At 40.9% G+C, this 576716-nt stretch overlaps 4 protein-coding genes across 4 annotated transcripts; 1 reads left to right on the top strand and 3 right to left on the bottom strand.

Moving 5' to 3' along the window:
* Positions 1-80145: 80145 nt before the first annotated feature.
* On the bottom strand, positions 80146-96360 carry SNTN (sentan, cilia apical structure protein). Its single transcript, XM_036867669.1, has 4 exons — positions 96251-96360; positions 94194-94228; positions 85860-85998; positions 80146-80305 (listed from the first exon to the last, which is right to left on the bottom strand). Exons 1-4 carry the CDS (start codon positions 96358-96360, stop codon positions 80146-80148), a joined length of 444 nt encoding a protein of 147 aa, XP_036723564.1.
* A 16646-nt stretch (positions 96361-113006) lies between these two features.
* On the bottom strand, positions 113007-410202 carry SYNPR (synaptoporin). Its single transcript, XM_036870695.1, has 6 exons — positions 409986-410202; positions 409804-409869; positions 227155-227279; positions 155425-155623; positions 118679-118870; positions 113007-114683 (listed from the first exon to the last, which is right to left on the bottom strand). The coding sequence occupies exons 1-6, from the start codon at positions 410001-410003 to the stop codon at positions 114426-114428; spliced, it is 858 nt and encodes a 285-aa protein (XP_036726590.1). The 5' UTR covers positions 410004-410202; the 3' UTR covers positions 113007-114425.
* LOC118904494 (TM2 domain-containing protein 2-like) lies at positions 185435-186064 on the bottom strand. Its single transcript, XM_036870696.1, has one exon. It carries the CDS (start codon positions 186062-186064, stop codon positions 185435-185437), a length of 630 nt encoding a protein of 209 aa, XP_036726591.1.
* LOC118903470 (programmed cell death protein 5-like) lies at positions 233266-233946 on the top strand. The gene is made up of 2 exons (XM_036868594.1): positions 233266-233283; positions 233596-233946. Exons 1-2 carry the CDS (start codon positions 233266-233268, stop codon positions 233944-233946), a joined length of 369 nt encoding a protein of 122 aa, XP_036724489.1.
* Positions 410203-576716: the final 166514 nt, after the last annotated feature.

Raw genomic sequence — 576716 nt, 5'->3', positions numbered from 1 at the left:
GGAAAAATGTTCAGATAACATAGGCGATGTATTGTATTAGGAAAATCTACTTTTAATATTTAAGGGCAAATGATCTGGCTTGAAGTCAGTTGAATGGAGTACAATTTCATCATCATCATCGTCACTGGCAAACATTTAAGGAGGATCTTCTCACATGGGGTGGGGGGGAGGGAGGGGGGTGGCCCAGAGCACAAAGAGATTTCAGTCCTGGTTCTTGGAGGTGGGCGTAACCTAGCTATGTCAATGTCTCTGCAATATTTTCCTTTCTCTTTCCTGTCCAGTAAACAGTACTTCCTTTCCCCGGAGGGCTCTGGCTTCACAATCAACAGCACTGGAACAATTTCTACATCAGCAGTTTTTGATTTTGAGAGCGAAGCTAGAAGGTAAATACTGCTACTGGCTTTTCATTTACTCAAAATGCCTGCCCTTTGGTTCATATTTCCCTTTTCAAGAGTATTTCACCCCATCTGGCCTTAATGTGCTCCCAAATGAGCATGCTTTTGGCATTGCCTTAGATATGAAATCATCATCTAAACTGTAATTGCACAATTACTGGTTTAGGTATAGATGTGGCTATTTTGGCCTTTCTGAATCATCCACTTTCTTCAGATCTAAGCATCAAGGTGATTTCAGTGATGGCGTTTGTGACCTGCCATAGAAGGCGGTGGGGACTTCCCTCTAGATGGCTGGGACCCAGAATTCATTTACGATGTAATCCAGCAGCTTTGAAAAGTTAATGGACTGACAATTTCTCCTTATTTCCTCCATATCTGCCGAAGGAGATTGGTTCATAGTTATTATTTCTATTTTTATAATGTTTTTTATGACCACCCTTTTCAGTCTCATGTTCTGCATCAACGTGCTCTACAGGAAAACGAAATGGACCTTTAAACCATTCCAATCAGCTTGCTCCTGAATCTCTTAACGACATTCTTCCTGATTATGAAAGTTGAGGATGGGATATATCCTGTCTTAGCATCTTCAGTAAAACAGATTGAGGGTTCAAAAATGGGATGTGACTGAAGTCAGCAGGAGAAGAACACTCCTAAATTTGTATTATCATTATATATTTGGGAGGTAGAAATTGCCAAAATCTTTATCCATTTCCCCTTACGCTCAAAATCCTCTGCCCCCATGTTTATCTGATCACATAAATAGCTCTGGGAATAATGGATAACGTCTGTAACAGTTTCCTTTTTTTCTTTTGTTGGCCTGGCATAATCATGGAAAAATGATTATGTGTATTCAAGATATTTACAAATCTTAAATTTGTTAACAAATTGGAGTAAAACTTATTAATGAGAGTTTAAGAAATTAACTTTTTTTCTTGATAAGTGAAAACTAAAGCTTTCCTTTTTTTCAGCATCTTTGAAATCAGAGGAGCTGGCACTGAAAGACTGAAGCTCTGTTTGAAGAATTTGAATAAATAATTCTTTGGCTACAATTTTGCAGTGGATTTTCACTAAAACTTTACAGAGAGCACACTACGCCTTAATTTTCCTAACTCCAGAGTTTCCAGGGTCACTGAGCAGACCTATAAATGAGAGGAAAGGAAATTTTGGAGTGCCTCATTGGCAAGGGAATCTTATCAGTTCCCTCTCTTTAAAGGAGATATAGGGGCCGTGAAAGCACTTGTTCAAATCCATATGAAAGAGTTAGCAAGGCTCATTTCTTCCTTATCCCTTTGCAGTCTACTCTTCAGCATCCAGCTAGATGCTTCTCGTCTTGTGGTTAAGACTTCCCAGAATTATGAAAGAAACGTCTTTATTCTTAAAAGTGGATTGGCTTTATGATTTTTGTCAAGAGTTGTCTCCTAAATAATCATCTTTTTGTAAGAGAGGTTTTAAAATAAGAGGAAAATTTGAGAACTGATTTGATTTTTAGGATAAATAGAAGGAAAACATTCATTCTGGTCTCGATTGTCAGTATATTTCAAGTTAAAATAGATTTTTTTTTTTTTTCTGGGAAGGTGACCAACCGTCCTGGTTTGCCTGGGAAGTTTCTCTGATGTGTGTGGGACTTTCAGTGCTAGACTGGATAGTCCTGGGCAAATTGGGACCATTGGTGACTCTAGGACACAGTTTATTGGTATGAACATTCATCTTTCCATCAGGATATATTCCGTACTTTGATTTTTCAAACCCATAAATATCTCCATAGCTTTGTTTGCTCTACCACTCTAAGGAATTCCCTTCGATTTTGTATGATTGATGGGGATTAACAGACTTTTCTAAGTTTCTGCCTGTCTTTTCAATGGATTTGACTAATATGGTTCCTAACAAAGTGTTAGCCATTTCCAAGTGTTAAAACAACTTGTTTGACTGACATTTTAACTAAATGAATCAATTGTTTTCACTGGTCAGTTAAAGCCCAATAGATTCTATTTCTGTGAAAGTCTGTCAGTTACTATAAAATCTTAGTTGTCTTTCCTGTGGCTGCCCTTTCAGTTTCTCACTAGTTATTAAAGTGATTGATCCTGGAGGACTTTTACTGCTGGGAATCTAAAGATTTTCCTCATCAATGTCAACAATAAGGACCCCATTCTTACCTGCAGGTAAGGAAATAAAACGTATTCTTCTAATTTGGCCTTGAAAATTGAATATGAAGATGTAGTCTCTGAAATTCATTAGTGAAATTTCCATTAGAATGAAATGGTTTCTTTTTTTTTGCTGAGAAGGAAAATAAACAAGTCAGATGTAAACAATCTCTTAAGATTCCAAAGAAAAGGCTTTCTTAATAACTGAAAGCAAAGTAGTTTTTTAAAGTATAAAATATATTGAAATTGCAACAGAATTAGGTGTTATTAGTGCAATATGTTCTTAGTATCTGATGGGCTGGATTCTCTCTTACTGCCCTCAAGAAAAATTCTGGAGATAATTATCACCAGGGAGTCTATAAAACCATATTGAGGGGACAGCATTTTTAAGAAACTGGTTCTTACAATATAGGGCTAAGAGCACAATGGTTAAGCATACAGTCTCTAGAGCCAGATACGCTAGGAGTCAAATCCTCTCTTAGCCACCTTGGTATTTACTTCTTAGAGTTACTTAATTTCTTAAAATCTCTTTCCACATCTGTAAAATGGTACCGACTTCTTTGGGCTGCTGTGAGGAATAAATGAGAAAACGCATGAAAAGTGGTTAACGTTGTGTCTAGACTCTAGGCAAATGCTCAGTAAATGGGTTAATACCATGGTCCATAGTTTCCACTTTCATCATTACTACCTGTAGCCCCTACCCCTCCACCACCATAAGAGGTGGAGAGCAATACACACCAAACAAATGCTACTCTAATTGTCTTCTCTTTTAAAACAAGATTATTCAATATGGAAAATGCTATTTTGAGTGTTACCTCTGTAAACTCAAACTCTGCACAATAAAGTCGACATCACACTGGATGAGGAAATTCCAACCGGGGAAACGGTTGGAGTATGCCAGGCAACCGATGAAGATTACTTGGGAGACTTAACCTTTGAACTAGACCCATGGAATGCTTACTTTGCAGTTGACAAAGGTAGGTTGAGATTGTTCAAATTCTCTCTCTAATTTCCTACTCTTATCATCTATATTATGTCTCCTCTGCAAGACTGAGTTCCTTGAGGGTAGATACCAGATTGTCTTCATTTTCAGAACCCCTACAAGAAGCAAATGGTAGATGCTTAATATGCATCTGTTGCATAACTTTTGGCAAAACCTAGTTTTTTGTCCACTCATGAGCTAACCTGTGGCTCTTCATGGCTGCTACAGAATGAGGACCTTAGCTCTTCCACTCTACTGACCTTCTGGTTCATCTTTTCAGACCTAGATCATTCTTCTCTCTGCTCCACGTTCAAGTTTTTGTGAGAGAGAATCGGTTTGGACTTTCTAGAGTCAGTCATTCACTTCTTGTCCAATCAGCTGTGGCTGAGGCTGGGGTGGGGTGTGGATCAGATTATGTGAAATGTAAGGCTTCTTCCGGGGCTGAGCAGAGAAGAAAGGTGCTCATCTTTAGCACATCTGTAGGTTTAAGCCATTGTAGCAGGTGCTGTCTGTGTCTCTTCAGGTCTTAACATTTTGGTGGCCTGACTTCCAACTGCCAGTAAGTATCTGTGTTTCTTTGCTTGAGCGATGATTTGGGGTCTGACATCTGCCCTGCCCCTTCTCCACAAAGAGCAGGTTAGAAATGTTGGGAAAATACTACCCAGCCCCACAAGCTCTCAACCAATCACTGAAGAGAATTGGTGTATAAATACTCCAGCTCCTTGCCCTTGGAGGGACGATTCTGAGTGCGTGTTTTGCGCTGGCTTCCAGAATTCCCCAGGGGTATTAAGCTCTAGTTGCTCAGAGCAATAACTTGTCTGATAATGAATGCATTTTTTTTTATCAGCAGCCTTTGCTTTACTGTCTCACTTCTCACATGCCACAGTGCCCTGGCTCTCCTCCCACATGAACTACTTGCACTCAAATGCTCATCCCAGGTTCTGCTCCTGGGGGGGGGGGGCATCCCAGTGAAGGCAGCCATCATCCCCTCTAACCCGAATTACTGCATAGATCTCTTAACTGGGCTTCTGCCTTCCCACTTCCCCCCTCCAATACTCTGACCATAGCAGCTAGAATGAGTTTGTTTAAAAGCCAAATTGGATCTATGTAAAATTCTCCTGTAATTTTCTTTGCACTTGGAATGCAATCCAGACTTCTTACCTCATCCCCAAGACTGTGTTTCCTCTGGCCACTGCCTCTTCTCTCCAACCTCATCCTGTTCCTTGTCTCCCCTGGTCCATTACATTAGTCGGCAGCCAAATGACTAAGCCGACTGCCTTGGGACCTCTGTCCTTGCATTTTTCAGAACCTCACCCTTAGACATTATTTTTAATCACGTCACAGTTTTCATTTCCTTAATAATATGACGATTTGAATTTCCTTTCTTGTTTACACTTGTTTAGTGTTGGCCTCTCAGCACAGATTGTTAATTCCATAAAGGCAGGGATTTAATTGTGGTTCAACAGTGCTCAAGACAGTTTCTGACACATAGCTGGCACTCCACAAGTGCTTGTTGAAATTGAATGAATGGATGGATGGATTGGGTGGAAGGAAGTCTGATGAGTTATGACCTCATTACTGTGTTTTCATGTATGATGTTCTCTCTGCTGGGAATGATCTTTACTCGCCATTTCCTTATCCTACATATCCTTTAAGGCCTAAAATAAGGACCACCCCTTCTAGAAAGTCTTCCCTGTTCCGCTAGGCCAAAAACCTTTTTTTGTTTTGCTACTTGCTAATAGAATATGATTAATGAGGGTATTTTGTATCTACATTTTGAGTCAGATTCTAATTCTAATGAATAGGGCATAATTCACACTTTATTTTTTCCATCACTATATAATAAAGTAACTTTGAGAGTGACAGCCTGGGCCAGTTTGCAGCAAGATGTGCTGTTTTGTTACAGAGCGTGGGACCGTGGTTACTGCTTCTTGCCTTGATGTGGAGAGAGCTGGGTTTGCATGTGCTCAGTCCTTCCCCGTTAAGGCTTGTGACCATGACCAGCGGTGTGCGGCCATTCCAGTGACTGACTGTCTATATCCACGGCATTAATGACAATGCACCTTCCTGTGATCAATATCTGATTAGGTGAGCTGAGATGGGTGGTCAGGGTTAAAAATTTGAAGTGAGTGGAAAGCAGAGGCGTTGCTATGTTTATTGGCTCAACTGGATATGTGGTTGGCGATCACAATGACTCTTGTTTAATCTCATATTCTGGTCCTCAGAAATGACCTGTTGAAATCTGCGTTTCCTGGATCTGACAGTAAGTTGTTGATAGCTTAAGTTTTGGAGTCACAGACCTGGCTTGGCATCCTGGTTCTATCACACATGAGCTCTGTGATCTTGGGTAATTTACTGAAACCCTTTGATCTTCAGTTTCTTTCTTTATAAAATGGGATAACAGTAATACTTACTCTTTAGGGTGGTTGTGAAGAATAAATGGGATAATTTATAAAACCATTCTCAGCACAGTGCTGAGCATGTGGTGTGAATTTCATAAATGTTACTTATCACAGTTTCATAATCCCTGATTTGGAAACTTTGGCACTGGCTATGTTTCAAGATAAAGATTTTTTTGAATTTTAGAAAGGTAATGTGTGTCTATCATATATTTTGCAAGTACCCCCTATTCAAATCAATGAATAGCACTGCAGTGGTACATAGAAAGAGTCACACTAAGTGGGACAAAAAAAGATCTGGCAGGTCAGGTTAGGTCAGGCTTTGATGATCTCAATAAGTTATGAGAAAATCCTGAGTTCTGGGCTTTTGGATTTTGGAATTTGGATAAGGGATTATGGGGTAGTATTTCTGTCAGTATGGCTATTTTCATTATTTGAAGCTCAGTCTCCGAACCTACGTTTCTGTCACTTTTCTGTGTCTCCCCTCCCCCCGCCTCCAACCAATCTCTCAACTACACATAGGACGTCTGTCCCACCCCACCCCATGCCCTGTTTCCTAAGCTTTATTCCTGATTATCTAATGAGAACTAAAACCTAGCTTCTGCTAATTACAAGCCATGTGGTTTTGTTTGGGCCCCACTTACTCTGCCTTTGGAATCGAGATGATAACCGCATCTACCTCATAGCACTGGTTTAAGGATCAAATACAATGCTTGGAATCTGTTCTGTATAGCAGTTGGCAGACACTCAGTAAATGATACCTTCCTTTTCCTTTTCTTTCTCCTTCTTCTCCACCCCCCTTCCCCGGGATTAGAGTTAATTAACCAAACACCTGCTACATGCTGACCCCAGTACTATAGCCCCTGGAGGTGACAGGAGTATTTGCTGTGCTCCTTTGCTGTAAGGAGGTTGTATCTTGTCAGGATGATATGATGAATACATGTAAAAAGACAGTAAAAAATACAAATGATTTTACATTAAAAGAAGAACACGTGGGACTGGAGTATTCAGGGGAGCTTCCTCAAGGGGTGAGATCTATGTGAGTCTTTGAAGAATGACTAGAATTTAGAGGTTGGAGGCTTAAAGGTGAGCATTTGGGGCAGAGGGATCCCAGTGAAGAAATGGGTGACTATACAGAGATGGAAGTAAGTCCACTATGACCACTAGGTTAAGATTGTCCCTCTTGACCACACCATGCAGATGCTGTAGATTGGAACAATCTCTGAGAATTATCTGATTCCCACCTACGTCTGCTCTATTGAGGTGATGTCCTTGATAGACTTCCAAACAAGTACCCAGCGGGGTGCAGAAAGGAAATACTCCCAGAAAAGGAACAAAGTCAGACCAAATTCATAGCACCCTTTGGGAAATGGCTCCCAGACGAGGCTCCAGAGCTGAACTGTCTGTCCCAGGATAAGTAGGGCTGCCACACATGTGCATTACCCAAACTAGTGGATATTTATGTGGGAAAAGCATTACCTTTTAAGATTATCCACCTAAAGTGTTTTTTCTCCTTACAAAATAAAACAGGTACACAGGCAAAGAGATGATTGCAAAAGATACAGGAGTTGCAAAACTCTTGTGTCATGACCTGGATGAACCTCCTGATGTGATCCATTACGCTTCTAGCTTGGGGCCAATTGGTTCTGGCCAACTCTTTGAGCAAGTGCCAACTGCTGGAAATTTCATCCAGGTGAGCACCAGGTGGTGCATCTCCAGGGAGGTGTTTTCCCCAAGGAGATGGAGTCATTTCATAGCCACAGTGTAGTTAGTGTTGGTAGATTCTGCAAAAGGAGCTGGGACACAGCAGAGAGGAGTCTGGCCTTCTCTGCTGTCTTGCTGGAAGGCATTTGGGCAAGTCCTTCATTAGTTGTTGCCGGCCATCATTTTCTCCTTCTTGTCATGAGCACAATATAATTTACTTCCTATTTAGCTGGGGAAATGAATCAGAGGCTAAAAATCACGCTGATTTCCTTAAAGATAAGTCTGCCTACAAGTGTGACGATGGCTGATTCTCCTGGCACTGGGAGTGATAGATCAGCTCCTCCTTTCCCCACGCTCTTGAGATTGTAAACCTTCACCGTTAGCAGAGGATGGACACAGTAAGCTTTTTTTTTTTTTTTTTTTTTAAAAAGAATACTCTTTTTTTTTTTTTTTTTAATTTTATTTATTTATTTATTTTTGGCTGTGTTGGGTCTTCGTTTCTGTGCGAGGGTTTTCTCTAGTTGCGGAGAGCGGGGGCCACTCTTCATCGCGGTGCGTGGGCCTCTCACTATCGCGGCCTCTCTTGTTGCGGAGCACAGGCTCCAGACACGCAGGCTCAGTAATTGTGGCTCACGGGCCTAGTTGCTCCGCGGCATGTGGGATCTTCCCAGACCAGGGCTCAAACCCGTGTCCCCTGCATTGGCACGCAGATTCTCAACCACTGCGCCACCAGGGAAGCCCATTAAGCTTGCTTTTTTTTTCCCTTCACAAGATGGAATTCTACTTTGGAGAATCCTCCTTCTAATTTCCACAGGTCTTTTTTTCAAAGTACCCATCCTTGTTAGGTTGGCTTAATTGTTCCTTAACCAAAACATCACCAAATACTCCCCCTCAGCCAGAAGACATGGCTGAGAAAGCCACTGTTGATATCTCTCAGTTTTTGGTCCAAACCCTAAATTTTCTGGAAAACTTCACAAGTTACAAGCTGAGCATTTATATATGTTGTGAATTTGGAAGCTTAGGCACTGAGCCAAGAGGTTTCCTGGGTTGATGTTCCTTTTGAAATGCAATGGAAAACTGTCATTTTAAAAATGGAGTTTGATACTCTGGTTTCTCTTCAGATCAAATAAATCTTTTGCCTTTTACTAAAAAAAAAAAAAAATGCAGTTTGGATAAAGATGGCAGTTTTGTAAACATGATGCTAACTAAAATTTTGGCCTTTGCATATATTTGCTCTGCTTCTGAACAACTCCTAATGAAACTTAAGTTTCATTAGGTCCCATTTGTTTATTTTTGTTTTTATTTCCATTTCTCTAGGAGGTGGGTCAAAAAGGATCTTGCTGTGATTTATGTCATAGGGTGTTCTGCCTATGTTTTCCTCTAAGAGTTTTATAGTGTCTGGCCTTACATTTAGGTCTTTAATCCATTTTGAGTTTATTTTTGTGTATGGTGTTAGGAAGTGTTCTAATTTCATTCTTTTACATGTAGCTGTCCAGTTTTCCCAGCACCACTTATTGAAGAGGCTGTCTTTTCTCCATTATATATTCTTGCCTCCTTTGTCAAAGATAATTTGCCAGCATAAACCAAGGAACATTAGACTTGGAAGGGATGGCAGACGTAATTACTATTTTCTGTCATCCAAGAGAGGAACCCATCCCTTGCACAGCATCCCTGTACAGTGGGCCCTCCAGGCTTGGTTTGAATACTTCAAGGGAATTTTCAGGAATTCTATGACCTGATTATTAATAACTATCATTAAAAATAAAATTATATATACTTAGTTACATAAATTATATTAAAAACAAAATTAGTAAATACTCAAAACCCAGAACTTCTTAATTATGTTACTATTATGTTACTATTATCTATACCCTTGATGTTATTTACATCTGTTGGATGTGCATGGGGGAAATTCTGTATATATAATGGTGTGCTACTGCAACTCTCTTCCCAACTTAGTGTCATTATGTTGATAGCTTAAAGTTGACAGTGGTGGGAGTATTTACACCAGGGAAGTAGGCAAATACTACATATCAGGGCTTGATTCATTAATTTTTTGATTATCTAGACTTAAGAAAGTGATAGAGAAAATGTTATCAATGCAGATTAAACTTACATCTGGTGTATCTGCAGCTATTATTGTGAGTACCACAAAAACTGTGGAAATATTCTTCTAGAAATCAGTAACTATTATCCAGTTCAACAAAGAAGTCATGCCCTTCACTGATGAACTAGTGAAGCTCTAGACATTGTTAAAGAGTAAGATGGAAGTGAAACAAAGGAAAACATCAAGTAACATTCATGTTGGAACTACCTTCATTTGTCAATTGCAATGGCTATGGAAAGGAGAGCTTGCCAAAAATCAATTAAAGCATTCCATAAGAATCAATTGTAGGGCTTCCCTGGTGGCGCAGTGGTTAAGAATCCTCCTGCCAATGCAGGGGACACGGGTTCGAGCCCTGGTCCGGGAAGATCCCACATGCCGCAGAGCAACTAAGCCCGTGCGCCACAACTACTGAGCCTGCCCTCTAGAGCTCATGAGCCACAACTACTGAACCCGCGTGCCCCAACTACTGAAGCCCGCATGCCTAGAGCCCGTGCTCCACAACAAGAGAAGCCACCGCAATGAGAAGCCCGCGCACCGCAATGAAGAGTAACCCCCACTTGCCACAACTAGAGAAAAGCCTGCACGCAGCAACAGAGACCCAATGCAGCCAAAAAAAAAGAAAAAAAAATTAGGTTTATCATTTAAAAAAAAAAAGAATCAATTGTCTATATGGGAATTTACAATAAAGAGTATTGTATATTTTGTTATTATTTGTAAAATGTATTCTATACATCTTTCATATCAGTAAAATTTTTAATAAACTTATGTATTTATGTGGATATATATTCACATACACACTTACAAACACACACATTCACACACTCTTTTTTTTTCTCCCCCAGAGAGCTGGTTGTTAAACATTTGACAGCATATCACTGTGTGAAACCCACACTACTTCAAACCAGCTTATTTCCTTGGCAGACAAATACATTCTTTAGACAGTTGTTCTGAGGCAAGACTAGGAAATAAAAAACCCACGTATTTGGATTTCAGTTCTTTGTTTGCCTCACCATGCCATTTTGGACAAGTTCTTAACCTCTCTGTAAAATAAATAACTATATCCTAGTTCTAGAACATAACACAGTTGAATCTTACAGTATATGACCAGACTATTTCAGAAAAATTACATGTAAATCGAATTATTGTAAACAGGATCCTGGTTTCCCCCCATAGACTTTTGCTATTCTTTCAGAAGTACTCAGAATTGATTTCTGAGTAATGAGGGAGCCTCATTACTGTAATTTCTTTCCTCCCTTTGCATTCTCCCAGTTCTGTGGTGCTCTTCTAGCTCTAGGGGGTTCTAGAGTTAATGGACCGTTATCTCCTAGCTTATAAATTGTAAATCTGGACCAGAGGGTCTGAGCATTGGCTTTGAGGGAAACGACCCATAGCCTTCATGAGATTATCAAAGGGATTCCATGACCCTCCAAAGTTAATGACAGTCAATGTAGATTTTAAAATAGAGACTTGCATTAAAATAAATAGACTATATTTTAGTGCAGTTTAGGTTTACAGCAAAGTTGAGCAGAAGGGAAAGAGATTTCCCACACATGCAGAGCCTCCTCCACTCTCAGCACCCCCACCAGAGTGGAACATTTACTACAATTGAGGAACCTGCATTAACACATCCTTATGACCCAAAGTCCAGAGTTTACATTAGAGCTCACTCTTGGTGTTGTACATTCCATGGGTTTGACAAACGTATAATGACATGTATCCACCAGTGCGGTATCATACACAATTGTTTCTCTGGCCCAGTGGTCTTCCATGCTCTGCCTAGTCACTCTTCCCTTTCCCCTAACCTCTGGAAACCTCTGCTCTTTTTAACATCTCTATAGTTTTACCTTTTAAGACTGACGTTAAAAAAAATCAGTGTTTTATGGGAATCAACTGTTTTATGTCGGTTTCTTTTCCAACTATCCAAAGTTGTCCTGAAATGTAGTTTTATATTTTGAAGGCAAAACTTTCTAAATGTGTTTGAACACTTCTACGTTTTCTTAAGGAAAATGTAATGCCTTATTGATAGCTGAGGAGAAGGATTCAGAATTTTTAAATTACAGCATCACCAATTTGGGAGGGCTGGAAAGATTCAACCTGTTTATTTTACTATAAGAAAATTGGGGCTGGAGAGAGACTTGGGTCACACAGCTAGTGAGTGGCAGAGATGACAGCTAAATGCTATCATTTCTGGTCCAGTTCTCTGTTTAGTATTCCAGGCTGCTTTTTTGGGGATGGATTTGGATGACTGTCACCAGAAGTCTGAAAACAAGTGCTGAGAATTCATACAAAGAGATAAGTGAGTCATTCTAATGTGTACTGATCTCCAAATAGCTGGCTACTGACCCGCTGTAGCAGAGAGAAGACGTCTACGTCTTCATAAGAAAGCAACATGATGTAGCAGAAATACCGTGACGGTTGGGGTCAAACAGAACTGGAGTCAAAACGAACTGGATTCCAATTCTATCTCTGCCACTGTCAGTTAAATGACCTTAGGCTATTCCCACAACCTCTGTGTGCCTTCGAGTTCACATCTGTAGAATGGAGCTTGTAAGAATTATGTCATGGAGTTGCGATGAGGATTAACTGATCATTGTAGGTGCTGAAATTACATGATACATACTAACAGTAGCCATGACAGCATTGCCAATAATAATAATAGTAATAATAACAACAATAACACCAATAATTAAAATAACCACTAACATTCATTGAGTGAATGTTACACTCAACGTTCTACAACGTGCTAGAACCTTTTCCTTGCTTTTTAAAATCATTCCTTGATTTTCCCTACCATAGTAAATAAAATTAGGGAAAGGTTAGTGTTTTGAGGCGATGCCCATCAGAGAAGACAAAATCCTCACAACTTGGTGGCAATTTGCTTTAAAGGAGGAAATTGGCAAGTTAATACTACTCGGAAAACAAACTCCTCAGAATATCGAACATTTAGCCTATAGACCTTGAGGATATTAAAAATCTATTACCATGGAGGTCTTTTTTCCTGCTGTGTTGATTAGCACAGAGGATTTGAGTGTGCCTTGAGGACTACATGAGTTTTTTCATCTTAAAAAAATTATGGGTGTCTATCATCTTTAAAGTAAAAAAAAAAAATTTCTGATGGTATGTAGCGAATACCTGAATCTCTCATTGACAAAAGGCTTCTGGAGGGAGGGAGGCATAGGCAAAGAAATTCCTTTATCAGAAATGACTGCGGGGGAAACATATGAAAATTAAGTCACGCTGGGTTGCAAGTCACAAAGGAAAACATATTTCATTTCCAATGGTTTTTTTGATGAGGAATTTTGGCAGACTTACAGTTTCATAATTACTCTATTTTAAACTTAGCTAAAGATGTTCAAGATAGCTTTTAGTTTTATTGAAAGGTTAATTTTACACCTACAGAAAAATAAGCTTCCCATTTTACTTTGCCAGGTGTTAAATGTGAAAATGGCACCACCTTTGCTCAGGAATGTATGCTAGAGATGGCAATTTTACCCTTAATCTATTTTTACGTGGTCCTGTATCAGTTATGACACCTTTCTCTTACTAGTGATGCTTTCACACAACCAACAGGTTGGACTTTTTAGATTCTGGATTTGCCATAAAGAAACAGTAAGTCCTTTTTCACAAATGCGTTTTCTCTGTTCTTGGTATTCTGGGTTGTGTTCATTGCCTGCTTAATGATACATTTTCAGAGACTGATGAATCTTGGTAAAGGAAGAATGCAAACAGAGAAAGAACCCCCATAGGTTGAAAGGGGTGGGGACAGTACATGAAATGCTGTCTTCACCCTAATTTTCATTCTTGGTTATCAGTAACCCAGACGTCCTAGATCAGGGGTCCCTAACCCCCGGGCCGTGGCCTGTTAGGAACCGGGCCACACAGCAGGAGGTGAGGGGCCGGTGAGCGAGCGAGGCTTCATTTGCTGCTCCCCATCGCCCCCCATCGCTTGCATTACCACCTGAACCATCCTCCCCACCGCCCCCCCCCCCCGCCTCCCCACCCCATTCCGTGGAAAAATTGTCTTCCAACAAAACCGGTCCCTGGTGCCAAAAATGTTGGGGACCGCTGTCCTAGATAATACATGTTGGTGAGCATAGTCATTGCGTGGTGGAATTTCACTAAATGGAGAAGGTCAGGTATCTTCCCTGGAGTTTTTTATTATCCAGGCAGAAAATGATTGAGGGGTAACTCTGTTGTGTCAGTTATCTATAAGTATGCCATGTAACGAAACCCACAAACAATTAGAGTAACGCAACAGCAAACATTTATCTAGCCCATGAGTCTGAGAATTGGCTGGACTGTGCTTGCTCAGAATCGCGGGAATTTGCTGGCTTTTTGAGGATCTAGCCTGGCTTCAGTGGGAGCGGCTGAATGGTCTGGCTCCTCTCATCCTCCAACAGGCTAGTCTGAGCAGGTCTCAGGGCAGAGGAAGAGGTGCAGGAATGAGGCAAGCCTAGTCACGCAAGGGCTTTTCAGGCCTCTGCTGGCGGCAGGTTTGCTCATGTCCCATTGGCCAAAACAAGCCGCGTGGGAGGGCACTATAAGGTTACACAGAGAAGAGCACGGACATAAGACGGGTAAAGAATCTGAGCCTATTAATGCAACCCATCTACCACACCTGTGTTTCTTCTAGAAGATTATTTGGGAGAACTGCACACTGAACTTACAGCAAGTCATTTCTAAAATGTGGGCTGTAGATTCAGCAAGCACAGATTTGAATCCTGACTCTACCTTTAGTAGCTCTGTGACCTTGGGCAAGTTAGTACCACTGGGCTGTAGTTTCCTTATCTATAAAGTGGGGACAGTGATAGCACATACATCATAAGGCTGTTGAGAAGATTTAATGAGATAATGTGTATAGATAATAGCTAATTCTTACATAACACTTACTATATACCAGGCACTGTTCTATGTCTTATGTATTTTAACTCATTTAATCCTCACAGCAACTCTCTGTGGTAGATACTGTCATTATTCCTAGTTTGCAGATAAAGAATACGAGGCCCAGAGAGATTATAGAACTTTCTGATGAGTTACAGCTAATGAGTGGTAGAGCTGAGTTTTAGAACCTAGACACTCTGGTTTCAGAATCTGTGCGGTGAGCCATTATCTGATGCTAATCTTAGCATAATGCCTGGAAGAAAACAAACATGCACTACATGGAAGCTATTTATTATTTTTATAAAGTTAGTGTTAACTCATATCATTTGACCCATGCCATGTGGCTTAAAGTGGACCGTCTATAAATCCACCTTCCATCATATAGAGTTGTGCTTTTCAGACACACTGCATTGCCCAAAAGGATGCAGGTTGACCCTCTGAGAAACTATGATACTATTTGGAAGGCAAAGACATGTTAAGCTTTTTAAAATGGTGTATCTGCATGACAAGAATGAACCTTAATAAACATTATTGGCAGCTTTCTACAAAGTTGGAAGAGTGACAGGCATTGATGAAGACCACCCACCAAACTGTGTGACGTACAAGATAACCAATGGTGACATCCAGGTTATACAAAGATTCTGGATTCACCCTCTCTCTGGAATGATTGAGCCCATCACAGAGCCAGACCATGAGACTGTGAAGCAATATAACCTCACTGTGGAGGTGTCATCCTTGTACAGCGATGGCCCTGGTAAGTAGAAAGCCCCAGGTTTGTTTTGTTTTTTTACAATTAAAAAAAATTTTTTTTTTTTTGCCACACCATGCAGCATGTGGGATCTCAGTTCCCTGACCAGGGGTCGAACCTGTGCCTCCTGCAGTGGAAGCACGAAGTCTTAACCACTGGACCACCAGGGAAGTCCCTAGAAAGTGCCAGGTTTTGATGTGATAGAGACGATGTGTTAAGTTCTAATTTATTACAATTGAAATTGCCAAATCATTACTACAATAATCTCATGATTAAAGAATTATAATAATAGCAAATATGCATCTAGCACTTGTGCCAGTTCCTGTTCTAGGTACATTTTATACATTGATGCAGTTAATCTTTACCTTTAGTCTTCAAGGTAGACAACATTATCATCATTTCTACTCTACAGATGAGGAAACTCAGGCACAGAGTTTGGGAAACTTATGTGAAGTTACTCAGGGTTTGTAGAACTGGACTCATACCTAGGCTGCCTCTCATTAAGAGGTGATGTTTAGAATGAAGGTAGTTACCCAAGGTGTGTTCTTTTGACATCACAGTAGGAGAAAGTGTGAGGCTCTAAATTATTTTAGCAACAAAGGACTCTTGAAAAACCTCCAGAGTGAATACTGCTGTATTGATGATGTGGTACGTGTTTTTAACGACTCTAAGGTTTTGTCATCAGAGAAGAGACAGAGGTAGGTTTGAAGAATATTAAGGTCCTCATTTGGTCTGATGATTCAGTATACATTTCCTCTTCCTATAAGAGTCCCCAGGCTTGCTGCTTGTGTAGTGATTAGGCTTCCTGAGTGTGTCATTGTGAGGAAAACATCAGGTCCACTCACATCAACAGTCAGAATGACTTTCACAGGGACTGAACTCCAGTCATGTGGACAGGATTAAGTGTCTTGATTGTCTCAGGAAGGTACCTATGAGAGTGATCTTTACACCTAAGTACCTGTGGTAGTTTTTATGAACTCCTAAAATTGTATAGAATGCCACCACTTGCAATGATCATCCACTTATTACAAAAATGTAAGAGAGGAAAGCAGATAATTAAAAAACAACTTCAAGTGACTCTGTTCTTACAAAAAGGATTTTTTTCCATTTTTAAAATTGAAGTATAGTTGATTTACAATGTTGTGTTAATTTCTGCTGTACAGCAAAGTGACTCAGTTATACATATATATATACATTATTTTTTTAATATTCTTTTCCATTACGGTTTATCATAGGATATTGAATATAGTTTCCTGTGCTATACATCAGGACCTTCTTGTTTATCCATTCTCTATATAATAGCTTACATCTGCTAACCCCAGCCCCTTCCCCCTTGGCAACCACAAGTCTGTTCTCTATGTCTGTGAGTCTGTTTCTGTCTCATAGATAGGTTTATTTGTGCCATATTTTAGATTCCACATATAAGTGAATCATTTGATATTTGTCGTTCTCTATCTGACTTACTTCACTTAGTGTGATCATCGCTAGGTCCTTCCATGTTGCTGCAAATGGCAGTATTCCATTCTTTTTTATGGCTGAGTAATATTCCATTGTATGTATGTACCACATCTTCTTTATCCATTCATCTGTCGATGGACATTTAGGTTATTTCACATCTTGGCTATTTACGAAAAGGGTGTGTAATTTAACTAAAGATAAAGCAGGAAATTATTCATTCCCTCTTTCTTTTAACAAATATCTATTGAGTGTTTGTGCACATCATCCTGGATTACAAAGAAGTGTAAGGCACCATATATGCCTTCAGGTAGCTTAAATTTTTAACACATGCAAAGTTAAACAGTATATAGCAAGTAAATTGATGATGTAAATAAATGTGACTTTTGAGTTCAGAAGAGGAAAGTAGTTCTTTAGATGCCAAATTATAGGAACCCATAATCATCGTTGTGGTCACCATCATCATCATTATCACCCACCCTTTATTGAGAACCTAATAAAAGCCAAGACTACGATACCTCATTTTGTCTCAATTCCATCCCATGAGGTAGCTACTGATACTCCTTTTTATAGCTAGAAGAATTTCATTTCCAAGGTTTCGAAGTTAAGCAACTTATCCAAGTTTACTCAGCTAGAAAGAGGTAGAAAGATTAACTCTGGGCACTTAATCACTATCATGTACCCTAAATTATCTCTCTGATCCATCAGCAAATCCTGTTGTCTCTACTTTCAAAATGTTATCTTGAATGCATCCACTTCTCAGTGACCCACAGCTAACACTCTGGTTGTGCCACCATTGTCCCTAACCTGGTCTAGTGCAGCAGCCTCCTAACTGGAATCTTCACTTCCACTTGTACTCTTTATGATTATCTATGATAATCTACTGTTCACATAGTAGCCAGAGCGATCCTTTCAAAGGACAATTCACCCTCCTCCTCAAAGCTCTCCAATGGCTTCCCATCACACTTAGCAAAGTTCCAATGTCATTTCCAAGGTCTGCATTGCTCTGTGGGAACCGGACCCTGGATGTTTGTGTTCAGCTCCTAGCTCTCTCCCTCTTGCTTCAATCCAGCCACATGAATTTCTTGCAGTTTCTTCAACACATCAAAAATGTTTACACCTCAGGGACTGTCCAAGGCTGTCATGCTTGTCCTCCAGACAGCCACATGACTCACATTCTTACCTTAATCATATTTCTGCCCAAAGGAAACTTGCTCACAAAGATCTTTTCTGTTTCTGGAATTTTGAAGCAACCCATGTGTTAATCATTAACAGAATGAATAAGTAAAATATGGTAGATGCAAACGACGGGATACTAAGAATCAAGAAGAAATAGAAAGTTAGTTCTATAAACAGCAACATGGGAAAAGCAAGAAAAAATGGTGCTGGATGAGAAAAGTAGGAAACGGGAAAGATCTATAGCACAATATCATTTAAGCAAATCAAAATCATGCGACCAAACACTACATACTCTGCAAGGATACATACTTGCTTAAGGACATGTATCAAATACAGGGGAGAAGGAAGGAAACAGGAGAGAGTCAAGAAAGAAAGCCCTTCTTTAAACACTCTATTAAAACAGTTAACTCCGTCAACTATTCTCTATCTCCTTAACCTGCAGAGCGCCAATTTCCATATGACATTGCCTGCTATACTATTTTGTTGACTTGTTTATTGCTTTACCTCCTCCTTTAGAATATCAGTGGCCATGGGAGAGGGACTTAGATTTACCTTTGTATCTTCTGTGTCTAGACCAGTGCTTAGCATATAGTGTTCAATAAATGTTCATTGAATGGATGAACTGATCCTCCTGACAATCCTAGGAATGGAGGGATTGAGATCTCCCTTTTACAGATGAGCAAAGTGACATCAAGTCCCTTGTACCAAACAAAACATCTGACAAATGGAAGGCCCAAGGTTTTAATAAAGAGTTCTGATTCCAAGTCCTGTGCTGTTTCCATCATATCACAGCAATCTTCCTAAAATCATATTAAACAGAACACATAGCTATACTCAATCTGTAGAAGTAGCATTAAAAATGAATTGTTCCCCAGGAATTTAGCGGTGTTGTTAAAACATTACAGAAAACATTTTTAAAAGGTAGTACTTGAAAATATGAGCACACCAGAGATGCTTCTGTGATTCTTCTGTGAATGTTGCTGAGAAAGTTATTACTCATGTAAGAGGCGAGCAGATAACCTTTCTAGGCTAACTGGCATTTGATCACTGACATTTTAAAATCCTTGATATTTTGATCTTTTCCCATGTAAATCACAGTTTCCCGGTTTACGGCATTTTAATTAAGAAAAGGTTGATAACAGCCCCTAATGAAGGTCAGAGCATACTTTGAAGTAATCATATTGTTACTAAAAAATATACTGTGCTTGAGAGAATTGTTCAGAGGAGGCCCCTAAGTTGAGAAGGAGGCAGCAAACTTAGGCTATGTTTGCCGTTAAGCACAGAGATTTAAAAGATTCAAGGGATTGCAATTTTTAGAGACATTATTCTTCAGCTTTCCTTTTCTTACAATTTATGTAACTCGTGAGCTTTCCACAGGTCCTTCTAATAAGCCCAAAACTCTAATGGCCACACTGCATGTCACAGTTGACCCAGGAATAATAAGCCAACTGACTAGTTGATTGGCAGCCAGAACCCAAATCTGCAGGAACATTTCTTCCAACTCAAAATCCCAGACTTCTTATTTAATAATTCTAAATGATCTGTCTCTACCCAGCTGCTTCATTCCGAGTTTGTGTATAAATAGTCACATGACGTGAATGTGTTGTTTCTTCCTCCGTCACTGCTGACAGGTCACGGTTGACATCTTAGATGAGAATGATGAAGCACCTGTCTGCACGCCCTCTCTGTACAAAGCAGGCATTTGTGACAATGTTGTCGCTGGGACAAACGTCAATGGTTTCCAGCTACACTGCCACGACAGAGATTCACAAGATTTTGAAATGTGCTTTGAGATGGTTTCTGGTGGATACTTTTATTATTTCTTTTAATCATGAGCATGCATCAAATTGATATAACCTCTTTGACGTAAATAATATAATCTTAGAAATAACTATGTTTACAAAGATTAAACTATTTCATACCTATGGCATTAAGTTTCCTCAAGGAACCTTTTCACTTCTGTATGTCCTATCTAATTCCTCCTATGGTGGAACTATCCATGATTTCGATGATACTTGACAATGAAGAGAACTTGGACCTGCCAGATTAAGTCACAAGTAACAATGTCTGCTGTCGATGGTACTGGCTGAAAATAGCAGCTGTTTTTCTGTGTGATGCTAATACAGATCCACTAGGATAGATGTTTTCTACTGCATTAGTGTTGGATTTACACAGATCCATATCAACTTTAGGCATGATCTTGGGGCATATGGAAGAAACGTATCAGAAACCAAATATGTGCTAGAAGGAGGGTACACAGAAGTGTACAAGACAGAGATCTTGTATTCATGGAATTCATGGTTCATTAAACTAGTAGTAACATCAACGACTATAAAATTATAAAATATGACAAGTTTTATAAAGGAAAACTACTGGGTATCATGAGAGAATATAACAAGAAGTACTTAAGGTATGGAGGTCAGACCTGCTGTCATGTAGATGAAAGAAAGGGAGCATGGATGTGAGTTACTATGTTCCCAACTAATTGTAAAGGCTAGTTCAATGTCTCCTCCTCTTGCTAGATGATAAGCTTCATGAAGGTGGAGACTGTATGCATCTTATTTACAACAGTGTCTCCAGGATCACTGAGACTTGACTTGAAATTTAGTAGGAGCTCAATATATATTTGTGGTCTGACTGGCCCATTTGATATTGATCCAGACTAAGCTGAAAGTGAGAATAAAATTCTCTGAGTGGGAGATAAAGGAAGGGAAAGCATTTAGGCAGAATAACTTGATAATAGTGTGAAGCTTGCTGACCACATATGGGGATCAGTCTCATATGATCTTAACCTTTAATACAATTTTTTCCAGCCAACAATTTATTGCTTACTTGATTTCAATTTTATTTTCAGCCTTGTATAGGTATAGGATTCAGAGAATAATAAAAATTCTATTTATTTACACCTACTGTGTTTCGGAATCTGTGTAAAGTAGCTTGAGAAAACCTTTTAACATATATTAATATACTTATAATTTTTGATTTATCTCTTTTAAAGGAAACGTGAACCATCATTTTGGATTTGACTCAACTTGAGGTTCAAATACTCCAAAATTAATTGCGAAGAATCCTTTTAAATTTGAATCTGGAGCTGAACTGCAGCAGTAGTACCATCTTGTAGTGTGCATAATTGATGACAACCTGAAATATGGCAAAGCCACCAAGCCCAAGACAGGCACCACTATTATACATATTTATGTGACAAGGGCCAATACGCCACCTCCTCCAACCACCAGCTCTGAAGTAAGGAGTTATGGAATTTAATTTGGGTCTGTGTGTGGGAAATGTTCTACTGCAAATTCAAGTTTCATCTAAAAAGGCTAAAAGGCTACTCAGGGCACTACCTTCACCCAAAGGCCTTTCACCTGGACACCACCCCATCCAGCCACCAGGCCACATTTTAGAATGTACATCTGTGAGAATCCACTGGGCGGGTAAGAGAATTTGTGATCATTGAAGGCGGAGCATAGAGGACCCCTGAGCAACTGATTGTATGTAAATGATCTGAAAGTCCTGCCCACCAGGAAGTCACACTCATCAATGAATTCTGTCAATGAAACATCTCTATAATTGGGCACTTTTAAACATTATTGCCTAGTGGCAATGTTATTCATAGCAATGGACACCTACCCCGTGCCAGGCACTGTGCTCCAGGGCTTATATTCTTCATTTCATCTAATCTTTGATCTAATCCTATGAAGTTGAACAGACCCTTCAGCATTTTGTTATTTCAAAAAAAAGATGTGCAAAGCCTCTGCGGAACTCCAGAGTGGCTTCTGAGTCACCCAAGGATGATGTCTGTTCAGTAGGTTTTATGGTTAGTGTATTTTTTTTTTTTAATTTATCTATTTATTTATTTATTTTTGGCTGCGTTGGGTCTTCGTTTCTGTGCGAGGGCTTTCTCTAGTTGCGGCGAGCGGGGGTCACTCTTCATCGCGGTGCGCGGGCCTTTCACTATCGCGGCCTCTCTTGTTGCGGGGCACAGGCTCCAGACGCGCAGGCTCAGTAATTGTGGCTCACGGGCCTAGTTGCTCCGCGGCATGTGGGATCTTCCCAGACCAGGGCTGGAACCCGTGTCCCCTGCATTGGCAGGCAGATTCTCAACCACTGCGCCACCAGGGAAGCCCTATGGTTAGTGTATTTTACTGTCTTCTTTTTCAAAGGATGGATTATCCAAACATGGATGTAAATCTTTCCACCAGGATATTTGATTTTCAAGAACACACTATTCTCTCACACTGCACGAAAGGGTTTACCCTGCTCTGAGTAGATAATAGAGGCATACAAGCCTAAAAGAACGTCAGATGTCATCTAGTTCAACTCCTTGATTTTACAGATGAGAAAACTGAGGTCAAAGAGGAGAGATGGTTTTGTTCAAGTTCACAGAGCAGTCATTGTGTGCAATTCAAGTCTTCAGATCCTTAAATTGCTGCCTTCTCTAGGCATGTGTGTTCCTTAGTATCATCTGTGGTATTTAAAAATTCCACATGTCTGAGTCAATACCCCACTGTCTATAGGACCATAGCTCTGCACTGGTGCTATTACGCGTAAACAGATGCTCTCTGGAAACAGAGACTAATGCTGTTTGCTTTGAAAGAATATTTCTCAGCAAAGAAAAAGTCTGACCATTATGTACACAGCTAGCAACACATACAAATCCAGTGACTGGTTCATTCCTTTCATCTTCACTCTGATGATTATTTTCTTTTGCTGGGTTGGTTTCCTAGATATGTTTCCTGCTTTGGAGATATGGGAACACAATAGGATGCTGTCAGAAAATGGCCAAGGAAGTCTCCAAGACCAAACCCAAGTATGTGAGTTTTCTTTCTAAGCTTCTTTTATAAAGAGTTGAAGTCATTTGGGGTTTGGCGATCTTACTCTAAAAGCTTCTGCCTAATTTTGCCAATTTTGAGGGGCACAGAGCCAAGTACTTGGGATACCAAACTCGATGGTCCCTTTCACCATTGCTCCAAACCTACTGTCAGAAACAGTTGGGGAGATTTGTTTAAACATCAACAACATATTCTTGGGTTCTACCTTAGAACATCTGAAACAGATTTTCTGTAAGAATGTATTTTCAACAAACCAATTTGTGAGCAGACATACCCAGCAACTCCCTACATTATTTGGATGCATGGGCAGTGGTTGACAACCACTGGGAACTAGCCCGGAGGCAGGTGATAAGGCCAGGTACCCTCTCCATGTCTTTTTTGAATCTGTGTGAGGCTGGGCAGAGAGACCAAAGAAGTGGATAGAAAATGCAGCCGCTTTCATCACCATCTGAAAACAGTTCTTCAGGGCACAGAATGCCATGGCTTCAAAAATAGAGTTGGATATGAATTTTTATTAGCTAAGTAGAGACAATGTATGATTCAGTGTGGAGGGAAGTGATGGTTAATGAGACCCGTTTATTATTCCCCATACAGCATTTTTTAAAAAATGAGAGTGGGAGAAGACTGGGTAATAGTCATGTGCTGTAAAAAATTGAAATATGTTTTTTGCCATGTATTAGCATAATGAAGCTGATGTTTTGTCAAATTTTTCTTTTCCTACAGAGGAATAACGTATATGGCAGGTAAGATACAGCTTGCTAGTTGTCACACGATTATCTTGAATTGTGTGGTTTAAAAAAAAAAAGCCACCCACCCAATAACTGCCATTTATTTATTTATTTTTGCAACAGGAGATAGAAATCCAAAGGAAAAGTTTGTCACTGGAAACAGAAATAAAAAACTAGAAGTATTAACAGTAGGTACATTTTTGCAATCCCTCCCCAGTAGAAGAAAGAGGAGTCCATTTTCTCTGTAATTATGGCTCAATGGAAAATTCCTCCATATTAACATATGGCAAATCTAGTCAGGTATCATGGAAAAGAGATACAATCCTTTCAATTCATGTGCTTCTGCTGAATTTCTGTGTATTAAAATCTGGGATTTCAGATCCAGTCTTAGAGTTTGGCTTAGGTCAAAATTTGCCATAAATATTTTATGTGTATTCAGCACAAACAACTCTAGGAAAACGGAAATCCAGCTTTATCCACCATTTCTTAAAAATAAGATCTAGATTTGAAAATAGGTTATAGACGTCATAGAGCCGCATAAGTTCTTCAACCCTGGAGTTTCTTAATAGATGGTAAAATCTATTGCTAATCTCCTGTATTAGTTTGCTCGGGCTGCCATTGCAAAATACCACAGACTGTGTGGCTTCCACAACAGACATTTATTTTCTCTCAGTTCTGGAGGTTAGAAGTCCAGGATGAAGGTATTGGCAGGTTTTGTGTCTTCCGAAGGCTCTTTGCTTGGCTTGCAGATGGTGCTTCTTCTTATGTCCTCACCTTGTTCTTCCCCATCTGTGTTGTCTGTGTCCTAAGCTCTTGTTCTTTAACAGCACCAGTCATATTGGATTAAGGCCCACCTATATGACCTTATTTTACTTTAATCACCTCTTTAAGGTCCTATCTCCACATTCTGACGTACTGGGGGTCAGGGTTTGAACATATGAAATTTGGGAGAACCCAATTCAGCCCATAACACCTCCCATCCAAGTGAGAGACTTCACATCAATACGAAGATCTGAGTTCAGGGAGAGCGTGGTGGGCAGACTGAGTGGAGATTGGGGCTGAGAGGAGACAGGAATAGCAAGGAGTTTTTGGACCTTAGGCTGCTAGCCTTCTATACACTAGAAAGATGAGGTAATTTATAAGAAACGATCTGCTCAAAGTACTCAATATACGTCAAAACTAATTTTATCAAACTGACTTTATTGCTAACATTTTGTGCCTTTTAAAAGGAAACCACTGTGTATGAGACTGTGTTTCATGGAGAAGCCATTGATCCAGGTATGGTGCTTGAATATCTTTTGAGTTTAGCACATTTTGTCTATTTGGATGTGAAGCCGTGTGAACGAATTACTTACTCATTATGCTTTGCATAATGAGACTCTGTCCTAAAGCAAACCATTCAAGGGCCAGGCAGGTAAAATAAATGACTGAAAGGGCCCACGTAAGACATTAAGTTCAATTATCAATGGCAACCGATGCTTGGGGGACATGGCTATAACTCGACTCCATAAAAGTATTGTGTCCATTTTATACACATTGAAACAGAGGCTCAGAGAGGTTAGGGAATGTGTTTAGGGTCACACAGCTTTCTTTCCTTTCAAAGAAAGGAAAGAGAAAAGTTGGTGGAGCTTTTGGAACAGAGACTGAATCTTAATTGTGGTAGAACAGAGGCAGATGGATGGAGGTAGGTAGGCACTTGGCTACAAGAGCACGAGAAAACTGTCATGTGCTCGCAGTGGGTGGAGGGTCTTTTTTTTTTTTTTTTTTTTTGTTTGTTTTTTTTTTTTTTTTTTCATGTAATGTCTGAAACATTTATATTAACATATTTCCATACATATTTCCATACAAATACAAATATAAGATTTTTAGAAATTTCATGTAATGTCTGAAACATTTATATTAACATATTTCCATACAAATAACCCAATGAAAGTTTAGTATTAGTTGTTTTGTTTGTTTTTTTATACTGCAGGTTCTTATTAGGCATCAGTTTTATACACATCAGTGTATACATGTCAATCCCAATTGCCCAATTCAGCACACCACCATCCCCACCTCACCGCAGTTTTCCCCCCTTGGTGTCCATATGACCATTCTCTACATTTGTGTCTCAACTTCTGCCCTGCAAACTGGCTCATCTGTACCATTTTTCTAGGTTCCGCATACATGCATTAATATACGATATTTGTTTTTCTCTTTCTGACTTACTTCACTCTGTATGACAGTCTCTAGATCCATCCATGTCTCAACAAATGACTCAATTTCGTTCCTTTTTATGGCTGAGTAATATTCCATTGTATATATGTACCACAACTTCTTTATCCATTCGTCTGTTGATGGGCATTTAGGTTGCTTCCATGACCTGGCTATTATAAATAGTGCTGCAATGAACATTCGGGTGCATGTGTCTTTTTGAATTACGGTTTTCTCTGGGTATATGCCCAGTAGTGGGATTGCTGGGTCATATGGTAATTCTATTTTTAGTTTTTTAAGGAACCTCCATACTGTTCTCCATAGTGGCTGTATCAATTTACATTCCCACCAACAGTGCAAGAGGGTTCCCTTTTCTCCACACCCTCTCCAGCATTTGTTGTTTGTAGATTTTCTGATGATGCCCATTCTAACAGGAGTGAGGTGATACCTCATTGTAGTTTTGATTTGCATTTCTCTAATAATTAGTGATGTTGAGCATCTTTTCATGTGCTTCGTGGCCATCTGTATGTCTTCTTTGGAGAAATGTCTATTTAGGTCTTCTGCCCATTTTTGGATTGGGGTGTTTGTTTCTTTGATATTGAGCTGAATGAGCTGTTTATATATTTTGGAGATTAATCCTTTGTCCGTTGATTCATTTGCAAATATTTTCTCCCATTCTGAGGGTTGTCTTTTCGTCTTGTTTATGGTTTCCTTTGCTGTGCAAAAGCTTTGAAGTTTCATTAGGTCCCACTTGTTTATTTTGTTTTTATTTCCATTACTCTAGGAGGTGGATCAAAAAAGATCTTGCTGTGATTTATGTCAAAGAGTGTTCTTCCTATGTTTTCCTCTAAGAGTTTTATAGTGTCCAGTCTTATATTTAGGTCTCTAATCCATTTTGAGTTTATTTTTGTGTATGGTGTTAGGGAGTATTCTAATTTCATTCTTTTACATGTAGCTGTCCAGTTTTCCCAGCACCACTTATTGAAGAGACTGTCTTTTCTCCATTGTATATCTTTGCCTCCTTTGTCATAGATTAGTTGACCATAGGTGCGTGGGTTAATCTCTGGGCTTTCTATCTTGTTCCATTGATCTATGTTTCTGTTTTTGTGCCAGTACCATACTGTCTTGATTACTGTAGCTTTGTAGTATAGTCTGAAGTCAGGGAGTCTGATTCCTCCAGCTCCATTTTTTTCCCTCAAGACTGCTTTGGCTATTCGGGGTCTTTTGTGTCTCCATACAAATTTTAAGATGATTTGTTCTAGCTCCGTAAAAAATGCCATTGGTAATTTGATAGGGATTGCATTGAATCTGTAGATTGCTTTGGGTAGTATACTCATTTTCACAATGTTGATTCTTCCAATCCAAGAACATGGTATATCTCTCCATCTGTTGGTATCATCTTTAATTTCTTTCATCAGTGTCTTATAGTTTTCTGCATACAGGTCTTTCGTCTCCCTAGGTAGGTTTATTCCTAGGTATTTTATTCTTTTTGTTGCAATGCTAAATGGGAGTGTTTCCATAATTTCTCTTTCAGATTTTTCATCATTAGTGTATAGGAATGCAAGAGATTTCTGTGCATTAATTTTGTATCCTGTAACTTTACCATATTCATTAATCAGCTCTAGCAGTTTTCTGGTGGCAGTTTTAGGATTCTCTATGTATAGTATCATGTCATCCGCAAACAGTGACAGTTTTACTTCTTCTTTTCCAATTTGTATTCCTTTTATTTCTTTTTCTTCTCTGATTGCCGTGGCTAGGACTTCCAGAACTATGTTGAATAATAGTGGTGAGAGTGGACATCCTTGTCTCGTTCCTGATCTTAGAGGAAATGCTTTCAGTTTTTCACCATTGAGAATGATGTTTGCTGTGGGTTTGTCATATATGGCCTTTATTATGTTGAGGTAGGTTCCCTCTATGCCCACTTTCTGGAGAGTTTTTATCAGAAATGGGTGTTGAATTTTGTCAAAAGCTTTTTCTGCATCTATTGAGATGATCATATGGTTTTTATTCTTCAATTTGTTAATATGGTGTATCACATTGATTGATTTGCGTATATTGAAGAATCCTTGCATCCCTGGGATAAATCCCACTTGATCGTGGTGTATGATCCTTTTAATGTGTTGCTGGATTCTGTTTGCTAGTATTTTGTTGAGGACTTTTGCATCTATATTCATCAGTGATATTGGTCTGTAATTTTCTTTTTTTGTAGTGTCTTTGTCTGGTTTTGGTATCAGGGTGATGGTGGCCTCATAGAATGAGTTTGGGAGTGTTCCTTCCTCTGCAATTTTTTGGAAGAGTTTGAGAAGGATGGGTGTTAGCTCTTCTCTAAATGTTTGATAGAATTCACCTGTGAAGCCATCTGGTCCTGGACTTTTGTTTGTTGGAAGATTTTTAATCACAGTTTCAATTTCATTACTTGTGATTGGTCTGTTCATATTTTCTGTTTCTTCCTGATTCAGTCTCGGAAGGTTATACCTTTCTAAGAATTTGTCCATTTCTTCCAGGTTGTCCATTTTATTGGCATAAAGTTGCTTGTAGTAGTCTCTTAGGATGCTTTGTATTTCTGCGGTGTCTGTTGTAACTTCTCCTTTTTCATTTCTGATTTTATTGATTTGAGTCCTCTCCCTCTTTTTCTTGATGAGTCTGGCTAATGGCTTATCAATTTTGTTTATCTTCTCAAAGAACCAACTTTTAGTTTTATTGATCTTTGCTATTGTTTTCTTTGTTTCTATTTCATTTATTTCTGCTCTGATCTTTATGATTTCTTTCCTTCTGCTAACTTTGGGTTTTGTTTGTTCTTCTTTCTCTAGTTTCTTTAGGTGTAAGGTTAGATTGTTTACTTGAGATTTTTCTTGTTTCTTTAGGTAGGCTTGTATAGCTATAAACTTCCCTCTTAGAACTGCTTTTGCTGCATCCCATAGGTTTTGGGTCGTCGTGTTTTCATTGTCATTTGTCTCTAGGTATTTTTTGATTTCCTCTTTGATTTCTTCAGTGATCTCTTGGTTATTTAGTAACGTATTGTTTAGCCTCCATGTGTTTGTCTTTTTTACGTTTTTTTCCCTGTAATTGATTTCTAATCTCATAGCGTTGTGGTCAGAAAAGATGCTTGATATGATTTCAATTTTCTTAAATTTACTGAGGCTTGATTTGTGACCCAAGATGTGATCTATCCTGGAGAATGTTCCGTGCGCACTTGAGAAGAACGTGTAATCTGCTGTTTTTGGATGGAATGTCCTATATATATCAATTAAATCTATCTGGTCTATTGTGTCATTTAAAGCTTCTGTTTCCTTATTTATTTTCATTTTGGATGATCTGTCCATTGGTGTAAGTGAGGTGTTAAAGTCCCCCACTATTATTGTGTTACTGTCGATTTCCTCTTTTATAGCTGTTAGCAGTTGCCTTATGTATTGAGGTGCTCCTATGTTGGGTGCATATATATTTATAATTGTTATATCTTCTTCTTGGATTGATCCCTGGATCATTATGTAGTGTCCTTCCTTGTCTCTTGTAACATTCTTTATTTTAAAGTCTATTTTATCTGATATGAGTATAGCTACTCCAGCTTTCTTTTGATTTCCATTTGCATGGAATATCTTTTTCCATCCCCTCACTTTCAGTCTGTATGTGTCCCTAGGTCTAAAGTGGGTCTCTTGTAGACAGCATATATATGGGTCTTGTTTTTGTATCCATTCAGCCAGTCTATGTCTTTTGGTTGGGGCATTTAATCCATTCACGTTTAAGGTAATTATCGATATGTATGTTCCTATGACCATTTTCTTAATTGTTTTGGGTTTGTTTTTGTAGGTCCTTTTCTTCTCTTGTGTTTCCCACTTAGAGAAGTTCCTTTAGCATTTGTTGTAGAGCTGGTTTGGTGGTGCTGAATTCTCTTAGCTTTTGCTTGTCTGCAAAGCTTTTGATTTCTCCATCAAATCTAAATGAGATCCTTGCCGGGTAGAGTAATCTTGGTTGTAGGTTCTTCCCTTTCATCACTTTAAGTATATCATACCACTCCCTTCTGGCTTGCAGAGTTTCTGCTGAGAAATCAGCTGTTAACCTTATGGGAGTTCCCTTGTATGTTATTTGTCGTTTTTCCCTTGCTGCTTTCAATAATTTTTCTTTGTCTTTAATTTTTGCCACTTTGATTACTATGTGTCTCGGCGTGTTTCTCCTTGGGTTTATTCTGTATGGGACTCTCTGCGCTTCCTGGACTTGGGTGGCTATTTCCTTTCCCATGTTAGGGAAGTTTTCGACTATAATCTCTTCAAATATTTTCTCTGGTCCTTTCTCTCTCTCTTCTCCTTCTGGGACCCCTATAATGCGAATGTTGTTGCGTTTAATGTTGTCCCAGAGGTCTCTTAGGCTGTCTTCATTTCTTTTCATTCTTTTTTCTTTAGTCTGTTCCGCAGCAGTGAATTCCACCATTCTGTCTTCCAGGTCACTTATCCGTTCTTCTGCCTCAGTTATTCTGCTATTGATTCCTTCTAGTGTAGTTTTCATTTCAGTTATTGTATTGGTGATCTCTGTTTGTTTGTTCTTTAATTCTTCTAGGTCTTTGTTAATCATTTCTTGCATCTTCTCAATCTTTGCCTCCATTCTTATTCCGAGGTCCTGGATCATCTTCACTATCATTATTCTGAATTCTTTTTCTGGAAGGTTGCCTATCTCCACTTCATTTAGTTGTTTTTCTGGGGTTTTTTCTTGTTCCTTCATCTGGTACATAGCCCTCTGCCTTTTCATCTTCTCTATCTTTCTGTAACTGTGGTTTTTGGTCCACAGGCTGCAGGATTGTAGTTTTTCTTGCTTCTGTTGTCTGCCCTCTGGTGGTTGAGGCTATCTAAGAGGCTTGATGGGAGGCTCTGGTGGTGGGTAGAGCTGACTCGGGTGGAGGGTCTTGTACCAGACCTCTTGGTGGAGGAATGGCAGAGTGGCCTGCAACAGACCTCAGGGCTCTTCTCCTGGTTCTTCTTGTACTTAACTATTACTACTGAAAATAATAAAAATTACTACCTGCCATTTCTTGTTTCCATCTAAAAGTTTTTTAAATGAGTATTTAATAAACAGCTATTTAGCACTTTCAGTGTACCAGGGTTGTTCTAAGAACTTTATAATTATTAACGTATTTAATTTTTTTATTGTGTTAAATATATGTGACATAAAATTTACCATTTTAACTTTTTTTAAAGGTACATTTCTGTGGTATTAAGTACATTCACATTGCTGTGCAACCATCATCACCATTCACCTCCAGAACTTTTTCATCTTTCCCAACTGAATTCATTAAACACTAACTCTGCATTCCTTCCTCCCACCCAGGCCCTGACGACCACCATTCTCCTTTCTGTCTCTATGAATGACTATTCTAGCCACCTCCTATAAGTGGAATCATACAGTATTTGTCCTTTGTGATGGCTTTATTCACTAAGCATAACATCTTCAAGGTCCATCCATGCTGTAGCATGTTTGAGAATTTCCTTCCTTAAGGCTAAATAATATTCCATTGTATGTATAGATCTCATTTATCCATTCATCCAGCAATGGGCATATGGATTGCTTCTACCTTCTGGCTATTCATGTTGTTATATAAACTATTTAATTTTAATATTATTCCTTGCACACAAAGATTTTATATTGATGCATTTGTAGACTGATCACAAGATGTTTTTAGGGCATTTCTAATATCAAATCCTAGCAAACATTTGTTGAATTCTTAGTATGGTTAAAAATGCTTTTATATGAATTGTTCATTCTCACTGTTATTTAATGAGGTAGTGACTGCTATTATTACCCTCATTTTACAAATGAGAAACCGTGGCACAAAGACACAAGGTAACTTCCCCAGAATCATAACTTCCCCAGTGAGAGGAAAGAGTCAGGATTAAAAGTCTGACATGGGAACCCTCCCCTTACACAAGTCATGACCTTTCCTGCCAATGGCCTAGTAAAAACCAGTGCATTAACAAACACTGGGCCCTAGATTGCTCCCTTCTACAAAACAAAACCAAAAACAAGTGTACGTGGTGTAACAAAGACAACAAGCAACTGCAATCCCTTTTTGCCCTTTTAGCGTTTGACTGACCCTCATTGCCTCTGGTTTTCTCAATACTGAGGACAGTTACTTGTGTGTTTAGACCCATGCATTTGGCTTTATTTTGAACCTGGATGTTTGATGTGTGACTCAGCAATCAGTTTTCAAGTTCCAGTGTGCACTATTGAGTAACGGTGTAGATTTTTTTGGTGGATGGACAGGTCTGTGAGGGAAGTGCATTGTCCACCCTAGCCCAGGGGCCCTGGAAGAAGAATCACCTTTCAATTAAGGGATTTTTGAGAGGTGACTCAGCACATTGAAGTGTCACATGACACTTAGAGAAGAGAAACGTTTTAAAATAAAAATAAGGTTAGCTGTTTGCATTGGGACATTCCATCATTTATCAAATGTTCTGGGGAACCCAGAATATGATGCATAAGGCATTGCTTTATTCATGGAGTCTAATCAAAGTGAAAGAAAGCATGTCCCCCTACCCTAGGTGGTTAGTGGTTACAGCTCTGTAGCTGGACTCCCTGGGTTCAAATCTAGGTCTGCCACTTACACATGGCATGGGCTTAGCAAGTTACTTAACGTTTCTGTGCCCCAGTTTCCTCATCTCTAAAATGTGGCTCATAATATGTATATATCTCACAAGGATGTTGAATGGATTAAATGAATTAATATATAAAAACAGTCTAACATATAGTAAATAAGAAGTCAACTGCTATTATTGTTATTATTATTTTATTTATTAATTATACCCTAGTCACCTAAGAAACAACAATTGGTTGACTTCCTACTATATCAGGCCCTATTTACCCTGTTTATTTTCTCTTATATTATTCTTATTTCATTATTGTTTCTATGAAGGATTGACTGATTAAACTCAGACACCGTAAAAGGCACACCACTTTAGGGACAATTAAAAAAATAGCTTGGTGTATTCTTTAAAACTTTTGATTTTACAATAATTATAGGCTTACAAGAAATTGCAAAAAATGGTACAGAGAGGATTGTGTACTCATCACCTGGCTTCCCCCAAAGGCAACATCTTTCATAACCACAGTACCAAAACCTGGACACTGACATTTCTACAATACAATTAACTAGACTACAGCCTTTGCTCTGACTTGACCAGTTTTTACATGCACTTATTTTTTTATATGTCTCTGTGTTTAGTTCCATGACATTTAATCACCTATATAGATTTATATCACCACAACCACAGTCAAGAGAAAGAACTGTTCCTTCACCACAAAAGTGCTCTCTTGTGCTAAAGGGGCAATGTTTAATGCATGTGAAATCACATGCTGCTTCAAGTTTTGCTTCTAATTTTTCTTTTGGTAACAAAGCAAAACTTGAGAAGATGAGCAACTTGTCACTAGGCTGGCTATACAGCAAACGTTCAGTAGACTCTTTGTGGGACGAATAAATGCTTTGTAACTTCATTATAATTCACTTTCTCTGTGTTTTGGATCCTTCTCCCCCCCCCCCCCCCCCCCCCCCGTCTCTGGGAACGTGTATGAATATAATAGCAGAACAGATGCAAGAAAATGGAAGAAGCCCCCAGGCACCGGGAGGGGTCCTGGGCAAACATATACTTGATCCCAGAGGCCCATCCTTCTGAGCAGTCTACATCCTTAAAAATTCCTGTGCAAGGCTAGTGTCTTCCTGGGTCTCTGATTGCTTTTTTAGTGTCTGTCACTATCATCAGGCACTTTACCCTTGGCTATCTAAAATTAAATTGTAGATGTGAGGCCAGCTGCTTTGTTTGTGTTTATAGCCTTCTGTAATCTTCCAGTTCAGTGCTGACTGAGGGCAGCAGGTATGGTCAACCTTGAGTCTCTGAATATGCTTTGCTGCAAACTAGCGACTCAACTGATACACGTTCCTTGCCTGACTTTGCCCAGTGGAAGGCATGCTTGTTACGACTGGAGACTTTGTTTTCCTCACTGCTGTAGCCCCAGCATATGCTTGACACCTAGTGGGGACTCCATGAATATTTGGTGAATAAATATCTTTGAATATATGAATTCAGATCTCTTGCCTTTAATTCACATTACTTGTTACTCCTATGACCCATGGAGCAGAAATGGGAATTATCTTTAGAAAAGAACTTTTTTTGGTTTTTGGAAGTCATAAAAAAATGCAGGATTCTTCTCAGCATTTTTAAAAAGCACCATTGACCTTGCTTTTAATTTTCTTTTTATAGCGCTCTGGAGAATGACCACCTGAAAACTTTACTTATTAACGAATTGCCAAAGAAACATGGGCATCCAGTCTTTTGAGAGCTATGTACTTAGACAAGTAGTTCTTAAATACCTAGGAGCCCTCTGATGAGCATCCTTGGTTGTAGAAGACACAATAGCAGAGACCAGAAGGATTGTTGATGGTAGAGGGTAAATCCACACTTAACCCCAAATAGAGTTCAAGCTGGGATAATTTTTTTAAAACAAATTTAACCCCAAATAGAGTTCAAGTTGGGATAATTTTTTTAAAACAAATCTTATTCAAAGTAAAACTGACCATGAGCAAAGAACTAAAATATATTTGAGTCAGAGGATAATGGGGACTTGGATGGTCAGAAATATCAGCCTTGATATTTATGCCCCTTTGCACGTGTACACACAGATTTCTTTTCAGTCCAGGAACACCTCACTTCCCAACAAGAGAGCACCTGAAAATAAACAGGCTCCTATTTTATGTACGTAGCTCACATGGGTCGATCCTCAGGATGTGGTGGTGTGGAGGACATCGGTGGATTTGAAGTTTGGAGCTTGGACAAGTCATACCGCCTCTCAGAAATTCACTTTTCTTCTTCTGGAAAATGTACACTGTCATTCCTGCCCCATTTCTATCTCATAGTTCTGTTGTGAGAAACAGCATAAAACGGTTGGGATTCTACACTTGGCAGCACTTTTTGAACTGCAAGCACTACTTAAGAGTAAAATAGGATTAGTTTCATTAAGTCAAAATTGGCCGCTCAGAGAGCAGTGACTTGGAATACAGAGATGGTCACTGCATGTTTCTAAGCCAGTCTATGTTGGAATTGGTTGATAATTAGCTTCACAACTTCTGTGAAAGGAATATACTGCCTTGTTCCAGATGGCAGGATAATTCTTCACCAGGAGAGAGACCAAGGATTCTCTGGGAAAATGCTCTCCCCTCTCCAGCAAGGCTCTCACTGGATCAGTTATGCTAAGATGGATGTAGATATGTGAGTCTCCATCTGCCATCACCTGAGCTTTTGAGAAAAAAAAAAAGCAAGCTTTTATAAACTTCCTTTTCAAAGTCTGGATTGGATCAATTAGTACTTAATCTGCCTGTGCCAAATCAAGAAAAATTGGTGTTTACTTTCTTGAGTGTTGAGTGTTTACTTGAGTGTTTACTTTCTTCCATTGAGCTGTTTTGGGTCTCAGTTTCAGACATGGCCGAGGAAGAAAGTCTGAGCTGGTGACAGCAGTAAAGGAGTTGTTTGGGAGGCAGCTAAAGAGGGCTGCTTTCAGGGGCACGGCTCTGGAATCTGACCTATTAAGTCAGAATCCATTTGCCTCCAAACTCTAGATGTTCTTTTCTCCTCCAGTTTAATAAGGATTGTATTAGTTTGCTGAGGCTGCCATAACAAATCGCCAATAAACTGTGGCTTGAAACAAGAGAAATTTATTCTCTCACAGTTCTGGAAGCTAAAATTCTATACTTGATCTTAGCCAAAAGGCCGAGAGGCGATGGAAGCTAAAATTCTAAAATTGAAGGTTGGCAGGGCCACATTCCCTCTGGAGGCTCTCAAATCCATTCCTTGCCTCTTCCAGCTTCTGGGGCCTGCCGTGGCCTTCCTGGGTTTGTGGCTGCATCCCTCTCCTCTCTGACTCGGCGTTACTTTGTTTTCTCTTCTAGGTGTCTGTCAAATTTCCCTCTGCTTCACTCTTATAAAGGACATTGGTTATTGGATACAGGGCCCACCGGATAATCCAGGTGGATCTCCTCATCTCAAGATCCTCAACTTACTCACATCTGGAAAGGCTTTTTCAAATAAGGTCATCTTCAAAGGTTCTGAGGATTAGGACGCGGACAAATCTTTTTGGGGGTTATCATTCAACAAACTATAATAATTTTGAAAGTCTAGGATTTTCCTGGTGGCGCAGTGGTTAAGGATCCGCCTGCCAATGCAGGGGACACGGGTTCGAGCCCTGGTCTGGGAAGATTCCACATGCCGTGGAGCAGCTAAGCCCATGCGCCACAGTTACTGAGCCTGCGTCCTAGAGCCCGTGAGCCACAACTACTGAGCTTGCGTGCCACAACTATTGAAGCCGACGTGCCTAGAGCCCGTGCTCCACAACAAGAGAAGCCACCGCAATGAGAAGCCCGCGCACCGCAACGAAGAGTAGGCCCTGCTCATCAATGACTAGAGAAAGCCCACGTGCAGCAATGACCCAATGCAGCCAAAAGTAAATAAATAAATGAAATTAAAAGAAAATCTTTAATATGAGGTATATAAATCAATACACTCTTTCTGGTGGACAACATGACTATTTTACTTTATTTAAAAAATATTTGAGTACCCCCAGTGTGCCGAAATTGTTTTAAGGCCTTTGATCAATAAAAGTGCAGATGCCTCTGACCTGGTAGTTTTACTGATTGGAATTTCCCTGAAGATATGCTTACAAATGATCTACAAAAAGTTATTTCTTAGATGGTAGCTGATGGTAGCATTGTGTGTAAGAGAAAAACAACTGGAATAATATCAAAGTGTCCATTCATAAGGGATTAGTTGGAAAATCACAATGAGTTCATATTCTTATTATGGAATGTACAATGTGGCTATTAAAAATAATTAGGCATATATTGATATGGAAGATACATTAGGGGATAAAGTTTGGCAAACTACAAAATCCTTATTAATATACATAAATAAAAATCAGCATCTGTATAGATACATATGTTGGTATATGCATAAACTTTAGGGGGCAGTGAGAAATCACAGAGAACTCTAAATAGTGATTATCTTTTTAGAGAAATTCTGGGGGAGGGAAATGCAGAGGGTGAAGGAAGTATTTTACTTTTCATAGTTTTATGAACCACTGAATTTTCTAAACTTATACATGTGTTATTTTTATTTTTTAATAATGTAAGTAGAATTTATCTGGTGGTGAGAATTTAGGACATTCATTTCTTTTTTTAATACCTTATTGTGAAGTTTTATAAGAAGTCTGAGGCTTTTCTTTCACATCAACTTGAAATTAGGATCAGATCTTTCTACTGCTTCGTATATTTCCTTCCTTGATTTGTATAATTATTGTTGCTCTTCCATCTGCCTCTTTTTCTCCTTGTGAAACTGATTATTCTCCTGTTAGGTCTCCAGGATTTAGTAGCTAATCTCTTATCTTTTCCGCTCATGATTTCTAACACATTGAATTATTGCTCTGCTGTTTCAGAGATTTCTTTCACTTGATCTTCATGACTAATTTGGGTCTCATCAGTGACCACTCAGTTTCAGCTCATCTGATGACTTTTTAAATTTTAAAATCATGTTTTCAGTTCCAGGAAGGGGTGTGTGTGTGTGTGTGTGTGTGTGTGTGTGTGTGTGTGTGGTGTGTGTGTGTGTGTGTGTGTGTGTGTGTGTGTGTAGGGGAGGTGTGCACACGTGCACATTATTCATGGAATCTAAGTCACCTTATTATCTATTTTTGTTGAAGTTGTCCATTTTAGTAGAGGTCTGTTCTGAATATTTTATATTTTATTCCTCAAGGTTCCTGGTTCCCATAGGCTTTTGGACCCCTTGGGCTTCTTGTCATTTTTGTCTGTCTGCTTTGGGGCTGAGGTCGAGTTGCTATGGACTTTTCTGAGGCAGTGGTGGAGCCACTGCTGTCTGTCCTGGGTGAGCTGATGGTACAGCAGAAGCAGGCATTCAGACCTCTCGTGACAATGGGGCTTCCCTTGGCTTCTCAGTTGCAGGGACAGAGGACCTTCTCCCAGACTCTTTCAGTGCTTCTGCAGGTCTATGGGGGTCAGGGAGACATGGCATCTCTATATTGGTTAAAGTCTTGTTCTCTCTGGTGGGGTAGGGGGTGCCCAGTGAGCTTGAGCTCCAAAAGTGAGATCTTCCCTTTCAGGTCCATGCAATGAGGCTCTCCTGTGCTGGTCCTGTGGTTCTCTTCTGGTTTGAAGGGGAGAAAATCTTGGCAGACTTTCAATTACTTCCTCCATGCCTTATCTACACACCACCTGGAGCTGCCCCACCCAGTCGAGCCCAGCCTCAAGCAAGAACCCCAGCCAATCTACAGATGCATGAGTCCAGCTCAGGTGAGCAGAACTGCCCAGCTATGGCCAGCCTAGATAACCTAACCTTTAGCTGACCCTCAAGCGTGTGAACTACAACAATAAATGAGAGTTGTTCAAAGCCACTGGTTTGTTACATAGTAACAGCTAATTGCTATGTAACAGCAAGGAGGTGGGATGCTGTCTTTTATATTTCTATTTCAAAAAGAGTTAACAAGTAAGTGTTGTTAAAAAACAAAAACAAAAAAAAAACGGAGACCAAAGAAAATATTTAACAGGTGGAAAAAAGAGATCTGATATAACTTGCACTAAGAGAAGTTGTAGAACCTCAGAGTTAAAAATACTGGACTGTATTTTGCTTCAAGATACGGGGCTGTGTCCTACCCAAAGTTCCATTCCATAGCCCCTGGCCCAAGAGATGGGCCCAACATTTATTAATAAATAACTTCTGAATATTCCCAGTCAAATCCTTATCTGAGAGATTAAGTGAGAACAGTTTTCCCTGCAATATTTCCATTCTTGGTCCCGGGTCTGCTTAAGCATCTTCATGACGGGGTACTCACTACCTACCAGACAGCTATTTCCTTTGTGGGATAACAATAATTATTAGAAATATTTTGTTGAAGCAAAGAAGAAATCTAGTTGACAGCGTGATATCTAAACTCAACAATTCAAAAGCGTGAGTTCTTCCCTCGTTAAGACGCCCCCTTGGATGAAACGGGCATATTTTCACGGGCTGATAAACAAGCTGCTATGGATCAGAACATCTGCATAATAGTTTCCACTTATCATTGTTACCTTAAATTCTATCCAGCTCCAAAATTACACTCTTTCATCTGTAATAAATGATTTACCTTCAGCTGGAAAAAGCAAAACGATCCCTTTTGGATTAAAATTACCTAAGAATGTAATTAACAGCATGTTATTTCGTTAGCTCATCATCTTAACTCTCTCGAAGTCTTTAAATAGGAAAAATTGGCACTTTTATAGTGTTCTTGAGGTATTGCAAACATTGCTTACGAGTACACACGGTTACAGGGCCAGTCCAGACACTCCTTGGATCAAAAACAAATTTGTGTTTATTGTAACGAAAAATAACGTTAGATTTAAACAGTTCCTATTTAATGTTATGAGGTATCTTAACATTCACCAACCTGCCTGATTGTAGGTAAGGCTCAAGGACAAAGACTATTAGTTGAGTTCTCTCTCACTCATCCTTTTGGAATAAGTCAATATAAAAGTCTCTATTCAATTTATATTAAATGATCAATAAAATATCTAATGCACAGTGTTGGAGAAAAGTCCTCAATTGTATTTATTATAATAATAATTACTAGCCAATAGTGCTGTGATTGTTCTTAGCTTTGCGAGCTTTCTAGATCATCACACAATATACTGGATCCTCTGACCCTTCCCTACCAGCACATTCACTCTCTCCTTCCCAGACAAAACTGGGTTGTTTTCATCTAGTCCAAGAACTGACATAACTATGGCAATAAACCTTCTTCTTGGCTGCCTTCCGAGGTCAAAAGCTAGTGGAGGCTTGGCGGAGAGGGTCAGGTAGAATCCCAAAGGCTCTGTTATTATAGTTCTGGGCTCTCCTAGCTCAGGCTGTAGAGACTGAAGAAACCCATGGGCTGATGGCACAAACAATTAACTGGGTAAAAGCCAAATCCAGCAGGCAAGAAGTGCAAGCCTGATGACGTAGGGGTTAAAATCACCCATTACTTACGGCTTGCTCTCCACTGTTGTGTTCCAGCATCAAGCTCCATGCATGGCCCATAGTGGGTACTTAATAAGTGAATATGCAATAAACAAAGGAAGGTGAGATTGCTTATCAGAAACCAGAGGAGTGGTTCCATTTTCAATCTGGGCAACTTGATAGTTAACCACACGGCAGGCAGGTTGCATTCCCCTTTTGACTTGTATGCTTTTGGGTTCTCTTCCAGATCCAGTCTATTTTGGGCTATCACCATGATATTGCAATTACAGGCCCTACCCATTGCCCCTGTTACTAATGCAGGGTTGCCAAATATCTGGCACAGATGCTGCTGTTCTGCACATGGACCGTGACAGACATTGCTAATGGATTGCAGCACCGCCTTTTTGTTGAGTGTGTACACACCCTGCGGCAGACACGGAGTTGCGGCATCCAGATTCCCTTTCAAGGAAATATTTGCTGTCCAGCTGCAAGGAGTATGGTCAGCAGACACTCTAGCTGCTAGCATCTTTGAGGTCAGCTTCAGCTGCAGAGTGTCCCCTGCCTGGAAGGCTTCCCAGGGCAGCCTTCACCTAGTGACTGAGCCAGGTAGGTGGTTGAGGTGGGGGTGTGGGGTGTGGGGAACGGTGGTCATAACGGCCCAGCCATTCCAGGGCACTGTTGGACAACTCTGATGGAAAAAGCCAGCTCCAGAGCCCTGCTCATCTACATCCTGAAGTTGGCTGATGCTTTGTCAGCCTTGCTTTGTGCTTTGTTTTCTCCCTCTACCCAATACTGCTTCTTTCCCCTTCTCTTCCTAGGTGTTGATCCCTAATAAACACCTCAAACTCCAGACTCTCAAGGTTTCAGGGTCTGCTTCCGGAGAACCCAGCATGGCAGTCCCTGCCACTAGATTGGGGCTGGCGTGTGGAATTAAGTCCATTTTCCATGCCTGTCCTTCCTAAGGCCAGTGCTCACTGATAGTGATACAATCAAGATACTCAGAACATTCCAATAATTCCCCAAAATAGACAAGCCCAGATCCTTCTTTGGCCTGCAGGCCACAGAGGATACAGCCAGTTACTGCTGCTTTGACTACTCATTTCAGCAAAAACTCATGCCTTCCTTCAAACCATTCAAATAACGTCCTTCGTTGTCTAAGAGAGGGTTTCTCAATTGTGGCACCATTGACATTAGGGGCTGGATAATTCTTCATCGCTGGGGGCTGTCCTGTGCACTGTAGGATGTTTAGCAGCATCCCTGGCCTCACCCACTACATGTCAGCAATACCCACCTCCCACCAGTGGTGGTGACAACTCAGTGTCTTCAGACATTGTCAAATGGCTCCCAGGGGGCACAATCTACCTGCTCGAGAACCACTGGTCTCAGAGTTCTGTCTGGGGAGGTAGTCTCCAGGTAAGGGACATGAAACCCTGAGTATGTTTCAAAACACTCCTTCTCTGGGCTTCCCTGGTGGCACAGTGGTTAAGAGTCCGCCTGCCGATGCAGGGGACATGGAATATGGCAAAGGAAACTTGCAAGGCTGGACTTATTTGACTGTAGAACACTTTTACAAAATGGAACACTGTTCACAACTGGCGTTCCATGGAACACACTGTGAGAAGACCCTCTTCTCTTTTTAAATAAGAAAATGAAGTCATTTTTCAAGGTCCCCCAGGTGCTGAACTAAAAGATTAGTCTGAAGCAGAGGTGTGCCTCCTTTTAGGGTCATCATCTCTCTCCCTAGGCAATGTTTGAGAACTGTATTCACTCTTGATACCAAGGTGGAAATAATACAGAGAAAGGTCCATTTGGTTATTTCCTAAAGCACATGGGGGTCCTTCTCATTTGGTTATGTAAACCCCCGGTTGATTGCTCGGTTGTGTCTGTGGCCCTCGGTCCTCTCAAACTCACCCCGCCATCTGCGGCTGGATTCATTTCCAATTTCACTCTTCTCACTTGTATAATTGCTGCTTTAATAATTAACTTCAAAGCCCATCTGATCCTAAGCTCTTTGGGGCCGGAGCTCCCAATGCTAAAAAAGAAGCCAAAACGAGACGGGAAAAAGCTCCTACAATTTAAAGCCAGGTGTGTGTTGTTTAAAAGCAAACATGAACACTAGGATTTAGTGGGACAGTTTCGATTAGAATCAGAGAGCCCCTTGATATTTATAGGACATTCCACCCAAAAACAACAGAATACACATTTTTCTCAAGTGCTCATGGAACGTTCTCCAGGATAGATCATATCTTGGGTCACAAATCAAGCCTTGGTAAATTTAAGAAAATTGAAATCGTATCAAGTATCTTTTCCGACCACAACACTATGAGACTAGATATCAATTACAGGAAAAGATCTGTAAAAAATACAAACGCATGGAGGCTACACAATACACTACTTAATAACGAAGTGATCACTGAAGAAATCAAAGGGGAAATCAAAAAATACCTAGAAACAAATGACAATGGAGATACGACGACCCAAAACCTATGGGACGCAGCAAAAGCAGTGCTAAGAGGGAAGTTTATAGCAATACAAGCCTACCTCAAGAAACAGGAAACATCTCGAATAAACAACCTAACCTTGCACCTAAAGCAATTAGAGAAAGAAGAACAAAAAAACCCCACAGCCAGCAGAAGGAAAGAAATCATAAAGATTAGGTCAGAAATAAATGAAAAAGAAATGAAGGAAACAATAGCAAAAATCAATGAAACTAAAAGCTGGTTCTTTGAGAAGATAAATAAAATTGATAAACCATTAGCCAGACTCATCAAGAGAAAAAGGGAGAAGACTCAGATCAATAGAATTAGAAATGAAAAAGGAGAAGTAACCACTGACACTGCAGAAATACAAAAGATCATGAGAGATTACTACAAGCAACTCTATGCCAATAAAACGGACAACCTGGAAGAAATGGACAGATTCTTAGAAATGCACAAACTGCCGAGACTGAACCAGGAAGAAATAGAAAATATGAACAGACCAATCACAAGCACTGAAATTGAAACTGTGATTAAAAACCTTCCAACAAACAAAAGCCCAGGACCAGATGGCTTCACAGGTGAATTCTATCAAACATTTAGAGAAGAGCTAACACCTATCCTTCTCAAACTCTTCCAAAATATTGCAGAGGGAGGAACACTCCCAAACTCATTCTACGAGGCCACCATCACCCTGATACCAAAACCAGACAAAGATGTCACAAAGAAAGAAAACTACAGGCCAATATCACTGATGAACATAGATGCAAAAATCCTCAACAAAATACTAGCAAACAGAATCCAACAGCACATTAAAAGGATCATACACCATGATCAAGTGGGGTTTATCCCAGGAATGCAAGGATTCTTCAACATACGCAAATCAATCAATGTGATACACCATATTAACAAATTGAAGGAGAAAAACCATATGATCATCTCAATAGATGCAGAGAAAGCTTTCGACAATATTCAACACCCATTTATGATAAAAGCCCTGCAGAAAGTAGGCATAGAGGGAACTTTCCTCAACATAATAAAGGCCATATATGACAAACCCACAGCCAACATTGTCCTCAATGGTGAAAAACTGAAACCATTTCCACTAAGATCAGGAACAAGACAAGGTTGCCCACTCTCACCACTATTATTCAACATAGTTTTGGAAGTGTTAGCCACAGCAATCAGAGAAGACAAAGAAATAAAAGGAATCCAAATCGGAAAAGAAGAAGTAAAGCTGTCACTGTTTGCAGATGACATGATACTATACATAGAGAATCCTAAAGATGCTACCAGAAAACTCCTAGAGGTAATCAATGAATTTGGTAAAGTAGCAGGATACAAAATTAATGCACAGAAATCTCTTGCATTTCTATACACTAATGATGAAAAATCTGAAAGTGAAACTAAGAAAACACTCCCATTTACCATTGCAACAAAAAGAATAAAATATCTAGGAATAAACCTACCTAAGGAGACAAAAGACCTGTATGCAGAAAATTATAAGACACTGATGAAAGAAATTAAAGATGATACAAATAGATGGAGAGATATACCATGTTCCTGGATTGGAAGAATCAACATTGTGAAAATGACTCTACTACCCAAAGCAATCTACAGATTCAATGCAATCCCTATCAAACTACCACTGGCATTTTTCACAGAACTAGAACAAAAAATTGCACAATTTGTATGGAAACACAAAAGACCCCGAATAGCCAAAGCAATCTTGAGAACGAAAAATGGAGCTGGAGGAATCAGGCTCTGTGACTTCAGACTATATTACAAAGCTTCAGTAATCAAGACAGTTTGGTACTGGCACAAAAACAGAAATATAGATCAATGGAACAGGATAGAAAGCCCAGAGATAAACCCACACACATATGGTCACCTTATCTTTGATAAAGGAGGCAAGCATATACAGTGGAGAAAAGACAGCCTCTTCAATAAGTGGTGCTGGGACAATTGGACAGGTACATGTAAAAGTATGAAATTAGAACACTCCCTGACACCATGCACAAAAATAAACTCAAAATGGATTAAAGACCTAAGTGTAAGGCCAGACACTATCAAACTCTTAGAGGAAAACATAGGCAGAACACTCTATGACATACATCACAGCAAGATTCTTTTTGACCCAGCTCCCAGAGAAATGGAAATAAGAACACAAATAAACAAATGGGACCTAATGAAACTTCAAAGCTTTTGCACAGCAAAGGAAACCATAAACAAGACCAAAAGACAACCCTCAGAATGGGAGAAAATATTTGCAAATGAAGCAACTGACAAAGGATTAATCTCCAAGATTTACAAGCAGCTCATGCAGCTCAATAACAAAAAAACGAACCCAATCCAAAAATGGGCAGAAGACCTAAATAGACATTTCTCCAAAGAAGATATACAGATGGCCTACAGACACATGAAAGAATGCTCAACATCATTAATCATTAGAGAAATGCAAATCAAAACTACAATGAGATATCATCTCACACCGGTCAGAATGGCCATCATCAAAAAATCTAGAAACAATAAATGCTGGAGAGGGTGTGGAGGAAAGGGAACACTCTTGCACTGTTGGTGGGAATGTAAATTGATACAGCCACTATGGAGAACAGTATGGAGGTTCCTTAAAAAACTACAAATAGAACTACCATACGACCCAGCAATCCCACTACTGGGCATATACCCTGAGAAAACCATAGGTCAAAAAGAGTCATGTACCAAAATGTTCATTGCAGCTCTATTTACAATAGCCAGGACATGGAAGCAACCTAAATGTCCATCGACAGATGAATGGATAAAGAAGATGTGGCACATATATACAATGGAATATTACTCAGCCATAAAAAGAAATGAAATGGAGGTATTTGTAATGAGGTGGATGGAGTTAGAGTCTGTCATACAGAGTGAAGTAAGTCAGAAAGAGAAAAACAAATACAGTACGCTAACACATATATACGGAATCTAAGGAAAAAAAAAAAAAGGCCATGAAGAACCTAGTGGCAAGACAGGAATAAAGACACAGACCTACTAGAGAATGGACTTCAGGATATGGGGAGGGGGTGGGGTGAGATGTAATAGAGTGTCATGGACATATAAACACTACCAAATGTAAAATAGATAGCTAGTGGGAAGCAGCCGCATAGCACAGGGAGATCAGCTCGGTGCTTTGTGACCACCTAGAGGGGTGGGATGGGGAGGGTGGGAGGGAGGGAGATGCAAGAGGGAAGAGAAATGGGAACATATTGTATATGTATAACTGATTCACTTTGTTATAAAGCAGAAGCTAACACACCATTGTAAGGCAATTATACTTCAATAAAGATGTTTAAAAAAAAAAGTATAAATCATGCTTCAAAAATGTCTTTGTAAAAAAAAAAAAAAAAAAAAAAGAATCAGAGAGCCTTTTGAGAAACTCATATAATATGAATGACTCTTGAGGCCTCAGGAGCTAAAAGACTTAAGAGTGGAGTAATGTCTTATGTGGGAGTTAGGGTGTAAAGTCAGCACATAAGGCAAAAATTGTGTAGAGTCAAAATTACCCTTGAAAATCTTTTAAATCATCAATAAAGTGTCAAAAAAACCACGACTTTGTGTATACTCAGTACTCTCTCAGTTTAAAAAGCTACAAAGTCATTTTTCCCCCCCTCTCATGTTGAGCTCCAGATGAAGCAGTTGGCTTGCATTTAAGGGCCTTGCTGTACAGAAACGATCTCGTCCTCTTTGGTGGTTGAATTTCCCTGAGAGATATGCACCTCTGATGTGGCCTGTTTGCCTTGCTAAGTCTTTTCATAAATGACTTTAGATAAATCACCCTGGAAAAAGGTGATTTTTCATCTGTTCTCCTTGGAGGGTCCCAGATTTCTTTTGAGTTTAAGTTCATTTATCACCATCATAGTGTCCTTGGCATTGCTGTGATGCTGTGCTTTCACAGACCCTGGCTGGATGCTTTACTGACTACCGAGAGAAGATCCTGAAAAGGACGTGGGTAAAATATAAGGATGAGGAATATTGGTAAGGTCCATTTCAGCTGGAAGCGTAAAAAGAAGGAAATAAAGGTGAAATGAAGTGAAATAAATTTCTCATGGACCCTAGTCTCCACCCCTATCCCCACACATATACAGGGTAGAGGGAAGGAGAAAGATATTGTTCTTTTTTTTTTTTCCTTCTCTCACCAGGGTGATATTTATTTTTTTCCATCTTTATCGGATTATAATTGCTTTAAATGTTGTGTTAGTTTCTGCTGTACAATAAAGTGAATCAGCTATATGTATATATATATATCCCCATATCCCCTCCCTCTTGCGTCTCCCTCCCACCCTCCCTATCCCACCCCTCTAGGTGGTCACAGAGCACCGAGCTGATCTCCCTGTGCTATGCGGCTGCTTCCCACTAGCTATCTGTTTTACATTTGGTAGTGTATATATGTCCATGCCACTCTCTCACTCCGTCTCAGCTTTTTAATGAGTTGGTAAAGCAGATCACAGGCAGGAAAAGAGAGAGAGAGGGAGAGAAACCCAAAACCTTTCTTCTAACACAGCAACTTTAACTACAGCTGAGATATCTTGGAGTTGAAAGTATCACTGATAACTGGCTGCCTGGAAGTTATCCCCGCCCTTAATTCCTTATCCATCTTGTTCCAAGGCTTGTCTGTTCCATAAATAGTCTTGTTTTACCGGGATTTAGTCCCTGGCTGCAGAAGGGCAGAATAATGGTCTCCAAAGATACCCACATCCTAATCCTCAGAGCCTGGAATGTGTTACTTAATGGCAAAAGCGTCTTTGCAGCTGTGATTTAAGGATCTTGAGATGGGGAGATTTTCCTGGATTATTTGAGTGGGCCCAATGTAATCACAAAGGTCCTTATAAGTCAAAGAGGGAGGCAAGAAGGTCAGAGTCAAAGAACAAACTATGATGACCATAAAAAAAAAAGAGAGATTAGTCAGTCCACTGCTGGGAAGCAGCCATGAGCTAAGGGATCAGGCAGGTTCTAGAAGCCAGAAAAGGCAAGGGACAGACAGATTTCCCCCTAGAGCTTCTAGAAGTAATGTAGCTCTGCCCACACCCTGATTTTAACCCTGTCAGGCCCATTTCGGACTTCTGACCTCAAGAACTAATAGTTTTAAATTTATGTTGCTTTAAGCCACCATGATCGTGGTACTTTGCTACAGCAGCAAGAGAACTCATAAATTGGCCTCCGGCTCTTCCTTTCCAGAGCAGGCTTACCCACTTAAAGCCTCCTGACTTCAATTTCTACCTGTATACCAAGGACTCCTTAACCTTCACCTCTCTCTTATGGTTGAGGCATAGCTCCACCTGGGCTCTATGTACCTCCAACGCCACGGGCACTCTTCATTACATGACTGGTTGGCCAGATTATTGATTTGACGAAACCACATTTCTAGCAACGTGTGTCACATGAGATGATTTCAGTGGCTTTTGAGGATTTGGGCGGTTTCTTTTGGGGAAGGACAACTTATTTGCTTGTTTTTAAATTTCACGTGAATTGCAAGTTGTGAACGTCATGGAGCTTAATGAACACAGGTGTGTGCTTCTTGGCCAGTCTGTTTCCAGTGAACTGTTAGGCTTCTATATAGTAGGCTGCTTCCACTAGAAACCTGGGTATTTTTCCTCAGCTCCTTACTTTCAGCCACCCTCCATATTCACCAGAGTCCAAGAATATCAAGTTGTAACAATTTCACCTTGTGCATATCACTTGCATCTATCTTCTCTCTTCTCCATCACTTTACCCTCCCCAGGTGAGGCCCTCGTGACTACTCACCTGCATCACTGCAGGGTCTTCTATCTGACCTCCCAATCCGGCTCTCCAGCAGTCCATTTTCCCTTGCTCCCTGCGGGGAAGGCACACCTGATTTTGTAACTCTTTCCTACAACTCGACAGTCCGTCCCTTGCATCGTACCTGGCCAGGTTTCTAAATCCCCTAACACAGGGGTCCCCAAACCCTGGGCCTCGGAGCGGCTGCACAGCAGGAGGTGAGCAGCGGGCCAGTGAGCGAAGCTTCCTCTGCTGCCCCCCATCACTCGTATTACCTCCTGAACCATTCCACCCCCAACCCCGGTCTGTGGAAACATTGTCTCCCACGAAACCAGTCCCTGGTGCCAAGAAGGTTGGGGACCGCTGCCCTAACAGGTCCTTGATGATCTGACCCTGATCACTTTCCCCATCTAATGTACCATTTAGCTCGGGAACACATTTCCCACTCCACGCCCGCCCTTCCTTCCCGGTCAGGTACTGTATGAGGCTCCATTTCTTGTACTTGTAGCTTCTTCTGCCTCCTCGCCTGTGCTCCCACCGTTTCCTCTGACTCTCTTTGCCAAGCTACTCCTATTTATCCTTCCGGACAATGAGTCTGGCTCCTCCAAGAAGCAGATGCCAAGATAGAATTAAACACTAAAGAATTTTTTAAGGAGAAATACCTGAATGCAAAGAGTTTGGGAGGGAGCTGGAAAAGGCTAGGAAAGCCGCCTGACTGGAAAGCAAGGAGACAAGGAGAGAAGGCTGAGTAGAAGCATCTAGACTGCTACCCCACTACCCAATCTAAGAAAGGTTCAGCAATCATTGAGGAGTCCTTGAGCCAAAGTCAGCCCGTGGAGCGTGGCCTTGGTCTAAGTGCAGAGCAGCGGCGGCTGCAGCCCTCAGTCAGCTACCCTCCCTGGAGCGGAGGTCTGTCTGCAAGGGTCATTTGCATGGCCGCCACGAAGATAAAGCTTGTGTAACCTCCTTCAGACTTGCTCTTTCTCTCCCACCCCATTTCTTTCTGTTCTCTTAGCCTTAGGCGATTGCCTCTGCTAGAACACCATTTCCATTGTATTAAAATCCCTGGTTTACTTGTCTTCTGTTAGATAGTAAGAGCTTTGCAAATTAAGGCCTTATCTGCGTTATCTTTCAGTTCCTAGCTGTACCACAGGATATGTGGCACACGTAGAGGCTTATGAAAAAATGTTGCACTCAGAGAGAGGTCCTACTGAACTAGGTTCGTCTTACCTGACGCTCAGCAAGCCAAAATGCTGAAACGCAGAGGTTTGTAGCAAAGAGAGGTTTTTTTTTGCAAGGAGACCAACCGTGGGGAACACAAAACAAACCTCAAACCCACCCCCCCGGAAGACAAGGGGCTGGTGGGAGGGTTGTATTTATAGGACGAGGAAAAAAGCAGCAGGGCGGGCTGAGGCGTGGGGGACATGCGGGGCGTGGGGAAAGGTGATTGGAAAAAGGTGCAGGAATCCTCCTTCTGCGCAGGCGTAACGAGGCTACAGGCCTCTGCACGGGCAATGCCCGGGGCTTAGCACGATCTGAGGGTGGAGCTTTTAGCCCTCTGATGTCAAAAGGTCACGGAGTGGACACAGGCGCATGCCCAGTTGGAGGGTCAGTGCTCCTATTCAGTCTTAACCAGCTCAGCTACAACTAGACACAGCTGATTCCAAGTTTCTGGAAAACAACTCAGGCAAACATCTTATTGTTTAGGCTCCGTGCAGCTTGGAGGACATGCAAGCCTTAAAACGACCTTGATTAGTGAAGGCAGGTGAAATGGATCAGAGTAATCACTACCCACAGTTTCAGAGGCATAAGGTGTGCAGACATCATAACCATTTCACAGATAAGGAAAATGAGGCTTGGTGGGATGTGTGACTAGGCCAGGGTTAGTCTGGGGTGCACTGGGGATTTGAACACTGGTTGCCTGACTTTACCTCGAGCGAAGAACCTAAGGGTGAACTGGAGGCATCGCCAGCTTTTCTTCACCAGACCATTCTGCTCCGGGGTCTAGGAAAAGGCCTCCTGATTAAAAATATTCAGCAAGGAAATGTATTGGCTCAAAAACGAAATAGACTCGGGGTTTATCTAGATATTCTGAACTCCTAATGGAATAAAAGAAAAACCAAATTGCCAGTCTCTTTTCTTTGCTTCTTCCTGTGTATCAGAATCCTGTTCCTTTTTTATTGGAGTACAGTTGATTTACAATGTTGTGTTAGTTTCAGGTGTACAGCAAAGTGAATCAGTTCTGCATATACATGTATCCACTCATTTTTAGATCAGAACCCTGTTCTTCATCCAAAGTTGGAGTGGATGCTTTTGGTACCTGCCCCCCTCCGCACTCATCTCTATACACAGAAAGATCCTGACTAGGAGGGTCTGCAGTCTCTGCCTGACGGTTTTTTCCTGGCTGTAGGAGCACGCTTGGCCCTGAGCAAACCAACAGCACCGTCAAGCTAATGCTCTCAGGAGCGGTTCTCAATCAGTGCCAGACAGGGAGCCTGTGGGTGAACACTCCAGCTTCCTCACCGCGCAGCTGGGATGACCAAGGCACATGTGACAGTGTCCTATGGTTCCCCAGCAGCTCTGAGCTCCACTGTCCACAGTGAGATCTGCTTGATAACACCCCTCCCTGGCTGCCTCCCATTCCCTGTCTCACTTCCCCGACTCCCGCACCCACATTCGTGGGACTACTTCCCACCCCAACTACTTGCACTCAAATCTCTGTCGCAGGGTCTGCTTCTGGGGAACACAAATCAAGATGAAACTCTAGCTCAAGTCTCACCATGTTTCATCAACATTTTATCTAAATTCCCTTTTGAATCTGAAGGGGAGGTGTGTTGCCAGAGCTGCTCCAGGTCTTGGCTCAAAACCCACCAAACCCCACCTTTAGCAGGAGTTAACATAAATCTTTAAGTTAAAGGGTCCAGAGATAAGAAAGGAAGCTACAAACAAAAAACCCAGATGGAACCAGCTGGGACCAAGATGGCAACGACTCTCCAACAGAGTCTCATTATGCTGATTCTACTGTATTAGCATGTTAAATGACACACCTACCGGTGGCCCTGACCAGACATTAAGGACCAAAAGAGGATAAAAAGGGGGTGGCACCCCACTCCCTAGAAAAAAGCCCTGGCCCTTCTCCAGTAGACTAATGCACATGCCTCCCCGTCATTAGCCTCACTCCTCCTCCCTTTGTTTTTACTCTTTAAAATTAAATCCCTCTCCCCACGTGGTGAGAAGGTGATCTGTGAACTTAGTTCCCACTTCTCCATTCTTTGGCCACTGAATAAAGCTTGTGCTGTGTCGATCTCAGCTCCGGTTTCATTATCTCAGCTTCGGTTTCAAAACCGTCAGGCAGAGACTGCAGACCCTCCTAGTCAGGATCTTTCTGTGTATAGAGATGAGTGCGGAGGGGGGCAGGTACCAAAAGCATCCACTCCAACTTTGGATGAAGAACAGGGTTCTGATCTAAAAATGAGTGGATACATGTATATGCAGAACTGATTCACTTTGCTGTACGCCTGAAACTAACACAACATTGTAAATCAACTGTACTCCAATAAAAAAGGAACAGGATTCTGATACACAGGAAGAAGCAAAGAAAAGAGACTGGCACTTTGGTTTTTCTTTTATTCCATTAGGAGTTCAGAATATCTAGATAAACCCCGAGTCTATTTCGTTTTTGAGCCAATACATTTCCTTGCTGAATATTTTTAATCAGGAGGCCTTTTCCTAGACCCCGGAGCAGAATGGTCTGGTGAAGAAAAGCTGGTGATGCCTCCAGTTCACCCTTAGGTTCTTCGCTCGAGGTAAAGTCAGGCAACCAGTGTTCAAATCCCCAGTGCACCCCAGACTAACCCTGGCCTAGTCACACATCCCACCAAGCCTCATTTTCCGTATCTGTGAAATGGTAATGATGTCTGCACACCTTCTCCCTCTGAAACTGTGGGTAATGATTACTCTGATCCATTTCACCTGCCTCCACTAATCAAGGTCGTTTTAAGACTTGCATGTCCTCCAAACGGAACCCAAAGGGAAAAAAGAACCCTCCCCTGCGGAGGCAGAGAGCCTCGGCCAGGCTGGGCCCCAACGGGGTCCATTCTTATTTTCATTTACACATAAAGAAAATGAAGCGCTGACACATTAAGTAACTTGCCCGAGATTCCCCAGGCTACGAAAGGGTGGGGCTGGAATTCAATTCCGGGGCTGGCTGCAGACTCTGTGTTCTAAACCACTGAGATATCATCTGGCCTAAATCATGATGTGACTTTGGACATATTACCCTAAGTTTCCTGGCTTATGAAGTGGAGTTTATGCTATCAACTTCATAGGGTTTCTTTCAAGCCAATGTTTAGAAAATTTTTTAGCATCACACTTGATATGTAGTAGCAATGCAGTCAATAGACTGTATTTTTATTGTTGCAAAATAAATACAATAAATACAACTTCTCATGAATATTGTAAGTTCCATGGCACTCTGACCTTTTTGTTTATGTTGCCAGAACCTTGCAAGGTCATCCAAATATGTTATCTAGAGGTTGGATGATTGCACTTTATGGATGGACTGTCACTGATCACCCCACTTACAATGAAGGGACTCCTGCAGCTGTATTTAATTTTTGGAAAGAAAAGAAGCACCTAACTCACTTGGAAACTTGCTTATAGTCCGTCCTTTTTCTCACTTTTCCTGAGCCAGCACAGTGTGGCCAATTTAGAGGGTCTCCTGAATTGGGATTCATATATAAAAACATAGTTCTGAGAAACCTTGGTGATGTCTCTCAGTGTTCTCCATAAACATCCCTCTTTGCAGTAGACAGTTTCAATGTCCTGGACAATGGGAATTCTGTTATCTTTTGGAGGGGGTTGTCCCTAAATCTAGTTGCTGTATTTGTTGACGTAAAGTTGTTTATAATACTCCCTAATTCTGGGTTAGGCTGGGTGGGTCTAAGCTGCAAGTCTGCTGGTCAGTCAGGTAATTCTTCATTATGTGTCTGTCATCATATTAGGATCAGTGGGCCGGCTGGGGCACTTTCCTCACCTGGGTAATGCAGACACACAAGAAAGTAAGCAGAAGTCTGCTATGCCTCTTCGTGTCTGGGGTTGGAATTGGCACATTGCCTCTTCCACCTTCATGCCATTGGGCAAAGCAAGTCATATGGCCAAAGTCAAGGTGTAGGGAAATATACTCAGCTCACAGCGAGGCCACAGAAAACCTGTACATGCAGGGAATCTGGCATTCTTTTTGCTTCATTTATTATGAAGTTCTGGTGTTAATATATTTATGATTATTATGTCTTCCTGATGAATTGAATAAATCAAATTCCTTTGATCATTATGAAGCATACCTCTTTGTCTTTGGTAATATTCTTTATCTTTTTTTTTTTTTAATAATCTTTATCTTGAAGTCTTTTTCATCTTTTATTAATATGGCTACTCTAGCCTTTTTATGCTATTGTTAGCATTGAATATATTTTTCCATCTATGTTAACCTATTTGTGTCTTTATATTTAAAGTGCATCTCTTGTAGGCAGCATATAGTTGGATCTTAGGACCAGTCAGAGAAAGCCAAATATGCTCCCCTAACAAATCACACAGGACGCCCCGCTCCTAGACAGCTCTTCTCCAGCTTCCCCGTGCCAACAGCCTCCTATCTGGTCACGCCTGAAGCCTCTCTTTTTTTCTACTACAAAGCTTTTTCATTCCTCTGCCTGCCTTTCAGTCTCTGCCACATGCAAGTGATGGTGGCCAACTCCCTTGTGTAGCAAGCTCTGAATACATAGTCTTTGCCTGCTCTCAGTTGGGTGGTTTTTGGTGATTTCCACAATATTATTATCCATACTTTTTTCCTATGGATATTTGTTCATCATGTATATTTTATCATATGAACATGCTATATACTTTTGAGAATGTGTCAAGAAATATCTTCAAAAAGATGATTTTTAAATGGCTGCATAATAGTCCATCTTGTCGACCTATCCTCAGTTAAACATTGCTCTGCTGTTTGGCCTTTTAGCCTCTCTTTATTCATCTGTAAAATGGGAACACTAATAGCAATCCTAGATGATAGCTGTGAGAATGAAATAAAATCGAATCTGTGTAGCTTCTAGCAGAATTTCAGTCACATGATAGACACCGCATAAATGTGAATCTCCCTGTCAGTAAAACAGGAGGCTTCATGGGAAGGTTCCATCCCTCTCACTCTCCCACCCCTCCTTCCCATACTCTGGGTGCCTTTGCAGGACCCCAGTCTTCCCCACTGGGGTCAAAATAATTCCATTGCCTAGGAAAACAGTCTGTGAGTCAGAGATCAGCTTACTTAGCTTCTCCCATAGCTAGGAGCTACTTAGACAGAGAACTTGGTGATGAGTAAATAAAAACCCCAATAGGGTCTCTTCCTGTTGACATGGCAACCTGACTACCAGCTGTCAGGCAGTGTTGTCAGGCCATGCATATAGGGGACTTTACGACCCGTACTTGATTAACAATTCTCAGCTGGGGGAGGGGAGTGGCGGATGTATAAAAGCCCTTGTCCTAGGGCCTCCTTTCCCACCCCGCCCCCCGCCAAGCTAAAGAAGCCCCCCCTTTGAAGCTTAATTTAGGGTGCACTTCTTATTGTCCTCCCCCACCCCCAGCAGCTGCTTAACCCAAGACTGCAAATAATATCTGCTTGAAGACCTTTTGTCTTCAAGTTTCCACCTGGCTGGCTTTCAAAGCTTTCCCAGCCCATGCTTCAGCCCATCCTTTGCGGGCACGTTCTGCAAGTAGAACTACAGGGAGACACGATAGGCAAGAAACAGCCAGTTGTCAAAAACACAAGTGATTGGAAGACAGAAATCACTTCCTTAAGGAGCAAGTTACTGCTCTGGAGTCAGAGACAAGTAGTCTGGATCCCAGTTACCCTGAACGCGCTGCACAATGGGGCCGAAGATGTCTGATACAACTGATTCACCCTCTCTTTTATTCCTTCAACTTCGGACAAATGGTCTGATTTCTTTCCTGAAGGGTCAGACAGTTGTCTCAGGGTGGCTTTGTATGGTGGCACAGGTTGTACACTGCACAAAGCTGCCTGACAAAGGGGGCCCAATAGGGAGATCCAGTCTGTGCATCACTCACCACTCTGGCATGTGGTCCCAGAGTGGGAAACTTTCCTAATTAAGTAAAGGGCCTGAACAGCCTCACAGGGGCTCCGGTGAGGCTGTATTACTTTACCAAACCCTATCATGGAGGAAAATGGGTTTGGGGGTGTGGGTGAGGGAGAAGAGGAGAGCTTTTTTGCCTGGACCTCACATTTCCAAAGGGCCTCAAGTTTAGACTTTTCTCATGAAGTCAAATTGAGTGTCTAAATACAGCACAGGGTTGGACCAATAGGATTGAACAAGTAAGATAGCCCACAATTTTTATAATGTGGTTTTGGGATGTCTCCATTTTCTAGTACAAGAGGAATCTCTAGGTGTGAAAGAGGTTTGAGCCACTCTGGGAGGCCTTGCTCGGCTTCCTAGGCCTAGATGGCCCAGCCTGGGTTTCGTCCTGCAACATGGGTAAGGGTGTGGTTAGGTGCTGGTTCACTCACATTGCATTAGAGAGAACTTTCCCCTGTCTACTCTTTCCACTCTTTCTTTGAGCCTTGGAACCAACACTACTGTTAAAGACAAGAGGCCCAAAATGGAGTTACTTGTGCTGAGTCCCCACTCACCAAATCAAGACTTAATTCAGTTTCGGCTCTCTCAGAAATGGAATCTTAAACCAGCCAATCAGGAATTGCCCGATCAGCTTCAGTTAGGTCATGTGCCTGATAGACCCCCACCATCCCCTAAGGGAAAGTAACCTTGCCATAACCTGTCTACTTTCTGCCTAGTATAACTTCCCTGTTCCCGCTCCCTTCTGCCTGTAAAATCTCTTGCCTTTCTCTCTACTAGATTGGCTGCTGCTTGACTTATGAATCACTGAATAAAGTCAGTGAGATCCTGAAAATTTACTCAGTTGAATTTTGTTTTTTAACACTATCTACTTCGCTGTGTTTAGGAAAATCTGTTGAATGGATAATTTGGGCTTTTTCCCCAAGCATTATCCCTTGGTCTCCTTTCACAGGCCTTTTTGCATCGTCTGCCCTGGGGTGGGGGACAGTGTGGACACAAAGCCAAGAACAGGAGTTGTGGGCGGAGGCACCTGTCTTCCTGAAGAGCATTCCAGACTCATAAAGACAAAAGACTTGGTTTTCTGCACTCTGGAAACGTCATTGCCTGGCATTTAATAGGTTGGGTGATCAACTGTCCTAGTTGGCCCGGAATTTTCCAAGTTGTAGTTCTGAAAATGCCACATCCTGAGAACCTGCTCAATTCCAGGCAATCTGGGATGGTTGGTCACCCTACAAAGCTTTGCTAAACAAATGAATGAAGGAATAAATGGCTTTTGTTTTCCAAAAGTCCACACTCACTGAAGAGATTATGTTAAGTTTCTTTGAGGACAAGAGGCCGGAGCAGGGATTGGCCAGTTACTTGTGTGCCAAAGCTGGCCCGCTGTCTGTTTTTTTTCAGTGTCCTGAACACTAAGAATGGTTTCTCAAAATCCAGTTCTAAAAAAATCAGATGAAGAATAAAATTTTGTGACATATGAACATTTTGTGAAAATGAAATTTAAGAGTCCATAAGTAAAGGGTCATGGGGACGAAGGCCTCTTCATCCATTTATGCCTTGTCTAGGGCTGCTTTAGCGCTACAACAGAGCTGAGTGGTTGTGACCGAGATGGCATGGCCTGTGAAGCCTAAAGTATTTACTATCTGGCCCTTTGCAGAAAATGTTTGCAGAGCCCTGGGATAGAAGAAGATGTCTGGACTCAAGAAGAGACCAGAGTCGGAGAGTGAGAAATGTCAGGATGCTTACATTGCAGAGTGGCAGTACCTCCCAGGGCAGCCAGACGTCAATGGGGTGGCCGGACTGAAGAAACCCAGGCTCTCCGCTTTCATAGGAGTTGTGTTCCCACAGAAGCTGAGCGCTTCCGAGAGTGGGAGGGACCGCTGCCAGCATGGCCCATGAAGAGGCTGGTGAGGGCCATGGGGATGGGAAGTTTGGTGCCCTTTCTCTATCTCCTGGGTACCACGAAAATCTCCTGGATTCTAAGGTGACTCCCAGAGAGGTAAATGCTCAATGGTGATGGAGATGGAAGTTCTACCCAGCCTGGAGGGGGTCAGCCTTGGAAACTGATTTAAACTGAGTTTGATTAAAACAAAGAAATAGCAGTCTCTTACATCTGAGCATGGGGCTAAGACTGGCACGTTCTAGGGAGGATTCTGCTGTAGGAGTTGAAGTGTTGGAGTCTGTACTGCAGAATCTGTGTGCCTACGTTACCTAAGAAGTGCACCAAGCCAAGAAGGCAGCAAGGATGAGAAGCAGGAGTGAGCCAGGAGAGAGAGGAACACGTTCAATGTCCATAGCCTTTTCTGGCCTCCGTCTCCCAGGACCAGCGCAAACCCAGCAGGTAGTTGTTGCTAAAAAAATGCTTAATGAGTCATTATGTTTTCTGTCTCCCTTCTAGCCCTTCAGAATCTGCTAGACTCTGATATGGATCATTTCTACCTTAGTGTAAATTTAAGTAAATTGCTACCCCTCCTAGATATTTGTGGTTAAGCCTGACCTATGATAGTGGAATAAAAGCCAATTCTCCACCTAAAGGGATTCAAACATGAGCAAATTAGTTGGGGGAGCAGGTGACCTAGAGACCCTTCCAAGGCTCTTGAAATCAGAACCCCAGGCATTATACAGACAGCCACTGTGCACTCATTAGGTGTCAGATTCTAATATAAGCACTTTAAATGAGTTGTCTGGAGTCCTCACAGAATTACTGCAAGGTAAGTATTCTTCCTGGACAGATGAAAATGAAGTTCAGAGAGGTCAAGAAACAAGCTCAAAGTCACACAGCTACTGTTTAACATTCTCAGGCTTCTAAGGCCCTAGTGAGAGAAGGGATTTAACTACTTAGAAGGAAATGTTTGACCACCATTTCCCAGAAGAGTAACAGGTTGCCAGGACTAGTTGCCTAGCCTTTTCTTGTATACATTGAATTTCTGAACAGAAGGAGTTACAGAGCCGTGACAGACTCAGTGCTGGAGGAAACATATTAAGCTTTTCTCCCAGTTGTTTTCCCACTTACTTGCAGCTGATTTGTTCATCAATCATCTCGGAAGAAACACAGATAAACCTCTGCTTCATTAGCTTCATCTGAAGCCTGGGGAAGTTTAGCCAGAGAACTGCATTATATTGAATAATCAGCTTTCTACCTTAGCATTTCCCTATGTGTCAGAAAGTACTTGCATTAGATTCCTATGTCTGGCCCCCTTACACGAAAGTCTGTCTCACGTGGAGTCCAGCTCGGTGATAGTCCCAGCAACTCAATGAGGTGCAAATGGCGGATTAATTCCAACCCCTGTTACTAGACCTATTACAGAACAGATTTCTAGATCCAATGATAAATTATAATGCAATATAACATATTCCAGAATCTCACAACACCTTAAGGACTTGAAGAGATAATTTACCTGGGAGTTATTTACATTTATTGCTTCTTGTTTTCATAATGCCAAATACCTCCTATTTGTTATTTAAGGATTTTTTTTTTTTTAAACTGAATCCTTGAGCCCAATTTCCCTGTGTTATCAGCTTATGGAAATAAGGAACTTGTTTTCTGCTGGGGGGACAGAGGGTTCTCCCAATGAGGGTGCATCTCAAAAGGAAGTTTGTAAGGGGCATACTTTTTTGCTTTCAGAGTATTTCGGCATTCGTGGAATGCTGAAGACCCAGGCTTTTAAAAAAAATTATACGTTTTTTTCTGAGTATAACATGCAAAACAACCAAAAGAAGTCATTGTAGACAATTTGAAAAAAATTAAAATGCATACGATGACACCATTCAGTTATAACAACTATAAACATCAGATTTGGCATATTTATATGTGCAGTATTTTTTAGGTGCCCAGCACTATGCTAAGTGTTTGCATGGATCAACTTATTTAACCCTTTCAGTCACTTCAGGAGATAAGTAATATTACTACCCACATTTTATAGATGAGAGACGGGGCGCAGAGAGGTTAAGTAATATGCAGGAGGCCACCCAGAGGGAGTAAGAGGTAGATGTGTGATTTAGACCCACCCAGGCAGTCTGCAGCCAGACCTCAGACTCTTCAACAGCATCCAGGGTTATATCAATATTTCCATGCAACTGTTCAATAGACATTATATCAATGGTCATATATATATGTTAATGTAGTTACTTACACTGTATATATAGCTTAGTGTTCCTCCTTTTCTTCTACTTAACATTTGTCATAGCATTTCCTCTTGTCATTAAATTGTTAAACAAACCACCCCCCCTTTTTTTTTAAGTTGTGGCAGGGTCAATTGGTTACATTTGTAGAAAATGTATATTTGTACATTTGTAGAAAACAAAATACTGATGTCTCATTTCATGTCATGTTCCAAAATAAATTCCAGAGGGATTAAAGATGTTTCAAAACTCTAAAAAGAAAACTAAGAAAACATAAGTGAATCAGGCTCACCAGAGCTCAAATAGAAGTCCAGCCGGAAGCTCTGTGACCTGGGAAAGTGACTTAACATCTCTGAGCCTCTGCTTCTTAATCTGTACAAACGGAAATGATATCTAAATTAGAGGGATGTTTTTAACGGATTAAATAGAGAGCTTAGCACCATGCCTGGCATATAACATGCTTCCAGTAAATGCTAGATATTGTTGTGATATGTAGGGAAAGAAAAAAATTTGTCCAAAATTTCGGGGGATAAACAGCCCCTCCCCTGCCCCAAAGATTGACTCTTAATAACCCAGTCTATCTAAATAACCAGACCCCCCCACCCCGAACCTCCACTCTATCGTGATAAGAGAGGTTTGCGCTAATTGGCAGTTAAGGAGGAATTGCTCTTATTCTTTTCCGTGGCTCAGAGTGAGTTAAACCAGCTTCAGATTAAGTTCAGAAACGCGAATGTTGTCTTCCTTCCTCTCAGCTTCTTTTCTTTATCATAGAATCACAAATGAGAGGTTTGGAGTATGAGTCTGCATATTTAGAAGAGGCATAAATGCGATTTCCATAACCAGGCTCCAATCTCCAAGGAAAAAAAGCTGGCATAATTGCTAAGCAGAAACGGTGGGTGAATTCTATTTCAAAGCTTCAGGTTCCATTTAGCCCAACCCACTCACCCAAATGAAGCCAGAGTTGTTTGCAATTCAATATCAGGTCGTTGACACTTAAACATTTTTAATTTGTTTGACATCGTGGATGGTAAATCTGTCTGTAAACCCAGCTTTATGCTCTGCGTGTTTAGGTCTGGATGATAAAGTTAGACAGTGGCATTTCATCAGAAAGTGTGAAACAATATGTGGGCGATTAATGAAGCAGTTGGCACTTCCAAGAGATTCTAGAGCAACTATTTCAGCAACAGAAGCACTGTGTCCTAGGGTTAAAAATTACCTTTCAGAAATACACAGTTTGAACAACAGACTGGTCACCAATCTGTTGATAGCCTGACGGAGTACTTGAAGAAGTAGGAAAGTCATTGTTAAGAACACAGTAATGTGACAACAGTCTAAAATTTGTTGAATATTATTAGTGTGACAAGATATATAAGAAACAACCGCAAGCAAATTGGGATAGGTTTTGTTGAAAGCTGTTATTAGCGCAAACATTAATTTGGTTGAGAATACATATATATAGGAAGAGAAAATGCGGGGGAGTATAAATACACACACACACGTATACACACCACACACACGCATATACATATGCAATATATAAATATATAAATATGTAGAATGTATAAAAATATATCCCCCTACCCCCATGTTTTAGTTTTTAGTTTTAAATTGGCATCCTTGGTTAACTAACTCATTTGGGAAGTCGTGTGGGCCGTTTAGGAATTTTGTGGTCTTATTTTTCCCAGGCTCACATTTCTGTACGATCTTCACTCTTACTGAGGTTATTGGTTTCCTATTTGGGAACAATGCAAGTCCTCCCTGTCACCTTTCCCTAAAGAGGTGTATCCCTTAATTATTATGCACTTTGTAGAATTATAAAATGGCACTTGTTGCTTCAACAGTTACAGACACCAAGTGCAATGGAAGACTATTAGAAAAACAGTTGGGTGAATACAAAGACAAAAACACTACAAACATCCCCAGAGCAAATATCTAGTTTGTGCATCTGCGGCAGACTCTGTGAGCTGTCTTCCAGCATTCATTCATCCCTTGTACTTCAGTAATAGAACCCCCCTGATTTTTTTTCACTTCTTTTTAATTTCTATTTTTGCTCTTATGATTACAGGCAGACCTCATTTTATTTCTCTTTGCTTTATTGCACTTTGCATTTTTAAAAATTTAAGTAAAGTTGACTTACAATGTTGTGTTAGTTTCAGGTGTACAGCAATGTGATTCAGATATATATATATATATTTTTTTCAGATTCTTTTCCATTATAGGTTATTACAAGGTATTGAATATAGTTCCCTGTGCTATACAGTAGGACCTTGTTGTTTATCTATTTTATATATAGTAGTTTATATCTGCTAATCCCAAACTCCTAGTTTATCCCTCCCTGCCCCCTTTCCCCTTTGGTAACCATAAGTTTGTTTTCTATGTCTGTGAGTCTGTTTTGTAAATATGCTCATTTGTATCATTTTTTTTTTAGATTCCACATATAAGTGATATCATATGATACTTGTCTTTCTCTGACTTACTTCACTCAGTATGACAATCTCTAAGTCCATCCATTTCGCTGCAAATGGCATTATTTCATTGTTTTTTTATGGCTGAGTAATATTCCATTGTGTATACATACCACATCTTCTTTATCAATTCAGTGGTTGATGGACATTTAGGTTGCTTCCATGTCTTGGCTATCATAAATAGTGCTGCAATGAGCATTGGGGTGCGTGGATATTTTCGAATTAGAGTTTTCTACAGATATATATCCAGGAGTGGGATTGCTAGATCATATGGTAGCTCTGTTTTTAGTTTTTTAAGGAATCTCCATACTTTGTTCCTTAGTGGCGGCACCAATTTACATTCCTACCAACAGTGTAGGAGGAGAACCTCCTGATTTTTAGTTGGGCTCATGGCTTCCTGGAAGAAGGATTGCCTTTTTCCATCCTCCTTCTCAATTCAGTGTGGCCGTGTGATAAATCTGTCCAAATGGACAGTAGGTGTGGCTCCTGGGATGTGTTCTTCAAGGCTGGGCACGTCTTCCTCCTTCCTGCTGGCTGGAATTAGACATTTGAGCTTAAACCATCACATCCTAACTTGGACCATGAGAAGAAAACAGCTGGGGCAGATGGCAGATCAACTCCCCGATGACTGGGCGGTGTCATGCTAGCCCTGCACTTCTCAACAGTGTGCTTCTCTAGAAAAAAAGAGAAATAAATATCTATCTTGCTTAAGCCATCTTTATTTTGGGGTTTCTCTCTCTTGCAGTTGAACTTATTCCTAACTGATATACTCTTCTTCCTGCCCTTCTCCTTTCCCTCCTTTCCCTTTAATTGAACTGGTCCAAGATTTTGGACTAGTTTGGAATTTCTTAATTTCTGCACTATTGACATTTTGGGTTAGATGATTCTTTGTTGTGTGTCCCGTGCATTGTAGGATGTTTAGAAGCATCCCTGGACTCTACCACTAAATGCCAGTAGCTTCTGCTACCAAAAATGTCTCTGGACATTGCCGCATGTCCCCTGATGGGGATGGGGTGGAGAATCGCCCCCAACTGAGAACCATTGGATTAATTCAAGCAGAGAGTTCTTCTCCTTGAATTTAGGAAAGCTGGTAAAAGCTGAGAGTCTGGTTCCTTGACCTGTACCTCTGAGAAGTTTTGGGAACTCATAAAAGCATGCAGTGAGATGGCTAGAGATACATCGGGTACCCTAGAAAAGACAGTCTTGCTGTGAACATGTTAAGTCACTGGGCCTCCACTTCTTCCCTTATAATCTGACAGGATTGCTAAAATCTTCAAGTCTCTCAGTCAATGAATATGACATTTGTTTTTGACTGCAGCAAACTTCAAGACCATTGCTTTGGATAAGTAATGTACAGAAAATACAAGATTAGGCAAAAGGTGTTACTCTTCCCTGATCGAATCAATTTTTGGATAATTTTCCTTCCTTATCACGAAGTAAACTCCTTGAAGGCAGGATTATGCCTTATTCATGTCTGTAGCACTAGTGCAAGACACTAGGACGTATGTGGTGAATGTTTATGGAATGACTGAATGAATGAATAAAAGAGTGAGTCAGTGAGCTGTCTGTCATTCCTCCTACCACATTGTAGGCCTTTGGTATGTTTCTCAGACTCTTTTAAATGTTTTCAGCTTTTTATTTGGAAATGATTTTAATCTTATAGAAAAAGTTTCAGGAACAGCACAAAGAACTCTTATGCACCCTACACCCAGATTCACCAGCTCTTCACATTTCGTTGCAATTGCTTCATTATTTGCTCTATGATTTTATTCTGAACCATTTGAGAATAAGTTGTATATACCAAGCCCCCTTGTCCATAAATACTTCTGTGTATATTTCCTAAAAAGAATATTCTCTTCCAAAAACCCCAGTAAAGTTAAAGTGTTGAGGAATTTGACATTGACAAACTTTTCTTTAACCCATCATCTATTTTCCATTTTTGTCAGTTGCCTTATTAATGCCTTTTAAATTAGTTTTCCCTGGTACAGGATCCAGTTTAAGACCAGGTTTTAACATTTAGTTGTTCTGCAAAATGCCATAAAGATTTTAGGAAAAAAACAATAGCACTATCAACCAGGTCACTGCCTAGGTGAAGCTTCCAAATGGTACCCTCCTCCCTCTTCTGTTCTCCTTCCCTATTGACTGCACTTTTGAGGACAGGCAGAAATAGCCTTTTTGGCTCCCATCAGACCTTTAATCTTGGGGACCTCAGACAGGAGTTTTGCAGGGAGGTTGGGAGTTAACACACTGCAAACATGAAAACGTGAGGTCTAAAAGTTAAATGAAAGGGAGGTGTTATTCCCCCTCCTCAGCTGAAGTGGGGTGTGGAGCCTTCTTAGTACAGCTGTGCAGAGATGACCTTCCAGCAGGTGACAGCTTCTCAGCCACTATGAGCTTTGGGTCACTCCCCCTACTGGAATTCGTCAGAGCAGAGCACAAAACCTAATCATAGACCCTTATGGTTGAAGTGGTAGGACTTCCAGTACAAGGTTGAACAGAAGTGGTAGGAGTGGGCATCCTTGCCTTGTTCTTTTTTTTTTTTTGAATTTTTTTAAACGTCTTTATTGGAGTATAATTGCTTTACATTGCTGTGTTAGTTTCTGCTTTATAACAAAGTGAATCAGCTATACATATACATATATCCCCATATCCCCTCCCTCTTGAGCCTCCCTCCCACCCTCCCTATCCCACCCCTCCAGGTGGTCACAAAACACTGAGCTGATCTCCCTGTGCTATGCGACTGCTTCCCACTAGCTATCTACTTTACATTTGGTAGTGTATATATGTCCATGCCACTCTCTCACTTTGTCCCAGCTTACCCTTCCCCCTCCCCATGTCCTCAAGTCCATTCTCTAAGTCTGCATCTTTATTCCTGTCCTGCCCCTAGATTCATCAGGCACATTTTATTCTTCTTTAGATTTCATATATATGTGTTAGCATTATGGTATTTGTTTTTCTCTTTCTGACTTACTTCACTCTGTATGACAGACTCTAGGGCCATCCACCTCACTACAAATAACTCAATTTCGTTTCTTTTTATGGCTAATATTCCATTGTATATATGTGCCACATCTTCTTTAACCATTCATCTGTCATTGGACACTTAGGTTGCTTCCATGTCCTGGCTATTGTAAATAGTGCTGCAGTGAACATTGTGGTACATGACTCTTTTTGAATTATGGTTTTCTCAGGGTATATGCCCAGTAGTGGGATTGCTGGGTCGTATGGCAGTTCTATTTTCAGTTTTTTAAGGAACCTCCATACTGTTCTCCATAGTGGCTGTATCAATTTACATGCCCACCAACAGTGCAGGAGGGTTCCCTTTTCTCCAAACCCTCTCCAGCATTTACTGTTTGTAGATTTTTTGATGATGGCCATTCTGACCAGTGTGAGGTGATACCTCATTGTAGTTTTGATTTGCATTTCTCTAATGATTAGTGATGTTGAGCATCCTTTCATGTGTTTGTTGGCAATCTGTATATCTTCTTTGGAGAAATGTCTATTTAGGTCTTCTGCCCATTCTGGGATTGGGTTTTTTGTTTTTCTGATATTGGGCTGCATGAGCTGCTTGTATATTTTGGAGATTAATCCTTTGTCAGTTGCTTCCTCCTCTCTGGCTCACCTCACCGAGAGGTAAGGGGGGAGGCTGGCTTCATGGACTGCTGCCCTCCAGCCAGACTGGAGTCGGGGGCTCGCACAAAGTCGTCATGAATCCATCTCCACATCTCTGAGCTCTGGGTCCTTCCGTGGTGCTTTCATTCTCAGGCGGCTCTCTCCAGCTTACATTCCAATAGCTTAGAAACCCTGGCTGAAAGAGAAGTCCTTTTTTCCTTTAAAAAATTTGTTTTATTTTATTTTATTTTTATTTATTTATTTTTGGCTGCATTGGGTCTTCGTTGCTGCCCAAGACTTTCTCTAGTTGCGGCGAGCGGGGGCTACTCTTTGTTGCGGTGCGCAGGCTTCTCATTGTGGTGGCTTCTCTTGTTGCAGAGCAGGGGCTCTAGGTGCGCGGGCTTCAGTAGTTCCAGCATGTGGGCTCAGTAGTTGTGGTGCATGGGCTTAGCTACTCCGCGGCCTGTGGGATCTTCCCGGACCAGGGCTCGAACCCGTGTCCCCTGCATTGGCAGGTGGATTCTTAACCACTGTGCCACCAGGGAAGTCCAAGAGAAGTCCTTTCACTAATGAGTAACGACACTAACATTTTCAACACTAACTCTTTGAATTGGATGCATGCCCATCCCTGAACTGGTCCTTGTGACTGTGGGCCCACCTAAGGTTCAGGGAGGATGGTAAGCTCTATGGGTGCCTCTGATGGCCCACCCCATTCATTTTCCAAGAGGAAACTGAGGTACGGTCGTGAGAAGGGGGAATGGACACTAGGTAAGCAAAGACAGCAGATGTATGCTCCCAAATGGTGGAAAGGTGGCCAGTGAAAGCCTCTAGAATGAAGGGGCCCCTGTTTAAAACCACGGAGTGTGTTTTATTTGAAGAACAACAAAAAAAATCAAGGGGGCAGCACGGACTGGAGGTGGTAGAGGCAAGGAGATGGGAATGATGCAGTAATACATTCAGAGAGTTTCAGTTTTCCAAATGCTGTCCCCTATGTTTTCTTCTTTGAGCCTCCCTTGGACCACCTGGGTGGGAGACTCAACTCCAGTTTTCTCAACTGTAAATTGTAGATAGTATGTCTGCTCCAGAAGTGGTACCAGCAGATCCCACTGTCACTAGGTGCAGGGTGATACATCACCCCTTGTTGGTTTCTCTTACCCTGTCCACACTTCTGTAAATGGTTCCTTTGTTAATGTCTCCTCAACTAGCCTGCTTGCGTATGTTAGCTGTACCAGGCAGGGGCCTTGATTGGTACAACAGCGTGTCTGGTTGGGAGTACTGTGCAGTAGAGCTGGTCCCCCAAACCAGGTGTTTCTCTGGGCAAAGCCCTGTCTCATCTCCTCCCAACATATAGAAAGGGGTTGTCAAATAACAGTTACGTGAATCTTGCAGCATGTTGGCCAAAAGTCAGCAGGAGAAAGAAATGAATTGCAGGCTATTTGTCACTAACAGGCAAACCAATCAAGCCCCTTCATGATTTGTAATGCAAAGTAGGCTTCAACAGGAAACATTTATTTTAGCTTCATCACTCCTTCCTCCTAATGATGTTTACTCTGCAAAACGCTTCTCATAATTTCCTTTTTTTTTTTTCTTGGCAACTGCATCCTCTTGTCAGTATCCTCTTTTATGCCAAGAGCCTCAGAGGTTCCAACCTTTTCAGAAGACATATGACTCTATTAATTACTCTCTGAAATGAGACTTCTGAAACTCAGCTGTAGAATGAAAGAAGAACCTAAGAAATATCACAGGAGGATGAATGAATGATTCTATCCAAATAGATACTAGAAAGTCAAGGTCAAGACACTTTTCTAACAGCAACATTCAGAGGCCACTGATTCCATCCATCTTTCCTTCCTTTTGTCCATCCATCCATTATATATTTATCCATTGCTAGGGAATTAGACTGGGCTCTAAAGAAACAATAGTGAGCAAGACAGACATGGTCTCTGCCCTCCCGGATCTTATGGTGCAAAGGGGCACTTGGAAAATTAAATAGCCACAGTGTAGTATGATCTGTTTTAAATAGGTACAAGACATTCATTATATGAGCACATTAACAAGGGGACCTCAGGCAGTACAGAAGGGAGGGCCAGCACAAGCTTCCTGGGAGAAATAATGTTTAAGCTAAACCTGGAGATGAGAAGGAATTAGCCAGGCGAGAGAGGAAGCATGCACCAGGCAATAGGAACAGCATGAACAAAGGCTTCAAGGTGGGGGTCAGATACAGATGGCTTTCTACATCTCATTACATTTCCAATTGTACCTTGTCCAGCCGGTCTGCACTTGAATCTGGCTCTGACTACATCATCGCAGTAGGCTCCAAATCCTTCAGCTCTGTTCCAGTTTATCTTCAGTCCATATCCTTCTCACTTTTGTCAGAGCACCTCCCCCCAAGTACACCTGGTCAGACATACTGTGGCTCCAAGTCCCAACTCCTTAGGCTACCGCTCGAGGCTGTTCGCATTTTGTCTGTAACCAACCTTTGTAGTTGAAATCCTACTACGCTCTCAGCTCACTCCTCTCGTCCAGCTTTGAGCCTGGCTTCTGCGCCCTTGGTTGAGCTCTTCCTTTCACCTGCACTGTCCTCATCCTTTTCATAGCTGTGTGAGTCAGGCTTCCAGCACATTCCTGGTGGTACCCTCAAATGAGGCAGCTCAGAAGGATTAAAAAAGAGACTGTGTACTTACATAGATGTTGGCAGGGTTGAGGTGAACCAGCATGAGATGGGACGGTCCCCACAGCTACCCATGACCACCTCCAGACCAGAAGGGGCAAGAGATGGAGCAGCTACCGGAAACAGAAGGAGGGGCTCTATGGAGAAGTCTCACACTCCACCACCCTCCCATCATCTCGGAGGTCATTGGCCTAATCCAACAAGAAGCCAGAAGGCAAGGTTGCCTGTTAATGCCATCCACACAGGTCAGCTGTCCTGGACACAGAGCAGGGGAGAAACGAGTGCAGAGAAGACCCGGAGGGATAAACAGAGAATAAACATAAGACCACCCCCCTTCCCAACTGCTTTCACCATTCATCTCAACCTTTTAAAATAACATCCATTAATTGAGACCCAACATGGATGCCAATTCATCCACGATTCCTCCCACCTATGCCCTTCACAGCCCTCCAGCTGGATGTACTTTTCCTCACCTCTGAATGTGCCAAGTGCTTTCTCAGGATCTCTGTCATAGCACTTCTCATTCTGAACCTCACTTCCCCATAACTTATATGCATGGTTCTTAGGTTGGGTTCCCCCAAAGCAGACTCGGACATGAGATTTTTGTGTCAAGGTGATCCATTAGGAAGTGCTCCAGGAAGAACCGGTAGGGAGGTGGGAAGAAGGATGGGAAGGGAACCAAGGTAGGGTGTGACTCAATGCTGCAGGGGAGGTTGGTCTGGGGGTCAGTGCACAGCTGGCTTCAGAGTTGACCCCATCAGAGGCAAGGGGCCAATTAGATGGATTCCCACACAAGTCAGTCATTGGCGAAGGACCTCGAGTTCTCTGAGCTCTCAGGCAAAGTGGCTCCAGCAGCCTGTGGTCAGACATTAACAAAGGGATGGAGGGTCTGGCTGTTGAATATGGATGCTCACCGGGATCTGATGTGGACAAAAGCGGTAAAGAAATCGAAAATGATGGGGTGAAGCGCTGATAGGTCTTTTATTACACACATCTTCCCTCCCTCCTTGGATAGTAACTTCTCTAGGGCGAGCAATGGAGTCTTCTTTGTAACAGCACATGTATCTTTATAACATCAAGCACCAAGGCTGGCTTCATGGGTGTGACATATGTAATCACATAGTGCTTAGAAGGAGTCCATGCTTGGTTTAATGCTCTGCTGTCACCACTGAAATTCTTAATAATTATTGAGAATTCTTAATAATCAGTGCACAAATTAGGCACTTAAAATGTGTTTACTGAATGAAGGAATGAATGCCTGGCATCATTAGGTGGTCAATAAATGCAGGTTAAGTGGGAGTATCAGGAGGGACTATTGTCCTAAGTCTTCAACTTCAAAAATAAAGAAGAGGGAGCGGGGTCCTGCCACCTCACCCCCTCCCCTGCTTCCCCCAGTCTTCACACCTTTCTAGGCCCCTGCTGAAGTGTGGGTAGGACTTGTTTATTTCAAACTGCTATTTATTTTTTCTCTTCCCATGCCATGGAAAGTTCCTGGCATCAGGCAGCCTCAGGACAACACTATTTTTATTTCCCCAGCAAAGTAATTAAATTTAGGCTCAGTTACTTTTCCCTAGTAGAGAGGCTGTGGGCAAAATGGGATGAAGAGGCTGCTGCAGAGGGCTGGTTGGGATGGGTTCCAGAGAGACTAGGCACCATGATCTGAGACACATTTACCATGGAGCCACATGGGAAGGAGGTAGCGAAGGCTTTGTAAAATCACTCAATCAGACCTTTCTGCTGAGCAGGACGACCACAAACATGTTTTAGAATCTTAGAGCTGGATGAGCTGTAGGAATGATCTAGACCAGGGGTCAGCAAACTATAGGTCAAGGGCCAAATCTGGCCCCGCTGCCTGATTTTGTAAATAAAGTTTCACTGGACCGTAGCCATGGCCAGTCATTTGTGTGTCGTCTATGGCTGCTTTCATGATACAACAGAGGGAAGATGCTGTAACAGAGACCATATGGCCTGCAAACCCAAACATATTTATTGTCTGGCCCTTTATAGACAAAATGTGTTGACCACTGACCTAGACAAGGAATGCTCACAATGTGTTATGTGGAAACTACTAGTCTTTCAGGATGCTCTGTACAAAAGTATGATGTGGTCAAATATATTTGGAAAATGCACAAACCTTATCTCCCCTCTTGAAACTTCACAGACCCCATCGCCCTACTGCAGCAGCCCCAGTCCTTGCTGTGCCCACATGCACTGCACACCCTGCTTACTGTACGCACCTGCGGCTCTTGCCCTAGGTTCTTGTTCTGTTATTTGTTGTCTTTTCCTCCTGACCCAGGGCGCAGGGCAAGCTGGAAGCACTGGAGAGTCAATGACCTTGAAAGCAGACATCAATCAATGATAGACAGTATAAGGGAGAGAATTCCTCAGCTTCCTTGCGTGTTGGTTGGGAAAACTCTGAGGCATGATCTACACTGTCTCCTAGAGCTCACCTGAGGGACCAAGACCCCACTGTCCACAGGGATCAACCTGCTCGTTAATGCACCTTTACTGATTGTCCTCACTTCCCCTAGTGGAGTTCTTTGAAATCACCTCCCAAACAAACTAATTCTGTTCTGATTCTTAGTGTGCTTCTGGTGGAATGCAAACTAAGATACCTACCAATTAAAGGCTCTGAGAAGTCCTGTAGTAAACATATACATATCTTCTTAATTTGGCCCTCAAGGCTTTTTTTTTTTTTTTTAAATCTGGCTTCTATCCAACTTCCCAGCCTAATTTTCCTCAACTCTCCCCCACTCATCTCAAGCTTTTTTTTTTTCTATTTTTCTTCTTTTTATTTCATTTATTTATTGAGCCTATTCTGCTTAAATACATATATACTTTGACAGCAGGAATTTTGTTTATCTTCAATACCTATAATAATGCCTGGCACATAATAGATATTCAATAATATATTTTGAAAGAATAAGTAAATGAATGAATATTATAAAATATTCAGCTGAGTTGACATCTAGGTTCTGTGTATGACTATGTGTGGCCAATTTAAGGAAATATTTACTTATAAAAATAAAGTATAATTCCATTTTCATATTTATAATCTTCATAGACTTTTTTAATGTAATAAACATACAGTGTACATTAAAAAGAAGGTAGCTCACAATACTTTTTTTCCCGCTATGAATAGGAAAGTGTTCTTTCTTTTTTTAAAATTTATTTATTTTTTTATTAGTTTTCTATTTTGTGCATATTAGTGTATATATGTCACCCATCTCAAGCTTTTTTTCAATTTCTTGAACCCACCATATTCTTAATGATGTTATTCTCCTTCCTTGTTGCCTTGCCAACACCTACTCACCCTTAAGGCTTTAAATACAATGTCATGTCATCCTGGAAGTCATCCAAAAAAAAAAAAAGCAGGTGTTCCTGATGGATATTCCCGGGCTACCCGTATCATGGTGTTTACCGAACCATGCAATCCCCAGTTTGTGTCTACCTTCCCTCCAAACCATGTAGCTTCATAAGAATGAGGACCATGTCTGTCTTCCTCCCCCACTGTATCCTGGAACCCAGCAGAAGTGCTTCATAAGAACCTGTTGACAGTGTGGATGGACGGTTGAATGCTTCACGTACTCTTTGTGTTGGAGCAGAGGTAGCACACTGGTAGGGTTTGACCAGCTTCTTGGTCAAACTTTAACCTGGCGCCTTTGAGCCCAGCTCTTGAGCAGGCCTCTCCTGTGGCCGCCAAGCCCAGGATTAGCAAGTTTAGTGAGAATCCTCCCACTCTTGATATCTAATCAATTTCTTCTTACTAATTTTTCACCTACTCCCTCACTCTGACCATTGCCTCTAAACCCCCGTTTCTCCCTTTTATATTCAGAGTTGAGTTCAATTTCTCTCCCCTATTTGAATAGTTTTGATCAAAGTCTTCTTTGCCTGTTTAGGTTAGAGTTGAGCTCAATTCTATACGGAAATCTCCTTTACTGCGGTACCTGGAATAAAATGAGTCAATAAGAGAGAGAATTGATAGATACCTATTTCCTGTCTCCTTCCCCACCATTCATCTACCACCTACCCAAGTCCCAGGCACGCAGAACTATAACCTTTCCCTGCATTTACCACACATGGTCCTGCTTTCATATATATGCTGTCCCTCTTCTTCGAAGAAAGGGAGTATTTCATCTTTTCTGTCTCATGATCTCCAACTGTGAATCATCTCCCAAAGGATTCTAAGGAATAGCTGGAATTACCATTAGCAAGATTTCCCAAGACATCCACATGTACTTTTTGATTACTTATGATGTATGAAAAACTGTTGTCAATCTCCCAATTCATCCCACCACCCCCCTTTCTCCCTTGGTATCCATAAGTTTGTTCTCTACATCTGTGTCTCTGTTTCTGCTTTGTAAATAAGATTGTCTACACCAATTTTATCAGATTCCACATATATGCGTTAATATACGATATTTGTTTTTCTCTTTCTGACTTCACTCTGTATGACAGTCTCTAGGTCCATCCACGTCATATATACACTATTGATACTATGTATAAAATAGGTAACTAATGAGAACCTACTGTATAGCACGGGGAACTCTACTCAGTGCTCTGTGGTGGCCTAAATGGGAAGGAAATCCAAAAAAGGAGGGGATATATGTATATGTATAGCTGATTCACTTTGCTGTACAGCAGAAACTAACACAACATTGTAAAGCAACTATACTCCAATAAGAATTAAAAAAAGAAAAAGAAAAACTGTTCTCAGTATAGGGGTCAGGGGAGGGGTTCTCTCAGTTTGGATTCCACACTCACCCACCCCCTACAAAGCAGACTGTGAGACAGGAAATTAGGTGCAGGAAGTTTATAGGAAGGCGAGCCTAGGAAGCAAAAGTAAGGAAATTGGGAAAGTGAATTAAGGAAAGGAGGAAAAGTAATAAAAGTATATTAACGGGTAATTTACCACTGGAGGCAACTGGGTCTCAGTCTCCCTGGGGACCTTCTGAGAAGCTGTGAAGACTTGCCTCATAATCAAAGGGTGGGGAGGCTTTGAGGATTTAGTCATTGACTTTCCTCCTCATTGGCTGAGAGTTGCCTCTGGGGGTTTTAACTCTCCACATGCCCATATGTCCCCTGCCGGCTATAGAGCAAGCTCCCAGGGCTCCAGAGAAGAAAGACATGTGTACCTGAGGTAGGAAGTGGTCAGTGAACTGGAGATAGTCTCCTGAGGTGACAGGGGGATTCAGGTGTGCTGAGAAGATACGTGCTGGGCATCAGCATCATCTGCTACGTAGTGACATTCAAAATCTATGACTCGTATGACATCAGCCCAGAGCAAGGGGCATAGATGCTGATTGTGAATGTGTGCTGTGTACATGCCAACGAGTACAATCAACCCATCCTCGTAAGGATACAGACACGAGTAAGAGTCTTAGTTCTCAGGCTGAGATGCACAGGCATAACTGACATGATGTCTCAGGTCATCTTTCTCAGGAAGAGTGATGACCTCCTCTTCCTGAGGTTTTGCATCAGCCCCGAAGCAGCTCAGGACAGTTGAAATGAAGATCAGAACTGACATCATAAGCAAGCTGGCTTCGTGTGTGGCCTCAGGGTGCTGACAAAAGCCTCCCATTCCTCTGAGCCCCATCACCTGCCTCGAGCTTAATTTCAAAGGGGTTTCCTGGTCAAGAAACCGCAGTTCATTCCCACATCGTCCCCCAGAGATTAGAAGTAATTTCCATTCTTCACCTCTCCTACCTTTCTGATTTCAGGGAGCGGGTGGGTGGAGGGAATCCAGCGTGGACAGCTCATGAGTCATAAGCCCCGTTGCTCTGCCATTTAATGTCTTCACTATTCCACACATGCCTTGCAGGGGGAATCGAAGCTCTTTCCTTGAAGACCAAAGTGTCAGAGTAATCGAAGTTCTCCTTTTCCCACTTTTAATTTCGTTATTGATTTTCATTAAGTCCTTCAGAGGCTCCCAATACCTCCAGCTTTCTTTCCTTCAAAGAGAGAGATTTAGAGAAAGCAGCCAGTTCCCAGCTTCCACAGGCCACTAGAGATGTGGCTGCCTTGCGACCAGATCAACCCGGTCCTGCTCCTGAGGCCTCCATCTCTCTCCCTGGTGAAGGGTCCAAAGCTTTCCCAGGATTAACCTGTCCCGCTGTGGGCTGCAAATCTGCTTGAGGTCAAAGCATACTCTTAAGGTAAAAAAGGACAAGAAACTATAATGAGAAGCAGATGAGGCCAGTGAAATTTCTTGGAATATAAAGACAAATCATTGCATTTTGCAAAAGCTTCATCTTATAAATAAAAATGTGCCTTTGGACCTGGCTGAGGTCCCATAATACATAAGACACAGAAAGAGCTGGAAGTGTACTTGAGGCTCTGCCCCCAGATAATCACAGCTGGAGAGCGGTTCTGGGTTCTGAGCTCCACTGTCTTGATGGATTGTCCACTCTGCATGGGCTTTATTGGCCCCTAGACAATGGGGGTGTTTCACTCTCTGTCTTTGATCTTGACAATATACTTTGCATGGCTGATTTGCTGGTTCTGAGCTAAGCTAAAGCGAAAGCAATCTTAAACTGAGTATAAATCTTCATTCTTACCGATTTTTTTTTAAATTAATTAATTTATTTAATTTTATTTATTATTTTTGGCTGTGTTGGGTCTTCGTTTCTGTGTGAGGGCTTTCTCTAGTTGTGGCAAGTGGGAGCCACTCTTCATCGCGGTGCGCGGGCCTCTCACTATCGCGGCCTCTCTTGTTGCGGAGCACAGGCTCCAGGTGCGCAGGCTCAGTAATTGTGGCTCACGGGCTTAGTTGCTCCACAGCATGTGGGATCTTCCCAGACCAGGGCTCGAACCCGTGTCCCCTGCACTAGCAGGCAGACTCTCAACCACCGCACCACCAGGGAAGCCCCTTACTGATTTTTAAAGCTAGCACAGTCTTTGTCATCAGACCCAGTTTGCTCATGTACCATTAAAGCACACCATGTTTTCTTTTTTTTCAGCAAGACATTAAGCTGTGTCCAAGCAAATATCTTCATGTTCCCGTTTTCCACCTCTTCTGTCTGAGAAGGACTCATTCATTCATTAATTTTTTTTGTTTCATATTCATCAAGCACCCCCTACATTCTAGGTGCTGTTCTAGGTGTTGAGGATACTATACAAGACGGGCAGGGCACTTACTTTTAAAGATGTTACTTACAAGCCAGTAAATGGCCACATGAATTGTGTGACTTACGTGGCACTTTCAAAACTTATATAAAGCATAGCTACATGTTTTTAATCTACAAAGCATTGAGAAATCATCAGCTTTTTTTTTTTTTTAAATCTATCTCTTTTTTCTCTGGGACACCTCTTGCTTACGGATGTTTAGCCCTCTGTATATTGGGCTTATACCACAGACTGCCAAGGTCAAAGTTAGGAAAGAGGAGTAGAAGAGACAGCTTTTTAAGTGATTAAAATTTGTCCATATGGTCACTGGCACTTGCTATAATTTTCTTAAAAAAAAAAAGTCCTGGTTAATACAAAAGATTATTTCAGAATGGGAAGGGATTTGGGGAACATCTGGTCACAGGGCACCCTTTCACTAAGTAAGGAAGAATCTGAGACCTGGAAGCAGGGGGTCAGGAGGAGAGCTGGGAAGCAAAGTCCGGGTTCTGCCCTCCACATCAGCATCCACAACGCCCCACCTAGCAGGTGCATGTCGGGACCCCCTTCCTCTCCCAAGGGCCCTTCTGCCCTTCCTTCCCTTCTTCCATGGCCTCCCTCCTGCCACTTATACTTTCTTCAAGCAAAATCATGGGCTACAGACCACACAGATTTTAAAATTCCATGGCCTTTCCCCAAAGGAAGAATTGCCTTCCTAAATGACACAGAAAGGCAAGGAAAACCAAGTTATACTGTTACTGCTTTTTCCCTTAATGCTTCTTGATTCCCTTTGGGTTCTGGATGCGTGAGATGCTTCCGCTGTTGCTTGCTCTTCCTCTTTCTCTCTTCCTCCTCTTTGTTTTGGAGAACAGCTAATTATAATCAGGAATAAGCTGTAAATCATGGCGATGCTCTCCTTTGGGGAGTTTTATATCCACACTTGTCCTCACAGAGAGGAGCCAGTCTGTGGCATGAGATAGATGTGGATTGGAAGCCCGGGTTTTATCTTCCACTTATTGCTCTGTGACCGTGGTAAGTCACTCGACCTCTCTAAATTTCATTCTCTTTGGTGGAATAGAGATCATAATACCAATCTCTTAAGGTTGTTTAGGGAATTAAGCAAAGGACCATCTGGCAATACCTGAGTGTAGTAGATGCTCTATTAGGGGCAGCCATGAGCAAGAATAATGAAAATGACCATTTTTCCAGAATTAGACAAATCAGAATGGATATGAGACATGTACACAGGCCCACTTTGCATTCCTGAAGTATTTCTATGCTTCCTTAAGTCTCACAGTGACTTGGTTAAGAAAATAGGTCCCACTCTGATCCCACATTTATATTTGAAAAAATATGAGGCTCCCTCAGAAAAGGTGGAGGGCTTTTTCAGGGCCACAGGGCTGGTGGTGGCGGAGCTGGGACCAGAGTCCAGCCTTCTGGACTGGTCCGCTTCTCCAGGCCAGCAATTCCCCCAGAGGCATAGACCCCACAGCCATACCATCTGAACACTCGTGCAAAGTGGGAGAAATCAAGACCACCAAGAGCCTCTAGTTAGTTACGGTTTATGTTTTGTCACCAAATGAATACGAAAAACGTCAGCGTCCACTTTTCTTACATTCAGAATTGTGGACGAAGTATTGAACATGTGGGACAGGAATGTAATCCTCAAGTGCGCGGTAGAGGAGACCAGGCAGAGACCCCGCTTTACTCCAGAAGTTGGTCATTTCAAAACCGTACCCCACAGAAGATCAGAGAGAAATCTGAATCCATGTGTCCTAGATTGAAATTAGAGGAAAGAGACTGGCACAATAAGTCTTTCAAGGCCAATTTGCTGGGTTACTTTCGTCCCTTGTCCGTGGACTGTGTCAGCTTTCGCCAGATTCAGCGAACTGGCCTTCCTTCTCTTAGCTCAGAATTCCGCTGAGAACTCTCGTTAGCTTTACCAGTGCCGAAGGTCAGCTGATGTGCAGGACTCCTGTTGGTTTCCTTCCAGCACTTTCCCCCTTTCTCACAAAGGACTATTTAAAGCACAATTCCTGATCTCATACTTGGACCCATTTTTAGAGGCTAAAATAAAGAAAATTAGGAGTTCCAGGACTGGGTATGTTTCTGTCATGCTCACCAAATTGCAAGGGTGCTCACAGCTCTTGTACAGGAAGATCTTAACTATATTTAATCACAGGAAACCTTCCCAGGGAGGCTCAGGTTTGCTCCTTTTATACAGTGATGCAAGAAAGGTTTTACCTGGAGTAACAAAGGAGATTATTCTATCAATTCCTATGTTTGCTGAGCCCATGCCTGAGAAGCAAATAACACTGCCCTTCTTGTCCAAGTTATGGATTTTGTATTAGAGATTCTTATAATTTTCTGTCAGTCATTTCCTCCCTGGCTCCTCCATTCCTTCATTGAGAACCTGTCCATATACTTTGCAGAGTCAGTTCCCACAGGCCCTGCTGAGGGGGCACATGACTTGCATCCCTGAACACAGACAGCTAGATCTGGAGTGATCCCTACTTGAATCCAGCCAATCAGGTTCTCATGCTGGGGGATTGGAATTGGGCTTCTGAGATGCTAGTGAGTGTTGGTTGAGCATTTAAAGAGAGAAGTGAAGCCAGCAATGGGGACAATGTGTTTGGCTTTTGGGCCTAGAATCAGAAAAAAACAAAAACAACCAAAAAAACAACTAGTCAAGAGGTAGAGATAGAAATGAGGGAGAGACCACATGCAGACAGAAGCAGAGCCAAGAAACCAATTCATTTAAGAGACACTAAGAGCAAAATCTTGATTTTGCTTTCTATCGCTGTTTCCAATGTTTCGTGGACATTAGTTGCATTCTCTGCCCTTTCATTTTGTTATATGCTGCTGTACTTTGTTGATAAACACAACCTGTGTCTTTTTCCTTCGTGTGTCTGTGTATATGTGTATGTGTGTATGTGATTCCAGTGGGCTTTGTTCTTTGCAACCAAGGGATCCCAGGACAGATTTGCATCCATAATCACCTGTGATGACCAGTAATATTTTCAAGATGGAACCTTTGTTGGAAGGGTAGAGCTCACGGTCCTGGGACCAGAACCAAGAGGTGAGGCTCCTGTGATCTAGTGTCTTAGTGTAGGGCTCATCGATTTATCTGTCACTGATGCTCCAAGAGCTTTTTCTCTGTTTTCATTCTTTGCATTGGGCTAAAATAGATTCTATAGTTGATTTCCCCCTCAGAGGAGTGTGATTTCCCATCTGGGATGGAGATTCATAAATCCTTTGGGAGCCCCAAGGGTTGGAATGGCTCCAAGATTCCTCCTCACACCATTGGCCAGGGTCTCTTGTCTCTTTTTTCCTTCTCTGAAAGGTGTGAATTTGACCTTTCGATTGGTCACCAAGGTTGCCATATTCAGCTACTTGTGACTAAGATACAAAGGGCTTGGAGGGACCACAGCCCACAGATTCTATTTGAGGAATGCCAAATGGTTCTCCAGGACCCAGCTGGTACCACGCTCTCTCTCACACAGTGCCGGAAATGTGCACAGTTATTTTTGTTGAATTATATTATTGCTCATGAAGAAGTCTAATATTAAAACAAAATTAGCAATGCCCACAGAGAGGGCAGAGAACTCTCCAACCTGCCAGCTGTGTGACTTTGGGAAAATCAAAACCTCTGTGCTTTGGTTTCCTCATCTGTGAGATGATAATACTAATACCTACCTCAGAGGGTTATGATGGGAGTTAATATTTGTAAAGCTTCTAAAACAGTACCTGGCACGGGGGTTGAGTCTTGTTGAACACACATTCCTCCTATTAAGATGGTGACAGAGTAAAGTCTGGGGCTTTCCCTGACATGGTACATAAACTCTTGGACTTAGAATGCCTAAGGTTTGGAAAGTAGGGAGGGCTAAGGAGTCGTGTCTTGGTGGATTTGGAACACTGCAAGATGAGATAACGCTTCTCCAGACCAGGGTCAGAGGTCTCCCTTTAGAAAGGGTTCCTTAACGTTTTGGGTTGGGAAGAAAAGAGGAGATGAGGGAGGGAACTCAGGAAGCTACAATAATATTATAATGAGTAAAAGTCTTTGTGCAAGTCTATCTCAAAGATTCAGGCATTGATGGGTGTGTGTGTATAATTTAAACTCAGGAACACAGGTATAGCCATAGGGGATGTGTATCCTTAAGACATGCCCACCTTTAGATCACATTCTCAAGGAGTTGTTGGTTAAATCATGGCCAGAAATTACAAAAATATTGGGATTTGGGGGTTTTAAGTCATATTTATTTAGGTAGAATTCACATACAGTAAAATTCACCCTTTTTAGTGTGCAGTTCTAAGAGTTTGACAGATGTGTGCAGTCATGTAACCATCACCACAATCAAGCTATAGAACATTCCCAACCCCCCTAAAAGTTCCCTCGTGCCTATTTGTGGACAACTCCACTTCCCACCTGCAGCCGTGGCAAGCACCGCTCTTTTTTTTCCCCCCTATAGTTTTGCCTTTTGCAGAATGTCAGTAGAGCTTATCTGACTTTGATCCCAGGTCTGGTGATAACAGCTCTTTTAGCATCCTGTAGCCCTTATCACAATTATAATTATACTGTATATGCAATTGACTGATAAATTGTTCATAGCCTATCTCTACTGCTGGACTTCTGCAGGCATGTCTGAAGGCAGAGATTGGCTGGTTCATTACTGTATCCTCAGCAGTACCATCAAGTAGAGGTTCAACACACATTGTTTAATGAGTGAATGAATGAGGGACTCAATGATTATAAGGAAAGTGCTCTAAGACACTATTGATGCAGCAAAAGCAATGCAATATTCAGTGGTATCAAATCTATCATATTGTAAAGCACCACAGACTATATTATTTAAACAGTTTTGAAGAGTATGCATAGACTTTTTAGTTACACTGGGGTTGAATATTAGCAATCAGAACCATCCTAGGCAACCCCAGGTGCATGATCAGTACCTTCAATTAATTAAAAATAAAATGAAAAAAAAATTCAATAATTTAATACTGTCTTTTGCCCTTAATTTGTCTAACTATATATTTAAAGCTGTTTATTGCATAATTTTTACACTCCGTATATTTTGTAGCAAATCTGACATTACAGTGATGCTTAATAGTAAGATCATGAAATCCTCAAAATCCAGCTTATTTTCTGTATGTTCGTTGAGTTCAGAAAGGAGGTCTTTGTATCTTGGTTTGGTTTCTTGTCCCGGTAAGCATAAAGAAGAAAAAGCAAAAAAACCAAATTCATCATGCCACCTCAGTTTTACAGATAATACGCAATAGTAAACATGCTATTAACAACACGTCAAGTTGCTACCATTGCTACTAGTTGAGCGCTGTATTAAATCTTTTCATGGGTTATCTCACTGAGTGCTCACAGTGACCTTATTGAATATGAACTATTATTTTCCCACCCTACAGAGGCAATGCCAGAGACTCAGTGAGAATGAAGTGATTTGCCCCAAGCTAGGCAGCCATGAGTGTGGAACCAGGATTCAGCGCATTGGCTACCTGATTCTGGAGCCCACACTCAACTGCTACCTCACTTCTCTACAGATACAGATACTGTTATGGTTTCAGAGTACAATCCCTTTGTTATTGGAGGTATCCACTATGTGCTCCACTGAGCATAAGATTATCAAGAAATATGGAAAAAAATACGCTAAAAGAAAATATGTGCTGTGGAAAATTGTTCAGCCCTAAGTTTGATCATGAATCAAACCCAACTTCATAGTCCTCAGCAACAGAGTGAAGGAAAACATGTGAAAACACCTAAATGGAGGGGATTTTCAGTTCCAGCCATAGCTCGTGACGTATCTTCCCAAGTGCATCAAAAACGTTAAGGTCATTTGATTCACTGCATTTAGTTTAACCCCAAACACTCATCCACGTGCTGGCTGCAAAAAAAGCCATCACAGCAATGACTAAGGCACTTTAAGAGTGATGATACATTCCTCTTACAGGCTTAGACCTTTCATGTTTCTCTAGGCTGTTCCTCAAGAGGTCACACCTACCAGTGAGGGTGAAAAGACCTGTGTCTGTCTCGCTCCAGGAAGAGCTGGAGATAAGACAGAAAGAGAAGCCCTTTACTAGCGTAAAGCACTCTTTGCTCAAAGGTCAGAGATGGCTGGAGGTCTTCCTCCTCTTTTTGCTGCATATTTTAAGACCACGGAGCTGGCGGAGGTCCAGACTTCTTGGGGCCTGACCCACCATCTTGCTTTTTATCTTCTTAGCAGTGCTTTTAGGTGCTCAGTTTTACTGTCTCTGACTGGCTATAGAGGGCTAAGTCAGATCCCCCAAATTATGTTTAGGCTTATGAGAAAGGACGTATTCCTTTCAGACCCAGGCCTCAGCCAGAAGGTCTGGCTCAGTCTACCAGAGAACCCTGTGTGAGGATTTAGGAGAAGGCCCAGTTAGCGATGGAGACTCTTATACTGTACCTGCCTTAGAGACTCTCACGGGGCAGAGCTGGGTGGTTGGTCCAAGACAGCATTCTTTTTTATCTAATTAATTAATTAATTAAATTTATTTTTGCTGTGCCGGCTCTTAGCTGTGGCAGGCGGGCTTGTTAGTTGTGGCATGCGGACTTAGCTGCAGCACGCATGCGGGATCTAGTTCCCCGACCAGGGATGGAACCCGGGCCCCCTGCATTGGGACCGCGGAGTCTTACCCGCTGGACCGCCAGGGAAGTCCCCCAAGACAGCATTCTGACATGACGCTCCATGTCTGCTCAGTGGAGGGAAGTTATCACCACTGAGACTGAGGATGCCAGGGATGAGCAGTCCCCTCAAGTCCCCTGAAATCAGTCTCTGCTCTCATCTGGAGGAGAGGGCGGCATTGCACCCTGGTCTGGCTGAGTCCGCTGCTAGCGATCCCAGAACGGCTGCCTTTCCCGGGTTTAGCCTACACTGAGGGACACGAGGCTGAAGGTGTCTTTCCCGGTGACTTTGGTTTTAATTCTTTTCCTCTGATGTCCTCAGAGGGATGGTGCATCACACCAGGATGATCCGTCTACTAGGTCCTCATTTTCACACTTGTTAAAAGCTCGCTGAGGTTTTGCCAGGTACACGCACAATTCTTTTTCTCTCTAGGATCTGTCATTTCTTTCGGCCTCTGATGTAAGCTGGTGATATAGGATTTGTTCTCCCACCCTCTCTGTAAAGACTCCCCAGAACTTTGGATCTCTTGTCTAATTCTGCCTGATGTTTCTGGCTGAAAATATAGCTTTTCTTAAAAAAATTATTTCAAAAATGATATGTGTTTAATATTGGACATTTAGAAAAAATAGGAGCATGTAAAAATAACCCTTTACCCCATTACCCAAAGATAGCTTACTATTATTAACATTTCTTACCAGTCATTTTTCTGTGTCTCACACTGTAGTACTCTGTCTCTTTCTCTCTCTCTCTCTTTCACACTCACAGACACACACACACACACCTTTTTTTAAAAATTTATTTTAATTAATTAATTAATTATTTAACATCTTTATTGGAGTATAATTGCTTTACAATGGTGTGTTAGTTTCTGCTGTATAACGAGTGAATCAGCTATACATATACATATATCCCCATATCCCCTCCCTCTTGTGTCTCCCTCCACCCTCCCTATCCCACCCCTCTACGTGGTCACAAAGCACCGAGCTGATCTTCCTGTGCTATGCGACTGCTTCCCACTAGCTGTCTATTTTACATTTGGTAGTATATATAAGTCCATGCTATTCTCTCACTTCATCGCAGCTTACCCTTCCCCCTCCCCATGTCCTCAAGCCCGTTCTCTATGTCTGCGTCTTTATTCCTCTCCTGCCCCTAGGTTCTTCAGAACCCTTTTTTTTTTTTTTTTAGATTCCATATATATGTGTCAGCATACAGTATTTATTTTTCTCCTTCTGACTTACTTCACTCTGTATGACTGTCTCTAAGTCCATCCACCTCACTACAAATAACTCAATTTCATTTCTTTTTATGGCCGAGTAATATTCCATTGTATATATGTGCCACATCTTCTTTACCCATTCATCTGTCGATGGACACTTAGGTTGCTTCCATGTCCTGGCTATTGTAAACAGTGTTGCAATGAACATTGAGGTACATGACTCTTTTTGAGTTATGGTTTTCTCAGGGTATATGCCCAGTAGAGGGATTGCTGGGTCATATGGCAGTTCTATTTTTAGTTTTTAAAGGAACCTCCATACTGTTCTCCATAGTGGCTGTATCAATTTACATTCCCACCAACAGTGCAAGACAGTTCCCTTTTCTCCACATCCTCTCCAGCATTTATTGTTTGTAGATTTTTTGATGATGGCCATTCTGACTGGTGTGAGGTGATACCTCATTGTGGTTTTGATTTGCATTTCTCCAATGATTAGTGATGTTGAGCATCCTTTCATGTGTTTGTTGGCAATCTGTATATCTTCTTTGGAGGAATGTCTGTTTAGGTCTTCTGCCCATTTTTGGATTGGGTTGTTTGTTTTTTTGATATTGAGCTGCATGAGCTGCCTGTAAATTTTGGAGATTAATCCTTTGTCAGTTGCTTCATTTGCAAATATTTTCTCCCATTCTGAGGGTTGTCTTTTCGTCTTGTTTATGGTTTCCTTTGCTGTGCAAAAGCTTTGAAGTTTCATTAGGTCCCATTTGTTTATTTTTGCTTTTATTTCCGTTTCTCTAGGAGGTGGCTCAAAAAGGATCTTGCCGCACACACTCCTTTTTAACTTTATTATGGAATAATTGACAAATATAATTGTATATATTTAAAGTGTACAGTGTGATGGTTTAATACACATGCGCTGTGGAATGATTACCAAGATCAAGATAATTAACACATCCGTCACCTCACAGAGTTAACTTGTGTGTGTGTGTGCGTGTGTGTGGGGAGAATGCCCAAGATCTACCTCAGTGACCTTCAAGCATGCAGTACCGTATTACTAGCTATAGTCACCATGCTGTGCATTAGAGCCTCAGAACTTATTCTTCTTAAAATTGGAAATTTGCACCCTCTGACCTGTACCATGCCACTTTCCCCTCCCCCTAGCTCCTGGCAACCACCAATCTATTCACTGTTTCTATGAAACAGGCTTTAAAAAAAAATCACTTACTTGTGGAATTAAAAAAAAAAAGCCGATTTCACACACACTCTTTTGAAACAATCATAGATTCACGGGAAGTTGTACCCTTGACCCAGATTCCCCCAGTGGGTGGCACCTTATTTAACTGTGGTAGGCTAAAACCGTATATATTTATATCTTAAAGGAACTATAATACTTCTCTTTTAACCGGCTCAGAATACACATAGAACCTGAGAGACTGTTTACTTTTAAGTTTTTTCTTGCTCAATCTACCATTAAATGTTGGTGGTTTAGGTTCTGTGTGAGGCCCTCCTTTTTTCTTATGCATTTTCCCTAGGCTAGTATTTTCCAAAGTTTGAACATGTACTGCCGGTAGAATGTAACACAATTTTAGGTGATGCAAGAATAAATATTAAATAAGAATGAACAGTCATCTATATTTTTTTTACTACCTTTCACTTTTACCCACTGAATTTACATTTAAAATGGTGATCAAGGCTCCTTATAAAATAATTTAAGTAGAGTGTTCTCTTAACAAGTTCTAAGTAAATTATAATACAGGCTATAGGCAGATATGGGGAAAATATTGAAGATGGTATTCAGGTGGCTGAGGTTTGAGAAAGATGCCTCTAGACGGTTTAGGTCACTCCCTTCTGTTCAGTAACCATGTTCATATGGCTCACTCTCACTGTTACAGCTCTCTATTCTGACCTTCCTGCTCACGTATCCTGTTGCTGTCCGAGTTTCTCCACTTGACAGTTTCAAGGACATCTTAAACTTGACACGTGCTAACAGAACTCATCACCTGCCCCCACCTCCCACCCCACCTCAAATCTGCTTATTCTCCAGCCTTCCTCTTCTCTGGAAATGGGACCACCACCCACTTCTTCCCACAGTCAGAACCGAGGTATCATTATTTGTCCCCCCTTGTTCTTCAGCCTTCATGGTTATCAGATCCCGTTCATTCCACCTTCCAGATGCCTCCCATATTTGCCACCTTAGTCCAAACCAACACCTTTTGTTTGGATTCCTTCCCCACAGCTCCCCTTTTCTTCGTTTCACTCCCCATCCCAACCATAGTCTCATCTCCTACTGCAGCAGGTGTCATTTCTTCGACCTGGATTTAGAAACTTCCCTGGCTTCCTCCTGCCCTCACGCTATGCCTCTGTAAGAAGTGGCTTCTCTCCACCTCCCCGGCCTCCTCTTCCACTGCTTCCTACTTCCCTCTCTCTTCTCACCAATACTTACTGGCCCTTGTAGGTCTTTGACACGCTTTATGCCAAATCCTCTGCTGGGAGTGCCATCATTCTCATCCCGCACGCACCCCGCCCCCGGTCCCTGCTCACTCTTGATCTTGTTCTTCAGATCTTAGCTATACCTTAATTTCCCAGGAGCTCTTTTTTGACCACCAAGCCCAAGATGGTCCCTCTGTTTTATTCTCTCACTGCATGTTCTACTCTTTCACGGTTCTCTATTTCTAATTACTTTTTCAGCACATCTCTCTACTCTGCTGCATTGTTAGCTTGTTCACTGCATTAACCCCAGTGCTCAGGTCACTTCCTGGCATAGGGTAGGTGTCCAATAAACATTTGTGGAATGAAGCAACATAATGGTGCCTTTGAGCTGGAGTTGTTGACTCTTCAGGCCAGCCGTTATGGCGTGGGCCCCTGTTTCTTGGTACCTGTTAGTTCTCTTACCTCTGTGAAATTCCTAAATTGGGTTTGCAGTAGGTTTTTGGCAGTAGCTTTCCCAAGTTTACCATCAGGGTCAGAAAAGTTTCTGAAAATCATAGCGGCAGTGGCGATGGCTTTTTCCAGATCTGAACCCTTGCGTAGAGCTGTGAGAGAAGAAATGTACAACTGTGTAGCCTAGGTTAGAAATGACCCTTCCCCAGACATGAGGCTCTACCTTCCAGGGGAACTTAGGGAACAGGGCTGGAAGGTTTGTGTCAATGTGATCCTGGCCTTGGGCTCTTTGCCACCTATCTGGGAGTGGGACATGGGGGTTTCTGATCCTTGATCTTTAAACAATGGAGAACAAAAGTCCCTCAGTAGTAATTAGAATTAGTAGAATTAGGATGAGATTTATCACCCTCTTCCCCTGTGACCTTGGGAAAACACCTGACCTCTCTAAGCCTTGGTCTTCCGATGTGTAATTTCATTCAGTTATTCAACAAATATTTATAGAGTATCTACTGTGTGCTTGGCTCAGTCCCTGGCATTAAGGATACATCATTGAATAAGACAAAGTCCTGCTCTTGTGGAGTCTATATTCTGTGTCAGATAGAGCATCACCACATGCCAGTGTGATAAAGGAGAATGACATCCAGGACAAGTCCTTTGATACCATGGTAGACAAGGGATCTCTTTGAATCATGGCCTCAATCACAGTGATCTAGCTGGTTTCTCTGATTTAAATTCCTTGAAAGGCTGGTACTAGCTCAGTCCCTTCCAGTGGGTAGCACACAGTGAACTCTGAGAACTGCACAAAGGACAGTGAAGAAATTCTTATCCTCTCTGTTCTCTCAGTCCCCAATATATCCCCTATTATAGAACTTTTCCTGCTTTACAGTTATTGCATGTTTAATCATCTTTCTCTCTAACTAGAATACAAGCTCCATGAGGCCACAGATCATAGCTTTTTTTATCACTATATTCCCAGTGACCAGCACAAATGCCTGCTATGAAGTAGGTGCCAGTAAATGCTGTTGGATGAATGAATAGGAAGAAGAGAAAAGAAAAACAAAATCCAACAGCTTTCTGCCCAGGTAAAGTGCAACAATCATGGATTCAAAGAAAGATGATCAGTCAGATATTTGTGACTTTTGTATCGAGCACTTACTGTGTTTCTGGTACTTTCTGAGCTGTTCAGCACATGGAAGTGACACAACCAGATGTGGCCTCTGCCCTCATCTATATTACAATCTAGTGGGGTAATAAATAATAATCAAGAGGATATGTGTGTATACATATATTTGTTTTATACATATTTGATAATTATTTATTTCTCCATATACACATATATTATGCATATTTGCAACTTGTATGAGGCAAAGAAGGTATAGAAACAGAAGAAATAGAAAATTACAGAGTGGGTCTCAGAGGAAAAGTACTGAGATAGGTTGTCTTGGAGGCATCTATTATATAAGTAGATTAATTTTTAAGCTAAGACCAATACGGTGGGAAGGACCTGCCATCTAAAGGGTGGGGTGGGTCAGCCTGGGATTAGGGTTGTGTTGAGTGTTCCAGGCTCAGGGAACAGCATATGTGAAGGCTCAGATCAGGAGCCTGGCACATTGGAGGAGCTGAAAGGAGACAGTTGTGGCTGGATTCTAGAAGCTGAAAGGGTGTTTCATTAGAAAGGTTGGCAGGGGCTAGACAATGCAGGGCTCCTAGGTTGTGGAAAGGAATCAGGATTTTCCATCACATGTACAGAGAAGGCTTTAAAAGATTTTAAGCATTTAGTTGTTTTTTTTTTTTTAATTAAAGTTCAATACACAACATGGTTAATCAACTATACCCCAATATAAAATAAAAATTAAAAATAAAGTTAGATGGAATGACAAGAGTTAAGAGGAATGGATGAAGGGAAGAAAACTGTGGACCTTCTCAGTTTTTACTGTATCTCTGAACAGGACTCCGACTAAATGGTAAATTGTGTATATAAACATCTGCCAAAGCATTCTAATCAATGTGTTGGCCTCTCTCTCTCTTGCATGAGGAAATGTGCGTCCTCTCCATCCCCCTATGTCATTTCACCCACAATTAGGCCGAAGCTTGAGGCATTCGGACTTCCTGGTCCCACAAATGGATAACTCTTTTTTGCCCCTCACTCAAGAGTACCCACTTATTTGCTCCAAGCTAGAGCAAGTCAAGGACGTGTGTGTAAGCAGCAATCTGGTTGGGATAGAAAGTTGGAGCTGCCATTTATTGTGCATCTACTGTGTGCCAGATACTTTAATAAATTGTATATTTACTTCTCATAACCACCATAGGGATTATTATACCATTTAAATTTTTATTGTGTTTTTAAACTTTTAATTTTGATATGATTATAAATTTACAGGAAATTGCCAATAAATATGCAAAAACAATGTCCTGCACCGGTTCCCCCAAGAAACATCTTGCATAATTACAGTATAACATCCAAAGCAAGAAACTGACATTGATACGATCCACAGTTTGTTCAGATTTTACCAGTTACATATGCACTCATCCGGTGTGTGTGTGTGTGTGTGTGTGTGTGGTTCTAGGCAATGTTACCAAATGTGTACCTTTGTGTAACTATCACCACAATCAATATACAGAACTGTACCACCAACACAAGATTCTCTCATAGTAACCCTTTATAGTTACAGCCAATCTTTCTACCTGCCCCCTCCCCCACCCCTAACCCCTGGCAATCATTAATCTGTTCTCCATCTTCATATGTTATGAAACAACAAATGTTCTGTGAATGGAATCCTACAGAAGTTCTCTAAGAATGGCTTTTTAAACTCAGCATCATTCCCTTGAGTTTTTTTTTTTCTGTTTTTATTTTTTTATTGGGGTATAGTTGCTTTACAATGTTGTGGTTCCCTTGCGTTTTTTTAAAAAAATAAATTTATTTATTTATTTATTTGATTTTTGACTGTGTTGGGTCTCTGTTGCTGTGAGCATGTTTTCTCTAGTTGCAGCGAGCAGAGCTACTCTTCGTTGTGGTGGGCGGGCTTCTCATTGTCGTGGCTTCTCTTGTTGCGGACCATGGGCTCTACGTGTGGGGGCTTCAGTAGTTTGGGCACGCAGGCTCAGTAGTTGTGGCTCACGGGCTCTAGAGTGCAGGCTCAGTAGTTGTGGCACACAGGCTTAGTTGCTCTGCGGCATGTGGGATCTTCCTGGACCAGGGCTCGAACCCATGTCTCCTGCATTGGCAGGAGGATTCTTAACCATTTCGCCACCAGGGAAGCCCCTCCCTTGCGTTTTTTCCAAGTTGTTGCACGTATTGATGGTATTTTCCTTTTCATTGAGTAGTATTCCATGATATGAAAGTACCACATTCACCACGGAAGGATATTTGAGATGTTTACAGTTTTGACTATTTTAGTCCCCTTCCCACATAAAGTTTAGAATAAGTTTGTCTGTTTTTTTTAAAAAACAACTTGAATTTTGTGATATTTCATTAAACTTACAGAGCAACTTGGGGAGAACTGATATCTACTATGTTGACTCTTCCAACCCATGAACACAGTACGTCTCTCCATGATTATACCATCCCATAGATGAAGAAAGGATAGGATCTTGCTGAGGACACATTAATAAGTGGCAGAGCTTGAATTTGAATCCATGTTGAAAACATAAGCCTCATGAAGATAGGAATGTTTTGCCTGTCTTCTCTTCTGTGGAAACTTCAGCACTTAGAACAGTGCCTAGGATCTAGGAGGTGCTTCACAAATATCTGTCGAATCAATGTCTGCAGAATCTGCATCCTTAGCTTCTTACTCCTTGATTTCCTCTTCGGTCTCTGATCCTCAGTCATCCTGACCTGTGGCTTCCGTCTGCTAGTCCAGTGGCTGGTCCTCCATCTAGACTACTCTCCCAGACTCAGAAAGTTCCCTGCTTCTTTGCACTCAATTTTTAGCTCTTTTCCCTCCTATCCTTATCCACCTCTTCCCTTCATTTCTGCCACATCCTGAAACCCACATTTAAAATGGGGATTTTTTTGGCTTCCCTGGTGGTGCAGTGGTTGGAAGTCCACATGCCAATGCAGGGGACACGGGTTCAAGCCCTGGTCCGGGAAGATCCCACATGCTGCGAAGCAACTGCGCCCGTGTGCCACAACTACTGAGCCTGCGCTCTAGAGCCCGTGCTCTGCAACAGGAGAGGCCACCGCAATGAGAAGCCCACGCACCGCAACAAAGAGTGGCCCCTGCTCGCTGCAACTAGAGAAAGTCCGCATGCAGCAACAAAGACCCAACGCAGCCAGAAATAAATAAATAAAATAAATAAATTTAAAAAATAAAAATAAAAAGTAAAATTGGGATTTTTTTCCTCAATTACCCAAGATTTTCCTGCTCATCAAAAACAAGGAGATGGCTTATTTCTTTTAGCTCATGTCTCCCTTTCCTGGGAGGTGGGGTTGAGGTGGTGAGGAGCTGTATGGTGGTAACTTGGCATTGACGTGGCTAAAGAATAAACTCTGTTTATAAATAGTCTTGTTTTTAAGAAGCAAAGTGCTTAGAAGAAACACCTTAATTCCTTCGGAGGTAAATATCCCTTCTGTAACTTTTACCAGTTGATTTATTTATTCATAACCCAGAATAACTAGACAGGGCTTTAGTATGGGTTGTTCTACTGGGTCTGAGACTTCTCATGGGGGACAGTAATCTCTTCCTCTCCTGGCTGTGCCCTTCTGGAAAGGAACGGGTGAGCTTCCAGGCTGTGAGTGAGCTTGCAAGTAATGATAGACACCTTTCTTGTTTACTGTGTGCCAGATGCCTTTCAAACATAAGCTTATTTAATGCTTCATAAACCCAGAAAGGTAGGTACTATTTGTGTCTCTATTTTACATGTTGGAAACTGACACATGGAGAGATTAAGAATCTTAAGGTCACATTGCTGCCAGGTGGCAGGGGAAAGATTCGAAAGTCTGTCTGCCTTCAAAGGCCATAGAAAGATCTGCCACTTTGGAATAACTCCTTTTAAGAGCATCTCCATGGAGGCTGTGGAACCAGACATTTCCCAGTCCTCTGATGAAGTTCAGGTCTGACTGCTCTCTAAATGGGGACTCCATCTGGACTAGCCCACTTCTCTTCCCTCTCCTCCATTCATTTTAACACAGCATGCATTTTCCCTGACTATAAAATAACATATGCTCGTGGTAAAAACCGAACTAGAAAAAAATTTAAAATAAAAGATAAAAACGAGCTCCGGTTATCCTACCGATACTGATGAGACTTTGTGAGGCGTTTTTTGGTTTCCTCTTTTTATGGTTGGGTTCTTCCCTTAATAAACTCAGCGTGTTGCCTCCTAACTCCTGCCCTGTCTGCCTCACAGAGTTGTGAGCGAATATGTGAAAGCCTATTGTAAAGGGCGAAGTGCCATTAAAAATGCAAAGGATTGATGTTTCTTTTTGGGTGTCTTTTATGGCCTCTCTTGCCTTTGGAATGGGGGTGGGGGGAGTGTGTTAATCTAGGCACTTCATGTCCACATTTCCTCCTAGCTCCTACCTCACTTTTTATGCTTTAATAATACTAAACTGTCTGCAGCTCCTTACACACTCCGTCCTCCCAGCAAGTACTTATTGCCGGGCCTTGTCCTAGTTCTGGGGAGAGAGCAGTGAGCCACGTTAAGAGAACAACTCCTTGGTTCCTGGAGCTTTTGCATCGTGATGGACGATTATGGAGCCCACGCTCTGTATGCTGCCACTTCTTTACGGGAGGCATATGATTTGACTCATTTAATTCTTACATCAGTCCTCCGAGGTGGGTTCCAGTATCATCTCCACTTTATAGATGAGGAAACTGAAGCACAGAGAGGTTAAATAGCTTGCTCAAGGTCACACAGTCAGTCTGGTTCCTCACCGTGACACATGCTGCCTCTAGATCTTGCTTTTCAGGCAGTGTATCCTGCAGGATTCTTTCCCAAACCCTGGGATACGGCTACCTGCCCCTCCTTTGTGCTTCTCGACTTCCCTAAACATAAGCTTGTCATAACCTTCAGACTGTAACACTGTTTATCTGTCTCAATTACCTTCTAGATCAGTGCTGTCCAAAAGAAATGTAATACCAGCCCGAATTATAATGAAATTTTTTCTAAGTAGCCACATTAAAAAAGTAAAATGATGCAGATAAAATTATTTTAGAAATATATTATTTAACCCAATTTATCAAAATATCATTTCAGCATGTGATCAACATGAACAAATTATTCAGATATGTTACACTTTTTCTTACTAAGTCTCTTAAATCTGTCATATATTTTACACTTACAGCACAATTCGATTCAAACTAACCACACTTTAAGTGTTCCATATCCACAGGTGGCTAGTGGCTACCATATTGGACAGTGCAGCTCTAGGCTGTATGTTCCCTGAGGGCAGTCACTGCATCTTATTTATCATTGCATTCATTCCCAGGCCCTGGCACGTTGTAGGCCTTAGCATAGACGTGTGCTGAACTGAGCTGACTTGAACTTAGAACAATCCCTGCCTCTTTCTCCTCACCTGCCCTGGAAAGTGGAACCTAAAATGTGAAACATTTCATCTAGTGAGTTCCTAACACTTTAGTGTAGTAGAAACACAAACCTCAGTACAGCAAAGTGTCAGAATCACCTCATTTTAGAACTTCTCTTAATATTAGTTATTTTTTCAAAGGAAGAAGTGAAGACCTACAGGAGAAACGTGGTTTTTCCCAGTATGCATCAGTCGTACATGGCAGAACTCAAAATTAGATCTCTTCTGTTTTCTTGCTAGATTGATAGTTTCCCCAATATTCTAGCACTTTTCAAACTTTTCCACTATAAAACTACTTTGGATGCTACAGGCAAATATGTACTCAACACCCATTTCTATCCACCTCCCCCAAGAGATCAAGGGCATAAGCCCAAACAGCCAGAAGTGAAAACGTGGGTTGGTACTGACTTCTATTCCATGATCTAGCCCTGCTTGATTTCAGTGAATAACACTTAAAATTACCATTGAATAAAATACATTCTGGCAAGGTGAGCCATATTTATCCTGTGTTTTCTTAAGGCATGGGAATAAATGTGGCCCAATTGTCCACTGGAAGGAGTCTGGTGCCAGGAATGATGTGTGTGTGTGTGTGTGTGTATTGGTGGGCAGTGTGGATGATAGAGAGTTACACTCCCCCCTCAGCCTCCCAGAGGGGGCTGTTATATGAGAAATGTCATGGATATTTATCATGTCATGGACATGATATTTTGTCATTGACATTATCAAAAGTGCCTGAAATTGTGAAACAGAAATCATGGGTCTCTTGTGTTGTGATAGTGTAACAATAATATTCTCACCAAGTTGAAGATTTATTTAAATAGAAATATAAAGCATCTCCTCTGGAGACATAGACCAGCCATCTAGGAGGAAAAATAACTGCAATATAGTAGAATCCAGCTGTGCTTGTTACTCTATAAAGAAGCCACATGTTTTGGAATAAGATAATGATCCCAGTATATGAGTGTATTTTTTCTTATATTGTTATTTCCATGACAGTATTGTTGGCTCTAAAGATATTTTACCTATAAAATGGAGTGCTGAGGGCAAATGTTTACACCTTGGGAGTTTGCCACACTATGTTTTGCTCAATCAACAGAGGCAGTTGGGGACTGATTGCACCCTGAATACCACTGAAGGTTTATGAGTCCGATGCTGATGGTCTTGCTCTGGACACACTGAGGATACTGCCCATGGAGGGCCAACTGGCCATGGTGGGATGAACACTGAATTAGGAGTCAGGGATCCATGCTCCTATTATAGCTGGGCCTTTAAATTTGGGTGAGCTAATTCCTATCACTGGACCTCAATTCCCAAATGTTTAAAAAGAACATCAGGGACTTCCCTGATGGCGCAGTGGTTAAGAATCCGCCTACCAATGCAGGGGACACAGGTTCGAGCCCTGGTCTGGGAAGATCCCACATGCCGAGGAGCAACTAAGCCTGTGTGCCACAAGTAGTAAGCCTGCGCTCTACAGCTCGCAAGCCACAACAATTGGAGGCTGCATGCCTAGAGCCCATGCTCCACAACAAAGGGAAGCCACCGCAATGAGAAGCCTGCACACCGCAAGGAAGAGTAGCCCCCGCTCGCCGCAACTAGAGAGAGCCCGCACGCAGCAACAAAGACCCAACGCAGCCAAAAATAAATAAATAAATAAATTTATAAAAAAATAAAAATAAGAATAAAAAGAACATCATAAATGCTTGATGATTTATCTACAAGCTCTCTTACATCGTTGGCGTTCTTTGGTGTCCTATTATTTTTAACTCTTGGCATGCTCTCATGGTAGAGAAGAAACACAGACGTCTCTGTCACCCCAGGCCTTACCTTTTATTGAAGCCAGTTGTTTGGATATTGAAATGCTGCCAACAAAATGATAGAAACATAATGATTCTGGGAGTTTGGGTATTGATATCAGCATCTAAAGTAGAGCAATATAATGATTTAAAAATTAATTTATTTTCAGTAAATCTGCCCTGAGTGTTCTGGTGGAGCTGCCATCTGTCTTTCAAAATCCTTTCTCCCCTTGTCACATGGTAAAGAAGTACAGTACTTGGCAATGGCTGGCCCACATATCCTAGCCTTTTGTGTAGCCTTTTGTGACCATATGACCAAATGCCCTCCAATGGAAAAGGAGCAGAAGAGAAGTGGTCGCCTTCTACGCAGCCTCTTCCGTGCCCTTTCCTGTTTCCAGCCAGTTAACACAGAAATTATCAGGAGTACTCTGGAAGCCGCATCTTGAAGCCACAAGCCACATCAGCCTGTGTCCCTACATGGTGGCATGGAGTAAAACTGCCGCCAACCTGGAACCCTGACTCCGAACTGTCACATGAAAAAGAAAAAAATAACTTCTTGCTCTGTAAAAGACTAAGGATTTGAAGTGTATTTGTTCCAGCAGCTTAGCCTGCCTAAGAATCTACGTACTGTGCTAGGGGCTGGGGACGCATCAGTGAATGATTGAGATGTTCCCACACTCTTGGGGCTTAGAGTCTAGTGCAGAAGGCAGATGTTCAACCTGTGATTCAATACAGAGCAATGGCAGAGCGCATACAGAGGGCAGGGAAGGACTAACCCAGTCTGCAGGTCAGGGTAATGGTATTTTATCCGAACCAAATGAATCATTAGGTGACGAAGGAGGAAGAGTGTTCCAAGCAGAGGGAAGAGTGTGTGCTGAGCCCCGGAAGCGGGAGAAAGCATGGCAAGATTGAAGAACCAGAGGAAGAACAGTGTGGCTGGAACATGGAGAGGGAAGGAGATAGCGGTGGAAGAGGAGGCTGCAGTCAAGGGTCAGGACCAGAGCACTTGGAGTGAGCCTTAGGATGGACCCAGGTTGTTAACCTAAGGGTGGTGGGAAGGAAAGGGGCAGCATGATCAGATTTGCATTTGGGGAAGTTATTCCACCTGATATATGGGAAGGAGAGTGGAAAGGGACCAGATGGGAGGCAGGGAGATGGACCTTGCTGCTCCCTTATAAAAAGCAAACAACATCTGCTTGACACTTCAACCCCCAGTGGCTGGAGTGGTTTGGAGAAAGCCAGTAAGAACAGTAGAACTTGGTCATATCTTTGACAGCTCTTTAAAGGGAACTTTTGGGTTCGAGATCTGGTTTGGCACTAACTAGTCAAGAGATCGTGACCTTTGGGGGCCTCATTTTTCTTCCTTGTGAAGTTAGGAAGCTGGACTCTATGATACCTTGGACCTTTTACGGTCTTCTCCATGAGCTACTCCTAATTTTCTAAGAATGCACCCTTATTACCTTTCTGCACCCTTATTATCTCCTTCATAGGATAAAGGATGTGCACTTTATCCTACGTACACTTTACACGACGTACACTTGCAATATGGCTCGTGTTATTTTCTTTTGCCACGATCTCCTCCATCAGAGCGTGAGGCCCTTGACAGCAAGAGTTCTGCAGATTCTCCATATCTCCTACCCCTGGCCCCGCAGAATACCTGGCACCTGTCAAGTGTTCAAAAAGTTTTTTGAACTAAAGCAGGTCCCCTAAAGGGAATTACGTAAGGAAGAATATTTCTCATTTATTAGGCATAATTTCACACATTTGCATGATCCAAAACCATTTCCCTCTCTCATGGATAATTTGAAAGAATATGTCATACCGTTAAAAACATTACCAATTTTGATTTACAAATGTTTTTCAAGAGGCAGTCAAAGACATTTGTGTTAATTGTATCACTTTTTCAGTTTGCAATCAAAGCTGCAAATTTGTTCTCTTTAATTTTCCAACTCAATTGAAAGCAGGATTGAGGTGGGTAACAGGCACCAAACTGGCACCATTTGGGCTACCAAGTTGTAGCCATGAACTCTGGAAATAGACCTGCAAGCTTAAATGAAACTCGATAAAGGAGAGCCAAGCGCCACTGACCTTCTGGGCATTGTCCTAGGTGCTAAAGTAGATGTTGCAGCTGCAGAAGGATTGGGCTCCCCTTCCAAGTGGAGTGCTTGGTCCTGGGTACTGTGCATACAGCCACACATACTGTGGTCTCCTGTTGTGTGTCGGCCCTTCCTAAGTGACAGTTACTTGCCCACTGTTACTATTGTCATTCGTTCCATGGCAACTATACAGTGGCCCTTGTAGAAGAGCCTTTCCCTAGTGTTATTTGCAGGCAGACATTAAACCAGTTATGCAGTCAACAAATATTTGAGTGTCTGCTGTGGGCCAGACACCGTACAAGGTACTGGGGACACAACAGTGAGAAAACTCAGACATGGACTTTGATCCCAGGGAGCTTCGTGGTCAAGGCTGATATTAATCACATAATCACAAAAGAAGTCACCCCTGTGACAATACCGTGCAAGGGGGATGCTATGAGTTTGGTGTCAGTCAGGGAGGTGAGGGAGACATCCCTGGGGAGGTGATGTGTGATGCCGAGAAGGAAGGAATGAAGTAGGTGAAAGGGCAAGGGATCCACATGGTAGGCAGATGGAACAGCCTGTGGGAAACCCAGTGGCAGGAGGGAGTGTGGTGATCGGGAGGGACTGAGAGAAGGCCAGGGTAGCTGGACCAGAGAGGCTGAGGGGGAGGGAGGCTCCAGGTGAGGAGGAAGAGGAGGCACGGTGACTGGACGACGCAGGAACTGGGAGGCCACGGTAGGGAATTTTCACTTTATGTGGAGAGAATAGGAAACCATTTGTGAGTTTTAGGCAAGGAGGCTGATAAACTTAGATTTACAGTCTGGAGACATCACTCTGGCTTCAGTGTGAATAATGGTTTAGAGAAAGGAACAGAGTAAATTCAGGAAGACCAGTAGGAAGGCTATTTCACTTGTGTTTGCTTAGAGCTTGTTCTGTAAAAGCTGGGGGATGTCAGCTCAGTCAAAAGAGTCTGGGTCAGGGAAGACATGACCAGCGATTACCTAGATCACTGGTGAGTTGATGGGTGAGAGGAGATAGATCTCAAGAGAAGCCAGGAATAGCCATTGTTCCAGCTTCCGCTTGGCTCCAGGGACGCTGCTGTCGTTACTGCATCACTGGTCACTGCTCCACCATATGGCCCCTCCACTTGCTCATTGCCTGCTTCTCTTTATGGTTTTCTTTTCTGTCCTCCCTCTACCTCCTAATTTCCTTAGCATTTTTCATTTAAATATGGGAGGGAGAGAGAGTTTGATTGATCTCACTAATTACTGTTGCCCATACTGGTCAGAGTTTTAATGCCAGCCCGCCCCATCGGTTGTCAATTAACCTATGCAATTAGCTCCCTCGGAGCAGGTGAGGACCCTAAGCCAGCTTCACTGCCCACGTTAAAACCAACAGCTGGTTTCCTCAGCGGAGAGCTCTGAGTAGGTTTCTGAGAATCTGGATTTGTAAGAAACACGCCAGATGATTCTGACATGGACTGTATTGCAGAACTGTTGGCGGTGGTTAAACAGAGGCTCTGGAGTAGTTTGAATTCTGACTCTGTCATTTACTAGCTGTGTTACCTGGGATAAGATCTTTAAAATGGCTCAGTCTACTTTCTCATTTATAAAATAATACTTTCCTCATGGAAATACGTTTCTCGTGGAAAGCACAGTGTCTGATACACAGGGAGCAATCAATAATAGACACGGAGAAGATGACAGTAGAGATGACGTGTCATCAGGATCCTGGCAGAACACAGACTCTAACTCGGATGGCATCAGAGACACCCATGAAGGGATCACTCAGCGGTCACAGTTAGGAAAATAAACAAGGATGTTGAGGCACCCAGAGACTAGAAGCGATGGGAGACTTACCACTCTTGTCCTGAAGGAGCAAGGAGAGGAAATCGGATGACGGAGCCCAGAGAGAGCAGGATTCTTGGAGCAGGGGCCACTTGACGGAAGCTGTGGATGAAGGGAGACAGCCGCGGCTGCAAATCAGGCAAATCAGGGAGGGAGTGGGGAAAAGTTACCCCAGGCTCTGATCTCCAGCCTGTGCCTCCCATTAACCAAACCAATCAGGGAACCAGCAGGAAGGAGGCCTGGGAGGTGGAGTCTGAGGAATCAACCTCCTGGGGCAAAGACTGGAATAGGAGGGTGGGGTAAACAAATGGGAAGAAACATGATGATGATGGTGATGATGGTGATGATGGTGATGACGATGGTGCTGATGGAAGCAAAATACTGGGAATCAGGTTTATTGATAACCTTCTCCTCAAGAATGAATCAAACTTAGGATCAAAAAGGCATAGCAGGGCTTCCCTGGTGGCGCAGTGGTTAAGAATCCACCTGCCAAGGCAGGGGATACGGGTTCGAGCCCTGGTCCAGGAAGACCCCACATGCCGTGGAGCAACTAAGCCCGTGCACCACAACTACTGAGCCTGCAAGCCACAACTACTGAGCCCACGCTGTAGAGCCCGCGAGCCACAACTACTGAACCTGCGTGTCACAGCTACAGAGCATGTCACTACAGAGCGTGTCACAACTACAGAGCTGGGCTCCAGGCACTGGGATAACGGGTATTGATTTTTTTTTTTTCAAGGCCTAATCCAATTCTGTTATTCTATAGGCAGCTCTGTTCTTTTTCTGCAGTAAAAGGAGACGAGAAACTTACTTTCTTTCCTGCTGAGACAGTGTCTTATGTAGCCAGGCAATAGCAATCTAACTTTGAGATGGAAGCGTCCTTGCAGCTACTGGCACTGGCCCTTCCCTGACACTCCCCTTTTTCTTCGTTGATTTTGCCAAGCTGGTGCAAAAGGACTGTGAGGCCTACTTCTATAGCTAGATCCTCTTTCGTGAGACATAACTATAGGCAAGAAACACAAGGTGGTTCTGCTATAAATTTTATACTCCATCTCTGTACTCTATCATTTAATGAGTGTTTACTATGTTGTTGATATGGTGCAAGGTATGTTTTTAATGTATAAAATTATGGTAAAATAGATGTAACATAAAATTTACCATGTTAATCATTTAAAGTGTGCAGTTTAGTGGCATTAAGTGTGTTCACATTGTTGTGCAACCATCACTGCCATCCATCTCCAGAACTCTTTTCATCTTGCAACGTGAAACTTGGTACCCATTCAGCAATAATTGCCTACTTCCCCTTCTCCCCATTGTACGTACGTACCACCTTTTGTTTACCCATCCATCCATCAGTGGATACCTGGGGGGCTTCCACCTTTCGGCTGTTATGAATAATGGTGCTCTGACTGTGGTGTACAAATATATGTTTGAATCCTTGTTTTCAACTTTTTTGGGGTTTATAACCAGGAGTGAAATTGCTGGAGCATATGGTAATTCCATTTTTAATTTTTGGAGGAGCCACCATACTGTTTTCCATAGCAGCTACACCATTTTACATTCTTACCAGCAGTGCACGTGTTTTTGTTTCTCCACCTCCTTGCCAATACTTTATTTTTCTTCCCTCTCCTCGCTTTTTCTTTTGATAGTAGCCATTCTAATGAGGCGTTATCTTATTGTGGTTTTGGTTTGCAATTCCCTAAGGATTAGTGATGTTAAGCATCTTTTCGTGTATTTATTGGGCATTTGCCTATCTTCTTTGGAGAAATGTCTATTCCAGTTCTATTTAAAGTGTCTATTTAAAGTTCTCAACTTTAAATTGGGTTGTTCTCTCTCTCTCTCTCTTTTTTTTTTTTTTTAAAGATTTATTTATTGATTGATTGATTGCTATGTTGGGTCTTCGTTTCTGTGCTAGGGCTTTCTCTAGCTGCGGCAAGTGGGGGCCACTCTTCATCGCGGTGCGCAGGCCTCTCACTATCGCGGCCTCTCTTGTTGCGGAGCACAGGCTCCAGACGCGCAGGCTCAGCAGTTGTGGTTCACGGGCCCAGTTGCTCCACGGCATGTGGGATCTTCCCAGACCAGGGCTCGAACCCGTGTCCCCTGCATTGGCAGGCAGATTCTCAACCACTGCGCCACCAGGGAAGCCCCCTCTCTCTTTTTTTTGTATTGTAAGAGTTCTTTATATACCCTAGGAAAGTTTTGTTTTTGAATATTATCTCATATAATCTTCATAATAACATGGAATAGAAGTGTCATTAACTCAACTCTATAGCTGAGGACCTTGCAATACACATAGAGAAATGAATTTGCAATTCATTCCCCCCAAAATATTTATTGAGTCCTCACTATAAGTCTGACACTATTAAAAGTAATGAGGATACAACAGTGAAGAAATGAAACAAAGAACACTGCCCTCCTACAGCACACATTTGAGTAGGGAGATTAGATCTGCTGGCTACTAGAATTTGTTAATTCTCTTAGACGGCATGGGGAGGGTACCTCAGTACCACCAGGTGGGGTAGAAGTCCAGGGTTCCCACATGGTCTCAACTGACACCATGCCAGGTGGGAGGACTCATTAGCGCCTTTGGAGGATCAGTGTCCTAACTGCTTTCTCAGTCTTCTCTGATACCACCTGATGTGCTGGCTGAGACCCCTCGTTACAGCCTGGGGGGTGGAGTCTAGGTTCATCACTTCATCTTTGTTGGTTTGGTTGCAGGTAGGGCATAGTTGTAATGGTGACTGGCTGCAGTAGAATAGTTATTTCCTAAAAGTATTCTGTCCTGCTGGGCTGTTCTTTTCCTGCCCCTTTGGCTACAGAGAGCGCGAGCTTTTGTTGGGGCTTTTACTGTCTGTGCCCTTTGGTGTTTCAGGTGGGCGGCACCCAGCCTGGGATATATGTGGCAAAAAGAAACCCCAGGGAATCCAGTGCCTTGTGGTTCGGATCCTGGAGTCCCTTACAGTCTGTCTTCTCTCCTCCATCTTTTACACTTGTGTTTGTTTTACGTAAAATGTCCAGGGTTTTTAGTTGCACTTAGTAGGAGGATTAGGGAAAATATGTCTACTTCATCTTCCCAGAAATGGAAGTCCCTGTGTAACTTTAGAAACATTAGCTTATTTAAATACTTGCAGTGTAATTACGAACAAGCTCAGAGAGCTTAAGTAACTTGCCCAAGAGCCTGTTTTCGGACCTGATACCTACAGCTTATATACCCTCACTCACGATGCTTCTTTGCCACTAATGGTACCCGCCTTTATGGAACGCCATGCATCTCGGTCAGTGTCCCAGCTGCCTCCACATACTGTGTAGCTGGGTCCTTATTTATTTATTTAGCCTCTCTAATAACTTTGGTATCTACATTTTGTTAACCTATTTCTGTCTGTCTGTGCTGTTGTGATGCCCTAATGGTTGGCACTGGAATGATCCTGTCTTTGTAATGGGACCCTGCTATTAACCCCCTATGGTGACGGCCAGCACACTCCCACAGAAGGGTAGAGATTCAGGCTTTCTGAAAATACAGTTAGTACGTAGCAGAATTTGACCCTCACACGTTACATATTTTACGTGATACTTTTTTCGTCCGTCTGTTTTTAATCAAACAGTTATTTTGGATTTGTTATCCACGAGCCAGCAGGCACTGGGACCCCAAGCTCGTCAACAATGCAAGGGGCTCCCTTGTCAGACTCTTCTCCTCTCTTTGGTTGGTCACTGTTGGCAAAACCACCTGAAAAAAACAAAACAAAAACAAAAACGTGGCTTTGCTATGGGCCGGGCTGGTGAAGTTGCCAGCAGATGGCTTAAAGCATTTAACTACCTGTCCTGATGTAGTGAAAATTGGATTTCTGAATAAGAATGCTCGATGTTTTATTGGTCTGGGCTTTAATTATCTTACAATGTAATGGGAGAAAAAGCGAGAGCCTTTCATTTTCCACTGGTGACTGTCATTTTTCAGACCTTTCTGACGCTTGCTTGAGAGGGAGAAACTGCTTCTGCTGGTCACTGGAGCAGCCTGCGGCCCCTGTGTGAATAAAACATGCCAGGTAATTTCTGTGATGCGGCCAACACACATGTATGTAGAATCGATGCTTATTATCCCGTCAATTAACAGAGATAATTAAAAAGATTTTAAGCTTTGTGATTGTCGGGAATCCCCCACTCACGAAGAGGGTCTCTAATTTCTTTGGTTAATCCTTGGGTTCTTAATTTAGGATTTTAATGCCCATGGGGCGAAGAAATCAGAGGAAAATGCTCAGCTCCAGAAAATATGCTTAAAGAGGTTTGATGTTTGAAAGACTGAAGGAATTGTTCATCCTGACGATGACATGCTTGCTTGTATTTTCCTGAGATGGTAGCTTAGGTGGGGAAAAGGCTTGCTTTCAAAGTCATCTCAGAGTGTTTAATGATATACATTCAAACTTTTGATTTATTTTTTGAATAAACATCACATTTTCAGGCTTTAAACCAAACATATAAAAGGCATAGAGTAAAAATTTCCTTGCTATTCCTGTGCCTCATTTCCCCAGTTTTTTTCTTTCCCCTTATAACCACCTTCATCTGAATTAGTTAGAAAGTCTGAATTTTTTTTTTTTCTCAAAAAATCCCATGCATGGTTCTCATACAGAATCGCGATTGTCTTACGTCCTTTAGGAGACCAGGCACAGAATAAATGAGGACATAAATCCCAAACTATAAAACCAAGGATCCAGGGGAGACATGATAGAGTGATGTTTTCCCCTCTCTCTCCCTTGTGGACTTTTCAGAGGCTGTGTACCTGCTGCCTGATTTCTAGTAAGCCACTTTCTGTGTTTCCAAGAGTGGGAGAAGTCATAGCACTGTTCAGCTCAATAATTTGGAGTGTTTTGAGCCTTTGCTATTGTCCTGGTGGGGATCTTTGCCGTCCCCTCCCCTGTTTCCTTTACTCTTTTTTTTATATTGAAGTATGGTTGATTTACATTGTTGTGTTAATTTCTGCTGTACAGCAAAGCGATTGTTACACAAATATATACATTCCTTTTTTTCATATTCTTTTCCATTCTGGTTTATCATGGGATACTGAATATAGTTACCTGTGTTATACAGTAGGACCTTGTTGCTTATCCATTCTATATATAATAGCTTACTTATCTACTCCTGACCTGCCCCAGGGAATTGCAGGGCTCAGCCTTCATTCAGGCCTTTCTTTTTCTCAGTTTATGTCTCCAGCACATGAATTTTCAAACCCAATAGAAGCTTTTTTCTAGGCTGGTGTTAGAGTTTGAGACTAATCTGCACTGAAGAAGTAAAATACAGTATGATATAAATCTCCACTGGTGCTTCTGTGCTGAAGGGAATGTGATTTAACCTGGAGAGACTTGCATTCCCAGAATACTCGCAAGATCTGTTTTCCTTTAGCACTTTTGTTTTACTCTACTTTGGACCACATTCTCACCATAGTGTGCATATGCAGTTTAAATAGATGGTATTGATCAAACTGTCCTTTTAAAACTTGAAACAGCTGGCAATATGTCTTCCTAGTGGTATGTTTGAAATTGGACGGATACAAATAAAGATAAGCAAGTTGTAAACAGAAATAGCCAATGTTGAGCCCAGCAGAGATATTAATACACTGAAGAATCTATTTGGAGGGTTCTAATCTCCCTAACACAGTATATTTCCTCCTGATCTCTGACTCTGGGAAGTGGGGCATCAGCAAGTTGCCTTGAACCCCTTAGCGCCTGTCATGATGATAAATTGTTACACAGCATGTCTGCTTGAGCAAATCCCAGTAGCAATTTTAAGTTGCTGAGCCCTTTGTAGGATTCACAGAGCACAGAGTATACCTAAAAATAACACCTAAATAAAAATGAGCTGATACCTCAGTTACCTCCGCCTGACTGTCACCGACACCGCTGATCAGCAAGAATTCCCATCTATTCGTACACTCTGAGATCACCTTTTTTCAAATATCTAATTTAGAACAAGTGTTACTTTTGGAAGGAACACACTTTGGAATCATTTCTTTATAGTTGCATGAGTGAGAAGAGATTCTTGCTTTATATATATATGTCCATCCATCCATCGATCCATCCATTTACAGAGTCATTCATCATTTGACGTTCACTAACCAACACAGGTTGGGTGCCAATTGTGTACCAGGCACTGTGTCAAGGGCTTAGGGCTATCTAAATGCAATCAAGTTAATTGAAAGTAAAAATTCAGTTCCTTCGTCACATTTTAAGTGATTAATAGCCACATGTGGCTGGAGGTTACCATATTGGACAGTACAGAAGTTGAATGTCTTTATCATTGTAGAAATTGCTATTGGACAGCACTGCACTAGATTTTAAATTCTGTTGATGGAGAATGTGTCAACTTTGTTTACTGTTGTATTTTGGGTATTAAGCACATAGTACTTAGCATACGGGTACTCAATAAACACGAATCGATTGATTGTTTAATTGGTTGAGAGGCTGTTTTGTGAGGAGAGTCAGCTCCACTCAAAAAATGAACTGAGGCTGCATAGTTATGTGTAGATAACAAACATTCAAAACATCTCTCTTATATGTGTCTTTCTAAAAGCTAATTCTGTACTGTCTGTGCTATTTCAGATGGGAACGATCTGAAACACCTGAAGGATTTAATAGCTTTCATGTTTCCTTGGCAGTCCTTTCCCTGAATGGTTTCATGTTCCAGAATTTCCAAACAGTTGTGACTAAGCAAGTCGAGACATGCTCGGGTTTGTATGTTCACAGCAATGCATGGAGTTGGTGCTTTTCCTAAAAGCCTCTAAGCAGGAGGAAAGGCCTAGCTATAAATTCAGTGAATATAAAATGTTTAGTAATCATACACTGTCACTAAAAGAAATAGCTTAAGTGTTTAAGAGCTTCTATTCCAGATCACAGAAATCTGGATTTGAATCGTGGCTTCACCACTTAAAACCAATAGCATAAAAGCCCTAGTTTATTTCCTGACATCACACTATAAGGTGAATACTATTGTTACTCTCATTAAAGAAGAAAAAGGAAACCAAAGCAGAGAGGGGTTAAATTATTTGCCCAAGGTCACACAGCTAATAGTTGTGGTGGAGATGTGGATGAAACCCAGGTAGTCTGATTCCAAGGTCAGTTTTTTTAACTACAGTACTCCCATGGGTCTGATCTCAACTTCTTTGTGCCTCAGTTTCCTCATCTGTAAAATAGGAATAATGCTACCTAGCTCACATGAATTGTTACAAAGATAAGACTCTTGGACACAGTATCTGCCAGCTACTGTTGGAGTTGTTTTCTCTTAAAGGAAGGTATTCATTACGAAAAACACTCTATCTCATCACAAAATAAATATATAAACAACAAGGTTATAACAGTTTTCTTTTACCTATGAGACTGGCAAAAACTGAAAATGAGATAACATCCTCATCTGGCTAGGGAGAGGTAAAAAGGTATGCCTGTACACTGCTGGTGGGAGTATAAATGATGTAACCTCTAGGGAGGTTGCATCAATTATAGGGAAGGAATTGGAAATATCTATGAAGATTAAGAATGGTGGGAAGCAGCCGCATAGCACAGGGAGATCAGCTCAGTGCTTTGTGACCGCCTGGGGGGGGGGGGGGGGGGGGGGGGGGGGGGGGGGGGAGATGCAGGAGGGAGGAGATATGGGAACGTGTGTATATGTGTAGCTGATTCACTTTGTTATAAAGCAGAAACTAACACACCATTGTGAAGCAATTATACTTCAATAAAGATGTTAAAAAAAAAAAAAGAATATACATATCTTTTGGCCCAAGAAACCCACTCCCATGAATTTATCTTTTAGATATTCTTGCAAATGTGCTCAAAGATATATGTCCTAGAATATCAGTTGCTGTGAAACTTGATGATCTAACAGTACAGAATTGATTTGGTAGAGAATAAACCAGGGCTTGGCACACGTTTTCTGCAAAGGGCCAGACAGTAAATGTTTTAGGCTTTGTGGGTCACAAGGTCTCTGTCATAGTGTGAAAGCAGCCACAGACAATGTACAAACGAATGGCCATGGCTGTGTTCCAATAAAACGTGACTTACCAAAACAGGGGGTTGACTGCATTTGGCTGTGGGCTATCATTTGCTCACTCCTGGCCTGGATAAATTATGGTATGTCCATACAAGGGAATATTAGCCCTGCCTTCATCTCTCCTGGACCCCAGAAATCTCCTCATGACAACAAAGCAACGTCCCCACTTATTCTTTGTTTCCCAACAAATGAAGCCTCTGCTGGATCCAATAGTATATTTGGGGGAAGAAAAGCAGCCGTGGCAAAGAGAACTGGTTAGTACCAGGATAAACATCTTCTTCTAGGTTCTAAGCTTTGCTCTTTTGCACTAAACCACACCTCTGATCTGGTCAAAACTGTGTGTGTCATGGAGACTCAGGGCCCCTAATGACCTGGCTGAACCATTAGGGACCCTTTAGTGCACACGAATCAAGTGAGTGAAGAACAGCTTTAAAAAACAAATGAAGTACCATGGAGTGGGACAGCATTGAATTTAGTGGAAAACAGAGTGTCTCGTGTGGTTAAGGTAAGATCTGTTTTGTGTAACTTTGAGTTTAGGGCTCTATGTACTGGAACACATTCAAAATGTATTTAATTGTTAAGAGTGCCTGTACCATGGAGAGATGACCCTTGTGCTTTGATGGTCCTTTTGTGATTGCCTGTAGCTTCCATATAAACATCTCACCCCTCCAGGAATCCTTTATTCCATCCCTCTTTTTCGTCTCCTCCATGGCTTATCAATATCTGCAATTTGCTTACTTGCAGCTTATTGGGGGGTGAGTGGTGCAGAGGGACAGGAATGATACCATGGGTAGTCCTTAACCTATGGGCTTCAGGTCATTCCTGGCTTGCGATCTGGGGGTGGTGCAGTTTGCAAACAGGGGAACGTGAGTCGGTGAGTCACGAGGGCCAGGAGTTGCGTGCCCCGCTGTGAGCTATCTGTAAACATGCTGGAAACTTTTCAAAGGAGCGTTAAGATTCTTCTTCCTCTCTGGCGAGTCGATCTGTTATATCACCTCTAAGTTTGCGTATTCAAATGTATCACATTATAGTTGTTCAACAAATATTTACTGAGTACCTAGTATAGTCTAGGCACTGTTCCAGGTGTTGAGGACACAGGTGTGTACAATCTAGTAAATAAAGTCCCAGCCCTTAGTGGAGTTTATATGGGAGCGGGAGAGATCTAAGATACAAGTAAACAAATGAATACATAATGTAATTTCAGGTCTGTAGGTAATCTCTCCCACTGGGCTGTAAGTACATTGAGGCAAGCATTGTATTTACCCAGCTGTTTCTCCAGTCGTGAGCTGGGCTGAAGGAATATTTGGCACCTCAAGGATTCCATCTGTAAACAATGCCTGTTAATCTACTCCAGCACCTTAGCAGGGAATGCGATAAACATTGGTTACCTGATGGGAACTCTGTCAAAGTTGGTCTCTCGGTACCCGAGCACTGAAAAGCCCTCAGTTGCCCCACATTAATGCTACAGGCCGGGTCATTTTTTCCCAGAAAAGGTAATGCTACTGATTGGAACAATTATCAGTTTTAATCATCGTTATCAGCTACTGAGCACTCTGACGAGTGAATCTGCTATGAAATTTGCTTATGTTATATCATTGTACCCTTTACTGGTGGGATAGTGTGTTAGGTAGAATAATGCTCCCCTTCCCGCCCCCAGGATGCCCACATTCTAATCCCTGGAGTCTATGGATATGTTAGGTTCTGTGGCAAAGGGAACTAAGGTTGCTGATGGAATCAAGTTTGCTAGTCAGTGGACCTTAAAATCAGGAGATTATCCTGGATTATCCAGGTTGGTCCAATGTAATCACAAACTTCCTTAAAAGTGGAAGAGAGGCCAAGAGGAGGTCAGAGTGATGCAACACGCAAAGAACTTGACCTGCTGCTGCTGGCTCTGAAAATGGAGAAAGAGGGCCATCAGCAACGGCTTCTAAAAGATGGAAGAGACAAGGAAATGCGTTGTCTCCTAGAGCCTCCAGAAGGGAACAGAGTGTAGCCCACCCCTGGATTTTACCCAATGAGACTTCTGCTGGGTTTCTCCTACAGAATAGTATGATAATACATTCGTGTTGTTTAAGCTACTAAGTTTGTGGTCATTTGTTTCAGCAGTCAGAGAAAACAAACAGGTTGATATCTTTATCTCCCATTGTATGGATGAGAGGCGAGGCTCAGAGACTTTGGGGCACTTTCCCAGGATCACACAGCCTGGTTTCAATGATGGAACCAAGATAGGAATCTAGGTCTATCTGACTACAAGCTGATGCTTACCCACTGCTGGTAGGAATTTACACGATCAGTTAAGGCTGATAAAGCTAATGACAACATCTACCAATGCCTAAAGATGTGACCCAGCTCTAAGCTCCTAGAACACAGATCTGGACCTCAGGTCTTATCTGAGGAAACTGTGATTAAAAACATGTTCCTCCTGAGTGTGTGTGGCGCCGTGTTGCAAAGTTCTGTGGAAACGTATGTCATTACTCACTGTGAAATTTTCACAGAAGGTCTAGGAGCTTTCAGAGAGCGAGATTAACAATGGACTTGTAGAAAAGGGCAGCAACGCTTAGGGCAACGTGTAAGCTATGAAATGTATCACATTCTAGAAGGAACATGATAGTGGAGATCAATCAGAAGAAACCTGAAGGTCTGAAGAGACTAGGGGAGATAATATCAGGAGAAATGTCAATTCACAGGCAAGAAGGGAAAATACTTGAAGTAAGGAAAACTACTGAGTTTGTATTTTGCTTTTCTCTCACTCACCAAAGTGGCATGAAAGCAAGTAACGTCACATGAGATTGTTTCTAGTAAGTAGGGAGATGACTTGAAGTTCGTATGAGCCAGTGAGTCTAAGTTCACAGCACAAGCCAGTTAGATTCTCTTAAGCTCCAAGAGGTCAGGTAATGAAAATATAAATAAAATAGCAGAGGCTCAAAGGCAAATCCTTTTTCAGCCACCAGGAAACCTATTAGACTTATTACAACCTCCTTCAAGTGTTTCGTTTGATAAACCAGGGGGCCTGCCCATTTAAGGAAAATATTCAACTGGACTTAAAATATTTCCCACAGAAACACAGGACTTCCAGGAAGCCTTCTTCTGTTCTCATCTTGGCCTTTTAATGTCCAATGTCCATTATTCATGGAGGTCCAGAGAGGACTGGAGAAGCCAGGGCCATTCTTGGAAGCACTTGCTGCCAACAGGCTCTGAAGAGCATTTAGCTGAGCCCGAAAACCCAGCAAAGCCTCAGACTCCAAGTCAAGCAGGTTAAGAAATAATTCTTCATTCAGCTGGACCTTTCACACTCTTAATGACTTAATGAACTTATTCAGTGAACTGAGTTTGATTTTATTCACGTTGGCAAATGATTCTGACAAAAGCTATCCTTATATCTATGAGGGACTCAGCATCCCTATGGAAGGTCAAATGAAGCACTTGATGGTCTGGGTTATTGTTGAATGTACCCCAGTTGGACAGACAAAGCACATCTGGCTTAAAATGTAGGAGAACAGTGGGGGGTAGCACTGTCGTGGTTTAACAAGGTTTAGAGCAAGTTGTTTTGGATGCGGAGACCTGGATTTGAATTTGGCGTCTTCCCACTTCCACTCAGTCACCTTGAGCTAAGAGGTTCCTTGATCTTTATGCATCTCAGTTTTCTCATCTGCTCAACTGGTATAAAAATAGTACTTGAGGGGCTTCCCTGGTGGCGCAGTGGTTGGGAGTCTGCCTGCCAATGCAGGGGACACGGGTTCGAGCCCTGGTTTGGGAAGATCCCACATGCCGCGGAGCAACTAGGCCCGTGAGCCACAACTACTGAGCCTGCGCGTCTGGAGCCTGTGCTCCGCAACAAGAGAGGCTGCGATAGTGAGAGGCCCGCGCACTGCGATGAAGAGTGGCGCCTGCTTGCCGCAACTAGAGAAAGCCCTCGCACAGAAACGAAGACCCAACGCAGCCAAAAATAAATAAAAAATTAAAAATGCTTTAAAAAAAAATAGTACTTGATCTCGCATTAAATAGGAAAGTGGAGATAAAGCGTGTGGCATTGTTCTCTGTGTAGACTAGATGCTCAGTAGATAGTAGCAATTAAGAATGATTTTTATTACTGAAGGTACTCACAAGGATTTTGTTGTTATCTCACTTCCCTGACCTTTGGTTTTCTAACCTGATACATGGGAGTACTGCTAGCATCTATCTCATAGTGCTGTTATGGTTAAGTGCAAAATGCTTATTAGCTCAGGGGCTGGCACACTGTACGTGCTCAATAAATGTTAGTTGTTACTTGATAGTTGTTATTAAAAATTCTTATCTTTGGACAGCCAGATAAAAATCACATGGCATATTGAAATTAAAGTCTTATTTATATGCTGCATAGATGGGAGTTAATGGGAAAAAAAATCTCTTAGGAAAGGGAAAAGTTCTAGTATTTTTCCTGGCATTACTTGTCCATTATTTGAGCCTTTCAATCTTGAGCTCCAAGACGCCAGGAGCTGTATTTTGCTCACCTCACTATGATTACAAGTCTTTGACTTATAAGATCTCAGGCATTTATAAGTGTGAAGTAGACATTCAATAGACAACTAATATTTGTAGAGTGCTGTACAGTTCATCAACCTTTCCCGCACACCACCAGGTCGGTTCTTGTCATTACCCTATGAAGCAGGATTATCTGCATTCCCATCTTACATTCTAAGCAATAATAGTAACGTTCATCGATCACTGATCACCGTAGTAGGTGATTTTGATGCTCTGTGCTGTTTTCTCTTGGCCAGTCTCTAACTTCAGCCGCAGTTGTGAGCGGTAGTTCCTGCTCACGTTGACAGTGACCTGCACCTTCTGTGGCTCCCCCCTTATCCTTCCTCAAGGCCACTGTCCCCAGGAATGGGGGAAATGGGGAAGGGGAGGGCGGTGATAGCACTCATGTCAGTTCCCCTCCTCCCACTGCCAGCACGCTGCCTAATAGCTGCTAGGACTCAAGGTCACAAGAGCCTGCTCAGTCTACAGGCAAGTGCAACCTGGAAACGTGGGAAAGTTATCAACCCTTTCGGCAACTCTCAACCAGTTGGGGGGACAGAGGTTGGTAGATAAATATTCCCACTCTTGTCCCTTGCTTGAAAATTGCCGGAGCCATTCTGAACACTAGTCAGAGATCCTGATGGAACTGAGCTCCTATTGTTCTTACCAGCAACAACTAATGCGCTCTTTTATTGGATGGATTTTCCTCCTTTCCTGTCTCACTCTCCCCCCTTGTCAGTCCTGCATCCTAGAATCACCTAGAACCCAGACTGAGAATGTGCCTGCTGTATGCCAGAGGCTGCTACGATGTCTTTACACGGCTTACCTTTTTCATCCTGATACCAACCCTATGAGGCAGAGCTTATCTTCACTGTAGAGACAGGGGAACTGAATGAATGAGTTTAGCATCTTGCAAAGGTATTTACTGACCTGCCCACAATCCCCAATGATCGAAGGTGGTCCCTAGGGTGTAAACTCCCCTGCGTTCCAGGGTGCACCTGCCTTCAGGTTGTGGCTCCAGAGGAGCCCCTGGGCTTTGGAGAAGGCGCGGAGGAAGACAAAGGACAGGCAAGTAGATGGCAGCACAGGATTCTATCCCAGGCGGTGGGATCTCAGAGCCCACTCTTTTTATTTGGATGCTTTACCTCCTCCGAGGAAACGAAGGCTCAGGAGGTGAAGTCACATCCTGAAATACAGCTACTGAGCAGAGAGGCTTCGAGGCCAAATGAGGTCTACTGGAAACATAGACCCGAGGTCTCCTACCACACTGATTACTCTCCTTTTCAAAAGGCCAGATCTACTGTTCTTTTTCTTGAAACCAGAAGGAATAAAACCAGCTTAACGAAATCCCCGTTGGACTACAGCAGCATTTTACTGCAAATCTGCAGTGGACTCTGGAAGCATGCCTCTATCTGGACCAGGGCAGATAGTGCTTCCCATGACAGAGCCCCGATGTATTTTGGGACTGTTAAGGTTGGTAAAAAGAACTGCTGATTCTGAGGATTTCTCCACTTTGGAGAATTCATGACAGCGTAAGAATCAGAGGCCACTCTGTGCCCCTGGACAGTGCTGAAGAAAGCAGTCCAATCCAGCCGCTATCCCAGGAAATCAGAGGTGGATGTGGGGAGAACTCATGCCTGTTCTCCTTCTCCCACTCCCAGCCCACTGCCTAATGGGTGTTAGGTCAAGGCTATTTCCTATCCCCAGGATGTCCTCCACTCTATCCCGCACCCACCGAGATCTTGTCAAAATGCTGATCTCATCACGTCCCTCCTCTGCTTAAATCCTTCAGTGCTTTCCCTTAGCTTCTTTAGGATAAAGACAGAATTCCCGATCGTGGTGCCCAAGCGGGACTCCCCCCACCCCCATCAGCAGTGACACCTCTCTCAAAGCCCCCCTCACACATTACGCGCTACATATCCATCCTGTCTCCTGCCATCTGACAGCTTTGCAAGCCTACTCTCTGCCTGGGATACTCTCCCTTCCACCTTGTCCTTGTGAAATTCTGTGCTGTCTTGAGGCAGATTCAAGCTCCTTGACTTTCCCCTAAGCAGCTCGAGTCCCTCTGATAAACATTCTCATGGAATCCCGTGTCTTTGTTGCACACAGTGTAACTGGGGTATGATTATTTTACTGTCTGTCTCCTTAATAGAATGTAAGCTTCCTGAGGTGGGGCATGTTTCTGCTTTCGATATCGTATCCCCAGTGCCTGGCAGAGCAGTGGGTATACCGGAGGTCCTGGAGTGACGGAATCAACGAATGAACAGCCCTGGGCTCATAAAGCAAGGTCAGGGTGAGAGACTGGAAAGACTGTGCGCTTGTCCTTCGTTCTCTCATTGTTCAAGCTCACCAGGTTCTATTGCTGTAATTCTCCATTATCCAGCCAGCACAGTATGCAATAACTTTATTAAGGTCAAAGAGATATCACAATACAGATTTATCCAACAGGATCCAGAAATGGCTTATACACATCATCTAAGACACACAGCTGTTTTGGGCTGAAATGTTTCCAACATCACAGATCACACAATGAGTTTATACATCGATAACGACTTTTATCTGGAAATACAGATGCTCAGCTTGCTCTCACTGTTGGGCCCTGGCATTTCAATTGAGTTAAAACAAAGAGGCGAAGATTAACATTTTCTTGATAATGAATACATTCTGGGGAATATTTAATGAGAGGATAGAGAGGAAGTCATTTTTAATTTATGGGTAACATTCAAATAAGACTTTGTAAGTTGAGCCGAGACTGGAGAATTTTTAATAATTGGACCTAGGACATATTAACTTTACAAATAAACAGGATTTAAAAGTTTAGCTGGTAGTGTAGGTTCCACAGACTATCCTTCATAAATCAACATGTTAGCACTATATCTTGACTATGGTGTCTGATACCTACATCTCCATTATTCTAAGGAAACAAAACTCCATCCACACTCATAGTTATTGGGCCCATTGTTCATGGTCCATAGAATAAAAGCCACAAAACACCACAGAAAGTTACAAGAATGTAAATATTTAGCTAACTAAATAAATATTGGGCAATTTCCATCTACAACACTGAATATCTACTAATCAGGGAAAAACAAAAACCCCAAACCTTAGTTACAATGCATTCAGAATTGGATAAAGCCAGAGAGACAAATCTGCAAGTATACAAAGTAGTGAATATATTTCTTTAAACGTCCATTTAACAAATTCGTGGTACAAACTGGAAAATTTTCATAAATACAGTTCAAATGTTCATTTTGTGAGAAAATGCTTATTCATGCACTAAATCATATGAGCACTGATTCATCAAATAAAAAAAAATACAGAGTAATTGTCTGAAACCAATACTTAGAGACTCACAATTCTACAGGGTCTACAACTAAAAAATAATAATACATGCACGTTGTGATGCACCAAACAGTATTAGAGAAATCATTAAAATGTCTTTCACGTCAAAAACTGTAAGAAAAGTCAATGCTGTTTAATTTACTTTATGCACATTACATACCAGAGACTTTAAGCTACAAAATACTTCTACTATCTCAACACGCATACAAAACGACCATAAAAGTATCTGTGTATATAACAAGGTGCTCTCCAATTAGCCATCTTAATGAATCATGTATCTCCTCATGTCATCTCATCTCTAAGTACCATTCATCACGACCCAGGCCTTTCTGCTTTAATGAGGACTACAGATCTCTTATTTACATTCAACACTCCCTGAATTAATAACTGATTGAAACTCTTAAATTCTCCTGCCACTGACATGGAAGGTGGTGAGGCTGTCTTTGGAAGAATGCCAACACTACCCTGTTAAATCTGATTGGTAAAAGAAGCAGGGCCACCGGGCTGTTGGCCAAACTCATCCGAGGATGGCCCCAAACTCGCCTGCTGGTTGTACCCACTGCTTGAGCCATAGCTGTCTTGGTTGTATCCGCCTTGGTTATAGCTACTGGAGTGTCTCTCCACTGGGTCTGAAAGATATCTCTGGCTCGAGGAATGCCAGCCGGTCTCCTTGAAAACAAACCAGATGTTTCCAGCCCAGAGGATAAAGTTCAAGAATCCAAAGACCTGAAGGAGGATCAAAGCAAGTGAGTTGATAGACTGGACAGAAACCCCAGAAAAATCTCAGTTTCAGAAAAATCCTTCACAACACAAAACGTCACTTTTCACTTCAATGTGGGGGCCTCTTCCAGTTTCACATTTGGAGTCACTGTTTCATTTAGAATATCTGACTTTTCATGAAGGCTTGCTACAATACATGTTAGGCACTGCATAAAAGGCTTTATGTATATCCATTCATTTAGGCAAAGAAGGTGCTATTATTACACCCATATTAAAGATGTGAAAACTGAGGTTCAGCAAAGATAAGGACCTTATTCAAGGTCACATGGCGTGGTTAGTAGTAGACCTGGGACAAGCCCTGTTCCATCTAACTCCATAGACAGAGCGCCTACCTAATCCATCACTACCTCCCCAGATGAGGTAATCCTCATGGTGTGTAAGATATCTTCAGGGGACACAGGGTTGAGTATTTTCACTTTAATGATGGTGCATTAATTTATAAGGTTACCTTCACTTTAATGCTAGAGTTACTACTTTTCCATTTATTGAAATGATATAAATAAAATGAGTCAGCCTAAAAAGTATGGAGTAAGCAATGGTACAGGTGGAATGCAGACAAGCACACGCATGGTAGTGTACACAGAGGTTGTGCTTCTTTGAATAATTGTACTTTCTGTGCCTCTCACAGTCAGAAGTGAACGTCCAAACCACACTCTGAATGAAGTTCAGGTTGCAGAGAGGTATGAAATGTTTTCTCAAGAACTGAATGTGAGACTCCTATGGAAACTCCTCTCACTCTCCAGAAGGGTGTCCTCGGTGAGCCAGAGAACTGGGTGTCACTTCCCTGGGGCCTGAGTGTTTGACGGAAGCAGAACTGTTTGCTTCTGTAAGAGGCCCAAACAGAACAGTTGTTCTGCAGCCTCTTCCAAGGCGGACTGATTGACTGGGAATTAAGCAAGGCAGTCAGTTTTAACAGCCCCCTTTTGGAGACAGACAGACGATAGTGTGGCACAAAGCTGTGACGACATTAAAGTATATTTAATAGCCACTCCAGCACGATGCTGACCAAACAAAATGGACTTGGGCAGAGGCCATAGCTCTGGAGTAGGCTTCTAGAAGTCCCCTGCAGTGTCAAAATAATTTATCCCTTATTTGTTGGATGGTGGGATGCTTCAGAGTGCCCTGGGGGTGGGAGTAGCAGGCTAGGTAGTCAAGATGAGGGACTTCGGGGGCTTGGAACACGGGCTCCAAGCTTCAGAATTTTAGCAGCAAGTGGATCAGGGCACACTACCTGAATCTCAGCCTTGGAGCCATCCCCTCTGGCTTTGGAATTCGAGCGGCCTGGGCTCTGCAAATTTTTGCTTTATGATTCTGGACACGGCAGTTAGCCTCTAAACATCAGCATTTTAAAAATTCTATGAAATGAAGACAGTTATTCCTTCCTTGGGGGATAGTTGTGAGGATTAAAGCGGATGTGTGTGAAGCAGCTAGACAGTGCTGGACACGTTAGTAAATGCTTACTGATTGCTAAGCTGTGTTGTGAATCACTTTCTAAAATATTTCCATGAATTGTATTCAGTTGACTCTTTTGCTGAGGCATAAACTGAAGCAGGGCTTTGAGGCCATATTCTTGAGGTGTCAAGAGCCAAAACTGAGCATCTAGGCTCCTAACCAATCTCACTGAAGACTGCTTTATCCAGACCTCCCTCCCTCCCTTCCTTCTTCTCTTTCCCCATCCCATCCTTTTTTCTTCCTGTAAGCTTAACTGAGATTTATTTAACATAATTTTGTGCCATGCTCTAGGCTCCTTGCTGAGGGAGATACAAAACACAAATAAGGTACTTATAGTATAATAGTTGCATGATCAAAATGAATTAGGTAATCACTGATACAACTCTAATTTACATATAGGACCTTTTAACCATGTGTACAATAGCTAGGGTATTTTCCATCAAAGGGGAGAGCTTGATTAAATTACACCTCTGTAAGTATAGGTTGATATATGAGCAGAAAAAATGATCTTGGAATCTTTTCAGATATGAAGGGATGGCTCTGCCCAGGACTATAATTTTACCTGTTTTCTATTCCTTGGTCCCTCCCTTTCCCCTGACGCTACTTCGTTTCTAAAAAAGGGATGTTCGAGAAGAGCCTAGAAATTAGGGAAATGCAACTTAAAAGTAAGTACATAAACAAGGCATTGCCGTGGGCCTATTTAAGGAGCGGTGATGTCTTTATCGTCATCACAGAGGTATCACAGATCTCTTGCCTGGCACATTTTAGGGGCACATGAGCCCTCGAATTTGTTCTTGCCATTTTGTCGCAGCTGAAGTCAGAGTAGGGATTTTGAGTCTAGCCTAGATGTGGGACAACAGAAAGAGAGACTGAAAAACACAGTACATAACATGAGAAAGAATGGAGAGAAGACATCTAGATTATCTGAGGACATGTACCAGCATTGCGTCCGTGAAGCTGGAGGAACAGAAGTAGAAATTATGGATGGTTCATCCGTTCCTGTTACTTGTGACCCAACCATTTTACCCCATATAGACATTGGTACCAGCAGTGGGATACAAAGAATGGATTTTAGGGATACGAAGACTGTTTTGCTTTAGCCAGTTTAAATGGAGTTTTCTGCCACTAGGAACTGGAGCACACAAACATAGATCCAGAACGATAACAGCACCAGACCTGCCCTGCCACACACGACGTGATTTGCTTTCCATCCATTCTTCTTTTGATTTTTAAGACATACGTCACATTGTTTCTCATTCAAAATTTGCATCTCCTAGTCTAAACTTATTAGAGACATCAGAAGCAGAATTAAATGGACTGTGCAGGATGTCATAATTTACTAGAAGAACTAACAAACACACTGAATGATTTTATCTTTGTTCTCTTAGAGCCTGAGATCAGGGTTATAATAACTTTTATTAAGCACTGCCTGTAAACAAACTACAGAAGTAGTAAGAATGTATTTTAATGTACACCTCAAAGTATTCATCCATAGCTGTGGCCAGAAGTAAATAAAAATTACTGTGAGACCCTAATATATAGTTTATTTCAATGTTTACTATCTTATTACTAAGGCAAGATTCACAGTCAAATCACCAGCAGCTGATTAGCCACACTTTTTCCCTTCTTAAATGCCTTCTCAGATTAAATTCCAGAAAGCTGTAGAAACATAAGTTAACCTTGAAGCAAAGATAATTAATTTTTAAGGTTGGCTAAAGATTGTCGATCCTTTATCAAACACGGAGCCCTCTATTATTCGGTAACTACTGCTTTTTGCTGCTACTATAGCTTCTGTTTCTCAGATACAGTTTCTTTCTTTGGAATAACACAAGTTCTTACACTCATAAAATAAGAATCCAATTCAGTGGCCCTGTTATCTGTCAGCTGTTCTGTCTCCCTGTAAGAGCCATACACTTGAGGATAATATTTGACTGTTCAACTAATACAGTTCGGCTTTTCCAAAGTTATCAAGCAACTAAACCAGAAGCATGGAGAAGATTAAAAAAATTACCATAACTATTACAGGTATTTCTTATACTTTGCATTTCTACCTGTACCCTACTGGGTCTGCGTATTTTTCTCTAGACAATCAACTGGGTGTATTCTAACTATGTGTGGCTTGAACAGTGTTTTCTTCCCAGGAAACCTCTATGCCATCAAATATTCCTTTTAACTTCCGGCAGACTTCAGACTTAGAGTTCAGATTTTATATCTGCTTCTGGCTTAGAATTCTGACTTGACTGTCATCCAAGCAACAGCTGCCAGTACCTGCTGGGCTCTTATTAAGAACTCTCTAATTGGCAGCATTAAAGTCTATGGGTAGAAAACTGGAAGGCCAAAGGATCACCTTGCCTGTGGAGTGAACTATCACCTTTTAGACTGGACTCATTTCAGAGGCAAAAATTCCCCAGAAGACTCCTGAGATGTTTTTCTGATTCCTGTGACTGGCAAACAAAGATCTGGGAGGTAAAGCATAGAGGGAAACATACCACAGAAGTGTTTAGGCTGGACATCACAGGGCTGTGGACAGCCATGCATTTGTTGGACGGCTGTTTGCAAGCTGACATCAGTAACAATACTTCTTTGGGATCCGTAGCAACCTTGACATCAGACAGCCCTTTTGCCCAAGCTGATGAACCCACCAACCACAAGAAAGAAAAAACTACAGTGACGATGAAGTCCTACAGAGACAAACAGAAAGATAAAACAGGAAAAGAAAAGTGAGTTCTAGAAACAAACTGATTCATTTATACAACTCTTTGGTTTGCCTTTTGAAAAATTCCAAGACCCCATAGCATTGGAACCATGTTGAGAAATGAATAAAAGAAAGTTTTGTGATACTGTATTTATATTTCTAGAAAATAGACTTATTAAAATAACAATAGTAATAATACCTTTTACTGAGCACTTATTATGTGAAGTATTATTCCAAGTCTACAGGTATTAATTCATTTAATCCTAACAACAGCACTATGAAATAGATGTGAACCCTGTCCCCATTTTACAGTTGAGGAAACTGAGGCACGAAGAGGTTAAAAGATTCTCAGAGTCATGAGTTAGTAAGTGGAGGTGGGGGCAGGATTCTAAGCCTGGCCGTCTGCTTCCAGGACCAGTGAGCTTGACTATTCTATACTGCTTTTCATGTCTGCTTTAAGGAACATTCATGTTTTTATTTAAAACAAGTACATTAAGAAAGTTAAAAAGATTGAGGTCCTGCTTAAGTTAAATATGACACAATAGAAATGAATCACTTTCCATAAACAAACTTTATGGCTGAAGTCAGGATCCATGTCCTTGGAGTAAATATGTTATTTTGGGGAGCTAATGCAACCCTTTTCCCCCCTAGTACCATTTTATACAGAGGGATGGTATACTGTACTAAGGTATCTCATATGAGTTAAAAGCTCAGTCTGTCATCTATAGGCCTGGGGTTGAACCCTGACTTCTCTGCTTACTAGCTCTGTGTCCTTAGGCACTTTGCTAAACTATTAATACTTGAAGCCTCAATTTAACCCTCTATCAATTGGGATAATAACAGTATCTGTCTCATTGGATGGTGGTGAGGAGTGAAAATGTGTATGTTTGCCTCTTTTCCCCAGTAAGATGTCAGCTCCATGAGGGCAGGGTCTTTGTCTCTTTTGCTTATTGTTGGGTATTGGCAGAAGAGGTGCCAGCAACATTTGTTGAGAGCATAAATGAAAGAATAAATGAGTATATAAAATGATCCCAATTGGGTTCTATAAATTTCTGTATAGGAGTTTACTAGGTGGTAATGGTAGGATTAAAGATGACTTTTGTTTTACATAAACTTGTATATTTTAAAACATATTTTATAATTAGACCAAATAAAAACAGCATGGCAATGTGATCAAGGCACTGATTGATTATATCAATGGCTCGCCCAGATAGAACTTCAGGTGGCCCTATTTGTCCTTACAGCAGCACCAGGACTTATAATTAGACCAAATAATAAATGTCATTAGAATTGAGAGTTTTAGCATCAAAGGTTTCAGAAAGCAGCCTCAAGCCAAGCTTTCTATACCTGAGTAAAGTGTGACAATTTGGCAACTATGTCAAAATTCTAGCTAGAGTATAAATTAGCCTCAACTTTTTTTGGGTCTTTTGCTAAGCCTAAGTTTGAAGCTACATTCAGGGAGAGATGTGGGAGCAAAGCCCTGACCCCACTTTCCTCCCATTCTTTAATCTACTAAACCAGGTTCATTTTGCCCAATGCTCAGCAAGCCAAAACCCCGACAGGCCTAGGACTGCAGCAAAGATTTTTTTCCCGCAATAGAGGCAAGAGCAGGGATGGGAGAACAAATCGCACACGCACCGCCGCACCCCCCCACCCCCAGAAGGTGAGGGGCTGGTGGGTGGTGGCGTATTTATGGGATGAGGAACAACGCAGCAGGGCGGGCAGAGGCGTGCGGGGCGTGGGGAAAGGTGATTGGAAAAAGGTGCAGGAATCCTCATTCTGCGCAGGCGTAACGAGGCTACAGGCCTCTGCGCGTGGCGTTTTCGACCCTCTGACGTCAAAAGGTCACCTAGAGGACACTGGCGCATGCCCAGTTGAAGGGTTGTTGGTCCCATCCTCTCTTGACCAGCTCATCTGGAACTAGACACAGCTGACTCGAAGTTACTTCTGCCTGGAGGACAGGCAAGTCTTAAAACAACCTTGATTAAGGAAGGCAGGTGAAATGGATTTAACCCACGGTTTCCCTGCAACTGGCCAAACCCAATTGGAACCCCATGTGATCCACGTAAGTCACCTCTTGGACACAGAACAGGGTGGACAGGGCAGAGCGTCCATCAAAAGCTGTCCCAAACTAGTGGCTGTCTTAGGAAACAGCTGCTGTCACATTAAATGTGCTGTCACATTTAGAGTGCCTCCTATATGCCAGGCACTCTGCTAACCACTTACAGACATCATTCGCCTCACAGCGAGGTACTGAGGTTAGCCCTGCTTTTCTTAGGAGGAAACTGAAACACAGACAGGTCAAATACTTTCCTTATAACTAGTGCCTGGCTTGACAACTGTGCCGTATCATGAGCTCACCCTCACCCTCAGTGTAGCTGGATTCACTTTGCTAAGTCAGCTTTCAGGTATACCAGAATAAAGCTGTGAATCAGGAAACACAGAAATCAAACAGCAAGATAGAAGCTCAGCTCACAGAAGAGCTTTGGACTTTTTGAAGAGAGTATCGCTAAGCAGTGGCTGGATGGGATAACTTTCTGGGTCCACTCACAGATTGATTTCATTATTTCATTTGGAACACTAATAAAAGTGACATATGACTTCTAGAGAATGTCTAGTTTTTAACACACCATGGCAGAAGATCATTTGATCTTCACAATAACTGCATGAAGGCGAAGACAATTATACCCATTTTACAGATTCAGGGAAGTTAAATATGTGTCCGAGTTGTCATAAGTAACAGAGATTTGAATTCAGGACATTGGGCTCCGTGTTTAATGAGTGGTTTTCCATTACGCCCAGGTGTTCTGAAATTTGGGCTACCTAATTGTGGAGACACAGACATAGCAATACATAACACTGAGCTACACAGGAAGAAATGCTTTCTCCTTCACAATTCTCTTGTAATCTGAGTAGTAAAGGAGGAAGTCTCAGCTGTATGTTAATATGTCTCTAACACCTATTTAACAAATATTGAATACCTACCTATCAAAGAAAATTGGCCCCAGGCTCAGAGCCTTCAGGCAAACAATGGTACCTGGCTGGAATACAGTACTCTTTATTTTCCAATGATTCATTTCTATGTTTATCTTCTAATTATGTCAAATAATACTGGATTTCTGTATCCAGGAGTGGTACAGGAGTTTCTTAAAAAATAAATTTTATTGAAGTTACCAAATAATTTAATTTAAAGAATAACAGTAAATAATTTCTGGCCTACATGACAGAAGCAGGGCAGAGAATGTCTGAGGTTTGGAAAGATCTGCATGGCCACATCCTGGGCTGGGAACACTGAGACCCTAACCCAGTACTATCTCATAGGCACAGAATGGGAGCCAGAGATGCGAGTCACATATGTAACTTTCAGTTTTATAGTAAACACATTAAAAAAAGAGCAAAGAGAGATTGGTGCAATTAATCATATTAATACATTATATGTATTTATATAATACAGCTCAATATATAAAAATATTATCATTTCATAGATTATAAAATTATAAATAAGACATTTTACTTTTTTTGGTATTAAGTCTTTAAAACCTGGTGTAATTTATACCTACAGCACATCTTAATTTGGTATTAGCTCCATTTCAAGTGTTCAGCAGTCACATGTGCTATGGGACAGCATAACTCCAATCCACAATTAACAAGTGGAAGCACTTGTTGAGGGTCCACTGAAAGTGATGCCCTTTGTCTTGTTTTGGGTCACTGATGTCACAATTTTTCTTGGTACTTGAGTCTGAGATGGCCCTGGTAGCCGTCTTTCAGCTTAGCTTTTACAAGGCCAGCACGCCTCTTGCATCTGTCCTGGCCTATAGGATTTCTTACGTAGGTTGATAGGATGGCACAATCCATTGCCCCAGTGGTCTGGTGGAGGACTGAAGGCAGATCAATGACCAAAGGGAGGCGTGGGTTTTTGGTACTGGCAGCCAAGGGAAGAGATGGGCCCACAGAAACAGCTCCACTAAGTGGGAGCTACATTTCAGCCTAGATGTAGGGGGAAAGTCTGACTTGACCCCTCTATTCTCAACACATGTGCCAGGATGGTGACTGGTGAAATGGGATGAAATATGGAGTCCCATTTTACAGATGGGATAAATTGCTTAAACCCAGCTTGAAAGATGCAGAGCCAGGATTCGGACCCAGGGAGTTCGGCTCCAGAATCTGTGTTTTTTTTCTAAAATATTTATTGGAGGACAGTTGATTTACAATGCTGTGTTAGTTTCAGGTGTACAGCAAAGTGAATCAGTTACACATGTACATATATCAGAATCTGTGTTCTTAATCTATTATAAAAGCACTCTGTTGCTTTTAGAGGCCCATGATTTTATTGACTCATAATAAAAATTAAGTTGCAATATTCATAGTTACGGCTATCATTTACAGAGCAGTTACTACGTACCAGACACTGTGTATTTCATGTATCACTCATTTAAGTCTCATAATAACACTTTGAAGTGGCTATTATTGCCCCCACTTTACAGATGAGAAAATCAATGTTCAGAAAGATCAAGTGAGTTGCTGGAGGTCTGAGAGTCACTAAGTTGCTGAGCTTTGTTTGCGACCAAGGTTTGCAGGGCTTCGAAGTCTGTGTCTCTCATCGGAAGGTGAACCTCATTATATTCCAAACCAGCTTTGACGGGGGGCGCACCGTGTGTCAGGCCTGAGGTTGACGTGCTTTACACGTTTAGCCTCAGTTCAGCCTAACCACAGCCCTATGGATTAGTGTTAGTTTTTCTATTTTACAGATGAAGGAGGAGGGCTTAGAGAAGGTAAGTGATTAGAGGAATTGGGTACCAAACTCAGATTTGACTCCAGATCCCACTGATTCGTTCCTTTGTCCATCATTTTACTTGTCCCTTTTCCCAATCGTATGTTCAGTATTGATTATTTTCCCACTCTGGGCTGGGTACTGTTCTAAAAATGGAGGAGGGGCTGGCAAACACTGGCCAAAGAACTGTTCTCGGCCCTCAGGTGGTTTACATCTCTGCCCTTTCTGCACTGTCTGGGTTGTTTTATGTTATTACTGCGAGATACACTATCAGCTAATCAGGATCTTGCAGAAAGAAAGCTGCAGTGGATGGGGTTGTTCTGTTACAGGGGCTGAGTAATAATCAGTCATCTGGTTCCACATGTGAAGAATCTGGCTGACAATGGAGAATCAATGTAGGATTTCATTTCTTTTTCTCTTAAGTTAAATTTGATTATGATCGACACACTGCACTTTTTCAGTCTGTTCCCAGAGAACTTTATCAATTGATTTGTGGTTGTTCAGCTGTGGAACTGAGGCCTCCTGTTTCTTCTTGTTTTAAACTTTTCTTATGAAAAGAAAAAATTTTTTTATGCATCTCTCCCTGTAGCTCAGTGAGAGACAACTGATTTCATAATCTGGGTGCAAGAAGGAGGTGTTCTTGGCTGTTTGGCGATCTTGGAGTAGATGCAAGCTCTTCAGTAGCTTGCTGCAATGCTGTTGTAAATCACAGGTTAAAAACATTCCTTACAACCTGCTCTGAATTCCAATCGATCCAGCCTAGACCTTTCATTACAAATAGCACAAACATTTCCAAACAAGTCCATAATAATATAAGAAAATTAATAACTGCTCAAAATAAATTAATAGTAATAATATTACTAGTAGTAGCTGCTATTGATTCAGTGTTTACTATAAGCCAGGCACTGTGCTAAGAACTTTACATACATTATTCTACTTTCTTCACCAAGAATTTGTGAGGTAGGTCTTATATATAGGTTTTTAGGAAAGAATCACCTAGTAGTTCACTCTACAGTCTTTGGAATCTGGTAGCCCTGGGTTCAAATCTCAACTCTTTCTAAGTAGCTCTGGGACCCTTTAAGCCTCAGTTTTCCCATCTGTAAAAAGGGGCAATAATAACATATATTTTCATAGGGTTTTTGCTAAGGATAAATGAGTTAATTCAATAAAATGCTTTGCTCAGTGCCTGACACATAGTAAGCCCTCAATGAATTTACACACACAAACACATATATAGGCAAATTCTATACATAATAATTAAATATATAACAGTATAGAAAAGTGTATTAGTATTATTCAGTGGGTTTTGATGGTCAAATTAGGTGGTTCATTCATTTATTCAACAAATCTCTAGTAAGAACCGATTAGATGCCAGGTCTTAGGAATACAGTAGTTCATAAAAACAGACATGGCCCCAGTATTCATCCTGTTGGAGGAGAGAAACCTGACTCGCATAACCACAGAAGAATGTGTAATTGCAAATGGTGATAATGGCTTTGCAGGAAAGGGACTTCGTGTTTTCAAAACAAACAAAAAATGCGTGTGGGTCACTGGCCAGTCTAGAGGGATGGGGAAAGCTGCACAGATCTGGTTGTATCCAGAATTCTTTTAGGTTTGTTCCTTGGGTGGCTCTCAAAGCAGACTCATGTTGAATAATAAACACACTGCAAAATGACTTATCTGGAAGGCCTATGAATTGGCGTGTGGAGGGAGCTTTGGGCTTCTCTTTACTACCTGCTTAATCCATGCCCAAGAAGGATGCATGTTGACATTGGTCAGGACCAAGAGGGAAGTTTGAGTGGGAGGCGGGGAAGCTTGTTTATTGGGAATTTTGGTGGCCCACATGTCTGCTGAGGCTATCAGCTTTCTGCACTTGCTTACCTGTAATTCTCTCCCTCTAAGAAAGCCAAGCAATAAACAGAGTGAGACCCAGGGGTAAAAAGATCTAGGATGGATCTGCTTATATATCTAAATGTTGGCAGAAGAGTATTCCTGCCTTTCCGGACCCTTGTACTCTACAAGTTTGTAAGCCTAGGGAAACAACCAGGGATTATTCCTGCCTTTCCGGACCCTTGTACTCTACAAGTCTGTAAGCCTAGGGAAACAACCAGGGATGCTACTGTTTCCAGGTGAGTCGCTAGCTTATGTAGAAAATGACACTCTTTCCAAGTAGTTGCATACTGGTTTTGACACATCTACCAGTAAGTACAGAAACAAGTAAGATGCCCAAGTCTTAGACCAGAGGTGAGGCAACTGCTGAAACCAGTTTAGATGTCTTAAAAATAATTGGCAAGGAGGGAGGAGCAAGATGGCGGAAGAGTAAGACGCGGAGATCACCTTCCTTCCCACAGATACAGTAGAAACACATCTACACGTGGAACTGCTCCTACAGAACACCTACTGAACACTGGCAGAAGACGTCAGACCTCCCAAAAGAAACTAACACACCATTGTAAAGCAATTATACTTCAATAAAGATGTTAAAAAAAAAAAGAGAGAAAAACAAAAACAAAACAAAACAAAACAAAACAAAACAAAATAATTGGCAAAAATCATATTTGTAGAGTTAGTCAAGGATAAGTCTGGAAATTTAGAGATGCTTATTGAGCATCTTATCAACCTTTTTTATTTTTATGTATTATTTAGCATTTCTAAAATATTTTTGGGCCTGCCATCGAAGCAACTAGATGAAAATACTAAGGTTTAAACAATTAACCAGCTTTGTCTACTTAACATGAAACATCTGGGCATAGTAAACATATCTGGAAAACACCAGATGTCAGGCAGCATATAGATGAAACATCTGGAGGAAATGCAGTATATAGGAGACACGGTGGGAGGCTTGAAGTCAAAAGCAGCCCGATTTGAACTTCATCACTCACATGTACCTTGGACTACAATGTTCCTTCAATGTGTGAACAGATAGATAGATAGGTAGACAGATAGATATGACTTGGGAGTCATATATATGTGATAGCACATGCACACTTTTAAAAAAACAGATGACACACAACTACTTTTTTTCCTCCATACAATGGCAAACAGCAGAGACATGGATAGTTAAAATATGAGGCAATCCAAAGTAATTTCTTAAACTGTCTAAAAATTTAAGTTGCCCCACCACCAACCTATATTTAAGAATGGATACGTTTTATAGGAAATCATTTCAAGTAAGCTACACTGAGAAACTGTGACTCAGAAAATGCTAGCAGACCTTTAAGGGGCCACCTTCCGAAACAAGTCAGCTCCTTTTTGAACCCTGCTCTGTGCTCTCTTGCTATCGCCTTCCCTGAAACTGGAAAAAAAAATGCTTCTCTGGAATTACATAATATTAGAGTGGGAAGGAACTGCTGAGGAGATAAATCCAGGCTGTCAAATACTCCTTTGAAAACATAATCCTATTATTAACTTACTATTCTACACTACTGATATCTCCAGATAGGACATGGAAGAATTGATATGCATGGCTGGAAATAATACACAGACTTAGAAATTCTCTGGGCTTCAGTGTTGACATCTGTAACATGGAATAGGAGCGCCTACCTTACAGGATTGGTGTGAGGATTAAAATTAAATACAAATGTTAATCATGGAGACTGGAGTATTTTCATTGTTGCATTTATGAAGGTGGTAAAGATGATGTAAGCTTCAAGAGACATGGCCTGATTATGTCATGGTCAGTGATATTTGACAATGAATTCAGCTGTAATGACTTGCTTTTCCCCCCTTCCCCACTCTGTATTCTGACGTTCTTTCAAAAATAGATTCACTCTGCTGAGGTTAAATTCATATGGCCAAAACTTTGTATTTTCTTAATACAGTCTAAAGTTCGAGTCAGTGGTTCTCTGCGGATAGAGCTTCAAACCTATTTGGCAACGACCAGGAGTGTGCCTGTGCGTGTGCGTGTGCGTGTGTGAATATATCATCTGGTTACAATACATGATAGAAAAGAACTGGGATAATTGTGTTAAGACATGAAAGGCCATTTGAAGAAGTTCTGCCTGGGATACACTGGTCACTACTACATTCTCAGAAGGCACACAGTATGTGCTATTTAAATTCTGTTCATATGTTGACCTCATTCACTGGAATGTGAGTTCCTTGGGGATGGAACAGTCTTAGCCACCTGTGTCCCTGTGCCTAGCCAAACGTCTGGCGTGACTTCTCATCTATACCCACTGAACGCAAGAAGAAAGGGAAGAGACTTCACATTTGGCAGTCACCCAGAGTGGAAATCATTTGGATTTCAAAAATCTCACGTTTTGTAAATTATTTCAAAGATATAAGAAACTCTTAACACTGGCTGCCTATAAAAAATTACATGACTGGAAGAAAGGGATGGAAGAAGGGTTTGGGGGGGGTTGTTTTTATTATTTTTCTTTATATCTATCCCCCCGTACACCCTTTCAAATAACTGGATTTGAAAACTTTAGTATAATTTTAGAATAGGCATATTTTACTGGATTTGACCTTCGGCAATTGTGAGAAACTTTCTGTTTAGGGGAATGATTATGATTATATTTCACACTTCCCTCCCACCGACTTTTTTTTTTTTTTTTTTTTTTGCAAGTGAGCAAGCGGTGTTAGCACAGTTAGGTTCATGAAAAGAGCTGCTATTTTTCAAGCATTCCTTCTGCCTTCCTAGAATTGAAGACCCATTATTCTGTCATATATCAACCCATCTGTCAGCCTGCAACAGATGGTTAAAACGGAGAACTTCCAAAATACCAACGAGGAAATTATCCTGCACTTCACCATCCACAGCTTAAATTCAGCCTGACTCAAGAAAATTCCTTCGCCACTTCCCCGCTCATCATACAAAGTGAAAACGAGGGAAAATACTACATTTGAATTACAAATTAGAAGCCATTTCCCGAGAGGATGGTTATTGGATTCATCGATGTTGGCTTCACTCTGCCAGTTGGGGAGAAGACAGACCTGGGTTCAAGTCTCAGTTATGCTGGTTCTCAGCTGCGTAGCCTTTGGCAGTTTATTTGACCTTGTGGGTCCTTATTTCCTTAACTGAAATAGTAGACAGTTAATGGCCTGTCTTAGAGAGTTACTGCGGGAATGAAAAAAGAATGGCTAATCTGTGGGACAATATCTTGCACAACTAAGTACCCAATAAATGATAGGTATTATTATTTTCATCATCAGTTCTTCCTTCTGTTCTTAGCCTATTTCTCATAAGTCTATTCCAGATGGAAGATTCTGTGTCTCTGGCAGGCAAGATTTGAGCAGGTGCCTAAGGACAGAAGGAAGGCAAACATGAAAAAGTGGCAAGGTGTGGATGAATCTCAGTGTGTGTCTGTGTGTCTGTCTGCGATGTGTGCTGCGTGCATCGTGTAACTCATGGAAACACGGTGTTGTTGTTTGGTGTGTGTTTGAGGAGAATGAACAGGGAGATGCGTGGAATTGAAATGTCATTGCCTTCTGCAGGAATCCGTATTTTGTAAGCCTGAAGGGACCAGGGACTTCTGCCCAAACACTCCCCCAAAGAGTCATCATATGTTTTCTTGGTTTTCGTTTTCAGTCTGGATGAAATAAATATTTGTGATTTATACCCTGTCGAGGCATAAATATTAATGGAATCATAACTTATGTTTCTTGCTTTATTTAGCTGATTCCACTTATTTTTGTCAGTTCTATCATATTCCCAACATATAACTGTTAGAATGTAACACTCACAGTTTTTTTGCAGTGGGAGTTTTGGGGAGGATAGCTTCCTTTTCCCCAGTGCTATTCTTTTCTAAGTGCCAATGTGCGTGATAAGAGAGAATGGCAGGCCTGAAAGCTCTGAGAAGCAAGGTGTGTCCAAGAGCAGAGCTTCTCCACTTTAGGTGCCACGGATCACCTGGGTATCTGGTTGAGATGTGGATTCTGATTCTGGTTCAGCAGGTCTGGCGTAGGTCTGAGAGTTTGTACTTCTAACAAGCTTCCAAGTGATGCCAGGGCTGCTGTCCAGGGACAGACTTTGAGAAGCAGGGTCCTAGTCTGTGTGGAAACTTCCTCCCTAAAAGCGGCCCAGCCCACACCAGAAGCCACTGCTCTCCACTTCTGCTCTCAAGGGCTTTCCCGCTATTTTGTACACATTGCCACCCTGCCTCACTTTCATATAGGTAGGTCTCATTTTCCCACTTCAATTTTAAGATAACTTTCTTCTTATTTTCTCTCTTCCAGCATTTATTGAGTAATTGCTATCCACCAGGCACTGTGCTGAGTGTTAACCTCATTTAATTCTCAGTGATAAGGTAGGTACTATTATTACCATCAATTAACAACTGAGAATATAGAGGCACAGTGAGTTGAAAGAAATTGCCCAGGGTCACCCAGCAAGCAAGTGGTAGGCCCAGGACATATACACGGCTTGACTCCAGAGCCTGGGCCCTCAACCATTATGGCTTTGCTAAGATTATGTCTTATTGAAACTGTGTCAAATATATTTTTATACCTACTGCCACACCTAGTCCAGTATTATTTTTAATAGATATAAGCAGAGAGAGGAAAAATCTATTATACAAACAAAGAAGAGACACGTATGCTCTTTTTCCCTTTTTTTTCCTTTTTGCTTCCCAAACTGATGGCTTAATGAAACCTGTGGAGCTGAGTATCAGGGGATTAGGACTAACATTATCATATGAAAGTCCAATAATAGGCACTTAGCTAAAACTGCATATTATTAGAATCTGGTCTCGAGAAGTTATGCTATGTGGACACAACTTGACCTATGGTATATTAAAATCTGCTATAATGAGATCTCATTATATACCATATTGTATCCTGTTGGTGAGAGGAAGAAATGAGCTGTTAAAAAAGTGAAGGTTCTACATAAGATATTCTTAGTCACAAAGAGGCCCATGATTCCACACAAATTTGCAGAAATTAGTTGAAGATGTAATAATCTCGCACCAGTTTGCAGAGCTGCCCCTGCTAAGTGCCACTCATAATATTCTTTTTTTAAAAAGAAAAAATCTTTTCCACTATTACAAAAATGAAGCCAAATAGAAAGTGGGTTTTTATTTTGGAGCACAAAGAAAGCTGCACCCTGTTCTGGAAGTACGTATATAACACCCTGGTTCCAGATTTCAGGAACCACCCTCATTCCATTTATGCACCGTGGCAAACAGTATTGAAACTAGCGGAAAACACCTGGGAAATAAACATTTTGCAAGTACCTTGTTTTGATGATTTGGAGAGAATCTGAAAGCTAAATTACGGTACCTGTTAAAGTAATTGTGTGTAGCTTAAGGTAAAAAGAAATCCACACTTGCAATAATAATAACCTTTTAAAATGTGTTAGAAATACGAGTTGAATCATGCACAATTAGAGATGGGGTCTAAGATTTTTTTGTAATGAGAAAAATCACCTAGAGTGGAAATAATCTTTGATAAACCTTTCAAGTCTCCCACACTGAGGGCCGTCCTAGCTGTTGTGTATGCATAAGGTTGTGGGCTTGTGTTTGGAGGCCATGTATGAAACATACGGAGCTCTGAGCCCTGGAATTTCTTCAGTTCAGGGAGATGTTCCCACTGAGATGGACCATATTGCTGTGTTGATGCTTTTTGGTTGGATGGAAGACCAAGTGCCCACAGGTTGGAAATGTTTTATGTTTCTATTTATCTTTCTTATATGTGGGCACACATTTTTTTGTTTTTGAATTGATCATTGAATGATCATATGTCAGATGCACATACAGTGCACTCGGCTATGTTGTGGGCTTGGAATGGCCATCAGGTCTGTTTGTTTGTTTGGTTTGGTTTTAGTGACAACTCCCTGCCCCTACCTTACCCAAAGGTTTCAAAACAATGGTTCCCAACCTAGGGCTCCCTTGAACCACTTTGTGAAGTGTCAATTTGGAACTGAGACTGGATAAGTCTTGTTTCTGGTTTAGTATGTAGCTTTTCTGACAATATTCAGGACAGTGGTAGAAACACACCCCTTGGAGGTCACTTCTTTACCATTTTCCCATCTCCTTAGTTTTCATTCTTTAGAGGGTCAGGAGGGCACAGGGGTTAATTGCTATAGTTTTGAAGTCAGTGCTGGATTCTTCATGGCTGATTCACTGTGTGACTTTAGCCAAGATCCCTGAACCCTCTCAACCTCTGTTTCCCCATCTGTAAAATGGTGGGACAATACCTACCTCCAAAAACTTTTGTGAGGATTAACTGAGATGTCACACACGAAACACTCATTACAGGATGCCTGACTCTCATTAATATTGACTGTTAGCATTATTCCTTCCTAGTTCTTCGGGTGAACTAGACACAGGGCAGAATTGTTTAACGAGGAGACATACTTGTCAAGAACGAGTTCCCAGAGCAGATCATTGGTGGCAGAGGTGCAGCCTTTCTGGAAGTGAGACTGTGGATGCTGGATGCCAACCCACTTGACTAGAATGAGAGCCACCCATTGGCTTTCAGGGCCACAGACTGGCTGAGTGGTAACTAAATCTAACTAGTTTTGACATCACTTTAATGAAAAGACTGACATTGGCTTCGGCTTCTTGGATGCTCAGCAGCAGTTGCCCAGCTGAATTCCTCCCACTGAGGCACCTGTACTGCACTGTGTGCCTGGCTCTTGTGGGTATTTCTTTCTGCTTATTCTGAGAGCGACACTGCCTTTTAACTCTCCACAGGCCATGCCTGACTTAGGATTTGTATTGCTATGAGCAAAGAATAGTTATTAAAGTATTTTTCCGAGTCACAGTTTCAGTTGCCCCAAGGCACTTAATTCCATGAATTTGGGAAAAAAAAATGCAATCTTTCCCACAGATACTGTTGTGTTTGCTAAGCCACCTGCGTTTTATCAGTACACGTATTTTCCACAAGCAAGGCAAACTTTCTCACAACGGTGAGTCTGTCCTAAAGAGGTTTTGATTAACTTTGCTCATAAAAAAAGTAGTGAAATAGAGAGCTTTCTTTTTCTAGCATTCACCAACTTCTTCGTTTCTAAATACAAAATGGATGCAGAGGCTAATTTCACCTCAGTTATTTGACAGCACCTACCTCCATTGGGTCATATAATAGCTATTTATGAATTTAATGAATGGGAAGACCTTGCAAATGAAAATTCTTAATTCATTTTTCATAATTTTAAATGGAACAGTCCTCTAATCCACCCCACCCCTGCCATGCTTGGCATTCAAAACTAAAGAGAAATACCAGAGTGTTCTTCCTTAAAATGATAGACATCAAGTATTCTGTTTGTTTGTTTTTGTAGCTTAATACGAGGAACCAACCTCAAAAAGAATTTGAAATTACTTACTCACTTCAAGTGAGAACTAGAAAAATTAGCTAGATAATCCAGGACAATAAAAAAACACCAAAAGAAACAAAAAAAATCAGTAAACATCATTGATCATTCATTTACTTTCCACCATGTATCAAGTGGGCTCCTAGACCCTAGAAATATAGGAGTGGACAAAAGCAGACAAAAATCCCTGCCTTGTAGAGTGTACTTTCTTGTGGAGGAGACAACGAACAAGGTAAATAAGTGAAGTATGTAGTGGTTTGAATAGTGGTGAGTGTTATGGAGAAAAAATAATGCAGGGAAGAAGGAAAGGAAGGGCTGTGATGGGGACGTGGATGCTGAAATTCTAGCTGGGGTGGCCAGGGAAACCTTATTAAGAAGGGAGGTTTTGAGTAAAGACCTGTAGAAAATAAGGGAACCAGCCATGTGGACATCTGGGTAGAACTTTTCAGGCAGAGAGAAGAGCAGGCACAAGGGCTCCGAGATGGGAGAGAGCCTGGTGGGCTTATCAATCCAGAAAAATGAAAGCTTGGAGTAATTCACTTTAAATGAACAGTGGTTCTTTACCTTTTTAGGGTCAGAGACCCTTTATAAGGATGTGATAACAAATGTACATGTATTGCTCCAGGGAAATTGGATCTGGTGAAGGATGAGGAGGGGAAGTAGGAGATTGTGGTCACATTGTCAAAAAGAAGTGACAATAGTCTGAATTAGGGAAGTGTCGGTTGGATTCAAGCAAAAGATAATCAGACGGATTTAATGGAGTTTAGTGAGGGATTTGATTTAGAGGTGGAGAGAAGGTGTCATAGTAAGTATCCAGGTTTCTGGCCAGGAAGATGGGAAGTCCATTTACTGGGTACCCAACTCTGAGAATCTATGATTCCAGGATATTTCACAATAACAAATTCTACCACCTCAGTATGTTGGCTTGGTAGACCTGCCCTGCTGAACTCAGTAAGTTTTGGGGTACGGGCGGGTCAGGCTCTTGGATGGTCATTTAATCAAGATACAGGTTTGGGATCTCTTTACCCCATTAAAATTACATGAAAAAAAGTACTACCATATTTCTAAATGTTCTCTTTGAATAGGGATGATTCAGGAAAACCTCTCATTTATTCATTTTAAAATCTTTTAGATGGGAGGCCTTCTGATGGTCAGTTCTATTACCTTAAGTTCGTAAGACTTCTCTTTGAGGGCCCTTTTCTTGTTTATCCCTAAAATATGGGAGTTTGTAAGGTCGTAACTTCTCTTTTCACTCCCCTCTCTCCACACTCTCATCCACTGTCATGACCTCCTCTGAATTTCAGATCCGCATCCCCTTTCTTTGCTACTAGCCGCGTATGGATGTCCTACACTCCTTCAATTTAATTTGTTGGAAAAAGAAGTCCGTCTCTTTCCTAAACCTACTTCTCCATCTGCAGGTACCAGCTTGGCTGAAGGCAAAATCTCATGTTACACGGGGAAGCCTTCTTAAGCTCCTCCTCCCTATCCCTGCCCTCCTGTGGGATAGTGTCGGGTGGTGACTGCCAGCCCAGGCCCTGCATCAGGCAGATCTGGTTTCACTCCTGGCTCAGCCATTCACCAGCCATGTTACTGACCTTGGACCTCTCTCGAAATGGGAATAAAAACATTTAGCTCATAGGGTTTCTGTGAGCTTTAAATGAGTCATGCATGCGAAGCCCTTGGTTCCCTGCCTGGTGCTCAAGAAAAGTTGCTCAAGAAAGAGATGATGTTATGTTTAGGCTCTTATTGCTTCCTCTTTAGACTATTGCAATTGTCTGCTCTTCAGCCCCCCATCTCTAGTACCAGCATGTTATTTAATTGTTAATATAAACTTTTAAAAAACACAGGTTTGCTAATACCCTTCTCTAGCTGAAAACTTCCAACTGTATAGATAAGTGTATTAGAATTCATCGTGCCTTGGGAGTATTTCTGGGGGGGCAGGGGAGGAGGAAGGGACAGAGATCTTTTATAGAATGTAAATCTATGCTCCACAATTCGGCTCATCCCACCTCTAATAACCTCAGGTCGTACTAATCCCCCACTTTTAAATACACTCACCCTCACTCACACGTACCTACACTCACACATACACGCTCCTTTCTGCTCTCTTCTGTCTGGCCCCTCACTCCACGTCTCTCCTCATAGAGGAAGCTTCCCACCATATTTACCCATAGAAGCCAACCTATGTTCCCCTCTTTGACCTGCTCCTCAAAAAAAACTTCCCAAGTTTTTCCAGTTGAAATCAATCCCTTGTTCGTTCTTTCTTCCTCATTGCTTTTCCCTCATTTGCTTTCCCCTTATTATAGCCCTTGGCAGAGTGAATCAAAGAACTCTAAAGCTAGGACTCTATATTTCAGCTTTCTCAGAACCTAGCACAATGTTTTGCACATAACAATTTCCCAATAACTGTTTGTTGAATTCAGTTAGGATGATTTCAGTTTCTGAGAGCTAAATGTAAACATCCAGACAGCATTTAAGCATTGCGTTTACCCAGCCACCTGCTGCTGCCTGGTTCACAGTTTACCTTACAACTGAGTGTGAGAATCCTATTTGCATAGCCATCTGTCTTACACATTGCCAACAGGCCCGGATTTACCCCGTCTTTGCATCACTACACCTTATGTTTAGTTCTCCCCACCAGTGAGCCTTTTGGGTGAGATTTGCCACCTGACAGTTTAGACCAGAGATTAAACACCAGTTCATCCAGTTTGACTCTCTAAAAAACGGTATCGGTTAGGGGCAGAGTGAATGTGCAAACGGGTCACGGGTTTCTGAGGCGCACCTCTGTCGTGGTCAATATGTTTACCGATGATTGGGAAGAAGACTTAGCTAACATGTTTTCTATGCATGGGATACTGTGGTCTGGCCTGACATACTGTTAATCAGAATGATAGCACAGTTTTAAGAAAATCAGACAGGTGCTTTTCGAAACCTGGAAAGTCATTCCAACTGAGAATTCCCTTCCTAACTCTGGGTGAGAGAAATGGCCAAGAACTTTCCAAACTTAGCACCGATTCCCTTATCTTTATACAAATTACCATCTGGTGTTTGTTTCACGTACTCACAGAAAGCCAACTGGAACAGAGTATATCAACTACCAGTAACATTTTATTCTGAAAGGTCCACCTGATATCAAACTTATGTACAAAGTTGTGAAATCTCTAAATCTATACAAGGGTGATGACCTCTGTTGATTTTGTGTCAAGGAGAATCTTTTTAATCTAGTGTAGGAAGAGGCAGTGCATTACAGGCTCAGTTGGGGATTTCTCTACTGCAGTAGTGTGTCAGATGGACTACAGAATAAAGGAAGCTATTTTACCTAAAGTTAAAGATAGTAACTTTATTGTCCCTAATATTTGCTCAGATATTATGACACTCTGGATCATAATAAAGTAGGTGTTTATTTTCACAATCACTGTCCTAAAAATTATAAACAATTGGTTCTTATTGAAAAAGAGTTTAGTATAAAAGCAAAATAAAAAGTTAACTTGAAGCCTCAATGTCTTTCTTTCAAAGCCTAGGCTTTGAGAAATCACAAACCAAACTCGTCATTTACCTTACTCTTTAGCAAGTTTCTACATAAGATCTTCCTGATCCCCCAACAAAGAATGCCTGTGGCTGAAGATAACTTTACCTACCCAGAAAGCAGGAGGCCCAGACCTTCTGTCAGGTTTCCATGGGCTTGATGGTTCAATTTCGTTTGAGTAAACTGACCGCAGAGCCTGTTTGAACATTGTCTCTTCTCTAAAGCTTCTCCTTGCAATCCTAGCCAAGGTTAACCTTGCCCTCTGTCTGTAGCCACAGTACGGCAGAAACCCCAACTGTAGCTTGGAGCCGTGAAAACCACATCTGGGAAAGGTTACTTCTTTTAAAAAAAATTTTATTTTATATTGGAGTACAGCTGATTTACAATGTTGTGTTAGTTTCAGGTGTACAGCAAAGTGATTCAGTTATACATATACATACATCTTGTTCAGGTTCTTTTCCCATATAGGTTATTATAAAATATTGAGTAGAGTTCCCTGTGCTATACAGTAGGTCCTTGTTGATTATCTATTTTATATATAGTAGTGTGTATCTGCTAATCCCAACCTCCTAAATTATCCCTACTCCACACTGGGAAAGGTTACTTTTATTTACAATCTCTAACTGGTTCCCATGCAGGGAGGACCCCTTGGTGACTGCGCAAGGCTAATGGGTTTGGGGATGCAAGCTGAGAGAGAGCTGCATGTTTGTGATAAAAAAGGGGAGCAGGGGGACCATGAAAGAAGCACCCTCTGGAAGGCTGGAGAGGCTGGTGGGGGGAAGTTCACGAAGCGGAAGAGACAGGTGCTGGCCTCAGAGCATCTGCCAGAGGGTGGGCATGAAATGGGGGCCTGGGATGAAGACCCAGCCTCTGACAAAGTTTTACTTATTTATTGACATTAACTTTTTGTTGTGTGACATGCAGTGTAAACTTCTCCAGCAACTCATGCCGTCTTCCATAGTCGAATCCCTCACGAATCCCTCACGTGTGTGGTGGTGGATTCTGTGAAGTATCAGCGCCTGCCTCCTGGTGGGTTCGCAGTAACGTGGGGGCTGTAGAAGGGTTTCACCTGTCGCCCTGCCTCGGATATTTGGAAGTGCTCACTTCCGTTCTCAAAAGTGTTATCTGTTTGGAGGATAACTTACAAAGTCACACAAAATAGCTCTCTTATCTGACCATACTCTGAAGACCAGACACATTTTATCCCTGAATTGCCTGTTTACTGATCTCCATTTCTGAGATCATGGGCTCTCTCAGGGATAGGATGCTGTCTTCATTAATTCATTCAACACTATGTATGGAGTTCTGGATTACATGTGTCAGGTACTGGGACACAATGAAAGGTAAGTGGTTTCTGCACTCAAAAATCTTACAGTATGATGAGGGAGACTGATATATCTGACATATAACCAAACAATTACAAACCAGAGAGAGCTCACCACAGGGCTCCTCTACCTCGGCACCACTGACATTTTGGACCAGATAATTCTTTACTGTGTTAGGGTGTCCTGTGCACCCTTGGATGTTTACAGCATCCTGGGCCTCTACCACTAGATGCCAGTAGCACGCCCTCCAGTAGTGACAACCAAAAATGTCTCCAAACATTACTGGATTTCATACTCCCTTTAGTCCCCCCACTCCCAGGTCCCGCCATTGAGAACCACTCGTCCCATTAAGGTTAGTCCCGAGGCATCCTGGGAGGAGCACCTAACTCAGACTTGAGCACAGTCTTGTTAATTCTTCATGCTCAACACCTAGTCAATCCTCAGTAAGTACTTGATAAGTGAATGGAATGCATAATAGCATGCTACCCTTCAGGAGTCTTAGAATGAAGTCTAGTAAGTTAGGGGGATGTTTAAGTATGAGGCCTTAGGCAGAATTTGGCCAATGAATTTCACTCTGAATCATCGGCACCAACATTGTTCCCAGACACACCCTACGTTGCCCCCAGAGGGACTGGCTGCCTAAATGTCACAGTGCAGATTTTCTAGCAGTTATTTTCCTGTTAATAAATACTGATGGTCAAGCACTTGGGCAAATATCAGGTGCTAAATATTAAATGCTAACTAGTCATTATAAAGCCACATAAATATTTTAGATTTCATCAGCCACAGCAGGGAAAGAAAAGAATCCAGATTCTAAGAGGGGGAAAAAAAAAGCCCTGACATTCAACTAATGGCTTTACCTACTGATGCAACCCACCTGGTAGCTTGAGACCTAGTGCATCTTGGAAGTAAATGTTCTTTGCAAAATACAGTTAAATCTGTTCCAACTTTGGCTGAGGCATTCGTCCCCGAGTCAGATATTGTTTCGATGTAAATGAGGACAAAAAAAATTCACAGTACAACCCACATATTCCTTTCACACAGCCTCTGCCCTGAACCAGACTGACATGAGGAATGGGACAGCAGGGCTGATTGGCAAGACAAGCTTGATCCACATGTTGGCCTGTCTTCATGGACTTGGATGTGCTGAACAATAATGGAGCTTTCCAGAACAAGCTATGTGACTCTGGGCAAGTGACAACTTCTCTGGGTAAGACAGAGGGTGTAGAAAGCAGTGATTTCAAAGCTGCTCACAGCACTCAAGATTATATTTATAGTTTTACATCCTTAAAGATTAATGGAATTGAGGGGTTCACAGCATTAATTTTGATTTTGGGGGTGGGGAAGAAATGTCAAACAAAAGCCAGCCTGTCAATAGTCCTGACATACCTCCTTAATAATGTCAAAACTACAATAAGGTATCACCTCACACTGGTCAGAATGGCCATCACCAAAAAGTCTACAAATAATAAATGTGGAAGAGGGCATGGAGAAAAGGGAACCCTTCTACACTGTTGGTGGGAATGTAAATTGGTACAACCACTATGGAGAACAGTATGGATGTTCCTTAAAAAACTAAACATAGAAGTACCATATGATCCAGCAATCCCACTCCTGGGCATATATCCAGAGAAAACCATACTTTGAAAAATACATGCACCTCAATGTTCACTGCAGCACTATTTACAATAGCCAAGACATGGAAGCAACCTAAATGTCCGTCGACAGACGCATGGATAAAGAAGATGTGGTACATATTGGCCAACCCTATATATATATATGTGTGTGTTTGTGTGTGTGTGTGTGTGTATATACACACACACACATATATACATATATACATACATACACACAATGGAATATTACTCACTAAAAAAGAATGAAATAATGCCATTTGCACTAACGTGGATGGACTTAGAGATTATCATATTAAGTGAGGTAAGTCAGACAGAGAAAGACAAATTATATCACATATGTGGATTCTAAAAAAATGATACAAATTAACTTATTTACAAAATAAAAATAGACTCACAGATAGAAAACAAACTTATGGTTATCAAAGGGGAAAGTGGGGGAGGGATAAATTAGTAGTTTGGGATTAACAGATACACACTATTATATATAAAAATAGATAAACAGCAAGGGCCTACTATACAGCACAGGGAACTCTACTCAGTATTGTGTAATAACCTATATGGGAAAAGAATCTGGGAACGAATGGATATATGTATATGTGTAACTAAATCACTTTGCTGTACATCTGAAACTAACACAATATTGTAAACCAACTCTACTCCAATATAAAATAAAAATTAGGGGGCTTTCCTGGTGGCGCAGTGGTTGAGAATCCGCCTGCCAATGCAGGGCACACGGGTTTGAGCCCTGGTCTGGGAAGATCCCACATGCCGCGGAGCAGCTGGGCCCGTGAGCCACAATTACTGAGCCTGCGTGTCTGGTGCCTGTGCTCCGCAACAAGAGAGGCCACGACAGTGAGAGGCCCGCGCACCGCGATGAAGAGTGGCCTCCACTTGCCGCAGCTAGAGAAAGCCCTAGCACAGAAACGAAGACCCAACATAGCAATCAATCAATCAATCAATAAATAAATCTTTAAAAAAAAAATTAAATTAAAAAAAACAGTGTGATGTGACATCTGATGAAACCTCACAGAACAGAGTTCTGAGGTCGGCAGCCACAGAGAATGAATGGGCGTGATGACTTGCTTAGTCTGAGCTAGCTCCCAGTGTCCTCTAGCTGGTATGGAGTTGACCATTATGGCACCCATGGACCGGAACATGATCCAGCTGGTAGCCCTGGGCTTTAGGTTAACAAATCTCTGGGAATTCTCTGAAACCTCTTCTTTCTCCCAAGGTAAATATTCCCAGCGACTGCACGGAGACCCACTGATGTTATTTAGAAGTTGCAATTAATAATATTTCCCTGCTGGAGGAATTAGTTGTCCCCCTAATCGCCAAATCATCATTTCTTTGCTGACTCCCCAGAGGTTCATTTTATTTGTAGCACTGTCAAAGCACACACAAAACTGAGCAGAAGAGCTGCTTCTTTGTTTTAATGTTGCTGCTAAGCTTAAAAAAAAAAAAATCTTCTCCCTCCTTTAATTCCTTCAGGAAGCATCTCATTCTCAGCATTTATTAAAAATGGGGAAGCAGTCCTAGGAGGCTTTTGGAGGTCTAAGTTCATAAGGTGAATATGCATAAAGGCAGCAGAATATCAAATTTTTATAATTATACCTTTTCATGCATACAGTTCCTGGAGTGAAATTGGCTTTGATTTAGGCTGATTTAATATAGCCTTTCTAATTTAAATCTATCCCTTCACTTCTACTTAGCTGTTTTAGACGGGAAAAATGGGTTCCTATTTCTCACTTTAACAAACCAATAAGAATTCTGTATGTCTAAACAAGAGTGATGGGATAGCATTTAATATCTGACCTCTTCCCCTAATTCAAGAGCTTTGGGGAAGGAAAGTATTTCTGTTTTGCAGAGATAAACTATTAAATGAGAGGGCAAACGAGAATGCAGAGACACAGGCTTAGGTGATGGTGCCTTGCATAATGCTTTACTCAGAGTCAGCAGGCACTAATCTTTGTTGCAAGAACAATGCCTAAGACAGGAGCAAAGGCTGAATAATCTCAGAGCAATGAGGCAGTTAAGAGCACATACAAAGAATGCACAGTTAGAAATGGAATTTTGATGGAAATGAAGGCCTGTTAGAGTAATTTGGTTCAGTAGGTAGAAAAAAACCAACTGGAAAGACTTTTGAGTTGAATTACAACGGAAAGAGCCATCTGTTCTGCTAACGCAGCACCTATGGTATAGCATGGAGAACTCTCACGTAGATGTAGGATTGCCTTAAACAGACAGACAAGTGGATGTAGGGGTCGGAATTCTAGTTAAAGGACCACGTACACACACATTGGAGCCTGGAGTTCATTCCATTAATAAGCACTTGGTGAATTCCGGCTCTGACCCAGTTAGTGCTGGTTCTTCAGAGATAACAAACTCAGTCCTACCTTCAAGAAGCTCTTTTTCCAGCACAGGAAACTGGCACACAAGCAGACAACTGAAAATGTGGCACTGTCCTGGGATCAGAGATGTGGAAAGAGAGGGTCACCCTGTCCTGCCAGGCAAATTTTTTCTTCCAGGGAATTTCACTTGTTTCAAAGAAATAAGTTGACTTAATTTCCACTCACCCCAGCAATCCATTCATATATATTCTGTCATCAAATTACTTTATATCAGCAAGAGTATAAAGTCTTGGTGAATGAGCTTTATTTTATTAGGCATGATAGAAAAGTTGTTTCTTTTATTTTACAAGCACTTGGAAAAGAGCTGAATTTTGAAGATAGAATATTACCAGATCTCGACTTCTTTGTGGAGAAAATTCATATCTGAGGTCTTTAAGAGAATCGCTCTTATTCAAGAGTAATTCTTTAGTTTTCTGATTATACATTTCCCAAATAATCTCCCACAAGCACAAAGCAGATAGGCGTCAGTAACCAGTGGCTGAAAGGATGCTTCAGAAGTTTATAAATTTGAATTTGCCTCGATGAAGCACAATTATAAATACCTCTTTTAAATGAACAGTATGAATTAAGGCCAAGTTTCACATTTCAGAGAGGAACAAAGATGACAGGGAAGCTAGTGTACTATATTTTGATTCCATTTCCCCCTTACAAAATGCCTAATCAGAACAAAGTACATGACAGAGATACCTTAAGCTACTTTGGTTGGGCAGACTCCTTGTACGTTGTTGTATGCTTGCTGCAGGCGGAATTTCAGAAGAGCTAGGGCCCAACATTTTGAAACAGCAAGCTCAGTTTCTTCTGAGCTGAGGGATTGTCTTCATAACAATGATGCTTATTTCGATTTCTGGGATTCTGTTGCTTGAAGTGTAGCAGTGCCGATGGATACCTCCAATATCTAGAGACCCAGATCTTGACAAGACAGTGCATATTCTATATTTCTGGCGGTTCTTCCTGTGTCTCTCTTGGAATACACATTTGCTGTGTGCAGCCGGTGCTAACCACAGTTCCTGGCATACAACAGGAACTCTCAACAAATACGTGTTGAAGGAATGCACACAACAGACCCTATCCTTGATGACCAGCTTGGAAGGACATTCGTTTCACTTTCATACTGACTTTAGGGAACTGTTATAGCTGTGTTAGAAATAGCCCTTGCCCTTCAGATATTTGAGGTTTAGTCATGGAATCCGACAAAACAACATCTAACTCAAGTACAAAGCAGTACTTGAACAAAGAAAGATTTCCACACGGAGGTATGGAAGTTTGAGGAGGGAGAACTCAGATATCTTCTGGAGGAAGGATGTGGACGATGAGGAAATATTGCAGGGAGCAGACAGCGTTTGAGCTGGGTCTTTGAGGATGAGTCAGATTTTGATGGGTTGAGATAGGGGAGGAGAGGAGAACCTTCCAGGTGGCAAGTGCTCAGTAATTATGCAGAAGTAGGCCTGTAAACAGCATGTTTAGGGAATGGTGAGTCGTCCAGTTTGGTGAAAACTTGGGATATAGGGAATGGTAGGACATGGCTTTGAAGAGTAGGTGAAGGGTCATGGCTTAGGAGGGCCTTGAAGGCTGGAGTGAGGAGAGGTGAGCCAGAGATGGACCATGGCATAAATGCAGCTGTGTTTGGAGTGATGGCTGGAAGAATGCAAGACAGGAGGTGGGGGACCACTTCATTGAGAGTCTCCACAAATATGACCTAATACGAATCAATTCTCTCCTTTCCAGAGCCCCTCCCCCTGCCCATTCCCTATAAACTTTGCCAATCCTCCAGGCCTGAGGGTTTCATAAAGCTCAGAATGGGGTTTTCAGCAGCCAGATCTTCTAATCAGGGACACGAATCCCATATAGTTTGGTCTTGGTTTTTTTCAATCCTGAATCAACAATTTATAGAACAAGTGAAAAAAAAAAGGGGAAGGAAGGCTGTGGGATATAGGTTAATTGGGGGTTTGAAAGAAGCCACCAGATTTACGCAGAAGCTCATGGGAGGCCGAGGGCAGCCGGGCAGGGCTGGGCACAGATGCCTGCTGAGCCTGTTGCTGCCCGGCTATCTGCTGGCGTGCCACACACGGAACTGCAGGCACGAGAGACACCCCGGGATGAAACTTATAAAGCGCTTCCTTATTTTAGAAAATCATCACATGCAACTTCTGTATGTTTGTTTTCTTCTTCTGTGTGTGGCCAGAGGAGGAGTTAATGATCTTGAATTTCACTTACTGAGCCTCAGTGAGAAAGGAGATTGCCAAAGCTAAAGGTCTGCAGAGCCCAGCTCTGGGGCCAGGTGTACGCTGCCATGCAGGTTAATGCCTGTCATGGGGATTCTCCCTAGTAATTAAAGCCTGAGCTTCTGCATCCTTAAACATGGCTTGAATTGAATTTTTGATGTCCCCTTAGTATCCCAAGTTTCAAAGCAAATGTTTCAGTGGCAGCCTCCTTAAAGCAAGTGGTTTTATTTTTTCCCCCTCAGAAGAAAATATTCTCTTTGCAGATCGTTTCTGGGAGCTCTTCTCCAACAGCGTAAGATTGAAGGGTCTATGGTAGAATCAAAATCTGGAATCCAAATTTTTCATTCAGATCAGAGGTAATTTGTTAGGGATATATTTTATATGGACTTAAAATAGAAACTTCTATAAAAATCAAGAGAACAATCAATTTCTGAGTTTTTATCCTAAAGAAATGATTTAAAATACATGTCAAGATTGAAGCACAAGGCTGATCATCACAGCATTGCTGAAGAGAGAGAAAAATTCAAAACCACACAAAATTCAAAATCCAACAATGAGAGGTTGGTTAAATAGTTCGTATTATCTTGTGATAATGGAATATTATGCAGCCATTACAAATGGAAAGAACTAGAGTTAAATAATAATGAATATTGAAGTACTGCCAGAGTTATTCTATCGTATTCTTTCTTGGTCCTATGAATAAATAAACTGTTTTTAAGCATCTACTATGTGCTTAGCACCTAACCATCATATTAGACATTTGTTATTTAATCTTAGCAAATATCTTTTGACATATGGGTTCTTATACCTTTTTTATAGAGGAGGCAGAAATTATGTATAGGTCAAGATTATTTCATTCGGCAAGTATGAGAAACCCCAAACTAGTAAGCATAAAGGGAAATTCAGTAACTTACAAAAATGGATAGTCTAGAATGTGTCTGGCTTCAGGTATGGCTAAATCCAGGTGCTCATTTTTGGTTTTGGTCAAGTCACTCTGTCTCTCTTTACCTTTCTTCCTCTCCATATCTAGGATCTGCTTATCTCTGCTCAGCTTTATTCTTTTCACAGATTCCTTCCACATTGTGGGCAGTGTGACCACTATCAACTAAACTCACATCTTCCTAGCCTCACAATTCCAGAGGAAGAACTTCACTCCATAGATAAATCCCAGAGGAGACTCTGACTGCCTGGCTTGAGTCACCTGACCATTTTATGTTATTGGGTGAGGCACCATGACTGATAGTTCAGCAGGACGATATGAGTCTACGAAGGAAGGTGGCAGGCTAACAAAAATGTCTACTATTATATTATTTCCCCCTACATTCTTGCTCAAGCCATTCCCCTAGTCAAAAAGCCCTCCCCTCCATCCAGCTGGTCTCTACTCTTTGTCAAGTCTCACAGACTCCATAAACCTTCTCTGACCACTCAAGCCAATAAATGGCACTTGCTGTTTCCCATTGATTCCTACATGATGTCTCTATCACCAGCACTAGTAAAACACACTTCTCTTGTGCTTTTATCATGATGTGTCTTTGTCCTGTCTTATTGACTTGACTGTCAGTTGCAGCACAGTGAGGGTTTGTATATTTCATGCCACTGCAGGCCCCATAAGTCTTGCACATAGGGGATGCTGAATAGGCTGATAGACATTCTTGGATTTCATTTTCATACTTCCAGGTAAAAGTGGGGTGGCAGCAGAGTACCATGATGAAGAGTGTGTCTCTGAAGTCTCACTCTCTGTGCATCACAGTACAAGTTGCTTAACCTCTGTAAATCTGATCCAGTATCTGTAAAATGGGCACAATAATACCCGCCTTAAAGATGTTTGGAGAATTAAATGAGTTAACTACTGTCTAATTTAATTTCTGGCCTGTGGAAAGTGCTCAAGAGTAAATGGCAGCTCAAAGAGTGGCATTTTAGCCTTCTTTTCCTTAGCCTCAACTGCAATTTTTCTAAGTTCTTTTTCCATTGTAATAATTTCCTTTTTTTTTTGGTCTTGTAATTTCTAGGTTATCAATATCTACATACTTTTCTGCCTACAGGGGTGGCTAGTCAATTGGGTAGTGGACCCACAAAGCTATAAATAAAAGTCACTGCAATTCAGGCTTAGGTGTTCTTGAGGCAGTATATGAATCAATTAGATCTTTCTTAGACATTTCAGAATAACTTAGAGACAGATTCCAAGTTGCAGGTCTCAGATAAGTGGGTGTTTGAGTGAAGGGGAGATCACAGCTTGCCCAAGCTCTCAGGTATTTTCAATTAACCATGTCCCTCATAAGGGATCCAAGCCAGTTTTACCTTGAGTCACATTCTCTTCTGTTCCCTGGGCAAGGTTTGAAGCTCTCCCTTGCATGGCTCTGTGGCTTTGATTAGAGTCCTGCTAATAAGCAATGGAAATGAAGATGTCCAGCTGGGAGAAAGAGCTAAGAGGGCTGCAAAAAACCCAAGCTCTGGACTTTGTGCCAATTATTTGAAAGTTTAATGAACCGTGGGTATTAGCGCAAGACATTATTGAACTGCTGAAAGCCCCAGTGAATCCAAGCTGCATGTGTGAGTGTCTGCTTGTTCTGGAATCAAAGAAATAAACTCAGCAAAGAGTAAGGATATTTTTGCCATCATGGGGGCGGGGTGAGGTGGGCGATATTTCACCACTTTCAAAAAATGATAGGAGGAGGGTATAAGCCTGAATCTAGTTTCTCAGTTGGATGCCCCCAAACAATCAAATTTTCCAAGTTTCTACCTGTTACACCACTTTGCTCTTCACACTCTGCTATTTTCAGACTTGCCAACTGACAAGGGATTCAAGCTCCTGTTCTCTGGAGCCTGGCTTATTTAATGGAACTGTGTTCTTTCCCCTCTTTCCCTAAAATATGAGATCTGAGTGCCAGGATGGGGGTGGGAGAGCTGAAGGGAGGGGACCTGAGTGATGGGGACAGAGTGACCCCATCTTAGGGCTGACTGCATCTGTCTCAAATGACAGCAGCTTATACTGAATTTGGAAGCTCTAAAAAACAACAAAAACAATATATAAGAGTGTTTGATGTCAACAGTGCAACAAGAAGCCTTCCAAAGCATTTCTCAAGATGAGAGTCAGTGGAGTTCATATTTATCCACTTTGTTTTTTAGCCGATCAGTCCACTGAAATGTAATAAACTCTAGCTGCATGGACAGCACAGTATGGACACCGGGCTACGTGATGGAAGATAATGGCGTGCATTCATGAGCACTTGCTCCTGTTCTAATTGCTTTCTGTGCAATAACTCATTTAATCTGATCGACGACTTTACAGGCTGGGAACCATTGTTATCTCTATCTCACAGGTGAAGAAACACAAGTACAGAGAGGTTCTATAACCCGTCCAAAGTCACACAGGTGACAGACAGTGGTGCTGAGATTTGGACACAAGCAGTATGGGTACAGAGCCTGAATTCTTAACCACTGGTACCCTACTATCTTCCCATGACAGATTTGGCCTTCAAGGGTAATAGGAATAAAGCAGGGAACTTGAGGCCAGCAGCTAGGTCTTACTCTGCGGTGTGTCCTTGGTGCCTAGCACAGGGCCCGGGACCCAACAGGACTTAGACAGCCTTGATCATTACTCTTGAATCCAAGGAAGAGCTTTGTCTTGTAATCAAAAAGGAAACACATTTGGGGCTTTGCCAAATTTCCACTAGGTTCTGGTTTGTCTAACTGAATGATGAGTTCCCTGGAATGAGAGGATATCTAACAAAAATGGATGGAGTTTGGACACACACTCTCTGCTAGTCCTCTGAAGGCACCGGCTCCAACGCAGGACAGGAAGAGCTCTGGGCCCCTGAAGAATCACACTAATTCCGTAAGCAGTTCACTGCTTTGATTAAGGCTATCGGACTACAGCTCGTCTCTTTATTTAACTAGTTAATTGGAGAAATGTGGTACCAAATACGGTGGGAATTAACCCTGATCTAAACTTTAATTAAGAATCTGCTAATCATAAGAAAGCTGGAAAAGAGCTGAGGATGTAAAATCTGATCAAACGTGTAGACGTTGTGCTGGGAACATTTAAAGTGGATTAATTTATTTGCCTTCATCTGTGGTGCCGATTCTGGAACGATGTATTTGTTGATGCAAAATATATAGTAGTTTAGATTAACAGTTTGCGTAAGGTTAGGTCCATGCCCTTTTTTTTTTTTTAACATCTTCATTGGAGTATAACTGCTTTACAATGGTGTGTTAGTTTCTGCTTTATAACAAAGTGAATCAGTTATACATACACATATATCCCCATATATCTTCCCTCTTGCATCTCCCTCCCTCCCACGCTCCCTATCCCACACCTCTAGGTGGTCACAAAGCACCGAGCTGATCTCCCTGTGCTATGCGGCTGCTTCCCACTAGCTATCTGTTTTACATTTGGTAGTGTATATATGTCCATGCCACTCTCTCACTTCCTCCCAGCTTACCCTTCCCCCTCCCCGTGTCCTCGAATCCATTCTCTACGTCTGCCTCTTTATTCCTGTCCTGACCCTAGGTTCTTCAGAACCATTATTATTATTTTTTTAGATTCCATATATATATGTTAGCATACGGTATTTGTTTTTCTCTTTCTGACTTACTTCACTCTGTATGACAGACTCTAGGTCCATCCACCTCACTACAAAAAACTCAATTTCGGGGCTTCCCTGGTGGCGCAGTGGTCGAGAATCTGCCTGCTAATGCAGGGGACACGGGTTCGAGCCCTGGCCTGGGAAGATCCCACATGCCGCGGGGCAACTGGGCCCGTGAGCCACAACTACTGAGCCTGTGCGTCTGGAGCTTGTGCTCTGCAACAAGAGAGGCCACGATAGTGAGAGGCCCGCGCACCGCGATGAAGAGTGGCCCCCGCTTGCCACAACTAGAGAAAGCCCTCGCACAGAAACAAAGACCCAACACAGCCAAAAATAAATAAATAAATAAATAAAAATTTAAAAACCAACCAACCAAACAAACAAACAAAAAAAAACAAACTCAATTTCGTTTCTTTTTAGGTCCATGCCCTTTTGTACTGCCAACACTTCTTGGTTTAAAGAGTGAGGAAGTGGAAACTACACACACACACACACACACACACACACACACACACACACACACACACACCCCACACAAGCCAGAATGTCAGATTCTGACAGGTATGCCTACCCCTAAGAAGATACACATTTGGGAGGCTTCAAATGATGTTATTCTTTTTTTGCACCAAATACATTATACTTGAGGCAGAATTTCAAAATAATCTCCTCCGTTTATCCTCTCATCCTCCACCACATGCTGTGAAGTTGTCTTTACTATTAGCCCAGCCCACCTGGGGAGGGAGTGCCTTGGCTTCCGGGTGGAGGTTCACTTCCTCCTCCTGGTAGGTCACCAAAGCCCAACTACATAACCTCTAGCAGGTCATTTGTAGGAGAGTCATAATTATTAAATAATTTTCCTCATCAAGCTGGATGCTTTTAGTTCACCCATATACACACATTGCTTGGCCTGTTGAAGATACAATTTAAGTGAAATACACTTAGACACGAAGTATAACTAACACGATGAGAGAAGAGAGAAGAGAGAGGGAAGAAAGAGAAGAAAAGAGGGAAAAAGGGTGAGGAAGGGGAGGAGAGAGAAGAGGAGAGGCGAGAGAGGGGCTTCTCAGCAATTGCTGAATAGCTCAGAGACTGCAATTCTGATTTCCATCTCTAATGACAGCCAAGAAAGATGCAGTTGAGAGTAGGAACACGCGTTGGATTCTCTGAGCAACCAGCTCTGTGCCTGCCTCCTATTCTCCTCTCAGTGATGGCCTCAGCCCCTACTTGACAATGGGGAGCCCTATTTTGTTAGCGGGTTAAAAATCCACCTTCCAATCATCTCATAGAGCAGGCTTCCAGAAACAGAAAGGTTAACTGAAAGGCTCAACCTAGCAATTGTGATCTTAGAAGTAGTCCTGAGTCAAGCTTGATCGTGTGGGACTTGGCAGTGGGTCGGGGGCGAGGGAAGAAAGTGCCTAGGGTAAGGGGACTGGAGGAGAGTAGGATTGTGAGGGCTTCAGGCAATTAAAGGAAGGCGCCTGTAATTCCTCTTTAGGGGGCTAAGGTACTACCTAGTAATGGGCAGGAGAAAAATTAACATGAAGGGTAACAACAGGGCTACAATTAGATACCATTAATCCATCACTTGCTGGTGTGCCTCTCCCTGTGCAAAGCGCTCTGTAGGCATTAACTCTTCCTTTTCTTACAGCAGCCTTGTGACATGTGTATTATTATTAGCTTCATTCTACAGATAAAGTTGTAGGCTTCCAACTGTTAAATAACAGGTCATACAGGGGGATTAAAATCCAGGACCCCATAGTTTAGCCACTACCCTCAAGATCACTGGCCTAAGAGTCTGAGTCCTTGTTCTGCCGTTAACTTCTTTGACCACAGACAAGGTCCCTAATCTCCCAGGGATTCATTTTCCCATGCCTGGTGCTTGATAAAGAGGAGTCACAGTGAATCTGTAGAATGAGGCTGATTGTAATCGCTCCACGTCTCTCTCAGGATTGTTTTGAGGCTGGATGGGAAATATGAAAATATTAGGAATGCATCAGGCATAAAACAAACGTGAGCCATGGTACCACCGTGTGACCGCAATGGGTAAACACTTCTAGCCCCATAAACTGCCTCTGGTCAACCTGGTCTCCTTTATGGGAAAAGGAGAGCTTCAACAACGCAGCCACTTCCTTTCCCACAAAATCTTGAAGTGAATATTGATTCTACTTGACATTTAGAGTAGTTACTTTAAGCCAAATCTCTCGTGAGAAGGATTCACCAAAATGTGGGATGGTGTTGATTAGTTTTTTAAACTACTTTACATTAATATTTAAAAAAAAAACCCTAAAGCCTCACATCGTCACCATTTGACATGAGATCTGAAAATGGTTCAGAACATCCTGTCTCAGAAATCTAGGCAGGAGATTTGGCTTTAAAACTGTACTCTAAGGAACATGACAGAATGATATAACCAGAGGTGACATTTCAATTCCACAATCATGCACCATTCAGGTGGCCACTTCTGCTTTCTGAGAAAGATATTTATTCATCTGTACAAGAAGGCACTCACTGCAGTGACGTACAGTAGCTGGCTGATTCTTTTGGCCTGATTTTCTCACTATTGTGTCATTCAGCATCATTAACAATTACGTTACTTCTAAAGACATGCAGATTCTCATTTTCACTTAAAGGTGGGCAATCTTGTCAAGCATATTCAGTAGAGAAAGATACCTTAAAAAATAGCCATTGATAATAGCCATTGGCTCCAGTCTGCCTGAAATTGCTCACGACGGCTTACAGATATATAGTAATCAGTCCTGGTAATCTCTGATTTATAATAGCCATTGATCTTGGGCATGTTTTAAAGCCTGTGTTCTATCACTGACATCCTTCATGTGCAACAGAGATAAACAGCAGAACCCTCAAGTTATCCTAGCATCATAGATTCACGGCAGCCATTCTATAACGCCAAATGGATTCTGAAGGCAAATTTAAAAAAAACCCTCTATGACAGTCAAATAAGCAGAAAAGTCTAGGGGTTCTAGGGTTTGGTTTCTCTATATCCTGAGCAAGAAAATAACAGGAGCTGTCCAGGTGTATAAACCAATTTGTCCTACCCACCTATGCCCCTCCAAATTTGTAGCACGTTGCCTATCAGGATTTTGGACCCTCTTGCATGGTAGTTATGAATTTGGGCCCTGGATTTGGAGAGACCTGGGTTCAAACTCTACCCTCTGACTATTAGTGATGTGACCTGGGAGAGTTAATTGGGTAACTTCGAGCCTCCCTTTCCTCATCTATAAAAGTGTATAACAATACAAGCTACGGTTGTTGTGCGTAATAAATCAACTCCACACAGAGTAAGAAACTCTATCAATACCAGCCGGTATTACTGTTGTTACTATTATCAACACCATTGCCATCCTCATCACTTTCCTCCACATTGATCTGATCTGTGCATGATGTATCCTGTCATGTCCTAGAGGATTATAGAGAATCCTGAACTACAGAATAAAGGGAAAAATGTGGGTTTTGTAAAAAACAAAGCAACAATAACAAAAGAATAGTTAGTGACAGGAACAGAGAGAACAAGTAATGATCAGTAGCCATCTTTCTGAATAAATAGGCTTGGCTTTAAAAAAGTACAATTAGGGGCTTCCCTGGTGGCGCAGTGGTTGAGAGTCTGCCTGCCGGTGCAGGGGACGCGGGTTCGAGCCCTGGTCTGGGAAGATCCCACATGCCGCAGAGCAGCTGGGCCCGTGAACCACAGCTACTGAGCCTGCGTGTCTGGAGCCCGTGCTCCGCAACAAGAGAGGCCGCAACAGTGAGAAGCCCGCACGCCGTGATGAAGAGTGGCCCCCGCTCGCCGCAACTAGAGAAAGCCCTCGCACAGAAACGAAGACCCAACACAGCCAAAAATAAATAAATAAATAAATAAATATATTAAAAAAAAAAAAAAGTACAATTACTGTTAGTTTAGTATTTGAAGGTTTTCTTAGGTATGAACCACCTTCTTGAGATCTTGCTCACACTGTGGATTGGCCTTAACCTACTAACTCACAGTTAAGGGTGGGTACCATAGCCCACCCCTCCTTCCCCAGTCACGGCCCCATTGTGGTGGGATTAGAACTGGAAAGGCTTGTCATTTGCAGCTGCAATGGCATCATACTGATCCTCTACATTCCTTCTGTCTCTGTGACTCTTAGGATTCGGGCTCGCTTTTAAATTAACTTTTATCTGCTAAGTAATGAGCACATCAGTTTTTTAATATCACTGAAGTCTCACCTAGGAGCCTTTCCCTTTTTATTACTAGAATTAACTCCCCGCTCCTCCCCTTCTTCCACGATGTAATAAAACAAAACCTACCCAATGTAGTACACAATTCAGGATTTCATTATATCCTGCTTGATGGGAAAGACTATTTACACAGAGATGAAATAGCATGGCCTTACCAGATTACTTCTTATGAGGAGAATGTAGTTCTATATAACAAAATAGAGCTTTTCCCACTTTATGGGCAAACTAACTGAGTCAGTTTCTTCTCTCTGGAAGTCAGAGTATTTCCTCAGACTTTAGAATTCTATGAGAGTGTCTACATGTATCCAGGAAGGATGTACACATGTCAGTTTTATAGTATACACACACACACACACACACACACACGTATGTCAACCTCTCTGATGTATCTATCTGCACATCATGCGAGGGTTAACCCCAAGGTAGGTGACACTGTTAAAGATATTTTAAAACCATTAAGACCAGTAGCTCCAATTTGGGAGGGAAAATTTAAAAAAAGACATCTGTCCAAAGGTTCAAGTTCTGCTGATTGACTTTTCTTTTTCCACAATAACATACTGAAGTGCTATAAAACAGATCTTTCCCCAGTCCCTTCAAACTTAATCATGACGTTTTACAAATAGGGGTTTCTCCCAGTTACCCTTCAAAACATGTTGATTTTAAGTTTCTAGTCTCTATAATATATAGATTAGACTAGAGATCTGTAAAATTTATTTCACTCACATACTCCCTAAAAGAATTTGTAAAAACTGTGTGCCTATTCGTATAAAGTTGACATATAATTTTGTTTTTATTAAAAGTCTAAACAGTTGCAAGAGTGTAATGTTGGGCATAAGTATTGATATTTAAAAATATATCCCATTGTATCAATTTTTAGATGAATTCAATGGAATTGTTATTTGATACTCTCTATTACCCATTTAAAAATTATTAAACAAATTCCTCATTAACAGTCAGAAACTTTACATGTTCTTTTTGTTCTCCTTGAACTTGTATTTCCATTATACTTCCCCCACCGAATCATAGCCTCATATAACATTTTTTTATACTGGAAAGCATTTTATCGATCACCCTGTTACATTTCTTTGCAACAAAAATATGTATATAAATTAAAATTACTCTCTGATTACCCATGACCCTAATGCTTTAAGTATCAAAAATTTTTCTTTTGAGTTGGGTAATCATTAAAAATGTTATTAATGCACAATTGTCCAAAACAACATAAATATATTATACATGTTAATAACTATTAAATTTTAAAAGTAAAATTTTTATTAGAAATGTATGGGACTGTTTTTTCTTCAATTAGCTGATGTACTTTCGAGGGACAAATATTACTTACTTCTAACATGGGACTTGATTCAGCATAAATACTATTTCCATTTCTCGTTGTACAGATGTGTTGAGAAGGTTTGCTCACAGAAATGAGTAGATGAGAATGGATGGGGTTTTGTTATAGTGATGCCATTAATTTCTCTGAATTCCTTCTGAGTAATATGTCCCAGACCACAGAGTGATCTGTCATCAAAAATTACTTTTTAATGATCTATCAGCTGACGTAGATTAGGAATTTCTGTTTTATTGAAAGGAAAAAATTGGAAACCTCCTTAGATGCAAAAGGATACACTACCCAGCCATTTGAATACCTCACTTTTGTCAGTAGCAACACCGATATTTCAAATGGTCCTTTTTTTTAATGACTCCAAGGCTTCGCAACCTAGCAGTATCCCGTGTATGGGGATGGAAGAGAAGGATGCTTTTATTTTATAAAAGGGGAATAGGTGATTAAGAAAGAAGCAGTAACACATTTTCAGAAGCAGGGCATTCTCAGTAAGATAAGTTTTAGGCAAATGTACATGAGAAAGCTGAAAAATTTTAAATGTATTTCCTTAAAGTTATCCACGCTTATGTATCCCTCTGAGAGTTGTTGTGTCCGCCTAGGTGTCTGTGTGTCCCTATTTGGACATGCTGAGCTAGACTGGTTTCACCCAGGTGAGTCCTTGAACCATTGTATAAGGAAAAAGAAAGTGGGGGAGGGTTGGTGGTGGAAAGAGATAAGATCGAGGGGGAGAGAGAGAGAGAGAGAGAGAGAGAGAGAGAGAAAGAGAGATTCAGAGACAGAGAACTCCATCTTCAAACTAAACCATTCTATGACCAGTCTATCATATACCAAAGGAATAACACATTTCAATAAGTACAAGTCACACTGTCTAAACAACCAGTGAGAAACAATGGTCGACTAACTCCATAATACTGGAATTATAAATAAATCTGCAGCAAGCCTCACTACTCTTTCCTTGATCTCATGAGATTTCCAAGCATTTATTGCAGAGGAGTTTCTAGCAACTCTTACAATACTTCTCCAGCACAGGGGCACAAAAGAATGACAGGCATGGGCACAAAAGAATGACAGGCATCATGTTTTCGTTTTAGATCTAAGAGATTTGGATGAAAAAGAACGTGATTGCCTTTCAAACACCTGCCCTGAGGGCTCAGGTAACTCCAAAGCCTTTAAGCACTGGAAAAAAGAAATTAGAAGGGACAGAAAAAGTTATTTCATAAAGCAAACCACTTACGATGAGTGGACCCCGGTTGTTTTCTCGATACTTGTTCTGGAAGAAAATGTAAACGACAGTGGCGGCCAAGGAGTAGAGGAAGGCAAAGACAGCCACGGTGACAAAGAACTCTGCCGAAGATGAGGAGTCGCCGATCAGGGCCACCTTCTGCCGCTCCTTCCCCTCACAGGTGGGCACCTCAAACGTCACCTGGTGTAACCTAAAGTACCAGAGACACCAGAGAGGAGAATCGTTAAAATGCTATGGAGAGAAAACTCGATGCCATAAGTGAGATGTGATTTGGGACGTTCATGGCATGCCTCTGTGACAAGTTCATTAGAGAAATTACAGAGATTGTAGCTGGACTCGTGGAAGCAGATACTGCAGTTAAACATCATTCCATTAGGTTTCACAGTAGCTAGTCGCTTTACAGACAGGGGAGGAGGGAAGGGGAAAGTGATCCTGAAATGACGATGGGTTAGACTATGACATCCTTCCCCTAAAATTCTCCAGTGGTTTCTCATTATACTTGGACTCACACCCTAACTCCTAAATGTGACCCACCAGGTCCTGGCTTAGGGTCTTTTCACTGACTGTTCCCTTCTCCTCAATCACTCTGTCTCCTGGCATTGCCCATGGCTGGTTCCTTCGTGGCATTCAGGTGACAGCTCAAAATGTCATCTCCTGGGAAAGCCTTTTCCTGATTATTAATCTAAAATAGTTCTTTTCCCTTAGACATTTCTACCACATCTCCCTGTCATTCATAGCGTCCATCACCAACCACACTTCCTCGGTAATGTATTTAATTACTTAGTTTTTTTTTTTTTCTGTCTCCACTTGATTTGGGATCTTGACTTTCTTCTTCTCTGTAAATCCTGAATGCCTGACACTTGTTAGACACTCAGTAAACAGGACTTGGATAAGTGAACAAACATTCTTGATTCTGTAAGATGACTGATACACCCTAGTTTGATTGAACTTTGAGAACTTCTACCTTAGAGAATAAGTTCTATCAGGACAGCATCCAGGCCCAATATATTACTTAATAGAGAAAAATAAGATTTTGGAGGGCAGTACATTCTGCTCAGTAAATGACACCTAAGGAAGATGTGTTACATCTAGTACATAGCTCATGTTGTGAACTGGGTGGTGATCTGTAATTCAATATAGGAGCCAAAATTCTGCCTCTTCAGAAATGACTAAATTATTCCTTGAGGTTTAGGGAGGCACTTGGAAACAGACATGAATGACACTTAGTGATATCAGTAAAGGAACACCTGGAAAATTACCTACAAAACTAACAATGATGATAAAACCATTGACGAACACGATAAATTCCCAACTTCTGCTTAAGAAGTATTTCTCTTACTTAGCAAAACTTGATTCCTTTAAAATATATTTTTTGTGTACATTCTCTTACAATTCGGATAATGACAAAATGATAAAATAGTAATACTAATAGCAACTAACATACTGGAGCATTTATGTGCTAGATATTGTGCTTTATATGTATTGTTTCATTTAATGCTCACAGCAGCCCTAGGATGTAGGCATTTTATTGCCCCTTCCCCCTTTACACATGAAGAAACAGGCTTAGAAAAGATTAAGTAACTTGTGCTAAACCACAAAGCTAGTAAATAGGGCCAGGAACTTTTTAACTTCTACGTTAATCTGTTTCTATTAAATAATGAGAATATTAAAACTAGGATGAGTTTTTTAAAAAGTGGAGCCCATGGACAATTAGCATCATAACTATGGGTCTTGTTAAAAATGTACATTCCAGGGGCTTCCCTGGTGGCGCAGTGGCTGAGAGTCTGCCTGCTAATTCAGGGGACACGGGTTCGAGCCCTGGTCTGGGAGGATCCCACGTGCCGCGGAGCAACTAGGCCCGTGAGCCACAATTACTGAGCCTGCGCGTCTGGAGCCTGTGCTCCACAACAAGAGAGGCCGCGATAGTGAGAGGCCCGCGCACCGCGATGAAGAGTGGCCCCCGCTTGCCACAGCTAGAGAAAGCCCTCGCACAGAAACGAAGACCCAACACAGCCATAAATTAAAAAAAAAAAAAAAAAAAAAAAAAAAAGACAGCCCTCTCCACATGGCTTTCTAAAAAAAAAAAAAAAATGTATATTCCAGGGTCTGTCCCAGACCTACTGAACTGAAATCTCTAGGGGTGTAGCCTAGCTGACAACCAAAGCAGAAAACTCCAGTCCCCCTAAGTTCCTTATTTCTCAGAAACCTATTCTTTTTCATTTATTGCTTGACTTGAGAAAACTGTTTACATAGTCAGCTTGATTTTGCTTATTTATACTGAAGATCCTCTTGTTTCTTGTCAACCAGAAAAGTGTACAGCTTCAGTAAAATTCGGGAAAATAGAAGCATTCATCATGGTTATGCTGTAGAGACCCTTTCCTTCCCTTGCCAGAGATACTAAGATATTTCTCAATAGCTGAGTCTGTGGGAATGCTGAAAAATGAAATAGACTGAAAAGGTAATCATGCCAATTATTCTGATAGAGGTGATTTTCAAAAAATGAACCCTTTTTTTCTCACTATCTTGTATACGTCACCCACTCAACATATATTTTTTTAACATCTTTATTGGAGTATAATTGCTTTACAGTGTTGTGTTAGTTTCTGCTGTATAACAAAGTGAATCAGCTACATGCATACGTATATCCCCATATCCCCTCCCTCTTGCATCTCCCTCCCACCCTCCCTATCCCACTCCTCTAGGTGGTCGCAAAGCACCGCGCTGATCTCCCTGTGCTATGCGGCTGTTTCCCACTAGCCATCTGTTTTACATTTGGTAGTGTATATATGTCAGTGTTATTCTCTCACTTCGTCCCAGCTTACCCTTCCCCCTCCTTGTGTCCTCAAGTCCATTCTCTACATCTGTGTTTTTATTCCTGTCCTGCCCCTAGGTTCATCAGAACCATTTTTTTTTTTTTTAGATTCCATATATATGTGTTAGCATACAGAGAAAGTTTTTCTCTTTCTGACTTACTTCACTCTGTATGACAGAGGGAACCCTCTTGCACTGTTGGTGGGAATGTAAATTGATACAGCCACTATGGAGAACGGTATGGAGGTTCCTTGAAAAACTAAAAATAGAACTACCATACGACCCAGCAATCCCACTACTGGGCATATACCCTGAGAAATCCATAATTCAAAAAGAGTCATGTACCACAATGTTCACTGCAGCACTATTTACAATAGCCAGGACATGGACGCAACCTAAATGTCCATCGACAGATGAATGGATAAAGAAGATGTGGCACATTTATACAATGGAATATTACTCAGCCAGAAAAAGAAACACTCAACCTATATTTTTAACAAGAAGCTCTGTAGTTCACGCAATGTCTAGATTCTGGGGATAACGTAGGGAACAAAGATAGATGGGCTGGTCCCTGCTCATGTTGAACTTCAAGTTTAGAGGGAAAAGATAGCTTTTCTGAGAGGAGCCCCAGGCTAGTCTGGGGGTGGGGTGGTCAGGGTAAGAGTCCCTGTGGAAGTGATTTTTAAGCTGCAGCTTGAAAAGTGAGTAGAAATTGTCTAGAACAAAAGCTGAGAAAAAAGCACAATGAAATACGACTTCACACCTGCTAGGATGGCTACAATCAAAATGATTATAAAATTGGAATAAGAAGAGTTAGTGAGATTAGATTGGAATAACAAGATAGGATTGGAATAATAAGTTCCAATTAGAAAGCTGGGAACTTTCATACATTGTTGGTGGAAATGTGAATGGTACAGCCACTTTGGAAAAACAGTCTGGCAGTTCTACAAGGGGTTAAACATAAGAGTTATCACATGGTCTGACAATTCCACTCCTAGATACATATCCAAGAGAAATGATAACATTTGTCTGCACTAAACTTGTACTAGAATGTTCATATCAGCATTATTCATAACAGCCAAAAAGTGGAAACAACCCAAACATCTGTCAGCTGATGAATGGATAAATGAAATGTGGTATAGCCACATTTAGGGTGGAATATTATTTGTCAATATGAAGGAATGAAGTACTGATCCAAGTTACAGCATAGATGATCCTTGAAAACATTATGCTAAGTGAAAGAAGCCCATCACAAAGGACCACACATTGTATGATTCCATGTATAGGAAATGTTCAGAATAGACAAATTTATGGAGACAAAAAGTAGGTTAGTGTTTGCCTAGGGCTGATGGGGGAGGATTGGGGATGATGGCTTAGTGGTACAGGATTTCTTCTTGGGGTAACGAAAATACTTTAGAATTGATGGTGGTGATGGACGCACACTCTGTGAATATATTAAAATCCATCCAATAGTACATTTTAAATGAATGAATTGTATGGTATGTGAATTATATTTCAATAAAGCTGTTAAAAAATAGAGATGAAAGAGCATGTATCAAGATCCTGCAAAGGCAAGGAGCACAGCACATGGGAACAGATGAAATATGACTAGGGATCTGGCATATGGCAGGAAAGGGGATGAGTGATGGAGGATGAGATGGAAAAGTAGCCAGAGACTCTCACTGCAGGGTCTTGTGGGTCAGGATATAGACTTGGGTCTTTATAACTTTTTAAATTTTTCCTAGTGATGACAACTTTTAGGATTTATTCTCTTAACTTTCATATATAACATATAGTATGTTATATTTATCATGTTGTACATTACATTCCCTAGTACTTATTTATCTTATAACTGGAAATTTGTACCTTTTGAATGTCTTCATCCAATTCCCCCTCCCCCCAACCTCCACCCCCCAGTACCCACAAAGCTGATCTTTTTTTCTATGAGTTTGTTTGTTTCTGAAGTATAATTGACCTACAACACTACGTTAGTTCCCATTGCACAACACGGTGATTTGATATCTCTATACACTTCAAAATGATCACCGTGATAAGTCTAGTTATGATACTACAACACAAAGATATTACATAGTTATTGACTGTATTCCCCACACTGTACATTTCATACCTGTCACTCACTTATTTTGCAACTGGAAGTTTGTACCTCTTAATCTCCCTCAACTATTTCTCTCCTCCCTCCAGTCTCCTCCCTCTGGCAATCACCTGTTTGTTCTCTGTATCTATAACTCTGTTTCTGTTTTGTTATGTTTGATCATTTGTTTTGTTTTTTAGGTTCCACATGTAAGTGAAATCACACAGTATTTGTCTTTCTCTGTCTGACTTATTCCACTAAGCATAATACCCTTTAGGTTCATCCATGTTGTCGAAAATGGCAAGGTTTCATTCTTCTTTATGGCTAATATTCCACTGCATATATATCTTTATCCTTTCATCTATTAATGGGCACTTAGGCTGCTTCCATATCTTGGCTATTGTAAATAATGATGCAGTGAATACAGGGGTGCATATACCTTTTCTCCTTAGTGTTTTTGTTTTCTTTGGATAAATACCTAGGAGTGGATCTTTATCTGAAGACCAAGATTGGAAAGTTTTTTTATAATAAACAACATGTAAAACAAAAATAGCAGGCAGGACCACGTCACGTGTGGCAACTATTTAGAAGCATGCACACTTGCTTTCCAGGTGTTAGGATCAGCAATGCTTCCAAACGCCAGTTCCCTCAGCTCACACGTACAGACTGGGTCTGCAATTTTTGTGTACTCTGAGAGCAGCAGGAAGGGGGAGAATAAAATAATTTTTTTCTACGCAGTCAGCTGAATATCAACATTTTCCTCGTTGCTAACTTATTGCATTCATTTTCAGTAAATGTTAATGGTGCTTATTGGCACAAGGCAAAAAAAATAATCACTAACAAATTTGCCGTGCTTATTAATACCAGTGATCTATAGCTTGGTATTTAGCTCTCAAGCCACATGGGGTAAAATCAGGAGCAAGAGGGAAAACAGAAGTGAAGCTCTACGCTGGTGTCTATTCCGTGGAAGGGAATAGGGATCGTTTATAAAGGAAGAGCACATCAGCTCAAAATGGTCTGAGCATTATAATTCATATCACTGAACATTTTGAATGCTATGGGATGGCATCTATTACTAAATATATTTTACCAGAAAGGTTCTTTTAGGTAACAGTTACATACATATGCATAAATATATATGCTTTATTTCAGAGGGAGAGATTTTAGAGTCAGCATGTGTTTAGCAGCTATAATAACTTTGGAAGCAAATATCATTCATTTAGAACCTAAACAAGGGGAAAACTGTTCTGTACAGACAGAGCGCATCAGCTGATGGAATCTGGAAACTGAGGGGGCCACCTCTGATCTTCTGAAGGACTAGTCAGGCAGCAATTGCTGAGCCTGCAAAAGGATCAAATCCAATTTGTTGATTTCAAATGTATAATTCCCTCCTCAGCTGGCCTGACTCAATCAAGGGGTAATTGCTTTTGTTGGGTTTTACTGCATTGTGTCAATCCACAAAAAAACCCTCCATGTGAGAGTAGGTTCTTCTTTTTTCTTTAAAAAATTTTACCAACACTTAAACACAGCCTTTAAAGCATTTCACTCCTGCTTCAATTAAACTAAAGGAACTGCTGGGCACCCATAGTTTTTAGTTCTGTTTGTATGGCTTGAAAAAATATTAAGCAAGTTGGTGTTGCTTCATTAATAAAAATATTTATAACACCACCACCATTTTTCAACCTCCAGGCATTGTGTTAGCTTCTTTACTGGCTCATATCTCACTTAATGCTCATAACAACTTTCTTAAGTAGGTACTATCTGTCACCATTATACAGATGAGGAAACTGAGGCTTGAGGTGGGTAGTGAGCTTGCTGGAGGTCACGTGGTAGTGGAGGGCAGAGGTGAGTCTGAATGCAAGCAGATTAGGAGGACCTATACTAGTAACTACGGCACATCCCTGCCTCTCTGCTTCTGTACACTACCAAACGTAAAATAGATAGCTAGTGGGAAGCAGCCGCATAGCACAGGGAGATCAGCTCGGTGCTTTGTGACCACTTAGAGGGGTGGGACAGGGAGGGTGGGAGGGAGGGAGACGCAAGAGGGAAGAGATATGGGGACATATGTATATGTATAACTGATTCACTTTGTTATAAAGCAGAAACTAACACACCATTGTAATTATACTCCAATAAAGATGTTAGAAAAAAAAAAAATGTTACAGCATCCTTAGATTTCCAGACAAATGCTTGTATAAAAACGACTAAGCCAGCTTTCCCATGCCATCTAATCTAATGGTAGACGGATAGTTTACACTGAATAAGATTCTAAACCAACATGCGTTCTGCTTCCACCTCGAAGCACGTGAATTAGGCATCGTACAAGGTACCTAGCAATGATGGAGTTGAATCCCTTTAGGCTGACCAACAGGAAGTCATTAAAAGCTTCCTAGTTTCCAAATTTTGTCCTGGGTTATTCTAACATTTCCTTTAGAAGCAAGTAGAGGGCAAACGAACCTGACTGCTTCACGTACTGAAATTGTGATCATCATAGTGTCCATGGTTCTTTATAGAAGGGGGGTAAAGGCAGCACAAATTCATCTTCAGATAGCACTGTACCATTAAGGGCATCTGGCAGTAAGACTTTTGAAGTTGTTGACAATATCTTTCACCGGGTGTGGAAGGAAATGGGACTAAAGCTCCTAATAGCACACCTGGGGGTGGTTCAGTGCAAGACAGTAATGACACGTCCCAAGGGTGGTGATCCCACCCAGGAGTTAATGTGGGAAGCATTAGGGTGTTGGGGAGCAAGCTGCTGCCACTGAATTTCTGACGGCCAGGATTAAAGTGGCCAAGGCGGGGACCAGAGGGCAACTGGCCAGTTGTGGTGCTGAGCACGTTTCTCTTCCCCAGATAATTTTCTACAGCCCCTGTTTCAATCCTTTTCGATCCCAGTTGATAAAGACTCTAACCCTCTTGCTCCAGTTCTTTCTCTCTTTCCAGTAGGAACTACTGGCATTTGTCTGGTTTTAGATTGACTTTTCCTTTGCTAGTCGTGTGTGTGTGTGTGTGTGTGTATAATAAGTGCATTTGCATGTGCATTTACACACTCAGACACCCCTACTCGCTCAGCCTGTATGATTCACAACGTAAATCACTACAAGATCCTGGGAGTTTACACACACTTTCACACACTACATCTCATTTTTTTTCCCCCAGCAACCTTCTCCATTTGACAGACGAGGAAGCTGGAGCTCAGACATCTGAAAAGAATCATCAAAGATCACCCAGTCGGCACAGAGAAGGCAAACTCCACTATGCTCAGGTCCTTCATTCATTCAGGAAGGATTTATTGAGCCCTGCGTGCCAGGCATCAGAGAAGCCAAGATGGGAAGGCAATGAGTTGTGAATGATGCGAGCAGAGATTATGTATAGGAGGTTGAAAAGGACAAGTCCCCCTCTGACTGTCATTTCCCCTGGTTTTCCTACTGAACCTGAAACATGGCATCTGGCGACACTACTTAGGATAGTGATAACGAGTCCACTTCTACTACCACTGGGTGCTAATCACCAACTGACAACACTATTGAGCACATACTAGGCCAGGCACCATGCCAAAGATATTCACGTATTATCTCACTTAAACCTTCAAGCTTGATAAAGTGGGTACTATTTCCCTTCCTTTAGCAGTGAGGAAAGTGAGGAACAGAGTGGTAATACAACTTTTTGAAGCAAGGGCCTTGAAAAGAGTCTATCCAACCCCAAAGTTTTTACTCTTGGCCTCCCACATGAAAAAAATATAATGCTATTCATTGTTTTTTTTTTATAACCAAAGATTTTCATTATTATTATTATTTTTTAATTTATTTATTTATTTATGGCTGTGTTGGGTCCTCGTTTCTGTGTGAGGGCCTTCTCTAGTTGCGGCGAGCGGGGGCCACTCTTCATCGCGGTGCGCAGGCCTCTCACTATCGCGGCCTCTCTTGTTGCGGAGCATAGGCTCCAGACGCGCAGGCTCAGTAGTTGTGGCTCACGGGCCCAGCTGCTCCGCGGCATGTGGGATCTTCCCAGACCAGGGCTCGAACCCGTGTCCCCTGCATTGGCAGGCAGACTCTCAACCACTGCGCCACCAGGGAAGCCCTATTCATTGTTTTTATCACTCACATATTTACTGACTTCCCACACCATGGCTGCCTTTTCTGAGAGACTTCTTATAGTCGGCTCTCTCTCTTAATCTCTCCACTTCCGGTTGTTTCTCAACAGGAGAGTGGTCACGGGCTGAATGTCTGAATGTATGGATGGGGTCCACGCTCCCCAGGCTCATGGGCGATTTCAAACTGTTTCTGAAGACTCACACGTTGATTAGAGCAAGGTTTTCCTTTATGCCACCAGCACCTCATAAGGCGTATTTATATGCTGTGGTCAAAATCCGGGGAGTGTCTCACTTCACAGAGCCTCAGGTATAGGATCTACTTGGAGTGGACAAGGCAGAAGATGGGGACAAGGTCAGGACTGAGAAGAGTCTTGGGAAATATGCTGGTTGCAGTGAGAGCTGAGAGAAGGCTCCAGCATCTGCCCTCAGGTTGCTAAAGTTGGACACAAGTTTGAAGTCCTCATCTTGCAAAGAAGACTGGAGAGACTCTGTCTGAGATACAGGACTCACTGACCATAAGTTGATAAGGATCCGTTTACCTGGAATGCCTCTGTTGACAAAAGGGGTCATTACTAGGCTCTAGCCAACGTCAAAGAAACAGCAGAAATAGAAAACAATACAGTTCACAAATATCCTTCTAGGAGCACCTCAGGGATTTTAATGATGCTGTTTGTTCCCAGGAAGGTCAGTGGACCTGGAGGTGGTACCTACACTCCTGTCTGCTAGACCTGAGAGCTGACTTCCAGCTCCCTTATTTGCAGGTAAATGGCATTGTCTAGGCAGCCAGAATCATTTTTCCGGATATTTCTGCCCTAACCTTGGTTGAGTCAAAACCAGCTTCATCTCCAAGACTTGCAACAAAAGCACATCAGGTGTTCACTAAAAATATTTTCCTAGAAGAAGAAAATCAAAACTAAGGGAAAGACAAAATGCTGTATGCATTCCTGCTCTTAAACACAAGGGCATTTCTCCCTGGTGTGATTATATATTAAATGTACTAAAGCTTACTGTTTCCGTGGGAGGAACTTTCCATTACTTTTTGTGCTCTCCACTTCGCCATCAGGGAAGATAGTTGTTTTCTTAGGGAGAGTAATAATAAATATCAGGCAGAGGGAACTGAGCTAGACACTGGAAAGTGCAATCAGGGTTACTGCAAACACTACTCTTTTCTACACAATTCACTGTGCTTGTTCATATGAGGACAAGGCTGGAAAGTGACCGGCTCTCCCCTCAGTGTGTGCGTGTCATCTCCATGGGCCACAAAGATATTTATCCAATTTACTGAAAGTGCGTTATGCTAGAAGGATCTTTTCAAATTTCATCCCTCCCCCCGCAAGTCTGCATTTATATAGATAAACATTTCAAAGTACAGAGGAAGACTCCAAGGTGATAAAAAAGGAATGGATCAGTGGAAGCCAGGGCATGGCCTGGAGTAGGACTGAAAGAAGAAAAACTCTATGAAACCCATATAATGACTTGCAAAGGGGCACTGCCATTCTCAGTAAGCTATGATTTATTAATTTTAGTTTCTTCAAATAGAATTTGAGTCATAGGGAACTCAGACTGTTCCTACATTGTCAAATTAAAATAGATAATGTGGTCATTATCTTGTATTTCAGGGAAAATCTTTTTTTTCCCCTCTTGTTTGCCTTCCCTGAACTGTGGTGCTGTGCTCAAGTGAATTATGAAACAAACAAGTCCCAGAGTTTGTTTTTATGCTTGAATGTCCAGACAACTGCCTATCTCTGCCCATTTTATTTCGTTAGTATAGAAATGCTTCACGAATAAACAATTTAAAGGGTGTGACTAAAAGATATTTATGACATTCAGAACACACACAGGTCGCATGGGAGAGGGCCACAGAAATCTATCTGAGCTGACCTTTTGTTTAGAATTTAGGTCAAATTGATTTGATTCATTAACAGTCAAAATAGGCTATGTATAAAAATTCAGTCAATACAGAAATGATTAAAGGAGGAAAATGTAAGGTTCCTCATAATTTCATTCAGTATTAACAACTTAAAAAATGGAAATCAAACAGGTTCTTTAATCTGCTGTTTATTACCTAATAATATGACCAGTAAATACCTTATTTTTTAGGAAGATTTAGCTTATTCTTAACAGTCATATAATATACCTACAGGATATATAAATTATATTGTGTAGAATGTTCTGTATTAGCACACGTTGCACAACGGTTTTCTTAATGATCCCCCAGCGGTGGAAATTTTGATTGTTTCTCATCTGTAACCATTAAAACAATGCCGTGAACGTGTATTTTTGGATATCTGTATGATTGCTTTCTTTGGATAAATTTGTAGAAGCAGAGCTGCTGGGGAAAGGAGTAAATTAGTCCGGGTTCTCCAGGGACTAATAGGATAGATATTTTAAGGGATTTAAGGAATTACTCACGTGACTATGGGGGCTGGCAAGTCTGAAATGCACAGGGCAAGCCAGCAGGCTGGCGATCAGGTAAGAGTAGATGCTACCAACGAGAGTCCAAAAGCCTGGACAACTAGAATTTCTGCGTTGCAGTCCGAAGGCAGAATTCCTCTTTTCACAAGAAACCTCAGGTTTTGCTCATCAGACCTTCAACTGATTGGATGGGGCCCACTCACATTATGAGATAATATAATACATTGCATTTATTGTAGTGCTTGCATGCAATGGGCAATTACAGCTACTACTACTAGGTGAACTGCAAACAGTTTCCAATGCTCAAAATTCAAGGTGTTAAGTCTAATTACTAAAGTTGATTTTAAAAATGCAAATGCTTTCAAAAAGCAGAATTCCGAGACCTAGAAATATGACGTGTTCTATTACTATATTGCTCTGTCAAAAAGTCACCCTATCAAGCAGTTATTTGGTCATTTTCTGCTGCTGCCTGCTGTCATTTCATTCTTCACATAATAATGACCTCGCTGAATGTTCAGGATAGGGAAACTAACAGAACTCTTGCTGGGTAGGAAATTCAATATATCTGCCAGATTATAATAAAATAAGCAGAAATCGTTTATACACACAGAACAAAATGCAATCTCCTTTAAACCACTGAAAAGCGATTGCCCTGTCAAGCGGCTATGGAATTGTAAATTTCCAATTCTTCGGTGGTTAATATTGAGTATTACCACAAACACACAAATGCTTTTTGGGAAAAAAAAAAGCCTGAGGCACAAGGACACACTGTTCATCTTAGTTAACTAAACACCGTTTGTTCAATATATTTATTAGCTCAGCATGGAAAAAGTGCTCTTCGTTGTCAGCAGATATAATGTCACCCATGTTTCTGATGCTTTGCCAGTGTCAGGGGATCAATCATACTTGTTTCAAGTTGCATCTGGAACATGACAGGTAAGAATTCATTTTGCACAGCAACCAGAAATCTCTTAGAAACATAAATAGGAACGTGTCACTCCCCTGCATAAAGCTCTCCTTCAAGGCTTCCCCTCCCGCTCAGGGCCATATCCAAAGCCCTCATCGTGGCCTACGAGGACCGACATCATCTGGGTCTTGCCCACTTCTTTGCTGTCTTCGGGCCCACTTGCCACTTTCTCTTCCTGAACACAACTACCCTCACCCCCTGGGGCCTCTGAACTGGCCTCCATGTTGTCCACAGTCAGCTTCGTCTCTTCATTCGGGTTGCAGTGCAAATGTCACCACCTCTGAGAGGCCTCCCGTGACCATCCAAAGTGCATGTCCCACCCCTAGTCATTATCTTCCACAGTATCCCATTTCACTGCTTAATTTATCTTGTTGTTTGCTCTACTGTCTGTGTGAAATTTCCCTTCTTATTTGTGAACCTGTGTTTTGCCTGTCTCTCCCCCTAGGCGTTCTAAGTAGCATGAAAGCAGGGATCCTGTTTATTTTCGCTGCCTCTCTGTGACTGAGCACCAGGGCAAATCTGGTTCCCAGTAAAGACCCCATACGTATTTGTTAAATGAAGAAGAAAGGAGGGATGGAGGGAAGGGATGCAGGGAAGAAGAAAGAGTAGAAAGAGAAGGGATAGATCTCATTAAATTCCTAAGAAGAGGTATTTGTCTGGAAGCTGACCCTGCTCTTACCCTTGCAGAAGAGTAGAAAGAGATGCCTCACCTGTTGTGTCAGAGGAAACCAAGACTCAGAGAGGTGCAGGCACTGGACCAAAGTCACATACAGCAAGAATCACGATGCAAGCTCTCTGCTCCTAGATCGGGGGACCTTCCACTACGGTGAAATTCCTATGAGGAAGAAACTCTCTGGTGGCCCAGAGAGGCCATACCTGGAGGCTGGAAGAGCCAGAGGACTAGAAGCCCAAAATGGAAGGCAACCTCGGGGGCCTGGGGGCCTGCTGGAGAAGCCCAACAAAGAGCCCGACCCTCCAGGCCTTCTCAGGCATTCCCCATCGACCCTGCGTGTCTGAGCCACACCTGTGCAGCTGGGTGCTGCCTTTGCCCCAGCCTGTCAGGACCAGGCTGCAGGATCACACTTCCAGCCTATCCCCCACTCATTCATTTATTCATCCAGCCAAATCCTACACGGAAACACTCTGCCAGAGATTACGGATATCAGAGTAAACAATATGGAGATGGTCTCTGCTCTCAGTCTTTGTTCTAAGAAGAGGTAGACAACTGAACAATCCGTTTCAATAAATGGCGATGAGGGGTTTAAGTCCAGGGGTTTATAGGGGCCCTAAGCTAATCTAGGCAACCAGAGAAGGCTTCCTGGGGGAGGTGATGTTTAAGTGAAGCCTGGAGGGTGAAGAGGGTATAGTGGCTAGAGAGCTGGGGAAGGGAGGGCTCCACGCCTAGAGGTGAGAAAGTGTGTACTTTGAGGCACTGCTTTCTTTCAGAAAATGGAAACAGGATTGCCATAGTCACTTCTATCATTAATGGTGATAATAGTAACAATAACAGCTAGCAGGTATAGATCCCTGCCTTCGTGCCAGCCACTGCACTCTGTGCTTTACGTACCGTATTTCCTTTACCCTTTACCAGGGACCTGAGAGGTATAATCATTATTATCCCTATTCTACAGATGAGGAGACTGAGGCCGAGCATAGTCCTAAAAGGAATGAGCTGGCTTCCATCCCTACCCGTTCTAGCCTAATACAACTGGTCTGTCCAGAGAGACTCTTCTTGCACAATGGAGCGTTCTTCACCTTGCCTCTCCCAGGCATATGTTATGCTTTCCAGCAGACAGGATGTCTCCTCAGCTATTCCCAGGGGTTCATCTGAGCCAGTTCCCTATTCACCTGTACTGGGGAGGAGCTGGGTAAAATTTTCAGAATGGTTGATGCACGAGAAACTAGCTTGTTAAAAATTAATTGGCTGTGGTGGTGGTGGTGTGATGAATTGGGTGATTGGGATTGACATGTATACACTGATGTGTATAAAATTGATGACTAATAAGAACCTGCTGTATAAAAAAATAAATAAAATAAAATTTAAAAAAAAATTAATTGGCTGAAAAACCAATTTGCCGAAGAATCAATTAACCTGAAACTGTCAAGGAGACTTTTACCGCAGCCGTTTTGCCGCCATGTTTGAGGTTAAAGATGCTCCTCAACTGGAAGCCTGGTAAAGATGTAGGGGTGTGTGTGTGTGTGTGTGTGTGTGTGTGTGTGTGTGTGTGTGTGTGTGTGTGTGTGTGTGTGTGTGTGTGTGTGTATTTGGGGAATTGGCTCAAGGGAAATGGCTTTCTTGCATATTTGGTTCTGGTGGGAATGAACAGAGATCCTCAGGGCCACCCCACACCATCCCTGGAAAAGAACTCTTAGGGACTGACTTGGTGCCTTTAAAGCTAACATCAAGAATGAGACTTTGTCCTTCACACTGCCCAGGGGAAGGCATGAGGTAGCTTCCTCCCATCGCCCATCCTAGTCTACATACATGTTTGTGGTCCCAGGCAGTCCTTTTCTATGTCCTGCTTTATCGCACCCTGCTTATCCAAGCCAGCCTCCTGAACTTCTGTCTCCAAATAACTCACCCCAATTTGGAGCAATCTTCCATGAAAGACCGTTGTATACAATGTCTAGCAAGGATTCTACCAGAAAGACTTTGAATTTTTCAATGAGGCCAGTGATACCAAGCTATTCATTGAAGGGTCCAAAAAGTCTTCAAAAGGAAAACAGTATTTAGTCATTGGAAAGATTTCAAACAAAACAAAACCAAAAATGCTTCTCCTGTGTTTTTTTCTTCTTGAGTCATAGAATGCTTAAATGGAAGAGAGCAGAAGCTAAATCCACCTTCTTCCCCTGATAGTTAGAAATCAAGGTCTAAACCATGTGAATATATGCTGCAAATAAGTCTTGCAATTAATTTCATATTCAATATTTTTATTTAGCTCCCCGGAAATACTTAACGTTTCTGAAAATTCTAGATCAGAACTCTTCAAACTGTGGTTCAAAGACCCCTGAGGATATCTGAAACCCTTCCAGTGGGGTCATGAAATCAAAACTATTTTCACAATAATACTATTGTGAAATAGTATTATTATATTATAATAATATATAATAATATATTATAAGATAGATAATATATTATAATAGTATTATTATAGTAGTATAATAGTATAATAATATAATAATATATTATAATAGTATTATTATTAAATAATAATACAAAGATACTATTTGTCATTTTCAATCTCATTCTCTTGCAGGTATATGGTGGAGTTTTCCAGAAGGAAAACTGTTGTGGGATGTAGCCATTGTTCTGATGGCTAATAAAACGTGTATTTGCATATTTTTATATTTTATACATTTCTTAGCTTTGATTTCTAATATGGTAATCTTCTAAATATTCATAGACATATTCCACACAAGTGAAAAGTTCTTTGTGGTCTTCAATCATTTTTAAGAATGTAGAAGGGTCTTGGGACTTAATGTTTGAGAATGGCTGCTCTAAATGATGATTTTTTACTTTCCCCAAATTTTTCATTTTTCTTATGCCTGTTTTTGATATTCAAGTTATATGGGCACGCATGGCCTGATACTGAGGACCTATCATGTGCACGTCATCACACTAAGCAATCGTTTTTATTGTCATCAGCCAACGAGTGTGTAGAGTATGTATTAGCTCCCTGTCCTTGGCAAATACTGAATAAAGGGCTCTTGTATCGGAACTGTAGATGACACTACCGAGACATCCTCTATCCAGCTGACTGTGCATGCCTCACCTAGAGGGCATACACCTTTATCTCAGATTATGAGATGAAGATTCAGATGATAATAAACATAGAATTACATGCAATATTATATGTGCCTTACTCCATAACAAGGACCAGCTCTGTGTACTCTCCAATGAGGATATTTTGCTGAATTCATGCTCCTTATGTTACAGCTCCCTTCCGTCTTCCTCTTCCCCAGTCCTTACCATGCACAGGCTCGTTTCTTCTTCTGCACTTTCCCACTTAAAGTACTACTCAAGTACATTTCCACAAAGAAGCCTTTTCTGAGGATTACATGCCTCACTACTTTCCCCATCTTTGAGTTACACGTGCTTCTGTTTTCTGCACTTAGCCCTTCATGAGTAAAGTGTTGTTTAGACCCCTAGAGTCTGACTACCCACGTTCAAACCTCCACCATTTACTTGCTTTGTCACCTTAGCAAATTTCTCAATTTCTTTGTCTGCAGAGGATGCTAATCCCAGTATCTACTTCTTAGGGTTGCTGCAAGGATTAAATGATATGATATACATAAAAAGCTTATTAGCACTGTGCCTGGTACAGAGTAAGTGCTCACTAAATACTATCATTATATCTGATGGAATGAAGAGCTGTGTGCCATGTCGCAGACACAGGTGATGCCCTGTACCGTATTTCCTTGGCCTACCTGAGTTCAGGCAGCTGCTGGAGATGTTGATAAACCTCCCATCTTACGCTCTCTTCTCTGTCTGAGGGCCTCCCTTGGCCCGAGGAAGCCTGTTCTGCTGCAGGGAAGGGCAGTTGGAAGTGTGTGCGGGGTTAACTCTCTTGAATGCAGCCTGTAAACACTTGGGGATAAAAGTCCCAGCCTCCCTGGCCCCTGGTCTTAGGAGTCTTGGGTGTGTTCCACACAGTTTCTCGGAGGAGGCCAGCAGGATTGGGTCCCAGTTGCCCATGGTGGTAACCTGCTCACTAATGCAAATTCTTTTGGCTTTTCTCCCTTCTCTGTCTCACTTTCTTCACTTTTTTGCTTGTGCCTCTTGGGATCACCTCACACAGGAGCTCCCTGTTCCCAAGTCTTTGTCACAAGGTCTGCCTTGTGGGGAACCCGAATTAAGACAGCTCCCAGCAGTTTCAACTGTTAGAGTCATTTCTCAGGGTACATTTACATAAGGCAGGGATCTCACCCTTTTTCTTTTAATTGAGGTATAATTGACATATAACCTTGTATTATTTTTAGGTATACAACATAATGATTTGATTTATGTATATATTGTGAAATTATTACCATAATAAGTTTAGTTAATATCCATGACCACAGATAGTCACAATTTTTTTTCTTGTGATGAAAGCTTTTATGATCTTAGCAACTTTCAAATACAGAATACAGTATTGTTAACTACAGTCACCATGCTGTACATTATATCCCCAGGACTTATTCATCTTATAGTTGGAAGTTTGCACCTTTCGACTGCCTTCACCCGTTTTGCCCATCCCGAACCCCTTGCCTCTATATGGCTTGACATGTCTTGTGGACCTACACCCAAGAACTCCTTGCTGAGTGACTGATATATTTTGAGAAAATTTTTAATATTTAGATTGAAGACAAGGAAGTCCTATGATAGTTCTCATCACAGCTGATGGGCTTAATTTTCTCTTTGTATTCCTGTTAGGTGCAAGTTTGGAATACAAAGTTATGAAAGCTTGACCCCTTTTTGGAAAATTTCACCTAGGAACTGTAAATTGTGAAAATGAGCCATAAACAGCATATATTTAGAAAAATAACTTCACACTTCGTTTGGTGGATTATACTTTGTTGAGGAATCACCCGTCTATTGAGTGACTAGTACTAACACACAAAGATGCCAAAATATATACGACAAGCTACAGAGTTGTATATTTTTTTAAGTAATGGAAAACCTTCAAACTATGGAACTGAAGAACAAGATGTCCTGGTGTAGAGGTGGAAACAGAAATGGGGAAAAGAGAAAAGGCCTTTGTTTCCTTCTACTAAACAATGGCTAGAATAAATTAGGAGTCTGGTCAGGTGAGGTTTATTCTTTCCAGTAAAATAGTTAGGCTCATGTTTGTTTTATTTATGGCTTACAAATGACCTGCCATTTTCAGAAATGTTTTGGGAACTGTAGATTATACAAACAATAAATAATGTTTAAAAAAGTAAAAAATAGAAAGAAAGGTATACTAATAGTGTGTAAGATTAGTATTGAAGACTGTATGGGTAAACTATTGCCATGATAAGTTTGCATAATAAATCATGCCCTAACTCAGAGGCTTATAACAACCTCCTGCCCCTGTGTGCCTAGGTTGGCTGGAGCAGCTCTGCTTGGTGTATTCATGTTATTTCTGGTGCTCAGGATGAAGGGGGGGCACGTCCACCTGGAGGCCTTTTCTTGCTGATGGCAGAGGCACAGGAAGGTAAGCAGCAACACGCCATGCCTGTTAAGGTCTCATCTGGAAAATGACATACCATTCTGTCCACCTTCCATTGGCCAAAGCAAGTCACCTGCCAAACTCAACATCAATGGGTAGGGAAATATAATCTGTCTCTATGTGACCATGGTGACAAAAGGGGGCGTTGCAAAAACTGGTTTGGGGAAGTTGATAAAGAATTGTGACCAATAAGTCTGTCTGCCACAGGGAATAATATTAATGATCACACTGCTTTCCAATGTTCATTATGTCCCAGTCACCCTGTTCTCCTTCAGTTTACCAAACATCTTATCACCTTTACCTTAATTATTCTCTCTGCTTGAAATTATCTCCCCTTACATTTCTTCCACTTCTATAATGTAAACTCCATGAAGGCAATTTCTTGAGGGTTTATTTTGTTCATGGATGGTGACTTCTCATCTCTCAGATGCCACCAGCTGCTTATATATTGGGATTTGAGTCCAAAAGTCTTATTGATCAAAATTCATTGTATATTCTTAATCCATTTGTCTATGTGATAACTTTGTTCAGATGTTTCAACCCACAATATGCTTAAGTAGCAGAGCATCGAGATATTGTTTTGGAAGGACAGTAATCTGGATAAAATTTATTCACCAGAGGCTCTATTTCCCACCACAAGAGACTCAAGATTCAAAGCTTAAATTATCTTGGGCTTATTGACAACCAAGGCTAAATTCTCCAATGAAATGTTTTAGGATCCTGCAACATAGCTGGTTAATTGTACAAGAGTATTCCATGTAGTAGAAAAAATTACTTGTTCATCCTAGGGAGCTCAGCTTATCCTGGGACATGTGAGAACTGAGTTAGCTTCTCACATTTAGAAGGCAAATATTTATTTATTGTAGCATTGATTTCCACAGGTAATCTGAATTCATCACACAAAAGTATTTAAAGTTTAAGTCCAAGACACTTTCTGAGATCAGACAATATCCTGATATCATAGAATCCTTCAATGCGGAAACATTAAATTTTCTATCTTTAAGCATTCATTCATTGATTCATTCAGTAAACATTTCTAAGTACCCATTACGTGCCAGACATCGTACCATACCTCAAAACACAAAGACAATGCCTCAAGGAGCTTATACACTAGTGGGGACACAGACACATAAACAGATAATTACCATGGAATATGATCTTTGCTGGAAAGAAGACGTGTATAACGTTCACTGGAACCTTCAGATAAATGCAGCTCAAGGTTGAACTAGGGATTCAGGGAGATTTCCTAGTAGAGAGGACATCTAAGCCAACTCATGAAAGAGAAATAGAAAATTTACATGGCAGGAAAGGGGTTAGAGCGGGGACAGGGAAGTGAGAAGAAGTTTGCAGACGAATGGTAAGGTGAGTGGACAGGTATAGAAATGTATGAAAATAGCAAGTCTGGGGAACTACAAGTCACTCCACAAACTTACCATCACAGAGAGATAATGACTGACCATGGTTTTTAGGGTTAAGCAACAGCTTTATTGAAATATAATTAACCATAATATAATACCACAAAATTCATCCTTTTAAAGTGTGCAATTCAGTGTTTTTTTGTATATTTATAGAGTTTAGTACAGTCACAGAGCAACCTACACCACTGTCTGATTTCGGAACATTTTCATCACCCCCAAAGAAGTCTCCTATCCATTAGTAGTCATTCTCCATTCTCCCATTCCTTATCCCCTGGAAACTACTAATATACTTTGTTTCCATAAATTTGCACATTCTAGATATTTCATATAAATAGCATCAAACAATATGTAGCATTTTGTGACTGGGTTTTTTACTTAGCATAATTTTTTTTTTTTTGGCCGTGCCACACAGCATGCAGGATCTTAGTTTCCCGACCAGGGATCGAACCTGTGCCCCCTGCAGTGGAAGCACGGAGTCTTGATCACTGGACCTCCAGGGAAGTCCCACTTAGCATAATGTTTTCAAGGTTCCATGTTGTTGAACATTCCTTTTATATTGCTGAGTAATATTCCGTTGTATGGATATACCACATCTTGCTTATCCATTCGTTAGCTGATGGACATTTGGGTTGTTTCCACTTTTGGACTGTTAAAAATAATGCTGCTAGGAACATTCTTGTACAGATTTTTGTTTGGATGTATGTTTTCACTTCTCTTAGGTATACACCGAGGAGTGGAATTGTTGGATCACATGATTTTACATAAACATACTCATATGTTTAACATGTGAATAAGTTAAACACATGAGTATGTTTATGTAAAATCATATGATTTAACAACCTTGGGCAAGTTACATAATTTCTCTGACTCATATTTTCCTAATACTGAGACACTGTCAAACCATTTTCCAAGGTGGCTGTACCATTTACAATCCCGCTAGCAATGTAGGAACATCCTATTTTTCCTCATCGTCGTCAATACTTGTTATTATCTGTCTTTTTGATTTTAGACATTGTAGTGGGGTTTGATTTGCATTTCCCTAATGACTAGTGATGTTGAGCATACTTTCATGTGCTTATTGGATATCTGTATGTCTTCTTTGGATAAATGTTTATTCAAATCCTTGCCCATTTAAAAACTGAATTGCCTTTTTATTGCCAAATTGTTAGAGTTCTCTATTATGGATTCAAGTTCCTTTTTCAGTTTATGATCTGCAAGATTTCTCTCCCATTCTGTGGGTTGTCTTTTCACTTTCTTGATAGTGTCTTTTGAAGCACAAAGTTGGTTGTTTTTTTTTTTAATTTGATGTAATCCAATTTATCTGTTATTTCTTTTGTTGCTTATGCTTTAGGTGCCGTACCTAAAAAATCACTGCGTAACTCGAGATCATATAGATTTACTCCTATGTTTTCTTCTAAGAGTTTTATAGATTTTTAAGCTTTTATATCATCTATGATCCATTTTGAGTTAAATTTTGGGATATGGTGTGACGTAGGGGGTCCAACTTCATTGTCTTCGATGTCGGTATTCAGTCGTCCCTATACCATTTGTTGAAAAGACTATTCTTTTTCCATTAACAAGCCTGGAACCCTCGTTGAAAAATCAATTGACTGTAAAAGTAAAGGTTTATTTCTGGACTCAATTCTATGCCATTTGTCTGTATGTCTATTCTTATGCCAATACCACATTTTCTTGATTACCCTGATTAAAAAAAAAAATGTCAGAGAACTACATTACACCTCTACCTTTAATAAACTATTCAAGAGGCAAACAGACCCAAGGGTGGAAAAATTAATCAATTAGTTTTTTTAATCTCAATTTAGTCATAATATAACAACTGAAAACCATTTTCAGAGTAAGTAGAAAGAATTACAGGTCATCATGTTCTCTATGAAAAGCTCTTTTATGCTGATGGATCTTTTTCCCTACCCACAAACATTTCCTGGAAGTCACATTTTTGAATCACATTATAAATTCCTGCCTTTAATATGCATTTATTGAGAACCCGCTCTTTGCAAGTATATTTCATCTAAATGCTTCAGAAAATAATTTCTAAAGTTAATAACCATGTTTGTAATGGTATGTATTAATATATGTGTAGTGTATTCATTTTCCACATCAGTATTTTCTGTATTTTACTTTATTATTTTACTTTCTGCCACTTAGCTGTGCAACCTTGGGCAAGTTACATAATTTCTCTGACTCCTATTTTCCTAATACTGAGTACCTCTTCTCATTGAGTTCTTATAAATATTAAATGAGAAATGCATATAAAGATCTTAGCAGAGTGTCTGATACACAGAAGCACTTAAAAGGCTTAGACTATTAGCTTTTACTATTAGAGTATTAGTAGGAGGTGCACAATGAGTATCTGTTGAAAAAATGTAATTTTCATGTGTTAATTAAAGAACTGGAAATGGACAATAATGCAATTCCTAGAGTTCTGTTTCACTAAATAAGCTCAGTTTGTTTATCTTTCCGCCTAGCTGTAACTTGGTCCCATACCCACATGAGAAAGTAGAAAAGTGTTGACAGACATTTAGTTACCTTAATGTTTCCACCAACTCTTATCTCTGATTTAGTCTTTATTTGATGACTTCTTCCAAGATTGGTCCTTTTATCTTTCTATAAAAAAGATGGTTTTCTAAGCAATTTAACAGGTAAAAAACTCCTGAAATATGTGGGCAACACGAATGATGAATAAACTATTTGAAAGCACTTGTCCAAATGTACCGTACTTGAATTTCAAGTCTAATCTACTTAATAAATAAAAGTTTCCTAGTGTCTCATCTTTCCCATTAGCTATAAGGGAGTTTCATTCCTTTAAATAGTTTTCTGACTTGTATATTTTCCAAGGTAAACGGTAGTGGACATTAGCTGTGCTTTGGTTACCAAGCACTCATTCTCCTTTCTCTTATTAATAGCACCTTGATTTCTTCTGGAGAATCACATCTCTTGGGGGATGGCATCTGTTCTACAAAAGGAACATTCCTGAGCCAAGAGGGGTGGGTGTGTGGCCCAGCTTAGACAACTAGATTATGTTTTTGGATTTTGGACCTTGAGTGGTATTGTGTAAGAATGGGATGAGGGGCTGAGTTGAATCATTCCTATAGCAATGCACAGATTTGACTACGAAGTGAAGCCATTCCTTAGCCATATATGGTTTCAACCATATATATGTCTTGAGCTGCTTTGTTTCCTGTATTTTTTGCAGCCCAGTTCCTCAGCATTCCCTTTCATTATGTGAACATCCCTAAATCCTTCCAAGAAATTACTTCACTTTTACTCAAAGGCAATTTCTGTTACGTGCAACCTCCCAAACTCTGAGGGATACAAAGTCTGCCTCCATCCCTGCCCATTCCCAGACCATCCAAAAGAAGTAGGGCTACTTTTAGCAAGTTTTCGGTATGCATTCGTTTGTTAACTCATTTAATCTCCCAAAAAACCCATCTGTAAACTCCCTTGAAAGTCTCCTTTTCCTTCTAAGTTTCAGAATCTCTTAAGAGTTCCAGAACTCTCCTCCAAAGTATTTGATTGAAACCATGTGTGATAGAGAAAGTGATATTTGATAATGATGGAGAAAACCACAAAATCCTTCTTTCCCCTCCATCCTTCAGTTTTTCAATAAATATCTAATGAGGGCATACTTGCCCTGTCCTAGATGCTAGAAATACAAAAATGACTAGGACTGAGTCTTGTCCCTTAGAGAGCCTAGAGTCTAGTAGGGGAGATAAGACACACAGAAATAGTGGTAATGCCAACAGAGACTGTGATAAGAGCTACAACTGAGGTACAGATCAAGTGCTAAAAGAGCACAAAGGAGGGAAGATTAATTCAGGCTGGAAGGACTGGGGAAGATTTCAGGGGAGGAGGTGAAACTTACAGCCGACTAATCCTCCTGTAAGTGTCCAGTGGCCAATCATCTCCAGGAAATGGAGTTTGCAAAATTAAGCCTGGCCTGCAGAAGATCGTTTATTTTCTCTTAGCATGCCATATTACAGTTTCCAAGGTTTATGCCTTCTTGGCCAATGTACTAAATTGCTTAGGACAGGACTGAGAACATAAGGATGTCAAACCTTGCTGGTCTGTGCCTAGTATGTCTGGGGCCTGGTGTTTGCATCATTCTAGTCAGTGGGACCAAGAGACAACTGACCGTGGTCTGAATTGGGGCCAATGTGTTTCTCAGCAGTCTTTAAATATGGTTTAAAATTAACTACCACCTCCAAGTAGCCACGTGGGCTTATTTTCTTCAAATGGGGACAGCGGCTACACCAAGCCTGCAACTCGTTCTCAGCTGCCTTGAAAACAGATATTCCTTTCACACCCTTTTATTTCCACATCTTCCTTTCTTCTGCCCACATAATATGGCCAACGTTCTTCTTCATTTTAACAGAGAAAGGATGCTCTGAATAAATCTGGGATGGACAATTGGTCTGACAGAACGGGCCTGAAAAACTTATTACTGTTCACGGTCATACTGGCAGGGGTTTTGCGTGAAATGCTCCTTTCATGCTGCTAACCTTGAAGACATTAGGAGGCAGTGTTATTTGGAACACAAAATGTTGTGTACCTAGGTGACAACGAATTCATCTATCTAGCCAGAGAGTATATAATTGAAAGAGAGAAAGCCACTTCTTTTTTTAAAAAGTTCCCGTTTTTCCAAGAGGACAATTAAATTTGATAAAATAAGTAGCCCAGTGCCCCCTTTCATCTACCTACAAAATTCACATTGTGGACAGTGTTTACATTAGTCTTCTATCGGACAAGAGCAAAGGGAAAAAATGGAAGCCCATTGTTTCTTACAGAGTTCAGGAAGAAAGACTTTGTACGTCATTATTTTATTGAACTCTGCTGTGTGAACACGTTAGGGATGGTGCTTCTGGGGCTCACATTCCCAGAAGCTCCTTGGGAACAACATAACATTCCTATAGAAGTCGGCAGAAAAGAGGAAAGAAGGCTTCAGTGGGAATTCTAATGCTACCCTGATTTCCCCAGCCTCAGTGTCCTGAATTTCCAGCTCAGTTCAGTGACCACTGGCATGTCCTAACGATCTTTCATACTTGGGAAGGGGTGTAGATACAGAAGGCAGAGGTCTTCAGCGCTATGGTCCTTCATTTTTTCCCAGTGGGAAAAAGTCACTTCTGAAGTTTATCCTGTAGGGCAGAGGAGATTTCTGGGGCCCAATGGGTGCATACATATTTGCTGTTATGCGTTGAATTGAGTCCTCCATAAAAGATATGCTGAATTCTTAATTCCCAGTACCTCAGACTGTGACCTTATTTGGAAATAGGGTCACTGCAGATGTAATTAATTAAAATGATGCCGTGCTGGAGTAGGATGGGCCCCTGATCCAATATGATTCGTACCCTCACAAGAAGATGGCCACGTGAAGGCAGAGACACAGGGAGAACGCCATGTGACGACTAAGCCAGGGAATGCCAAGGATTGCCAGCAAACCTCCAGGAGCCAGGAAGAGGCCAGGAATGGTTCCCCTGCAGGTTTCAGAGGGAGCCTGGCCCTGTTGACACTTTGGTCTCAGACTTCTAGACTTCAGAACTATGAGATAATAAATTTCTGTTGTTTTAAGCCATGCAGTTTGTGGTACTTTGTTACGGCAGCCCTGGGAAACTCATACATTTGCTTAAAACTCTCCTAGATTGTATTTTATTGATACCTGAGACTCAGACATCCAGGTCAGTGGTCCACTTTATACCTACCTCCTCCTCCAAACCATGTCTTTTGCTCTACGCTCCCTGAGCATCTCCTAAGTTTCCCATATGCTTTCCCACTTCTGGGAGTGTGCTGCTTTCCTGGCACAGCCAGAACCCGGGACGCCGGGTCTGCGCAAAGTCTACTCATCATTCAAAGTCAGCTCAAAGGGAAAACTCCCCCATCAATCCTGAGTGAGCAAGAGTAACACTGCCCCCCAAAGCGGACTGTTTGTACCAGCACTCTGCTTGCCATTTAGCCAGCTGACTGCATGTCTAGGTTCTCTCCATATATTATAACTCTTTAAAAGTTGAGACTGTTCACTTCCTTTTGTATCTCTGAGATGCTTGCTTCTCAAAGTACAGTCCTCAAACTAGGAGAATAAGTTCAGAGAAACTCAGTCCCCATCCCAGACCCAAATCAGGATCTGCATTGTAACAGGCTCCTGTGAGATTGCACAGATAGTAAAATTTGAGAAGCAGCCCCTAGAGGACCTTGACATACCAGCGACTATTTATTGAATGTATCCTTTGCGTCTGCTACTTAGCTGAGTGTTTTTACTGACATTATTCCAAATTAGACATCTCAACAAGACTATTGGCAATTCTTCAAGGTACGTATTTATTACCCCATTACACAGATGAGAAGATTGGAGGGAAGCTAGATTGGAAACTGCAGGGAATATTCCCACCTCTCTTCCCAGTTCAACACAACTCCCATGACTTGGCCTACCTAGTGGTTTTTCAGGCAACACTCGTAGCTGTGCAGGGGGTTGGAAGTTCAGGGGGAAATCTGAGCATCTGTTGCTGACATAGGCCTCTTTTTGCTAGCTTAACACTTAGCTGATGAACCCGTGTCTCTCCAGATACTCCATCAAAAAAGGGTTCCATGGAAACACTCATTTTGGGAAATGCTGCAAATTACACAGCCTTCTTGAATATTAATAGTGTAGAGCCACCTATTAAAGGCTTCATTCTATGACCTCGGTAAATATACCTACTTAGCTTGGTTTAACTCAGTTTTCCGTAAAGTTTATTCGACTCCAAATTAAGGTTGTGTAACAGCCATTCACATTCTGTGAAGGGCACTTTGGTTTAAAATGAGATGTTAATGACAAAGGGAGATTAAGAGAGAGGTTCAATTCATGGGTTGCTTTTTAATTGAGAGAGAAACAGACACACACACACAGAGAGAGAGAGACAGAGACAGAGAGAGAAAGAGAGATTTCTCTCCTGTAGTATTCTTCGAAGTGGAAGTTTTCTCAAAATGAGGTATTAGCATGTGGGAAGAGCTAGAACCAGCATGAGCTCCTGAACCACTAGGAAGAACGGTTCATTTCTCTACGCATTATTTCATATAACGTCCTCCCTAGAATCTTCTGTTCCATGCTGTAACTCAAGACAAAGACCTTTGATAAAATTAAGTAGGATGCTAATTCTGAAGCACAATGGGAAGATAAAGTGCCACATTAAATCATACTAACTTTTAAAAATGATCACCAAGGTCATAGGCTTGACACATGGGGGGCGTGGTATTGCAAAGTAGCAGGATAAAGCCATGCAAAAGACATTAATTACCCATCAGGGTGTTGCTGGGGAGAGGGAGCAGGAAGGCTTATGCATTTGGCTACCAGAGGAAATCTCTTTTCAAGGATTCTTTTCCTCTTGAGATGAAGGACTTCGTTAAGAGCCTTTTTGCTTGGGGTGGACTCCGGATAGTTCCAAGGGTAGATTTATCTGGATTCCTGGCACTGATGAAGAGCAGCTCCTGGTCCACAGAGCTTCTCAGGGTTCTGGCAAGTAATGCCCCCATTCTCTGGAGTTTTTATCAAGGACAGGCATCCCTTTAATGCAAGTCTAGGGCAGTGGTTGATCACTGCCTGTGCAATTACAACGGAAATGACAGGATGGGGTTTCCCAGGTATTTTCTTTTCAGAAATAAAGAGTGGATTTGAGGTTGGTTATTTGGAAGTAGAGATGTCTTCCTGAAGCTCCTCTCTGTGAGGACATGGACACAATCACCTGAAATGCCTTTTGGATGATGCACCTGCCATCTGTTATACAAAGAGACACGAAAGCAGGCAGATTGCAAGTGCTACATGGGTTTTCCACTGAAGTCCATAGATATTTTTTTTCACGTTTAAAAAAATATTCCTTTATTCAAATAGTTTTTCAGGTTGTATCACATTTGGCCAGGGTTTGTGAATACAGAGGATGGGCATCACCTAGAAGCTGCACTGGAATTGACAAATGCGGATCATCACAGAGGAATGTAAAGATTCTCAGGCTGTCACCTAGCAGTGGAAACAACTTTGATCCCCATCACCTCTTCTGTGAGAAGGGCTTCTTCCATAAAAGAGAAACTTTAATAACTTACAGACGTTTACCTCTTTACCCAAGCTCTTCCTCCTGGAAACATTAACAATTAATGATTTTGAGTCTGAAAGCTGCCACAGTTTATTTTTTATTTTTAAAAGAAAATAGCTTTTGATGGGGTTTATGAATATCCTTAAGGAGATTTTTTTTTTTTAACTTGTGAGATGAAGCAGGATTTGTGGTTTTAAAGTAGTATCTTATTTGGGGTAAGATTTCAATTTTAGTTTGTTTTCCAGATTTTTCTTAGAAGTAAGTTTTTTTTCTTTTTCTTTTTAAAAACGGGCATCCTTGAACCCTCTTAAGTTCTATGCAAAATTTTATGTTTCTATGCATTTTTCTGGGGAGAAGGTCCAGTTTCTTCATGACCCACAACAATTTAAAATATACTGCCTTAGAGTGTAGAGATTATAAGTAAGAATCTATCAATTATTACTGTTATAAAGAAGGTTAAGGTCAATGTGGTACAGAACTTTCAGGACAAAATAGAATAATCTGTTTTAACTTTTACATAATTGCCACCATTTAATACCATAAGAACAGTGGTCATATTAATCAGGGATAATGAAGCTGAAACTCTTAGGAAAACTGCTTCATAATGACAGAGCATATTCAGAGTTATTTTAACTGGGATTCTTGGTCTTTTTGTCAATTATTATGAGACTAAACTTTGAGCAGTTCTACCTTAATTGTTTCTAGAATTTATAAGTTGCCCAAATAGCAGGCTCTTAGTTTGATTTACCTTCCAAACCCCATTTTTACCTTATATTTAACAGTTCTTTTCAACTCAGATTGCAAGGGATAGGAACTAAGTTTTAAAAACCACTTATAATTCAGAACATTTTCTTTTATTCCCAGTGATTTGGGAACTCAAAACCTTGGCTGTCTCTTTCCCTATGACTGACTGCTGTAGCCCACGCTGAGAGATTCTGGTACCATGCTTATTTTGACAGAATGTGTTCAGTTTCTCTTTGCCCCCCGAATCACATCCTAACTCTACCCAGCACTAAGTAGTAATATCCTTTAAGGAAGAGTCTGCTTTTCTTTCCAAGGGCACGAGGTCCCTCATATTTTCTTACCTAATCATGAAGAACAGATTTATAGTTACTTGTATGAAATCTTTTTTTTTTTTTTTTTTTTTTTACCAGTCTACAGCATGGGCTCTCTAAACTGGTAAATACTACTTTTTTGATAGGACAAGTCTGCCAAGAGGATAGCTGAACTCAGACATGTTTACCTATCCAAAACATAATTGGAAAGAGGAAATTAGTGTACTGGATATATTCCCTCTCAGGCATAATAATGATGAAACAATAGGGTTTATTAACAGGCTCAGTTCAAATGCTTAGCTTTAAGCACAACAAATATAAATTTGAGTTTCACTCTACCTACTGAAAACACCCAAATGAGCATTCCAGGTTGGCAACATTTATTCTGCAATTTAAATTCAGAAAGTCAGAATTTCAGTGTGTATTAAAATCCATCGCCGTTTCTACTTCTGCTGAAGATTTTCATTGGTTCAGTTTCCCATCTCCACTGCATGAGGACTCAGGGTCACAAAAGACACAAGGCTAAAAATATTCACTTTACTTATCCTGTTGGGTCCACTTGCTCCAAAGGATTGATTATACAGCAGCGCACAGAAATAAAGAGTATGGAAACCCTTCTGCAGCTTATAAGTTAATCACTATCCTTTATATTTTTTGTACATGAGGAAAGGTACAAACTTGATACCCACAATACTGTTTGCTTGTCATTTCTAGTCTGCAAGGTAAAGTTTGGGTTGAAAATCCACAGTCCAAAGAAACCTCCCTCGCCAAAGCCATTCCCTCCAAAGAGGAAGGCAATGGTCAGGACTGATAACAAGGAAGAGTTCTGAGCCTGTAGAGATGAATTCAGGAGACTTGCCTCTCTGGGTCACGGCAGCAGCTTTTTAGTAAACAGTGCACTGATTGCTGCCGTCACTTGGCGTCAGCCCTCCAGGAATAAGCAAAATAACGTCAACAAACCACCAAATCCCAAGTCCTCCAAGTGTCAAGAGCTTCCCTACTGCTGTGCCAGCGTGTCTCAGACAGAAACGACCTACTCCAGAACATCCCAGGAAGAAGGAGTCGAGCAAAGTGCTTATGAAGTACTGTCCAGTACACTTTATACAAGGTTTATTCTCTCGTAGGAAGGTCCTAGGACTGGCACATTCAATTCCGTCCAGGGCGCGGCATTGGACGGAGGTGTGTTCCACATCACTGTAGGCCTGACCACCGAACTTGAGACAGCCATAACCAAGTTCCTGGGATGCCGCTGCATTTCCAACAGGGTCCACTGGGTCTTCACACTCTATAAATTCATCGGGTCGGTAAGAGCAAAGGATGACTGGAGAGTGGGGTCGCCCTAGTCCCAGCTCGCAGAGCCGGTGGGTGGCGCCAGTGGAGGTGGGCTCGGGCTCGGCGGTAGTGTTGTGCCAGTGGCTCCAAGAGACACAATGCAGCAGAAGGAGATTCCCCATCAGCAAAGCCGCCTGGTCGCAGAGAAGTAAGTAACTCACCGGGCAACCACCTGGCACCATCTTCCCGGGTCCACGGGCGGAGACCCGGCCTCAACAGCAAACCCCGGCCAGCACCGCTGACCCCAGCCCCGCCTGGTCAGGCCTCTCCAAGCAGCCCCCCATAGATATTTTTTTCACTGTGCCCTGTGAGCTCATTTCCCTATGTTATTTGCTGCTATTCTGCCTGGTGTTCCCTCTGTCCAGAATGCCTTGGCCCCCATTTCTGCCTATTGAGATCTTACCCATTCTTCAAGGCCCCATGCAAATTTCTCCTCTTCAGAGAAGGGTTTCCTGATTACCTCCAGAGAAACAAATGCTACCCTTCTGTGGTCTCTTTGGCCCTTTCATATAGCATTGATCACATTTTGATTTCTACTGTCATAGTGCCCACGGTTATCTCCGAGGTTCACCTTTGAAAATGGGATTGGATTCTATATCTCACTTACCCCCCCGTCACACTGAGCTCATAGCTGATGTTCAGTAAATGCCAGATGAATTGTACCTCAACACTGCAAGAGACTGCAGTTGCAGGTAGGCCAAGTTTATCATTCAGCATCCTGATTTCGATGACTAGATGATATTCCCCTTACTTCTCGGCTTGTGCTTCTTTCTTTGTTTCCCGATCTGCTTCTAGACCAGTGTTTCCCAAACGCCAGTCATTCTCATCACTCTCATGAGTCATATCACATCTGTGGATCTCTTATGCTTCCACTCACTTAATATCTTTCTTTAAATTGATTCCTCTTCTCCTGACACTAACTCATTTAAAAAGTAGACCATTTACCTCGAATTAAAAGTCTAGTATCACTTGCCTTTAATAGAAGATAAATATACATATGAATACAATGAGAATAAAACCTTATTGAATTCACTCATTTGACAAATATTTATTGAGCATTCACTCTGTACTGGGCACTGTGCTAGGAACTGGGATACGGCAATGAACAAGTCCCAGCTCTTTGGGTTTACACTCTATCAGGGAAAATGGAAGATGAACCGCCAAACAGTAAATACACCACAATAAAAGCTATAAAGCAAATGAAGCAGGGCAAAGAGATGGAGAGGAAGTAGGGTACTATTTAGATAAAGAGGTCAGGAAGGGCCTCTCTGAGGAGGTGATATTTGAGCAGAGACCGGGAAGAGCAAATCAGGCAACTATAAGGAAGCAGAGGCTTAAAGAGTGCAGGTAAGAGCAGACATCATGGTCCAGAGAAGGGAATTGCTCTTGATGGTATCTCAAGGCCTCTATGGAGGTGGATTTTATCTCAAGTTCTGGAGGAGGGGAGTGTGGCTGGAGTGTACTGAGGGAGGGGAGGAGCACCAGGAAATGAGGTCAGAGACAGAAGCAAGAACAACAGCATGTCAAGCCTCATGGACTAAGGCAATGACTGATTCATAAAGGGATGGAGATTCTAGAACATGCTACTGCGCTCTGGGAAATAACGCCTTTCGTTCAGTGAAGATCTGAGGGAAATCTCCTTCGGCCTCCTAATTGGAACATCGTTCTTGGTTCATGACCAAACCCTGCAGTCAGCAGTCTTGTCTCCAAGAGATGGGGGCATTTCAGGGGACCCAAAGGGTTCATTGCCTTCTCTCTGGTTCCCTACACTCTTCATCCCTTTTGGACAGTGCCTGGCACACAGCAGACACACCTTCATCCTTTGTGGAATGAAGGAAACGTGTATTGCTTCTGCCTTCCGGATTGCGTCTCTTTGCTTTGGATACTGCTACTCACCCCACCCTGCCAGAGTGAGCAGGGAAGAGAAATATCATCAGCAAAGGCCACTGCCCTTGACTTCTCCTTCTAAAGCAGAGGTTCTCAGTGAGGGCTGTCCACCAAAACCATGTGGAGAGTTTTGTCAAGATACTGATAATGCCTGGGTCTCAGCTGCAGAGGTTCGGGCTTAACTGGTCTGGTGTAAGACCTGGGCATCTGTGGTTTCAAAAGGTCCACGGGTGATTCTTATGTGCTTCAGGCTGAGAACCACTGCTTAAAGGGAAGTAAGCATTTTCACCTCCATTTTCACAGAAGGAGAAATCAAGAATTTCAATTTCCTAGGCTTGCATAAAAACTAGTATTTTGAAGTGATATAGATACATGGGTGGGCAGGGAATAGGAACACACTAGATGTGAGATTCCCTGTGCCAGGCATAGAATATTAAACAAGACAGTATGTAAAGTGCTTTGAAACAAACATGGATTTTGTCATAGTCAGTGACCGCAAAGATCTGTGAAAAGTGTTCAGATCAGAGGGAACGGCAAGTGCAAAGGCCCTGAGGCAGTATTGTATTGGAGGAATTGCAGACAGGGGGAGAATGGTAAGAAATGAAGTCAGAGATGTCAATTTGATTCATTCCCTCTTTATTACCTCAGCAAATGAGGTTTTTTTTCTTTATAAAAATTAACCTCCTGCATAAAGTCTCTTTATCATATGCTACTCTCCAGATACATTCTGCATAGCTGGAATGTCCTTCACCCTTTCTGGTTTACCATATCCTAGTCCAGATTCTCTATGTCCTTCAAAGTTCTATTCAGTTGCCACCACCTTCAGGAAGCCTTCCGTGATCATTCCAGATGGACGCAATCTCTCTCCTCTGTAAACCACCACAGCCTATTCCTTTACCCTTCTAATGGACAGTAGCTCTCTTTGTCTTATTTATCTCTCCAGCCTGTTATGTACCCCCTACCCCCTGCCCCACTCGAAAGACTAGGTCCAGGTCTGAGGTCTCTGGAAGTCCCTTTCTCTTTGCTTAGTGCTAGACCTGCATTATACACAAAACTAGGGCTCAAAAACGTTTATTGAAGAGTTAGCTATGTGCCTCCAATTCTCTTCAACAAGAACAGCAATCCAAACAACCTAAGCACATCTACACAGTAATTAAAGCAACAAACAAAACTGTATTGGCTCTCGGACTCTGAGTGCATTCTCGACTTTCCGACAATGGTTTCTGATCATTCACCTTTGAAAGAACATATTGCAGTTGAAACGAAACATATCAAGTCAGACAGTTTCAGAAAAGCCAAGTCATTTGTTCACTAAGAAGGATCACGGGAGCCAGGAATGAAGACCACAAGGAAATGAAATGCTATCAGTTTCATCTATTTGAACAGTCACTTGGGAGCAGTGCAGAAGAAAACAGAAGGTGGCGAGATGAAAAAAAGAGAACAGATAAAAAGCATTGTTGATATAGACAGTGGGTTGGCTTGCTGTGGTCAGCGGTGTGTGACTTTCTGTGGCCAACCTGATTTCTCCCATGCCTATGGATTCTCCCAGAAGGATTCCCTTTATGGTCAGGGACCCTAGTATTCAATGATTGACAAAAACAGTCTTGTTTAACCCAACCACTACTCTGAAGAATGGTCAGCATCGTCCCTTTATCACAAATGCTGAAATTGACCTGTGGCCCTTGGAGGCACCATGGCCTTGGGAGTGAGGGTTCCAGCCTTGGGGCTGAATAGCTTGGGCTCCATTTCCAGCTCTGCCCACTTGCTGTGTGATCCTGAGCAATATTCAATGGTAATAATAATAATTCCTTCTTCATAGAGTTGTTTTGAGGGTGGGCCGAGTCCACATATGTAAAACACTTAGGACAGGACCACAGATACAGGTGGCATTCAGTACATGTTAACTCAGTATTCAGAGAGGTTAGGTCGCTTGTCTGAGGCTGGCAGGTGGTAGGGCTATGATTTGAATTTAGGTGTGTCTAAAGGAAAATACTTAGTAGTGATGGGCTAATGCAAATGGAGTTAGCAATGCACTTGAAAGTAGAGAACTGCTCTAATTTTGCTCCCATGCTCACTTGAGCATCACTGAATGGCCAGGGCATTTCCTTAGTACCTTCCTTTTCTTGTTTGTCCATGTTAGAGCCCTTTGCTGAGCAAGCAGGCCTCCAGGCCTGGGACGGACACAGCTAGAGGCCTCCATAAACAAGGCTGTGTGTGCCAGGTGAAGCGGTGTGTCTGTTCCCTCCTCCAGATATTTCGAATCAAGAATTCAGGAATTTCAAGGTGTGGGTATTCCAGACATTATAGAATAATATAGGTGAGGTAAAACTTATCAAGCAAAGATGAAGATATGTCTCCTGATAAGTTTCCATTCATCCATATCCCCTGTTCCATCTCTCTCATATAGAGAAGGAGGATGGACTTAGTGGGAGAGGACATGGGTGATTCTTTGAGTTACCTGTGATCTGGGACTTTGATTTTGATGAAATATATATGCCACATGCTTCACAGAATCTCCGAAGATTCTGAAAGACCCTGGGACCACTGCTGCACTTGTGAAATCATATTGTTTGCAGCCCTCCCTCCTCAATCTGCATCATGAAGTCATTCCTTTCAGTATATGTGCATATTGTCACTCTTGCCACATTGCACCGTGCTCATTCATTTCCCTATTTGTCTTCTTTTCTACATTATGAGTGCTCAAGGGCACAGAATGTATCCAGCATACAGCAATGATTAGAATCTCTGGCTTTGGCGTTGGGTATTCCCAGCTACAGCCCTCTCCCTTCTGACCCTGTTCAGATAAATGAAAATGTCTACAACCTCTATGTTTGGGGGCAATTTTAACCTGGAATAGATTGGTGCCCCCGAAGTTGCAGCATATGATGTGAATGTGCACGTTTCTATGGAGAATTCAAAGCTTCATCAGATTCTCAAATTGGGTGAGGGGAGGAGGGAACAAGGTTCCAAAAGAAGTTAAGAATTTCTCCTGTAATTAAATAAATTAAGTTTATGAAGTAACTCTGGGCTCTTCACAGTACTTTTTTTCTATAATAAAGAAAAAGGGATGCTATATCCTTGATGTCTACATTAGGAGAGGCAGTTTTTACATCCCTTTAATGCTTTTCCAGTACAGATTCACTTAGTGTATGATTTTTTTCTGTTTCTTAAAATATCTTTTCCTCCATGATCATCCACTGAGATCAAACTCAGGTTTGATCTCACCCTACTAAGCACTTGAAAGCACATGAACTCATTTAACCATTAGGATGATTCTCCAAGTAAACCTTACTATCCCCATTATACGGAAAAGGAAAATGAGATTTAGAGGTAAGATCAGTTCCAAAGCGGTCAATCTGTGCTGATAACCCCTATGCTATATTGTTCTCATCTTTGCTAGAGTCTTCAGTTTATGGATACAAGCTTGTCTAGTTCACTGTTTGGTTCCTAAACCATCTGCGGCTAGAGATGTCAGAATTCTCCTTAAGCACTCAGTCAATACATATGTAGAAAGATTACTCTAAAGCCCACAGTTTATTTTTCCTTTGACTCAGGACGTTAACATCCTCCAACAAGTAGTTCTTGCTTTGATAAACAGACTTTGCAAGGCAGGTTAAATGACATCCCATATATAACACTATTCAAAGCCTTCATGAATTTATATTACATTTTTAGGCAAAGAGAAAAAAGAATAATACATCAAGGATTCTAGTGAAAACATTTCCTACAAGTAAAACAAGAGAAATGTTGCTTTCTAACACTTGGAAAGCCAAATGTGTACCAAATTGATATTTAAAGAGAAAGAAAAAATTGACAGAACATAAATAGAGCTAAGTGAGAGGCAGACTCTTCATGGCTTTTGGAACTCTGCTCTGAGTAGTTAAACTACAAAACTGAGTTATAGAGGGGAGTAAAGACCATGGTCTTTGGCATCAGGTAGAGATGGATTTGAATCTAGTTCAACTACAAAATGAAGGTGAAACTTCACTATCTTATAAGATTGTCAAGAGAAAACAATGTCAGCACTGTATAGGTGGTCACTAAGCATTAATATTCCTTCTTCCTTCTTTACAATTTCTCTTCTGATTTGGCCTAAAACCAGTGTAACTGCTTCCAGTGGGCGGTTCTTTAAACATGAATTTGCCTCTGATACAACTGATGTCCTAGGGATACAGGACCTTGCTGATGAGTCATGAGGAGCCCTGGACCATTCTTTAGAACCATTCTAAGAATCCAAGTGATATTTCCAAAGCATGTTCATCCAGAAAGAAGACCAATCCAGTGTTAGATGTCTAAGCTAAGGAAAGACCAGGAAAGAGACACTCTGACATGGGGTGTCCTTTTCTAACCCATCCAAGATGGGCAGCTTGAGTTAGTACCATTTTCTGGGTGTCTTTCTAAATAGCCAATGCTTACTAAACTTTTATATCCTTTGAACAGCAAATCTAACTTCAGAAATTTTTGTTGAAGAAATAATTATTTTTAAAAAACTATGCTGGCTATGTATAAAGGATGCTGATTGCAGCATTGTTTATTTTAGTCCAATTAATTGCTGGACTAGTTGATGATTGAAAACCAACTAATTGTTCACCTGTGGGAACTGGTTAAATAAGTTGTGGTCCATCTGTATAAGAGGGGGGCCTGTGGTCATGATGATGGGAAAAAAATGTAATTTAAATGTTCACAGTGCATTAAGCTTAAGCGTAAGTTAGAAAACATTATGTTCAGGTTGACCCTATTTTGTGTGTGAAAATAGATTAATATGACGATAGTATATATTATACACACAAAATTTGCAAGATGAAAACTCATGTCACATGTCTTCTCATCTGTGTGCTTTTCTGAATTATCCAAATTCTCTACAACAATTTTTTGTTGGCTTTGTAATAAAAACAGAAGTCATTTAAAAAATCTCTAAGACTGTGATCATTCACAATACACATTCTAGTGTCTCAATCTTCCCTTTTCGTTTTCCCAGGCCAAAAGCACATGGATATGCCTCAATTTCTGCTAACAGGCAACCTGGGAAAAAGAACTCAACTATATTTCCATTCTTCCACTTAAGGAAACATTGTGTTCATTATTCACACCCAGATGACTAAGAGAGAGAAAACAATGAGAGAGAAAGAGAATATGGTGATGCGAGGCTTCAAGATAATAATTAGAACCATCCCACTTAGCACTGGGACAGCACCTCACATCTTCAAAGCTGTATCAGATGTTATCTAAGCAAAGCGAGGAAGACAATGACAAGAGTGGAGGATTTAATCTAAGAAGCAGGAGGGGGCCTTTGGATACTGAGGAGATGAAATTAACAGAGGGGCAGTAACAAGAGGGGCCAAGTGAGAAATTCAGTGCAAAGTCTGAGATATCAGAAGCTCATAGAGGGCTGAAAGCAAAAATCATAAATCGAAAAGATAGAGAAGGGGGGAAAAAGGAATGATGAAACTAGTAGAAGGCTGCTGGAAAACTTAACACCACCGTATTGTTTCTAGAACCCCACATCATTAATCCATTTAATTATGCCTTGTAAATATTTGAATGCGGAACGATTCCTGCGACACTGCGACTCAGATAATTCCAAAAGCTTTAAACATTGGGCCTGCCAATAAGAATTACCGACGACATTTCTCTCTGTTACAGGGAAAACATTAAACACACATTCCAGACCCATGTTCTTGGGGGAAGCTTTAGAGCACGGCCGGCTCCTGCCCCATGACCCAATTTAAATGCACGGAGAAAACAAGCACATCAGAGGCTATCAAAAGAGTAAGTCATCCTAAAAGCAGAAGGTTATTCATCAGGAGCTCAAGGAAATGCTGAAATAGAAAAATGCTCATTTGGGACTCTGCAGTTCTTGGTTGGTCCAATTCTTATTTTTTTAAAAATAAATTTCTTTATTGTATTTATTTATTTTTGGCTGCGTTGGGTCTTCGTTGCTGCGTGCGGGCTTTCTCTAGCGTGGCGAGCGGGGACTACTCTTCGTTGCGGTGTGCAGGCTTCTCATTGCGGTGGCTTCTCTTGTTGCGGAGCATGGGCTCTAGGCTCACGGGCTTCGGTAGATGTGGCACGTGGGCTCAGTAGTTGTGGCTCGTGGGCTCTAGAGTGCAGGCTCAGTAGTTGTGGCGCATGGGCTTAGTTGCTCCGCGGCATGTGGGATCTTCCCAGACTAGGGATTGAACCCGTGTCCCCTGCATTGGCAGGCGGAGTCTTAACCACTGCGCCACCAGGGAAGTCCCCCAATTCTTATTAACACGGGTTTACATTCTCACTCAATTACTGGTCCCCAGTGGCTTTATCCTACAATAAATATCAATTATTCCAATTTAATAAGATCTGTGATCTGTTCCCTCGAAGTTCCATCCAGGGTAGGAAGACGAGAGGTAGATTTTGCAATGGGCCTTGATGAGGGGAGGAAAATCCAGAAGAGGGAGTGGCAGAAGCCAAGGCCATGCGTGTGCTGAAAAGCCGAAAGCCAAAGGCAGGCATTATACTACGGTCCAGCAGTTACCATAAGCAGAGATTTCTTTAGAGTTTTGCTCCATTTTCCATGATTTTCCATGACCTACTCTGTCTCCTTCAGCAGGTTTAAGAACAGGCAGTGAGGGCTTCCCTGGTGGCGCAGTGGTTGAGAATCTGCCTGCCAATGCAGGGCACACGGGTTCGAGCCCTGGTCTGGGAAGATCCCACATGCCACGGAGCAACTGGGCCCGTGAGCCACAATTACTGAGCCTGCGCGTCTGGAGCCTGTGCTCCGCAACAAGAGAGGCCACAATAGTGAGAGGCCCGCGCACCGCGATGAAGAGTGGCCCCCGCTTGCCACAACTAGAGAAAGCCCTCACACAGAAACGAAGACCCAACACAGCCATAAATAAAATAAATAAATAAATAAATAACAAAAAAACCAAAAAAAAAAAAAAAAAAAAAAGAACAGGCAGTGATACACTACACATACCCAAAACAGGCATCTCAACATCTGCTCTTCCTTTCCCCCCCCCCCCAAAACATTCAAGCCTGCAGTTAAAATACAGCTGCCAATTACCAAGTATGAGCTTCCTGGCCCAACGGTAATTCACATATGTCAGAAGTCAGATGACAAAAAGTCCAATGCAGTAAATATACCTGTGTACTGTGATTATACCTGTATGCGTTATTGCCTTTTTTTTTGGTTTTGTTTTTAGTGCTTTACTGATCAAAAAGAATCAGATTCCTAGCTCTCTGCTTGGGATATTGTTCACTGCATTTCAATATTTGACTTGAAACAGTGAGGGTGGTGAGAGTGGAGGCATGGCCAGCTTGTGTCATCGTAGTGGACACCAAGCACGTTCTGAGCATTTTCAGCCGTTTGTGAATTAAATATAAAGGGCTTAATGCCCTACAGGGCATTGATTGAAAGGGGGCATTCAAAGGTCTCCACTGGTCATATCATGGTCTACTTTATCTGTCTTTTTTCCTCCTTCCCCCCTCCTTCCTTCCTTCTTCCCTTCCTTCCTTTCTTCCTTCCTCCCTCCCTTCCTTCCTTCCTTTGTCTACTTATTCATTCCTCTTATGCACAACCACTAAAAATCTAGGATGCTATAGATCACCAGAGAGGATTCTGCCTAAGCCTTCACTTTGCTTTGTCTCTCATTTCCCACTGGGTCTGCCTCTCTTCCATATATCCACTGGGAGCTGACTCTGAAGTATATACTAATTTCATCATTTGTTTAAGCAAAATGGCACTAGAAGATAAAAATCACAAAGCACATTCACAGAAATGGACACTGAAATGACTCCTGTGTGCTATATGGCTTCTGTGATCTGAACTAACATTCCTCTGTCTTCCCAGATGATTGACAGCTGGCCACAAGCCAAACGGAGGAGGGCAGGAGAACCAGTTGCATTCACAACCTGTGTTTTAGTTTCCTAGGGCTGCCATAACAAATTGCCATTAACTGGGTGGCTTAAAATAACAGAAATTTATTCTGTCACAATTCTGAGGGCCAGAAATCAGAAGTCAGGTGTCAGCAGGGTTGTTTCCTTCTAGAGGCTCTGGGGGAGAGTCTATACCATGTCTCTCCCCTAGCTTCTGGTGGCTGTTGGTAATTCTTAGCATTCCTTGGCTTGCAGAGGCATCATTTCAATCTCAGCCTCCATCTTCACATGGCCTTCTCCTGTGTCTCTGTGTGCTCTCTTTTTCTGTACTTAATAAGGACACTCGTCATTGGATTTAGGGCCCACCCTAAATCTAGAATGATCTCATCTCAAGACCCTTAACTTAATTACATCTGCAACGACCTTGTTTCCAAATAAGGTCACATTCACAAGTACTGAGGGTTCAGACTTGCACATATTTTGGGGGGGGCCACTATTCAACCCACTATGCCTATCCTTGTTCTATTCTCCATTGCACCCTCACATTACCAATGTTTAGGAAAAAATCAAAAGCAAGTCCTATGACATGCACAGATATATATCGAAGGACACAACATTCAGTCTTCTTTGGAAGCAAAGATTGGAAACATCCTAAATGTCCATCAACAGGAAACACGGTTGAATGAGTTTGGTTCATCTACCCAATGGAATACCAGGCAGCTACTAAAAAGAACAAAGTAGGATTTGTATAAATTGAAATGAAAATATCCCCAAAATATGTTGTAAAGAGAATTAAGCAAATTATAGAACAAAATATATGTCACAAACCCATTCTAAAAAGCAAACTATAAACAACAAACCCACACAATCCTCCTTTGGGGGAATTGCTCTGTTCCCATGCCAGTTATGTGATTCTGAGGAGAAGGGCTGCCAATCACAGCCTCTCGATCCCCTTTCCCTGCCATAAAGAGTAATCAGATCTAGACAATTATAGTATCCGATGCTGTTGACCATGGTGACAGGGATGGAGGTTGGCTGAAAACCAAGCTAGGCTACTCAGAAGCCTTCCAAGGATTTTTTAAAATTTTGATTTTGAGGAGAAAAAGTCTCTTGCCTTTTGGGCCCTATATTAGGTCTCTCCAGCTGCTAGAACAAATTAGCACAAACTTGGTGGCTTAAAAGAACACAAATTTATTATCTTATCATTATGTAGATCAGAAATATGACACAAGTCTCAAGGTGTCAGTAGAGCTGTGTTCCCTTCTGGAGGATCTGAGGCGGGCCGGGGGGGATCCATTTCCTTGCCTTTTCCAGCTTCCAGAGGCATCCACTTCCTTGGCTCACAGCCCCACTCTTCCATCTTCAAAGGTCAGTTGATGAACAACTTTAATTCCATCTGCAATTTTAATTCTCCTTTGCCATGTTAAGACAACATATTTACAGGTTCTGGGGATTAGGATGTCCACATTTTTGCGGGGAGAAGGGGCATTATTTTGTCTTCAATCTAGAGCAAATCCAGGTCTGCAGAAAGCTATACTCCCCAACACCTGGGGAAAGCTAAGTGAGGGGGGAAAATGAGGCAGATGCACAGAAAGAGGACACGCTGAGAGAGAGAGAGAGAGAGAGAGAGAGAGAGAGAGATGAGAGAAAGAAAGACTAGCCTGTTGGACACCCTGGATCTGGCCATTCTTGAAGCTAATTCACCTCAATTAAGTATGATTATGTAAGCCAAGAGATTTCTCCTATTTCTCAAAAATTTTTTGAATTGGGCTGGTCTCATTTACACTTTAAAGAGTCCTAATTACTCTTGTGTGTGTGTGTGTGTGTTAATCATATATGTTTATATATGTCTAGAAAAATAGCAGAAAATAGAATTGAAGTGGTTGGTATGTGGTAGCTTTTATTTTATTGTTTTTGGCTGCGCTGCACGGCATGCAGGACCCTAGTTCCCCGACCAGCGATTGAACCCATGGCCTCTGCAGTGGAAGCACAGAGTCTTAACCACTGGACTGCCAGGGAAGTCCCGGGAGCTTTCATTTTTTACTTAATAGATCTGTATTATTTGAATATTGTACAATGGGCATCTATTACTTTTGTAATTTTAAAAATGAAGTAAAAATACGAGACTGTAACATAAAAAGTAAGTTCATCCAGGGCTCCAAGGCCTAGTTAAAGAGCAAAATCCTCATAAGTTTCTCTTTCATCTGGTGCTTTTAAACAGTACCTGAGTCCATTCGAGAGCCCATAATTACAAGTTATTTCTTAGGCCCTGATAACATGCTTGAAAGAAAAGCTATTTAGATGAGACCACAGATGATAAAAGGGCTATGCCCAGAGCGCAAACAAAGAACTTACTGGCTCATTTTTGGAGGCCTGACATGTCCCTGCCCAGGTCCACATGGCAGGCCTTGAAAACACAAGTCTGTCCTAGTTCTCTTTCTTGCCTCCTTGGACTATAAATACGTGCATTATAGGAATACAAGTGAAAAGAAAAGGAGCAGAAACAAATGCCTGCATTCCCCTTAGCAAAACAAAGGGACAAAAGCAGCCTCTATGCCAGCTGCATTAAAAAATGGGAACAGAATAGTTTGTTAAAATGTCACAATTAAGAGATCTGAAGAATTCTCCTGCTGGACCCAGCACAGTGGGAGTTAGTATGCTGGATCCAAATTCCCTGGTCTTCTTGTTACAAAGCCTGATAGACAGAGAACCCTACACGCAGGGGGGCAGTGCAGTGTCCCTTCCTTAGAAGAGACCCTCTGAGCACCCCAGCCAGTAAGCAGAGGCATCAGGATTCAAATCTGGGCCTTTCTGGCACCAGGATCTATGGTTCTCAATACCCAGTGGGCATAAGAATCACTTAGGAACCTTATGAACCACCCAGATTCTCAGGCTCCATCTTCCAAAGATTTGGAATCTAGAGATCTGGGGCTAGGTCCAAGACTCTCCATTCCAACAGGCACCTCACATAATTGGATGCAGGAAAAATACACACACAACATAGGACAAATTCCCTCTCTCTTTCTCTCTTTCTTTTTCTTTCTGTTGCACCTCCTTTCTTTTAACTTCTTTAAGGTATCTCAGACTCTGAAAAGCAGAGGTTGCAGGATTCCTTGTACACATTTCTGGCAGCCACTCTTTTCTCACATCCCAGAGCAGAAAGAACTGTGATTGGAAGGTATTTCAATGAGTAACTATTATTGACCAAAAGTTTAAAAAAACAATGAATCTCATACTCCATCACAAGGAGAGTAAACAAAATTCACAATCCTCTAGAGAGAAGAAATCAGTTTTTCAAATATGTTAAATTCACCAGGCTGTAGGTAATTATTCAAATTTCAGGGCAAGAAAGATCAAACCTTTCTGGACTCATGTCAAGAAATAGCAGTGGGCTGCATAATTTCAAAACCCTCCGTTTTCTGCTGAGATATCCTAGTCCTTATAAGATAGCTCCTGCATATTTCTGCTTCGGTTAGCTGGAGGGCTGGCTGTTCAGAATGCTATCACCTCCTTTAAACCAGACATTGAAAATGGCAGTCAGGTGTTGCCCTCTATGACGGAGCTGCACTTGACCTTATTAAGTACTAAATAAGTCAAAGCAGAACATTGTTTTTACTTTCCCATTATTCTTTCCATTCAAAATTGTCTGTTGAAATTAAAGAATGGAAAGCACCAGAATGAAGTCATAGGTGATCTGGGTTTGATTTTTAGGTCTTGCCTCTTTTAGCTTTCCTACCCCCAGCATATCTGAGTCACCTTACTCAGCTCTGTGCCCCTCACACCCTCACTCCATAGCACTTACTATCTTCTAATTACTGTATAATTTACTTATTTACTATAGCTACTGTTTATGTCAATCACTCCCTCAAGAATGGGGGCTCCAGGAAGTTGGAAATTTTTGTCAGTTTTGTGCATAGAATAATGTCTGGAACATACAAATTCTCATAAGTGAGGGAAGGAAGGAGGAGTCTATAGTAGGAAAGAACAAAACACTCATAGGAAGAAGCAGAAATAATAAGAGATGCAAACAGAATGTGTCTTGATGGTGGTAGATGTGTGTCATTCAATATGGTAGCCACTAGCCACATGAGGCTATTGAGAACTGGAGAGGCAGCTAGTCTGAACTGAGACTGGCTCTTGAAGACTTAGAGCAAGAAAGAATATAAAAGATCTCAGTAATTTTCTATATTGATTATATGTTGAAGTGATAATATTTTTGATATATTGAGTTAACTTACTAAAATTCATCTCCCCAATCTTTTTTTACTTTCTTTAACTTGCTCCTAGAAAATTTCAAATGACGTATGTGACTCATATTCACGGCTCACACTATATTTCTATAGGTTAGTGTGATGTTGGAGGTTCTGAATCCCATCATTTCTTTTTCTTTATTTTCCTGCTATGCTTATTTTTTAAACTAATTTTAGACTGATAGAAAATTTGCAAAAAATAGCATAAAGAGTTCATGTATATCCTTCCTCCACTTTCCCCTAATGTTAATATCTGAATATTTTTAACTAAACTATAGACCTTATTCAAATTGCAACTGTTTTCCTCTTAATGCCCCTTTTCTGTTCCAGGACACGATCCAGGATCCCACATTGCATTTAATTCTTATGCCTCTTTAGTCTTCTTCAATTGGTGACAGTTCCTAGTTTCTCCCGGTCTTATGACTGTGGCACTTCTGATAATTACTAGTCAATTATTTCACAGAATGCCTCATTCTGGGTTTGCCTACTTTTTCCTCATGATTAGATTGAAGCTATGCATTTGTACCAAGAAGGCCACGGAAGCAATTCTGTGATACCAGTGCATCTTATCATGGGGTCCATGATGTCAATGTTATCTTATTTCTGGTGATGTTAACCTTGGTTAAGGTGGTGTCTGCTGGGTTTCTCCACTGTGAAGTTTAGTATTTTGTAATTTATAAATATCTTTTGTAAGTATCTTAGGAGAGATATTTGAAATTAGGCAAATATCCAGTTTCTCCTCAAACTTTCCTGGACCGTTTTTAGCATCTGTCAGTGAGGATCCCATCATTTCTGAGGTGGTTCTTCTTAGACCTGAGTGACAGTGGCTGTTTCTCCATTCCTCTTGCACTGTGGTGTTTTTATACTCTGTCCACTTCATCATCGATGGTACCTGCCTGGCACTGCTGGTATTTGAGTTTGCAGCCTCCTTGAAATGGGCCCATTATCTATGAAGCCAAGGATCTCATAGCCCAGTGCTCGTGAACTGTCATATATAACAGAGTAGCTTACTTAGAATCTCAGTCATTGCACGTGATTCTCTTAAACATTAAATGGGTTCTACAACAGCAACTCCTAATACAAATTCCAATCCTCTCTTATTCTTGGGAGATGTTTATTTGACTGCCTCAGAAGAGCTCAAGTTCATCCACGTTATCTTATTCCCCCATCTTGGTCACTATTTAGATCCTGTACTTTCTCTTCAGAGTAGGGGAAGGGAGGAAGCAAAGCTGTAAAGCCTAGTGCTTTTTCACGGGCGAGGTGTTGGGGCATAAGACTGGGACCTTCACTCATTAGTAAATTTTGTCTGGCCATATACTTATGAACTGTCTATTTACAATCAAGGAAAATGGAGGATGATTAAGACACACCTCCAATTTATAATTTGCTAATTACTTGGTCACCCAAGATAAAATTACAGGAGACATCCTTGATCCCTTCTTCTCCCTCCATTTGCATTTGACCAACGCTTCTGTCACATCAGACACTTAGCAGTCCTTAGATCTTTATCTACCTCTCTCAGCAACGCCACTAAGTCAGGCCAGCAGAGTTAGTATAACACACTGATTAATGAATGGACAACATAGATTTGAATGTGTTAACCCATAGAACATCATTTCCATCCCCATCAAAGACAGATCCATAAAATGGAAAGTGTATGGGTCTGAGGCAGCATGGAAGCTTTTAATTTTTATTTTTAAATGATCCTTTTAAGAGATATAGCTCTTCTTTTGCAGCTGGAATGAAAATTCACTAATATCTAACTCAAGATTTCCAAAGTGTGTTCTGGGGAAGTCTAGTTATGTGATGTTAATAGATGTTATATTTTAAAACAAGGTTTTATGATCAAATGAGTTAGGGAGATGCTGGGTTAACAGAGATAAACAGATGTACACAGTGTACTATTCCAATGTGCACTGTGAAGGGGGCCAGTAAATGGTGTTTCTCAACATTTAAATTTTTTCCCCCAGTCTTTCATTATTATTTATTTATTTTTCTAGCATTATTGAGATATAATTGATACATAACATTGTGTAAATTTAAGGTGTACAGCGTGATGATTTGATACAGGTATATATTGCAAAATGATTAGCACAGTAACGTTAGTTAACACCTCCATCACCTCGCATAATTACCTTTTTGTGTGTGTGTGGTGAGAATATTTAAGATCTTAGCAACTTTGAAGTACAGAATGCAGTACTGTTGACTATAGTCACCATGCTGTCCATTAGATCCCCAGAACCCACTCATCTTACAACTGCAAGCTTGTATCCTTTGACCAGCATCTCCCCGTTTACCTGACCCCCCTGCCCAGGCAACCACCCTCCTACTCTCTGAGTTTGGCTCTTTTAGATTCCACACTTAAGTGAGATCATATAGTATCTTTCTTTCTCTGTCTGATTTATTTCCCTTAGCATAATGCCCTCGAGGTCCACCCATATTGTTGCAAATGGCAAGACTTCTTTCTTTTTTATGGCTGAATAATATTCCATTGCATATATATTTATACATACATATCAATATATCTATGTGATATATAAATATATGTGCACATATATATGAATGTGATATACATATATTTTTTTCTTTATCCATTCATTTGTTGATGTTTCCATGTCTTGGCTATTGTGAGTAATGGGGCAATGAACATGGAAGGACAGATATTTCTTTGAGACAGTGTGAATCCTTCTTTGAAGAGCATTTCATAGGGCTCATGTTTCTCAAAAATCCCTTTGGGTATCACTGGCCAAACTTATCTACCTAGTGAGGCAAAGAGGTTTTTCTCAAAATATTTCAGAAGGGACATTCGGGGAATTTCGTGGCATGCAATTGGTAAGTACTTGCATTGGGGGTACATTGTTGAGAAGTAGGAATTGCAAACTTGGAAAGATGCATGTCTCCTCCATCAGCCACCTCAGGCCTGTCCCACTGCCTCCTCAGGGTACTGAGGCCCATGTCCAGCCAACAATTCCTTTCACAGATTTGCTCTACAAGGCTCAGTCAGGAAGAGGAAAAAACACAGATGGAAGGAGGGAGGGAGGAAAGGAGGAAGCAAGAAAGGGAGGGAGGGAGGAAGGAAGGGAGGGAGGAAGGAAGGGAGAGATCAGGGGCTAAGTCTGAGGACACAATATGCACAGGAATAATCTCTGTGCTGTGTTAATCTCCAGAAGGAATGACAAGTTAAGCCCAGAACAACAGATGGAGGTGCATTTATTGATGGATAGAGGTTTCAGTTCAGGGATGAAATCTTCAGGGATGCGAAAATATAAAAATCAATAGAAAGGTCTACATAGAAGGTCCCTTACAAGACATTACTGTCATTGACTGAACACCTCTCACTGCTGGAATGCTGTTCACTGAAACTGAGAGCCAAGTGGAATAGAGTAATTTGCATAAGACGCGAGCTATTGAGAACCCATAAAACCATGCTTTCCTAGTAGGGTGAGGGGAGATTAAAATGTCTGTCTTGTATCTAAACCATGTTACAATGTAAGCATGCTATCGTAGAAATGGCCTTTACTCTACGGATTAACTTTTTTCTACAGATATAAAGTATTTAATGTAGACACATTTCAAGCTACAAAGCAGACATACAAGTAACCTGTGTATTCAAATGACTGGTTCTGCTCTATACCCAACCCTCAACCTTGCTTTGAAAAGCTCCTGGTCATTCCTTGGAGATGAACTTTGGAAAAGGAAATCATTTGTAAATTTGGAGACGGGTATATTGTTAAAATCCTGTAGAACAAAGGAGGAAGGTGCAGGGGACGGGATTACAGAACCAGTGATGTTCCATTTGTTTTATTTTGTGAATTATGAATTCTAAGCTAAAGCAAGTTGGTGCTTAATACCTCTTTACAGGAAGTTACTTTGGGTGCTTCAGAATGGTTCTGGAATGTTGTTAAGAAGATCTCCATAAAGCAAAGCAGTTTCTCTCTGCTCTTAGCTGACAAGGGCTCTTCATTTAGAACCTTCTCCAAAGCTTGAATACCCAGATCTACACGTGGCCAAAACATGTGCATCCATATAAGATTTTAAAAGTTATCAACACATTATTTTATAAAATGTTTTCATTTCAAAAGTGAACTAAATTGACTCATTAAAAGGTCACCCTGTTATACATACTGTCTACTTGATGGAGATTTGGGAATGTGTATGTTATATAAGATTATTTTCAGTAAAAACCCACTAGATTCACAAATTAATACGGTATATTGTGTAGGACATGGTAATCAATAACCTACATTATTGCTGGGCATAATGGCACAACTGAAAGTATTTTACTGTTATAAATTAATCAAAATACTATTGATATTTAAACAATCCATCACTGTTTTCAGACTCATCCCCTAATTTCAGCCACTGACTCCCCCTCAAGATTATTTATAACATTAATTATAACATTAGTCATTTTTGTGTTTGCTATTTTGTTAATTTTAAGGTAAACTGTCACTTTCTCAACTCTTTCATTCAGTGGAAACAACTATGTTAAATTTTATGTTACAATGTAATGCATTTTAAATACTGTACACTAAGATATAAACAAATAACAGAACTAGATGGCCAAACTCTACCCACTTAAAATCGTGGCTTGCTATAAAACAATAAGTTTAGAAAGTGGTTTCAACAGATAAAAACTATTACAAAAATAGTTGACATTAAAATTCTGAAAAAACTTTGCTACTGTAAGATGAGCCATGATATTTTGTCAACATTTGAACTATGAAATGGCTTAGATTAGTGCTGTCTAATAGAAATATAATGCAAACCACAATGGGAGCCACAGGTTTAATTTTAAATTTTCTAGCAGCCCCATTATAAAAGTAAAAAGAAACAGGTAAAATGAGTTGAAATAATCTATTTAAACCAACATACCCCGAATATTACTATGTCAATGTCTAATCAATATAAAACATTATTAATGAAATTAAAAATTTTTTTTTCACACTAAGTCTTTGAAATCTAGTATGCATTTCATACTTTACAGCATATCTCTCTTCAGACTAGCCACATTTCATGGGCTTGTGGCCACACATAGCTAGTGTATAATAGCACAAGTCTAGATTCTTATCAATAAAGAGCTTTAGGTATTCAAATCAAACCAGACGCTAATCTCTCCTGTTTCTCATGTAGTATCTTTTGAACATCTATTATTCTCTAACACTGTGCTAAACTCCTATAGTATTTTTTGAACAATGGAACAGAGACAACAACACAGACAATCAATTCCGATTTAACAGAGAATTTTCTACAACTAAGAATCCTGTCATCGAACCCTGCTTTATCCAAAATACGATGTACTGTAATAAACACTGAGATAACAAAAGCTGATGCGGACAGCAAAGGCTTACGTTTATTAAGCACTTATCACGTGCCAGACACCGTTTACATGTGAGAACTTCGATTTATTTCTCACAATAACTCTAAGAGGTGGGTACTATGATACTTGGAATCATAGACTCCTAATAGATGTCACCAATGTGAATAGCAATTCTCATCCTTCATGCAGTAAAATAATAGTGGCTGATATTTATTTAGAGCTGTCTATGGCTCAGACACTATATTAAACAATTAACTGTCATTATTTCACTAAAATTCACAAAACCCTTGCAAAATAGGGATTATTATTTCCATTTTACAAATTAGGAAATAGCTTCAGAGAGCTTTATTATCTCATACAAAGACTGTAGCCAAAAAGGGGCACTAAATCTTTGCTCATGCCACGCCGTACACTGTAAGGGACAGTCTATTTACAATGAACTCATTTGATCAAAGAAGGTACCTTCTCTGGGGGCTCCCTCATACCCTTGGGAAGACAAGGCTTGCTTGCTAGAAATAATTGAAAATTGTTTTGAGCACAGACCAAATTGTGTGGTTCTGATAATAAGTGAAGACAAGTTTTAAGAGCTGGAGGATTCTGGAGCACAGCTTAGAGGAGAAAATATTCGTTTTGGTTTTTAAATGCCAGCTTTGCCCAAGTGGCACTTACATTAGGAACCCACAGGTACAATCATTATGGTCCACAACTACATTCTCAATAAGCACTGCAATTTGTTAGGCACTTTGTCTTTTGCAAAGCATCTGAACATACCCTGGCTTATGTGATCCCTATAATCACTTTGTAAGATGGGCAGGGAAGGTATACAATCCTTTTATTGCTGAGGGAAAAAGAGACTGATTTGCCCAGAACTGCACAGTAGCTTCTTGGTTAAGGAGCCAAGTTCAAAGTCAGATCTTGTAAATTTGAGTCTAGTGCTTTCCTCTCTATGTCACTGTTTCCAAAAATCTGGTACTTGTAGCCCTGGTGGTTGTGGTATGATTTTAGCCACATGCAGGTCGCCTCTCTACTTTCATAGTCTGTATTTATTTTTATGAATATTAGAAAACTATGTAAATAGCAAACAAACCATTATTTCAGGGCTTTATTGCTTAGGATGAGGCAGCAGTATGTATTTAAGTTACAAAAATGAGTTTAACTACATGAAAACATTAAGTAAATAATAGTCCAGGTGGGATGCACATTTGGTAAAACCCATGATCAAAATCTGGGAAACCTTATATAATGCCATGTATTTCCTACTAGAAATCATCATTTGCAGTTTCTATTACTTGATGCAGATTCCAACAGACAAGTTGTACATTTAATTTTTTGCTTGCTTATAAAAGAACATGTAATACTAAATGGCAGATAAATAACGTTTTAACACCCTTAGCATTCCATTTGGACTTTACATAACTGTTCTTTGCATTATTATCTTCTTTCCTGGGCTGTGAACTCATTGAGGACAGTGACTTTATATGACTCATCTTTGTGGTCCTCAGTGTGTTGAGTTATTTATTTCAACTAGGTTAGTTCATAGGAAAGAAACAGCAACCCACCTAAATTACATCAAGAAAACAGCATATTTTTGGAAGGGTACCTATGGGCAGAACTAGAAAGTAAGAAAGTAGAGGCACGTCTAGGGAGCAACAACTCACCTCACATCTCCCTCTCGGGCCATGTACACTGACGACTCCTCGAGATGTATTTAACTCTTTTGATCTGATACTTTCCTTCCTCCAACTGGCTTCCTTTTTGATTCAGTTTCTGCTTCCTTATAATTCTGGCTTTGGCTCATCTGCAACTCCCTCCCTCTCTCCAGTTCCTTAGTGCACATACCACAAATAGGGAATCTGATTGGCCTACCATAGCTTTTTACAACAGGCCATTCATTCATTTGTTTTAAAACAACAACTGTTGCATCTAATAGGCATCTCAACTTTACATGTTCAAAATGGAACAGTTGATCCATGTCCCACCAACCTCCCACTACTATCCTCCCCATTCTTGGACCCCAAGCCTTGAATCCTTCTTTGCCTTGCCTTCTCCCCACATATAGTTACTAGAAGCCAGTTCTATGTACCATCTCTTTAAATACATCCCAAATCTTTCCAGTTTTCTCCCTCTTAATCACTAAGACCCTATTTAAGCCACTACCTTCTCTTGCCTGGATTAACTGAAAAATATATTTTGCACACAACAGCTAAAATAATTCTTAAAATATGTAAGTCAGGTCATGTCACTCCTTTAGTCTTAAGCAAAGGATTCCCACTGCATCCAGAATAAAATTCAAGTACCTTACATGGCCCGTGAGGCCCTATCTCTTATTGGCCCCTGCATGACTCACTGTACCCCACTCTCCTCTTTATCTACTGTGTTCTCCCTGTGCTGTTCTTCTATCTATTCCTCTACAGCACCAGGTTCCCTTCTGCCTTTCCACTTGCTCTTCCATCTTCACGTTCCACCTAGATCTTTCATGGTTCACCCTTCTTGTCATTCTCAGCCTAAATGTCCCCTCATAAGAGAGACCTCCTTGCCTACTCCATTCCCAGTTATCAGCCACTGTATCACTCTGTTTAATTCTTGTCATCGTGCCTGTCTGACATGATCTTCGTCTTTGGCTTGTTCGCGTGTTTCTTTTCTCTATTCCTCGCCCTCACTACAATGTTAAGCTCCAGGAGAAGAAAGACCCAATGTAACTTGCTCTCCACTTGATCTCCATCACCAAGAACAGTTCCTTGCACAGAGGAGGCATTCAAAAAAATGTGCTATATATCTGGAGAAAACCATAATTCAAAAAGATACATGCATTTCAATGTTCACTGCAGCACAGTCTACAATAGCCAAGACATGGAAGCAACCTAAATGTCCATCAACAGAGGAATGGATAAAGAAGATGTTGTATATACATATACAATGGAATATTACTCAGCCATAAAAAAGAATGAAATAATGCCATTTGCAGCAACATGATGGACCTAGAGATGATCATTCTAAGTGAAGTAAGTCAGACAGAGAAAGACAAATATCATATGATACCATTTATATGTGGAATCTAAAAAAATGATACAAATGAACTTATTTACAAAACAGAAACAGACTCACAGACTTCGAAAACAAATTTATGGTTACCAAAGGGGAAACGTGGTGGGGGGGAGGGATAAATTAGGAGTTTCGGACCAGCAGATACACACTACTATATATAAAACTGATAATCAACAGGACCTACTGTATAGCACAGGGAACTTTACTCAATATTCTGTAATAACTTATATGGGAAAAGAATCTGAAAAAGAGTGGATATATGTATATGTATAACTGAATTACTTTGCTGTACACCTGAAACTAACACAACATTGTAAATCAACTACACGCCAATATAAAAGAACAATTAAATTTTAAAAATGTGCTAAATGAATGAATGAGTCTCTCTTTGTCCCAGCAACCATGCACAGATTGTTGACCAACTACTAATTCAGTGCCTACCCATCATCCAATTAGCTAAGATGGGTGGGGCTCCTAGGACCCAAACATGGCTGAGTATGGGCTGGATCTGCAGCAGAGAGCAAGCACTCTACACTCACCTGGTTCATGCACTGACTGACCAAATGAGTAAACGGACAAGTTCAAACGTTCAACAAGTCTCTGACGACTCCTGGTGATGTACGGTGAGACTCTGCAAGATGAGCTGAGTACGCTTTTCTTTTCTTTTTTTTCATACTGTCTGTATTTCTCTTCCAGAAAGCATTATAAAAAGTGTTAGAGACACACATTGTTTATTTGGCTAGCGGCATTTGGTTGAAAATTGAAGTGATTTTTAAGACTACAGAAACACAGTCATTTGGGCACTAGTGATGAGCTAGGAAGTAATTCACATCACATTTTCATTTAGTCTTGTGCAACATAAGGCATTTACATTCATTTTCTTCTATGGCGCTGTTTGTTCCAATGTGGAATATTTGTGCTTTACTTTTTTTTTTAATCTGCATAAAGGAAACATTAAACTTTGTCATTTTTTTTCAGAGAACATTCAGTCTGCAGAGAGACTGAATTCCATCTCTAAAGACCATGGTAATCAGAGTAGTAATTTCAGGTTTCGAAATGGTAAAGTTCATGTCAGTCTAAGACGATGACTTAAACTGACAGAAAATCATGTTTAATGGGGCACAATTGACAGCATTTATTTTCTCTTAACAATCGCTTATGGTGACTGGTGAAAAGATCAGAGAAACCAGTCCTTTCTCACTTTGACAAGCAAGAAATTAACACAGAGTTAAATAAGACTAACCCTTAAAAATGAACCCTGAAGACAAATTCTTTTATGACATTTTTGTATCTGTAAGGGACCAGGGGTTGGCAAATGAGTTCTCTTTGCATCACTATTGGGTAGACTGTTTTCAAAGCCAACATTTAATGAGGATGTGTTAAGATGAGCACCATGGCGTAAATTAATTTGATATGTGAATTCTTAAAAAGTTCTATCACACTGTGTAAATATTAATTTGTCAATTTAGGCAATTTGTTCTAGACCCCCCCCTGTCGCTAGTAAAGATTAAGAGGGCCTTAATTCTAATTATCTGCACTGTGACTCTGTGTGTTGGTGATATTGGGGAAGGATTTCAGAGACATTAGTGCAAATTCCTGTAAAATTGAGGACTTACTCTGGGTCCTGACGAGCCACGTATGTCTCAATTTCATCCTTGTTGAGTATTCTTTTAAAAGACTAAGCTCCACGGAAAGAGAACCTGTTCTCTTTTCATTTTTAAATTTCCATCATTGCCAGGCACCATGCTCAGCCCATAGTGAATGTTTCATCGATTAGCAAATCTCATCAGAGTGCACTGAGGAATGCTGCTTTAATGAGGTAACAGGGGTGGTGGGAAGTGATAAGGTGAACGTGTCAGGGATCAGATATAAAGAAAGATGAGTGGGGCTTCCCTGGTGGCGCAGCGGTTGAGAATCTGCCTGCCAATGCAGGGGACACGGGTTTGAGCCCTGGTCTGGGAAGATCCCACATGCCGCGGAGCGGCTGGGCCCGTGAGCCACAATTGCTGAGCCTGCGCGTCTGGAGCCTGTGCTCCGCAACAAGAGAGGCCGCGACAGTGAGAGGCCCGCACACAGCGATGAAGAGTGGCCCCCGCTTGCCGCAACTAGAGAAAGCCCTCGCACAGAAACGAAGACCCAACACAGCCATGAATAGATAAATAAATTTAAAAAAAAAAATTAAAAAAAAAAAAGATGAGTGCACTGCTCTTCAAAAATTTTTGCCAGGAATACAAATGTCTAATAATTATATAACAACACACTTATCCTCACTAGTAATTAAATATGTACCTCTATAGGATTCCATTATTGGGTAGAATGTGAAGAACCAGGCACCTTCATATCCTCCTGGTGGACATCTAATTGCTTTCTGGAGAGGAGTTTGGCAAAATCTCTGAAAATTTAAGGCTTACATACCTTTTGTCCCAGGAACTTACCTTACAAATGAAGTTATAAAACTATGTTAATTGCAGCATTGTTCGTAACAGTGAAAAACTAAAACAACCTAAATATCTATCAATAAGTGATTGGCTTAATAAATTATGGTACAGCTATGAGGGCAAAGAATGTGGTAGATCCATAAAAGCTGATGTGGGAGGATATTTACAGCTGTCTTTTTAAAAAATAAGAATTAATTTGCAAATGATATTTACACCAAAATCAGTTTGCATAAAAATGAGTACATTCAAAGAAAAAGTCTGAAATGATACACATTGCAACTCTTGACAGTGATTATCTCTGAGAAGTTACATTAAGGAGGATTCTGATATTCTACTTCATTAGTTTTTATACAATGGGGTTTTTATTTTATTTTTTATTTTTTGAATTTTTGAATTTCATTTTATTTTTTTATACAGCAGGTTCTTATTAGTTATCCATTTTATACATATTAGTGTATATATGTCAATCCCAATCAATGGGGTTTTTTAGAACAGAAAAAATAACGTGTTCCTTTTTCTAATAAAAAAAGAGATATTTAAAAATGTGGTTATAAACAACAGAATGTGTCTTAGATGATGGAATATCAAATGGTGGAAGAAAGGGTGGAAAATGAACCCCCAGTTCACTTATGTAGAGGTTGTTGAGCATAATTCTCAGCTAATTTCTAAAGAACCCTAGAGCTAATCAAGGACATCTCGGAAGAAGTCCGAACTCTGCACTTAAGGAAAAACGGTTCTCTGCACTTTTTCCTTATTTCTGATATCTCAGTGTTAGGCCTAAGGAGCGTTATAACTAAAGATCCTTCACTGTGATCAAAGATGTTGAAGTCCCTCGATTGGTATCTGGGAAACCTCCACTCCCCAACTCCTGCTTCCCTCCACAATCCATCCCTTTGCCAGGGAAACGAGAATCTGTTGTGGCACTAAACCCTTCGGTGTAACTACATTCTTAGAAAATCCTGTCATTTATGTGAGTCCTTAACAGTCTCCAAGTGACAGCTGCTACTTTGGCATAGAATCTTTCAAATTAAAGAGTAAAATATTCTGCAAATGGTATGAGCAACAGCTCATTTCTTTCAAATTCTAGCCAGCTGCAAAAGGAAAAAGGGTGGTCATGATAGTCCCAGCCTGGGATTGTTTTGCCTTCAGAGTTTATTCCTGGACCTGGGAAACCAACTGGAAAATAAATGCCTGTAATTCTGAGTCCCAAGGAACACGATGTCCCCAAGAACCATTCCCTACATCCCTCTTGCCTGCCCAGCTTGCCTGCTGGTGGGGAGCAGACTCGAAGTCTAGGAGTGAGGAAAGAATCTCTGCTATTGTGGTGGTTTGTCAACTCAAGGACATCACTACTGCCCCCCTCAGCGTGATGGTGAAGCACATGGCCTTTGAGGGAAGCCAAACCCAGCTGTTAAAAGTCTGGTCCTGCCACTTATTAGCTGTGTGGCCTTGGGCAAGTTATTCAACCTCAGTGAGCTTTAGTTTTCTCACCCGTCAAGTGGAGTTCAGAGTAGCTATCCCACTGGGATGTTGTCAGCACTAAAGCGTACAATACATGTGATGGGTTTTGTACAGTTCCTCACATATGGTAAAATGACCAATAAATAGTGGCCTTTGTTTGATGATAATGATGTTGATGATGATCATCATCATTACCTTCATCATCATCTCCGTCATCATTCTTTGTTGTTAAAATAGAGGTTGGAGTAGTTGGTAAACAACTCCACTGAGATACCCATGGAAGTCACAAGACTTGGACAGGTTTCCAGGTTTGGCATTTACTAGTTGTGTAACCTTGAAAAAAGTTTTAAGGCTCTGTGTGCTATCTGCAAAATGGGGGGAAAATACTGTAGCTCTGCAGTGCTGCTTGTGACAGTCAAGGGGATAATGACCCTACCAATAACTGTCAGTCATTATATATATATGGAAATATATATATACATGTGTATGCAGGTATATACATATATACACACGTATATAAAATACACTACTAGTTTTTGATTTCTGCCCTAACTGCTACTTGGCCTAGGGAGGAAAGGCAACTACCACTTGCCTTTTCAGCCCCTTTTTGGGGGGACATTGTCAAAAGCACATTATGGGGGGGGAGGTAGTGAAATTGCTAGTTTGTCCATTACTGCCAAATTGAAATTACCATTTGCTTTTTCATCACTTATTGTTTTTCATTCTAAGAGAAATATAGATCACAACAGGAAATTTGGGAATAACAGAAAATAGAAACATTCATTTGCTTAGTCATGGTACTTTCCTTTTTCTATTTTATCCTGTTAAGTATGATAAATAAGGCAAGTGTTTGCTTAAACCAAAGTGTAACCCCAAATATTTAAAAAAACATCTGTCAGTGTTAAATCACAAAGTATTAGGCAATTGCAGATTGAAGTTCTACCTATTAATTTCTCCTTGAATCAGCAGTTCTCCAGTTTCTGTGTGTCTAGGAGTCATTTGGGACTTCGGAAGTATCAATCCTAGGCCCCAGCAGCAGTCATGCTGATTAGGTAGGTCCGGGCTAGGATCTTGGGATCTCCATTTTTAACAAGCTTTCTACATGGTATGCAGGTTTGGGGTGGGGGGGTCCCTGCACTTGACTTTGAGAGACAGTCTAAAGTCCCGACTCAGGTCCAGGCCTCTGAATTCCCACAGCTGGATCCTGGAAGAGGAATTAGGAATGCAAAGCCCAGCCTCACAGATGTTACCATTTGATGCCCCAGGCCCCCGGGCATTTGCTTTTTCGTTCTGACTGCCCAGCATCTGGCCAGCAAGGCAGTTGAGCATTTGTCTCCTTTTTGAGCTCATGGTCCCCAGAGAATTCAATTCCGCTCACAGCTCACAAAATGCCATTCTCTCAGGGAAGGGGTGGGGCTGGGGAAGGATGGGGCACACAGGTCTCCATCACTCAAATGACACCAGCTGAACCTCCTAAAGTATACTGTGTGACTTCTGGCCACCTGCTTGATAGCTCCAGGGAATGCAAAGAATGCTCCAGTATTCCTCTGGTTCCCAAAGAGAAGGAAGCAGAGACGGAGGTTAATAGGATGGAGCACGCACCTAACATTTCCAAGGGACATACAGACAGATGTGAGTGGGATGTTTCCTTCTGACATTCCTGGGCTATTGCTATAGCTGAATTCCTTTATCCTTGTCTAGGCAACTCAACCCTCGTCCCCCACCTCCTGCCCCTAATTCTAGGAAGGAAAACAGCTGAAAGGAAGAACTAGAACTTGTTTTTTTATAACTTTGAAAAAAGCGATGTTTGCATTCTTCTAGGGAGTAGCGCTTCTCCCAGGTAATGAGGCTCTGCCCACCACACTGCCCCACACCTGCTCTGTAAAATGACACACAGGGAGACCGAGAACTACAGAAAAGGCTCACCCAGCATACGCTGATTTAATCTCTGCCACTTGTCACCTCCCTATGGGAGCTCAACAGAAACAACAGCCTTGATTATATAACCTGCAATTATTTTCAGAAAGGGCCCAAATCCCGGTTTTAAAAGCCCTGTTCAGATTTTACCAAAATAGGATAAATATCAGAGGAAGCCCTATAAGGCTGAAAGAAAAGGACATATAGAGTAAGTCTGTTGAATTTTTATATTTTCTTCTGCTCTCTCTGAAGCAGCAGTGGCTGGGGTGCTATCCGGGTTCCCAGCTGAGGTCAAGTATAACTGTTCCCCCTAAAAGGAAGTTAGGAAAATGTATTTCTGCTTTCATAGAATTAGAGGTCTAATTCTCTTAAGAAAGCGTCAATCCAGTTTGCTCATTTTGTAGATGAGGAAACTGCTGTTCAGAGAGGAACTCTGTGCTGGCCATTGCCTGCTTGTTCTCAGTTCCATGACCTGCTCCTCCCCTGCTCTGCTCTGCATCTCAGGGGCCTGATTTCCTTTCCAACTGGCTTTCAGCTAGGCTGGGCCAATGGGAAGCTCTGGTGGGAGGCTAGAGGGCAGGAGCAAGGGAGAAGCCAGAATATCTCTCCCCCTCTTTCTCTTGCTGCTTTGGGTCACATGCCCAGCAGTGGCTGCATCTCCACCTTGGTTCATGCTCCTCTGGACACCTCCTCCATCCATGGTCCCAGCTTCTGTCACACGGGTGCCCCATCTTGTGCTCTAATAAGACCACCTCTCCCTTTACGCCTCTTGCCCAGGGGTCAGTAAACTTCTCTTTTTAAAGGAACAGATAGTAAATACTTCAGGCTTTTCGGGCCAACGGGCAAAACCAAGGATAAATTGTAGGTACTTACACAACTATAATGTTTAAAATGTAAGTAATCATTAAAAAAACGTAAAGCCATTCTTAGCTCACGGACTAAGTAAAAGCAGGCTGCAGGCTGGCCGGATTTGGCTCAAGGGCTTGACTTTGCCATCCACGCTCTGGGCTTAGGGGTTGTGGTGGATTCCTAGTCCCTAATCTCTGGATTGCCTCCTGATCCAAGCCCTGCCTCCCTAGTTCCCCATATTAACTTTTTAAAATTGAATCACTTGGCATGAGGTCTCCTTTCCTGACTGGACCCTGACTGATAGAGGCAATGATTTGTTTCAAACCATATTCCATGAAGAGGAATTATTAAGCACTTCATATACTTCTTATTGCTTTCAGAAACGCATTCACACACATGTCTCGATGGAATCGTGTAAGTTTCCTTCCAAGTTAAGTCAGCTGGCTCCCTACTTGTGTTTTGACTGTCCTGGATGACATGCAGTGTTGAAAAACTAGTGACCCTTCCCAAGGGGTTGCCCACAGCTAATGCTGGGAACAAGAAACTGAAAATATTAAAGCTGATCCCCAGACTGACCAAATGCTACCCAACATCACTGGCAAAAGATGACAAACCGGGCTGGGTTGTAGATGCAAATTGCCGGAAGAGGTGAGGCGTGGATGACCATGCGAATCTGACGCGCTACGTACCACACAGTACCCTCCCTGCTGCGTCCACATGTGTCTAACCCCCCACTGTCTCTTCCCTGCACAGCTGCAGCTGCCTCCCAACCGGCCTCCCTGACTTCACCCTGCCCCATGCTCCCTTAAGACTATCTTCATAGCTGCAAGCCAGATCTTTTAAAAACATAAATTGCATGGCTCCACTGCACAAAACCTCCAATGACTTCCCACCTCACTCAGTATAAAATCCCAATTCGTCACGTTATCTCACCAGACCCTATGTGATCCAGCTGCTGCCCTCTTCTTCCAGCTCATCTCCTCCCTCCCTCCTCCTCCTCCTCCTCCTCCTTCCAACCTACAGTGCTGGTGTCCCTCGCTGGCTCCCAGACTCTCCCCAAGCTCAGACGTCAGGCCCCCGCACTGGCTCTGCCCTCTCCCCGGAACACACCCTCAGGGATCTCTGAGGAGCACAGCTCTCTCTTCTCTCTCTCTTAATTCTTGCAGGTCTGCACTCCACTGTCACTTCATCAGAGAGATTTTCCCCAGCCAGCTAATCTAATACAGCACAGTTCCACTCGTCGTCTTATCTCCTCCGCATGGCACACGCTGTTCCCTTGGCTTAGATCATTCCTCCTCTCCTCCTTTGGTGTTTTTTGGTGTGTTTTAAAATTAAAAAAAAAAAAAAATTTTATTGAAGTATAGTTGATTTACAATGTTGTGTTTAATTTCTGCTGTACAGCAAAGTGATTCAGTTATACATATATATATATATATTTTTCATATTCTTTTCCATTATGGTTTATCACAACAGGATATTGAATATACTTCCCTGCGCTATACAGTAGGACCTTGTTGTTTATCCATCCTATATATACTAGTTTGCATCTGCTAATCCCCAACTCCCAATCCTTCCCTGCCCACCTCCCTTCTTCTCCTCTTTCAACTGATGGCTTAAATGCCATCTCCTCAGGGAGGCCCTTCTGGATCATCCTATATGGATAGGTGTCCTTTAACCCTCTCCATCCCCATTTCACATTTCTGTACAATGTTCACCTTTTCTTATAAACCGCCACTACTTTAAGTGTGTGTGTGTGTGTGTATGAGTGTGTGTGTATGTGAGTGTGTGTGTATGTGAGTGTGAGTGAGTGTGTGTGTGTTGTCTAGCTCTGTAATGTCTTCTCCCTTCCTCCCATTCCCAAATGATTGTAAATTTCATGAGGGAAGAGGCTGTGTCTACTTTACCAACCAATATATACCAAGTGCCTATATAGTTCAGGGCCTTGTACACTCTAAGTGCTCAGTAAATATTTATGGAGAGAAAGAATAAATGATCCAACATGGGATCAGTCACAGATCTAGGAGAGATGATTAAAGAGTCTCTCCATTGTATTAGAAGCCATTGGTTGCCCACTCATATCTCTCTGGTACTCACCATTTCTGTATACGATGATGGCTTTCTAAAGCAAGCATCATGATCTCCGCCTGAAGGCTTTCACGGGCTGCAAGTGCACGCTTGGTCTGCATGCACTGCTGGGGAGTTAATGCCTGTAGGAGCAGCTTTTGATGGCCAACAGGAGTTGGTAGATAATTACCCCAGCTTCATCACTTGCCAGAAGTGAAGCATGTTATCCACGCTTTCCTGGAAGTCTCAGTTGCCCCAGGGCCCACCGTGGTACCTTGCTCATTAATCCACCCTTCACTGGCTTTTTTCCCTTCCTTGTCTCACTACCCCACACCTTACTGGTATTTCCAGGGATCACCTGCCAAGAAAACTACAAATCCTTGTCTCCGCATGTGCTTTTGGGAGAACCCAAACTAAGACATCCTTCTATGGAATTCCCCACCACTATCCTTTTGGAGAAGTGCTGCAACAAAAATGTTCCCATTCTGTCAGTTACTCAGGTTGCCAGGGGAACAGTGGGGTGGGGATGGAGTAAATGAATTGGTCATTCTCTAATTTTTTAATTTAACCCATTCCATGGCAGCAGCCAGTGTGCCACATTTTCTGTGATCTGTGCAGACATTCCCTACAAATGATAGCTCCTCTCTTTATTGTAGATATCTCCAAATAGGACTGTCCTTGGTCTACAGCTGTACTCTGCCAGTTCCTTGCACCAAATTCTGTTGATACAATTAACAGCAAGGAAGATACCATTCAGTGAATACTTGATGTGCGCCAGACCCTGCTGCACAAACAACTTGCATGACCTAATTGAATGATTACAACCATACTATGAGGAAAGTACTCTCATTTTCTGCTTAGAGTAGGAAACCTAGGCCCAGAGAGACTATAACTTGCCCATCTGCTGGGTGGCAGAGCTTGGATGTGAAGCCATGGGTGTGGCCAGAGATCCACCATTAATCCTTTGGCTATACCATCTTCCAATCTCCCCATCTGCCTGCCCCAGAGAACCACCAGGTCTCACCACATCCAAAATTTATTTGAAGGTATAACATTAAAATGAGATACTGTAGTCATAAAGTTTCTGAAATTTTAGCCAAAAAGAGTGAAACCCTCTGGTAATGAGAAACAATAAACACATGCTCAAATGTAATTGCAAATGCAGCATTTCCTGAACACAAGATATAAAAAATTGCAGCTCTTAACATTTTTATTTTCCCCAATTTGGCCTTTATGATAAAAAAGAGTTTATCACCATTGCTCTAGGACAAGGATCTTAGGGGGAAAATGTTTCCCCCCATGACAGAGCTAGCATTACCAAATGAAGGCCCAAACTCCACAGCTTTCCTGGCATCAACCTCCACCTGTCCCCACGTTCCAAACAGAAGCGGGCGAATCAGAGCAAGTGGCCAGAGTCATAGACAGAACAGTGCTTCTGCAGCCGGTGCCCAGCAAGCCGCCCCGGCTCGCCCTTCCCTCAACACAGAAGACCCATCGTAAATTCTGTTTCAAGGATCACAAAGATCAGACTCAGAATCTCATTCTCCCATCCCACTCCCACCGAACAACCCCGGGAAGATCATGCTTGTGCCACTGAGTGTTTCTGTTCTGTACTTTGGGAGGCTTTCATTCTCCCATTAGTTTAATGAGAAAAAAAAATACAGGCCCATTAAGAATACCTTCCAGGGCAACCCAAATAAGTGTCAAAGAGTTAAAGCAAGTTAATAAATGAGAGATAGTTAAATATGTACACATCTCTTAATGTTTGCATATTGGGAGAGAGAGGGATGGGGAAGTTCCCATTCTGCGTAAAATATAACATAATAAAGGGGTCATTTTGTTGTCTTGAGGGTCATCTTGCTAATTAACTAGAATATCTTCTTCAGCTCTCTATTTTTAATTACCTTTTCTTGGTAATGAAAGTAAAAACAATATACTAAAAGAGACTTTATTGAGTGCCAGGTCTTGTTTTAACCATTTCCTATACATGATTTATTTAATACAACATTACTATGAAATAGTTAACACTGTCTCTGTTTTCCAGATAAGGAACAGAGGTGGTAAGCAATATTCTCAACAAAACACAGCAAGGAAGTTCCAGAGTGGGGATTTGAACCCAGGCAATCCACCTCTAGAGTTCAAGCTACATTATGTTGCTTCAGTAAATTCACAGGGTAAAAAGTCATAAAACTTATTGGAGAAAATCTGGAAAATGTGGACAAGTGTACAAAGAATATTTGATGCATTCATAATCTCACCACCTAGAAATAAATTAACATGTTGACGCAGTGATCATGACATAATCTCTATAAATAGGACATAGTTTTTGTTGTTATCCCACGTGAAAAGCTGTGTGGTTAATCACCAAATTTGGAGAATATATTTGCGGTGGACTGACAAACCATGGAGTACGTCTTAGACAAAATTCATTTTGGAGTCCTCATGGATCATCTCCCAAATCTAAGCAATCATCTATTTTTCAGAAACCAAGGTTGAGCACATGCTATTATGACTGTCAATTGGAAAAGACCTACCACATATGCTAAGATACCATGAACAGAGAAAACCAACCGTGGCTTCAAATTTGAAACCTGAACTGAAAACCAATGAAGGAGATTTCTGACAAAGCTGGTTTTCATATGAGCAACAGTGTACAACATCTTTTAGAGTGAGAGAAAATAGGGATCTATCTATCTATCTATCTATCCATCTATCTACTTATCTATCTGTACCTCTCTCTCTCTTTACCTATCTATCCATCCACCTGTCTATCCATCCATCCACCCACCCACTCACCTACCCATTCATCCATCCACTTTCTTTAATGTTGGTAATTCACACAATGGTAGTGTCTTAGGTTGGATTACCCAGAAGCAGACCCTGAGATCAAGATTTGAGAGCAACTTGTTTTTGGAAGATTCATCTCCGGAAACACCAATAGGCCAGTGGAGAATTGAGACAGGAAAGGGAAAGCAGGTAGTAAAAGGTGTGTTAATGACCATGTTTCCACTGTGGGAAGTACCTGCTGGGTTCTTCTGAGAGATGGTGTGGGACCTGGCTCAGAGCTGTGCCCCAGGAGAGGTGAGGCACTTAGGATATTTATCCTCCAACTCACATTTGTCATTGGATGAAGGCTGCTCCAGGAGATATTAACTCCCCAGCATTTCTGGCCTGCCCTGCATACTGACCAAGCAAGTTCCTGTGGCTTGAGAAAGCCCTTTAACAGCTATATGGGTTTACAATAAAAAGTGTAGGTGTGAATCGTGAGGGACTAACAGGTATGGGCAATGGCAGCAGGTGCTACAGTCAGCTAGTATAAAATGAAACAAAACTGGAATCATTTTATATATATATATATATCCTTAAATGTTATTTGAGGAAATGACTTTCAGTGTCTGCCTACCACATTTTACTTAGATGATTCCCTATTTTTGGACACATAAGTTATTTCTAATTTTGAGGTACTTAGAATAATTCAACAATAAATACCTTTGTACATACTTCTTTCTCTATATCTCTGGTTATTTCTTTAGGATAAATCAATCAAGGGCAATTTTGTTAATTATCTAAAGCAGGGATTACTAATCCCATATCTAGAAGAGTGCTTGACATTGATAGAAAACTCAATATCTTTTTTTATCCTGACAGGCGACTCCAGACATAAAAGTGACATAACAACTTAATTTACTTTTCATGATGAATCTGCTGTTATTCTCTATACTCAGTTGTTCTCAAATGATGGAAGATTTTTACGCCTTTATTATGGAAACCTTTTTGACTGTCTAGCCAAGGTGGCAAGTTTATCACCCTTCATCAAATGAGCTGATTACTTTCAAGAAGCCAGAGGTGAACGCCTTCTCTATAAGAAGGTCATTAACAACCTTGCTCTCTTTCTTCACAAACATCATCTCACACAGGCTTAAGGGAAAATGGTTCGAGCCTTAGCATTTTGCATTTTACTCATCTGAGGGAAAAACATACCGAATTCTATTTGCCATTGTCCAACAGCCTGGCATGCTTTCCTTCCTACGGAAATATCTCATGAAATTCCTTAATGACCACCATTCATTACCTCCAATGGCCTTTTAGTTTTCACTTTTCTTTGAAGTGCTGAGTGGTATCGCTCATTCATGACGTAGCCCTACCTTCTGTGAAGCCTACACTTGCCTGGTTGTCCCACTCCTTTTCCTTCTGGCTCTTCTTGGTCTTGCTCAGTCACTGCTCTCCTTCATTTCTTCTAAGTGTGGGCATCTCCCAGAGCTTAGCCCTGTGTGCCCACTCTTCCATCTGTCTTGAAGACCTCTCTTCATCTAGGACTTACTTTTCACTCCATGAAGATGACTCTTGGAGCCCCATTTCCAGGCTTACCCTATCTCTTCTTACATGGGGTTCAAGCATGAAACTTCTTGATAGAAAACACAAACTCAGCATGATCAAATCCAAATTTATCTTCTCCACTTTAAAATGGTTTTCCTTATTATTCTCTCCTTACCTTCTTGGACTCTTTCCCCATATTCAATCACATAGGAGTTCAAGGTCTTCTAAAATCTTGTCCAAAGTCATCTTTCCAGCTTAGCACTTTACACTCCATCATCATTTTTTGGCTCTACTCAGCAATGCTTCAAACAACCTGAACATTGCTTTTCCTTCAGTTTTTATTCAATTAGCAGACCATATTATACAACATATGAAATCCAAAATCTTGAGTTGATTTTCTATGTGATGCTGAACAAATTTTCTCTCAGCTCAGTCTCTCAAATTGGAACCTCAGAACCCCCTTCATAGAGATGGTGCAATAATGTATGTAGTATACTCTGACCCTTCAAAACTAACCTTTGCCATGAAAACTTTTATTCCCATAGTCCCTAAGCTCTCCACTCTGATTCCTCCTCTGTTGTGTGACAGGCATCATATATAAATGCAAAAGTGTTAGTTTGGCATTCCTCAAGTAGGCTTCCTCCAAATGTGTTTAAAATTTCTTAAAATAAGAAACTCTACTTCCTATTTTTGTGTATAAATAAAGTGCTAAAAATATTGAACACAGAACCCCCCAAATTATCAAAATGAGTTTTCTATGAAAGTAGCATCTTACAGTAGATGAGAAAAACAGTTTAAATGCTGTTTGTTCATTTTAATCACAGACCAAACAGGTCAGTGACAATGTTTTAATTCCCATAGTAAAAGGACATATTGCTGAATTAAATTCCTTCTGATAGAAGCGTGCATGAAAAAAATGCATACATGTGGTGGTGTGAAGGAGTTACAGTTTGGGGCATATTTATTGGAAGCAGCACATGAATATTTTGTTAAATTATCTATCATTTTGGTAAATTGACATTATCTCACATTTGATAATCTGATAAGGAAGTTTAAGTAGCTTCCTTTGATCTGTCATTTACAGACTAATTGTTTTTGTTCAAATGACTTGGCATTAGAGAGTTTACTGTCTTCCTTGTGTTTTGCAATAAACAGAATAATCAGAAACTGCTGAATACTCTCGTTTTGTTTCTAGGATTATGATCAAGTCATTGACGTTTGTTTTGTAAAATTTATTTATTTATTTAATATATTTTTTTAATAGATATTTATTGGAGTATAATTGCGTTCACAATACTGTGTTTAGTTTCTGTTGTACAACAAAGTGAATCAGCATATGCATACATATGTCCCCATATCCCCTCCCTCTTGAGCCTCCTCCCATCCCTCTCCCTATCCCACCCCTCTAGGTCATCGCAAAGCACTGAGCTGATCTCCCTGTGCTATGCTGCTGCTTCCCACTAGCTGACTATTTTACATTTGGTAGTGTATATATGTTGATGCTACTCTCACTTCGCCCCAGCTTTCCCCCTCCCCGCAAGTCCGTCTCTATGTCTATTCTTCATTCCTGCCCTGGCACTAGGTTTCATCAGTGCCATTTTTTTTTTTTTTAGATTGCATATATATGTTAGCATACAGTATTTGTTTTTCTCTTTCTGACTTACTTCACTCTGTATGACAGACTCTAGGTCCATCCACCTCACTACAAATAACTCAATTTCATTTCTTTTTATGGCTGAGTAATATTCCATTGTATATATGTGCCACATCTTCTTTAACCATTCATCTGTTGGTGGACGCTTAGGTTATTTCCATGTCCTGGCTATTGTAAATAGTGCCACAATGAACACTGTGATACACGTCTCTTTTTGAATTATGGTTTTCTCAGGGTATACACCCAGTAGTGGGATTGCTGGGTCATATGGTAGTTCTATTTTTAGTTTTTTAAGGAACCTCCATACTGTTCTCCATAGTGGCTGTATCAATTTACATTCCCACCAACAGTGCAGGAAGGTTCCCTTTTCACCACACCCTTTCCAGCATTTACTGTTTCTAGATTTTTTGATAATGGCCATTCTGACTGGTGTGAGGTGACACCTCATTGTAGTTTTGATTTGCATTTCTCTAATAATTAGTGACGTTGAGCTTCTTTTCATGTGCCTCTTGGCCATCTGTATGTCTTCTTTGGTATATTTAGGTGTTCCTCCCATTTTTTGATTGGATTGTTTGTTTTTTTGATATTGAGCTCCATGAGCTGTTTGTATATTTTGGAGATTAATCTTTTGTCCGTTGTTTCAGTTGCAAATATTTTTTCCCATTCTGAGGGTTGTCTTTTCGTCTTGTTTATGGTTTCCTTTGCTGTGCAAAGACATTGGCTTGTAAAATTTTAGAAGAAAATAACTTTTTGATGATTTCCATCACCAGCATCTTGCTAAACCACCTTACTTCTGAAACAAATGACTTCAGAGTAATCTGAATAAATTCTAGATGTTTCTCTTACTACTGAAATATTCCCCGAAAAGATAGTGGCACAATATTTTTAAGTACCCAAATGCACAATTGAAATTGCAACTCTAGTAAAATTGGGCCTCTTTGGAATGTATATCTCCTACATGGACATTAATGGGACAAAAAGGTAAGACATTCTGTGGGAGGAGATAGGCTAATCTTGATTTCTTAACAGTATAGACAGTAAATATTGTACAGATGTGATCTGCAGAGTGGCAAAAGCTTTCTTGCTTTTTTCTAGAATGGTGGTTTTTAAAATGCTTCTAGGAGACCTAGGGTTCTGAAGAGATATTACAAGCGCGGTACAGCTGGGGGTGGGCAATGTGTGTGGCAGGGAGAGGGCTCAGGAAGACCAGCTGGATGCTTCAAGTCCCCTTCCTCCTCTTGTTCAACTTTTTCAATGACTCATATCTGTTATATAGAGAGAGCTTCAGAGCAAGATAAGGTATGGAAGAAAAGTTCTGCTGTTAAAAAAAAAAAAAAGGTTCATAATTTTTGTTTCAGAACCCAAGTAAAACTCTTTCAAATGAGCAGGCCACTATACTTACAGATGGTAATAAACCTTTTTATCCAGTTTCTCCAGTTGTTTTTAATTGGGCCAGTAATATGGCTTAGGAAGAAAATGAAGAAGCCCAAGCCTGGAAAATGTTTGTGTGAAAGCCCTTTTCAAATTGTTCACTTAGCTAAGGGCTGCGTGAAGTTAGATATCACCCTGCTCTCCACCACCACCCCAACCTAGGCACTGGTTTTCCAACTACACAGGTTTCTTTACTGGTATCTTTTAGTTTGAGGGACAGAGAGACCTGTGTTCAATGTTCAGCGACCTGTTGCTCTTTAAATACTAAGGGACTGGGACTTCCCCAGTGGCGCAGTGGTTAAGAATCCGCCTGCCAATGCAGGGGACATGGGTTCGATCCCTGGTCCAGGAAGATCCCACACGCCACGGAGCAACTGAGCCCATGCGCCACAACTACTGAGCCTGTGCTCTAGAGCCCGCGAGCCACAACTACTGAAGCCCACGCGCCTAGAGCCCATGCTCCGCAACAAGAGAAGCCACCGCAATGAGAAGCCCGTCCACCGTAACAAAGACCCAACACAGCCAATAAATAAATAAGTAAATAAATTTATAAAAAAAAAAAAATTAAGGGACTGATCTTCAAGTCATCTGCTTCTACCATATCTCTTGGTGGGAAATCCTGGTAGAAAGCAATGCAGACCTTACAATGTCACGAATAATGTTACTAAGCATCCCACCCCTGTTGCTCAGCCAGAGAAAATTCTCATCTCCTCTTCTAGATCCCCTGTGTTGATGAGTAAGCATGCACTGGCTTGGCCATTCCACACTAAAGCCAAGGAGTTCCTCCAGAACCTTCAGATGTGTCAAGCATCCCCACTCCCACTTCCACTAGCATAGGAAGCTCTTATTACTAAATTACCAGGCATTCTATACTTAATATTTCTCTGCTTTGGACTCCTTATTAGTTAATTAGGAGAGTATCTACTTGAGCAGAGGTGTTTGCAACTTTTATCACTGTATGACTCTTAAAAACCATTTAATACATTGGTATAAATGCCCTGTCTGCGTGATTCATTGGCTGTGAACTGAGTCACTTTTGTTTTGGACTAGGAAAAGTTCACTAGATCAGTATACTAAGGATGCGTTCCATGATATACAAATCTTCTGAGGTGCTCAGTGAGAAAGGGTTTCTGTGGCCAAATATGTTTGGGGAAACATTGTGTTCTTGGTGATTCAAAATGTGTATTAGAATGGCAAAGTGCTAAGAAGTATTTCTTAAACTTATTTTATCATATAATTTAAAAATTCTGGGACTTCCCTGGTTGCACAGTGGTTAAGAATCTGCCTGTCAATGCAGGGGACACGGGTTCGAGCCCTGGTCTGGGAAGATCCCATATGCCGCGGAGCAACTAAGCCCGTGCGCCACAACTACTGAGCCTGTGCTTTAAAGCCCGCGAGCCACAACTACTGAGCCCATGTGCAGCAACTACTGAAGCCCGCACACGCAGAGCCCATGCTCTGCAATAAGAGAAGCCACCGCAATGAGAAGCCCACGCACCATGATGAAGAGTGGCCCCCGCTCACCGCAACTAGAGAAAGCCCATGTGCAGCAACGATGAGCCAACACAGCCAAAAATAAAATAAATAAATAGATAAATAAATAAATAAATTTATATTAAAAAAATTCTGCCTCCCTCCCTCCCTCTCTCCTTCCTTCCCTCTCTCCCTCTTATTCTCTATCTCTTTCTTCTTACTTTCTTCCTCTTTTCCTTTCTTTTTAGAAACATTAAATATCTAGGGCTCCATGAGTAAGATTTTGGAAAACACTGTACTTGCCTATTTAAGAAAAGTTTTTAGGGGCTAATTTCTACTTTTCTCTGTAATTCCAGAGCCAGCACTGTATCTGGCACAGAATGAATATTTGACAAATGTTTGCTAAATTGAAGGGCACACATGAGAGTATATTAATAAGATGTCAAAATATTATGTTGAAAGTGTTTTACAAAATCACGCCAGTTATTTGGTACCAAGTGCTTGGTACTTTTACAGAAACAAATTATTTAGAAATTGAATTCAATTAATCCACTTTGGGTAGATGGATCAGAATCACAGGATGTCTGATGTGGGACAAGTCCTAGTAGGTATCTAGTCATCATTTTATAGACAGGTCTTACCTTTCATAGTGAACTTATAAAGAGGTTGAAAGAGTTATCTCAAGCAACGGAAGTAGATGTGAATCCTGAGCTTAACCCGAGTGGGTTCAAACACTGACTCTGCCACCTACTGGCCAAGGGAATGTGGGCAAATGTATCTGCGCCTCAGTTTCCTCATTTGAAAATGGCGATGGTACTTGTACTCCCCTCAAAAGGTCACTGTGATGACTTAATGATATTTAAGCTAAGCACAATGGCACATGGAAACAGTATTAGCTATTAATATCATTAAATGCATTATCAGCCAGGATCGCATAGTCAGTATGAAATGAGAGGTGACCACACAATTCTAGAGAGAATTTGGGAGACCTTAAAGAATTATGGACGGGGAGGAAGAAATTGTATAACTGAGGTCTCCATATTGATGGACCCCAATACTGGGCAATCTGTAGCATTTTTTGGGGGAGGGAGAGTTAATTCTCGTTTGAAAGTACAACTCCCATGGAATAATTTTTCCCAGGGTAGGATGTTAGGTGGGCATTTTACTTGTTTGGGCATTCTGCAGGCTCAGGAAAAATCCTCTCTTTTTACTCGGAAGTCCCTGGGAGATTGCATTTTTTAAAGAAACCACAGAAAGAAGAAAGTGCCCTGCCCCTCCGGAAGACGAGTGAGCACAAGTCACCATTCCCTACCTGAACGGGTAGGCAAACGCTACGTCAATGCTGAGGTTACTTTCCGTCTTGTTGACACAGTCCACACTCAGCCGCAGGCCTCCGGAATAGCCACCGCATGTTGCAAATGCAAAGATTGCAAAAAGCTGTGGAGAACAAAGAAACAAAAGAGAAGGTGGCTATTAGGATGGTGCTGATCTCACGAGATCTGTCAACAGGAGCTCAGCGTCTCACACTGAGAAAGGTTGGAGTTCTTCTAAAGTGCGGCATCTTATTTAGTTCAGGCTGGAATGAAGGCCAGGGTGATGATGGGGAATGGGGTGGTGGGGTCTGAAAAAATTGTCTGGAAAGCTGGAGTAATTTTGTTTGTAGAAAAATTAAACACAAGGACAAAATATCTGTGTTTGAGGCCAAATATCGGTGTAAAGAGCTGTCACACATCAGAAGGTAGAGAAGGTAATCTCACATCAAAGGCTCTGGAGAGCTACACACCAAGGGATTAATGATGGATATCTCCAGGTGGGAAGAATTTGGTATGTTTCCTTGCTTGTTTCTTTTTGTTTATCTGTATTTTTTGCAATACACACGTTTTGTCTTTTGGAATAATACAGATTTTAAAAAATGCACAGTTGGAGAATTTTAGAGTTGATGGGTAGAGGAAGAGGAGGTGAGTATCTAAAATATGCTCTTCCAGAGGACAAGATCTCAGTATATGTCAGCCTCAATGCCCCTTAGGTGGTTACAACTCTGTATTCCTTGCTCTTTCTGAGTCAACTACTAAAAGGTTCAGCTGGTTACGAACTAATGTCATAGTCTATCCTAGTGTAGAACATGCATCTATGGGAATTAGGTACTGAAAATTAAGAGCAGGAACTCAGAGAAGTCTTCCAGAGAGAAGATACATCTGAGAAGGTGAGAATGGCCTAAGATGGGAAGGAAACAAATGCCAAACTTGGCCCACTTAGTTTGGCTAAATTCAAAAGAACTTCCTGCTCATTTCCAAAGAAAGTCAATCAAGTGCACTTAACACTCACCCATTCTGTAATACTCCCATTTATTTTTATTTTTTTATTTTTTTATTTTTTTTAAAATTTTATTTATTTAGTTAATTTATTTTATTTTTGGCTGATTTGTGTCTTCGTTGCTGCACATGGGCTTTCTCTAGTTGCAGCGAGCAGGGGCCACTCTTCATTGCAGTGCACAGGCTTCTCATTGCGGTAGCTTCTCTTGTTGTGGAGCACAGGCTCCAGGCGCACGGGCTTCAGTAGTTGTGGCACGTGGGCTCAGTAGTTGTGGCTCACGGGCTCTAGAGTGCAGGCTCAGTAGTTGTGGTGCACGGGCTTAGTTGCTCCGTGGCATGTGGGATCTTCCCGGACCAGGGCTCGAACCCGTGTCCCCTGCATTGGCAGGCGGATTCTCAACCACTGCACCACCAGGGAAGCCCAACTCCCATTTATTTTATTTTAACTTTGGAACTCAGCTTCTTATAGTAGCTTGGAGTCCCCATTAGGAACACCAGATCACTTTGTATAGCGAGAGGAATTCTTGTGTAAGGGTTAAGTGCATGGGCTCTGGAATGTGACCTTGGGAAAGTTGTTTAATTCACCTGTGAAGCCGGCTGGTCCTGAACTTTTGTTTGTTGGGGTTTTTTTGATTACTGATTCAATTTCATTACTAGTGATCAGTTTGTTCAGATTTTCTGTTTCTTCCTGATTCAGTCTTTTTTTGTTGTTTTTTGAATTTTATTTTTTTTTATACAGCAGGTTCTTCTTAGTTATCTATTTTATACATATTTGTGTACATATGTCAATCCCAGTCTCCCAAGTCATCCCATCACCACCACAAACACCCCCCCGCCCCTGCCCCATTCCTGATTCAGTCTTGGAAGACTGTATGTTTCCAGGAATTTATCCATTTCTTTGCAGTTATCTAATTTGTTGGCATATAATTGTTTGTAGTAATCTCTTATGATTCTTTGTATTTCTGTGGTGTCGGTTGTAACTTCTCTTTCATTTTTGATTTTATTCATTTGGGCCCTTTCTCTTTTTTTCTTGATGAGTCTAGCTAAAGGTTTATCAATTTTGTCTATCTTCTCAAAGAACCAGCTCTTAGTTTCATTGATCTTTTCTATTGGTTTTTAGTCTCTTTCATTTATTACCACTTTGATCTCTATTATTTCTTTTTCTTCTACTAACTTTGGGCTTTGTTCTTCTTTTTCTAGTTCCTGTAGGTGTAATGTTAGATTGTTTATTTGAGATTTTTCTTGTTTCCTGATGTAGGCCTCTATTGCTATAAACTTCCCTCTTAGATCTGCCTTTGCTGAGTCCCACAGATTTTGGAATGTTTTGTTTCTATTTTCATTTGTCTCCAGGTATTTTGTGATTTCCTCCTTGATTTCTTCAGTGATCCATGGACCAGAAGAAGCATGTTTGGTGGCATGTTGTTTAGCCTTTAAGTCTTTGTGTTTTTCACAGTTTTCTTCTTGTAACTGAGAGTCTAGTCTTATACCATTGTGGTGGGAAAAGATGCTTGAAATGATTTCAGTCTTCTTACATTTGAGACTCATTTTCTCGTCTAACGTGATCCTGGAGAATGTTCTAAGTGCATTTCAGAAAAATGCATATCCTGCTCTTTTGGGGTGGAATATTCTGTATTTATATATTAAGTCAATCAGATATAATGTGTCATTTAAGGTCAATGTTTCCTGATTGATTTTCTTTCTGGATGATCTATCCATTGATATAAGTGGGGTGTTAAAGTCCCCTACTATTATTGTATTGCTGTCAATTTCTCCTTTATGTCTGTTAATATTTGCTTTGCTGTTGGATTAATCTTTTCTATTATTATGTAAGGTCCTTCTTTGTCTCTTTTTACAGTCTTTGCTTTAAAGTCTATTTAATCTGATGCAAGTATTGATACCCCAGCTTTCTTTTTGTTTCCATTTGCATAGAATATCTTTTTCCACTTCTTCACTGTGTGTCTTTCACTCTGAAGTGGCTTTGAGGCCTGACTGAGACTGTTGTGGGTATGCTGGTATGTGGGGCTGGATCCCTGGAGCAGGAGACACCTGGAGGGGTGCCAGTGCCAGCTGGGGATGCCTGCTGGGTAGAACGTGGCAGCAGCTGCTTTGGGGGAGCCAGTTGGGGCAGGCAGGTTGGGCAGGGTAGGTCCTCAGGGAAATGCTTGGTTGGTGCACATGGTGTTAGTTAAGTTGATGGAGAGTGACAGAAATGGTACATGCCCATGCTGGGCCCGTGAGGTGGAAGGAGAGTTTTAAAAAAAAATGGCACCTGCCACTTCTTCTGTCCCTGGAGAAAATTTCACCAGATCTCTGCCCCTCCAGCACATGCCCTAAAATTTAGTCAATGAATCTCTTTCTTCTATGACACAGGCAGTTCTTAAAAAAAATTTATTTATTTTATTTATTTTATTTTTGGCTGCGTTGGGTCTTCGTTGCTGCATGCGGGCTTTCTCTAGTTGCAGTGAGCGGGGGCTGCTCTTTGTTGCGGTGCACGGGCTTCTCATTGCAGTGGCTTCTCCTGTTGCGGAGCACGGGCTCTAGGCACGTGGGCTTCAGTAGTTGTAGCTCGTGGGCTTAGTTGCTCCATGGCATGTGGGATCTTCCCGGACCAGGTCTCGAACCCGTGTCCCCTGCACTGGTAGGCGGATTCTTAACCACTGCACTACCAGGGAAGCCTGACACAGGCACTTTTTAAGCTGCTGCTTCTGCACTGGGACTTGGAGCAAGTGAGTATGTGTGTATGCTCTTCAAGAACTAAGTCTCAGTTTTCCACAGCCCTCCAGCTTTCCTGGACAGAAGCCGCTCTGGCTTTCAAAGCCAGACGTTATAGGGGCTCATCTTTCTGGTGCAGCTCCCCCAGGCTGGGGAGCCCAATGTGGGGCTCAAACCCCTCGCTCCTCAGGGGAAACCACCATGGCTGTGATATCCCTCCCTCTGTGGGTCAGGGCACCAGGGGTGTAGGTTCTGACTAGACCACATCTCTGCTCCTCTACCCATCTCAATGTGGTCTTTTCCTTGTATCCTTAGTTTTAGAAAACCTGTTCTGCTAGTCTTCAGGTCATTCTCAGAGATAGTTGTTCTATATGTAGTTGTAGTTTTTTTGTGTCTGTGGGAGGAGGTGAGCTCAGTATCTTCCTACTCTGCCATCTTGATCCAGAATTCACCGAGTTATTAGTTTTTATAATCAGTATTTTAAAATAGAAACAACTTGACCAAACGATATAATAGATGTAGTAAAAGCAAAATGTGCTGATGCGCTAAAGCATTTAGAACAGATCCTGGCACAGAAAAAGCACTCAATAAATGTTAACAAGGGTTATTACTTGAACTTTTTGGTAAGATCTTGCAGGACATAAAATAGGGAATTTAGACTTACTCCCTAGCTAAATCTATATGACCATCAGCCCCAGTGAACCAACATCTAAGCACTCCAGAAACACTGATCTTTTTTGCTTTGTTTGCTTTTCTTCCTAGTTTGTACCACCGATGGGACTTGAGGAGGCATTTAGAAGCTACTCCAACCCACTGTGAAATCTGGGGATGATACACACAGAACACCAAGGCTGAAGGGAATCAGATCTTTATCGCTGTGACGTGGATGTGCTCATGACCAAATGCGCTCTTTCTGTCAGCCTTTAGTACTGGTAGGAATAAGGAGGACATGATTTTAATCGCTCAATGCTGAAATCTAGATTTCATCATACAATACTGGATGTTTCAGCCCTTTGTGCCATGTCATGATAGCACCTTTGGTACGATTTCTTCTAGAAGAAAGGATGGAGTCATGGGGCCCAAAGCCCTGTGTTACGTCGTGGAGATAGCCCTTTCTTCACCTGTACAACAGAGGTATCCTCTGTATCTTCCCAAATCACTGAGAGAATAAAATGAGATGGAGTATATATTTACATGTAGCCCCCTCTCAATTCATGCAGAGATTTGTGTGGTATTTACACATGTGCACTTCTCTGGGGCAAGAGTTCTAAGCGTGTAATCAACACTTGTACAGGTAAAGGTTAGGAGGAATTATCTGTTGTTGCCATTATTAACTACGTACCATGGGCTAGCTATGTGTCCAGCACTTAACATATGTGATCATATTTCCTCTTGACAACAACAGAGTGTGTGTGTGTGAAGCTTAATATTCCTATATTAAAAATGTGGCAGAATAGCATAATGGTTTCAAACAGTTGTATTCTTAAAAATTCCCTGAAACGTTAAAATGTAGTGATTTAGAGGTAAAGGACCTAAAGACAAATCCTTTAAATTCAGTGCTTATATGGCTACAAAGAAACTACCTTTGGCTTTTCATTTTATATTAAAGTGCTTTACATACCGTAAGATATTATTAATACTACCATGCAGTGAACTTAAGATGGAATGATTATTATGTGTTTAAATTATGTATTTAGTTCAAAATGTTTGATGCATAGAAGGAAGGCATCAGAGTATTGAAACCACACAAACCACTATTTTTTCTTTTAACTTCTATTGATCTGTGAAAACATGAGACGTTGTACTTGAGTTAAATATGATACCTATGGGCTTTCTGGTTACCTTTCCTTCCCCACAGTCCTCACTGATTAAAGGGAAATCATACTGTGTGACCGATATCAAACTCACATGGGTTTGGTGAGGGTTAAACAGATAATGTCTGTATAACATTGGAAGAGTCAGATCCTGCTGAGTGAATAACGTATTACAGGGATGGTTGATTCCATATTTGGGAGAGTGAAATTAACTCCTTCAGTCTATATCAGCCAGGGACCTGGTTCTGTAATTACAATACATCAGGACAGAGTGGAGAGAGAGAAATGGAAACTTTTTGGGGGTTCGAACTTCTCTTGGTGTTGCAGAAAAATGTAGAGTGGGAGGGAACTTTGGAAATCCTCTCACTGATTCCCCTTCCAGAAGTCCATCCAGCTACTCCACCCTGGTGGTACAGGGGAGCAGTTCTGGAGTCAGGTGGATGTGAGCTTGAGTCCAATTCCTAGCTGTCTGACATTGAGCGGGTTATTTTAACTTCTCCAAACCTCAGTCCTAAATCCACTAAATCAGGACTAATTCACTGGCTTATTTAGCAGCTGTTTAATGGTGTATTTACCAGGTGCCAGATGGTGGGGCACAGAAAGGTAAAAAGGTCAGAGAAAAGACAAAGAAAAAGTAGGTCCCTGCCTGCTCTGGAGCTTAATGTTGGATGGGGGTTGGGACAGAAGCAAAAGAACATACAAATAAAATAATTACAGGCCGTGTGGGGTCTCGGGCGGCCAGAGGACCACGTGCTGCCCCGGGCGGGTGTGGGGGGGCCTCTCCCGGGCAGGGGCTGGTTCTCGCCCGGGCAGGCATTGGTCCCAAACAGAATTCTCAGCCCCTCGGGTCTCTCGGTGCCCTTAGCTCGTGGATTTAGCCTGCTTCGACTAGCGTTCCTGCCGAATGTTTTCTAGAATTTAATTGTTCCGACCCAAGGGTCTGCCGTGTGCCAGGACCCTGGCGATGTAGCACAACAGGAAGCAAAGCAAAGGGAAGCAGAAATGAGAAACAGTATCTTAGCCCAAGTTCTGGATCAGTCAGCCCGGGCCCGATTAAGTAACTTAGCACTTGTAAAGCCTGAGAAAACTAAAGCAGTAGAGAATTACCTTATACAGATGGCACGGTATGGACAACTAAGTGGGAAGGTGTCAGAACAAGGTTTAATAGAAATCCTTGAGAAAGTAAGCCAACAAACAGAAAAGAAAACAACAGTTAAATTCAGCAGAAGAAAAGTAATGGACTCTGATGAAGATGACGATTATTGAATTTAAGATGTCTAGAGACTGGGACTTAATGGAGCAATTCTAGGACAGATAATACTTGGCAGAAGTTAAGATCTTGATGGGATGTTTACTTTGTTTACTGTCTATATGCCTTTTAAAAATAAACTTGTTATGCAAAATAAAAAAAAAAAATTACAAATTGTGCTCAATGTTGGGAGGGGAACCTCTTCCAGACAGGGTGTTATACCCGAGGATGTCACATTTACACTAAGCCCTTGAGGATGAAGGAGAGGAAGCCACGGGTGATGGAGGGTGGGGTGGAGGGAAGAGCTCTGGGCAGAGGGCACAGCTTAAGTGAAGGCTCTGAGGGAGGAAAGGCTTGACAAGTTCAAGGATCCAATGGAAGGTCAATGTGGCAGGTGGATGGTGAACGAGGTTGAGAGTAATTTACTGCACGTGACTTTGTGTACATTAGCTGATGTGAAGCATCAGGCTCAGAGCCCTCACCAAACCATTAAAGTATCCCCTCCTCTTCCTTCTCCTCCACCCCCCTCCTCCCACCACCGCACTATTGAAGAAATTGAGAACTAGAGAAGAAAATTCACTTGTCCCAACTCAGCTAGAGCAGAGTTGGAACTAGAATCCTCGTCTGTAGACTCCCTCAGTCAGCAGTCTTCTAATTAGCTCTAGAATAACAGGAAGAACAATTTTTGGCCACATGGATAGAAGGATTGTCAAATGGTCCACGCTTCTTTGCCAAGAAATGTACCACAGGGTTTTAGTGGCCTGAGGTTTTCCATGTCCTCCATTAGGGTCTCACAAACACATACTGCAAAGTCCACTGCCAAGTGGGTACTTTGCTCTCTTTTTCTCCTTTCCTTCTTTCTTTCCTTTCCTCTCTTCCTTTCTTCCTTCCGCCTTCCTCCCCCAACCCCGTCCTTCCTCTTTTCACCCTTGATGGGGTGGAAGATTTTAGAAGAAGAATATTGGAAGATGCTGTAAAGAGACATAAATTTCTCAGCTTGACAAGTGTTGCTCAGAGAGGCCATCAATACTACCAAGAGGACGGCTTGTGTGTCTTGTAGATGCTTGGCTCTGCAAGACTAATGCTGATTCCTGAGACAGACAATATACCCTCCTGGGAGATGGAAGAGATGGGAAAACTTTGTGTTATGCAGCCAGGAAGGAATGAGGACTAGGGGTGGGTCCTGGAAGGCTCAAGAGGGAGAAGAGCCTGAGGGGACCTGTGTGTGTGAGGTGTAGAGATGAGAGAGACGAGCTCAAGAGAAATATTTCCATCTGAGCCCAATTCTCTAAGGATTACATGTGACTTGATGACAGACATAAAGACACTGTGTTTGTGTGTGTGCACGTGCCCATGTGTGATTTTCTCTAAGCTCCGCGCTCTGTGTTCATCCTAAGCCAAACCTTTGCCTTCTTTCTGGTAACGCAGTGTACTTGCTCACCGTCCTAGACATCGAGGGCATGTCCAGGGGTAAAAGTCCACTTACCCAAAACAAGTGAAATCATAAGAGCTTTCTGTTCAGTCAGAATGGCCATCATCAAAAAGTCTACAAATAACAAATGCTGGAGAGGGTGTGGAGAAAAAGGAACCCTCCTACACTGTTGGTGGGAACATAAATTGGTGCAGCCACTATAAAGAGCAGTATTGAGGTTCCTTAAAAAACTAAAAAAAGAGTTACCATATGATCCAGAGATCCTACTCCTGGGCAGATATCTGGATAAAACCACAGTTTGAAAACATACTTGCACCCCAATGTTCACAGCAGCACTATTTACAACAGCCAAGACACGGATGCAATTTAACTGTCCATCGACAGATGAGTGGATAAAGAAGATGTGGTACATATACAATGGAATATTACTCAGTCATAAAAAAGAATGAAATAATGCCATGTGCAGCAACATGGATGGATCTAGAGATTGTCATACTAAGTGAAGCAAGTGAGAAAGAGAAAGACAAATACCATATGATTGTGCTTATATGTGGTATCTAAAAAAATGATACAAAACAGAAATAGACTCACAGACGTAGAAAACAAACTTATGGTTACCAGAGGGGAAAGGGCGGGGAGGGATAAATCAGGAATTTGGGAGTAAAATATATACACTACTATATATAAAATAGATAACCAACAAGGACCTACTGTACAGCACTGGAAATTCTACTCAATATCTTGTAATAACCTATAATGGAAAAGAATCTAAAAAAGAATATATATATATAACTGAATCACTTTGCTGTACACCTGAAACTAACACAACATTGTAAATCAATTATATTTCAATAAAAATTAAAAAAGAAAAAAAAGTTCTGTGTTGCCATCTTTCCTCAAGGTCCCAATTCTCCTCAAACAGAGCAGACACCTCATCCTCCAGCACATTCTAAGATAATCAATATCATAACCACTGGCCCAATCATTCACTTCCCTTGAGTTCAGGGTACTGATATAAATCTCCTATGATGAACTCTCATTTCACTACTGTCCTGGATGATCTACGGCTCTGTTCCTAACAGCAAAAATTACTCTCTAAATGGGAGAAATTAGCCAGCAGAGATTTCCCTTGCATGCAGCCTGATTCGGAATACATTCGGATGAAAGAGAACAGAAGCACTGCCTTGCACTTTCTGGCTTAATGAGCATCCACAAACGAAAATCCCGCATAGCAGAGCAGGAATATCTTTACACAGTTGACGATATCAAAGGTTTTCCCCTGGAAAGAGGTCAAGCAGCTCCCTCCTTCGAATAAATTGAACCACACAAGGAATATCAGTGAAAGGTGCTATTAATCCTTCTGGTTAATTTGCAAGGCATAGTTGAAAGCAATAGGTTGGAGGAGGACAGGAAATCAGGCTGATTAATGGCTCTCATGGGGATTGTGGTCTGCAGTGAAGTCAGGGAGGGGACATCTTCCAAGGCCTGATACACAGTCTCAGACATGAACATGGAAGAAATAAGTGAGAGTAAGGAGCCTGCCTGGAAAGTGAGTGGGATCCTGGGACCAACTATTGGTACTTCTCTTACCACCAAGCTGTGTGTGCTGACAATCAGATCTCCGGAGGATAAAGCTTTGATTTATAGCATTTGCCAATTTCCATGGTGTAAATACTCCCACGATGGCCAGTTCCAAGCTACCAACATAACACCTCTGAACCTTGATTGGGAAGAGAGCTGCACAGTCAGCTGTGCTCTAGCACACCACTGCCACCAAAGGAATTTCCCTGACTCTCCCCTGGAGCAAGAACCATGGACTAATTTCATTGATTCACTCCTCTTTTTTCATATTTTCTCTTATTTCATATCACTCACCTTGGGCTTCTTTCACTGATTTCACTTCAATTATTCATTCATTTATCCATCCAATCACTTATTATTCACTTACTGATCTAGCTATTGTAGGAGAGACCGCTGATGCTCTGCTGAGATCCCCGCAGCCCACCCTACAGGCCACCTGCATTTTCAGGGGGACAGTCCTCATACGCATCAAAGGCTCCTCCCCAAGCACTCGAGGCTCTCCGCTGAGGGCTTTCTAAGGCAGCAGGAATGCAGCCTGTGACTGGGGCACGGTGCGAGTCTCTGGGAGTCAATTCCCTGGCAACTTCCAAACAATGTGGGATGGAAACTGGTGGATAAACCCCCAGTGTCCTTGTCTGTCTGTGGGGAAAGTCTGAGGTGTGTTCAATATAGTTTCTTCCAATGGGATTAAGCCCCTGTTGCCCACAGCAACATCTGCTCACGAACGAACGACACCCTTGGTGGGCGTTTTCCTTTTTCTGTCTCATTTCCCCACTCATCATTGTGCTTCCTGGCATTACTTCTCAGGTGACCTTGCGGAGTCTAAATTCTTGTATTTTCAAAAAGCAGGTCTCAGGATCTGCTTTTGAGGAATGCAACTGAGACAGTTACCAAACACGGACCCAGCACCGATTAGTCTCTAGGCAATGCAGTGGCCCTAGGACTGTATTAATGGAAGGACTGGTACCACCCAGCGCACCTTAGCTCATGCCTCTCAGCTTCCAGCTCGCCACGCTCTCATCTCTGCAGCCTTCTCCAAAGAAGCTGAGCCCCTTTGCAAACAGAAAGCCTTCTTGGACTACGTCATCCAGAGGAGGGCTCCTGACCCCAGCCCACCCCACCCTGACTCCCCTTATTCCCGGCCGCTGCTGTTGTTTACCTGAGCAGACATTTAAAAACCTGTATTTGTTCGGCATAGTGTATTCCCCTGTTTACGTTTTGTCTGACCACTTCCCCGAGGAAAGGTAATACCCTTGTCTGTGTTTACTGATGAATCCCAGCCCTTGGCACGAAGTAGGTGCTCCCTAAACACACATTGACTAAATACGTAAATATATTCGGCTCCCCTACCTCCAGGGAACTTGCTGTCCATTTGGGGATGCGGACCAGTGGATGAACAGGTGCAGTGACAGTGCTTTACGGTGGTGGCAGTCACTGGAGCATGCTAGAGGAAAATGTGGTGCATGCTTGCAGAGGAGTGGAGGGGATGTGAGGCGTGGAGTGGAGTCCGCAGGAATGGAGAGCTAAGCAGACAGCAGGCAAGCATGTCAGGTTTAGCCAGGTAGGAGGGAGAAAATGAGTGTTTTAGGCAGAGGGAGCAACAAGTCAAAGATACTCAAGTGAGCAAGTGAGGCACATCTCGGCCGTGCAGTTGGTAGGACAGGAGCAGACACTGTAAGATGGGAAGAAAGCGGTGACTCCATTCAGGAGGCAAGAGGGATGTGTCAGGTCTGGTCTAGGAAGGATCTGAAAACTACGGCCCCTGAGCCATGTCTAGACACATCCATTCACTCGTGCATGGTCTACGGCTGCTTTCAGGTGACAATGAGAGAGCCGAGTATGGACAGTAAAGATTCTATGGTCCAGGGACTTCCCTGGTGGCGCAGTGGTTAAGAATCCGCCTGCCAATGCAGGGGACATGGGTTCGAGCCCTGGTCCTGGAAGATCCCACATGCCGCGGAGCAACTAAGCCTGTGCGCCACAACTACTGAGCCTGCGCTCTAGAGCCCGCGTGCCACAACTACTGAGCCTGCGTGCCACAACTACTGAGCCCTTGCGCTTAGAGCCCGTGCTCCGCAACAAGAGAAGCCACCATAATGAGAAGCCCACGCACCGCAACGAAGAGTAGCCCCCGCTCGCCGCAACTAGAGAAAGCCGGCGCGCAGCAACAAGGACCCAACACAGCCAAAAATAAATAAACAAATAAACAAACAAACAAACAAAAAAATTCTACAGTCCAAAAAGGCAAACCTATTTACTATCTGGTTGTTACAGAAATTGTCCGTCCGTATGAGGAAACCTGGGTTTTAGGAGGGGGTTGGGTTTTCGGCAGGGGAGGGGCGTGACAAATCTGCATTTCAGAAAAGCCACACTGGCAACAGTGGAGAGTGCGGACGGAGAGAGGGCAGGACCTGACGCTGGAAGATGAGCAAGTGTCTCACTTCCCCAGACAGTCTGCAGACGCTTTGCCAGCAGGACCACACCTCAGCTCTCTTTGTATCCTTGCTGTGCCAAAACATGGTAGCCGGCTCATAAATGTTGTCAAGTGAATGAAAATATGAATGAATGAGCAAGACAAGATGAGAGGATGACGGGCTTGAAAACGTGAACCCTGGCACCGAAGCCCAGAATAATAAACACTGTGAAGGCGATGATGACGGCAATGATAACGATGATGATAGCACTAAAAAAATCAACCACATTTGATTCTCGGGGCCAGTCTCTTCAGTAAATACATTATTTACATGAGCCCATTTAATCCTCTCAACAACCCTCTGAAGTGGAAACATAACCCCTCGTTTTTCACATGAAGAAACTGGGTCAAACTGCACGCCAAGATCACATGGGTTATTGGTATGTTAAGTAGTCGTGGTTTGAACTCGGATCTGCCTTTCTCTAAAGTTTATCTTCCTTCTTCCCAACTCTCCCAGGGCTGTGAAGGGCATCTCACTTGGCTGGAGCAGACTATGGAAAGACTAATATCAATTAGGGGCTAGTTAAGGCTTTCTCTGTCACATCAATGCTCAGGAAGCCAAGTGAGGACGGAATGAAGCATCTGTAAGACAAAGCCCTGATCATCCACGTGGATGCCAGTGGCAGCTCGTGGATCTTGCCTCAGCCTCACAAGCCTTCGCTCTGCAGTATCACAGGACATTAGCAGGGAGGGACTTAGAATCTGGTATGATAAGAACACTGAAGAAGCCTGCCAGGAGTAGTTCTGCCAATTCCATTTAACAAGCCCCTCATCCTAATTCTCAGCCACCCGTGGTGGGTCGGGGTGGGGGGTTCCTCACTGTCACTCCCGTCCATCATTCAACAGCTTATAGGTGAAAGAGACCCAGTTCCTGCCTCTCTACCTGCCTCTGATGAACCCCTCTGGTGCCTTCTCCTTTTGTGATTTGTCTTGGGCTGATGAGTCATTGGTCCTTAGCACCCCTGAGGAGCATTTCTGGGAACACAGTTGTTTAAAAGAGCTGATTACTCACTAGTAGCCCTGGAAAAGTGAGGAATACACACTGTCAGGGTATTTTCTGGTGCAGAAAGAGTGTTTGGTTAACTGTGGCTTCCCTCATATCCCAGAGGCTGCCCAGGAGGCCCTCAGCTGACTGATGAACACCTCTAAAACTTAATGTTCCAATTCTACTCATTTTGGTCCAATTCTTCTTTCTTCTAGTGTTTCTTCTCTTATTGATTATTGGATTCTGCCAAAGAAATTGACAAAGCACCTATTCTTGCCATCAGTTTATGGTCACTGCAACACTCTGACCCAGAAGGTTTTTGTGAACAACCCTGTAAAATCTCAGATGAGACCTTCCCGTGAAGATAAAAACTGCAGGTCATCCCTGGAAGACAATCTAATTCTATCTTATTTGGAGGCACTGAAAACCATGGTCAAAAAGCTCTCCCCCATAGAGCTGTATGTTTTTTCTTGTTGTATATAACTATCTGTGTTCTTAACCAGCTCCAGTATCTTCCACGCTGCTTTCCATTTCAGGCTACCTGTCAAGAATTGTATACTGTGCCCTTCTAGCTGCTTTGTGATTTATATGAAATCTTCCCAAGCAAAGGCAGCCTCATAAAATTGGTACTTCATAGTAGCACCTGAGGAATTCTGACCAGGCCCTGCAGAAGGAGAACCCCAAATTACTTATATAGCATAAAAAGTTTCTGTTTTCATTTTCTTAAACCTGTAGCCTGGAGATGGATCACTTAATAACGTATTTGGGCACAGGTAACAGAAAGCTTGATAAATAGTGGCTTAAACAAAGAGGACTTTGTTTTTCATACGTATTGAGAAGTCCAGAACTAAGTGGCTGCTGGTATGATGATGTCTGAGCCAACATCACTTTGTTTCCTGTGGTCTCTGCCTCATCACCAAAAAATGGTTGCTGCATTTCCATGGATATCCTTAGCTGCATGGGAGCCTGAGAAGTAAATATTTGGCTTTCCTGGGCTGCAGAGGGGAGGTAGGCAATGGTACAAGGGCTGGGAATGGTTATTCAGTCAGCCAGTTGCCACTGTCTGCCCCAGAAATTTACGGGAGAAAGATGAAGAAGTAAAACAAGCATTCATGGCATTTTATAAAGGCAAGATAGCATAGTCAAGCCCATTCAGCATCTAGTCATTTCCTTTTCCCTGGACAGTACCTAGAAAGTCCTGTGCCTTATATGCTAAATTTAACACTTGCCCATGAAGAGAAATGTAAATTTCTACTTGAATTTTATTTTCCAACATAAAGCTTGACGTAAATCTTTAAAGTAAAATGCATGACTGAAATAGTAAAAATAAATTGGAAACCTCATGCCTATTAAAAAAATAATCAAATAAATTTTGAAGTAGTCAATCAATGAACTATTATTATGCGATAGTTAAAAAGTATGAAAAGCAGTATAGAAAGTTATAGGTGATCTTATGTAAAGCAAAAAAAAAAAAAAAATCAAATTGCCAAGTATGACATATGTGCATTACATTTTTGTAAAAGGAAGTGTTTATACATGTATACATTTTTAATGGACTTGAAAAGGTCTAGAAAGGTTGTACTGAAGTATTATCAGTTTTTAATATTAAGGAATGAATTTTGGAAGCAGAATCTTATTTTTAAATTATTTTTGTATTGTTTCAACTTCTTCCAATAAGCAATGTATAACTTTCGTAACTAAAAAAAAAGATTTTATTAAAGCAATCTTACCGTTACCAAAGGGGAGAGGGAGGGTGGGAAGGACAAATTAGGCGTATGGGATTAACAGATACAAACTACTATACATAAAATAGATAAGCAATAGGATTTACTGTATAGCACAGGGAATTATATTCAATATCTTGTAATAACCTACAATGGAAAATAGTCTGAAAAAATATATAACTGAATCACTTTGCTGTACATCTGAAACAAACAAAATATTGTAAATCAACTATACTTCAATTTAAAAAAAAGATCTTATTAAAATTGCAAATTTAGACAACCTCTGGGTAACTTGAACAAAGTAAATTCAGGCCTGTCATTAGACAGCTATGCTATTTTTAACTTCCATTTTGATGAAAAAATGTAAAATCAAAGAAAACCCACTCCCTTTCAGAATTATCTTCATAATACCTTCAAATTATTTACATTTGGGGGAGGAACAATATAAGAATGGGGCGGAAAGGGTTATTATGGGATTATATGAAATCATGTGTGTGAAACTTCTGAAAATTGTAAAGCACTATAGAACTTAAAGAATCTTTCATTCAATAAAAAAAGTTAAAAAATTATTTACATTTATAGAGAGTGTAAATGGAATCACATTTTTGACTTGCTCATTTGTTAAAATACTTTGGCAAAGTCACTGTTTACAATCAAGGTAAGACTACTTCAAAATATACCATGGGAATATATGCTTAAGAATGTGTCAATCTTTAGTTCAGTAAAAGTGTAACTTATCTTTTGTCAGATTCAGTGATGGTCATTGTTTTTAAAGGACTCCACTCCCATTCTCTCATATCCGTCATAACGGAATAACAAGAAAAAATAAAAATTCCACAGAACTTTTCACCGAGAACTGAAACCATTTCTCTGACACCTGACTTAAAAGTCTTATGAATTAATTTCTTGCCTATTGTAGTGTTTTTGAACTTGACATTTTTCTGGAGAAATTTGATCTTAGATCACTGAAGAAAATCATTGATAGATATCTTAACTGCACACTTTTGCTTGATAGGAAAATTAGAGTAAGATAAATGCATGGAACACAGCCACTGTTCTGTAATTTAATAACATGTATAGAATATGCTGGCATGAACTATTCCTTGCCAGAAGCCATGTTTTCATGATAATGTAGAATGTTTAGAATTTTTTTAAAAACTAAAGTCATAATCCTTTAACTCCATTTTTTTTTAATAAAGAGCAGGCTTTAGTTACCATGTCTCTAAATAGAAAGTAAAAGTCAGGTTGGGATTCTATTCTGGATGAATTCGGTGTATTTCATGTGTCTTCTTTAAAATTTGAACATTTTATGAAACAGAGTTATATTTATATCCAAAAAGCAAATTAGAATAACATAGGATTATTTGGGGGAAAAATACTGATCCAAAACCAACTGGCCACATTCAATTAATTCTTTTCATTAGACTGTATGGCTCATTAAACAGAGAAGTTTCTCTCATTTGCTCTCCTTTAAAAAAAAAATTAAAACAAAAAAATTTTGTCTTAAATGCAGCTTCACTTTAATGAAAGACAAGCACAGGGTCCCATGAAGAGAACAGAAGGAGCTGATTTTTTCTGCTTGTTTAGCCATTTTTATGCTTGTGGCTATATTATAAATAAATAAAATCCAGGGCTTATCAACTATAAGCCAGGAATATGAACAGGCATCATATTTAAGCTCCTGAACTAAGAGGCAGAAACCCAGAATGAGTCATAAAACCATTTATTGTCAGAAGAATTTTAAAACATGCAAATAACTATGTAGAGAGATTCGAAGGCCTTTCTACATTCTACTTGCTTTGCACACACCTCACTGGCAAGTTGCATCTCTCTACTGTTCATGCTCAAGATATTTGTGAAGTTCTGATTGTTCTGATTCTTGACCTGGGAATCAATGTCTGAACCTCCCAAACATAATGCATAGTCATCAAATCACCTCTGGAATAACAGGGCACTTGCTACCATGTATTATTTTGACTATGTAATGGAAAAGAAGCAAGCCTGACATAGGCAGTTAAAAGGTAGCATTTATTCATTTGAAAAATACCCAAAATAACAGAGTAGAAGTTCTGGAGGAACAGTTTGAAGTATATTCTAAAGTAATATTTTCTAATTGTAATTCTAATCATAACAACACAACTGCTGCTACTATTTAGGGAGCTTCTACTTGTGTCCGGCAATACACTTGTCTTTAATGACTGTAATGTGCTTTACAGACATTATCTCATTAAAATCTGATCTCTGTGAGGTAGGTATCATCATCACCCCCATTTCAGAGCTGGGTAAACCATGGCATTGAGGGGTTAAGTGACTCATCCAAGACCACACAGATAGAGAATGACAGTTTGAATCCATGAGGTCATAACTATACTAAAAGGAACAATTAATCATAAAAATCTAATTGGCCACTGTTAGAGGATACTAGTGAACTAAAACACTTGTAAATGAAAGGGAAGCATCAATCATTTATCTTGCCTTTTCTTTAAGAATGCTACTAGTAAGTGACTTAAGAGTAGAGAAGTTTGCCTTCATAGAACTATTCACCTAATAATGACAAAGAATTAGAATATTACCATTTTGCAACCTGTTATGGACTGAATATTTGTGCCCCTACCCTAATGCATATGTTGAATCCCTAACCCCCACTGTGGCTGTATTTGGGGATGATGCCTCTAAGGAAGTAATTCAGGTTAAATGAAGTTAAGGGTGGGGCCCCGATCCCATAGGATTAGTGTTCTTTTATTATTATTATTATTTTTTTATTGACATATAGTTGATTTGCAAAGTGGTGCCAATCTCTGCTGTACAGCAAAGTGACTCAGTTATACACATATAGACATTCTTTTTTTATATTATTTTGCATTACAGTTTATAACAGGATATTGAACATAGTTCCCTGGGCTATACATTAGGACCTTGTTGTCTGTCCATTCTAAATGTAATAGTTTGCATCTAGCAACCCCAAACTCCCAGTCCATCCCTCTCCCTCCCGCCCTCCCTTACGGCAACCAAAAGTCTGATCTCTATGTCTGGGAGTATGTTTCTGTTTTGTAGATAGGTTCATTTGTGCCATATTTTAGATTCCACATATAAGTGATATAATACAGTATTTGTCTGCAACTAGAGATTATCATACTAAGTAAAGTAAGTCAGAAAGGGAAAGGATTAGTGTTCTTAAAAGAAGAAACACCAGGGCTTGCTCCCTTTCTCTGTATCTCTCCCTGTGTGTACTGACCAAGGAAAGGAGCACACAGCAAGGTGGCAGCCACTTACAAGCCAAGAGAAGAGGCCTGAGAATGAAATCTACCTTGCAAGCATGTAAATCTTGGACTTGTCAGCCTCCAGAACCGTGAGAAATAAATTTCTAATTTTTAAGCCACCCAGTCTGTGGTACTTTGTTATGGCAGCCCAAGCTAAGACACAACCCTTAACAAATTAATCTAAGCACTGAGGACTGATAACACAAAAAGAGAGACAGCCAGATATTATGTGCCTCTAATGGAAGAAGATCTTACCAGTTTTGAGGTATTCTCTGCAAAAAACAACCCAAAAGCTGAATTTGATCAAGTCTCTATGTCCAACTGCCAATTTACAAAAAAACACAGGAAAGAAAGAGAGACACGTATAAAATGACATCACAAGGGTGAAATCAGCAAAATCCAGATGCCAAGAAACTCTCCAGGTATAAATACCTTGTTTGTTCAAGAATAACAACAATAAATTATTAAACTGTATGAATAATGACACAGAGGAGGAGACTGAGAGAGAAGAGCTTATGCATGAAAAGGTCTAATAGATATATCAAAAATCCAGATTTCAGAAAACTAAAAAAAAAGTCATGAGATTAAGAGAGATATTTGGAAATTTATAGATATTTGATGACAACTGAATTATTGCTCATTTTTAAGACATGTGAAATGGTATTGTAGTGTTTTTGTTTTCAGTACCTTTGAGAGATACACACCAATTTATTACAGAAGAAATGATCTAATGCTTGGGGAGTATAAAAGGAATAATGTTAGTTATGAGTTGATTATTGCTGGAACGATGAGGAAACAGAGGCTCATATTATTCTGTGTTTTTTATATGCTTGAAATTTTCCATTATTAAAAGTTTTTACAAATTTGAGATCATATTATAAACCAATCTAGATATACATGTCCATGTGTAGTCAAAATTCAATAGTTTTAAAAATTTAATATGTATGTGAACAGTTTTCAAGATTTTTTGTTTAAGGATATTCAAGAATAATCTTAAAATTTCTGAGAGGATCACTTTTTAAAAAAAAAATTTTATTGGAGTATAGTTGCTTTACAATGTTGTGTTAGTTTCTACTGTATAGCAAAGTGAATCAGCTATACGTATACATATATCCCCTCTTTTTTGGATTTCCTTCCCATTTAGGTCACCACAGAGCACTGAGTAGAGTTCCCTGTGCTATATAGTAGGTTCTCATTAGTTATCTATTTTATACATGGTATCAATAGTGTATATATGTCAATTCCAATCTCTCAATTCATCCCACCCCCCCTTTCCCCCTTGGTATCCGTACGTTTGTTCTCTATGTCTGTGTCTCTATTTCTGCTTTGTAAATAAGATCGTCTATACCAATTTTTTCAGATTCCACATATATATGTTAATATACGATATTTGTTCTTCTCTTTCTGACTTACTTCACTCTGTATGACAGTCTCTAGGTCCATCCACGTCCTGAGAGGATCACTTTTTAAAGTAAGGAAGTCTCATTCTGTTTTATTATTATAATACTGCAGGACTTAGAGGAAAATATATTCTCTTTTCTTTAACACAAATTTTCTTTCTTAATAATCTTTTATTGATTGTTCCAAGAACCCATTTAGTTCTGCCTCATTATGAGAGAGCAGCCTTTTCTCACTATGTTTTAATGAGATGAAAGATCACCATAGCCTAAAGGACTATACATTCTAAGTAAAGGACATTATTTCTTAGACAATAAGACAAAAATTCCCACCATCATTCAGTAATGTCTTTCTATTGATTAAATTCAAGAGGTAAAAAAGTATATCAAATTACTTAATATTTAACAGATTGGCTTTAGTTTCTGAGTACTAATGTTGTTAAGTGGAGTTCATATAGACCATACCCATAAATACAGACATAAATATTATCCCAACTCCAGCACTGCAGAAGAGCCTGCAAATATGTAGCCATCTAGTGACTATGGACAGAGTGACCTTTTCTAAACATCTTAGCTTCTGGCTCCCAAGTTAAACTTAAACCACTTTTTAACACATCTAGCAAGGTTAAAATACCATCAGAGAATCATTTTATTTGTTCATGGGACACAAAGATGATTCTGCAAAACAAAACAAACCAAAAAGTGACACAATTCTAAAAGAAGGGATTTGCATGGGCTAGAGCAAACTGGAAGATGTGGGTAACAGAAATGTAAGTGGGAACTGTCTTGCAAATAGTAGATGTCCAATAAAAATGCACTTAATGAATGTGAGGGATAATTCTTCCTCTAAAGAACAAGAAGTAGTCACTGGATGGGGCTCCAGGGAATCATGCTGAGTTGGAAAGGAGGGAAATTGAGGAGTCCTATGTGAAAGGATCTTAATATTCTTAGTGGATGGATCAGTGAAATCAAATAATGAATGGAAGTGAAGGAGGAGATGAGGAATTTGAGGAACTAGGAAAAAAAGCTCAAATACCTACTGAAGAGGTGGAAAGAAATGAACTAAAAATGAAACAAGAATTACAAAAGGGCATGATGTCGTTATGCTATTTGCCTTGCTTGGTTGGAAGCCCTCTGAGGGCAGGTACCATCTCTTGGTTATCTTCACATCCCCCATATTGCAGAAGTGCTCTCATCATGTCTGTAAATTAAATCATCTCCTCAATTCGTGCAAGTACACCCAGAGCACACCTCCAGGACCTGTCAGATACACACAGAAGTAAGCTAAAAAGTAGGATAGAACAGTAGAGCCAAAGTTCTTTGATGAAGGTAAATAAAGAGCAGCATGTCAGAACTGTCATCAGGGTAAACGTAATACTTAGCTCATAGCAGGCATTTCATAGTAATTTTTTGAACTAATGGAAATACATCCCTTATCTCCCTCCAAACAGGGCGGGACCCACAAGTTTATATCAAAGTACTTGGTGCGAGGGTAGGTAGGGGGTCCACCAGAAGTGGTTAAAGTAAAAGAGTCTGGAAAGAAATAAGTAGAACTAGAGGAGGGGACCTCTTTTGATCTCACTGAGCCTTACCATCGCATCTGGCAGATGCTGGGATGGAATCCAGAATCCTAAGAGAACCAGTGGTCTGTGGGGAGAGGATTAGAAGCGATATTTTGACACAAGCCCAGGAAAAGGCTGGAACAAAGATGTAAGAAGGTGTCAGACTTGCTCAAGTAAAAGGAGGAAGCTGCTGCATTTGGCTTTTATCGGTTGATGTGTTTATATTCCCTGGGAAGAAATGGTTGACAAACGCCAGAGGGAAGTAGAAAGAGCTGGGTAATGTAGAGCTTGCTTCATAGGAAGCTGATCTCTTTAATGGTTATGATAATTACAGTGTTCTCATTTCTTAATGCTACAAGTTCAATGAAACATTGGAAATGAAATAACAAACCCATTTACCTGGTATGGCATAGAGACTCTGGGCTTAATGAGTATTGAAAGGCTGTGTTCCCATGAAGGTGACTCCTAGAACCCATGAGAACAGCCTCCTTTGAGATATGCTCCACTAAGCCCATGGTACCTCCTTCTGTCCCATCATCAAAGTCAAAAACCTGAGAGTCCTCCTTCACCTCATTCATTCAAACAGTCCCCTGGCTTTGTTGGTTCTGCATTCTTAATATTGATCAGAGCTTCTCTATTCACTTGCTACTTCTTTGACCCAGGCCACCATCACCACTGGCCCAGAGTAATGGTGTGGTCTCCTCTCAGCTGTACCTGCCTTCAACCTTGCCCCAGGACATCCAGGCTCCATTCTGCTGCAAGGGCTACCTTTCCAGAATCCAAGTTTAACTACCTTGCTTCCCTTTTCCACTTATCACCATTGAATGGCCCTCCACTGCCTACCAAATCAAGTGTGGCTTCCTTAGCATGGCACACAAGGCCTTCTGTCTTCGGGTCCTTCCCTCCAGGCCTCTCTGGCCTCATCTCTCATTATTTTCTGTGAACAACAAATTACTTATGACCCATCCCGCCAGATTAGTAGCCATTCTTTGCATATAAGCCCTCACCTATGTGAGTGCCTTCGTCATCTTTGTGTTTTAAGACTCAGTCCAAGTGCCACTTTCTCCATGAAGCTATCCTTATATCACTCCTTTATAACTTGGTGGTAGACAGAATAATGACTCCCCCCAAGGATATCCACGTACTAATCTCCTAACATGTAATTATCTTACACAGTAAAAGGGACTTGGCAAATGTAATTAAATTAAGGACACTGAGATGGGGAGATTATGCTGGATTATCTGGGTGGGCTCAATGCAAGCACAAGGGTCCGTATAAGAGGGAGACAGGTCAGAGTCAGAGAAGAAGATGTCAAGGCAGAAGGAGAGGTGAGAGAGGGAGAGAGAGAGCGAACTTAAAGGTGGCTGAACCAGGCTACCAGTTTTGAAGCTAGAAGAAGGGGCCACAAGGAATGCAGGAGGCTTCTAGAAATTGGAAAAAAGCAAAGAAAAATAATTCTCCCCTAGAGCCTCCAGAAGGAATGCAGCCCCAATGACACCTTGATTTTAAGATTTCTCATCTCCAGAACTCTAAGATAAACTTCCATTGTTTTGTCACAAATTTTGTGGTAACTGCGGCCATGGGAAATTAATACACATTCCCTGCCCTTCCTTCCCTCCACCACAAGGGAAAATTGACCCCTCTGTCTTTACACCTCTCTTGGACCCTTCATACTTTATAATTTACATACCTTCCTCTCCTAACAAGAATATAAATGCTTAAAGGCAGAAACTGCCTCTCTTGTATATTTATGCATGAGCATAGGGCTAGAACATACACGGCCATTCATTCATTCATTCGTTCACTCATTTTCTCCTTCAAATATATATTATTTATTGAGTGTTTAACATGCACCAGACACTGTTATGTTCAGTAAATGCACTGAAGAGCAAAAACAGAGGCTTCCTGTCTTCAAGGAGCTTATAGCTTGATGGAAGAGTGAACATCAATTAAATCACCCCCAAAAGAATCTGAGGTGACTGAAGGATGTATAAAAGTGGATGAAAGGTACTCAGGGTGGGCAGAGGGAACGGAACACGCAAAGGCTCTGTGGGAAGATGGAGCATTTGAGGAGCTGAGCTGGATAAAGCCGGTCAGTAGGGGCACGATGGGAGGGCATGATCTGGAGCAGCAGGCAGGGGCTGGATGCCACAGGGTCTATGGCTTCCACTAAAGATACTGACCTCTAACCTAACACTGAAAATTTATTGGAAAGTTTTAAGCAGGGGAGCTGGATGAGCAGCCTTGAATTGAGAAATGATCGCTCTTGTCACTATGTGGAGAATGCTTGGAGGATGATGTGGGTGGGCAGAAGAGTGAAAAACGGTGAGACCTTTTATGGGAAGTTGCAAGAGAACAAGGGAAAGCGAGAGAGAGTGGAGATGGAGAGAACTAGACAGATGAAGGGATATTCCGGAGGCAAAAGTGACAGGATTTAGTGTTCAGTTGGATGTTGATGGGCAAGCGAGGTGTCAAGGACAATGTTTTTGAATGAGGGAAGGCAGTGTGTTCCTAGAGCTTGGAAGTAGAGAAATCATAGTAGAGTACTGGATAGGTTGCAAAAATGGGTGAAATTCTTTGCAGCTACTCCCATCAAGAGGTAGAGTCTATTTTTCCAACTCTTGAATTTGTGGTGGCCTTGTGACTTGCCTTGAGCAATAAACAGTGATGCAAGTGACATTCTGTGAGTTTCAAGCTTAAGCCTTTAAAGTGCTTGCAGCTTTCATGCTCACTCTTGGAACCTCAAGATTGCTATGGAAACAAACCTAAGCTAGGCTCCTAGATGTTGAGAGGTAGGTTGTCCAGTCATCGCCATTTTCCCAAGTGAGAGATAGTTCAGATAACCTCTAGAAAGAGAACCATCTTATTAACTAGAAAATGACCATAGATGCATCATGAGTGAGCTGGTCAAGACCAGCAGACATAGTACTTAGCTGAGCTCAGGCCAACTTCTTGAGCCACAGAATCATGAGCTACATAAATAGTGTGGATTGAAGCCATGAAGTTCTGGGGTGGTTTGTTATGCAGCAAAAAGTAACTGATACATAAACTCTGAGAGAGAGAGAGAGAGAGAGAGAGAGAGGAGAAAAAGCAGAGGGCAGTGCTATCTAAGTAAAGTATATAAATTCAAGGAAGAATGAACCTTGTTAGTAGATTTTATGTGACTTTATTAATGTAACAATTCAATGACCTTATCATATATCAAAAACAAACTTTTAGGGTCCCAAATATCCTGATTTTCATAGAAGGTGTGTGCACAACTAGGATTAGGAGTAGACGAGGTAAGAAGAAAATTAATTGAAGGTCTCGAAAGGAGAGTACGATTCATAAGAAGCAGGTTGAAAATTCCTCCATTTAGAGTAAACAAAGGCAAGTCGGGCAAGCCAATACAAACTTATTGTGATCAGTAATATCCAAATCATCAGCCAGGAGTAAGGTAATTACATAACCTTCCATGTGCCAGGCATGAGCAGTGTCCAGGCAGTGGAGACTTGCCCTTTCCTGGACCAATACTTGCTAAATATTCAATGTGCCCCTAATAGAGTTTGAGCTCTGTGGGCCTGTGTAATTCTTCAGGGAACCTTTTCCCTCTTTCTAAGGTAATGCAAATTAGAGTTTGCTCCACTGAGACTTGTGACCCTTTATTAAGTGCAGGAGTTTAATGACTTTCTTATTCTGCAAGTTCTTTTCACTTCTTCCTGTTTTCTAGCTAATAAAGTCAGTTTGTTAGATGTTGGGGCACTTGAAGCTCTCTTCAATCTTATTGTGACCTAATTTATTACAGCAGATGCAAGAAACTTCACCGAAGAACTCATTAAAATGACCCTTCTGTGCTTCTCATGTTATGTGTATTGGTGAATTCTCACACGTCCTTAATTGCTTAGGGGAAAAACAATGACCTATTAGAACTTTAAGGAAGAAAAAGGAAATAATAAAAAAAGGATCATTCTAAGTGGAAATATCAATTCAAGAGAACGAAGTTACTAGAATAAAAAACCTAACTGGAATTGAAAACTATCCTTGGCAGGTCAGGGTTTACACAAAAACACAGAGGGGTTTACCAGGAAGATGATTCTTGCCCTGAGAGAGGGAAAACAACAGCGCTCAGGCATGTATCAGAGCCGCAGATAACTCCCAGAGAGGTACTTTGAGGCAAGCTAGAGAAGACATTCTTAGCTTGGAGAATGATGACCCCAGATAAAGAGAAATGAGCAAAGGCCCAGGACGATAAGTGTACCAACTTAACCCCCAGCTGGGCTGGCCCTGCAGCACAGCCCAGGGGAGGCCACTGTTGAGGTGCCACTCAGAAAAGAGGGGATCTTCCCCGGGTCTACCAATTCTGGCAGAAAATACAGGGCACTTTTTGTTGGTATTTGTGTTTGGTCCTCATTTGGGGTGCACAGCTCCAATCTTATAACAGCTGAGGGGGGTCTCAGGATGGATTTGAGGAAAAGGACTTCAAGGCAGGGGAAAACAAATGAACAAACAAACACAACCAAAGAGACTAGTAGCTACCAAAGGGGAGAGGGAAAGAGGGAGGGGTAAATTAGGGGTATGGGATTAAGAGATACAAACTACTATGTATAAAATAAATAAGCAACAAGGATATATTGTATAGCACAGGGAATTATAGCCATTAACTTGTAATAACTTTTAATGGAGTATAATCTGTAAAAATACTGAATCACAATGCTGTACACCTGAGACTAATATAATATTGTAAATCAACTATACTTCAATAACAAACACAGTTAAACAGATAAACAAACAACCCCCCCCCACAAAAACAAACAAACAGAAATCGGCTGGCTGGAGAGTGGGTTCACCTGAGGAGTCTTAAAGGTACTGATGCAATGGAATGTTCCTGCTGAAAGAGCAAATTCTACATGGTTGTCAGTTATTCATTTGACAAGCATTTACTGAGGGCCTCCTCTCTGCCAAGCACCAGGACTCAGAGACGGTGGAATGACAGCAAAAAGAACAGGGCCTTGATATTTGAGGTTTATTTCAGAGTAAACAATTTAATGGGAACAGGATAAAACACTTGACGTTTAGCATTGAGATTACTGAATACACACACACACACACACACACACACACAACTATACACTATACACAAAGCAAAATGAGAGGAAAAATGGGGGCATGTTTTTTGAGGTTTAGTACAACTAACTTACTGTGTGAATAAATATACTAATCAGTTGGTGGATTCAGCAGAGTGTGGCTATTACCAACTTTCCATAAGAATTCAACATGCTGCAGGAATTAACAATTTTTTTTTAAAGAAGGAATAAGAACAGTGGTTAATCCAACAAGTACAAAGAGTAGGGTTTTTTTTTAAAAAGAGCTTCTACTGTATTTGCAAATAATAAAATATTATTATTTTCTAACACCATCAGGTCCCTCTACTCTTGTTTTTTTAACTGTGGAAAGAGCACTTAATGTGAGATCTACCCTCTTAATAAATTTTTCAGTGTACAATATATTATAGTTGACTAAGGTACAATGTTGTACAGCAGCTCTATAGAGCTTATTCCTCTAACTTGACTGAAACTTTATGCCCAGGTCTCTCTACTCTTGATATGTTCTGATTTCTAGCTCCAACCCATCTGCACATGGCAGACACCAAAGCTAACCATGATGAACTATAGCTCTTAGCTTTGAGGACCTAGAAGAATGAGGCTAAAGAAAGATGCTTTCAGAACATTACTGTCTTTAAAATTATGATTACAGGGAAAATTGTCCTTCAATCATGCTGCATTATTTATGAACCAATTTCTTTTTAACTGACAATCTTAACTTATACTTAAAGTTGACACATTTCTGGATACATATCTGCCTTGTCAGAACTTTGGGGCCACATACATTAGAAAACCACGTGTACTATGTCTTTAGCTGTTTGTATTGCCATCAAGGATGGCTGCATATACTGGGTGTTTCCTATTGTTTCCGGAATTTTATGTTCCATATGTAGTTGGGGGGAAAAATGTAGCATTGTGTGCATGAGTAACAAAGACATGACCAATTATGACAGTAGAAAATTTCATTATTTCATTAGAGAAATAATTGCAAGCGGAGTTTGAACAGTGTAATGTGAAGTTTAACCTCAATGTAATAAGATGAGAAAATTAATGAGGCTGTTCTAGAGTCCAGAGGTAGCCACGGCTCCAGTGGAGCCCAGTTGTGTTCTAATCGTGCTGGAAGAGTTAACATAATAGTTAGATCCACTTCTAATATTTTTCTCTTTTAACATATTCCGTCTAATATTTTCATTGTTAGAGTGTAGCACTGTTTGTGGACTAGTGAGAGAATAAGAAGTAGAAATGTTACAGCTTCGAGGTACATTTGGATGTTTAGCTGGTAGAATTCACTAGGATATAATTCCAATTTTGAGTCAGTAAGAATAAACTGTTCCTAAATTTTAATCAGAAGGTGTTAAGAGAGCAGTATTAGGAATAAAAGGCTCTAAAATACCATTCTAAAACTTAAGTAAAGTTGCTTTGGAAAATTCCATATGTTCCAAACTGTTTTGAAGCTGATGTTCCATGCTTCATAAATTCCATTTGCCATTATATTATTGAATTCCATTTTCATTCTCAGCACCATCATATTTAGACAATGGTAAGAGCTTAAACCTAAAATAACCTCAACAAGTCCCCACATTGCAGACCAATATTCTAGAGCCCTGACCTTTATTTTACAAGGCTTTGTAGAGATCGTCAAATAAGGAGAGATTCTGCGGTAGAGTCCATTGTTGAATTCGGGGGGAGAGGATCTTTGCATCATCATTGACCAGTGGTAAACCTCTGGTCAATTGAAAATGGTTTTTCTGGGCCATAGTTTCCCTCCCTTGACAGAAAACTCAATAAACAACTAATCTGTTTGTTTCCTGGGGTTACTGTTAGTATCACATGGAATGATGCACGACTTTGTCAACTTTAAGGAAGATGGAAAGGTGGTACCATTGGTCACTAAGTCTTGAACCAATTTAAGTTTTTCCAACAGGCTGATTCTTCATTTTAAAGAAAACCTAAAGATGAAATCCTAAAATTCACGAATGTGAAAAATAGTTATGTACACTACTAAAACTTTTCTGGAGGTTTCCCTTGATAAATTTACTGTTTAATTCAATTTATAAAAATATGGGTTTGAAAGAACAGCCCATTCCCTCTACCTGATTTATCTAACAGCTCTGCCCACTATCTAACATTTTCTTTTCTTTGTTTATTATTGCCCATCTCCACCCTGCTGAGTAACATGAAATACTGCTGCATCTCCAGTGCCTGGGGAAGTCCCTTGCACTTAGTAGAATCTTAATAAATGTTTGTTGAATGAATAAATAAATGAATGAATGAAATGATAAGATATACATGCTAAATTAAGTTAAACATCACTTCTAAAGTATTCCAAGTAGGTTTTTCTTTATAGCAACTAATCTATAATTCCATAATTATGTCATGATAATATAGATAATTTGAGAGTACTGACTTTATGAAACTTCATTCAACAACCAATGATAATAATTACAATCTATTTAGTGTAGTACTCCATGCCACATACTTATATACACTATTGAGAACCTCACAACAGCATCTCCCTCCTCCAATGGTGAGAATCCTTTCCTCATTTCACAGATGTTAAGTCACTTAATTAAAAATCACACAGCTAGTGGGGAATGGGAACCAGAATCTGAAACCAAGGTCTGGATGGATCATTCCACAGAGATAGTTCCTCCCAAAAGAGGATTCATTAAATGTAAAAATTAAATGTGATTTAATGTAATCTGATAATGTCTTTACTGCATCCTTGTTCTGGATAAAAACCTTAGGAAGGATATTCAATGTTAATCTGACAGTCGTTTTCTCCTGGTGTTTGAAGACATTGTTACACTATGTATTTTGGCATTTACTGCTGTTCTGAGAAGTCTACTTCCAATCTAGCCATCATTTTAAATGAATTCCCCAGGTGATTCTGATATAGGTGGTCCACGGACCACAATAGCAAAAACAATTCTGGAGATAAAAGAGAGACTCAGAGCTTCTACAGAACCTTCCCCCACAACAGCTCCAGGCTCTTCCATGGGATGACCCATGATCCCATCCATGAGGAGGGTTGAAGTCATCCCCATTGAAGACACAGAGCAAAGAAAATCTGGGGAGCTCAAACAACTGGTCAGTTAGTATCACAACCAGAGCTGAAAGCTGAAAGCCCAGTCTCTTAACTTGTTCTAGAGCTGAGCTTGTGAAACTTAACTGTGCATGTGAACCATATGGAGATCACCTAAATGTGAATTTCAGTACTCAGTAGGTCTGGGGTGTAACTGGAGAGTCTGCATTTCTAACAAGCTCCCAGGCGATGCTGGTCCTCAGTCCATGCTTTGAATAGCAAGTTGTAGAAGCAGCTGGTTGTCCCCCTTGGAATATGCTTAAGGATTAAGCATATGTAAGGACACAACACTCCCGGTCCCACAAGCTCTGATTTACTCCAAGAAGGATCACTGTATTTCTTACTCAGATGCACATTAACATAACCCTCTCTGTCCCCATTCTAGAGTATTTTCCAGAATAGGAACCAAATGAGGAATGTCCTAATCAGCCTTTCACAGGTTATCATCGTGTCTAAGAGCCCAGGCTTGGGGTCAAACACACCTAAGCTATAGTCTCAGAATCACCACTCATAAAATGTGTGACCTTGTGACCTTGGAAAAGCGGCTCAGGCTCTCTACATCTCCTTTTCCCCACCTTGAAAATACTAATAGCAATCCCTCAGGATGCTGTTGGGAAGGTTCAGACTGTGTGAGATGCAGAGCACAGTGCCTGGTAAACAGTAAGTGCTGTCTAAACGTCAGCTACGTGAACTCTTAGCATCATGTTGTGTGACCCTCATTCCAATATTCCTAGGCTTATGAAAGGAGTCCAAGCTTTTCAGGATTTTATGAGCTCTAATCCTTCCCTCTTCAAACCCCCTCAAAGAGTTATTATGAGGATTAAATGAATTAATATGCATGAAACACTTGGAGCTGTGCCTGTCACATAATTAGTACCCAAGATGGCTTAGCTTTTATTTTTAGCCCTTACTACAATGATAATTAAGTCACCTTTGAGGGATTTTTAAATTGCCTCTTCCCTCATTACACTGCAAATCTTAGGAGAGTAGGGACTACATCTGTTTTAGTCACCTCTGTATCCTACATCTTAACACTGTGCCTAGCACACAGTTGCTGCTCAATAAATATACAGTAGAAACATAAATGAATGAGTGTGAGAACAAATGAATGAGTGAATGATTGAGAAAACATGCTTGCCTTCCTGAAGAGATCCACAGGGGAAAAAAAAAGCCTTGAGAAACACTCTCTTACAGTGTAGAGGCAGTTGGAGAGAGAGAAAGCAAGCATATTGGGAAACTGGTCTGGGGGAGGGTTGGAGGCGATGTCTTCCAAACTCCTCGGAGGATGAGGAATTTATAAATACCACTCAGAGGAAAGAGGTGAGTCGAGGGAAGGAGACTGGGAGAGGGCTGCCAGCAGATAATGCTCTTGGAAAAAATACCAGCTAACCAAGTTTTTGGATCAAATGTGTCAGGAGATGCTTTGAGGTAAATAAAATATGAGAAATGAGAAACCTTTGAATTTCCTACATCAGGGGCTAATGAGAAACTCAGGGTGGGCAGCAGGAGGCTTTCCCTGAGCTTTGATCCTTAGGGAGGAAAAAATTGGGATTTGTCAATTCGCCTGAGGAGCTCTCTCAGGTGGAGAGAGAAGAGGGTTAAGGTCACACAATATTAGGTCAGAGATCATGTCAACCCCCCTCTTCCCAACCCCTCATAACGAATGGATTATGCCTGGACAGATGGCAGGGAAAGGCTTCCGAGGAAGTTGAAAGGGAAACACAGAAGCATTCCCTGAGCTGAGCTGATCACAGGGAATTGCTTTATCCATATTGCATTTGGTTTTATTATAGTTATTCTTCAGTGAAGATACTCTGTCTCTGCAATTTATAATATGGACATAAGTCTCTGCTAGAGATAGAATTACTCATCAAACCATTGATAGACTACTTTAGACCCATCCCATAACTGCAGTCATTTTCTTGGTAGACTGGGGAAACATTCCCCCTCACCTCATGCACACATCAAGGGCACCGAGTGAAAACTGACAGCAGAATGAACTTTGATTACAGAGGGGAGGACATAATGATACAATCGTCTAGGCCCACGTGGTCTCAAAAGGGTTTTCTCATATCATTTATGAGAGCGATCCTCTCCAGAACTCTGGGGAGGGGACCCATTATTTCCATTTTACAGATGTAGAGACTGAGGCCCAGAGAAGACTAATGAATTTTCTAAGACCATGAGTGGCAGAGCCAGGATCTGGATCTATTTCCTCTCATTCTAAGTTCAGTTCTTTAAGACAATGCAGGCAGAAGATAGCTTTCTTGATGGGCATTCTGCCAGAGCAATATGCTCTTACCTTGGCAAAAGCCACAAAGGTCTCAATAGTGACAGATACCTTTTAAAAGTTCATCAGATGATGAAGGATGTGGGCCCAGGTACAGTTGGAGGCCTTCTCCTGGGAAAGCCCTGCATCTATCCAAGCTCAGGAGTACGTGTGATGAGCACCATTGCAAATTACTACCTGTCTTTAATGTGTTCCAGATTCGTGTCCACAACTCTTTTAAGATCCATCCAGGAGCTCAATGTCTCCTGTAGCCTCTAACGAGGCTGAAATATGGTTAAACTAACCCCAAAGATTCTTGGGTGTACCCAGTTCAAAATCTAGGGTCCGATCTCAGGCACTCAGACTTCTGGTGATAACCCAGAACACACACATTTCTGGTATGTGCCAGATCCATAAACTGGCCTTTCTCCATTTGAAATGATTCTTCAGCTCATTGGACTGGAAGTCCATTGAGCTCTGCTCTTATCATCCTTCTGTACTGATCTCACCATAAGGCCTGCAGAAACGCAACTCACCTTTCAGGGCTTCAATTTTCTGACTTAAAGAAATTAAGGTTTAATGTTTTACTGTCACTGGCAAGAGGCCAGATGGTTTGAGGATGTCATCTCTTCCTGCTGCGATGCTGACTCATACAGTAGGTACATCTGACTTCAAAGCCCGTGCCCCATCCACTCTGCGGGACTGATCTCTAGAGCTTCCTGTGGTTTTTGTGATGTATCACTCCACATTCCTTGAACTACTGAGGATGGGAATGAAGAAGGGATGCTGCTATTTGCTATTTGCACTAAGAGTGCAAAACCACCCAGTTAACAAATACTTAGTAAGGAGCCAAGCCTGTGGACCTCCATCCACGGCTACATTGCTGTTATTTCCAGTACAGCCTCAAAGAGAGAGTGTGCTTTAAAAATATTTACCTTGGTTTTCTCATTAGATTTTATAACTCTGTAGAAAAACACTGGATTTTTGTGTCAGGACATCTGCGTATGAATCTAAGCTCTATCCACTATTAGTTGCAAGAATTTGGGCATATAACAATTCTAAATGTCCATTTATTCATCTGTTAAAAGGTTATAGTATTTTCCTATTGCCTCATTTGTTGATTGCTGGAATCAAATGAGACAAAATGTGAGGCAAATGAACATGGTAAAGTGTTATACAGAAAGGATATAATAGTAAAAAAAAAAAGACTTAGAGATGCCTTACTTGTCTTTGTTAGACAAGTTGTACAGAATATTTGGGGAAAACCACTGAAAAATCCTGGAGTTAACCACGTAGCAGTGTATCTGAAAGTCAGGGAAGTAGAAATGCTAAGGGAAGATTCGGTCAAAGCTGGTGGTTATTACTCAGTTTCTTGCAAGGTTTTAACTAGGGATTATTTGGCATTGTCTGGAGATAATTTTGGTTCTTACAACTTGGTGGGTTGGGGGGGCACTTGGCTACTGACATCTAGTGGGTAGAGGCAAGGGATGCTGCAAAACACCCTGCAATGCTTATAACAGCCCCACATCAATGAATTATCCGGGCCAAACTGTTAATAGTGTTGAAGTTGAGAACTCCTGGCCTACTAGAAGTTGCTTGAGTTCAGAAACGAGTATACCGTATTTATTCCTGTGTTCTAGCACCTAGTGCTGCACTTGGCACAAAGTGGACACCATATATATATTCTGAACAAATGAACAAGTGAATGAACACCCACAGAGAACCCGATAATGCCAGTTAGAACTAATTCATACTGCCAGTGCAAGTCTTATTTCCTCTAGGCACCCTCTCTGTCTACTCTTCTAGCTTCTTTACTCTTCTGTCCTGTTGTAGCTTCATCCCTCTTTCCTCCTCCCAACATCGGGCAAGACTGAGAACAGCGTATCAAATCTGAGGATGCCTTGTAGCGATAAATAGTGTTTAGAAGGCACAACTACAAGACTTCCCCTGGCTCCCCACCTTCAGACCACTCCATTTCAGCCAGACGAATAATCACATCAGTAAATAAATGGATTCACTCTCTGAAGGAAATGGATTCCTTCACTGAGCATAAACAGACAGGACCAAAAGCACATATTTCCTGCAAATGTCTTACTAGAACAGTTCAATTATGCTTTTAAAAAGATACATCCTGAGCCATGAAAAAGAAACTAGGTTTAGATGAGAAAAAGGAAAATGAAGGCATTTAGTTCTGGGAGCACAGATATTATGTTGATCTGTTCATCACGGAATCTCCGAAGCCTAGTATGGTACCTGGCACTTGGTAAGCATCCTTAAATATTTGCTGAATGCAAGAATAGCCTGGTGAAGTCAACACTCCAAGCCTTCCCTCAAATCTGCCCCCAGTTAAAAAAAATTATTTCTTGGTCTCAACCATTCAATTTCATAGGAAGGCAAATTGAATGTCATAGGGTTTGAAAAATTATATCCCGTTTCTTCCCTTATCCAAAGCTAGATAAAGATATACAGGTTCATCACTGAGAGGTAGATGTCACTATGGTGACTTGAAAAGTCCTCAAGTAATAATCTATATTGGGCACAAATGTTCTTAAAGCCATTTTTTTTTTACCAGAAATAAAACAAGTCTAAAATATTTGTCATATCTTTGCCAGAAAGCCTACACAGAGACAATGTGTGGTAATTTGGGAGGATTTAAAGATTCTGTAAGCAGGGCTAGAGAAGTCACATGGGGACTATCAATAGAAGCCTTTTACCCCCAGCCTCCCAGTCCCCCCAAAAAACCCTAATGAAATGATTACCCCCTCACATTTGGCCAACCCAAAGCTCCACAGTGAACTGATTGCCCTGTGTTGGGAATAAGCTTTCCAGAAACCGTAGTGGAATGCGTTTGAAGTTGCCCAGGAACCATTTTCCATTAAGACTTTTGGCTAGAATCTGTTCAAAAATGATCACTGTAAAATATATTAATTATGCAGATCCATTAGTCTGCAGAGTAGAGTGACTGAGGTGCTTCCATTTTCAACTCATCCCTAATCTTTAAACATTTAAAGGCACACCAATGACCAAGAGCCTCTTCTAGAGGATTGAATGCCTCATGTGTTCCTTTCAGGCTCAAAATCCTCCCTGATTCCATCTTCTTAGACAAGGATGGCACAGGACCACCAGCTCTGTTTGTACACCAGCTTAGAATGTTTGATGACAAATTCAAGCTTCGTCCCACGCTCATTATGTCTTAACACCAGATGCTATTCCTGCATACTCAATAGATCATTTTTAAGCTCTTAAGGATCAACTTGATTAAGTACACACATCCACAGCCAAAGAAAAGGCAGAAGGAAATGTAGGTAAGATGAAAGACAATCTCTACTGTGATTTATTTTGGATTTGGTCTCCTCTCGGAAGAAAGCTCTATCTTGTAGATGGAGACTGACATACAGATATGCTTTATAAAATTGTCTCTAAGTTTAGTTTTAAGGGATAAGCCTATATTTCATGAACGCTGTGGATGAGTACAACATATTTCTTTAAAGTAAAAGTGCTCATTTGATGACTGTTAATATATTTAAAACTCTCATAAATGCTGGTGGAAAACGCAGATTGATTTAAATTTCTTTATCCTGACTGGCTCTAATACCACAGTCTCTGATTAAACCATCCAATTATTATTTTTTAAGAGCAAGAAAAAGAGGTCAATAAGTTTTGCCTCTGACAAAAATGACTATCATTTTGGAAACACATCTTACTGAGTACTGCACTCTGATCTCTTTAATTTACTCTACACCAGGAGTAATCCAAAAGCTATCACTATTAGATGCCGCAGACCACACCAAGAAGTCAATATTGTGTCAACACTTCAAAACTGGACTCTTAATGCTCCCAATTTGGGATGGGTTGTTTTTGTTGGTTTGTTTGTTCATTTGTGTTTTTAGATCCCTCTGGTTTGGGGTGAAATAGAGCAAAAGTGTCCTAAGCTAGGCGCTCTCTTCTAGCAACATTTTCATCACTCACAATTCTTTCTCTCTCACTGAGGGAAGAAAATGCAGCATTTCACAGGCTCACCTCATGACGGGTGTGCCCTGCTTCTAGTCTGAAAACTGCCAGTGGAGGAGAAATTTCAAACATATTGATTTTACTCAGTTGCATTTTCCTCCTAGAAGATCCAGTTGAATTTTATTGGCTTAAATGGATTTCAAATGGAGAGTTCAGTGCTCAGGTGCAAAAGAATGCATCTGGGGCCTCTGAATTTCAACTTTGTCACACTTCTCAGCATGCTTATCGGCAGCTGTTTTCATTTTTTAATTACCCAGGTGGTATAGGCGCTTTGCAATATTCTACCTGAAGGGCCACGTCAGTGCTTTCCAGCTGGCCACAAAGTGCAAGAAACTCATGCTGGGGGTGAGTTAAAAAAAAAAAAGGTGAGAATTCTACAAAGTCTCCACAAATACATCAATTCAGTGGCAACTGCTTTTTATATTTTGCATCAGTGATAAACCAGATACCTTGAGGTATTGATATGTGTGTTATCATCACATCTTAATTTTGACTCTAGGTTCGAAAGATTGAAAACCAAAGGGATGGATTTCTTGTGATCAATTAAAAAAAGCTACCTTAATTCAGCCACTTCTGCATATAGCTCTCCCTAGACTGGCTCCCTCTTGTCAGATCCACATCTTTAGAGTTGAGTGGAAATACAATGCACACTCTCTAGTTACAAACACATAATCAGCTTGGAGTCACAAAAGCAGAGCCTGAGAAGGAGGCTATGTAGCTTCAGAGGGGGGAAAAGCACTAATGAAAATATGGTGTAAAAAAAAATATGGTGTGTTATGGTACGCCCCTGCAAATCACTGCAGACTAGGAGTTGGCTGTAGATTGTACTGATGAAGTGAAACCCTGGCTGAGGGGAGAGATGAAGAGCTTGACTCTGGAATGAGCCTGTCTGGCTCTGAGTTTCATCATTATCACTGTGTTGCCACAAACAAATGGCACACTTGCCCTCTGTCTCCGTTTTCTTGTCTGTAAAACGGGGATTTATCTGTAAATCTCCCTCCTGGGATGGCTGTGAAGATTCAAGGAAACAAGCCACGTAAAATGCTTAGCACAGTGCCAGGCATATAGTAGGTATTTACTAAATGGAAATGACGACTGCATTCCTCATCTTGCTAAAAAGAATAAGTGGTCTCATCGTGAAATCAAAATTCCCTTTGTTATTCTCCCCTACATGGCACAGATTTTTATTCCTTTGAAGAGATTACAACAGTTTTGGGGGTAATGGCATTCTGGACTTTTCCAAAGGGATGCTTTCAAGACCAGGCACGTTCATCCTAAATCACACAAAAGGTCTTGACCTCTTCAAGATACAGACGCCCCACTGTCCTTCCTATATCAGTGGGTGCGAGCCTGCTGGGAGCCCTAACAGTTTTGTAAACTGGCAACCCGCAGGACAAGACAGATGCTTTCACCTGCAGGGTGCCCCCCCACCCCCAGATCTGCATTCATTTCTGTTACCAAACAGCTTCAGAGGATGATCAACTCCGTTTACAGCTAGCGACTTTGTACATAACCTGTTAATGACAGCCATGTAAGGAGAAGGATGACAAAAATATTAAGGGATGTTGGGGGAGTGGGTGTTTGGGGAGACAAAGACAGATGTTCAGTGCTGTTGAGTTTCCTTAGCGGTAAATGCCAACAGCCCAAGGATAGAAGTTTTCTTTTTTCAACAAACTACCAACTAAGGAACACTTGGTTCTCGTGAGGGTTTATGGCATCTAAGGCTGTTATAAGGAACATGCTTCTTGTGACCAGTAAGAGGCAATGTAAGTTCATATGGGTTTAGAAGATTTTTAAAAAATGTATAATAGTTTATTACCATACATTCAAATGAATACCTTAAATGTAGTCTTATTTTTTAAAAATGTTTACTGGAGGATTTTTGAGGCTGAACTCAATTAACCAAAATTCAAAATTCTGTTTGTCAGAATGAGTAGTTCCATTCCAGCTTGCAAAGGGTGTGTGAGGGGCAGAATGCCCAAAAGAAGTAGACGTGAGGACCACATTCCTAGATTCCCAGACACTAGTGTTTCCATGAGCTGCCCCTAGATTACTTCAGGATCTGAATCATTGCTCTTCCGAAAAAGAATTCTATGCCTTAGAGGTCTAGGCACACATGACGTTCCTAACTTTACTTTCAAAATCTCTGAAGAATAGATAGTCAGACCCCCTCTTGCTTCTTATTCAGTGGTGCCTTTAACTTTCATTATAAATATATTCTCTAATCCATTTCACCATGAAAAAGACTACGCAGATTTGTTGATTGTGTAACAAAAAGAGAAGATGAAAACCTCAGTTTATTTCCATTAGAGCAATTATTTAATCATCCAATCATCTCGGTCTAGGATAATTATATTGACAGACTTCTGAATTAACAACAAAGAATTCAGATCCTCTAACACTCTGGAAAAACAGATAGAAAAAAAGCAGTTAACCAGGTAATGCCTTTAAAAATCATAACTAGCAGTGGTGAGCAGATCACGGTATGGCACTAGTTTGAATTGAATAACAGCAACTTTTCTCTTGATCAGCGTCAGATACAGAAACATGAGAGCCAGGGCTGGGCATCTGACAGACGGTGGCACAAACACACAGTGCAAGGACAGACAGAAGAGAAGCAACAGCCACTTGTGATTAGATCTTTTCACGGAATTCTAGAGATGTACTCTAATGATCTGAACACTTTTCATAAATTCAGTTCTTTTAAAGGTGCACATACCTCATCTTAGAGGAAACTCATCTCATCCATTCTACCCTGGCTTAAGGCCTCATGAAATTAGCACACCTCTGCTTGGCACAGCACAAAATATTTGGTAGCTATTTATGGAGTTTACGAAATTCTTGCTCTGACATTGAGGAAGAAACTTTAATTAAAATGATATGCAGATTATGGCACAATGAACATACTTAAGACATTAAACACTCCCGGTGGGAGGCAGAATGACATTACATTTTTATGAAGCCAAATGTAAGTTTGCTTAAATAGTTTCCTTACTATGTTCAGAGGAACCCAGCGCATCCTTCAACAACTAAGGTAAGCATCACACTATTACACAGCAGAGCTCTTTGGCTTAAACAGATGAATACGAGCAAGCAAAGTAAGAAAAAAAAAAAGACATTATCCCTAAAGATTTCAGAAAATATTTGGAAAGATAAGTGACTGTACAGTCTAAATCTATGCAAACACACACACACACACACACACACACACACACACACACACACCCCACCCCCAGCCAGCTGTAAATCAAGAGAGATATAAACTTACCGGAGCAAATATCACCATACACATTTACAAAAGAATTGATAATCCAACTTCCCTCTCCTGAAAGAAAATAGAGGCTCTCTCATACTAAAAATCAAGCTTCTCTGTCCACAGCACGAGCCACTGGTCCCTCTTTTTATGAAGCAAAGGAGGAGAACAAGAAAATCAATGAGGAGGGTAAGTGAGATGTTATACCAATCAGGTAGCAGCTTCTGCCTTATTTGCAGAGAGATGGCAAAACGGTCATATTATTAGACAGTGACAACCCACAGCCGAAGTACGGCAACCTGATACTTCCCTCTGGTGAAAGGCTGCCTGCTTTTTGGGAGGTGGTTACCATCCCACACTTGGCTCTTTGCTCCCAACTGCAAGGGCAGGACCGGCTGCTTTGAGCAAGCCAGCTGCATCACCCAGGGAGCACCATCTCCCCCTTGAATCTGCAAGCTCCCTCCTCCCTCCACCCAGTGCTTAAAAACAAACTGGGAAATCAAAAGGAGCTGGGATTTTGTGTGTCCGGGGTGCGTGGGGGAAGTGGTGGTTTTAGAAAATCCTTATGAATAGATTTGCATAGATTAAGGAGATGTGTATACGTTTACTTAGAAAAAATTGCCCTCGTTTTTATGGAAGTGCCTGGATACGATGCCTGATGCCCATTTGGGAAATTCATACACCACCCATAAATAATCACTAAGGCGATGGTACCTGAAGACAGGCTTTTCGGGCTCTGGCAACTGGGGAAGGGACGAATTATGACTCGGTTGCTTACTCGTCCCAAGAGTGTGACTTAAAGTCTCCCCAGCCAAATCTGAAAATCGAAAAGGTTTCAGAGGTTTCAGTGTGACCTGGGTCTGCTTTGTCTACAAATGGGCCTCTCTAGGAGGGAGATGAGCTTGACAAGTTCAAGGGGCCGAAAGCATGGCATCCTGAGGCAGCACGATTTGGAGGGATTGGCACTGAATTCACGGACAGGGTGCCCACAGGTTAGACACTCTCCGCACGCTGGCTTCCTGAGGACCCCTTCTCTCTGAGGTCTACACCACAGCAAAGGAGTAAGAAACCCACATGTCTCTTCCCTTCACATTCCCCATCAGGAGCCCACTCGGGACAGGAATAGTGTTAGGACGGCCCAGGCGTCTCTGCTTTATCTTTTGTACGGTCGGTGATGGCCCGACGGAAACTCACCTCGGCTGGCCAGCCTTTTTATTGGTGCTTGTTAATTCGGACTCTGTCCTGAGTGTTTCTTTGGGTCCCTCTCTCTGTCTCTGTCTCACATACACACCAGCACGGCAACAGCAGTCATTACCATCACATCTCCCTCCTCCCTCTCCTCCTCCAAACACACGGTAACAACTCAAGGAGGTCGGGAACCAAACAAACAAACCAAACCTGATGAGGAGTCAGGCCACCCGGGTTCCAGCCCCAGCCTTCCACTGACTCGTCACGTGACTTGGGAAGTACCTTAAGGTCTCCGAGCCTCAGTTTGTCTTCTGTGAAATGGGCACGCTAACACCTCATAGAGCTGCTGGTGGAGGGGAGGGGAACAGATGAAAAATGGCTAAGGCTTTCAATGCACGCACAACCTGGGCTCAGCATCCTGCAGCCGTGTTTCCTCCTCCCCCTCCTGTGAAGTGCCTGCTCCTCACACATCACCCTCCAGGAGACTCTTGAAAGTTTCAACCTGTACGCGGTCCCTTTGCAATTCTGATTGGAATCTCATTCCCCCCACACTCTCACCTCCACTCTCCCCTCCACTCTCCCCACTGCCACTCCTCACCTGCCAGTTGAAAGATCACTGCATTTTAAGGAGAGAAGTTACTCAGGGGAGTAAATTAAGCAAATGAACCCAGTTGAAGCAAGAAAAAAAAAAAAAAGTCTGAGAACCACCAGGCAGATCCATTAGCTCTCAGTAGGCATTTGTGGACTAAATGAATGAAAGACTGACTGAAGGAATCGGGTCCCTGTGCTAAAGGCCACAGTTCCTGCCAGGGGGCTGGTGACCCGCCGTGTTAGAGCCGAGTGAAAGCGATGCAGTTCCAGCCACGCACCTGTAGGGCAGACGCGCTCTTAACAGTTTCTTCAGGGTAGAGAGTGAGTCGCTTTTATCAGGGTTTTGAGTATTAAGAGCCCCACTTCCAGTAAAAGAAGTTTTGAATTCCATATAATGATGCCAAACATTTCTTGAATATCTGTTTGTGTCAGGTACTAGTCTAAGTTGTTTGTTTGTTTGTTTGTTTGTATCAGTGTGTTATCCTATGTGGGCCTCCCAGAACCAAGAAAAGTTACGATTTTCATTCCGGTTTACTGAAGAGGAAACCAAGACCCAAAGAGTGAAGTAACTTATCCAAAGGCACACAGTTGACAATGGTAAAGCCAAGATTGGAACTCAGCTGGATGCCAGGCGCCAAGCGGTTAACCTCTCTGTTCTAGATGTCACACTGCGGCTTTTACATTTTTATTGACTCAGCCTCCAGGGTGTGCATGATCTGCATACGGCTCCACGGACCCTGGCATAACCACAGCTCTTCCCACTGCTTGGATTCACACCTCACACCACAGAGACCGGGAGGCCCAACTGCAGAAAGGGGGCCTACCAAGCTGCCACAGCCCCCGCCCGGGGTCTGCTGCATTCTGTGTGGACTTGACCTCGTTTAAGCCCCAGGAAGACGGGAGGCGCGGGGCTCAGTCTCGGGATTGCCGGTGGCCTGCTCAGTGACCCTGGGCGTGTCCCTTCACTTGTCCATCTTTCAGGTTTTCTCATGTTAAATGGAAGGGTTTCCACTGAGTGATCTCTAAAGGGCTTGTGGGGTCAACTTTGACCAGATAAGGTTCTAAGACTAATGGTATGATTCTATTCTGCTGCTGGGGTCTGCTCCTCCTGCCTCCTATTTTGTTCCAGATAAAGCGTCAACATTCTCTCCGGCTCCCCGCCACCCCCTCCCCCTCCCTTCATCTCTCACCTGGGCCACTGTGACAGACCCCCTGCAGATCTCACTGCCTTCACTCTTATCCCGATAAAGCATTCTCCATATGTTATCCAGATTGAGCTATTTAGAATATAAATTAGATCATATCACTCATCTGGGAAAAATATTTCCGTCACCGTCTGGTAGGTTGCACGTAAAACTCAAACTCTTTACTGTGTCTCCAAAGACTTATGTGACCCGGCTCCCATCTGCCTTTTTGTTTTTAATCTAATTCCAACCCTCTGCCTCCCTACTCTTCAGCCACACTAGCCTTTTATACCTTTGCACTCGCTATTTCTTCTGCCTGGAACATTGTTTCCTCAGATCTTTGCCTGCTCTCTTCCTTTGTCACTGGATACTTAGTTCTATCGTCCACTCTTTAGAGGGTCCTTCTTCCCTGACCACCGGACCTAAAAACACCCTCTCTCTCCCCAGTCACTCTTTTTCATGTTACCTTGTATTTTGTTGTTGTGGTGGCAGTGCTGCTGGTGGTGGTGGTGATGGTGTGTGTGTGTGTGTGTCATGTGGGTTTTTTGTACCTCTTATTGCCTTTTTGTTCTTGTCTACTTGTTTGTTTAATTATCTTCTTTCACTAGGAGATAACCTCTGGGAAAGTAGGAAGTCTGTTTGTTTTGCATAACACTGTATCCTCAGTGACTAAGAGAATGTTTGACACTTAGTAGATGCTTAATAACATCTCATGAATGAATCAATCAATCAACGTGAGAACAGGTTAGTCTTGAGACAGAGGAAAAGAAACCTGCTTCTCAAAAGACCTTAGACTTGAAATGCAGCACAGGTGAACAAAGGTGATTGACTGACTCATATTAATGGACACAGACTTCTTGTGCTTCCTCATTCGGGGAACCTTCTTGAAAGGTTGCAGATTTCTGTATCATGTTGATTTAAGTGGAGGCCGTGTCAAAGACAGTGGAGAGCTCCTTTTGTAAACCATATGGATCAGGTGTTCTACAGAAGCTTGGGTGCCCAGGGTTCAGTTTATCTAGGCCCACACAGATATTTGGATATTTGAATACTTGACTGTAAGTTTGTCATCAGAGAGCAAATAGTCTTGTCAGCCAGCCACTTACACTGTCCTGACTTCCATTCTAGTAGACAGTTCAGATAGTCGGCTACCACTCTGTAACGTGCCATTGGAACTGACATGAATAAAGCAATATGCCATTGTTTGATGGTTCTTGTTTGGAAAAAATGATATTAGCGTTGTCACTACTGCCTTCAAAATAACATTTACCCATTATTAGACTATTAAAAATAGTACAGTGTTCTCTGAGTTGCGTATTTATAGAGAAGGTTAAATAGATGAAAATAATCTGTGATTCTCTGAAAACATCATCAGCAATGCTAACTTCCAATACGGTCAGATCTTCACCTCTGATCTTTCAACTGAGCGTGGCCTTCAGACAACTTCAAATGAATTTGTTTTCTAAACCGAAATGCTTGTCTCCCCTTTGGTGGACACACCTCCTGGTAAATGCAATAGCTCCTTTCCCTTACAGCTTCTATTTCCAAACATCTGGCTTCTCACAAGGGGTCCTTTCAGGCCTGTCTGCTTCAGGTTGGGACGGTGGGAGGTCTAGCTTTCTAAGCATTTAGCAAACACTGAAAGGAAAATTGCAGCGCCATGAGTATCTCTCCCTCCATTGCTGCAGGGGGAGGAAGGTAATCCAAGACAAGAAGACTACTCTGGCCACACTAATAAATGACTGAGGGCATTAGCTAAGTTTCTTCCATTTTGCTCCCAAAACAATTTCAACTCTTTCAAGCTATAGTAATGAGAGCACTTATATTCAATCTATTTACGGAACAACCTTGAAATCTTTAATGGTGCCTTCCTTACTCTGACTGCAAACAGCTCCTGGCAGGAATAAAAGGCCATTTATTCTGACATGGACAGGTAAGTAGGGTCAGGGCAGAACTTTCTAGACCTCTTGTTATTTATTTCTCTGGAGGGAGAAAGAGTGTTTTCCTCCAACTCTGTCTCTTTTCTTTTTCAGAGACCGAATGAGGTAAAGTAATATCAATAACATTTGAACATTTATTAGGTTATTAGCTTTCCTCAGGAGAGTTCAAGGCTAGCAAACAGAAGCTGAACACAGAGAAGAAGTTTGTGGAAACAAGAGAAACTAAGAAATATAGTGGAACAAGGTTTGAGGAGTGTTTGGGTATTGGGGTGGAAACACAGCCCTGCCTAGGAGGACAAGGGAGACAAATGAAAATGAACATAGCAAATGAAGCAGACAGAGAAAACAAACTTATGCTTACCAAAGGAGAAAGGCGGGGGAGGGATGGATTAGGAGTTTGGGATGAACAGATACAACTATATATAAACTAGATAACCAACAAGGACCTACTGTAGAGTACAGGGAGCTATAGTCAATATCTTATAATAACCTATAATGGAAAAGAATCTGCATAAGAATATATATATAACTGAATCACTTTACTGTAGACCTTAAACACTGTAAATCAACTATACTTTTATAAAAAAATGATAAAATTTAAAACAAAAAACCTAAAAGACCCCAGCAAGTGAAAAATGTTTGACAAATTCTCTGAAAACTGTGAGTCTAAGCAGGATCACACCTTATCCATCTCTGTACCCTCAAAGCAAAGTGCCTGACACAGAGCAGCCAAGCAAAGACGATTTGCTGAATGCGGGAGGACAGAAGGACTGGGGGGTAGGATATGTATGGTGAAGTGCACGATGACCTTTTGGGCAGACACTGTGCTGGACAGCTTCTATTTGTCCCTCCAGCTCCCCTTTCCCCTCCAACTCTGTGTCCCAGGCTGACCTAACTGGACCACATGAATGAGCTCCCGTCTCCTGAGGCATCCCAGTGGAGGCACAGCCAATGGGAAGTACTGCCAGGAGGTCTGAGGCCAAGAGGAGACTGAAGCCTGGGTACTTATTCTCTCGGTCCCTCCTGATGGGTTTCTAAGTGGGTTCCGTCCCTCTAGCAAAGGCCACAGGTGCTGTAAAGTTGCCTTCTCCACACACTTTTCTGTCTCTCTGTCTCTCCCCCCCCCCCCCGCTTCACTTGACCCTTTGGGCCTGGGGGGGTAACAGCTCGTCTCAGTTGCTATCCTTAAGGTGCTGCATGGGCACCATCCCTTTTTGCTTTACTTAAGTCTTTCCTACTCCTTTTTAGTAAGTCCCCTCCCCTTAAAAAATAAAAAAACTCCCCTTAATCACCCAGTTTGAGTGTGCCAGCTCTTTCCTACCTGTAGCCTGACTACACAAACAGGGGGATCTGAGTTCCAGTTCTGTCCCTTACCCCATGCCATCTTTTCACTCGCCATCACCTATAAGATCGAGTACTTGTAAACTGCTGCATGCAGAGTGTAAGTACAGAGCAAACGTACAGCATCTAACAAGGTGGGGACACTTATACTCTTGATAGTGATACTCTTTGCCAGGTCCTGTTTGCTTTATAGAGATGATGCCGGGCTGTTTCATTTCTCCTTTAGAGGGAAGAGATGGTCAGGTTTTGGAAAGAAAAGGACAGCCCATGCCTTGTTCAGAAAGACTTAACATATTTTCCTCAACTATGAGGGAGTTATACAAATGACACTGAGGCATAAGGCTTAAAGTAAATAAGTATTTGTTGAAAATGGTTTTGAATGTTGACATTCCTGAATATTCATAGTATATACATGGGTCCATCTACTCGGTCTACAGAGCAGGTCTTTGGAGAGTTGCTTCCTTCTGACACTTCATGGAGGGCAGTCTAGGGATTCCCCAATATCCATCCATGATCTCCTGGACCTCAGGCAATAACTCCAGAACTATTATACGCTGGGTAATTTCTGCTTTCATTCCTGCTCTAATTAAATATTTCAAGCCAATGGAGGGATTGAGTACCTTTAGAAACTCTCTAGAGATCCCAGAAAAACTAACTCTGGAGAGAAGGGGACTCAGGTTTTATATATCACAGCTAAAGCCTACTCGGGGCTCAAGTTTTCAATAGGGAAGAACAATCCTCAAATCCACAAGAACTTTGTTATTCTCCCACAATGAAAGGACAGTCATTCATTAGCCTAAAATTTCAGTTCAACAATTGTTCATGGAGTGAGTGCTATATGTCAGGCATGTGCTAAGTTGGGTGGATTCAGTGGTGAAAAAGATAAATAACAGTCCCTGCCTGATAGGTTCTTAGGATCTTTCTGATTTATCTGCGTAAGTCAGGAACCTACCGGGGCTTGGTGTATAAATAGCGCTCAAAACATATTTGTTTAATGATTGAATGAATAGTGCTGAATTACTCTGATGTACTTCTTAATTATAGAGGTAAACACGTGAACATATTGGCCTACCCTCACATGTAAAATATAACCATAAAATAAATATTGCTGTTAAATTCTTGTATGTACCAGAATATAGATAGCACATCCAAATGACCAGATCATCTCAGCTCACAATATAATTATAAGGATAATCTTTAATATCATAGCTTTCAAGCTGAATGCCAGGAATTCCATGGAGCTGCTCCTTGGCACACAATGGAGGTGGGAAGATGGTGCAAGGGGGCTCCACACCCTTCTTTGCTCCAACCCCTCCACTCCACTCCACTGGTTGCTATTCTATATCCCAGGCTTCTATATACGGTGGTATAAGAACAGAAAGTTCTATGTCTTAAGCAAAAAAGCATGGAGAACCACTGATGCAATGGAGGACTTTGGCAATTGTTATTTTTTTTTTTAGCTGTAATAAACTCTCTAAATCTACATCTTAATTATGACTTAAAAAATTTTTTTTATTGGCGTATAATTGATTTACAAGGTTGTGTTAGTTTCAGGTGTACAGCAAAGTGAATCAGTTATACATATACATATATCCACTCTTCTTTTTTTTTTTTTTGATTCTTTTCCCATAAAGGCCATTACAGAGTATTGAGTAGAGTTCCCCGTGTTATACAGCAGGTTCTTATTAGTTATCTATTTTACATATAGTAGTGTGTATGTGTCAATCCCAATCTTCCAATTTATCCCTCCCCCACCTTATACCCTGGTAACCATAAGTTTGCTTTCTACATCCGTGACTCTACTTCTGTTTTGTAAATAAGTTCATTTGTACCCTTATTTTTGGATTCCACGTATAAGCAGTATCATATGATATTTGTCTTTCTGTGTCCAACTTACTTCACTCAGTATGACAATCTCTAGGCCCATCCATATTGCTGCAAATGGCATTATTTCATTCCTTTTTATGGCTGAGTAATATTCCACTGTATATATGCACCACATCTTCTTTATCCATTCCTCTGTTTGGCAATTGCCATTTCTTGCAGTGGGTCTTTGTGATACAAACAACGATGCTAATGTTTATTCCTGGGTATTAGCCTAAGCTCTGTTCATGCACTATCTCATCTGATTATCATTCAACCCTGTGATCTAGAAGCTATTGTTATTTTCATTTTACCAATGAGGAACCTAATGTTTACTGCAGTTCAGAACTTGGCCCAAATCTGCACAGATAAACAGTGTTAGAGCTAGGGTTTGAACCTAGGTTGTCTGACTCAAAAGTCCTGGTTGTAAATCTCATTACCAGCCTTGCTAATGTGTGCAATTTTAGCATGTACTGTATATACAAGGTGGGCAGCTGTCTGTCACTTCTCTGACTGAGCTTATACTTACTGGAAAACAAAAATGATGATGTATTTCAATGGCATAATTTCTGATGATAATATCTGCTGTTCTGTTGTAGAGGGTTAAAAGTGGTCTCACCAGAAACCTCTAGACAATAGACTCATTCTTCCCACTAATCTTGCATAGCACCCAATTACTGCTCTGCATATAGTAGGTACTAAATACGTCTTTGTTAAATCAGGAAGAGAAAATGAATGAACTTTCTTAAGCCCACATTCATAATTCTAATCGGAAAGAGCAAAGACACAGCTCTCTGTTTTCCTATCATTTTTTTTATAATAGAGAGAGCTCCATCAGCTTACAAGTTTGGCTGTTCCTGACACATATTTCTTAAACCCTGGTGTGGAACCACAAGATGAATACGGGTTGCTATGATTAAGGATTAAGACTTTATATCAGAAAGAATCCCTGAGGTCCATTTTTTACATGAATCTTGCTGGTAATGTAATAAGAGGGAGGGAAGAAAAACATGGAGACTATTTTCAATAATCTTGCTCAGTACACTGAGAAATGAATAGTAAGTCAGGTCATGAGCTATGTGACTTCACTGATGGGCTCCCCATGAAGAGAGGGGTCATGGCCAAGTGTGTACACTTGTGGGCCCCTTTGAGCCTTTCTAAACTTCAATTTCTTCACCTGTAAAATGGGAATGATAATGCTGATGCTAATGTGTTATAAATAACACAGGGGAGGAAGCCTGATGGTAATTATAACAACGCGAGTGTCTTGCACTGTCTCTCCCTGCTAACGCTTAAGGCCAGATAGATTTAAGAATCAAATTCGTGCAAAATGGCTTTCAGGTTTTCCTTTCCTTCCCTACAAACACGCCTCCAAAACCCACACTAAATTACAGCTCTTAATAAAATAGGGCGTTGGTAGGAAAGAGAATGAGGTCTGCGTCCACCCCACGTAGTTTGCAAAATGTAGAATTTGAAAAATGAGAGCCGTGGAGCTCCAAGGATACTAGCCAAGGCCTATTTGGTTGATTCCATCTGAAACTATGCCCAGTCCGTCCCACCTTCCCACCGCAGCCCCAGCTTAGGGATGTGATTTGTTATGATGGGGTGCAGCAAGAGAATGGGGTCCGTCAAAGAGACCTGGAGCATTATTTTAACTTAAGGGCTTAGGAATCTTTGAAAAACCTCTCTTTTTGGCCTGAGTATGTCCTACCCAGAGGTGTCTCTGGATTCCTATGATATGGGATTTGGCCATTTGGCTTAAAGCTAATTAAGTCTCTGTGGGCCAATTCATCTGGCCAATAAAATCTCTCATAATTTTACAAAGCCAAAAGATCCCTCCTATCTGGGGATGCTTCCTGCATTCTTAATTTATATTTTTCCCAAATCCTTGGATTCAGGACTACCAAGAAAGATGTTGCAGCCTTGGCTATCTCACAGGGCAGTTGTGATGCCAACACAAGACATCTTTGGTGACAATACTGTGAGAACTGAAATTTACAATTCTAAAGAGAGTCCCTGTTCATGTCTGTGCTCAGTGTCTGCCTCCATAAACACATTACGCAACCATTCCCACTGTATTAGTTGATTATTTATTATTGCAGGCCAGCTTAGAATGGTTCAACATGCCATGTGCACTCACACAGAGGGAAACCAGTTTTCTTTTTCAGCTGTGCATCTATTTTTAAAACAGGCTGCTTTACCAATGTCTCCCTTAAAATGTTAGCTCCTTCATAAACCATCCCCGAGTTGTTAAATGATGCAAATTAAGAGAGTGAAGCTGAAGAACAGGACATTCTGATATTTGCAGAATGTCACTTATCTCAACTCTAAGAGCAGCCCTTTTCCTCCCATCTCTAGGGAACTGTGGGCACAGAAACTCCCTGTAAGGGACTAGAAACACATCTTGTTCTGACATTAGCTGTAGTAGTCTAAGGGAAGTCAGCCTTGCATTCTGTTCAGAAAAAGAAAAAGAGTCCACCCTTTCTGTTCGGATACCACGTTGCTCTGGCATGTGGATCCTGGGGATCAAAGCCACTGAGAAGTACGGTTCTCAAACCTGGCTGCACATCTGGATCACCTGAGCAGCTCAGACGAATCAGGAATTACCAGTTCCAAACTCAGACCTCCTGAATCATAAGCCAGAAGGGTCCCCACCTCGTTCTCCCCAGTGGGAATTTGATAGGACACAGGTGTTAGCGACCCCCTGCACAGTGGATGAGGTCAGTGCTTGGATTAAATTATAGTCAACACAGCCACGATGCTTGTCACACAAGGCGAGATCCATATTCACCCAAGGCTCTGAGTAGGAAGAAGAGTCTCACCTCCAGAAAGGAAGGCTGCCTTCCAGAATCTGTGCCGTGGCGGTGGGAGTGAGATTTCAGTAAGCACGCTCTCACACACACAGACAAGAGGGGAGACCAATACAAAGATAATGATGGCAATGACCATGGCGGGTATTTATGTGCCAGGCCCCGGCCTGAACACTTCATATGAATTAACTCATTTCATCCTTCCGAAAATATAACCAACTAAAAAAATCAAAGTCCCCCAACCAACAAAAATGCTCCTTGAGCCGTTTCCCAGAATCAGCCTGGATCCTGCCCTCTCCCGTGAAACCAGCCCCAACCCCTTCCAGGAGCCAGGAGCAGGCTGTCTTCAGTTGTCTTCTCCAGCAAGCTTCCTCCTGAGACAATACTCTAAGGGCAAGTAGTTTATTCGGAAGGTGATTCGAGGAAAGGCAGGGAGGGATTGAGCCGGGGAAGGGAAGGGAGCTAGCAAAGGATGCATTAATGGGTAGGTCACCATGAGGTGCAGGAAGCTGGCCCAGTTATTCTCCAATCCTTTTTCGGCTCCCGCAAGCATTAAACACTCTGCCAATCCCACTTGAGGGGCTAAAGCCCTCAGGCTGAGAGGCCGGGTCCCTGTAGAATGACACCAAGGGCCTATGTTGGTGCAGTGAGTGCTCAGGATAAGGTATGGCATTGGCACTGACTGCTGCACAGCCTACAGGTACCTTTGAAAGGTCTAAGTCATCAGCAGGAAAGGAAAAAAAAGGGAAGAAGGAAACCATGACTTTTTTTTATGAGGGCATCAAGGAAAGACTATGTTGGTTGTTGCTCTATTTCTCCTGTGTGATTTTTTTCTTTGTGTTTGTTTGGTTTTTAAGGGGCTTGGTGATTTTTGGAACAGACCAAGCTTCTCTTTTCACCTGTTTGCTTTAACGTTTCTGCCCCTTTGCTTGTGCTGTTCCTGCCAATAAAATGCCTTCACTTTTCCTCTTGGGTAACTACATCCCTACTGGCCCTTCAAAGACCAATGCACTCGCCTCTGCTATCCATTTTAGTTTGTTTGTTTTTTTCATTTATAGTCCCTCTTTCCTTTGGTCTGACTCACAGTTAACCATCTTGATGTTTGTCTCTCCCTTTTAATCCAATTTTTTGCAAGTGATAGGTGCTCAATAAATGTGTATTAAATAGATGGACAGACTACTTCTAAATAAAGAGATTTCAAGCTTCTTCCCTATGATTTATCTTCAGACTCTAGGCATATGATGGTGGAAGGGATATCTTGTCCCTCTTTGTACAATTTCAAAATTCTGTTAGTTCATGCAGTGTTATGGATTTCTAGCATTTTCCTCCCCTTCCTTCATAAAGGCCCAATACTGTCTGATTGCAATGAGGGCTCAAATAATGTTTTAGTAGTGAGGTGGTGCCAGTGAGTTGACAAATCACACTAGTCAGTGAACTAGCTTTACTGAAGACAGTGAAAGAAATAGAGAAGCACTGTTGACTCTGTTGAGAAGGGCAACAGCCTCACAAATCACCCTCCACTTTCAAAAGCAAATCTCCATGTGTTTTTTGTTGAAAAGCCTCTTTCCCTGTTGGGGATTTGTTATTTGGTTTGGTTTGTGAACTCCTACTCATCCTTTGAAACCCAGCTCATTTGTCACCCCTCTGGTGAAGAGGAAAAGGATAAAGGAGCTGACATTTGTGGAGCACTTATTCTTTTCCAGGCACTGTGTGGGGCACTTATGTTCTTTTATTTTATTCTCCCAACAACACCGCAAGGCAGGCATTAGCCCCATTCTCCAGAAAAGAAAAGTGGGGCTAAGCAAAAACCTAGCTAATATGTGATGAAATCAAGATTTGAATCCAAGTCTTGCCTTATATGTAATACTTTATATAATAAGCTTTGAGTTTACATGTCCTTACTCAGGGTTATAATTAAATCCTCACAATAAAGCTGTTAGTTGGATATTATCAACCACACTTTACAGGGACAGAGAGACCTAGGGGGTCTTTTCTTGCCTCCATTTTCTCTTCTTCCATAGTGGCTGACATGTCTCAGTTATGGTATTTGTTTTAATACTTCACAATTATGTGCTTGTATTTCTATTTTCCAAATGACAATACAGTTTCCACGTGGACAGGGTTTCTCTCACTGTGTGTGTGTATGCACACACATGTGCACACACACACATCTTCAGAGTAGGAGTAAATAAATGAATGTGTGGAATGAATGAACAAACTCACCCTACACCCTAAATTATCATGTAAAAATAAGTCAATGCTTTGGAAAAGTCCATAATTTATGTGACAAACTAACCTTTGGCAAAACAGGGTTATGGAATGCTTAACGTCCTTAGCACAGTGAGCCCACCTAGAATGTATTTTATTTATTCATTCCGGTAGCTCATATCTTTACCTCCTTGACACCTGATAATGTGCTTTGGATTTAATGTGCTTTGGATTCCCAGATCTGGCTCTTGTCTTTCCTTGGATAGAGGCAAGACCAAGAAAATAAGCAGCCAAAGGACATGTTACCAAGCTTCTGTACATTAAAGGTCATACACCTTACTCAGATTAGAGGCTTCCTGGTCCTTACTCAGGGCATAATTACTCTTATCCTACAAATAATCTTAATAAAGTGGGTTTTTCTAAGATGACAGCATATTAGAAGAGGCCAAGTAAAATGGAACAAACTGTCAGAGGCAGGCACTCTTAAAGCCCATGGGAGCAAGAGAGAGCAAGGAAAAAATAAAAAGGGCATAAATGAGAACTTGAAAGCATAACATTCTCAGAATATTTTATGTAAGGGTGAAGAAACCCTACTTTGCTCCACAAAGAACTGAAGATGTCATTGCATTATGGAAAAGAACAATATTGTCAAAAACTATGTTATGTTCAAATGGTTTTTATCAACTCTATTTTAAAACACAAGGACATGAACAACTTATACTTTTAAAGAATGACTTCTGTTCAAAATAGTTACAATCTTTTTTTAAAAAGGAACTAAAATTTTGGTTCTTAAATGGGCAAAACTTCAACTATCAGAAATCATGGCAATTAAAGAACGAATTGTTCCCTGGGGGTTCCAGAGATTGCTAAAGCCTTAACAGATCTGAGACAGTGCCAGCTCTGGTAATATGCGGAGTGTGCAGAGGGCTAAGAATAATTGTATATCTCATGGCTAAATTCCACTTGAGATCCAAGGCCACTGGATGTACCTTAAAGAACTACTTTGCTTTGGCAATTTCAGGGTCTTTCCATTGTTACTCACTTGCATGCAAGAAGAGAAGGCTATATTGATTGGTTTGTGATATGCAAATTATGGATCCAATTCTCTCAGTATAGTGAGTAATGAAGTGGTTGATCTTATTCTCACCGTGGTTCCTCTTACTGTGTTTTTGCTTTCAATCACTGTTTATTGCACCAACAATGTTATAGCTACCTACATGAAATAACAAAGTCATAAAGGAAAAGGAAAAAAAAGCCCACAGCCCTAACCTGTGAACACGTCCTTTGCTTTTTAAAAATATGTCATCCAGTTTTTGTTCATATATGTGGTATATTGATGCAAAAAAGTGATGCTCTTATTCCTTTCATCCACGCTCATTCAGTGAGACTTTGCAGCTCTTCTTAGGTAAGAAATAGAGTCCATTTCTGCCCTGCTTGAATCTGGACTCACTGATTACTTGCTTTGGTCAATAGAATGTGGCAGAAGTGAAGTTGTGCCCGTTCTCAGCCTAGGTCTCAACGTATCTTGCAGCTTCCACTCTTTCTTGGAAGTTTTCCAAGCATGTGAATAATGCTGGGATAGCCTGATGAATGATTTGGAAAAGACCCATGGTCTAGTCATTACCATTGCCCAGCCAACAGCCAGCTGACCGCTTAAATATGGCCATGAGGTTGTTCTAGACTAGTGAGTCTCTGGCTGACTTGACAGCTGACTATAGACACAAGAGCAAGCCCAGCTCATCATCAGTAAGCCTGTTTATCCATAGGTCAGGGAGAAATAATAAATGCCTACTGTTATGTGGTTTGTTATGTAGCAATAGCTGACAACATATGCATGCATATAGTTGACCTAGTGGTAATCATGTTATAAGTCATGCTTTTTAATGGCTCTCTGACATATCATACAATGGATATATAAAAATTTATTTAAATATTCCCTCTATTGCTGGATATTTAAATTGTCTACAGTTACTTAGGAGAGGCAATGATGCAGTGCAATGAGCATGTTATTGGTCTTCTAATTTGCTGCAATGGCTCACAGAACTCAGGGAAACGCTTCACTTGCAATTACTGGTTTATTATAAAGGATATTATCAAGGATGCAAATGAACAGCCAGATGAAGAGGTACACAGGGCAAGGTCTGGGAGGATCCTGAGCACAGGAGCTTCTATTCCTGCGGAGTTGGAGTTATGCTACCCTTCTAGCATGTGGATGCAGTCACAAACCCGGGAGTTCTTTTTTTTTTTAATTAATCAATTAATTAATTAATTTTTGGCAGCGTTGGGTCTTCATTGCTGCGCGTGGGCTTTCTCTAGTTGCAGCGAGCGGGGGCTACTCTTCGTTATGGTGCGTGGGCTTCTCATTGCAGTGGCTTCTCTTGTTGCGGAGCATGGGCTCTAGAGCACGGGCTTCAGTAGCTGTGGCTCGTGGGCTCAGTAGTTGTGGCACATGGGCTTAGTTGCTCCACAGCATGTGGGATCTTCCTGGACCAGGGCTCAAACCCGTGTCCCCTGCATTGGCAGGCAGATTCTTAACCACTGAGCCACCCGGAAAGTCCCCCCAGGAGTTCTTTAAACCCCATCATTTAGGGGTTTTTATGAAGGTTTCATCACACAGGCGTGATGGATTATTAACTCAATCTTTAGCCCTTTTCCAGTCCCTGGAGGTTGGGGAGTGGGGCTGAAAGTTTTAAGCTTCTCATCAAGATTTGGTCTTTTGGGGCTTCCCTGGTGGTGCAGTGGTTGAGAATCCGCCTGCCAATGCAGGGGACACGGGTTCAAACCCTGGTCTGGGAGGATCCCACATGCTGCGGAGCAACTGGGCCCGTGAGCCACAACTGCTGAGCCTGCGCCTCTGGAGCCTGTGCTCCGCAACAAGAGAGGCCGCGACAGTAAGAGGCCCACGCACCGCGATGAAGAGTGACCCCCGCTCGCCGCAACTAGAGAAAGCCCTCGCACAGAAACGAAGACCCAACACAGCCAAAAATAAATAAATAAAAGATTTGGTCTTTCTGGTGACCAGCCCCCATCTTGAAGCTATCTTGGGGCCTGCCTCATGAGAACAATATACATTCCTATCAGTCAGGAAATTGCAAGGGATTTAGGAGCTCTGTGTAAGACAGTCCTATCAGCCCCATCACTCAGACATTTACAAGGTTTTAGGATCTCCGCACAAAACACTGGGGATGAAGACCAAAATATATATTTCTTGTGATATCATAATATCACACGTTAAATATAAATAAGCAGATAGACAACAATGCATCTGAGGAAACCAGTGCTTAGAGGGAATTACGGGTTTACTCAGCTTCCATTTCATCTATTCAGCTTTTATTGAGATGAGAAGCACTGCAAGAATCAGTGTCCGACAACAGTACAACTGTCCTGGACCTTGTAAGTCACAAGTCAGCAGTCTGGTGGTTTCCAAACACCAGTGCCCGGCAAGAACTAAGTGGGTATACAAGCGTGAGCCAATGAACTTATTTAACATACAGATTCTTTATTTATCTGGTTGCACCGGGTCTTAGTTGCGGCATGCACGTGGCATCTAGTTCCCTGGCCAGGGATCGAACCTGGGCCCCCTGCATTGGGAGTGTGGAGTCTTCACCACTGCGCCACCAGGGAAGTCCCCTAACATACAGATTCTTGAGAGGCACAAAGCCAAAGATTCTGAGGCATTAATAGGTCTGGAGTTGGGTCCAAGAATCTGTATGTTTTAAGATTTTGCCCATGTGATTCTGCTATACAGCCAGTTTGGGGAATCACTGCCTTATTAACCATGCTCTCCTCATTTTTCAGGTGGAAGATCAAGACCAAGAAAGATGAAAGAAGAAGCTCAAATCTCCTTAGGGAATCAAGCAATGGCTGAGCTGGGATTGGAACCTACGCCTTGGGACTTCTGGGCCACTGTTCCCATATGGCTTACAACTGGGAGAGTAATTCTGAGTTCATCAAAGGACAGAAATCTGCTGAGACCCTTGTTCCAAGCACTTAACTTTTCTTCCCAAGGCCAGCCTTCACCTCATCTTCATTGATACATACGTTATACACTGGGGAAATGATTAATGTGAATATTTTTTTTTCTTCACTGAGAACATGTCCTTTGAACTGTAACCAAAGTAACTGACTTTCAGACAAGTTGAAATATACCAAGACCTAGTTTATCTTGTATATCAATATAGAGCTCAGTATTAGCTTTCAAGAAAAAACAGCAGTAAATAAAATCAAGACAACAGATTCTTCTAAATTTTATTGTCTCCATGAAGCTTTGTAATACTTTTTTTTTTAAGATAAAGAGCTTACCGCTCCATATAACTCATCCTTTCAAACAAATAGCACAAGATTTGTTTTGTCTTCCAAATTCAAGGTTTGGGAAGACATTCTTTTGTCATGTTATTTCTTTAAGAAATGGAGCTGTCAAGATAGGTATCACAACAAGAGTATTTATTCTGGTAGACCTGGAAGGATTGATAGGGTTTTAGAGTTATTTAAAAATTATTTTAAATTAATTTGGAAGTTGAATTCCAGCTCAAAGCAAGTCAAATTATTTACAGAGACAAAAAGAAAAATTCCAGCCCAACTTAATTATCTGTAAAGTCTTAAGCTCCATGTGGTTTAGCAAGGAAAGTAATTCCTAGTATAATGATTAAAAGCTTGACACTTGAGAAGACAAGTGTTTGAATGCTTCTATACTTAGAGGCAAGTGGCCTTGGAAAATAACTCAGCTTCTCTGAACACCTTCATCCATATAATGGGGATAATTACAGCACACTTTTTTTGAATGCTCAACATTTACCGCATATCATTATTTCATCTATTACTTATAAGAACTCTGATGTAGGTGCTACTATTATCCCCATTTTATAGATGCAGAGACTGAGGCTCAGAGGGGTTAACTCGTCTAGGTCACATAGCAGTGAGGGATAAATTTGAAACTAGGCAGGCTGATTCTGGAACCTAAGCTTGTAGCAACTAGGCTACAGTGAATCGGTCTTTATGAAGTGCTACAAGGAATAAATAAGATGTTCTCTACCAAATGCTTGGAAATGTGCTCGGAAATAGTGAAAGCTCAAAAACGGTGGTTCTAATACCATTATTGGCAGAGGAGTACCTTGAGATGGATTACTTAATGGGGAACCCTCTGCTAGAGCTGTAAGCTACCTTCATGTGTGCCTTTAATGATTCCTAGTGCATATACCTATAATAATAAATTAACTTACACCTGCGTCTTTTCCTTCTCTTTCAAATTCTGTCTATTACGGTCAGAAATATGCAGAAAAGTATTCACCGAATCCCACCGTTCAGATAAATACACTTTTAGTGAAGAGTAGATCTTTCCAGTCTTTTCTCTATGCAAATGAATATTCACTCATTTTTTTTTTTTTTTTTACCAAAATGTGAATTACTCTACACATAGGATTTAATCTTGCCTTCCCTTCCTGATGATTATATTCTAAGTATTTCCCCCATTCCACATACTAGTCTGTGAAAACAGGAGTTTTCAATGGCACATCGTTTCATTTTATAAACAAACCGTGTAGAGAGGTAGGCAGACTCTGCCCTTTCCCTCTCCTGCCTCCTTAGAGGATGGGGCTAATGTGACGGGGATCCTGCACACACCCTAGTAAGAAAGATCACAGTGTTAAATACTCACACCCAGGGCTCTTGCTTTCCCCTTGTCTCCCTCCCTTAATTTGGCTGAAGGAGGAAGATAACCGTCATTTGCACTTTTTCCTTTGTTCTCTCTTCTCTCTGGATAGAGCGTGGTGTAATGAGATTTGGCTTTGGATTTATGAAGAGTGGGAGAGAAAATTCTCCTGCGTAAACATAACGTCTAGTATACCTTACAGATATGCCTCCACTCTCCTAAGTGTCCCATATTGTCAAAGGGACTGTTAACATTGTGTACGTTTTACACCCATTTACAAACATTATGTGTGTTTGTTAATAGAGGGATTAGAAGCCTGTCCTGGGGCATTGCTATATTAAACTCAGACAATTCAAGCTTGCTTTTTAAAAAATAATTAATTAATTAATTATTTTTGGCTGCGTTGGGTCTTTGTTGCTGCGTGTGGGCTTTCTCTAGTTGCAGCGAGCGGGGGCTACTCTTCGTTGTGGTGCGTGGGCTTCTCATTGCAGTGGCTTCTTTTGTTGTGGAGCACGGGCTCTAGGCGGACGGGCTTCAGTAGTTGTGGCTCGCGGGCTCTAGAGCCCGTGCTCAGTAGTTGTGGCGCACGGGCTTAGTTGCTCCGTGGGATCTTCCACGGAGCAACTAAGGGATCTTAGTTGTGGCATATGGGATCTTACTGGACCAGGGCTCGAACCCGTGTCCCCTGCATTGGCAGGTGGATTCTTAACCACTGCACCACCAGGGAAGTCCCAAGCTTGCTTTTTTTTAAAAAAACAAATATGGATTCTGGATACTATGGTTTTCTTACCTGATACAAAACACATCTGAGGTAATAATAATTATAATAAAATTGGAGTAATAAGTACCTCTCTGCATCTCTCTCAACTTCTGACCCTGGTATGATAAACAAAATTCTAAGACGGCTCTCAAGTTTCCCCACAGGTATACATATCCTATGCAATCCTCTCACCTTGAACATGAATGAGACCTGTACAGAGGATGGAACAGCACTCCAGTGATTACGTTACATATGTGGCAAAGGTGAAGAAATTTTGCAAATATAATTAAGGTTCCTAATCAGTTGACTTAAGGTTCCCAATCAGGCTGATTAACTTGATTAAGTTAATCAACAGGAAGGTCATCCCAGATAGGTCTGATCTAATCATGTGAGCCCTTTAAAAGAGGTTCTAAAAGTCAGAGAAAGAAGCCACAAAGATTTGAAAAAGCAGACAAGAAGAACCAAACTGCAGTGTTGCAGAGACCGCCACACAACAAAGACAGCTGCCTGCAGAGTTTAGGGTCTCAATCCTACAGCTGCCAAGGAACTGAATTCTGCCAACAACCAGAGAGCTTGAAAGAGGACCCAGAGCCTCAGAAGAGTTTGCAGTCCTGATTTCAGCCTGAGCAGATAACCCAGCTAACTGCTGTCCCGTGGGAACTGTGAGATAATAAATGTGTTGCTTTAGGTCTGCAAGTTTGTTATAATTATCATGCAGTAATGGAAAATGAATACACCAGGTAACAACTGATTTGCTTTCTTTCACCAAAGATCAGTTTGCATTTTCTAGATTTTTTAAATTAATGGAATCATTCAGCATATACTTTTTTTTCCCCTTTTGGTCTGGATTTTCACTCAGCATAATAATTTTTCAGATTCACCCATTTTGTTGTATACCAGTACTTAGTTTCTATTCAGTGTATGGATACACCACATTTTGTCTATACACTAATGGACATTTAGGGAGTTTCCAGTTTTTTGGAAATTACAAATAAAACCACAAGTCTTGTGTGGACATATGTTTTCATCTCTCTTATTTTAATTTTCTTGATTGGTACCATTGATTAATTTTTCCTATTTTATTGCCTCCTTGAGTGTCCTCTCCTGTGAATGGCCTCTTACTAACTTCTGCCATTTTTCTATTGGGTTATTTTGTGGTTTTTGCCTCACTGATTCGTAAGAGTTCTTCATGTATTACAAATGCAAGTTCTTTGTTTATCCTTATACATGTTGAAAACGTCTTTTCCAAGTTGACTACTGTCTTTTAACTTTAAGATATCCTTTGTCATATAAAATTTTAATTTCAATAAACTCTAAGTAATTTATCTTAAAAATGTTTGTTCTTATTACTTGTTTTAAGAAACCCCTCCCAGACATGTTATAAAGATATTTTCTTAATTTTTTTTTATCATAGTTTTAAGAGTTTTGTTTTTCCCATTAACATCTTTAATCCTTCTGGAGTTTATTTTTGTATGAAGAGAGGTAGGGGCACAATTATTTTTTTTCTGTAAGGAAAGCCAATTTTCTTAACTCTACTTATCAAATAGTTCATTCTTATTCCACTGATTTTCAATGTCTGATATAACAATTCTCATATGTGCATGGATCTATTTTTCAGCTTTCTATTCTGATGCACTGGTGTACTTGATTATTAATGAACTAATATGACACTGTTTTAAATATAATATCTTTGCAATCAGCTTCATATGACATGACATTTGTTTCTCTTTCATCTTTTTTTTTTTAATTTGTAGACTTAAAAAAATTTTTTTTATTTTTAACATCTTGGAGTATAACTGCTTTACAATGGTGTGTTAGTTGCTGCTGTATAACAAAGTGAATCAGCTATATGTATACATATATCCCCATATCCCCTCCCTCTTGTGTCTCCCTCCCACCCTCCCTATCCCACCCATCTAGGTGGTCACAAAGCACCAAGCTGATCTCCCTGTGCTATGCGGCTGCTTCCCACGAGCTATCTATTTTACATTTGGTAGTACAGATAAGTCCATGCCACTCTCTCACTTTGTCCCAGCTTACCCTTCCCCCTCCCCATGTCCTTAAGTCCATTCTCTACGTCTGTGTCTTTATTCCTGTCCTGTCCCTACCTATGTTCTTCAGAACCTTTTTTTTTTTTAGATTCCATATATATGTGTTAGCATACGGTATTTCTTTTTCTCTTTCTGACTTACTTCACTCTGTATGACAGTCTCTAGGTCCATCCACCTCACTACAAATAACTCAATTTCGTTTCTTTTTATGGCTGAGTAATATTCCATTGTATATATATGTGTCACATCTTCTTTATCCATTCATCTGTCGATGGACACTTAGGTTGCTTCCATGTCCTGGGTATTGCAAATAGAGCTGCAATGAACATTGTGGTGCATGACTCTTTTTGAATTACGGTTTTCTCAGGGTATATGCCCAGTAGTGGGATTGCTGGGTCGTATGGTAATTCTTAGTTTTTTAAGGAACCTCCATACTGTTCTCCATAGTGGCTGTATCAGTTTACATTCCCACTAACAGTGCAAAAGGGTTCCCTTTTCTCCATACCCTCTCCAGCATTTATTGTTTGTAGAATTTATCCATTTGTTCCAGATTGTCCATTTTATTGGCATAGAGTTGCTTGTAGTAATCTCTCATGTTCCTTTGTATTTCTCCAGTGTCAGTTGTTACTTCTCCTTTTTCATTTCTAATTCTATTGATTTGAGTCTTCTCCCTTTTTTTCTTGATGAGTCTGGCTAATGGTTTATTAATTTTGTTTATCTTCTCAAAGAACCAGCTTTTAGTTTTATTGATGTTTGCTATCATTTCCTTCCTTTCTTTTTCATTTATTTCTGATCTGATCTTTATGATTTTTTTCCTTCTGCTAACTTTGGGGTTTTTTTGTTCTTCTTTCTCTAATTGCTTTAGGTGCAAGGTTAGGTTGTTTATTTGAGATGTTTCCTGTTTCTAAAGGTAGGATTGTTGTTTATAGCAATAAACTTCCCTCTTAGAACTGCTTTTGCTGCATCCCATAGGTTTTGGGTAGTCGTGTCTCCACTGTCATTTGTTTCTAGGTATTTTTTGATTTCCCCTTTGATTTCTTCAGTGATCACTTCATTATTAAGTAGTGTATTGTTTAGCCTCCATGTGTTTGTATTTTTTACAGATCTTTTCCTGTAATTGATATCTAGTCTCATAGCGTTGTGGTCGGAAAAGATACTTGATACGATTTCAATTTTCTTAAATTTACCAAGGCTTGATTTGTGGTCCAAGATATGATCTATCCTGGAGAATGTTCCATGAGCACTTGAGAAGAAAGTGTATTCTGTTGTTTTTGGATGGACTGTTCTATAAATATCAATTAAGTCCATCTTGTTTAATGTAACATTTAAAGCTTGTGTTTCCTTATTTATTTTCATTTTGGATGATCTGTCCATTGGTGAAAGTGGGGTGTTAAAGTCCCCTACTATGACTGTGTTACTGTCGATTTCCCCTTTTATGGCTGTTAGTATTTGCCTTATGTATTGAGGTGCTCCTATGTTGGGTGCATAAATATTTACCATTGTTATGTCTTCTTCTTGGATTGATCCCTTGATCATTATGTAGTGTCCTTCTTTGACTCTTGTAATAGTCTTTATTTTAAAGTCTATTTTGTCTGATATGAGAATTGCTACTCCAGCTTTCTTTTGATTTCTGTTTGCATGGAATATCTTTTTCCATCCCCTCACTTTCAGTCTGTATGTGGCCCTAGGTCTGAAGTGGGTCTCTTGTAGACAGCATATATATGGGTCCTGTTTTTGTATCCATTCAAGCAGTCTATGTCTTTTGGTTGGAGCACTTAATCCATTTACAGTTAAGGTAATTATCGATATGTATGTTCCTATTACCATTTTCTTAATTGTTTTGGGTTTATTATTGTATGTCTTTTCGTTGTCTTGTGTTTCCTGCCTAGAGAAGTTCCTTTAGCATTTTTTTGTAAAGCTGGTTTGGTGGTGCTGAATTCTCTTAGCTTTTGCTTGTCTGTAAAGGTTTTAATTTCTCTGCCGAATCTGAATGAGATCCTTGCTGGCTAGAGTCATCTTGGTTGTATATTTTTCCCTTTCATCACTTTAAATATGTCCTGCCATTCTCTTCTGGCTTGCAGAGTTTCTGCTGAAAGATCAGCTGTTAACCTTGTGGGGATTCCCTTGTATGTTATTTGTTGCCTTTGCCTTGCTGCTTTTAATATTTTTTCTTTGTACTTAATTTTTGATAGCTTGATTAATATGTGTCTTGGCATGTTTCTCCTTGGATTTATCCTGTATGGGACTCTCTGTGTTACTGGACTTGATTGACTATTTCCTTTCCCATATTAGGGAAGTTTTCAACTATAATCTCTTCAAATATTTTCTCAGTCCCTTTCTTTTTCTCTTTTTCTTCTGGGACCCCTGTAATTTGAATGTTGGTGTGTTTAATGTTGTCCCAGAGGTCTCTAAGACTGTCCTCAATTCTTTTCATTCTTTTTTCTTTATTCTGCTCTGCGGTAGTTATTTCCACTATTTTATCTTCCAGGTCACTTATCTGCCTCAGTTATTCTGCTATTGATTCCTTCTAGAGAACTTTTAATTTCATTTATTGTGTTGTTCATCATTGCCTGTTTGCTCTTTAGTTCTTCTAGGTCCTTGTTAAACATTTCTTGTATTTTCTCCATTCTATTTCCAAGATTTTGGATCATCTTTACTATCATTACTCTGAATTTTTTTCAGGTAGACTGCCTATTTCCTCTTCGTTTGTTTGGCCTGGTGGGTTTTTACCTTGCTCCTTCATCTGCTGCGTATTTCTCTGTCGTCTCATTTTGCTTAACTTACTGTGTTTGGGGTCTCCTTTTTGGAGGCTGCAGTTTCGTAGTTCCTGTTGTTTTTGGTGTCTGCTCCCAGTGGGTAAGGTTGGTTCAGTGGGTTGTGTAGGCTTCCTGGTGGAGGTGACTGGTGCCTGTGTTCTGGTGGATGAGGCTGGACCTTGTCTTTCTGGTGGGCATGACCGCGTCCGGTGGTGTGTTTTCGGGTGTCTGTGAACTTAGTATGATTTTAGGCAGCCTCTCTGCTAATGGGTGGGGTGGTGTTCATCTCTTGCTAGTTGTTTGGCATGGGGTGTCCAGCACTGGAGCTTGCTGGTCATTGAGTCAAGCTGCGTCTTAGCGTTGAGACGGAGATCTCTGGGATAGCTCTTGCCAATTGATATAACGTGGGTCCAGGAGGTCTCTGGTGGCCCAATGTCCTGAACTTGGCTCTCCCACCTCAGAGGCTCAGGCCTGACACCTGGCCAGAGCACCAAAACCCTGTCAGCCACATGGCCAGGTACGTGGGGAGTTTCTTGTCTTTTGGGAAGTCTGAGGTCTTCTGCCAGCGTTTAGTAGGTGTTCTGTAGGAGTTGTTCCACATGTAGATGTAGTTTTGATGTATTTGTGTGGAGGGAGGTGATCTCCATGTCTTACTCCTCAGCCATCTTGAAGGTCCCTATCTCTTTCATCTTCTCTTTCAGAATTATCTTGGCTTTTCCTGGATTTTACTTCTTCAGATAAAGTGGAAAATAAATTTATCTAAAAACATTTGATGCATTTTTAAAAATTTGAATTGCACTGAATTTATAGACCAATTTAGAGAAATTTGCATCTTTACAATATTGAGTCTTCTCACCATGGGTATTTTTTTTATCTAACCAATTTTTCTTATCTTCTTTTAGATGTCTTAATAAAATTTTGCATTTTTTCCCATAAGATCTTAGACTTCCTTTGTTAGATTTATTCCTATGTAGATACAGTCTTAAAATTTTATGCAAACCATCATAGCTATTTCCCTAGGAAGGTTTTACTGTGAAGAAACTGGAATTTCACCAAGTGGACTACTTTCAACAAAGAAAATGAACCTACTCCTGGTATTGTTTATAAGCTGATGTCTACAATGATATTTTCTCTATCTTATGTTTAGAAAGTAGAGTGTTGTGATGCCTCACGTGAGAGTTCCATATGTCTTTCCTGGAAAATCATCTCCTATAGTCAGGATTCAAGGTATGATTATCCTATAACGTCCCTGACCCACTTAATGGAGGCAGCAGCTACTAGTCCCCAGATCCCACTGCAATCAGGAAATGTGAGGACCAAGGTTGCTAGACCTCAATTTTTCAAGAAAAGCTGGCAATCCAAAATGAAATTTTGACTTTTAAACACTGGCAAATAATTTTTAAAAAACACTAAACGTTATATGGGACAAATTATCAGGCTTCAGACCTGATATGACACAAGGGCTGCCAGTTTGCAACCCTAGGGGTAGCTCTGTCACCACAAGATTCTCAGTTTAGCCCCCCTCCTCCCTTTGCACCACTCTCCTTGAGCCCAGGAGGGTGGGCAAGGCAGTAATAACGTGCCTGGGACACACTCTGTAGTTCTAAGTATCTGACATCACAGAGTGTGAGCTCTAAGGGATATTAGACTAGACTTTGTCTAGTCCTACTTCCATTTTGATGGTTATAGCAATTTTGAGGCTAAGGCAGGGAAACACCTAGTCCAGGTCAACCCAGTGACCTAGAGGTAAGGCCAAACCTAGAACTCAGGTGGGCTGAGTCCACATCCAGTAGGCGTACCATTACTCACACTGTCTGATTATTTAGAGAGCCTTCGAGGGCCAGGCTGTGGCCCTTCCCACAAGCCCTCAAATAAATAAGAGTTTGTTTAACAGGTGAGATACTACTAAGGTACAGGTCCTTTTCAGCATGCATGTGGAGGAACCCTAGACAAAGTGGGAAGAATGCACAGGTACATAAATGTTGCCCTTCAAGATGAAATTAAAAATGCATACAAACTATTAAGGCTCTATTAAGCCAAATATTCCATTAAATCTTAGTGGCTCATGGGCCTAAAATCTGGGCGGTTGTAACGAGACTTTCCAGATTATTGGGTGGAAAGACTGAGAACAGCAAGAATGTTCAGACCTTAGGCATGTTTGATACATATCCTGTGTATGAGTATATCCATGTAGCTACACATAAACACACTCATATAAAATAGAATGAAATACAATATAATGCCAAGCTTCTTACTACATATAGCCATGTGAACTGAAATGGAATAATACAACACACGTGAATCACCCGAAGAGCACAGATTACAGTAAGAGGTAGTGAAATAATTAGAAAATGGTGACTTTTACATGTTTATTCTTTTTTTAATATAACCTATTCAGTTCTAAGTCTATATGATTTAATTTTTAAAAATGACCATGTTTAACAACCAGCTCACAGAGTGCTTGAAAACTGGACCATTGGCTCTTGCGAGCCAGGACAAGCCTCCTGCACACATCACTGAGTTTAGGAAATATTCACTGCTGAGAGAGAGAAAAAGAAAGCACTTTACTACCTTACTATAAGTTAGAAAGTGGTAAATTTCAAAATATACACATACACTTAAGGGGAAGACTTAAGCACGAACATGTTTGCTAAAGAACGTCATCTCATGTGCAAATGATTTGGTTGAATTACTATATATCTAACCTGAAAAGCTGCCATTTATACAGTCAGTCAGCAATCAGACTCTCATACTCTCCATGCCAAATACATTCTCTTTTAACAACAACAACAACAACAAAACACCTCAGTAGCAGGTGGATTTCATTTTGATTGTTTCAAAATATTTAGTGGATAAATCTTCCAGTTTTTCATTAGTGGTGGGTGGTTTTGAAAGTTATTGTAATCACCTTGAATATTCACAATATTTATAAATTGCAATAATGAAGAGACAGGGATAGGTTTTTTTTTTTGCCCCAGCATTGCTGACATCTTACTATCATTGTTCCCATGATGAAGGCACTTGGCGGATTTGCTGTGTAAAATCTCTTTTTACACTTCTTCCAATTCAATAGACTTAGAACCCAGGCTCAGGGGAAATGTTCACAGCTTAATAAAACTCCAAAGAGTACGGAGTTCATCAGATGGGTTTCTATTGTGTGTGAGTTTTTTTAAAAAGATATTGAATGTTTAATGTTGTTAAGAAAAAAGAAACACAAAACTAATTACTGTCAACTATATTTTAAGTTTTCAACTACCCAGCTAGCAGAAGGCTGTTATTAAACCACTGTAAGCCTCCTTTGTTTTTCTTCCCACATAAGAATCATTTTTTATTCACAATATTGGCTTCATAACAGAGGCTGTCAATCAAGATACTCAAGTTACCACCTGAAAAACAACCATGGGTCTTTGTTTTTATTTCAGAGATATATATATGTTTTTTCCTCTTGGAGATTCTTATTCTCACCTCCAATTGTCACTAAAGAAATAAACGGAGAAGTTTCCTTATTTGATGATACTGCGGCTCGTTGCTTTTAAAAGATCATTTCTTTTGTTAATGTTCAACTCCCCCATAATTTCCATAGCACCAGAACCTTTTAGCATCTGGGCAGCGCGGAAAACACATTTGGTGGCGATGTTTTTCCCCAGTCCCTTATTTCCTCTTTCCCAAGCAGCAATCACCATGAGCAGCAGCTGCCGGCAACTTACATGTAACAACATACAGAACGACCAGCACTCACGGTGATTTGAATAGGCTAAGCCAGAAGCATCCATAGTAGTGCTATTTGAAGTCCTAGCTTAGCATAGCTGTTCTCTGCTGAAGTGGTACTTGGGGCTCTATTTGTTCCAAGTATCTTGTCTTAATTTTTGTCCTCATCACCTACGTCAATGAAGAAACATAAAATGGCTTTAGTCTAACTAGCAAAACTTAATTTTCTGTCTTGCTTTATTGGTGGACCAAATAAGTCATTACATAAGCCTGCAGGGACTCCTTAGAATTTGTCTCAATTATTTACTCATTTAAATTAAGACCAAACAAACCCAAGCTACCTTCTGAGCCTTTGGCAAATTGTGGCAGAATGATGTAAGAGGACTTCATAGTTCAAGTCACCTATAGTCAAGACATGGTGAGTCATGGAATATGACAGAAGGTAATCTACATCGATTAAAGAGAGATTAAAGACACACTGTACCTTGTTCCAAATTTGCTTTGTGATGAGAATATGGTTGCTTAATGAGGAAGATTTTTACGGCTTCTAACAAGTGAGCAAGCCAATGACATTTTGTGATCGTTATCTAATTTAACCGTGAAAAGGATGAAGTATGCATTTTCTAACTGCCATGCTTCACGTGAGATAAGATAATGACATGGACACTTGGAACCGTAAAGGTACTAATAAATATAAAATCCTCTACCGAAAAGATGCAGAGAGCAAGTTTGGATATTGGAGATTGATCTCTTGTTAAAGCCATCCACCTATCTATGCAAGACACAAATCTGATTCCATTCTCCCATTCTTGAAATGCTTCTGTGACACCTGGCAATCTTTAGGTTAAAGTTAAAAATGTTTATAGGATTGCTGATACCAGGATTCTGCCTAAATCTCTAGCCTCACCTTCTACTACTGCCCAGCCCCCAATTCCCTTGCTTCAGCCTTACTTAATAATATTGGTGATTCCTTAAGAACAATGTACTGACCGATGTCTCTAAGCCTTTGCAGCACTATCCCCCATTCTCAGAACAAAACTCATACCTGTACCTCAACCCTAAAATATGCCCTCCAAAATGCGCCTTTTTAAAGACTTCTGTCCATACCTCCAGTACTTACATTTTATTATGCTCGTGTCTTGACTCTTCTACTTCGCAACTATACTATACGCTCCTCTAAGTCCGCGTCCCCTTCTTGTCTCTGTATGCCCACACTTGGTGCAAAGTCTATGCTCGATAAAACTGCATTGAATAAATGGTTGAATGTACCAAACTTGGGTTTTTCAGTCTGGATTTAGTCAGATTGTAGTTTCAGAAGATTCTGATTTTTTCTTCCCCAGTTTTGTGGAGTTTTTAAAATTTTATTTATTTTTAATTGAAGTATAGTTGATTACAATATTGTATTAGTTTCAGGTATACTGCATAGTCATTCGGTATTTTTGCAGATTATATTCCATTATAGGTTATTACAAGATAATGGGTATAATTCCCTGTGCTATACAGTATATCCTTATTGCTTATCTATTTTATATATGGCATTAAGAAAATGTGGTATATATACACAATGAAATATTTAAAAAATTACTCAGCTGTAAAAAGGAATGAAACACTGCCGTTTGCAGCAATGTGGATGGACCTAGAGAATATTTTGCTTAGTGAAATAAGTCAGACAGAGAAAGACAAATACTATGTGATATCACTTATTTGCGGGACCTAAAAATTAATACAAATGAATGTATATGCAAAACAGAAACAGACTTATTGACACAGAAAGCAAACTTGTGGTTACCAAAGGGGAGAGGGGAGGGGGAAGGGACAAATTAGGGGTATGGGATTAACAGAAGATTCTGCTTTTGAGATCAATAGAGAGATATCTCCAGGGCAAAACTCTCCATGGAGCTTCAGATCCTCATATTCAGCTACCTCTGTACTTATTTCCTCCCTTGAATGTTACAAAGACACCCCAGTCTCAGCATGTAGTGTCCCTGCTCTTTTGTTGCTCAAACTGTTGCTATTCCAATGGTCCTTATGTAAGTTGCCCAAGTCATAAAAGCTGGGGCCCACAAATCACATATCTAGCTCATTGTGAAGTTCATTGATTTTCCTCCTCTCCATCTCTCCAATCACTCTACCCTTCTCCATCTCTCCTGCCAATGCCCTAGCCTGATCTAGCAACCCACTCATGCCTAGACTATTGCAATAGGCTCCTAATTCACTTTCTTGTATTCATTCCACTCCTGGACCACATACTCTGTCCCCACTATAATCAGCATGGCATTTCAGAATGCAAATTTGGCAGTGTTAGCGCATGACTTAATTCAAGAGCCTCCTGTTGATTTTAGGAAAAAGATCAAAATCCTTAATAGAGCTTCTGGACTCTACATGGTTTTCCCTGACTCTGCCGTATCACTACAGCCTTACCTCACTCCATTATCACCTTTTCTGTTCCCCTCAATCTCATCAGGTTTATAGTTCTTCAAATAGACCATGTTCACTCTGTCTCTGGCATCTGTGCACATGCTGCTCACGTCTACTGGAATGTTCTACTGCTGTGTCCCACCCCCTGCTTGTCCTTACTCTTCTGATCTCAGCTCCAAAATCACCTCCTCAGGAAGGCTTCGCTGCTCTCCCACACTTGGTCATGTCATCCTATTATATGCACTTAGAACAACACTTTCTTTTATTATTCGTTTGTAATTGTGTATTTGTTCATTAGTGCAATCATTTGATTATGACCAGCCTTCCCATTACATAAAACTATTGGGATTATGCCTGGTTTATCCACCATTATATCCTCCGGTGCCCAGCGTGGAGCCAGGCCCACAGTCTGTGCTCTCTAAATATTTGTTGAACAACTAAATGAATGGATCTAAGAGTCATGGGCCTGCAGAAGGATGCTGTTCACCCCAATTTGTTCATGGGGAACCCGAGGCTCGCCTCCTTTTCAACCCTTCCCACCTTTGATCTCAGATTTCCTAGACTTTAATTCTCCACCCTCCCACCCACGTGCCTTTAGATTAGCCATTTGCTGCTCTCTTTCCCCAGGATCTGGCTGGAAACTTTTCTGACTCAGCTTCCACACTGCGTCAGTTGAGGCTCTTCCTTACAAGAAGCAGAAGCTGACTGTGGCTGATTAAGCAGAAAACAAGTTCATTAAAGGATAGTGGGTAGCTCACAGAATTATTGGGACATTTAGAGAACTGGGCTTAATGCCAAATGTCCAGGAATAATGTCCCAAATCATGTTCTAGAAATAGCCTGATGAGAAGAACGCTGCTCCCCCCAGCAGGGGTACTATTGAAGGAGCTGCTTTCAACACTGCAGCCTCATTACAGATGCGACACACATGCCAGGCACTCACCCCTGCCAGCACTGCTCTCAACACCGGGACCTCTCTGTTGCCCCTCCCCAGCTAAACGGATTCCACAGTAAGCCTCCTCCCTCTGATTGCTCATTTCTGAATTAAAGACTAGAGGGGGTGAGTCTGCTTGGTAGAGAATTGTTACATGGCTCTGTGTTCTAGCTGCAAAGGAGGCTGGAAGTGAGTTTTCGGGCTCCCACACTGGGGAGGTGGGAACCATCAAGTGGGAGAATCCTGTAAACATAACAAGAGGATTTAAAAGATGCTAGGCAGCCAGAAAACATGACTGATGCCTTTCCCATAAAACATGGCCAAAGTTCTGGCATCTTGTTCAACCTCTCTTTGGTGGTGAGTCTAAGTTATTTTGCTTTGTCCATTACAACTGAACTGACAACATGTAAGGAATTTAGCCTGCTATGCTAAGATAGACGAGACCCAGCCCCTGAAAGATTTTTAAAAACCAATTGTAAACTATTCTAGAAATCTCTATTTGAGATAGTAGAATGCAGCATTTCAGAGCACAAACTCTGGAATCCAATGGTTTAAGTATGAAACCCAACTTAATCATTTCATTAAGTGCATGACTTTAGTGGATAAGTTGTCAGAGGCTATAACAAGAAGTATCATGCTTTGTTTTTGCAGTACCTAGCCCATATCTGGCACAGAGTAGATATTCACTAATCATTTGTTGAATGAGTTAATGGATAAATAACGGCATGAATGAGTGACTTCTGTGTTAATCAGGATGATCAAGGTCAAGTTAGGCTTACAAACAACCTCCAAAACCCAGTGGCTTAAAGCAACAAAGTTATCTTTCTTGTGTGTTATTACCTGTCCACTAAGGGTTAGACAGGGCTCTGCTCTATGTCATTCTTATTCCAGGATGTAAGTGAATTGAGTTTCCACCACCTGGAACACATTGTTGAGACACAGAGAAAGAGAGCATGGTGAATTGTGCACTGACTCTCAGAGTTTCACCCATAAGTAACATGCATCACTTCTACTCATATTTACCAAATAAATTATATAGGTATACTTAATACCAAGGGGGTAGAACAGCACTTAAAAGGGGAGCTGAAAATGTGATGAACAGCAAAAATGATGGCCTCAACTTTTCTGAATCTCAGTTTCCTCCTCTGTAAAATAAGGATGAAAGATGTTGTGATGAATGAGTGTGAACCTCAGGAAACCCACATCACACTGGTCCTCATATTATATCTTCGTGAGGGTATGATAGCAGAGCCCAGGGACCAGTGTCAGCATGGAGTCAAAGACAGGGGCCAACTTGCTGAAAACTGAAAATGGGACTCAGAATGAGCGGATGTAATGTAGCATGATAGGATCTTAAAACATCCATCGTTGTACTTTTCTTCCTTTCCTTGATGATGACCCTTCATCCTGTCAGTCAGAAGCACCACATTGCCTCAAGGAGAACTGGTGTGGTTATAGCAGAAATGTAAAAAGCACAAAAGAAATTGATGTTCAGTGTTTCTGAATTCCAAACTATGTTCTTGAAGCCCACATCAGAAACAACAGCTTTGAAACCATGGCTTTTGATATATAAGGAATGCTGCTGAGAGAAGAAAGGGCTTTTGAGAATCAAAATGGAAGCCTCTGAGGAAGGAAGGAAGGAGATCGGGTTTACGCTCTGATCTTATCAGAACGAGAAGAAAGCAAGCTGCAGATTGACCCATCTGTAGGGAGACAAGACAAGGGTGCCTCAGCCCCAGAGGGTAGAGAAGAGAGGAAGAGAGGAGTGGGGCTCAAAATCCCGAGGGACGGTGGTGGAGTCACAGAGGAGAGACTTCATGAAGAGGAGTAGAGGGTAGAGTGAGCAGGGAGACTGCACACGCTCTCTGTGGGCAGCCATGGGGAAGCCAAGCCAAAGCCTATGAACTTCCACGGGTGAGCGCTCCGTGTCCCCTTTCCAAGGAGCCCAGTTAGCCAGTGTGCTAAAGATGCCTGTGAATCATTCAATAGAAAGATGTCCTTAGTAGGTCCAGCGTCTTTGCTGACCCCAATCCGAGTGGACAGTTTCAGCCCCTTCAAATGGACCTGGGTAGTCTAACCTTCTGAAAGACAGGCCATCAATATCAACATGGTGTTACTGCCGGGAGAGCCCAAGCATCTGTACTTGGGTGGGAAAATGGAGACACCCACTCTGGGTTATAGTCTAACATCCAAGTACCCTTTCTATTCACCCCATTTGTTTTGCTCCCCAACAAGATTAGATTGCACCTCTGGATCCACCTCTCAAAAGAATGATTTCTGCATGTGTATTTCTTTTTCTTCTCTTGAGCAAAGGTATCTTTGGGAAATGATAGAAGATTATATATAAATAAGGCATTTCACTTGTAAGTTATTAAAACTGACAAATAAGTAACAGCTAACACACTGAGCACTTACTATACATCAGGCCTTACTCAGCACTTGAAGTGGAATATCTTACCACAGTATTATTTCCATTTTACAGGGGAGAAAACTGAAGGCAAGAGAGCTAAATGTCAAACACGTAGCTAGGATGATCTGAACCTAGACAATCTGATCTCAGCATCCAGAGGCTTGACCACTAAACTACACTGCCTCACTATACAGGAATAAGTTGCTCATCATTCCTGCTACTCTTCATTCATTCAAGCATTTTTCGAGAGCTTGCTGTAACTTAGACCCTCTGTCAGTCACAGGGATAAAGAAGCCACCTGGACAGAGCATTACTACTCTTGAACCACTCCTGGTCTGTGCTGCAATGGGTTATTGCTGCTGTAGCCGTAAACGGTTCAGGTGACTGCTCCATGGAAAGCCAAGATGCAATGGAAATCACTCTGTGTAAGCTTTACCACCAGGGACATGTGTGACTTTCAATAAGTAAATAAATTATTTAAACTGCCAGTGCTTCAGGCCTCCAATTTTAAGACCCTGGGGAAGGACAGATGGACTGTGGGTCGAGGTATCATCTGCTCCAAGGAAACTCAGAGGTGAGCTAACATTCCTTGGACTCTCAATTATTCAACAAGGACTGATCTTTAACAATCCAAAGGGCACCAAACCACTTCTACCAGCAGTAAAAATATCTAGACTGGAACTTGGGTTCTGGTCCTGACTTCTAATTGTTGTGGAGTTCAAAGTGGGGCACTAAAGCTAATAGAACACACGCTATCAAGGAACTTGGCACCAATGCAAAGAGAGGAGAAGCCTGTTATTCTAATGAGACCTGCTGTGGGATTGCCCAGCTCTAAATTCTACACTCATTAAAGCTTTCCTTTTTCTTCTCTACTTTTTGCATCCTTGTTTCTTTCTGCACCATGGTCTACCTGCCTTGCACATCTCTGTCTTACTTTTCTCTTCGAGAGGCAGCGGTGTGCTCTGGAAAGAGAACAAGAGCCTGGCTGGGCTCTGCCCTGTCCTAGTGGAATGACCTTGGACATAAAGCTAAACCACTGTCAATCTTGGGTTCTGAATCCATCAAATGGAACCACACCTCCTGCCTCCTAGAGTTTCTTAGAAGATTAAAAAGAATACATCCCCTGCACCTGGCAGAGTGAGAAATAAAAATGAAGCACCCAGAAAAGTACCTGGTATAGGTAAAGTACTAGATACCTAATCCATGCTTAGACTGTTAAATATTTGATTTCTTCCCTCTTTTTCTCTTTCCCACCCCAAACCTACGTTTTCTCCATAGCAAAAGGAATCAATCCCATTGAAAACCCAAGGATATTGGTCCTGACAAGTAAACAGAGTATTGGTAGTAAAAAATAAAAAAACTACACTCTTAGCCCACATACCTCAAGACTCAGATGCTATATGAATCCCATTATTGGTCTCCAACATTTATTTCCAGCAAGGACATGGTCTCTGTAGTCAGACTGCCAGCACTCAAATCACGGCTCTGCCACCTACTCGTAGTGTGATCCTGGGCAAGAGATTCAACTTCCCTGGTCCCTAGTTTTCTCTCTCTATCCCTGACAGTGTCTAATTCATGGTGGTGGTGTGAAGATTAAATAAGAAGTGTTAATCAAAAGTGCTCTTCATGGAGTAGACACCCAATAAGTGCCATTATTATGATCGCTGTTATTATTTTGGTATTATTGTTGAACCCAGCACATCGAAATGTTCTCCAGTAACACAGAAGTCAAGCTACAGTAAACCAAGTTTTGTGGATTGTTACTTAATGCTCTCTTCAAATCCATTTACTCTTTTTTACCCCTTAGCTCCAGCCACCACCATCTCCTACCCAGGATCTCGCAGGAAGGAGCCTCCAAACCACTCTCCCTGATGACAGCCTCAGTCTTTCCAAACCACTCAGCACATGGCAGCCTGCAGGAGCCTCCTCAAAGGTTAATCTGATCTGTTCGCTCTCTTGCTCAACACTTTTTATCTGCTTCTGATTGCTCTTAAGATAAAGTCCTGGCTGTCACAGGGTCCTAAACTTAGCTGAACTCAACACTAAACATAGCCTCCTCCATCTTTCACAAGCTGGCCTTACACAACTATTTTCACTTCCTTGTGGGGGTCCCACACTCTTGCCTTCAGTGCTCTGCATCTGATGTTCACTCTTGCCCTACCTCTGCAGTTGGTACCACCTTCTATCAGTTGATAGGCCATTTCTTCTGGAAAGGTTTCCTTAACCCTTGTTGTATACCATCCATGTGATCCACAGTTTCAGGTATTTCTTCTGCTAGACTATTGATCACACCTATTGCATCCTGAAGACCCCCCATAGATGGTTACGGACAGGGACTGAGCCTCTCTTGTTCATCACGGTATGTCAACCGCGTTTCTCAACTGCGATAGGGGAGGGACAGCCATCACCTGGGCTGCAGTAGCTGTGGTAGGGAGCCACTAATACCGATGGCAATATGTCCTTTTCCTTAGGAATGTCACCAAGTAATGGTGTGGATTACTGCCCACTCCTCTTCCGTGACACGTGACACTGGTAGGTCTGAAACAAATATTTTTGAATGAATGACTAAATAAATGCTAGGATGTTCTTTGACACTGCCTACTGGTAATTTGTGATTACAAAGAATTAGAGCAATGCTTTTCCCTTCTGTAGATTTTTTTTTTTTTATAAAGTCTCTTTATTCTTTTTTTTTTAAAATTAATTAATTAATTAATTTATGGTTGTGTTGGGTCTTCGTTTCTGTGCGAGGGCTTCCTCTAGTTGTGGCAAGTGGGGTCCACTCTTCATCGCGGTGCGCGGGCCTCTCACTATCGCGGCCTCTCTTGTTGGGGAGCACAGGCTCCAGACGCGCAGGCTCAGCAATTGTGGCTCACGGGCCTAGTCGCTCCACGGCATGTGGGATCTTCCCAGACCAGGGCTCGAACCCGTGTCCCCTGCATTGGCAGGCAGATTCTCAACCACTGCGCCACCAGGGAAGCCCCCTTCTGTAGATTTTTAAATTCCAGATTGAGAGGGTAGATTAATCTTGCCTTACCTTCAAGGTTTATATGAAATGTGTTAAATACATGAAGCAGATGCTCTATTTAAAAGAATCAAGTGACTTGATTCTTTTAAATAGAACATCCTTTAAATAAATAAATAAGGAGGGCTCCTTCAATATTAAAAAAAAGAATAAATATCTGCCTTAAATATTGATACTCCAAATTGTGATTTTAAAAAACACTAAAAATAAATTAAATAAAAATGTCTTATGAAATGGATGATCATAGAAGTTATTGCAGAACCAGAGTCCCTGTAGTAGATAAAAAGCATGTAATTAAAATATCATTAAAATGATACGTTTATAAAATCTGTGATATGACCCAGTTCTAAGGAAAATCAGAAGGATACAGCCTAAAATATTCCAATGAAACCTTGAGGCAGAGATTTAAGATAATTGGTTTTCTTTTAAATAAGGGATCCTGTCTCAAAACCTCTTTTTTATGATTTTCCTCAATATATCCTATATACTTCATGTGTGACTATTATCATCGTTACACTCCTTTGTTAAGAAACCTATTTTACTCTAATTCTATTCACTGTAATTTTCTTAGTAACAGGCTGCTCTCTTTTTCTCTTAAAAACTATTAAAATGTCATTCACACATTCTAGATGTGGATCCAGCTATTCCCAATAACTATTCAAAAAACATAATCACCATGATTACTGTTGACATCTAATTAACATTCAGCTTCCTTTCTACAGCATCTACAACTGGACAAACCATCTATTCCAGGATAAAAACTAATGCTGTTGCCTTTTCTTGAAAAAAAAAAAAAACAAACCAGGATGCTATGCATCTCGGCTCAGTATTTTTGTTCTCCCTGTAAATGGTGGTTGGGGGCTTCCCTGGTGGCGCAGTGGTTGAGACTCCACCTGCCAATGCAGGGGACACGGGTTCGAGCCCTGGTCTGGGAAGATCCCACATGCCGCAGAGCAACTAGGCCCGTGCGCCACAATTACTGAGCCTGCGCGTCTGGAGCCTGTGCTCCGCAACAAGAGAGGCCACCACAATGAGAGGCCCGCGCACTGCGATGAAGAGTGGCCCCCACTCGCCGCAACTAGAGAAAGCCCTCGCACAGAAACGAAGACCCAACACAGCCAAAAATAAATAAATAAATTTTAAAAAAAAAGAAAATGATGGTTGAAGGTAGGACAGCTACCATGAACACCTTTCTAAATATCACCAACTGATAAATTGGACCTGGTCATAAGAAATTAAATCCACCCAATGGCTTATGGGAAGCCTGATGTTAAGCTGCAATGTGAGAGTTGTGTTCCATTAAGGATGACTCCCAGAGTTTGCTAATGATGGTCTTTTGATGATGTCTTCCTTGATCATCTTCCTTTCTATCCGGCTTACTTCATCCCTCGCCACCCTCTTCTCTGTTCTCTCCCCATAATCCACCTGGACTCCTTCCGGCTTCCAACATCATGTTCTCTCTCACCTCTGCGACATCACCTCTGTCTTCCTCCATTAGTGCGATGGTTCAGGGTGCGGCTCTAATATGAGAACATTCAGTTTCACATCTCAGCTCTCCATACCACGAGCAGTATGACCTCGAGCAAGTTAGCTTAGCCTCTGGGTACCCATTTGGTTTTCTCATTTGTTAAATGGCGATGGTGTCCAACAAAGGTACCCACTTCGTGGGGTTACTGCGAGGATTAAATGGGTTAATATATACATTCTAGAATATATATATAGCTGTTTACTGTTTTAGTTTTTACTCCTGGCCAAAGCCTTCTGGTCTCATATCATATTATGAGACAGTTTAGATCTCCAAGCTCTGTGCTCACTCCCACGGCCCCCTGTATTTCCACATTTGCAATACCATCACACTTGTAATGACCATGTCAAGCACAGTATGCTGTACTCATTTGTATAACATAGATTGTTTGAGCTGCCACTCAGTGCCAGGTACAAGGAATACAGCAATGAATGAAAAAGATAAGGTCCTTGCCCCAGTGGGGCTCACACTCTACTTGTTTGGAAATAGGAAATAAGTACGTGCTCAAACTAAGAAAACAAATTCAGAGGTTAAATATTATGGTAAAAAAAAAAAGCAACAGAATAATGAGATAAGGCATGATTGAGGGGGTGCACTATTTTTGGTTGGGTGGTCTCTGAAAAAGTGACATTAGAACTGAGCCCTGTTTGATCAAAAAGAACTAGCCATATGCAGATCTGTGAGAAGAGAGCTCCAGGCAAAGGAAACAGCTAAAGCAAAGGCTTGAAGGTGGGAATGGCCTTAGACTTGTGGCCCTACTTGCTTCCCTCTCCTTCAGTGAATGCACAGTCCATACCCCACCCACTCCCTCCATCTTGGAGTTACCAGAATGGGAGGGAGCCTCCCCAGCTCTACCCACAAACAGACTGGGCCTTTCTCCTGTTAGGGGGAAGCTGCCAGAGGGGTTAATGCAGAAAAAAATGATGAAAGGGCAGTTTCTAGAATCCTTCAGTGCTCTGATCATCATGGACAAACATGTTACAAAATACTTTTCCATTTTTGAGATGGGAGCTGGAATTCATTTTGGAATTCAATCCTGTGATTTTTATCATTGAGAGCAGTGGTTTTCAACTGAGGGAGATTCTGCATCCTTTAAACACCCCAGGAAACTTGACAATATGCGAAGACATGTTTGATTGTCACAACTTAGTGGGGAGCGCTACTGGTGTCCAGAGGATAAGGTGCTAAGCATCTGATAATGCACAGGATGGACCCCACAACAAAGAATTATCCAGCCCCAAATGCCAATATTACCTGATGTAGAAAGTGGTCTTCTTCAAACCCCTTTTGCTACTTCCACCTGCATCTTTAACTAGAACAGCAGGGGCTCCTTCTTCTGCAATAGTCCTCTTTCTTCATGAGTAGACAGGCTTGAACATATGAAATTAAGGATGAACAGCAGGGGCCTCTTTGTCTCAAGGGAGCAGTGTGTGTCTCTGAGGATCAGCAGATTGGAGAATACTGTCTTCTCTGGTGTCTCCCTTTCCAAGGATGCTGCTTTCTTCATCTCCTACTGACCAAGAATTCCTCAACTTTCAGAGAGACTGATCTAGGGATGGCAAATAGGGCTCACCCTGCAACAACTCTGATTGACTGGAGCAACTCTGTTTGGAGCACCATTTTGATTCCCATAAGGATTCCCATGGCCACATTCAGACCTGCAAAAAAGTGCAGTCAACTAGTGATGTCTGCCATGAATGCAGGCACAGTACCAGGGATGTGCTATCCCTTCCTGACAGAACAGCTAAGTCTTCATTCTCTCATCAACTTGATCCTGCAGTTTGTTTTCTGCTCTGGGCTAGATGCAGGGCCCTCTGCAAAGTTCACAGTTCATGACATTCAAACTTTGCACAGACAACCTAGGTAAGTCGGCGAGCAGATAACAGTGCTTTATTTCCTTTCCCCCCTACCCTCTTGCTGTTTGTCCTTAAGCCAGTTCCCCTGTGACATGGTGGGAGGTAGCAAGGCCTGAGCACCAGTGGCCCGTGATTGAAGTAGCACTTCCTGGCCTCACTTTGGTAGAGTTCCACTTGGTGGTGAACACCAGGAACATCATCACCCTTTTCTTCTTATTTCTAATTGACCATAGCAATGGCATGCTCTTAACTGAATGGCTCTTATCGAGCATTTATTTGATTCCTGGCCTGTGTGTTGAGTGCACGCCTACACTACAGGCCGCTCATCAGCAAATCCAATCATCTTCTTCGATGCCTGCTTTGCCTTTCACTTTCAGCTGCCACCCTCCTCCCAGACTTCCTCATAATACCTTTATGAGTGCATGAATTCCATCTTTCTATCTCTCTTCCTTTATCCACCTGCATTATAGGTTTTAAAGCACTGTAGGATTTATAAACATATGCCTCTCAAGCTGGAATCTCTTCTTCATCAGCATCATAATTAAACCTTCTGTGTGTATTACATCTAGTTCTTGTGCCCTGACCTTGCCTCTGCCATTGGTCACTCTACTGCCAATTTTGCTTTCTTCTGGACAATCTCAGAGGATCTTCCATCACAGTATATCTGTCAGTATACAGTATATCTGTCTTGCTGGAGCTCTTACACACATTACCCTATTCCTTTTCCTCAGGGCATATCAAGGGAGTCTAAGCCTACTTTACATGACATTTCCTCCTTTTGTGTTTATTTTTTGATTTCTCTGCTTCCACTTCCCCTTCCTTTAGCATTTTATTTTGAGAAATAACTCAAATATTTTTTGGGGGGGGGAATTACCTTATTTTATTTTGGGGAACTACCTCTCCTGCATTTTGTTTGATTCAATGATCTCTTAATCTAGTACCTGCCTGTGGGGCTTTAAAATATGTCCAGATTATTTGACACACCTACTTTTGAATGGTGGAGCGGAATTCTCCTCCCCTTAAGTGGGGGCTAAACTTAGAGACTCTTTTCAAAGGAATAGAATGTTGCAACAGTCATGGTGGCCGACTTCCCAATCCATCACCAAGAAGGAATTGGGGCCCCCTCTTTGAGCTCTCTCTTGGGGAATTTCTTGCTGTGGGGAAGGCCAGCTGCCAGGGTTGTGAGGACACATGAGCAGGGAAGTCCGTGTGACAAGGAAATGAGGTGTTCTGCCAACAGACAGCTCCAGCTCACCATCCATGTGAGTAAGCTATCTTGGAAGTAAACCACCCAGCCCTTCAGGTAGTTGTAGCCCTGGCTGACATCTTAACTGTGGCTTCATATAAAACCCCAAGTCAGATCCTTTCAACTAAGCTGCTTCTGGATGCCTGACCCACAGAAATTATTTGAGATAATAAAAACTTACTATTATTTTGAGCCTTTAAGTTTGGGCTAATTTGCTATGCAGTGACAGATAACTAATACACTGTATCTCATTGAGAAAACAAGCTATTGCTGTGTAAGAACCCCCAGATCTTGTTTGCATATACATATCAGCATTCTTTTCCTCACACATCTACAGGTCTGGTGGGATGGCTTGGTTGATCTTGGCTGAGCTCACTCATTTCTCTACAGAATTTGTTGGGGGTTGGCTCAGCTTCCAGTGACCCTCATGTCCATTGAACAATAAAGGTATTGCCTTCTCACAGAAGTAGCAGAGGAACAAAAGAACAAGCAGAAATATGGGAAACCTTTCAAGGCCTAGACTAGGAATTGACACGTCACTTCTACCTCTTTCGATTGGACAAAGCAACCTACGTAGCTGAATACAAAGTCAAGACACAAAAATATATAATTTAGTGAAACGAACTACAAAGGCACGTGGCAATGACTGTGGATGTATAATTCTGTTACTTGGGAGGAGGTAAAGTGTTGGCATGATAATCTAGTCTACCACAGCCAGATCCTCGATGCACTAGGCGTTGTGACCTAAGCTGATCTAATCAGACAGTTTCCGCATGAGTTCTGCATCTCAGACTGAATGGTTCAAGGTTGGAGAAACTTTCTCCAACATCTTGCATCTGATTTGTTCTAGCTGTAGGTCCTGGTGAGCTTTTCCTACCATAAAAGCAGTCATGTGTTCCTGCTTCCTCGCCCAAGAAATGTCTTCGTTTCTGCCTATTTCCCAGCCTGGGTCTCGTTCAAACATTCCTCATGGGATGTGTTCTTTTTATTTATTTATTTACTTATTTTTGGCTGCGTTGGGTCTTCGTTGCTGCACGCAGGCTTTCTCTAGTTGTGATGAGCGGGGGCTACTCTTCATTGTGGTGTGCGGGCTTCTCATTGCGGTGGCTTCTCTTGTTGCGGAGCACGGGCTCCAGGCACGTGGGCCTTAGTAGTTGTGGTTCACGGGTTCTAGAGCACAGGCTCAGTAGTTGTGGCGCATGGGCTTAGTTGCTCCACGGCATGTGGGATCTTCCCGGACCAGGGCTTGAACCCATGTCCCCTGCATTGGCAGGTGGATTCTTAACCACTGCACCACCAGGGAAGCCCCATGGGATGTGTTCTTCATTCCTGCCTCATTTAGTTGTCATCATCTGATAGATCCCTCTGAAAGAATACTCTAAAGTGGTCAGATTCAAATACAGTTCTTCGTGCATGTTTGAAGCAGCAGAGAGTAAAGAGAGCATATCTCTTTGTCATAGAGACCAGGTTTTTGTTAACAGAGCCCAAGATGCCATTTGCTTTTACTGATCACTCAAAATCTTTTTATAAGGCACTGCTCCTAAGACGCTTCCTCCATACTCTATTTACACAGTCAAATTTGTCACCGCTTGAAATGAAGACTCCTTCCTTCCTTTGGCAACTGACTTCATTTACAGACGGCGAAGAACAATCAAACTTGGGCTAAGTCATGCTCCCAAGAGCCAAATTGGTTACTTGATCATTTTGTATCCTAGGTTCTTCTAAGAAAGCTTTCATCCTCCTCTTCATAAAACCCTCTTGGAACAGCGAAAAGCTTCTCCCTCCTCTGTCCATCTCCAAGGATAACTGGAGATTCTGTTTTCCATTATGAGTATGTTACATACCCCCAAATGATTTCTTTGCCAAAACTACCGGAATGCCTATCTCAGTGTCACTTTTTACTTACTTCAAAGACAATTCTTGGGACACGGGAAAGAAGAGAATTAATATCTCTTGAACACTGGTCATGGGCTTTACTACTTTTTGTTTTTTGAGGCAGCATTCATCTTCCTCAGAAGAGAAAAGGGTTTTTGTAAAGAAGATAACTGACTTGTCCAACATTCTATGGCTAGCCCATGGCAGAGCATGGATTGAAACCCAAGTCTGCCTAATTCCCAAGTTGACAGTCTTTTTTTCTACACCATGCTCAATGGCCTGATACTGACCTGGCTTCTGACATCAAAAGTCTTCAGAACCAGTAAGACCTTAGGAATTGCTGAAAGCCATGATTTCCTAACTGTGGCAATCTGGGTCCAAGAGTTCCTCAAAGGTACCTCAGAAGCTGCCAGAAGAGGAGAATGGGGGAGTAATCAGAGGAGGGGAAAGGAAAGGAAGAAATAAGTGAAATGAAGGCCCAAGCACTTTGGGCCCCTCAGTTCTACTTCAACCAGAGTAGCTTGATTTCTGTCTGTTCCATACATCAGAGTTCCAAGTAAGAGTTTGTTAAAGGGTTCCACTGCATTAAAAAGTTTAAAAACTACCAATTTGAATCAGCTCTCTCATTTTCTAGATCCACGACTGGAGAGAGGTTAAGTGGTGGGCTCCAGGCCTCAGTAAACGCAGTGCCAAGACTACTCCCAGATACCTTGTCACCCAACAAAACACTTCCTCTTCTCTCCCTTCTTTAAAGCCTCTTAGAGCTAACCTACTCCACCATATTTTCATGTCAATGCCCTTAAGGCTTCAGACTGCTCCCTTATTCTATTACTAGAGAATCATAAGCAGAGAGTTCTCACAGAAAACAAAATAAAACACAGGTATGAAATATTTAACTTTTACTGTTTGCCTCTTTGTCAGATTTTGAGTACTGGTGGTCCCTGAGCTGGAGGGAGAACTCAGCCCCCCATCACACATCTTTTCAAACCAATGACCTGACAGCCCAGAGACTTAATCAGGAGTGTTCTTGACGGGTTAAGATGTTGTCAGTCTGGGAACTGAAGATGCTGGTTGGAAAGAGTCGATACCTGAACTAATATTGTTTCTGAAAGGGAAGTTGATTTAAGGATGTCTCGGGAAGGAGTGATTGAAAACTTCTCCCGCACCCTCTCCCTCTAGACGTGGGATATTGACTAGCCCACAGAGTTGGTTTTATAATTTTCTTCCTCGGGTTTCTATAAAACCTGTTTTGTCAGCAAGGGAGCTCTTGAAGTTTCATTTTTAGACTAATAGCTTTTCTTGGAAGAAAGATCTTGAGGAGTCTTGTGATATGATGAATCACTGAACTGAAGGGCAGAGAGTCCTTTCCTGGAGAGGGCATGCCAGCCTCAGAATTAATTAATTGTGGAGCTGACGTCATACAAGGGACTGTCCAGTGTGCGGGTATAATCACCCCAAGGGGGTAAATACGCAGCCAGCAACAGCTGGTCTCTGTCTGGGCAGGAGTTCAACTGTAGATGGCTGGTTATGCTTGAGTGGTTATTATTAGGTTATTCTTAAGTAATAGCTAAGTTTATTAGGCTGCTTACTATGGGCTGGGAATGCTCTCAATGCTTTCCATGTTTTCACTCATTAAATCCTTAAAAAGGATGAGGAAATTGGATATTGAATAGGAGAGATGCTCACCTTTACAATTAAGAAACATTTTTTTTAACCCCAAGGGATGATTTTGTACGCACTAAATAAGAAAAAGAGAAGAAGATAGAAAGAAAATTTGAAGTACAATATCCAATGCAGATAAAGTTATAGTGATAAAGTTAAATACATTAAAAAGATAATGTACAGATAATATATATATAATATAGATAATATATAATGTCTATACATGCAATACTTGGTATATATTAAACATTCAGTACTTGTTATCTGTTATTGCTAGTTAATACTACTATTACTTCACATGTAATGGAGAGACAACACTTATGAGCTGTGTGACCTTAGGGAACTTGATTAGTCTCTCTGATTCTCTGAATCTCATCACCTCCATCCGGAAATAGGCATAATTATAGTACCTACGACACAGGGTTGTTGGGAGGTTCAGAAAAGATAATGTGTGTGTAAAGTGCTTAGCACAGTGCCTAACACACAACAACCACTCAACAAACAGAAGCTAGTCGTTTTCTTACAGTTATTATTATTATTGCAGATATTTTGCCAGCAGCACTGAAAATGTGTGCCACCCTTCTGGAAAAACACTAGGATAAATTCACATACTAAGAGTCATAAAGAGGCTATTTCTACTTCTGGAAATTTATTATAAGGAAATAATTTAACAGAGTAAAGAAGCAACATGCAAATTGCCTTTGGTAGCATTATCTTCAGTAATCTTGTGGTTTAGGCAAAGAAGGATGGACATCCAACACAATTCTCTGAATAACATGGAAACCGGAGCCAGAAACCAGCAACCAGTATGATTTTCCCTTCAAGCATCAAAACTGTTCAATAATCAGTAGTCAAGCCCTGAAGCAAGTCTGATTTAAACTTATTACCCACCATGTGTGGGTTATAATAGCGCACTGCTTTTCATATGGTGGTATAAGCTAGTAGATTCATATCCTGATGAATGTGCCTATTTAAACTGAAGATTTTTTCAAATAAACTTTGCCCCATAAATATGAGATAATTGTAAACTTTATCTGATGCTAAAGCTCAGAATTGCTTTAGCGGTTAATATTGGCTTTTGGCTAAAGCACTGTTTAAAGCATGATTACTTAAGACATTTTTATTTCTTTGAACATATTTCTATTCTCTCAGAGGTAAAATCCTGGAGAAGTGATTCTGAACAGAATGAGACTTGGTATTTCAGCTTTCTTCGGTTAGATATTGGCAGTGTGGCCTATAGCAATTCAACATACGTACCGCCCACGGAAATCTGGGGAGCATTTCCTCTTTAGAAGAAAGCTGAATGGCTCCTTTGATCCAAAAAAGGTTGCAAATGGTTTGCTTTAAAGGTAAGAGATTTCACCATGATTAAAAAAAAAATGTGGATGCAATTGCCTAATTCTTAAGAAAGCAAGAACAAAAAGTTAAGTACACTTAGACTCTCATTCAATATTGTCCTCAGGGACCAAACCAGGAGATCCTCAATATGAATGTAGTTTTCCAGTTTTTCTAGTAATAATCCCTTGGGACAGAGTCAAAACAAGATTTAATTTAGACCAAATTCTGGATTAGAATGAGTAGAGTTAAAAACTAGACTCCAACATCAAATTAAACAAAAAGGAAGAACAAGCAGAAAATAGAATTACAAAATGTGTTACAGGTAAGGAAAAAGGCTAAGAGAGCTTTAAAAGACTTGTTCAAGGTCACTTGAGACTTGTTCCAAAGCTCATATGATCACCAAGCATATATTTATTTTTTACCTACTATGTGATAGTGCTATGGTCTGGGGAAAAGTATTGGCTAAGATGAAACACAATCCTGACCTTGGGAAGATTACATTCTGACAGGAGAAACAGATATAAAAAATAATGATTAGTCAAATAATTAATTAGCATTATGCCAGATGCAATGAAGGAAAAGCACACGGTGTCTTGAAGGAGTATACCAAGAGACCTGATCTGATCTGGGAGGTCAAAAAAGATTTCCCTGAGGAGGAGACATTTATGTAAGGACATGAAGTATGAAAAGGAAAATTTTATTTATATACACTTTTAGATAGGTGTTAAAATTCTGCCTACTTAGAAAGTATTTATAATATGTATATAACAGACCAAAAATAGGAGCCATAATATGTAAAGAACTTCTTTTCAATGAAAAAAAGAAAATGTTCTGTAGACAAATAAACAAAGGCTATGAAATGAAAAGCTCTCCATCAACAAGGAGATAGCAATGGCATACCATTTATTATTCATTAAATTAGCAAACATAAAGAAATATGTCAATATTTCCATGAAAATGTGGAGGAATAGTCACTCTCTAACACTGATGAAAGGAGTAAATATAAAATGTGCAGCCACTTCAGAGACCTGTATACTCTGTGACCCAATAACTGTACTTAGTATTTACCTTAGGAAAACACTCACATAACATGCAGAAGGAAACATGCATGAGACTATTTATTGTAGCCTTATCTATGTTACAGAGAGAGAGAGAGAGAGAGAGAGAGAGAGAGAGAAAGAAAGAAAGAAAGAAAGAAAGAAAGAAAGAAAGAAAGAAAGAAAGAAAGAAAGAAAGGAAGGAAGGAAGGAAGGAAGGAAGGAAGGAAGGAAGGGAGAAAGAAAGAAAGAAAGAAAGAAAGAAAGGGAGAGAGAGAGAGGAAGGAAGGAAGGAAGGAAGGGAGGGAGGAAGGAAGCTATTTAACAGTAAGAAGAGGGATAAAATAAATGTTGGTGTATTTGATCCTGTTCAAAATCACACAGCTTTTCCAATGAATGGTTTATGTCTCTATGTAACAAAATAATAAATGTCCAAGCATATTTCTAGTGATTTATAGTTGAGTCCAGCTACAGAACAATGCATATAGAACGGTATCATTTATGCTAGATTCCCACCCATACCATTTAGTTTTCCAGGGCCATATACATATCGAAAAGCATAAAAAATGTCTAGAAGAATCAAAATAGACTCACTATAGTGCTTGCCTCTGAGGAAGGAGGCCAGATGGGAAGTGGGATGTGAATCAAGAAAAACTGGAGATTTACCTATGCTATTTTAATATAGTTTTTTTCCCAAGAATAATTCATTCATACATTACTTGTGTTAAGAAAAGCTAATAAAAAGAAAATGTTGCTTACTGAGTGACAGCATTAAGAAAATGGAGGCCTCGTTCATTATCACTTTACAGAAAAAGCAGAGTTTCCACTTGGGCTGGATATTATGGCTGAACCATCAGGCACCTGAGGTATAACTGAATTCCTGGGATGATGATGAATAATACCACTTTCCATTTGTTCAGCGCTTTGCAGTTTTCAAAGTTCTTCCCCCATACATTATCTCCCCAGATTCTCACAGCAGCCTTATAAGGATGCAGCTCTATTCCCCAGATGATGCTCAAAACCACAGAGAAGGCACCAGATTTCCAAAATTCCATAAACAGACACACACAGACACACAATGCCATTTCTTCAAGGATCATGAAGAGCCTTATTTTAGGGGTCCTTCTGTGTATATGGTCATCCCTCTGGTTGGGCAAATGTGGGATGGAAAACAGTAATTTGGAGAGTTTGTGTACAATAGTGTAACCTGAAAATCTATTTGATTTTTGCCTCTGAAACCAGAGAGCAGTATCATCTCTGAAAACTTGAGTGCCTGGAATTAGGCAATCTAATATCCCTCTCTGAGTATACTAATGCGAGACCTTGAAGGAGGGATGTGCGGTGCCATTACTGGGACTGATTCTTGTGTCTTCTCTTCTCCATGATACACGTATCATTACACAAATATTAATTATTGATGGGCATTTTAGTTAGGCAATAGAGTTGCTGGTCCTAATGGAGTTGGAGATGACTGATAACATAAGCTCACACTTAGAAGGTTCTGTTCATCCCTCACGTCTGATAAGAGGCGGCACAGCTTAGGGAAGAGCAACAGACATGGTCATCAAGGACCACCAAAGTTGGGCATACTTGAATTATTATTTTGCCTCTGTTATTTTTTAGCCATTAGACTTCGGGTACATAAAATTACTTTCATAAGTTACAGTCTCCTCATCTGTCAAACGGGGTTAGCAGAGGAGTTCAAGCAGACTCTGAACCCATTCATCTGGGTTCACACCTCAGCTCTGTTACTATCTTCCTGTGATCTCCAATGAGCTACTTAATATTTTTTTTTGCCTCATTTTTCTCACCTTTAGGAGAGGTAATAATTGCACCCACCTCATAAGGTTGTTGTGAGAATTAAGCCAGTATGTATTTATACACACACATACACACCCACAAACACACAGACATATCTAATGTGTGTGTGGCACATAAATTCTCATAGGTATTAGCAATTATTATGATTGCCCTAATATAGTATACAGCACATAGTAAGTCCTCAACAAATGGTAGTGGGTGCTAATGGTGCTATTGATACTACTGACCTTCAGAAACAGAATTCTTCAAATTCAGATAAACATGAGGCCGGATTCCTCCATCCAGGGAGAGGTGCAAAGTGGTACTCAGTAGATTCCTGTTACCTGAATGACTAACAGATACAAATGTCCTCAGGAAGCCAAAATAAAGGCCTATATGAAATGGAGAGTCACAAAGACACACTGGTGCCAGTTTTACGGACTTGCCGTGTCACAGTGAGGCAGAGTCTGCGGTGGCCTAGGGTGGGCCCCAGGGAGGGACTGAAGGACGGGTGGCAGGTAGGAGTCCACCAGCCCATTTTGAAGCCTGGCTAGAACATTCAGTAGAGATGGAGAGGACTCTAGGAAGGTCCATCCCCGATGCTTTCCCCCATGAATAGGCCAAAAGCTTATTATTAGAAGCAGCTGGGTTGTGATGAAATTCAGTATATCTAATTTTAATGATAATTAATCCATTCAAAAAATATTGAGGACTTACTATGGCCCAGCACTATCCTTGGCATTGAGCATACACCTGGGAGTACAGTAGATATGATCCCAAGCTTCACGGGCGCACAGTCTACGGGGAAACACAAGAAAGAGGGCAGAGGGTTCTGGAGCAGCACAGTGAACTGTGGAGGCATCAGGAAACCCAGGGAGCACAGAGAACTTCCAAGGAGGAGTAGCTGGGAGAAGTTAGAGATGAGCATTCCAGGCAGAGCAAATGCTGTGAGAGAAGGCATTGAGGAAAGGTGTGTTTTTAAGAGAATTAAAGAAAAAAATCAGGCTGGAGCCAGAGGATGACTAGGAATGTGTGAAAGGATGAAGACTCCGAGGTCTAGGGCATTAAAACATTTTGCCCAAGTTCACACAAGAGGATGCTTGCCCACAATTGTCCGACCACAACACTGCTCTATTTCCTCTTACATGGTGCTGTTGGCATTATATTCCCACGATGGCAAAAGAGATACATGTCCTCAGAAAGCAATCATCAATGACACTGTATCCTCTTTCAGAGATCAGCCCAGATTCCTTTCTTTCAGGTGTAAAGTCTCATTTATCTCTAACCTTTCAGTCACTCACATCAAAACCCATCACACTTGAATTTCATAGTCATTCATCCCTTTCTGGGTTTCCTGCCTTTGAGGTATTTAACAGCCACCTGGGTACCATTTGGAGAACGTATTCTTGCTACTCTGATTTGTTAAATGCACCATCAAGAGAAAGGCCTGACTGAAATTCTATCTACTTCTGTTCAATCTTTTGACTAAGATTCAAAATTGGGCTGCAAAACATATTTGTTGATCATGATCTTTAGAGAGAGAACTATTTCCCTGTTGCCAATTTGTGTGCAGGGTGGAAAATGCTGAGATATCACATGTTTTTCCCTTCATGGTGCTAGGACAACGTTAACTATCCTATGAAAAGATGGATGTCATTAGTGCTTGGTCCAATTTAAAGGCTTTTCATAGGTTCCTAATGGAAAGTGAGATAATACTGTGGAAACAGAATAGAACCCAGAGTGTGCTTGCTATTAACTGTAATGATAGTTCTTAATTAGTGAGCACCCCCTATGTTTCAAAGAGCTTTTATGTACACATCAACAACTATCATAACACCAATCCTGCCAAATCAGAATTATCAGCCCCATTTTATATATGAGAACAGTGAGGGAAAAAGAATGGAAGTAATTTGACAAATAAAAGTGGCAGAGGTGTAATTTTCACTTTGGTATGAAAGGATGGTAGATGTTAGGTGTTTTATCTGACTGGCATCCACATACCCCATATATCACAGCCAAAGAGCATCAGTCCCAGAGTTGGCTGGAACCATTGATAGGGGAGACACTCTTTCTGTTCAGTACTTAAACGGGGATGATGTAAGCCCACGATCATCAATAGCCATCTTAGGGGGAACCTGCCTGAGAATGGAGCCAACCTGATAACATCATTTGGACTGGGCCCCAGTCAGGATGAGCCTCACAATTTTCTCTTTCCTCTCTTTTTTATGCTTAAGATATGCTTTGTTTATTTGGAGCCCCCCAAAAAATTTTGTCTGGAGTCCAAACTCACACTCCATCCATTTAACGCCATGTTTCTCCATGTGCTATGCACAAGGGGAGCTCAATGAAACATACTCTTTTATTCCTAACTTCTCTCACAGCAGTTCCAAAGATACCACCACTCTTACTCTTGCTGATCATAATTTGATAAAAATAAAAGCCCAGTTGTAGCCAAAATTCTAAATCTCCTCATACAAAGGCCAAAAAGATCTAATTTCAGAGATCAGGACCACTATTTTTTTAAAATATAATAAAAACCATTTCTCCCTACCCCTTTTTTTCTACTTATGGAAATTTGTGTTGTGTGAGCAGGTATCAATTAATAGCTTTGGGAATCTAATATTAAATTTCTGGGTATAAATCTAATAACTCCCTGGACCTCACGGGGCTCAGTCTCTGCACAGCCACTGTTTAAATGTACCATTAAAAAAAATATATACATATAGCTTGAAAAGTAACTCCAGATTTTACTTGAATATTAAATGGCATCCAGTTCATAATGCACAGTATGGTGGATGCTGTGAAGGGCCACCCAGATAGCCCTTCAGGAAGAAGCGACCTATTAACCCAAGCTGTGGGTCATGCCGCCAGCAGACAGCACCTGGCTGGCAGCCCCTTCAGGGATGGCTTCAGATGAAGAGGGCCGCCTTGCCCAGAGTCCTCTCCTCCTTTCCTGGGACAACCCACAATCAATGGCTGACTGATGGTGGGGACAGCTCTGAAGGGTCATCCTGCCTTCAGAACTCCTGCAGGCTCAGCTGAAGTCTTTCTCTGACTATACTGTGGCTCATCTTCATCCTCTGCCTGACCCTGCTTCCTCTCCCCAGGTGTTGACTCAAGTCCTTGCTGATAAATGTCCTGAGTACTCATCTCTGACTCAGGGTCAACTTCCTGGGAAACTCAACCGTTCACACACAGTGATATACCCATCCCCAAGATGTTTCCCTCCCCTCGAGCTCTCACACCCACAGCGGCTTCGCACCTCTCATTTCAAACCCCCAGCTCCCTCCATAGCCCCCGCCCCCTTTTTCCTGTTTCCCCGGCTCCCCCTTCTGGCCCAGCTCTTTGATAAACTTGGCCTCTTTGACTATGATTGTGTTCCTATATTCCTTCCCGCTCTGTCTTTCTCTACCCACACTCCAAATTCTGAAGCTAGGTTAGTAAAGAGGAGTCTTTGGCTGGATGAGAAAGATTTAGGAGAATACATTCAAAGTTGTTCTAATCACATAGGATCACAGCAGTGCTAAAGTTCTCTTAACATAGTGGTAAACTTAAGTATGGAAAGAGGCAGGGGCTGCAGTGACATTTAGAGATCATTACGATGAACTTGCCAGTGGAAAATTCTAAAGGTTAAGAGACGTAAAGCCCATCTATGAGAAAATCACAGATTTGTACCCTTCCTTCCGAATATTTTGGCGCTCTACATTTTTACATTTATTTAAAAAGTAGTGATTGAAAAAAAAAATACTGTTGTCTACTTGGATACGAGGTAGTACATGGATGTAATGAAAATTGCAAAGGTGGTATGCAAATAACTAAATGAGAGGAAACCCTCTCTTGTGGGGCTGTTGTGGGGATCAGGTCAAATCATTACGTGAGCATAACGCTGTGTGTGAGTGCCGGAGTTTGCTTTGCTCTATGAAACATCGCATGATCTATTAAAGGATAGTCCCGATTTAGAGAGATGGCAGTTCTCCTAAGAGGACTACCAGGCCAGATACAACCTGACCCCAGAGAAATGGGATTCTTGAGGCGCAAGACCATTTGTTTTGAAAAATCCTAATTATCTGGAAAGAAGAGCCGAGGCCAGTTGGCAGGGTCCCCGCTGTCTTGTCAAGGTTCTCCTGTGGCCAAGATGCAGAAGCGTCCTCTGGCACAGCCTGATGTGCTGACCTTGGGCAGCCCTACGCAGCGTTCCGCAGGACCAGCCCCCTGCGCCCAGCAGGTTGACCCTGGCTGGCTGTACAGCCACATCCCTTAAGGGTGAGCCCAGGTCAGTCACCAGCAACGGAGGCTCATCGGAACACAGTGAGTCACAGTCAGATTTGCATGTTAAGAAAAAAAAACAAAAGAAAAAGAAAAAAGGAAGTAAATATAATCCAACTCTGCTCTTACTCTCATAGAAGATAATTACAGCCAAACAAGAAAATTAAATGTCAAAGTGCCAGACTATATTATAATTAAACAAACACACAGCAGGTTCCAGGAACATTAAGAATGCCATCGAAAAGATTCAAACAAAGCCTGTTAACGAGGAAGGCAGACACCTTGTCATTACTCCAGAACTCAGCACTGCCCCATGCCTTCTAAGATGGCAGGCGGCAAAGGAACATGTGGACTCCTACAGGGGAGGAGAAGTTTATTTCTTTATTTTGGGGGTGAGACAATCAAGCTCAACAGCCAAGGCAGAAGCCATGGGGTCAATTAAAACAGGGTTCAAATGCCACTCAGCATAGGCACACTCTGTGCCTCCATTTCTTACCCGTAAAATAAGAATGAATAACAGGCGGTTATGAGAAATGTGGGAAGCCATCCACCATGGAGCTTCATCTGTAACAAGTACTCTGAATATGTTAGCTGTGTGCTACCACAATAATTAGTACGGACCATAGACCTGATGCATTATAGGGAGCCAGGAGGTGCTGAACAAGACGAAATTAAGGTTAATGACCTTCTAGCTAGTTACGATTCCAAAGATATAATTCAGCATTCATCGGGTATGCTCTTGATAGGGCGAACGTTTGGTCTTGAGTCTCTCAGCTTTGATAGTCTATGCAAGACTTTTAGTTCTGAGAGGTTAAGAACCATGTTTGTTTTTTCTCCATAGAGTGACTTACATATAGCACGTGCTTCAAAAGAGTTGTTGACTGACTCCATCATTAAAAGAGCATTAAACAGCATATCATGTATGTTTTCCCAAACTTGAAATAGAGGGTTTTCTCTTGGCCTCATAGAAAGTCTAACCACGTACTCCCAGTCCTCAGCCACTACCTCATTTGAAAACATTTTCTAGATAATTTTTGGAAAAGTATAAATCAGTGGTAGCAGAGAGGAGAGCTAGTGGTGCTATTAATGTTACAGCCAAATTATGAGTTTATGTTTCTTCAGTGTGAAGGGAAGAGTTCTAAAAGAAATTTCCAGTTTACTGAGTGATTTCATTTCCATGCTTCCATTTGATTTTGATGAACATTCTCAAAGAGTTTAAGCCAATGATCTTCAAATTGTGGGGCACATTCTTAGAATGAGAGGTAATATTAGGTGATACACAATATTAAATGACATTGAACCACACTACCAAAAATTACTCCCTTTTCCATTATTTTTCAGTATTTCTTATTACACCCAGGAGAAAGTCTCAGTTTGGTGCTAGCACATCTTTAACACCTCCGTAATACTTACTAAATAACCTTCAAGAGAGAAAGGGAAGGAGAGAAGAAGGGAGAGAAGGCAATGAAAGGATGGGGGGAACATATGATTGTCACCTTCAAAGCAGTGAGTAGTATTTAGGAAGATATTAATAATACTTTCTTCTTCATTGTAGTTACCTTCAGAGTTATCTACTCAAAGAAGGGTATCAAGTACATACTGAGTAAATAATAATACTGGAGGTATCAGTATAATGCAAAAACCGAGGAAGTGGTTTTAGGTGAGTAAAGTTTATATTTGCTGTTAAGTATGAAAGCTGGGGCCAGGGGGTCCTCTCAAATCTAAATCTTATGCTCTTCCCCATTTGCAGCAACATGGATGCAACTAGAGATTATCACACTAAGTGAAGTAAGTCAGAAAGAGAAAAACAAATACCATATGATATCACTTATAAGTGGAATCTAAAATATGACACAAGTAAACCTATCTATGAAACAGAAACAGACTCACAGACATAGAGAACAGACTTGTGGTTGCCAAGGGGGAGTGGGTTTGGGGAGGAATGGAGTGGGAGGCTGGGGTTAGCAGATGTAAGCTATTATACACAGAATGGATAAACAACAAGGTCTTACCGTATAGCACAGGGAAATATATTCAGTATCCTATGATAAACCATGATGGAAAAGAATATTTAAAAAGAATGTATATATATATGTATAAATGAATCACTTTATTGTACAGCAGAAATTAACACAACATATGGGCTTCCCTGGTGGCGCAGTGGTTGAGAATCTGCCTGCCAATGCAGGGGACACGGGTTCGCGCCCTGGTCTGGGAAGATCCCACATGCCGCGGGGCAACTGGGCCCGTGAGCCACAGCTACTGAGCCTGCGCGTCTGGAGCCTGTGCTCCGCAGCAAGAGAGGCCACGATGGTGAGAGGCCCGCGCACCGCGATGAAGAGTGGCCCCCGCTCGCCGCAACTGGAGAAAGCCCTAGCACAGAAACGAAGACCCAACATAGCAATCAATCAATCAATAAATAAATCTTAAAAAAAAAAAAAAAAAAGAAATTAACACAACATTGTAAACCAACTCTACTTCAACTAAAAAAATTTTTTTAAAAATCTTGTGCTCTTTCCACCTCAAGAATGCCTTCTAAATTATTAAGTCATTTCAAGGACAAGTGTGAATAGAGGTTAAGAGTTCTCCTCTCTAGTTAGAAAGATCTGAAATTGAATCCAGTTTCAAAGCCAGTAGCTATGCTTCACTGGACAAGTTACTTAACATCTCTAACCCTTGGTCTCTATTTTTTAGTAAAGGAGGTAATAATAGCACCTAACTCACAGGGTTGTTATGGTGTCTGAAAGAGAAAAATCAGTATCAAGCATTTGGCACAGTCCACGCACATAGGAACTCCATAAATTTCTACTAAAAAATACTGATTACATAGCTGGAGGCATCACACTTCCTTCTTCATACTATATTACAAACTGTGTTACAGCTACAGTCATTAAAACAGTATGGTACAGGCATAAAAACAGACACATATACCAATGGAACAGAATCAAGAACCCAGAAATAAACCCATGCATATACAGTCAGCAAACCTTTGACAAGGGCACCAAGAACATACAATGAGGAAAGGATAGCCTCTTCAATAAATGGTGTTAGGAAAACTGGATATCCACATGCAAAGGTATGAAACTGGATTCCTATCTTCATATTCAAAAAACTTAACCCAAAATGGATTAAAAACTTAAATGTAAGACCTGAAATGGTAAAAATCCTAAAAGAAAACATAGGGAAAAACCAACTTGACATTGGTCTTGGCAGTGATTTTTTTAGATATGATACCCAAAGAACAGGCAACAAAAACAAAAATAAACCAGTGGGACTACATCAAACTGAAAAGCGTCTGCACAGCATAGGAAATAACCAACCAAACGAAAAAGCAACCTAAGGAATGGGAGAAAATATTTGCAAACCATAAATATGATAAGGCATTAACATTCAAAATATATAAGGAATTCCTACAACTCTATAGCAAAAAAAACAAACAACCCAATTAAAAAATGGGCAAAGGACCTGAACACACATTTTCCAAAGAAGACATGCAAATGGCCAACAGGTACATGAAAAGGTGCTCTACATCATTAATCACCAGGGAAATGCAGATCAAAACCACAATGCCATGTCACCTCGCATCTGTTAGGATGGATATTACCAAAAAAGACAAGAGATAACAGGTTGGGTAGGAGGCAGGGAAAAGAAAACCTTTGTACATTATGGATGGGAATGTAAATTGGTACAGCCATTATGGAAAACAGTATGGAGGCTCCTCAAGAAATTAAAAATAGAATTACCATATGATCCAGCAACCTCCCTTCTGGATGTATATCCAAAGAAAATGAAATCTCTATCTCGAAGAGATATCTGCACTCCAGTGTTCACTGTTCCATTATTATGGAACCAACCAAAGTATCCATCAACATATGAATGAAGAAAATGTGATATATTCAAATACATATATATATTTCACCTATATCTATAAAAGACATATAATGAAATATTATTTATCCATATCAGAGAAGGAAATCCTGCCATTTGCATGAACCTGGAGGACATTATGCTAAGTAAAATAAGCCAGACACAAATAGGTAAATGCTCTGTGATTTCACTTACATACGAATCTGAAAAAGTTGAACTCATAAAACCAGAGAGTAGAACAGTGGTTTCCAGAGGCTCGGACGTGGGCAAAATGGGGAGATGCTGGTCAAAGGGTACAAACTTCCAGTTATAAGATGAATGAGTTCTGGGGATCTAATGTACAGCATGGTGACTATAGTTAATACTATATTGTATACTTGAAATTCACTAAGAAAAGCTAACTATGTGAGGTAATGGATGTGTTCATTAAACTTGATTGTAGTAATCATTTCACAATACATATGTATATTAAATCATCATGTATGACACTTTAAAAAATCACGTGTACAACCTAAATATATACAATTTTTATTTGTCATTCATACCTCAATAAACTGGAAAAAATACTGACTGAAAGGCTTAACATCAGAACTTTGCCAAATGCTTGAACATTCTAGCATTATAATGGGTGGTTATTTTTACCACCATGAACCGGTCTACCTTAGGACATACTGTTAATTTCCTTTCTAGGACAAATTCTAACCATGGTTAAGGAATTCTAAGGCTTTTTCCTGAGACTGACTAGTTGAGATATAGGAAACTTGAAAACATATTTCGGTCAGGCAGAGATAATGTCATGAACAGACTCTGGGGAAGAAAGGAGGTGAAAAATTGACCTTAATTGAATCTCAACAAAGGATGCTCTATTTAGAAGTAAAAGATACTATTTTGCAGGATGTAGATTAGTATCCAACAAATTTTAGGAATGTTTAAGAAGCACTCTCTCTGGGCTGCACTCTCCACTAGGTGCTGGGGATACAGCAATAAATAAGAGAGACCCGGGCCCTGCCTTCACAGTGCTGCAATGAAACGTTCTCAGACTCTAGCCCTGAGGTCACACAATCTTCCTAGCACTATTCGAGAAAAAAGCCTAGCCAGAAAGGAGCAACCAAGTAGGCATTAGGTAACTGGAGTTCAGATCCAGCACTGACTGCCTTCAAATCATGTGATGCTTTGGACAAGGCATTTTTCCTCTCTGGGTGTCCACATCGATACAACAATGTCATTAGGTGTTTAATCTGAGTATCACAAATATTAAGCATTTACCTAATGCTTAGTTATTATACAATTATTGTCATAGCTATATTTCACCATACTGTTCTTTACCTTTACACTCTTTATATTACTTCATGTTTTTATTTTAATACATTTATTTTTCAAAAGAAAGCCTCTATCACTATCATAATTAAAAACTGGTATCTTATAAACAGAAGTCATCTGTAAAAAACAAACATTTTACTAAACTTTAGTAAAATTGTATTGACAGCTCCCCATTAAACTGGTGTAGAGGAGAAAGACAGGAAGCCAAGACGTGCTTCTTGGGATGGCAAGGAGGAGAGCTGTCACTACATACAGGCAGGAGTCCTACTAGGGTAACTAATGGTCTCTTCCATCCCTTTGCTCATGCTGCTCCAGGAGAGCTAGACTGACTTATCTGCTTAATAAATGTGGGAAGGATAAAGCAAAATCTTGGTTCAGATCCACTTCTTTCTCTTGGGAGCTAATGAGTCTCATGCTAAGTTGTTTTCCCCAATTAACCCTTCAATGGCTGCCATGTGCTTGCTACTCCTCCATTTTACGATCAATTTTGTTCAGAATGCCACTGGGTAAAAGGTGGGCTATTTTATCAGCACCAAAAGAGAAATGAATGTGAAAGTCATCAGAGAAAGTTGATAGGAAACTATATAATGGATGAGTAAAGCCAAAAACTCCTTAGCTCTCTGACAAATCTGTACTTCCCTGAAAGTAAGAGGTCCAGATTTTTAGCATCTCCTAGTGTGACGGTCACAGCACCATCTACAAAATATCTGTCTAAAGAATTAAACCCAAAACTAATCAAGTCTCTGGTTCTGTCAGCCTATGGAAATACAGGAAATAGAAGAACCTACTAAATGATACATAAAAATGCAATCAGCAATCCAGAATGTTGGAAATTCTTCAAAACAAACAAAAAAATAAAAACACTCCTTTTTGCAACAAATAAATGGCAGGAGAAGGGGATGAGGTGAGAACATAAAAACCAGCCGAGGGGGAAGATGGGAGTAGGCATTGTTTTCATTATTCCTTGCGCAAAGTACAACTACAAACCCTGGAAATTATATGGAAAACAGACATAAGAAGACTCTGACAGGGGGAAAGGAAAAGGCAGGCTGCTAGGGAGCTTGGAACTGAAGAAACAACATGGCGGTGAGTTCCCTGGGTTTGCTTTTTGCCTATTTTATCCCAGACACAGAGATGAAGAAACCAGCACCCTGAAAACACCAAGGGGTGCAGATTAAAACGTCCCTACTCTGTTTAGACAAAGGGCCAGGAAAAGAGCAGGGTCTCTCTCATCTGATGATACTCCGAATCTCTGCTTTAACTGGCTTCCTTCTGATACCTCTCTAGGAGGGGTTGGGGAGGAGAAAGCTGCCTCATTATTGCCAGATGGGAGGAGAAGTCCAAGTTCCCCACCGGGCCTCCAATGACACCTAAGGAGCAGAGGGTTACTTGTTAGTGTTGGTGGGAGGGGGAAATCCAGCCTCTGCCTAGGTCTCTGATGATCCTCCCTGGTTTGGAGCAGTACGAGTGGCTGGTGACTGCTCCCTCCACCGAGGAGGAGTGGGGAGCACAGGTGCATCAGGGGATGCATTACAGGGCAGTGGGGCACAGGTGCATCACTACTAGGCTTCTTCTGACCCACTTCAGCAGGGATGGAAATCCAGGCTCCTTAGGTGGTTTTCTGGAGCCTGCAGGGGGGTGGGGTGGGGCTTTGTTACTGCCCAGCAGGCAGGGAAGTCCTGGCTACCTACACAGCCTTCTCCTGTCACCCTGGTTGGGGGTGAGGAGGAGGTGCTTAGGGCTCCTCATTACAGCCCGGCGAACTTGGAAGTCTAGCCTTCCCACTTGACCTTTGCTGGCTGGGGGGAAGGTGGGGTCCACAGCTGTTGTCAGTGGTGTTTGGTGTAGAATAGCTAGTGTCTAAAAGTTTTCTGTCTTGCTGATTGAACAGAGACTCAGGGATTTGTGGGACTAAAACAAAAGATCTAACGCTCATGTCATTGGAGTCCCAGAAGGAGAGAAGAAAGAGGATACAGCTGAAAAAGCGCTCCAAAGAATTATGGCTGAAAATTTCTAAAATTTAGCAAGAGACATGAACTTGGGTGATCAGTGTGTGAACATACTATTCTCTCTTTTGTTTGTGCTTGCAAAATTCCATAATAGTTTTAAAGAGAGAAAGAATTTGACAGTGAATACCTTTTCCAGTCTATGATTTAATGTTATTTAATGCTATGACTTTGGGCAACATAAAGTCACATAATGAAATATTGTATTAGATATCCAGTTATAATACTAATATTATAAATATCTGTAATTTTATCTAAATACACATATGGAGTTATTCCTTGTTGAAAATAGTCTACTAGATTGTATCATTTTTCTTTATAAAATGTTTGATTTTATGCTTATAGTAAATATAATATGGATCCATAGATCAACTCTAAAGAATCATAACTTGAACTTTTTATTCTTTACTTTCTGAACCAATACTAATGAGACTTTTTAGTGAAGTTGATCTGTTTAATATTTTGTGCCTATTTATTCTAACAGTCCAAGTTTCTTATTTTCCTTCAGTTTCCATTCTACTTGTTTATTAAAGATTCAACTTGGCAGTAAGGGTAAAAAAATCACAAAACACTGAACATTCTGTATAATAACTCTACAGTGCTCTGTTTAGTATAAAACCATATAATTAATGTTTTTGTTTAATAACATAGATTCCAATTTTCTGGAGCATTGTGACTTCATGAAGCAGGTTTTTTAAAGCATCTAAAACGTATCTCACTTGGTATGCTTCACCCTTGCTGTTTGATTCTTTAAAAAATTTTTTCATCTTTTATTTTTATAGTACACTAAAACAAAGACTTTAACTCAAAGTATGTGATTTCATTAAAGATGATACGTTGGCATTACCTTATTGAAATCTGCTATTGTCCTGAAGCTATTTTATTGTACCTTTCCAGGCCGTCAGTTTCACTTAAACCTGATAATTATACTTATAAAATAAGACTTCTTTTCTTACCTGAAAGTGACTTCTAACATGGAGCAAGTTGCCCTTTAAACCTACAATTGTTAACTTTGTCTGTTTAATAAGCTTCAGGAAACTAGAGAACCACTGGCTAAAAAGCTGGAAGTAAAATGCCACATTGTGTAGAGAGATCTCAGTAAGAAAACATTTTTCTGGTGCTTAAATATTTATTTTTCATGTGCTCTTTGCTAAATAAATGTTTAAATCATTGACCAGCAGATGCTTTTCAAAAATGTTATCTCTATTATATAGCATCAGAATCTATAAACTCTATCGACATATATTAATCCTGGTTTTTCTTTAACCTTTTTACTGACGATTTAGAGATGAACTATCGGGGCTTCCCTGGTGGCGCAGTGGTTAAGAATCCGCCTGCCAATTCAGGGGACACGGGTTCGAGCCCTGGTCTGGGAAGATCCCACATGCCGTGGAGCAACTAAGCCCGTGAGCCACAACTACTGAGCCTGCGCGTCTGGCGCCTGTGCTCCGCAACGGGAGAGGCCGCGATAGTGAGAGGCCTGCGCACCGCGATGAAGAGTGGCCCCCTCTCGCCGCAACTGGAGAAAGCCCTCGCACAGAAACGAAGACCCAACACAACCAAAAATAAATAAATAAATTTTTAAAAAAAGGAAATGAACTATCACCTCAACTCACACAGAGCTAAGTAAGCTGAAGTTGGTAAAAGGGGATATTTAAGAGGGAATGGTAAGGAGGGAAATTAGTCTAAGGCATGACTTTGTGGAAACCACTAAAATGAGCATACAACACTGACATGACTCTGCATCTAAGCATTTATTATGTGCCAGGAGCTGTGTTATGCACTAGGAATATAATAGCAAATAAGACAAGTAGGGTCTTTGTTTTTGTAAAGCTTACATTGTAGTGGAGGAAAGAGTCAGTAAACAAAGAAAGAAAGAAAGAATTTTTAGATGGTAACTAGTTGCATGAATCAAATATAAGGGAAGTGATAGAAAGAGAAGGGGGATGTATGCAGCTACTTTGGATGAGATGATCAAGAAAGGTCACTCCCATAACTTGGTACCTGAGCTAAAGCCTGAATGAGGAGAAAGACCTCATCAGGGGAAGAAATGAAAGAGAAGGGGAGTGGTAGGCAGGGCATTGTTTTGGGCTGAAATTCAGCAAGTGCAAAGGCACTGGGGTGGGAAGTTTTACGTATTTACAGAAATAGAAAGAGGCTCAGGGTGAAGGGAGAATAGTGACTAAGGTAGAGAGAGGTGTATAATGAGGTAGAGAGGTGGGCAAGAGGTCATATCATGTAGGACCATGTTACAGAGTCTGTATTTCATCCTAAGTGTAAGGAGAAACCATAAGAGGTTTCACAGGGAAGTGATGTGAACTGATTCATACTATAACAAGATCATTCCTGAAGCTGTTAAGGGAAATGGATTTTAAGGGGCAAGAGTACAAGAAGGTTCAGGTTAGAAGACTAATGCAGGGGAGGGGCAAGATAGGAGTAGAGGATTAAGAGGTACCAAATACTCCATATAAAATAAATAAGCTACAAGGATATATTGTATAGCACAGAGAATGTAGCCAATATTTTACAGTAACAATAAATGGTGTATAATCTATAAAAATTTTGAATCACAAAAAAATAAAAATAAAAAAGAAGACTATTGCAGGAGCCCTTTTGAAAGATGGTGATGGCTTGGACTAGGGTAGGAGTAGTGAAGATGGAGAGAAGCAGATGGATTTGAGATATGTCCAGAAAGTGCTATTGACAGCACTTGCTGATGAATTTGAAAGGGAAGGGAGAGAAAAGGAAAGAAACCAACGTTGACTCTTAGGTTTGGGGCTGTTTAGTTGGGTGGTTGGTGGTGCTATGTCCTGACAGGAGAAGAATTCTGGAGGAGCAGGTTTTAAGGCAGAAACCAGAATTCCTTTTTGGACATGTTAATTTTTAGATGCCTTAAGACATCCAAGTAGACGTGTCTGGTGGACAATTACATATTCAAGTCTGGAATTTCAAGGGCAGGTCAGGGCTGGCGATAGGAGTTTTGCACACACTGGCATCTAGATAATATTTTTTTTAAAGTAGTACCCAATGAAATCACTATACTGACATTAAATCTCATGTCAGGGCGACTGTGTAGAATAGAATTTAACTGTAAACCTAAGTCTTCAGCAAAAACTGATGGTAGGCACTTCCATTTATACCAACTATAATCAAAATATCATATAAGTGTAACTGGAAACCCTGCAGGACTTGGAGACTCAGGGTCTAAAAGTGCTTTAATCATACAATCAAAAATGAGATTACTTAAATTTTCATTCAGCGATGTGGCTTGGAGGATATTTTCTGAGCTTCTGAATGTACTCTATTTATACAGGATTCTTCAACTCAGCACTAAATTTTTACAAGGTTCTCACTCACGAATTCAGAGCTCAACCTGATAGTATAAAATATAAAATTTGAAAATTTCCCCTTATTTTGAAACCCAAAATGTGCCAAAAGATCCATCCTGCAGTTTTGCCTCTGACCTAGAAATTTCCAACTATGCACACAAATCATATAGAAAAAGCCATGTGGCATTGGTCCACTTTCATCCCAGCGTGAAATGGGCACATTTAAGTTCCAGGATAATATTTGGGATAAGGACAAATTTTGTTTTCAGATCTCTACAGAAGATTATGAAGTTCTATTAAAAGAAAGTGTCCAACAGATTCTTTATTGGTACACTAAACAGCTTGTCAATACGTTTTTTTTTTTTAAACTTACCTAAAGGATGATCAAAAGATTAAAGAAATCCCAGATATAGGCAGAGTCAATCCTTTCAGAACACTCTCAAGGGCCTGGTTTTTCTAAATGAAATCTTGCCAAATATTTTAAAATATCATTGTTCTCATCTTGGGCTAGATTTGGGGAAAGCTTCTGCCATAGGACAGAGAACTCAGAGGATAAAGGAGGATTAACATATCCACTGCATGTTGACATCTACAAATGCACAACTCGTCTACACCACTCCTCCATCTCTCTAGCCACTTGCTGATTATGTGGGCTTTAACAAGCCAGAAAGAATGTGACTGATCCACAAGGACGAAGCCACACAAACCACTTTCGAATTTTATTCTCTGCTTCAGATAGGAAGATTCAAATACGCTAATGTGAAGGAGTTCATCCACGACAAATCTCATGGGACAAGAAGAGGACTTGGACAAGCTCTGAGTTTCTGAATCTCTGGATACTGTGGGTGGGGAAGGAAAATCTGCTTAGTCTTCACTGGCCTGAATCAATCTCAGAATTTCATACAATGATGAAGAAACAAGAAGGGAGTCTAAAAAATGCTCTAAAGTGGTAAGTAAAATATAGTACTAGATGACTGAGAAATATCCCAATTATGAGCAAATTAAGAAAAGGACATAGAAGGCCTTGAGAGCAATATCTCTCTCATTCACCTTCACACCAATGGATAGCAATTTATTAAATAACAACAGCCACAAAAAGGCAGCAGAATGGAAAAAGAGATCAGACCTTAGGGAGTTTGAACACCTGGCTCCAAATTTCAAAGGAATGGATGGGTGTGTTCAGTGGAAAAAGACAAGAATTGAAATGTTTTAAGAAAAGTAAATGATCAAGAAATATCACATCGGTCAGGTTATTTGGCAATAAGCACTTAATTGTTTTAATTTCTCAACTGACTTTATACCGCTTCTGCATGTACAGTGTTCTTTTCCAGGCTGTCCCTCTTTGCACATTTACCCTTGTCCCCGCCTTGCAGACTGCCTTAGTCAGCTCTGGCTGCCATAATACCACACACTGGGGGTTTACACAACAGAAATTTACTTTCTCACAATTCTAGAGGCTCGAAGTCCAAGAGAATGTGTGAGGAGTGTTGGTTTCTCCTGAGGCCTCTCCCTGTGGCTTGCAGATGACTGTCCTCTTGCTGCCTCATGACGTGCTCACCCACTGTGCACACACACCTTTGGCATCTTTCTCTTCTTGTAAGGACACCGGTCATATTGGGTTTGGACCCCATCCTACTGGCTCATTTTAATTCAATCAACCCTTTAAAGACCTTACTTCCAAATACAGCTAAATTCTGAGTTACTAGGGGTTGGGACATCAACATGTGAATTTGGGGGAACAAAATTCAGCCCACAACACAGACCATAAGCACGGATGCTTTATTTTTTCCTAATCTTGAAAATAATGGCATCCTCACATAAAACTTCCTTCTCAACTCTAAGAAACCCCCGGGCTCAGGTCTGCTTTGAGTATCTATCAACTAGAGGTCATCATTTTCACACTAAAATCCCCGCAGCAAGTCTTTGCAATCTACTTGAAGCAACACCATATAAATAAAATAGCTCTTTCCAAAGCTACCGATAAAGTTCTTTGGCCACATTCAAGGACCATTTCTCCATCCTACTTCCCCTGGTTCATTCTGTAGCACTGGACACTGTTCGCTGCCTTCTTTTGGAAATACATTGCTTCCTTTGGGACCGTAACTTTCCACACCGAAGGGCTCCTCACTCTTCCGGGTCTTCTCTGTTCTCACTTTCCTTAAGAAAACTCTGCCCTTTTCACTTCAACCATCACCTTCTACACAGGTGGCCCTGAAGTGATATCTCCAGACCTGAACTGCCTCCGAACTTGAGTCTCTTACATTCAATGCTAGGCTCTGCATCCGCAATTGTTTTAACATACACACACTAGTATATATAAAATAGATAACCAACAAGGAGCTGCTGTATAGCACAGGGAACTCTACTCAATATTCTGTAACAACCTATATGGGTAAAGAATCTGAAAAAGAATGAATATACATATATGTATAACTGAGTCACTTTGCTGTACACCTGAAACTAACACAACATTGTAAATCAACTGTACTCCAATAAAAAAAAAAAAAAAAGAATCTGCAAAATCACATTCCTCTTTCCCTCAAACCAGCGCTCTTGCCAGCACTCTCTTTGTTTCTGTGCAGGATGCTCAGGCTGGCAGCCTGGCATTATCTTGGACATTCATGAATGTATCCTACAAGTGTTTGGAGAGCCCTGCTGGGACATACACACTGTGCTAAGCAATGCAGATACCAGTTGAATGAAAGAGACACAGCCCTTAGCTTTGCACCTGCTCTTGGTCTAGCCAACCCTCCTTTTCATGCCCCACAGCCTGATATTAATTTCCATAGAGCCTTCCTTCTACACATCACTCAGGCCCATCTCCTCTTTTTTTTTTAACCATTCCTTATTGTCAAAACCCACATCTTGTTTCTCATTACATCACTTTTATCCCACCTGATGGATGTGATCATCTCCAAACTGATCCTACGCCCCTAATCTCTACCTGACTAGACCTTCACCAGCCAGTCTCTCCAAAATATCACTACAATGCCAGCCTTTAACCACAGTGTTGTCACCGTCACCCCCTGCAGAAATTTTTCAGTGAGTATACCAGCCCTCTGAAGAACAAAATCCAAACTCCAGAGCTAGGAAGCCTGAGCAAAAAGGACAGATTTGAGTTCCCGCTTTGCCAGTTCAATGTCTGGTGTCCCCAGGCAAGTCATTTACCCTCACTGGGCCTGTTTCTCAACTGAAATATTAGGATCAAAACTGCTAAGGAGGGCTTCCCTGGTGGCGCAGTGGTTGAGAGTCTGCCTGCCAATGCAGGGGACACGGGTTCAAGCCCTGGTCTGGGAAGATCCCACATGCCGCGGAGCAGCTGGGCCCGTGAGCCACAATTACTGAGCCTGTGCGTCTGGAGCCTGTGCTCCCCAACAAGAGAGGCCACGATAGTGAGAAGCCCGCGCACCGCGATGAAGAGTGGCCCCCGCTTGCCGCAACTAGAGAAAGCCCTCGCACAGAAACAAAGACCCAACACAGCCAAAAATAAATAATAAATAAAACTCAGCCCAGCTCCATAAAAAAAAAAAAACTGCTAAGGAGCTCATGGGGTTGATATGAAGGACACTGGCATGTGGTATTACTACTGCCACTGCCACCACCTGCTGTACAAGCTGACGCTCCAGAAGCACATCATGTGCCAGGCACTGTGACTACTGCTTACTATTTAGTATCTCATTTAATCCTCACTCTGTACACTCGCTGTGTGACACTGGGCAAGTTTCTTAACCACTCTTGGGTGTTTTTTATTTTCAAAATGGGACATTGTAAGGAGCGAATGTGATAATATATGCAAGTGACAGTGCCTGGCACAGAGTAAGTTCTCACTAATGGGCCTATGACTCTTACTCAGCAACACTCATTGTAACTCCAGCATAGAGACTGTAAAACTATGTGTGTTCCAAGTGTATCCATCTCCTATTTCCTAGCCTAGACTGATGAGCTGCCAGCAAGAAGGAGCTGTGTCTTCTATGTACCCTGTTTTCTGAACAGGAGCAAACAGCACATAGAAAGTACAATAAACCCTTGCTCAGTGAATGGCAATGAATGGTTTACCAGATGACAACGTTGTCTTTAAAGACGTACATTCTTTGCTTGAAGATGTGATCCAGAAGTTTCTGAGAGCGACCTTCTTTGGTTTATATCATATTTGGCTTTTTTTCCTTTCATAGCATAGTGAAGTTACTCTCTTCTAGCCCTATAATTGTAGTGATAAAGATTGTCTAAATTTATCCAAGACAATAAATATTCCTCTCCTCACCCCATCTCCAGATAAAATTAGCATTTTAGAAGAAAAAGAAACCTATAGGGAAAAAGAAAACCCTCAATTTTATCCCAGGGAAGTCTTGAAAAGATTTAAATTCTAATTGAATTCAATACATAATCAGAGAATATATATGGGTTAATGAGTGCCAGGAGTAAAACTAAATAAGATTCTGCCTCTTTTGCAGAAAATAAAATAGGTTCAGCGTAATTGTCTCCCATATCTTTTATTGATATAATCACTAAATGCAAATATTAATGAATTATACAGACAATGTTCAGTATAATTTAAAATAGCAAAGAGCTGTTGCTGCAACAAAGGAAATCAGGGAAGAGAACATCAAAAGCTTCACACAGATCATTTGCTCACCACGTTTATGTGAGAAATAATCAGAAGATGAGGCATGTCCTTATTATAGACTCATCACGCTGAAGTGGTACCAAGGGTCAAAACATTTGCATTGCTTTTCAGCTAAATAGAAAATGTAATAAAAGAACAATTTCATCCAGAAGATAGATAGATAGATAGATAGATAGATAGATAGATAGATAGATAGAGGCAGGCCTTTTTTTTTGCCCTGGGTAACAGTTTTTCCCCAAATTAATGGAAAGAGCGCTGTATATGTTTCTTTCCTCTTTTAGCATCCTCTGGAGAAAATATACCCTGATGATATTTTTGACAGCAAATTGTAAGGCTGACAGACTTTTCAGGAATTCTTCAGCTTTATTTCCCCACGTTAAATTTTAATCAACCAGATTTAAAATTAAATTTCCCATACAAGCCTCTATTTGGACACCTAAAGTGTAAAAGAGGTATTAGCAGAGCTGCTAGGGTTGAAGCTCCCTTGGGGGCGGGAGTGCTCAGCACCATCAACTGCCTCCCCGACACAACCCCGAGTCAGGAAGCCTCCCTGTGGAACCCTGAGATCCACGCAACTCTGTTTGAGTACCTCTGAACTAGATTGTTGTATATCATTCCGAACTCTAAATTTCATTTTTCTAGAAGGACATTCTGGTTGTTGAACACACAGGGTGTCACTTGGTGGAATCTGCGGGGTAAGTCATAAACTGTATAGTTGAACTCTCGTCCCTTGGCAAATATCTTGTGCATCAGCTCACATTTGCTGGGTTGGAAGCCACAGCCCTCTGCTGGCACGTTTTTACTTTGCAGTCAGCTGACCTCTAAATATTTTTTGTAATGACTGATCTTAAGCTATCACTCCCCCTTCCTGTACTTGTGCCGATGGCTTTCCAGACCCTCCAAAGTAAACCTTTGCACTTACCCCTATTTTTTGATGTCATTTCATTAAACTTGGCCCTTGTTTCAGTTTATCCAGGTCACTTGAGATTACAATTCAGCCACCTAATGTATTCATTTACCCTCCAAGCTAATGTCATTTACAAGACTGATGAAAGCAACTTCTTTAAAGTAGAGCACCCCAGGTCCCATCTCATGCCCACAGAATCGTAATCTCCAACATTAGATCTAAGTAGCTTTATCTCCCCCATGTGCCCCTGGTAATTCAAATGTTTGGGAACCACTCCTTGAGGTCTTAATACAAGTCATTGGTGGCAGGGCATGGATCAGGACCAAGGACAGAGACCATCTGAACTCTGGTGGCTTTTAATTTACAGTTTATGTTTGACAGCTCAACCAATTTAGAATTCACTGACTCTGTTATCCAAGCTGACAACAAGAATTTCTTGAGTGATTTTTCCAAATACCTTACTTACATCTAGACATATCCATTCAAAATTTCTTTTGATCTAACCTTAATTTTTTAAAGAGGCAGTGAAGTTTATACTTCTGGTTTACCTTCTTCCTTCTCTATGTGTTCATAAGCCATCTGTCTATTGGATTATCTAAAATTTGCCACTGGATTGACATTAAGCTCCTGAATCTATAAGTCGTACTATCTACTTACCTCTCCCACCCCTTTTTAAAAAGCATCACCAATATCCAAACAAACTGAGAAGCTCGCTTATTACCTTGCACAAAAGTACAATTCATCTAGAACAGACAAATGGACTCATCCAGATTTCTGCTACTTCACATCAATGTAGATGCAATATCCTTAGCAGTGATGTGTTTTACATTTCTAGACTGATGGTCCCTCTTTTTGACAGAGAAAATGGGAAAAATAACAGGAGCTGAGTATGGGCAAGCTTTTGCAGATGGTAACTTCAATATTATTATTACTCAGTGGTATTTGTTAACATTTTCTCATCCTTCCAAATCCAGGAACCTGCTTCTTTGGGGATAATAGTGCCAACAATAGTAATAAGGTAGTGGTGATAAATTTCCTTTCATACTTAATGCTCTTCCTCATTATCATACACAATTTTCATAATTGGTGCAGGCAATGATTCTACAGAGGAGGTTATAAAAAAAAGAGCAGAAGGAAATACTATTACGTGAGCCTTAAAGCACTTTCACTGTTACCTACTAGTCTGAATGTTACATAAAAGCAAAGACTGTCTTATTGAGGGCTGTATTCTGAGTATCTAGACATTACCTGAAACTGCGTGGGGTTCAAATAATACTTAAATGAATAAGTAAATAAATGATTACATGAGTACAACGCAGCTCATCTTGTTTAATCCCTACAATAGCCCCAGGAGTTCGCTATCATTTTCTGCATTCTAGATGAGGAAAATGAGGCTCAGAAAGGTTAAGTGACTTGCCTAAGATCACAGAGCGAATCAGTGTAAGAGCAACAACACAAGCCCATGGATGTCAGCTGCCAGATTTTGAAAACACCTCATCTGTCTCTAAGCCATGGTTTCAAGAGAATTGAATTTGCTTTGCTCTTCAGTCACCTACCAGCTATAGTCCCTGGGAAAGTCTCAGAAACTTCCAGAGTCTCGGTATTCATACACAAAGGAAAGGAGAAAATGTTGCTGGCTCTGCTTATCTATTTTTTTAACACTCAAAGGAGAAAATGTGTAGTTAAACATGAGAAATTATTATTATTATTATTACTATTTCTCTTATCTTCCTTAGAAGAAAATAGCTAAATAGCTAAATATCAAAGATCTGATATTTCCTCCTATAACACAGATGGTGTGCATGGAGAATTTTTTAAATTGCAGCACCGGATAGCAATACAACTAATAATTATGGGAAATGATGCTGGCTTCCAATATTTTAAGTACACAAGAACATTACTCTCGATGGTATAAAAACCTAAAGCTGTATTTGCTACCATGCAGATTAGTTGCACATAAATACTGTAGAAATTTTTGCGTCATACTCACTACTACCCAGTCTCCATATTCAGGGAACTGTTTGGAATTCAGGTAATTCTACTGGTGCTAACAGTCACTCTCCTCGGGAATCATTCAGATAATGGCTTTGCCTCTCCATGAAATTTTGTCTTATTACTTGTCTAGCAAGAGGCTGAAGGTATAGAGCAAGTTTTAGAAGGAAAGGACTGAAAGGAACAGATGTCAGAAAGTAGAATCAATATATAGTCATCCCTCCATACCCATGGGGGATTGATTCCAAGATACCTTCCTCCAGGCTCCCATACCAAAATCCATGGATGCTCAAGTCCCTTACATAAAATGGTGTAGTATTTGCATATAACCTGTGCTCCTGTATACTTCAAATCATCTCAACGTTATTTATAATACCTATCACAATGTAAATACTATGTAAATAGTTGTAAATGCAGTGTAAATACTATTTAAATAGTTACCTGCCCATGGCAAACTCAAGTTTTGATTATTGGAAATTTCTGGAGTTTTTTTTCGAATATATTGACCCAAGGTTGGTTGAATCCATAGTCTATTCAATGACTATGGAGGAGGCTCAAGTGCCAAGTAAGGCGGAGAGAGCTACACAGTGCGTTTGGAGATGTAGCCAGTGTCTGGATAATGTTGGGTCCTGTAGGCCAAACTCAAGATGTTGGATTTTATTTTTAATGAAATGGAAAGTCATTAGAGGGTTCAAGGATAAGTGACATGTTTTAGTTTTGTTTTCAAAATAATTAATGTGACTTCTTTGCATAGAATAGAATTGGGACAGGGGCAAGAAGTGAAGCTGGGAGAAGAGATAAGAGGTCATTGCAATGGTCCAGTTAAGGTAGGAGGGCTTCTGTGTGGTTGACGAGTGGGAGGTGAGACGTGGTGAGAATCAGGTATAGGTTGAAGGCACGACTGAAAGAATTTGCTGATGGACCGGATGTGAGGTGTGAGTAGAAGACAACGAAGATGTCTATAAGATTTTTGGCTAAAGTAACTGGATGAAAACGGATATGATTACAAAAATAGGGATGGCCAGGATTTGGAGGAAGAAGCAAATTTTATTTTATAAATATTAATTTTAAGATGCCTATTATAACTCTAGGTGGAGATTTCACATGGCAGTTGGATATGTAACTCTGGATTTCAGAAGAGGGGTACAAACTAGGATGTATATTTGACAATCTGATGAGACTAGCTTTTAATTCCTAATTCATGAATCCCCAGGACTGCTTAATTGTCATTCTTTGAGTCTGCTTCTTTGTATTTTCACTAGATCTACCCATAGATTATGGGTAGATAACCTATGGGATCCCATAGATTATGGGATAACCCAAGTTATCCCATAATCTTCAAATAAATTCTCCACCTTGTGTCCCCTTACATTTATGAAAATAAGTTTCTGTTGCTTGCAACCAGAAACTGATGCATATAATTATATTTATCCCCATTCTGTAAATATTCATATAATTATTATTATTATCCCCATTCTGTAAATATGAATACTGAAGTTCAGAGACATTAAGAAACTTGACTAAAATCACAAAGGTAGTCACAAAGAGCTGGGACTTGAAACCAGGTGTGTTTGTAAGATAACCACCTCTCTAAAGTCAGAATATTACACAGCTGCTGCCTGCACCGAATATTACACAGCTGCTGCCTGGTCTCCTTAGCAAGAAGTTTTCAAAGGCCTGGAGCCAACAGTGCAGTTCAAAGTGACTTCCTGGTGGTAAGGAGGGGCTGGAGAGAGGCACAACTTCAAACAGAAAAGAGCATCTCTCTGGGAGAGCCAGCAGTTGCCAACCTGAAATTTCAGGAGGCATCTCAAAGCCACAGGGAGTTTGCTTTTTCTCCTTCGGCAGCACACTGTGATTTTACACTGAGCCTCTGTCGCAAAGTGCAAACAATCCAACTTTCAGGTGAATTTTCCTAACAGTAGAGCTATTCGGAGGGGGGCAAGCTATTATTCTGTGGCCAGGTATAGACATTCAATTCACATTCAAATACTTAGAGGTGGGATACTCTCTCACTGGGAGAATCTGATAAAATTCATCTACATGAAGTACAAGATAAGGTCCTATGGAGATCTTATTGAAGGCCAGCCTCTCATTAGGTTACTACCTAGAAGAAGGAGAAGGGTGTTTCTCTTGTTCACTCACGTGCTCCTCAGAGCCCAGCACAGTGCCTGGTATTCAGCATTTTACTGTGTATATGTTGAAGAAAAACATGGAGGGCTTCCCTGGTGGCGCAGTGGTTGAGAATCTGCCTGCCAATGCAGGGGACACGGGTTCGAGCCCTGGTCTGGGAAGATCCCACATGCCGCGGAGCAACTAGGCCCGTGAGCCACAATTACTGAGCCTGCGCGTCTGGAGCCTGTGCTCCGCAACAAGAGAGGCCACGATAGTGAGAGGCCCGCACACTGCGATGAAGAGTGGCCCCCACTTGCCGCAACTAAAAGAAAGCCCTCGCACAGAAACGAAGACCCAACACAGCCATAAATAAATTTAAAAAAACAAAAAAAAACAAACAAAAAAACCATGGAAAATATTTGCATTTCTTTATATCAAATAGAAGGCTTTTTACAAATTCTTAGTATCATAAAAAATTAATGGAAGGACATTAAATTTTATTTGAGACTCTTGAGGAAGGAGAGGTAGATCATGAAGTGCTTACCTTCAGTGGTTCTAATGTCAAACTGCCTGGGCTACTATCCTAGCTCAGACAGAAACTAGCTAGGCCAGGCTCCAAGGTACAAGTGGAGATTCCAGAGAGGTTGGTAAGAGGCCGCCTAAAGTGGGAGGGATCTTTGGGTCTCAGATGGGGAAGCATACCATGGGACCAGGGAACAGGGAGGGGGTGAGAGCCTTAGGGCAGCAGTAGAGCTAAGGGCTGTTCACCCCCCAGGCACAACCAGGGACAGAGCTAGGACACAGGATCCAAACCCTGCCAAAGCCAAGAAAGCCCATTTCAATTTCAGAGAAGTGAGAAACAGGTCTCTGATGTCTGGGCCAAGGCACAAAGATTTGTATAATAATAGTTACTATTTGCAGGGCATTTTTTATGTGAAAAGCACTGTTTTAAGCATTTTTTACATGTTAAATCATTTCGGTCTTACAACAAGTCAATGAAGGTATAGATTTTATTACTTCTGCTTTGCTTACCTCTACTGATTTCCTTGCTTAGTTTCATTTGCCTTAATCTATTGGGAAAATCCTTCTTTTTCCATTTCTATAGCTGCTTATGGGTTTGTATTGGGACAAATATATTTCATATTCAGTGAACATTAATTGGGTACTTGATATGTAGACATGGGGACTAGAAAGATGAGTGAGACCATTGGCTCTCACAGTCTCATGAGGAGAGGGGCAGTAATGACAATGACACATGTCCTGAGTCCTTTGGGAGCACAGCAAAATGAGGGGGGCACTGACCCAGTCTTGGGGATTCAGGGAAGACACCATTGCCTATTGACCTTGAACAAACTGTTTTACCTGTCTCTCTCAGTTTTATTCCCCCATCAGCAATAGAGAGAATGATAACAGAATCCTAATAGGGTTATTCTGAGGTTTAAATGAGTTAATGTTTGTAAAGCATTTAGGATAGTGTCTAACACATAGTAAGTGTTTAATAAATGCCATGCGATTGTTGTATTCCTTGAACAAAGTTCCAAAGAACCCCATAGAAGTTAGCCAAACAGACCAGGGTGATGAAACACTCTTGATGCCTTGTGATTCCAATGTTGTTTAGTGAAACAACTCTAACCAAGCTTCTTCACCAGCCCCTGTGCTGGCTGCTAGCAATACAATGAGCACGGCAGTCATTGCTAAGTTCACGGAGCTTACCGATTTCTACAAAAGGCAGACAATGAATAAAAAAGTTACAACTGTGGAAAGTACTACAGAAGAGAAGGATGAGGCATGACAAGACTAACAATGCCATGTCCTGCTCCTTAAGGAGACAGGCTTGAGCTGAGACCAAGGATGAGTAGGAGGGAATTTGGAGTCCCAAGGCTGGGTGGCATGTAGAGAAGGTCACAGGCTGAAGAGCCACATCCTACCTGTGGCGACATCATACCCAACAGAGGGTCACAGCTTTGACAAGTGCTATTAATGCAGGTGAACAGCCCTGAGAGAATGCAGGCAATAAGGAACTGACCTTCGGGGAGGACAGGGCACCTTCCTTGAGGAAGTGGTCTTCCAGGTTACAACATGGTAGATGAGTCAAACAACCAGGTGGAGAGCCAGGGAGAGGGGGAGAGAGGCCCAGGCATGAGGAAGAACATTTGCAAAGGTCTCATGCTAAGGAAGGGGCCTGAGCAAGGGCTGGGGAAGTCAGAGCACCCAGAGGCAAGGGAGAATGGGAGGGGATGGAGGATGCAAAGCAAAGTAGGACCTGGAACATCAGGGTCCTGGAGGAGATGTTAAGAATCTTAAGATTTCTGAAAGTAATAGTGACTTGTTCAAGATTTTATGCAGGTGAGTAGCATGCTCAAAATTGCCTTTTTAAAGAATCACCCTGGCTGATGAGTGTAGAATGGATTGGGAAGTGGGGCCAGTGAAGATCTGGGACAACCAGCGGGAAAACTATTATCAATGGCTATTGTCTTAGCCCTGGAAATCTGAATGATCTGAGAGGCGGGGGCTTAGGGCCTGCAGTAGATGCTGGTCTCACTGCCGCAGGCTTTGAAGCCAGACAAACCTTGGGTGAAATTCTAAGATCTCTTGTCCTGTAAGTCTGCATCTGTGAGCTTCTGCCTCCTTACTTGCAAAAGGCAAAGTCATTCGCACTTCCCAGCTTTACTGTGAAGGTCACATTACATAATGGATATGAAAACACACTCAACAAATATTGATGATGGTTATTATAAACATGCATGTCCCTAGCTTATAAAGCAGGCTCCATTCTGTCTCAAGATGCTAATGATCATTCCTGCAAAATTTTCTAGACCAAGACGACATTAGAAAAAGAATGGTGATAAAAAACAAGTACTGATATAGTATTTACTATGTATCAGGCATCTTTCTAAGCACTTAACACATATTCATATATTTAATTCCCACAATAACATTATGTGTTGTGTGCATTATTTGTCTCCATTCTTCACTCCTCCCCATAGCCACTCCCTTTGCCATATGACTTTGCAGTTCCTTTTACTGAAGGGGCAGAGTATGTAACTTTGCCCTTTGAGTTTGGGCTTGGCCATGTGCTTTGGTCAATAGGACAAGGCAGAAGTAATGGTGTGCCAATTCCAAGCCTATCTCTTAACAGACCTTATGTGCTTTTATTTTATGACTTTGCCATCACCATAAGAAGTGCCAGTCTGCTGGTCCAGGGAGTAGCAAACCCTAACTTGCAGTTTGGAGCGGAACCAGCCGAGGTGATCTTAGCTCAGTGTAATCCACTGACCTCCAACTGACTATTATTTATACAACTCAACCTCTGAGTTATAGGGTAGCCTGTTATGAAGCACTTTTATGGCAACTGCTAACTGATGCACTCTATAAGATGGTTATTATTATTAGAGCTCCTACAAAGAGGAAACTGAAGCAGACAGAAGTTCAGCAACTTGCCTAAATTCTTGTAGCGAGGAAGTGCCAGAGCTGAGATTTGAACACAGGCAGCGTGACTTCAGAATCTGTGTTCTTACCTTTCCTACATACAACCCCACAAGAAAGCCAAACCCTTCAAATTTAAAGTGTCAGTTGGTCTTTCTAAACATAACACAAAAAATAGACAATCAATAAGGACCTACTGTATAGCACAGGGAACTCTACTCAATATTCTGTAATAACCTATATGGGAAAAGAATCTAAAAAAGAATAGATATATGTATATGTATAACTAAATCACTTTGCTTTACATCAGAAACTAACAACATTGTAAATCAACTATACCCCAATATAAAATAAAAATTAAAAAAATAAATAAATGTAACATAAAGCATGAAGAGCAAGTAAGTGAAAAACAAGGATCTGACAGCACTCTACTTTTGTGTATTAAAATTCACACAAAAAATTAGATCTCTCCATGCTAAGACAATGCCTCTTCATGGATTCCTATCATATCACCACCCCCAGCATTAAGAAGCCCGCCTCAGTCACCTAGCTGGATGCATTCACAGCTTAGAGTGATGTAAAACGTTTGTAAGTGGAGGGGATGGTTTGTTTCGAGTGGAGCTGAGATGAGGAGGGTTGGAGTCACCAGTGAGTCAGGCAGGAGTGTGACTACGGAGGGCCGGAATCATCCAACTGACCTGTCCTCACTGGGATCCAACTCCTGGCTAATCCCCAAAGCTCCACTCCAGTGCTGCATGACCGAGGACTGTATAACTCATCATGAATGTCACATAAGCCCAGAATGTGCTGCTTCAACCACAGGAAGCTCAAGGCCAAAGTCAGAGGTTCCCTTTTAGAAGGTAGCCCATGGCATGCCTAACTATATGCAGCCTTGTGAAGTCTCTCTCACTGTCAAGGAAGACGAATAATGATGATCCAGCTTATTCCTGGGAGGACATCTCAACTCCTGTGGCTTGATAGCAGTCTCTTTTTCCTCTGAATTCCCCAAACAAACTAGTTGTGCCTATCTTCCCTGATTATATGTTTCCTTAAGATGAAGACTCTTTGGTGGATTTCTATTTCACCCCCAGCACCTTGTATACAGTAGGTGTTAATAAATGTTTGCTCAATTAACAAATAAATGTACACGGAGAAAGGAAGATATGGTTTTAAAAGGACTCTCTTGTTTATCACTGTATCACCAGTGCCTAGCACAATGCCTGGCCCTTGGTAGATGCTTAATAACTATGTGGTAATGAAAGGGTAAATAGCACTGGGAGGCAGAGTACCTGGCTTGGACTTGATCTCTACACTGTAGTGTCTTGAAAAGATGCCCCATTGTTTCTGCAAATCTAGCTGCCTAGAACATCTTTGGGTCTTGTTAATCAACTTCCCCTGGTTCCATTAGCTCCCCAGCTGCCTTCCATAAACTCTCTGTTTACTTCACTTAGCTGGAGTTGAAATCTGTTGCTTGCAACCACAGAACCCTAACTGATAAATCAGCGTTTTCTCAAAATGTGGTCCACGGACCCCTTGCAAAGGGAAGCCATGGAGCTTAAAGAGACAGATCCATAGGCCTCACCTTAGACCTTTGAATTAGAATCTCCAGCAGAGTCTGTCTATCTGACAAGCTCCTTGGGAGATTCTTTTGCGAGCTTCAAGAACAACGGGTGGATGACACTAAAACTACAATTTTACGAGGCAAACAGCAGCTCCTTGCCAACACCTGCACGTCTTGACGCAAGGTTCCTCACCACCTCTTTCAGTATATTTTCATCCTCTCTCCTCCCAGCTCTCCTCACTCCAACTTCACTGGCAACGTTCCCACCCCAGGACCGTCATACTTGCTGTCCCCTCTGTCTGGAACCCCCTCCTCCAAGTCTTTGCCTGGCTGGCTCCTGCCTTCCATTCAGGTCAGCTCCAATGCCACCTCCTCAGAGAGCACGTTTCACATCACCTGAACCACACTGCCCCTCAACCTCCACACTGTCTATCATAGCATCTTAGCAGTTATAACTACCCGAATCGATCATCATTCGTTTGTTCACTTGTTTTACTTCACCCTTACTTAGAATGTAAGTTGCATGGCCACACGGATGAGCTTTTTCTTGTCTCTGCAGTATGCCCAGTGCCTAGAACTTTACTTATCATATAGCAAGTTCTTAGTTTGAGTTCAAATTAGTTGAATAAAGGAAACCATGAATATTAGATAATCTTTTGAACACTATGCTACATAGGACATTACTCTAAAACTAGCCTGGGATTAACAAAGACAAATGTCACATTTCCCTTAGAAATATGTCATCTCGGTTAATATTTCTCAGTATATCATCCACTGCTCCCAAATTTGATCTCTATTGCCTAAAAGTGCAAAAAAACCACTGTTTCTACTTTATCAGCTAGGACAAACCTGGCCTAAATTTCCTTAAAGCAACAAACAACCAAGAATTCTTGCTTCTTGGAGCATTAGAGGAAAGCCAGCTGAAATGATTTCCCCGCTACTGCACACTCACACACTTGATTTGAAAAGCACACCTGCCCTCTACTGGATGTATATCATATTGCAGCTTGAACTCAAACTGTCAAACCCATTAGGCACAGAGTGTCCTTTTACCCCTGAAACCAGATGAAGTAAGCAGATGAACAGAGCAAGACCTGCAACAAATAAACGAACAGTACTCACGGTGCCTATCTGTTCTGAGGCTTAAATTCACCAAGACCAAGTGAGTGGATCACTCAGAATTCTTACCTATGAGACACTGAGCATATGTCTTCCTGTAAAACCAACAAAGATGAGGGATAACTGGTCACTTTAGGACAATCTAAGAAACAATTAGGATTAAGTACTAGAGGGAAAAATATGCAAGAGGGAAGCAAAGTGTCTCAGAAAAGGCACAGAGTCAAGAAAGTGAGGATTTGACCTCAGGTAACCCCAGTGGGGGTCAAATTCCTCACTGGTGAAACAAGGAGGGATTAAGAGGTGCCCACGAGTAGCTAGCTGTGCCTTGATGAGAGGTCAAGAAATCACTCACTGATGGGCTCTGGGGTAGCTCCAGGCTACAGACATGGTTCAGCCCACACACTGCTGGTTATTAAACTATTAACCACGAGAGGCAAGGGCTCTCCAAGTTGCCCCAGTGTGTCTGTCTCTCGTGTGCACACATGCACACTTCTGTGATGTCACTATTGAGTGCAAGAGTCATTTCTATTTCACACATTGATGGTTTTCTAACAGCCAGCCTGCTTCCTGCATCATGTGACCTGCCTGGCCCCTGAGGCACCTGACTTTACACTTTTGCCTGATGCCTTTGGGATGTTCTGTATAATGGTGAAACATCTCTGTCCTCTTCACCACAAAGCACATGTGCGCATGCACATGCATGCACACACACTCATACACACACACACGACTTTAGCAATATGGATTTTCTTTCTCCCTCTATCATGGTATACTCTGAAGTCCTCATTTGCCAAAAAAAAAAAAAATGAACAAGACAGAACTCCCCTATTCCTTGTCTCACATCCCCAGCAAAGACCTTGTAGGCGATTTAGCGAGCATGAGAAACTAGGATGATACAGTTTCTTATTGTAAGGAAAAATCTCCCTGTCCACTGAAAAGTTAATAAGTGTGTGTGTGTGTGTGTGTGTGTGTGTGTGTGTGTGTGTGTTTGGGGGGGGATTAACCTACATGTTTTCCCTTCTCCTTAATATTTGGAGTACTAATTATAATTGTAAATGTGATAATTAAGATTCCTTTCCTACAATGCCGTAGAAGGGATACTGAAATGGAAAATCATGACATGTTAGCTCTTCTTACCAGTTTCTGCATGAAGGGATTACAAAAGACCTGCCTTTTAGAAATATAATGCCAGGGTATTAAGAACAGCTTACAGTTTAAGCTTTCATTAGCTTAAATATAATTGGACAAACTCAATGGCTTATTCTGATTTTTTGCATTTTACCTTTAAGAGAAAGACAAGAAAAAGAACCAGAACGGAACTAAAAGACAAATATCGAAAGCAAGGCAAAACAGCATCATTTGGTACCCGAGACAGGTACAACTGATTCACCCATGCTCTGCCACCTACTGGGCAAAGAGAATTGTTTAAAATGAGGCAGAAGGTCCTTCAGTTCTCAAACCAACAGAAAGAGGTGCGAGTAGATTCAGCAATAGTTTACTTACAGAAGGACTCTGGTAGGTGTGGAATTCAGGCAGAAGATAAATAGGTCTTCATAAACCATCTCTAATCGTCCAGAAACTAGCCTGCCTCCTGCCTAAATTCAAACTGGAAATGCTGGAATTTATCCACAGCAACCAGATGAAAATGTTTTTCAACAACACATTTGCATTTCATTATTGCTGAATCATGCCTTTAATCTACTACCTACTAGTCTGACTTAGAGTAATCGTCAGTTAAGATAGCTCTTTAGGGACTTCCCTCGTGGTCCAATGGCTAAGACTCTGCGCTCCCTATGCAGAACCCTCCCAATGCAGGGTTCCATCCCTGGTCAGAGAACTAGATCCCATGTGTCACAACTAAGAGTCCACATGCCGCAACTAAAAAGATCCTGCATGCCGCAACTAAGACACGGTGCAGCCAAATAAATTCTTTTAAAAAAACAGTTCTTTAAAGAAATGGATTATTTAGGACCATTGAGAAACCTTATAAATAATTAACATAAACCAAATGACATTAGGTACTTAGAATGTCCTCAGTTTTGTGTTAATTACCTTCTCTCAATTTTTCTCAGTAATTCTCTGAAGCAAGTACAAGTATTATTCTTATTCTACAGATGAAGAAACTGAGATCTAGATAGTTTTAGCATCATATGTCTGAACAAGAGAATGTTTCCCTCATAAAATTATTCCTGAATTAAACAGGAATAGCCTTACCTGTATATCATTACAAAATCTCTCAAATTATAGGGTATTCCATCACCAAGTGCCACTTGGTGAAGGCACAACAGTTCTGAAGTGACCTCAATCAATCCTACTTTTGTACACTTATTAAGGCAAGCTGATAGAATTGGTCAAAAGAGAAGCAAAGAAATTTAATACATATTTCATACTTTCTATTAGTATGACCTCTCAAGTAGTAGGAATAAATACCATTAAAAATAACCTCTTAAAATCATTTTTAGAAGTAAAACAGTAAGTAGTTACATAGCGAAGTATATAAACATAATTTACCTATAAGAAGAATGAAAAGATAATAATATGTGAAAGTCTATTTGTGACTTGGGTAAAAAATTCCAGTAATAGGATCATAGAACGATTTAGAAGTTCTATATTTAAAAAGTGAAGATCTCATAAAACCATATTAGGTGACTCAAAGATGGCTCTAGTGATGAAAACAAAATTGATGCATGAATAGAGTTCAAATAAAATAGTTTCAGGAAATGAAAGACAATATTTCAAAATTAATATTTTAGGATAGAAATCTTTTAAAAACATATGAATTTGTCTCTCCAGATCCACCTCCCAACTTTCTCTCCCCTATCCTCTCCCCAGGAGATAACCTGGGTAGACCACACCCATGGGCTCCCTTGGGCTCTGTTATGGGTTGGATTCAGCCAATGGGAGCCCAGCCAGAGATCAGAGGATGGGGAAGAGGGGGAGAGTGATTGATTCCTCAGCCTTGTTCCCTGCAAGGGCCCCTCGACCAGGCTATGCCCCTCACTGGAGGTCACCACTCTCTCATGACAGCTCCCTTTTTCCAGATTCCACAGGTGCTTCTTCCTGCATCCCTCTGGGCTTATGATAAGAACCTCTCTGCTGCTACAAACCCCAGGCAAATGCCCTGCCCCATGTGGTCCCCCTATACCAACTACACTCTTATTAATACTCCCTTTGTAGTGAACCATCTTCTTTGACTCTGCACCTGTTTCCCACTGGGATCTGAATACATTAAAGAAGGAATTAATCTAAATATTAATATGATAAGATTTAATATTATAATTACATATTAACTATTGCCTCTATATTTCAAAAAGTTTATGCATTGGAGTTGACCAAAAAAAATTTTGGGGGGACTTTCATATTAAGAAAAAAAGCAGAGCTTCTAAAATGAGGATCCAGGGCTTTCTGACTTGTGAGGTCAAGTGTCTGCCTCCTTACGAATCATAAAATAGGTAAGGAAAAGGGAGAGGCTGCAGACAATTGGACAATTGGGTCAAGTGGAAAATGGTGTATTCCATTATCTAAAGGACTGTTGATACTTTGGATCTTTTTTTCTTTTTTTTTATGCCAGGCTTGTTATTATAAGCAAATTCTGTTGAACACAAGAAGTTTGGTTATTACCTTTTTTTTTTTTTTCCTCCCTCCTCTTTCCTTCCCTCACCACACATCCACTCATAATTTGGGTCTACTAATTTTTTTTTTTAAATTTTATTTATTTATTTATTTATGGCTGTGTTGGGTCTTCGCTTCTGTGCGAGGGCTTTCACTAGTTGCGGCAAGCGGGGGCCACTCTTCATCGCGGTGCACGGGCCTCTCTCTATCGCGGCCTCTCTTGTTGCAGAGCACGGGCTCCAGACGCGCAGGCTCAGTAGTTGTGGCTCACGGGCTTAGTTGCTCCGCGGCATGTGGGATCTTCCCAGACCAGGGCTCGAACCGGTGTCCCCTGCATCGGCAGGCAGATTCTCAACTACTGCGCCACCAGGGAAGTCCTGGTTATTACCTTTTATCAAAGCGTCAGGAGGGCAGATTTCAAAGGGAGCTAGACAATGTGAGAGAACTTTCTTCCCGAAAACAGAATCTTTGAAATTGATTGCAAATGAATCACCTCTGAACAGCATAGGAGCGAGGCTGAGAGCTTTCCTAATGATGTACATCTGTGAGGCTTCACTTGGGGTTTGGCTGCATTTCCATCACTATAAACTCTGCAATTACAGCTCGATCTGTTTCCGGCACTGACACGAAGAATACGAATTGCAACAGCAGGTTTCCTGGTTTGGATTTCTGCCAGGAGCCTGAGTCACTGTCCCAGACATCTGTAGCACATTAAACTGTACTCTTGTTATCTCTCAGAACTGAACAATGGCCTAAAGCTCTGAGAAAACAAACGGCTGAAGGCTTTTTGAGAAACCCTCTAACGTGAGGCTGTGAATTATGAGCCTGTACAAAAATTTTAGGGTCGTTAACGCTGTAGAAGAAAAGCCAGAATAGTGTTGCTCTGGTTTTTGATTGTCTGATCTTTATTTAAACTTCAGAGATTTAGATGGTCTGAACTGCAGACTGAATGTCTGTGTCCCCCCAAAACTCATGTTAAATCCTCATTTCCAATGTGATAGTATTTGGAGGTGGGGTCTTTGGGAGGTGAGGAGGTTATAAACGGGATTAATACCCTTAAAAAGAGACCCCAGAAAGCTTCCCCACCTCTTCTGCCATGTGAGGACTGAGCAAGAAGATGGCACTCTTATCAGTCAGGAAACAGACCCCAAACCTGCTCCAATCTTGATCCTGGACTTCCCAGACTCCGGAACTATGAGAAATAAATTTCTGTTGTTTATAAGCCACCCAGTCTATGGTCTTTCTGGACAGAAGAAAAGAAAAAATATAGCTGAAATGATTTTTGATGGTCTGAACTTTATTTCAACTTTGCAAATTTAGATGGTCTGAAAAAAAGTAACTGTGCTGAAAGAGCAACCAAAAAGTATGGCTAATCCTCGTCCTCAAGACAAGAAGTTCAGGCCAGTTGGGCAAAGAGGGATAGAAACAGTATCTTCAAACCATGTTCCCACTCTGGCTCCAGCTCTCCATCTTCCCAGCTACCCCTGGGAGCCAAGCCACCATCCTTGTGGAGAGAAAACTGCCAACTCTTCATCACTTGTCTTCTGATTCGTGGCTCTCCCGGCATCCATTCCCCACATAGCAGCCATAACGATCTTTTATCAATATAAATTCAGGCATGGTTTCTCCTGCTTTAAGCCATGCAACGATGTCCCACTTCTACAATAACATCTAAGGTCCTTCCCATGGCCCAAAGCCACCACATTCTCTAACCCCAGTCCTCCTCTCTCTTACTGCTTTTCCTACTCCAGCTGTTTTTCTCTTCCTTAAACATGCCAAGCTTGTCCCCTCCTCTGGGGACTGACGTCTCCCTCTGCCAGGAATGCTTTCTCCAGTTATCCACGGCTGGCTCCTTCAGATCTTAACTCACCTATCGCCTCCTTGGAGAGGCCTTTCCTTATCATCCTTGTTTTACTTTATTCGTAACACTTATTATTTAAAAGCATGTGCAAAAGAATAATAAGGGAATATGACAAATAACTTTATACTCATAAATTCTACAGCTTAGAAGAAATGGACCAATTCTCCAAAACAATAAACTACCAAAACTCAATCAACGTGAAATAAACAATCTGGATAATGCTATAGCCATTAAAGAAACTGAATTTATAATTAAAGAACTTCCAATAAAGAAATCCTCATCCCAGAAGGTTTCACTAGAAATTCTACCAAACATTTAAAAAATAATTAACACCAATTTTACACCATCTCTTCCAGAAAACAGAAGAGAAGGGAACACTTTTCAACTCATTTTATGAGGCCAGCATCACCCTGACAAAGACATCAAAGAATTTAAAACTGCAGATCAATATCCCTCATGAATTTATGCATAAAATCTTCAACAAAACATTAGCAAACTTTGTCCAACAATGTAGATAAATAATTATATACCATGACTAAGTGTATACCTGGTCACTACTTGGTCACTGGTCATGACCAAGTATGTACCTAAAATTTATCCTAGGTATGCAAATTTGACTCATCACTCATCAATCAATGTGACTCACCACATCAACAAACTAAACAAATAAAATTGTACAATCATATCAATCATTTGACAAAATCCAACAGCCATTCATGATTAAAAACTCCAGGCAAACTAGGACTAAAGAGGAACTTCTTCAGGTTGGTAAAGAACACCTACAATAATCAATACAATGTGGTATAGGAGACAGAATAGATGACTAGACCAATGGAATTGATCAGAGAGCCCAGAAATAGACCTGCATCAATAGAGTCAACTGATTTTGACAATGCAACAAAGGCAATTCAATGAAGAAAGAATAGTGTTTTCAACAAATGGTGCTGGAGCAAGTACTTACTCCCGTGCAAAAAAAAAAAAAAAAAAAAAAAAAATCTAAACATGGACCTTACAACTTTCACAAAATTAACTTGAGTGAATCATACATCTCAATATAAAATGCAAAACTATAATATTTCTAGAAGATGACAAGAGAAGATCTAGTTGGTTTGGATTTGGTAAAAACCTCTTAGATACAACACTAAAAACACAATGCATGAAAGAAAATAACTGATAAGTTGGGCTTCATTAAAAGTTAAAAACTTTTGCTCTGTAAAAGACACTGTTAATAAAATGAAGAGGCATGACACAGAATAGGAGAACATATTTGCAAAACACTGTCTGATAAAGAACTTGTATCCAAAATATACAAAGAACTCTGAAAACTCAACAATAAAAAAACCAAACAACCCAATGAAAACTGGGTAAAAGGTCTGAACAGATATCTCACAGACAGCAAAAAAAAAAGCATATGAAAAGATGCTCAACATGAAATGTCATTAGGGAATTGCAAATTAAAGCTGTGAGATACCACATCAACGAGTGGTTAAAATTCAAACACTCCCAACACCAAATGCTGATGAGGATGTGGAGCAACAGGAACTCTCGTTCATTGATGGTGGGAATACAAAATGGTACAATCATCCTAGAACACAGTTGGGCAGTTTCTCACAAAGCTGAACCCGGTCTACCATCCAATCCAGCAATTGTGTCCCCAGTACTCACTCCAATGAGTTGAAGCATACATTCACACAAAAACTGCCCACAAATGTTTATAGCAGTCTTATTGATAATTGCCAGAAACTAAAAGCAACCGGGATATCCTTCAATAGTTGAATGGATAAACAAACTGGGGTACCGCCAACAACGGAATATTATTCAGCAATAAAAAGAAAGGAGCTCTGAAGCCATGAAAGACATGGAAGAACCTTAAATGTACATTGGGAAGTGAAAGAAGCCAGTCTGAGAGGCCACATATTGTATAATTTCAGAGACAGTAAAAAGATCAGTGGTTGTCCGGGATCCCAGCGGGGAGGAAGGGAGGGATGAATTGGCAGAGCACAGAGGATTTTTAGGGTGCTGAAACTATTTTGTATGATACAGTAAAGGTGTATACACGACACTGTGCGTTTGACAAAACTCGTAAGACTATGATACAGAGTGAAAACCTAATGTAAACTACGGACTTTAGTTAAGAATAATCTATCAATATTGGTTTATTAATTGTAACAAATATAGCACATGAATGCAAGATATAAATAACAGGGGAAACTGTATACTGAGGAGGACGGGTATATGGAAATCCTCTACACTATCTGGTCAACCGTTCTGTAAACCAAGTACTGCTTTAAAAATAAAGCCTATTAATTAAAAAATTAATGATAGAATCTGGGTAGTGGGTATATAGGTGTTCACTGAAATTGTTTCAACCTTGCCTTATGTTTGAAACATTTTATAATAAAATATTGAGAGGGAAAAAAACTTACAGTCACACAAAACCTATACACAAATGTGCATTTCTAACAGCCATGAACCAAAACCAGCCTAGATATTCTTCAGTGAGTGAATTCTTAGACAAACTGGGCTCCACCTATACCATGGACTACTTACTACTCAGCAATTAAAAGGACTAAATATTGATACACAGAACAACCTGGAAAAATCTGAAGGGAATTACCCTGACTGAAGAAAGCCAGACCCCAAAGGTTACATACTGAAAGAGTCCATTTATATAACATTCTTAAAAAAGAAAAAATTATAGAAAAAGAGAACAGATCACTGGTTGCCAGGGGTTCAGGACAAGATGGGAAAGGGAGGTGAATATGGTTATAAAGGCAACACAAGAGATCCTTGATCCTTTTCTGTCTTGACTGTGGTGGAGGATACATGAGCCTGCACATGATAAAATCATATAGATGTGTAGACACACACACACACACACACACACACAAGTACAAGTAAAACCGAGGAAGTCTTAAAAAGAAGGTGGACTGTATCAATGTCACTATCCTGGTTGTGATTTTGTACTATGATGTTGCTGTTGGAAGACAGTTTAATTCTGGAACAGGAACTGAGCTCCCAATATGGGTCCTGCACTGTCTCACATCCGGGATATATATTTCTTACACATGCATGTGAATCTACAATTATCTCAACAAAAATTCAATTAAAAAATTAAATGCACTACAAAATTTGTTAATTTGCTTACTCTCTGTCTCTTCCCAGCAGAAAACAAGCACCACGTGAGCAGGGACATTGCCTGCTGTATCCCCATCATGGCTCCGCAGAATTTAGTAGGTGCTTCATAAAAATGTGCTTAATAAACGACAATGACAACATGTTAGCATGAAATGACTGTTATGATAGAGGTATTATTCCATTCATTCACTTATTCATCCGACAGAAATTTATTGAGTGCTACCCAAGCACCTGACAGTGTACCAGATAACAGAGATGAAGCCAAGAAAAGTCATCGTCTTCAGGGAATTAAAAGCCAAAGCATGAGGCAAGGATTCTAGAAAAGGGACTGTCTGCCTGACCTTAAATCATCAGTAGTGTCTCCACTGGGGGAGAAGGGAGGGTACCCTAACATTCACTGGCGTGGTCACCCCACTTTGGACAGTGATGGAGCTGCAATGCAAAGTAAGAGTTGAAGGAGGCAAGCAAAGCCAGAAAATGAGTTGGCATGTGGTGGGACTGCTGGATTCTGAGATGTCCCTGCCTCTGGGAAGCCCGTCTGAACAGAGCAGAGACTATGATCACTGGTCCCTGCAGTGTCACTATGTGTGTTCACCAGCTATGTGTCCTTTTGGGCAAACTACTCAGACTCCTTGAGCTGCAATTTTTCTCAGGTATAAACGGAATTAATAACCCTACTCCTGTGTGTATGTAACTCTTAGATTAGGATCTGGCCCATGGTTCTCTAATGGTTCTTACACATCAGGCTGTTGACAGAGATAAGCTCGAATTTGGAGCCTCTGAAAAACATTCAGAAGGCATCTGAGAAGGCTTCTCAGACAGATCTCCTACTGGGAGATTTACTCTACTGTCATCAACTTGATTCGTTGTTTGAAGATGTTCAAAAAAGAAGAGAAGGGATGACCAAGAAAGCCAGATGCCCCCACCCCCAGGTGCTTTCTTTGGTATTTTGAGGGAACTAGACATCTAGACTTCCCCCCGCTTATGACTTGCCGTCTCATGAATGTGAGTGGGTGAGAAGCCAGACTGCTATGCCACAGGGCCAAATGTCAGAAGAGAGTTTTCGAAGGGTTTATTGGAGGCCAGATTTCTTTCTAAAAAAATGAATAGATTTTTATTTCTCAGAGCAGTTTTAGGTTTACATAAAAACTGAACAGATAATTCCCATACGTTCCCTCTCTCCACTGCCCCCCTCCACCATAAAACATATTTCCCCTATTATTAACATCTTGCATTGGTGTGGACATTTGTTACAACTGGGAAACCAATACTGATACAATATTATTAACTAAAGTCCATACTTCACACTAGGGCTCACTCTTTGTGATATATATTCTATGGGTTTTGTCAAATGCATGATGTCATGTATACACAATTATGGTATCACACACAATAGTTTCACTGCCCTAAACATCCCTTAAGCTTCACCTATTCATCCCTCCCGAAGCCCTGGCAACCACAGATCATTTTACTATCTCTACAGTTTTGCCTTCCCTAAAATGTCATATAATTGGAATCACACAGTATGTAGCCTCTTCAGACCAGCTTCTTTCACTTAGCAATATATGTTTAAGGTTCTTCCATGTCTTTTGTGGCTTGATAGCTCATTTCTTTTTATTGCTGAATAATATTTCAGTGTTCAGAGGTACCACAGTTTGTTTATCCATCCAACTATTGAAGGATATCTTGGTTGCTTCCAGTATTTGGCAATTGTGAATAAGGCTGCTATAAACATTTGTGGGCCATGTTTTGTGTATACATAAGTTTTCAACTCATGTGGGTAAATATCTAGGGCACACTTGCTTCATCATATAGTGGGCTAGGTTTAGCTGTGTAAGAAACCGACAAACTGCCTTCCAGAGTAGAGACTATAAGCAGAGACTGCCTTCCACAGTGGTTGTAGAATTTTGCATTCCTACCATCAATGAATGAGAGTTCCTGTTGCTCCACATCCTCACCAGCATTTGGTGTTGTCATTGTTTTGCATTTTAGCCAATCTAACAGGCATGTAGTGGTATCTCATTGTTGTTTTAATCTGCAATTCTCTAATGACATCTGATGTTGAGCATCTTTTCATATGCGCATTTTCCATCTACAGTCTTCCTAAGCTAGGTGTCAATACAGTCTTTCATTGTTCTGTTATTGTTGTTTCAAGATTTAAAAAATATATATATATCTTGGTTAGTAGGCCTTTATCAGATATGTGTTCTACAAATTTTTTCTCCCAGTCTGTGACTTATCTTTTCATTTTCTTAACAGTACCCTTCCCAGAGGAGAGAGAAGTTTTTAAAATTAATAAAGTTGAATTTTTCAATTTTTTTTCTTTCATAGATCATATTTTTGGTGTTGTATCTAAAAAGTCATCACTAAACCCAGGGTCATCTAGACTTCCTCCTATGTCCTCTTTTAGAAGTTATATAATTTTGATCTTACATTTAGGTCTCTGATCCATTTTGACTTGAATTTTGTGAAAGGCATAAGTCAGTGTCTAGTTTTATTTATTTTTTAATAAATGTCCAGTTGTTCCAGCACCATTTGTTGAAAAGACTATCCTTTCTCCATTGGATTGCCTTGAGGCTAGATTTAAAAAGAAATTTTTTAGGTTATAAAATATTAAACGTTTATGAATACCCAGAGGTGATCACTGTTAACATTTTGGTGAATATTTCATCAGTCTTTTACTCCATGTAGTGTGTGTATATGTGTATTTTATGTATTTGGAATCCTGTTATGTATGATCTCTACCCCTCCACCCACTGTCCTCACTCAGTACTTTCTTGGGACAATTTCTAGTTTCATCCTAAAGCAGCAATTTGTGGCAGTGGCCACTGGAATATGTTACGCATACTCTTTTATAATCTAATTTTTTGCTTAACTAAATATTATGAATATATTTTTAAGCAATTTTATATGTCATCACTTTTTGCTGTTGCCTATCATCCCATGATATATTTAACCAAATTCTAATGGTCAGACATTTAGGCTGTATCCAATATTTCTATTTGTTGATAAATGAGACATAAGAAAGGAAGCTACTGTGAACTTGAGTGCAGCCAGGAAAGTGGCCTTTAAAAAAGACAGGAGACAGGCAAGCAGAAGGGTCTGTAGAGAACAACGGCCCAGACAGAACGTACAAGGCCAGGAGGGTGAGAGAGTTTTGTTAATCAAGAGAACACGTGAGTTAAGGCTACTGAGCTCAGAAGAAGCCCTCAGATGAACCGTTTTCCAAAGGCATGACCACTCCTAGGGCACCGGGTCAACCAAACTCAAGGAAGGTGGAAAGCTCGTGGACTTCCAGATCTGGTGGGTTCTACTGGCCCAGCCCTCCTTCATGCCCACTTGCACTTGGTGCTCTGTCTCCATAGCACCAAACCCAACACTGACATGACCACTGTTTCCCCTGGACTTTGTACCCCCGAGTACAGGGCTATTTATCAGTTGGCTTTATATTCCAGATGTTAGAGCAGGGCCCATTTTGGGGGCTCAGTCCCTGTTCCAGAATTAAACTGTCTTCCAGTAGCATGATTTCTAAGCATCTCCTTATGGAACGAATTTCAGCAGCTACAAAGAAGCAAAGGAAACACTCATTAGCAAGAGGCTGGGTCAGGAGTGACTGCAGGGAAATAGCAATTATGAATCAGCCCAGGATTCAAAATCTGCACAATGGGTTTGTAAAAGCAAGAGAAGCATTTTCCTCTGAGGCAGCCAGCTTTCACTCTGAGTGCCTGTGACTAGTGAAGGGGCCTCTAAGCACCATCATCTGCCTAGACACACACACACACACACACACACACACACACACACACACACACACACACACACTCCACTGTGACAACTCAGGCCAAACTTTAGCAGAGGAGCTAATGAAAGGTAGCCGTGACAATGGCTGTTATGTGTACCTACCTGGTGTCTCTTGACTATATCCTTTGCCACACCAGGCAAACAGCAGTCATCTCCCATCTCACCAGACTCTCCCTTGTAGCAACCTCGTCCAAGCCATACCCTTTCCAGGTGGGCCACATTTTACAGTCACCCAAGGTTAACTTTCTGATTGTAAGAGTCAAAGCCAATTCCTGATGGAGGTCTTATAAGCATATGGATTGCCTTTGCCCCTGTTCCTGCCTGCAGGAGGCTCTTACATGCCAGAAGAAAAGCTATATTAGCTATTCTGAATTCCACTGCTAAACCATTTGTAATTATATACTCCTGCCCTGCTCATTAAAACAGCTGTGAGCCGAAAATACTTTATAGTACGTGACTGAAATAGCACAGATTATTCTTTTTAAAAAAATTAATAGTAACCCTGTTTAAACTCTAAGAAGCTTTAATAGGGTCCACCACCAGGTGTCACCAATTTCTCTATTACTATAGACCATTGCTTCGTTCTTTAAATAGAGTTTGTTTAGAAAATCTTTCAGTGAAACATTTCAGCTTTTAAAACAATTCCCCTTTGCACTGGATGTGAATAAACATATAAAAATGAGTTAGCTGGAAAAGACAAAATTTAGTTGCAGGTTAAGTTTTATAATTGTCTTTGGACTAGTGACTGCCATGAACGAAAAAGAGGTAATCTGATAGCAAATCAGAAATTCCTCCTTCAGTCTGAGCCATTACTTTAGTGCTTGGCTTGAGGCTATTGTCTTTGCTGTTCCGATTCAAAGATGACACCAGGCTGAACTGAGGACAATAGAAACTTTCTACTTGTCAAGTTTCTGAAAAGTCCAAAGAGAGAGTGTAACCAGTGAAGAGTTCACCAGATTTGAAAGTTTCCTTAATTTGAATTCAGCAAAGGAAGGTTAAGATAAACATAAGGATGAGGAAAAAGGCTGTTCTTGAGAAAGTATGAATTTCAATCTGCTGCTTTTAGGATGTGGCTTATTATTCTCTGACAGTGGTTCTCAGCCAGGGATGATTTTGTCTCCCAGGGGACATTGGTCCGGTCTGGAAACATTTTTGGAAATGGTGGTAGGGGATGCTGCAACTGGCATCTATGAATCGAGGCCAGGGATGCTGCTAAACATCCTACAGGGCACAAGGGAGTCCCAACAATAAAGGATTACACGGCCCCACATGTCAATAGAGCCAATGGTAAGAAACTCCGCTCTTGAATGATATAGACTCCAGGAAGAACCTTGGAGTCAGACAGACTGAGGTGATACATCCTCTTATGCATCACCTGATAGCAGAGTGATTTTAGGTGAGTTATGAAACCTTTCTGGGCTTTGATCTCTTATTTACAAAACAGGAATGATGAAACCTACATCTGAGGGAAATGAGAGAAGCAGCCTGGGACATCATAAGGGATCAATAAATGTTAGTCTCATTTTCATAATTATTATTAAGGTTAAGACCGTAAGTTGTATACTCTTCTTTTCTCTTGCATCCTCCTTCCCTTCTTTCTTCCTCCAATAAATATATTGAAGGGGTACTCTGAGCAAAGTGCTGAACTAAGTCCTGGAGATCCAACAGGAGAAGGGACAGACATATTTTGACCCTCGTGGAGTTTACACTCCGGGGTGAGAAACAATCATTAAATGATCAGTTACTTTATGAGCCTAACACAGGTGAGCTGCCCAGGGCCACACAGGCAATAAAGGGGACCAAATTTGAGGGCAGGAGTGGGAGGTGACCATCAGGGAACACTTTCCTGCTGAAGGGAGGTTGGAGCTTCATGTAAAGGATGAGTCAGAGACATGAGCAAAGAGAAAGCCATGCCCTGGGAACCACAAGCCTCAAGTTTCCAAGGCAAGGAGGCATGAGACTCCAGGAAGTCCAATTAGAAGACTCAGCCTTCTTATTCCCTTCCTCACTTGCTTGGTTTGGAACTTTTTATTCTAGATCTATATGCTAGATATCATTTGAAAGAGAACACAGCCTGGAGAGGATGAAAGCACAGCCCTCAAGATTTGCCCACAAGCTAAAGGTAACTTCAGGATTCATAGAGCACCTACTTGTTACCTCATCAGTGTTTTTATTCGTCCTGTCTCGCCAATTAGAAAGTACATGCCAGATAGAAACACTGTCTTAAGCCTCTTTCAAACCCTCAGCTTCTAGGTTTGAACACACAACCTGGACTGGAAAAGCTCAGTATATATTTGTAGATTTGTTGCTAGAAGCCTGAGATCCAGGACCCAATTCTGTTACTTGCAGCTGTGTAACTTTAGAAAAGTCTCTTGAACTCTCTGAGTTTCCATTTTCTCATAAAGGAAGTGGGAGAGTGTACTACCCAGAGTTTCTGAGAACAGGTTCAGGCCCTGTAAAGAATTTATTTCAAGCTCCCCAGGTAAAAATATGTACCTGGGTTTATAGTGGAGCCCTAGACCCCTTCGAGACTGCTGGCTTGTCTCAGGGGTCCTAATGGAATGCACTTCAGAGAGTGGGTACAAATGTACATGTACATATAAGAAGAGGGGTTTATGGTATGTGATCACTATTTCTGTTCTTATTAGAAGAGGAGGAAAAAGGACGGAACAAACCAAACAGTCTGGCAGGATGAACTGGAGTATTGGTTAGAGAATTCTTGAAGGATTCTTAGAACTACACTTGCTCATAGCAACTAATAAACTCTTGTGATTATGCTTTGTAATTACGCTTTCTGGCTGCCTCAGCTGCCTCAGAAGAATTCTGAATCATTAGCCTTGGAAATGTCTTTAGCGATCTTTTAATCCTAGAATGGCAAAAGGTTTAATTTTCACTTGTAAACTCTGTCCAATTAGCAAGGCTCCCTGGATTAGTGTGTGGAGAAGGATCCTGAGGCTGCATCCAGATTTAAGGGACAAATAATGTGATGATAGATTAGCAATGTCTGCCAGGGGAATAGAATGGGCATAATGGTGGTTGTGGTATGTGTGTTGTATATTTCAGATCCTCATCTAGACCAGTACTTTCCTTATAATGAGGATGAAGAATTGGAGGGTTCAGTAACCTGTACAGGTATGATTTAGATCTATTGGACAATGTTAGTGACCTCTATTATTGTTAGTTTTTTTGTCTGAACAGAAAGTTTTATTTTAGAAAACTTTCTTCCTCATCTGGTGGAGCTATCCATTATATGCCTCTATGGTACAGTGGGATATCCATAGTTAGACTCCCTGGGTTCAAATATCAGCTCACCTAAAGAAGATGTGGTACATATATACAATGGAATACTACTCAGCCATCAAAAAGAATGAAATAATGCCATTTGCAGCACATTGGATGGACCTCGAGATTATCATACTAAGCAAAGTATTAATAAGACAGAAAGAGAAAGACAAATATCATAAGATATCACTTATATGTGGAATCTAAAATACAGTACAAATCAACATATGTATGAAACAAAAACAGATTCACAGACATAAAGAACAGATTTCTGGTTGCCAACAGGGAGGGAGGGGAGGGGAGGGAAGGAATGGGAGTTTGGGATTAGCAGAGGCAAACTATTATATATAGGATGGATAAAAAACAAGGTTCTACTGTATAGCACAGGGAACTACATTCAATATCCTGTGACAAACCATAATGGAAAAGAATATGAAAAAGAATATATATATGTATAACTGAGTCACTTTGCTGTACAGAAGAAATTAACACATTGTAAATCAACTATACTTCAATAAAATTTTTTAAAAATCATCTCACCAATTACAAGCTATATGACCTTGAACAAATTAATCTGTTTGTACCTCAGTTTCCTTATCTGTAAAATAGAGATAGTAATACTAATAATAAATTTTCTTTCATATAGCTTATGGAGAGATTAGTGAACTAATACATGTGAATAAAGTATTAAACTGTGACTAGCATATAAAAACACTTCTTAAGTGTTCACCATCTCCTCTTTTATCTCTTGTTGGGTTAGAGCATTTATCTAAGGGCTGAAATGCACACAGAGAGCAGTGGTCTCTTTTTCTGAGGTCTCAAGCATGAAGAACTATGGAAGCTTGGACCTGGTTGTGGTCATTGTGGCTGCGTGTGATGAAACTGTCTACAATTACAGGGAAGAACAGCCAAGAGATGGAGAAAGACAGATCCCAAAGACATCATTTGAAATCCTGGAACTAGCCATATCTCATGCAGGAATCTGAACCCAGAGTTTAAAGGATTTTTTATTTGTCTGTTTGTTTGTTTTGCCTAAGCCAGTTGAGGAATGTTTTTAACACTCACAATTAGAAGAGTCCTCACTATTCCCATGAGGGGCGTTTAACTCTTATGTAGAGGTCTGTTCCTGAAGTCGTGTGTTTCAGAAGAATGTACGCAAAGGACCTGGAGGAGACTGACCAGTCCCAGCAGCAAGGACTGACAGGGCCCCAGGACTGCTTTTCTGTAGGGTACATGGGCTGGATAAAAGGCTCCTGAGGGCTGAGAAGCACTTTAAAGCCCAGAAAGGGTCATTGAGCTTCCTGACAACACCAGGCACAGCTGAGCTGACACGTGTCAGATCACAGGATTCTCTCAGCTCAGCCAGCCCAAATTGATGCTAAAATCTCTGCCCAGATGCCCATAGCCCTGGGAACAAGGTGTTACATGGCCCCCTGCAGGCCATCTGATTTCAAGACTGTGCTGTTACTTCCCTGCTCTAATAAGGGGAAGGTAAGAGAGGGGGCTGCTTGGCCAACCAAGGATCCCCTTTGTGGGTAAAACCCAGAGGTGCCTGGACAGCTTGTTTCTAGTCAAGCTGCAGCCTGGTCTTGATCCTGAAAGTCCCGGGTCAGATGAAGAAACTGGTCTCATCCTTGATAGATTCTAGACACCTGAGCTTTAATTGAGAAGTCTGGACATCTTTGGCAAAGACAAATATGTTCATAGGGTAACCATATAGTTTATTGTCCTGAGACACTTTAGTGAGTGAAAAGGAATACTGTGAACTGTTCCAGGCCCCAGGTGTAAACCAGGATGGTCCTAAGACTCGTAATCAACCTTACTAGTCATTAGGAAGTACAGTCCTCTCCTCAAGAAATGTGTTGCATTACATTTGGAGATTCGGTCTGATTCAAGAAATAATTTGTATTAAGAACAAATTCATTCCATTTTCTTCCAAATTACAACATCATGATGACTTGCTTAGCAGGTTAGCAAATTATAACATCATGATGACTTGCTAAAGGTTAGCAGAGCAGGTTGGTTAAAGGATTAGACTATTTTAGATATATTTATCTATTTTAGATCCTGGGTTCAAATACTGACTTGCACTAAATGGCTGTACCATTTTAGGCAAGTTACCTCTCTGTGCCTCAGTTTTCTCACCTGTAAAATAGGCCTAAGAAGAGTAGTTACCTCTTTGGGTTATTGTGAAAATTAAATTATAACGTAGGTTAAGTGGTTAGTGGCTGATACATAGTGAGCTTTCAATTATTATTAGCTATTATTTTTAATATTTAAAAAACCCTCGACTGTGAATTGAGAGCTCTGGAGCCAGTCTGCTGAATAGTCCAAGTCTTTCATTTATTTGCTAGAACAGGCAGTGTATTTTTCTAGGCTCATTGATAATAATTATTACTTTTGCACTAAGGACCTTGAGGACTGGCCCTAGTTTCCAGAACTGAGAGAGATGAGATCATCTGCAGGTTGGATTTGACTTACAGATTGTATTCAAATCATTCAAATAAGAAATATAATGTGCAGTTACTATAGTGCATCTTATTTGATAAATGTTGGAGATACGACAGTAAATTTGGAAAAACAGGTCCTGGCCTCTCCTGGACATTATAATAAGTAAAAGGCAGAAAAAAAGTAAAGCCATCCAATACTCGTGTCTACACACAAGCCATTAACAAACGTGGCAGGTTTATTTAATCATAGTGGATTCAGACACCAGCTCTCGGGAATTCGGTTCTTCAGAGGTCACATCCATCCTCCGGTCATGTGCTGGTTTGCATGACCACAGTGCACAAGCCTCCACAGCTTTCCTGCTCAGCCCTGGAGCATTTCATTCTTCCCAGGACTGCTGGCTACTATTCTTAGTCACCAGCAATTTTGCTTTTATGCTCATCCTCTTGTCCATTTAAAAACACATGATTGTGAGTCAAAGCCAGAGAGAACAGGCATGTTAGGGGAACTGGGGCCCGGAGCTCTCAACCCAGTGATTAAGTTTTTCGATCATGCTGGTACATTATGAATTCCTCCTTTTAAATATAGACCAGTTTCATTTGATATGAAATGGGCTGACTCAGGCTAGGAATGCTAAACGGGTCACCTAATTGTAGTGAAATGTGCTGCCTGAATAAAAGAATCTGGACAGACCCAAAGAGGGAGAGGACGGCTCTGAGCTTCTGGAGCCTGGGGATAAAGGGAAAAGTGAGAAGGAACTCTCTGCTTCTATCACAGTTTTTCTGAGGGTATGTATATTTTTTATGGCTTAGTATTGAACATCTTGAATGATATATCTGGTCTTATGACAGATATGAAATTTGTAGACTTTTGTAAAAGTAATGCTAACACCTAGTGATGGGCCCATGAAAATCTATTTTAGATTCAGCATACGTGACAGTCTACGTTTGAATAAAATTTCACAATTTATATCTTATTCATTTGTTAACAATATTTAGTTTGCCCTGCTTTTTCCATCTGGGCCTCTCCTGGTCCTTTTCACACACTGCCCTTTGCAAAGCAAATTTCTTGACCTATTACATACAGAAAAGTGCAAAAGAGCTCAAAGAATTTTTACAGAGTGAACACATCTATTGACTCAGTTCCTAGATCAACAAAAAGAAAATAACAGAACCCCAGAAGTCCCATCCTACCCTCTTCCCAGCAAAGTTAGCTATTGTCTTGACTTCCAAGACTGTAGATCATTTTTAAAATTGAATTACCTACTATATTCTCTTCTGTATCTAGTTTCTTTTTATTTTTTGTGTGAAATTCATCCATGTTGTGTGAACTCATAGTCTGATCATTCTTCTTGCTGTAAGTAGTTCAGTGTATAAATACACCACAATGGATGTGCCTATCATGCTACTGATGAACATGTGTGGTTTTACAAATAGTCTGTTATGAACATATTTATTTGTATCTTTTGGGGAACACATACTTAAGAACTGCTTGGCCGTATAAGTTACATTATATATAATAATATATAATATTACTGTATATAATATATATTATATACAATTACATACTGCATATATATGATATACCTACATATATTCCACATGAATCTATATATATATTTACTTTAGTAGGTACTACTAAATAGTTATCCAAAGTCACATCCACTGACATCCCCAACCAGCAGTGTAAGAAAGCTTTCATTCTTCTATAACCTTGTAATCACGTCATTCTTCTATAACCTTGTTATCACGTAGTATCGTTTTGTTCATTTTAGTCATTTTGGTGGAGGTACATTTCCTTTTATAGTGTGTATATTCATCTCCATTCGTCATAGTCAGTGGCTATTTTCCCCCTCCCAATTTGCACAAATGATTGCAACTTTAACATAGCTAGTAATTAATATATATCAAGTCACTGAAAAAGAAAACAAAATGCTAAAAATAAAATGTCAGTGGTTCATTTTATTTCTAGAAGGGATTTAGTCTTCTAATGGATTGAGAAAACATCACTACTAATTTTGGTAAAAGTTAGGAGTGGGGAAATAGATCTGATGGTCATTTAAATCCAAGATATTTCCATATTAGCAAGAGTACAGGCACAACCCTTCAATTACTTCCATGAGTTACTGAGTCCAATTCTTGCCATGGACTTCTGCTTTCTTCTGAAGATCTCCAAGTTATTAACAACCACAACTCCCTTTCTTGGTGCTATTTAACAGAGAGACACCAATGGGGGATGAAGAAGACACGGGTATCGGGGCATCATTGTGGGAAGGTGAAGACCAAGGACCAGAATCTAGGCTTCCAGGCTTTCAGTTTCATCATGACAGGATATCACCTTTGGGACAAAACTGGCCACTCAGTGATCTGCAGTAAACAAAGTAAAATCCCAACCAGTGACTTTCTGAAGTTCCTTTTAATCCACAAGAAATGGTGATGTCCTTTGGAATCCCAGCATAATCCCATTTGTATGAAGGAGACTTTCACAACACTGACATGGCTTAACTACTGCTCCTGATAGCTGATAATGGAAGAATAAAGTCGTTCCATCACAAGGTAATTTGGTTCATACAATAGTCCCAAATACATACCCTGAGAAATAAGTTCTATGTGATTAACATAAGCCAGCCTCTGCCTCTACTACTTGTAGAGTAATGGGTAAGAGCTCACCGTTTGCAGTCAAACAGCTCTGTCCAAACTCCTGCACCGCTGCTGGCTTTAGTGGGACCTCTAATATGTCCCTTAACTTTTCAAGGCCTCATTTTTCTCATTAAAGTCACTGTTTCCATGACCAAGAGGTGCTGTGGAGATTAGAGATCACCCATGTGTGGCAGAATCATAATTTGAGGTCTTTACCAATCTCTTCTTTTACTCTCCCTGCCTCAGCCCCATTCAGGTGGGGAGACATGGGTCACCATTTGTCCTGGGGCTGGAGTCCTCAGAAGTGGACCAATGAATAAAAATGACAATTTCTCAGCTTCTGGTTCCATCTCAGACACACGGGTATGGAGACGAAATGAATCTCCTCTTATAGTCCCAAGACCTCCAGAGCCCTAAAGTGTTGTGAGGATGGGACCTGCAAAATTTCCCCTGGGTCTTAAGGGGGAAGTGAAAGTTGGCTGAGGAGGAGAGGTAAATGGACCTGTACCAGGTCCTGTTACAGGCACAAGGAGCTAAATGTCAGATGCCCGCTGTGTAGGTAGTTTCCACTGGGAATAACGGGAGGATTGAGCTTCACCTCACCAGGTTATCTGAGCCAGGAGTCTAATGGGGACCAGTCAGAACTGGCAGATTATCTGGTCTCTATTTGCAGGTTTATAAAGATCTGATTAAGTGAATTTACATTGAGTGTAGGAGGCTAGCAGAGGGCCTGCAGGTCCAGACAGAGAGGTGGACACCCACTCCCTACTGTCACCAGGTTGGCACTTTAGTAAGCTCTCCTGGGCTTAGTACCCTCCCCGGGTCAAAAGGAGGAATACACTGGAGGAAGAGTGATTCTGAACATGATTGAATCCCAAACCTGGCCTGACTAACACATTTCGGAATCACACCTTTCTTCAAAGTATGTGGATGATGTTCTGATCACTAGGTAGATTGTGGGCTCAAATTATTTTATCAAAGAAACTGTTAAGTTATGTTTCTTGTATACCCCAAGTGAGTCATGCTGAGAATTCATACCTTTTACATGTGAAAAAAAATGCCTGGTACTAGTCAGTGGTCATTACCATTATCTGAGAGATCTAATTAACATCCTGTCTCTCGTCACCCCAGAATTAAGTTGTAATTGCAGTGGCTGTTCTGCCATGCTATAAATAGTTTTTACTAATACTGTACAAGCAGAGAATTTTTCAGCTTCTTACCTGCTGGGAGGACTTTTTGGCTATCAGGATATACAAATCCAGACAACCTACCAGATGGCCTCATTAAAAGAAAATCTGATTTGTATAAAGCATTCTTCATCATTATCAATCTGAGTTCATATAACTGAGATAAAATGGGAAGAAAATACCTTGAGAGAATCAGAAACACACAACGCAAGGTTCCTGAGTCCATGGGAAGCCATGCGCCTCTCTCTTGTGATATTTGTTGTGTTCTCTCTCGAGGTCCGTGGACAACAGCCAGTTACCCATCACCATCTGGCCAGGCTAATTCTGGGTGGCTGCAGCTGCAACCCAGTGTCTGGTAATCACAGCTCCAGGTTCTCTCCATACTAAATAGCTCCTAGCTCAAGGGCCAGCAGATTCACTAAAGGCAGCCTCTCTCTCTAGCAAGAGATCCAGATTTTAAGGCACCAAAGAGCCACCCTTATCATTCATAGACCCAATACCGAATGCTTCCTGTCTCTCCTCCCAGGGGTCTCTACTGCACTTTCAGCTTTCAGGACCAACCACCTGGACCACACATCTCACCTGGATAGGACCTCTTACATGGACTCTTGCAGTAGGTCCTAAAACTGCTCTCTCTCTTCTGATTTTCCATTCTATCAATATAATCTATCCAATGCCAGTTCCAGGTTAATCATTCAAAAGCCCAGATCAAGCCATATCATCTCCCAGCTCACAAACCTTAATATTTCCATGTTAGCTACAGGAGTCATCTGGTCCCAGTCTTAGGAAGCAATACAATGTAATGGTTGAGGTCACTGATACTGATTCAGATCTACTGCTTCCTTAACATCCTTTTATCAAGTTAGTTACTCTCTCAGTTTACTCATCTTAAAATGAGATTAATGATACACAACTGTGGTGGGGATCAAGTCAGATCAAAGTAATTTGCCTCGTACCTTTACACTGAAAATACTCCTTGGAGGCAGGTGATAGTTATAATAATTACTATTAAATTTTCAGTAGTATTACTTCTTGCTATTGGCCAATATTCCAGCCACAAAGGACTATCTACTGAGGCAGTATATTGTCCGTGGCTAAACATTAGGATTTTGCAATCAGATCGGGGTTAAATGATGAGTCTGCTGTCTACTGTGTGACTTGAGCAAGTTACTTAACCTTTCTGGGCCTCACTGTCCTCATCAGTAAAGTGCAAATAATAATACCTATCTCATGGAGAGGTTCTGAGTATTAAATGAGAGAATGCATGTGAAAAACTTAACGTAATTCTTGGAACAAAGTAAGTGCTGAAGGAAAGTCAAGCATTACTTCCTGTCCTATTTTGAACTTACTTTAATATAATCTCTTTGAATGTACCTTCTTTCATTTGTGTCTTTTGCTTTTGCTTTTCGCCCCCTATTCTAGAACCACCATTCTCTCTATTTATAACTCACCAGGTCCTATAGTCTTTAAATCCAGAACAACTACTCAAATGTTTCCTCCTCCAAGAAGCCTTTCCTGATGTCTTAGCAGGAAATCACCTCTCAGGAATAAATAACTCTGTGAGTATAAAGGAGTACTTTCCAACAGAACTGAGGCATTCTGGTGTGGACAAAGAATGTTGCCTGCTATTTCAGTAAACAAAGAATGTTGCCTGCCATTCCCCGCAAAAAGCCATCAGCCACTGGAGCCACCTTAACGGTGCACCCCGAGGGGAATTCAGGATGGAGAAAAACAGGATACTGGCCCTAGATAGCTGAGATGCAAATCAAAGAAATAATTTCAATGAGCCCAGACTGAGATCATTAACTTGAGATGTCTGTTTTTTTGTGATTAGCAGTAATATTTTGATGTTTGACTACAAGTCTTCCCCCACCTCAACCCTGAGCAAAAACTCCTATATATCCTGGTTCCTCCCTTACCTCTTGGGAACAGTTCCTCAGAGCTATCTGGGAGGTTGTTTCCTGGGCCATAGTCCTAAGTAATGTCCAGGAATAAAACATAACTGTCAGCTTGTAGGCTGTGCATTTTTTTAGTTGACAATGAACTGTGTATAATTTTTTGGAATTTTATTTTATTTTTTTTATACAGCAGGTTCTTATTAGTTACCTATTTTATACATATTAGCATATATATGTCAATCCAATCTCCCAATTCATCCCACCACCACCAACCCCCTCCCCGCTTTTCCCCCTTGGTGTCCATATGTTTGTTCTCTACATCTGTGTCTCTATTTCTGCCTTGCAAACTGGTTCATCTGTACCATTTTTCTAGATTCCACATATATGCGATAATATACGATATTTGTTTTTCTATTTCTGACTTACTTCACTCTGTATGACAGTCTCTAGGTCCATCCATGTCTCTACAAATGACCTAATTTCGTTCCTTTTTATGGCTAATATTCCATTGTGTATATGTACCACATCTTCTTTATCCATTCGTCTGTCGATGGGCATTTAGGTTGCTTCCATGACTTGGCTATTGTAAATAGTGCTGTGATGAACATTGGGGTGCATGTGTCTTTTTGAATTATGGTTTTCTCAGGGTATATGCCCAGGAGTGGGATTGCTGGGTCATATGGTAATTTTATTTTTAGTTTTTTAAGGAACCTCCATACTGTTCTCTATAGTGGCTGTATCAATTTACATTCCCACCAACAGGGCAAGAGGGTTCTCTTTTTTCCACACCCTCTCCAGCATTTGTTGTTTGTAGATTTTCTGATGATGCCCATTCTAACCCATGTGAGGTGATACCTCATTGTAGTTTTCATTTGAATTTCTCTAATAATTAGTGATGTTGAGCAGCTTTTCATGTGCCTCTTGGCCATGTGTAGGTCTTCTTTGGAGAAATGTCTATTTAGGTCTTCTGTGCATTTTTTGATTGGGTTGTTTGTTTTTTTAACATTGAGCTGCATGAGCTATTTATATATTTTGGAGATTAATCCTTTGTCCGTTGATTCGTTTGCAAATATTTTCTCCCATTCTGAGGGTTGTCTTTCATCTTTTTTATAGTTTCCTTTGCTGTGCAAAAGCTTTTAAGTTTCATTAGGTCCCATGTGTTTATTTTTGTTTTTATTTCCATTACTGTAGGAGGTGGGTCAAAAAAGATCTTGCTGTGATTTATGTCAAAGAGTGTTCTTCCTATGTTTTCCTCTAAGAGTTTTATAGTGTCCAGTCTTACATTTAGGTCTTTAATCCATTTAAAGTTTATTTTTGTGTATGGTGTTAGGGAGTGTTCTAATTTCATGCTTTTACATGTAGCTGTCCAGTTTTCCCAGCACCACTTACTGAAGAGACTGTCTTTTCTCCATTGTATATCCTCGCATCCTTTGTCATAGATTAGTTGACCATAGGTGCGTGGGTTTATCTCTGGGCTTTCTATGCTGTTCCATTGACCTATATTTCTGTTTTTGTGCCAGTACCATATTGTCTTGATTACTGTAGCTTTGTAGCATAGTCTGAAGTCAGGGAGTCTGATTCCTCCAGCTCCATTTTTTTCCCATCAAGATTGCTTTGGCTATTTGGGGTCTTTTGTGTCCCATACAAATTGTGAAGTTTTTTTGTTCTAGTTCTGTAAAAAATGCCATTGGTAATTTGATAGGGATTGCATTGAATCTGTAGATTGCTTTGGGTAGTATAGTCATTTTCACAATATTGATTCTTCCAATCCAAGAACATGGTATATCTCTCCATCTGTTTGTGTCATCTTTGATTTCTTTCATCAGTGTCTTATAGTTTTCTGAGTACAAGTCTTTTATCTCCTTAGGTAGGTTTACTCCTAGGTATTTTATTCTTTTGTTGCAATGGTGAATGGGATTGTTTCCTTAATTTCTCTTTCTGATCTTTTGTTGTTAGTATATAGGAATGCAAGAGATTTCTTTGCATTAATTTTGCATCCTGCTACTTTACCAAATTCATTGATTAGCTCTAGTAGTTTTCTGGTGGCATCTTTAGGATTCTCTATGTATAGTATCATGTCATCTGCAAACAGTGACAGCTTTACTTCTTCTTTCCCAATTCGGATTCCTTTTATTTCTTTTTCTTCTCTGATTGCCGTGGCTAGGACTTCCAAAACTACATTGAATAATAGTGGCAAAAGTGGACATCCTTGTCTTGTTCCTGATCTTAGAGGAAATGCTTTCAGTTTTTCACCACTGAGAATGATGTTTCCTGTGGGTTTGTCATATATAGCCTTTATTATGTTGAGGTAGATCCCCTCTATGCCCACTTTCTGGACAGTTTTTATCATAAATGGGTGTTGAATTTTGTCAAAAGCTTTTTCTGCATCTATTGAGATGATCATATGGTTTTTATTCTTCAATTTGTTAATATGGTGTATCACATTGATTGATTTGTGTATATTGAAGAATCCTTGCATCTCTGGGATAAATCCCACTTGATCATGGTGTATGATCCTGTTAATGTGTTGTTGGATTCTGTTTGCTAGTATTTTGTTGAGGATTTCTGCATCCATATTCATCAGTGATATTGGTCTCGAATTTTCTTTTTTTGTTGTATCTTTTTCTGGTTTTGGTATCAGGGTGATGGTGGCCTCATAGAATGAGTTTGGGAGTGTTCCTTCCTCTGCAATTTTTTGGAAGAGTTTGAGTAAGATGGGTGTTAGCTCTTCTCTAAATGTTTGATAGAATTCACCTGTGAAGCCATCTGGTCCTGGACTTTGGTTTGTTGGAAGATTTTTAATCACAGTTTCAATTTCATTACTTGTGATTGGTCTGTTCATATCTTCTATTTCTTCCTGGTTCAGTCTTGGAGGGTTATACCTTTCTAAGAATCTGTCCATTTCTTCCAGGTTGTCCATTTTATTGGCATAGAGTTGTTTGTAGTAGTCTCTTATGATGCTTTGCATTTCTGCGGTGTCCATTGTAACTTCTCCTTTCTCATTTCTAATTTTATTGAGTCCTCTCCCTCTTTTTCTTGATGAGTCTGGCTAAAGGTTTATCTTCGCAAAGAACCAGCTTTTAGTTTTCTTGATCTTTGCTATTGTTTTCTTTTTTCCTATTTCATTTATTTGTGCTCTGATCTTTATGATTTCTTTCCTTCTACTAACTTTGGGTTTTGTTAGTTCTTCTTTCTCTAGTTCTTTTACGTGTAAGGTTAGATTGTTTACTTGAAATTTTTCTTGTTTCTTGAGGTAGGATTTTATTGCTATAAGCTTCCCTCTTAGAACTGCTGTTGCTGCACCCCATAGATTTCGGATCGTCGTGTTTTTGTTGTCATTTGTCTCTAGGTATTTTTTGATTTCCTCTTTGATTTCTTCAGTGATCTCTTGCTTATTTAGTAACGTATTGTTTAGCCTCCATGTGTTTGTGTTTTTTACGTTTTTTTCCCTGTAATTGATTTCTAATCTCACAGCATTGTGGTCGGAAAAGATGCTTGATATGATTTCAATTTTCTTAAATTTACCAAGGCTTGATTTGTGACCCAAGATGTGATCTATCCTGGAGAATGTTCCGTGTGCACTTGAGAAGAAAGTGTAATCTGCTGTTTTTGGATGGAATGTCCTATAAATATCAATTAAATATATCTGGTCTACTGTGTCATTTAAATCTCATGTTTCCTTATTAATTTTCTGTCTGGATGATCTGTCCATCAGTGTAAGTGAGGTGTTAAAGTCCCTCACTGTTATTGTGTTACTGTGGATTTTCTCCTTTATAGCTGTTAGCATTTGCCTTATGTATTGAGGTGCTCCTATGTTGGGTGCATATATATTTATAATTGTTATATCTTCTTCTTGGATTGATCCCTTGATCATTATGTAGTATCTTTCCTTGTCTCTTATAACACTCCTTATTTTATTTATTTTTTTTATTAAACCTTTAAAAAAAGTTACATATTTATTTATTTTTGGCTGTGTTGGGTCTTCATTGCTACATGTGGGCTTTCTCTACTTGCAGTGAGTGGGGGCTACTCTTTGTTGCGGTGCGCGGTCTTCTCACTGTGGTGGCTTTTCTTCTTGAGGAGCACATGTTCTAGGTGTGCAAGTTTCAGTAGTTGTGGTACACGGGCTCAGTAGTTGTGGCTTGCAGGCTCTAGAGTGCAGGCTCTGTAGTTGTGGCGCACGGGTTTAGTTGCTCCGCAGCATATGGGATCTTCCCAGACCAGGGATTGAACCCATGTCCCCTGCATTGGCAGGCGGATTTTTAACCACTGCACCACCAGGGAAGTCCCAACACTCTTTATTTTAAAGTCTATTTTATCTGATACGAGTATAGCTACTCCAGCTTTCTTTTGATTTCCACTTGCATGGAATATCTTTTTCCATCCTCTCAGTTTCCGTCTGTATGTGTTCCTAGGTCTGAAGTGGGTCTCTTGAAGACAGCATATATATGGGTCTTGTTTTTGTATCCATTCAGCAAGCCTGTGTCTTTTGTTTGGGGCATTTAATCCATTCACATTTAAGGTAATTATCAATATGTATGTTCCTATTACTATTTTCTTAATTGTTTTGGGTTTGTTTTTGTAGGTCATTTTCTTCTCTGTGTTTCCCACTTAAAGAAGTTCCTTTAGCATTTGTTGTAGAGCTGATTTGGTGGTGCTGAATTCTCTTAGCTTTTGCTTGTCTGTAAAGCTTTTGATTTCTCCATCGAATCTGAATGAGATCCTTGCCGGGTAGAGTAGTCTTGGTTGTAGGCTTTTCCCTTTCGTCACTTTAAATATATCATGCCACTCCCTTCTGGCTTGTAGAGTTTCTGCTGAGAAATCAGCTGTTAACCTTATGGGAGTTCCCTGGTATGTTATTTGTTGTTTTTCCTTGGTTGCTTTTAATAATTTTTCTTTGTCTTTAATTTTCGGCAATTTGGTTACTATGTGTCTTGGCGTGTTTCTCCTAGGGTTTATCCTGCCTGGGACTCTCTGTGCTTCCTGGACTTGGGTGGCTATTTCCTTTCCCATGTTAGGGAAGTTTTCGACTATAATCTCTTCAAATATTTTCTTGGTCCTTTCTCTCTCTCTTCTCCTTTTGGGACCCCTATAATGCGAATGTTGTTGCATTTAATGTTGTCCCAGAGGTCTCTTAGGCTGTCTTCATTTCTTTTCATTCTTTTTTCTTTAGTCTGTTCCGCAGCAGTGAATTCCACCATTCTGTCTTCCAGGTCACTTACCCATTCTTTTGCCTCAGTTATTCTGCTATTGATTCCTTCTAGTGTAGTTTTCATTTCAGTTACTGTATTGTTCATTTCTATTTGTTTGTTCTTTAATTCTTCTAGGTCTTTGTTAAACATTTCTTGCATCTTCTCGATCTTTGCCTCCATTCTTATTCCAAGGTCCTGGATCATCTTCACTATCATTATTCTGAATTCTTTTTCTGGAAGGTTGCCTATCTCCACTTCATTTCCTTGTTTTTCTGGGGTTTTATCTTGTTCCTTCATCTGGTACATAGCCCTCTGCCTTTTCATCTTGTCTATCTTTCTGTGAATGTGGTTTTTGTTCCACAGGCTGCAGGATTGTAGTTCTTCTTGCTTCTGCTGTCTGCCCTCTGGTGGATGAGGGCATCTAAGAGGCTTATGCAAGTTTCCTGATGGGAGGGACTGGTGGTGGGTAGAGTTGACTGTTGCTCTGGTGGGTAGAGCTCAGTAAACCTTTAATCCGCTTGACTGCTGATGGGTAGGGCTGGCTTCCCTCCCTGTTGGTTGTTTGGCCTGAGGCAACCCAACACTGGAGCCTACCTGGGCTCTTTGTTGGGGCTAATGGCGGACTCTGGGAGGGCTCACGCTAAGAAGTACTTCCCAGAACTTCTGCTGCCAGTGTCCTTGTCCCCACGGTGAGCCACAGCCACCCCCCGCCTCTGCAGGAGACCCCCCAACACTAGCACATAGGTCTGGTTCAGTCTCCCCTGTTGTCACTGCTCCTTCCCCTGGGTCCCGATGCACACACTACTTTGTGTGTGCCCTCCAAGAGTGGAGTCTCTGTTTCCCCCAGTTCTGTTGAAGTCCTGCAATCAAATCCCAGTAGCCTTCAAAGTCTGATTCTCTAGGAATTCCTCCTCTGGTTGCCGGACCCCCAGGTTGGGAAGCCTGACGTGGGGCTCAGAACCTTCACTACAGTGGGTGGACTTCTGTGGTATAAGTGTTCTCCAGTCTGTGAGTCACACACCCAGCAGTTATGGGATTTGATTTTATTGTGATTGTGCCCCTCCTACCATCTCATTGCGGCTTCTCTTTTGTCTTTGGATGTGGGGTATCTTTTTTGGTGAGTTCCAGTGTCTTCTTGTTGATGACTGTTCAGCAGTTAGTTGTGATTCTGGTGCTCTTGGAAAAGGGAGTGAGCACACATCCTTCCACTCTGCCATCTTAACTGAATCACTGAACTGTGTATATTTTATCTCAACAATTATCAAGTTCAAGGACAGAGACTTAATTTCATCTTTCATCTTTCTATCACAGTAGGAGTTCAGTGAATGCTCGTGGAACTGACTATGTTTCATCCAGTTCCCAGCTGTTTTGCCAAAGGACCCAGAAGTTTAGAAACTGAAACCACAAAATGAAGAGAAAAATGGTGGACTGTCCATTGCAAAGTGAGCATCGTTAATCCTTGAGTCAATCTATATTATTCCGTTGGCCCTTTCTTATTTCCTCTGGAGCCAGCTTTTGAGCATTTTGCCCTTGAGAGAAAGCTTGCTAAGGATTCAAAAACTCTGTTGCTGTTTCAAAAGGAACCAATGTCAAAAGATCTGCCCTGACAAATGGCACAGTGGCTCTGCAGCTAGAGTCCTGCTACTTGAATCCTATTGATGTGCTTAAACTACTCTTTCTGTTTGAGCCTTTCCTGGATCTTGAAAAAGAGGTCTCTTTGAGGTTTAAGGTCTTATCTTCTGATCTTTTCTTTTCAGTGTCTACCTGAGCAAGCTCTTACTGGATCATGCCCAATGAATGGCCTCGCCCCGTTCCTTAAGGGGATGATTATGCAGGAGAAATGCCCCATGGACAGGTGGCTCTTACCGTGACTTTGCAGCCTCTTCCAGAAAAGATCACTCTTAAGAAGCAAGTAAGTCTTAGATGGGGACTTGTAAATCTCTTTACATCTGTGTCTATTCATCTCCGTGAGGAGCTTCTCAAGGGCAGGGGAGACACTGGGATTGAGTGAAAAGGGCTTGGCCTTTGACCCCACACAGATCTAAGCTGTAACACCGAAAGGCTGAGTGTCATGGGCAAGTGACTTGGCTCTTAGCACTTTAGTTTTTCCTTTGTAGGATGGGGACAGAGTCACCTAACTCACAGAATCATTGTGGGGATTAAAGACCTAAAGACGTATATTAAAAAAAGCCTTTATATGATCAGTAATGTAACACTTCTAAATACATTTATATTTGTGGAGGCGGTACAGACCAGTGGTCAAGCACGCAGATTTTTGGGGTACCAAGTGGATGTGGATCCAAGCTCTCTTTTATCCTCTTCAAACTATATGACCTCAAGGGAGTGCTTCTCCTCTCTGACTTTGTTTTCTCATCTGGAAAGTGGAAATACCACCACTTACTTGAAAATCTATAGGAAATCAATGAGTTAGAGAAAGTAAAGTGCCTACCACAGTAACCAGTCCATATGTGGCTCTCAAAAGTGTGTGTCCATCTCCTCTGTTACACGTGCTTGTATCTTCAGCATCTATACAAATGTTTGCCGGTGATATCATGGGAACCCTATATTCCTCTAAGCCCTGAATGCAGAGGATTGCTGTGAACCTCTCCAACTGGTGTCGGTTCTCCTACTATTCCTCCATTAGGAATAATTTCCTAGCATTCTGGCCAAGCAGGGACACTGCAAGGCAACATCTCTCCCCACTGACTGTTGTCACAGACCTCACTGGGTGAGTAACAAGGGTGGACTGCCTTGGTGACAAGAACAGCCACAACATTAACCTCCTTAGAGCTGAGAACTGCAAATTCCCTGGCAGCCAGCATGACATGGCTGCTTTTTAGCTGCCCCCTTCAAGGGAAACTTCAGAGGGCCCACTGGGAGCTTCTAATGTTAGGGCACAAGGAAACCTTCAGCTGATTTTATTCAAGGGGTGTTTTCTTTGTGTTCAGACTGGCTACCCACACGGAGACATGTGTGTACACACACAGAGAACTTCCATGCATATACAAAGGGCTAGAAATTTAAACTCTTCTCCCTAAAAGGGAAGCAGAGAGAGTTTCTCCCGCTCTAGATGATAAAGCGTAAGCACCTACCATGTGCTAAGCAATGAACTGGGTATTCGAATGACAGACAAAATAAAGCACAATCCACATTTTTAAGAAACCAGCAAACTCGCAGGAGATTTGGACACACATACCACTCATCCTTCAGGGGCTCAAAATTAATTGCTCCTTTCTCTGTGCCCACAACTTGACTTTCATAATCTTTGTAACAGTAATCACATTAATCTATTCCAGAAATAGAAATGGATTCTTACTGAAATATGTGACCCTCACAATTGTCAACAAAGCAAGATTAGAGAGAGAATAAAGCACACTTTCCTCTTTGATCTTTTCCCCAGGAGCCTCATTTTCCTACAATAAAATAAGTTTTACTTACATACTAAGATGATAAAGAAAAGTGTTACTGTATTTATAGGTCAGAAGTGGACTAAGCCCCCGAAGGCATATTTTGACAAAATGAAAAGGCTATAAAATGTTGATATTTAAAAAAAAATAAGTCCAAAATATGTAAAATCTTTTCTATAATTGAAAGAAATTTCTGATGGGTATAAACTTCCAAATGCAGTCTAAGTAATTAGGTTATTTTGAGTTAAGAATCCAATCCACATCCAGCATGCTTATCCAAACAATGCCCTTTGTTCTCCCGACTTTTCCATAATACATGTTTTCTAGCACTGTTACTGCTCCTGGCTTTTGGATTACAATTTCTTTGAAATGGTAGGAATTTCTGTAAAACCGAGTCCTGCATCTTCATTTTACAGAGGGGGAAACAGAGAACAACAAGGTCACAGAGTAAAGCACAAAACTACGATTAAAAATTTCTGTCTCTCAAAGTGATGCCATTTCCATGCAGAAAGTCAGTAAAAAAATTAGTAATTACAAGTCCTGAAATGTACGGATAAGTTGTTAGGGTCTAAAAGTTCTGTTACACCAACCAGCTAATAATGGTTCATTCCCTCACTCAGTCATTCACTAAACATCTCCTAACTTACTGGACTCAAAGTAGAGTGACAAAAATAAAATGACCTTACAGAATTAAGTAGTTTTTCTAAATCCCAAATTCACATGTCTGTGAAAATGTGTTACTTAAAACCTCTTGAATAGGCTACAACAAGTTTTGACTTGGCAGAACGCTGTCAGAACTCTCCAGTGTTATATCATATCCATGAAGTAAGGGCAATTTCAAATGGAAATTCTTCCATATTAATTTCCTACCACACAAGTAAGGAAAAGGGTTAAATTCATGTAACATATTAAAATGTCTATTTACATCTTACTTTTCAGGTGAACGTGTATGTAACATTCAATTGGTTCTGAGAAGATAGTGCAAACTTTTCAAGAAGACCTGGATTAGAATCATGAAGACTTTGGGGTAATACCACAAAATTTAATCTCTAAATGTTTACGAGTCTGGCCTAGATAAAACATTAGGTCAGGGGGCTTCCCTGGTGGCGCCGTGGTTAACAATCCGCCTGCCAATGCAGGGGACACGGGTTCGATCCCTGGTCCAGGAAGATCCCACATGCCACGGAGCAACTAAGCCCGTGCGCCACAACTACTGAGCCTGCGCTCTAGAGCCTGTGAGCCACAACTACTGAAGCCCGTGAGCCACAACTACTGAGCCTGCACTCTAGAGCTCACGAGCCACAACTACTGAGCCCATGTGCTGCAACTACTGAAGCCCGCACGCCTAGAGCACGTGCTCTGCAACAAGAGAAGCCACTGCAGTGAGAAGCCCGTGCACCGCAACAGAGAGTAGCCCCCGCTCACCGCAACTAGAGAAAGCCCACATGCAGCAACGAAGATCCAACTCAGCCAAAAATAAATAAATAAATAAATAACATTTATTTTAAAAAACCCCAAAAAACAAAAAAAATTAGGTCAACTTTTCTTCAAGTGAAATGTTTCCCAAGTTAGGAAGATATTTGTTCATTCATTCATTCATTCATTCATTCGATCAACACATGATAACAGTATTTGGTACTCTGCTTGGCCCTGAGTATACCTTAGTCGTTAAAACAGAGTTTCTGCCGTTATGAAGTTTCTAACTGTGAGAGAGACAAGAACAAAGGAACAACCCAAGAATCCTACAATGTCTACTGTGATCACTGCTGTGAAAGAGACAAGTGTGGTACTGATATAGAATCTATCAAGGTGAAGAGACATCTCCTGAGACTGTTACAGAAGCACTTGCAAAGGAAATGGAAATGTGAAAGATGGAATGTGGCCAACCCTGGGGAGAGTGGAGGAAAGACCATTTCAGAAACAGGGACAAGAACGAGTCCTAGGACAGGAAAGAAGTTGCCCTTTTCAAAGAACTGAGATGGGGCTAGTGGGCCGGGAGTGGAGACCTTTGGGGAGCTCAGTACAGCAGACTTGGATGGGGCAAGGCCACTCTGGGAGAGGCAGGGAGCCAGGACACAGGTGGACAGAACAGTAATGAGCAGGCCTGGAACCTCTTTCACAAAGGAAGGAGAAAAGGATGTGCGTGAACACGGGTAAGTTATGTAAGTGGGCTTTACAGCAGGAAATTGAAAGAAACGGGTTCTCTCTTCTCTGGAAGTACGAAATGAGTGCGTCTGCAGGCAGGGAAGGGAGAGATGGATGTGGCTGAAGTTTAAGATGTGGCCCAGTTTGAAACAGTCCCCCTAAACAGCAGAGAGAGCTGACTAAGGAAACAGAGAGCGTGCTAGGCAGCACCTAGATCCCAGCTGGTAAAAGGCCGTGAATTTATAGTTTTAGTAAGAGCAAATTAAGTCTTTGACCAGCAGGTTACAGAACAGCAAGTATAGTCAATCTTAACATATGTAAAATCATATGCATGTATCTTTGGGCACAGAGGCAAAGAAAATCCTAGATGGAATTTCATCAACATGTCCAACACTATCCACTTACAGGGTGAGTGACTTTGATGTACACATTATTCTTTGTTGTTTGAATTATTCTATACGAGTCACTTCAATGTTAGATTTATTTCCTAGTTGCACAGCATTGGACTTTATGATATTCCCAATGGGAGGGTCTAGAGAACCATGGAATTCTAGATCTGAAAGGGACCATCTTGTCCTGCCTTTTCCTTTTAAAAATGAGGAAAGTGAGGCTCAGAAAGAGGAAGGTTTTTTTTTTTAAGTCTTACAAGGATTGAACTGCAGAGATAAATGTGTCCCAGGCCTCCTAACTGTCACACAAGGGTCTTTCCTATGCTAAGTTTAGATAGAGTATTAAACTGAAAATAATGCATAGAAAACTGGCTTTAACATGGGTGTTGAAGGTATTTTTTAGATAAAGACATATCCTGTGTAATATTTCAAAGTATGCATAGATGGATATGAATACGTGTATATATTTGTACATATATATGTTCACACATACATACACACAACTTTAAATTCGGATTGCATTATGTACATCATCTATTTTACCTTTAAGATCACCTATTTCTACAGATGCCACACTGGGCATGTCCATGGAAAAGTCTATCAGATTTCATTCACCATCATTTTCCCCACCGTCAGCCAGTGGTTGTCAGAGGCACAGATGAAATTTCTCAAACTAACAACTGAGATTCTCTTATGAATGTAATTACATCTCATTTCTTCTTAGAGTAAGATGTTAAGGGGAAAGCCAGAAGTTAATTAAAAACACAAAGAAAGCAAAAAGATTTTTAAATGAAACTAAGCAACAAAACAACAAAAATACCACCACCGTCTCTTGCCTTCTGTTCACACGTGCACACTCAACTTTACACATCTGATTTTTGGCAGAATGTGGGAAGGACACCTGCATTAAATGATGTGTGTGTGTGTATTCTGGATGGCCTTGAGCTAGCTAGGCAAGAGAGTGCAGGGAACAGCCCACCAGCAGCCCCTCTAACACACTGGTCTGTACGTGTTTACCTCAGGCATCTGAAGCAAGACACTCTCATGGTCTGAGCTGCTCCCATGTGCCCCTTTCCTAATTTTATCAGGAAAACAAGCCCTCCCAACATTCATGCTGTGGTTCAGGTAGGACTCCCCTGCTGGTTCTAAGGCCTAAGCCAGCCAGTGCCCCACAGCAGCCTCAGGATTGGCTCAGTGTTGGGCACGTGAGTCCATCAGAGCCAATGGGGCAGCATGAACCTTTTGTTAAGACCTTAGAGAACAAGAGTAGACATTTTTTCCAGTGGACTTGGACCTGAGAAGGCATAGGCTGGGGCTGCCATAGCCATCTTGACAACATGAGGTAGAATCCGTCTGACACAGAAAGCAAACTTATAGTTACCAAAGGAGAAAAGGCTGGGGCGGGGGGAATAATTAGGAGTTTGGGATTAGCAGATACAAACTACTGTATATGAAATAGATAAAGAACAAGGTCCTATTGTATAGCACAGGGAACTATATTCAATATCCTGCGATAAACCATAATGGAAAATAATATAAAAAAGAATGTATACATATGTATAACTGAAAGCTTTATATGCTGAGAACTATAAAACATTAATAAAGGAAACTGAAGATGATTCAAAGAAATGGAAAGATATCCCATGCTCCTGGATTGGAAGAATTAATCTTCTTAAAATGGCCATATTACCCAAGCAATCTACAGATTTAATGCGATCCCTGTCAAATTACCCATACTTTTTTCACAGAATTAGAACAAATAATCCTAAAATTTATATGGAACCACAAAAGACCCAGAATTGCCGAAGCAATCCTGAGGAAAAAGAACAAAGCAGGAGGCATAACTCTCCCAGACTTTAGACAATATTACAAAGCCACAGTAATCAAAACAGTGTGGTATTGGCACAAAAACAGACATATGGATTAATGGAATAGAATAGAGAGCCCAAAATAAACCCACACACTTACGGTCGATTAATGTTCGACAAAGGAGGCAATAATATACAACGGAAAAAAGACGGTCTCTTCAGCAAGTGGTGTTGGGAAAGTTGGACAGCATGTAAATCAATTAAGTTAGAACACACCCTCACACCATACACAAAAATGAACTCAAGATGCCTTAAAGACTTAAGTATAAGACGTGACACCATAAAACTCCTAGAAGAGAACACAGGCAAAACATTCTCTGACATAAATCGTACCAGTGTTTTCTTAGTTCTATTATTTCTTATATTTAATGGATACTTAGGCCCTCAGTCTTCCTCTTCCTTAATATTTTCTAATATTATTAAAGATAATCTTCCTTTACTCTTTGTCCTTCAAAGTCCTTAACTTTGGTAAAAATCCTTATTCATTATTTTTCCCTAATGTGAGCCATGAACTATGCCCTTCCCAAGTCTGATATCAGATCTCTATTAGCCCCTTAATACCAACTGCAATTAGACCAGAGTCTAGCTTTTATTTGAAAGTGACCTTTTTAAATAGACTCCCCCTAGGAATCTTATCAACACAGGATGTCTCCCTTCATCTCATTGTGTGACCTCTGTTAAGACAATTTAATATATGAAAATCAAAATTTATAGAACTTGTAAATTGAGGGCTGATTATCTGCATGAGAAAGAATTTTCATGAAGAAATTTCTTCAACTAAAAATTGTTTGGCAGAGGTGAGATGACAGGGAAAGTAAAGACCACAAAACTGCCAGCTAGAGGCCAAGGAAGCTGCTAATTAAAGGGCAAAGAGAAAGGAGCATGAAACATTTCTGAAATTATATGTTGGTCAATAAGAAAATACGAATAATTAGTATACAACTTCTGGGGAAACAAACATATTAAGGAATAAAGGAATTAAAGTGAACTTGATACTTTGTCAATGTGTTAGTAACCATTTTTTAAATGATTTATCTAGAAGCAAATTGATTTCAATAGAAACCTCTTGTTTAAGAAGGTGGTGAGGGTGGTGGAGTAATGCAGTAGCTATGAACTTGGGTTTGGAAGTCGGACTGCCTGGGTTTGAATCCTGGATGATTCTTGTAGCTTGTGTGTGACCCCTGGGTGAGGCACTTCATCTCAGAGTCTCTATCTCCTCACTTGTAAAATGGAGACAGTAACTCCTCCTTTGTCTTACTGGGAAAAATAAGTTGAATAAAGCACTATCCGACATTGGATAAAGCACAAGACTACGTTAAATTCACAAAGGGATCATAGTGAGAAACTTCACCCAAAAGAGATGCATTCACTTAGCACAGATCCTAGAACAGACTAAGTATTCAATACATGACAACGAGTATTATTATTATTGCCCAGAAATGTCCTCCAGTTATTCTGCCTTCACCAGGGAGACTGTACATTTTATATTTTAGGACAGCAAGCACAATAAAAATGAAGACAGTTGATTGGGCATATACCCAGAGAAAACCATAATTCAAAAAACACATGCACCCCAATGTTAATTGCAGCACTATTTACAATAGCCAGGTCATGGAAGCAACCTAAATGTCCATCGACAGATGAATGGATAAAGAAGATGTGGTACATATATACAATGGAATATTACTCTGCCATAAAAAAGGAACAAAACTGGGTCATTTGTAGAGACGTGGATGGACCTAGAGACTGTCGTATAGAGTGAAGAAAGTCAGAAAGAGAAAAACAAATATATTAATGCATATATGCGGAATCTAGAAAAATGGTACAGATGAACCGGTTTGCAAGGCAGAAATAGAGACACGGATGTTAGAGAACAAACATATGGACACCAAGGGGGGAAGCAGGGGTGGGGGGGGGATGAATTGGGAGATTGGGATTGACATATATACACCAATATGTATAAAATAGATAACTAATAAGAACCTGCTGTATAGCACAGGGAACTCCACTTTGCTGTACAGTACAAACTAACACAACATTGTAAAACAACTATATCCCAATTTAAAAAAAAAATGAAGACAGTTGAAAAGAAAAGCCTCCCTCCCCTCCCTAGATCAACTGAATGAATTTGCCTTCCTCAAGTCGAAACCGAGTTGACGTCAAACCCATGATTAAAATTACCTGTCCCCCAAGTGCAGTCTTCTTTTTGTATAGAATCCATCTGAAGCTGGGCATAGACAACTTCATACTTTTCAAGGATGAGAGAGTGCTTTGATGGATTTCTTTGCATTTTGAAGTCGTAATTAAGCATATTGAGTTCCCTGCTACTTTGATCTTTATCATTATAATGAACTCCTTGGCAAATTTTAATGGGCCATCTACAAATTAATTTTATATTGTTTTTCATCATGGGTAAATCTGACAGACAGAGGTCGGGTATAAGTGGCAGTCCCTAGGAAAATGTCAGTTCACGCTGCCAGTGAGGAACTGTCAGGTGTCAGGAAAGAAGTCACCTGCCTTTGTGCAGCGTCCTATTCATAATGGCAGCCTATTTACTGTTTCCAGAGTGAGGAATACAGGATTACTTTAAATTCCAACATACTGAAAGGGAGCATATTAAGAAACCTCACTAAAGAGAGAGGCTTTCTTCCCTGCCCCAAAGGTTTGCTCCTCGGGGCTGCAGCAAGCTGGCACCTGATCTTGAATCCACATTTCAAATCAAAGAGCCTGACATTATGAGATGAATAAGACAGCAGTTCTTGCCTCCAGGAGTTTACAAAGGATAAAGAAGGTACAAATGTTACTTTTATAAGATGCTGTAAAAGGAAACATGCTCTGAGAATCTAAAGGCTCTCAGGATTTTCAGGGGAACCCGAAAAGCTGTCTGGAATGGAGACGTGGCATCTGAACCGGGCCTTGAAGGTTGGGTGAGACGCTGACAGGTAGAGATGCAGAAATTGGGGTGAAGAGGGCATTCTGGTTGCAGAGGCTGGTATGGGAAGTTGCAAAAATGACCAATCCTCCTAGTGAGCCCACAATTGAGGGATTTCCTGGGACATAGGATTAGACCTGGGAAAGTCCATGGCAAACCAGGATGGACTGTCATTGTAAGATATACAAGAAGGACCGGAGTTGGTTGTGAGAGAAACAGCTCAGCTGGACAAGGGCAGAGTTTCTGTGAGGTGGTGTGTGGGTGCTTGTTAAAAAGAAAGATGCCTAAGCCCTGGCCTTGATTTATTAAGTCAGAATTTCTGGTGGTGGGGCCCAGGTGTACTGTTTTTAAGCAAGTTCTCCAGGTGATTATTAATCACAATATAGTTTGAGAACTGACAGAAAACATAGGGTTTAGGTAAGGAAGAAAATCTAAGACACAAATCTCGTATACTCCCTACTTAAATATTCAACAAGTTTTCAAATGTGTAGAGTACAAGAAATACTCTTCTTCCTGTCGTCATGCATGTTGGTTATCAACTGCTACGTAGCAAATTAGCTCAAAAATTAGCCACTTAAAATACCAAACATTTACTATTTCACACACTTTCTGGGCCAGGAACCCAGGAATGCTGAGCTGGATGATTCTGGCTCAGGGTGTGTCAGGAGACTCAGTCAAACTGTCAGCTTGGGCTAGAGGCATCTCAAGGCTCAACTCAGGGCTGGAGAATACACTTTCAAGGTCATTCATGTGATGTTTTGCAGGCCTCCTTTCCCCTCTGGCTGTTGGCTGGAGGTTTCAGTTTTCTGCCTCCCGGGCCTCTCCACCGGACAGACTAATTCGGGGGAGTGTGGGAGGGGACCACACAAAGATGTGAACACCAGGAGGGAGGGTCATTGGGGACCATCCTGGAGACCAGCTAGTACATAATGTCATTCCAAAACTTGACCCATTATATACCTCTGGAAACTGAGGCTCAGAAAGAATATAACACTTTCCCCGTTGTTCTATAGGTAACGTGGCAGGGTCAAGACTGAAATCAAGATCTATCTTATCCTTAAACTTTTTTATTTTTTGGCCACACTGCATGGCTCGTGGGATTTTAGTTCCCTGACCAGGTATTGAACCTGAGCCCTATCGGCAGTGAGAGCGAGGAGTCCTAACCACGGGACCACCAGGGAATTCCTTTTTTTTTTAACTTTTTTTTCCCCGATCCTTAACTTGTGTAAAATCTTGTAATAACTATTGTAGTCTTCTTCACAAGAAGCATTTAATAAAAATTATCATATGAAATCATACTTACTGAGACACTAATTTGTCTTATCACTAAACAATACAATTATACATTTTATATTAAACAACTTAATTAATAAAATTAAGTAAGAGAAATTTAACTTCCAGAAAGGCCAAACCTTCATTACCAATCCTCTCCTTCCAGTGAGACATACGTGACGTTTTCATTAAAAAAGAGTGGAGGAGATTGTGATACTTATAGTCCCAAGAGGAAGAAAATGTCGAGTATTTTTTCATGAGTCATTCATACAATTCTCACTAGTGATATTTTTAAATCAGAGAACTCCAACTAGGAGGCTCTGAGAGAAAGACAAAATCTTTTAACAAGAAATGAAAGGTTGTAGCATGCCCTGCAACCTGAAGGATCAATTGCCTTGTAAGTTATGCCATTTCTCTGGCCTGGTCTTTCCTTTGCTCTTAGCAATGCTGACATTGTTTAAAGAGACAAACTACATCCAAATGACCAGTAATTTAAAATTTCTTTGACACCCACACTTTTCTTACTCAAGGTGAGTGATTCTCAAGGTGATTGAAGGCCTTACAGTTGTTTGGGAAGCTGGGCTGGCAGTGGTGATACCTTTCTCTCTCCCCTTAGTTCCCAAATGCTTTCTCCTATAACAGAATCCACTTGCAGAAAAGGATCTGCTAGCAGCCATTTACAATGCAATATAAAATGAACCCAGCTGTTACTTGTTTCAAGAAAATTTGCCATTCAAATGCTATCACTGACTGTGGAATGAACGGCTTTTTTGAAGTCCTAGAATAAGAAAAGAAGCAAAGAAACACCAAAAGCACTCATTGGAGAATTCATGTGATGTTTCAAGGTAAAGTTGGTTGGTGCAGCTTTTTATGCTGGATCAGTTCTACAGCCCTTGGTAACAGCAGACTTTTGCTCCTCAGCTGCCCAGAATTACCCACTGAGAGGGTTTCATTAACTACAGAGGATCTCATTGGGCCATGAACCCTTCAGCCCTTAACCCTCACAGAAGATCATGATGGCCAATGTCTGCAGATAACTCAGCTTTCTCTTGCTAAAACTCAAAAGGACCATTCAGCTTTATAGGAGACGACTGGGTAACACCAAACAACGATGTAGCTTTTTTCAAAACCTCACCCAAAATTGCTAGCAAAGTCTAACATGTCTGTGAAGTGAAAATGGATTTTTTTAAAAGGAGAAATAGAAGAAACTAAAGTCCTCATTCTTCATAACTCTTTATAGTAGCTAGCCTTTGCCGAGTACTTATCCTAAGTATTTTACATGCATTTGAAAATTTCATGGTCACAATAAATGTCTGAGGTAAGTATCTTAATCCCAGTTTTACAGATAAGATGAAAAACTTTCCCACACGTGGAAGTAACTGAGTTCAAACTTGAAAATGAATCTGTCGGACTCCACAGGATGAATTACCTTCTGTGCATACAGAGTTTAGTAGGCATGATCACACACATGGCTCATATACTATTTGATCTCCAAAATCTGGGCAATAAGCTAAGCAGGTACCACTCACAGAGAGAAGTGGTTTGCCCAGGATCTTAACAGCTAGTACATGGCAGAGCCAGGACCAGAATCAAGGTCTTCTGATGAACAAACTCAGGCCTCCCTCCCTCTACGTCACCCTGCTTGAAAGGGAAACTTGCATATAGGGCACCATGAAAATAGCAGTGATGTTTATAAGATAAGGTCATACAGAGCATTTTATTCTCAGATTTTTTTTCTGAGTTCTGAATTACAGGGTAGAATATTTCTAAAGCCAGTATTTCTATATGAATGTTTTGCAACTTTTTATACCTGATGATCTTCACCTCTGAAAATATACGTTTCTGAAAGTGAATTCTTTACTGTACTCACTGTTCACTTCTAAATTTAGGATGATGACCATCTGTTACATTTATATTTAGAAAAAAATATTTTTAAATGAATAGGATAAATTATGCACATTTATTCAATGTGGCTGTTGAATATTATCGATGCTTTATTTCAATAATGAAAACCAATACATTAAAATTTTTGATAAAAATTATCTTTTACTGAAGAATGTAATATATGCCTAGATAATCTGAAGACTATTGAAATAAACTGCTGCAGAGGATTGCATAATAAACTTGGGGTCAGGCCCAATAAGATTTAATTCTGTTCCAATGACTTATAGTCCTGTGGCTTTGGACATAATGTTCATTATGTTTGAATAATAACAGGAAGAGAGTCCTGCTGCAAAGCCTAGTTTATGTTGGGAAACACCAGCCTAACTCATTAGGGCAGACAGTGAAACCGTGAGTCTCCCAAAACAGAGGAAGAAATTTCTTTCATGAAAGTTCAAGTAAGTAAAAGGAACAATCTGAGAATTTGACATGGTTCTAGAAGAATGGGTAAGATTTCAACAGGGGAAAAAATGATCAAACAAGGGATGCTGATGAGGAATGGCATTCCAGGTGGGAAAAGGACTAATTCATTTATTCATACATCCATTCATTTAGGAAATATCTGAGTGCCTGCAATGAAACAGGCAAAGCTCTAGGTAATGGAATTGTAGAGGTGAAGTTCACAGATAGGCTTATCCTCATGAAGCATACATTCCAGTGAAGCTTGTGGTAACATTCAATATTAGAGTGAAATGAATTCGTTAGACAGACAACAGGTGAGCAGCTGCTGCAGAAGATAAGATGGGAACTTGACAAAATCCAAAGGCATCAGAAAATTACACAAATTCATGTCAAAAGCATCCATTTGCTAGTTACTGCTAAGCTTCTATGGAGAATTTTCTAAAATAGTTCAACTCTCCTCCTTAAATCATATGTATTTAAGCATAAGCCTGCAGCAATAAATGTGGAAGAGTTGTATATATTACAACATGTCATTTCCAGAAGATTCATATCACAGCCTCAGGACAGAAGGTCTTTTACTTTGGTGAAGGAATTCTGTAGGAAATTTTAATTGTTGATACACTTCAGAACAAAAATAAATTTATCAAACTAGTGAATGTTGGTATATGCATGAAACTCAGTATGAGATGGTAAACCATGTCCTCTACCCATTTCTTCCCTACCAGTCCAACTTAAAAAAAAATAGCTAAATCCTTGTAATGGAACCTTTTCTAGATTTTGTTCTATGGCTTGAGCTGTCTCTTAAGTAAGCCAATAGTTACAAACATATGCCTTTTTAAGTATAAATATTTTTAAAGAATTGCTCAAAATTCACAACACTTTTAAGGGCCCACTCTACATTAGGTATAATAAGCACATCTTATTCTAAAGGTCATTCAAAACATTATCTAAATATCCAGATCTACTTCTCCAACTTGTCACAGTAACACTACTGAAAAAAAAAGGATATGTCTACAAAACACCAGATTCGCAAGAGATGATGAAGGAAAGATCAGTATATACTCCTATTTTCCCAACGAGGGAGCAGAGGCTCAGAAAGTGACTTGTTTAAGGTCATGTGGGGGAACAGAGATTCAAGTCTGGATTTTCAAATCCAGTTCTCTTTTCACTAAATCTTATTTCACTGCATTTAATAGAACTATTTCCAACCCTCCACAGCTTCCTTCGCCAATACGCTTTTTAAAAAAATAGGGTCTAACTGCAGTAATATCCCTATCTTTGAACAGGTTCCCTAGAGGTAGAGCCTGAGACAGAGATTGGAGTGCTCTTGATTTACCAGGGAAGTGCTCTCCAGGAAACAGCAGAGAGCTGTTTCCTGGAGAGCTCAAGGAAGGGGATGCTCAAGGATGTGGTGTCAGCCAGAGGCCGGCTTCAGTCTGACCCTGCCAGCTGCTCTCAAGTGTGAATTGTACCAGACATGATCCCACCCTGAGGCCAGGGACCCAGTCTTTTGTGTACCCCAGTATTAGACAGTTACCAGCTGTAGGTTTCCCCTGGGGCAGAGAATAAGTTCCTAGTTTTGGTGGCTTTCATTCAGCCAAAGGCAATTTTCTGGGTAGGGGACAGTTGTGATCTCTTAGCAATCAACATTCACAATAGCTAAAGGAGGAAGACAGCCGTGCACGAGCCTGGTAAAGGGGATCTGGGCAGGAGACCATCAGAGCCCAGCACAATTATTTTATCCTTAAAGCATACCTGAAGTCTGGCATCAAGCTAGTGAATACCAACACCGTGCCACATTTTCTTAAACCAAAGCATTTGAGTCAGCAGATCCATGCTGACATTACCTTAGAATGAAGATGGATGGATGGATGAATGGATGGAGAGAGAGAGAGAATGTACGTTCTAGAATTCACACTCAGAACTCAGAACACAGGTAGCATTTTTAAAGGGGGTTCTGGGTAACAAATGTTATAAAATGTCACTTGCCAAAGTACAATTTGCAAGGCATCACTTGGAGGTGAGTCATATTCCCGCCTTCCTCCGCTCCCCATTTCTGTACCCCAACCAGCTCTTCTGTGAAGAGTTCTTCTGAAACTGGCAGGGAAACTTGGAACAGTTATCAAAAATATATCCCAATCACTCTGGAGCACCACAAGTGAAAAACATATTCCAATTCTGCAATCAAGGACACTCATCATCTGCTGCTAATTTTAATACCAAGCACCTCTAATGATTAATGAATTCAACAATGCCATGTTCAAAACATGGAAGAGCCTCTTCCTGCTGCACAGGAGATGGTCTGAAAAGGAGTGTCCCCAACATCTAAGTGGCGGTCACCACCCACAGAGACACCTCATTTGTGCTCATTTCTCCATGATTGTGGAACTACTACCATCATTCTACTGGGAGTTTGTGATTCAGCAATGATTACCAACTGCCTTGGGATTCTGCCTTCTTATAAATGTTGCAATTTCTCATACTTGAAGAAAGTCACTCTCAGTGAAGTAGAGATAGCAACCCTTTTCTCCCCACTCATTGCCCCTTCTAGAAGAATCTCCTTCCCTCCAACACTGGCTAGCCTCTGTATACTATGTGGTCCTACTCCTTTGCCCAGACCTGGGGATAGAACCTTAGCTGAACCACACCACAGGTGAGGCTGAGTCAGCCATTCTCTGTCTCTGGAGAATCTGTGCCAAGAGCAACAGTGTTGGATGCTCCTACTGTGTGGTTAGAATCAGGCAGGGGGCAGATGGTGCCTTCCTTGAATACGAAAAGCAGAGCAAGATACTGACAGTAAAAGTCAGAGAAATGGAGCCAAGATATAAAGAGGAGCGAAGAGCAGATGAAACAAGGGCGCAGCAAGATGATGGCGGGATTTTTCACATCCCAGCTCTCCCTTTCCTTTTCCTCTCTCTCCTGAAGCCTGACTAATCTTGTTTTTTGATAACCCTGATTCCTTCCAATATATCCTATTTTTCCCCTAAGCCAGTTTGAATGGGTTCCTGTTCCTTGCAACCAAATGATTTCTGCTTAATGATCTCTGATAAGGATCAGAAAAGATTTTTTTTTAAATATAAATTCAGCCAAAGCAAAGTGGAGAATTCAGCAACTATTTGAAAAATATCTGTTGAGTAGCTGTGTCAGAAACTGGTAACTCCCCAAGAGCCAGTCTCTTCCTCTTCTTTAGTAACAGTTCTGTTGGAGGTATCAACACACCCAGCTACAAACTACATTTTCCAGCCTCTTCAGAAATAGCAAGGTGACACAATATAGCCAATGAGTGTTCTACGCTGGCCTCCAGTATCTCCCACTGGGATTAACCTCCAATTGCCAATGGTGGTAACATTTTAAATAATGTGTTCTCTATTGCCTTCCATTTCCTGTCCCATTTCTCCACCCCCTTACCGGTGTTTGCGGGAATTACCTGCCAAAGAAACCACTGTCATCTTTACCTCAGAGTCTGCTTTTGGGAAACTCAAACTAAGACAGGAGTTACTTGCCATGAGGCCACCCCTGAGTAACAGGGGTGGGAGCCAAAAGGTTACTATTTCCCCCTTTTGTCCCCAAGGTACTTAGTTCTGAGATGCATTGCATGAAGCTCGCTCAGGAAGCCCTATGAGTTATTGGTTATGCCTCCTTCCCCATCCCCATTTCATTTCCCTGGTTCCTCATTCCTATTCCCTAGGATCACTTCCCAGTAAATTACCCTCATAGATGCTGCTTTTGACTTAGGTGTTGCTCTCAAGGGAACCCAAACAAAGACACTGCAAAACTAGGACACTAGGGCCAACTTGAAAATTCTATACTATCTATGGGTGACTGAAACGGCGGGCAAGGAGGGTGTGAGACACGCAGACTTGCTCATTTTCAGGTCTTGTTCATATGGCTGACACCACAATAGTGATGCATCTGTACCACTGTTGCTCTCTTAATCTGATTACCATGCTCTTATTCCTCTTAAATGTACACTTGCATGCTAATTATACTGCTCATATGGCCACTGTCAAAACATTACCAGACTACCTTGCTTATCATGGAATAAATAAGTGTCTCAACATGATTTCTTGATAACTAAACCTTAAAGAAATTAATTTTTCTGCATAACATGATATTGAGTAATCTATGTAACTTTTAGCCTGCTTCCCAAATAAAATGCATATCCTCATTAAAAAATAATAACTATTATTATGAGATATTCTTGTGCTAACAAATTAGTACAAATTTTAACAATTGTCATCATGCTTCATATCAGGGGGCAAATAGAAAAGGTTATTAGTTTGTTTTATCTTTTTATTTCAATCTATAAAATTGACATATAAATGTATAAAGTTCACAAACATATGGAAATACATAAAATGCATAAAAAGCATAAACAGCTGGTAAAGCTCGGAAAATTCAGGGTCTGATAAATTTCTAGAAGTTGGCTTGAAAAACTCCCTGCCACCAACTGTATGATGTGTGTTGAAAAATAAATGTAAAATTGAATGTTTTAAGGAACAGAGCCAGTCCCTATTAAGTTTTTTGCTGAAGTTTTAGCACATCACCCTTGCAAAACAGATAGATGGTCTGATTCTCTGCACATGGGCTGTCCAATATGGTAACCACTAGCTATTTAAATTTAAATTAATTATAAATAAATTAAATTAAAAATTTGGTTGCTCAGTTTCAAGTGATCCATAGCCACACATGGCTAGTGACTGCTGCATTGGACAGTGAAGAATAGAACATTTCCATTATTACAGAATGTTCTATTGGACAGTCCTACTCTAGATAAATATACAGAATTCTCCCCCATTATTCACTGATTCCTTAAACTATAAACAATTAAACTGCACTTTTTATGAACAGAATTCTTTGAGATTACACTGGTTGACTGAGAAATTCAGTTCTTCTCAATGCACTGTCTGGGACCCAGAGCTGTATTACTAACTTATCCTACATTGCTACTAGGAGTCACGGCCTCCATTCCCATTATGGTTTTGGTCCAAGACATAGACCTTATATTTTTATGCTTCCTAGATATTTAGTGAAAATAAATTTTTACTTTATCTGACAAAAGGCAAAAGGGATCCTTGAAGTCACTAATTCCATCATTTCAAAAACCAAGCTAGGGTTAATTTCTGAACACCAAAGTTCCCATTCATCCTTCAGTCAAATGGTTCTTGAGAACTTTCTGTGCAAGAGGAACTGGGCCAGGTCCTTGGCGGCATAGAGACAAAGCCTCCAGGTGCCAGGATTCTGGGGTTCAGTGGGAACAAGTTGGAGACTGTGGGCTACATCCAGAAGTCAGCCATGCTTTGTGTATTCTGCAAAGTATGGGCCTCCCAGTGTTTGAAAAATAGAAGACAGTTCCAACGTTAAAACCTCCCAAGGAGGGGCTTCCCTGGTGGCGCAGTGGTTAAGAATCCACCTGCCAATGCAGGGGACACGGGTTCAAGCCCTGGTCTGGGAAGATCCCACATGCCGCCGAGCAACTAAGCCTGTGCACCACAACTACTGAGCCTGCGCTCTAGAGCCCGTGAGCCACAACTACTGAAGCCCGCGCTCCACAAGAGAAGCCACCACATTGAGAAGCCCATGCACTGCGAAAAGTAGCCCCTGCTCACTGCAACTAGAGAAAGCCTGCCAGTAGCAGCAAACACCCAACGCGGCCAAAAATAAATAAATAAAATAAATACATTTAAAAAAAAAAAAAAAAAAACCTCCCAAGGATAGCACCAGAATTCTTATTGCTGTTTTCTTAAGAAAAGTGGAAACATCTAGACACTTTAGGCCTATGCTCCTGCTCAGCAACAACTGGCTAGAGTGGAAGCAGCTGCATCTATAGGCAGAAATGCCATCACCTCTGGTCAGCAGTGTTGCCTCTTATGGCAGCCTGCTTCCTGCTTCCTCACACATTAGCTGCCTGGCCCCCAGCAGACCTGGTTTGCATTCTGGCCCCAACATTTACCAGCCAGATGGCCATGGGCATGTTCCCCAGGTTCTTCCAAGGCAGGCTAACCAGTATGGGAGAGGAAACTGAGTGTCACCCAAAACAAGGCAATAAAACAAAAGGTTTACAAGCTCAAGGATCTTTGCATTTTTACAAGCAGATGGGGGTCAGTTAAAGGGTGGCGGAGACCTTCTTGACAAACTGAAAAGGCAGGGAGCAACCAGTCCCCGGCTCTTTTTGAGTATTTTCCATCCTTTGCCTAGGCCACTGTGGTGCTGATTTCTACAAATCAGAATTGCTTTTATAATTCAAAGCAAATAAAAACCATGCTTTCTTTCATTTATTGTTTTATCAAGTGAATTCATTAGACATGCTTTTTTAAAAAAAGTACTTGCCTTTGAACTGCAAAGAGAACTCAAGAATTTTGCTCTGCCGGCCCACAAGAGAATTCCCCACCTAACTGAGACAAATAAGTAGGTTCAGTCAAACCACCACCTTGGGGGATTTTGCCCTGATAGGTACCATCGGTCTGGCTAAATGGTTGGGCCTTTCCCTCAGTTGGGTTCACTTAGGGCTATAGACAGCAGCCCTGTTGGCTGGGATGGTTCTTCCCATAGGGATCTGGTCTCTGGAAGAGAATGGGAACTCTTCTTCCTCTACAACTGCTAGGTGAAGCACACAGGATCTTTTTGAAGTACTGAAGACCTGGGTTCAAATCTCAGCTCTTTTGTTATCAACTACACACACTTAAACCATACACAACTAAACTTGTTTTTCTAATCTTCAGATTTCTTGCCTAAAGAAGGGGAAATAATGATGTATGCTTGTAATAGAGTTGCTAGAATTAAATGGCATACTTGTTGAAAGCATTTTGCACAGGGCCTGGAGCTCAGTAAGTATACAATGAATGTTAACAACTGTTATTTTAATTCAGAGAGGCCAAGGTGGCCCAAAATAGCCCTGTGTGAGGCAGAGGCAGACTGCATCCATAACGTTACAATTGTTAATAGCAAGTGTGGTCAGGAATGTGATCCAAGAAAGAGAGGAAATGCCCTTGGCATCAGGCAGCTGCTGAATTCATTTTATTTTATTGATAGGGCTTTCTACATTCATGAGCCAGATACACCCCATGATTCCTCAGATGATGCAATAGCAGCCCATCCACTCTGCCTTTCCCTCAAAAGAATTATCAAAGTTCCAAGTGCCTCAAACCCGAAGAAGGTATGGTATAAATCTGTATGCCTAAGTCACTACACACATATGCGTGAGCTTCACATTTCAGAAAGGTACTGAGTATGGACCAACACTTATGAGTATCATTTAAGGTAAAATAAGTTACTGATGATAAATAAGTTTAATGTTAAAAATATAAATAAGTGCAAATTGGATGATACATTTAGATTATAAAATTATATTATTAAAGATTCATAACACAGAAGTTAACTTTGGTATGCTAAAAATTACATAAATCTATTCTTATATAATGATTCAGAGAAAGGAAGGCTCAGTATTTGCCTCTCTACCCAAGTCAGAGTACAGCAATCTAAGTAATTTCCAAATGGTGGAGTAGTACAATGACCAAGAAAGATTAAGGCAGCAGCTTATATAAAAGCCCACGTTAACAGCATCATGAATTTGGCAGCCTCAGCTACTGCTTTACAAATCCATTCTGTCCATTAAAATGTTTCCAAATGAAAATGAGAATATAAACAATCTTATAAAAAAATGTGCAATCTCACTGTAAATTAAAGAAGTACAAATTTAATCAAGATTACATTTTTGTCTATGAAATTGGAAAACCTTTTAACTGGAAATGCCCACAGTGGAAGCACCTCACTGGAGGGCAATCTGGCACTTGTTTCAAATACCTTAAAAATGCATAACCTTTTGAACAAGAAATTCTACATCTGGAAACTAAGTAAATAATAATAGAGGTACAGTAAACATTTATCTTTAAGAAGGGATTCTTTGCAGGTTTTAAAAATAATATGCATTTAAAAACTATTAAAATTAGAGACTAGTTAAATAATTTCTAGTATAGGCATACAGTGTAATAATACACAGCCATTAAAATTGTGAAGAAAGATATTTTATCTAGTGGCAAAGCAGATGACAAAGTAGTGTCTATTCTAAGAACCCATCTGTTATGGGTTGAAGTGTGTCCTTCCAAGATTCATATGTTGAAATCCTTACTTTTAGTACCTAAGAATGTGACCTTATTTGGGAATAGGGCCATTGCAGATGTAATTAGTGAAGACGAAGTCACACTGGCATTGGGTGGGCCCTAATCCAATATGACTTGTGTTATATAAAGAGGGAAATCTGGACACAGATACACAGGGAGAACACCATGTGAAGACAAAGGCAGAAATTCAGGCAATACATAATCTACAAGTTAAGGAACACCAAAGATTGACAGCAAACCCCCAGAAACGAGGAGAAAGGTAAAGAACAGATTCTCCCTCGTGGCCTTCAGAAGGAACCAACTCTATCCACACCTTGATCTCAGACCTCTGGTCTCCAGAACTGAGACAATAAATTTCTGTTGTTAAAGCCACCCAGTTTGTGGTACTATGTTATGGCAGCCCTAGCAATCTAACACATCATTTTTTTTTCAGGGAAAAAAGGTATATCAACATGTCTGAAAGAATACTTTTCCAAATATTAACCTTAGTTGTCTCTCAGTAGAAGGACATTGGGTAATTTTGATTTACTAACTTTTGCTTATAGTTTTGTGATTTTAAATTACTAAACAAATAACTTATGCATAAAAATGGCTGTAAATAGCAAGTCAAAAGAAATCCACCCCCCAATACCCATATACGTAGTATGTTTAGATCACAGCAGCGTGGGAGAGGCAGGAGGTCAAACATACGTGGCTTGAAATCCTGCCTTGGTCATCTATCAGCTCTGATCTAGGACTTGATGATCTACTCTAATCATTCTCTCCTTGCCAACCACACCTTCCAGATCATACTGTCCCATTCGAATTCATTGGGCTTAGGTACCTGCTCTTTATGGCCTTTAGTACAAAGAATGCGTGTGTGTGCGTGTGTGTATGAGAGAGAGAGAGAGAGAGAGAGAGAACATGAGAACACCGAGGAACACCTAGAGAAACAAAAAGACTCTTGTGAAATTTTCCAGAATTTCACAAATTCTTTAGAAATTTACATTGGCAGTAAAACACATTCTGAGGGAAAGAAGAAAAGGAAATAAAAATGTATTGAGTGCTTGCTATGAGCCATCACTCTTTGCAAGTGTTATCTCATTTAACCAACACAATAATTCTTCCTGCTAATTATTATTATATCTACTCTTATATATATGAAAGGCCTGAAGGGGTTAAGTAAGGTGCCCAAGGTTACCTAGCTTGTCAGTGGTGGAGCTGACAGTCAAACCCAGTCATTCTTTCTGTTACCAAATGAGGGAAATGTAATGAATAAAGCCAGGCATTAAAAAGAAAACAAAAAGGAGCCAGCAATTTAAAATAGTAATAAAAAGTATAAACAATATTTATACTTCAAATTTATCATTCTTGCTAATAAGCATAGTCTTTGCCCCAGAAAGACTATACTTTTTCCTCTAAACTCTAGGATAGAGTTTAATGCCACAAACAATTTCATACATATTCTTTGTTTTTTTTAACCAATGAAGCACATCATCTAAAATAGATTTCAAATACGTATATTCATGTTTTGCTTTCAGCTGCTTCATAAATAGAATCTGTGATGTGATTCTGACGACAAAAGTTCTTCTACACAGTCTAGTCAATGATTATGAAACATGAACATATGCCTTCTCCCTTTCCTCAGATAACTGCAGCTGTAGATGAAAAGTAAAGGTAACACATCAGGCATTGCTCCTATAGTAAAGAGTCCCCAGACACCTGAGCTTTAGTTTTCTAGGTTTGGGAACATTCAATATTTATTGAGCCCTCTTATGGGAACTTTCATACATGTTGGCTCAGCTTACTTCACAAGTCTGTGTTCTAGATTTTATCCTCATTTTACAGTTCAAGAAGTTGAGAGTCAGGGACAGAAAGGGTGTGTCCAAGGGTTTTTAGTCATGAATTCATTTTTATCATGTAAAGATATCTTTTGGGTAAGTAAAATCCCCGAGGAGCTTGAGACTCAGTAAGGTTGATTTGCCCTTGAACACACTCAAGGTCTATGGTTGAACCCAAGCTAGTATGGCTCTAAAGCCAGCACATTCCAAATCACAGTCACAATCTCTACTCATCAAGCCACCCCCTTTTCTAGCTTAAGTATCTCCCAGGATCTCCATTCTTCTCTTAGACGATGGGCTTGTGCCTACTAATTTTCTGGTATCTCTTTTTCCTCTAATCTAACCCTTCTACCTTCCCAATTCTTCTAGATCTCTGCTTCAGGAAGGATCCCGCAGGTAACAACTGTCTATCAGGTGCAGGCAAAGCCATCAGGTGAATTAAGGGCATGAAAGCACAGCCAAGCAGTCTCATGGTAGACGAGACGGATGTGTGAGCGCTTCTTGTTAAAGCCATAGGGGGTACGTCTTATTTGGCACACAAATCCTTCAAAGTAACAAATCCAAAGGATGGCAGCTCACACACACACATACACACACACACACACAATGGGCAGACAATTCATTTGCTCTTCCTGCATCCATGATGGAATCTGTTTGACTCAAGTAGTTTATCAGGCATCCAAAAAGAATTTAAGTGTTCATCATCTTGCTAAATATCTGGATCCTTTCTGACTTCTACAAAACTCTTTATAGGCATGTTTCAACAACACATTCCTAAACCTGAATTTCTTTATGCAATGGATCAGTGAATAAAGATTTTGTTAGAAAAGATACACAGATCAGTAAAATTTTCTCAGGGTTCAGGAGTATTTTTGAGAAGGAAAAAGGTCCCTGAGAAGGTCTGGACATCCTTAGTCATTATGGGGATGAGCATTTATATTTTTCTTTGTGCTCTGACAACATGAGATAGCAGAAAGGGACCTGAATGAGGAATAAGAAGACATGACTTTAAGAAGCAATTATATATATTGTCCTGGCTATTTTCATTGGGGAAATCATTTAACTTCAAGATTCAGAGGTAATGAGTGATCACTACTAATGGGTGGTGATATGGAAAAATGATTAAGATTAAGGGGCCTGGCATCTAGTTGCCTGGGTTCAAGTCCTAGCTATCTCACATGCTTGCTGTATGATTTTAAGCAAGTTGTTTGCCCTCTCTAGGCCTCAGTTCCTTCACATATAAAAAGGGTTATTATTTGGTCCTTCAAAAGTAAAGTGAGATCAAGTGAAATAACACATGTAGGGCACTTAGGTTAAGTCCTTGTCTCTATGTATTAGTGTTACTACTACCTGTGTATATTTTATGATTATCTCACAATGAAGAGAGAAGAATAGAAATAAAAAACAATATGATGATAATATATTGAGCAAACTTTATGTTTATACTCTCTTGAAAAATTCTGGAATGCTTAATTTTATTTACAGATAGCATATCATTGTCTTTAACAACCTCTTCCTTAGTTACAGTTAGGGAGCCTCAATATAAACCAGATGCTCTGCTGGGGGTTTTATAAACACTGTCTTACTGAACCCTCACAGTAACCCAAAGATGTGACTTTCATGACCTTCATTTGATGGTCTCGGAGCTGAGGACAAGCACAATCATGTAATCTGCTCAGCGTCCCATGGCTGGAGAGAAGAGCCAGCCTTCCAGCAAAAAGTTCATTCCAAAGCCCAGGCTCCTTCAAGCCCCACGCTACCTTCCAGGTTTTTCATGGGATTCTTGCTTGTCAACCAATTCCTCCCCCATACCCTCCTGAAACAAACAGGACCCATCACACCAGGCAACCCAATGACTCTCCCATGAGTAAACATTCAGGATAAAAAATTTTATTTGCATAGGGATATTAAATTAAAAACAAACCAACCCCCCCCATCCATTCATGCATTCATGTTTTTCTACCACGTTAATAAACACAAGCAGATAACTGAGGTACTCATTAACGTAGTCTTCTAATGTTAAGGGCCAGGGTTGAATTAACCTACCAATTTATGAACAAAGATGAAGTATGTGTGGTTTGGTGTTATATGTTTTCCTTCACGAATGGGCTATCTCATGACTAGGGAAAAACCCCATCGTTATTCTCACAAAGAGGCTTTTCAACTGATGAACAAGTGGCACAAGCTGGCAGAGCCCACGTGTTGAAGGGGCAAAGGCGCAGCCCCTCCAGATCGCATTATCAGTGTGGATCCCCCCCAATGGCCCCTCGTCAGAGCGAATTCCAGGAAGCCTGCTCCCCAAATCTCAAAGAGGCAATGTCTTCTCCTTAAGAAAATGACCAGTTCTGCCTTCTTCGTCCACCAGACACATACACCTCTCCCTGTGCCTAAAGTGCCCGGGGCTTAAAGAACAGTCTAGGGGGCATGTTTTGAATCTCATGACACTGTATTCAGGCCACAAGTGACAGCGACTCGCAGTGAACCTCTGGCCCAGGGCAGCCAATCCATAGCCTGATATCGCCTGGGGCCGACGGCTGTGTCCCCTGAACAAATAATCTGCCGAGCCAATCGTATTCCTTCTCTTAGGACGTGAGATGAGAATCACAGAAAGAACGCGCTCAATGAGCAGCAGAAAGGGAACACACCACGAAGGCGGTGGGACGGCGGCCAAGGCGCGATACCGGCAACACTCTTGCTAAGGCGCTGCCTTGAACCCAAGACCTGCAGCCTGGGCCTGGGCCAGTCCTCGCGCGATTATTTCCCTAAGAGTTCTTTCTCCTTCCGCGCTGTGCAGTGGACATGCCTGCAGCTGCCCTCGTTCCTTGACAGTTGAGTCAGGAGTTACTCTCCTCCACAACCAAGACTGACTGCTAAACCTCTGTTTCTATGGGAGTCCCTACAATTCCTCTTCACAATGGAGATCATGAAAGGTACTTGACACTCCACCCAATGTGTTCCCAAGGATTCATTTATTCATTCTCTATTCTCTTTCCTCCCTCCTTTTTTCCCTCACTTCCTTCAACCAATACTTACTAAGCACCTACTGCATGGATGTTTTGGGTCTTTTATTGAAGTACAGTTGATCTATAGTGTTGTGTTAATTTCTGCTGTACAGCAAAATGATTCAGTTATACATACACATATACATTCTTTTTTATATTCTTTCCCATTATGGTTTATCTCAGGATATTGCATATCGTCAATTGCCTGGTTCCTATGTTCAACTGCCTGGGTGTTTTGGTGGGACTTATGAAAGCCCCTGGAGGTGTTCCTACCATGTGTCAAGCACTGTGTTAGATACTTAGAATGTACTGATGAACAAGACAAACAAGATCCTTGATTTCACAGAGCCTTTAGTCTGGTTGAGGAGCTAAAATGTAAAAAAAAAGTCATTAAACAGTGTGCTCTGGGAGCCATCAGGAGGCTGACTTCATCTGGAAGGACCTCCCTACTCAGAGAGGCCGTCCCAAAAGAAGTGATGTTGGACTTCCCTGGTGGCGCAGTGGTTAAGAATCCACCTGCCAACGCAGGGGGCATGGGTTTGATCCCTGGTCCGGGAAGATCCCACATGCCACAGAGCAACTAAGCCCGTGTGCCACAACTACTGAGCCTGCGCTCTAGAGCCCGTGAGCCACAACTACTGAAGCCCACGAGCCACAACTACTGAGCCCGTGTGCCACAACTACTGAAGCCCACGCACCTAGAGCCCGTACCCCTCAGCAAGAGAAGCCATCGCAGTGAGAAGCCCGCACACCGCAATGAAGAGTAGCCCCCGCTCACCGCAACTAGAGAAAGCCCACGTGCAGCAACAAAGACCCAATGCAGCCAAAAATAAATAAATTAAAAAAAAAAAAAAGAAGTCCAAAAGAAGTGATGTCTAAACTGACACCTGAAAAGAGAAGAGGAATTTGCCAGCCAAAGGGGGTTTGATGAAAAAAGAGAGTGTGTGTTCTAAGCATAGGAAGGGGCATGTGCAAAAAGTCCATCAGCCCAGCAAGAGACCATCACCAGGCCCCCCAAATATCTAATAAATGTGAAATGTGTACAGAGCAAGAAACAGGCTTTTAGTATGAGAGCTAAAAGGGTTGAGGGTGGATTTCCTCCAACTTTTGATGATGCATCAGTTTCAACAGACAGCAACATTCTCTCTTGCGGGTTCCAAAGAGACCAAAAAGACTGGGGCAAAAGCTAGAGGATGGAGAGTGGTTGAGAAGGGCTCAGCCCCGCAGGGAGCAGAGATACTTCACACCCCAGTCTTCACCAATTACCTCATGATATCCAGAGTCTCCTAGATTGGAAAAAACTGCTCCTTATCTTCACCATCATCATGATCACAACTATCTTTTACTTTTGGAGGACACTTAGTAGTTTACAAAGTGTTTTACTTGCTTGTTCTTACTTAAAATTTCCAAAACTATGAGAAGGTAGGCAAGGGGTGTTGTCCCCAAAATTCAGTGAGGAAGTGAGGTTCTCACAGGATGGCTAAGCTAACAGAATGAACGAGAATAATTACAAATACAGCTGAGGTCAAAGACATGCCTGCAGAAGGTGAAGACTCAAAGGAAAGTCATTGTTCTTTAGATGTATTCCTTAGAGGCTTTTTATTATTTTTTTATATTAACATAAGACTATTTTTCTTACCTGAATCAGGAAGAAATGTGAATCCTCTGGGGAACAGAGAACTAATGGTGATGTTTCTACTCGAGCATGAGAGCAGGGTTCTTCTCCTATTTTTATCTGGATGATTCCCAAGAGCCAGGTGTACCTGGGTATTAGGGTGTGGTTAGTAAGTGCCTTATAGTGGTTGATGCTATAAGAACCTTTGTCTATACCCTGGAGAATTCAGTTGGATACATGTAACTCTTTCAAGAATAAGCAATGTCTATGGATTATGATTTCAGAAAGATAAGGAAAACTGTCTCCCCACACCTCAACAAAAAAATTCCTGAGTACTAAGTTCCTGCAATTCTTCTTTTCCTTTAGGTCCAACACTGGCCTCTCTGGAATGTTCCTTGAATGCAATTATTCCAAGGAGCAATTCCCTAGAGAGTCACACATGCTATGGTAAAAAAAAAATCCCTGGCAGCAAGGTATAAGGGGTGAGGGGCTCAAAAGAGGCACACACATAAGTGTGAATATAGATTTTCTATGTCAGAACCTTGCCAAGACTCTAACTTGCAAGAAGTTGCCATAATGTTATAAATTACTCTCCGGGAGATTTCTACTTCTTCCTTTTTCATCGTTCCCAGAATCTCTCAAATTGTTATCATCGTTATCACCATCATCATCATCATCACTATCATCATCATCACCTTCACAATCATTTGTTGAGCACTTTTTATAGCCCAGGCACTGTGCAAGGTGGTTTATGTGAATTAAGACATTTATAGCAATCCTTTGAAGTAGCAACTATTGATGTTATCAATCCCATTTTACAGATGAGAAAAAAATGATACCTAATAAAGTTAAATAACTTGCCCAAGGTCACCAAGCTAGTGGAAGAATAAAATTGGGATTCAAATCCATAAGTAGTATTTTAATCTTTTTTTCTGTACTCGTGGGGTGAAATACCAATGTCTTAATGAAACTCAGAAAAGCATGAAGGGACAAATCCATTAGCCCACTGGGGAGCTGCTCTTTTATGAAAAGTATATTTATTGATTCATATTTCATTTACACATGATATTTGTTACTTGAGAAGCTAGAAGTTATAATTAAATCCAAATTAATGTGGCTTTGAAATTACATCCCACCCTCAATGGCAGATTGCTGCTCATAAGTTAAACAAGTTGTATGTTAGAATTCCTGTCTTATTTATGCTTAGAAAAAAAAAATTGTCTGACTCATGCACAGGTATTTTTAAGAAAATAGAAAAAAAAGACACATAAAATAAGATTAAATTACTGGCTTTATAATCAAAATCTTTTTCTATATATTTTAAATGAAAAGATACTGATTTTTAATTAGAACCTACTCTACCTTGGTTAATTAATAACCAACAGAAAATAAAACAATATCAAAGACAACTGATGTCTCTTGAGTTAGTCTCTAAATATAAACACTCCTTGGCATTTTCAGAAAAGGCCTGAAATACATATCAGAGTGGGTGATATAAACACTGCAAAATCGGATAGCATCTGCCTTTTAACGTTTCTGAGGATTAGGGATAAGTTACGGCAGGTGCCTGTTGCATTGAAGGAAGCAGAAGAGTGTAACATTTAAGAGAACACAGTTTGGAGTGACAATGTCAAATCTTGGCTTTGCCATTTCCTACAATTTTGTCCCTGATGAGTTATAAACATTCCCTGAATTCCGTGGTGAAATGGGAATGTAAGCCATACAGATTCAATACGATGATGTATGGAAAGCACTGGAATATAGTGCCTCATATGAAGCCTGCATGACAGAGGTAGCTACTGTTACGTCTCTCCTTAAGAGTTTAAAATGATAACTATATTATATTATATCATAAACATGCTTACTGTGTTATTATCAATAACATGATCAGAAATACTATTCTTATCAAGCAAGCAGTATGACGTTTGAAAAACATAGATCAGAATTTAGATTCAGGAATGAAGATTAGGGAAGCAGGTGCCTCCATTTAAATCAAGGAGCTCTATGCCTCGTACGTCAGACATGCTGCATCTCTGGATAAGCTGGCCTCCTTTGGAAAGGCAGAATGGAGATATGGAGTCCAGGGGTTGTAGCAGAAATAGTAGCAAAATGGGGGATGGAGGTCAGAGAATAAGAATTAGAGGAATCAAGCAAGTTGCCCCAGCAGTTAATTTTAGAGGGATGGAGTCTGGACCTGCCAGCCAAGCAAATATAATTTGGGGGAGCTGAAGTCCCTTTGATGCCCTTACATGTGCACCAATTCTAGTCCTGGACAATTTGGAACTGTTGGGGTCCCTACATTCCATACACATAAATCCACAGGTGCAAATCCAGAGCCTTGTAAATAGTAGAGAGAAGAAAGAATGTATTAAGAAAAATGCTTTAAAAGGAAAAAAAAAAAGCAGGCCAAAATTCTACTGGCAAAGAATTGAAGTAGCAAAATAAGAATGATCAGTGGAAGGCAGGATTCTACACCAATTTAGTAAGTCTGAGAAATAAAGGTAAGTTCAATTAAAAATAATTTTTTTACCATCTCCAAATGATGGTTTAAGACATTTTTCTGGACCTATTTTATCATCAGGGAATAAACAAAACAGACCACCAGAGTCAGTGCTGTGTCCTGAATTTTGGTTTTGACCCAAAAGATAGCGGAAAGTCCCCTGACCTCATTTAAGTAGAGATTAAGGATTTGGAAGTTTTGCCTCAAGGTCTTTGAAATTGGCTAAAGCTTTTTCCCTGAAGCCTTGACTTTTATATGTTTTTTAAGCTTTAAATCTACTGTATACATGAGCCTTTCCTAAGCAAAGAACACATCAATAAAGTGCATTTTCCCCCCAAGGCAATAAATCTCAAAGTGGAGGCTGTATTTAGAAGTAATACTGCTTCATATGGTCAATCCATAGAAAATCATTTAAAATGTAAGCTTTTTTTTTTTAAATTATTCATGTGCACAACTGTGGACAAGTGATATGCCTGTGATTCTTCCTGAAGACCACAGCTTTCCTTCACCCTCTCCTCTCCCCACTGAACCTCAAATTACACCCTTTGGGAAAAACATCAGTTTTAACAGTTCAGAGGTATACATCTATGGTTATACAAATTACAAACACACGCACCCACATTCACACACAAAACTATATTTTCCTTTTTTATTTTTACAAAAATATTGTATGCTATACATTAGTCTGAAATCTGACTGAATACATTTTCCATGTGTTGATTAAAAGAAGGAAAACCGAAAACCGCTTTTTTCCATATAACAATTTCATCAAATACTAAGAATGAAACTCATTTTTCTGCACTTAATTTTATCAAACACAATTGCCTATGCTGACTGCCAGCGCAATGCATATTAATTTAACCCATCTTTTTAATGACAGTATAATATTTCACAGCATGCATGAATCATACATTAATGATTTTCCTATTAACAGACTTACTAATTGTTTCCAGTTCTTTCCTCTACAAAGGATGTTGCAGTAAATAGCCTTGAACATAGATCTTTACATACACTTTTACTTCTACAGAATAAATACTGAAAAATAAAAAGGATTGTAGTTCAAAGTCTTTCAAGACTACCAACTTTGAAGCTGTTGCCCCACAGAACAGGAGAAACCAGGTGTTTTAGTGCTCTGTCATGCTCAATTTACACTTTTTGCTGATCACTACTGTTTACAGAGCACCATGAAAGGCACCTGGGGGGAACACAGAAGCAAACAGAACAAATTTCCTGCCATCCAAGAGCTAGAACTCTCTCATCACTATCTCCCACAGAAAACAAAGACCTCAGTGACTCTTCACCCATGGCATGCACAGAAGAGATATTTTCCTTTCTCCATTTTGATAAACTTTCTCAAAGCTTCTATGTCCCTGCTCTCATCTCTTGACCTTAGCTCTTTCAAAAGGTAGTCATCAACTAACTTATCTGACCTTTTAAGGTTTCATTGGTCCCTTACTCGGGTTCTCTCCCACAAATGAGAGGCTAATCACTGATTTACAAGCAAAATCCCTTCTTCCTTAGAGCCTTAGAGGCCCAGAAGAGAGAGAGGAAACCAACTATACATAAATCAAAAAAATATTTTAAATGTAGTAAGTTCTCTCTCCCTCTCTCTCTCTCACACACACACACAACCAAGAAAAAACTATAAGGCAGTGTGATAAATTCTCATGAATAAATGAATGGATAAGATGTAATGGAAGCCCAAAGAATGGGGTGAATCATTCAGTTTGGGGTAGAGGAAAGGGTAAGAACCAAATATGAGAGAAATCTTCACTGAGGAGGTAATATTTAAGCTGAGGTTAAAAGACAAACATTTGTTCTCGGCTTGGGCTGTGAGGGCATTCCATATAGTATTAATAAGAATAACAAGAGCCTTAAGGTAAAAAGCGCTTTGGAGTTTGGGGGGCTCCTTGTATAGCTTAGGGTGGTAGTCCTCTAACTTTAATGTGCATAAGAATTATCCGGGGAGCTTGATTAAAATGCAGATTCCTGGGCACCCACCTTCCCCATATTTTGATTTCGTGTCCAGAAATCTGCATGGAAAAAAAATTCATCCAGGTTTACCACACTCTGAAAGATACTCATAGAGGCTGTGTGTGGGGAGTGACATGAAATAACATTGCAACAGGACTGAAGGGGATACAAACTAATGTTTCAGGTGAGTGACAGTGTGAAACAATAAGAGATTATGTCAGAAATGATGTCAGGTCTTTGAATTTTGTTTTGAGAGACAATGGCTCGACAATGCAGCCTTTACACTGAGCAAAAAAAAATCACTCTTCCACAGAGAATGTTTGTTGAATGGCTGAATGATCGAATGTGGGCAGAACTCTGAGAAAGTCAACTGAAAGCGGCCCAGACTGTGAGTCCTGCTTGCTTTAACCTGGCTGTGAGGAAAACAGTTTTAGAATAGCTATCCCCAAACCAATAGTTCAAGCCTTCCAAATGCTGTCCTGATGTTATGTCCGGTTGATATATTCGTGCATTTTTATGCAGGTTTACAAACAAGGCAAATGCGATTACCCTGTAGATCATCCAGGTAAGCATGTACCACAGTTTGTGTTGCCAAAGCTGGATACTGGGCCTTGGAGCTAAGATCTGGGAGGACAAAACACGCTCTTACATAACTTCCCAGCTAGTCAGTGATAGGGCCTGTGATTAATGCTACATGACGGGCTCTGAACTTTCTGTTCAGATAGGTTCGCTCGCCTTTCAGAGCTCCTAGCAAGAGAATGTGTGACCCGCAGATTTCACTCTGAATAACCATCATGCAAGCAGCGACACTAACATTGCTCTGTGGCCCCCTGGGTAACTGTTTCTGCGCCTCCCTCCTCTGCCAACAGACAAGTTGCCCTAGGACTAGCAAGTTGTTTTTTAAGGGGACAGAACAGAAGAGTACTATAACTTCCTAAAGCCCCGTCGCTGAAGCAAGCTCCACAGAGAAGGCTGGGAGGTTCTAGAAGAAATCAGAAAAGCCCTCGAGAGCAGCCAGAGTAGAGAAACTCTGAGATGGGAAGGAGTCCCGCTCTCGACGGCAGTATCTTTCACAGCCTCGAAGCTTCTCTCTCCCTGGAGCTCCGGCGGCGGAGCGCGGATCGGAGCGCTTCCAAGCATCCCGGGCGGGGCGGAGAGCTGCCCCAGTGCTCACCAACTTTCTCAGCTTGGCAAAGCCCTCCCCGCTCGCTACTCCGCTCAGCCCCGGGTCCCTCCTCTCACGCCCTCACCCCCGCAATAATCCAGGTGAGCAGCCAGAGCCCAGCGGCACTCCCCCATCTGCTCCCCTCCCGGTCTCCCCAGGAGGCTTCTTTCCCCAGCCCCTGAACGTGTGCAAGCGCCTCGGTGACATGAGACGTGACACCTCGCCTAAGCGCCTGCAAAAACTCGTCCACGCTCCCGCCACCAAGCCGGGACCCTACATCCTGTCCCCGCCATGCCATCCCGGAATGGCACCTGGGGAGTGGGGAGGATTGAAGGAAGCGGCTTTTGCATCCCAGGCTTGGAGCAGAACCGAGCAGACAGCACCGCACCCGACCTCTCCTCACCTACTGGTTCGCTGCCTCGGTCCCCTCCCCGCACACACGCCGCTACTCACCAATTCCAGGGCTCGCAGGAAGGCAAGGGGCTCCTTCAGCACCCGGAAGGTGCCTGCCGAGGCCAGCTGTGGACCAAGGAGGCAAGAGAGAGAAAGAGACAGCGTGAGGAAGGGGCTGGAGACGCAGCATCCGGAGCCCGGGGGTCCCGCGGCCATCACCCGCGCTGCCCAGTCGGTCCTACCTGGCTCACGGGGTCCATAGCTCGCCTCGCTCGGGCTTCTCACCCAGCGGTGCCTTTGAAAATGAAGTTCGAGGGCCACCACCGTCCTCGTCCTCAGAGCCAGAAGCCCCCTTTCGGAAAGAGCCGGAGGAGCTAGGCCGGGGAGAGCTGGGCGCCCGGCGCGGGCTCGCGGACGCTGGGTTCTCGAAGCCTGCGCGCGGGTGCGGTGAGCACAGGCGGCGAGGGTGGGAGGGGCGGGCGAGGAGGCGGAGCGGCGGTGGAGGCGGGAGACCGGGATGGGGCGGGAACCCGCGAACCCGCCCAGCGGCCCGGGGGAGGCTGCAATTGGCCAGCTGCGAGGTCCTGAGGGGAGGGCGAGGAGGTGGGCGAGGCCCAACCGCGACCTTGGGACTGGCGTCGCCCCTCGCGCCCGGGGCCCTGAGGCGCCAGGGCAACTTTGGGGCTGTAGGTTTGGGGAAAGCAGGCTGGCACCCTCAGGAAGACGGTCCCCTGCCTGAGGACGGGGTTTCCAGGTAAGAGAGAGAGAGGCACCCCACAGCTTACGTGGGGAGGTGTGTGCGTTCTGGTGACTTCTGAACACCAAAGAAAGACTGCTGACTCGGTCATTTCTCTGAGCCTTCATGGAACGTTCTCCATGTGACCAAGCAGTGCCAGGTGCTGGGATACATCAAGGAACGGGATAAACACTGCCCGTTCCCTCAGGGGTAAGCAGAGGGTCAGGTCAGGGGAAAGGGAGCTAGAGGGGGAGAGGGGAAACGAATGAATCAGGAAAATATGGGACAGTGTGCCGGGCAGGTAATCCCATGGCCGCTGTGTGAGGTCAGGAGAGAATTATAAGGTCCATTTTTTAAAGTAGGAAAAAAAAAAAAGTAGAAAATAGACTCCGCGAGGCTGAATTAGCCAAGCTAACATAGCTCATGAGGGGCTAAACAGGGATTGGAATTCAAGTTCCTTTAAAACTCATGCTGTTTCTACTGAGATCCTTTGCCTAAGATACAACCCTCGAATGAAGCTCCCCCAATCCATCATAAATAGGCCTGAGTGCATCCCCACCTCAACTCATACTCTTTCTCCCTTAGTCTGCTAAGCTTGCCGAAACTAGTAAGCAACAAAACAATTGCGTTCTTTCTATGAATCAGAAATTGTGTTAAGGGCTTTATAAACATTACTTCATTAAATATTCACAAAACCCCCATGGGTTAGTAGTAGTGTTATTCTCATTTTAGAGATGATGGAATTGAGGGCCATGGAAGGGGAGTGCAGAGAATGAAGCCAGAGTTGAACTCAAAATAATCAGAAAAGAAGGAGGAGGAGTCTTCAGCACCCTTAGCCATTCCACCATGTAGTTGATATGTCCCCTTCCTTCTCAATCCCTTTGGACTGGATCCCATGTATGAAGTGGTCTCCCAGCAACACAGATAGCCCATCTGTTTACTAATAAGATTTGCCAGAAAGGTCTGGAGTTGGGGGATGGGGGGAAGAGGAGGAGGGAGAGTAATTAATATTCAGGAGTTGGGGAGAAAGATGCAAATGAATAGTTTAGAGTCTGAGAAGGGGAGGCAGCAGGCCAAAACTGGGTAAGAAAGAGTGTCCATTGTAGATGCCCCCTGCCCATGGATTTTGTTGGAGAAAAACTAGAAAGTTAGTGAGTCAGAACTCCAAAGGGCTAGTTGCACCATCTGCAGCCAGCCAGTTTTGTTCCTACTGCTCTTCCTACATGCAGATAGAGTCTAAAACAATTAGAAACAAGTTGTTTCAAAAATAAGCCATTATGCAACTACAAATACTGTGTGTCCTGCAATTTTGGTATATGATTTTGTGTGTGAGGTTATTTAACGTCCTCAAGACCTCAGGTTTTTAAAAATCTGTCAAAGGGAGCCAACAACATTAATTTAGCTGGTTGTTATGAGGACTCGATGAGGTTTTGTAGATAAGGTATCTTGGGCAGAGTCTGGTACATCATAATCTCTCCGTGTGTATTAGTTGAATTTCTGACTGCTAACACTTCTACAGAAGCAAAGGTGAAGGCTCAGAGGCCCACATTAGAGGCGTAGTTGATTGTGGCACCGTCTTGTCACTCTCTGCAGTGCCCCTCCACTATATATCCTTGCCCCTTTGAACTCAGGAGTTGCAATGTTACTTGCTTTGGCCAATGGTTGTGGGCAGAAGTGATGAATGCATTTCTGAGCGGAAGTTTTAAGCACCCCTTCATGATTTGCCATCTTGTTAATTTCCTTCTACTATGATGAATACAATGTACAATATTACACAGAGGCTGCACTCACAGCCTGGGTCTTGGCATAAGATTGATGTAGTGTAGAGCTGCAACTGGACCTTGATGGATGTGGAGCTGAGCAAGAAATGAAGTTGTAGTTGTAAGCAACTGAGATGTTAAAGTCTTTTGTTACTACAATGCAGCATAACCTAGGCTGATTGATACAAGGGTTCACACAGCTAGTAAGTAGCTGAACCAAGATTCCACCCTGTATGACTTCATTGTCCTTGAATCCTTCCTCTTTCCATTATTGTCAACTAGCTTATGCGGTATAACACCTCCTGCATATGTTTAATAATGATGATAATTATCATAATAGCTTATATCAATTTAGTTCTCGCTACATGCCAGCCACTGTGCTAGGTACTTTAAATACATCATCTAAGCATCACCGCCATCCCCTCTTTTATGGAGAGTATATCCAGGTTAGAAAGGCTAAGTAATGTGCCCAAGGTCATCTAAACATTTGTATCTCTATAGACAGAGAGATTGATTTATTTAAAAATACCACCCACTTGCATTTCATTTGAGCTGAGAACTTGGCGAGGATGAAGTGTGATGACTGAGCCTATTCCCCCAGGCCTGTCTTCACACCCAACATTCCTCCTTGCTAATATGGTGGCAAATTTTCCAAGTCCTCCAAACACCATGTGAAGGGAGCCAGAACTGTGGCAAATGGCAATGTAGTCGCTTAGACAACAATTGCACATTGTCAGAGGATGCTTCTCACGTTCCAGAAATGTATGAGCTGCCAACAGCTGCGTCACCAAAATAACCCAGAGTTCCATATCCCATTTGCAATGTTAAATACTTTGTAGACATTGGGGCTAGAACCTCTATATTCGGACCTGGAAATAACATTAGGTTCCTTTAAGAACTAGGTTGGGAGAAGTAGGAGGGATGATAAAACACTGCCACAATATTACTCTCAGTGACTGAGGGTGACCCCTTCCCTTCTGCCCCATGATGACGAAAGATAATTTCCCTCTTACAATAACAAATCTCTCGAAATGATTCAACAATCCTGTTAACATTGGTGGAGAGTAAATGATCCATTTTAGTGCCCTGCATTGATTATGTAAATCAAATAGCTTCCAAATTCTTCATTCGTGTTCAGCCAGGAACTTATAGTTTGGAAGATTTCCTTTGACATGTCAAGGCAATACATTCATTTGCTGCAGTGGTTTCAATAAAGGGCAACGTGGACCCTTCCCTCCCCCAAGAGACATTTGGCAATTATTGGAGACATTTGAGGTTGTCACAGCTGGGCCGGGTGGGTCGGTGCTACTGACACCTACTGGCATCTAGAGGGTAGAGGCCAATGATGTTGTTCAACATCCTACAATGCAGAAGACAGCTGCCCACAACAAAGAATCAAATGGAAAATGTCAGTAGTTGCCAAGGTTGAGAAACCTTGACTTATGCATTCGACAAGTAAGGACTGCCTGCTAATGTGTGTTAGTATTGCTCTGTAAACTATAAACAGCTTGACAAAATTCCTGAATTCACAGATCTTACCTTGTAGTGGGATATACCATAAGCCCAATTTGTTCAAGCTCCAATATTTGATGACAAGAAAATAAACAAAATTCAAAAAACCATTTTGAATCTCAAAGAGGGTTAATCCGGAATCAAAACTACCAAAAACCAAAGTAGCAACCTGCTGTAGACAGACTTTAGTTATTCAGGCAAATTAAATCTCATTCTCAGGGAATAACATACCTGGGTTTAATCTTCCAATATCTCTCGTGGCAAAAAGGAAAAAGTAATTTAAAATTTTATCCATAGCAACTTAATACAGGAGGAAATACTACCCACACGTTATGATATTTAAAATACTGGAAGTACGTAATGAGTGAAAGTCATTCAAAATATTACATATTTCACCCTCTACTCATACTACTAATCTTATCTTTCCAAATCTTTTCTTAACTAGTGAGGGTGAAAGCAAAAGCCAGTAGCGTGTTTGTGTAATATTTATTTGTGTGTTTGGTTTGCATGGGGTCACTGGTACACAGGACAGGAGATGGTGTGGAAGTATTTTCAAGATCTCTAATTTTACAATAAAGACAGCATTATCTCTCCACCCAATGATCAGGTAAAGCCATCTTTACTTACCTATGTTTCAGTCTTAAATGGCTTCAATAATGTAAGGATGTGTGTTTTTTGTTTGGCTTAAAACTTCGTCACAAAATAAGATTCCATAGGCTTCCTATGGAATTTTTAGCATTCAAGTAGGATCATTCTTAATTAACTATCAGAACTGATATAAAATTTCAAGGGTGGTTGGCCAAGGTGAACTCGCATCACAAAATGCTTTTGCTATTTCTACTTCCATCTTTGTTTTAAACAAAAGTTATCTGTGTCAGTATGACCAGGCTTTAATACCTGCTCAATAGAGGACCAAAACTCATGTCAAAGGACTTACCATTGACCGCAGGGAATAATGGTAACAGTAATCATAATAATGACTCTTGCAATGTGTTAAGTAGTAAGTAGTTGCTGGACAGAATGCTAAGCACCCCTATAGGCATACCTCATTTAATATCCTCATCAACCATATAAGTATGTACTGCTGTTTCTTGTTCAGACAAGAAACACAGGCTCAAAGAAATTTAAAAATCTCAGCTAAGCTTTTATGGATAGGAAACAGCAGAGTCATGATTTTTCTCCCACCCTCATAACTTTCCAAGAAAAAGAGGATATGCAGTTTCCATTGCAAATCTGAAAAAGTCACAAGCTTTAGGCAAAAATATTTTTCTTGCTGAAACATAAACAAAATTCCTCTGCAGAAAGAAAGTAAAGATGGGCACCATTGTCTATTACTACTCTTAGGACTACTACTACTGTTATTCTATGAACACAAGTAGAAAAATACCCTCTCCTCTCAAAGGCTCAATCATTCTAATTATTTTTGTCGTTCATCATTAGCTGTGTTTTCCAAAACGCTCATCATTTTTGACGTTCTCCTTGGATCACTCCCTTGTTTTCACAGACTCATGGATCACAACAGCATTGAGTTAATCTAACACCACTCACTGCAATTTTTGAATGAGGTAAATTCTTCTTCCCCAGGCAAGAGTCCAGCATAAAAGGTGATGACACAAGTTCTGGAATCAGATTCACTGAGTTCATCATATGCTGGCTTGATCACTAACTAGGTGTGTGATCTTGAACAAGTTAAGTCCCTTAAACTCTTGTCACTCAGTTTCCTTATCTGTAAAATGGGCTTAATAACTATACCACCCACATCACTTTGTAAGAAAGAATAAAGGAGTTACAAGTTCAGCACTCAGAAGAATCTAATACAGAAAGCTGCTAAAAGGCCAAGAAACATGACCTACCCCAGTGGTAAGGAGATGGTCTATGATATTTGCACCCCAAGTAGTTATCACACAACCACTACTTACAATAAACACTTTAGAAAAATCATTTGTTTTCTTCTATTTCCTTTCTTCTTTTCAGAATTCATATTTCTTTTCCCCCAAAATACTGCTCTCTTTTTGGTTGGTAAGAATATTGAGTCATTCAAAACATTTTTAGGAGGGAGGCTTCCTGATACACCTCAAAAAATAACAGTTCAATATGAAAGTTTTTTTATTTCTTTAATGTTTATAACTAGAGCTTTGGCAGGGATTTTTATAATTTTCTTAAAAAATAGTTTTACTTGGCAGTGTTTGCAATCTCTAATAATTTTATTCTTGTTTTAAGAAACATTTATATATAAAAAACTTACAGATGGTGAAGATAGAAAAGATCAGATCAATTCTCTCATATCTTTAATAAAAGTATGTAATCCAAATTGTATTGCATCCTTTTAATTTTAATAAATTCTCCAGATGGTCTTTAGACCTTGTGTTGCAATATGACAAAATGGCTTTTGCATCTGCTCTGAACGAGGCAAAAGAAAACCTTACCCTGTACAGTGATTCTAAGAACACATTTACTTATTCCTTCCTAATCTAAACCTTTAAGTAAAAAAAAAATTAAGTCAAATATGAAACATTAGAAAATTGACTCTTTTGGTCCTTCATGGTCATATTCTGTGCTGGCCTAGGTTCTTTCACAGGGCTTGACAGCTGTGTGAGGACCCTGCTGGAGCCACTCACACAGAGAGAAGCACAAATCCAGAACCTAAAATTAGGTTTTACTAAATTATATTGCACTGCACTTTTACACCTGCTTGGCAAATAATACCCAGAAGAAAGGTACAATTACACAGGCTCTTTGCCAGAAATAGAAGACAGGTTTAAAAAAAAAATACTAAAAGAGAGAGAAGGAAGGAATCTAGAAAAAAAGGAAGAGAGAAAGAGGGAGATGAGACAGAAAATGAAAGAATCCTTTCCCCAAACTATGATCAGCAGTTATCATCAACAGCATCCCTGGAAGTTACTTCTATTGAGAGTTTGCTATGTGCCAGGCACTATGATAAGCTCCTTATAACACTATGAGTTAGTTATTATCCATATTTCACAAATAATGAAACTGAAGCATCGACAGATGAATCGCTTGCCCAAGTTCATACAACTAAATGGAAGTGAAGCCAAGTTTGAAGCCAGTAATTCTTGAGAGTTTGAACTTATTTTAATACCTTCTAATTACCCAAAGTCTAAAATATGCATCTCTCAGACCACAGCTGGAAACTGGAGATATTGATGAGCCTTTTATTTCGTTACCAAGCCCAATTACCTAATTAAATATTAGGGAGATGATCACCTACATTCTCAACTGTTTCTAATTGTGGTAAAGAACACATGGATATCCAGCCTCCCCAACACCTTTTGTTGAAGAGATTATCCTTTCCCGATTATGTAATCTTGGCAATCTTGTTGAAGATCTGTTAAATGTAAATGCCTGTGTTTATTTCTGGGTTCTCGATTTTGTTCCATTGGTCTACGTCTGTCTTTATGTGGGTACCAACTATTTTAATTGCTGTAACTTTATAATGTATTTTGAAATCAGGAAGCATGATACCTTCAGATTTGTTCTTCTTTCTAAAGATTGTTTTGGTTATTTAAGGTCTTTGTGATTCCACATGCATTTTAAAATTTTTTTCTGTTTCTGTGGAAAATGCACTTGGGATTTAAATAGGGATTGCGTTGATTGTAGATTGATTGCTTTGGGTGCTATGGACATTTTTAACCTTATTAAGGATTCTAATCCATGAACACAGATGTCTTTCTGTTTATTTATGCCTTTGATTTCTTTCATCAGTGTTTATAATTTTCACTGTAAAAGTCTTTTACCTCCTTGGTTAAGTTTATTCTTATATATTCCATGTTCTCAATCTTTATGTGCTCTTTAGTTTCAGTCTTCCTAGTAATGATTTTTGGAACATCATTTGTTCTCAAGAAAAGCACTGTTCTCATTTATTTTTCAAGATATCCAAAGGATATCTTGTTTAACCTTAGTGTTATAGGACGTTAAATACTAATGAGGTGATATGAACATGCTTGATTAAAAAAATAAATTGAGCTACTAATTCATGAAAAGACATGGAGGAACCTTAAATGTACGTTTAAACATTGGAAGCCAATCTGAAAAGGCTACATACTGTATGATTCCAGCTGTATGACATTCTGGAAAAGGCAAAACTATGGTGACAGGAAAAACAAGAGTGGTTTCCAGAGGTTAGGGTGGAGGGAGGGATGAATAGGTGGCACACAGAGGATTTTTAAGGCAATGAAGATACTCTGAATGATACCATAATGATGGATACATGTCATACATTTTTCCAATCCCATATAATATGCAACACCAAGAGTTACCATAACGTAAACTATGGACTTTGGGTGATTATGTTGTGTCAGTATAGCTTCATCAATTGTGAAAATTATACCACTCAGGTAGTGGAAGTTGATAACAGGGGAGGCTATGCTCATGGGGGTGGGGAGCAGGGGGTATATGAGAAATCGCTGTGCCTTCTGCTTAATTTTGCTGTGAACCTAAAACTGCTCTAAAAAATAATTTAATTTTAAAATATGATAGATCTAGCAATCCCAGGTTGATATCTTGACGTTAAAAAAAAAATGTTAATCACTACTTAGTGCTGTTATTTCTCTAGCCAAGGACCTATTGTGCTTAATGGTAGAATAAGAAATGGAGCATGTTTATGAAAGTCTTCATTTAATGAAATGAGTGTTGGATTACTTTTTCCCTAGCATGGTTTAAATTAACCAAGAGAAAAATGTAATTTTCTCTGATGGCTTTTATCTCGCTGTATAAAGATTAATTAAAGGTAATGTTTTTTGGTTTAATGTGTAAGTTGCATGTGTTTGTGCATATGGAGAGTTTATGGAGAGAAATACAAGCACATTAATACTTCTGGTAGCCTTTCTTCTCTTTATTTTACAGATATTTTGAGTAATAAATATAAAATTTCAAATAATATAGAACTACTTAAGGTAGAAATTCCTCTTTTCTACCTGCTACTTCCATTGAAGAATATACAATCTCCTGTATAGAGATATATGTGCATGTGTGTGTATATATAAGTGCATATATTAGATATATATGCATATATACACATAAAATGTATGAATATATTTGCATATATTATGTGTGTATATATGCATATATTATATGTGTATATATTCCCCAAATATAATATACATACATTATTACATATTTCAAATAGTATATATGCTATATTTTACAGAAATGAGATAATGCCATATAGATTATTACATGGCCTACATTTTTCACTTTACATTTTATCATGGTGGGATCTTAGTTCCCCGACCAGGGATCAAACCTGCGTCCCCTGCATTGGACCACCAAGGAAGTCCCAGCCTTTCCATATTTTAAAAGCAGTTGTGTGAATACTCATTTCAACTTGAACCCTCACACCTACCTTTCCATGGTCAAGCATTTGTGAGGAAAATTCATCATTAGTTATCTTCTGTATTCATAAGCACATCATATCTTTATATTATTAGGAAAATAGAATTTATGCTTGTATTATAATTGGTATAATATATATTGGGGATACTTAAATATATAAATGGATTCTTAGTCATTTATTTTTTATAAATTTACTTATTTGGTTTTATTTTTGGCTGTGTTGGGTCTTCGTTGCTGTGTGCGGGCTTCTCATTGTCGTGGCTTCTCTTGTTGCAGAGCATGGGCTCTAGGTGCGTGGGCTTCAGTAGTTGTGGCTGACGGGCTCAGTAGTTGTGGCTTGCAGGCTCTAGAGCGCAGGCTCAGTAGTTGTGGCACACAGGCTTAGTTGCTCTGCGGCATGTGGGTCCTCCCAGGCCAGGGATCGAACCTGTGTCCCCTGCATTGGCAGGCAGATTCTTAACCACTGCGCCACCAGGGAAGCCCTAGATTCTTAGTCATTTATTATCACTAAAGTTATTTTAAAAATCTTTTTCACAATTATTTCATATAAGTAAAATTACCTAGAAATTGAAGATTGACACAGTGAAGACATTACAAAAAATAGTATATTTGGGAGACTCACTTTCAGCTAAACAACTCCATTCAACTCCCCCATAAGAAAACAGGTTCGATATTCAGTTTTCTAAATTTTCAAAATATTCCATATTTTCCATGAATATTTTTATATAAACAGAAACGATCACAATCAAACACATGCCTTGTATGTATCAAGAATGGACTGATTGATGTGATCAACGATCTACAACATGAAGTGGGGATTTGCTCAATCCCCAGTCTTTCTGCTGCCTGGATGTCGTGTTATTATTGACTGGCACCTTCCTCTCTATAAAGGCTCTTTGGGGACTCTTTTGCCTCACATATGACTTGGCATGTAAAGTCACTTGTTAAATTCTGTGCTCATTTTGTCTGTTTGTTTGCATGAAGAATGATTATTCCATGGTGTGAAATAATGAATATTCAAGTGACAGGAAATCTGAATTTGTGAAACCATTTCTGAAATTCTTAACATATCAGAATATTTTTGCTGAAATGGATGATACTGAACAAATTGCCAGGTTTTGTTTTGTTTTGTTTCCCTTCCCTTGATCCTTTTAAAATGTATTTGATGGAGGCGGGGAAGGTTCCTGAGGCCCCTGAAACAAACCTCAGGCATGACTGGATTGCTCTCTTAATAAAATGTTAGATGGTCATTTGAAATAGTCTTGATTCTGAAATGTAGACTTCCCATTCCCATATAATCATCAAAATGGCAAAACTGAGTAGAAGTTTACTCTTCTCTGATGCCCCAGCCAGGACCTAATGCAGGTAAGAAGCGTACACATGGTGGAGGATGGTGTGGTTTGCTTCTTCTTCCTTTTTCTGGCCCTTCCTCTTCCCCTTGTTAACATCTTTCTGACAAAAACAAACAGAGGTCAGTGGAGCAAGAAAGCTCTTAGTGAACTGACATTGTTATAAATTGCTTTATTCTCTTTCAGCCTGAAAGATTTTCTCTTCTTCAAAATGACACTCCCAACTCCTGTTAGGGACCACTCACCTGGCCCCCCTTAAGCTGAGGCGTGTGCCCCTACCTTAGCTGGTCATGTCCTCCCTCTGCAGCTGCTTAGGAACCTGGCAGTCCCTTCAGGCACCCTTTTGTTGGGGTCCTATTGACAGTCCAGGAAAGCCCTATGACAGTGCCCTTAAATGCGGCCCAGGATTGGTCCACGGGAAAAACGTATGAATCCTTTTTCCCAACAAACTTTGAGAGAGCACGTCCCCCACGGTTTCCACCACTGGCTTTGACTTCCCCACCATTACCTAACCCAGGATATTTGTCAGATGGGAGCCAGACATCAGCTCACTTTTTCCAACTGCCAGGGACACCCATTGAGCCCCAATTTTCAATGAGCTCAGTGCACTCCTGTAGGGTCATCTGTTCTTCAAGCAGCCTAGGAGAGCCCAGGGCCACATCATGATTTTCTTGGACCCCGGGAAGTTTTGCTTTCATGGGCCCTTTCTCTACAGAAACATTAACAACTGTATTTTATGACTCTGTTGGTATAAGGATGAATGTAATCCAATCTGGATTGTTTCTTTTTTTCTACTGATTTTAAAAGAAATGAAACCATCTTCATGGTTCCTAGTCATTGTGCCTCTTGAGCAGAGTGGGGAAACCAGTCTCCATAGACGTAACCAGTATATAGAACAAGTGAGACTCAGGAGGTTGCTGTAACAAATACAACTTTATATTTGTTTTCTTCCTGTTAAACTACAGGGTACCAGGAACTCTGGTAACAAACACAACAGATACTTTTCAACATTTGAATGTAGCAGTTAAAAAAAAGTGATGTAAAGATAGAATAATAAGGCTAATGGTGCTTAAAAAAAAAGAAAAAGAAAAAAGAAATAACAAATGCTTGAATTTGTTTATGTGATAAATTCTCCTCTATTCCAGGCCACACCCCACTTGGGGGAATGTGGGCACATGTTTGGTTTGGTAAGGGGTAGCCATGTTTCAAACTGATAATGAGGATAGCAACGTCTTTGTTCACTTGGATGCAGGTCTGCCTGGTTTGAATCACTACAACATCTGCAAACATTGGCAAGGTTTGCTAGATTTTGTGATTCTAGGCCTCCATTTCTTCATTTGTAACAAAGGTTTAGAAGAGATGGTCTCTAAGGTGCCTGTTTCTCTGTAACAAGTAAAGGAAGCAAGGTAAAGTGTATTTTTAAATATAGATGAATCTGATTTAAATCCATTAAGTGGACATAGATTAGGACTAAATATTGTTTCTTGAAACAAATGAAACATCTCATTCATTCAACAATTGTTTATTGAGTGTCTCCTTAACACAAACACAATACTAAGTATTGGCATTACAAAAATGAATGCAACAGGCATTGTCCCAGCAGTGCAGATGGAGTGTGAAAGTCTGGTGATCAAATACATCATCTTGTTCTCCACATGTTAGTGTACTGAACATCATGGAAGCCAAGATTTTTATTACTGACTGAAAAATAAAAGCAGTCCTTACCTAAGGAGACAAAAGACCTGTATGCAGAAAACTATAAGTCACTGATGAAAGAAATTAAAGATGATACAAACAGATGGAGAGATATACCATGTTCTTGGATTGGAAGAATCAACATTGTGAAAATGACTATACTACCCAAAGCACTCTACAGATTAATGCAATCCCTATCAAACTACCAATGGCATTTTTCACAGAACTAGAACAAAAAATTTCACAATTTGTATGGAAACACAAAAGACCCTGAATAGCCAAAGCAATCTTGAGAAAGAAAACGGAGCTGGAGGAATCAGGCTCCTGGACTTCAGACTATACTACAAAGCTACAGTCATCAAGACAGTATGGTACGGGCACAAAAACAGAAATATAGATCAATGGAACAGGATAGAAAGCCCAGAGATAAACCCACGCACCTATTGTCACCTTATTTTTGATAAAGAAGGCAAGAATATATAATGGAGAAAAGACAGCCTCTTCAATAAGTGGTGCTGGGAAAACTGGACAGCTACATGTAAAAGAATGAAATTAGAACACTCCCTAACACCATACACAAAAATAAACTCCAAATGGATTAAAGACCTAAATGTAAGGCCAGACACTATCAAACTCTTAGAGGAAAACATAGGCAGAACACTCTATGACATAAATCACAGCAAGATCCTTTTTGACCCACCTCCTAGAGAAATGGAAATAAAAACAAAAATAAACAAATGGGACCTAATGAAACTTAAAAACTGTTGCACAGCAAAGGAAACCATAAACAAGACTAAAAGACAACCCTCAGAATGGGAGAAAATATTTGCAAATGAAGCAACTGACAAAGGATTAATGTCCAAAATTTATAAGCAGCTCATGCAGCTCAATATCAAAAAAACAAACAACCCAATCCAAAAATGGGCAGAAGACCTAAATAGACATTTCTCCAAAGAAGATATACAGATTGCCAACAAACACATGAAAGGATGCTCAACATCACTAATCATCAGAGAAATGCAAATCAAAACTACAATGAGGTATCACCTCACACCAGTCAGAATGGCCATCATCAAAAGATCTACAAACAGTAAATGCTGGAGAGGGTGTGGAGAAAAGGGAATCCTCTTGCACCGTTGGTGGGAATGTAAATTGATACAGCCACTATGGAGAACAGTATGGAGGTTCCTTAAAAAACTAAAAATAGAACTGCCATATGACCCAGCAATCCCTCTACTGGGCATATACCCTGAGAAAACCATAATTCAAAAAGAGTCATGTACCACAATGTTCATTGCAGGACTATTTACAATAGCCAGGAATGGAAGCAACCTAAGTGTCCATTGACAGATGAATGGATAAAGAAGATGTGGCATATATATACAATGGACTATTACTCAGCCATAAAAAGAAATGAAATTGAGTTATTTGTAGTGAGGTGGATGGATCTAGAGACTATGATACAGAGTGAAGTAAGTCAGAAAGAGAAAAACAAATATCATATGCTAACACATATATATGGAATCTAAAAAAAAAAAAGAAAATGGTTCTGAAGAACCTAGGGGCAGGACAGGAATAAAGATGCAGACATAGAGAATGAACTTGAGGACACAGGGAGGGGGAAGGGTAAGCTGGGACGAAGTGAGAGAGTGGCATGGACATATATACACTACCAAATGTAAAATAGTCAGCTAGTGGGAAGCAGCCACATAGCACAGGGAGATCAGCTTGGTGCTTTGTGACCACCTAGAAGGGTGGGATAGGGAGGGTGGGAGGGAGATGCAAGAGGGAGGAGATATGGGGATATATGTATATGTATAGCTGGTTCACTTTGTTATAAAGCAGACATGAACACACCATTGTAAAGCAATTATCCAATAAAGATGTAAAAAAAACCAAAAAACAACAAAAAAACAGTCCTTACATTGTTTCTCAGGATTAAAGAGTTTTTGTTTTTTAAAAACAGAAAGCACACCTTTCGAAGTTAAAGAATGTCGTTGGAAACCAAACTGCCACTCTACGCTGAACACTTGAAAACACATTTATTTCTATGACTTTGAATGGCTCCTGTGTTTTCCTTCTAGGAAGAAATTTGTTCTGTCAACAAGCCAATAATGTGTCTTGCACCCTACTGAATTTTGAATATTTTTATATTTTGTGTTAGAGAGCAAGTGTTATTTTCAAAGGGTAGAACTGAGTTTCATGTTGAATATCTAAGTACCACTTATAATTAAAATCACAGAAAAAAATAGTAGACCCTATTTAGTATTCAGTTCTGGAGACATAAGAAAAAAACACACATACTCCTGCTATGTGCTGATAGGGCTTGTTTCAGCCTATAATACAGTTACTTTTCACTTAGAGCATTTTTCCTCTTAAAGGCTCAAAGAATTCCAGTTCATGCTTAAGGGATGTGCATCTCTACCTGGCATAATTTTTTTCAAAAAAGTTAATAAGTCAAGAGTGACTTTCTCACTATTATTCTGCTTCAATTCAAGCATCATATTGATCATGTATCTGCTAATCCTTCCATATTTCTTCCACAGATTTCTGAGCTCCTTCACCTTTTCATCTACTCACTATCAGATGAGATCCCTACCCATATTTTTCTCAATTTATGGAACTCCTGGGTCATTTACCCTCAAGCAGCAAATCCTGACTATAAATTATGAAGGCTGTAGAGTTTTATATGAGTTTTATATAGAGTTTTATAATCACAAGAAGAGACAGAACAGCAGCGTCACTGGAGCCTGGCTGTGGACACAGGAAGACCTGGACTCAGGTCTTCGGTGACATGTAAAAGCTGCGTGACCTTGGGAAAAATTGATGAATATCTCTTTGTGTCAGTTGCCTCGTCTATAAGATTGGGATGTATTAATAGAAAATACACCTCATGTGGTTATTTGAAGATGTGTTAGTTTGAAACATGGCCCCCCAATTTTTGGACACTTTTCTCATCAAATGAGTAGAGTCAGTGTCTCCTCCTATTTAATCTGGGCTTTATGGTCACTTCACCAGTGGAATACATGGTGTCAGATTCTGGAGCCTTAAGAAACTAGCAGCTCCACTTACTATCTCTTGGGATGCTTGTTCTAGGAACCCATCCACCCAGCCATGCTGAGAAGTCCTAGAAACTCATGGAGAGGAGTGGTGTCTCCTTGCCCTTGGCCATGACTGAGCTCCCAGCTGGCAGCCACACCAACTTGCCAGCCATGCAGTAACACATCCTGACAGCAGATTCTCCAACCCCAGTGAAGCTGCCGCAACTGACATAACATGGAGCAGACGTGAGCCTTCTCTGTTGATTGCTGTTTGAGCTCAAAATTCGTGAACTAAGTAAGTAATTGCTGTGGTTTTGAGCCACTATGTTTTAGAATGGTTTGTTTGTTATGCAGCAATTTTAATTGGAACAAAGATTACATGAGATACTATAGTAAAGTGTTCACAGAATTCCAGCATACAGTCATCACTTAAAAATATTATCTGGGAAAAAAATTTGAAAAGACAATTAAACTTGGACTTCAATATTTCAGAGAATGTTAGGGTTGAACGGATCTTAGAGACCATCTAGGTGAGAGATGACCAGTTGGTGGTCCAAATGGCTGACAAGTGTATTGTGTTTGCTCAATACGTTTTTGCTGAGTAATGAATGCTTGACTAAAAATATATAAGTGAAACAGTTTGATAAAATCATACCTATGCCGATTACATTTGATGCACTCTGGTATTTTCTCTTGTGTATTTTTAATATTGGTTGCAACCACTAAATTGGTTTCATGACCCACTTTATTTTTTTTTTGAATTTTATTTATTTTTTTATACAGCAGGTTCTTATTAGTTATCTATTTTATACATATTAGTGTATATATGTCAATCCCAATCTCCCAGTTCATCCCACCACCACCAACACCCTCCCCGCTTTCCCCCTTTGGTGTCCATATGTTTGTTCTCTACATCCTTGTCTCTATTTCTGCCTTGCAAACCGGTTCATCTGTACCGTTTTTCTAGATTCTACATATATGCAATAATATATGATATTTGTTTTTCTCTTTCTGACTTACTTCACTCTGTATGACAGTCTCTAGGTCCATCCACATCTCTACAAGTGACCCAATTTCGTTCTGTTTTGTGGCCGAGTAATATTCCATTGTATATATGTACCACATCTTCTTTATCCATTTGTCTGTCGATGGACATTTAGGTTGCTTCCATGACCTGGCTATTGTAAATGGTGCTGCAATGAACATTGGGGTGCATGTGTCTTTTTGAATTATGGTTTTCTCTGGGTATTTGCCCAGTAGTGGGATTGCTGGGTCATATGGTAATTTTATTTTTAGTTTTTGAAGGAACCTCCATACTGTTCTCCATAGTGGCAGTATCAATTTACATTCCCACCAACAGTGCAAGAGGATTCCCTTTTCTCCACACCCTCTCCAGCATTTGTTGTTTGTAGATTTTCTGATGATGCCCATTCTAACCAGTGTGAAGTGATACTTCATTGTAGTTTTGATTTGCATTTCTCTAATAATTAGTGATGTTGAGCATCTTTTCATGTGCCTCTTGGCCATCTATATGTCTTCTTTGGTGAAATGTCTATTTAGGTCTTCTGCCCATTTTTTGATTGGGTTGTTTGTTTTTTTAATATTGAGCTGCATGAGCTATGTATATATTTTGGAGATTAATCCTTTGTTGATTCGTTTGCAAATATTTTCTCCCATTCTGAGCATTGTCTTTTAGTCTTGTTTACAGTTTCCTTTGCTGTGCAAAAGCTTTTAAGTTTTATTAGGTCCCATGTGTTTATTTTTGTTTTTATTTCCATTACTGTAGGAGGTGGGTCAAAAAAGATCTTGCTGTGATTTATGTCAAAGAGTGTTCTTCCTATGTTTTCTTCTAAGAGTTTTATAGTGTCCAGTCTTACATTTAGGTCTTTAATCCATTTTAAGTTTATTTTTGTGTATGGTGTCAGGGAGTGTTCCCATTTCATTCTTTTACATGTAGCTGTCCAGTTTTCCCAGCATCACTTACTGAAAAGACTTTCTTTTCTCCATTATATATCCTTGCCTCCTTTGTCATAGATTAGTTGACCGTAGGTGCCTGGGTTTATCTCTGGGCTTTCTATGCGTTTCCATTGATCTATATTTCTGTTTTTGTGCCAATACCATATTGTCTTGATTACTGTAGCTTTGCAGTATAATCTGAAGTCAGGGTGTCTGATTCCTCCAGCTCTGTTTTTTTCCCTCAAGATTGCTCTGGCTATTCGGTCATGACCCACTTTAAATGCTGATCTAAAGTATTTAGAAATATAGCTTTAAGAATCTTGTAGTTCCATATTTTAAAACAATTATAATATAGAGAATGCTACTGTAAGTCATTAGGTTGGTTTTTAACAGACAGGATAAAATTTATTCATCAAAATTAATTTAAAGTATTCTGTTAGGAAGGCAATGCAGTTGATCAAAGGATGCTATAGTTTTTAAAACACTCAAGTTTCTTCGGGGGCTAGGCATTGTTTCCTTCAGCGCTGTAGAGCAGTCATGTTATTTTTAGTTATACCATGCTTTTTTTTTTTTACTGTAAATTTATTATCTAAATTGAGTGACTGCCTTATTCACCATACTTCACTCTAAATGGCCTTTGAGTGCTATTAAAATTTAAATTTATCCTTAAAGGGTGATGATTTGGCACCTGCTAGGTCATTCAAAACAACGTGCCATAACGGTGAAAGTAATACCCCCAAAAATGACTTATTAAATGTTTTCTGTGACTTGGAATAACTATAGGATGACTTTGAAGTAACCATTCTTTATATGCATATGTAAGTTTTGATGATATGCCCAGTGTCTGTGACCTGTATGTTTGACCATATGCTAGAGTGTATGAAAATGTATGACTTTGTCCAATTCTTCAAATTATGCATCCTTATTCTGGTTATTAATGCATTTTTAGGAAAGTTTCCTGTAGCTTTGTGGTGAGACAAGTTTGCATATCCACTTTTACAGAAATGATGGAGAGAGGGCAGTTTTCCCTTAAGGCAGATTGCAACACCTCGTCTCACTGCAAAAGAAAACCAAATGAATTCTCTTTGGCAGCTTTATGCTATACTCGAAAGATGTTAAAGACACATATTTTCATCCTATATTCTGAAATTATCAAAATAAATGCTACATAAATGGAATTCTAATTAAATGTAATGGATTGCAAAACATGACTTAAGGATAAAGAGGATATTTTATTACATATGATAAATATGTATCATAAAATAATATAAGCTCTTGGTTTAAAAGAAACCTTTATAAAATGGTATTAAATGAAGAGTCTCAGTTTCTAGAGGAAATCACGGTTAATCATTTCTTCCATATTCCTGGGAACAGTTAGAACATATAACATTTTTATGCAAATGGAATGCACACTACTCAAATTGTTCTTTCTCTTGCCTTTTTTAATTTAAAGTTTATCTTGCAGATCTTTCACATTGGAGCATATATACTTGTCTCATTACTTTCAATAGCTGCACATTACTTCATGGTATGTGAAGTGAGAGACTCTCTCATCCCACTAACTCAGGCAAGGAAGACATTCAGTCATCCTTATTTTTCTTTAATTCAACTTAATTTTATTTTAGGATTCTATTCCCCTGGGCAGTCCAAACTTAGTATCTGCCAATTCTGGGTCTGGCATTTAGCTGAGTTCCACGAGGCTTAGGTAGAACAGAGGTCGTGGCTGCAGAGTCTTGTGCTTGGTTGTTGACTTTCCATGCTGACTGACAGATGCTGAGATGTATTTGTCCCATCTGGTCCTCCACCCTAGTAGATCTCTGATGATCATCTCTGGCTCTCACTCCAGTCCCGTTAGATCCTTCGGATCTCCTTCATGTGTATATGTCACTCTCACACACACGGGATTACTTTGCCATGCTGTGACTTGGAGGAGGTCTTGCAAGCTCTTTAGACCCATCTTTTAGTTACACCAGGCAGCCATTCCGTCCCTACTCTTTTAACACTATGTCAGGATACTCTCAAAATGGTGGGGAGGGGATCAGGAGAGGGCTTGGTCGTTTCTAGGCATCTACCTAACGAGCAAATTTTCTTTTCGCTCAGACTCAGCAAAATAGTCTGTAGCTTTTGTTACTTCCCACCCCTGGATTCAGCCTTCAATGGAAACTCCTTTCCAGTGCACGTAATGCTCCCCTTCTGACTCCCTTATTTCCCCAAGCCAGGAAGTTTTTAATTTATGGGGCCAGATAGGTAAGTTTCTCTTATTTACTGCACAAGCTTCTAAATATCAGGGTCAAGGCTTTTGAAACTTTTTGAAACTCAGAAGCCAAACATTTTCTACTTATTTGACATTTGCATTCTGCTGTGCCCTTTGATCCCTGAAGCAAGGCATGCAGTATACCAGAGAGAAAAGAAATTCAAGCAAACAGCCCTCCCTAAACAGCTAACGTTACCAAATATTATCCCACATATGTGCGTATATCCTATTTATGACTCTTTATAGTTAGTAATTTATGTTGTTTCCATATGTTGTCGCTGTTACAAGCTACAGTAAATGTCCTTGCCCACATAGCTTGGAAGTTTATGTACAGATATTGACAGTAAAAATCCTAGTGTTGGAATTCGTGGAAAAAATGGGCAAGGGCAGGTGTATGGTAAATAGTAATGGACATCACCACATCTCCTTTCCAGAAAGGTTACAAAACCACAGTCTTGTATAGAAATGCTGGTTTCTCCATAGTGTCATCCACTAGGTTTTCATCACATGTTTAAGTTTTTTCCAAACTGATAGCTGAAAATATTATCTCTTTATTTTCTGATTTTCCGTGTCTTTAATTAAAAGAGAGATTGAACATATTCTTACAGATGTTCCAGCATTTTGCACCTTGTGTTCCCTCAATTGCTTTTTTTTCTATTTGTTTGCTTTTTAAAAATTTTAGTAAAGTATAGTTGATTTACAGTGTTGTATTTAATTCTGCTGTACAGCAAAATGACTCAGTTGTACATATATATATGTTCTTTTCTATTATAGTTTATCACAGGATATTGAATATAGTTCCCTGTGCTATACAGTAGAACCTTGTTGTTTATCCACCCTATATATGTTCGCATCGCCTTAATTGCTTATTGATATGAAAATATGGTATTAAATAATTCTAAAGTGGTTTAAATAGAATTTTTCTCAAGAGTTATATACTGATTGATTGAATGAGTTTTGTTTTGGGAGGCAGGTTGTATAGAGTTTAAGGCAACTACTACTTCCCAGTCTTTAATGCATTTGACAGCAGCTGACTAAGTATTATATAAGGTTAGGAACAAAATAAATCTGAAGATGAAAAACTGAGTCACCAACACAGAGGCAATAATTATGCTCCAACAATGTTGTAATATCTCCACTCTGTAAACACGGAGCTAGTTCTCATCAAAATGGCATTTGGTCCAATGGTCACATGATAGCAGACATGGGAGACAGCTAACAAAGCCAGTGAATGGCCCTTGAGCATGTGTAATTATGCAAAGATTCCAATAACTAATTAGCACAACGGATTTTGGTCTCAATTCAAGTGTTGCAGAACATCCATTCACATGTCCCATGATGTCACTGCTTCAAAGAATTGCCACTATAATAGATTTGCTGCCGGTAAGAATTCCACAGAGAAGCTAAGACACGTAAGAACTTTAGGAGCAATGAATGAGAACTGATTGCCAACTGAGTGATTACGTTTTCAACACCTTAATCAAATCACGTAACATCTAAAATATCTGACTTCTCCCTCTTCAGATCTTCTCCATGTCCATTTCTTATATTTTCTATTTCATACTTACCTGTATCTTAACCAAATCAGCATCCTGTCTTCCAGCTAGAAAGCACCTTACAATCTGAGTAACTCCTTACAACAAGCACCCTGCCCCTTTTTCTTGATGATAATTGCTACCATGTCCTGAAGCCATACTGTGTGCCAGGCAACCCTGCTAGGTCATTATCATTACCCCCATTTTATAAATAGAGCCTGACACTCAAGAGAGGTTGGAAAACTTGCCCAAAGTCAACATCCAGTAAGTTGCAGAATCAGCAGTAGCAGGTTTTGAGGTCTGATACATTCTGCAAGGGAAAAGGAAGGAGATTTTTAATATGAGTTGCAGCATTTCTCAGAATAGACTTTGCTGGAACTGCTACTTAATAGCTAGCAATGCCGAAGCCTCTCTGTACATGATTTTGCCTCTGGGCAGTTAACTGTCCCTTCAATGCTCTGACTAGTTCTGTTTAATCCCATTTAAAGATTATATGGATGGGTAAGGCAGTCTGTGCTGTATGACCCTTAGACAGCTTTTCAAACACGGAGAAAGATGCCTTATAAGGAATAGACTAGATTCCGGACTCCTCATCTCATTTTTTGGCCGCATTTTCCTCATGGAGATGGCTGTAGATGGACCCTTTCCTCTGCTGCCTTCTCATTCTTGGTTCGCCCTCCCCCCACAGCCTTGTGACCCTTCATCTGACCATATTTAGGCTGATTCATGGAAAGAGCTTGGAAAAATGGCTTTCCCTCTAGAGGCAGAAAGGGAAGGAGTAGGATTTGGGGAGAAAGGTTGGAAGGAGAATTAACCCTGTGGAAGGGACCCAAAAGTAGTCCAAGTGTTGGACTTAGACCTGGATGATGGAGCCGTTTGAAAATATCTCAAGAAGACAAGAATTTGGGGAAAGCATTGCTCTTGAGGTAAATGTAAATTGGGCAACCTTTTGGGATAGCACCTTGGCTGTACTATCACACTCCACAGCCAGTGGTCTTAGCCACCGAATTCCACGCTTTGTAATTCAGCCCCAAGCAAGCCTAATGGTCAAGTCCCTCATTACCCTTATCAGAAGTAAATATATATATTACATTTAGAATGGATAAACAGCAAGGTCCTAATATATAGCACAGGGAACTGTATTCAATATGCTGTGATAAACTGTAATGCAAAAGAATATTAAAAAAACAAATGTCTGTATGTGTATAACTGAGTCACTTTGCTGCACAGCAGAGATTGGCACCACATTGCAAATCAACTATACTTCAATTAAAAAAGGAGGTAAATATAAAATTTCATTTTCAGGAATTTTCAAACAGGGAAAGTAGCTCTCATACTACCTTGAAGACTTTAGACTGAAGTGACTGGTTTAACTTAATTTCCTTATTTTGCAAAACTTAAGGTTCATAAAGGGAAAACAGCTTATTCAGGACCACACAGAAAAAGAAACATTTCTACTTATGTTATAATTTTGCACCAATATTAGAAGAGAGTTCCAGTTCAACATTCGTGTGATCCATTTCAATACATAAATGTTGCAGAAAACTCAGGTGTCCCTGAGAAGCATTTTTTCCCTGGTCATAGCTAACATTTATTGAACTCAGCACAATGCCAATTACAATTAATATCTTTGTCTGCACTCTCACTTAGTCTTTACAGTAACACTGGGAAGAAGGAAGTTGTAGGAATCCCCATTTTGTAGGTGAGAAAATAAAGGCTCAGAGATTTCGAATAATTTGTCACTTGCTAATATACAGAATCTTATCCAAGTTTTCGAATTCCAAAAGTCAAGCGAGGTCTTAACTACTGTGTCATGCTGAGCCTCTAGACAGCATTTGAAATATTTGAAGGGTCCAATCTCAGAGAGCTTGCCCATGCTCTTCCTTCCACCTGGAATACTCTTTCTTTAAATACCCTACGAGGATTAAACTTTCACTGACCCCAAGTCTCTGCTCAAATGTCACCTTATCAGTGAGGACGTTTCCAACCACTTTGTATAAAATACCCACCTGCTGTACACCCACGCTTCTGATCCCCTTCACCCTGCCTCATTTTTCTACATAGAATGTATCATCGGGCATATTCTGTACGTATTTCTGCATTGTATCCATCTTTCCTAGCTAGAAATGTCATCTCTATGAGGTTGGGAACTTGGATCTGTTCCCTGGATCTCCAGTAGCTGGAAGAGTGCCTGGCACACAATAGATGCTCACAAAATATCTGTAGCATGAATGAGTGTGTGAATGAATGAATCAATCAAACAACTTCAGTTACATCTCCCTCATCAGCCTCATACAGTATCTGTCAGGAGCAGCTGGGGGACTCCAGGAAGTCTGATTTAAAAGGTGTCCGATTTTCTTTTTAAAAAATCCAGTTGAATAAAAGAATATTTAATTGTGTCAGTGGCTGGTATTAGAGCATACGAGGGCATCCATTTTTTCTTCAAGCACTGACAGCTGGGAGAAGAATATACAAGTCTGCTCTCCTTATCTGTCCTTGTGTTCCCTTCCTCCTTGCATAGCTCTGTATATTTAAATCATTGGAAATCCTCATTCTGAGAAATGTGGAAGCAGCATTTTTTTCCCTTTTCATAAGCCAACACTTATTCCCAGTGGGTAACATTTAGCAATGAAGTGTTTTTTGACTCCAGCACTTATCAGTGTTTCTGAAATATACAGTATAATTAAATTACTCGGAGGTGCTACTTTAATCAGGAGCAAATTTAATGAATATTCAAGCTGTTCACTGTTAGGAAATGAAAAAAGATTGTAGGAATTACAGCCTCAACAGTCATACAGAAGAGGGTGCTAACATGCTTTATGAAATATACACACGCACACACACAAACACACACACACGCTCAAGAAAGCTTTCTTACATAACTGATCAAGTGATACCAACTATATGCACTGAACATTAAGTAGAGAATTTATAAACTCAGGCAGTTCAAAAGTCAAAATCATTGCCTAACAATAGCACTAAATTTTTTTAAATTTGGGACAGTTTATAAAATCTACCTCAGTTTTAGACAGATTAGTTAACAGTTAACCACATCACCACCAAAAGTAGCATATTTTCAATCCCAAAAATGCCCGTCAGAGTCGATGCTGTGATATTTCATTAAACCGTTCACCTCTATCAAAGCTAAAAGAAGATGAACAAAAGAAAAAATATTTTGGATAAAATTTCATATTATAGCCCTTGATATCTTTTAAATAAAAAATAACATTCTTTTTATTTGATTAACTGCATATTTTTTGTTCAAAGGCTTTTCTTTTGAGGGTAGATAAAGATGACTACCAGTTATTGCTTAACTCTGATTCCAGAAAAATCATGTTATAGTTTCTGGTTATCTACTCCAAAGGAAAACAGAGTTTTAACATTGACATCTTTTCTGGTTCACTTACTCTAAAATAAAATTTCAGGAAGGATGAAGTTTCTGTGAAGTAAGTAAATCTCAAAATTCTCTTCTACTTGTGCTTTAGAGATGTTATTTGAAGATAGCCATGGCAAAAACCCCTTTCACTTATGTTTCAAATGTGCCCTAATTTCTCTTCCTTCTCCCAGGTTTTTAAGCTCCTGCCTTTATAGTTTAAGCAATTTGTATTTTGATTATTTCTTTGAAGCAGAACAGTCACGTGAACTGTAAATTTTCTGTGGGCAAAATAAATGCAAATAAGAGGAACTTTTGATATCTGCCTAAATGAGTTACTTAGAACACAAATAAGAAAAGCCATTCCAACAGGGAAAGCTACTTTTATACTACACTATAAGTTTCTAGGCGTAGCAGCTTTGAGAGGATATATGTATTACACAAAGCTCCGTAGATGGATGGTCTTAAATGAAGTTCCCGTTTGTAGAGCTTGATTGGAAGAAGGCAAAGCCTTTTCCTGAAAGAGGAGTTCGTTTAGTCATTCACACCCAAAATGCACGTGTCATTTTCAAGCCACCACTGACTGGCCAGCAAAAGTGGAGGAACTCAGGCAGATGGGAGAGTTAGAGAACAGAGCAGACACTGAACAGATCTCTGATACTGAACACGTCTGCCCTTACGCTCAAAGCCATCGCAGCCACTCACCTGAACTCATCGGCTAAGGGTGAGCTGGGTCCATCCCTTGACTTTTGTTCTCAGATCCATTCTCTGCCCTTCTTTCCTCGGTTGCGTACTGGAGGACACTACATTTCCCAGGCTCTCTCGCTCTCTGCTTTTAGATGGGTTTAGCTAATGGAAGACTCTGGGTGCAAGTGTGGAGAGCAAGAAGGGAAAAAGCCAGGATAGCCCCCATTCTGTTTCAGGTGGCAACTCCAGTACTTGCTGTAATACCTGTGTGGCTCCAGTTCCTAGAGGATGTCCCCTCTCTCCATGGTCTCAGTTTTCTTCAGACAGGCCCACCAGGGACCCTGACTCCTGAGCTCTGATACAACCACCTCCTGCTTTTCACACTCCAGCCCTAGGTTGATGGTAGCTTCCTTGCTTTCCCTAAATGCAGGGTCGCTTCATAATACTGTTTAGTTCCTTAGCTATTCTATCATCTGAGTAAGCAGTCCCTTGTATTAGATTCTTTTGGTTTGAGATATACTTAAAGGGCTCTCTTTTTACTGATACGGAAGACCATCTTTTGTGCTGTAGGAATATTTGGAAAGGACTCACTGTCCTAGTTTAACCCAAATATTTTATTGCATAACTTCTTTAAATCAGTCTGGTTGGGCAGTGAGAAAACAAAGATTTGGTTAAAAATATATCTACTCCACCAGTTTCTACCTTGCTCACTGTACGCACAAAACAACCATATATATAACTCTGAAGCACTTACCACAATATGACACTTCTGGGGCGGTTATAGTTGACACATATTTTGTATTATTATTCAACTTCCAAATGTTTATGGATTATTAAATATATGTCAGGAAAGAAACAACCTCCAAGCTTCACTCTTGATGAAGGTATGGTAAGAGATAGAGTTACAGGTAGAATTGTTTATGCCTCACCACTTTGAATATGTTATTCCATTGTCTTTTATTCATTGTTCTGTATTTATATGTGAAATGGGGATAGTAAGGTATTTTCCCCATCAGATTGTTATGAACATTAAATAAGAGATACTGAAAATACTGCCCAGCCTACAGCAACTACTTAAAAACATCAGCTCTTATTGCTGACTAGAAGTCTTTTGTCAGTCGAATAGTCATTCCTTTGTAGGAATATGTCTCTTAGTCTCTGGTAGCTTTTAAGAATTTTGCCTGTCTTTGAGGGTCTGCAGTTTTATCACAATGATTCTTTTAGGCGTGAATTTGCTTGTATCTGTCCTATATGAATATTGGGGTACTCTTTAAATCTTAGGATGCCTTAGATGACTATTTTTTCAATTCTGGAAAATTCTCAACCATTTTCTCTTAGAACATTAGGTCTCCCTCATTCACTTTATTTTATCCTAGAACTCCTATCGGACATATATTAGACTCCATCTTCCTATCTTGCGTGCCTCAACTTCTCTTGTTTTTATTTCTCTCTTCCACACTCTAGGTCACTTCCTTAGATCTGTGTTCCAATATATACATTATTTTTTTTTTATTTTTTTTTAAATTAATTAATTAATTTATTTATTTTTTTTTATGGCTGTGTTGGGTCTTCGTTTCTGTGTGAGGGCTTTCTCTAGTTGTGGCAAGCGGGGGCCCCTCTTCATCACGGTGCGCGGGCCTCTCACTATCACGGCCTCTCTTGTTGCGGAGCACAGGCTTCAGATGCGCAGGCTCAGTAATTGTGGCTCACGGGCCCAGTTGCTCCGCGGCATGTGGGATCTTCCCAGACCAGGGCTCGAACCCGTGTCCCCTGCATTGGCAGGCAGATTCTCAACCACTGCGCCACCAGGGAAGCCCTATACATTATTTTTGTGTGTGTATTTGTACTGTTGTTCAACTAGTTAATTGATTTTTAAAAATTGCAGTGATTTTGTGATTGTCATTTAAAGATTTCCATTGTATCCTTTCCCATTTCTCAAATCTGTCCTTTTTATACTGTTTTGTGCTTGCTTTATCTTTATTATTTCCTCTTTACCTATTTAAACATTTAAAACAATACTTATTTAAATCTTTTTTTAGATAATTCTATTATTTCTTGTTCGTACAAGTTTTTCTTTCTGTCGCACCATCCTGTTCTCCTTCTCAGTGATTCACTTCCTTCCATGGTTTGAATCTTCAACTGGGAGCTCGTCTTCAGTTGAGGCTTACTTCCCTGGCATCCTGGGCTCCCTGAGCTGTGGAATTTTCCCTCTTGTGTTATGTTGGCTTTGCCGCTTCTCAGAGTCCACAGGTTTCACTCATTCTGGGTCAGTTTTCATGTTGATTTCTCAGTTAGGAGCTTCTGCTCCACACTGATGGCATGAATTTGGACCTGCTCATTCACGTGATGATGCATTTGAATTTCCTTGGGTTACTTTTCTCTAAATTCAACCTTGGATATAAAACAAGCTTCCTTGCTGATTCCCCCACCTGGTGGGGCTGGAGTCTGCCCGTCCCCGTGACGCCTGGCTTGTTGCAGGTATCACAGCTCTAGTTCCCTGTATAAATAGTGTCTGTGTCCTAGACTAGCTTCTCTGCACAGGCATCCAAACCCCCAAATGCAGCTATTAGGGCCTACACCTGCTTCTCATAAAACTCTAATACATTTTCACCTAAGCCCCTTCCCACCTCTCTGATTTTGAGTTTGCTTTGCAATTCTGAAAATGGGTATTTCTATCTTCTGGTTTTGAATTTGCATATGTGTTCACCTAATTTTTACTTTCTTATATAATATTTTATCTATTCAGAGTCTAATTTGGGGGATCCTTTCCTCAGTTTTATTCCCCATATTGACCATGCTGAAAGAAAAAAACACTTGATAATTACAGAAAGATTCTTTCATAGAGTGTCATCTGTGCAATCTCAGAACCACCTGGAATGGGGTGTAGGTATAGTCCATTACCAGAAAGAAGATACTGTTACTCCTCGCTGATCATGAATCCACAAGAAGTCCACGAAATGATGCAAAAGATTTCTTTTCTCATCAGGTAGTTAATTCATTTGGTATGCTTTTGGCTGAAGGTAACAGAAAATTCAACTAAAATTGGCTTAAACAATAAGAAAGATTTGTTTTCTTATCTATCCAAGAGCTAAAAATAGGGTCATTTCAGAGTCGGTTAACTGAGTGTCTCAACCTCATTATTGCTGCAGCTTAAATTCTTCTCATATCTCTCGCTTTCCCCGCATGGTCACGAGATGACAGTAACAGTTCCAGGCGTGTCAACCTGAATATCTATCAAGATGGAGGAAAGGGGGGCAGAGAATTTAGTTCTTCCATAAGCGTATCTTTTTAAGAGAAAGGAAGAATGTCTAGAAGTCCTCGTGGTGTAACCCTCATCTCTAATTAGAAATGTGTCATAGGCCCGTTCTCAAACCGATCCCTGACAAGGGAAGTAGAGTTACCACAAATGGCAGAGATCAAGTTAGACCCACTCTGGGGTTGGTAATGAGTCCAGGCTTCCCTGAAGTACAGGGTTGCCCCACGACTGAACAGGATCAGGAATCTCTTACCTTGGAGAGCGGGAAATAGCTCCTGGGCAAGGTCAGGTCTCTCAGAGTCGGCATTAGGAGAGGTTCGGCAGGTCCAGTCTCTGGGCTCCTTTCCCCCTGTGTTTGCCATCCCCTTTTCCTCCCCCAACGCCAGCCCCTGCTAAGGCACAAGCAACCTTCGACACTACCACTGTTTTCTGTCTCTATCCTGTAAGAGTGAAGGTGGAACCTTGTGATTGGTACCACCTTGCAGCCTATGGAAAGCCTAGATGTTTTTCACATCTTCAGACTGATCCATGTATGAGCTAAATAGGGGCCATACTCATCCCTGTCCTGCTTCAGAACTTGGTCTTCAGAGGTCCCATGGCATTGTCTAGAGGTGCACACACAGGGAGCCTTTGGATGGGGACAGTATAAAGTCTCACGGCATAGGGAGATGCTGCCGCCGTGGGGAAGTTAGCTGCTGATGTGCTGGTATGAAGTGAACAGGGTTTCCATCCGGTACAAACTGGAGTCCCAACTGGCACAGGCTGCATGGCCTGCATTATGAATAATGGGAAATTCTCACACGAAGGCTATGTGGGTGACTGGCAATGACTCCAAGACACTGCAGGTCATAGGCCTTTTAACATGTCCTTTACAATGATCCTCCTCTTGGTTCACTCACTGGGCATGTCACAGGTTATGATACAGTGCCCTCTGGAACAAGTGCCCCAGGGTCAGATCACTTGTATTTATCAGTCACCTCACTTATTTCCCCACCTCCAGACACACCTCCAGACCGTCTTTATCGCTCCGCACAAAAGGTGTGTCTCTTGGTTTATTTCCTTCTAGACTTCAGGGGACCATACATCCAGAGCACAAATCATAAGTCACAGGAAAAATTTTCTCTTTCCATAAGTGCAGGGGAAACTGCCTTTAACATTGTCTGCATGGTGAGGGAAAGCATTTGTTTTTCTCCTGGAGTGTAGACAGTGGAGGTGAGGGCTCTGTTAAAATGGGATGAATGCTTCTAATACAAAAAAAGGGAAAAACAGAAAACAGCTAAGTTTTTAGAGTAAAGAAGATTGTACATTTTTATCCTGCTAAATAAGTAAATTCTTCTCTTGCCAATATTGATTGATTTGTATGTTATGGCCTTAATGCATTTTATATTTTTTAAAAATAGTAAAAAAAACCCAAAACTCATGAGGGGTGAGGAAGTAAGATATAAAGGAATAAAAGCGATGCAGAATATCAGACACCTGCCCCATCTCACATATAACCCCAGCCTAATTAAACTGAATCTCCTTAGCCCAATAGGGATAGAAAGAAAGAAATGAGATTGTCAAGGACCTAAGTCCATCTCATAAGTCTTTAAGCATTAAACCGTTGCTTGACAATGGTAAGATGACTACGTAACACCTGTCATACTTTCCCAGTCAAGGGGGAGGGAAGGTGGATTTGAAGGACCAGTGCCAGAGTATTAGGCGAAAATGTCAGCAAAGACAGATACTGAGTCCACATCTATAGAGAGAGCTGGAAAACACACACTACAACTTACACTCAAAGGACAAGAGCCTGCACCTTACGGCCTAATTAGTGGTCAGCTCCATAGGAAGACAGAGTTTTTGTTTCCCTTCATTCTGTAAAACAATATTGCTCAATCTTGGTTTTGATCACACCTAAAAATCTTAACTCTAAACTTTCTGAAAGTTCAAACTAAATGAACTATTATGATTAAAAACATAACAAAGCAGTGATAATTTTAGAATCCAGTCTTTAAAAATACTATAGTTTCCTCCACGATACGAATATACTGAATTATCCTCTACACACTTCAAAACTCACTGTTAGGAAATAACATCCTCACTTCTTTGCTCTCTGAAATTATGCCTTTAGGGCTCTGTTTTGTTTCACTCTGATCCCTATGAAATACAAATAACCTCTAAGAATGTTGAAACATACAAGCTCCATCAGTCACTAAAATTAAGTGAATAAATGTCAGATCTCTTCTTATTGGAAATCACAGAATTCATTTAATAGTACTACAAAACCACTGGTACCTAAAGCTCCCTGTTTTGTAGCTGCCTTTGTGTTTAACCTAACATGGAAGCTGTTTTATTTTGTGTTTCTGCATTCCCTGCCACTGGTTTCTCCTGTTTAAAAATCATTCCAAAATTATACCTCTGTAGATGGGAGGGTTAAAGGGGGGGCAAGTAAGGGGAGGTGGAGAGTGGAAAAAGAAGGAACTGCTGAGGAGGAAAAGGGGCAAAACCAATAAGACAAATGAATGTTGCCCCTTCCCTATGGCAGATGGAAACTGACTCACAGAAAAAATGGTGTGAATTATTTGTTTCAGTTGAGTTTTTTCAAACTTCCTTAAAATGAAATAGAGTGACTTCGGGTCAGAGCAAGATGGCGTAGATGAGTTTCTCCCTGCTCCTCCCCACTCCACAGAAATATAAACCCTGGAAACAGCACAAGAGACAACCAAGGAGAATGCTGAAAGGGTGTAAGAGGAAGGTGAGATGGTTTCCTCAGGACTTAAGGAATAAAATAGTGGCAGGGTGTCCCCCAACAGGGGCAGATGGCCTGGACCCATCATATCCCAATCCCTGACCTAACAAGAGAACAGGTAGGGTCATTCTACCTACCTACCTAACAGCCCAGGTAGGGTCATTCTTCTCCCAGATGGAAAAGGAGTCATGCTTGCAACATCAGGCATAAACCAAGCAGACCAAACAAATACCACAAAGGCTCTGAAAATTAAACTGCCATTGAAACCACAGCCCACAAAGTAGGCCAAGATCTATAAGTGAAATCTAAACAGGTGACTGCCTGTTAAAATGGAAGATTCAGATGGGACCTAGAGTCTCCTAACATAATAGAAAAAATGTCTGCAATACAACTTGAAATCATGTCATACCAAGAACCAAGAAAATCACAACTTGAATGACAGAAGACAGCCAATGGATGGCAACATCCACAGACATAAATCAGATGTTGGAATTATCTGACCAGAATTTTAGAGCAGTCATCATAAAAATGATTCAGCAATCAATTATAAAGTCTCTTGAAACAAATGGAAAAATAGTAAGTTTCAGCAAGGAAATAAAATTAATTATCTTAAAAAAAACAAATGGAAATTATAGAACTCAAAAATACATCACCAATGAATCACTCAGTGGATCGTATCAAGAGTAGAGTGGAGATGACAGAGGATGAAAGTGGTGATCTTGAGGACACAGTAGAATTCACCCAATCTGCATAAGAGAGAAAATAGACTGAAAAAATAAGGCAAAGTGTATAAGGATCTCTCTGTATTATTTCTTACAGTTACATGTGAACCTACAATTACATCAAGAAAAACTTTGTTAAGAAAGGAAATAGCTTTTCAGTATCACATTAATAATTGAAATTTTTGCTACTGCATTTAACTATCGCCTGTAACATGTACAAAACAACATCTTTTATGAGAAACAAGCAATCAGCACAGGCCAGCTGGCCCAGAGCAGAACATACTGCACTCTGTTAACAAGAACTCTGCTTACAGGCAAGTCATCATTTCAATAGATATTGAAAAATACATTTCAGAGCTTAGAAAGTCGACTTTTCTCATTTAACAGTTCCGCAGAGGGGCAGCTCCAGAGTTTCTAGAGAGCTGGGCCTTCTTAGAGGCAGCCCTTTGTTCATTTTATAAATTGGGGAGAGCTAAACTGCTAAAAGACTACAACATCAGAATATGATTCCTTTTCTTCCATCTTGACCCCAAAACAATGCAGGGCAGAAGTTCTTGGTTAGGATGCCTGTTCTGTAGTCCTAAACCTTCCCTCCAGTGGTACCCAAAGATCTAGCCACAGTCTCCAACCAAGCTTTTGTCAGAAATAAAGTTGACATTTTGATCTTTATTTATACTTGCCCTGGGTCTATTGCTCAAGTATTTCAAAACTTAGGTAAAGAAGAAGGGGGCTTGAGGTCAGCCATGTGATTGGAAAGGGGAATGGCCATGGCCATTGGCAACATTGCTATAGGCTGTCTCTGCACAGCAAACACTTGGAAAAAGTGGCGTATGGAAATGGTATAGAATAAATGCAGCCTGCAGAGCAACGCTTATTGCTCCTGCCGTTGATCTCAATTTTGTGTAGCATTATCCTTTTCAGTTTCATTAATGGTAAATAAAAATGGAATGATATTTCCAATCAAATTTAAGTTGGAGGAAGGCATATCCCATGTAGAGTGAATAACGTTTAAATATGCAGAATCAATTGCATAGATTTCTAGGTGGAATTTAACGGTGGCAATAGTATCAATACGGGGCAGAGGCAAAGAGTAATAGAAGCACCAGGGCCTGGTGGCTGGGATGTAGGATCTGGACCGTGAAGCGCCGTGTGTGCTGTGCAAAGGAACATGATCCTTATCTTGGAGTTGCCAGGGAACTGATGTTGTATTTATTTTCCACTTCTTGAGATGAAGAAAAGAGAATTTAACTTTGTACCTCTCCTCAAGGTTTAGAGATTTGCCTCCTAACTACACACTAGATTTATGATAATGCTCACATTCATACCATGCCTCTCAGGGAGCTAGAACATTGGTTTTTAAATTCCAGTGGGTTTAGGAATTAGCTGAGCTCTCAGTTAACTGTGCTGACCCCTAGACCCTACCCTCAAAGAGCCTGGTTGAGTTGCCCTTGAGTGGGCTCTGGCAAGCTGGGTTAATTCTGAGGGCCCAGATCTTTGGATTACTCTTTGAGGACTGTAAATGATTACAATTTAAACAAAACTCCCCCTACTCCTGTCCTGTGAACAAAAGATCTGAATGTACTTTCAGATGGAATTAGCAACGTTGCTTCCAGTCTCCACTAGAGGGTAGTATATCAGAATTTTGAGTTTTGAACAAAACTTGTTTAAATTGTGCGTTTTTTCGTTGTTGTTTTGGGATGTTTTTTGTTTGTTTGCTTTTTTGAGAATCAGAGGGTTTAAAACTTTTTTTTAATGTGGATTTTTTCCCACATGGAAATGTTAAAAGAAAAAGCATTCTTTGGAAAACTTATTCCCCCTTTGTTTTTTTCTAGTTTAATCAAATGACTTGCTCAGATTAAAATATTTCCTCAGTTGCTAACACATTGTCATTCTGGGTGATGCAATTATAGGATGTTAGTGATAATACCTCCTCTGTTTTACAGATGAGAGACATGAGCCCCAGGAATAAACTAGCTCAAGGCCTCTACGGTTAGTAGTGGAGTTGACGATAGACCCCAGGTGGCCTGACCATCAATTCAACATCATTTTTCATAAACCATCTTATAAAAAGTTTAGATAATTTTGGGAGTGCTGGGGATGGAGAAAGGAATGCTGCATTATCAAATTTTAGTTCCTTTAGCTACAGTCCTAATGAGAGTCAGAACCTGAAATATTCATTTGAAACAGACTTGAGAGCTGTATGAAGTAACCATGCTTAATGACTTTATAAATCTGGTGTCTCCTCTGTAGATGAAGCTCCCCACTTCTCTTTTTCTTTTTTTCTGCTGGATTATACCAGTTTTGAGTTAAAACTCTTTGATTTCTGTCTTTTGATCTTGTGCACATGGCTTTATTGTTGTTTTTTTAAATGGTGGAAACATAGCTTCCAAGTAAGGACAAAACGAATTAGGATTTAAAAGAACAATAGCAAGTGAGCATTGTCAAATAAGGGAAGTGGGTATAAATGTTCCAGTAAATCAGCCAGTTTATATTTTAAGTTGTCTTGGCTTTGATAAAGAAATCTGTGCAAAAGGGTTGCACTTTCTTTCTCTCTCTCTTTTTTTTTTTTTTCTTTCTTTTCTGACATGAGGCATTTGCTTCCCTGAATGGTTTAGTGTCTGGTGAAGCCATGTGCTTTTTTTTTTTTTTTTGGCATGGTTCTCACCCACAAGAGCTGCTAAAAGAAAAAATGGCCTTTTCTTAGAAGGATGTTGACCACTTTCAATCTAGGTGCTAGTATTTGGCCAGCCCAACAATGGTATTATGGTATTATCCCCATGAGGAAGTAGCAATAGTGTTACTTCTTTGTTGTGATGGGAGTGATTTCCTGAGATGGAAGATTTAAGAATTTAATTGGGGTATAAGAAGGAGTCACTAGGCAGTAACCTAACATTTTCCCCTTTTTAGTGGGAAACCACCGGTCATTTCATGCCCTTTAGAATGGTATCTCCTGAGCATCCCACTTATATAAAACCCTAAATTCCCAAGGTGTAAACCAGCCTTACTATTATAATAAAAACTAATTTTGCCAAGCTCCTGGTAAGTGTAAAGCAAGGGGCTAAGAGGTTAATCCATCAGATCTTATTTATCCCTCATAACAACCTTATGAGGTAGTTGCTATTATTATCCCCATTTTACAGATGATGAAACTGAGACTGACATGGACTAAGGAATTAATATTAAAAAACTAGAAGTAGATGAGTTGTTACTTAAATCCAGGCAGGCAAAGTACAAGTGCCTGCACTTCACCACTCTGTTATCCCATGCTTAGTTTACATACAGCCCCTAGGATGGCAACACAGAGAGAAATGTATCCAGTGGTGCAGAACCGCATTTAAAATTGAAACATGTTGTGTATCTATCTTCTCTTTAAGGTTAACATGTTCTTAGCAGGGGGAAAAAAGGTTAATTATTGGCCACACCTCAGCCAGTAAGAATAGCCTGCAAAAGCTGAGATAGGGTTAATATCTAGGATAAAATTCAAGCCAGACCTGATTTTCATGCTCTATTTACTGTAGCAGACCAGAATCCTTCCTTCAGAATCTCTGAAAACAGAAAGAATAAATAGCAAATATATTAAAAAGACCAGAACCTAGACATGCAATGCATATTCACATTAGAGACAGGTATTATTTCGGATATAGCTTAAATTACATTTCTGGGGCATCAAGGTATGTGCCTCAATTCACAAGAGTTTAAAGCTCCATCTTTACAAGATTATCTAGAGCGCTCACTGAAACATGCAAGAGGGAAAAGAAAAGCACTGGAAGGAAAGAGAAACACTGAAATTCCTACTCCAAGGATTGGCCTGGGTATATACTGGGTGGTCCATGTACCACAGGTGGTGTCTGAGATGATGCAAGATGGTACATGGATACATTTTTATAGAGAAATGTTAATAGTTGCGTAATAATTAAATGAGTTTTAGGGGGGGAAACCTAGCATCTAAAATCAGTGGTTTTTATGGATAGTTCTTAGGACAAGTCTGGGTTTTAAGGAGTGAGCAAACAAATTTGATTTGAACAAAAGTATTAAGTGAATAATATTCATAGAGATAGACATATATGGGAAGAATTTTGAAGGTGTTATACAAGAAGGATTGAAGTTTGGGAAACTTTAGTATGGCAGAATCAGTATATGATAAAGGCTCTAGATACGTGGGTCCAATTTCTTGTTCTGAAATGGACCAACCATATGACCGTGGGTAAACCATTTCACACCTCTAATCCAGAGTAGGTTTGACTATAAAATGAGAGGTCTAGACCAGATCAGGGAGGCCCTTCCAGGGACCATGGACCCATAGAAGACCTTGGCATTACCACAAAGGATCTGAGAACTCATGTACTCAGTAAGCAATGACTTGGGACTCAATCAGTACATCCTAATGGTAAACATATGACTGATTTACAAAAGCATATGGATGCTGTCATGATTAGTTAGGAATTTAATTAACTTGAACTAACTTAAGTGAAAACTCTACTGAATGCATAGGTACTTGAACTTAATGTACATTCTCCAAAAAACAGATACTAAAAGTACAATTGATATTTTTGATATCGTCACACGTCCATGCAGATTTTCCCTATTAATACAGTTTAAACTTCCATACTGTGGAAAAATTACAACTGTGCACAACACAGAAAGGTGGCCCAAGAGATGGCGAATGGAAGCTGATGAGTTCCCCTGTTACATGATAGTGCTGAGGGGAAAATACCCTCATTTGATCTTTTATCTGACCTAGAATATCTGCACACGTAAGAGACCATCCTAATGACCTTACATACCCAGGCCAAATTTCAAAAAAGTAGATTTGTAGATAACTGTTTTGGATGGAAATTACCTTAATGATAACAATGGTAATAAGGATTGAATTGCACCCATTTATTTAGTGTATAATTGTGTGTGTGTGTATATCAGATGCTGTGCTCAGTATTTTATGCATCTCTAATCGTTCAGTGTATGAATACCCTTAATTTGTAGTTGATGAAACTGTAAGTCAGGGAGGTTGAGGTTTGTGCCCAAGACCATAAATCCATAAGGTGCCAATACCAGGATTCAAATCCAGAGCTCTTTGGTTCCAAATGTTTACCGTACTACCCTGTTTTCTGATATAATGAAAGTGGAGAATTCTAAACAGACATAGGCATAGAAGAAAGAGCTATAAGTATAAGTTCAGCAGAATTTTCTTGGAAGGAAGATAAAGGCTCTGAAGTTAAAAGAAGAGATGATTCAATCATATAAGACCCATTGGTGGTCACTGTTAGATTTAGGCCAGGACTGAGAGTGAGTATTAAATTTTCACAGCTAAGGTCCAATTACTGTATCTCCTGCCAATTATTGAAAAGGCTTTCTCAAAAGTTAGGCTACTGAGATAATGACAGGATTCTGATGGCTGTCCCCATACTTATAGAGCTATTCAGACATATTTTTTGCAGCATCAGTTGGCATCATCCAACAACCTGGTAATTTGAGGGACTAGACTGATGTAGAAAGCTTATTGCTGATTGCTTGAATCAAACATTGTAATCATCATATATCCGTAGTTGTTCTCCTATGTCAAGGAAACGCCTATGAGACAAGCCCAATGGGAAAGGAGTTAAATAATATTCTGGGTACACGATCACTTGTAGAATGGCTTGGGACATGGTTTGTTTGCACTCCAGCTACGCTGAATGGAAAAGAAAGGAAACTCATTCATCCTTTCATTCAAAATACATTTGATGAGTTCCTATCATGTAGAGGTTACTAATTACTAAAGAACGCCAGTAAATGATACAGGAATCAGAGTCAGAGAAGTCCCAATCTTTATCCCTCACGGATTATCAAGACTGATTTTCTAATTAAAAGTGCATGATTTATTCCGGCCACTGTTGTCTATATATAACAGTGATTTATGATACCATAGTTGTCAGAACACTGGACAAAGAACCAGGGAGAAGTGATCAAGTCCCAGTTTTCCTGCCTACCAGCTATAGGACCTTGGTTAAATCAGGGAAACTCTCTGGGATTCAGAATATATGGAGATAAGAATATTTCAAGTCAAAGAAAGATCTAAAGCAATGATGCTTTCCCCCATCTTATAAAGACTATTTACTCTCCTCCAAATCTATATGAGAGAATCCCAGGGTTCAGAGAAGCTCATGAAGTAACATCACTGCAAGATGTATGCAATCAAGCTATTTTCTGGTGTCTGGTGTCTCAGGTGGGCAGGAAGCAAAAACAAGTTTTACTTTTTCCTGTGCAACTCCTGGAGTAGCCGCTTGGTGGTGCCAGATGGCCTGTGTTTATTTGCAGACAAAAACTTCCAGAAACATTTTTTTTTCTATACTTATAAGGCTACCGGGGAGTTCTCTCCTCTTTGCTATTTATACATATCTTCAGTCAGGGTTTAACCCATAAAAAGGTATTGAAGGGGAGATCTGGAAATCTTAAGAGCGTAGTAAACTGAGGAGAAAATAAATAAAGGAGAAATGAAACTAAGGAGAAAGATCGAGGAAGGAAACAAATGTAATACTCAGCAAAGTGTCACAAATGTCAGATTCAGAAACAAATTCAAGTAATTGCCTTTAATCATAAGTTAAAGAGGTGGTATGGTCTCTCGCAGCTGCAACTGTCTCATCTATAAGATGAAGATAATGATACCTTGTCTTCCTAGAGGGAAGGCTAGCTTCCAGCTCCAAGACCGCAGACTCTGTTAAAGGGACTGATCAAATTGAGACCGTGTTTACCTATCAGGATCCTCTCTCCCCTCATGGTAGGAGGAGTCCAAGCAGAATGGGTTTATCTGGCCAAAATGGCAGTTACACGTTCAAGTTTGCAGAGTCTTCATAAACCCCATGTGCACTGCTGCCCCTGTCACCTGAGCCATCTCATCTCCCTGGTGACCTACAACAACAGCCTCCTGTATGGCCTCCCCCCTCCCTCCCTTCCTCTCTATAACCCATTCTGCATCCAACTGCCTGAGTCAGTTCAATCATGCACTCTCCTCCTTCACACCCTTCGATGGCCACCCGTCACAGTTAGAATAAAATCCAAACTCCTTCCTGTGGATGCCAAGGTCCTACATGATCTGGTGTCTGCCTGCCTGTGGCAGGCGGTGCTGGTTGACTATCCAATGCCGTATCAATGTTCTCTTCTGTCTTGTGAGCAGAAATCTGATGCTGTGGGTGACAGCACGAGCTCAGTCATAAACTCTCAACTCCCTGGATTCGTGTGAGTTAGGAGTAGCCAGACGAGCCATTTCTAGCTGATGAAGTATGAGGCGAAGACTTCTGGTGAGGTCCTTCTGGGAAAGCTTTTGTTCCCCATCATTTCCAAAAAGGACAAATTCAGCATGCATGGGTCTTTTACCCTTCACCTATCTTCTTCCTGCCTTGATTAGGAATGGAATACCCATAGGGAGAGTGACTATTTCATGACCATGAGGATAAAGCCTACATGCTCAATATAGAGAAGCAAAAGATAAAGGTATCTTGAGGCCCTGATAGCACAGAATATGATACCACCTTGGACCCCATACCTCTAGATTTTTTCTAATGTGATAAAAATACACCCATTTTCAGTTAAGTGACTGTTGTCTGGTTTCTGTTTCAAGTTGCCAAAAATAATTTTATGTAATATTCTCTCTCTGATTTTGTCTTTTACGTTTCCCCCTTACTCATCCCACTTGGTACAGGTGTGCTGTGTGTGCTGTGCATCCCAGATGTTCCCCTTCAAACAGAAAGGTCTATTTTCCTACCTTTTAGGAAGATTAAGTGACAGTATTCACCTCTTAGACTTAGAGGATGGCCTTGTTTGAAGAGAGCCGTCTTTCTGAAAGTATCACACTCTTTCTGAGGCAGCCCACATGCAATGTCTAAGAGACTTAGGGATAGAAATTCCAGCCCCATCCTTTTTCCAAAGGGGACAACCATGAAGGACTATTCCAAATTCAGAGTTATTGTGGGGTTGGATGAGGCCTTTGTTGAGACTGTGTTATAGCCCAACTACTCTCTCTTTCCAACTTTGCTTCTTCCCTTCCCTTCCAAAAATGTTGATCCCCAAAGTATTCCCTAATAAACCTCCTGCGTGGTTTTTTGTTTTTTTTTTTGCAACCTATATATTTTATTAATCCTCCTGCATGTTACTCACCATCTATGAGTCTTCTCAGGGAGCCCAACTTTCAAGGACCCATGTCCCTTCCAGGCTCAAGCAGTAAAACCTCCCTGTGTTCTCGTGGAGCCTCTTCCCTTTCCGTGAGGAGTGTGGAGCCCAGGTTTGAGAGGTGGGAACATAAGATCTCTGAGTCACTACATGGAGTACAGCAGCCGAGGGAGTGCTTGATCTACAGCAGATTTTGAGTCATCAAGAAATACATTCTTATGTGTTAAACCACTGAGATTTGGGAGTTGTTACCAATGCCTGAAACTAGCCTAACCTGTTACAGGGTTTTGACTACACAAATTCACCAAAGGTTTCCGGCACTTATTCTGAAATGCCTTTTGTTCATCAAGATAAAAATAATGTGATTGGTCTTTTTTCAGCCACCTATAGACTCCCCCTTACACCTTGAGTTAAAAATCACAGGACAGAGGTCAGGAGGCATTTTGTAAGAGATGAGAATCATTTTAAAATTTGAAATAGACCCTTTTCCTCAAACTCAAGGCATAACACCAGTTCTGACCTCCTCCGGATCAGTCTTTCTAAATTTTCACGGTATTGTTCTAGTCTTAGGTTCTGCCATTTACCACCTTCCTTTTGGGTTTGGCTGAGCCATGAATTATCCTGAAACTTTGCAGTACACTGTATAAGGAGTTGACCTCTTTCATCTAGACAGCCAAGGCCATGCTCACAGCTGTTCACTGCTGGCCCCTTTATTAGGAAGAATATTTTGCTTAAAGGATCTCTAAAGTGGCAGAAGCTTGACACACAACTTCCATTAAACAAAAAGTTTACAGTAAGGAGCCATGCTCTGCTCAGCACTTTGCAAGAAACTATTGGGTATGGTCTCTTGCACAGAGGCATATAGGATATTCTTCTACTTCTGTTCTGATGGCTGCCTTAACTACTACCATCAGCTGCCACTTATTGATAATCAACAATGTGCCTGGCTCTGTGCTCACCCCTTTAGAGATGTTACTTAATCTGGTTCTCCCTACAGCAGTGTATGGTACAAATTCTTATTCCTATTTTACCACCAAGGAAACTGAGACTCAGAAAAGGCAAACTTTCCTAAAATTCTACAGCTGCATAACATTAATGCCAGGATTCAAATCTGGTTTTGCCGACTTAAGAGCCCATGCATTTAACCACAGAACTCTGCCGACTTCCATGTGGGGAAAGAGGAGAGTCACAAATGCAGGGCTGAGATATTCCTCCCCTCAGTCCGTCTGTTTATCTCCTGGCTGCTTTGTACTTTGCTTAGGATCCTAGAAGGTCCGACACAGGAGATACTTTTTCAGCTTGGAAGGATTCATTTTAAATAAAAAAGAGTAGTTTGATAGCCCTTACTTCAGGGAAGGGAAAGGCATTTTAAAGCTAGTACAAGTGAGTTTTCCCCTTGAATTCAGTGTTAAATGGCTCTTGCAAGGACTCCCTGAAAGTTTTTTTCCCCCCACCAGCCAGATTTTGGCTGGCAGGTTACATCTCTGCCTGAGAAGATGCTGCCAGGCTAAACCCCCTCACACCGCGCTCCTTTGTGCCAATGGCGTGTTGCCAGGGATGAGGATGCAACCAGCAAGCACGGCCAGAGAGGCTAAGATAGAGTCATACAGACCATCTGCATGGCTCTCCAGCTTGCTGGGCTGCTTTGAGATCCTCCCAAGGACATCCTTTACACTGGGGTATTATCCACCAAGCACTGAAGAAGATTCTCCCCTTTCTGTAAGACACTCTCTGTCAGGGACTGGTGTTCATCTGTATCCTTCTTAAATTGCCAGTGACACTGCAGAGAAGACAGACACCTGTAAGACTGAACTTGGGTGGCGTCAAGTGGATGGTGACATCTGCTACATTATACAGCTAGCAGTTCAGCTCTTGCAGCTGACAGCAAAATGTCTTCACACGTTGCAGGGGTGATTCTGTTCCCTGCTCTCCTTTCCTGGGAGGCTGCCCTTCAGCATCTGGGTCTGAGAATGCCCGTCGGTCCAACATAGCCCGCAAGGAGGAGCGTGTTCTCAGTGGTCCAGAGGAGACCCCCAGGGCCTGGCTGCTCACCACACTGCCTTCCCCTGCAGCATCCCTTGCATGGCTGAAGGGGAGCAGGATTAGACCACTGTTTCCTAAAATATATTTGATTCTTTCTCATAACAACTGTTGATTCACAGTGAGTATAAACATATTGAAAAGCTACTCAATCCTAGGGCTCCTTTTTCCTCTCTCTCTAGGTGAAATCTCTTTTAATCTCTTTCCATTCTCTTTCAAGGTGAAATCATCCAGTCCCGTGGATCAAAAGTCTTGACTCCCCAAATTACGTATCATTTAACCTTCTCCTTGGAACACTAAACTTATCTACCTTAGTGTCTGCTTGACAGCGCCACTTGTAGTTATCACAGGCTTTCAAACTAAAGATATTTAGTTCCAGATTCTTCACTTCTTCCCCTTCAGTTTGATTTGTGCATCTTCCAGTCTTTCCCATACTCCTCTCAATCCAATCAGAAGCCAAGTGGATCGAGCAGAGTCCAGTTGGGAGAGAGAAACCACAACAGTGATTTGAACAGAGACTTGTTCAGATACAAAGATATATTTGTATTTGATATATAGGTATAGAGTTGTTAACCAGATAATTGACAAAGACCAAAGAACACCAAGTTATTATAGAAGTGGCCGTTGAAGGAACAGTCACTAGCTGGAGAACCAAGAGAAAAGGTCAGAGTTCATTAAAGTTAGAGGTGAACAGACGTAGAGAACAAATGTATGGACACCAAGGGGGGAGGGGGGTGGGATGGATTGGGAGATTGGGATTGACATATATACACTACTATGTATGAAGACGGCTGGTGAGGGCCTACTGTGTAGCACAGGGGGAAAAAAAAGAAGGTACAATCTGTTTGCAGGACATATATTAAGTTAACGTTAAAAATGCATTCCAGTATACATTCGATGCAGACAAATACCGTTTGATTCCACTTCTACGAGGTACCTAGAATAGTCAAATTCATAGTCATAAAGTACATTGGTAGATGCCAGGAGCCAGGGGGGGAGAGGGGAGGGGGAGTTAGTGTTTAATGGGGACAGAGTTTCAGTTTAGGAAGGTGAAAAATCGGGAGATGGATGATGGTGAGAGTTGCACAACAATGTGAATGTACTTAGTGCCACTGAACTGTACAGTTAAATAGGGTTAAAATAGTATGTTTTATATTATGTGACTTCTACCACAATAAAAAACATTAAAAAAAAATTAGAGGTGAAGGTCAGACACCCAAGGAAGTAGTGCCAGTTGGCACTGGTGTCTCTGAAAGGAGGGCCATGAGGCTGGTTCTGTGAGTATCAGAAAACTGCCACCTGGGTTAGCCCTTGCCATGGGCAGGAAGAGCTTCTAGGGTCAAGAAGTCGGAGGCTGGAGTGATTTTTATGGGAGCAGAAAGCCTACAGGAAGGACCTGGGCCCTTCTCTTTCCTCCTGCTTTTCAGTCTCTCTGTCACACTTGCTATTGGCAGAGATTGACAGGGAGCAGCTGGGAGAGCAGAAAGGTGGTTTGTTGCGTTCCAGCCTCAGAACCACACGGCAGAGTGTAAAAGGGCAGCCTTCAAGCAGAGAGACAGTAACCTAATAATCAACCTATCCATTATTAGCCACTTGATAATTCAGTTATCCTTGGTTCTTTCTTCCTGTTTAACTACAGCAGCAAATCCACCAGGAAGTCCTGATACTACTGTCTCCAAAAGAGTCCTTAATTTTGTTGACTTTTTTCCTTCTTCCCCGACATAAACTTGATCTAAAGCTCCATAACCTCTAACCTGGACTCTGGCAATATCTGTCTAACTGGATTTCTAAATTTCACTCTTGCTCGCCTCCAAATTACATATTCATTCAAAAAAGGTTTATTGGGCACCTATTATGCACCAGGAACCGACCCAGTCACTTTGATTACAACAGTGAACAAAACAGATGAAGCCCTGTCCTTGTAGAGCTTTCATTTTAGTCACTCATGTCGACCCAGAGCAGCAAGGTGGCTCTATTAAAATTGACTTTACATTGTGTAGCTTCAGAGGCTTTTCTATTTCAAATACTATAGAAAAAAAGCCAAACTCTATGAAGTATAAAGTCTGGTATGATCTGATGACTTCCCACCTCTTCAAACTCCGTGCTGTCCCTCTTCTTCTGTATGCTCTGAGCACAGTGGCCAAATTTCAGTTTCCTGGACATGCCAAAATTTTAAGTAATTATCTTCCTTGTTAGACATATGTCTCCCCCACTAGACTGAAAGTTTCATGAGAGCAGGATCAGTGTCTATAGTCTAGCAAGTAGTGCAGTGCCAGCTACTCTATAAATATTTGTAGAATGAATTAATCAATTAAAAGCTCCAAGAAGTCAGTTTAATGTTGTTTAACCCAGCGATATCCAAACTTATTTGGCCACAGAATCATTCTTAACGTAATATCTCTCAACCCTCCTGAAGAACTCATGTTTTGTTAATACACATTGGGGAACACAAGCTTTCAGCTGGATCTTCTCTGGCCCCTTGCTTAACTCCAGTAAAAACACCTTTCAACCACAGAGTACTTAGAATCAAGTTTTACTCTCTCAAAATGCAAAGGGAAAAGGATTTATGGGTCCTTTTTATGAGACCCCAGGAGGCATCCTAGGTTGGAGACAAAGCTGTGGTCACTGAGTTCTAAAAAGATTGGATTCCAATGCCAACTCTCATCTGTAAAGTGAAGATTACAGTTCTGACATTTCAGGATAGTTGGAAAGGTATAATGAAATAAAACATACAAAGCACCTGGTATAATATGTGGCACAGAGTAGGTTCTCAATAAATATTAATTCCCACACTTTCACCTATTCCCTTTTGTCCATCTATTGAGACATAAATAGCTAACAGTCTGCAGGGAATAATGGAGAAATAGACAGCAAAACCTTGGTACAGATTTTATTAACTACTAGTGGACAGGATTATCAACGAATGCATTTTTATAATTTTTCATCTGTATAATTTGCTCAGCTCTCCAGTAAATGTAAGACGTGGTCCTGCCCTTGAGAATTTAAAAATAATTGGGGAAAAACAACTAACTGAAAAGAAATAACTAGAGAGGTAAAGATGCCAATAAGAAATAAGAGTTATAAGAAAGGAGGCATAAGGTTTGACATATCTGAGGTTCTCTCTTAAAGGCAGGGATTTGCGATTCCTCTTAGGGAGCCTCCTATACGGAGCAGTTTCACAAACACTTTTGGATGGAGTTGGGGAAATCCACCCCAAATAAAAGGAAATTCTGATTTAACAATGTATCCTTCCAAGATCATGGCACATATTAAGGAGTCTGTCCTCAAAAATCCCCAACTAAAGAAAGATCCAAACTACTTTCTAAAACCTGACTTCTCAGCAGAGTACTTCATTACAATCCCTGGTGAAATCATTGGGTAATGATTACCCAATCACTAGTTAAGTCCATGTCACCTGTAACCTGCCTTCGCTAATCAAGGTCGTTTTAATTGTTGCTACAAAAGCCTTGCTTGTCCTCCAAGGGGCACGTAAGCTTAAACCATAAGACGTTCACCTGAGTTGTTTTCCAGGAACTTGGACTCAGCTGTGTCTAGTTCTAGCTGAGCCTGTTACGCCAAGATAGGCCCACTGAGCCTCCAACTGGGCATGTGCCAGTGTCCGCTCGGTGAACTTTTGACGTCAGAGGGCGGAAAACTCCACCCTCAGATCGTGCTAAGCACCTCCAATTGCACGTGCGGAGCCCTGTAGCCTAGTTACGCCTGCGCAGAAGGAAGAGTCCTGCACGTTTTTCCAATCACCTTTCCCCACGCCCCGCACGCCTCTACCCGCCCTGCTGCTTTATTCCACATCCCATAAATACCCCACCCCAGGTAACTCTTCCTCAGCCTTTTGCCTTCCGGGCGGGCGGTGGGTTTGAGAGGTGTTCTTCTGTCTTCTCGCTTGGCTGTCTTCCTATTAAACCTCCTTTATTGCTGCAAATCTCGGGGTCTGGGCATTTTGGGTTTGCTGAGTGCCGGGCAAAACGAAGCCGGTTCAGTAACACTGGGAAGTTCAAATAGCAGGCTAATTTTTCTTCTTCACCAAAATTGAAAATCGCTTCAACTCTGAAAAGTCTGTTCTCTACTAAGGCAGGTGGAAACTGAAGGGAACAAAATGACAGCAGAACTAACCTGTGGGGAGAGAGAGGTCTAGAAGGGATTCCACAGAATACAATTTCTGCAAAAGGTTATCACTTTGGGTCTCCTTAGAAAAAGACGTGGTCTCTGTCCCACAAGCCTAATTTGTGGAAGTAAATGAGATTAGAGTTTGGGGAAGAGGCTGAAGGGTGGCCATAAGAGTTTGTTGCATACCGAGTGTGAGGTATCGGTGAAGCACCCAGGAAGATGTTAAGTATGAAGTTAGATTACCAAAAGTGCTGTTCGTCTACAATTAGGATAAAATTAAATCCGGTTTTTGAAATGGGTTCTGCGGAACTTTATAATTTATCGAGGGGACACGGGGGAAAGAGAATGGGCAAATCAGATGGCCTGCACCTCTGTCAGCTCAAGCAGCTCCAGTCTGTCATCTTACTGTCTTAACTCTGTGTCCGAAAAATGTGTTCACTGCTTTCAAAAGACAAAGTTACAATACTAGGTGACTTTAGGATTCTCCAGATTCTAAGTGTGGATCTACAAAACTAGGAGAGTTTCCAGTGCAAAACAGACCCTGCCTAAAGTTCCCCTAAAGGTGATTACCTTCTGGGATTATGGCTTTTCTTCTGTGAGGTGGTTTTCCACATTGCATTTCTTCAGTTTCCTATGACCTACTGACTTGATTACAGCTTTCAGTATTAGGCAGAAATTTTTCTATTAAAAAGTCTAATGAGAATCTTACATGGGATTTCTCAAATATAAACGAAGTCCGAGTTTAATGAATTGGCTAATGATTCATCTTTAACGTTAAAGTTTTGGTAGGAATGTGTGTTGGGCATACAAACGCTTGAGAATCCACAAAAAACGGTATATTGGTGAGAGACAACAGATCAAACAGCCATCAGATATTTACTAAGAAAATCCAAAGGAAGGATATACAGGAAGATGGAAAGAAAGAAACAAGGGTTAAAAAATGAAATAAGAGGGAGGGGGAAAAAAATGGAAAGCAAAAAAAAAAACAGCTCATAGGAAATCAAGATAGATGGCTTTTTTTTTTAAACTAAAACCTAAGTGGTTTTACCTTCCTCCATCCTTCAGCCATTCTCCTGTTGCTCAGTCTTCTGAACAGCTGGTTAAAAGGGCAGGAATGGTGATTGTGAAAATGACTAAAAAGGCAAGGAAAAGAGAATGGAAAATAAGATTGTAGGAACCCAGACCAAGCAAATCTACTTTACTTGCCGCAAACATGATTTAGAGCAACCTTGCCAAACTCTGATCCTGAGATACCGAGAAAAGAGGGAATTCAAGGTAGAGAACTTGTATAAAACGATTTTCATCGACAATCTCACTTAGAATGAAATTTCTCTTAGGGCCTGATCAGTCCTAATTTCCATGAGGATTTAGCTTTCCGCTAGATTACTTGCTCCTGGAGGAAAGCAATCACTAAAAATAGCCTTTTCATTATTCTTAGCACCAGGGTGTAGTTAGGCGGTGCAGCTGAGTTAAATAAAAGTACTTAACTAATGCTGACCAGAGATATAAAAGTAAAGAAAATAATGACTTTCATTAGTGAAATAGGTACAACTGAAATCTCTTTTAATTACTCAAATGGTTTCCACAATGATGTTAGACTGTTTTTTCTCTTAGTAAAAACAATATCCTGTTAGGGGAAAAATGTTAGCTAACATGAGTTCTATGGAATTTTCTAAGCCCCATTTAATTGGAAAATCTGAATGAATCCAAGAAATTAAAAAAAAAGCCCATCAAGCACAGGATTTTAGGCAACACTGAGCAAGACCAACACCATCTATGTCTTGTGGAGCTTCCAGTCTATAGAGAAGATGGTTATTAGGCAAATAATTACCTAATTATTTGATTAAAATTGTGATGAATGCTACAGTGGAAGAAGGTGATGTAGCTGAACCCGTTAGCAAGGGAGAAGTAGCACCAAAAGGGTCTGAGAGGATGACAGAGGCCTATAAGATTATGAGAAGCTGTCCCTAGCTGTGTCTTGTTTTAACCTGAGCCCCAAATTACTCAGAAGTTTCTGTGGTAAGCCCTGGATTGTACATTAAAATTGTCAGTGTCTTGAACTTGTGACACAGCTGATTCTGGGGTAAAAGGACTGATCCTAAAATTTCTCCCATTGTTTACCTTTTCCTGACCTTTCAAATATAAAATGCTATGTAGATTTCCAGACCAGATGTGTATTTTTGAATGATAGCTGAGTTTAGGTTTATAAAAAATTCTGTTACTGAAGGAATAAAGTTAAACCTTAGAGAATGCAGGACAATAATCATTATCAAATTATGGTCTGTGAATGTAATACGGTGCTGTTACCTAGTCCAAGCCTCTACTTCTCGCCACAGGACTGGCCAGTAAGTCGAGAGACAAGGGGCAAGGAATAACGACTTTGTTCAGAAAGCCAGCAAACCGAGAAGACGTCGGACTAAGGTCCTAGAGAACCATCTTTGCTACGAGTAGAATTTAGGCTTCTTTTACACTAAGGGAAAAAGGGGAAGCAGGAGGGTTCAAGATTAAAGGGTAAAGGCGGATTGCAGTCTTGGAGCCACCTGGGCTTCAAGGGAAGCTTAACACTTTGTTCTTCTCACATAGGCTAGATCACAAGGCTTCTGTAAAACGTCAAGTTGTTAACAGTTATTTTCACTTTACGATTCTTGACTCTGCTTATTTGCAAGGTTTCCGGGCTGCAAACTTCTCTACAAGAAGTAATAGCTACAACTAACTCGGAACTGCGGGATGGAAACTTTAAGGGAACTTAATGAGCTCTTTGGGCACAAGCAACATTTCTCTAATGTTTAGCTCTTGACATGCAGGGCTAAAGTAATAGAATGCATACCCTAAAGAATGAGGGAGGCAGTTAAAACATGGCATTAGTTCTCTTCTTCCTCTGTTGCAGTGTTACCAAAGAACTTTTTTTTTTTTTTTTTAAGATAAAACCTTTGGGGGAAATAGTAGGCTAAATAAAGGTAAATAGTTCCTTATTGAAGACTTCCTGAGCCTTTACTATTCTATCTAATCCATGTTTCTTACTAAGCTACTATATACCAATGTCAGACTGAGCCCAGGGGTATAGAATGACTGTGAAAGACATAGTCCCTGACCTCATGTAGCAAGGGGGATTGTGATCCTCCAGGAGGGAAATAGCCTTTGCAGGACTTCCCAAGATTACTTGAGTGCAGAATATTTTTTTTTCATCAGAGCATCTCAGAGAACATTATTTGAGAAATGCTTGCTAGTCCTATCTAGAAGAATCAGTACTAGGCATCCCCCAAACACGTAGATTGAGTTTTATGGGAACATATTTAAAAAAATGCCAGACAAGACCTTGTTTCTAGGAGGCAAACCAGATGACATGTGGTAGCATGCCCTTTTAACTAATGAAGTAGCATCATTAGAAGACCATATGTGCCCCAGAGTGAGAAATGATAACTCCTATGCTGGATTCGATAGCAGCATTAGGGAGTTCTCGGGATAAGCATAGAAACCCACATCTTTCCTCATACCAACTCTGGAGACAAATCAGTTAATGTTTCCCAAGTAATTTAAACCCCATGCCAGTTTTGCAATAATTAGGTCCTGGTGTGGTGTCTGTTGGATGCAATTTTAATTCAGAGAAGGGTATTACTCTAGATGTGAAGCTAATTAAGACAGCCATCTCTGTCCTCTAAAAGCAAACATATGTGGAAGTTGATGACTCAGTGTGTGCGTGTGTGTGTACAAGTAATGAAACCCTTATCTTCTGGCCATCTCGAACCCAAGATCTTCTCTGAAGGGCTCTTCCCAGAGAACAAACACCAAATTGGCATTGCTGAAATAAATGAAAATGGGCATCTTGCTGGGGTAGAGCAGCAGAAAGGGCTGCTTAGTTTTCATATTATTTTAGGTCTGTTAAAGTTCATCATGCTTGATGGTGAGTTTTTGAATAGAAATTTTTTTTTCTAAACTACTGAAGACAGTAATTAGACAGATTTACTGATATTAAAATTAAGAGACCAGATGATGACTTGTCTTTCAATTCTAGCATCTCAGTTTTCCTTTCTGATGGACTATGTTTTCAAGAATTTTACTTGTCGATCCTCACGATTCACACTACATTGAGTTATGGGTATTGTTTTGTGATTTTGTTTAGGATACAAAAGATGGTTTATTTCAGAAATCCATGTCATGAAGATGTCTCAGTACATAAAAGGGGCTTAAGAATGCTTATTCAGTTGTTAAATCTTGTTAGGGACAAATGTTGCCTATGAGTCATTTTCCCTTTGGTGACAATGCCATAAGTCGTCAAGTCAAAGACCAACTCCACCTGCTCTGGTTCCTGATTTCAAATATACTTTTAAGAGAATTAGTATTTTCAAACAGTAAGACAGGAGAAACCAGACCAGAACACATACAGGAAAATTACTACTGAGTTGGACACTTAAATACATGTCAGGCTAGTTAGTACAGGCCATTGAATAAAAACACAGTGAGATGTGTGGAGCCTTCATCCTCCCTACCTCATTCATCACCCAAGTAATTCTGCACTTTTATTAACAAATCTTGGTTACAAGGATAACAAGAATACAGAAACTAAATGACATTCTTTTACCAAAAAGTATTGCACATTGCCCATCAGACCTGGTACCTGATACTGGAAAATCAGTAACTAAACTTCCTCCTTCTCCCTGAGAGCCTCGGGCTTCTTTTCATGCATGCATGCCATTCTGTCTTCATTCTGTTCTCTTCTTCAGAATGGTTTTCTCTACTTCTCTGTTGCAACTGGAGCAAGACGATAGCCATAAACCCAATCCCAGCCACAGCCTGATTACTCCTGATTCCTGTTCTCAAACCTAATTTTAATTGGGTTAATCTGATTGGCCCAGCTCAGATCAGGTGCCTACTTCTAGTGGCATGATCTATGACCAGGATCAGTGCTCCTCACACAAGGAGAGGCGTGGTATGCAAAGTGATGGCAAAGTGTAAAGGACACGCTATTCCTTTTAGAATCTAAATGCGTTTCTATGTTGCACATTCAAAGTTTTAGCTCCAACAATGCAAACTTTAAATGATTCAAATAGATCATAAAACCTAAATATTGTTAATTTTTCTATTGGGATGAATTGATAAAATATTCATTGAAGAAATCTTACTGTAGATTTTTATCTTAAACTGGTCATTAAATTTTAGGGCACGTTAAGAATCCCCCATAATTTTGTTAAAAAGGATTCCTCTGCCCTACCTTGGGAAGTCTAAGTCTGGGGAGAAATTAAGATTTGGACATGCTCTCACTAGGTGATTCAGTTGTAAATGGGCCGCAGTTTGAAAAAACATGAATCTAGAGTAAATAAAAGAACAAGGGCTAAGAATTTCAGAGAAGGATCTTCAGTGGAAGGAAGAACAGAAGAAAAGAAGTCATATTTCTGGGGAATCCTTTCCTTGCTAAAAACTTTCTCAACCACCAGGAGAACCATCAAACCCTTATTCCTGAACCAAGCTTACCCAGTGGATTTTCACCACTGTCTTTAACATGCTCCTGGGGCTTGTGGTCAGACTCGTCCAGTTATTCCCATGAAAGGATGTGCAACATCTCATTTCAGGGGAGTTTCTAACTGAGCTAGATAGCACATTACGTACTCCTGCCAGGCTGGGAACAGACCTATTGCTCATACAAGCCTGTCGATACAAAGGCAGCTTTGCGATCAGAGCTCAGTTCTCCTTAGAGATCCACTGAATGAAAATGATGCAGCTTCTCTTTTCAAGCATCTGTTAAGGGAAGAGCATACACGCTCCACAAAGGGGCTACAGACAGGAGCTGGCACTCAGAAGTGTGCTGATCATTTCACTGTTTTGCAAGAGTCGACTTTAACAATGACAGGAACTTAACAGAGACTCCAAAATTCCAGAGGCACACCCAGCCCTCCACCTGAGTGAGGAGGGAACACACCACACTGAGGGCGGTTCTGTTTCTTTCATTTTAGGCGCTAGGTGGTACGTGAAAAGGTAGAGACTTCTTTCTGGAACGTCTGTTCAGAAAGGCTCTAATTTCATTGATTTTAGTGATTCATTTGTCTATTCACATACATTACGGTAAACATATCAAGGCACAGTTTTCACTAAGCTGTGCTGGGAACTGTGCTCAGTGCTAGGGATACACCTGGATGCAGAACTGACACAGCCCCTGTCTGTGAGGAAGGAAGGTGAGGAAGACGATGTGAAGAGTCACAGGTATAATAGAAAATAACAAGTGGGGTAAATGCTATGGGACAGTATTGTGCGAGGCTAGGAAATGGAGCAGTGACCCTGGGAAAGAGCAATAGGGGGGTAATGGTTGGAGTAACCAGCTGAAGAATAGCTGGAAGGAAAAGTGTTTGCAGAGGTCCTGGGATGAAGGGTGTGGAGGAGATATCTAAGTAATTCAAGAAGTTGATGAAGACTCCTAACAGAGAGCAAGGTGTTGTTTTGGGTTGAATCATGTCCCCCCAAAAGATATGCTGAAGTCCTAACCACTCGTACCTCAAAATGTGCCCTTACTTGGAAGTAGGGTGATTGCAGATGTAACTGGCTAAGGTGAGGTCAGACTGGAGTAGGGTTGTTGGTTAATCCAATGTGATTGGTGTCATTATCAGACAAGGAAACAGACACAGAAAATGACCACGTGAAGACGGAGGTAGAGATTGGAGCTGTGCTATAGTGAGGCAGGGGACACCTGGATGCCCCAGAAGGTGGAAAAGCAAGAAAGGATGCTCCCCTACAGGCTTCAGAGGGAACACGGCCCTGTCAACACTTTGATTGCAGACTTGTAGCCTCCAGAACCGTGAGAATAAATTTACGTTGCTGTAAGCCTTCCAATTTGTGGTAGTTTGTTATGGCAGCCCCAGAAAACGAGCATGTGAATTAAGACTGGTGTTTAACCAGTTGGAGCACAGATGAGGCCAGACCACACAGGGCCTAGAAGATCTTGTTAAAGATCTTTCTCTTAAGAACAAGGGGGAGTTAAATTAATGTTTTGAAGCAATGAGGTAATAATGACTAGGTACTGTGTGAGGACCAGTGTGCTTTTTTGCTCACCTGCATGTTTCTTCAGGAAATGAATTGGAAAGATGTGAGACTTAGCCAACGTTGCAAATCACTGACCTTGCAAAACAGCCACCCAAATAGATCAGTTTTTTTTCCCCCAACTACCCCAGATTACAGGAATCAAGCTTTCTGTATTCACTAATACAGAACACCTGAACCGATGTTTCCAAATGGTGTTCCATGGAACACGAGTTCTGAGAAACACGTTTTAGAAAATGTTCCATAGTCCAAGAAGAGTTAAACACTAAGTTTCTTAGTGTTTCCTCTTGCTTGCAGAGTCATAATATGTATTAACATGAAGTCTCTGAGAAGTTCTACAGTAAAGAAAGAGTTGAACCCCAAATGTGTTTGATCATGAAATGCCCTTGGGTCAAACCAAAACCAGAAATAGGTAAGACTACCTGTTAACATCCTAACGAATTCACTTTGGGACATGCAGAGAGGTTTTTAAAAAATATTTTCATGCTCTCAACCCACTTTGGGAACCAGGGAATTCTACTCAGTCCTGAGTTGAAAGCTTGCCTCTACTCTTATTCTCTTCCCTGAGTATGTGGCCTGCTGGGGGGATAGCTGCTTACGATCTGTGAAGCTCAAATCTCCTTTCCCCTTCTCTTCTCCCATCTGAGTCTCATTTGAGGGATCTGCCCTCAAGCAATTCTACAAGCAGAGTATGGGAAAAATAAGTCGAACAAAAGGAATTGTAATGCTTTTTCAAACGACGGGTTCAAATGCGATTTGAAATGGGTAGCCCCAAACTTCAAAATGTTGGCCATCATAACCAAGACCAACAGTGCTGGAAAGGATTCTAGGAGTCATGTGGTTAAATAATGCTCATTTTGCTCATAAATAAATTAAGGCATAGATAGCCAGAGACAGCACCAAAGCCACACAGCTGATCCAGATAGACAGCTGGAAGGAGATCAGAGCTGTCTCCTCCCAGCCCCCCTTCTCTTTTTTTTTTTTTTTCTCGAAATTCTTTTTTTTTTTAATTTTTTATTTACTTATTTATTTATTTTTGGCTGTGTTGGGTCTTCGTTTCCGTGCGAGGGCTTTCTCTAGTTGCGGCAAGCGGGGGCCACTCTTCATCGCGGTGCACGGGCCTCTCACTATCGCGGCCTCTCTTGTTGCGGAGCACAGGCTCCAGACGCGCAGGCTCAGCAGTTGTGGCTCACGGGCCCAGTTGCTCCGCGGCATGTGGGATCTTCCCAGACCAGGGCTCGAACCCGTGTCCCCTGCATTGGCAGGCAGATTCTCAACCACTGCGCCACCAGGGAAGCCCCCCCTTCTCTTGAAATATGTTTTCTCGGGTTTTTTAAAAAACTTAAACTCCTGACAGCCTTTGATCCTGACATTAATAGCTAATGTAAAGAAGATGACCAAAAAGGCAATCTAATTAATTCGAGTCTCAATAGCACATACCTTCTCTGTGAGCGATGCTAATCAATGCAATAAACCAATTCAGTAACACATGGAAGAAAATTTGGCACATAGTAAAAAATAATACCCTAGAAAGTTTTATGTACTAGTTACCCATGTACCACATAAATGATACCCTTTAAGTTACCACAAAATAACCCCTTTGACACTTTGATATATTCATTATAAGTTCTCTTTTCTTGAAGGAGTTTATTTCCTTTAAACGAAATGTTAAAATGACTCTGAAAATTACCTCCCTTTCCTTTTTCTTTTCTCTCTTTCCCTTCCGCAATTTCTGGTTGCAGATAGCAAGTATCTCCCAATCAGTATCACCCATTTAAGAGAGGAAAGTCATGTTTTGCTATCTCTGCTCTTTCTGCCATCCAGGCTGCTAAAAATCCTTATCAATGCGTTAATGGGAGTCAACTTCAGCTCATTCTGTCACTGCTGCCCCACACAGATACATGTTTTGCATTTGTAATTCAACACCTAAGCCTTTCAGACAAGGTGATGGGGCCGCAGCAGGAAGAAAGCTACATCCCTGGAGATGGCGCTGCCTGAGCATGAGTTTTGGCTGGGAGACATGCACAGGCGTCTCTCCGGATGTGCACAGCTTAGCCACTCAGAGAAGCAGTATCCATGCCACACAGCCCCTTCGCACAAACCTGCTTCTCCACCTTGTACTCCACTGAAGGAAGAGCGCTTTGTTCTAATACTGGAGCATAGCCAGACTAAGGGAACCCGAGACAATGGTTCCAGTAACCATTTCATCTTAGGAATTTTTAAGGATCATTTTGGCTCTATGCAATTTTCTCTTTCACTAGCTAGTTTTAGAACCTAATCCACACACAAAATGTATACTTCCAGATGGAATTGCACCAGAATTAAACAGGAGTGATAGCACCTGGATACACCTAGAGTTACTCATGCCCATCTGCCTCTTGCTGGCCCATTTTGCTGCTTCTATTAAGACAACATTTGTATCATCCCTTTGGGCCAGCTTAAAAGCACGTCCAGGTCCTAATGTTTGCTCATCTCAGAAAGCAGATAAATCTTCCAAAATGCTTGGGGAGCTGCCTTTAAAATGCTGCCACACCCATGGCAATAAACACCTTGAAGTTGGAGTCAGTATTTCTTTCTCTGATTCAGGTAGCAGCCCAGTGTAGGGCAAGACTGAAAAATTAAAAAGAAGCAAGAGTCTAAATCACGGTCCCACTACTTACTGGCTGAGGGACCTTGGATAAATGTCTTCATTATTCTGAGCTTGTTTCCCCATCTGTAAAATAAGTGATAATATTTACTCAGAATATTGTTGGGACCAGCAACTCAGGCTTTACAAAATCTTTTCAGTTGCTGGCACATCAAAGCTCTCAGCGTGTACACTTCCCCTTCCTTTCTCTGGCTGCTTTGAACTTCAGTATTCAACCTAAGTAGCTTCAGAAATTAAATGCCAGCTGTGTATCTAAAAGAAAGTTCTTTGTGAAAGTTTAACCTAAAGGAATCTGTCATCCAGAGTCTGTAATATCTAGAGTTAAATACAATATCATTAGAGCAATGCACTGAGGAAAAAATACAGAATAGACAAATCGACTTCATGGAATGGCATAGTGAGGGCTAAGCTCCATGAATAAGAGGTTAAGAAAATCAAAATATTCAGTGCAGCATATAGGCCCTATCAATTCCACTATTACCTACAGAGAGAAGAATCATGGGGTTATTGGACAGATCCAGGATGCAATTAAATGCAGTGATTAATGGCATACATTTGGAGTCAAATAAAGCTATGTTCCAGTCTCAGCTCTGCCACATACTAGCTGTGCCTGCTTAAGCAAGCTATTTAACCTCTGTGAGTTTGAGTTTTCTCATCTGTAGAAAAGGGGTAATATAAGAGTATTTAATTTATGGAGTTGTTTTGGGGAGTAATATTGTAATGAATACAATATAGTGCTCTGCACAATATCAACCAAGTAGCAGGTGTTCAGTAAATGCTATCAGTAGTTATTGCCGTTCGTGTTATTTTTCTTTTTTTGACACACTTAAGATCAAGTTTGATTCACCTGTAATCCGAGCTTCAGCCTTTCAGCACCCCCAAATGCATAATAGGAACCCAATGCTTGGGGACAGAAACAAAAGAAAATTCTCCTCTCTGGTGGATGCTTCTCCTCCTCTAAACAGTCAGGAAATTAGATGGTGACTATCAGTAGAGCAGGACAAATCTGAAGAACTATTTCTAGCCATCAAGAAACATACAGTTAAGACAGAGTCCATGCTCTACAACCATCACACATGAGGTGTGAGTCTTGTGAAGCATGCTTGCTTTTTAGCTCGATTGTCAGCTTTTCTTCTAGAGCAAAACTAAGATACTTAGCCGTGTAACCAGTGGGGAAGTTTTTGTCTTAGTCCTAGCCAAATGGCTGATATGACAGCTGAAATAATAGCACTTCTTTTAGATACCTAAAAAGATAGGAATCTAATCTGTGTTAAATGGCGAGTATTCGAAGAGAAATCCAGCAGATGTACCCATGTTTCATGGGTAAAAGCAAAGTAATTTTTTTCAGAAGGATCCCAGTTTTTCTTTACCTCATGCGAACATTGACAGCAAGTTGTTAATCATCATGGTGCAAGGATGAAACATCTCAGCCCCAGTCTAGAGCAGTGCAGGGGTTTAGCAAGGAAGACCAGTGTGATGTGGGATGAAAACGAAAGGAAATGTTTATTACATTACTGCTTTGTGTGAATACCAGTTGGGAAAAGAATATTTGGGGGAAAAAGTCCAATGAATGAAGTCAAACTCAAATGGATAGCTCTTGCTGATCCTAGGCTGGATGTCCCAGGAGTCAATAGTTGAAAACATTTTAATAATTTTACATTATTAAGTAGCAGGTATATATGGAAATTCATGTTATTTAAGCATATGTTTATGTGTGTGTGTATACATATAATTTGACATTGAGGAGGCTAATTTGAAGTCTTAAAAGTACTGAAGTACTGTGAAATTATAGAATTTATAAAATCCAAGTGAGAATGCCTCTGGGTTGGCTTTATACACAAATGTTTGACAGCTTTATTCATAATCGTCAAAAGCTAGAAAAACCCAAATATTTTTCAGCCTATGAATGGATAAACAAAATGTAGCATATCCATACCGTGGAATGCTACACAGTATAAAAGGAACAAATTAATAAAACACATAACAACGTGAATGAATCCGAGAAGCATTATGCTGAGTGAAAGAAGCCAACTCAACAGGCTACATACTCTAGGAATATACTTATCTGACTTTCTGGAATAGGCAGGAAACCTAATCAGTGATCGCCAGGGGCCAGAGGTCGGGGTACGGATTGTCTGCAAAGGGGCATGAGAATTTGGGGAGATGTTATATATCATGATTATGGTGATGTTTATGAAAGCTCATAGAACCATGGACTAAAAAGGATAAATTTATCTACCTAAATTATATCTCAAATTTTAAACAAACCTGAGTTTAACAAAATTCCATTGGATTCCAGCTGCTCAGACATAGCTGTGAATAGCCGAGGCCCCTTCCTAAGGCAACCTACGTGACTAAGCAAGGCCTTATTTATTGAATTGCAGTTACCAGCTTGCTGACCAGGCTGTAAATCACTTCCACTTGGCCTCAATGCTCGGCCACAAGCACCAGTGAAGGTGGCAACAATTGCCCACCTGAGACACTGAGTTTCTCCCGCCTTCCCCTTGGAGTCCCCACGCTCCAGGCCCCAGCTGGATACTTTTGGTCCCCGTGTCAGGGCTTCTTCCCAGCTTCAGCACGTTAGTGACTCAACTCAGATGCTGTCCAGATTCTTGGGCAGTCTCTTCCCTGAGACTTCTCCTTGTCTCCGTATACTAAAAAGCACCAGCAGGAGAAACCAACCTCCCACATCAGCCCACATTTCTAGACCCCTGCAAGGCCTTAGGCACTGCAAGTGCCCCTTGTTTGAAACAGCAGAAAAACTCTTTGCTTTAGTTCTTCCAGAATAAATCAAAGGAAGAAAACAAGACTAGAATTAGGGCTCAGGTGCGTGAGAGACTAAGCCTCAGGGCCTCCCAATGAAAAGTGCATTAATTAGGTAGGACTCAAGAGTTAAGTAACAGGAATCAACTTGAGGTAGAGTGGTAATATTATATCTCAATGTGTTAGTCTGTGCCCTGTATATATCTCCTTCTTCTAGAATGCCAAGGATATTGGCTTCCCTCTCCTAGTTCATACAGAAACAAAGGCAAAGGCTGAAAAATGCTTATTATGTTGTATACCTGAAACTGAATGTTATGTCAATTGTATCTAATAAATATTCTGCCTCATGCTTAGGTCAGAATATTTATTAATTAGATACACTTGACAACATTATTAGTTTCAGGTATACAAAATAATGATTTGATATTTGTATGTATTGCAAAATGATCACCACAGTAAGTCTAGTTAACATTCATTCTCACACAGTTATGATTTTTTTTTCTTGTGATGAGAAATTCTAAAATTTACTCTCAGCAACTTTCAAATATGCAATATAGTATTACTAACTGTAGTCATCATGCTGTGCTTAATATCCCCATGACTTATTTATTTTGTAACTAGAAGTTTGTATCTTCTGACCACCTTCACCACTTTGTCCACACCCCACCCACTGTTTCTGGCAACCAAAACCCTCTTCTCTGTATCTATGAGTTAATTTTTTGTTTGGTTGGTTGGTTGGTTTTTAAGATTCCACATGTAAGTGAGATCTTTGTCTTTCTCTGACTTATTTCACTTAGCATCCATTATGCTATCACAAATGGCAAGATTTCCTTTTTTATAGCTGAATAATAATCTGTTGTGTGTATATTTATATATACAAAATTATAATATTTAGTCATCTGTCAGTAGACACTTAGGTTACTTCCAAATCTTGGGTATTGTAGATATAATGCTGCAATGAACATGGGGGGGTGCATAATCTTTAAGTTCTTGGTTTTGTTTCCTTCAGATAAATTCCCAGAAGTGGGATTGCTGGGTCGTATGGTAACTCTATTTTTAATTTTTTGAGGAAACTCCATACTGCTTTCCACAGTGGCTGTACCAGTTTACATTCCCACCAACAGTGTAAAAGGGTTCCCTTTTTTCCATGTCCTTACCAACATTTGTTATTTGTTTTTTTGATAATAGCCATTCTAACAGGTGAGGTGTATGTCCTTGTGGTTTTGACTTGCATTTCCCTGATTATTAGTGATGTTGAGGCAGAACTATTTAAATGCAGTTTTTATCAGCTAGTTCAAATTGAGATCTGCTATAGATGAAAAATACATACGCATATTTTGAAGACTTGGTGCAAAAAAGATAAATAACTCAATTTTCTATTTTCATGTTGAATTGGTAACCTTTGGATATATTGAGTTAAACTATATTTGTAAAAATTAATTTTCTTAGACTTTTTAATGTGGCTCTAGAAAAATATTAATTGCCTATGAAATCTAAAATTTGAAGTAAAAAATCAAATGGTGAAATTTTTGTGAGTCACATATTTTCTGTTTGCTAGCACAGCTCTATAACCTTAGTAAATGACTGAAGTTGTTTCCTTCCTCTTTTGTAAATTGTTGTAAGGATCAAACCTAATGAAGGTTAAGAACTTGGCGTAGTGTCTGGATCATAGGGAACTTTCAGAAGTGGTTGCTATAATTAACACAAAACTATAGATTTAAGTACTTATTTACATACCGTACAGGGCTTTCAAGAAGTGTTTAATTATTAAATGACTATCATATAGAGAGAATTTCGGTAGAGCCAGATTATAGAGTTTAATTACCTTTCTTTGTAATTCATTAAAAGGCAATTCCTTCAAAGGCTTTGTAGGCAAGTCAGAGTTGTCACCCCAGAGGGGAGTGCGGGGCGGCGGGCGCGGGGAGCATCATACAGAAATCTGGAAGGGCTCTATTTGAGGAAGAAAGCATATTCTCTGGAGTTTGGCAACACTGAGGCACTAAGTGGTGCTAGGGATGGTAGGGACCTGAATCCCACTCCGTGAACCACCCACAGGTCACAGAGCCCTGAAAGGAGAAAGCTGCATAAACCGAGGCCCCGGGGAGCTGGGTGGAGTTCAGAGTCATGGGGAACCTCAACCCCAAGCTTTGCACAGAGAACATGGAGATCAAGCTGACAGCACTAGAAGAGGCACCCTGGGGGACTGAGGACTAGGGACCCTTCCCCCTATTTCTGGATTCAATAAATCCAAACATTTCTATATGATTTTAAGGTAGGAAAGGAAACACACACACACTGGCAAGTGACTGAACTGGTTTAGAAAAATAAAGGATGTTATATTTCATGCACCTCAAGTTCTATCTTACATACAGTGGATTCCCAGATACAATTTTGTATACTCGTGGGAAAATATTTTGGTATATTTTCAAGTGTCATCATTCATTGTCTCTTGGGATGGGGTAGAAACTAGAGAGGGTTTCAATTTACTGTGTCGCTTTTCTATATGTTTTGAGGACAGTGAAACTTAGGCATTGCTATAATAATGATGATAATAATAATACCATTTGGGAAAAAACAAGCCCACAGTAAAAGCTTTGAGTTGTCAGTAATGTTTCTTGGACCTTCTCAGACTTAGATAAGAGTTCGTTTGCTAGTCTCCTGAGGGTTCTAGATGTCCTCAGATATTTGGTCTGTAGCTACGAACTGAAAAGGACATGCCTTTCACTGGTCGCACCCTGAGTGGCCCCAGGGATCAGGGTATTGCCACTTGGAATGGGAGGGGCTGGGCTCTTAGCTTCAGAAGTTCCTCCTTGAGGCACAGAATATAGTCAAGCCCAGCTCTGGCTTTCATGGTTAGTCATTCAGGTAGCTCAGGGCATCAATCGTTGGCCCATCTGCTTACGAACTCTTGCCAGGAACTGTCTGCAGGAGTGAGTTCCGTGTTCTGCTGTGTCACCATGCACCTCTCACCATACTGGTCCACGGCTAGACACCTGGCTCAAACAGGGGCAATCTGATTCTCTGTCTCACAGTAATTTGATGGGGATGAAAAGGGTGTTGGTCTCAGACAGCCTCAGTGGTCTCAGACATGCATACTTACAGGCAGCAGAGAAAACTTTTAGAAAGCGGGAAGAAAGGATGGCAGCTGAGTGAGAAATGGGGGCAATTAGAACACCAGTCCTGATGGCTCAGCTGTGCCAAGTTGCAGTCTCTGCCCAAGGGCCCATGGTCTTTGGGTTCTGTGAGGAACCCCTGTACCTTGGAAAAATTTCACTCATTTTGCTCAAATTGAATTCATTTGGTTTCAGTTGATTACAATCAAAGGGTCCTAAGGAAGGAATGAAAAAACTCATCTACTCACAGCTTAAACAAGTGAGAAATACAGTTGACCCTTGAGGAAGGCAGAGGTTAGGGATGCCGACATTGTGTATAGTGGAAAATTGGAATATAAATTACAGTCAGCTCTGGTACCCAAGGTTCCTGTGAATCCACGGCTGCACATTCACTGATTCAACCAACTGCAGATTGTGGAGTACTGTAGTATTTACTATTGAAAAATCCATGTATAAGTGGACCCACACAGTTCAAACCCTTGTTGCTAAAGGGTCAACTGTAATCCTCACTTGGGAGGGTCCATAAATAGGGAGAAAGATTTGTCTCCGCCTTTTCACCGATAATAAGGGCTCATGGTACATTTCTTCCCTGTGCAAATTATGAATTTATAGGAAAGACCAAAAGTATTTGCTAGAGAATTTTGACAAACAATAGGATATTCTGACAATGCTGTGTAGACTGTTACCGAGTCCAAGCTCTTACCACTCACAGGACAGGCCAATCGAGAGACCAGGTGTTAGGGCAAGGAATAGCGACTTTATTCAGAAAACCAGCAGATGGAGAAGATGGTGGACTGGTGTCCCGAAGAACGATCTTGCCTGAGTTTGGGTGTTGGGCCTGGTCAGGATGTTTCCTATGAGCTAAACAAAGGTATTTTAGCTTTACTCATAGGCGTGGGAGGCAGGGTTCCTGGAGATGGACCATTAGGTGTACTTTAAGCTATAGGCAACATCCCTGTAGTGATTAACTTGTAGCAAAAGCAATAGAATACAAAGCTGAAAGTAAAAGAAACAGATCCAATATGGGGTCAGATTTGTTCTTCCCTCTTAATACGTCCAGTCCACTCTCAGCATCCTTTAGCTACCCTGGCAGTTAGAGGTGATGCTAACAGCACCCTACTTTCCTCCGTATCTTATACAGAATAACTGCATCTGACTTTTCAGCCTAAGATATAATAATCTGCACTACTACTGTCAGGAAACAGAAGAGGGCACCCTACGAATATTTAAGCACTAGCGAACGGTACCTCCAAAGTAGTTTAAAGTATACAATGAATGTTTTTTCTTAAGCATAGGAAAGCAAAGCATGGTCAGTTTTGCAACTAAAATTATTCTACAGAGCTCCATGATGAAGGGATAAAGAGCAAGAATGCCCAAGTTCATCTCTGAGAAATAAGGCAAGGCCTAAAATAAAACTTACTATCTGCCAAACATGGTATATTCTCAAATAATCTAATTGAATTGTCACACTGGTTTAGTGAAAAAGGGTGCTCAGAGTTATTACTGTTTAATTAGTATGGAGAAGGAAATAATCAAACTTTTATAGAGCAATTTCTATATGCCAAACATATGTCTATGAACATGATTGAATATTCTACAGCAACTCAGAGGTAGGCACCGAACCCCCCTCCCCCCAAACTTCAGTAAGGAAAGGATCATTGTCACTAGCCCCTCTTCGGGCTGATCCAAATAGTCTCCTCCATAAGGATAGGATCTGAAATAAACAGATAATTTAAGAAATTTACGTTGAATTAAGAGGATTGAGAAACAAAGAGGAAGGAGAGATGAAGATAACGAGAAGAAGGAAGGATAGGACCAGGCAGGTGGAGAGAAAGGAGGGGTGGGGGGAACAAATGAAGAAGAAGGAGAGAAGAGACAGAGCAACAAAGGGAAAGAGAAGGAGGGAGGGGAGACTGGGGGGGAAAGCTGCTCCTGAGCCTTCAAAAAGGCCTCCATAGATCTGAGTGACCAACGTTCCCTTTATTCTCATACACACAAACAGCCCAAATACACATTTCAGAGGCCCAACATGATACCAGACAATGTTCACATAGGCTCCAATGTCCACGCCTACTAGTGAATGCTTAGGAGGCAGCCAAAATGCAGCTACTAGAAGGGGAACCATGAAGAGGAGGGTATTGCTTGAGCAAGCTCGGGAAACAGCCTTCACAGAAAGGCTTACCCGTCTCCAGCTGTTCATTAGTTAATGAATATGAAATATTGACTCAAGGATGGTCCCACAGGTGTTCAGGAAAACAGTCTCATTTCAAACCAGTCAATTGCCCTGAGCCGGAGGCTAGGTGGGTGGGGGAGGGAGAGAGTCCTTTACCGGTCCCCCTTTACCTCTCCCCAGAGCCTCAGGATAAGCTGGGTCATTGGATCCTCCCCTTCCTCCCCTTCTCTTCTGTGGGGGGGGGGGGTCCTGAAATAAAGACAAAGGAGCACATCTGTTCCCCCTCCTCTTTCTTAACACTTCAGGACAGGGACAAATTGAGTCCCAAGGTTTGGCAATTGCGGTAGGTAAACCACCCCTCTACTCCCTTTTAAAAAAAATTAACTCCTGTGAATTTATTTCAAAGTATATTTGAAGAAAAATAAACTGGCACATGAAGCCCTCAATTTCACAACTATTGTGATAGGAGCCAAAGGAGCCACTTATATCTTTTTAAAGTAGATATTCTAAAAAATTAGACAAAGTAGTGTGTAGTTATGACTATAAATATTGAGACCAGAGGGTTAATGGCTGCAGTTTGAGAAACACGGATTTAAGACAGATCAACTAGGAGTGTTGGAAAAATGGGTGGGTGGGTAGATGTGTAGATGATTCAGGAGTGTTAGATGGATAGATGAGTGGATGGATGGATGGTTGGACTATTGGATGGTTGGATGAGGGATAAGTGTGTGATGTAAGATGTTCCCTTAGCTTAATTATTTGCCGGTGCAAAGTGGGTGCTACTTGATTGAGAGGAAATGGAAAGGAGTGCATCTGATTCCCATCCAGTGCACCTTGACAAATAAGGGTGGGGTAATCCCTTCATCATTGAGCTGGCAACCTATGTTAATTAAAATGTTTATTTTTCTTATGATCTCAGGATCTCACCAAAATTGTTAAGAGTGTGGGCTCTGGAATCAGATTTCCTTTGTTAACTTCTAGCTCTCACTTGCTGTTGACCTTGGGCAAGTTGCCTTACCTCAGTGCCCATGCCCCCTCAGCTGTAGAATGAGGCCCATCTTAGAACCTGCTCTGAAGTGTTGCTGTGAAGTTGACAAATAAAGGCATCCAAAACAATCAACCTATACAATCCAAATTGACATTAAATGATGGATGATTTTGTTTTGCTGGTATTAAATTGATGGAGTATAATAAAATGAAAAGATATTTGCATGTTTTAAGTTTCCCTTGTCAGTTTGAATTGATTATCGATTTTGTTGTTTTTTCCATTTTAACAATGAAGTTATTTTTCATCTCTAATCATTAGTTTGATAAGCCATTCAATTTAATTGTGTACCCCCAAATACAGTATTGAATTTTTAAGTAGCTGTCTAATGAAAGATTTATTTTGACTTATATACTACTTTAAAATAACTTTTTTTGGTAGGCAGACTCTAAAATAGTTCCCAACCACCCCTCCTTGTTCCCACACTTTTGTGTAATCCCTTCCTCTTAGGTGTGGGCTAGACTAAGGGTCTCAGATCTAATGAATAGAATGTGGTAAAAGTGAGGGGATAGATCACTTCTGTGATTAGGCTATAAAAGACTCCAGTTTCCATCCCTCGTTCTCTCTTTCCCTCTGACCCCTGGCTCTGGGGAAAGCAAGCTGTGATGTCATGAGTAGCCTTATGGAGAGGTTCACATGGCAGGAGCTGGTATCTCTGGCCAATAGCCCATAACACCTGCCAACCGATGAGTAAATGGTGGTGGAAGCAGGTCCTCCTCCAGTCCAGTCTTGAAGTGACTAGAGCGCCACTGATACTGTGATCACAGCTTTGTGAGAGACCCTGAGTCGGAGGCCTTGCCTCAGAGAAACTGTGGGATAGTGTACGTTGTCTGAAATTGCTAAATTTGGGGGTAATTTGTTATGCAGCAACAGAGAGCTAATACATTATCAAAATTTAAGAACCTATAGAACCTTAAGAAACACTGTACTAAGTCACTAAGGTTCTTCAACCTATTGTGCATATAAGCTTTGGCCATTAAGGCAACCTTTTTTTTTTTTTTTAAAGAGCAGGTGATATACAAGCTGGCTTTTTATTTTTATTTTTATTTATTTAAACACTATTTTATTTATTTATGGCTGTGTTGGGTCTTTGCCTCTGCGCGAGGGCTTTCTCTAGTTGTGGAAAGTGGGGGCCACTCTTCATCGCGGTGCGTGGGGCCTCTCACTATCGCGGCCTCTCTTGTTGCGGAGCACAGGCTCCAGACGCGCAGGCTCAGTAATTGTGGCTCACGGGCCTAGTTGCTCCGCGGCATGTGGGATCCTCCCAGACCAGGGCTCGAACCCGTGTCCCCTGCATTGGCAGGCAGATTCTCAACCACTGCGCCACCAGGGAAGCCCCAACGCAACCTTTTTGAATACTATTTCCTCATCCATGATATGGGAATAATAAACCCCATAACCCCACAAAATTGTTCATTTATTTAACCTTTGCTGTAAAACCGGTAGTAGAGTTTCTTACTCCACAAAGAAGTTTGTGAAAACACGAGCTCCCTGTTTGCTACATTCTGTGAAGGTGGAAAGGGACGGCCTTTGTGAGGTTACAGAATTTAAGTACGAGTTTTTGGGACTTCCCTGGTGGCGTAGTGGTTAAGAATCCACCTGCCAATGCAGGGGACAAGGGTTTGAGCCCTGCTCCGGGAAGATCCCACATGTTGTGGAGCAACAAAGCCCGTGCCACACAACTACTGAGCCTGCGCTCTAGAGCCCGTGAGCCACAACTACTGAGCCTGCGTGCCACAACTATTGAAGCCCGCGCGCCTAGGGCCCGTGCTCTGCAACAAGAGAAGCCACCACAATGAGAGGCCCATGCACCGCAGCAAAGAGTAGCCCCCACTCGCCGCAACTAGAGAAAGCCCGTGCACAGCAACGAAGACCCAACGCAGCCAAAAATAACTAAATAAAATTAAAAAACAACAGTTTTTGAAATGGGTGTTTTGTCTTGGGAAAACTAAACCTAGATCAGTGTGCTCAACCTGACTTTGAGTCCAAACAGGAATTCAAGTCCAAATTAAGTCTGACTCAACTGTCACCTCCTTAAGGAGGTCTATCCAGATGACCTGGCAGGAAGTAACTCCTCTTTTTATCTCTTCATGGCATTTAGCAGTTATGGAATTTATTGCATTCATTTGTTTCTTCTCCTCCCTCAGGAAAGTTAATATTTTGAGGGCAGGGACCTCTCTGCCTGGTTCATGGCTAGAACATTGCCAACAAGCACTAGGAGCTCAATACAAAGGTATTGAGATTGCCTGCCTGACATGGAGGGGGGAAATGTGCTTCCTGCCTTTATCATCCTGCCAAGAAAGAGTCACTGAGCCCTTAGGGTAAAGGACCGGATTAAAAATAAAGAAATCATCATTATGTTCAATTCAGGATTTTTCTGGTTTTCATAGGATTCAGTATAGATTATAGTAGAGAGGCTGTAACAACTGTTAAAATCTGTAGCCCAGAAAGTGAGATGGACCAAAAGATTTGAGGCCCTTCTACCTGCTAGCAATACCCTTTTGAAACACTTGTGTTTCAAGGAAGGAAATTGCCATGTTTTCCCTTCGCTGTCATTGTTAATATTTGCTTAGGAAATAGACCCATTCCTGGTTCATAGGTGGTTAAGTATCCATGTTCAGAACTTGTAATTGAGAGAAAGAGAGGTTAACTTCTGAAATTCTTATTTGGAAGGCGTTAATTTTCTTCTACAGAACCTCCATTTATCCTCTTCCTGGACTATATCCTTTGAGTGAGTAGGTGTGTGCATTCGTGTGTGTGTGTGTGTGTGTGTGTTTGAGGGTTGGGGAGCTTTGAACTTTGAAAGAATGAAGGGGAAACGTGGATGTATTCACATTTTTAAAAGTACCATAGTTGAAAAGCATTTTCATGTAACATTCTGGAAAAAGTACATCACTTATATCACTCCATTTGAGGCCCTGAAAAGATAACATGCAGTTGTACTAAATAAGTTGCTTTAGAAAGATGTTTAGAAAATAACAGCTCTATAGTCATCTCTTCTTCATCTCAGGGAGTTCACTGAGTCTTTAGCCTAAACAAAGGTCTAGCCTTCTCATTTAGTTTACCTTCTAAAGTAAACATCACAAGATGAAACATTAATTTTGTGTTTTCACAGAGGTGGGAAAGGGTGAGGGGGAGCTGCTTTCCGTCTTACTTAACCCTTCTTCCCTCAGGCCTGATTCCGGATCTGAATAAAGACAGTATGTTCCAAATTGCCAATCGCATTCGTCTCTGTGTGGGCTGCTTAAAACATGCAAACGGCTCTGAAAAATGCCTCTCATCCTACAAAGATAAATGAAGGTATGCATCACCATCAATTGCAGTGGAAGTCAAAGGAGGACAGAAAGCATTGATAAACGAGGAATCTTTGCCTCTCCTCATAGACAAACGTTCTGTAAGGAAACACGAGTGTTGATGGATGACATCAGCCTCCTGACTGTCTGCACACCTGTAACCTCCACTGCAACCTACCCTCCCTAGCATTGCCGGAGAAATCTTCCTAAAGGACAGCTTTGTTTACTTTCATGCTCAAACATCTTCATTGACTCCCTACTGTCCAGTAAGGAAATAAAGCCCTACTTTTTCATCCCAGTGTTCAAGGCCCCAATCAACCTGGCCATCCTTATTAGCCACAGCTTCTCAATGTATTGCTTATATACTGGCCAAAGTCAACTACAAGGGATCCTTATTACCTGAGTATGTATCAGAGTCTCCGTAGTGATGATGTTCCCAAAGGGAATCAAAACTCTAAGTTTTATGACCTCTTCATGGCCAATCTGTGAAAGTCAAGTATGAAGTGAAAGAGGTCAATCATCTCATGTTACCATACAGTTGTGACAAAAGTATTGCACACACACACACACACACACACACCCCTCAGCCTTGATCCATCGTTTAAGACTTAGCAAATTTCTGTGATTATAACTGACAGATTGTAAAATATAAACTTACTTTGTAAGTTTTTGTTTCATTTTTGAGAAATTTCCAATCAAATTTTCCTCTATTTAGGAACTTTTGGTTCGCACTTGAAGTGGATTCCCTTTAATAACATAGGAGCAAGGACCAAAGGAAATTGCTATGTCAAAATATTCCATACTTTTCTATTCTTGCTGAAGTGCGCATCTTCCTTATCCTTCTAGGTACAGCTCAGATACTACTTCTTCTAAAAATCTTTCCTAACCTGTAATAAAAAGGAACCTTTCCTCGAAACACCCAGCAGATTTTGCTTGTAGCAGCTACAGAACATTTCAGATGTTGCCTTGAGGTATTGGTACTTGACTACATAGGCTAGGCCAAGGATAGGTTCATTCATTCATTCAGCTAATATTTGTTGAACTCTTTATGTATGAATCAGTGCTCTGGGGTTGGGGGGAAGATAATATCCTAAATCATATCTATATTGAATTCTATTTATCCAACAAAGGGCAGAGAAGAAACTGGAAATTTACATTTCCATTCTATGGGCTTTCCAAACAAGAACAGAACAGTTAGAGACTTGCGTGTCACTTAGACAAAGGGAGATGGATTACTTTGCACTGTGGACCTCTGTATAAAAGGAAAAGGTGGGGGCTGACAGCTCCTCCTTGCAGGGGACCCGCACACTGGCCAGCTCCCGTCTTGTCTTAGTCCCACTGCATGGTTGCTGGTGATCTGCAGCTCAGCCTCTGTGTGGCCAAAAAACAGAATCGGGCAGCTGGTGCTCTGGTGGAGTGGTGTCGGATGGAGCCACGGGTCCCATCCCTGGTGAATCCTGTAGTTAGTTTGGGTTAGTTTCTGCAGAATTGGAAAGCTGTTTCTCAGCGTAACGTTGGCCAATAATTCACAAGTTGATCCAAGTTTGTGTCCCAAGATCCTTCGAGGAGAGGATAGAGAAGGTGGTTCTTGGCTGGAATCTCGATAACACTGTTCAGCGTTCCACGTCCACCTTTGTAGAGAATCCAGAATTTAAAATGCCAAAGAACAGAGTTTAGTGGTCATGAATCACTCAGTGCCTGTTGAGACCAATCGTGTGACATGAGTGCATCAAGCGGCCTCGGTGTAGTAATGAGGACTGTGCTAGGGTGAGCCAGAGATTGCACACCCCTTTTAAAGGGGTTCAAATTCAATTTTTTTGTAAACTTGTGTGCTTAACACAACATAATTTGGGGTTTGATGTGGCCTACGGATGCCAGTTTGCAAATCCTAATTTGACAACAATGAATCTTTATTTAAAAAATATTTTTCCTTCCTCCCTCCCTCCCTCCCCCTCCCCCTCTCCCTCCCTCCCTCCCTTCGATTTTTGCTGCTGAGGCGTCTTCCCAATATCTCTTTGTACTGAGAGCAAGGTCATTTTTCCTTACGGCAAATAATCAGTTCTTCTACTAAAGCGAAGGGGAAGGTGGTGGATATGTTACCCTAGAGTTTTAAATGTTGAACTCCAAGCTCGTGTGCATGCTTGGAACCAGCGTTGGGACTACAAACTGATTCTTGTAAATCTACTAACATGATAGGAAATGTGTAGACTGCTGCTCAGAGCTGCTGTGGCCCCGATGGCAGGCTGAAGCTGGAAGCGTGGCTGAACCCCCAGGGGTGTTCCTAGCTGTCTTTAGGAAGGGACTGTAGAAAAGATAGGCCTCGGTCGGCATCCCGTCTCCTGTTCACAAGGAGGGAGCTTCTCAAGAGGGGGGAAGCCACAGGACACCTCCTTCCTGTCGTTCCCAGGACAAAGTGTCATGGAAGTTTAAGTAGTTTGTCACTGAAGGTTTATCCCTTGCCACCAAATGTCATAAATATAATTGGAAAGGCTGCATAATGTTATGTGTACGTGTGATCATTTATTAAAATAGTCCTCTACACTTACACATTTTGGTAACTTTACCAAAGTAAAGTTAATTTAATTTTATTTTTTTAAACAGCAGGTTCTTATTAGTTATCTATTTTATACATATTAGTGTACACATGTCAGTCCCAGTCTCCCAATTCATCCCACCACCACCACCCCCCCGCCTGCCCTTCGCTTTCCCCCCTTGGTGTCCATACGTTTGTTCTCTACATCAAACATGCTATAATATTAATAAGCATTTTTTGTACATTCCAAAAAGACCTACATTTTATTTGTTCACTTATAAAACTTCATTAGTTTACTATACCCCTTAAGTCAGTAAAAACCTTAATTTATTTTCATCTTGCATAATTTCCTTTATAAATGTAATAAAATGGAATGTACTCATGGATTATAAACCAGGTCACACTGCAGGACATACTGCAGAAGAATCATCTAGAGAGATTCTGAGCAATACAGGTTCCTGGATTCATTCCGTAGGAAACTCACATTTGTGAGATTGGATCTAGAGTCAGAACCTCTGTATTTTAGCAGAGGCTGCCCAGGTGTGGCCAGTCTGTGTTCAGGCTTGGGTACCACTGTAATGTGTTATTATGAGAATGTCTCCATAACTCTCATGTACATACATATCATCATCCTTCTTAAACTTGACACCTCTTATTTATAGCCAGCAACTCAAGAATTATTTGACCGTGATGCTCCTTTTAAAATTATAATGGATTGATGGAGCATCAAATGCTTATAAATTAAAATTCATGATAGGATTAAAGTAAAATGTTCTTGCAGGTGAAATAACTGTGGTAAGGAACAATGAACATGTGACTATTCTGTTTAACACAGAATAAAATGTAATATCACAAATATGTTAGAATTATAAGGCATAAGATACATAACAGAGACCAGAGATCATTAATAGGGTGGCATACCAGTCTAGGGTGAGCTGGTAAGTGTGTCTCAAGCATTAATTTACAGATTAATAGTATTGATGAATTGGGTATAGCCTTTCATGTTCCTTTTGATCTTGAGAATGGTGCCCCATTTCCCAAGTCAGTTACGTGTTTTTATTATGATACACTTACGTGCGTGTGTGCATGCATATTAGAGAAACTTTGGAGAAAAAAATGAATGTTATCTTTAGAATACCTATACACTACAGAGAGCACTAGTACCAAGAAATGCAGTTTGGGAAATACTGAATTAGGGCATGTACTTTTGCAAAGGGGAATACATTCAAACTAAGTCACACAACGAAGAGGTTTAAGGAAAGAATGTAAGAACATTTCACACGAACCAGTAACGACAGCATCACAACTAGCACACAGTAGGTCCTTGCTAGGTTTAGTTGTTGAGATGGTGAACGCATTTCCCTGTAGACACCTGGAAATCAAAATACCAAGCTACGTAAGGTTTCAGATTTAGTCTATCTCAGGAGAGAAATGAAGAAATGAACTCCAAGTTTCTGGGTGGAATGTGGTTCCATGTATTAGGCTAACAAATGGGAATAGCATTTGGAAGATTATTCAAAAACCCAGAAGAGTAAGATAGGTAAAGTGGCAAACAATTATCTCTGTGATTTTTGAATGCAGACACACACAATGGCTCCCAGCAGTGTCCTGTTTTTCGTTTAGCCACTACTGTTTGAATTCCAAGTGGAAAGGAAGACTTCTGTCAGTAGAAGTATGTACTGGTGAATAATTCAGGAATGATAAAGTTGTTTTTTTTTCTTTTTTTTTAAACACTGAGTTTTTCTCTTTAAAAGGACGAAATTTTTTCTCTGAATATATATAATCATTCTAAAAATACCTAGTGAAAATCTCTTGCATCTCAAATCTACCGCTCCCAGAATTAATCACTAGTAGTCATTCAAGGTATGTATATACATACATTCTTTGGGCATATAGATTTAGTATTGATGGGCTAATACCATACAATTATTCTATAATCTGCTTTTTTCACTTGATGTATTATTGACACCATATCAATAAACAGATATGGCTGCAAAATTTTCCATCCTGCAGATGGACTATAATTTTTTTGACCACAGCCTTTTCATGGACATCGCTTTTCCTCCTGAATTGTTGCTATTATAAATATCTGCACAATAAGTTGCAATCATATACATTTACCTCCTCGTATTCTTGGGTAATTCTTAAAAGTGGAATTTCTGGATCAGTATCCGATTAGTTTGTGCCCAAGTCTCTGTGGCAGGCAGAACGATGTGCACCCCCTCCCCAAAGATGTTTATATCCTAATTCCCAGAACCTGAAAAAATGTTAGGTTACGTGGCAAGGAGGAATTAAGGTTGCAGATGAAGTTAAGGTTGCTAATTAGATAAATGTTTAAAAGTGGAGATTATCCTGGATTATTTGGATGGGCCCAACATAATCGGGAAGCAAAAGAGAAAGTCAGAAGATGTGAGCACAGAAGGAAGGCACAGAGAGGTGCAACTTTGTTGGCTTTAAAGATGAAGGAAGAAATGAATGAATGAATGAATGAATGAAAGGAAGAAAGATGAAGTAAGAGACCATGAGCCAAGGAATGCGGGCAGCCTGTAGCTGGAAAGGGCAAGGATGTGGATTCTCCCCTAGAGCTTCCAGAAAGGAGCACAGCTCTGCCAACATCCTGATTTTTAGCCCAGTGAGACCGATGTCAGACCTCTAACCTACAGAACTGTCAGGCGATAAATTTGTGTTGTTTTAATTCACTAAATTTGTGGTGATTTGTTACAGCAACGATAGAAAGCTAATACAATCTACTCCCTGATTAACCGAGTCAGAGTCAGCATCATTTCTCGACTGGTTTTTATTTTTTGTTCCACTTTAGGGTGAAAGGATGGCTTCAGGGATCTCATGATACCATGGACTGTGGGCCTCCTCAAAAGGGGCCTTAAGTATCATAAAGGGATGAGAGTTGGGAGGCTCATAAATATGATTTTCCAAGTCTCACACAGAGAGTTGACGGTGACAATTATAACCTACGTCTCTGGGTTTCAGCCCATTGCCTTTTCCCCCACCATGTCTCCCCAGGCCCCAGCTGTGGCAGACGCCAGATGGCTTTGCTGAACCGCCAGTAACAACTCCCTTGGTCCTTACCTTCGTGTACTAGAAGCTGTAAAAGCCTCTGCACTACCTTGCATGTGACATGACGTGGCTCTGTTCTGGCCAGTGAATGGAAGTCAGCCACCACACCTTCCTTCCTCATTTTTCCTACCTTGATTAAAGACACAAAGGCTAGATCTCCAACATCCATCTTGCAATAATCAGGGAAAGACCATAAGAATATCAGACATGCTGGCCCCGACATCACTGGGTCCCTGGGACAGATATCTTTACGTGAGAAAAATAAACTCCTATTTGCTTAAGCTACTGTTAATTATTTATCCGATGATTTGCGTTCCTACCAGATAGATTCCCTTTCTATTCTTTACTCATACCCTACCCTCTTCTTCTCTTCCAATCTAATCCTATCCATCCTCAGTCAACCTCCCTCACGAAGCTTCCTTTGCATTAAGGCTCGTGAAAATTTCCACCTTCTCCCAACCTCTCCAGCACCATTTAAGCTTGCTATTTTATGTTGTGTATTTTTCTGACTGCCTCATGTGTCTCATCCTTGGCCGCTCTCTAGAGCAGTGCTGTCCAATGGAACTTTCTGCCATGAGGGGAATTTCTGTATCTGTGCCGTCCGATACGGTAATCACTAGCCACATGTGGTCACTGAGTACTTGCAATGTGGCTAGTGCGACTGAGGAACTCAAATGTCATTTAATTTCATTTTAAATAGTTCCATGTGGCAAGTGGCTACGGTATTGGTTAGGCCAGCCCTCGAGTGACAGTTCCTTAAAAGAAACGATGATGATTTGTACACTTGTTTGCTCTAGCAGAGGGGTAAACAACAAGTACATAGTAAATCATTCTTAGATGACCTTTAATTATTCCACATCACCCACAGCTGAAGGGTGAATCAATATGGTCAAATATTCCCAATTTTCAGGAAAATCTGGAATTCAGGATGCTTGGCTGAAAACATAAGATTTTTTAATGTTGGTAATTCAGAACATCAGAGAAAACAGCTCTGGGTCACACACATAAAAGACATATATTGGCCAAATGTGGCCAGAGGCCCACTAGTTTGAGGCCTCTGGCCCATAAGATAAATTTCAGATTTTCCCCAACATGGGCGAACTGCTGCCATCCCAGGCTGGACTTCTGCTGTTCCTCTCCAGTGGCTCTAGCGCGCCTGCCGTTCCCCAACCCCAAACACATCCTGCACTCGTATTCCTTGATGCCTTTGCTTCTGCCATTCTCGGTGCTTCTACAACACCCTCCCCTATGCATACCTCAATACCCTTGTCTTCATAGGAAAATCCCATTTATTACTCAAGGTTCAGCTCAGTCATCTTTCCTTCTATAAAGTCTTCTGAATCTGCACAAAACCAAAAGTCTAACATAGCCCATTGCACAGACAGCTGCTATTTGATTTCTTCTGTATTAGAGTTAGTTGCTTATCAAGCAGCTTTAGTAATAATTACTGCCAGTTTCCAAGCACTGTGCTAGGTGACTTGCATAACTAACTGTGCTAAGGGGTCTGCATAACTTACTACCTGTTCTCCCCAGGGTTAATTAAGTCTCAGTTGCTACTTCCTTCTCTGCAAAGAATAGGTAATGATAGTAACTACCTCCTGAGCTGGTGAAGAATAAAAGAGATATTGCATGTCCAGTGCCTAGTACAGTGTCTGGAGCACAGTAACTTCTCAGTTGGCCCTCTTGGTTGTCTCTTACCCTGGATATAGAGTATGCCCATATGGTCATGTGATCTGACTTAAGTTAGTTGGATGGTCTGACTTAAGATTTAAGATTCAAATTTGGTGGAAAATCCATGCAACTATTTTAACCTGAAATAGCAAGTAGATAAAACAGTGTTGTTGATACAGAATGTCCAAAGCCACAGGGGTGTTAAAGCAGGGATTTAAACTCAGGTCTGTTTGAAATCGAAGCCCGACAGTGGTAAAGCCCAGGAGATGGGCTGATCACCTATTTCCCAGGCTGGGAAAGCGACTAAAACCAGTAACAGCTACGGGACTTAGCAAGGGTTAACGCTGCCAGAGCAGGAACCCGAGTCCAGGTGTCCTGACTCCGTGGCCTTCTTCCATTCTAGCCAGAGGCTTCTCCCTGCCTAAAAAGCAGTTTGCATTCAGGACCATCCTAAATGAGGGATGGAGCTTCTGGGCGGCCTTTGTATTTCCTTAAGACACAGTCCTTGGAATAACAGCCTGGAGCAGACCCGAGGATCATCCTGCAAGGCGCACTCAGGCTCTGAAGATGCCACAGGGCACGGCTGCCCTCCATGACAGCCAGCCCAAAGGGGAAGGGGCACCGGCCTGAATTCAAAGATGATAAGCAGACCTCTCAGGAGACTCAGCCCAGCTCTTCTTTGTTTCTTCTTGGGCCTTTGAAAAACCTGGAATATCTAGAAAGATCTGTTTCATGCCAAAAAGAGCAGGCCCTCTGCCTCCCAAAAAGAATAGCTTCATTTCTTAGAGGAATAGCATTCATAAGGCTGTGAGGCCTTTGGCTTCCAAGAATTCTTGAGTGGTAGAAAGTCACAATAAATCCTTTCTTATTTCCTTGGGGGGGAGAGGAAATGGATTTATTTTTTTATTGCAGTAAGAATGCTTAACACGAGATCTAGTCTCTTAAATTTTAAGTGCACAGCACAGCATTGTTAATACAGGCACGATATTGTAATGCTGCACATCTGTAGAACTGATGCATCTTGTATGACTGAAACTTTATACCCCTTGAGAAGCAACTTCTCATTCCCCCCTCCTCATAATCCCTGGCAACCACCTTTCTACTCTGTTTCGGAGTCTGACTATTTTAGATACTTCATATAAGTGGAATTATGCGGTATTTGTCTTTCTGTGACTGGGTAATTTTTCTTAGCATAATATCCTCCAGTTCCATCCAGGTTGTCACATACAACAGGATTTCTTTCTTTTCTAAGTCTAATGATATTCCATTGTGTGTGTATACCAAATTTTTTTACCCGGTCATCTGTCAATGACATTTAGGTTGTTTCTGTAGCTTGGTTATTGTGAATAATGCTACAACGAACATGGGAGGGCTAATATCTCTTCAAGATCCTGATTTCCATTCTTCTGGATACATACCCAGGAATGGGAGTGCTGGACGATATGGTAGTACTGTTTTCAACTCGAGGAAGCTAGATACTGTTTTCCCTAGTGAGCACAACATTTTACATTCCCACCAACCGTGTACAAGAGTTCCAATTTCTCTACACTTACTACCTTTTTTTTTTTGATAATTGCCATCCTAACAGGTGTGAGATGATATCTCATTGTGGTTTTGGTTTGCATTTCCCTGATGATTAGTGATGTTGAACATCTTTTCATCTATCTGTTGGCCATTGGTATGCTTCTTTAGAGAGATGCCTAGTCAAGTCCTTTGCCAATATTTTAAAATGAGTTGCTGTTATGCTATTGAATTATGAGAGTTTCTTTTTTTTCTTGGATATTAACCCCTTACCAGATATGTGACTAGCAAATATTTTCTCCTTTTCCATAAGTTCCATTTTCACTCCATTGACTGTTTCCTTTGCTAGGTAGGTTTACAGTTCAATGTAGTCCCATTTGCCTATTTTTGCTTTTTGTTGCCCGTGCTCTTGGTATCATATCCAGAAAAATCATTGCCTAGGTTGTCATCATGAAGCTTTCCCCCACGTTTTCTTTTAAGAATTTTATCAAAAATAAAAACACAAAACTTGCAGGCTACAGCAAAAGCAGTACTAAGAGAAAAGCGATAAATACCTACATTAAAAAAAGAAAGATCTTAATTTTACACCTGTAGAAACTAGAAAAAGGAGAACAAACTAATCCCACAGTTAGTAGAAGGAAAGAAATGATGAAGATTGGAAAAAAAATAGAGAATAGAAAAACAGGAAAATCAACAAAACTAAGAGTTGGTTTTTGAAAGATAAAATTGAAATGCTTAGTTAGATTAATGAAGGAAAATGAAGACTCAAAATAAAAATTGAATTGAGACATTGCAACTGATGCCACAGAAATAAGGATCACAAGGGTCTGCCATGAACAATTACACACCAACAAATTTGTTAACCTAGTAGAAATGGATAGATTCCTAGAGACATACACCCTGCTGAGACTGAATCATAAGGAAATGGAAAATCTGAACAGACCAATGACAAGAAGACTGAATCAGTAATCAAAAACCTGCCAACAAAGAAAAGCCCAGGAGAAGATGGCTTCACTGGTGAATTCTACCAAACGTTTAAAGAAGACTAGGAGAGAATACAGATACTCCTGACCACAGCCCCAGACTGATGTTCACATGTTTGCCAGCCCGTCTTCCCTTCCTGGAGGATGAGCCGTGTGTCTACATTCCTGCTTCCCCAGCATCCAGCAGAGCACCCGGTGAACATACGGGAACTAGAAGATACACAGTGCTTGGCGAGTGTTGAGTGAATGAACAACCCATTCCACAGGAAGGAGTTAAAGGAATCTTCTCCCTAATAGCAGCACCCTTCCTCTCTCATCTTTATTTTTACCCCATCCACCAAAGGCCCAGAGGAATCTGAGCATAATCACAACCCCACTTCAATAATTGTGTCATTTCCAGATAAGACCATGTACACCCAGTCTCAGCCTCAGTGCCCTGGACTTTGTCTGCAGTGTAGCGTTCTCATGGTGACAGCTCCTACAGAAGAGAGCTGGGTGCTTTGGTGCAGGGCCTCCATGGTTAACCGCTGGTGGGGTGACCCCAGCAGCCCCTGCTCAGAGGTCCACATTGTCATTCAGAGTTCTGCCTAGGGAGATGAAAAAGTAACCACAGTCCCCAGGAGCTGAAAGCTCAAAGTCTGAAAAAATCTCTGCTTTGAGAAACAGACACCTGACAGGAGCTGCGAAGTTGGCAAATCTAATTTTAGACTACCTAGGGGAAAAAAAAAAATAGGATCCCAAATTCAGCTATAATGGCTTTGAGGAGAATTCAGAGGGCCTGGCGAGCACAAATGTACATGTGAGCTGTGATTAGGAAGGCAGCTCCTTCCGAGAGCAGCCCAGACCTTGTGGGGGCCTCTCTTACCTTCACTGGGAATCATAGGAAACCAGAACTAAAGGGAACTTGGACTGTCACATCTACCCGTCTAATTTCACACCTGAGCAAGCCAAGGAAGGACAGGAAAGAAACCACTTTGCAAAGAGACACCATTAGGCAGGGACATTTGCCTATCAGCTAACGGGTACATTTGTTCCCCCTAAAGCAACAGGTTGCATGAATCTGCTTCTCTGGCCTTGGGTGACCTAGGAACTTGAACTCTACAAATCTACTGAATGGCCTGACATTCAAAAAGTCTGATCAACTTTCCCAAGGAAGAATCACTCCACACGAAGTGCTGAAATTCCTTATAGTATCTCTCATCAAGCTTTCTTGATAGCCAGCATTAGTTTAAAAAGAATATTAACTCATCCATGAATTTTCATCCAGACTCTGTGCTTGGAGGTAGCAGATACCTTTTAGCTTACACGTTCAACTCGTGGTGATACCCTTTCTCTGAGAAATACTCCTCTCCATACCCCCAAGGGACTTCTGCACACCCACTCATATACATATTTGTATCATGTGACTGTTTCGCTGCTTACCGTTGATTGGACCATGGATAATACCTAACTCAAGCCGAGCCAGTCAGATCCTCCTTTCTATGGATTGTGAAACCTGAGAGATTTAAGCAATTAGCCAGTCATCTGAGCTGGTCTCTTAAATGGAGAAAGTATAATCTGGAGAGCTGTGAGGAAGGCTTAGCTATGAACATGAAAAGCAAAGAAAGCCAGTGGAAGGGAGAATAAGAGAGGAAGAGAATGATAAAAAGAGTGAGAGAGAGGGGGGGGGGAGAAAAGGGAGCAAGAAAAGAAGAAACAGAGTGATGGAAGGAGACAGAGCCAGAGGCAAGACACAGAGGGCAAAGGGCTGGGTGTGAGAGATTAAGAGATTAAAAACTACCTGTTTCAAATTTCTTTTTCAAGTCATTTAAGAGGCCCAGGTGCTCTGGAGTTCCATGTTCTCACAACGTTAACACAATGTTCTCTCAATAATTCCCCCTTCTATAATTTGAGCTTTTGTTGTTTTCTGTTCATTGCAATGAAGAGTTTTAACTCTAAACAGCTTGGCACTCATTCAAACAGTAGTGCTGGTGAAAAAGCAAAAAGAAAAAGAGTACAAGCCAAAAAAATGACACATAATGGATTATGACATATTTGGAGACTACTTAGGCTGCTTCTTATCCATTCAAACACTACCTGATTATCTTAGGTTAATGAAAACCTTCACCATCAAAAGCAATTTAATTCAGCTCTGCCACTGGGAATGTCAATTAAAAATTCTTTTGCTAGAACCATATGATGGGTTGAGCAAGTTAACGTATCCAAGTTTAAAGGAAATAGAATGGAGATGGCTAAAGAGAGCCGCGTGCTTAGTTAACATACTAGAGCCCAGCCACAGGTGCTGAAGGCTTCTTGGAGAAAGTACCTTTGGAAACCAAAGTGGGAAGTAAGGGAAGTCAGTGGGTACCAGGAAGGTGGGGGCTGATGAATGGGGATTAACCCATTGTGTCGTCGCTGTGTGTCGTGTATGGCGTCATTTGGCCACACTGTATACTATTTACAGTCACTCCCTCAGACTCAACCTTTGCATCCTCAATGCCTAAACACATCGTGCAGTTATGCAGTTTCATGCATCCATCTGTCTGTTTCTACCTTGCCTTTTCTCCACAATGCTCGCAACTTATTCCTCCATAGATTAACCCTGGTGCACCTTCCAAGGCTCTGCTTGAAACATCGCCCCCTCTGGTGCCTTCACCAGCCCACCCTGGACAAATTGGGTCACCTCTTCATCTGTTACCTCCATTTCATTCAGCATTTGATGTCTATCATCTGCCAGGCACAGTTCTAAATGATGGGAACAGAGCAAGAAGCAAAACCCTTGCTTCACTGGCGCCTATATTCTACTTTGGGAGACAGTAGGCACATAAGCAAATAAATATATATTTTTTCATATTGATGAATACTATGAAAAAAGCTGTGTAAGGTAGTGATTGATGGGGAAAGGAATGGGATCTTTTTTAACATCTTTAGTGGAGTACAATTGCTTTACAGTGGTGTGTTAGTTTCTGCTGTATAACAAAGTAAATCAGCTACATGTATGCATACATCCCCATATCCCCTCCCTCTTGCGTCTCCCTCCCACCCTCCCTATCCCACCCCTCTAGGTGGTCACAAAGCACCGAGGCTCCCTGTGCTGTGCGGCTGCTTCCCACTAGCTATTGGTTTTACATTTGGTAGCGTATATATGTCCATGCCACTCTCTCACTTCGTCCCAGCTTACCCTCCCCCCTCCCCATGTCCTAAGTCCATAAGGAATGTGATCTTATTCTAGTAATTTTCATATGTTAGATCTAGCTGTCTCTGTGGCTGTTCCACCAACTATGAGCTCTGAGAAGATCTTTGCCTGGGAAGTAGCACGTGCTCAGTAAATTCATAATAAAATTAGGACACATCAAGGCCACAAATTCAGTGTTTCACAGTGACTGCTGTTCCAGGTTTTACAGACAGTTAGTGAGCTAGAGAGTTAACCGATTTCTCAGTGAGTGACTAAAAATTATTTTGTTCCCTGAAAAATGTATCATATTTCTCTCTGATTTCACCCAGGAATGTAATTAACTGGAAAGCTCTCAGTACTGGTACCAAACATCAATATTCCATTTCTCAGTTTCATAAATAGCTGTGTAGACTTGGCCCCATGTTCCACTTTCACTGGCTTCAATTATTTAATGCCGTGCTTTCCCGTCCCAAACCTGCTGTTTATTATCTATGTGTCTCGCCTTCGTTTTTCAGCCACCGACCCAGCTAGGTTGTAACTTTCAGTTCCAGTACACTGGGGTTTGTTGTCTGACTTCCATTCCAAATACTGGTTGATTTGGCTTTGGGGAACCTTGAGGGGCCGAACTACTTGGCTGGAATAGGATGCATTTTGTTGAGCAAGAATATCCAACTCATTTCTGATTACAGGCATGAGGATGGAAGTATAGAAAATGCTCAGTAAGTTAGAGCACAGCATTAAAGAAGGCAGAGTCCGAGATTTGGAAGGCAGCAAAGGGCATAGGCTTTGGGACCATCTAGACCCCGGTTTGAATTTCTATTCTGCAACTTATTATTAAGGTGTTCTTGGACAAACCAATCCAGGTTCCTCCTCTCAAAATGAGGAAAATAATACCTCCTTTTCAGTGTTGCTGCAACAATCAAATATAGTGCCTGCAAAACACCTAGCGGACTATCTCACACATAATATGCACCTATAAAATTATTGATAGACCTCGATCAAAGTGGACAATAATGTTAGAAGGAAATCTACATTCTATACAGTCTCCCTCAAGATCGCATCTCAAAACTGTGTCCAGTCATAGACAGCATAATATACGCGTACACCGTTGGTATCAAAGTAGAGAGAGGAATTCAAGAACACACTGCAGGACCACAGAGCCTAGGGACAAATTACTTAACCTTGCAGTGAGTTCCTGTCTCCTCATCTATAAGATGGAAATAGTCATGGTACCTATTTCATAGGATTATTGTGAGGTTGAGTGAATACATTCACGTTACTAAGCATAGGAATCGGGAACACCAACTGCTAGTTGCAGTGACACCAGGATCAGAAGTAGGACCTTAGACAAAGTTACTTAGCTCCCCTTCGCCTTCAGGTTTCCTGTGGGAAATTAAGGAACTGGAACTCAAGGATTGTGATGCTGCTTGAGATGAAGCTAGGTTTATTGCATCCCTCGGTTTAGCACTGTTAGAGAAATCTTCAGTGACCTATGCGTTCTCTGTTCAAATGACCTGACCACTTTCTACTACTCAATTTCCTGGGTAGGTAACGTCCTCATCTCAGCTAGGTGGACAGTTATTTAAAGGCAGGGACAGTGCTCATTTTGTATTCCTTCTAATGCCAGATTGTGAAAAAACTTGATTTTTATCTGCTTCATCTAAATAGGACAATATTTACTTTTTGAACAGAAAGAGACAGAGACAGAAAGAAGTACTGACAGAAGTGAAATCTTGTCACTCTGTAAGAATATACTCAGAGACCATCGCACAATCCCAGATTCACAATGTAAAAAGCTTTGTACAGACTTACCATCTTCCAACATGGAAAGCTCAGGATTCCTAGAATGAACCTATACCACAAGTAAACCTCATTTTAATATTTTTTTAAAAACATATTAATTTTTTAACATTTTAAATCTTTCTCTGATCATTTAAAAAAATCTTTTTTGGAACCCTTACTAAAACAATGTTATAAACCCACCATTTGTTTAATTATAAAGGGCTAGCTCAAGTCATAGAATTAAGCCACTGACAAATTTAACACTCTGTTTTTTAACTTATGCTAAACGTCTGACAACGCACCTTCTTTTTTATAGACTTTTCACTTTTTTGTTGATGTCAACAGGCCTAGCCCTTTTACTAAGACACTCTTTTATTAATTTCTTCTCAATTGTTATTCCCTACACTAGTAGGAGGCATAAAGAGAAAGCTCCATTGCTGTGTGGATGTTGGGAAGCCAACTAGACTCGCTCATTAACCAAGAGATCCACCCTACATTAGTAGAGTTCTTCAGTGGCAAGCAACAGAAATCAATTCTGCCAACATGGAATTTCCTTAGAAGGATGAGGAGATCACAGAGTAAAAAGGAAAACCTGTGAATCAAGTGGTTGAGGCAGAGACCTAATGCCCCACAAATCCTAAAATATTTGCTAGCTGGCCTTTTACAGAAAAAGTTTCGGTGATCCCTACTCCAAATAACAGAAATGGATGGACAGTATTTTCAGGATATCGCAATGGGGCTAGATCTTCCTCAATCACTTTCCATCCTTATATCTCATATTTCAAGTTTCAGATTCCTAGGAGAGAGAGTCCGGCTGATTGAACTTGGGTCACATGCCCAGACCCTTCTCAGGGTTCCTTGACTGACATTCCCACTATAGCAGTATCCAACACAGTGAGACACAGTGCCTCAAAGTAAACCCAAGAGCTCTTACTGAAGGATGGAGAATAGGTGCCAGGCAGGCAAAAACAACAGATGTACAGTACACACACTCCCACACAGCAGCCTTGTTGCAACTCAGACTCGTGCTTCAGTAAAAATGAAAATATATGCACACATGCTACAAGTCAGGGAGCTTCAGGTTGTTCACAAGTAGTTAAAAACAGAAATGGTAACTTTGAATTCCAAGGGTCTAATATATATTCCATTTCTTCTAGTCCCAAAGGCATTAGAAATAGCTCCTAAGGGTAAAACCGAACAGCACTGAATAGGCCTGACACTGATAAGCAAATCATTTCACCTCCCAAGAATCAGTTTCCCCAACCTTCCTTGCCTACCTAGCAGAGGTGGGGTAAGGTTCAGAGTCAGGTATGGAATGGGTGCTTCCTAATTATTTGTAAAATGGTTGAGGATCTCATATGAATAAAAGGCATTATGTATGGAAAATTATTAGAAAAAGTAAGGCATGATTAAAAATCCAAAGCAAGCCATTTATAGTAGCGTTTGACTGTCTCTAAATGCAGTATGCTACACTTCACACATTCTTTGCTTGTCAATCATTTCTTTCTATAGCCTGTAAGTATCAAGACTTTTCTCTCCCTCCCCCCAACCCCAAACCTATCCTCATCTCTCGTGGGTGTGTCCCACCAGGGTAACATGGTAAACTTGGACACCAATCCTATTTGTAGGATACAAGGAAATAATACTGACTTCAAGATACCTACTGCCTTCTTGGGAGTAGACAATGCCTCAAGCTCAGTTCATTGGAAGAAGTTTTCACAAAACTTTGCACAGACTGGACTCCTGAATAGCACAACCTTCAAGATGCCCACTCAGGTCAAGCTCACTTCTATCACCATAGCAACCTACTTTCTCATTATTCAGTGATGGTTGTTAATCTGATTTTGTATTCCTCACCAGACCTCCTAAGACCCTGGTATGTGCAGCCCCAAGACTAATCAGTGCTTTAGATCCATCTAGTAATAGTAACAACCACAAATCCCGAACATTGTACCAAGCATTGTGTTAAGACTATCTATTTCATTTACTTGATACAAGGTACTTAGTTTTCCTGTTTGTTAAATGGTGCTGAGACCAAGAAATATGTGACAAGCTGAAGGTCATACAGCTTGTAAGTGCTGGCACTCGGATTCAAGTCTAGAATGTCACACAGGAGTTCTATCGGGGACAGTGTTTCATCATTTAAGTCATCAGCAGTATCAAAGAAAAGGAGAGCACTAATGTTATGTAGATTAGGAAAAAATAAATATGGAAAGCAGTAAAGTATTCCAATTGAAATCAATTTCCTTTACCTTAGTCATAAAATAAGAAAACACCAACTATAGATAGAGAAATGCAGAAAGTTATAATTATGTACCACTCTGATATGTAGACTGAACAGGCCAGGGTGAAGTACGTTTGACATCTGTGTTGCATGCCTCCGCTTTAAGCTAGGTGTTCAGTAGAACTGACCCTAGGCCTGGACTACTGGTAACTACTTTTTATCACTTCTTAACACAGTGTTCTTGGGTTCTGAAAAAAGGAAGGAAGGAAGAAAGAAAGAAAGGTAGTAGAAGGTCTGCTAGTTGACTCCTTCGCAAACAAGGTGACTTCATCTGTCTGAAAACTGCCCTACCCTCTGGTCAATGGTGTATGGATAGAACTGGTAAATTGAATAGGGATATTCCGGAGGGAATGGGAAAGGCTGGATCCTGGCCTGAAAAGAAAACCACTTATGCAGCCAGTCACAGGCATGGCATGATTAAGCTTGGCAGCAGAGCGATGGCCTGGGTTGGTAGCTTTTCACCCAGTCTATGCCAGAGGGCATTTAGAAGCATGGGTCTGCATTCTCAGGACTTTCATATTTCTCCAGCCCATATCTTGATTCTCTAGCCAACTGCCTTCTTGATAGCTCCATCTGAATGTCAGTTTCAACATGTCACAACAGTATATTTTTATTTCCCTTACAAACTTGTTCCAGTTTCCTCATTTCTGTAATCAGCAGAACCACCCTTCTAATTGCTCAAGCCAGAAATCTTGGAATCCTTCCTAATTATAATTATTCTATCAATGAATCCTGTCAGTTTCCTCCAACATATATCTTGAATTCATCAAATCCCCACTATTTCTACTGCTTATCCCTGAATTAAGCTACCATCTTCACCTTTCTGGTCCTCTGCGGTAGCTTCCTCTTTCCATTTTTGACACTTAACGACCCATTGGCAAAAGAGACCTTTATAAAGCATAATATCTGATCCCATCATTCTCCTGCCTAAATGCCTTCTGTCACTTTCCATGGCTCAGAATCAAAGCCAACACCCTTCATGGTCTACATGATTTTTTTTTTTTTAATCTCGTGTGCCTGCCCTCTCTCTCTTCATCAGGCTCCTCTAGGCATACTTGTCTTCCTTGAGTTGCTTTTTGCTTGGGACCTGCCTGTGTACCCCTTTATCTGCTGGTCTGACTCCATCCCACCCTCCAGGCTCAACTTTCCATACCAGGAAGGCTTACCGATTCAGCTCTTACCGTTTGTTTCTCTCACGATGTCCTGTTCCTCTCCTTTCTAGCACTTATTACAGAGGTGTTAACTGTTTGCTTACTTGTTTAATATATGTCTCCCCTGTCAGGCTGCCAGCTTCACAAAGATGGGGGGCGCCTCAACTGTCTGATTTATCACTAATCTCCAGCCTTGAACACAGTGCCTAACACATTCTAGACACTCAATAAATATTAAATGAGTAAATAATGAAAGACCAAATCTACTTTTGATTTTTTACGGTTTCTATTGTCTCATTTATGGTTTCACCAATTTGTTTCCTCCCATCTGCTTAGAGATTTATAGTTTGTAAAGCCCTTTCACTGTCTTTCTCTTACCTGTGAAGAAAGCAGAAAAGATGAGCTTATCCTTTTGATACAACTGGAAAAAAATAAGGTTTGGTTTGTTTAAGGGACTTGCTTAAGGCCTAAGAACAGCAAGCATGTGGCAGAACCAAAACTGGAACCCAAGATTTCAGACCTTTCCTTTAGTTCTCTTAAGCTGCATTAAATACCTTGACTTGTCTCTCCTAAGGGGTAAATGTTATCAACACAGAATTAAAAATACAATGAAACACAGAAAAGGATATTCAAATAGAGATAGGAAAAAGCAGGAGTCCTATTTAGTCTCATTTGCATTGTTTGTCTTTTCAGGTAACAAGCAAATAAGGCTCATTTATGCATTCTGCTCTAAGCAAAGCTAGACAGAAAAGCCTATCTCTGGAATTCAGAATTGAAAACTCTTTTCAGGTTTTATGAAGATATATTACAAGTGAGACATTATCGTGGGTAATAAAGCTAGCTTCATTGACTGCAGCAATGATGAAAAGTAATTAAAAACTGTGGCCATACTAGATTTTAATTACTGTAATGGACATGGCTAAAATGCAGGTATATCCATTCATTATTCTCTGAGAGTTCCATATTCTTGAAAGCATTAATGTGCAAAAGTATATCCCAAGACAGAATGGCTATGTATAATGGATTATTTTAAACATGGACATTATTTTAAATTTTGGCCGAGGACAGTTAATATTTTCAGAAATATCATCTAGGTCATTTTTTATTTAACATCTTTATTGGAGTATAATTGCTTTACAGTGGTGTGTTAGTTTCTGCTTTATAACAAAGTGAATCAGCTATATGCATACATATATCCCCATATCCCCTCCCTCTTGCGTCTCCCTCCCACCCTCCCTATCCCACCCCTCTAGGTGGTCACAAGGCACCGAGCTGACCTCCCTGTGCTATGCGGCTGCTTCCCACTAGCTATCTCTTTTACACTTGGTAGTGTATATATAGGTCATCTTTAACGAAAAGTTTCCATTATCATAGAGCCACATTAGCCCCCTTCTTCCTCCATTAGCTTTCTACAAAAGCAACTTATCCCTTTCCTATTTGTAGAAAAGAACATCAGCACTGTGTCCAAGCATGGCTCTTCAAATATCATAATTGATATCATAATTATTTTTATCTTTGAAATTAACATCATGTGTGCAAAACAAGGTGCCTCCTCCCCAGTCACCCTTCTTGACTTTTCCAAGGATAATCTAATCCACGGAAATATTTTATTTCCAAAATATACGAATGGAATTATCTGGTTTAGTTACCCGAAATGATTGAATTATCAAATGTAGATTGTAAAGACGGATGCCAGCAATTTCTCCCAGGCTTGTCCTGTCAATCCTTCCCTTGGAACCTATTCTCTCTCCTTGAATCTGAGCTGGGCCTGCAAGTTGCTTTAACCGAGAGAAGGTAACAGAAGTGGCATGGTGAATTCCGAACAACGAGGCCTTAAGACTATTAGCAGCTTTCGGTTTTGCCCTTTTGGGATCTAGGACCCATGTCAAGGAGCTCAGGTGATGCTACTAAATGATGCCTGGAGAGAGAGGTCCAGCCAGCCCCAGCCATTGCTGCCAACGCGGCTGAGATGCCAGACACATGAGTGAGTCTTAGATGTTCTAGTTCTCGCTGGACTCTCAGCTCAAGGAAGCCACATGTGTGACCTCAGCCAACACCCCATAACATAGGGACAAGCTGTACCCACTTGCCATGCTCTAGCTTCAGAATCATAAAAAAAAAGGAATAAGTATTGTTTTAAGCCACCATACTTAGGGGTGGGTTTTTTTAGCCATCTGAAACACCAAGATAATCACGCTTATCTCTGTTCCATGTAGACATAAACTGAGCTGGTCAGTTCAATACACATTTATTGAACAACTACTATGAGTGCTGGGGATACAACAATGACTAATCCATGGTTCTAATCTTTAAGTAGCTTCTTGTCTAAAGGAGGATATGGAAGTACAATTGCAGAATCACAACATGTTTGAAGGGTTAACACGGAGCTGTGCAGTTGAGGACCATGAAGGCCAACCTACTAAATCAGAGAAGGCTGTGAGAGGGAACAGTTGAGCTGAGTCTTGAAAAATAAGTAAGCATTAACCAGATGTAAAAAGAGGTTATAGAAAAAGCAATTTAGAAGAGAGTGCTGGGCAGGGGAGATGTTGAGCTAGGGGCGCAGTGGAGGAACGAAAAGGAGTTGGGTATGTGTAGAGTGTGAGAGGAAACTGGGAGTGATGGGAGGGAAGCCTGAGGAAGATGCAGAATGTGGTCAACCTCGTGTCATAATAAAGGCCTGGTCTATTCAGCATATGCAATAGACTGGACATTGAACCTGGATCAGAAGTAATTTTCTAAAGGGAGTCATCAGAATACATACATTAATGGGATCCACATTTATCACTGTAGTAGCCTGGACTCTTAGTTGTAACAGAATCTCAGTTCAAATTGCACTAATTGAAACAGAATATATGTATTTTTGGACTATGTGGCAGTGAAGGAAACTGAGGCAGCTCACAGATTGGAAGAAGAGCTGGAGAAACCTGGGACTCAAAGAACAGAACGAGAAACCCCAAATCACCAGGACATACTCAACACCCCCAAGATACATTCACTTACTATCTCTTGATCTCCCCAGGGGCAACTACTGAAAACCCTTTAGCTGTTTCTTCTGGTTATTTTCCTATATTTCTAAAAAAAAAAAAAAAAAAAAGCCTAAGCTTCTTCTTGAATTCTCAAATTTAGACATTGTCCATCACTTCCTCTTTAGATAGATGATGTTGGTACTATTACATTCCATTTCCCTTACCTCTACCCCTTTCAATATAATTACATCACAATTTTTGATTAACTACACATCAGTGCTTTCACTATTATGACTATGTAAATACTTCTCACTGCTCAGTGAAGTAGTGTATCATCATTACATTTAATCTCTTATCCCACTTTTGTCTCACCTGGAGTTAAAATTGACTGCTTTTTATTGCTCCGTTTTATGTACATCAATGAAATGTCTCCACACCTTGTAATAACTCTTCAAAACACTTTTCAATGACAAAGTTAGAATCTGTTAGTTTCAGCAGTTTCTTGAAGACATTTCTCCTTGTGCCCTCAATTCTACTTTAATCGACCCCGCTATCTCTGTAGCATAACTTGAACCCTGGGGTTTAACGTTATGGAAATTCCCTTAACCTGGGTTTGAAGCTCCTCCTCTCTGGATTCCATTCCTCTAGCTTAGTTCATTCTTCTGTCTTGCCAGAACAAAGAAAAAAGGTGCGTTGAAGGTAATTATTTTGAAACGTGAAAGTCTTAAAAGTGTCCCTCCGCTGTGGCCCCCGCACGCTTATACTTGATTGATAGTTTAGAAGGCATAAAATTTGAGGTCCAATAACTTTGCCAGAATTTTGAAACTATTCTTTCATTCTCTCCTAACTTCCCCTAATGCCTTTCTGATTTCCTTTTTTTTTTTTTTTTTAATGTGAATTGTACCCCCGCCCACTCTGGATAATTTGATGGTCTTATTTTCATCCCTGGTCTTCTGAAATGTCATGACACCTCAGCATAGGTCTGTCTGTTGCCATTGTGATGTGTACCTAGTTGGGTCTTTGAATCCGGAGACTCATGTTTTCCAGTCCTTGAAAATTTCGTAACCTTCTTTTTTTCTACTGCCCAAACTTGAGGCAGTGAATTTTATGCTTTAATTGAACACTTTATTGCTTATTGCTTTGCACTGCCCTTTAACTGTCTCAGATGTGTCCATGTTGTCCCCCTACACTGGAAGTTTCCTCACTCTGAGAACTGTGTCACAACATCTTCTCTGGGCCTCACAGTGGATGGCATATTCTGCAGTAAAGATACTTGTTTAATGGAATGATCCTAATTTACTTTAAAAACCTGAATAGACCAATCAGAGGTGCCTAGTTATTTCATCCAACCTTATGTAAACTCTGTTTTTTTTTTGAGATTAAAACCTAAGTGTATTTTACTCCAAAGTATGCAGTATTCTTCGATCATTTTTGTAGCAGATGCTGATACTGTATTTCCCTGTCCGTATCCTCTCAGCATTTGCCGCCATACCAAAGGTTACTATAGTAGGTGGAATAGTGTCCCCTCTAAATTCATGTCCACCTGGAACTTCAGAATGTGACCTTATTTGGAAATAAACTCTTTGCAGATGTAGTTAGGTTAAGGATTGAGATGTGACCATATTAGGTTAGGGTTGGCCCTAAATCCAATGGCCAGTGTCCTTACAAGGAGAGGAGAGGACACAGACACAGAAAAGGCAATTTGACAATGGAGGGAGAGATTGGAGTGATGTGTCCAAGCCAAGGAATGCCTAGGATTGCCAACAACCACCTGAAGCTAGGGGAGAGGAATAGAATGGTTTCTCCCTATGCTTTCAAAGGGAACCAGTCCTGCCCACACCTTGATTTTGGACTTCTGGCCTCCTGAGCTGTGAGAAAATAAACTTGTTGCATTTAACCACTCAGTTTTGTGGTAATTTGTTACAGTAGCCCTAGAAAACATATACAGCTACTTATTGTAAACTTCTGTGACTTTATCCATGAGTGATTTCTTTTTTTCTGGCCATGGAAACACATTTGGCTTACATGTGAACAAGCCAAATATCCCTGGAAGCTACCCTCAAACAGTGGCAAAATTATTCCCTACCCTCCTTTGCAGCTGGGATCCCAAGTCTGAAGCCTCTTTGGTTCATTTCCATCAGGGACCATTCTTTTCATCTTGTGAAGGGTCTTAGAGATAGAGGTCTTGGGACCTGCAGGTACAATTGTTCCTTATACTGACTTTGAAGAACATATTCCTGTTTTCAATCACTACCTGACTGCCACAATCTGAAAAACCAGGTGCCTTCAATTCCTGAGCTTTCGTGAGGTTCTTCAGTGCAATCTGACATCTGAGTAAATGGTCATTTACCATACCTACATATCTGCTTTCTGTTTTCGTATGTTGTGGTTTGGGAGTTATATATTTAATCAAAGATGGTTTAATCCAAGGTGGAGTTTGTATTTCTGTATTCCTTGAAATTCTGGGGGTGATTTTCAAAAGGAGGAAGTTGACTTTACATAAAGTAAATAAATGGTGAAGCCAACTGATTTATAAGGAGGTAATTTTTACATTAATTAGAAATAGGGACTTCCCTGGTGGTGCAGTGGTTAAGAATCCTCCTGCCAATGCAGGGGACATGGGTTTGATCCCTGGTCTGGGAAGATCCCACATGCTGTGGATCTAAGCCCGTGTGCCACAACTACTGAGCCTGTGCTCTAGAGCCCGTGAGCACAACTACTGAGCCCACGTGCCACAACTACTGAAACCCGCGCACCTAGAGTCTGTGCTCCACAACAAGAGAAGCCACTGCAATGAGAAGCCTGCACACCGCAATCAAGAGTAGCCCCCGCTCGCCGCAACTTGAGAAAGCTCGCACGCAGCAACGAAGACCCAATGCAGCCAAAAGAATAAATAAAATTTAAAAAAAAAAGAAACGGAGATTAAAAATGGGAGCAATTTAAATGAAATCTTGTTCCTGTTTTACTACTTTTTGCATGTAAACTTATAATCGTAAGGTCTTAGAGGGCAGGGAACCCACACACTTCTATTATTTTTCACACTACTCCTAGCTATTTGATAAGTATTATATAAGGTAAATTAAGAATGGATAAAAACCCCACACATGCCTATAATTTTCCTCCAGGTTTAAACATTGCCAGAGCACCATTCACATTGCCACCTTTGCAAACCCAATTTTCCCATTTATTTCTTATCCACGGGGACTTCTGCAATTTGCAAAATGGAAAGCTGACTTCACCTCCGTGTTTCAGAACAAAACTCTGCAACTCTTCAGGAAACAGCCACTGTCTCATATGTTAAGTCCAAACTATGAGTGACTCAATCCTCTATAAAAAGCAATTCACACCTCCCTCCACCCCTCTCAGAGTCCATAAACAAGAAGAGCTTCTGAAAAAGAAAAAATTTCATGACTTTTTAAGATGATCAGATAAGGAATGGCATGAGTACAATATATGAGGCCTGATTCCCAGGGAGAGAAGACAAGCCAGCAGTCATAGAAGGGCAGCCAAAGAGATGTCCAATAGAGAAAGCAACCTGTGTCACATACGTTTGTCAATCACTGAATAAGTGTCCCCTTCTGGAAGAGTCTGAATCCATTAAAGGCTCTGAGAAGTCCTGTAGTAAATAAAAACTGCTCAAATTGGTTTAATTAAGGGATTCAAAATATATTTGAGAATATAACTTATTTTTTTCAAAATGATAATTAACCACTCCAAGACTTGGTTTCCTCTTCTGTAAAATAAAGGTAATGTAGTTCAAAAGAACATTTTAAGTATTTAATAAGGTAGCTTTAAAAATAATATTTAACTGGTGCCTGGTTGATAAAAAGCCTTCAGTAAATTTTAAATGTGGTAGTTTGTTGAATTATAGTTTAGTTGTGGTAGTTACGGGTTTTATTGTTGTTAATAATAATAATAATATAATACAGAATATGTCCTGGGAAATGCTATATGAGAAGTATGTCAATATTTGCATACCACAATCAATGAAACTTGGTAAGTGAGTAATCCTGAGACTATTGCAAGTCTCCCACAGGATCGAAGGTTTCAGTTATGTCCCCTGAAGTCCTCTGACTTAATGGTTTACGCATGCTATTCATGCTATTGGATCCTGTCGGTGTCCAATCTGACCTGGGTATCAGAGTCATGAAATCATCATACTGGGACTTCAGGAATACAATGTGGATGTGTGGAAAGAACATCAATTTTGGAGCCCGAACACATCTGGGCCCAGATCCTAGGTCTACTCTTCGCTCTCTGTGTGATCAGAGATTGTTTCCTTAACCTCTCTGGGCCTTAACTTTCTCTGCTAGAAAATGAGAAAAGCTATTTCTAGTTGATCAAGTGGTTGGGTAGAAGAACTGGGATTATTTGTAGAAAGTGAGTGACTTAGTGCCTGTCCCTACGAGGTTAATTCCTGCTCAGTTTCTTGTATATTGTGGCCTTCCCATTACTTATGCTGATGGCCCCTGCTCTACTGCTGGAATCTAGAAACTTAATCCTGCTGGTTACACAGAAGGATACCGATTGTCTGTTGACTACACCTCTCCCTACCCTCACATCACCTCCCCAGCCTGTGTCTACTGAGCTCAACCACGTAGGGCATTAACCATGAGGATCCAAGCGCTAAAATCTCACCACCTTAGCACAACTCCATGGTGGCTGTACCATCTGCAGAGGTTCCCATAAGGGAAAAAATTGGGAGCATTAGGGCCTTTTTGCACAACCAGGAAAATTTATATTCTAATTGACTCCAAACGTAAGACTTGTATATACAAGCCTTGTCTCATTTCACATGCATAACAGCCCCATAAAGTAGATGCATCACTTTTTGTTATCCTCTATGTACAGAAGGAGAAAACAACTTCAGAATTGGTTTAGGATTTCCCCAAGGTCATATTATGCAGTGGAGCTAGTGCTAGAATCAAGTCTTTCGAACCCAAATAATACATACCAATAATACATTAACTACTATGACAAGGACCACCTTGGAGTGTTCAAGCCCTTCACTTGCATATCACCTTTCATCCTGAAAAACATCTCTGGGGGAAAGATAACATTATCTCCCTTGCATAGGTGAAGAAACAGGGGCAGCTGGAAAGTGGCAGAGCCAGGATTTGAATTGATGTCTGTATGACTCCAAAGCCCTTGTCCTGCCCACTAAATTAGGTGAACTCCAGATAGAACCCTTGGATCCTGTTAACGGCATAAAGGCCTTCGGTTATATGTACTCCAGTAAACTAGCACCCAGGGCTGCAAATGAGTTTTGATGAATACTTACTGTATACACACATCTCGTTGGCTGTTCTCTAAATACAGGTTTTGAGGTGCCTGGAAGACCGGCAGAGTGAACAAGCTTTCATTAGGACTGAGTCAGCCACATCGCAAAAATCTGCTAATGGCTGAGTCAGTGTTTGCCCAGCCCCCTTGGTTTTCTGGGTTCCACCCTCAGCCTCTGTTGATCCTGCTGTGCCCACCCTTGCACAGGACACTCCGCATGCTGGGCTGCTTTGATTCTTTGCTTCATTTTTTCAGATCAGAAATAGACAATGATGGTAACAGTGAACATTTCCAGAGAACTTACCATGAGGCAGGCACCACGCAAAACTCTTTACCATCATTATTCTGTTCAACATGCCTAAGTGTTCAGGGAGCTCCTCTTCTCTCAGCCCAGTTTTGTCAACGAGAAAACAGATTTGGGGATGCTGTGTAACTTGCACAGGGTCACATAGCGTGTACATGGTAGGAGCACGATTTAAACCTTGTCAGTCTAATTGCAAATTGCAGCCTTTCTGCCGTTTTGCTCGACTACCTCTTCTTTAGAGAGAATGCAAAATATATCACATTAAAAAACAACCCACAGGGCTTCCCTGGTGGTGCAGTGGTTAAGAATCCGCCTGCCAATGCAGGGGACACGGGTTCGAGCCCTGGTCCGGGAAGATCCCACATGCTGCAGAGCAACTAAGCCCGTGTGCCACAACTACTGAAGCCTGTGCGCCTAGAGCCCGTGCTCCGCAACAAGAGAGGCCACCGCAATGAGAGGTCTGTGCACCGCAATGAAGAGTAGCCCCTGCTCACTGCAACTAAAAGAAAGCCCGTGCACAGCAACAAAGACCCAATGCAGCCAAAAATAAAATAAATTAAACAACAACAACCCACAAGAAATACCAGCTGCCTTGTCATTTATCTTCAAACACTGATTCCAATAAAACTAGAGAGGGGGGCCGAGAGCAGTTTAGATGACTTTGGAAGCATATACTAGAAGTGAAATCGACGATTTTTTTTTTTTTACCAAATTTTACCTCCAGAACCCTCCACCTCTGTGTCTTCCTGTGGATTACAACCACCCAGGGGAGATACTATAGATGCATCCATCAAACACTGTGTCTTAAGTTCTTAAAAGACTCACTCGCATATGAAGGCTGCCCAGAGAAACATGAGTAAATAATCCACCTCGCAAAGGGTAATTGCTTCACTTCATTTGAGAATCCTATGTATATTTCTTGCTGGATTATCTTGGTTTTAGAGTATATTTGTTTTCTATTGCTGCTATAACAAATTATCACAAAGTTGTTGGTTTAAAACAACACAAATGTACTGTCTTACAGTTCTGGAGGTCAGAAGTCTGAAATGGGTCTCACTGAGCTAAACTCAAGGTGTCATCAGGGCTGCATTGCCTTCTGAAGGCTCTAGGGAAAATCCCTTTTCTTGTCCTTTTTCAAATTCTAGAGGCTGTGGCTCCTTCCTCCACCTTCAAAGTCAACAATGACCTGTCGGTCCTGTGTTTCTCATGTTGCATCACTCTGATACTGACTGTACCACCTCTCTCTTCCACATTTAAGGACCCTTGTTAATGTCAGCTGATTACCAACTTTGCCATGTAACATAACATAATTCTAAATTCTAGATATTAAGATATGGGCATCTTTGGGGGACCATTCTTCTGCCTATCACATGGAGCTGTTTGTAAATTCTGTCTTCGGATGGAATGCTTCAGCAGTGTTCATAGTTGAGAACATAAATGAGAACCTAAGCTAGAAAGATACTGATTTCAATGAAATGTAATGTAAAACACATCATTAGCAGCATCCTTTATTTTCAGGAGCATTTCAGCATACAAAGCATTGTTGCATGTTAACTCGTTAATCTGCACTGCAAAACTCTAAGGTGGTCACTACCCACAGCGCTTTAAGGCTGAAAGAATCCAAGGCCCAGAGGTAACACAGGAGCTGTGGCCAAGCTGGGTGCAAACCTAGGACACAGGACCCCATGACCTGCTGTCTGCCTACTACACACAACTACTCCAAGGAAAGGTTCCCACCTTGCAAGGTGTATTTATTGACAAAGGTCACTGCCTGCTGCGACTGAAAGTGCTGATTAACTAAAGCATATCTTGTAGGGTCAGGGCATATGGGAACTAGATGCTCAGGGCGTCTTCAGCTGGAACATCCCCAGGTCTGTCCTTCCATGCTCATCTCATGGAAGAGCTGCTAAGGCAACAGGCTTCTCCTGGTTTCTTAGCTTCTCTGAATCCTGAGACAAGGTCTGTTCTCTTTGGGAATTTGGTGGGAAGGAGTCTGCAGCCCCAATTCTCTTTTCCTATTTGCCAGTCAAGGACAAACGTCCTAGGCTTCCCACTTGCCAATGCCTGTGGAAGGTAGGGAGAACAGCCTAACTTCCAGTTTTTAAAATGAGAAAGTCCTGGGGAAGCCAAGGTATGTTGGTCACCCTAATAGGAGGAGAGACAATATTTTTTACAGAGTCCTGAATTGGACCCTGGTATTCTTTCTAAAATACCCATGGACTCTAATTGTTAAATCTTTATGGATATTAAAGTGAATATGTGTGGCTTCTCCTCTGATATATCTGGGTCAAAATCCAGCTCTGCTACTTACTAGCTGTGTAACCTTGGACGAGATGCTGAACTGTTCTGGCCTTCACTTTCCTCATCTGTGAAATGAGCATTTCCATCCTAAAGTCAGTGTGAGGATTGAATGAGATGACGCATGTAAGTTTAGCATAGCACCAGGCTCTGAGTCATCAGTAGTAATTGCTACTCTTACCTAATTGGTTCAGTAAATATTTAAAAATTCCCCAATAAGAGTGGTCAGGGCAGCACAGTGCCAGGAGTGTGGCTACCTAGTCACACAAGTCTTTGTTCAAACTCCAACTTCTTTATTCCTTGAAGGATGACTGATGACACATTTTTACCTTCACTGAACCTCTTCTGTAGGAGAGAATGATAGTATCTCCCTCAAAATGTTATTGCTTTAAGAAATAAATGAGATGATATTTAAGTCTTAGCACATGTCCTGGCATATTATATTCAATAAGAGATGGACATTCTTACTTAGGTTAGTATATTAGGACTTCTTGATTGCAACTAGGAAAACCAAAGTAGGGATTTTATTGCCTTATGGCTTTCAAAATCCAGGGATACAGCTGGCCTGAATCATGCTGGACTTCCTAGATGCAAATAATGACATCACCAGGGATCTCTCTCTCTCTCCATGTCTGGGCACCATTTCGCTTTGGTGATAACTTCACTCTCAGAAAACTTCCCATATGATCGAAGGAGCCTAGCAAACCCTACAGAAGGAAAACTGCTTCCAACAAAATTTGGGAATTGACTATCACTGAACCAGTATGACTTCTGTGCCTGTCCCAGCACCAGTCACTGTGGCTAGAATAATGGAATATGCTGATGGGCCGGGCCTGGGCCACCTGACCATGTCTGGACCTGAAGGAATGGATTAAAATCATCAGTTCCACACGGACTAAGAGAGGTGAATGGGGGTTCCCAAGTGAAATTAGAAGAAAGTGGAATGGATCCTAGGCAGGCAAAACGGTAGTTATTCTCCATCATTGCATTATTATCACAGAATTATTTGAATTTTTTTAAAAGCCAACCCTGGCCAAGGAATAAAGGGCTATCAAACTGCCGCCTAACGTAACACCTGAAAAAAAATTTCATGCAGTACAATTTTGCCAATCTGGTTCTTTGTGCTGGCTTGAATTTCCCCCTTAGTGGATAATGTTTAAGCCAACCAAAGAGCAGGGCTGTGGTGGTTTTAACATGTGTCCATCAGTTCCTCGACATTCCTCCTTTCAAGATTTGGAGCTTAATTCCACTCCTCTTGAAAAAAGGTGGGACTTAATGAATCACTGCAAATGAATAGAATATGGGAGGAGTGATGGTGTGTGACTTCTGAGCTAGGTCATAAAAGGCACTGCAGCTTCCTCGTGGCTCTCCCTCTTGAAAGAGTTTTTGGGGGAGATGAGCTGCCGTGTCGTGAAGACACTCGAGCAGTCCTCGGGACAGTTCCACGTGGCGAAGAAGGGAAGCTTCCTATCAACAGCCAGTGAGAAATGAAGGCCTCCAGTCAACAGCCAAGAGAGCACACCATGTTGGAAGGGGGTTCTCCCATTCCAGTCCAGCCTTTATGCCCACAGCACCAGCCCACATCCTGACTGCAACCTCAAGAGAGACTCTGGGCCAGAAAGATCCAGCCAAGCCTCTCCCTGACACCCAGAAACTGTGAGAAATTACGAGTGTTTGTTACTGTAAACCACTAATGGTTAAGGTAACTTGTTATGCAGAAATAGGTAACTAATACAAGGACACCAGACTAAAGAGAATTGGAGTAATAGCATGGGGTAAGTATTAGAAGAAGTTTCAGGAGATGTGAGTTTGTGTTTTGGATCTAAAATTAAGCATCACTATCTTTGTGCTAATGACTTAGTTTCTCTGAGCTTTAGTTTCTCCAAATGTGAGCTGGGAAAACAGTACATCCCTGCATATTTCACAGGAACTAGTGATGATCCAACTATATAATGTAGGCATCACTTAAGATACTAAAACAAACTTTGCAATTACCTTATTAATTTCATATAATCATATCACAATAGGGGAAAAAACTTTTATTCTATAAAGAACTGGGTCTTAGGATTGTAAGAGACCTCAATGTGTAGTTCATTCACTTGTGCTTTTGGCATTTAAGATTTGTCTTTTAGTCACAAGGTCCAAGAAAGTTAAATGAATAGTTCAAGGTCACAGAGAAGCAACAGGGGAATGCAAGGTGGAGAAAAATCACACGTCAATCATTTTTATCCTTCATCACTCTCATGGCTTGGCTTCTCCTTGAAGTAGACTCTGAGACAAAGTTGAACACGTAAAGATTTTTTTTTAAGGAGGGAGCTTGTGACAAACCCCTGTTGAGGGGAAGGAAACAGGATTGGGCAGAGGGAAACGTGGAGCTGCCACACAGGTCCAATGCCAGCCTGAGCCGACCCCACAGGAAACTCTGACATCAAAACGGCCCATCAAAGCTCGTGACCTTGGGGAAGGCAGCTCTCTGCAGCTGAGGCAAGTCCTAAAGGAGCTGATGAGAGAAGGCTGTCTGCCAAGGGCACTTTGAGCAGCTGCAGTGACAGCTTGCAGGGGGACCTGGGTGGCTCGTCACGGTGTTCACCACGCTCGTGATATATGTGCCTGGCACCTCATAGGCAATTAATAACTAAGAGCCACTAGCTGGCTCTGGCTCCAGGCCACTTTGTACAGCATTGCTGTGATCTCTGTCCCTGTAACCATGAGCCTCAAACTGCAGGGAGCCCAAACTCCCTGCAGCCTCAAACTGCAGGGAGCCCAAACTGAAACCGGTGGACACAGAGTGAGTCTAGGAAACCCACACAATCAGAGGAGACTGCCCTTTCAATGTCCTAATGTTTACTAGGCAGGGAGTCTTGTTCTAAATGGGCCATTTCTAGGAGCTCTAGACCATAGAGGGATCCTGCTGGAATGCCTGAGATCTGGCGCAGAAAAGGACGCACTAGTGTGTGTGCTGCCAGGCACTACGTTTCCTTCCCCCGATTTTCTTCCTTGGTCTTCACTTAGTACTGAAGCTGCTGACCTCGCCAATGACGGTCTATAGTCCGAGCCAATAAAGCGGGCGACTGTCCACACTGGAGGTGTAGGGCTGTCCGTCGGGGAAGTCTCAGCCAGCATCTCCAGTGCAGGCACGGGCAAGCCTGCATCTCCAGTGCAGACACGGACAAGCCTGCTAATCCTCAGCTGCCACACTGTACAGGAGAAATCAGGTCAAAGGAACATCACAGGCAGCCTTGAAGGAAAAGAGAAATGACCAGCGCTGAGCCTCGGGGACACGTGAAAAGGGAGGATGGCTGATTTTTCTTCCCTGGGAATGAAGGGTTTATGAGCAGATTACACTTAGGAGCTGATTAACTCTCCGTTCCCTCTGCCTCTCTCACGCATTGCCAGGAATTTATGGGCAGCGTTGGAGTGATCATCATTTTGTAATGACCGAGGGGCAGCTGTGAGCACACCACCACAGCAGGGACTTTCATTCATGTATTCATTCAGCAAATATGCCACACTAGGCCTAGGGCTGCAGCAGGAAACAGACAGCAGTCCATTGTCTTAGCCACAGACTGTGATATTATAGGTCCTGTGTCTTGCAGCTGAAATTTGCCCCCCACGTTAAGAGCGTTGACCTCAAGTCTCTAATCGTCGCTACCACCCTATCATCTCCACCTCACCACCTCCCACCATGGATCTCTTCCCCCTCACCATTTTATTTTTTGTTGTTTACAGCATCTAAAACCCCAAGGTTTGTTGCATGTCAAACTTACTGTAGAAAGACAGGCAGCCTTGGAATTCCTAAGAAACGAAAATGCCTACGTCGCACACTTGTTGGAATAATGGAATTATAGACCCTCAGCATTGGAAGGGCCCCAACGCACCATGAGATCCAGTCCTCCCTCTCTCCTTCTACCCTGTCTCCTGCTTCATTTCTTTAACCAATATTTTTCTTGAGGGTCACCCAGCTTCTCACAACCTTTGTTCATCTTTGGACAGATGAGTGGCAGAATTGTATTATTTACACTCAGCTAGAATCAATTTGCTCTCACAGCCTACCTCCATGGTCTGGCTTCTGCTTCCTTCCAATCTCTCCTCCAAGTGTCCCTCTTTTCTGCTTAGGCTACTGGCTTCCTTTCAGGTCCTTGGAGGTACCGAATTCTTTGCACCTTTTCTGTTCCCTCTGCTTGACATGCTTATCTCTTCTGTTCATCTGGCTGCGATGAAGGCATCCTTCAGGTCTAAATTTAAACGTCACTTCCTCAGGAAAACCTTTCATGAATCCTACAATTAGATTAAAATACTGAGTCCTGTGACTCTCTCCTTCCAGTTTGTTAGATGGGTGGGCGAATGGAATGGGTAGTGATTTTTTACTCATGACTTTTGATTCCGTCTTTGGGGCTTCACTGAATAGGCTTGGTTCCACTTCTTTACGGGATCCCTTCCATTATTTGCAGAATGAGTTTATACCCTGTCTGACTTTTTTTTTACCATCTAAACATCCTCAGCACCTTCTGTCTTCCATTGCATATCAAAGCATCAGCATGGCCTCTGTGTTGTCCATAAGGCACCTCTCATAGTTATATTTGATTCAAGCTGGTTTTGAACAGAATGGAATTTAATGCACGGGGGGAAAAGAATCCTTGACAGAGGCCAGCTGTGAATTGAAAGGAGCAAGGGATGGAAACAAGGACAGGAAATCAATATAGTAATATTGCCAAGAGCAGCTAAGTATAGAAAAGACTCACATTTATGTTATTTATAACATTCTTGCAAATATCTGAAGACGTTTTACCAACCAGCCCTTTCCCCAGGAGGTCAAAATTTCCTCCTGATAGGGGGATGGAGAGTCTATATGTAAAACTGACTTGATCTTGTTCTTGAAGCTACTGAGATACTCTGCAGAAAAATGATACTGGAAGCATTTAAGGTACCCCAACTCCCCCTGAGCCATCCACCCAACGCCAAATCTCAAGACTCAGTGTAACTGGTGTATCCAGTTCCCCCCTTCCCCCCTTATCCATTCCCACAAGGCAGCCAAAGCGATCCCCTTAAAACACCGACGAGATCATGTTACCTTCATTCCCACCGACATTGCCATGTTGCCTAAAATCCTGCTATGACTTTTCCTTGTATTTAAAATACAGTTCAGACTCCCTACCATAGCCCATAAAGTCTGTCCGACTTTCTCACCTCTCCAGACTCATTCTGTGCTGGGGTTTCCATTGCTCAGTGTTGTGTAGACACCCCAGATTTAGAACAACACTAAGAACAAACCAAGGGTTCCTCTCTACCTGGAGCACTCCCCTTCCCCGTCTTCATCCTACCCTGATCCCCCAAAGTTCAAGTTCAATGTCCCCTACTTCAGCGAGGCTTTCTCTAACAAGCTTATCTAAGAGAGCGCCCAATCCCCTTACCCTCTATCAAGGTACTTTGTGTCTGTCTTAAACACTTGTTACAGCTGTCATTATTTTACTTATTTACACATTCACTGGCTTTTGGTCTAGCTCCGCGTAATAAATATAAGCTTCATGAAAACGGGAACCAGATCTTGAATCCAGAACACTGGGCACCAGCATCGCATAGTGTTTGGCTTATAGAAAAGCACTTAATGAAAATCGTTGTATGACTAATGGAATAAATCCAAGTTTCACCTGTTTTCCTTCATGGCCGGTCCATGAAGACAACAGCCTGGCAGACTGATCACCACTTGGTGGTGTTTATTCACTCAGTGTTTATTCACTTGGGAGGAAACACTTGCACATCACAGCCAAGCTTTCTCGGCAAATTAAGAGAAAAATTGAAGTTGTGAATGTGGCCCATGGATCGCTACTGTAAATTCTCACAGTTAACCCTGGTGCAGTCAGATTAATTCCCTCCTTCCCCAACTCAGCCAAGAATACAGAGGAAGGGGCAGGTCTAGGTTTTGGGGTGTGAAGCTTATATAGAGGGGGGTGGGGTGTCCATGGAGGCACGCTGCTCACATTTACCTTCCAGAGGAACTGCTGCAGGTGTCTAGGGGCCTGACAGTCTTCAGCTGCAGCACCTTTAGACCCCCTGGGACATCCTTGCCGAGGCCTTGCTTTCCTCTGGTTGGTCCAGCCAATAACTGAGCGCAAGTGAGGTTCCAAAGCCCCACCATTTCTGCTTGATGCCACGCTCCTCTAAGGAGTAACCTTCTTCAAGGAACCTTGGCCTGGCCAAGGCTTTCTTATAACTTGACTATGTTCTGAGGTTCTTTCCACCCAATCCCAACTCTTCCTTTTTTCTCTCCCTTCATAGGTGTCAGGCCTGAATTGCAATCTAAAGGCTCTACCCACCTCCTCCTGCTTTCTCTCCCCTTTATCCTTCCTCAGTAAACTCTCTTGCTGTCCACATCTCAGAGGACCCAAACTGACTGAAGGGGCCTTCTCTGAGAAAAATAAATCATAAATACAAATTTAAATACACATCTTTGTAAGCAATCTGTGTGGAAATGGCGAGCCCTGAGGCTTAAGCTTCATTAGCACCAGAGCAAAGTCTCCTCTGGCAGAGGATGCAGATCAGGCTTCCCAAATGTGGGTGTATATTGGAATCACTGGGGAGCTTTGAAAATACTGATACCTGTTTCCCACCTGAGTCTGGAGTGTGGCTTTGGCATCAAGGTGATTGAAAGCTGAAAGGATGATTCTGATGTTAGCCAAGGTTGAGAGCTACAGCTCTTCTTGGATTCCTGGAGAGGCAGCTGACCATAAGAATTTCCGATTTCTGGATTTACTTGTTTAGAAGATAGGACAAAATTCTGCTGCAGTGTTGCTTCCTCTAAACAGCAACATGATGCCGAGCAAGACCCATACTTTCTGAGGTTTTCTACACAGACCTGGAAAGTCGGAGTTGTATTACCAGGAAACAATGAGTATTACAACACTTTTGGAATTACATTTGGGTTATTAACAATGGTGATGCAATGTGAATCTTGCCAGATACAAGTGTCTTTATAAACATGGTGTAGGAGTAAGGATGTCCGGTAGAGATATATAAAACTTACTGATCACTTAACTCATTGAGAATATTTATTCCTTTGGAGGCAGGGATCATCTTGAGTATTTGGAGGTACCAGTCAGTAATAGGTAATGACAGTACATTATAGGGAGGCAATTCGTTTTTGCTAAAATGAGCTAGACTGGTATTAATTTCTCTTGGGTATTTCCTCTGCATCAGATCATCTTGGAGGTGCTGGTTTAAAATGTGGGTGCTTGAGCCCGTGTAAGACATTCAAAATAAGGATGAGGGAAGGTGAGGGATGGGGGAAGAGTTTGCATTTTTAATAAACACCCCAGGTGATTCTTAAGCAAACCAAGGTGCCACCTCACTTCTGTGCTTGGAGCCTAGTTAAAATGACAATGCCCTCCATTTCCTTGTGATAAATTCATTCCATCACAAACCTATTTTAGCATGAAATCCAGCCCACTTGAAAGGACCACTTGCTTGCAAATTATTTGATCAAGAGTAGAATTGATTTTGTGCGTTAAAATGAAAATAATTTTGAAATGGGTTTAAGAATGCAGTGGATACAAAAAAAAAAGAATGCAGTGGATACAGAAATAAACACTCAGCAGACATACTGTGCTATTTAAGGATATAAATCTAAAATTCTTCATTCTGTAGCACTGATCCAGAGGAATCAGGAAAGTAAAAGAATAAGTCTTTTTATTGCTCCCTAGCACTTGACACAGTAAATCTAATTCCTGTTTTCACCATTTCTCACGTGGATATGGAAATATCTTCCTAAATGGTTTCCTGCCGAAGTCTTCCCCACCTCCTATGCCTAATAGGACCATCCCAGTACAGTGGGGTGATGTTGCTGGAATACCTGAGTATTCCCTGCTTCATTGTCTTCAATGCTTCAATCTTTGTTCCTCAAAGCGTGGGCTATGGGCCACCGGCACTGGCATCACCACAGAGCTTGTGAGAAATGCAGAGTCCCCAGAGGTACTGAATCAGAATCTACAAGCAAGATTCGCAGATGATTTGTATGTTATTACAAGGTGAGAAGCCTTAGTCCACAGCATGAGGTACCAGCTTAGCTTGGAAGGCCCAGCTCCTCGTGGTGTGGCCCCTGTTCCCGCCTCTAGCTCTGCCCCGTGCCTCACTTTCCTTTTACTTTCAGCAACTGCCAACCATCCGCGGTTCTGCACACGTACTCTGCTCTTCCACTTCCACTTTCACACTTGCTGTCCCCACTGCCTAGAACTTGCCTGAGCATTCCTCTTCTGTGAAGCCCGCCCTTGATGTCCCCAAGGGAGTTAGTGACTTTCCCCTCGGACATTCTTCTGTATCATCTATATCACATGATGTTGTGATTGTTTCTCATTGGTTTGCTTTCCTAGGTTGTGACCATTTTATTTTGAATCTTTGTATCCTTTGCCTAGTGCAATCTCTGGCATAGAAATGTGACTCGATCAATACTGAATGAATTGAGTTGAACACAGGAGATCAGTTGCTCAAGGACTCGGTGACTTTGAAGATCAGGGTCCACTGCATATGGTTATATAATGCAAACTGTGTCGTGACTATCACCCCCTTGTGTTGTGCAGTGAACCACCATACATGGCAGCTCTGGTAAAGACGAAGTTTGGTCTCTGTACTAGTTAAGTATCTGTGATGACAAGTGACAGAAACCACTCTGGTTTCTTGGCTAGCTTATGCCAAGAATGGGAACTTATTCTGAGAATAAAGGAATGACGTGGGGAATATAACCAGAATTTATGAAACCTACCTGGAACCAGAAATTCAAAAACTTTCAGGACATCCTCTTTATTTCTCATGGCTGTTTTCCTTTGCATGCCAGTATTATTTGTCTTCTAGATGCAGACAGATTTTATTTGTTCCTTGTTGCATACAAATTTACGGCCACCCCATAGCTCCCAAGTTTAGGTATTACTGGTTCAGCCAATCACAAGGACAGAGATAGGGCATACAAAATTGCCAGGGAAAATAATCTGATTGGCCCAGCTTGGGTTAGTGTTAATCCATTGACTAACCAGCTATGTCTTGGGAAAGGGCTATACAGTTCAAATATGACTGCTAGGGGCATATTTCTGTGGATGTGTGCATAGCAGTGTCCCCTGAAAGATGGAATTATACCCCAAAGAAATGGTGTTCATTACACTGTAATTATGTAACAGACTGTCTTTGCCTGCTTAACACTAGTAGTACTAAGGCAGGGGCCATAGGTTCCATCCCCACATGAGCAAGGGAGATTTGCTTGGCTATTTGCCAAATATCACATTGAGCCTTGAATTGTTGTCTCAATAATGCTTTAGTTAAGAGTCTCCCTTCATTCCTTTCCTAGTCTAGCTTCCACAAACTATAGAGAAGGAATGAAAAGTGAGGAGTAACAGACTGCAAGCATATAAAGACCAAAATCTTCTGATGGACTTCACTGAGGGCAGGAAATGTATCTTATTTAATCTTTGTGTTCCTTTCCCTTCCCGGGAACTATAACACTTCATGGGCTATATGAATCTTCTAGTGGATTGAATTAAAATGAACTGGACCAAGCCATTTTTACTCCAGACACAGAGTCCGATTAGAACACTATTGAAAGCAATGTGTAAGCAGAATGACATGAATTGTTGAATATGAAACAATTACCTTATAAACTTTGTTTTAGTGGCTTCTAAATGAATGGGGCCTTACTTTATTATGAATGTAATCGTGGTTTTGGATTCAGGTGCACTGATGTTTATATTGACTTTGCCATCTGCTAGCTTTGTCTCCAGGCAAATTATTTAACCCATCCAACCCTCATTTTCATCACCTACAAAATGGAGATGATAATTATACCTACCTTGTAGGATACTTGTGAGGATGGAATGGGAAAATGTGTATATCGTGTACATGGCACAGTGCTTAGCATAAAATGAACATTCAACAATTAACTATTATTGTTTTTATATACTTATTTCAAACATTGGCTAGCTAAGGGAAACTTTGCCAAGCCTCTAGGTACCCACGTGAGGGTGTTAATTTTTCTGGGTTACATCATAATCCCAAAGCAACCATGATGGCTTGGATACAATAATAATGCTTCAAACCTAACTAATTTGCCACTAGGGAGATTAACGAAGATAACACTTAATGAGAAAATGTACAACCAATCTGCATGTATTAGTTCTAGAGCCTGCCCAATTGCCAAGGGACAAAAAGTCCAAGTCAATATTAAAGTGTTTTAGAAGCTAAAAACATTGCAGAGGAAAAGCTAATGGCAGAATAACCAATTTTCTCTTTCAATATGCCCCAAGCATCTACCTCCCTGTCTAATCTCCTCTAAATCACCTTGACTAAAACCTTGCCACTGTTTAGGTCAGGAAGTAAATACCATCCCTTCTAATTAGAAACTCTGGCATTCCAGAAATCTTGACCAAGCTCTCTTGGCTTCTTTTTTAGCATCTGTCAGCTAAAAGGTCCTCAGTGCATTCTTCAGTCTTTTCAATTATGTCTCCGAAATAGATGCTCCAATTGCCAATGGGGTTGTCTAAAACCAGAAAGCTGCAGTCTGAATAATTTTCTTAATAAAGAATGAGGAGGCAGAGAGACAACTCACCAAACTGAAAGAAAACCCAGTGACAACTGGTCCAATATTCTGTAAGCAGGTTCTGTCTAAAGATCCAAAGTAAATTGGATTGGGTCAATTTACTGAAGGTATATAAAATGTGAACCAGCCAACTATAACAAACTGAAACATTTCTAGTTCATTCCCCCCATCTACTTTTATTCATTTGTGTTTTGTCTATTTCCTCCATAATACCTCAAGCTCCATGGGGCAGAAACCACAGTGTATCATTTTACTGCTGAGAACCCGCTACCTAGTACAGTGCCTGGCATATAATAGGCACTCAAGAATGTGTTGGTTAAATATGGATTATTTGGTGTTAACGGGAATATAAGTTTCTGTCACAGGTTGTGTTCTCTGGGAGCAGATTTTGAGTCAGAATTTGCGGTGCAAGATTTTTATTGGGGATCAATATTACTGAAAAGAAGGGAGAGGTCCAGGTTGGGCAGAGAGAAGCCAAACTGTGTTGCAGATCTAACAACACTCGCCAACTTGGCAGGGAATCTTTGGAGCCAGTTTTGCCTATCAGAGTGTCTTGATCACCAAGATGGTAGCCCTTTATATCGCCAACTTGCTGAATCACTCCCTGCAGGCTTTCCCAGGAAGGGCATGACCTCAGGTAGGGAAGCTCTCTGCAACCGAGGGCAACCTTGAAAGAGGTGAAATCTAGAGTCTGTCTGTTGACCCCATTCTCCCACAGCTAGACAGCAAGTCCTTCCTTGAAGGAGTAGCTGGGTGGTACATCTTTGTATATGCCACAGTCTCTGTTACCAGAGCAGCAGGCTGTCTGTTGGCTGAACACATTAATGAATCTCCAGGTGGGAAAGGAGAGCAATAATGAATCTCCAGATGTGTAAGAGAGATCCCAAACTGAATTTAGAGTTTGACTCAGAGAGAGATGAACTTTTCTTTATAATTAAGTAGGAGGCTTCTTTTTTTCCTAATTGTTGGAGGTTAATGAGTAAAGAATGGATGAAAACAGAAAGTCAAGAAATTGAGCTGAAGACTGATGCTTGATGTCTGAATTAGCAGAAATGGTTAAAGAAGTTAAGCCCTGAAACACATAATAGTTAGTTTTAAATTATCTGCATGCAAAGCTGCAGCATCACTTCCCAACTTCAGTGACTGTTACTCTGCTCCTTTATTTAAAAAGTATGCTTCCTGGGAGATCAGCTCAGTGCCTTGTGACCACCTAGAGGGGTGCAATAGGGAGGGTGGGAGGGAGACCCAAGAAGGAGGGGATATGGGGATATATGTATACATATAGCTGATTCACTTTGCTATACAGCAGCAAGTAACACAACAATGTAAAGCAATTATACTCCAATAAAGATGTTAAAAAAAAAAAGTATGCTTCCTATCTACATGTATCTGTTTAGTCCATTGGGATACATTCAAAAGGTCAAGCTCTACACATTTTAGCTTAAAGAAACACACACTATATTAGTGTTAAGGATGTACAGCAGAGATGTAGCCAGAAAACATGGAGAAGATATCCACCAAACAGAGACACTTACAAGTCTATGAAAATGAATCTACCAAGATCACAGAACTGGAGCAGCCCCAAATGAACCTGGCAATTACCCAATCTGACGAGGCTCTGTTTTCACCCTCCCTTTCCAGTGTGTGGGTCCAGGGGACATTGATCAATGTGATAGGTTCACCTGAGCCAACAAATCAAGCTTCAAACCCAACAGTGACTGAATGAATCCATATGAGCACACACAGCCGTGTCTGCCTTTTAGTGACCACCCTTGTAGGGTTCATGGTCTGGGCACGTCCCCATGCCCACTGAGACCCCAAAAGTGATTTCATGGAAATCAGGAAAAGAGAATTGAGTTTCATATGTGGGTCACATAGAACAGAGAAAAAGACACATCTGGGGAAGTTTAAACATCCGCAGAGAGCAGGAAATTTCGTCATGGGACCTTCCCCTTCTCCTTCTTCCTCATCTTTACCCACCAACTCTTCCAAAATATAAAAACCATTCTTAGATCACAGGCCATATAAAACCAGGCCTGTGGCTACACTGGGCCTTGGGGCTGTATTTTGTTGACCCTACGCTTCCCTGGCTTAAATCACTATGTGCTTACAGGAAATGTTTGCTGATTCCTATGATAAAAGAGTGATTATAAGATATAAAATACTGAATATGGTAGGAGAGCTGAGGGAAAGTGCCAAAAAAAGGACGGACTTCGCCCCCTTCTCAAGGCTGGTGTTGAGTCGTCACCAGAGAAGGTATAGTTGCAGCTCACTAGATGGTAGGAAAGTTCCCTGGTTTGTTGGGCCACAGCTGGTCCACAGTGGCTGGGCAAGTAGGCAGCAACTCTTGGGGCAAGGTGGTGTGGAGCTGGTAACTGGGCGTGCAAGATTGCAGAAGGAGTTGGAAGGTTGGGGCAGGGAGTCGAGATGTCAGTGTCCTATTGAAAGGACCTTGAGAAGGTGAGACTAACTGGGGCTGCTAGGTCACTGAGGACCTCATGTTCTGGGCTCACCACCGGGGCAGAACCCCACCAGATGTCCCCCCATCCATACAGTGACTGCCAGTGCCACAGCTGGAACACCAGGAGAGCCCGTTTCCTCCTAAAATGTCCCTCCAGTGCCCTCTACAGAGAAAGCTTATCGTTGTGCTCATTGTAAAAGGGAAATGCTTAAATTCCATCCATTATCGCGGAACAGGTACCGAAGGGTGAATTGGGAGCTGAGGGGCAGTACATGGATAACTGGCACACGTGTAATTTTTCATAATCCTCATAATCACCCAGTAAAGAAGGAATAAAAATTTCTCAGATTTTGTAGCTGAGATTCAAATAAATAATTTTTCCACAGTCATACATGTAGGAAGATTCAAACCCAAGGAGACTGATTTCAGAGCCTGTGTTCCAGAGGTACTGGCACACTGTGCCATTGCTTATATATATTTACATGCGTGTATATTGCTTCGTGTGTGTGTGTGTGTGTGTGTGCATAGTATATGTATATATATATATATATATATATATCATTGGATAACTCATTGTCAATTGAAGAGTTACCTCTGTTTTTTAGGGGAGGTGGGTATACCCGTGAAGCCTTTAAAAAAAATTGTCTCCCAAATGCAGCAAAGTAATATGCACCTGGCCAGCCAACTTGGCACTGGCCTCTCTTTCCCAATGGCTCCTCCTCTTCCTTCGTGTGTTGGATGTTGCCCATGGCTGGAAACACCCCAGGAAATATGTAGAGATCAGAATAGAGGATCACATCACCATTTCTTTTTTCTCTTCAACTCTCAAGAACCTGTTATTGCTCCTTTGGTCAAAAATGTTGAGATGTTGAATGTAAAAATATCACCTCTTTGAAAAGCTTCACTTTTCTAGAGCTTCAAGGAGAAATGAAAGAGTGCTTTTAAAATTCCGATCACAGACACATCGATATTTTTATTCAATTTTATTACTGTCACAAATATTCAAAGTACTAAAGAACAGGAGATGGGTTTCCTGGAATTTGAGCATCTCTGAGCTTTGGTCTAAAATCTCATTCATCACTCTATTTATAACTTGGTCCTTGGACACTCGTATCTTATTTTGCAAAGCTCATGAAATGATCATTTCCACACTTACTAAGTGCCTCTCCCTCATGAATCTTGCTTTACCAATACCAACAGAAGCTGAAAACAGACCTTGGGAAATAACATTTATGGGGTGTAAAGTGAATGTCAAGGTTCCTCGATTCCCATGGCCACTTTTTTGTTTTGACATTTGTATTAAATAGGCATTTGTAGACATGGGGTTTCTTTTTGTGAATTTGCTGGGACTGGGTTCTCTTACTTCTAAATTAATAGAATTGATTTTTAAATAAAAGCATCTGTATAAAAACTTACCTTTAATTAGTTTTAAAACTTAGGTGAAAATACCTTTATAAATGTAACACAAGCATATTGCCAAAAACTGAAACAATGCAGAAAAATATTAAAAAAAAATCCAACCACATTTTCACTACTCAGAGTCAGCCATGGTTAACATTTTGGAGTGTTTCCTTTCAGGCTTTTTCTTTCTAGGTGTGAAAGTTTAGCATGGTTGTGATAAAGCTCTCAATAAAGTTTAGATTCTGCTTTTCTACAAAGGACTTTTGTTTACCTCCTCTGAACTTTATTTTAGAATATAATATACATACAGAAAAGTGCTCACTTCATACATGTACAAGCTGATGCATTTCCACCGACTAAACTTGCCCATGTGACCACCATCCAGACCAAGAAACAGAGGTCATTCGCATCCTCACATCCTCCCATCCCCAGCTCCTCCCCCACCCCACCCCCACCCGATGCCCTGCAGTTGCTACCCTGTCACAGGAGCAACCAGGATCCTTATTTCCATCCCCATAGATGAGTTTGGCCTATTTTACAACTTTATATAAATGGTACCATGCAGTGTGTACTTTATCGTGTTTGGCTTTGTTTATTTAACAATTTATGTGTGAGATCACCCAAGATGTGTAGTAGCCCTTAGTTCATTCTCATTACTGTATACAAAGAACTTTTAAAAAATATGCAGGTGAGAAGAGTGAAGGTGTTGTTTATCCTAGTTCAGAAAACTGATCTCTGCCATCTCCCAGTGAGGCAGTGTTGTTCAGAATTATTTCTCTGAAGAGCTTCAGAGTGACTTTTTATTTGAGTGGAGGGCTAAAACGAAAAAGTATGGAAGATAACTTCCACAACGACCTCCAAAGATTATGTACTATGTATGTTTCCAAGAGTCCCTATGTCAGAGAGAGTTTTCTTTCTTAGAAATATGTGTTAAAAGCAGAATGCATAAAACATTGGGAGTAGAAAGAGCAAATTAATGAACTCCCAAGAACTTCCTTTATTCTGGGTACCTCTGTGGTGTGCTCACAGCTCAGAGATCTGTCAATTCATAAGACGGTTCCTTTCATGATCAGTTACAGCAGCAGTGCTACTCAGTGTGGTCCTTAGCTGGCAACATCAGCTTCATAGCAGAGCTTGTTAGAAATGCAAATTCTTGAGCCCCATCCTAGACTTACAGAATCAGAATCTCTGGGTACAGGGCCTAGAAATCTGGGTTTTAATGAGCCCTCCAGGCGATTGAGAAGCTGGTTGAAATTTGAGAAGCCCTGTTTTGGAGCAGGAGAGGGCAGTGGTGAAGCACCTGGATTTTGAAGTTGAGGTGGGGTGGGTTTAAATTCAATTTCTGCCATTTAAAGTATTTGATCCTGGCAAATTTCATGACCTGCTGTGTTATGTATAAAGTGAGATCATAATCCCTACCTCGTAGGGTTTCTGTGAATTTCAGACAAAGACGATACACCTGAAGGGCTCGCCGCAGTGCTCAGCAAGAGGTTCTTCACATTAGGCTTGAGTTTCCTGAGGGTCCATATTTGGGCTTGAGGGTTTCCAATCTCTGACAGAACCCTACGTGGACAAAATGGGCCAAATTTAGCTGATCCTGGGGATTTAGAGTCCCCAAAGATATGAGAATTTCAGTCTTCATTCACCGTTTGACTTGTGCATGTCAAAGGCAGGTGAATGAGGAAGCCCGGGGCAGCCAGCTTCTGCATGTACAGAGATGGAGATATGGCAGGAGTGCTGGAAAAGAAAAAAATGAAGCTGAGGTGCAGAAATAAGGGGAAGTGAAAGACCATCTAACCTCAGAAATACAGAGAGTAGATGTTGGATTTCTCAGCCCAGTCTCTTCAGAGGTCAGACTGTAATTAACACCACTGTATTCCATTAAATGCTCCTGGACCCTTGTACTATAACCCCCTTCATGTTTCATCTAATTTGGGGGGAGGGCATATGTTACTTGTAACACACAAAGTACAATTTCAACCTTGTCCCAACAAAAGCCCGCTGCTACCACTACCCGAACCAGCACCTGCCAGCGGGGTCTTACCTGGTGCCTTGCTCCTGATGCGCCTATCTTCTTGCATCAGCATCTTGAAAATAGAGCATCTCTGGCCAGCCGCACTAATAATCACAGCAGGGAGAATATTTACATGTTCACCATAGCTGCCTGGAAGAATAAAGATGGAGATAAGGTTGTCTGTGGTTCATAGAGAAATAGGCCGTAATTCTCTCTTATAATAATCAGAAATATTTATCCCCTGGAGTCTAATAATATCAAAGTGGCAGATAAGTCTGCTCATTAGGCTATTTTTTTTAATTCAACAAATTTATTTCTAGCTTTCATGACATGTCTGGTAATGTAGGGACTCTGCTTATACACAGTCCTCAAGGAAAGAGGCTGACAGAGGCTTTGACACCTTCAACCGGCACCACTGGGAACATGTGACAGGGAAAAAGGGATGGATGAGACACACAAACTGTTAACTACCTCAGCTCAGAAAGTAACACAAGTCACATCTGCTCACAGATCATTGGCTATATCTAGTCACATAGCCCCATTCTAACTGCACGTGTTACCAAGTCCAAGCTCGTACTGCTTGCCACACAACAGGCCAATAAACTGCTGAGGCAAGGAACAGCAACTTTATTTGGAAAGCCAGCAGATCGAGAAGATGGTGGACCAGCACCCTCAAAGAACCATCGTCCCCGAGTTAGAATTCAGGCTTCTTTTCTACTAAAAGCCTAGGGTGTTAAAAGTCCCTGGCCAGACTCCGGAGGGGATATGTTAATTTCTTCCTGCCTGCAGCCATTCACAGGTGGGCCTGGTCAGGATGTTTCCTGTGAGCTAAACAAAGGTATGTTAGCTTAACGCTCATTACCTGGGAGGCAGGGCTCCCAGAGATGGGCCACTATGTATAATTTAAGCTGATAGGCAGCATCCCTTTAGTGATTAACTTAGAGTACTTATTTATCTTATATTTGGAAGTTTGTCCCTTTTGACTGCATTAGGGTATTTTTTTTAAAATATATTTATTTATTTATTTATTTATTTATTTTTGGCTGTGTTGGGTCTTCGTTTCTGTGCGAGGGCTTTCTCTAGTTGCGGCAAGTGGGGGCCACTCTTCATCGCGGTGCGCGGGCCTCTCTCTATCGCGGCCTCTCTTGTTGCGGAGCACAGACTCCAGACGCGCAGGCTCAGTAGTTGTGGCTCACGGGTCTAGTTGCTCCGCGGCATGTGGGATCTTCCCGGACCAGGGCTCGAACCCGTGTCCCCTGCATCGGCAGGCAGATTCTCAACCACTGCGCCACCAGGGAAGCCCATATTAGGGTATTTTTGATGACTTTTTTTGCTAGTACCAGGGTTTGATGGGGGGGAATCCTTTTCTTAAAAGTTGCAGATTATTTAGAGATGTAACAAATACTCGCAATAAATCTGTCTCCTATATCTGATTTGCCTCTTCCCTAACCTGATTGACAGCTGACAAAACAGCACTTGGGCTCCTACCTGGGCTTGCTTAGGCACAAGTGAAGTTGGGTTTTAGCCCTCTTCACAGGGTAGGTATTGATTACACCTACAGACGATGCATTGAATGGAAAATGGAAAGAAGCTTCTCTCCCAAGCCCACCACATGTGGGCTCCTTGAGAGCAAGAATCCAGACTATACTTAGAGTCCAGTAGAGCACCTGGATTATTCAAGGAGACTCTCCAGGGAGCTGGTGACATATGAAGTGGTGAATTTTCTCTTTGCCTTGCAGGGGGTAGGAATAAAATTAACAAAATATGACTATTAAACTCTCTGGGCCCCACCAAAGAAATTAAATTAGACATAAAAAAGGGAATGAAATGTGTAATATTTGCAAGATCCTTCTAAAAACTTCTTTTGTCCAGAAATTATGCTTACTTGCTGTCGAATGTTTCCATTAAGAGAAGAAGTTATACAAGTGGCATTTAGCCAATGCCATTATTGCCTAAAATTTCTACTCTTGATAAAGTAATAAAAAAGGGGGTCAGAGGTGGGGTGGCCTGCTAACCAGATATCCTAATCCACCAGATTGTCCCAGTGACTTACAGAGTGGGAAAGAGTAGTGAAAAGAAGGGGCGTCCAAGATGGCTCGGGCATTCAAAACAATCACACCTTCATCATAGGGCGGATGACAGTGGCCATAATAGCTCAAAGATGATTTTCATACAAAAGACAACTTAGAGACAGAATAAAGATGCAATTAAACTAATTTTTTAGAATGCTTGATTAATGTCTGTCTTGTCTACTTCTACATGTCCTGTAATTGTGTTTGAAAGAATCAAATTAAGGCTCATCCATGGAGTGAAGTTTTGTTTTGTTAAGTTTTAAAACATTTCCACATTCACTTGTTCTACTAATTCTTTAGAAAGTATCTACTTCAACATCCTCATAACACAGGTTAAAAGAAACCTGAGGTCAAGGAAGGTAAAGCAGCCTCATCCAAACTAGCAAGTGTCAGAGACATAACCCTAACCCAATCTTCCTTATTCTCGGGCAATGGTGTTTTTCCCTTGTATCATAGTTTTACTTCAGGCTGACCCTTGCTCTGTCCAAGATATGCTTAATACAGCTTTAAAAAATCCTGCAAATAAGACTTTTCAAGTGATTGAAATGCTCATTGAGAGGTAAGATATTATACACTGGGCACCTTCTTCACCATGTCTGAGTCGTTCTCTAGATGTAGGTTAAGCCCCAGAACAGCAAGTTTCCTTTTACTTCCAACACAGGAACAAGGCCATGTCCCAGGAAGAAAAGCTGGAGGCGGGCCCAAGGGCCTTGATCATCAACCATCAAACCGAAACTACACTAAAGAAACCATTTTATGCCAAGAAGGTGCCCGTTGTTAAACTTTCTAGAAAGTTAAGAATTATATATTTTTAAAATGTTTTGCCTCAGGAAAAGGGTTTGTCTTATATTAAACATGTAGTTTACACTTGTTTCATGAATATTATTTTTCATTCTCTTTTCTCAGAATCCTTTGGGGACTTTCCCCTGACTCTGACGCTAGGTGATTCTAGTGGGAGGTCAATCATGGGGTCCAGAGTCCCTGACTACAACTTAGGTGAAGGTCCCAAGAACTGATGACAAATCAAGTCTCTTCCTCCAGGAATTTGAATTGTGGACAATTATATACATGAGGTGGCTGAGGCTGAATGACTGGATGGAAAAATCTTGGAGAGACTATTAATGAGGTCCTGCCACCAAGACCACTGAAGATACTTGTTCCCTTCTCTCCCAATGCCTAGGTCTTCAGCTCTTCCTTCAATTCATTAGTTGTCCAGTAACCATCTTATTTGTCTGTCTATTTATGTGTCTATTGCTTAATCTACATGGGATTGCTGTTGCTTGCAATCAAGTAACACCAGCCTTGCTCAACTACTGAATAGGGATGTGATCCTGAGCAATTTCCTTCCCCTCTCTGGGCCTCAATATTCTTATCTATATAATGGGCATGGTAAATTGGATTGGATGGTCTCTATACATGAGCAAATAAGGGAGTATGCATAAGATGATGAGCAAATTTTAAAAAGAAGAATTATTACCTATTTTAAGCTTTGTGCTAAGCCCAGAGGACTACAATGATAAATAAGACACAGATGAGTGTTAAGACTCCACTCTATCATTCTGGGCATCTAACTTTTTAGGTAACTGGCATAATAGAGCCAGTATTTCCAAATTTTCCTGATTGAAATAAGGAATTTTATTGTATAGAAATGATGAGGAACCACAAAAGGGCTCACAGAGTGAAATACCTTGAGTATAGATATTTGCTGCAGGCAGTCTCTTGGTCCCTATTAGCCTTCCTGGCACCCCTGACGGAAGGATGGGCACACTGTTGCTGACTTGATGCCTCTGGAAACAGTGACTCTTATCCTAGAGCAGCTCCCACCGTGCATCTCAAAGCTTTGAACCTTCACTGATGAATGCTTGGCTCAGCCAGGGCAGCTGTCAGTGGGTTGGCCCTATTTAATCCTGACATTGATGTTCATGATATCGGGCAGGTTTTGAAGCTCTTACACACAGCTATGTACTCAATCTGAATTTAAGAGAAAAAGCTACTTCATCACTTGCCTCCAAATTGGTCTTCTCTTTAGCAAACCCCAAATGACAGCCACTATGGGTGTATGGGTGAAAGTAGCAAGATGGCTGGAGCCTCCTTTGAAGATGTGGCTTATGGCCCACAATCACCCCACCCCACATCTGAACCTTCACCCATCTTCAGACTCAAGAGGGAGAATCTATAAGCATAAGCTTTCTTTTCTGAATTAATCAGATGAGTCAAGATGTATGAAACACCATATTTTATATATCTCCTTTCAACTCACAAGAACCCAGTGAGGTAAGCATTACCCTGGTTTTCCAGTTGGGTAATCTGAGACTTAGTATCTACCAAGAGGAAAGCCAAGATTTGAATCCAAGTTGTCTGACTTCAACCTCTTGGCTTATCTTAACCACTCTATTTTTCTGCCTTTTGCCTCTTCCTTTGGTAATGGGAAGCAGGGGAGGGAAATTGATAAATAACCAGAGACAAGATTAATAACTATACTCTTATGCTCTATGTGGCATAATTATGTAAGATTCATTACTAATAAACACTGGAAGCATTCCTACCTGAGCTTAAGCATAAATGTTAGACTTTGGAGCTTAGATCTTGGTGAGGCCATCCAAGAAATAAAAGGCACTTGACTTTGTCTCCCATTCCTGCACCTTTAGACGTTCAGCTTTCAATTATCCACAGTAACATTTTGAATTCCAGACAGTTTCACCCCAACACTCATGGAACTTAGGAGATGAATTTCTCTTGTCCTCCTTTCCCTCTAGGTACAAATTCTATTTAATATTGAATTGTGAAAAAAACCTAATAGAAAAGCAAACAATACACTCCTGCTAAATCCTACCATGCATTACAAAATTGAACAAAAAGATTGTGAGCAACTGATTCTCTGCTAGTCAATCGTATTGGCAGAAAAAATAATCATTCAGACCTCCAGGTTAGAATAACATGAGTACACAAGTACAACTGGAGAAAGTCCTTCAAAGTTATTAGCATACTTGCTATTTGGTTTTCTTGAGGCCTTCTATCATGGATCTAATTTTCATATATTATAATTATTACCACTTAGTAAGCGCCAACTGTGTGCCAAACAGTGTGCAGAATTGCATATGAATACCACTATGTTTAAGAGAAAAGCAAGAGGTAGATAGATAACAAATGCTTCTATTACCCTTGGGAAATTGAGGCATAGACATCTGCCCCAATAAATGGCACAGTCAAGACTCAAAGCCAGGAAAGTCTAATTTCAAAGCCTATATTCCTAAGCCCTGTGCTAGATGACTTCCACTCTTCCAAGAAAGGAGGTGTTGCTAGGTTTAGAAATCATTCTACCGATGGGTTCAATGTCATGCACTTTACAAATATTCCACCTCCCTCACTCCTACTTATCAGGCAATAGAGGAAACGTATAAAAATATCCAGTCACATTTGTCAAACATGATCTGTTTTTCATGACTGCAGTAAAGACTCAGTAGATTTCCACTGATATCAGCTGGAGAAATAATCAATTCCACTGCAAACTCACCTTGCACTTAATGTCATTCGTTTGCCCTTGTAGATGATTTAATAGACTTTCTGGGGACCTAAGTGTTCATACTATAAAAGGCCAATATTGAGAGATGTAAGAATGTGCTAGGAAAAAAAAAGATTCTACTTTCAAAAAGTCTCAGCTTCCTAGCACATTCTTTATGCCTATGTGAACTGGGTGACAATTAATAGGGCATAGTATTAGGGACTTCAGTTGGACCCAGGATACTGAGGGGCATGAGCTCTCAGGGACAGTGCAAAGGACAGTGCTTCATGAAAAGGCTGAGATCTCAGTCCAGCCTCTTTCACTTCTTCAGGATACAAAGTGTTTTCTCTCTTTCTTCCCTCTGCATCAATGTCACAACAGATCCAAAACAGCTAGACCCATAGCGAAGAACCAGCAGGGACACTGTCTCCACTGATGACCTGACTACTTGATATTTGGTCAATTACCTCCTTTCCACAGAATGTAGCTTAGATTTTCCTTCTATGCATTTGATAAAAGCAAAAGTAACCGTCTCAACATCTGTCATATCAGGAAGACATTTTTTTTTTTTTACTCAAAATAGTATCTGTTACAGAAAATGACAATAGCAACAAAAATAAAGCAGCAAAAAAAAAACATGCTTCAGCCGTGCTGAGTCCCAGCTTGGGATCGTCTTCAGTGACTATTAGTATGCCATCTTCCATCACCTATATTTTTCTGCCATTGGCTGCTGTGTTGGTAATTGAGTCTATTATTCAACTATTAAAAAATTGCCCAAGAGGGGAGTTTGAGACAGGTTCTGATGATACAAGTAGATAATGCTTGCCTTGTCTCCAACAGTTTATTCAGATGTCCAGTGTCTTCAGAATTGAAAAGCTATCATTAAAATGACCCTAAAGGGACTTCTTGGATTAGCTACATAGAGCTAAGGGTGCAAGGAAATTGAATGAACTAAAATTCTAGAAAGTGATAAGACCTTCCTAAGAGAGAGGAGAACAAATAGTTATTTTATCCTTAGTAGAATTGTGGTGGGGGAGAGGAATCTGTGAAAACATGGATTAAGATAAACCAGCCAAACATTTAACAAACTTTTAATGGCTGCATGCGAGCTGGCAGGAGAAATGAGAATCCTAAGAAGCCTCAACCATGGAGAAATTCTGCACCCATTCATCAACTCTTTCCCATAGGCTTTCACTAAATGCTTGAGGGTGTGATGCTGAAGACTGAAAATGGTGAGGGAAAGGTGACAGAAATTCTTTCAAGGGATCCCAGACTTTGAACAAGCTCTACTTCAGTGGTCTTCCAAAGGCTGAGGATGGGGTAGGAGGCCAAGGGAAATCCCCCAAGTACCCAGCACTGAGAGCAAAGAGAACTTCTCTGAGATCAAAATGCTGAGAGAGGCCGTAAAACAGAGAGGTCCAAGAAGTCTTTTACAGGACTCTGATCTCAAGCCCTTCTGAAGGGAAAACCCTTCAGGTGAACTGAATCTAACTAAAGTTAAGTCAAAGCTAAGTATAGATTAAATTGACTCAGCTCCAGATATGATTAGCCCCACAGAATAAGGAACATACCACTTTCAGGAGACAAATAATATTTACTTATATTTCTGCTGGTCTTTGGACACAGTATGTAGGACACAATAAAAAATGTGAGACCTTTTGAAGAAGCAAGAGCATGTGACCTATGGTCAAATAAGAAATAATCAATAGACAAAAAACTCAGAGATGACCCAAATGTTAGTAATATAAGAGAGGGAATTTAAAATAATGATGAAAATGGATTAAAGAGCTAGAAGGAATGGTGGACAATGTGTGTGAACAGATGGGGAATTTTAGCAGAAACTATAAAAAGAACCAAATTGAAATGCTAGAAATTAAAAAAAAAAAAGTCAGAAGTAGAAAATTCATTTGGCTTTAACAGAAGACTAAATACAATAAATGCAGGGATCAACAAGCTTGAAGATAGGTCAAGAAAAGTTGCCCACACTGACCCAAAGAGAAAAAGAATGCAAAACATAAAACAAAGCATCAGCAATCTGTGGATCACTATCAAAACCATCTACCATATATGTACCTGGAGTCCCAGAAAAAGGAGAGAGGGAGAGAATAGGACAAAAAATACCTGAAGATTGATGAAAATCAACCCACAAATCTAGTCACCAGGATAAATCAGAAGGTACCCATTACTAGGCACAGAGAGGTCAAACTGCTAAAAAACAAAAATAAAGAAAAAAATTTAAAAGAAGCCAAAGTGAGAAAAAGAAATACTACATCTTGAGGAACAATAATACAAATTATAGGTGACTTCTTACCAGAAAGAATAGAGGCAGAAGACAGCAAAACAACATCTTTAAAGTACTGAAAGAACAAACAGTCAAACTAGACTATGTTTAATGAAAATATTCTTCAAAAATGAAGGTAAAATAGAGACACTTTCAGACATATAAAAGTTGAGAATTCATTTTCAGCATGTCTGTATATTAAGAATGCTAAAAGAAATTTTTCCAGCTGAAAAGAAACATTAGATGAAAAGCCTGAATCTTTGGGAATGGAGAGCATCAGAAAGAATAAATATGTAGGTAAATGTAAAGACCTTTTTATGACCTATTTGTATATCTACAATAATACCTTTCTTTAAAAATGTTTGGCTGTTTAAAAGAAGAAAGAATAAGAATATTCTGTGGGGCTTACAGAATATGCAGAAGTAAAATATGAAAACAAGAAGACAAAAGATGAGAGATGGAAATGGAAGGGTACTGTTGTAATATACTACATCATGAAATAGTTCCATAGTATTTGAAGGTTGATAACACTAAGTTAAAAGTGAACATTCTGGCCTCTGGAGCTATCACTGAAAAAATACATAAAGATATAAAACTAAAGAATTTTAAAAAGAGAGAAAATTCTAAAACCATTTCTATTCATCCAAAGACAGGAAGGAGAAACACACACACACACACAAACAGATGGGTCAAATAGTAAACAAATATCAAGATGGTAGGCTTAAACCCAACTATATCAATAATTACATAAAATGTAGACAGATTATATTCTTCAATTAAAAGTGAGAGGTTATCAGACTGGATTTTGAAATGATGTTTGGAAGAAACACCACTTTAAGTATGATGACACAGACAGGCTGAAAATACGAGGGTGGAAAAGATAAACTATGCAAACACTTAGCATAAGAAAGCTGTAAGCACTACATTAATGTCAGACAAGGTAGACTTCAAGAAAAAGAGTATTACCAGACATAAGAGGGCAAATTACCTAATTAAAAAGGGTCAACTCATCAAAAAGCCATAACCCGTTAAATTTATATGCATCCAATTCCAAGCTTTAAAATATGTAAAGCAAAATCTGACAGAACTAAGGAAAGAAATAGACAATTTCTGTCTCATGAATTAATAGAACACAAAGACCAAAAAACGGCCCAGCAAGCATAGAGAAAAGTTGAACAATTCTTTCAACCAACTTTATCTAATAAACATTTCTAAAACACTATACCCAACAACTGCAGAATATATATGATTTTCAAATGCACATGGCACGTTCATTGTAAAATATACTGAGACTTGTTTTATGACCCAGTCCTAAGACTGAAATTCTCTTTACCGCAACAATATTGTTAGAAGTTATTAACAGTAAGATGTCCAGAAAACTCAGATATCTGGAAATTAAACAACACCCTTATAAATAATCCATGGATCAAAATGGAAATCTCAAGGGAAATTAAAACATATTTTGAAGAGAAGTAAAATGAAAACACAGTAAATCAAAATTTGTGGGATGCAGCAAAAGTAGTGCTGATAGTGGAATATATAGGTTTCCAATGCCTATATTAGTAAACAAGAAAGCTCTAAAAATCAACTGAGTAAGCTTCCATCTTCAGAAGCTAGTAAGAAGGACAGATTAAACCCAAATATAAGTAGAAGGCTCAACTAATCCAATTCCGTCACCTTTCAGATGAAGAAACTTTCAGATGCCCAAAGTTAAGTAATTCACATGAGGTCACACAACTAATCAAGAATGAAAGCAAAACTTTTAAAAACCCATTTCTTACAGATAATGTGCCTCCTCTCATACCTCAGCCTTCTGTTCTTCCATTTTACTTCCTGTGATTTAAAATTCTTCCTTTAAAGGACCCTGTTTCTTCCTGTAATGGGCAGCAGAACCCATCCAACCATCATTGGGAAGTAAGGAAACTGAGCTTTCTTGTAGCAGTTTGGGGTTGTGACCAAACTCCCAGATGCATTTCTGCTGAGGAGATGTCACCCTACTAAGTTCTGAAATGGAAGTCTTGCTGCAGGCCTTAGACCAGAGGCCAGAAAGGAAAAACTTCATTTTCTTTATGTGTCCTAATTTCAGCCATGATGAGGCTACTAGTGACCTAGAATGGAAAGCATGGACTTTTACTACCTCCCTTTCAGCTTCAAAACCCAGCACAGCATCCTAAGCTGTAACTGGGAAATCCATGGACCCAGCACTCGTTCACTCTTCTGAGGGCAGCCCCCCAATTTTTCCTCTGAATAATCCCCCCAATCCACTTAGAGTCCACCTTATTTATTTATTTAGCCGCACTGCTGGGCATGCAGGATCCTAGTTCCCCCACCAGGGATAGAACCCATGCCCCTTGCAGTGGAAGCGGAGTCTTAACCACTGGACCTCCAGGGAAGTCCGAGTCCACCCTGTTTATGTGATATTGGTTTTAACTCATCTCTAGCGAGTTACTGAATCGTACCTACTTGAGCATTTCATCGCCTCCACGCTCAACCCAACAACTGAGATTGGATCAGGAATGGGCACATAACCCAATATGAGCCTTTAAGACACAGTCTGACTTCCTTTTGCTAGGGTTTATGTCTTGTTGAAGGATAGAGGCATAGTCTGTCTTTTTGCTAAACTAGAAACGTTAAAATGTAAGCTCTCAGCTTGCATGGGCTATATGAGAAAGGATTTTACGTGAGAGTGACTCTAACACAGAGGAGAGCTGAGCCCAGAGCAAAAGAGAGAAAGATGCTGGCACTCCATAACACTGCTAGTACTCTGAATCGAGCATAAATATTTCCTTTTATTTTTAAACTGGCTTCTCCTGTTGGATTTTTATTTATTTACTTATTTATGGCTGCATTGGGTCTTTGTTGCTGCGCGCGGGCTTTCTCTAGTTGTGGAGAGCAGGGGCTACTCCTCGTTGCGGTGCGTGGGCTTCTCATCACGGTGGCTTCTCTTGTTGCGGAGCACAGGCTCTAGGCATGTGGGCCTCAGTAGTTGCGGCACGCGGGCTCAGTAGTTGTGGCTTGCAGGCTCTAGAGCGCAGGCTCAGTAGCTGTGGCGCATGGGCCTAGCTGCTCCGCGGCACGTGGGCTCCTCCCGGACCAGGGATCGAACCCGTGTCCCCTGCATTGGCAGGCAGACTCTCAACCACTGCGCCACCAGGAAGTCCCTCATGTTGGATTTTTAAAAATCATATTCAACTAAAAGAGTCCCAACGGATGAAGAGCCCAAAAAAAGGACGATGTCTTAGAGACATATAAACTTCTAGATAGTATTCAAACTCGAGAGAGGCATGGAACCAGCTCTATTCCAAGGAGGGTGAGTACCCTGCCCAAAGCCCAGGCAGTGGGCCTGGGTTAGGCGCTGGATGTAAAGGCAGCCAGTGAGCTGACTAACTGGATTCTTGCTCTCACCAATTTTAATTAGAAAACTCAAAAAAAAAAAAAAAATGAGATGGTGGGTATTCTGGGCTGAATGTTTGTGTCCCCTCAAAATATGTAAAATTTAACCCTACCCCTCAATGTGATGGTATTAGAAGATGGGGCCTTTGGGAGGTAATTAGGATTAGATGGGGTCATGAGGGCAGAGCCCTCTTGAATGGGATTAGTGCCCTTATAAGAATCACAAGACAGCTGCTTCACTGCTTTCTTTCCACTACGTGAGGATACAACAAGAAGTTAGCCATTAGCTGTCTCCAACCCGGAAGAGGATTCTCACCAGAACTCAACTATGCTGGCTCTGAGCTCAGACTTCCAGCCTCCTGAACTGTGAGAAATCAATGTTTATAAGCTCTTCAGTCTATGGTTTTGTTTTTGTTTTTTGTAGCAGCCCAAACTGACTAATATTGTTGGCAATAGGAACTAAAACTTAAAGTATTAAATAGGTGTTTTTCTTCAAAGATGAAGGTATAAGGTAGATTTAGTCCTCTGAGGTAGAATTAGGATGCAAGAGTCATGGTAACTCCAAGTTATGAAGCAGCAGGATCCATAAGGAAGTGGAAGTCATGAAGTATAGAAAACAAATTGAGAGAAGAGGGAAGGAATAGGCAAGTCAAGAGTGCAAGATAAACAGAAAATTAGCAAAAATAACAGAAGACCATGTGGTCCATGAGAGAGAAAGATGGAGAGAGAAATAAGATCTGAGATGATACTAAGTGTATTTCAAATTCCATTTCTCACCAGACCTAGCTTGTCTCCAGCAGTCCTTGGTTTTTGGATTCTACTAGACATAAGGACTCTGTTTTCATGTGGTCCTATATTCTCAGCTCAGTTCCCGTGCCTACTAACTTGGCGATCTTGAGCTAGTAATTTAGAATTCACTATGACGCCTTTTCCTTGCCTGTAAAGTGGGATAATGATGGTACAAGCTTCACTGGATTGTTGTAAAGATAAACTAATCCATGTAAGGGTATTAGCATAGTAATTGGCACACAGTAAGTAATCAATGGAGCTTTTTTCACTTGTATTATTGTTTTTTTATTATTCATTCAAATATATGTTGAGACTCTAATTTTGATAGTCCTCTACACACTGGGGATACAGTGATGAATGAAAACAAGACCCCTGTCCCACGGAAAATAAAACAAAGCAAAGCATATAAGCCATGAAGGGTACATGTTATCTTTCCTGTTTCATTTATTATCCTCCAAAAACATCCTTAATGGTAGTTCACAACTCACCTCATTTGAATTGTCTTCTTTAAGACTCTATTGTTTTATCCAAAAATGTGTAACCAAAACCAGCAGCCTGGTAGAATGGAGATGTTAGGAATCTGGGGACATGCCTCTGGATCTAAAATGTCTCCTTTTGAAATTTTCTCAAATTCTCCATACCCTAATTGGCTTACATGGGAAATAAACAAAGTACATGAAAAATAAGTCATGGGGATTTTTTTGACCTCATTGGAAGAAAGATACTAGTTAGACTCAAGAAATTATAGTTATTTATCCATGTTACTATCAGTATTATTTCTACCATTCATGATTTAAAACTCCAAAGCGTGCACATTTAAGAAAATTTGTGGAGTATTTGTGACAGGAGCTCAGAGTCCAAAAATATTATTTTTCTTAATAATCTTGATTAAGAAGTCAGACATCCAAGAGTTGACAACATCAAAAAAAAAAAAAAACAAACAAAAAACAAAAACCAGCTCGGGTGAGGTATATAGACAGAGAAATCTGATCCTTCTCGTACTTGAAAACTGTTATTCTCCTGTCCTTATTTTTGATGAGCCGATCAAAATCTGAAACTGTGTTTCTGCCAGAAGATCAATCATTGAAAAATGGTGACTCAGATCTCATGAGCCAAAGAGAATTGTGCCTATTGTGACCTTTAGTTTTATATTCCATTTCATTAACTTATGTCTGAAAAGAATGAGAAATCAACAGCAAGTCTAGACTGAGTTCCAGCATCAGCCATAATTGTGGAAAATAATGTGCCTGACTGCTCTTGTTTTATAACCATGCATCATTGAAGCCCAGTAAATGGGCATGTCAGACACCAAGTTCACTAGGCAGAAGAAAGTTCCTGAGACTCCATGGGAACAGACAATACCCTATACTCAGTAGATTTCCCAGTGGAGACGAGCATCATACTGGAGATCAGGAGAATTCAGTGTGATTCTTGGCTGCCATTGGCTCTTCTTGCTTATGGACGTGTCACATTACCTGCTAAGTCTCTATTCCTCCTTTGTAGGTTGAGTTATAATACCTACTAGTTGTGAGGTTCAGCATCAAAATGAGACAGTAAACATGTCTGGAAAGCACTAATTCTGTAGCGAGTATATGTTGAATGAAGTATGATACAAATGGGTTGGAGAACACTGTAAAAAGGGAATATATTTGAGCCAGCTGAGTAATTTCCATGAGAGACTTCAAAAATAGTGCTAAAATAATCTATTATATATTACAGATTAATATATTAATTTCTTGTTGGGCTTTATACAAATTCCCTAAAAACTATGTCTCAATTTCCCATATGAGCAATAGATGAAAATGACAGCAATCACATATACATACACACACATATGCACACACACATATAAAATATACCCACATGAGTGCTAAATTTCTTTTAAAATTCCTATATTCAGTCATTCACTCAACCATTCAGCAGATACTTTTTAAATTTCTGCTGCCTGCCCAGCACTGTGCTAGCCACAATAGACACAGCAAACAACGAGACCCAAAGTTTGCCCCTCGTGGAGTTTACACTGTAGTATATTTGAACAAATGAATTGAGCACCATGTGATGGCTGGTGACAGGGGAAGTACGTGGGTTGTGTGCAATTGCATCGGGAGCACTTGCCCTACTACATATTTTACTAAGAAAATCCCTCGAACCCAAACATTTCAGTGCTCTGGCTTTTCTAGGTAAGAGTTAATACCATCATCAAAGACTAGCAGTCTCCTTGAGCTCAGCTGTCTGCTGTGACATCTCTCACTGCAGATGACACTGGCTGTCAGAAACAATTGCATCTTTAAGAAAGGATGAAGAAAATTCCCCCTCTGGCTCTTAAGCGAGTGTGCCAGGTGTCAGTGTTATGCAGGAGGGGACTTTTCAAATCAGCAGCTACAGCAGAACTCAGAACAGCCTAGAAAGCAGCAGACCCATCCATCAGGTGGCTGGCAAGCCTCCCTGCTGGAATGATGTATATTCTGTGCCACTGAGGGAATGGGCCCTATTTATATCCAGTAGTGCACAGATCTTTCTTACAGGTTTATGTACAGAATTTTATTCTTTTGCCTGCCCACAATTCACCAACCCCCATCTTTAGTAAAATACTCAAACTGTCTCGAGGAAATCACTCTCCTCTTTACTGACATGACATGATTTGTGGGAGAGCTGGGCACAGGCCTATATCTTGAAGCACCCTATCCTCTTAACCAGAGTGAATGGCTGGAGAAATGGGGACATTACCTAGGCCAAGCCAACATCTTCAATCAAAACTAACCCAGTACTTTGCTTTGGGAGAAAAAAAAAGGAAATAAGGCATTGCAGTTTTGAAGTTGAAACTGAATGTAAGACTGGACTGACTTGCAGCCATCTCGTCACCCCATTAGGAAAGTACATTTGTAGTTTTTTAAGGAACCCCCATGCTGTTCTCCATAGTGGCTGTATCAATTTACATTCCCACCAGCAGTGCAAGAGGGTTCCCTTTTCTCCACACCCTCTCCAGCCTTTATTGGAATAGAGCTACCATATGATGCAGTAATCCCACTCCTGGTCATATATCTGGAGAAAACCACAATTGGAAAAGACACCTGCACCCCAGTGTTTATTGCAGCACTACTTACAATAGTCAAGACATGGAAACAAGCTAAATGTCCATTGACAGAGGAATGGATAAAGAAGATGTGGTACATATATACAATAGAATATTACTCAGCCATAAAAAAAGAATAAAATAATGCCATTTGCCCCAACATGGATGGGCTTAGAGATGATCATTCTAAGTGAAGTAAGTCAGACAGAGAAAGACAAATATCATTTGGCATCATTTATAGGTGGAATCTAAAAAAAAATGATACAAATGAACTTATTTACAAAACAGAAACAGACTCACAAAACAGAAACAGACTCACAGACTTCGAAAACAAACTTATGATTACCAAAGGGGAAATGTGGGGAGGAGGGGAGTGGGATAAGTTAGGAGTTTGGTATTAACATATACACACTACTATATATAAAATAGATAATCAATGAGGACCTACTGTATAGCACAGGGAACTCTACTCAATATTCCTATATGGAAAAGAATCTGAAAAAAGAATGGATATATGTATATAACTGAATCGTTTTGCTGTACACCTGAAACTAACACGACATTGTAAATCAACTATAATATCAAATAAAAATTTTAAAAAAAGAATGGAGCCAACAGGGAACAAAGCGTAGCCAAAAGAAACAGAGAGAGAACCTGGATCCCCATGAAATAATTTTCAACTTGGAGCCCACTGTGCCTAAAACAGAACTCATTTTTTTTTTTTAAAGAATTTGAATTGAATTTTTTATTGTTTGCATTTGAGAAAATTATGGTGTGTCTGGATGGTACATGTCTAATCACTACTAGGGCAAATGCTCTGGGTTACAGGATGGTTTGAATTGTTTTATCCACCTTCTTTCTACACAAACCAACTATGAGATAGCCGAATTTGTACCCAGAGTTGTATGATTCCACAACCCAGATACATAACTGTTCTGTTAGACTTGCCTTCCTATCAATTAACATAGTCAGTCATCCTACCCAAGGACATTTGAATTTTAAAAAGCGACACTTGGTTAAGAACTACATATCCCAAAGGGATGCATCTTTTTAACAATATTTGTAAGATGATTGAAATGTCTTCCCTTCCTCTCTCCTTATTGTTTATTGCTAAATCAAAATATATCTGAAAAATCTTAAGAAAAGAAACGTTATAAAATGGTTTTCCAAATCATACTACAGTTAGAACTTGCATTTCTCCCCCTTACCTCTAGCCAAAGATTTACCAAATGGCTGGATTTCAGGCATACAGTTTGGGAATCGTATTAGTAAATGATCCTTAGCTTCTAGTTTAATGTGGATAGGTCTTATGAAGACAGGTAGTGCTGAAATATCAGGGGCTTGTAGAAACCCCTGACTGTACTCAGGCCAGGCTGGAGCCCTCCATCACTAGGCCAGAGTCGAGAAATCAGTCAGAGCCTTCTGATTGCCCATGGTGGGTGTAGACAGAATGCCAAATTGTTGAAACACATAGGCTCTGAAGTTAGACAGCCCTCAGGTTAAATTCTAGCTCAGAAAACTAATACTTAACCCTTCTAAGCCTTGATGTCCTCTTCAGCAAAAGGGGTATAATCACAGGGCCTATCACATAGGGCTGTTGGGAAGATTAAATAAGATAATATAGGTAAAGAACTTGGGAACAGAAGAAAGGCTTAATCAACTTTAGCCGTCATTAAAATATACAAATTATGCTGAAAGCCTTGAAGGAGTCCTCATTCATCAGAGTGCTATATTTCACTGCATTTGAGCGTTGAGAAGAGACAGGAAGGCTCTAAGAACTGACTTCCATGGCCCACTGGGTGTGAAACTAGAACCTTTTCCTCCGTACTCGGAGTTCACTGTCTTTTTCTGCACTGGAGTAGGTCACCAGCAGGGGTTCCTTTGCAGCCAGGGAATGGCCAGACTCCTCCAGTGTTTGGAGGCTCTTAGTGTACAAAATACCAACACGTGATTCTAAACAATAGTGGTGTGCATATGAATATATATAATTGTTTACATTAACAATTCACAGTGTACTTCAGGCAATGTGGTCCAGTAACAGGGCACAAGCGCAAGGCTGAAAGATAAGCCTTTCTTTCTGTCTTGTCACTGTGCCTCCATAACTATATGGTAACCTTATCTTCACATAATTTTAAGTGACCCTCATGCTTCACTTCTCCTACCCCATGCTGGGTCCATATCACCAGAAGTGGAATTGGTGTGTAAAGGAAAAATATTATAATATCACTAATCAACCATTTATTAGTTAACTATAAGAAGCCGTACATCAGATTTTTTCCTTCCCTTGTAGAATATGTTTTGTGACATTTAAGATGTAGCACAAGATAGAAAATAAAACACAAAGAAAGTTGCGTTCTTATTCCCCAGAGTAAGAAATAAAACATTACTAATATACTCGAAGGCTCTGTCATAACATATTTTTTTAAAGTGGGTCTGCTTGAATTACAGAGAAATAGAAGGCATATTTCATTCATTCCCTCATAATTACATAATCCATCGAGAGCACATCTTAATATGAAGGCAGCAAGGGTTTTGTTGTACCGCTTCGGAGGCCAGAAGCCTTCCTGGCTCCACAAATTACACCCCTCCTCTCCAGATCTCCCTCTCTTCCCTGCGACTTAAACATCCTGAGCCCCCTTCCTCCCACATTATAGAAACTGCAGCCTGAAACACTGCAGTGTGAGTATTGATCCAATGGCAATCTCTCAAGCCATAGCAGATCCTCGTGGGACCTGGCTGAAAATGGCAAATCATCCAACAATAGGACTGAACTTAGATTTAGGTGCCATTCAGGTCTGAGCTTCTATCTATAAATTCCCTATGTCCCCTTTGGACTTTTCATAAAGCACAGTGTGTCAGCTACTACTACAAAAACAACTTTGGCCTGGGAGATTAACCTGAAAAAACATATTTTGGGTCTGGATTAGACATGATCCCCACCTCTGGCTTTCAGGAATGAATATCAGTCACTAGGTATTACAGTTGTCTGACGACTCCTTAGTCGCACTCTAGCTTTCATCTCAGCTGAAGGATGAGAAACGGGTACAGACCTAGGGTTCAGGGTGAGTGCTTAAATGGATAGAACTATAGTGATATTCAGGATGCCCCTGGGCTCTGTGGTCTGTAGGCCTTGCTGGGTGGACCACACTTACCCACTAAAAACACTTTACTCAGTGCTATCCGATACATCAACAGAAATGAAAACTTTGTTAATCTTTTTTTTTTAAACCACAGTTTTCAGCCTATTCAGCTGGCATTTGAAAGTGTGCAATAACATCAGTGAAATCACTTTATAAACTCAACATCTCCATGCCGGAGCAAGGAATTCTCATTGTTATGAAAAGCAATTTTCATTGACTTCTGTGTGGCAAACCATCTTGAATCGTTCAATGCAAATGTGCCATGACCAACAAAGAGGAGGAGGGTGGTATGACTTATGAATCCTGGGGAAGCCAGTCAAGCATAAATCTGTCTTCTGGGATATAAATTTCCATAAAGGCAACCTCAGATATGATTATTAAGTGAGCCTATGCCTTGCTGAAAGTCCCTAAAGGCAACATACGCTGCTGAAAGGGGTGGCAAATCGCCTTCCATGATGATTTGCCTACAAATTAGATTCTTTGTAATAAACAATTGGTTGTATGGAAAGGTACTTAAGATGATGGTACCTTGTTAGCATCTAGCCTCTTCAATTCCACACTTGTTTAGTTAACACCTAATATGTCTCTGCCAGAGTGCTAGGCACTGCTGGGGATGCAGCTATGAAAAAGACACAATCCTCAAATTTAAATAAGCTACATTCTAATACAGTTGACCCTTGAACAACATGGGTTGGAACTGCATGGGTCCACTTATATGTGGATTTTTTTCAATAAATATCTACAATAGTACTACATGATCCAATAGTCGGTTGAACCCGAGGATGCACAACTGCCACACAGAGGGCTGACTGTAAAGTCATACATGGAATTTTGACTGTGAGGAGGTCATCACCCCTAACCCCAGAGTTGTTCAAGGGTCAACTGTAGTTACATCCTAAACCGAGAACGCAAATGGCTATAATTCCATCAGAGATATCCTGAAAACTATTAGGGATTACAAGGATGAAGAGATTATGCAGTTGAGGGCTTCAAAAGAAAAAAAAATTAATGAAGTTTGTTTATATGATATAGACCTTGAAGGCTGCAGAGGATATTGACAGGTGATGATGAAAGAGAAAGACATTACAATCAGAACAAACATGAGCAAGATACAGAGATTTGAGCTGTGGGATACTTTTAGGAAAAAAGCAAGTAGTCCATTTTAATTACATCAAAGATATCCACTAGGAAAAAAATGGAAAATGATGACAACATCAAGAAAACAGCAGTAGGGACTTCCCCGGCGGTCCAGTGGTTGAGACTCTGCGCTTCCACTGCAAGGGGTACAGGTTTGATTCCTGGTCGGGGAAAAAAATCCCACATGCTGCACGGTATGGACAAAAAAAAAAGGGGGGTGAATTTTTGTACAGCAGAGATTGGCATAACATTGTAAATCAACTATACTTCAATAAAAAAATTTTTTTTAAACAGCAGTAATTGAATAATGGTGACAGTGAGCACAATAGAAACATTTATTGAGCTGGGCATCGTTCTAAGTTCTTTCTATTTAATAATCATAGACTAGGTGAGGAAATCAGCACATTTATACACCGTGTAGATACAGTCGTCCCTTGTTATCCGTGGAGGGATTGGTTCTAGGACCCCCAAGGATACCAAAATCCATGGATGCTCAAGTGCCTTATATAAAATGGGGTAGTATTTGCATCTAACCTACGTACATCCTTTCCTATAATTAAATCATCTCTATATTACTTATAATACCCAATACAATGTAAATCTATGTATATAGTTCCTGGGACGTGGCAAATTTAAGTTCTGCTTTTTGGAAATTTCTGTAATTAGGAAGTATATACATTTGCCATTTGCGGTTGGTTGAATCTGTGGATGCAGAACCTGTGGATAGGGAGGGCTGACTGTACCTTCTTTCTTGATGTCAATTTGTTAATATGAATTCAGTAGACCTTGTTGGTTCACAAACTGACCCCTCTCACTGAAGCGCAAAGAGAGACTGAAGAAGGAGGTGGGCCACTCCAGACTGGTAGGTGGTAGGTTTTAACAAGCAAGGGAACTTACTTACAAGGTTTTCCTTGGGTGTCACAAAGCAAGTAGATTTTTGCACCCACCTGCCACAATCTTAAAAGTTCATGTAGAGGCCTTAATGGGGTTCAGTCGCATAAACCATCCAGATGGTCTCAACCACACCTTACTCTCTCAAGGCCGTGTCCTTGAAAATGGCTCCCACTGTGGGATGGGTGGACAGAGCTTTCCTTCCAAGGATGGGGAGGGGGTGAGGAGCCTCTCTAATTGCTCAGGCCTCAATCTAGGGTCAATCAGTGGTTACATCCTCTTAATTATCTTCTCCAGCACACCTAAAGAAAAAAAACCACACACACACATTTAGATCCACCAGTTCCCTTTAAACTTACTCTAAGGGAAGAGTCACATAAGTGCAGAGAGAGATGTGTACAAGAATGTTCACTGCAGCACTGTTTACGAAATCAAAGATTTGGAATCAAAATTGCCCAACTGTAGGTAACTGAGGAAACAATTCTTGGAATATTATCCAGGCATTAAAAATTATAAAATACATGAATTGAACTTTAAAGATCTTTCCAAATAGATGGTAAGAGTGAAACAGAAGATCTGTTGATAATTTGTAAAACAAATGTGTTTTCTCTTTGGATATTAAACAGAAAAAAAAATTCTGAAGGATATAAACAAAATTCCTAAAACGATTAACTATGAATATTTCGTATAAGCTGGATATTTATTTTCTCCTTTGTCTATCATAATTATACAGTGTTTTTATAAGTATAACAAAGTAAGATTTAAAGTGTAATGACAATAATAATATAAAAACTGAATTTGTGCTTTTAAGCAGATAGATCCTACTCTATATGTTTTCCTGGAATCATTGGTAGCTTATCTAAAGGATCTTAGGGTGTCTGAGGATTTGGGGATCTCTATCACAGAGCGCAAAGCAGCTGTCAGACCTTTAACTTAATAGGAGGGAATCTGAATTCATAGATCAGGTCAACTACATCCTTTCACATTCTCAAAATTCTGTGAGCTCTATGTGTAGGTGATGCAAACGTTAGATGAGGGCGGAAGTGGTCACGAATAATTTCAATGGAATCTGAAAACCAGGAAGGATTTTGAAGGATGATAGTTGGACTGAAAGACTTTCAGACTGGGGAGACCTGGAAAACACAGCAGATAAACTTCATGGAAGGACCTGAGGATGCTCGTTGTTTTAAATGCATTATTTTTATTTAACTTTTACCACACCTGGATGAACTAAATACTATTATACTAATCTTGTAGATGAAGAAACTAAAGCTCAGAACTTGTAACTTTCCAGAGGTCCCTCAACAGGAGGAAGTTGGAGCTTGCATACAACGCAAGCATGTAGAAATGATGGAGAAGTAGATTGCAGTTAAGCACAGAGAAGGGCAAGTAGGAAATGGACCTCTACTGTATGTAGTGAGCTCCACAAGTTTGGTGGCAATCAAGTTCAGCTTAGATTCCTTTTAGGCAATGATTCAGAGGAGGAGACTATGTATCACTGATGGTGTGACACCATTTGAACATACAGTTCCTTACAACCCTGAGAATTCTGTCATCTGACCTTCCTGTGCCAAGAATAAAATTTGGTCCCCTCCTAACATTCAGACAAAAAAGAGTTCAGAACCTCCTTTAGGGGCCTAAAATTCTAGGAATTGACAAAGGAATATTTTCCACATATTTCTCCTTTATCCTCACTACTATAATGTTCTTTTTCTTTTTATTCTTATTGTCCCTTGTCCAAATTGCCTTATTCCATATCTGCTTCCTTTCCCCCCCACCCACCTCCATTCTGTCTCATGCTCTGTAGGAGACATCCTATGATTTCAGTTTTCCCTTTGCAGTACCCTTTTTAGACACTTTCAATCAATACACAGCAGCAAGGATGCAGGAAACAGCATACAATGGGAGAAATAATGTCATCAAATACTGTTAGAAGTGCTCAGAACTCCTTTGTTCATGGAACTCAAAGCCAAGTTCTGCTATTTTCTCCCAGCCAATGTCCCGGAAGCCATTCCTGCACTGTTAGAGCAGGAATAGTGATCAAGGCCTGCTGTGATCTTACAGTTTAAAAAAAAGACAAAGGGGTAACTGGAACCAAAAAGGAAGCAAAGTGACACACAACCTTCCCTCAGATCTTCTCTACAGAAACAAGAGTTCAGGGTGGTCCTTGCTCTGTCCACCCATTCATTTGTTTCTTCATCAATTATATAAAAGATTCCACACCAAAGGAACCAAGTAAGACTTGGAAGAACAAAGGTGACCAGAGAGGAGGCAGGAGGAAAACAGCCTCCAGCAATAAATTCAAAGATAAATAAATGTCACAGGAAAAGCCACTGTAGAAAAGTTGACATTTGTGGCCACTGTCTGTTAGCCATAACAGACATCATAACATGATAGACAGTCATAACATGGATTCATTCAATCCCTCTGACTCTACAAGGAAAATCTTCCGGATCCCCATTTATAGATGAATTACATGAGATTCAAAGAGGCTAAAAGACAAAACAAAACACCCTAAGGTCACACAGCCCAGAAATGGACGGATCTGGATTGGAATCTGTCTCCAAATTCTATGCTCTTGGCACGAGAGGTGAGGAGAAGTGAAAGAGTATGTATCTCTATGCTTTAGGGAAATTTGTTTTCACCACCACTGGTTCCTGCCTTGAGGAAGCAGAAAGGCAAGATGAGAAATAAGGGCAGGATGGAGAGCCAAAGAAAAAGAGAACAGGAGCCATTCCTGGCTTCCCTTGTCCCACAGCCCTTCCATCACATGGAGGGATGCAGGTATTAGCCCCACCGTGCTCTTAACCTCTCCCACTCACTGCATCTTGTTTCTCTTCCTTGACTATCTTTCCTAAATACTTAGGTCCTATCAAGGGAGGCAAATTTGGATTGAAACTCTGATTTTCATCAAATCCATATTTATTTATTTATTTATTTATTTATTTATTTATTTTAAAGATTTTTTTTTTTTTTGATGTGGACCATTTTTAAAGTCTTTATTGAATTTGTTACAATATTGCTTCTGTTTTATGTTTTGGTTTTTTGGCTGCAAGGCATGTGGGATCCTAGCTCCCCAACCAGGGATCGAACCCACACCCCCTGCATTGGAAGGCGAAGTCTGAACCACTGGACCGCCAGGGAGGTCCCCATTAAATCCATATTTAGACTATTGCTGATTGTTTTAGTTCAGAGTAGCACTCTTTTCTGAACTAAAATTCTATTAGATCCTACTAAATCCTGCCATTGGAATGACCTTGAATTTATACACAAACATAGCTTGTCTAACAACTCTACCTGAAAAACCCAGAAAACAGAGATCTTGGTTTCCATGTCTTGATTTCCTGTTTTATAGCACGCCTGGGCACAGAGATTTTTTTAAAAAAACTTCCTTGAAAGATACAATTGAGAACAGTTGGAAAAAATTGATAGTAGAACGTGAGTGGAAGCCATGTGGCAGCTCAATGCAGTTGGCCAAGATGTAACATTCTTTTTTTTTAAATTGAAATATAGTTGATTTACAATGTTGTTAATTACTGCTGTACAGCAAAGTGATTCAGTTATACATATATACCCTTTTTTTGGGGGGGGCGGCCACACCACAGGGCTTGCAGGATCTTAGTTCCCCGACCAGGGATCTAACCCAGGCCCCAGCAGTGACAGCGCCAGGTCCTAATCACTGGACCGCCAAGGAATTCCCTGTATATTTTTAAAAAATATTTTCTATTATGGTTTATCATAGGATATTGAATATAGTTCTCTGTGCTATACAGTAGGACCTTGTTGTTTATCTATTCTATATATAAAAGCTTCCAAGACCTAACACTCTTAGGGTGTGGTTTCAGGCTTGATCAATCCAAGCCATCTCCAGGAGGCACTGGAAAGGACTGGTAGAGTCTCCATTCTGGAGGCTTGACTGACTGACAGCAGGAATGATAAACAATCCAAGCCTTGTCGATGTCATCTCTGAGCTCTGTCAGATCCAGCCTATTAAGCTGTAATGGGGACTGAGGCCTCAGCCAGGGAGGGACCTCAGAGTGAAACAAAGAGGCTGGTTCCCAGTTGATCAGCATTTCTCCCCAGGGGTTTTGGTTTTGTTTCTAAATAATCCAGAGAATTCTGAACTTGGGAGGAGTTTGCGTATGGGAGTGGGAAAGAAAATACTGATGGCCTGGTCAACAGAAAATGAGGAATTGGAGAACACTGCTCAAAAAGTGAAAGAATATTTTGTTCCATTTTTTGATTGCTAATCCAGTGGAACAGTTCCTGATACGAGACATTTTTCAGCTGAATTTGCAGTATTAATATTTTCTCCATAACTTTCTTAAGTTTTAGACAATCAACAAAACAATAAATCAAGCCCTGATTTGTAGCCTCTGCCGATTTCTGTGGTGTACATACTCCCACCATGTCCTCTTTCAAGTTACCAACGTGATATCCTGATGCTGGAATTAGAAAGAGGTAACACCTTACATAACCCATAGGGACGATCACGGCCATGCAGTAATTAGAAAACGAAGTTTTGAGTACTTACTGCTTTTGTTTTTAATTCAGTTTATTTAATTTTAAGTTGACATAAATTAAATTTTAATAAAGGCTGTGTTTAACAACCAGCTTAAAAAACTGAAAATTCAGCAGTCAGCTCTCGCAAGCAAGTACAAGCCAATTCCAGAACAGAAACTATTCCCTCTTGCACTAGTAACTTTCTCATTATATTGAGACTTTTCATTATATACTTAGCAAAATATAATATTACAGCATTTCTTTTGTACTTTAGTGTCTGTTTCCTGCACATCTATAGAGCAGACCCCACAAGAGAAGCAGCCTTGCTGTGCTTCATTGGATTGTATCACCAGCACCTGAAACAGCCCTGGAGCTATAGTACAATGCTCAATAAATATCTACCAGAGTCTGAATAAATAGAGAATATGTTATACCTGCCAGTTAATGTGAAAAAGACAAGTAAACTAATACGATCTGGTTTAGGGAGCTAGCAGGCATTTCAGGTGAAGAAATTCATAAGGCCATAAACATAGGACAAGATGATCAACCTCAGCTAGAATTAAGAAAATGTCTTTATTACAATTACTCTACACCCTGCCCACCCCTGGGGACTGTTTCTCACCACACCTTCTCATTTGAAGATACACCTTTGAGCATCACTCTTTTAAAATAAGCAGTGTGTCTATAAGAGATTCTGACTCAGGTGGCCCGTGACTGTATTTTTAACAAGTACCTTAGATGACTCTGATTTTCAAGGTAAAATTACTCTCTGGTAATTCAAGGAGCTCTTCTTTGAGAAGCACAGTTGACCGATGATGCAGTGTTCTTAACCCTGGCTGAGCTTAAGCATTATCTGGGCGAGGAGGGGCAGAAGGGGGGAAAAAGGGAGGTGGGATGGGTGGGGGAGGGAAGGGGGAGAAGTGATGAGGAGGGCGGGGAGAGAGGTGAGGAGAAGGGAGTGGGGAGGGAGGGTATTAAAGATAGACACCTGGCCCCCATTGCTTCTTCTCATACACATTCATTGAAAATCTTTCCCTGAGCTTATTAAGGATCAGTTTCATGTGTGTGTGTGTGTGTGTGTGTGGTTCCTTGCTCCCTGGTGAAATCTAAAGCCTAACATATAGCTAGAGTCTAACCTATAAGAAAATAGCCCTAGTTAAGCAACACTTCCTGTTTTATCTCTGTTAAGTATAAATACTACTGAAAGAATGAGTTTACTGAGCTAAAGAATTATAAAGCCACGTGTCTTAAAAAATGTATTTCAGATTTTTCACCACTTAGGCTGACCTTTTCCATTGTCTATTCTGAAATATGTCTATTCATGAAACACACATATGTACGTCTTCAGCTTTGTAGCAATAGTTGCCTATGATTCTTTGGAGTGTGGACTGCCTGGGATGGAATCCTAGCTCTGCCCCAAGCCAGCCCGGTGATTTTGAAGAGATTCCCTAACCCCTCATGCCTCAGTTTCCCCCACAGGTTTGTTGTGAGGATTAAGCAACTCAACACATCTGAAGTCTTAGAATAGTACCTGGAAGGGAATGAGGGCTCTGTTAGTATTCCTGTTAGATCGTCAGTCATCAGGATAGCCATAGCTCCATAAGTGCGTATTCTCAGAGGAGAGGAAAAGGCTGATACTAAAGACGAAAAACCAACTGATGATTTGTTTTAAAATTGCACCAATCCGCATGCATCAGCACCTGCACTCCCTAGCCCTTGCTCACTTGATAATAACTGTGACTGAGCATTTATATAAACCACGTGATGGGTTGCATAGGTTGTCAGCAACTCTGCAAAATAATGCGATTTTCTTCAGGTCTTCCAATGAGATGAACTTCAAGTGATCTTTTATTATTCCAGAACCAGTCAAAATTTCAAGTGGCAGCCAGCACGATCTTTCAAGTGACTTCTCAAAAATGGGGGAAATGACACCATTTTCACTTCATATCATTTCACCAGGGAATGGAAGCAGATTTGAAAAGGGAACCAGGGTCACCAAAAGAAATTCTAAAGACCATTGATATGGTACTGCTGTCATCGTCCTGGAGACAAATGATCAAATTTTCCTGTATTCCCCCAAAGCCTTAGGGTTTTTGATAGTTCAGTTTACAAAGTAAAATACTAATATGGTTTATCCTACGTAATATAGTTTGGCTTCAAATAGGTTTTGTACTTTATATAAATAGCCTTATACTAGATGTATTTCTGCTACATTGTTTTCTTGCCAAAATTATGTTTTTGAGAATCACCTTGCTGATTCATATGACCAGTTTATTTCAATCATCTTTATTTTCCCTTTGTATGAATTGACTGAAACTTATTAGTTATTATCTTTTTGATGGATATTTGGGTTTATGTCCAGTTTTTGGTTATTACAACCAATACTGGTATAATCTTTATTGTATATACCCATGTGTTAAAATTATAAAGAAAAGCAAGAGAATGATAAACAAAAAATTCAGGGCAGTGTTTCCTCTTGGAGATGAGAAAGGGAAATTGGCGTTAGAAAGAGGGATGCGGGACCATCAAAGGAATGATAATGTTCTACGTTCTTAAGGTGGATGTCTAAATAGAGTTTTATAGTATGTGTTTATACATATATATAGAGAGATATACCCGTAAAATACAAATATACTTTGAAAAAACTTTAATTCTGAGATAATTTTAAGATAATTCATATTGAGTTGTATGAAATAATAGAGATCCCATATATTCTTCCCCCAAGTTTCCCCCAATAGTAACATCTTATATAACTGTAGTATTACAATATCAAAACCATGAAATTGCTATTAGTACTATCTATAGATTTGATTCACCTGTTTTGCATACACTTATTTGTGTATGTATAGTTACTTGTATGCAATTCTATCATAAGTATAGATTCATATTACTACCACAGTCAAGATACAGAACTGTGCCATCATAAAGGTCCCTCATGCTATGTTTTTATAACCATAGCCACCTCTTTCCCTTCCCCTCTTCCCAACCCCTGGCAACCACTAGTATGTTCTCCATCTCTATAATTTTGTCATTTCAAGAATGCTGTTGTTGACTTAGAACAAATAGACTGCCAGTTATTTCCCCAGCAAAAATGGGTTTATTTGATATCAGCAAAAAATTGCATTTTGAGGTCTATAATCATGATGAGCCACATGGAAGTTCCCTCCGCAAACCCAACAAGGAGAGAATTCTTTTAAAGAGGGGAAAGGAAGTTGGGAGGGCTACAGCAAACAAAGAGTTCATTGGAGGAATTGAGAGTTCAAAGCAGAATGACTTCTCATTGGCAAAGTTGTGAAGGTCTCTCATTGGCTGAGTTCTTGCCAGGCAAAAAGAGGAAGTCTTTCTTCTTCCTGTGGTGCATGAGATTTCCTGCTTCTGGCCTTCTGACTCTATTTTAATTGAGGTCTCTGTTTACTAATTTTTGATACTCAATATGTGAACCAAACATATATAATCTTTGGAGACTGGCTTTTTTTTTTAATTTAATTTTATTTATTTATTTATTTATTTTTGGCTACGTTGGGTCTTCGCTACTGTGTGTGGGCCCTCTCTAGTTGAGGCGAGCGGGGGCCACTCTGCGTCACGGTGCGCAGGCTTCTCATTGCGGCGGCCTCTCCCGTTGCAGAGCACGGTCTCTAGGCGCATGGGCCTCAGTAATTGTGGCAGGCGGGCTCAGTAGTTGTGGCTCGCAGGCTCTAGAGCGCAGGCTCAGTAGTTGTGGCGCATGGGCTTCGTTGCTCCACGGCATGTGGGATCTTCCCAGACCAGGGCTCGAACCCATGTCCCCTGCATTGGCAGGCGGATTCTTAACCATTGTGCCACCAGGGAAGCCCAGAGACTGGCTTTTGAAACTCAGCAAGTTTAAAGATGCACCCAAGTTATTGTGTGTATCAACAGTCAATGCCTTTTTATTGCTGAGTAGTCGTCCATACATGTACTTTTAAACTGTACCATTATAAAAAAGGAAAGTATAACTGGGTGCATTAGATGGTAGAGTTAAAAGGTTGAGATTAAACAACAGGAGAGAAGATTTTCAACCACCGTTGCTTTTTAAATCACCATATTTCAAAGCAAGAAAAAAAATGTATAATTGGCTGCCTGGGGGATGTGTGGACTAGGAAGAACCGTATGTGGCCTTAGCAATCTGACTCTGAGATTTTGATTTCTGTTAATACATGATCAAGTGAATACTACTAATAATTTTCTACCACCATAATCAGTGAAAACCATAGTTTTCTTCAAAGAAGGTAAATAGTGTTGCTCTGAGTTCATTGCCTGGAAATGACTCTAAGAGGGTGGGGTGCTAAGATATGGGGCCTAGTAATTCTAATACAATTTGCAAATCTTGGTAAGATGTTTAAGTCAAGGGAGGGAAAGTTCTCTGAGGTGTCTGTCATCCTATCATTTTTATTTTACTCATTCATGTAAGAATTCATCAATTCATTCATTCAACAAACATGTCTTGAGTGCCAATTGTGTGCCAGCTCTAGACTTCCTGCCATAAAATACCAGATGATGTAATAAAGGAGAAGGATCAAAAGAATTGCAGTTCTCTCTCACCAAGTCCTCTGCTCTTTGACCAATATTTTTCTCCAGTTCATAGATGAGAAAATCAAGGCACAAAGAAGGGAAGCATTTTATCCGGGCTCAGTAGTTGTGGCGCATGGGCTTGGTTGCTCCGTGGCATGTGGGATCTTCCCAGACCAGGGATCGAACCCGTGTCCCCTGCATTGGCAGGCGTATTCTTATCCACTGTGCCACAAGGAAAGTCCCTAGTGCTAGTTATTGAAGCAAATCCCTTTTAGGTATTGACACCAGCCTGTAATTTAAATGTCATAGATTTTGATAAGAAATATGGAGAGGGGGCTTCCTTAAATGTAGAAGTTGGAACTAGTGTATACAGTGGATGAGGAGGGGTGTAGGGTGAGGCACAGTCTGCCACAGGTGCAGGCAATAAGGGGGTACATTGTCAGTGGGTAACTTCAAAAGAATAACAATCTAGACTAATAATAATCTAAACTAAAATGAGTCTTTTTTTAATTATCACCAAGTATCAGAAATTCTAAACAATGTCATGGATCAAACACTTCTCCCCACCCCTGGGGTATATCACTTCCATTACCAACCCCACACCTTGCCACTGGATGGAACAACTTTTCAAAAACCAGGCACCTTCTTTATGTATATTAACTCATTTAATAATTTTAGCAACAAACTATGAGGAAGGTATTCATGTTATCCCCATTTTATGGATGAGAATACTGAGAACCAAAGAAGCTTATCAATGTGCCCACAGTCACACAGGTAGTAAGTGATAGAGAGCTGAGACCTGAACCCAGAAGTCAAGCCCCAGGGTCTATGCTCATCATCACAAACCCAGATGGCCTTCAGTTATACACCACTGCCCCCCACCCCAAATTACAGCTGAATAAATCTTTTGAGGAACCGTATCTCAATTCCCCTAATACATTAGGCATCTTTCTATCAGAAAATAGAGCAGCTTCAATGTTGACTAAATTTCCCTATAATACTAATATTAGGAAAATGTAACAATACAGCAAGTTGTCGGGTTCCCAGAGTAACAAGCCTGTAGGTCGGAGCCGTGATTCCATTGCCCAGATATCTGCAGCAGCAGACACAGAGCAAGCGCCTGAATAAATGTTTGTTGACAGAATAAGTGTTTGCTGAGTCAGGTAGAGAAATGCTCAAAGGTCTGGCTCCTACTCATGTTTTCGCTTGCTTGTGGGCAGAAAGCAACATCTGCCACCCAGATCCCTAGGATTTCCCCAGATGTTGAGAGGACACTAATCTGAGGTTTGTTTGTCTCAGTGTGGGTAAACATGTGCTCTGGCTTCTTCTGTGCTGAATAACGGTTTCATAGGGTCTATTTTCACAGATAAAAAGCAATATCGATCATTCTATTCTACAACTGGGCACAGAGGTTTTGGAGCAGAAATTAGCGTGGTGTAACTCCAGGGAGGAATAATTCGGATTCCCTTGGAAATATCCTGCTTCTAAATTTGCTCCTGAAGACAACGTAGGGAAATCAAATGTGTGAGTCAGGCAAGGTTGTAACCATGAGCCCTAACCTAATTAAATGACAAACAAGCAAAGGGTTAAATGTGGGACGCTCACTCATCAAGGAAAGACTTGAGGTGAGGTCCCCCCCCCTCACCTCCTCCATGACAGAGCTGTGCAGTGATAATTAATACCATTTCCCCATAAGATGGAATAAAATGAGAGAGGTTGAAAAGGGCTTACCTCTTTACCCATAGAGAGGTGGTCAATGAAAATACCATTTATCTGATATTTCAAAGAGATGAGCAGCACCATTTCAGTGTATTTTCAGATAGCAGAAGGGCCAACATTTCACTTTAATCATTCTTTTTGGAAGCTCTCTGTGTTACCCATTTTCCTACCATCCTAAGAAAAGCCCACAGCATTTTTGTGCTGATTTGGGGCTTACATAATGATAATTAGCTATAGGACTGTGCATAACAAAATAATGCTCTCCAGTGTTCCTGACTCATTTTTCCCTTAAGCTTATACTAAATGGCTCCAGCCTGCTGTCCTTAGAGCTCATCTGTCTTTGCTGTGTGTGTCACTTCCCCCAAAGCCTGTGGGTTTGTTTCTGATGGTCTTGCCTTCTGGTCTATTCTTCATGCCTCTGCTCTTCTGTTGAAGTCTGGGAATCCAGATCACTACGCCTGTTAGAACTGTTCTGAACATAAGAGTGAACAGGTTCTAGATGAAGCAGTGGAAGGCTCTCCTATGAGTGAGGGGAAGAATTACATTGCCTTGATGATGACTATTTTCAATCTTGAGCCTTCATCAGCCCCAGGAGAATGAGATCAAATCAACCTCAGATTAGTTTGCTTTTACTGTATTTTGTAAATAAAATTAATCTTGTCATTTATCCATTAAAAAAAGAATATCTAGGTCAAATTATGCTTCCGAGTTTTACATTCAGCACTGAATTCTAAACACAGAACACTCTTGACCTGCTGAGGCAGATAATCTTATTCCATGTTTTCAGATAATGAAATGACTCAAAGGGTTAACCAATTTGCTGAGAGCAGGCAAAGGGCTAGATCAAGAGCATAGGTATTCAAACTTGACTGTGTATTAGAACACTGAGGACGGGTCCTCATCCCAGATGAATTATATCAGCATCTCTAGGGAGTACGGTCCACTCTCAGCATTGTTTAAAAGCTGCCCAGGTACCATGTTCAATAGCATCAAAGAATAAATCTAACAAAAGATTGCAAGACTATTTACTACCAAAAACTATAAAACACTATACAAGAAAACTTAAGTAAATATACCATGTACATGAGTAGGAAAAAGACAATATTCTAAATTGTCAAGTCTCCCAAACTGATCAATATATCTAATGCAGTCCCAGTCAGAATTGCAACAGGTTCTTTTGTGTAAAAATTGGAAAGTTGATGCTAAACTTATAATGAAATGCAAAGAGTCAAGTGTAACCAAGACCATCTTGAAGAAGAACAAATCTGTAGGACTTACGCTCAGGCTCATAATAGGTCGTGTTATCTATCAGAGTTAAGCTAGTGTCGTATTGGTGCGGGGACACACAAATAGGAAGATGGAACAGAATAGAGTCCAGAAACAGATACACACATGTATGGTCACCTGATTTATAACAAAGGAAGACTAGTGAGTTGGGAAAGGTAAAGGAAGCTGGATCAGCTGGATATCCAAATGGAAAAAAAAAAAATGTATCTTGACCCCTACTTCACACTATATTCAAATGCTGATTCCAAAAGGATTTCAGGTCTAAAAGAAGAAAGTAAAATAATAAAACTTTTAGAAGAAAAAGTAAAACAAATATTACCATGAAGTAGATAAAAACTTTGTGAAATGATGCTAAAAGCACTAACTATAAAGAAATACATGATAGGGCTTCCCTGGTGGCGCAGTGGTTGAGAGTCTGCCTGCCGGTGCAGAGGACACGGGTTCGAGCCCTGGTCTGGGAGGATCCCGCGTGCCGCGGAGCGACTGGGCCCGTGAGCCACAATTACTGAGCCTGCGCGTCTGGAGCCTGTGCTCCACAACAAGAGAGGCCGCGACGGTGGGAGGCCCGCGCACCGCGATGAAGAGTGGCCCCCGCTTGCCACAACTAGAGAAAGCCCTCGCACAGAAACGAAGACCCAACACAGCCAAAAATATAAATAAATAATATTAAAAAAAGAAATACATGATAAATCAGACTATATTAAAATTAAGAACTCTGTTCATTGAAACTGGGCAATAAGAAAGTTTAAATGTAAACCCTATAGTGGAAGAAGGTATTTATAATACATAAATCCATCAGTGACTCATATCCAGAATGTGTTAAGAACTCCCACAAATCAGGGAGAAAAAGACAGGAAACCCAATAGGAAATGGGGCAAAAGACTAGAGCAGTAAATTTGAAACAGTGGTTATATAAAGGATCAGTAAGCATAGGAAAAGGTACTCAACTTCATTATTCATCAGGGACGTGCACCTTAGAACTACAAAGCAATATGACTGCATACTCACCAAAAAGGTGCAAATGACAAAGACACTCAAAACTAAGTGTAGATGAGAATGTGGAGCAACCAGACTCTTCTACACTGCAGGTGGGTATGGACAACAGTGGGACAATCGCTTTGGAAAACTGCTTGGCAAATCTACTAAAGCTGAACTTACACGCGCCCTATGACCTAGAAATTTCACTCCTAACAGAGATATATCCCAACAGAAATGTCCCTGTGCATGCCAAAAGACATATCCAAAAATGTTCACAACCGTACTATTCAAAATAGCCAAAAAAGAAGAGGAACCAATTGCCTTTGAAGATTACATAAATTTTGCATTCACACAAAGGAACACAATAAACAATGAGTATGAACAAACGAACGCTCCACACAGTATCTCAAACCTAATATTGAGTGAAAGAAGCCAGACAGCAGAGTATATGCTGATAATTCCAATATGTATATTTCCAAAACAGGCAAAACTCATCTGGAAGTCCAGAAAGTATTTCCCCTTTGTCCTGGGAGATGACTGGAAAGGGGCATAAGGGGAGCTTCTGAGATGCTGATGATGTTCTGTTTCTTAATGTGTGTCCATCAAGCTGTACACTAATGTGTGGACAGTTCTCTTTATGCTTGTTATATTCACTAAAAATTAAAATGCACAGAAACTCTCTCAGTGAGTCTGATATGTAGGCAGTTGAAAACCATCTATCGCTAGCTCAGATCAGGTTTCTTCCCTCTGTTTATTCCTTCCCTCCCCAGGTCCACCCTCGCAAGTCTTCCTCTCCCTAAGTCTCTGGCTCCACAGTATCAAGTGCTGTTCTAGGTACAAAGGATACAGAGAGGAAGAAGCTATTATCCCTACTTTCAAGAAGCTAAATGTTTTCTTGTCTATAACTTCAGCCTGCCACTTGACAATAAGATTCACCTGTCTACACTGCAGTTGTTACAAGGTGAAGTTAGTACTAATTCCAGCTGCAAGAAAAAGCCCCATGACCATCCTGAATAATTACAGTGCAAGCGCACAGGACATGACCACATTATGAGCAAGCTCAATTTCAACAGAAATTAATCACCTAGGATTGCATTGGGTACCATTTGACCCCAGGTGTAACAGAATTAGCAGAATAATGGGCTGAGTTGCTGGCACAAGAGATCTAGAACCAGTTGATGTTTCAGTTGTATATGGCATAAGGATCATTCTACTCCCAGTGGGACAGTCCTATTCCCAGTCAACACCACATGCTTTCCTGAACACACATTACGATCATCCTCATTCTCTTGGTCTGTCTTTTGCAAGCAGTGTATGAAAGTTAGGCTTTCTTCCATTTATTTCTTCTGCCTCTCTCAATACTCTCACTCTGAAGTAAATTAAATAAATAAGCAAGCAAGCAAGCAGTGTCTCTGCAGAATCTAGACTTTGCATTTCCAGATCACGTCTCCATGTTCCTATCTTTGTCCTCAGGCACTCGCAATAACCAAGGCACCGTCTGGCATAGAAAGTCAAAGCAAATCATCTTTATCTTTCACAGCACACTCTGTCTTTTAAGAACCTGGCTACTGATTACTTGACCATGGTCATCATTCCAAGGTTTGGCTTTATAAACAAACAAAAGATGATCTAACCTTGGCCTGAATCCTGCCTTGAGTTCATACTCCCTCTGATGGCTGTAACCAGAAAGCCTAAATACTTAGGTGGCAAAGGGCTCTGAGAAGTTACCAACGGCTTCAACTTTGGGCACAAATTCCCTTCTGCCTATATCTTCTCTCTAACATAGATAAACCATCCCGACAAGAAAATTTAAAATGTTTCCCAGGTATGGCTGTTCATTATTTCACTGATTCCTGCTCACCCTCCAGGTCCCAAAGTATATGTTACTTTCTAGGGCAGCCCTCCTGAACCCTTCTGGAATAGTTTAGGTCCCCAGATTAAAAACTTTCACAGAATCATATAATTTTCCTTCACAGCACTTAGTTCAATTGCAACTAATCAATTTTTGTGATTATTTGTCTCACTGATGAATCTCCAGCACCTTGCACAATGCCTGCCTCATAGATGTTCAGTAAATATTGTTGAGTGAATGACTGAACGAATGCATGAATGTGAGCCTCCTGAAGAATGTATGCTACTTTTTTCATCGTTGGGAGATTGTTTTTCTTCTCTAAGATTATTTTCTCTTGCTCTAGATAAAGTACATCCCCTCCTGCTCTGTCCTCAGTAGAGATGAATAGCAAACAGGTGGCCAGCAGCTTCCATGTCAGAGCCCTTCATATAATCATAAATCATGACACTTATAGCGGTGACTTCTCTTGTCGCGGAGCACAGGCTTTAAGCACGCGGGCTTCAGTAGTTGTGGCACACGGGCTTCAGTAGTTGTCACTCGCGGGCTCTACAGCGCAGGCCCAGTAGTTGTGGCGCACGGGCTTAGTTGCTCCGCGGCACATGGGATCTTCCCTGACAAGGGCTCGAACCCGTGTCCCCTGCATTGGTAGGCGGATTCTTAACCACTGTGCCACCACGGAAGTCTTAATCTGAGGTTTTTGTCTTGATGATTTTCTCTGAAGGAGACCTAGGTCATGGTGTCAAACTCCAAGAGAAAGGAGGGGTGAGGAATAAAGTCATCTATATCCTCTGTTCATTGGCATTAGATTAGTAATTGGGACCGTGGTGTGTCTGAGACTTTTCTTGAGATCTTAACTAGGTCCTTCCCACTCTCTACTCTTGAGTCTCTTATCCACAAATCATGAAACTGGACTGGATCAAAACGAAGGGTACCCCGCACATATGAAGCTCTATACCCTTGCTTGTTCATCCATTCAATTAGAGAATAAAACGTGCTTAGTCTGCACTAGGCTGTAGAGACCTACCAGTGATCTAGAGAAGCAGGGTCCTGCCTTGAAGGGATCCAGTCAAGACTGGGGAGAAGAGGGTGGTTAGGGAAGTCTTTCTGGCATAGGTGTTGCCTAGGTCCGTGATTCAGCATCTATCATAATCGACGGCAGGACTCGTTAAAACACAGATTGCTGGACCCTACCCCCAGCTTCTGATTGTCCAGAGTGGGCCTGAGATTCTGCATTTTTAACATGTTTCCAGGTGCTGCTGCTGCTGCTACTGATGTGGGGACCACACTTTGAGGGCCGCGGACCTGATGACATGGAATATTAAGTTAGAACACAGTTAGGCTTAATAAATATTTGGATGGATAAATGAATGGATGGATCAATCAACCAATCAAGGCAAATCCATCACTACATCAATAGCGTAAAGTCCTGATAAAAGGAGGCCACAGAGATAGCTTTTACAGTGGTTGTTTTTTTAATTGCAAAGCCATGAAAGGCTCTGCCCGTTCTCTCCCTATGGTCTTTCACGTGACTCATGGCTAATAAAAATGGTATGACTGGAATTTGTCAAGCTGCTTTCCCCCTATTTCTGTCTTGCTCTATGTGGAGTTGCAATGGGCATTGCCTCCTCTGGAGTGTAATTCAGGCTGACTCATTTCCCAAGTCACTGATGGGAAGGTCAGCGTGGCTCCAATTCACAGCTGAAGGCATATCAGGAGCTACTGATCACGAGTTGCACATCAGAGACATTACCAGCTTCCTTTGTGTTCTTTCTTGGCCGTCTTGCCAAGAATCCAGCAGGTCAGTTGAATTAAAGGTTAAAAACTCACATTGAATTATACATGCAGTCAGCAGCAGAGAAAATTACACTAGTCAAATAGAGAGTGCTTAAGTGCATAAGCTTTGTTTATAGCCAGACAGATATGCATAGGTCCTGATTCTGTCACCTAAGAGTTACACAACCAACACCTCTAATCCTCAATTCCTTCACATAGGAGATGGACATAACAGTAATAATTAAGTCATAGGATTGTTGCACATAATGTGCATAATGTGTTTAGCCCAAAACTGACTTCGTATTAACCATTCAACACATTTTAGCTAGCATTATTATTCATAAGCTTCTCAAACTTTCTTCGTCACATCTATTAATGCTTTTATACATTATCTTTTGTAAATAATAAACTGAGACTCGGCATGTACCCTTCAATTACCTTTAGACTGGATCTGTAGGAGGAATTTCAGTATTTTCAATTCCGAGCCAGAGAATGGAGTGATTCATACTCAGCTAACTTCTCTTTGCCACACAGTATAAAGATTCCCACACTGGGCCAACATTCATTCCCTGTTAAAGGTATCAAGAAGAGAGCTGTAGAAGAGATAGCTGTCTTCCTGAAAATCAGCTTTAAAAGGTAAAGACAGAATTCTTCGAGTTCCCCTCTCCTTGTCCTCCAAACTTCTTTAATCTAGCAGTATTACCTAGGATATGAACAAGTGAATGAGAAACATTCCATATCAGCTTGGGGGTCAGACACCCCTGGTTTCTAGTCCTTGTTGTAAGCTGTGTGATCTTGGAAAAGTTACTTATGCTCTCTGTTTCTCTGTTCTCTCAGTCTTAAAATAATAAGCTTACTAATAATTATTGTGAGGATTAAATCAGTGAATGCATTTTCCAGTACCTGAAAAGGACTAGTGCTACATAAATGTCAGGTATATGAACTCTTAGCATCTTATCCTGTTGTGTGACCCTCATTTTAATATCTTTGGGTTTGTTGAAGGAGTCCATGCCCTTCAGGATTGGAATGGTTTCAATTATATCTCCTTTCAACCTCCTCTTTTTAATATAAAAGCCCTAATCCTTTTAGAGAGTCCACATTTCTTTCATTCTTTTGAATGGTGTAGTCGCCTGGTAATTTTTCCTAGAGCTGCCTTTTCAGTCTTTCTGGCTTCACTACATAAGATCTTTCTAAGGTAGGCCTTTCATCTACCCTGCCAGATGCAGGGCCTTGTCCATAATAGGCACTCGATAAATATTTGTTGAATAGATGAATGAATAAAGACAGCCAAGACATTCAAAAGTAATCGTGGCACTAAGCTAAAAATAAGGGCAGCTTTGTTCTTCTGTAAATATGCAGTGTGGCTAGATTACCACATCCCTTTCAAAGAATTGTTCCAAATCAGTCATTCATGAGGAATTGTACAAAGCCCTATTAATCATAATGCTGTTACAAAACACAAGGGTGGAAAAGGGGACATCTCCTCTGCATTAGACGTCTTTTAGTTCTTATCCTGGCCAAAAATCCACATCATCTAGACAGAGCCAAGATCGAAGGGAAAACACCTCGGCTGTCATCTCCAGGTGCCTTGGTTGACTAAAACTTGGCAGAAGCTCAACTATAGTTTTGAACCCTGTGGACTGCTAGTGAGCTCTTAAAAAGATAAATTAGATTATTTTACCCCCCTAATTAAAACTATCCAATGACATTTTGTGACACTTAAAACCTAAACTCTTTTCCATGGTCTAAAAGGCCCTATGTCATCTGGGTCCTGCCTATCTTTTCACTCAAGTATCGTTTTCTCACAGAGCCATCTCTTCACCCCACCACCAGACACTCTATCTTTTAAGATAGACTTTCCTGTGAAGGGCCGGATAGTAAATATGTTAGACTTTGGGGACCATATCATCTCTGTGACTATATCATCTCTTACTCAATTTTTCCATTGTTATATGAGAGCATCGATAGAATGCATATAAATTCATGAGTATGCCTGTGCTCCGATAAAATTTTATTTACAAAAACAGGTGGTCATCTGGATTGGGTCCATGTTCCATAATTTGTCAACACCTCTCCTAAGATAAGACTCCTTCCATAACTTGCTACCCCCATATCCTCCTTTAGTTTTTGTTACATATTTTCACATTTGTTTGTTACTTGTCTGGTTCAGTCACTAGAATATGAGCTTCATTTAGGATGGGACCTTTGTTTTGTGGACAGCCATGTCTCCAGCACCTAGGACAGTTCCTAGCACCTCTGTGTGTTCAGTGACTATTTGTTGAATGAATGACCTCATCTCCTGTGGCATTTGCTGTCATGAACTACCGTGACCTTCCTTCAGTTCTCAGGATACTCCAGAGTCATTCTTGCCTCCTGGCCTTTGCACTTGCCTTTGTCCTCTGCCTTAGTATCCTTCCCCCTTATCTTTACACATCTACCTCTTCTCTTCATTTGGGTCTCAGATCTTTGGAGTAGCCTTTCCCAATCATGCTAAATAAAGTTTCCCAGGAGCCTCAGCCACTCTTGTCTTATTTTCTTACTAAAACTTATTAATAACTGGAGTTATTTTTTACTTGATTCTTATAAATTCTCCTGCATGAATCCAGAAAGTTTCTCAGCTTCTTTTAAAGCCTAGAAAAGTATGTGACACAGAGGAGGTTTTCAATAAATATGTGTCTAGAACAGTGCTTTTCAAACTTTAATGTGTATTTGAATCACCTAAGTATCTTATTAAAATGCAAGTTCTGAGTTAGTAGGTTTGGGGTGGGGCGTGTCTTGAAATTCTGCATGTCTAACAAGCTCCCAGAAGATGCTCATCCTGATGGTCCATGGACCACTCTTTGAGCAGAGAGAGTCTAGTGAATATTTTTACTGCTTCACCTATAGGGCAGGAAGTGCACTGTAAGCTGAGGATCCTTGAAAAAAACATTAGAGTTGTTTGCCATCCTGCCGAAGACCAAAGCAAAAGAGCAGTCCCATCTTTAAAAAGCACATCCAACGCAAAATGATAAAGACAGATTTTCCTGAGTCACTTATGTGGTTTTGGCGTCAGGCATCAGGTCTTCAGTGAGCAGGAACGGGCAACATTTCCCGTATTAAATTCACCTTGAAAATGCTGAATCACCCATGGGAACCAAAATGAATCTATCTTCATTCCCTACTCAGTTATGTCTCCCTCTCTTTCAATCACTCTGTTGCATGCGTTAGGGAGTTACGTGCTTTACACCTCGTGTAGTAACCCTGAGAGACCTCATGTTTCTGTAGAAGAGTGCACCATGCTGGTAGTGTAATATGGTAGTGGCTTGACCTAAAAGAGGGCTCCCACATCAAAACTGAAACGAAATGTATCCAACAGGGAAACACAATATGGCAGACTGATTAAGAGCTGTTGGTCTGCAGTCTGATTACCGCTTAATCTCTGTGTGACCTGGAGCATAGTACCTACACTTTTAATGCATCAATTTCTTGTTCTTAAATGGGACGTAATGGTGTCTGATTCATAGCACTGTTGTAATAATTAAGGGAAGCAATTCTTGTAAAGAAACTTGGCATACTTCATGCATGTGTGCATATTAATGAATATTAGCTAGAATTCTTATTCTGGTCCTCCATAGAATATTGTTACTGTATTTATTGAAAGTAACATTTTAGAATCCAGCAATTCCAATTCTGGGTATATACCAAAAGGAAATAGAAACGAGAGTTTGACTAGATATATGCATTCCCATGTTTATCATAGCATTATTCACAATAGCCAAGATACGAAAACAACCCATAATGCCCATCAACAGACTAATGGATAAAAAAGATGAGATATATATACACAGTGGAAGATTATTCAGCCATGAGAAAGGAGGATATCTTGCCATTTGCAATGACATGGATGGGCCTTGAGCACATTATGCTTAGTGAGGTATGTCAGACAAAGAAAGACAAGTACTGTATGATATCACTTATCTGTGGAATCCAAAAAGTCAAAACAATAGCAACAACAAAAACCAGAGAGTAAAATGATGGCTACCAGGGGATGGGGGCCAGGAGGATAAGACTGATGGCATTTAAGGGTACAAACTTGCAATTAAATAAGGCATAGCGATCTAATACACAGTATATTGAATATGGACAATCATATTGCTTTGTAAGTATGTAACGTGATAAATATCATTATTACAACAATAACCATATTACAATATATAAATGTGTCAAGGTAACATGTTGTACACCTTAAACTTACACAATATTGTATGTCTAATATATCCAATTAAAAAGAATTTGCAACTGGCTTTGAGCACAATATTCAACAAAGCTTTTATAATATTAATAGTTAAGGCGTGGAATGTTTACCATGTACCAGGAAATATATTCAGTGCTTCTTTGTCTCATTTAATACTGAAAATAAATCTATGAAGTAGATATGAGTCCCTCCGCTTTGCAGATAGGGGAAACTGAGGCTTAGATTGGTGAAGGTTTGTGAAAGATCACTCAACTAGTAGGGTAGGAGTCAATATTTGAGCCCAGGTCTGGATGACCTCAGGGCTCCAGCAATACTATACCACATTGCTTGTTATGTCATTCATATAAGTATAGACTTGTATGTCTTGGCTCCTGAACGGGAAATATTTCCATCACAACACCAACTCTTGGGGTGGTTTCCTCTTCTATAAATGAGAGAGTTCTGGTTGATGATCATCAGATGTACTTCCAATTCTAGCAGCCTAAAGTGCCAAGTTCTATTCTAAAGGATTTAGTTAGTTTATGTTCCATTTGTTTAGTGTTAGCCATTGTAAATATGTCCTGTTTGAAAGAGCTTTGGCCCAATGAACACCATCATGTCTTGAAGGCTCAGGGAATGCTCCCTGATAGCTATGCTGTCCCTGATGTTCTAGTTATCTATTGCTAATGATTAGCAACCATCTCAAATTTTAGTGGTGTAAAACAACAGCAGACTCTGAGTCGGGACTTTGGAAAGGGCATAATAGTTACAGCTCTTCTGTGCTTATAACATCTGCAGCCCTAGCTGAAAATACTTTGGAGCTAGGAGGTGACTGTATTGTCTAGAGCCTGGAGTCATCTAGCAGTATCTTCACTCACATGCCTGGCACTTGGGCCAGGATGACTCAAAGGCTGGGATCGGCTGGGACCATGAACTGCACCCACCTGTGGGCTTTTCATGTAGCGTGGGCTTCTCCCAGCATGGCAGCTGAGTTCTGTGAGATAGTATCCCAAGTGGGAGCATCTGGAGAACGAGTGTTCACTCCAGTCTTCAGACGCATCTTTGGTGTCACTTCCTTTGTACTCTGTGGTAAAAGTGGATCACTAAGAAATGCCCAGATTCAAGGGGAGAGGAATTAGATTCTCCCTCTTGATGGAGGGAAGCAAGGTCACAAGTCTGAAGAACATATGGAATGGGAGATATTGCTGTGTCAATCTTTGGAAAATACAGTCTGTTACAATCTTCAACTTTACATTTTCCCTATTTTATCATATTGAATATCAAACACCTTGCAAGAGGCTAATAACTTCCCTGCCAGCCTCAAATGATCTGGCAATGAGGAGAAAAAGAGCTTATCCAATGTCTTGAACTCTCCCAGAAAAAAATCACCCTCTGTATGGAGCATGCCTTAATTCATGAGCAGTAGTACTTAATGGAGGCTTCTGGAATTATCAAAAGGTCCTAAGTAACTGGTGGTAGCCAAGGATGTCCTAAAGTGAGAAAAATTCCTATAAAAGAACTTTAATAAATAACTCTACCATTTATTAGCACCTTCCTGGCTACTCTTAATGTGCGTATAATCCTCACAAGCCAATAGGTAAATAATATTCCAAGTTCTCTATACTAAGAAGAAAATTGAGGATTGGAAACCTTAGGTAACAGTTCAAGTTTCACCCAGATAAGAAGTGGTACAGCAAGGGTTCAGGTCCAGCTCTTTCAGACAACCATAGATGTTCAGTGACAACCTGGTGATATTCCTTGGACATCAGTTAGTCTCAAACTCTTTTTTTTCAGTCAGGACTCTTTTTGCTTCAGGTGATGAAAACATAACCAACCTTGGCTCATGTAAGTGACAAGTCATGCCAGTTATAGGAGCTTCAGACATGGCTGGATCCAGGAGTTCCAACTGTGTCCTTGTGAGTCTGTCCCTCTCCAACTCTTGGTTCTCCTTCCTCGTCTTTTGGTTTCATTCTCAAGCAGCATCTCCCTGTGTGGTGATAAAGATGGCCACCACCAGTTACAGGCCTATATCTTACCATTGGAGCAAAGCCAACAGGTATTTATCTCGCCTGCTCTATAAATTTAAGAAAGCCTCTTTAACTTCTTATTTGGATTAACTCCAACTGATCTCAGTTGGATCACAGATCCATTCTTGAATCAACCACCTGTGAGCTGGGAGATGAAATCAGATGGTCGACCACATTTAAGTCAGACCTTCACAAGCAATATGGACTGTGCATGGGGGAGGAGTGGTTTCCCAAAGGAATATCAGGGTGAAGGATCAAATGGCAAAGTAATGGTTATCGAGCAGGCAAAAACATCAGGTGCTGACTATATCTTCATTTTGCAGATGGATAATCTTATAGCTGGAAGACTGATCCTTATTCCATTTTTATGAGTTCCTTCCCTCTGGCTCCCAGTGTTCTAGTACTGCATCTGTTCCTCCTTCCTTGAGGAAAAGAGTTGACAAATATATACACACTAAGGTGTGAGTCACTCAATCACCAAGAATGCTTGTATTCTAGTTTCTAAAATAAGCATTCACTTATTTGACTAGTATCTGTTGAGCATTCACTGTGTGACAAGCCTGTGCTAGGTAAACACTGCAGATGCAGAAGTGCAATAACACAGGTCTGACTTACATAGATTTGAGTATGTATTAATATTTTAATGGAAAAAAATAAACTATTTTCATTTTTTAAATGTTGAGGTCATCAGGCAAAGGGCAAATACTCAGGTATTGTCAAATTGGAGGACTCCATAAATATTGCTTGGAGCTGCTTTCTGTCCTCCAACCCCTCAGAGATTTGACTGAGTCAGTCTGGATGTTAAGATCCAGGAATCTGAATTTTTATAAAGCATTCCCAGGAAATTTTGATGAAGATGGTTCAGGGACCTTAATTTGAATCCCACTGGCTTAACCCAAAGGAATTATTCTCTAATGACTGTATGTCTAGAATATAGAAATCTCTGAATTTTTCCGGAAAAACAGAAACCTTGGAGCAAGAATGCCTTTCCCTTCAAAGCACACTGCATAAGAAGTGTTGAATCCGGTCTCTTCATAAGCGTCCACCCCGATTTCCTTTGTGTTGGGATTTGCAAGGTGGATAAATGATGCTGTCAGGGCCCTGCCCAGTACCAATCTCTTCACATTGAAGGCTGCTTACTCTGACACCTGAGCCTCTGTCTGATGGCTCTGGGGGGTTACCTATTTTTTTTATTGAAGTATAGTTGATTTACAATGTTGTGTTAATTTCTGCTGTACACAAAGTGACTAAGTTATACACATATATACATTCTTTTTTATATTCTTTTCCATTATGGTTTATCCCAGGATATTAGTTTCCTGTGCTATACAGTAGGACCTTGTTGTTTATCCATTCTATATGTAATAGTTTGCATCTACTAACCCCCAACTCCCAGTCCATCCCTCCCACACCTCTCCTCCCCTCTTGGCAATCATAAGTCTGTTCTCTATAACTGTGAGTCTGTTTCTGTTTGGTCGATCGGTTTATTTGTGCCATATTTTAGATTCCACATATAGGTGATATCACATGATATTTGTCTTTCTCTTTCTGACTTACTTCACTTAGTATGGTAATCTCTAGTTGCATCCATGTTGCTGCAATGACATTACTTCGTTTCTTTAATGGCTGAGTAATATTCCATTGTATTTATGTACCACATCTTCTTTATCCATTCATCTGTCGATGGACATTTAGGTTGTTTCCATGTCTTGGCTATTGTGAATAGTGCTGCTATGAGCATAGGAGAGCATGTATCTTTCTGAATTATAGTTTTGTCTGGATGTCTGAGGGTATTTTTGTCTGGCCGTGGAGACAAACTTCACTTAGGTGTGTCCAGGTGAAAGACTGAAGAATAAATGCCCCTAAGGCTGCCCTCAACCAACGTCAGTTGGTAAATACATACCCCAGCTCCCTCCTTCTTCATTGGGGTATTCCATTGTTCTACATCGTCTCTCAGGATCCCCCCAAAGTATCAAGCTGCAGTTGTCCACCATGGTAACTGGCTTGTGAAAGTTTGTTCCAGTGGCTTTCTTCCCTATTCCTCTACTGTTTCCTGTGATCATTTCCCTTATAAATGGGCACACTCTAATCCTTATCTCAGAGTCATGTTCTTGGGAAGCCCTAAGAAACACACATGTATGTCTAATTGTAAAATTCCTGTGCTGTGCTTCCATTGTTGTTAGAGATATTAAGTGCTGACAGTTGCCTTCAGATTATATCAAGGAAGAGGTTCCAGTCAACTGTCTGAAGGAATCAAGCAAAGCCTTAAATTACAATGGATTCCTCAATATCTGACACAGAAACTAGTACACACACTCTCAGCTTTCAAGCAGAAGATGGAGACCTTATTACTATTATTACTACTTTTACCATTAACTCTGAAAAAAGCATTCAGCCCAAATCATGCTAAATAGTTATTCCAAAGAAGGATGTGGGGAAGGAACAGACTGATATTAAAATGTTATTGTACTAAAATAGTCATCGAAAGTGCAAAGAGTGTGTTGATTATGCAGAATGCATCCGAGCATGATTAGATGTTTGGCAGAAGAGAAACTAGGAAGGAGTGGAAAAAGCCAAGCAAAAGCCAGCCAGACCCAAAGACTTACTCAAAAATAAATGGATAGAAAACCGTTTCTTGGAATTTGAATGTTGATGAATAACTGGCATCTCCGTTCTTCATCTACTTTCAAATGGTAACAAGTCATTCTGATGATAAGTTCAGAATGTGTCTATTTTTGGCAATCTGATGGCCATGGAGATCATCCCATTTTGTGTTCTATTGATTACCGCCCCCCAGGCTTTTAGAAGAATCTGAGAATAAACAGTAGCATCATGCTTTGTTCTCTGACATAAAGAGAAAAAGAAAAGAAAAATACTTGTTGAATGAATGAACACATAAGTAACAAGACAAAAACTTAAGTATGGAGGATAAGTTTATATATACATATATATATAAACTCATATATACAATACACAAGTATATATATACATATATATAGCAGGGGAGGGGCAAGGAGCACTCTTTCAGACAAACATTCAGTATACCTGTTTCTGTTCTTGCTAGAACTATCAGGGAGAGATCAGTTTGGAAATTTGTTTTCAGTTCTACTGTCCAGGCATCGATTGGGTTGTAGAGGAAAATACACAGTTGAAAAGCTTCGAAAACAATTGTGCTGTATTTTTTTCTGAGAATTTCAGATAATGCTACTCTTCTGAAACCATTTATTAGATATTTTCAGAAATCATATCATTAAATCCCTTCTTCTACATCTAATTATAATAAAACCAACTATTTCAGTTAGGATTCTCAGTTTGCAAGCAACAGAAATTGATTGGATCTGTCTAACTTGAGCACAAAGTAAGTCATTGAGAGTTCTGGGGGAAATGTTCAGATTTAAGGGAAAAGCTGAAGAACCAGACAGAGAAAAGGCTACCAGGAACCACTGATGCTCTGAGAATCCTGGCAGCAAGAACAAACTGACAAATTTCAGCCACCAGAGCTGGAATGAACCATCTCCAACTGCTTTTGCAGCCTTCATGTCATGCCATTAAAGATTTAGAATACTAAGAAAAATGAAAATTTGTCCAGCTTGGGTTACAGGTCTACCTCTTGGCAAGGGAGGGTGGTATACCTGGAATGACAATTCCACCAAAATGGCATGCAGTGGAGGAGAACTCATTCCTCCAAAAGAAAACTAGTTACTGGAACCAGAAGAAGAGGGCTATAGAGCTAGGGCTAGAGGTATTGATAAATGATTAATGAGTGAACAAGTTTGTTTAAAAAAAAAAAAAAAGACCAATCTTAGAGCTTTGCCTTACTATTGCATGGTCTTGCTATTTTTCTGCCTTGTCCAAAATACATCCTTTATAGCCCTAATAATTATCACAGTAACATTAGAATTTTTTGGAAAGGCATCACTTTTGGAAGACACCCCCCTCTTACCACTAGCTGGCTTTTGCCCCCAAGCCCTGAAGCTTCACTACTCTTTCTCATTTATCCCTCCAAACTCTAAACACAGAGTAGCCCTTCCCATCTGCTCAACCTCTGCACGCTGTGGCCTTAAAGACTCAAGTTTAAGGCACAAATTGTGAATCTCTGAGTTCGAATACATGACCAACTGCTATGTGCTAGAAATTTGACATTATATTCCCTGTGTTAGGTATTTTACATTTATATTCACCTTTGTGCAGATAAACCCTATAGCATAAAACAAAAAGTAATGACAGTAATACGACAGCCCTTGAAAGCTCAGTGGGATATTTTCCGAGGCCTTTGAAAACTACCACATTCTCAAGTATATCCCTTTGAATTATATTTTTCCCCACAAAATGCACTAAAGCAGAGTGGAGAAACTATAAGTAATCCCCTTGGTCTTTAATGATTCTAGAAATACAGGACTAAAGTCATTTACACAGCCATTAGAATAAATACTGGCTGGAGCACTCACTGAAACAATTTCACAAATCTTTGTTCTTGCTTTCCTAATAGTACAGAGATCTGACTCACTGCCAAATATAACATCTCCCCTTCCATGTCTTCAATACATGGAATGTCTAGAAGAAGTCCCGATTGTGTAAAGCTCTTCATGTCGACCACAAATGCTGGAAGGAGGAAGTAAGCAAGGAGTTGGGCTCTGGAGTTTGACTTCCCAGGTTCAAATCCAGGCTGCACCACCTAGTACTGTGTGAACTTGACAAGACCTCTCTTGAGTAAGCCTCGTTTCCCTCACCTGGAAAATGGTGTCATGACAGCATCTCCATGTGACATTTATTTTAAGCACTTCGTTAAGTGTCTGGTACTTCATAAATGCTCAGTATACATTAGCAACTACTTTTTAAAAAGGCTTTAAAAAATTATATTAGGAAAGCAATTGCTTCTGCAACAATGAATAGAGAACAGCAAAGCACCTTAAAATATATATGCTGGTTTTTCAGCGAAGCCCATTTACCAGCTAGATGACTCATCCCACACACACAACTTATATTTGTGTCCTAGAAAAATTTAAGATTCCTTTATGGTATTAACCTTCAGGGTCCCTTACAAATAACTGAAATCCTAAATCCGTATGCACCCAGGATCTAATGCAGAGTTGACAAATAATTGGGAAGTAAAATAGTGAACTTTTAGAAGGAATGTCCCTGAAATACCATCTGGCTTTGTGACAAAGACAAAAACATATTAATGTCTAACAAAGTAATTTAAAACATAACTGAGCTACAGAATGCTGTACTATGAAATTATGTAATCCTCTGAGTGACTTATTAGAACTTCAAGATTAATACCAGGACAAGTAGATTGTTCAGCTCACTGAAGCAATCATCCCATAATGATAATGTAGGGTTTCCCAGGAAACACATCAGAGTTGCCGAAATGGAGACAGAGCATAAAAAATAAGTCAAAGTCCCATGATTTTCTGTCTTCTTCAAAGAGATGGCTTTAAAATATCATGGGAAACACATTCATGGTAAAGTCTATATTACTGCTAATATCATAGTAAAAGCACTAACTGATGACAGCTATTTAGTGGCAAGAATTTCCCATTAATTTCCATGGAACATATTCTCCCGAGTTTACAATAGAAAAGTAGAAATGTGAACTCAAACACGGAGCTTGTGTCTGTACAGAATTTGCATCAATAGAATGTGGTACAGTTTATAAATGGCTTTAGAGAAGATATATGACTCCAATTAAATAAGGAACCAAAAGATGTCAAATAAATATTCCTCTCGAAGACTCCTCTCAGGCCAAGAAGCCCAGGAGATTTATCTAGAAGGAAATTTACTAGTAAGCACGTTACCTCTTTGGCAACACTACAGAGGAATAGCTTTCCAGCAAGGGAGCTTTGCTTGATCTAGTGCTGGGCGTTGCCACGCTGCCTTGGGTCTCATTGATCCACAGATATCTCTGCTCCTTCATCCAGGTGTCACAGCACCACAACATACCGGCATTATTCCTTCACTCCTTGGGGTTACCCATTCTTGCAGCAGATCTTACGTAAAATACAAATACTCCTGGGAGGAGGCAACACATTATTACTATTGCCTTAGTATGAATTAATTCAGAGTAACCGAATCCCATTAACACATGGGGAATAGGCATAGAATGTCTATTGGTGCTCTAGAAGGGATGGTGGTGCCACTGTGAAGCAAAAAAGGATGCAGTAAAAATAATTAGGTGGACACTTAAAGAAAATGCTGTTTTACTTGGATGTCAAATGTCCAAATTATGATAGGTGAGATTATTTTCAGCAAATACTTACTTCCCTACTTTGAGTGGAACACTTCCTGCTTCATTGACTTTGGGCCTGGACATTTCGTCCAATAGAATGTGAACATGAAGTTAGTATCTCTTATGTTGGCATGCTTTGGTTTGCTCTCTTGCACTCCTGCCATTCATCATAAGAAGGAACATCCCCAGGTAGACACTGATCCAGGGAGGATGAGCAGAACTGAACACAACCCATCGCCTTGAGTGAGCCAAGACCAGTCAACCCACATCACAACACAGAACCTCTCCAGCTGACCCTCAGGCCCATGGGCAAGAAAAATAAATGCTTGCTACTGTAAGCTATTGAGTTAGGTGATTTTTTTTGCACAATAGTTGACAGATTAATAGCAACAGCTAATACCAACTGAGCTCTTCCACTGTGCCAGGCACTGAACTAAGGACTTAACATTCATGATTTTTAAAAAAATTTTAAACAATCTGGGGGGGTAGGAGTGATTCTCCTATTTAAAAAGTTAAGGGAGTGTCCTGAAGGCACGATTAGCAAGCAGCAGAATCAAGCTTCAAATCCAGGGCAATCTGATTCTAGCGCCTAGTTACCTGCTACACCATCTCTGTAAGCATTCATATCAGTGTTGAGGGGGCAAGACTCCATCTTTCTACTGGTCTTGAATTCATTTGTCTTACATTAATAATTATTTATTGTGTACCTACTACATACGAGGCATTGAGTCTTGCGTATAGTAAGCACTCACTGCTTAAATGTATGGTACCTATTATTTTATCATGTAAGTATGTGAAAAAATTTTAAATGGACAATGAGATCTTAAAACAAAAAAGGGAGAAAATAATGTGGTTTTATGAAAAATATATTTGATATAAGTGAAGATAGAAACCACTTCTAGTTATTCATGTTAAATGATTGATTGCCACCAAATAAAATCTCAGATTTAATTTCATTATCAGACCAAATAAATTCATCTGAAACCTAGAAAAAAATTATATTCTAATTTTATCACCTTTTTAACTGACAGCTTTTATATTCTAAATTATCTCTTGGGCCCTAAGCTCGTTTAAAAAATACAAACAAAAAACTGCCACAACAACATATAATCTCCTCAATCATCAATCTCTGTCTCTGTCTTTCTCTTTTTCTCCTTCTCCTGCTTCTAACATGAGGAATTATATGGAGGCCAGAATATCTCTATATAGGAAAAACTGTCTATATACCAAGCACTATTCTAGGGTGTACAAGGAAGACATTCTTCATAAGACTTTTCAAAGCTTTTAAGAGTTAGAAAGGACAAAATATTTCTTGAATAACTACTAGTTATCAGGTACTAATATAAATTCTGGGAATCTTAGCACTAATAAAACACCTTTGTTTTACATTTAAGAAAATCACAAAAAGTACTCAATGTCCCTGGTCACAGAGCTAGGCATAGTCAATGGAGACTTAGAATCAAAGTTCCCCTAATATAGCAAATAAATCATCTTGTTTTGCCAGAACCAGATCAGAACAAAGAAAAGTGATAAAAGTTGATCTGGTCTTGGAGCCAAAAATGCCAACATTTGCAAAGGTCATTGAGGTAAAGTAAATGAATGAAGGTGGCTAGGGGTAATACCCCTGAAGAGGATTTGTGATAAGATAGAGAGCACAAACCCTGTGGCCATCCCTGTTGATTGCTCAGGACAAGTCACTCCTGAAACCCTTTCTCTTGCTAACAGAACCCTGACTGTTCAGGTCATAGTGTTCTCAACCCCCAGGGATAAATCAGCATTCATGTAAACAAATGATTATATCCCATTACCCTTTGCTAGTAGCTAGGGGTGGACATGTGACCCAGCATCTGGCCAATGAAATGCAGAGAAAGACTTTGAGGTGGCTTCTCAGAAATCTTTCTCTTCCTTAAAAAAGAGGTAAATGGGAAGGAGCGCTCCCTTGAATGACCCCTTTCCCTTCTTATTGATATGATAGCAAAGAAAAAGAAAAAACCCAACACACTGAGAATGGCAGCAAAAGATAGAAAGATACCATTGTTAAAGCTCTTGAATGAAGCCCCCAAACCTACCTTCAGATTCCTTAAGCAAGCAATAGATGTCCCTGTGGGTTATGCCTCTATTACTTGCAGCAGAATGCATCCCTAACTGCTCCATGCCCCAACTACAGAGGCAGCTGCTATTCAGCTCCTGCTGACTACTGATTACAGGAATGTGGGCCCACTGTTGCCACATCTTCCATTAAGTAGAAATCTAGATTTTTTAAAAATGTGAAATCATTCACTTTTAAAATACTGGCAACTCTATCAAATTAGTAAAACATTGTGCATGCCAAACAAAACACACCTCCAAGCCAGGTCTGAGAGCTACAATTCTGCAGTTCTTGAGCACTATGCATGTCAAGTTTGTAAACTCTGTCTTAAATTAACTACCCCCTTTTCAGGTTGGTCTTATAGGAAACCCACAAAAGGATCACCAAAAAACAATTATTATGTGAACACTAAATCCTGCAGATATAAGAAGCCAGATTTGCCTTCCTAGACTCAAGAAGAAAAGGAACAGCTTCTCCATAAAATTCTAGTCTTGGATTTATAAAGTCGAATCATTAGGTCATAGAGAGGATTGAATCTGTTCACACATTTCAATGGGTCTGTCTTCCAACTTGATTTGTCATCCTTTTGACAAGATCTCAGAAACTGATTGCAGAGCTACTTGGAGTTCAAGCTTCATGTAACTCATCAAAAGAGAAAGAAAAAAAACACTCTCTATGTCAATAATCAAACCAGGGACTGGCTGCTAATCTCAGGTTTATTGTGTGGCTTTGGATACCGCCCCGGGGCTGGAGTAAAAATAGCAGCATGCTAGCAACTGCAACAATAACAGCAATGGCTTCCATCTAATCTAAGCACTGAAGGAGATCTCTGTTGTTTTCATGTTGGTAAGTGCCCTCCCCTGCCCCATGTGGTACCAATAGAACTGTAAATCCCAGGGGCTTGCCTACCTTACACATTCAAGGGAAAGCACGTGACCCAGACATGGCCAGTTATCTTCCAGTCCCTGACAATACCACTTAATTCCCAAATCCAATGGTGCCTGAAAAATGTTCATCCCTTGGACATTCCAATTAAGTAAGCCAATGAATTCCGGAAGAATATTGCTAAAAACTTAGAATAAAAAGTAACCATGCGCTGAGGTGATGGAGCAATTAAATGTGAACTCTAATTGACTGACTAGGATGGGTGGAAGGACAGTTTTAATCCAGACGCCTATCAGAGAATTCTCAGTGCAAGGACAAGGAGCGTTGATAGGAAACAAAACAAAAAGAAGTTATACAGTACACAGAAATGACATATGATAATAATAAAAAAAAATTCTCTGCTACCTCTTCTTTAAAAATGAACCTATCTTGAATTGTTGTCTTCTTTTTACTTCTTTTCTCCCTACTCCCTCCGAATGCGGTGTGTATTGTGCAGACAAAAAGAGTATGACCTCTGGTGGATGATGATCTGCGGACAAGCATCTTGCAGGCCATAGAAATCCTGTGTCTTTCTCAAGCTTTGTTCCTTGCTGATTGTTAACAAATTATTTCAATGTCAAGGGAGAATGACCACCTCATTCATTCTGAACCCAGGTGTTACGGTCAGGTAGATTTTGTTCAGAGTCTCAGCTCTGCCCCTAAGTAGCTGTGATTCTTAGGTAAATTACTTAAATTCTATGAGTCTCGGTCTTCTCAACAGTAATATAGGTTTTGGTGAGCATTACACAAGCTATCGTGTGTAAAAACACACAGAACAATGCCTTGCACATTGT

This window comes from Balaenoptera musculus, chromosome 11, assembly GCF_009873245.2.
Source record: "Balaenoptera musculus isolate JJ_BM4_2016_0621 chromosome 11, mBalMus1.pri.v3, whole genome shotgun sequence".
Lineage (NCBI taxonomy): Eukaryota > Metazoa > Chordata > Mammalia > Artiodactyla > Balaenopteridae > Balaenoptera > Balaenoptera musculus.
The sequence above is the reverse complement of the archived record's forward strand: the minus strand, read 5'-3'. Positions and strand labels throughout refer to the sequence as shown.

Excerpts from the sequence above, each read along its gene's own strand:
- LOC118904494 (XM_036870696.1), bottom strand. The coding sequence starts at position 186,064 with ATGGTGCCAGGTGGTTGCCCGGTGAGTTACTTACTTCTCTGCGACCAG.
- SNTN (XM_036867669.1), bottom strand. The coding sequence starts at position 96,360 with ATGTGTGGCTGTATGCACAGTACCCAGGACCAAGCACTCCACTTGGAA. Across the intron at positions 94,229-96,250 it reads CCTAGGACAATGCCCAGAAG|CATTTCAATATCCAAACAAC; the intron begins GTCAGTGGCGCT and ends TTTTGTTGGCAG. Across the intron at positions 80,306-85,859 it reads CAATTTAGGAATTTCACAGA|GGGACAAGAAACCAAACCAA; the intron begins GGTAAGAGAACT and ends TTTATGCTTACC.
- SYNPR (XM_036870695.1), bottom strand. Across the intron at positions 227,280-409,803 it reads TCCTGCGAGCCCTGGAATTG|CTTTTTGCAATCTTTGCATT; the intron begins GTGAGTAGCGGC and ends TGTTCTCCACAG. Across the intron at positions 114,684-118,678 it reads CCAGCCTAAACACTTCTGTG|GTCTTTGGATTCTTGAACTT; the intron begins GTATGTTTCCCT and ends ATCCTCCTTCAG.